This window comes from Marmota flaviventris, chromosome 18 (genome assembly GCF_047511675.1).
Source record: "Marmota flaviventris isolate mMarFla1 chromosome 18, mMarFla1.hap1, whole genome shotgun sequence".
In the NCBI taxonomy this organism is placed as follows: domain Eukaryota; kingdom Metazoa; phylum Chordata; class Mammalia; order Rodentia; family Sciuridae; genus Marmota; species Marmota flaviventris.
This window is the reverse complement of record NC_092515.1, coordinates 33,468,106-34,044,821: the sequence shown is the minus strand read 5'-3', so window position 1 is coordinate 34,044,821 and position 576,716 is coordinate 33,468,106. Positions and strand designations below refer to the sequence as shown.

General features: G+C 38.8%; 4 protein-coding genes and 1 pseudogene across 20 annotated transcripts; 2 read left to right on the top strand and 3 right to left on the bottom strand.

The window, feature by feature from the left end:
* Positions 1–40,806: 40,806 nt before the first annotated feature.
* Aktip (AKT interacting protein) lies at positions 40,807–51,003 on the top strand. 3 transcript variants are annotated; one of them, XM_027939031.2, is made up of 10 exons: positions 40,807–40,917; positions 43,386–43,496; positions 44,975–45,180; positions 47,639–47,703; positions 47,792–47,892; positions 48,362–48,450; positions 48,529–48,627; positions 48,723–48,830; positions 50,027–50,087; positions 50,259–51,003. In XM_027939031.2, exons 2-10 carry the CDS (start codon positions 43,455–43,457, stop codon positions 50,364–50,366), a joined length of 879 nt encoding a protein of 292 aa, XP_027794832.1. In that variant the 5' UTR covers positions 40,807–40,917; positions 43,386–43,454; the 3' UTR covers positions 50,367–51,003. The 3 variants fall into 3 exon arrangements, with proteins under 3 accessions (XP_027794832.1, XP_027794831.1, XP_071461049.1); XM_027939030.2 differs by having other exon boundaries at positions 50,256–51,003; XM_071604948.1 differs by lacking the exon at positions 40,807–40,917 and adding an exon at positions 41,438–41,541 and having other exon boundaries at positions 50,256–51,003.
* Rbl2 (RB transcriptional corepressor like 2) lies at positions 45,515–102,232 on the bottom strand. 3 transcript variants are annotated; one of them, XM_027939028.2, is made up of 23 exons: positions 101,879–102,232; positions 98,840–98,970; positions 96,777–96,977; positions 92,987–93,051; positions 88,538–88,666; positions 86,143–86,303; positions 85,756–85,820; positions 85,011–85,197; positions 78,525–78,691; positions 77,135–77,244; positions 75,474–75,577; positions 73,182–73,319; positions 71,666–71,830; positions 71,072–71,183; positions 66,073–66,342; positions 65,585–65,865; positions 65,319–65,495; positions 59,914–59,985; positions 59,333–59,438; positions 58,638–58,843; positions 57,949–58,113; positions 52,195–52,366; positions 45,515–45,704 (listed from the first exon to the last, which is right to left on the bottom strand). In XM_027939028.2, the coding sequence occupies exons 1-22, from the start codon at positions 102,116–102,118 to the stop codon at positions 52,196–52,198; spliced, it is 3,423 nt and encodes a 1,140-aa protein (XP_027794829.2). In that variant the 5' UTR covers positions 102,119–102,232; the 3' UTR covers positions 45,515–45,704; position 52,195. The 3 variants fall into 3 exon arrangements, with proteins under 3 accessions (XP_027794829.2, XP_027794827.2, XP_027794830.2); XM_027939026.3 differs by lacking the exon at positions 45,515–45,704 and adding an exon at positions 47,758–48,471; XM_027939029.2 differs by lacking the exons at positions 45,515–45,704; positions 71,666–71,830 and having other exon boundaries at positions 51,063–52,366.
* Positions 102,233–118,378: 16,146 nt separating this feature from the next.
* Chd9 (chromodomain helicase DNA binding protein 9) lies at positions 118,379–367,336 on the bottom strand. 13 transcript variants are annotated; one of them, XM_071604701.1, is made up of 39 exons: positions 367,269–367,336; positions 260,548–262,162; positions 220,958–221,289; positions 207,098–207,209; positions 203,393–203,539; positions 202,482–202,550; positions 202,345–202,400; positions 201,408–201,525; positions 199,389–199,475; positions 198,806–198,943; positions 193,915–194,036; positions 189,960–190,203; positions 185,731–185,907; positions 184,100–184,243; positions 183,732–183,987; positions 182,421–182,631; positions 180,511–180,706; positions 178,023–178,190; positions 176,643–176,822; positions 169,351–169,461; positions 167,463–167,659; positions 166,791–166,990; positions 162,259–162,418; positions 160,940–161,029; positions 155,839–155,942; positions 155,224–155,341; positions 154,256–154,313; positions 149,658–149,700; positions 148,403–148,622; positions 145,330–145,532; positions 140,626–141,531; positions 139,509–139,672; positions 138,381–138,653; positions 137,383–137,551; positions 132,322–132,461; positions 131,649–131,870; positions 128,198–128,326; positions 125,196–125,300; positions 118,379–121,856 (listed from the first exon to the last, which is right to left on the bottom strand). In XM_071604701.1, the coding sequence occupies exons 2-39, from the start codon at positions 262,000–262,002 to the stop codon at positions 120,981–120,983; spliced, it is 8,700 nt and encodes a 2,899-aa protein (XP_071460802.1). In that variant the 5' UTR covers positions 262,003–262,162; positions 367,269–367,336; the 3' UTR covers positions 118,379–120,980. The 13 variants fall into 13 exon arrangements, with proteins under 13 accessions (XP_071460802.1, XP_071460808.1, XP_071460800.1 ...); XM_071604707.1 differs by lacking the exon at positions 367,269–367,336 and adding an exon at positions 326,518–326,629 and having other exon boundaries at positions 137,434–137,551; XM_071604699.1 differs by lacking the exon at positions 367,269–367,336 and adding an exon at positions 326,518–326,628.
* Positions 367,337–378,652: 11,316 nt separating this feature from the next.
* On the top strand, positions 378,653–378,811 carry Chd9nb (CHD9 neighbor). The gene has a single exon (XM_071604901.1). The coding sequence runs from the start codon at positions 378,653–378,655 to the stop codon at positions 378,809–378,811; it is 159 nt and encodes a 52-aa protein (XP_071461002.1).
* A 35,334-nt stretch (positions 378,812–414,145) lies between these two features.
* On the bottom strand, positions 414,146–415,632 carry LOC114095674 (aldose reductase-related protein 2-like; annotated as a pseudogene).
* Between the last annotated feature and the right edge of the window lie 161,084 nt (positions 415,633–576,716).

Below are 576,716 nucleotides of genomic sequence, written 5' to 3'. Positions count from 1 at the left end.
CATGCTCTCTACCTTTGAATATGTTTGGAATTTTCCATGAACAAAAGGAGAAGACTTGGTCACTTTTCCAGCTCGGTCCTTTCTATCTTGGCCAATGAGAAACATGGAAGCCAAGCCAAAAGTACGAGTCCTCCCATCCCAGACAGGAAGTAGATTCCAGAGCTCTATGATTAAGGCAGGAAACCTCCTCCATTTGGGGGACTGAACAAGCTATTTATCCTCACTGCAGAGATCAAAGTGTGAATGCCTGTCCCTCCCACAACCCCCAGGACATGTGTGAACAGCTCCAGTTGGCAGCTGTAGCCACCATTAGCTTGAAATCCATTGAAACAGTAAAGTTTAGTCGAAGAGGGAAAGCAAATTCCAACCCTGGGTTCCAAGTTCCCTTTGCTGGGCGGAAGAGGAACAAAAGAGCTTAAGTAAACCTGAAGCTAAACTCCATGCCCCATCACACCGCCTGGCCTTAAAAATGAAGTGGACAGGGAACTGCTAATCATACTCACAGGATGCTGCTCATGTGCCCCAAATCAGGCCTCCTGACAGATTCCAAACTAAAAATCAAGCATCCAAGGACTCACAAGCTCTACCATGCAAAGCCATCTCAAATGTCCCCTCATCCCCAGAGCTCTAGCTTGGATCTGGAATGTTCTCCCAAAATGCCTATGTGCTAAAGGATTGGTCCCTGGCCTGTGGTACAACCTTTAAGAGGTGGTGGTACCTTTAAGAGGCGGGGCCAAGTGGGAGGAAGTTAGGTCATTGGGGGCGTATCCTTACTGGGATATTGGGACTTTGCTCCTCTCCTCCTGAGCTTGCAGCTGCTGAGTTGAGAAGTCCCACCCATGATGTGCTTCCACCAGGGACGTGCTCTCTCATCATAGGCCCAAACTGATAGAGCCAACAGTCATGGAGGGAAACTCTGAGCCAAAAGAAAGCTTTCTTCCTTATATGTTGCTTTTCTTTTCAGGTATTTTGTCTCAGTGATGGATTCTGACTGACACACCAGTTCCCCACAGTTACACCAATGGATGAGTAGCCTTCCCTCCCCACTTGCAATCCAAAGGGGCCGGCTTTCTTCATCCATTCACTATTCCTAACCAGCCATCCTATGGGACGCTACCATGGCGGACTGGCAGCCCTGGTGGAAGGACAGATGCGGGCTTTCCTACCCATCTACCTTGGCAGTACTTTAATCCAAGTGGTCACAAACAGCGGTCCTCACCAGCTCTAACCACCTGATTATTAGTTTCCTGTCCCTGCTGTAACAACATACTCCACACTGAGCGACTTAAAACAGTCCAGCTTATTATCCCTCAGTGCCAGGGTCAGAAGGCTGGGTGGGCTGTCTGGCTCCTCTGCTCAGGGCCTCCCTGTGCCCAAAGAAGGCACTGGCTGGCCTGGTGCTTATCGGGAGACTCTGGGAACAATCCACTTCTGAGATCGTTCAGGTCATTGGCAGGATTCATTTCCTTGCCATTATAGGAGGAGGGCCCGCTCCCCTGCTGGCTGTGGCTGAGGCTACCCTTGTCACCTTAAGGCCATCTGCAGTCCTTGTCACATTGCCAGGTAGACTGAATTTGGCTCAAGAAGCCCCTTTTGTAGGAGGCTGCAGACTGAGATGAGCTCATTCTGCCCTGGAGCAGCTGAGAGAGAGGAGGAGAAGGCCCCGGATGGAAAAACCTACAGTTTTCCTCTTGGGACAAATCAACCCAGCCTAAGGCGCGAGTGCCTGTTCCCTTTCTCCCTGGCTGTTTGGAAGAGGTTTGGACCTGTCTGATGAAGTCAGCGGCAGGAGTCCCACTCCTGGGTGTTGGTCCCCAGGGGGTCCTCCCCGTCATTCCTTGGGCCTTCCCAGGAGTCTCCCTTGAGCTTGTGTCAGTTGTGGGTCCCTCAGCATCAGAACACAAGGGAGTCGATTTGGAAGGTGGTGGAGGAGAGGGAAAGGAAGCTGACAGTATTTATCAGCAAGTCACCTGGTGGCCACCCAGTGCTCAGCACCTCGGAGAACTCTGGGAAACAGGCGGAACACACTTAGCCCCTGGGAGGAGCTGGGGTATTTTCGCCACCTCCCCTCAGTCTTTCTGCTTGTGCTGCTGTGGCATCCCGTCCCCAGCACTTTGGCCGGCCATGTGCATGGGCACATCCGGCTCTGGCAACCAGAGAAATCCCCCTGGCAAAGACACAGTGCTGGCCACTGAGTGTCAGGCCGGCTGACAAAGAGGAGAGGACAGCCTGAGGGCCGAAGGGCTGGGGCACCCAGGGCCTTGGCCACATCCTTGGCTCAGTGTGTCCCTGAGTCCCTTGGGTTACCGTAGAAGATGGGAAACTCAGAAGGCCAAGGGCTTCTCTACCCAGGCCCATCCTGCAGCAGGGCCTTGTCCCCCTAGCCAAGCTCTGCCTAGGCAGTGAGGCTTAGGGGCTCTCTGCTCCCAGATCTGACAAAGCTGTCTGGGGGCCAGGGGCTTCCCACCCCAGTGCTCTGAGCTTAGGTGTACAGGACAGGGACAGGATGCCTTCTCAGGGACCCACCAGTGTCTACACAGCCATCTTCTTCCACTCTCCTCCTGGGATGTGAAGACACCCTCTTCCGCCATACACAGTCGCTATATCAACTTCCTCATCCCCCGATGGGACATGGGGAGTCACTTTGGCAACTCAGATGTCAGGGAAGAGAGCCCTCTGTCCCTACGGTCTACCCTTCTCTTCCCTTGCAACCACGAGCCCAGCAATAGTTCAGTGAGTGGATGGGAAAGGCTGCAGCTGACAAGGAAATACGAGGTCCCCATCAGTTGGTCACCTTATCATACAGATAGGCACCCGGGAGTCAGACTCCAAGGCAAATAGGGACCATGTCATCATGAAGTCCTTCCATGGAAGACAGACAGAAATTCCCACTGGAGATCTGTCAAGAAGGCTGCAAGGAGGCAGGGGCCTATGACCTGGCCTCAGAGGGGGGGAAAATCTCAGGCAGTGGACACAGGGAGCACGGGTGGCCTGCGTTTCAAGCATGCGGACGGGGGGGGGGGGGGGGGTCCAGACCCTGGAAAGGTCAGCCCAGGTTTGCAGGATGAGAGCCCGGAGGAAGCCATGGGGTGTTTGGAGGTGAGAATGATGTGAGATGTCACTGGGCAGGGGGAAGACACGTAAGATGAGCGTGAAAATGGCCTCCGTGTCAGGACTCTGGCTACAAGGATCTGTGTGTGGAAAGAGAGGAGAGGAAAGGGGGCAGAGATAAGAGAGGCAGAGAGGAGAGGGAGAGAGGAGGAGCAAGAGGGAGAGAGGAGGAGAGAGAAGACAGGAGTTAGAAGAGAAAGAAAATGTAGAGTGAGCCAGGGAGGTTCTGAAGGAGACCCCCATCTGTGGGTCCCCTCATCTCCACTCTGGCCCAGGAGGTCAGGGGAGTCCCAGGGCCCTGGCCTAGCCTGGCTCTTATGAAAAGAAGGCAGGAGAATGGGAACACAAGAGGATGGAGGTCTGACTAGCTAAATGAATTCACCAGGAGGCAGGACTGACAGCCCCAGGATGCCCTCAAGCAGAGAAGTCGTCAGAGAAGACAGAGAGCAGGTGATAATTGCCAGGCGGATGAGAGTCGAAGGCACCCAGGCCAGGCTCTCCTTGGCTTCTCCAAACCCAGTCAGCTTCAGAGAAAACAGAAAGGTCTGAGTTTTCTGGTTGTTCACACTTAGAAACTAAAGCCGGAAAACTTGCAAACATCTGGCTTGAGTAGCTCAGAACCCCCAGTGCTCAGCCCTGATGAGATTTAGTAATGCTATGGCTCCATCTACAGCCCGAGAAGGAGCATGTCACTAGGATTCTCTGTGAGCAGCAGGGTCCAGGCTTGGAGCTAGCTGCACAAAGCTAACTACAATTAATGCTAATTAAGCCTTTTCCTCTATCTGCGCTGTTTATTCAATGCAGACTTGGAACTACCCTGGAAGTTATTTATTTCAGACTATGTCTAAAACAGCAGCTGTTAGGAATATTCTAGAACGCTTTTAGCCAAAATTGGTTTGGAATCTCTATTTTAAACCACTGTTTGTTATGAATTGAGTTAAGTGGGTCTTTTTTTTTTTTCACCACTTTGTTCTTCTACTGTAACAATGAAACACACAAAAGTCCTTAAAATACCAAGATTGCATTTTCTTTTATTCACTCAACAAACATTTAATTAGCACCTACTCTGTGGCTTTTACCGGGTTAAACACAATAAGTCAGGTCTGGATACATCCCATAGTTTATTCATCGGAGTGTTATTATTTTGCTACTTCTTCTTGGCTAGAATATTTCCACATGGGTCAATAAAGTATGGGGAAAGACTAAGACAACCAGTGAATTTAGAGTGTGGGACAACTTAGAAACAGAGTAGACACAGGATCCCTTGACTCATGGCACAGTAGAAGCTAGGAGTCCAGACCCATAATGACAAGTAAGACTTTTGTTCAGTTCTATTATCGTTTCCCTCAGAAGTGTCTTTAGGAGGACGTGCTGGGGAGTGAATTGGCCAGATTATATTGTCATGTTGTGTGCATTCACAATAGTAACAACAAATCTCACCATCATGCACACCTATAATGCACCAATAAAAACATGAAAAGAGAGACAAAAAAAAAAAAGAAGTGTCTTTAGGTTTATACTAAATAAAAAGGCCATGTAAAAGTACTGATGATTAGTGCAGACAACTTGGAAAATAAGTCAAAAAAGGAATAGTCTGTCAGTCAAAATCCTATCAACCAGCCAGGTATGGTGGAGTAGGGCTGTACTCCCAGCAGCCCGGGAGGCTGAGGCAGGAGGATTGCAAGTTCAAAGCCAGCCTTAGCAAAAGCAAGATGCTAAGCAACTCAGTGAGACCCTGTCTCTAAATAAAATAGGGCCAGGGATGTGGGTCAGTGGTCGAGTGCCCCTGAGTTCAATCTTCAGTACTGGGAAAAAATCCCATCAACCAAAGGTGACCATTGTTAACTGTTGTCATTCGTCTTTATAAACATAGCCCTGTATTTTCACTAACCCATCGGAGATGGACATTCTGTCATGCCACTGTATTCTCCTATGTGATTTTGAATGACTACAGAGTATTCTTTCTTATAAACACACCAGAATTTAGGCCACGAGCGGTTATTGATTTTTCACAATTAGAAGCTTTGAACAAATGATGTTCCTTCAGATAAAGAGCTAACCATGAAATTTCTGGATGAAAAGAGTCTGTGCCTTCAAGCCCTCTGAGATGCATCTCAAGTTGTCATCCAGGTTCAATCTCCAAGAATTTTATATCACATCTGAACTAAAAGATCTAACTTCAGGAGCTCTGAGGACTTACTGTCCCAGAAAGCCCTGGCCATGATGGTGAGCGGTCCTCCCGGGGCGCCAAGGGAAGCCCTGCAGAGCGTCACAGCGGAAGGAGGCCAGAGGGATTCAGAAGGGTTTCTCATAAATTCTTTACCTGGCAGGTGATTTAGACCTCAGTGCCTCTGGGAAAACAGGCAGCAAGACATGTTTTTGACCTAGTATTTAGTCAATAGAGCAGCACCAAGAGCTTGGGAGATTAAGAAAGATAGGATCATTGTCCCATCGTGGTCACCAGAACCCCACCATTTCCCATGGGTAATAGCGCCCTGCCTTGTCTTCCTCCACCTCCTATCAATGGATCTTTGTTCCCATGGATACTTTGCCCCAGAGACACCTACAGTTCTCCCTTAGCACCCTTTGGAAACCAGCAACCTCCCCCGCCCAGACACCAAAATCTGAGGATGCTCAAGTCGCTTCCATAAAATGGCATAGTGTTCGCATGAAACTTAAAGTCTGTAGGTGTTCAGTGCAGACGCAATTTCTTTTCCGAATATTTTCAACTCAACCTCGGTTGAAGTCACAGATGGGAAACCCTCAAATATGGAGAACCAGCTGTATTGTTTGTTAGGCCTTTGAAAAAAATCTGGGCTCCTTTCATTTATGAGAGGTGGTCTAAGAACTCGAGATGCTGGCTTAGAGAAGGCTCTGTGATCTTTCTCCTTTGGCATCCCAACGTTTTCCATGTTATTCCTTAGTCACTGGGTTCACAAGGCATAGTGACAAGCAGATCTTACAGCAGTGGGATTGCACAGCAGAAGTCGTTTGGGGTCAATTTTGAAAACGAAGGAGCAGAAATAATTGATGGAAAGGAAAACTGAACTTTGTTTCTTCGATTTTAGCCTGTGCCTACTGAGTATCTTCAGTCATCCAAAAACAAACAACACCACAAAACAACAACCAGGAAGAACCCAGCAGAGAGGCCCAGAAGGTCCAGGCCAACGGTAACTACCTGAGTGAGGCAGAGGAGAGGCCCACAGGTCGTGGTCATGGCTGGAGCTGGGGTGGAGACCAATTCTCACCACTGGGTCCAGTGACCATTCCAAAAAGGCTGATTTTACTGTGAGCATAAACCCTGACCGCTTTAGTTCTTGGAAAGCAAGATGAACCCCAAAAGGGTAGACTAGGGGAACCAGGAGCTGTGTCCTGGAGGCTGGAGTCTTGGGAAGAAACAATTCCAGCCATGCTTCTCCTGAACACTGCCTGCAGGTAAAGACCTCTTACGAGAAGAGAGTAGTTGACCTCGAACCCACAGCTCCTGCCCTGGTGGTAATAGAGAGCAGGCGAGAGTGGCATGACCCAAGGGTCTGCTTTTATTGAATATTTCCATGACGCGGACTCCTTGCAGTTTCCATCCATTGCACAAGTGTGCCCAGAGTACGCAGGAGAATCATGGGGGTTCAGTGATTTTCTGCATTCTCCCCATATTTGTGGGTCGGGGGAAGTGGGTGGGCAGGGGCTAAGTGGCTGCTAACCAGGAGACAGAGCTGTTAACCTGCAGTTAACTCGCAGCGCACTCTCCCCTACTCTTTGTGCCCTCGATTGATGGAACTTCTCACGGGTTCTCTCTCTCTCTCTCTCTCTCTCTCTCTCTCTCTCTCTCTCTCTCTCTCTCTCTCTCTTTCTGGTCCAGGTGGTAAAATCATAGGGAGCGCTTGAGGCAGGAAGTATCTCCTCATTGCGGAAGAACAACTTGAGCAGGGCACACGAAAGAGCAGAGCTCACGAAGACACTGGTAGAAGTAACCTCCATGGTCAGTCGTCTTCTCCCCGTCTCTAGACCGTCTGACCTTTTACTTTACACGGCAATGAAATAAAATATTCGGAGGCTGGCTGACATGTGAGCAGGTCCCAGGTTACATATAGAGCCAAGCACCTTCCCCGACTGTGATTTCTCCAGATGGAAATGAAGGTTAACAATTCTGCCTTGACTCCCACACTCCATACCCTGCTTCTCGGGATGTAGTGACAAGATATCTTGCAGTGTTTTCTAAACTTGTCCTATGCCAAGAATCCCCTGGGAGACTCGTCAAAATACCAACTCCCAGGCCAGGCCCTGGACTCACTGGATCCGCAGGTGCAGGAGGAGCCTGGGGTCTAGAGTCTAGAGAGTTCCCAGCTGGTTCTGATGATTGGGTTTTCTGGCAAGTTGGGAAAACATTGAGTTCATCACCACGAAATCCTTTAATGTTTCAGAAGACATCAGGCTCAGAACACTCAAAGGAGCATCCATTATTCAGATAGAAGCTGATTTCAGAGCACAACACATAATTAGGAGAAAAAAGAGTTGGTTCACCATAAAAATTCAGATAAACAAGAATATGTGTGTGAGAGTGTGTATGTGTGAGTGTGTGTGTGTGTGTGCGCGCATGCATGCATGCACACATACATCCTGGGCAATATCTGGGACATATATTAGAAGTTCAGTTTTGCCCGGCAGCCCTGTCAGATGCTCTTGCACCCCCATTTATTTTACAGTATGGAAAAACTAAAGCAAAGTCTTTTTAAAATTTTTTTATTTCTTGTTGCCCAGACCGGTCTTGAACTCAACTCACCCTGTCTTCCTGCCTCAGCCTCCTAAGTAGCACGTTGGTTCCAGGAGGGTCCATTCTAAACTCTTCTGTATGAGCCTCTCAGCTTGTCACTTCTTTCTTTTTTTTTTTTTTTTAGTTCTTGATATATCATATTTCACACTTTGATTCAAGTGGGTTATGAGCTCCCATTTTTACCCCATATACCGATTGCAGAATCACATCAGTTACACATCCATTGATTTACATATTGCCATACTAGTGTCTGTTGTGTTCTGCTGCCTTTCCTATCCTCTACTATCCCCCCTCCCCTCCCCTCCCCTCCCCTCTTCTCTCTCTGCCCCCTCTACTGTCATTCATTTGTCCCCCTTGTATTATTTTTCCCTTTCCCCTCACTTCCTCTTGTATGTACTTTTGTATAACCCTGAGGGTCTCCTTCCATTTCCATGCAATTTCCCTTCTCTCTCCCTTTCCCTCCCACCTCTCATCCCTGTTTAATGTTAATCTTCTTCTCATGCTCTTCGACCCTACTCTGTTCTTAGTTACTCTCCTTATATCAAAGAAGACATTTGGCATTTGATTTTTAGGGATTGGCTAGCTTCACTTAGCATAATCTGCTCTAATGCCATCCATTTCCCTGCAAATTCTATGATTTTGTCATTTTTTAATGCAGAGTAATACTCCATTGTGTATAAATGCCACATTTTTTTTAATCCATTCGTCTGTGTCACTTCTTTCTTAGTGACCACTTGCCTACCAGCCAGGAAGAAGCCCCACTCTTCATTATTCTGATTAAAAAAGAAAAAAAAACCCTACTGTAACTGCAGTAACTGAAGACAAAGAGATCATTTTTAAAGCTGAAAGAGAGGGGTTTAAAAGATAACTTAGCATCCTGCCATTCAAATCTAATGAGACAATCAAGCACTTATAAGCGTTAATGCCATTCTCTTACCAACAAGTATGTTGATATCAAAATAACTTAAGTGTTTCTAAGCTATGTGCAAACTTCTGAGTGAGGACACCTGACCCCAGGGTGAAGGGCCCTCCCAGCCACCCCAACAGAGATGGATTCAGCTCCCCGGTGGGAAGCGTTCCAACAGTGCCAGTTTCGAAACTCCATTGTCAATTATGAAGCAGACCTTCCCCAAGGTAAGAGGAGGAGGGAAAATGAAGAGAGGAATATGAAAATCCGAAGGACTGCATGGTCTAAGAATGAAATGTTTTCTAAATCAAATTAAGCGACACGGTGGAAATTGAGGAGAAAGTCCTTAAGGTGACTTTTAAGTGGAAATGAAATGTCAGTTAGTAAGTTACAGAGGTGTGGTGATACCAAGTGGCAGGCTTGTGTCTCATTAATTTCAAACATAGGTTTTTATGTGAGGCTATTTGATTATAATTTGATTATCTGACCCTGTAATTAAAGTTTATTGCCAATTTGGAAGCTTACATGTAAAATGAACTGATTTTCTTCAAAGCAATATACAATCTTTTGGACTCATTGACTTCTGGTTTTGCATTTAAATGGAAAAAGTCAGTTATAACGTGACAAACAGGTTGGGGTTTTGATCATTAATCCTGCTAAAGCAATATTCATAAATTCAATTCTGAATCAGTTGGAATACTTTTCTTTTATTAGTTTCTGTGTTATTAAATGAGATTGTTTCTGACTAATATATTTCTGGACTCAAACTGTAGCTCCGAGCTGTTATTCAAATCAAATAACATGCCCCTTACTTGTGCCTCGCACTAATAAATGCCAACTTGTGATACATTTGCAAGAGACTGTCAGCAATATTAAAGGAGGCAATAATGCCACGGAGGTCTCAAAGTGAGCTGATTTTTTAAGGGCTAATATTCACCATTTTTCTTCATACACACACACACACACACACACACAAACCCAGATATTCAAACCTTTTAAATCTTAAAGTTAAAAGCATGCTTTGATTCATAGAAACATCATTCACCAGCACCTGTCAGTGATGAAGACCTTGGAATAAGAAAACTCCTTACTTTAGGATCCTGAGTTCAGATAGAAGCTGATTTCAGAGCACAATACATAATTAGGTGGAAAAAAAGTGTTGGTTCACTTGGGAAAGAGGATGAATCTTTGTATCCCAATATTCAGGTGGCAAGGGAGGCTACATTGCTTTTGAAATTCAAAAAACTATTCAGAGTTCTCCATGGGTTCCCAGAGCAAAGAGGGATCTTGGAGATCAGAAGAGAAAAGTGAGGTCCAAAGAGAAATCAGCTGGTCAGTTATGCCCAAAGTGAGAGCAAATCCCCACGGGCAATGCTCTCAACAATCCCTGTAATTTTTTCCTGATACTTTCCCCACCATCCAGTGGACAAAAAGCTCATAAATAGTCATAGAGCTTCACAGGGGCTGGAATCAGCCGCCCAGCTCCATCCCTCTGCCTGCCGCTAGTCTCCTCAACACCAGGAGCGCCTGGCCTCTGTTAAACCTGCCTTTTCTCCCTGTTTTGAGAAGTAAACGAGACCTGATGCATAAACTACAAAGGGCAGGTGGCCCGTAATAGCTTACCTTCTAAATTTCAAGTGCTTTGAGGTATGATTGGCATATAATAAACTGAATGTTTAAAACATAACATCCTTCCTCAATAACCATAATAACATTGAAGTTTTCATTGCTTTGGGCAAGTTTTTCCCCCGAATGCCTACTATATTTGTGCCTCAGAGATTATTCTCCAGCCTGACAAGATTCTCGGTCTTTCTTCTGCCTTTCTCTTGACTGAGTCCCTGAACATTTCCATCAACTGTTCTCATGATGGAACTGGGTCAGGTGTTGCTAGATTTCCTTCTTATCTCGCAATCATTGTGGGTAAGAATGCTCCTATTTGAACTCTTTCATAAAATCCTAGAGACTAAGTTCTGAGAAACCTTAGAATCCACCCTTGCACACGGCTCCCCTCTTCCCATACCATATACCAAATATTTCCCGCTGTATCCAACCTTCTGGTGAGGGCCCACCCCGTCCTCCACTTGGGTCCCAGGCTCAAGCCCTGAGTCACCGAAAGGGGAAATACTCCCCATTCCTGTGCCCAGCAGAGGCAGGTGCTGCCCCTTGGTAACATCACGAAGCAGGTGCCCCTCCTGAGCATCTCATGCCGAGATCTCGTGGCTGATGCCTCCCAGGTGTCTTCCAAAGCCGGGTTATTATTCCCTGGTTAAAAGTGGGACAGCCCAGGCTGGGAGGGCTGCGTAGGGCCCACCCTTCCTCCGATCTTTGCTCCTCAGGTGGCTTTATCCAGACAACAGCCAGGCACAGAGGCTTCCAGACTTCCCGTGGAAGAGGCGCCAGCAAAGCTGGGGATGGTATGTGTGAAGCAGGGGGTAGCTGAGGCCTTTTTCAGGCTGAGGCCTTTTTCAGCCTGAGTCCATGCTCCCGAGGTCAAGGGGCGGGGGGTGCTGGGTTTTGCCACCACACAGGTCTAGATTCTGCCTTTTCTGCTCAGGTTGCAACTAAAGAGCTGGACCCGGGTGGTCCCAAACCTTGGTGGGACAAGCCCAGGCAGGAGATGGCTGGTCCCCTCTGTCTTGCACAGTGCCTGCTAAGAGACAGGATTCACACTTTGGTAAGTGCCAGGGCTCAGGCCTCAGTGCCGCCTAGTGTGGGAGGGACCTGAGGATTGGGGGGGCCACCTTCCAGGCCAGGTGCCACTGTGGCAGGCTTCAGCCCCACAAAGAGGTCATCCTAGGTGCTATAAGGGAAGGGGCCCGCACAGTGGCCTCTCAGTGCTCTAAGAGAACCGTGGTGGTCAGGCTCAGGGGTCTCAGCCCGGGTCTCAGCCCGGCTCCCAGCCACCACCTCTTCCACACTATCAGCGTGCAGGCTTTCTTTTGACCACGGTGAGAAACAGGCCTTGGGTATGGTGGCCATGACTTTGCTGCCTAGCAAATACGTAGGCCCCACACTCAATATGTGACCACATTAAGGAACACTTCTCACTGATTGTATCGCCCGCCTGTTGTCTAAATATATGCAACTCGTGTACCATAAAGCCCACCACTTCAAAGGGTATAATCTGGTGGTTTGCAGTATATTCAGGAAGCCCCACTAATTCCAGAACATGTCATCACCCCCAAAATACACCGTTCCTTTTGAGTGGAGATCAGAGTCGAGGTAGACAGTGCTTCGGGCGTGGGTGATAAAGAAGCGACCACCTGGGCCAAATGCACACACGTGTGCGTGGGTGCCTATTCATGAGACTGGAGGCCACACTTCAGTCTGCACCATGCCCCACATTGGTGGGCAGTACGAGTTGTTGAAGGAACCAGGGTACAGAAACACTGAGCAGCTGCCCACCATCCTCACAATCCAATCCCAAGTGGCACACACTCTCCCTCTCCAGGGGCTAGCGGGTCTGCCCCTGTGGAGTTTGGAAAGATCACTCCACACCTGCAAAGCCCATTGTAGCTGATTTTTTTTTTTTCCTCTCTTCCTGGGGTGGGTGGGTGGGTGTGTGTGTGTGTGTGTGTGTGTATAATTTTAAAATTATAGCAAAATAACTGAGTGCAGTGTAATCCCAATGGCTCCGGAAGCTGAGGCAGAAGGATGGTGAGTTCAAAGCCAGCCTCAGCAAAAGCAAGACGCTAAGCAACTTGGTGAGACCCTGTCTCTAAACAAAATACAAAATAGGGCGGGGATGTGGCTCAGTGGTGCCCCTGAGTTCAACCTAAGTGATCTACCACTTCAATCATCTTCAAGGGCATCACTCAAGGGCATTAAGTGCATTTACAGTGTGACGCAGCCATGCCCAGATCTGCTTCTGGCATGTTTTCATCCTAGATGGCAGCTCTGTACTCTGGAAGCACTAGCTCCCATTCCCACCTCCCCAGCCCTTGGTAGCTGCTGTGATTTGGATGTGCCTTGTTTCCCCAAGGGCTCCGTCCAGGGTTGGAAGCTTGTTCCCCAGGATGGTAGAGTTGGGAGGTGGTGGGGTCTAATGGGAGGTCCTTATGGTCACCGGGGGCCCTGGCCTTGGACGGGATTGGGGGACCCGCAATCTCTGGCTTCCTGTTTCAAGATGTGATCTCTCACTTCCGCCCAAGCTCCTGCCATTGCCACGCGCCATGAGGTGACGCAATCAAAAGGGGCCCTCGCCCAAGTCCCCAAGTCGGCGCCATGCTGTTTGCACTTTGCCTCCAAAACGGTGAGTTAAATATTTTTTTCTTAAGTGGCCTGCCTTTCATTATCATGCCAAAAAGTAGCCTACTTATAATTTTTTTCTTTTTAAGTCTCGGTGCTTCCTATAAATTGAATCATATAGTATTCTTCAGTTTGGCTTTTGCAGTATATATTGGAATTAAATTTCTTTTTTTTTTGGGGGGGAGGGTACCAGCAATTGAAACCCGGGGGCACTTGGCCACTGAGCCACATCCCCAGCCCTATTTTGTATTTTATTTAGAGACAGGGTCTCACCAAGTTGCTTAGCACCTCACTTTTTGCTGAGGCTGGCTTTGAACTCTTGATCCTTCTGCCTCAGCCTCTGAGCTGCTGGGATTAGAGGCGTGTGCCACCACACCTGGCTGGAATTACAGGACTTTTTATGACTAGATATTGTATTATGAATCATATTTTGTTGACCCTTTCATTTGTTGATGAAACCTTTCCATTTCTTGACTATTGCAAATGTACACACACACACTTGGGTGCTTGTTTTCAGACCTTTTGGGTATGGGTCCAGGAGTGGGCTTGGATGGTCACATGGTAATTTTCTGGTTAGCTTTTTTTGAGCAACCACCATACTTGTTCTCCATGGCAGCTGCGCCATTTGGCAACATCACCAGCAATGCACAGGGGTCTGATTTCTCCATCCTTACCAATGCTACTCCCCCCACACACATTTTACCAGGAATGAAGGTAGTATCTTTGTTATTTGCATTTCTTTTTTTTTTTAATTTTTTATTGTTGGTTGTTCAAAACATTACAAATTTCTTGACATATCATATTCCACACTTTGATTCAAGTGGGTTATGAACTCCCACCTTCCCCCCATACACAGATTGCAGAATCACATCAGTTACACATCCATTGATTTACATATTGCCATACTAGTGTCTGTTGTGCTCCGCTGCCTTTCCCATCCTCCACCCTCCCCCCTCCCCACCTCTCCCCACCTCTCCCCTCCCCTCTCTGTACCCCCTCCACTGTATAACCCTGAGGGTCTCCTTCCATTTCCATGCAATTTCCCTTCTCTCTCCCTTTCCCTCCCACCTCTCATCCCTGTTAAATGTTAATCTTCTTCTCCTGCTCTTCGTCCCTACTCTGATCTTAGTTACTCTCCTTATATCAAAGAAGACATTTGGCATTTGTTTTTTAGGGATTGGCTAGCTTCACTTAGCATAATCTGCTCTAATGCCATCCATTTCCCTGCAAATTCTATGATTTTGTCATTTTTTAATGCAGAGTAATACTCCATTGTGTATAAATGCCACATTTTTTTATCCATTCGTCTATTGAAGGGCATCTAGGTTGGTTGTTATTTGCATTTCTGTAATGACTAATGATGGTGAGTGAGAATGTAGCTTTACCTGTAGCTGACTTCCGTTTTGTATCTTTGAAACTTAAGAGATGGGGGGGGGGGGCAAGAGTATGGAAATAAGGAGTTATCCAGTACAAGGGGGTCCATCTGGTAAACAAGAAAGGACATCCATCTGTGTGTCAAAGGGGACCTTTTTATTGGCAACTTTTCTGATGCAGTGTTCTCTGCTCTAAGAATCACCTGGGGAACTTTTAAGACTATGGCAGACTGTGACAGCCCCAGGCTGCTGATGGGAGCCTTCTAGGTTGGGCCAGCTTCTGTAGGCTGAAGCCCTCCTTGATTCTCATGTGCGACCAGAGCTGGGGGCCCCTGCTCCCCACCATCATCACAATCCACCACCCATGCAGGCACAACTGGTTGACAAAACTTTGTTTGCTTTTGTAAGAGCTTTGAGATCATTCACATCCCATACAGTTCACCCATGTAAAAGCACCATTCAGTGGTTTTCAGTATATTCAGTGTTTTCCAATCGTCACAATCAATTTTGGAGCACTGTCATCTCAGAAGGAAACTCCATCACTCCTCAATCCTATCCTCCTAAACAAAAACAACTGGGACCAAAATGCCACATCCGGCTGCTGATGACAATTACCCTCTTCCATGACCTTGCTGTCCTATGTAGCCTCCCTAAGGCTTGACCTGCTTAGACTGCTAAGCTTTCTGTGAGGAGATGGGAAAGGACCTCTGATCTAAATGCTGACACAGAGAAACCAACCCACCTGGTCTCTGGGAGCTTAGTCAAGGGAAGCAGAGAAACCAACTTCTAAATAGTTATAATGCATGAAAAAAATCCATATTTTTCGAGCACTGGGAGGCACCTCCATGTACAATGGGAAATAGTATTAGGGAGAATGTAGATGTGGCATTAAAATAACACTAAATCGCCAAAGGACAGTTATTCCCTTTTCAATTATCTTTTAAGCCTTTGGATAAAGCAAGGAGAACGTCTCAGTTTGGTGCTAATAGGTCTTTAAGGCCTCTCTTCTATCATACCTCCCTCAAACGAATGCAGACATAAACGCAAATCTCGAACTGCAACAGCATTGAACCAGAAATCGCCAATCTTGTTTTGCTTTCCCTGTATTTATTTTACAGTTGTCTTCTAATTCAGCATCGCCCTGAATTTTTTCTCCATTTACCATCATGAGATAAAGTTTACTTTAAAAATATACACATTTAAATTTGATTTTTTTTTTAAAAAAAGTGAGTTTGTTTGAAAGGAAAGATTAAGTCAACAGTAGAGCAGGTGGCCAGCAGATGTGGTGAGAATCATGCAGGTGGTATCCAAATGACCCTGAGACATGCACGTGGTGGGCTTCAGGGACTGAGGGAACCCCAGCTTGTTGCATAAGCAGCAGCAGCATGTTATTAAATCGCAGAATGAAGGCTAAGAATGTATAGATGGAGAGGAGATCAGATCTGAGCCCCACATCCTGCAAGACGAGGAAATTGAGACTCCAAAATGTCAAGTGTCTGCAGGTGTCAGTAGGGGTTGGTACTGGGCTCCATGTCCGGGTACCAACTGCAGGGTTGCATATCATGTCACAGGTTGCTTCTCTTCTCTGATTGACTCGGTGAGGTAGAACATCTTGCTCCAGTAATGTGAATAATGAGTCCTTTGGATCCTGGGGCTCTGTCTCTGATTTCACCAAGTTCTCAGGGGGAGGACCATTTGTTGAAAAATCACAGAACTTTCTCTCTAGAAATAAGACAGCAACATAGTTGCAACTTCTACAAGTGGCTACCAGGCTACTCCTCAAGCTTTCTTTAAATACATGGTAGGATTTTATACCCCTGCTATGTTTGGGGACAATTTTGCTCTGTGATAATAGGTAACATTAAGCTGTGTGGGGTGGGGGGTGGTGCTGGGAATGGGAACCAAAGCCTTGTGCATGCTAGACACGTGCTCTACCCCTGAGCCATTCCCCAGCCTTAGTCTGGCTTTTGTCACTGGGTATAAAGCATCTGAAGTTCATCCATGCTGTTGCTCAATTCTGCAGTTCTTTTTTCTCCCAGAGTTGTATAACTTAAACAGATGGAGCGAGGTGTTACCTATTCACCAGGGCACGGACATTTGAATTTTTCCTTGTCTTCTGGCAATTCTGAAAAGTCATTACATATTTGACTTCAAGTAAGTAATTTTTAACTTCAAAAGTAATATTTAACTTCAAATTTCTCTTAACATGAGGGCAATATTTCTCATTGTGATTCTGAAGGCCCTGGGTGAGCTGGCTCCTGTCACTGACACACCCATCTCTCCCCTTGGTGCTCCCTGCCTCTTGTCTCTGGGCAAAGGCTAAGTGGCCTCTCCTCTGGACTTGATGTGCCATTCCCTCCAGCCTTTGCTCCGACTCCCCCAAAGCCTACCTGACATCTTGGCCCAAAGATCCCTCCCCATTAGGTACTGGCTGTCCCCTGGTCCACGTAATTCCTCCAGAGCACCCACCCCAAGGCTCAGTTTTGTTTGCTTTTTTGCTTCTTGAGGGGAAGGGCCTTGACTGTCCAGTCAAAATCTGAGCTGGGGTTCTGGTGTCTGGGAAGTATTTGAGTAAACGATATAGGGAAAGTAACTTGGACTCAGCTTGTAAGTTGTGGGTGCCAAGTTCCAAAGTCCTCAGTATACATAGGTGATGAGAAAGTTGTGTTTGAAAGGGTGCCTTGGGAAACAAGCCTGTTCATTCCAAATAACGTTTTGATTACAGCAGGCCATAAAGCAAAGATTGAAAGACACACCTCTCACAGCATGGGATAACCAACAAGTGTTGTCTCCGCTTTTCTTCACAGAAGAACACAGGGAAGTGGCAGGTTCCATTTAAAGTGCATCTGAATGATCTTTTCTCTTGAAGTGTCATAGCCTTATTTTTATGTAGTCTTATTTTTCCTTCAGATAAGCATTCAAAATAGAGAATGATGTTATCATTGGCTATCTTCTGGAATAGATAGGTGTACAAATATATTGGTGGGTGTATCTTTTACTAGCGGTGATGGAATGTGTATAAAGACCAAGAACATCCACCATATCAGACTGAGATACATTTTTAAGTGGTGGGAGTCCCAAAATACCCTTCTGAAACAACAAAAGTGATAACATGATAAAAGATCAACAGCTAGATGCATGGGCACTCACGTGTAATCCCAGCCACTAGGAGGCTGAGGCAGGTGAATCGCAAGTTTGAGGCCAGACCGGACAACTTACTGAGGCCCTTAGTAATTTGGTGAGATCCTGTTTCAAAAAGGAGTGTGGGAGAGGGATGAAGCAGGGGGCTGGCATGCTGGAGATGTTGCTCAGTGATAGAGTGCTTGCCTAGCACATGTGAGGCTCTGAGTTTAATTCCCAGTACTGCCAAAACACCAAAACAAAATACAGACAAACCACTTTGCTTTGTGTGTCAGATTTCTGCCTGAGTAAATTCATAAAAGAATAAACAAGTCCCAAACACTTTTTGTATAATGATATGACATTGTTGGGGTTCTAAATTTAACAAATATCCCTGGAACCATTATATATACTTAGAGCACCCCTGAGTTTGATCCCCAGTGCTACATCACTGAGCTACATCCCTAGCCATTTTTCTTTTTTAAGAAAGACTCAGAAATTTAGCAAGACCCTGGCCTCAAACTTGAGACACTCCTGCCTCAGCCTCCTGAGTCCCTGGGATTATAGCCGTGCACCACCATGGCTGGCTAACAGGGACAGTTTAAAGAAATAAAGCAAGTTTGGCACCTCTCTCGCCCGAGTCCATGCTCAATCATTCCATACAACTTCATCAAGTGCTTCCAAGTGCCCCGGATGCTTTGTTAGAAGTGGGATGCAGGGAGGAAATATACCACCTGCCCTCATGAAGCTCAGCGGCAGGGGAGGGGAGATGGCAAAAAGTAACCCTGGGGACAGCCCTGGCTTTTAGGGGTCATTTGACTTGGCTTTTATCCAGGGTTTCACAGATCTGCTCATTAGGCCTGAGCAACCAGAATGAAGAGTGGTGATTTCTCAGGTGAATCTGCTGGGCTCTGAGTAACACTGGAGGACGTGCCAAGCCTGTCCCCTGACAGAGCAAGGGAAGGCCCAGGAGATGGGGGAGGGCGCCACAAAACCACCTCTCAGAACATGTAGCAGGAGAAGTAGTTTGAAAAAAAAAAAAATACATCAATTACCTTTTTTCTTTGGCCTGAGTGTGAGCCTCTCTAGCTAGCTGGAGGCATTGAGCCTCCTTGGAGCAAGAGATCATAATGTTTACAGAGGAACGAAAGAGAATTATGCTCACTCAGTTCATGACATTCAAAATTGGAATTTTCATGGCCATCCAGAACTCTTAAACTTTTTTTAACGTTTAAAATTTCATTTTAGTTTTCTCCATATACCAAGAGCCAAGCTTGGAAAGCACATTGCTTAGAGATCTCCCAGGGTAGAGAAAACATTCCCATGTCCCTCAGGATAAGTGGTATGTTGCTCTGTGACAGAATATGATGCAGAAGAGTGGCTTTCAAACGTGTCTTTCCATGACCCACAGTAAGACACATCAAGTTTTAGAAAACAATTGTTACTCTTGTTATGGGTGATTACTTTCTCACTTTTATTTGGCCAGGGGACAGGTTGGCACTGCGCATTGAACTCGGGGGCACTCGGCCACTGAGCCACATCCCCAGCCCTATTTTGTATTTTACTTAGAGACAGGGTCTCACTGAGTTGCTTAGGGTTGCTGAGGCTGGCTTTCAACTCTTGATCCTCCTGCCTCAGCCTCCCGAGCCCCTGGGACTATAGGCACACGCCTTCGTGCTGGGCCTTTCTCACTTTTAAAATCCTATTATCAATGGTGGTCATGACCCATTGACTTTTTCTTCTCCCAGGAATGGGTCATGACTCAGTTTGAAAAAGGTAGAGAACAGACCTTCACAGATGTGGGAGGCAGAAGGTAGGCAGGAGAGGCAGTTGGGCATTGTCCTGACCTCCCTGATCCAGGTCTGGAGAGTGAAAGATGTGACAGAAAGGAATGGGGGGAGAGAAAGAGCATTTTCCCCAACTCCCCTCCAGACCCTGGAAAGACAGCCCCTGCCTTTGGGTTAGGCCACCAGTATTTGCAAAGAGAGTGGGAGGCCCACAGCCCTCCCCAGCTGCCTCCATTCCCTGGGGGGTGTAGGTGCAGCCCAGTGCTCCCCTGCAGGAGGGCAAGGAGACCCCACAGCAGGAGATGAGGGGGACCGACGCGGGCCAGAAGGCTGGGGCGAGGGAGCGCTGCGCGTTGCCCACCTGTCAGGGAGGCTGAGCATGTCGGTATCACGGGAGACCAGGTCATGAGTCCACAGCTTGGAGCCAGAAGAGAGGCCAGCAGCCAGGGGGCAAGGAAGGGACACTCTCAGGGAGGCCCAGGCACTGGAGGCCTACGCCGTATCCCTCCCCATCTGCTCCGTTGCCACTGCAAAGAGGAATTAGCTGGGCAAGTGGAAGACGGAGAAATCGGAGCCCAAATTGTTTTCCCAAAGGGGGTAGCAAATTACTGGGATGTTATTAGAATTATGATATCAGGTTGGACTTGATACCAGGTTGGACCGACTCCATCAGTTCTAGGTAAAACATGCTTCTAGCCCCTTAGGAGGCAATGCTGGTGAACCTGGGGACCCAGCCACGTGGTGAAAACCGTCTGGGGGTGGGGAGGTCGGTCGGCATTTGCCCATTTCTGTGGTGTAAATACTCCAGGATGGCCAACTTCAAGCCACCCCTGAAGCTAGGGACTGACTCAGAGGTATGTGGGCTCTGGCCTGAGGGAGCTGACCCTGGCCCACCAGGCTCTGTCCACCCTGACTTAACAGCCCAGACTTTCTGACCAAGGGCCAAATATTCTTTATCACTAAGAATTCCTTTCTCTAGACGCTGGTTTGATTGACTAGGGCAATGACCTTCTACCCCATACAGATGGCACCTCAGTGGGGATAGCAGGCCTCACCTGTCCCCATTTTCTTAAGCTTCTCTTCCAGGAGAATCTTCAGTCCCCAACCACCCACCCAGGCCACTTTTATTTGAAGCAGCCTCCTGACAGAATCAGAGCAAACCACCCCCTGGAGGGAACTCCAGAGGTCAACCTGGCCAGCCCCCTGCCTCCAGGCAGGTCTCCTCCTAAACCATCCTAGACACAGTCTTCCCCCTGCTGGACAGCTTGCTCCGAGCGCCCCAGCAGCCGAGTAAAGTTTTGTGCTGACGCCGCCCGCCCGTCGAGCAGGGACGATGGCAGTGCGCTCCGCCAGCTCATAGGGGAATCATTAGTGAGACGCAGCAGTGTACGAGGGCCCCAAGGCCTGTGGCAATTAATCACCTTTCCTCCCTCGGCAGCACCAGCTGTCTCAGATGCAGCCATCCTCGAGGTAGCCCTTTAATTGTCCCCAGAGAGGGCAGGTGGGTGAGGGGCCACCTGAGCTAACCTCAGCCAGCAATCCTCCCAAATGGAAAAAAAAATTTTTTTTAGAGTATTCAAATATTTCTCACTTACTTTCCAGAGTCTGTTATTGGTATAAAGGTTGAAGCTCAGGCAGCTTAACTGTTATGTGGAATGACCTTTAGTTTTAATATTAATATATTATCGTAAAGTCTGTGTGAATCATGAATGCAATTTTGGTATTCATATCAAATGCCACACGCTGAAGCCACTGCCACTTTTCCCCCCCCGCCTCTCGTCCTCCGGTAGGCTGCAAACGGGGTGAATTAATATGCGTCGTATTCCTCTCCCCTTTATTTACCTAGAGAGGGTGGCCAGGCAACTTTATCAAGAGTAACATTATCAAGAGCTTTTCTGCAAGCTTTTTTATCATATTCACATCCGCGTCTGCTCGACACTTGTCAGTGTCAATCAAATCGCAATAATACGCAGATGATTTGCTCATTTGGTTTAATAAAATCTTTCTGCTTATTTGCGCTGCCTCCATTACACCACATAATTGCTGTGCCGCGGAGGTGAAAGGCAGCCAGTTGCCCGGGGGATAAGAGGAGACGATTGCTATATGAAGGATTTGTTTCTTTGCCTCTGTCTCTCCCCAGTCACTCATATTCCTAAAATTAATATTGTATTTGAATCCAGCCCTGCTATTCTTATGCAGGCTAACATTGTTATTACTTATTATTTGGATGTGAAGTCATTTATTTTTAGTTTTATGTCCAAGCTGTCAAGCTAAATTTCATTGTGAACTGCCACATACAATTTTTAACTGCCATTTAAAACGAGATTCAAACTCTAAATTATGGAGAGAGCTCATTCAAAGGGCCGGTCTGACAGGAAGTGCAGCAAGAAGCCCCGATTTCCCTGGAAATCAAAGGGCTCCCGGTGATTATTTCTGTGGGAAGGAAAGCACACAGCCTCAGTACTTCATAATCACCTTGATGGTGGCCGGACACCCAGGTTGGCACAGCGAGGGGAGGACCGCGCAGGTGGCCGTGGGCTGCACTCGGAGACCATGTAGCACCTGCACTGGAGCTTGGGTGGCTGCTTGGAGACAGTCCCGGGTGGTGGGGTCCCGTGCTGTCACCTACAGCAGCCTTGCACAGGGATGCCAGCCTGCAGGACAGGAGGGACTGTCCGCCTCAGAGCCCTGGGATGGACTGACTTGGAGTCCAGCTCTGGTGTGGTGCTCTCAGAAGGCCACGCTCTCTGCCTGCTGGGGTGTGGCTGGGGAGAAACCACAGTTAACCATAAAGTTGTTAACAGGGATGCTTTGGTGTCACCACAAAGGGAGGGGATGCTCTTCATGGAGCATCAGACTGGCCTTTGAAGGTCGGGCACCACACCTGAGATGTCACTCTGCCAGCTTAGCCAGAGCCTGGTTGTGGGGGTGGCAGTGAACCCAGGGACCACGACTTCCCACCCACAGTTGCTCACAGAGCAACCACTTATTAAGCGCCTGTGGCAATTAACCACCTTTCCTCCTTGGAGGTGCTTCTGTGAATGAGCTCATTAAAAGTCTGTAAAGACTCCGTCTGGGATGAGCTCCTCCCGCTGATGAAAAGTGAAGGTGTGGAGACTTAAGGCGGCTAAGTGCAGGGTCCCTTTGGGGAGCTTCTAACCCAGGCCCTCCCCTGTCCTAGCGTGGATGAGCAGCGGCACCTGGGGTGCTGTGAATTGTCCCCAGGATGACACCAACTTCCAGATGTTTAACTTTATTGGTGTAAAGTATTTTAGGTGTCACCTGCCATACAACCCTCCCATGTAACGCAATTCAGTGGACTTTGTATACTCACAGAATTGTGCAGATGTCACCTACGTCAACTTGAAAGCATTTTCATTACCTCAAAAACTCCCTCATAGGCCGGGGTTGTGGCTCAGTGTAGAGCACTTGCCTAGCATGAGGGAAGCACTGGGTTCGATTCTTAGCAGTGTATATAAATAAGTCAAGGGCCATCAACAACTAAAAATATATATATCAAAAAAACCTCCCTCTTCCCTGTAGCCCTCCCGGAGTACCCTCCCAGCCACAAGCAACCACTGTTTACTATCTGATCCAGTAGATTGCCTTCCCAGGACATTTTGAAGAAACTGATCACGTAACACGTGGTCTTTGGCGACTGGCCTTTTTGACTTGGCAGGAGGTTTTCAAGGTTCTGTCAGAATCTCATTCCTTTCCACAGTCACATGATCATCCCTGTCTCATTCACTCATGGGCATCTGGTCGATTCCACCTTTGCTGTTGTGATCGCACCTCTAGGAACGTCAGCGTCCGGGTTTTTGTTGAACGCCTGTGGTCAGTGCTTTTGGAGATATATATATCCAGAGTGGAGTTGCCAGATTTTTGCTGCCAACTTTTGTTTTGTGGTCCTGGGGCTGGGATCCAGGGCCTCGCACGTGCTAGGCAGGTGCCGTATCACTGAGCTACATCTGCAGCCGCGGCCAACTTTGGATCAAGATTTAAAACTAATTTTTGCCACAATGACTCATGTCAGTTGTCACCTTCCCCTCTCCGAGCTCCGCCAGAATGAATTCCGTTGACGCACATGGTGTCAGCCGTGTATCTTTCTACTACAGATTTTGTATAAAAACCAAGGACAGGATCAACATTGAACACCCCAGATCTGGGTGAATAAGAACCTTCAGTTTCTCTCCTTGCCTGCACCCCCGACAGTCCTCCACCCACTTCTGTCTCTGGTTTGGCTCCCCTCAAATGCACCAGAGCTCACTCGGCTCCTCCTCGCCCATGAGTGCTCATTGATTACTGTCTTTTTTTTTTTTTTTTTTTAATATTTAGTTGTCGAGGGACCTGTGTTTTATTTTTATGTGGTGCTGAGCATCGAACCCAGGGCCTCACACATGCTAGTGCTCTACACTGAACCCCAGCCCTGATTACTGTCTTTTAAGCAGGGAAAAGGCCACTGAAAGCCATGTAACACAGGATGACCCTGAACCCTGTAAACAAGGTTCTTTAGAAGCCCCCCAGAAAACTATGGGAGACGAGATAACATTTTTCTTACCATATCGCAACTACCTTTAGGTTCTGTCGGGACATCTCTGTCCTCTTTAACCCGTCAGGAGGGCTCAGCTTTCTGGTCGAGGTTTATGCAGAGGCCGCAGACAGGTGACCCTGCAGATGTAGTGAATGAAACCCTCGATTTTCAGGATGTTCAGTTTTCTATAGATCTGCCATCCAAAAACAATTACAAATTCCCAGTTTTCCTTGAAAAACCAAAAGCCCCACAAAAGTACCCCACGTCCGTGTTCGGCCCCAGTTGGCTGGCGCCGGGCGGTGTCTGTACCTTGCTCAGCCCCTGTCTGGCCCTCATCCCTTTCTTCTGTGCCCTTTCTGGCCCCGGGCTCTAGAGTGACCTCTGTGCAGCACAGAAGAGGGCAGGTGTGAGGAGGGAGCCGGGTTGAATGTGGCCAGGTGGTTACTGGGGCCTCGGAGGTGTGGTGGGTGGAGCTGGAGCCTGGGAAGCAGCCATGCTGCAGTGTAACCCTGCGGCAGTGACGTGGCCACCCAGAGCGCCAACCAAGAGGATGACTTGTTCATGCCACAAGTATTCACTGAGCACCCACTGTGCAGGTTCCAGATCCAGGGCCCCTGTGAACAAAACAGATGAGCACTCCTGCTTGTCTGGGGAGGACTCTCAAATGGGAGAGACAGATAAATACAAGATAAATACGTCAACACCTGGCTTGCTCAGGAGAGGGGGGCCACGGAAAAGCAGGAGGAAGGGGGGCTGGGTAGAGGTAGACAGAGCGAGGCAGGCTGTGGGGGCAGAGAGTGGCCCGCCTTACTGGGAAGGTGATGTCTGAGTAAAGGTCTGGAGGAAGTGAGGAATGTAGTTGTCTCGAAGAAGTTTCCAGGGAGAACGGCAAGTGCAAAGGCCCTGTGTTTGGTGTGATCTGGGGAGAGCACAGAAGCTACAGTGGCCAGCACTGCACTAAGGAGGAGGGGACTGCATAAGGCCTTCGGGGACATCATAAGGATTGCAACACTGGATTTTACTCGGGACGGGAAACACTGGGAGTTTGAACAGATGGGTGACATGATCTGGGTTAGGTTTTAAACAGGATGGTGTTGGCAGTGTTTACAGAGCAAACACGGAGAGAGCAGTCAGGGGGCCATCACCAATCCAGGTGAGCCGGCAGGGCAGGCCAGGGTGAAGCAAGCTTGGTGCTGAGCAGAGACTGTATCCTGGCTACAGCTGTAGGCGGGGCTGACCCTGAACTACTGAAGGTGGTGGGTGGGGGAGGAGGATGAAGGTCGGGAGCCTGGCCATTGGAAAACGGGAGCTGGGGTTCGGAGGCCGACGGCCTGTGGGCTTTGTGATGGCCGCAACTGAGGGAAGACGCTCACGGGAACCGGGGGTGCAGAAGGGAGGTTATGGCTGGGGACCCAGGTTGGGAGCCACAGGTGCGCAGAGGTCACCAAGCACATGAACGTAGGCAGAAAAGTGGTCCCAGGCTGAGTCCTGAGGTACCCAACATGGAGGCCAGGGACACGTGGAGTGGCTGGCCATTAACCCCCTGCGTTAGAGGGTGTTCCCCAGTGAGTGGGGGAGCCCCCTCTGCAGGGAGGAAAGTTGGGTGGAAAAAGTTGCACTGACTTATTTATATGACTCAACTGTGGAATTTTCTGTGCTTTAACTGCTCTGGTACCAGATCTATAGCCTAAGTTTAAACATTGATTTTAGATAAGAGATTCACTATAAGGTCCAAACTCAAAGGTCCAGGGGTTTCCCTTACCCCTGTCCCTCAGCCACGTGGCTCCGTCCCCAGAGTCAGCCAGGCACCCAGTTGCTTGAATGTTCTAGAGCTGTTCTTGGTGTCGTCACTGGCCTGCTGCCAAGCCACGGGGACGCGTCTGAGGCATGTGCCATGAGGTGTTCCATCACTGCGCAAGACCGACGGTGCGCACCTCCCCAGACGTCGGGGGAATGGGTGAGTCGCTCACCGTGGGCCCCTGTGCAAGCCGGAGGCCTGGCCAACACGGAGCTGACTGAGTGTGTCAGGTGTTTAATAGTAAACGTCTTATACGTAAGTAAGTCGGAGTGCACCCTAACACCATGATCAAATTACAGCATAGTGACTGCATAAACCAGCGTCACCGTCATTGATTATTGCCATCAATATTTATGTTCTGGATGTAATTGTATGTGCTGTGCTTTTTTTTTTTGGTACTGAGGATGGAACTCAAGCCACATCCCCAGCTCTTTTTTATTGTGAAATGGGGACACTGAGTTGCTGAGCTGGCTTTGAAGTCACCGTCCTCCTGCCTCAGCCTCCTGAGCTGATGGGGTTTCAGGTGTGCACCACGCCCAGCATATGTGGTCCATTTTTATAGGACTGGCAGCACCGTGAGCTTGTTTGCACCAGTATCGCCATAAATGCAAGAACATGTTTGCCATAATGTGCCATCGGCTGTGGCGGCACTAGGCCGTGGGCATTCTCTGGCTCCATTATAACTGAATGGACCACCTTTTTGTCTGTGGCTCATCATTGGCTGAGGTGTTGTCTGGCACATGACTGTATATACATGGGTGTGTATGCACACTTCTCCCTTCACCCATTTTTACACAACAGTAGGATATTCCTAGTGTTCATTTCACTTATTTTGAAGATCATTCCATATTAACACTTAAGAACAAGGTTTCCCCCCCCCCCTGTATTTCATTTTCTGATTGGCTGGCTAATAAGAAAATTTCAGCACAATCAGCCCCTCCTCTCACCTGGACACTGACATTGTTTCCAGTCTTTAGCTGTAGTTATTAACCTTGCATACCTGCATGAGTATAAATCTGCTGGATAAATTCCTAGGAGTGGATTTTTAGGTCAAAACAAATGTGCAAGGGCTGGGATTGTGGCTCTGTGGTAGAGCACTCGCCTCGCATGCATGAGGCACTGGGTTCGAGCCTCAGCACCACATAAATGGAAAAGGTATTGTATCCACGTAAAACTAAAAAATGAAAATGCACATTTGGTTTTTTAAAAATATTTATTTTTATTAGGAATCAAAGATGTTCTGAATCCAGCTCCCACAAGTTAAAAGTGCCTGTTTTGACACATTTTCCAACAAATTATTCTGTCTTTTCCATCTGAGAGGTTTAAAAGAAATTTTAGCCTGCGTGTGTTTTACTGTGGGTGAGGTGACCTATCATTCTTGAGAGTTCCCAGAAATGTCACTCGGCAGAGTAGCTCTGTGAGCAGCATGTGCCCCTGGGGGCCCCATGCTCTCTCCTCCTTTGGCCAGGGAGGAAATGGAGAAACTCATTCCCTGAGGGTTTTAGTTCCTAAAAGGAATATTCCCTGAAATTATTTGCTTTAAGAAATGGAAACCAGGGGGCTGGGGATGTGGTTCAAGCGGTAGTGCGCTTGCCTGGCATGCGTGCGGCCCAGGTTCGATCCTCAGCACCACATACAAGCAAAGATGTTGTGTCCGCCGAAAACTAAAAATATATATATATTAAAATTCTCTCTTTAAAAAAAAAAAAAGAAAAGAAAAAGAAATGGAAACCAGGTGTGGTGATGCACACCTGTAATCACAGCTACTCAGGAGGCCGAGGCAGGAGGATTGCAAGTTTGAGGCTAGCCTGAGCAACTTGGTAAGACCCTGTGTCAAAATAAAAAAGGGCTGGGGATGTGGCTCCATGGTAGAGCACCCCTGGGCTCAATCCCCAGTATTGAAGAAAAATGGAGAAGCAATATTTTCTCCAAAAGCGTGACTCGTCAGTGAAAGTATGAGCCTCTGTAATGATCCACTCATTCAGCTCGGCATCTACAGGCTTGTGTTGCTTAAGAGTGGAAATGTGTTCTGATAGAGGCAGCATTAGGCAACTTCACTGTTGTGTGAACGTCATAGCACACTTGCACAGCTCAGATGGCTAGGATGCACTAGGCAGAATTATCCCAGGGGACCCCTGTCCTACATGTGGCCTATTGTGGATCAACCAGGCCCAGTGTCACCCAGGCTCTGAGAGTTACCAAACTGAGGGCTGACATCCCTGTCCTTCGTGTGGTATGTGACTACACTGAGTGGGAGTTTGGCACTGTTGGGCTTTGAGGAAATGACCGTTTAGAACCCCGTGCTTGCTGGGCGTGGTGGCACAAATCAGCAGTCCCACCTTCACAGGAGTCTGAGGTCACAGACTTGCTTGAACCCGGCCATGTGAGTCCAGCCTGAACAACAGAAAGACCCCGTCTCCAAACATCATTCTGGCTGATGGGTGGAGCCGTTTTCTCTTTGGTGCTAGGAATTGAACCCAGGACCTTGCACATGGTAAACACACGCTCTGCCTCTGAGCTAAAGTCCTTCCAGCCCCAGGGTGCCACGCCACTTTCGCTAGCAGGCTGGTCATATTTCCTTCCCCCAGCCTGCCTGTCTTTCCTGCTGGGTTCATTCCACAGCCTGAGGTCTTCACTTTGGTTCAACAATGAACTTGATCATTTTCTGGAGGCTGATTTATTCCAGTGCGGAGAGCTCCAACCCTTGAACTCCTTGTGCCGTTGCATCTGGAGGAGGTCCCAAGTAGAAGATAAATGCCTCTGCTGGTCCATGCTGTTCTGTCCCTCCAGATGCACGCATGGGTACAGGTTCCCTCCCACCACCCTGGAACCTCCCTTCCCCCTTCTTTCACTCCTGCATCCTGCTAATGATCAGCCGGTTGCCTCTGTGCTTGACTGTGGACAGAGGGGCCATCTCTTTCATTTCCATGTTTGATTTAAAGAGGGGGGTGAAGAGTGTAAATAATCTCATGATGTCTCGCCAGCCTTAAAATCCTGAAATTACTTTGGTCTTTGTTGGTCAGCAAATAAATTAATTTTCACTTGAAGAATCATCATTTTTAATGCCTTTCATTCTGGCCTGGCCTCCTGCCACGGTCCAATTACCGAGGTAACCATCACCAGTGAGGGGACGCTGGGAGCCGTAGATCAGAAATTGTTTACCAGAGTTGCAGGCATCGATTTATTCAAGCTATCTGACACAGTTGATCATATTTTATTTTCCCAGATCTTCTCTCTCGAATTGATTTCCCCCCCCCAGAAAGTTTTTAATACAGGTTTATTCACCTGGCTAATCCATTTATCTTCAGTTCCACCTGTGAAGTCAAGAAAATCTCTGGGGTGATCTGAAGGAGGAGAGGCATTCACTGCATGCCCCACCCCTGCCTCCCACCACTTTCCTTTGCACATGCACGTGCACACCCTCCCGTGGAGGGCAGCTGGTTACCTGCGAACTGTCAAAACCTCACTTCATCTTCTTGGATTTTCATTTCTTCTGCAAAATCCAAGAGCTGAGATAACTTGTCTTTAAAATCCTTTCTAACTTGATCTTAAAGCGCTAGAAAGGAGGAGGGATCCAGTCCACTCTCCACATTCCCCGTCCTAGGGGGATGAGGCTTTTCCTGTAAGAGATGGGTCCTTCCCCAGCGCACAGTAGCCCTCATGGTCGCCATCCCTGTGCTGTTTCTTGACTGTGTTTCCCCTTCTTAAAGCCTGGGGTTATCTTTTGCTTTCTCAGAAGGAAAGCCCTTCCTCTGGGGCCCTCCAGCAAGTGGGGACATTGGTAGGTTCTTCCTGTGGTTGCTGAGGCCGTGGGTCAGGTGGAGACACTGGAGAAGGTCCTGAAAAATAAGCCACCTGTGGAGGATGTGGGCAGCTGTGCATGACCTTGTGAGGGGCTTTGCCATCAGCGAACCCGGAGCAGGACTCTTGTTCTCCAAGGCTCCTCTCGGGGTGGCTCTGCGGGGAGCCAGAAGCTAGCAGGCACTGAGAGGATCAGCCCGAGGATCAGCCTGCGGAGGGGCAGCATCAGCAAGTGGCTTCAGGTGGGTCTGTCCCTACTGCCCCCCACTGTCTCTGCAGAGTTAACTCATTTCCCTGGCCCCTCCAAAGAAGTGACCAGCCTGAATTCTGCAGGAATGGCCCACGATGCCTGCTTGTGGGGCTCTGGGAGCCAAAATGAGTGATCTCATCTCCGGGGGGGGGGGGCTGCTTGCTGGATGCTTATCTCTTCCACGGCTGGGTGGGCTTCCTGAACAGGTACTTGTAGAAGGTAGGGACCAGCAGAGGGATTTGTCAGTAGAGGCTCTTCACGTGGTGCCCATGACTCTCCAACCAGGCCCAGTGTCACCCAGGCGCTGATGGTTAACAAACTATTGAGGGCCAACATCCCATGTCCTTCAAGCTCCCCTTTCAGGATGTGTGACCAGCTGTCCCACGCGTAAGCAGAGACAACAGCTGTGACCTATGCAGGCAGAGAGGCGCTCTGGCAGTCAGAAGTGTCCCCAAGGCTCCCCAGAGTTTTTACCAAGGTGCCTCTGTCCTCGTGAACTCCCTGCAACACAGGCTCTGAGAGAATCGCTGATGGAGAGTGTCCCTGGGCTCAGGCAGAGGTGGCAGAACCACAAAGACTGCGGCTCCAGGTGACCTCCTGTGCTTGAGGGGGTTGTTGAGCTCTCCTTTATATAAAGTTGTGTTTTGAACACCGACCATGCACCTCGCCCACAGGTTTGTCTGCAGAGTGCCAATAATAAAATGTCCTTCTGCTGAATAAGGCAGGGAGGTCATGGTGGGGCCACTCAGCCAAACCAAGAGGATTGTGGCGGAGGGAGCTTTTGTTAACTGAAGAGGTGAATTTCTCACCAGTGCAAGACTCACACGTGTAAATGACTAAAATGGGTGTTGTGGTCACCTACTGGTATCACCTTTTGAACCCTCAAGAGGGGCCCAGGCAGGGAAGGACTGGACTAACTGCTTTCTCTGGCATCTATCACTTCCTTTGACTTAGATTGCAAGCTCTTTGAAGTCAAATACCACAAAAAAGGACACATCTTGTAAATCTGTTTCTTTGGTGCCATTGCCCAAACGGCTTGATGGCTAATGATTACCCAGAATCCCTCAGGAATGTATGCTTCTAGCCCAGATGGACAATATTTAGCTGCGAGGTGGCTAACGGACAGTCTGGGGGCCATTTTTTGATGATTTGTTCTTTGTGTTATTTTTGAAGCAACATAACCAGACGGGCATTTGGCCTGGTCACAGCACCGGGAGTTTTAGATTAGCTGGCTCATACTTGGCTGGAATCTCAGTCACTTGACCTTCTGGTCTCCTAGAGCCAGGCACATTGTGCCTGCTGCTTAGAATTCTGTCAAATCTCCATTAGCAAAGACGGCTTGCAGAATTGGAAATGTGGGTCAGGCGTGGTGGTGCAGGCTTGTGATCCCAGCAGCTCAGACGGCTGAGCTAGGAGGATCACAAGTTCAAAGCCAGCCTCAGCAACTTGATGAGACCCTGACTCTAAATTGAATATTAAAAGGGCTAGGATGTGATTCGGTGATTAAGTGCCCCTGGGTTCACTCTCTAGTACTCTCCCCCCAAAAAAGGAATTGGAGACATAGGGGCCCATTTTCAGCCTAAGAGAGATGGTACCATCAAGAGCCTCAACCTTCATTTCATCAGCTCATGTTTTTGAGGCATCTGCGATTGTTGTGTGGCCCGATCCCACCAGAGTGGAGGCCTGGCTAGCACCATCAGATTCCCCCTACTGCGAACTGGGGCTGCCCGAAGAAGGACATGAGGAACTAAGCCTTGCCGGGAAGAGGCAGGTTTACCTGTTACAGGTCAACTGAGAGGGGAGGAGCCACAGGACTCCTGCCCACAAGCTGAGCTCCCTCTTGGGCCCCACCCCCACCACACTTCCCCTCCAGCCTCATGGACTCTGCCGTTCCTGGACCTTTGCCCACTCCTGCCCTGGGCCCTGGGCCCTGTGCCCTTGGATGTGGAGGACCAACCAACTGAGTGGGGTGAGGAGACCAGGCCTAGAGGTCCCTTTCCGTGTGATCTGGCATCGTACTGCTTGCTGGGTGATATTTCCGGTCAGGAAGCAATTATGACACACCCTATCATTAGCCCACGTTTCTGCAAGGGCTGCATGTTGCACAGGTGGCTGGGGCTGAAGGACTGTGGCCCTTCCAGAAGGGGAGAAGAGCAGAGGCTAAGTGGGGCCTCCTGCCACTCCCCTGCTGTGTGATTTGTGGTAGAAAGACCCCAGTGGGCCCCAATATGCATTGTGCAGCTGTGGCTGGGTGACAGTTGCAGGGTTAGGGTTTCCCCTTAGGCTACAGGATGGTTGGGATTTTCCCAGCTGACCCCCAGGGCCGTCACTGGGGTCATCGGCTTTCCTGCTGAAGTCTGCTGATTCCTGGAGACCTGTGAAACCAGGAAGAGGGGTACCTTTGCCCACCCTGTGACTAAAGCAAGGGTTTATCCTGAGAAGTTGAGTCATGCAACTCTTGGGTGATGGCCTAGCTCTTACTCGACTGTGCCATCAGAGGTGCTGCTCCTCCCAGAGACACCTCCACCCCACAATCCCCCTGAGCTCATCCCTGGTCAGAGGTGACGTGCCCCTGTTGGTAGGCCTGTTACTCAAGTGGGCAAATGTGGGGCTGGATCTGTCGATGTGTTTCTGGGCATGCCTAGGGTGGCACCTGGGCTGGGGTGCAGCCATCCCGTCTCCTCCCAGCCCTTCCCCACCCCCTTGGTTCTCCAGACCCAGCCTGTGGAGGACTGAATCCCTCACTCTGTTCTGGGCCGGCTGGAAACGCCCTCATCAGCACTTCATCCCTTTAATGTATGGCTTTGGGCCCTCGTGTGTGCGTAGAGGGTTAAACTCTATCGTCATTTTTAGTTTAGGGAATGAAGATTCTAAGGGGGATTAAAGCCATGGATTTTCTTAGGGGACAGCCCTGAGGAACGGTTTTTGAGATAATCATGGGCACCCTAGACGAAGGCCTGAGTAAAAATATTTCCCTTGAATCCACATCTCACCTCCGTGTACTTGAACCCACATGGGATCCTACCCTCCTTGAGACTGTTTAAGGAAAATAGAAAACCTTTTTAGGAATAACTTTTTTTTCATGAATGTAAACATATACTCAGGATTTTTTTTTTTTTTTTTTAAACAATGTTCTCTATGAGAAATATACTTGGGTAAGTGAATTTGTTGGGCTGCTTGCATTCTTACTGCTGCCCACCAGAGGGCACTCGGCCACTCACCAAGAGGAGCTACAGTCGCCTCTCCTTGGGTTAAACTCGCCAGAGCCTTTCCAGGCTCAGAGAATAGTAGAGAAGCCTTGCCTTAAAGGGGAGGGCCACATAGAGGGTGTCAGAAGAGGCTATCGCCTGTTACTGGGGAAAATGCAAGTTACATTTGTGTGAACTCTTTGGGATGTCCTCCTTCCTGTCACCTTTGAATCACATTCCCAGAGAAAGCAATGGGACACCCGGTTTAAACAATCCTTTACAGACTTTATTTTCTCTTTTGGGGCACGTTAAGAAATGATTTGGAGGAAAAAAAATGTTTTGTATCTTGTCACATCAAAAAAAAAAAAATGGGCTAGGGTTGTGGCTCAGTGGTACAGCGCTTACCTAGCATGTGTGAGGCCCTGGGTTCGATCCTCAGCACCACATAGAAATAAATGTCCATTGACAACTAAAAAAATTGAAAAAAAAAAAAAAAAAAAAAAAAGGTTCTTAAAGAGTTTACTATGTACCAGGGACCTGAGGCCTTGGCTTGACTACAGGTGGGAGCTAGATCTCTGCATTCCCCCAAATTTGCTGTCCTTGAGGTCCTGCTGCTTCTAGTCACTGACATTTACTAATATGGCAACCACAGTTTGCCACCCAGTGTCTTCTGAACCACAGTTTATTTCTTCTATTCTTTTTATTTTAAAACCAATTCAAAAATAATTAGCAGTAAGTATCCAGCAGTGGCCGTGAAAACAAGCCTAATTTGTGGACTCACTGATATTTGTGAGAACAGGTGCTGATTTACAATGTTAGCCTTAGAAAGGGGACATAGAAATGACCCAAAGGACAGCTTCAAAATCCACGAATATGTACAGGACCAGATAGCCAGATAACCTGTGCTAGCATAGTGCGTGTTAATTTTTTTTGAAATTTTTGGTTCAGGCATAGCTGTTAGGATGGAATTCTTCTAAATCAGTAGCTCAAAAGGTCATGATAGACTTTTCACCCATGAAGTATTCCCCACCCAAGGTGCCGAATCTAATCAAGCCTTCAGGCCCTTTAGTTGATGAGAAATAGAGAGATGGAGGATATATTCTATTCAACACCACCACAAGAAAACGGCCAAACCCAGAACGTAGAATATCCTGTTCTGTTCATATCCGTGTCGTGGGGTGGGAGGACAAGGGGATGTTGCAGACTGCAGAGATTAAAGAGATGTAGTAAGTGCAAATGACTGAATCTTGATTGAATCCTGGTTTAGAAAAACAGTAACCGGCTGAGTCTGGTTGGGCTGCTATAACAAAATACTGGGCAGCTTATAATAACTTATTTCTCAGTTTGGACGCTGGGAAGTCTCAGATGAAGGTGCCGGCAGATTTGGTGTCCGGTGAGGGCCCACTTCTGGTTCTGGGCACTTCCTGCTGGGTCCTTACATGGTGGAATAGGGAAGGCAGCTTTCTGGGACCTTGTGGAAGGGCGCTAATCCCATTCATGAGGACTCCTCCCTCGTGACCAGTCACCTCCCAAAGAGCCCACACCTCTGATACCATTACATTGTTTATTAGGTTCTCAACATATGGATTTGGTGGTGGGCAGGGGGGCAAACACTCAGTCTATATATCAATAGTTATAAAAGCTTTTTTTCTCTGCAGTGAATTTTCTTGGGTGAGTATGAGCCTGTAGTTTGGGGGTGGGGTAGGGGTGGGCATGTCCTTGCTCTTAGTAGATACAAACTGAAGTATCTAGAGGTGAAGGTCATGATGACTGCAGCTATTTTGAAATGATTTGGGAGGAAAAATAATGAGTATAAGGCTGTGTGTTGCATTCTTCTGTGGAACTGAAGCTTTCTGTGATGTTGGAATTGGGGATGATGGCTTTAGGTGGGAGACTCTGAAAAGCAGAGATGCTCGCCTTTACCGACGGCAAGAAAGGAAGGTCAATGCCTAGAATGGTAGACCATGGATTATTTGTCGCTGAATGAACATTGCTTTCTCTTTGGTTTTCTGTTTCTGAATCTGCCACTCCAGCTAAAACTGACCAGAGCATTTATCATCTTTCCAAAGACTTTATACCACAGAGTGAGGTGGTTTTCCAGAGATAACGTCAATCAAAGGGAAGATTGCTCTTGTGCTTGTGGTACAATCATCAGCAGGCTGAGAGGGGGTGGTTTTTGTAATGTCGTGCCATGTTCAAGATGCTGTTTGATTATAAAAGGAAATCAATTCTCTTCCCAGCCCTGTATCATAATGTTACATATTGGTTGCTTTTCCTTAAGGATAAATATTCACAGAGGTCCATCGGCTACTCCGACATCATTTTGAAAGGTCCTTGTCTAGACGATTCATCCCTTCACCTCCATCCATCCATCCATCCACCCACCCACTCATTATAAGGCAGGAAGAAAACCTTATGTGACCTAATATAAATATAATATAAAGTTCATTTGTGAGATTATAAGCAAAAATTGTAACAATCAGCAAGGATGTACAAAAGACAGAAACCGCATCTCTCTAAAGCAGTGTTTCCTGAACTTCAATGATTCTGAAAAAAAACCCCGTAATTTCTGCCATGTCTTAGAATCACCAGCTATGGGGCCATTACTTAATATCCTCCCACATTGGTCTCATCCTAATAATTATCCATAAAATTATGGTTTTAATGTGCTAATTATATTTTTTCTGCCATATTAAATGCATATCTAGGTAATTATCTCATGTATAGAATAACATGTGTGATCAGTGATATAAACCTAGGAATCCACCTTTCAGAGAAAGATTAAGGGGCAAATGGGTTGAGCTGAAAACATTGGCTCTGTATATATGTAAAAGGAACACACATTTCAAATTCCTTTGTTTTGGTGGGAGGGAAAGGGAGGGGGCAGGGGGTTAGCAAGGATGGTAGAATGTGATAGACATCATTATCCAAAGTACATGTATGAAGAAACGAGTTGGTGTCAACATACTTTATATATGAGATGTAAAAAAAAAAAAAAAAAAAAAAAAAACTGTGCTGTATATGTGTAATAAGAAATGTAATGCAAAAAAGTTTCGAACCTAAACTGAAAGGTTAAGATTATTAGTGGTAATTCAGTGATCTAAATTGCTTTATACAATTTTTCCAGAGAAGAAAATAATGGGTTCAATGAATATTTTGAGGATTATAACATGATCAGCATATGAGTACTCAGAGATCACATATCTATGAGGTCCTGGTGTACAACGAATTGTTTGACACAAGTGTCAGATAATACTCCGAAAAACTTAGAATAGCAAATGTATTGTGCAGTGATTGAAAGTGGTTTTTTATAGTAAGGTTTAGGTAAATTTTTTTCTTTTGTCTTAAGTGATACTTTTTGAGGCTGCCTCTTTCCCTTTGAATAAGTCATCCTGACTTTCATATTGAGCTGTTTTACCCTATTTTCTGTTGCTATAACACAATACCTTACACAGGGTGATTTATAAAGACTAGAGGTTGTTTTAGTCAGCTTTGCATTGCTGTGACCAAAAATACATGACAAGAACAATTTTACAGGAAGAAAAGTTTATTTGGGACTCTTTTCAGAGGTCTTGGGTTCATAGATGACCGGCTCCATTGCTCTGGGCCCCAGATGAGGCAGAATAATCATGGTGGGAGGGTATGATGAAAGAAAGCAGCTCAGGATCTGACAATCGGGAAGCTGAGAAAGCTCTTGCTCACAGGTGACAAAATACACCTCCCCCAACCATTCCTATCTGCCCACGGTCACCACCCACTCCATCCATTCAAGTGGATCAGCGCACTGATTAGGTGAAGGCTCTCATAACCCAATCATTTCACCTCTAAACTTCCTACCCTTCCAGCCCACTCCAGGGTGACTAATCCAGGCTCAGGGGAACTGCATTAATCAATAAGTCCCTTGATCTAATCCCCCTTAAAGGTCCCTTCACCTCTTAACACTGTTAGACTGGAAGGCACAAGGCACTTTCAGACCACAGCAAGCAGCTTCCCTGGTGTGTGTGTTGGGGGGGGGGGGGGGCGGCGGCTGTGCTCTGCTATCTCAAGTACATACTCGGTCCAGGCAGGGGCTAGGGGCTGGGGAGACAATGGAGGGCCAGATATGGTTCCCCCTCACAAGCTTAAAGGATGGTGTGGGAGATGGACAGCAGTCGAGTCATCCCCCAGAGCAACAGCACATTTCCCTGAAGTTGTGTGTGAGCTGAGCGGGGAGGAGAGAAGGGAACGATTCAAGCAAAGACCCCATCTTGTGGGGCAGGATGGGAAATCTTGACATCTCCAAGGACTGAAGGGATGCTGGAGTGGCTGGAGCCTGGGGCAGTGGGACAGAGTTTGAGGAGTTTGGTCTTTGCCAGTTTTAGAGAAGTTTATTTGGCTCACGGTTTCAGAGGTGGTGTTCCTTAGATGGCTGAGCCCATTGCTGTGAGGAAGGGTGTGGCAGAAGGCGGAGGGTAGGAAAGTGTCACTAGGAGAGAGGGAGGGGAGGAGGGAGGGGGAGACCTCCTCACCACAGACAAAATGTAAACCCCAAAGCCAACCCCCCATGACCCGCCTCCTCCAGCCACACCCCCACCTGCCTACAGTTACCATCCAGTTAATCCCTGTTAGTGGGTTAACTCTGATTAGGTTAAGGCTTTCATAACCTGATCATTTTACCTCTAAACCTCCTTGTATTGTCTCACACGTGAGCTTCTGGGGGATACTTAAAAGCTAATCCATAACAGGTACATAAACCTTTTTTTAAAAAGTAATTTTTTAGGTGTAGATGGACACAACACAATGCCTTCATTTATATGTGGTGCCCAGGTCCCGCCCTTGCTAGGCAAGGGCTCTACCGCTGAGCCACAATCCCAGCCCCAGGTACCTAAACTTTAGTGTCTACAGAAACTCCCCACAGTACCCACCCATACAGAACTCATTTTCTTCCCGTTTCCCACCCTCTCCAACCTGCTTATGGTTCAGCCTTTCTCATCTCACTAGATGGCTTCACTTTTCATCCAATAGCTCAATCCAAACATCCTGGCATCATCCATGATATCCCCTTCTTCATTCCGCTATCCCCACATCTAATCCATGAGCAAGGTCTGTCCTCTTTACCTCTTAAATATCTCTGGAACACGGTCAGTTCTCCATCTCTACCATCTCACTCCTGTAATCATCTCTTGCCAGAACACTCCCGCCCCTCCAATCTGTATTCCAAGAAAGTGATGTTTTCAAAATACAAATTGAATCACATCTGTCCTGTGTCTTATGTCGGGGGTTCCAGAGTAAAAAATCTCGATTAGCTCAAGTCACGACAGACTTGTTCCCTTGGCCTTTGGATGCTTCAGTGGTATGCAGAGACCCAGGGATGCATTTCTGGTCATTGACACATGTGGACATTTCTTCTGGGAGCTTCTGGGAAAGAAATTCTTGAGCTTCAAAGGGGACTCCTGGAAGAAAGGGATACTCTTTATTTTGCTAGACATAGGATGTACCTGAATGGCAGCAGCCATTGCTAACAGTCTGGAAGTGAAATTCCAGAAACACCATGGAAAGCAGCGCTTCAAGCATGGTGCCACCCCGGAGCGTGCCTTACCATGTGAGAGAAATCCCCTAGCTATGTGAGTCAGTGGGAGTTGGGTTTTCTCGTGTGTCCTGACCTTGGTATGTGTCTGAGTCATCCACTGCCAAGAGCGCAGTTGGGTACCTGCATCTGAACTCAGAGGTGAGATCTGAGCTGGAGAAATACGCGAGTTCTCAGTGAAAATGGAAGCTTGGGGAAGGGATGAGATCAGAAGAAATCTTGGGAGTTTGAGAATGGCAAATCTGCAAAGAAGATTGGTTGGAGCTAGGATAAAGAGATGTCAATGGAGGCGTCTTTCCTGTGGAAAAAAAGACTTTCCTCTTGCCTTCCTTTTAAGACCAATATTAAGGGTCTTATAACATTCCTAAGAGTATCCAAACGAGATGAAAGGAAGTGGCTCAGGACTGTTTTTAACTGTAGGAGGAAGTTGGATTTCAGAACCACCCCTTGGGATTAACATCAGGAGTTTGGCTTCCTGCCATTTAATAAGTAATTTACCAGAATCTCAGAGGCAACCAAATTGGAACAAACACGCTGGTCAGAGAATCTCCCTTCTCTTCTAAGATACCAGAGACAAAAAGTGCCACTGGTATCTTGGAAAAGGGGCAGAAAGTTGTTGGGAGTGGTCAGGGGTGTCTGGGATTGGAAGGGCATCCCACAGAGGGGAATCATTTTGAGGAAAGGTTTGAGGGGGTATTACAGAGCTTGGAGCCTTCTGAGAAACTGGGGCACCTCAAAGACCCCTTTTCAAACCCTAATTCTTGCTATCAAGTCAGAAAGATTTTAGAATGTCACTCAGTAACAGGAATGAGTTTTATTGAAGGGATAAGAAAAGGAGACACTCTCAAGGGAGGGACAATGTGCCTCTTCTGTATTCCAGTTTTGAGATACCAGAGAAGTTTCCAGAGAGCTCTGCCCATACTTACCTCTTTTTTGACTGACAACAGGGTGACATCAGACTTTTAAATCCCCACTGTGATGGCAACTCTAGGTCACCTTGGCCCATCTGACTGGTTTTAATTGGATTTTTAACCATACATTCTTATAGATCTTATGGTTAGAAGGAACTATCCTCATCTCCCAGAGTTTAGGATATGGTAACAAAAGTTCTCCTTCAGGGTACCTTGGGCTCCTCTTATCAACATTATATTGGGCTTGCAGTTTTCCTGCAGTGAACAGCTAGTTTATTGAGGAATGCGACATAGCCTGTCCACTTAGGCCAGGCAGGGCTGCAGATAAATTACTTTGTGGAAAAGAAAGCATATGGGGGTCCAGGGCAGCAGAGTGGGCCCATTTGATAGACTTATTCTCTTAACCTTGTGTTCCCACCATTCACATCTGTCTGTCCCAGACATTAAAACGGAAGCATTAAACCAAGGACAGCCTAAAGCACAGAATTGGGCTAGAGGCAGACATAGGAAAGAGGATGGGACTATGATGGGAAGGAAGCCAGACTAGGCTGGGTCTTGAAGCCAGGCGAGGCTTGGATTTTATCAGGGCGTGAAATGACTCCTATGGAAAGCTTTTAAGGTATAAAAGGTCACAAAAGGCAAAGGTGTTTCAGAACAAAGTGCGGGCTGGTGCGCGAGTGGCGGGCGGGAGGACCGGGAGCTACCTGTCCCGGTGGGAGAGGCTCTCAACTTGGGCGTGTGGCGGAATCGCCAGGGGAACTTGGGACAACTGTAGATCCCTGGGTCTCGGGCCCACCCATTCCATTTTGTGCACCAGAGCCGAGCGATGACTGGAGTTGAGCTCCGGTCCGCCCACAGCCATTATCCCCGTCTCCGGTGTAGAAAACGGCGTTTCTCAGCGCTCCTGAAAGTGTCCTTTCCCTCGGCTAACGCAGCCCCTCCCGTTCCAGCCTCTGGGACCCTGGTGGTCCCTACGTGGCAGCCGGGCCTGGCAGCGGCTGAGCACATCGGGAGCAGTGGCGCCCCCGCCTGCACTTAGGGACCAGCCGGTGCCGGGCTGAGAAAACGCCGCAGTCCCAGCCCTTGAATGGCTGCAGCTGCCGGCACAAACCCGTGGGCGGGGTCTCCATGGTGACTGGCGGACGCTGTGGCCAATTGTATCCCGGGACTTGTTTGTTTCCGCCCCCCATCCCCCCAAGGGGCAGACACTTCCTTGACTGACAGTTCGCTCTAGGCCCTGTTACGTAAGGGGAGGGTCAAGTGCTGCCCCACCCGAGCGGAGCCGATTTGATTGGCAGGACGCACTGCTGTTGTCCAGACACCCCCGGAAGAGCGCCCTTGATGGACAGGTATGGGAACCACTAGGCGCCCGGAGGCTGGGCGGAAGAGCTCTGGTCCAGGGGAGGGGGCAGGGGGCGGGGCCCGGCACCGAGGGCAGGGCGGGGCGGGGATAGGGCAGGGGCCGGGCTGGCGCTGCAGCCAGAGATGCTGTCGGGCGGCGACGGCGCTCGGCAGCTGGGGACTCTGCGTTGAAGGCTCTGGGGTAAACCAGTTGGTAGGTATGCAGCGAACGAGAAGTCCGTAAGCCGGGGCCACCAGCCTCTTTGGGCCTGGCACTCGTCTCCCTCTTGAGCATTCTTGATTCCTCAGCGACGGCGGCCGTGATGGGACACGGGGGCGGGGCTGGACTGGGCACCTGTGCGCGTTGCAGGCACCTGCTGCACTGAGGTCTTGGAACCTGCAGTCCATGTTTGGGGGCTGCTGAATGGGCTGGGCTGGGCTGGCCCAGGGAAGGAAGGCGGGCCCAGCCTCTGGACCTGTCTGGGGCCCGCCCTCCCAGGCCAAGGCCTGTGGCTCCAGGCAGCGGGGGATGGGAGGGTGGTCTCTCAGACCTGGAGAGACTCAGCCCCCACTCCAGAGTCTTGAAGACCCCTGACTGGCTTCAAGGTAGCTGCAAGGCCAGGGCACGGCCCCTGACTTGCGTCACCTCAAGACAGGTTTGTCCAGATTCTCTGTGTGCTCTGAAACGGATTTCTGCCCCAGGCAAGGGTGCCCATCCCAGCCAGATGTCGGTCTTGGCCGTGCCCGGCCAGCCTGTCCGGGGCCGGAGCTGTTTTGTCTTTTTCCTGGGCTATGCCCAGTCTCCTCTTAACCTGGAATTCCTAGAGCTCATTTCAGGGTAAGTTAGGAGCAGTGGGTCTAGTTTGGCTCTTCTGTGTAAGGGATCATTCGTATGAGCCAAAGACACTGACTTCTCAGCTGTTAAGATATAAAGGAAACTAATCATGTTTTGTTCTCAGAGCCGAACCAGGAGAAATTCCAAAATTGTTTCCTAACGCCAAGGATATAGCGTGTGCTTTCCTTCCATCTGTGTCATTCCTATTGGAATGTCATATTGTTCCTGTCGTGGATTAGACATCTAATAAATGGTGTCATTTTTGAAAAGCGTGCTGTAGTTTCTCGATTGTGTTGCTGATGGGACCATTGGGTTAAAAAAAAAAAAATCATCACAATGCTAGCCAGCAACAAATACCTTTTGCTTAAAGATGGGAACTGGGGGCAAGTTTCATAGGATTCTTAAAGGCAAAGTTGCAGAATCGTAATGTATTGTTAAGACTTGAATGGGATTTTATAGTGAATTTACCATTCTGGGAGCACTAGATCCCAAGAGATGTGGGTCCCTGTTAAATCGGGTGTATCTAAAGGACAGTGGGAGAAAAATCTGTTTTCATTTGGGCCAAGTAGGACCCCGCCTTCCAATTTTTGATGTCCCAACAATTTTCATGTGTCAGTAACCTTTAAAGGCAGATTTGTGGAGAGCTGTTGCTACTTAATTCATTTTGTCAGTATGTTAGTGGAACAACTAGTATAATTACTGGGTGGCATTAACTCTTGGAAAGCAAAGCACTGGCAGGATATGGTAGACTTGGTACCCACCCATGGATGTCATAGGCTCATCAGGGAGAAAATACATGGCTTGTTACATGATTTGCTTCTTAAGAATCTTAAGAAGAAAATTTTCTTAGGGTCAAAATTTAGCAAAATTTTCCTTTTCACCTTCAGCCTTTTGATTGGTACAAATAGGAATTTAGAGAACTGAGCTCTGTGTTCAACAGTGGAGCCTGGGGGGAATCGCCAGCCCAGAGAAGTTGCTGTCCTTACAGCTGGGTTTGGCTGGTTTTCCTTTGCTGCTGCTTATTTTTAGTAAATGACCCACTGACTCTGTGACCTTTGAGACATGCTTTCCTATCCATAACTTGAAGATTCGAGTGGAAGATTTGTTTGTGAGATATTTTTTTGTGCAGTCTTCCTTGCATTTGTGTGTATTGCCTGGTAATTCCTTAAATGCCTAATTCTGTAGACTTTCCATATTTTTACCGGTTTAAAACGTGCAGTTTCTTGAGTGTGGTCCTGCCTGGATTCAGGTATGCCCCGCCCTCTTTACTGACATAGGTATGTGTGGCCTGCCTTGTTTTTTCTTATCTTTGACTAATAGTTTTGCTGGAAGGAATCATTTTGTCCTTGAGACAGCTCTTTTAAAGACACTCTTAAATCAGCCTACCTGGATGGTCTTTTAACATTTGTTCCCATGACCCTGGGAACAGTGATATAACTTTTGTGTAGGTGGGTACAGTGCATTCTGAATCTGGCTTTCCCATTGGTTAAGCCTAGATATTATGCTAGTAGCAACTGTTGTAGTCCATATTTTCAGAATTTCTGGCACTAAAGCTGAACCATGTCACTGACTACTCTGAATCCTAGCCAGGGACCTTGTCGCAGATTTCTGTAGGCATCTAAAGGTGCAAAAGAAATTGGAACCAGAATAGGAAGGGGTATAGAAGAAAATTATTTCTGAAGCTGCCTGAAGACATTTCCTAGGCTTTCATAACTATATATTATATAACATATTGTATCTCTGGGGTATCAGATTTTGTTTCTGACCATTTCAGAATTTTGTTTCTGACCATTTCAGAATTTTAACTGTTGGCATTAGAATATTTGTGTTTTCCCATATGGTTTTAGGGTAAAGTGAATGCTGAGGACAGAAGAGTTGGATAACACGGACCACTGGACTTCTCTGGAGTACACGTTATGAACCCTTTCTGGAGCATGTCTACAAGCTCCATACGCAAAGTAGGTACAGTCAGTAAGTGCAGTGAGGAAACCCATTTGCCTCTGTCAGAAGAGAGGGCCAGGATGAAGGCTAACGTCATCTAAGCCAAAGTCTCCAGTAACCTTAACAAAATTATCCGGTTTGTCTAGTTTAGGTTTTGTTTATGAGAAGAAATGATTTTGTCCATTAAAGTCAGTTTCTGATGCTGAGATTGCTTGTCAAATAAAAATTGTGGTAATCACAATTCTAAAATTATTTTCAGTTAAGTTTCATCATGGATAAATGTAATCTATGATTGTAGTAATGTCTGTATTAAACTTCAAGAGTCAGAGGTTAAAGCAGCTTTGGAAAATGCCAGTCCAATATGGTCACATGGGACTTTATTTTTTTAAGGACCACTAATTTAATTTTTCTAAATATTTCTTTTGAAAACACATTTTCATTTTAGGAAAGCTTAAAATATGCAAGCAGCAAGAAAAAAACAACCACCCTTAATTCCACCTCTAAGAGAATATTACTTTTTATACAGCCTTTGGTTGTACCTTATGTCAAGGAAGTACCTAGTTTCTAACTCATTTTGTCCTTTTTATTGACTGAGGATGACAGTTTATGCTGATGTCTTTCCACATTTGGAATATCTTCCATTAGGGACAAAATCAAAATTGGACCCAAGCAAATGAGAAAACAGCTTTGTTTCTGCCTTTAGTGATGACATCACGCAGTGGTGGCTGCTCTGTCATCCACACTATTCTGAACTTCTTAGCACTTGCCTTTCTCCATCATTTATATGTCAGAGGGACTTTTCTAGTCGTCTTCAGTTGTGTAATGGCTTTAGTAACTCCTTGTCGTTAGGAGAAACCATTTCTTTAATTTTCCTAAATAAAATTTATTTTAAAAATACATTTTCATCTTGGGGCCACCAAGAGAAACCATTTCTTTCTGTTTCAGTTAATCTGTAAATATGACTGTTGTCCTTCTGTAGTGCAGCTGATGAAAGGGTTTCCTATTCTTTGCTGTTGCTTTAGCCTTGTTCACTCTTAATATGACCTGCTTGCTCAGAGGACTTTCAGATCTCAATCATGGCCTTAGAGTATCCATATAAGAGAGGAATTCTGGCTTTTAGGTCATGGAGCTAATAATACTGTACTTTTTTTTTTTAACGTGTTTTAGTTGTTGATGGACCTTTTCTTTAAATTTTTTTATGTGGTGCTGAGGATCGAACCCAGTGTCTCACACATGCTAGGCAAGCACTCTACTGCTGAGCCCCAGCCCCAGCCCTAATACTATACTCTTGTGATTTAAGAATCATCTTAATATGGGGCTGGGGTTGTGGCTCATCAGTAGAGCACTCACCTAGCATGTGTGAGGCCCTGGGTTCATCGTCAGCACCACATAAAAATAAATAAATAAAATAAAGCTATTGTATCCAACTACAACTAAAAAATGAGTATTTTTTAAAAAATCTTAACAAATGTTCTCCCAACTTCATTTTGAATAGCGATCTGATGGTGAAGAGAAGACATTAACAGGGGATGTGAAAACCAGTCCTCCACGAACTGCACCAAAAAAACAGCTACCTTCTATTCCCAAAAATGCTTTGCCCATCACTAAGCCTACGTCGCCTGCCCCAGCAGCACAGTCGGCAAATGGCACACACGCTTCTTACGGACCTTTCTACCTGGAATACTCTCTTCTTGCAGAATTGTGAGTTCTTAAGAGTCTATTTGGTTCAGTTATGAAAGATCCTTGCAGGTGAAAAATGAAATGTTTTTTGATGGACCGGTAGATTAATCTTATCTTAAAACTCAATCCCATCCCCCTCTTGCTCCATTCTGGAGATCAAGAAGAGGAAGAAACTTAAACTTAGGGCTATGGCTATGGCTCAACCGCAGAACACTCGCCTAGCATGTGTGAGGCGCTGGGTTCGATCCCCAGTACCACATAAAATAAATATATAAAGGTACTGTGTCCGACTACAACTTAAATTTTCCTTCTTTTTTTTTTTTTTTTTTTTAAGTAATGAAGAACCTACAGTGGATCAGGAAATTAGCAACTGAATTTTAGTCTTCCTTTAGGTGAAGTGAGGAATTATCTCTTGAAGAGGTTGGGGTGGGGCGGGGTAGTAGGATGGTGGCAGTCTCGTCCTTGGGTCAGACCCATCTAGAAGATTGTGTTCCACTTTGGTTAACACTTTGTTGGAGGCATCCTGATAGAATGAGGAGATGGTCCTGGTGGGGAAGGGTTGGGAAGACAGATTTCAGGGATCAGCAATTAAACTGGAACTGTTGGCTTTGAGACAACTTAAGTGCTTATTAAAGCTGTCTTCATATACTCAAAAGTCTGTTATTAGAAGGGATTTGACTTATTTTATATGACCCCCAAAGGCAGGGTTTGGCAATTATAGGGAGATAAAGATTTGGGCTCTACTGGGTAAGGATTGACTGGTCACAGAAGTTTGCCCTTGCATAGAGGGGCTCAAATAACCCATAGATTCAGATGGCTTGCTTGTTTATTAAAAGGACAGAAAGTCTGGAGAATTCTTAGTTTCCATCATTTAAAAATTCCTTTGTATATGAAGCTATTTTAAAAAAGCATCCTTAATCTCTCTCTCAATGTACTAATGTTGTCATGGTGAGAGGCCCCAGTGTAACTGGCTGGGTGTGATTCGGTAGCAACAATCCCTTTAGTTTTATAATGGAGGCCTTGTGTTTGAGGCTGGGCAGTGAGTTAGACAAGCTCCTATTGTGGTGATTAAATCTGCTGTGTATTAGAACACAAAATTGCCTTTTCTGGCAAACCATCCCCAGATCTCCTGAGCTGTTGCATGCTGAATTTTAGTGACTTAGAATAGATAAGAACTTAAAAAAATGAATGTGATGGCAACTAGGTAATAAAAGTAATAAGGCCCAATAAACTACTTCTTTATAGAATTCAGGCAGCAGGTAAACATTAAGCCCTAGGTGAACAGTGTTCTTTTCAAGGTCAGATCACAGCATGTAGCTGCAGTTGCAAGCAAGAGGACACAATGGCTGTTGGTGGGTTACTGGGTCCCAGAAAAACTAGCGACACCTCTGTTGATAGACTTGTCTTTCCTTGTTTTCAGCACAGTTTCCCACTCACTGGCAAGGACTGCAGAGTTCAAGTGTCTGCGTTAGGGAGTTAGCTATTTGGGAGTAGAGTACAGCTTGAGAACTCACAATGATGCCCGTCTTCACCAAGTGCCGCAGTCTGTGGCTCTCAACAACCAAGTGACACCGTGGTTCTGGTGATTCAAACTGAAAAGGACAACTAAGTGATGAGTTTGTGGAATCTTAACAATTGCCTAAAATTGAAATTAAAAGCAGTTTAAAATTTCTGGGCTGGGGTTGTGGCTCTTCGGTAGAGCGCCTGCCTAGCATGTGTGAGCCCCTGGGTTCAATTCTCAGCACCACATATAAAAAAAAAATAAAGGTCCATTGCCAACTTAAAAAAAAAATTATATTTCTATCTCGTGTTTTATTCTAATACAACTCATCTGTTAGCATTAGTGGTATAATTTGCTGGAGCCTAAAAGGAAAATATTAATCATGTCTTAATAATAAAAAACAACTTTTGAATGTGTATAAGATCTATCATCTACAATAACAAAAGCAATAATTTTATAGATACTCTCATCTACGTCAAATTTAATGTTTTGAACTTTGACCACGTTGTATTATTCAAAACTACCTATAGGCTGATTTTTTTCCAAGATGATATTTTTGGGAAGCTGATTTCTGGCAGTAAAACCTGATTATTTGTATAACCCTCCCTGGCTCTTTTTTTTTTTTTTTTTTGGCAAAGGGGGCAGTTACTAGAGATTGAACGCGGGGCCCTTGACCACTGAGCCACATCCCCAGACCTCCTGAGCTGCTGGGATTACAAGTGTGCGCCACTGTGCCCAGCTTCCCTGACTTTCTTAATATGGGGCCCTTCATTGGCTTGAGATTCTGTGAGTTGGTTATGAAGCCAGTAAGCCAGCAGTGATCAGAGTTGTCAGGTGAAAGACATGATGACTCGGCTTGTATGGTTTGGGTGTCACCTGCCCCTTAAGGGATGATTCCTAGTCTCAATTTAGGATGGTTTGATCTGTATATGCCATTGGCATCCATACAAGTTAATTGTTATACTGCTTTTGTTTTAGTACCTTGGTTGTGAAGCAGAAGTTGCCAGGCGTCTATGTGCAGCCATCTTACCGCTCTGCGTTAAGTAAGATAAGATTCACTCTTACTTTATAGCATATTTGGTTCCTCTGACACAAAGTTAGGGCTTAACCTTTTTTATTTTTTTCCTGCAGTGTGGTTTGGAGTAATATTCATACGGCATGGGCTTTATCAGGATGGTGTGTTCAAGTTCACAGTTTACATCCCTGATAACTATCCAGATGGTGACTGTCCAGTAAGTAGGAGACAGTGTGGCTTTGTTTGTGGGGCTCCATTCACCAAGGGAGAACTAAAGGGCCTAGGGATTTCTTATTTTGGTTCTCTTCCTGACCGAATGCTTTAATAATTTCAGTTTTCCTGAACATTTGTCTTCCCAGTGGGGTTTTGGTGCTTTGTTGCATCTTTGGTCATGGGGTGCTCGGCCACGAGCTTCATTCTTTCTCTGCTTGGGGTGTTCAAATGAGGCTGGATGTTGTACTGCAGCACTTACACATGGACAGCACTTGTCATGCTGCAGTTGAAGAGAGTGACCTTTTTCCCCACTGAATGGTTACAAGTAGCTCAGTATCTTTCTTGGAGCAGCTTTGTGACTTTTTAAACATGACTGCCCTGTTGCCTTGAAGCTCCTTTGGTGACTATCTTTAAGGATCTGTCTCATAAGTTCCGATGCTTCCATTAAAGGACATGTCTCTCTTTAAACACAGCGCTTGGTGTTTGATATTCCTGTCTTTCACCCGCTAGTTGATCCCACCTCGGGTGAACTGGATGTGAAGAGAGCATTTGCAAAATGGAGGTCAGTAAATCAGCGTTTCTTCTAGAGACATAAGATCATAGGAGCAAGCCTTAGTAATGATACCATGTTTCCTTTTAGGCGAAACCATAATCATATTTGGCAAGTATTAATGTATGCAAGGAGAGTTTTCTACAAGATTGATACAGCAAGCCCCCTAAACCCAGAGGCTGCAGTCTTGTACGTGACTTTTTTGTTTGGTTATTTAAGATAAATTTTAAAATCCAGCTAAGTAGATTAAGTTGATAATTTTTTGATTTAAACTTTTAACACAGGTATGAAAAGGACATTCAGCTTTTTAAAAGTAAAGTGGTTGACAGTGTTAAGGTATGCACTGCTCGTTTGTTTGACCAACCTAAAATAGAAGACCCCTATGCAATTAGGTAAGTGGTACGATATCTAGATGAATGGTTCTTTTTAGTACTGCACTTACATTTTCCAGGTGGCCTTTGAATGGAAAAAAAAAAGAATTTGTATGATCTGTTAGCCTATGGCCTTTGTATCTTGGTGTCAGAACAATTTCCAGTGCTTTGTGGCCTCTTAATGCTTCATATTGTCTGCATGTTGTGCCAATAGCAAAATATGTAGTGACTTCTTTTCCTAAGGACCCTTGTGATATGGTAATTCATTCCCATGTGAAGACTTTTTATTTGGCAGTTTGAGCTGTTCTCTTTAACTGCCATACTCCAACCACCATTCAGGTTTGGTTAAAAAGAGGGAAACTGAGTGGTATGAGCATGGTGGGTTCTTGTAACACTATGATGTTGGATCTTGGAAAAGCAGCTGAAAGAATTTGGAGAACTAAGGAATTGGTGAATTCTTTGGCAACATTTGCACTGCCAGAAAGGCACTGTGGTACAGTTGTTAAGAGCATGGGCTCAACAGATGATGGACTGGCTTTGGTAGTTTTTTCTTTGGTGACCCAGAGCAATTACTCGATTTTGTTGTACCTTGCTTTCTTCTTTTTTTTTTTTTGGACCCGGGGATTGAATTCGGAGGCACTCGACCATTGAGCCACATCCCTAGCTCTATTTTGTATTTTATTTAGAGACAGGGTCTCACTGAGTTGCTTAGCGCCTCACTGTTGCTGAGGCTGGCTTTGAACTTGAGATAATAGTATTTTAGGGATTATGTGAAGCTTAGGTAATCCTTGTGTAAGGAATGGTTAATATGAGAAGATCATTTATATGAAACATCTAAAACATTTTAACAACTGAGGAAAGATTATTCTTTAAAAATATTCCTTAAGGGCTGGAGTTGTAGCTCAGTGGTAGAACACGCTTGCCTAGCACGTGTGAGGCACTGGGTTCAATCCTCAGCGCCACATAAAAATAAATAGGGCTGGGGCTCAATGGTAGCACACTTGTCTGGCATGTGAGGCACTGGGTTTGATCTCAACACTGCATATAAATAAGTAAAATAAAAGTCCTTCAACTAAAAATAAAGTGAAGGTATCATGTCCATCTATAATAAAATATTTTTTTAATTAAGTTTTTAGAATTGGCTTCATTTTTGAAAAATGGAGATTATACACGTTTATAAAGCCACTGATTGTTTTTAATACTTTCTGCCCCTTAAGCTTTTCTCCATGGAATCCTTCTGTACATGATGAAGCCAGAGAGAAGATGCTAACGCAGAAAGTAAGTAGAAACCATCTTTGAGATGGTTAACTTGCTGTTTCTTTTCTAAAACATCTTTACTGGAGAACTTCATTACACACAAATAACTTTTGGGGAAACAAGTCTGTACCATGCTGCACTCTCCTCATCAGTCATCTTTTTTTAATATCTGTTTTTGATTGTGCCTAGAAGAAGCCTGAAGAACAGCACAATAAAAGTGTTCATGTTGCTGGCCTGTCATGGGTAAAGCCTGGCTCAGTACAACCCTTCAGTAAAGAAGAGAAAACAGTAGCAACTTAAGAGATGGTGAATCTGGTGCACTGTGCACTTTCCTGCTGGACTCTGGCCTAGTTAAAGCAGACTAATGGCAAAGGACTGCCTGAAGAGTAAACCGTGTGAACCATAACTGGGTATCAGTGTTTTCTATGTATGTGTAGGTTCTAACAGCAGGTTTGGAAACCTCTCTTTAAGTAATGCATTACTTCTGTCAGAAGTGTCTTAGGGTGGTTATCTAGTTCAGTACTCCAAATTATTGGGGACCTTGAGACTTACGTATTTTTCTGAATATAATGCTAAAGGTAAGTTGCATTCATTTAAACTGAGCAGACAGAAATCAGAACTATTTAATAGTTTTAAATCAGTGGTTTCATTTGTACATGTGTTAGCATATGGAGAGGACAGGTTAAGAGCAGATTCTAGAGCTTGGCACTTTTAAGTGGAAGATTGTTTCAGTCTTCAGCCTGCTGTCTCTGAGGAATGTTTTAGAGAGGAAACCAGAACACTTGATCTTAGTTTTTTTTTTTTTAAACAAATTACTTAACTGTATTTTTATGGCAGGAGGGAGAAAAAGTGTTAAAACGGTTTCTAATGAAGTCAGATATTTAAATGATGATTGACTAATGTGTTTAGTAGATATGAAAATAAACCAATAAATGATTGTTCTTTGTCATTTATATAGGAAACTAAACACCCTTTCTCAATATAACTAAACAAAGATGACTTTATAAATGCTTTATTGAAAAATACACTTATTTTGATATAAAATTACAGTAGCAGTATCTTGAGGTTTTTATAAATATTTTTGCAGAACACTATTCTAGTTGAACAGTGTAAGTTCCATATTTCTTTTAGAGCAATATGAAGTTACCTAGTAACTTTGTTTATACTGATTCAATTTACAATTGAATTTTTTCCCTAATAAGATTATTAATTCAACTTTAAAACTGCTGGAGCAATAGTGATTAATAAAGGTGTATATATAGATAGTTCAATAGCTGTTAAATAATATTTTCTAATTTGTATAAATGGTACTATGTACTAATAAAAACCTAAATTCTCCAACCTATTTTTTAGACTGCCAGGAACATACCCAAACATACTTTTACATGTCTCTTGGATAACTACCTCCTAAAGAGGTCATAATTTTTCATTAATTCTTTCAGTTAAACTTGATTTAAAAATGTTTCCTTAGCCAGCTGATCCCTAAATAACAACAACTGGAGAATTTAAAAAGCATGCCCAAAAGGTGGCTACTAGGGCATATAACAGTTTAAAAAAAGTACAAAAGAGTTAAAGAAAATACTGGCTATTCAGCCTAGAAGTTTTGTACTTAATAAAGTTCACATTGTAGAAAGTGCCATCAGAAATATACAGCAAAATCGGGGTTACAAAATCATGCATTTTACAGGCCTAAAGTGCCGCCACTTATACAGGTTCATTCAGACATTGCACAACTGCACCACACTACTGGGGAAGGGGAGAAGTGCACCACAGGAGACTTATGCTATAGTGACCTGGGGAATCTGAGCCATCTCCTTTGTTTCATAAATGTAGAAATTTCACACTCCTGTTTGAGAACAAAGTACTTAAGTTTTGTTTTGCTTTTCATAAGAACTAGAGCTGACCACAAACAGGTAGGAATGAATTTGAAATACAATTCCTCTGCTGGAACCTGTTAAGAGACCTCTCACATTTGAAAAGAGTAAGTCTAGTTCTCATAAAAATGCCCCTTCCTATTTCTAATAGACTCTAATTAGCTGGATTAAGGAAACGGGCTCCATAATCTAGCATGCATTAAATGATGCTGCAAAACAGTTTGTGAAAGACAGTTTCAATACCAGGGACTAACCTCAGTGGGAACCTCGGTCATTAGCTACATCTTGCAGACGGCGTAATAAGGCAGAATGATTTTCTGGGCAGATTCTTTTTGCAGGTGATTCACTTCCATCTTCCAAAAGAATCCCTCTCTTTTTAGTTGGAGTTTCTCCTGTCCGTATCATACTGTTAATTTCTCTCAGTCTCTATGGTGGGGGAGAAAACATATAAAAACTTGAAAATGCTAGTGCCACACAGCTCTATTTTGACATATTTCTACAAACATGAAGTACTTTTTTTTTTTTTAAACAGCACTTCTCAACCAGGATTTCACAAGAGAAGTAAGCCTGAATTCCCTAAGGCTATTTCATTTTAATGAATTAGTAAGCTGAGTTTGGTGCTAGGTAGGTATGTTATCCTTGGAAGAACTGAGAAGTTACTCAAATTCCTTTGTGTTCTTTTTGGCTCAGAGGAGGAAGCCCAGTGGAGCAAGGGAGTGCTAGAGAGACTCTTAAGTGCCTTTAGCATTTTCTCCAGAGTCCTACAAGCCTTTTCTCAATACTATTTTCTTGGTTTAAAAAAAAAAAATCTATTTCATGTGCTGCTTCATTATCCATGTTTCTTCACAAAAATCATACTAAGCATATTCATGTATGTTTAATTTAGGAAATTTCAAACTAAGCATATTCATGTATGTTTAATTTAGGAAATTTCAAACATAAAGTAGAGAAACCAACATGATGAATCCCCACATGCTCCTTACCCCACTTCAGAAACTCTGGCTGGTCTTATTTGATCTACATCCCATTCACTTCTCATCCTCTACACAAACTGTTATCACTTCATTCTTTACTTTGCAATTATCGACTTGAGATTTTAAATAAAATCACAAGTGTTCTTTATTAGTATATGCACTTTCACAAATCTTAACATCTGAAGAAATTTCTTTTGACCCTTTCTATTCCATCTTCTTTGGCCTCCCTAAAAGAACTCTGGTCTGCATTTGCTTTCTCTGTAGTGTCCCACTAACCTAGATATTCCTTATATTTACTGAATACATTAACCATATAATGCCAGGTTGTACAAAGGTTACTATAAAATATGTAGATATATGGAACACACTAATATAGTATATTGTGATGTTAATTGTATATAAACTAATACTCAGTATTTTGTACATAATTCATTTAAATACAAAACATTTTAAACATAAATTCTTATTCCAAAGGAAACATACACAGACTACACCTAGACTCTCTATCCTTACCCAAGCCCCATGGATGCATACTATGTTTTTTTTACAATAGTTATTGCCATGTCACAATCACTTAGATGCACATCTATTTGTGTCTAAACAAATTGGCATGCTTTATATCCTTTTGTTTTCTAAGAATGCACTCATTCCTAGAAATGTAATATTGTACTGGGGTAATGGGGTTTTAAAATAGTATACTTATATACTATTCAGAATATTTGCACATTCAACACCTTAGATTTTTTCCCATATCAGTATATATGGTCCATCACAACTAACAGCTTTATAGTATTTTGTAGTATGTCGCTATCATAGATTAATCCTCTATTGATGTATTATATACTATTTAATCATCAGAATTGCTTAATGCTGTTAAACAATTATACTACTATAATTAAATATATAATTCTGACTTATTCTTCAATTAACTGTAGTAATCCACTGAAATAGCCCTTATAATTACTAATGATAAGTCTTCATCTTAATTGACCTTGTGTGATACTTGATTCTTTTCTCCTGGAAGTATGTTAGTTTACTACAAATTGGCTGCAGACCCAAATTACTTCTTGCTTTGAAATGTTCTCAGTCATCACCTATTAAGTCATCATGATGACTGTTTCTCCACCTAACAGCTTAATAGTTGCTATCATTTATTGAAGAAACTCCCAATTCTGGGTTAGAATTTCTTTTGGTGATACTACAGATGCAGGATTGAAATAATCAATCTGGATGCTTAATTCCTTTTCACACAAAATACTGGTTCCCCACCTTGGGTTTACATACAGTACAATGCCTTTTAGTATATCTGCATATTTAAACAAATACCTAGTTGTATGAATACCATAACAGAAACCTAAAACATTTCATATCTCCCTGTGGTCCACCTACTTCTAAGCAAGCATTGATGTTTCCTGTCTATAGTTTTGTTTTCTAGAATGTCAGAAATGGAATCATGATAAGTAGCCTGGTACATATCTTGCACTTAGGCATTAATGCATTTGAGATTCATACATATTGTTGAGTGTATCACTTCTTTATTGTAAAGTAGGTCATTTTCTGCTGCACTGCAGGTCTACCCATTAACCAGCTGAAGGACATTTCCATTTTTATACTTTTTGGTTAGGAGTAAAGTCACCATAAACATTCATGTTCATGTATAAACATAAGCTTTCACTTGAGTAAGTACCTAGGAATAAGATTACTGGTTGTGTGGTAAGGGTATGTTCAACATTTAGAAGAAAACTGCTACGCTGAACTCCAGAAGACTACCATTTTGCATTTTCACCGGCAGCATAGAAAAGTTCCAGCTGCTCCACCTCATTGCCAGGACTTGTTCTTGTCATTGTATAAAGTCATTCCAGTAGGCATGTAATGGGAGGGTGTGTTCAAATGTTTGGCCAACTTGTTACCTTAGGTGGTTTATCTTTCCATTTGAGTTTGAGAATTCTTTATATATTGTAAATGTGTCCTTATCAGATTTGGGATTTGTAAATACCTTCTAATTTCCATGATTTGTTTCTTCATTCTTTTAAGTGACTTTTAAGGAGAAGTTCTTAATTTTGATAAAATACAATTATAGTTAATGGATTGTGCTTTGATGTATGTGAGAAATCATTCCACAACACATGTCAGTCAAGATTTTTTTTTCTAGATGTCCTCTTTGGTTTGAGTTTTTATGTGGTGCAGGGTACAGGATTAAGTTTACTATCATAGTATATAGATATCCAGGTTTTTATCACCTTTGTTGAAAATCAGCTGACCACATGTACCTGCTCAACTTCTGCATGTTCCAGTGATCTGTCTATACTTTGAGAAGCACTACACCGTTTCAATTAGTATAGCTTTAGTGTGAGTCTTGAAACTAGATAGTACGACTCCTCCAACTTTTTCAAAATTGTTTTTATTGTATTTCCCTTGCCCTTCCATACATACATTTTAGCATCAGTTTATACAAGTAATTGTGCTAGGATTTGGGGTGAAATGGGGTTTAATTTGTAGATCAACTGGGCGAAAACTGATATTCTGTTTTCCAGATCATGAACATTTCTCTAGTTTGTCAGGCTTTCTTTCAACAAAGGTGTGTAGTTTTATGTCTCAATTTTTAAATGTATTTTTGGCATTTAATTTTTTTTTACTTCTGATTCTTCATTAGTAGTGTATAGAAATCTTTTATTTTTCCATATGGAGTTTTATAACCTCCTAAATTTTTTAATTTCAGAAACCTTCAATTCTTGGTGTTTTTTCTGTACATAATTCAGTCTGTGTGCCTTCTTTATGTTGCCTGATTACACATGGTGTGACCCCAGTTACAATACTGAGTAGAAGTGAGAGTGGACGTCCTTGCCCGATTCCTGATCTTGGGGAAAGGTATTCAGTCTTTCACCACTAAGGATGTTGTTGTCTATAGCTATTTTGGCTTGTGTTCATTATCACCCTCTCTCAGGGTGTTCCCACAGTTTGCCCTTGAATGAATGTTGAAACATTTTGTCATTTGTTTTCCTTCATTTGTATAGAACTGGCATTATTTCTCACATGTTTGGTAGAATAGACCAGTAAAAGCTGTCTGGGCCTACAGTTTTGAGGCTGCTACTTCTTGAGTGAGTTTTATTAGTTTAGGTCCATTTCATCTGTATTGTCAAAATTTTTTTTCTTAATCCTCATTATACCTTAGTGTATACTGGTAATGTGTCATTCTTTTTCCTGATGAATCTACACAGAGATCAGTTTTTGAAATTCTTTTCTTCAAAAAACAAAACTAGCCTTTAAAAGTGCCTTGATTTCTCTGGGTGGGATCTGTTTTCTATTTCAATGATTCCTGATTTCTAGTTTAAACTCGGATCACTAATTTTAACCCCTTCTTTTCTAATAGATATTTTTAGGGCTATAAATTTCTCTTTAATTTGTGGGACACAGCTAACATGGTGCTTAGTTTGGAATCTCATTTTCAATAGTCTATTTTCTAGTTGCTTTGACCCATAGAAATCTGTGATTGAGTTTTCAAAAACTGGATTTTCCAGATATCATTTCTCTGATATCGGATTTGATGCCATCATAACCAGAAAAATTGAAAAAATACATTAAAATGTATTCAGAGCCAGGCACAGTGATGCACGTGTATAATCCCAGTGATGCAGAGGCAGAAGGATCCCATACACACAGTCGGCCTCAGGTCTCAGCAAGGCCCTATTTCAAACATAAAAGGAGCTGGAGATGTGCCCCTGGGTTCAATACTCAGTTCCAAAAGCAAGTAAAACAAATTTTGTTAGGCCTGAGGATGTAGTATGTGTGAGTCCCTAGGATCAATCCCCAGAACTACCAAAAAAAAGTTTGAGATTTGTCCAGAATGTGGTTGTTTTTAAATGTTTCACGTATAGTTGATGCTATGGGAATGTTCTGTAGATGTCAGCTCATCAGCCTTATGTTTATATCCTTATGATATAATCAATTATGTTGAATATTTGTCTTTCTCATGGTACTGGGAATTGAACACAGGTACTCTACCACTTAGCTACATCCCTGTCCTTTCATTTTATTTCAGTGTCTTGCTAAATTGTCCTCCTGCCTCAGCCACCATAGTAGCTGCAGTAACTGATGTGTGCCACCAGACTGAAATTTTTCTTTTCTATTGAGGATTGTATAATCTCACTGATACATCCTGAAATCTACTTAATGTTACCCCTAATTAAAGGAAAGGTAGAGTATCTATTAATAAGCAACATGGTATAGCTTTTTCCATTCTTAAACATCCTTATTGAGATATAGTTCATCCACATAAAGTGTAACAACTTCATGGGTTTTGGTATGTTTCCTAGATTTGTGGACTCTTTGAGGAAGTAGCTTCTATCTAGGTTGATAATTGGAAACTTTTCCCTTCTAGGCAAACACTATTTCTGCCACTATACTTGCACATAAATGGAATCATATAACATGCAAATTTTTCCAGGTCCATCCACGTTGAAGTATGTATGAGTAGTTCACTCCTTTTTATTGCCACATAATATTCTATTGTATGGATAACTTTTTTCATCAGTTACTGGACATTTGCGTTATTATCCTTTTATTTTAAAGGTTATTTGGTCTTTTGAATTATTCTAGTTCATCCCTTTTTTTCTTTTAACCAAATAAACTCCAAACAGATTAGAGTCGATTTTACCTTTTTAATACAGGAGTCTTATTCAGAAGCACTGATATATCTTCATTTATACAAAATTAATTTTCAATAAGTTATATACATTTTTTCTAAGGAATGGGATACTTTTAAGATTCCAAGCCTATAAATCTGAGTCCTTTACCTGTTTCCAACCATGGGCTGGAGTTGCAAGGCACTAGGTTCAATCTTAGCACCAAATAAAGGCACTGAGTCCATATACAACTAAAAAATTAAAAAAAAAACACTCTGCTGCATAGACTTACTGGCCACTGTTCCCTGGCAGTTCTCATCACTTTAGTGAGTGCCTAGGATAAGCCCAAACCCTACTTGGAGCATCCTAAAAGCATTTTAGGGTTTGTAAAGGACATTTATGTCAGTCTCACCTTTGACGGACTGTTGCTGAAGTAGTAAAAAATCTTTTCTCGGGGTGAAAGCATTGATTCATTTTTATGTGGGGAAATGTAGACAGGATGATTTTGAGACAACTGAATTCGGCGAGGGGAGCCTGTTCTGACAAATGGATAGGGAGAGAGTGGAGGTGCATCCATCTGTTAAAAACAAAATCAGTAATTGTAAGAAACTCATTTACTTAAAATACCTGAGTAGAAAGTTTTTAAAAGGTAATAAGCAAGTAGTTTTATAAATGGTAAACGGTGATGTATTAGCAACCATCAGACCCTAAAGAAAGTCAGATGAGCAGCAAACTTAAGTGCTTAGTTTATGCCCATCTCCACTTTAAGCATTTTTAAATCCATTATTGTCATCATCTCATCCTTGCAACAACCTTATAAGCTGAAAACTTCTTTATGCCTCATTTACTTCTATTCCCATTTTATGAGAAAATAAGTGGTAAGATCACCACCACCCTTAAATATTGGATAATTTAAATCCATGTAACTATCTCGTATTTTGCAGGGAATCCAAATACAATCTTATTATCAATGATGTTGGATAGGCAAATGTCTTCTCTTGAAGACTTCCTTAGTTGTACTTGATAGTTGCTTATAAATCTAGCTTGTACACAAACAGGTCAAATATAAATGATTATTCATTCCTCTGTTGTGAAACTTACTATGTTTGCCTGTGAGTACTTCATGGCAAATGTCTTAATTTGTTTTATGTAGATATTGTTGTAGAACTGAATGAGGTCTCCTCTCTCTTCCTCTTCCATGTCACTGTTGGCACCTGTGAGACGAGTTGGTGTAGGAGGGGCACTGCTAGGCTGTGGAACTGGCAAGGTGCTGCTTGACCTCATGACAGGACTGGAGTCTCTACTGGCTACAAAGAGTGTTAAACACAAAGGTTGCTAGTAGTGATCGTTTAAAAAAAGAAAATTCAGTAGCAAAAAGCTGAACAGCTACCTACACTACTTGGTATGAAAAACAAACTTCCCACTAAGAAGCAAATCTCAGAAAATAACTTTACTCCCATGCCATAACTGGAGCACAGGTATAGCAGTCGGTTAGTTTCCTAGGATCTGAATCCTGCACGAAGTGGTGCAAATCAATAACTAGGGATGGCATTTCCATAGCATAGCTCCAAATGAGATGCCAGCAGATTCCTGTCTGAAGCCTTTTCTAATTCCCCTGGAGAAAAATGGTATGCACTTTGTCTCAGAATAATGAAATGAAGAACTGTCACTAAATTTAGAATTTATTTTTCTAGCAGATTCTTTGTCAAAGAATTACTATAGAAAGTGCTTTCTTGTCTCCCAGGCCTAAAAAAATAAGAGCCTACTTTTGTTTGAGGTCATAGAGATCTACTTACTTCTATCTTTGTTTAGTTCTGTAGGAGAATTCTGATGGCTTCTACTTTCACTGCTGCCAGAATTTCTTCTTTTTCTTTTCCCTTTTATCAAAACACTTCTATACACCTTTAAAGAGACAGAATGTCACAGAAACTAGTATTTATTAAATGCCTCCTAAATAGTAGAACCTTGACATGTTACTTAATTCTCACAACAGTGAGTAGGAGTCATCTTTCTCAGGGGATATTAAGAAATGCAGCCATGGTCAGGCACACAGCTATTAAATAACAAATACAGGATTTACATCAGAGCCTGTCTAGCTTCAGATTCCATGTACTTCCTAACATACCACAGAGCATAATAGCACCCAACCATAAAATTCAATTCATCTATAAAGATCCAGCATTCTTGCCTTTGAGAAATGGTATTAAAAGAAAAATGGGTTTTAAATTTTAATTAACACTATCTTGGTTAAATGTACAATAGTGTTTACTCAGATAACTTAATTTCTATCTAGTGGTTCTGTGAATAAAGAAATATTCCATAATGTTGCCCTTGAAAGAAAAGAGGACTTTAAGCTTAATTTTCAGCCTACAGTTACCTGGCTTCTGGCCTGTGGCTGAGTCCTGTAACAACGCATGATATTCTGGAAGGACTTGTCTTCTTTTGTGACCTGGCAAAGAATGAGAGTACTCAGATCAACTTCCAGCATGACAGTGTGAGGAGCTCAGTGAATCTGCTTTCCATAGCAAGTAGTAAAAATTGTATTTAAAAACAGTGATTTAAAGTCTCTGGAAATGGTCCTAAGGGTATATAGCAAATGAAAAAACATCTATTCAAGAAAATCTAAAATTCAATAAGAGGATTCTAGCATGTGAACCAAGATCTGGTGTAGAAAAGTACAGTAACTAAAATTAAAAACTAACTATAGGAGAAAAATAGTAAATTTGAACCAGAAAAGAATTAGTAAAATTGAATAAAGAGATCGTGTGATCTAAAGAACAGATGGCATGGTGTGTACATTTCTGAGACTATGTGTAATGGGAGTACCAAGGAAGAGAGAAGCAGAGTGAAATTTTCCCAAGTGATTTTAAAACATTAATGTACATATCTATGAAGCTCAAGAAACTCCAAGGATCCACAGATCCATGCCTCAATATATCATAGTAAAAATGCAGAAAGCCAAATAGAGAACATTAGTGAGAAAAGCAATTTCTTTTTTTCATTTACAGGTCAAGAGATAATAACATTTAATCTTCCATAAATGAAATATTTCCTCAAAACCAGAATGTGCTTGCTAGCAGCTTAATATTACAGAAAGTTCTTGAAGCTAAAAATAAGTGTGTCTGGACAGTAATCCAAATATATGCCAGTGTTCTTGGCCTTTTTCACAAAGACATTATGTAATTATAAAGACACTAAAAAGGCATATTTTCCTCTTGATTAAAAACAATTATATAAAATATGTATATGATGTATTGTTGGAGCTGTTACAAAGAAAGGAGGTACATAGGAGCAAAGCTGTATTGGATAAAATAAATGATTTCAGAATCCATGAGAACCAATAAGAGAAAGAAATGAAAATAAGGTTAATATAGCAAACTATAAATACATTACTTTTTTTTAAAAGTCATACAAGTATATCAATGCCAAGTAGCTGTTCGATTTGTAATATGTAAACAATACAACCACTAAGGAAACAAAATATGGTGTAAAAATTCATTACTAAAATTAAAATTGAACATTAAAAAAAACTTAATGTAAAACCAGTTATATCAACATTAAAGTGAATGAATTGAATAGTCAAAAGGTGGAGATTGTCAGACTAGAAATGAGATCCAACTGTATCCTGTTTATAGGAGATGTGTTAGATTCAAAAATACAAGCTAGGCATGGTGGAATCCCAGTACTTGGGAGGCAGGAGGATCACAAGTTCAAAGCAGCTGTTGCCTTAGTGAGGCACTAAGCAACTCAGATCCTGTCTCTAAAAAAATAGGGCTGGGGATGTGAATCAGTGGTTGAGTGCCATAGTTCAATCCCCAGTACCCCCACCCCTCAAATAATACAAGCTGGGTGCAGTGACACATGCCTGAAATCCCAGCAATCTCTGGGAGGCTGAAGCAGGATCTCAAGTTCAAGCCAGCCTCAGCAACTTAGCAAGACCCTCAAAAAAAGGCTGGAGGATAGCTCAGTGCTAAAGTGATTCTCCCACAAACACATATATATTTGAAGTAAAGACAGATTTAGCAGACTACAACTACACAAGTATCACACTATAAAAACAAAAAAAAGCTGTTAAAGAGGGATATGGGATATTTCATAATAAAAAGATCAATCCATCAGGAAGTTATACTAGGAAGTAGTAAACAAGCACACACGTTATTAGTGTACTAAGTTACATGAACCAAGGTTAGGGGTGTAGTTCAGTGGTAGAGTGCTTGCCTAGCATATGAAAGGCCCTCAGTTCAATCTCTGGTATCACAAAACAACGAAAACCCAGAAATGAAGGGGAAAACAAATTTAAATCTCCAAATATTGTTGAAATTTTATTTTCAATATGGATAAAAGATGACTGAGGCAGAAGCTCAAAAAAGAAATAGGTCTAGTTGTTTCATAGTGCTAAAGTCTAACGACATTCTGCTCCAAAAGAAATTCTCCAAGAAGGACCATATACAAGGCTATAAAACCTTGATATATTTAAAAGGACTGAAATAATAAAATGTTTTCTTTTTCAGCCAAAGTGAAATGAAACTAGAAGTCAGTAAAGAAATTCAGGAAAAGTGTAGAAATTAACATATTCCTAGACAACAAATGAGTCAAAAAGAAACCAAAAGGGAAATTCAAAAATACTTAGAGATAAATATGCAGTGTATGTTATAACTGTTAATGCCTACATTATAAAAGGATGTTAAGATATTAGAAATATCTTTACAAAGTCCTTGAAAAAAGTCCATCTGAAGATACTATCCTTAGCAATAAGGACAAACTACTATTAAACTAAACCTAGCAACATAAAAATTATCAACGAGACCAAAAAGGACTTAACATTGGCATGCAAGGCTGGTCTAACATAAGAAAATCAGTGGATTAGAGTAAGTAAAACAAAATCAGAAAGAAAAAAAAAAAAAGACAACATCTAACACCTTTTTACGATAAAACAGTCAACAAACTAGGAACATAAAGGGAGCTTCCTCAATCTGATAAAAGGCATCTAAGAAAATAATGAAAGTCAGACTTCATAGTTAAGTATCTAAATTTTTTTTTAACTAAAATTAGGAAAAGACAAGATTTCTGCTTTCAACTTTTGTATTTAACATTGTAGGTTTTAGCCAAGATAGTTGGGAAGGGTAGCTGGGATAAAGGAAATAAAAAGTATCTAATTTGGACAAGAAATCATACATGAAAAAGTCTAAGGAATCAATTAAAATCTATTAGAACTAATAAGTTCAGCTACGTTCCTAGATATTAGACCAATATACAAAAATCAGTTTTTTGTACACACTTGCAGAGAACATACCAAAAATGAAAGTTACATTTACAATAGCATCAAAAAGGATATATAGGAATGAACAGAACAAAAGAGCAAAAGTCATACTTTTCAAAGTGTAATACATTGTTGAAAGACCATTTAAAAAAGATCTAAATAAATGTTAAAAGCATGCCATATTCAAGGATCAAATGACTTAAGATGGCAAAACTCCCTAAACCAAAATACAGATTTGGTGTAACCGATCAAAATCTCAGATGACTGTTAAATTGACAACTTGATTCTAAAATTCACATGGAATTTCAAGAGACTAACACAACCAAAATAATTGAAAATAAAAGTAGGAGGACTTGCATTTCCCAGTAAAACTTATAAAAAAGCAACAGTCATCAGAGTATGGTACTACATAAGGACAGATAGAGATGGATAGAATAGAACTAATTGTGCAGAAATAAGCCTAAATGTCTGTGTGTGTCTGATCAACCACAAAGGTGCCAAGATTATTCAATGGGGAAAAATAGTCATTTTAATAATGGGGTTGGAGTAGCTGGAAAGCCACAAAAGAATGAAGCTGGACTTTTATTTCATAGCATATACAAAAATTACTCAGAAGCAAAAATAAAATGACATTGGTTCTCAAGATTTGACAATGGAGTCTTAGACATGAAAACAAAAAAAATAGGTATCTGAACTTCATCAAAATTAAAAACTTTTGTAAAAGCTTCAAATGACACTATCAAGTAAGTGAAAAGATACACTGGACTGGAAGGGAAGCTTAGTAGCAGAGCCCTTGCCAAGCATGTTTGAGGCACCAGGTTCAATCACCAATCACCCAAAAGAAAAAATAACAGAGAACAGGAGAAAATAAATAATCCAATTTTTAAAATGAGCAAAGGATTTAAATAGGTACTTCTCCAAACAAGATACACAAATGGCCAATGAGCAAATTACAAGCTGTTTATCATCATCAGTCAGGAATTCAAAACCATAAAAAGTCCTTCATACCTACTGGAAAGGCTGGAATCAAAATTCATATGTAAAGGCCAACGGGGCACAATGAAAGATGGTCAACATCATTAAACAAATACAATTCAAAACCACAGTGAGATAACACTCAATACCCCAAACTAAGAATTATATCTATGTAAAATAAGGTGGCAAGGATGTAGAGAAACTAGAACTCTCTTGCATTACTAGGAGCAATGTAAAATGATGATTCCTCAAAATGTTAAACAGAATTACCATATGACCCTGAAATTCCACTTTTATGTATAAACTCTTAAAAAACTGAAAACAGCCAAGTGTGATTACACACACCTGTAATCCCAGTAACTCCAGACTGAGACACGAGGATTGCAAGTTCAAAGCCAGCCTCAGCAACTTAGACATTATCCCAAGATAAAAAAAATTTAAATAAAAATTGAAAATAGGCACTCAAACAAGTACACAAATATTCACAATAGCACTATTTATAATAGCCAAGGGTTGGAAAGAGCCCAAATGTGTATCTATGAATGAATGGATAAATTCTAATGTAACCACACAATGGACGCTATTTCAGCTATAACAAGGAATGGAGTACTGATACAAGGATATACTTTGGAAACATTATCCCAAATGAACGAAGCAATACACAAAAGGTCAACGTTTTGGGTTTTTTTTTTTTTTTAAGTTGTATATGGACTCAGTGCCTTTATTTGGTTTTATGTGGTGCTAGGATTGAAACTCACATTTACGAGGCAAGTATTCTACCACTAAGCCACAACTCCATTGTTATACCATTCCATTGATATGAAATATCAAAAAGCCACTGAATAGTAAATACTAAAAGCCACTAAACTGTTTAAGTTAAAATGGTTAAGTATATGTAATGTGAATTTCAACTCAATAAATTAAAAATATTTTTTAAAAACAAAGATAAAAGGTATTGTGGGGCTGGGCTTATAGCTCAGTGGTAGAATACTTGCCTAGTATGTGTGAGGCACTGGATTCAATCCTTGCCATCATATAAAAATAAATAAAATAAAGGTACTGTGTCCATCTACAACTAAAAACATTAATTTAAATAAAGTATTATTGGCCAGGCATGAGGTCCTAAGTAACTCAGTGAGATCCTATCTCTAAATAAAATAAAAAAAACAGTGCTGGAGATGTAGATCAGTGGTCGAGTGCCCCTGACTTCCATCCCTGGAAAGGATGGGAAAAAAAAAAAAAAAAGTATTGTTATATTATGGGGCTGGGGATATAGCTCAGTTGGTAGAGTGCTTGCCTCATATATGCACAAGGCCCTGGGTTCAATCCCAAGCGATTTAGAAATTAAGGCTCCTCAGACTGCTGGTGGAAAATGGTACAGTACATTAGAAAACAGTCTGACCGCTGAGGCTGTAGCTCAGTGGTAGTGCACTTGTCTGGAATGCGTGAGGCACTGGGTTTGATCCTCAGCACCACATATAAGTAAATGTTTGGAGAAATGACATAACATCTTTGCCCTTGCCTTTTTAGCCTTGAATGGCACTCACCTTTGCCATCACATAAATGGCACACATTAATAACTGGTCCAGATGTCTGTCCATCATAAGTTCTGTACACTGAATTATGGAGAATTCAAAGCAGGTCCAAATTTTTTTCCTCAGTTCATCTGAAATATCTAGTTTAGCACAAAGATCCCGAAGGCGGACACCTGCTAAGTGGTATACCTAATAAATAAATAAGAATATTTAAAATTTTGTTTAACACTTATATATCCCCAGCTCATGTTCTGGTTAAGGTATACATAAAAAATTACCTTTCTAAAGAAAAGCGATAATGAGCTGGTCTTCCTAGGTCTAACATTGCTGCTCGTTAAAGACTGGCCTTGTTTCTGCTGTTGTCCACCGGGGGAAATCTGTTGGATGGCCACTTGACCAGGGACTTGCAAAGTTGTTCCTGTCACCTGTTGAGAGCTCAGACTTCCAGTGAGGGCCTGAGCACTGAGGGGCTGAATGGAGCCAGTCACAGCCTGTGCCTGCCCCCCAACATTGACTTGGACTGGGAAGAATGTTATCCCTCCATTTTCATTGGCAATACCTACACCAGTTTGTTACAACATGGGAAAAAAAGACAAGAAGAAAATGTTGAAAATATGAGGTTCTCTTGGCAGAGGTTTCCTTTTTTTTCTTTCCTCCTAAAGTTCCTCTCCCCATCACTTCTCTATTCCAGACATTACTCCTCTAGCCAAACCTCAAGTAACTTTCCAATAAATGCCAGAGAACTCAATATCCAACTCTTCCTTACCTTGTACAGGAATGGTCACTGTCTGTCCATTGTTGGCCGTGACAGTGGCAGTTGCCATGGTGACTAAAGTCTGTCCAGGAACTGGTGTGACAGAAACAGCCTCCCCAGATACATTCTGTACCGGTACAGCATTGACTAGGGGCTGTGAGGGAATGCGCCCAGGTGTCCCTCCATCAGAGGGGCTGTCATTCTCAGGAAACAGCCGCCTTCTAGTAGTACTGGCTGTTGGGGAGCTGTACCTATCATATAATGAAGTTGGAGATGTCATGCCTAGGTCAAAACAAATCAAATAAACCATTTAACATGAGACAAATCAACTTCCATCGAAGCTCTTGTGTTCAAAATAACTACAGTATTTCAAATAATTAAAAACTTAAAAAGCAAATAAAACTTACAGAAGTCATAGTGTACCTACAGTCAACTAATAAAAAATTTAGGTCAACACTACTGAAAGCAAAATTTTATGAAGAAATGTTTCTGTATTTTTCTCACTGTGCTGCCTTCTCTATTCCACTTTCCACTAAAACTAGGCTTTGTCTTCTACTACAAAGACTCCATGATACAGAGGAAAGTTAAGAAATTACTATTTTTCTATACTTTTTTTTGAGAGAGAGAATTTTTTAATATTTTTTTTTTTTAGTTTTCAGTAGACACAACATCTTTATTTTATTTGTATGTGGTGCTGAGGATCGAACCCAGTGCCCACGTATGCCAGGCAAGCAAGTTACGGCTTGAGCCACATCCCCAGCCCATACTGAAATTCTAACATCCGTGCACAGTGTGCTTTCACTGCAAAGCCATTACTTGATAAGGGGAACATGATGGTAGTATCACATCTGACAGCATTTTCCAGTTGTGTATGAATTTTCACCTTAGTATTTTTCTACATAAACAGAATCACTGAATCTCAATATTATGCTCTTCAGCAAGGTGGACATTCACGGTTTAGATTCAAGTAAGCTTAGAATTGTCCCCCCTCCCCGGCATACTAGGGATTGAACTGAGGTTATGCCTAGCCCTTTTATTTTGAGACAGTCTCAGGTAAGTTGCTGAGGCTGTCTATAAACCTGTGATCCTCCTACCTCTCAACCTCCCAAGTTACTGGAATTATAGGTTATGAGCCACCAAGTCCAGCAATACTTTTCTTTTTTAAAAAAAAAACAGCTGTACTGAGATATGGGTCACATGCCATACATTTCACCCATTTAAGTTGTGTAAACCAATGGGTTATGGTATATTATTAATCTTTCTAAATTGTAGTAATATATGTAACATAAAATTAGCCACTTTAAAAAACCATTCTTAAGTGTACAACTCAGTAGCATTAAGTACATCTACAACATTGTACAATCATTAACACTATTTCCAAAACTTTTCATTACTTCAAAAACACTAATCATTACAGCTTAGTTTATTTTTAAATATTCAAACCAATGTTTATTTCTAAGAAGGAAGCAATCCTTTCCCTCTTCCATGTCCACCTGTAAAAACTGTATATCAGAAGGTTTTTAAATTTACAAATATATGTAGGAAGATCATGAGGGTTTACAGGAGTAAGTGCCGAGAGACTGTGCCTTAACTTTACCTGATGATACAAAAATAAACTTACTAGGTCTGCATTTGGTACAAAACTACAGAATCAGCAAGAATGTGTGAGATATTTTTTTTTAACACTGAGAAAAATGGACAACTGATAAGTTAAAGGAAAATGAAGTTTAATGTCAAATCCCAATCCATAGATTAGGGAAGGAAAGACTATAGAAACATGAGAAAGAATAGGTGTTAAGATTCATAGATATATTCGAGTTGATAATAAGCAGGAAAATGGTTAAGCCACTGTGAATCCTCTTCAAGTTTTCATATTGATCATACATATTTATTGACTGCACTGACTAGAGTGATTCTTGACTTTAAAACTGATCCTCCTAAAATGAGCACAGTGGCACACACCTGTAATCTCAGGAAGCTGAGGCAGGAGAACTGCAAGTTCAAGGCCAGCCTGGGAAACTTAGCAATACTCTGACTCAAAACAAAATTTAAAAAAGGGCTAGGAATGTAGCTTAGTGGGAGAGAATTTGCCTACCATGAGTGAGGCCCTGGGTTCAATCGCCAGTACTGCAAAATACAAACTGATCCTTCTACAGCCAGGACTTATCAAACTGATCTAGAACAAGAATATTTGAATGGCATTCAACCATACACAACTTGCTTAATTTACAAAACTGTTTTTTAAATAGTAGTTGTGGGATTAGGAGTGTGGCTCAGTGGTAGAGCATGTGCTTAGCATGTGCAAGGCCCTCGGTTTAATCCCCAGCACCAAAAGAAAAAGTAGTGTTATCTCCTACATGTAAATTTATTTTTGTGATAAATTTTTTATCTGCTCTTTTTAAGATACACTCGACAGTAGAATGTATTTTGACATATTATACATACACAGTGTTTAATTTATTCTAATTAGGATCCCATTCTTGTGGTTGAACATGTTGTAGAATTACACTGGTCATGTATTCCTATATGAACACAGGAAAGTTATGTCTGCTTCATTCTACTGTATTTCCTATTCCCATCTCTACTCCCTTCCCTTCATTCCCTTTTGTCTAATTCAATGAACTTATATTCTTCCTTCCTCCCCCTTTATTGTGTATTAGCATCTGCATATCAGAGAGAACCTTCAACCTTTGGTTTTTTGGGATTGGCTTATTAAACTTAGCATATGTCGGGCTCCATTTCCATCCATTTACTGGCAAATGCCATAATTTCATTCTTCTTTATGGCTGAGTAATATGCCATTGTGTATATGCCACATTTTCTTTATCTACTCTTCTGTTTAAGGGCATCTTGGTTGGTTACATAGCTTAGTTATTGTGAACTGAGCTGCTATAAACATTCACGTGGCTACATCACTGTAATATGCTGATTTTAAGTCCTTTGGATATATACTGAAGAGTGGTAATAACGAAATCAAATGGTGGTTCCATTCCAAGTTTTCTGAGGAAACTCCATACTGCTTTCCAGAGTAGTTGTACCAATATGCAGTCCCACCAACAATCTATGAGTGTACCTTTTCCCCTGCAACCTCGCCAACATTTATTTTTATTTGTATTCTTTATAATTACTATTCTGACTGGAGATGAAATCTCAGTTTATTTCTCTAATTGCTGGTGATGTTGAACATTTTTTCAGATATTTTTTAATCATTCATATTACTCTTCTGTGAAGTATCTGTTCAGTTCCTTTGCCCATTTATTGATTGGGTTATTTGAGGGTTTTGGTGTTAGGATTTTTTGAGTTCTTTGTACATCTTGGAGATTAATGCTCTGAGGTATAAGGTGCAAAGATTTTCTCCCATTCTATTGGCTCTCTGTTCATGTTCTTGATGGTTTCCTTTGCTGTGAAGAGCTTCTTAGTTTGATACCATCCCATTTATTCTTGATTTTACTTCTTGTGCTTTAGAAGTCTCCTTGAGGAAGTCAGTTCCTAAAATGACACGATGGACAGTTGGGCCTACATTTCTTCTAGTAGGCACAGGGTCTCTGGTCTAAATGCTTAGTTCCTTGAACCACTTTAAGTTGAGTTTTGTGCAGGGTGAGAGATAGGGGTTCAGTTTCATTTGGCTACATATGGATTTCCAGTTTTCCCAGTACCACTTGTTGAAGAGGCTATCTTTCCTCCAATGTATGTTTATGGCACCTTTGTCTAGTATGAGATAACTCTATGTGGGTTTGTCTCTGAGTATTCTATTCTGTTCCATTGGTCTTCATGTCTTTTTGGTGCCAATACCATGTTGTTTTTGTGACTATAACTCTGTAGTGTAATTTATGGTCTGGTATTGTGATGCCCCCTGCTTCACTCTTCTTGCTAGGGATTGCTTTGGCTATTCTGGGCCTCTTATTTTTCCAAATGAATTTCACAGCTGCTTTTTCTAAACCTATGAAGAATGTCATTGAAATTTTCACAGGAATTGCATTAAATCTGTATAGCATTTTTGGTAATATGGCCATTTTGGCAATATTAATTCTGCCTAACCAAGAACCTTGGGAGATCTTTCCATCTTCTAAGGTCTTCAATTTCTCTCTATAGTGTTCTGTAGTTCATATTGAGGATGTCTTTCACCTCTTTTGTTAGATTGGGTCCCAAGTATTTTAGTTTTTTTGAGACTATTGTGACTGGGATAGTTTTCCAAATTTCTCTTTCAGTTGATTCATCATTGGTGTACAGGAACACAATTGATTTATGGGTGTTAATTTTATATCCTCCTACTTTACTGAATTTATTTATGAGTTCTAGAAGTTTTCTGGTGGCATTTTTGGGTTTTCTAAATATAGAATCATGTTGTTGGCAAATAGGGTATATTTAAATTTTGCACCTAGTAGATCTAAGAAGCTGATTAAAATATAAACCAGATGCATAGCAAACCTGCTCTTTTCTGTACTTCTTGGACCAGCACTGCTGTCATCTTAATTCAGGTAGCACAGCTCAACTGATAAAACTGAACATGTTTAGGCCACCGAGTTCTCTTATCTCACTGGTATTTGTACTAATTGGTTCATGCAGCTCTAACCTTAAGAAGACCTCTACTTCTTCTAATCTTAAAAATAAAACCCATTTCCCTTTTTAAAAAAATTATAGACATCACTGGGAATTCTATCACCCAACAAGAATTATTCTTAAAAGTTGGTTTTTCCACTTCTGCCCATTTTTATGCTTTGAGGAAAACATTCACTTTAAAAATAAGGATCACATTAAATATATAGCATCCTATCCTTTTAAAAAGTAACTTGAGGCTTGGGGATAAAACTCGGAAGTAGAGTGCTTGCCTAGCATGTATGAGGCCATGGGTGCTATGCCCAGCACAACAAATAAGAAGATTCTTGTTCTGTCATATATTTTCCTCATTAAATATTCTTTAAAACCATTATTTTTAAGTGATTCATGTGGGACCAAATCACAGATTTTGGTGCAAGGTTCCAAAATATTCCTTCTAACATTTTGAACTTACTTCTTCCGAGCCCTCCTGTATCAGCACGAACTTCACTCACCCTTCTAGGAGTCAAAGGGGAGGCAGTAATACAAATTTCATCTGCTCTTTCCAGGTTCTGAGGTGGCATGACCTATAAATAATTGTTCACACAAAATGGTAATATTTGAAGAAGCAGTTTCATTAGAAATACAGTAGCACTCTAAGAAGTAAACTATCTTGGCTCATTAGTTCTTCCACCTTAATAAAATCAGCTTTTTCCATTTTCATACTAAAACTAAAAAGCCTCCCAAACTGAAAATTGGGTATTAAATATGAATCAACCTTTATTACTGATTTGGAGAGTTAGAATGGCAATTATGCTAATGAACAGAAACTTGATCAGGAATCAAGAAAAACCATTGAATTTTACTGTCACTGAAACCTTGGGACAATTTCAAATTATTCCTGGCTCTTGTTAATATTTACAGAGGTAGATATTAATGCCAACTATCAACTTTTCACCCCCTACATGGAAAATACTAAATTTAAATGCTGTTTGGTGAAAGGGTAATGGAATAGGATAGATATTGATGTACTTTTCTTATAAAAAGCTGTTAGGATACTTTCACAAACCTCTTCACATGTAGGAACTCTGTTTTCATTGTCTCTAATTCTATCCCAGAGTGGGGACTCTGGTTTCCATGCCAAATGATCTAAGATCTGTTCTTCAATCTGATTAAGGTGTTTTACCACCTCTCTACAAAGGCCATCTTCTGCTCTAATGAATACTTCTATTACCTGAAATAAAGAAAAAGGCCTTGGTTCATTTAATAATAATAATGATTACTATGATTTTTCACACAAAAAATTTTTACTAAGCATAAAAGTAAAATGGGCACATCTGTTTAAATATTTTTCAATATTTAGACAAATATCAAAAATTACAAATTTAACAAAAGTTTGATTTTGAAACAGTGGTTCTTCCTTTTACTATCTTGTAAATAATAATGTATATATATAAATTATATAAAATATTTTCTACAGTGATATATTTCAAAATGTGTAAATGAAAAAATATCCTTTGTATATTGAGTATGAAAACATTACTGTTAATATTTTATACTAAGAGCCTGGTATGTGCCTCAGCACAAGACCCTGGGTTCAATCCCCAGCATACACACAAAAGAAAAAAAACCAAAAAAAAAAAAAAAAAATATATCAAAGCCCTTTATACATTTGATATATGACATGATAGAAACTAATTTTGACCATATGCTAAGTTAACATCAAGGAAGACCCTGTTTCAAAATAAAAAAGGGCTGGGGATGTAGCTCAGTGGTAAAGTGTCACTGTGTTCAATCCCTAGTACCAAACAAAAGAAGTAAATAGCTAGAAGATTAATGCCTCTCTGTAATGACAGGAAATTATTTATTAATTTTTGGTACCAGGAATTGAACCCTGGGTTGCTTAACCACTGAGCCACATCGCCAGCCCTTTATATATTTTATTTTGAGACAGAGTCACACCAGTTGCTCAGGGCCTTGCTAAATTGCTGAGTCTGGCCTTGAGCTTGCAACATTCCTGCCTTAGCTTTCCAAGTCCCTGGGATTACAGGCATGTGCCACCACACCCAGCTAGAGAACTTACTTTTTCAAACTATTCTCAATGTTATTTAACTTTCATAACAACAACAAAAAAAGGGCTGCTATACAAGATTAGCTAGTGATGTGCACATTACTTTTTAAAGCCTTGTAAGACTCCTGAAATCACAGTATTCTAAAAATCCTTTATCAGTTGGGTGTGGTGGTACACACCTGTAATCCTAGCTACTCAGGAGACTGAGGTCAGCATGAACCACTTAGTGAGACCCTATCTCAAATAAAATAAAAAGGTCTGGGGAGTTGTATCAGTAATAGAGTGCTTGCCTAGTACATGCAAAGCACTGGTTCAATTGCCAATACCACAAAACAAACAAAAAGTTGTTAAGGACTAACAACAGGAAGTTCATCTCATCCATGATCATTAATATCATAGTTTAAAAAAATACCTTATAATAAATATCATGTGCATATTTGAATATATAACAGATCCCATCACTATATACAACTATAGTGCACCAATTAGAAAAAACATGAAAAGAAAAAAATACCTTATAAAAATGATAAAGTGGTACATCAAATATTTCGGTAATGAATGGAAAGTTCCCAGGAGGCTTATAAGAAAAAGTGACAACCTCAAGGCAGCAAGCTAAGAGTGATCTATGGAATGCATCTTGTTCCAGAACACCCTATAAAACAAAGTTAGAAACATTAGCCTACTCTAAAAGGACATTTCATACTTAAAATAAAAATACCAGATAAGGTCTTGTTTTCTGAGTTAGTGGAAGTATGTGCTTACTTTCTTACAGAACCTTTCTTAACTCTATAAATAAGCTTTCTTTTATCAAAAATATAAAGGAATATATAAGAACTTACAAAAATCTTATATATTATGAAATATGACATCTCTAACCAAAATGCAAATGCACCCTGATGCTTAGAATAATGTAAAAAGATATTACAAAACAGTTTTCACAGTAAGAGGGCACTGTCACAAAAAGACAGCTGGAAGGCAGGCAAGAAGGTGACTGGCTTGATGACCATGTGCCAAAAAACATGTTTATTGTAGGGTGACATAATTAGAGGTGATTTGCTTTGCTTATTAGTTTCTCAAAATGTATATGAATATTTAGTATTTTTGAATTAAAAAGTTACTCAGCCAACAAGAAAAAATACGGATAAATGAGAATTCATCAAAATTTAAAAATTAAGAATAAATGGGGCTGGGGATATAGCTCAGTTGATAGAGTGCTTGCCTCACATGCACAAAGCCCTGGGTTCAATCCCCAACACTACCTAAATAAATAAATAAATAAACAAACTGGAGAGCTAGAATTGTGACTCAGTGGTAAAGCACTTGCCTAGCATATGTGAGGCACTGGGTTCAATTCTCAGCACTGCATATAAATAAAAGGTACACTGACAACTAAAAAAATATTTAAAAAAAAAAAAAAAAAGACTAAATGGAGACTACCAACAGGGTGAAAACAAAACCCACAGAATGGGAGAAAATACTTGCAAATTGGACACCTGGTAAAGGATTAAAATGCAGAATTTAAAAAACGAATCTAGAAAGGATTAACATCTAGAATTAATATCTAGAATTTTAAAAATTGTTAGGGAAATGCAAATCAAAAGCACCATGAGATATTACTTCATATCCATCAAGATAAATATTTTTCAAAAAATGAAAAATAACAAATGTTTTGAGGATGTGAGAAAGCCAAAACCCTGATGTAGGGGTGGTGAGAATGTAAAGAAAGTGGTAGAGCTGCTATGGCAAACAGTATGGCAGTTCCTGAAAAAGTTAAATAATCACCACATGGAGTTAGGGATGTGGCTCAGTAATAGAATGCTTGCACAAAAGCCTGGGTTTGATCCCCAGAACTGTCTTCCCCCACCAACTCTGCCCCCCCACCAAAAAAAAAAAAAAAGAAGGAAAAGAAAAATTACCATGATCTAGCAATTATACTTCTAGGTCTGAAGAACTCAAAAGAACTGTTAGCAGGGACTCAAACAGATGCTTGACAAATACTTTTACACCAATATTAACAGCAGCATTATTCACAGTAGTCAAAAGGTAGAAATGATCCAAATATTCACCATAAAATGAATGGATAAACAAAATGTTTAAACAAAAGGGAAAAATTGTGATATATGCTAGAATGTGGATAAACCCTGAGAAGTGCATTAAGCCAGACTAAGAAGGACAAATATTGTACTTAATTCTATTTAAATGAGATACCTAGCATAGGTAAATAAATTCATAAAAAAAGACAGCCAGAAAACAGACTAAGTAAAGGTTACCAAGGGACAGAGAGAGGGATAAACAGGTGCGTGTGTATATGTATATGTGTGTGTGTATGTGTGTATAAATTGCTGTATGAATTTAAAGGGCTATTTTATGACTTATGACTTTATTTTTTGTAAAGCACATATTGAAGGATATATATAAAACAGCTACAATTTAGAGGCCAATAAATTTATATTCACCAAAGTAACTGATTAAAAAAAAAAATCTTTACTGTGGTAAAATATACTTAACAAAACAGCATTTAACCATCTTGAAGTTTACAATTCAGTGATATTAAGTATGGTAACAGTGTTATGTAACCATAACCACCCTCCACCTCCAGAACTCTTTTCATCTTCCTAAATTGTGTCTATTCTGAGATGCCAATCTTATTCCCTAGAGTCATACATCATTTCTTTTTAATGGCTCTTCCTCCTTCCTCCTTCCTTACCTTCCTCCCTCTTCTGTCCTTTCTTTCCCTCTTCTCTACCCCACCTTATTTTTTTTTTTTTAATTTTTGAGTAGAGAAGAAGGAAACTGTTTTACTCACAGATAAATCCATGTCTCCCAGTCTTTTTTGTTCCTGCTCAATAACAGATTCTAATACTTTATAGTAAAGCATCTCTGCAAAACGAAAATATTTGCTGGCAATTTCTGTAGAAATAATTTTAAAAACACAAAAATCAAATACCAAGAAAATAAACAACATGGAAAATGAAGGCCCATCACACTCTCTCCACCCACAAAATAAAATTTAAATACCAAACCCATACTTCAGATACATGCCTTTTCTATAATTGCTTATTCAATTATCCCTAAAATTCCTTATATTCTTCATGGTAACATTCATATTTTTCTAAAATTGCTAACTGAAATTTGCATATAAAAATTATAATATCACTGCATTAAGAGTCTCACCTTTTTGTTCTGTTTGGGAAAAAAAAAATAGTTCTATGATGCTACAGTTTGGATGTTGAATATCCTCTAAATACCCATGTAATAGACTTGGTCCTAAGAGTGGCTCTATGGGAAAGTGGTGGGACCTTTACCAGATGGGGCCTAATTGGAAGTCCTTAAGTCACTGGAGGCACTGGGATCCCCATCTCTTCTTGTCTCTTTCTTGTTGTTTTCTGGCTTATGATATGAGTTTGCCTCACCACATACTCCCTGACATTGTTATCCAGAATCCCCCCAAGAGGCCCAAAACAATGGAGCTACTTGATCATGGAATGGAACCTCCAAAACAGTGAGATGAATAAACCTTTTCTAAGTTAATACTCTCGGGTGTTTTATTTACAGTAATGAGAAGCTGACAGATGCTAAGAGATATGTAATTGGTTTACTATTCCACATACTTGGTTCCAATTTGACAACAATTCCCAGGCCAGGGTTGGGCATATGTACCAGTTACAGGTTGGTCATCCCTAACGTGGAAATCCAAAATCCAAAATGATCCAAAATCTGAAACTTTTTGAGCACCAGGATGGAGTCATTTGAAAATTCAACCCTGAACTCATGTCACAGGCAAAACACAGATACACTAAAACTACTGCATTAAAGTATTAGGCTATAAGGTATATATAAAACATGAATAAATTTTGTGTTCAGATTTGTGTCCTATTCCCCAGATATTTCAATTTGTACATCTAATACTCAAAAGTCTGAAAAAAAAATCTGAAATGTGAAACACTTCTAGTCCCAAGCATTTCAGAAAAGAGATAGTAAGAACAAGGATAGATAAATGGGTTGACTATGTTGAAGAATCACTATAGTTTGTTTAATTTCCAGTTTACAAATGAAAACTAAAGAATTTACCAATAGCCATCAGGCATGGTGATGCACACCTGTTAATCCCTGTGGCTTTGGATGCTGACACAGGAGGATGGAAAGTTCAAAGCCAGCCTCAGCAATTTAGCAAGGCCCTAAGTAACTCAGTGAGACCCTGTCTCAAAACATAAAAAGGGCTGGGAATGCAGCTCAGTGGTTAAACCACACACATGAAAAAGAATTTACCAATAAAAAAAGAACAAAAAATCTAACATAATATAGATACTAGTCTAAAATTTCTTTCAGAGAGGGACCTAGAAATCACTTGGATAAAAGAAAAAAAAGCCACACTACACCTCTCCATTTAGTCATAAGTCTTTTCATGTTTCTGACTGGATTACCAAGAAAGGACTCCATGTACTTAAATACAATAATAAACCTTACCTTTAGCACAATTACTGAAATCCTCATCTGGCTGGGAATGCTGAGAATATATTTCATACATTTCTTTTAATCTGTTAGCAATAGCCTGGGTTGGATCTCTGGAACATGTCCTAAAAAGTAATAAAAAACTGTCTAATATAAATGTCGTATCAGGTTATGAAAGGATAAAATATTATAACTCTGTAATTTCATTAACATGTAAATGTAAAATCTTTGGACACTATATACTTTCCAAGTTAATGCAGAAGATCCCATGCTTCCTTTACAAAGGTGGCTAGACTACTATTTGGAGTGAAAAAGTACATATGCTATCTTGTGAGGCACTGTACCCTTCACTTTGGTAAACTTAGCAATCTTGGCCCTGGGGCCCAACTAATGCCATGACTGGTCCAAACTCAACTTGCACATCCCCAATAACTGATGACAACCAAAAACTGCCTTCAGTTGATTCCCTAGAGAACATAGGTGCTTTTAAGAACATCTGAAAGAAAACAGGAAGAGGTATGTAACCTATACTGCAGACTCACATAAATCATTACTGACATTCTTTTTTTTTTTTTTTTTTTTTACCAAAATGAGGTTTATGTCATTGATTCTTTTTAATTAGAAAGCAATATAAATTAAATTCAGAAGGATTATACAAATACCACCATATGGGCCTTTGTAACCTCTGTGTGTTTATTTTGATCATAAATATATACATTCACTGTAAAAACATAACAAGCTTGGAAAAAAATTTTTTAAAAAAAACAGTTATAATTCTGTTAGAGATAATTACCAAGTATTGTATATAACCAGAATTTTATTTATGACACACACTTACCTTTTTACAAATGCAAAACCTTTGATTTTACCTAGTATTTACTGGTAATATTTAACCCTACTGAGGGTATTTAAGATTAGAGTTGGGAGGCAGTTAACTTTCTTTGTAGGCTGAGTGTTTTAGAGAGCTTTCAAAAGCAACAGTGGTTTTACTCTTGCTTTATGAACACAGAAAGCTTCATCTTATCTGTTCAAATCTGATCCACCTTTCAGAAATTTGTTCAGGTTCATGAAAGGGTTCATGAAGTTCTATGTCAACTCTCATTGACACTGACCACACAACCTCATTTTCTACAATTGTAAAATAGTTGATAATGAGATTTGGTACCTTATCATACAGGGTTTTGCATTGTTAGTTTACCATTTCCTATATCACATTAGAGAAATATGAGCAAAGATGACCTTCTGCTTATTCATCTTATATTGCTATGTCCTCTGCTGACCAACAAGACTGAGCATACAACTGCTATACAATTATTAAAATGAGGTATAATAGTGAAAAATTGATATAGGAATTGGAAAATGATCAACACCCAATCTTGGAAAGGTAGACAGAGCTCAAACTAACCTGAGAATCTGTTCCAATTTCTCACTCGGTGCATTCCTGAGGCCCGTCAGCATGGTGTGAAGACGACTCAAGCTATGTGTAGCTGTAGAAATGGGAGTCACACAAGGGCTGTTCTCCTTAATGTACCTCACACCAGTGAGTGGTGTGGAGATTCTAAGTGCTTTAGACTGGTGAAAAAAAATTATTAGGTAAGAAAGACTTTGTTACTTCACAAATAGGCATTTAAGTCAATCAGACCTTATCTTTACAATATCAATAAATTTTAGCAACTCATTTATCACCTTCCTAGAACTTAAATATAACACAACTAAGAGCCGCCATTATCCATATAAAGATATGTGACAAGACACCATTTATTTTAGCCAACTATATGTTTGTGTCTTAAAAGTTAAAACTTTAAGCCAGGTGAGGTAGCACATGCCTGTAATCACAGTCACTTAGGAGTCTAGGGCAGGAGATTACAAGTTTGAGGCCCACCTTAGCAACTCATGGAAGCCTTAAGCACCTTAGGAAGACCCTGTGTCAAAATAAAAAAATAAAATAAAAAGGGCTGAGGATATGGCTCAGTGTTAAAGTATCCTGAGTTCAATCCCCAAGTACCAAAGGGAAAAAAAAGTTAAAACTTTAAGGTATATCTTCCTATTATCTCTCCTTAAAAACTTGAGCTCAAAGGAAAGATAAGCATTATGTTTTTAAAAATTAAGAATATTATTCTCATGTCTGAGAAACAGAATTTGACAGCTCATATTCACCATCATGTCTGCAAATCTCAAAAGATGGACAAATGAAAGAAAGCTATGGATTAAATCTGGCCCAAGTAAAATCCATCCAAAGCATCAAATCTCCTTCAGAGAGACGATTAAACATTCTCCATAAAGGCAATCTGAGGAAAAGCAATCTTCATCAATCTTTTTGCCCCTCCACTATCTTTAGTTATTGGACTCTATCAACACTTTTTCTCTCTAGAATAGACAAGTCTTCCCAGAAATGTATTCTTGTATATAATATAAAAAAGATACAACTTAAAGACAAAGAATTTAAGCATAAATACATCTGCAAATAAAGCATCTTTTCTGATTTTTGCATAAACTCTGAAAAATTAAAGTACTTAAAATAGCTTAATACTATCTTTTTATTATTATTATTATGGAACCCAGGGCCTTGTGCATGCAAAGCAAATAGTCCATCACTGAGCTATAACCCCAGTCCTCAGCAGCATTTTTGATATTTAAAAAAGACAAGCCATATTTCCCTAAGTATTAAATGTACTTACTCTAGAGAGTTTTAAAAACACCTAGCACAATTTTCAACTGGCATCAGAACAAGCTGTTCAATTCTCACTTGATACAGAAAAGCTCAGAAATAAATCTATGTGGTTTCTAAACTACCCCATTCAAAATAGTCTCAAAAAATATAAAATACTTGGGAATCAATCTAACAAAAGTAGTAAAAGACCTCTACAGCAAAAACTACAGAACCTAAAGAAGGAAACTGAAGAAGACCTTAGAAGATGGAAATATCTCCCATGCTCTTGAATAGGCAGTGTTGATATTGTCAAAATGGCCATGAATACCAAAACTGTTATATAGAGTTAATGCAATTCCTATTAAAATCCCAATGCCAGGGGCTGGGGTCGTGGCTCAGTGGTAGTGTGCTCGCCTAGCATGCATGAGGCACTGTGTTCGATCCTCAGCACCACATAAATGTAAATTAAAGATATTGTGTCCACCTAAAACTAAAAAATAAATATAAAAAAAAATCCCAATGTCATTCTTCATAGAACTCGAAAAAGCAATCATGAAATTCATTTGTTAAAATAAGAGACCCAGAATAGTCAAAGCAATCCTTAGCAAGAAAAGTGAAGAAGGAGGTATCACAATACCAGACCTAAAACTATACTACAGAGCAGTAGTAACAAAAACAGCATGGTATAGGCACCAAAACAGACATGTAGACCAATGGTACAGAATAGAAGACACAGAGACCAACCCATATAAATACAGTTACCTTATTAGACAAAGACACCAAAAACATACATTGGAGAAAGGATAGCCTCTTCACCAAATGGTGCTGGGAAAATTGGAAATTCATCTGTAGCAAAATAAAATTAAACTTCTCTCTCTCTCTCACCATGCACAAAACTCAACTCAAAGTGGATCAAGGAACTAGAAATTAGACCAGAGACCCTGCACTGAATAGAAGAAAAAGTAGGCCCAAATTTTCAACATGTCAGATTAGGCCCCAACTTCCTTAACAAGTCCTAAAGTGCAAGAAATAAAATCAAGAATTTATTGAATGGGATAGATTCAAACTAAAAAGCTTCTTCTCAGCAAAAAGAGACAATCACTGAGGTGAAGAGACAGCCTACAGTATGGGAGCAAATTTTTACCACACATACATCAGATAGAGCACTAATCTCTAGGATATATAAATAACTCAAAAAACTTACACCGAAAAAAAAAAAAATCAACCCAATCAATAAATGGGCTAAGGGACTGAACAGACACTTCTCAGAAGAAGATATACAAGCAATCAACAAATATATGAAAAAGTGTTCAACATCTTCAGTAATTAAAGAAATGCAAATCAAAACTAAAATTTCATCTCACCCCAGTCAGAATGGCAGTTATCAAGAATACAAGCAATAATAAGTGTTGGAGAGGATGTGGGGGGAAAAGGTACACTCATACATTGCTGGTGGGACTGCAAATTGGTGCAACTACTTTGGAAAGCAGTGTGGAGGTTCCTCAGAGAACTTGGAATGGAATCACCATTTGACCCAGTTATACCACTCCTTGGTCTATATCCAAAGGACTTAATATCAGCATACTATAGTAATATAGCCACACCAATGTTTATAGCTGCTAAATTCACATTAGCTAAACTGTGGAACCAACCTAGATGTCCATCAATAGATGAACGGATAAAGAAACTATGATATATACACACAAGGTATAAAACTCGGCATTAAGAGAATAAAATTATGGCATAATTTGTAGGTAAATGGATGGAGTTGGAGAATATTAAGCTAAGAAAAGTAAGCCAATCTCAAAAAACCAAAGGCTGAATGTTTTCTCTGATTAGTGGATACTGATCTATGATGGTGGTGGGGCATGGGAAGAATGGAGGAACTTTGGATTGGGCAAAGGGGAGGGCTGGAAGGGGTTATGAGGATAGGAAAGATGGTAGAATGAGATGGACATCATTACCCTAGGTACATGTATGATTACATGAATGGTGTGTCTCTACACCATATACAACCAGAGAATTGAAATGTTGGACTCCATTTGTGGTCAATGAATTGAAATGCATTCTGCTGTCATGTACAACTAAGTAGAAGAAATTTAAAAATTTTTTAAAAAAAGAAAGAAATCTATGTGGTTTCTACATTAAATATGTATGCTTTCTATATGTCTCAGATAGCAGTAGAGCTAGCTGGACATGCCAGCACACACCAGTAATCCACCGACTGAGGAGGCTGAGGCAGGAGGATCAGGAGTTCAAAGCCAGCCTCAGCAAAAGTGAGGCCCTACGCAACTTAGCAAGACCTTGTCCCTTGTCTCATTTAAAAAAAAAAAAAAAAAAAAGACCAGTAGAGCTAAGACCCTTATTTTATTTTGTTTAGAGGAAATTCATCCTATTATTATTTTTTTTAAGTTCATAACATGATCTGGGTAGATGAACTGCATTAACTCTCTGCCTTAGCTCTCTTGAAGCCAACTTCTTTACCGTATATGAACCTGTGCCTGAATTGAGGGAGAAAAATACCCGGTGCACGTAAGAAGTCAACAGCAGCCAGCAACATTTAACCACATTACCCACAGGCAGCATTTTCATAGAGGAAATCAGAATATAACAACCAGTTTCCAGCCTATTCTCTTCAAGGTCAACATGGAGCTATTTGGTAGCACTGTTTTAAGTGTTTAACTTACTTAAAGCTCCCTGTGCATTCTAACCAAGAGGAATTTTAACTCAAGTATGATATGAAGTTGATAGTTTAAAAGTACTAGGATGTTGCTGGGCACAATGGTACTCTTCTAGTCCTAGCTACTCAGGGAGTGGAGGCAGGAAGATCTCAAGTTCAAGGCCAGCATGGGCAACTTAGCAAGACCTTGATTTAAACTATAAAATAAAAAAAATCTGGGGATATAGGTGAGTGGTACAGTACCCTGGCTTCAAATACTGTAGTACTGCAAAAAAAAAAAAAAAAACACATACACACTCACACATACACATACATATACTAGGCTGTTCCTTCTCCAAGTGAAGACTTCCAAAATTTGCAATGCAGCTGTCCTTAAAACTCACACTGCTAAGTAATCTCTCTTTATTCCATAACTTTAAAAGCCATCCACATCCTGATAACTCCAGAAAAAATATGTATATACAAATATACATATGCATGTATGTATACATAACCTTAACCTCTGCTGTGAACTCCAGTGATGAATTTCTGAGCTGCCTACTCAATGACTCTACTAGGATGCCTAAGACATAACTCAGATTTAACATGTTGAACTTTAACTCCTGTTTTTTTTTTTTTTTTTGGTAGTGCAAGGTATGGAACCCAGGGTCTTACACATGCTAGGCAAGCTTTGCCTCTGAGCTACATCCCCAGCCTCCCAGCCGTAACCCTAACTTTTGATCCACCCCCAAGATCTGTTCTTCCCTTTCAATAAATGTTAACCATAAATATATTTGGAATGCCTATTATATGTTGAACACTGCAAACAATAAGGTAACATCCCTCATGAAACTTGTGCTCTAGTACAAGGAGATAGATAACAATTCTTTCTATCAACCTACCCACCTATCTACTTATTTACTGCTAGCAATAAATACTGAAATGACATCAATAGCAGAGTACGGGAGAAAGGAAGTCCTGAGGGTTGGAGGACGCTGGTGGTTATTATTTTACATAGTAATCAAGTTATCAGAGATCAGAATGTAGTGAGGAAGTAAGCCACGTGAACATCTGAAGAAACATGTTTTAGGCAAAGGAAACAGCAAGGCCAAAGGCTTTGAGTAGACAGCATGCATGGCATATCTGAAAAATGAAAAAGGAAGTTAATGTGGCATAGTGGAATGGGTGAGGAGGAAAGAAATAGGAGATGAATTCAGAATGATAACAGGGCCAGGTCACTTAAGACCACACAGGCGTTTGTAAGGACGTTAGCTTTTATATCACTCACCCTATTGTCATTTTTCATCTGTCACATCTTAATCCAAAATGTCAATAAATCCTGTGGCATCTCCAAAATGTGACCCAAATACGGCCATCTCTCTCCATCAAAGTATCATCCATGAATTATCACTAGAATAGTGATAATCAACAGCCTCTTAACTGCCTACTTTCACCCTTGCCACTGACCCCACTTCCCCACAAGACCTTTAAAAAGGCCAATCAGATCACATAGCAGGGGTCACTCCTCAAAAACACCTCTTAAAATCTTTCATTTCCATCAGTGCAAAAGAAAAGTTCCTACAAAGGCCTCCAGAGCCTGCATGATCCCAGCTATCCCTTGCTCCTCCCTCCCTTTACTCCTTATCCCTCTTCCCCTCCCTAACTCCATTCCTTATGCACTAATATTCTCACTGTTCAGAAATGACATGGAGTTTCTACTTCAGAGCCTTGCGCCTGCTATTCTCTTAGCTTCACACTTATTTCTGCAGCTATTTCCATGACTTGCTTCCTCACTTATTTAGGTCTCTGCTAATATTACCTCCTCAAACACTTTTTCTTACCTTATCTATAGTACCTCCATCTGCACATCCATTCTCCCCTACCCCCAATACTTTGTATTACTAATCTATTTAATTTTTCTTCATATACTATAATTCAACATATATTTAACTCTTTGGTTATCTGAGGTCCATCTCCCTACTCTAGCTATAAGCTTCTTTAAAACAACATATTCATGGTTATTTTGTTCAGATATATTTTCCAATGTCCAAGATACAATATGGTATATAAAATACCTTTAGAAATAAAAAAGGCAGATAAGTCTCAAATCTGAAGCAACTCACTTAAAGGGAGGGGAAACTCAGTCTATCAGTCTAAGTAATACCACACGATGCTGAAACTCATTTTAATAGAATTTTCTTAAATAATAGAGTTTGTTTCTCCAGTTTCTTTAATGAAGACCCCAATTCAGATTAATTATTAACATTTTATAAATCCCTACTATGTTCATCACATGCATAGGCTGTATACTATTGGCCCATCTTTTCAAAACCAAAAATTATCAGCATGATACTTTTGTTTTAATTTACAATAAATTCTCTTTTGCTTAGACCTAACTAAAACCTTTCAAAGTTGATGTTAACCAAAAGTAAATTAACAAGATAACTTTTAATTGAGAGAAGTAGGATGGAACTATTTTTTTCATTCAGTAAACAAATAAAACACAGAGAACTACAAAAATAAAATAGAACCCTCAGCTTATCTGCACCCGTATTTTGTACTCTCGAGATGACTCCACTCACCTTGTCAAAATGCTGTTGCAAAATGTTTTTCATCTGTACTCTTTCAGCACTCTCTGTTCCTGAACCAGAGTTCAGGCACCTTGAGAGAGTCCCAATTTCCTCTTCAGCATCCTCTCCAAGAAATATTCTTTCATCTAAATTCCCAACAGATAAAACATACTCCTCATAGGCCTTATTGATGGCTTTACTGTATGGAAAAAGAAAAAACAACAAAATGTTCTCTCTCAAAGAACTGCCATTTCAGTTAATGTTTCAGGCCACTTAATTATTTCATTTTTTATTTACTAAAAGTTCTAATAATTTTTGAAAGTTAAATTTCATTTGAGATCATTGTTTATAAAAACTGAAGAGAATAAAACATAAGATTGCTACACTATGTGCATCCACTGCACAGGGAGTGTATCTCACTGATAGTGTTTCATAGTGTATACCCTGTACCAATCTGCCTGGTAGATGCAACTCCTGTTGAAAAGCATAGCTATCTTTCCCAGCTGTTATAGGAACCTCTGAAAACCTCAATATTTCCACATTGTCACTTTTCACCCATAAAGTTGCAAAAGCGTGATGTGACTAATCATTCAAAAAACAATTTTCACTAAATTTAAAAACAGAATTTTTATTGCTTCCTATATTCTCTCATAAAACATTTTAAATTCCCAGAGTACAAAACAATAAAAACATTAAACTTTGAGGTTTCCTAAGTACACAATTTAAAATATTAAAACATTTTAACAGATGTACTCACAAACTCTCTCCAAAGTTCCCAGGTTCCAAAAACCCTGTAAGATTTTCTTCTTTTCCCTTGAGGAGCTATGATGAAAGAAGAGATTTTAAATTATTATATGAGTCAGGCACGGTGGCACACTCCTGTAATTCCAGTGGCTCAGGAGGCTGAGACAGGAGAATCACGAATTTAAAGCCAGCCTCAGCAAAGGTGAGGTGCTGAGTAACTCAGTGAAACCCTGTCTCTAAATAAAATATAAAATAGGGCTGGGGATGTGGCTCAGTGGGTCGAGCACCCCTGAATTCAATCCCTGGTTCCAAAAATAAGTAGGTAGGTAGATAAATCATCATACGAAATCAAGTCTTTCTCTAGAAAATAATTTCTTGTTATTTCTTTTTACTTACAAACCTTTTTCTCATAAAGTTTCCTAATATAGGGCTTCCAGAAATGTTCCTTTATTCCCTTTGCTTCCAAAACAAGACCATCATGTAAGGAACAGAGTTTCTCAATGACACAAGGTGGGTCAGAGGAAGGTTTAAAATCCTTAGTGTGAAAATCTTCACATAGGCCTGTGATGAAAGAAATAATAAAATGAAGATATCAGTACTCAATAAATTAAATTTTAATAAGCCAAAATGCAGAATCTAATCAAGATCTGAATAGCATATGAATGTACAGTTAACAGTGTATATGTTCCGAATTCAACTCTAAAAAAGTATATCACAACTTAAAAGATTTTATTTGATCATCTATTCGGATATGATTAAAAATTAATTTATTGCTCTAAGACCTAAAAAAAAAAAAATACAACTTTGCAAATAAGCTTACATTCAAACAAGAAACACCACTTCAAAAAAAAATTACAGTTCAAGGATTATATACTTAGATTTAATTAGATTATTTATCATATTAATTTAGTTTATTCTTGTTGTAGGCTCAGCACAAGAGCAAAAAAAGAAGTTAAAGAAAAATAAAAGATTAAAAGAAAACAATGGGGGAAGCAACCATTAAAAAAATATAAAAATGAGCTATGGGTATAGTTCTGGGATGGAGCACAGAGGCAGGCCCTGGTTCAATGCCCAGCATGAGGGGTAGGGGGTGAAGGAAAGAAAGGAAAGGAGGGAGGAAGAGGTAAGGAGAGAAAGAAAGAAAAAAGGGAGTTAAGAAAGAATGAGACGGGCTGGGGTTATGGCTCAGTGGTAGAGCAATTGCCTAGCATGTATGAGGCCATGGGTTCAATCCTCAGCATCACATATAAATAAATAAAATAAAGGTATTCTGTCCACCTACAACTAAAAAAAAAAAAAAAACGAAGAATGAGAGAAAGGACAAAAAAGAATGTAGGTTGAGGGACTGGAGTTGTGTGGCTCAGTGGTAGAACGCTCGCCTAGCATGTGTGAAGCCCTGGGTTCTATCCTCAGCACCACATAAAAATGAAATGAAATAAAGATTGTGTCCACTTACAACTAAGTTGAAAAAAAAACAAAGAATGTAGGTTGACTATTCCTTTTCCAAAATGCTTGGAAGTGTTTTAGATTTTGAAATCTTCTGGATTTTAGAAAATCTGCATAGATGTTACCAGACAAGTATCCCTGATCCAAAAAATGTAAAATCTGAAACGCTCCAAAATCTGAATTTACTTTTTATTTTTGTTAGTGCAGGAGATCAAAATCAGGGCCTTGTACATGGTAGGGAAGTTCTGTATCTACCAGCCCTAAATCTGAAACTTTTTGATCATCATGTCTGAACTCTGAAAGTGTCAGATTTCAGATCACTTCAGATTTTGTATTTTCAGATTAGGAATGCTCAACCTATACAAGGAACATCAGGAGCAACTGAAGTAAGTAACTGTACTAATTTTAAAAATCTCTGCTCCTGATAGACAAGGTAAAACTGTATCTGTAACCACTCCAAAATTGACAATAACTCTCTAGAATCCTACTATGGTATTATTCAACTAAAAGTAGCTTATATATTAGTTACATAAATACTTTTTAATATATACTTTACAAATTACAATTTGGATTCTGAACTGCGATTTCATAGAAATTATGTAAATTAAAGCACACTAAATGCATTGTCAAAATAATTAGTGGGTTAGGTACTATGGATTGAACACAGGAGAGCTATATCTCTGAACTATACCCCCCAGCCCTTTTTAAAATTTTATTTTGAGACAGGACCTTACTGAATTACTGAGGCTGGCCTCAAACTTATAATCCTATTAAGTCACTGGAATTATAGGTATGTGCCACTGTGCCTAGCTCATTTTACTTATTTTAGAACCATAACTACTCTTATATAGCAAAAAATTGGAAAGAAGATTCTAACAGTAAATCCTTTTTCACCTCTACAGAGTGTGTGAGGTATAAACCCTTGCCAATGTTGAAAATAATACCAGCTTTAATGTCATCTTTGCTGAGTTTCTTTCTTTTTATAAAACTGTGCAATAAATATATATATTTTAATATTTTTATATGACAAATAAATATATAACATATGATATTTAACATGGGTAATCTTCTGTTACTCTGAATTTCTAAATGCCTTCTCCTTGTTGAGTACATATTTCAGAAACTTCTAAAGTTATCACTTAAAGACTTGAAACTCTGTGATATCTCCAAAATAAAAAATGTCAAGAGAGCTTTGACCCCTGGATATGTCCTGGATAACTATGATGATGGAAGTTTTTTCAAATAGGTCTCTGATGCTGGAAAATCTGTATTATGTATACAACCTCTAAGAGTAATAAACATAATGTAGAAATCTGGGTTGCCCAAGAATCTTTTAAATAAACACTTACCTTTAAAATTAGGATTCACTAGTTCTTTACGATTAGAGCACTGAAGGGCATTTCCATAAACTAAGTCCAAAGCACACAGAAGAAGGTGATAAGAATTGACCAAATCATCACTAATCATGGGGAAATTACCTACAGGATTATAGACAGTTATGGAATTAAGTTAGCATCAACTTTACAATATTTAAAAAAATAATTTATTCCTTTATTTTAATGACACTATACAACATCATACAAAGTTGACTCAAGAATTATATTAAGTGTTTTGGGAAGTTCACATTTTGAGACATTACTCATATATTTTAATAAATTTCCCAGTGTTAAATGCAAACAAAAACCTTACTAAAAATGCCATGCATTCATTCAGTATTCATTAAATAAGTACTTACTAAATACTTAGTAGCTAACTAAATCTTAGTATTATCATTAGATTTTGAAATTTCTGAAAAGAATTATAGGCTGAGCATAGTGGCACTTGGGTGAGGTGGCAAATGACCAGCTTCAGCAATTTAGCAAGGCCCTAAGTAACTTAAGGAGACCCTTTTTGAAAATAAATAATAAAAAGGGCTGGCAATATGGCTCAGTGATAAAGCACTCCTGGATTCAACTCCCAGTACCAAAAAGAAAAAGAAAAAAGGAGAATTTATAAATTACCTCAAACTGTAAGAAACAATTTGACTTGGATATTATTTAGAAATTATGACTCATAATCAATTTCTCATGTACATACTTTAAAACCATCAGAACTCCAATATAACATTTTTAATACTTTTCTACATGATAGAAACTTATAGAAATTAATGCGACAGGGACTCAAAGATATTTAAATTACAGAGTTACTATCCAAGGTAACTGTTGGTGCTTGGTAACAAACACATAAGAAACTTAAACCTAAACTACAGAAGTGTGTCCTTCCAGCAGTGCTGCTTAAGTCTAATACTAAAAGCAAATTATAGAGGCTGTTAAATTGTTTTATTATTCTCATAAATTAAGAAATATTTCTAGTAGTTTGGTTTTTTTTTTTTTAAGCAACTTAAATTCTGTTCCTTTTTTGGTCAAATACTGTCTTTATATGCTTCATATTGATTTTACCTTCTTTTAATATCAGATAAATTCAATGTAAATGCCTAATCTATCTGGAGAACTATTTCCAAACCTCAGCATTTCCATACTTAATACCTACCCAAATGCATGCATGTATACACACTGAGCTTCATTTCAGGTTTTCTCTCCTTTCTCCCAAAGAAAGTTACCACTTACCTCAGCATATCAGGATATATGGTTCTTTTTTCATACAAATGGAAACATTCAACAATTCAACTTAAATGAATTAAAAAGAAAAAAATATTCTGGTGTCATATGGCAAATGATCATTAATGAATTAAATTCTATACTGATATATCCAAATGAACTTTCTTGGCTTTACAGAGTTTTAATATTAGACTTAATTCCTCATATATAAAACAGGAAGTGGCATATACTGGTTTCAAGCTACAAAGCCCATCACACTGACAAGTCTAAACTTGCCACTCACATGTACTTGCCACAGGAAGAAAAAACACTAGTACTGTAATTTATGACAAAAAGCTGAAATGCCCCTGAAGATCGTCTTCTAATTTAAATTCTAGGTCTGTTTCAATGTGACATACTTTCTATTCCATACCCTGACCTTATAAATAAATCTCACCTTGTGAGATACTTTATATTTCAATCAAGAAAGATAACAGCTAGTTGGAAAGCTGTTTAACCCATAGACTTGGCTAATTTATCAAGAATGAGAAGATTTGAGATTTCCTAAAAAAATAGGAAGTGGTACCAATTGGTTTTCTGACCACAAAGCTCTTTGTGTGACGAGCCCAAACTGGCCACTGGTGTGTACTTAACCATTTGAAGTCAACAAAGATAGCAAGCAAAAAGTTACTTAGTTCAGGAATGAGAGAGTCTGGGATACTCATATGCTGCGGAAAAAGTCATCAGGAAAAGTGTCTATAGAGGCCATCATCCTACCAAATAAATCAAGAACCGAAGAAAACTAATTAAGCTGATTTCTGAGTAAAGATTCTCCTGCATCATAAAAGATCATAGTGCGGGTGGGGTGCACACCTGTAATCCCAGCTACTTGGGAGGCTGAGGCAGGAAAATTGTGAGTTCAAGGACAGCCTGGGTAATATAGCCAGACTTTGTCTCAAAAAACAAAAACAAACAAAACACCCTAAACAAAAACAAACAACAATAACAACAACAACAAACCCACAGTGGTGGATTATAAAAGGACAAAGCTTTGGATCAAGCTTTTTTTATGTTATAGACTGAATTAATAAGATTCAAACACTGAGTTATTTGAAGTGACAAAAAATACACCACTTCAGTTGATCAAGTGAGGGCAACAAATATTTTTTAATAGTTTTTATGGTACCAAATACATTTATTCCTAAGTACAAAACAGATAAAACTCCTGAAAATCAGACATACCTTCCCAATACAATCATCTGAAAAGATTACTATCATATATAATATCAGCCCCACAAGCTAAAACTTGTTGCAGCTATTATAAAAATGGTTTATAGACTCCTAACCCTTTATTTCACACCACAGATCATGTCACCTTTATCCTACTACAGAAAGCTGCCAGACTGATGCACAGCATATCGTTCACATTTGACAGAAGACAGACTTCTTTTGTATCAAGCACACAGCTCAAGGAAGTAAGGATATCTGTCACCTAACTAGAGAAGACCAGCTATAGCCAAACAAACCACATCTAGAGACAAATAGCATGACACATCCTTGCTAGAAGCTTTCATATTCAGCATGAAATCAAGAGCCAGGAGGTCTGGGTTCAAATTCTAGCTCTGTTCCTAATACCTAGTCTCTGGGCCTCAGTTGCCTAATTTTAAAGTGAGTAAGTTGAGATACCTGATCTAATAATGAGGATCTCTTCTACAAAATCTCCCCTTATCCATGGTTTCACTGTCTGCAATTTGAGATATTAAGTCAACAGTCTGAAAATATTAAATAGAAAAGTTCCAGAAATAAACACTTTGTAAGTTTTAAATTGTGCACTGTTCTGAATAGTAAAATGAAATCTGTTTTGCTGTTCACTGCTCCACCCAGTGTATCCATGCGGTACACACTATCCATCCACTAGTAGTCTTCTTGGTTATCAGATCCATTGTCACAGTATAGCAGTTTTTCGTTCACCCTCATTTTTCTTAATAATAACCTCAAAGAGCAAAAGTAGTAATGCCAGCAACCTAGATATGCCACAGAGAAGCCCTAAAGTGCTACCTTTAAGTAAAAAAGTGACAGTTCTTGACTTATTAAGGGAAAAAAAAATTGTATGCTGAAGTTGCTAAGATCTAAAGTACAATAGATATTTTGAGAGAGACCACATTCACATAACTCTTATATTCTATAATTGTTTTAATTTATTATGTTATTATTGTTAATCTCTTATGATACCTAATTTACAAATTAGACTTTATGTTGGTATGTATAAAAAAAGAACATGTAGGGAAGGGGCAGGGGGTTAGTAATGATAATGGAATGTGATGGACATCATTATCCAAAGTACATGTATGAAGACATGAATTGGTGTGAAAATACTTTTATATAAAATTGTTTTTCTATATGTGTACTAGGAATTGTGATGCATTCCACTCTAATGTATTTAAAAAAATAAAAGCAATTTAAAAAAAGAACATGAGATACAGAACCATGTGTGGGTTCAAGCATCCACTTAGAGGTCTTAGAATGTATTCTCCACAGATAAAGGGGAATTACCTTATCTGTGAAAATCCTTCCAGTTCTATGATACTTTGTTTTTAACTTTATATTTTATTAGGCTATCTTACAGGCAAAGATATGCCACATAATATAAAAAAAGCTATGTAACTAACCAGTTATATTTTCTTTTTTTTCCTTTAGATATCTAAGAATATTTCCTAAGTAGAAATACAGAAGACTAAACATAATTCAGTGAATGCAGATCTTGAATAAGTGAAATGGGGTGATAAGAAAGGGAGAGAAAATAAACCTAACATAACATTTGGTTAAGTATATTTAGCTGATTAAGATGCAGATAATAACTTGAACTACTCTAGGCTGGTCAGTCCCACTCAGCTGAATGACATGTCAAGAAAAATACAGTTCATAATAGAAAGTGTTTTCAGTTTTAAATTCAGAAGAACAGCTTTGGGTCCAAAAGATGTTGAGTAAGAACAAAATTAAAGGATTCTCCATTTCATAAGAGAAGATTTGGATGGTGTAAAGAATTACAAAAGACCCTTTTTTAAAAAAAAGGTGGTACAAAAAGAATCTGGGATTCAAATCCTTAAGAAAATTTTCAGTGAGGATCTGTTCTTCCTAAGAAATATTACAGGTTGATAAAATTAATACCTGAAAATTTAAATAAGCTACTTAATAGGTAAATAAATATTACTCTTTTCTTACCTTTTGCATATATAAAAAGCACCCAACAAAAATGGAAAATTTCAGACACGGTACAGGGCTGTCGCCTTTGGGGGAGGAAAAAAAGGTCATGAGACAACATAAGAATTAGAAAAAGACATCCCAAATGACTACAAATTAGGTGTGAAACAAAACCCACAGTTAGAGGAGTGATAATATCAGATTCAGCTTCACAGGGAAAATGTGTAAGAAATTCTACCCCCAACCAAACACTGTGAGGAAATAACTGGGAGCCAAGGAAAGAGCTCATCTCAGAAAGAAAAATATCTGAAAAAATGTTTAAAGTTTTGAGGTCAAGATACAGGACTAGGATTGTGGCTCAGTGGCAGAGCGCTTGCCTAGCATATACGAGGCCTTGGGTTCGATCCTCAGTACCACATAATAAAATAAAGTTATTGTGTCCAAATACAACTCAAAAATAAAATAAAATAAAATATTTTAAAAAAAGATACATAGGGTAGAAAATAAAATGAAAAACAGTAATTATCTTTATAACATTATCATAGCTAATGCTGCTTTAAGACTCCTACAGGAGGTCACCTGTCCTCTGCCCCCCCACTCTCATAGCTGAGAATACATCTCTCTAAAAATATTCCCAACTACATCAAATCATAAACAGATCTTGTTAAGGTAAATTCTGGCCTTCCTACAAGCCCTTACACTTCCATTCATTGAGAGTACCTGTTATATTTTGCCAAGTTGTCTGATCAGATCTGCTTTAAATCTGGCTTTCCTACAAAAACCTCTGCCAATGTTTAGACAAGATATCTATGATCTCTACATCCCAAAAGCCTTATTATAACAGGGTGTCAAGAAGAGCAAAATACCCTGAAGATGATCAGGAGATTGGGTTTAGTTTTAGTACCACCATTAGCTGGGTACATTTCTCTCCCTGGGCATTAGTCCTCCATCTGTCAAAAGTTTATTCTACTTGGATATAATACTGTGTACTTAATTCAGCAATTCCATGACAAGAATTAAAAGTCAGTGATCTGCTTTTAAAAGTAGCTTCCCTACCACAGCACATGATAAATTATTTCTAGCTTTGATTGCCCATCAAGATAAAATTCAAAATTTTTAGTTTAATATTCGACCCGCTCTAAATTCTGGATTTGCAACTTAAAAACCCAGAAAAAAATTTGACTAACCTACTTGCTGCCAAATTTCCTCTTGCTTTGCTGCTTCTGTCTATTGTTTTTCCTCCACATAGAAGGCTATGCATTTTCTCCAAATTTACCTGTCAAAATCCTGCCCATCCTTTAAGACCTATTTCTATTTAGTCCATTCCTTACCCGAGTCACTCATCCAGATTTATTTTTGCTTCAGGAATCCTATATTCTACTATCTATTGCATTCTGGTGACTTTTGTAATAAGATGTATCACACAAATGGGAGTCTTTTTATCTGCCTCCTCACCTTGACAAAACTGTAAATGCTCAAAAGACAGAAACTATGGGATTTTGTTTGTGAATATCTGTGTCCTACATAAAATCTAACAAAGTACTTCCTTTAGGTAAGTGTTCAATAAATACTCGATGACAAACTTTCAAATTATAATGTGTGTGAGATGTAGCATACAGTCATAGTGAAGCACAGGGATTCTGCATCAGACTACCTTAGTTTCAACAGTAACTTCACACTCATCAATTGTGTGAACTTGGCCAAATTACCTCCCAGAGGCTTATTTTCCCCATTTGTAACAATAATATCAACCTCATAAGCTTGTCATGAAGATTAACTGAATGATATCTGTTTATGTTTTAGAAGAGTCCCTGCCCCCATAATAAATGCTCAGTAAATGCTGTACATTGTTAGTATTATTGTAAGCAGAAAATGATAATAAAAAGTATAGAGTGCTATAGGACTGGGGGAGGGTAGAGTACCTTAGTAGAGCCTGGGCAAGGTCCTGGGTTCAGTACCCAGCACCAGAAAAAAAAAAAAAAAGTGATATAAAAATTTTTAATAACCAAACAAGGTGGTACAATCCTATATTCCCATTTACTCAGGAGGCTGAGGCAGGAGGATCACAGGTTCAAGGTCAGCCTGGGCAACTTGGTGAGACTCTGACTCAAACAGAAAATAAGGGCTGGGATATAGCTCAATTGGTAGAGTGCTTGTCTTGCATGCACAAAGACATGGGTTCAATCCCCAGCATCACTCTCTCACTCACTCACACACACACGCAAATAGAAAATAAAAGGGCAGGGGATGTAGCTCAGTGGTAGAATGCTCCTGGCTTCAATTGTGGTACCCCAAACACAAAATTTAAATTAATTTTATAGTTTTCTTTTCTTTCTTTTTTTTTTTCTGATACTGGGGATTGGGTCCAGGAGTACTCTACGACAGAGTACTTTTTACTTCTTTATTTTGAGACAGGGTCTCACTAAATTTCCAAGACTAGGCTTGAATGTGTAATCCTCCTGTCTCAGCCTCCAGAGTTTCTGAGATTACAGGCAGGCACCACAGTGCCAGCTATAATTTTCTTAAATAAAAATAGGTAGTATATATATCCTAATAAATATCAAAACAAGTGTAATATAAAATCAGTTTCTAGACACTCCAAAGAAAAAAGATATTCTATATCTTTCTATAAATAATCACACTTGCCTTGCTGAAACACAAAATAAAACTTGTATCCAGGGTTGTGGCACAGCAGTACAGCGCTCGCCTAGCACAGACAAGGCCCTGGGTTTGATCCTCAGCACCACATAAAAATAAAAAAATTAATTTTTAAAAAATTGTATCCAAAGTTTAAAATACTTAATTTGCAAATAGTCAAACTCCCAAACTTCAAACAAACTAGACCAGCTGCTTCCATATCTGTAGTGTCAACTATATAAAACTCTGGTTTCTGGGCTGGAGTTGTTGCTCAGCAGTAGGGTGCTTGCCTAGCATGTGACACATGGGTTCGATCCTCAGCACCACATAAAAGTAAATAAACAAAATAAAGGTGTTGTGCCCATCTACAACTAAAAAACTTTTTTAAAAATTGTGGTTTGTCATATTTTCCAAAGTTTGTACTTATTGTAAACATCCTTCATAGCTTGGGAAAACTTTTCCATAATGAGAAGCAAACATTATTCATTCCAGTCAAACATAACTCCTTTTCCTGCACTTTATCAACACTTTTCTAGTTCTATTTTAAACACAAATTTCCATTTCTATTTTATAGAAAATCTTTTGTCAAATTTGTATCCTCTAATTGCCCTTAGCTATAAGACAAAAAGACAATGAGCCAGAATAAGGTACTGACTTTGCAGAGCTGATCAGAAAGCACAAATTCATAATAGTTTCAGTTTCCTCTAGCCTTCTCAAGTCCAGTTTCTGTACTTTGATTGATAATATCAAAATACATGGAGAAGTCATTTCAGGGGGTTATTTATTACTCAATTTGGCATAAAAATCAAATTACAGAATAGTCTCTATAGTCAATAATAGAAAATATTACAGTCAATATGCAGTGTATACTAAGGACAACTGATTGCTGAATACCCCAAACGTCTGATTTGTGCAGTCTGCATTTTTGGTTGATTAAATGAAAAGGGAAAGTTTATACCAACAAAGACCCCATACATTTTGCAAAATGAAAGAAGCCAAACTCTTCATAACACACAATGAAAAATAAAAATCATTATTAAAAGAAAACTCTTGGGAAAAAAATTCTTTATGAAATCACATTTCTTTTTTAACACTAACAAAATTAACAGAGGTATCAAAACTGTAACACAGAAAGACAAACACTTATTCCCAAGAAATGGATATAAAAACCTACCTCTGTTTTCTTCCTCTCTGTTGACGAGGTTGTTCCTCTTGGGGATATTTAAAAATGTCTTGAAAAATAGGTTCATATTTCTTAAAAATTACAGCAGAAACAGTGAAGTTTCTTTCTAATCTCTCAGTACGTTCTCTGAAATGTGGGGGTAGATTTGCCATGTCTTCCCATTTCTTCATCTTGTTAAAAAATTCAATTAAGCTGATAATAAAGATATGAATGAGGTAATTTCATGACTAACATAAAAAGTGAAGTATATTTATATCAATACAAACAGTTAAAAGTAAACCAAAATTATTGTACTAAATTATATTACATTTAGCTGGGTGTCGTGGAGCATGCCTGTAATCCCAGGAAGGGGGCGGGGGGATGGCTGAAGAAAGAGGAATCTGGGCAATTTAGTGGAGTTAAGCAACTTGGTGAGTCCCTGTCTCAAACAAACAAAAAACAAAAAGAAAAACAGTGGCTGGGGATGTAGCTCAATGGTAAAGTATCCCTGGGTAAATCCCCAATAACACAAAAAAAGAAAATAAAAAATAATATTATATTGTGACAGTAATATAAAGTCACAACTCATGTCTTTGACTAGCTTAATATCATACAGATTGGTTTAGTGCTCTGATCCTTACACCTGAGATTTTTTGTTTGTTTGTTTGTTTTTTGGTACTGGGGATTGATCCCAGGGCCTCATGGATACTAGGCATACACTCTGCCACTGAGTTTTATACCTACACCTTTAAAAATTTTTTTTTCTTAGTTTGAGCCAGGTACAGTGGTGCACACCTGTAATCTCAGCAGCTCAGTAGGTTGAGGCAGGAAGACTGTGAATTCAAAGCCAGCCTCAGCAATTTATCAAGACCCTGTCTCTAAATAAAATATAAAAAAGGGCTGGGGATGTGGCTCAATGGTTAAGTGGCCCTAGGTTAAATCCCTGGTGCCAAAAAAACTCTTTCAATTTAGTTTTAAAACAAGGTCTTGCTAATTGCTTAGGCAGGTCTGAAAGTTGAGATCCTCTTGACTAACTGGGATTACAGGGTTGTGTCATTGTATCTGGCTACCTGAGGTTTGCCTTTTAAATTATGAAATATTTTAAAATATAAAAAAATGAACAAGAGTAACATAACTAGCAAATACTTACCCAACTTCCAGGATTAACAAATATTAACATATTGAATAAATTTTGCCATGCTTACTTCAGATTTCTTTAATAACTAAAAACACTACATAAACAGTCAAAATTCCCATTTGTACTCCTCATTTTAGTCCAATTCCCCTCCTTAGTCCTTCTTCCCGAAAGATAACCACACTGAAGCTAGTCTGATTCCTACCTAAATATGTAGATCCATAAACTTAAGCACTTTTGCATGTGTTTCATATTTTATATGTAAGGAATCATACATTAAGTAGCATTCTGCAACTTGATTTTCAACTCAATGCTTATGAAATTCATTAATGTTGATACAAACAGATTTAATCCATTCATTTAATTGCTAAAAACATTCCTACTCATGAACACACCAAGACTTTTTGCATTCATTCCCTAACCAAGAGAAATTTAGGTTGTTTCTAATGTTTTATAACAAAAATGCTGTAATACCCATGTTTGTTCATGTGTTTAGTAATTTATTTAGGGACCATCCCAAGAAGTAGAGTCAGAGAACATACACCTTTGATTTTACTACCTGTTCCATGTATACACATTAAGACACAAGTCCTGTACATATAGTTATAAGCAAAATACCATATGACTAATATTTTATTTGCCTTTTCAATCTGGAGTGTCTCCTAAAGTTCTTAATATCCTTATTTCGATTTCTCCACATTTTACACAATAACTTGCAAAAGTAAATTCTTCCACACAAGTGCCTAATACATACAATGCAAATATTTTCATTAAATTAATAAAATATAATGAATATTAACTTTGAAGTGGTAAAGGAAAACCATGATTTGGTGTCTAAATTCAGCAATCCACATGCTCAGAGAATAATGGACAGAGAATTCTTTTTATCACTATGAATTATAAGTTTTTTATTAATTATACTTCAAACTAATATAATTACCTCTGCTCTGAACAGCGCAGGATTCTTGTTAAAGATACATAATTTCCTTCAACAGTCCCTTTGCTTACAGTTGGAACAGATTTTCTGCAAGCCACATATAAGGCACATGCTAACCAGTGAAGATCATTTCCCTGTAAAATAAAGTAGATTTTTAGCTAATGAACTATGTATATTTCAATACAAAAATTCTTATGTTTAAATTGAAAGAGTAGTTTATATGCTTATAGGACATTTTATTCTCAAAAAATGGTACTGTCCCACATGCTCTTCATAAAATGTGACACATTCTTCCATGAGTGGTGGGAGGTCAGTGTTTCCTCACCTTGAGCCTGGGCAGAAGTCTATGTCCCCTTAAATTAACTGCCTCAACAAATAACACAGGTTGAAGTGATACCACTTAATCTTCCAGAACATGTGCTTGGGAGTCCTACACCAACATGTGAGAAGTCTGAATACCTTGAGTCACAATGCTGGGGAAAGACCATATGATGTGGTCAGTCATATATGATGCCCAAGGAGCTCTCCAGCTGTGCCAGTCCTTAGCAGCTCAATCCTTAGCTGCTCTGCCAGTGACTCATGAGGCTGAAGCAGGACAAGTTTGTGGCTGCCTAGGCAACTTAAAGAACATAAAAATAAAAAGGGCTGGGGATGTAGCTTAGTAGTAAAGCACCCTGAATTTAATCCCTAGAAACAAAGGGAAACACAGGAATAAAGCACAGAAAATATAAAATCAAAGAGCCAGGCACAGTGGCACATGCCTATAATCCCAGTGACTTTCGAGGCAGAGGCAGGAGGATTGCAAGTTTGAGACAAACTTCTGCAATTTAGTGAGGCCCTAAGGTCTTAGCAAGATCTGACTCAAATAAAACATAAAAAATGGCTGGGAATATGGCTGAGTGGTTAAGTGACCCTGGGTTCAATTTCTGGTACCAAAAAATAAAAAAAATAAATAAAAGGTAAAATTCTATAACCAGTATTCTGTATTAAATATATCACAGAACTTTATTTTTTCATTGTACATTTACCTGAGATTCCCATCCCATGTTACCTTTCAGCATATCTGACTATAAGCTCCACAAGGGCAGGGAATTTTAGTTTTGTTCACTGATTTATTCCTAGCACCTAGAATACTGTGGCAAGTAGTAATGGGTACTAAAGAAATATTTGGTACATGAACAAATATTCATGCATTTATTAGGTGCTCTGGGCCAAGAAGAGATTAAAGTCTCACTGATCAAAAAAAAAATCGAGTAATCAAACATGTTTTCAAAATTAATTTACTAAGCCTGGTGTGGTGACACAGCTGTGGGGAGGTTGAGGCAGAAGGATCTCAAGTTTGAGGCCAGACTGAGCAATTTAGCAAGACCAAGTCTCAAAACAATTTTTTTTGTTGTTTGTTTTTAAAAGGGGCTAGGGATGAAGCTCTTTAGGAGACCCCTTGCTTAGCATTTGCAAGGTCCTGGGATCAAGTCCCAGTACCAAAAATAATAACAATTCACTAACATCTGTTGCTAAGGTAACACTAGATTTAACATGACAATCTTTATGAGTTGCAATACCTAAACTGTATGGTGACAATGCTTGTTCTAAGTTATAGAAATATCTTGAGGGTAAAATTAGAGCTTGTTTGGAGGCATGTATGTCCTTCAAACAAACAAAAAGTCTTCTAGGAAAGCACCCAGAGAAGTAGCCTCTTCAGCCACATCACCTCAATATACTTCAGTAAACTCTTAAGCAGTATGCATGATGAGCCACACGTTATCTTAGTTAACCTTAAAGACAGTTCTGTGGGGTAGGTATAAATTTATCTCTAGTTTACATATAACAAAATTGAGTTTTCCGGTGGTCAAATAATTTGTTCAAAGTCACCTAGATCTGTCATGTTCTAAAGCCATCATTACTGCCTTTTTCTGTAGAAGTAGCAATGGGGCGAGGGAATTAGTGATCACATTGAAATTCTACTAATATTAGTTTTTTTTTTTTTTTAAGCAGTCAACAGAAAGACACATACGCAAAAGCAGCATGTCACAGTTAAATCATACCTTGGTAGCAGGCCTTCGTATTTGGAGCCTATCTGCCCTACTCTTTCCACGAGCTACATGTAAAACTACTCGAGAAAATCGAACGGCCTCACGTTTGAATGCCACACACACAGGCAAACAGCCGACAAACAATCCGGACTTCCGTGTCACTTCCCATTGGCCCATGAAGGGGAGGCGCCTACAGAGTTGACAGCCACTGGCTAGGAGGGCTATTTTTCTCATCTGCAAGCCTCGTCTGAAGAAAGGGACAAAACACGTCCGTATCACGGCGACAACCACCCAGATCCTCAAGGTAGTCGCCGTCCTGATTCCTAGCAACAACTGGGGGCGTCTGTCTAGGTCCGGGCAGGCAGAAAGCCCATTTCATTTGGCCGGGGGAAGAGTTGCCTTAATTGGTTTACACGTCCATAAACACAGCCCGAAACTTAACGACGCCTTGACTCAAATGTCTGCAACACCTGGGCAGAGGTAATCAGGTAGAGCCGAAATTGAAAACAAATGGAGGAGAAGCCTCGAGACCCGAGCACTCCGATCCGGCCCACCGCTGCGCTAACAAGCACGAGTCTCGCCCACTCTTCCCACGGTCTGGACAACGACACCTGTTCGTTCGACCACCTTGGTGGGTGGGGGGTTAGATGATTACACAGACCACCACCACCGCCGCCCTTTTTTTTTTTTTTTGTAATCGTGACCCTAGCGCATCTCAACCTGGTTGTGCAATTTTGGTGACAAAGGTGTACCCTGTCCTAAACACAAGAGCGGCGAGAAAGAGTTCACCTCCTGAGCAGCGAGAGCCCTTTAAACGCCGGTTTGGAGTACTACGGTGCGCAAAGAGGAACACTCGCTCTCCGGGGGCCGCAGACCCGGGCGCCCCGAGACCCGGGTCGGCCGGGGGTCCCTGCCGGGCGCCCGACACCCACTGGGAAGGCAACCCATCCCCGCGGCGGGGCGCGCCGACTAGGCCCAGGAAGCCCCTCGCCTCCTCCCCCGAGCGTACCTCCAGAGTGTAGCTCTCGCTCATGCTCCGGTAGCTGTCCCAGGCCTCGGCCCGCGCCGCCTCATCCATGTTGAGGCGGCTACACAGCTCGTCGAACCGCTGCTGGATCTGAGGGGTTGGCGACCCAGCCGGCTGCGCGGCGTCCTCTGCCTCACCGTCGTCCTCCTCCTCTTCATCAGAGCCTGCAGCAACTGGAGGAGGAGGAGGGGGCGGCGGCGACTGGTCGCCACCGGACGGCATAGCGCACCCCTGGACAGCTGGTCCTCAGGTGAGGTGAGGGCCAGGGCCCGTAGCCATTCAAACAGCAAAGCGCCCGCCCGTCAGTCGCCCGTACCGCGACTGCGTCGCCGCCACCGGCGCTTGACCTCTTGAAGGCACCCGTAGTATTGAGCATGGCCCGCTGGGAAATGTAGTCCAAACCGGAAGCTCACGGGGGCCAAAAACCATGAAGAAAAATCAGCTTGTGTTGTTTTATTGGGGATGAAATACATGCTACTTTTTCGTATATTAAGTATATTCCCATCGTGAGACCATTCAGAAGGCTGTTCTGAAGATAAAAAGTACAAGAAACATTGACAGGAGAAGATTCAGTATCCATATACTTCCTTATCATCTGGATGTCCTTGTCCAAAATGTAACAGGAAGAGCTTATCACCTAAATTCAAACCTCAGCCTTGCTTGTAATTTCTATTTCTTTCCTATGTTTTAGTGTTATGGGAGCCTTTCAAGTAATTATTTGATTTTTTAAAATGCAGTAATTCTCCATCCTCTCCCCAACATGACAAATTTACATTCACTATGACTTATGTGTACTATCCTCAACCACCCAATCGGTCTAACTTTATTTCCTTTTAATTTTTATTATTTTATTTTCTATTTTTACATTCCTAGTGGACTTAAATCACTTTATTTCCAATCTTGTTTTTTCCACTTAAGGTTTTTAAATTGCCAGTCCTCTTTATTATTAGGTATAGTATAAAGCACTTTCATGGAGAACAGCTACAAGGCATTGCTGTTTTGCTATTTTTGTTTAGTATAAACTGAGGGAAAGAAGTACTGGGACAAAAGGGTGGGGTATGGAAGCTATAAAGGCAGGAAGGAGAAGAACAGAAATCTTCAAATAGGGAGGTGGAAATATGAAACATGTTATCTTAGGAACAATTTTGACACAATGAACCTTTAGTAAAATTAGTAGCAGTTTTGGAGTTGGATTTGCACAGACATATAAAATGTATCAGGTCTTCCACCTGGCTGACACATGTTCATTTTCTTTCTTTCTCCCTCTCCCCCTCCACTAGGTTTTGAATTCATCCACCATACCACGGTATACCAGAAGCCTAGGTCACATGAGAAAACCTGTTATCAAAGATAAACCAAGCTGTACATAGTTAAAGCAGGAAAACAGATTTTACTCAGTAGCTGCTGGCAGTAAGGGGAAAGAGCCGAGTTCCACTCCAATTCGTACAAAGATGACCAAGTATTTAAAAGGGAGGAGAAAGGAGTAGAGAGGGGGAGAGAACAGAGCTCAAGTGAAAATTGACAAGGGGCTGGTGGTATTAATGCCATTAGGCCAGCTGGGTCTGCTAGCTGTTAATTATGAAAATCAGGATGCTATCCTCCCCCAGAGACTAGAAGAAGGCCTTAGCCTTCCTGATGATTACAGGGGCTTTCAGGTCCTTAAGAACTCCTGTGTTATAAAAGGTTCACATACACCCCAAAGAGACGGAGGACAAATTCAGTTTTAAGTCCTTTGTAGTAAATATATCAAGAAAGGGAAGCCAGAGACCTAAGTTTAGGTTTTGATTGGAATAAAAAGTAAATTTTCCTAGCATTGCTGAGCTTTCTGCAGCAGATATTTGATGGGGATTGAGAGGGGGCATCTTTCTAGGGATTTAGCCTTAAGATGCTAGAAGCCAGGCCAGAGTTTGGTGGTCTCTAAGTACCAAATTTTGACAGGAGTCTTTATGTGCCAAGAATTCTGCATTTCTCACCAGGTGGCAAGGACTCAAGCAAGCCCCGAGCCTTCAGGCCCAGCTATGTTGAATGGGCCAGTTTGGAAATAGATGCTCTAGGCTTCCAGTCAGGCCATCCCCCTGATACTGTATATACAGCAGAGATGAAACATCCCACTGAGGCCTGTCCAAATTTTGGCAACAAAATTTGTGGGCAAAAAAAAAAAAAACAATTATGTTACCAGAGTCTTGGGTTCCAACAAATTAGGTCCAGCCGCTCACCACAAAAAGACAAATAGAAAAGGTAATGGTAAAAGCAGGAAAGTTGCTCTAATCAATATGTCATATTGTCATCTAGCAGCTCAGCCTTGTCTTCAGGGTGCTGACAAGAGCTTTAGGTTTAAATAGAAGAACTTGGGCAGAAGCTAAGGGGTATGCCCAGTTAAGCAGTCTTGGTCAAACTGTGATCTAATTGATCATTACCTTGATTCTGGTTCTATGAGGTAGCTCCAGAAAAGTCCTTATCACTTGAGGAGGCAATTTCCATTTGATGCTCAGGATGTTTATCTATCTGAGTTGTGATCTTGAAAGGATCCCATGAGGGTTCCTGCTTAGAGAGGGACAGTCTCATCATGGGGTGATCTGCCTGCAAGGCTCTGCAGGCACTACTTTGGTGTGTGGAATAGGAGGTTGAAAAGTCTCTAAAAATATCTTGACTCAGTCTTGAAGGGGGAAAAGAGAGAAAGACAGGTAAATTGGGACTAATAAGCCTGTATTGCCAGTTTTTAGATGAATGCTCCCATTTTAGTCCGCTTTTTTTTGCGGCTGTGACTAAATGACGCGACCAGCACAATTGTAGAGGAGGGAGAGTTATTTATAGGGCTCACAGTTTCAGAGGTCTTCATCCATAGGAGACGGGCTCCATTCCTCAGGGGTCAGGTGAGGCTGAACATCATGGCGGGAGAGTGTGGCAGAAGGACGCAGCTCACATCATGGTGATCAAGAAGCAGAGAGAGAAAGACTCCACTTGCCAGATGCAAACATACCCCATAGCCACGACCCCAGTTAATGAGTTCCTTCAGCCGCACCCCACCTGTCTCCACTTACCACTCAGTCAATTCAATCAGAGATCAATCCACTGATTAGGTTAATGCTATAACCCAGTCACTTCTCCAAACCTTCTTGCATTGTCTTATGTTTGAGATTTTTGGGGATATCTCACATTCAAACCATAACATTCCATGCATAGCCCCCGAAGCTCACATTCATCTAACAATGCAAAATACATTTGGTCCCTTCCCCAGAGTCTCCATAGTCTCAACAGTTCTGAGATTGCTCAAAGTTCAAGTCTAAAGTCTTCTCTGAGGCTCAAGGTAATCTCACCTTGTGAACTCCTGTAAAATTAAAAGTAATTTACAAATATCCTATATTTCAAGGTACAGAGTAAACATTTTCATTTATAAAAATATGGACCTAGAAAGAAGGAATAGGACCAAAGTAAGACCAAAATCCAGCTGGGCAAAGAAGTCCTGTAACTCCATGTCCAGCACATGGCATTGTGATGTTCTCTCCAAAGAGCTTGTGTAGATCCACCCCTGTGGCCTTGTTGGTTGCAGCACAAGTGGCCTTTCTGTGGATTTATCTCTGCTCAACTCCTGAAGCTTTCCTAGGACAATGTTCCACAGTTCTGGCATTTCTTAACCTTGGGTGTCTCCACTGCAGTTTAGGCTTCCACCTCAAATCTCCACACCTTACCTTCTCAGGGAGTGCCCAAAGGGATTCCAACCCTGCTGCACTTTGCCTGGCCTCCCAGGCCTTCCTTTGAAATCTTGGTGGAAGTCTCCATGAAATTCTAACTCCAACATCCTACATTCCTGCAGAATCAGCACCACATGGTTGATGCCAAGGTCCGCTGCCATCTTCAGTAGTAGCCAAGCCTCCAGAGACACTGGCTGCAGCAGCCTCTGAGTGTCTGGGTGGCTGAACATGTTGAAAAAACTTCGTAGGCCCCCTTGTGCAAGAAGAGTACCCCAGGGGCTGGGGTTGTGGCTCAGTAATAGAGCACTCGCCTAGCATGTGCAATGCCCTGGGTTCGATCCTCAGCACCACATAAAATAAAAATAAATAAAATAAAGCTATTATGTCCAACTACAACTAAAAAATAAATATTAAAAAAAGAAGGGTACCCCACTGGTGTCTTCTCAAGAAAATTTCACTTTTACTCCTTTAAACCAGAGATGGGTATGGTCTTGCCAGTTCCTGAGATGCCCTCAAGCCATTATTCTTATTGTCTCTGGACAAAGTCTTTAGCATTTTTTGTGGCAGTAATGTCTTTAACAACTGCAACTTCCTTAGCCCATTTTATTCCAGCCTTTCAAGTTCAAGTTTTTCGAATATTTCTGCTCTGCTTTCTGCTCTTGATTTTCACAATAAATTTGGCTAAATGCTGTCAGCAAGCTTTGTGTAGTGGCAGCCAATGAGGTTTCTCTGAGGTGAAATTATTGCTAATTGAAAAAAAAAAAAAAGCTACCAGCAATACCCATGCCAATTCCTGAATACTATGCTGCCTAGACAGTTCTTCCTCCAGATTAAGAAGTCAATCACTTTTAAAATCAGCCTCACAGAAAGTCTCAGGACATGGGCAAAATGCAGACAACTTCTCAGCCAGAATATAACACAAACAGCCTCTACCCCAAATTCCAAGAGTCCTCCTTTTCTGAACCCTCTTGAACCCTGTCTTCACTGACCATGGTTCTATTGCCATTCAGATCTTCTGAGCTCCCACCAGAGTCAGCCATTAATCTCCACTTACAACAATCTAAAGCATTTCCAGCTTGCACTGCTACATATCTCAAAATTCCTCCCATCAATACAAAATGCTCAAAAAGCTTCTGAATCACGAGGTCAGGTTAATCACAGCAATGACCCCACTCCTGGTACCAATTTCTGTTTTAGTCAGCTTTTTTGCAGCTGTGACTGTTAGAGTCTGTAAACAAGTCAGTATGGCGCCTGGCAAATGTTAGAGTCTGTAAACAAGTCTGGATGGCGCCTGGCATTTTGCCAGAGGGAGTGGTTAATGTTAAAGTGTGTAAACAAGTCTGGATGGCGCCTGGCAAAATGCCAGAGGGAGTGGTTTGTGAAGTAACGCCAGAGAGCCATTAAGTGTGGAGATTCCTTATTGGTTGACTGATGTATCTAGTTGCTAATTAAGATAAGCTGTGCAAAATGTATAAATACCTCTGTTGTCCTACAATAAAGGGCTCCTACTCCTGCTGTATCAACGTACACAAGTTGTTCATTACACCCCCCCACCCCCCCCACCCCCGGTTATTTTGCAGCCAGCTGGCCTTCAACAGTGACTAAATGACTCAACTAGCACAACTGTAGAGGAGGAATAGTTTATTTGAGGGCTCATTGTTTCAGAGGTCTAAGTCCATGGACAGCTGACTCCATTCCTTGGGGCTCAAGGTGAGGCAGGATATCTTGGTGGAAGAGTATGGCAGACAGAAGCAGCTTACATGGTTATCAGGAAGGAAAGAGAGAAGGAGGAGGGGAAAGAGAGAGAGACTCCAAGTGCCAGATACAAATATATACCCCATAGCTATGCCCCCAACCAATGAATCACTTCCTCCAGCCATACCTCGCCTGCTTCTAGTTTCCACTCAGTCAATCCAATCAGAGATCAATCCACTGATTAAGTTAAGACTATAACCCAGTCATTTCTCCTCCAAAACTTGCATTGTCTTACACATGAGCTTTTAAGGGACACTTCACATCCAAACCATAACAGTTCCTTACACGATTAACATTCTGTACAAATACAAGAGTGGGAAGTTATATTCCATGTATATATAATATGTCAAAATACATTCTACTGTCATGTATAACTAAAAAGAACAAATAAAAATTGTTTTAAAAAATGATTAACATGCCAATGTGTAGAGCTGAGCTAGTGTCAAAGTTTAAGGTGATAAAGCAGACATGCAAAATGAAGATATGCAAAATAATGCCAAAACTTATCCTGCTTTTAGTTAGCTATTGGGCATCTGCAGGCTGAATAGTTACTACTTTTAGCAAAGACTGTAAGTCTCTGTTATAATTATTTTAATTTGAAGTCACTGAGTATTAGGGTGGCTGTTATGAAGCAATAAATAATGAGAACACTAAGTGGAGAACATGTATATATTGATTATCATAAAATAAAAATCATTTAATGACTATTTTTCTTGGTAATTTTTTTACACTTCCTCTAATCTCACTAATAGCTTCCATTGTTTTTAACCTTAAAAAGCTAAAATAATAGGGCTGGGGTTGTGGCGCAGTGGTTGAGCACTTGCCTAGCATGTGGGAGGCCCTGGGTTTGATCGTCAGCACCACATTAAAAAAAAAATGGTGATCAGATGATATTGTGTCCAACTAAAAAATAAATATTAAAAAGCTAAAATAATAAATGATATTAACATTTCTTCTAAGAAAAGAGGTAGGTACGTTTAAGTCATAGTCACTTTAATATTTATTTTTAAATTTTAGGTGGACACAATATCTTTATTTTATTTTTATGTGGTGCTGAGGATAGAACGCAGTGCCTCACACATGCCAGGCAAGCACCCTACCACATGAGCCACATCCCAGCCCCCATAGTCACTTCTGATTATGGAGGTTAATTGACCTGGACGTAATTTTTAAGCAAGTTGTTCAAAATTGACTTAGACTCCTAGAGCATATTTACCAAACACTTCTTTCCTGTATCTTATCCTCCTCCTCCTCCCAGAAACTGAAGTGGCTACCTTGTAACACAATCTTGTCTTTCCCTGCTTAACTGTTTCACTGCTGTTTGGGCCACAAAAATGCACCTTACTCTACCTGCAGGTGTCCTCCTTTCTACCTTTTCATCCTCAGTGAAAATTGTTCTTCTACACTTTCCTTTTTTTAAAAAAAAAAAATTTGTTTGTGGTTGTAGATGAACAGAACGTCTTTACCTTATTTGTTTTACTTTATTTATTTATTTTTATGTGGTGCTGAGGATTGAACCCAGTGCCTCACACATGTTAGGCAAGCGCCCTGCTGCTGAGCTACAGCCCCAGCGCACCTTTTTTGTTTTTTGGATGGTCCTGGGATTTGAACCCAGGGGTCCTGCACATGCTAAGCTAGTGCTGTACCACTGGGCTGCATCCCCCTCCCCACCTCTTTGTTCCTTCTTTCCATCAGTCACTTACCATCCTAATTGTCTCGCGGGCATCCCAGTTGAATATTTCTCATGACACTTATTAAGTCCATAATGAATAATTTACATGTTGGACCATCTGCTTCGTGTCTGTTGTCCTTTCTATGTGGTAAGTGCAACATCTGTGCTATTTAGTTCTGTGCTATAACCTCAGTGCCTAAAATGATGCCAGGCATACAGTTGACTCTTCACAAAATCTGTTGAGTGAATGATCATGATAATTGAGATAGATCTTGCTGGAGCCTTGGGTTTTATGGATATAAAGTCCTTTTTCATGTTGTGATCTGATAGCCCAACAGAATGTCAAAGAATATAAATGATAGTCATCTAAGAATGAAACTCTCCTTTACATTATCCCACCTTTAAAAATATGGCTAACCTAGAGAATGGAGATGTAGGTCAGTAGTTAAGTACTCACCCACCATTGATTCTCAGCACTGAAAAAAGAAAAAAATAAAGGGAAGGAGGAGGAGGAGGAGGAGAAGGAGGAGGACTGAGAGATTGAGAAAGGGAAAGAAAGAAGCTTAACTGTGATATTTCCATACAACAAAAGACAGTTGTCTTCAAACCTCTTGGTCACATCTCCCTAAAAGAATTACCTCCTGGCATATATTAAAGTTGACAGATAAATTTTTCATTAAAAGTTTGATTAGAGCTGGGAATGGTGGTACATGCTTGTAATCCTAGAAGCTCAGGAGGCTGAAATAGGAGGATCTCAAGTTCAAAGCCAACCTCAGCAATTTAGCAAGGCCCTAAGCAACTCTGTGAGACCCTGTCTCTAAATAAAATACAAAAAGGGCTGGTGATGTGGTTCAGTGGTTAAGTGTCCCTGAGTTCAATCCCTGGTACCAAAAAAAAAAAAAAAAGTTTGATTAGAACTGGGCACAGTGGTGCACACCTGTAATCTTAGCAACTCAGGAGACAGAGGCAGGAAGATTGCAAATTAAAGGCCATCCTCACCAACTTAGTGAGGCCCTGTTGAGAGTGGGGCTGAATATGTGGCTCAGTGGGTTCAATAAAGCAAGCAAGCAAACAAAAAAGTTTGATTAGGTAAAAAGAATATAATATCCATCCAGAATCATAACTATAAACCTTTAACAACAAAACTATTATTAAACTTTAAACATCCAATGGACTTTAAATACCATAGTAATTTGATACTATCATCCACAATAAAAATATATGAACATCCTGCCAGAACACGCATACAGTATATATTACCAGTAGTAGTCGGTCAGTAGTTGTCTTGGTTATAGCCATTGCTACAGTACTGCAGAACTATATGGGGCTCAGTATTAAGCACAGTTTCAGGCATTCACAAGAAAATCTTGGAAAAATATCCCCTACAGATCAGAGGGGACTGATATGCTATAGACTGAGTGAATTAAACAAGAACTTCCATCCCCACCCCTGCACACACACAATTCTGGAGGCTGGGAAAACCAAGATCAGGATGCTGGCTTGATTTGGTTTCTGGTGAGGTCTCTTGTCTCATCTTCTCACTCAGAATATGTGATTCACTTCATTATTTATTTAAAAAAAATTTTAAATATATTTATTTTTTAATTGTAGTTGGACACAATGCCTTTGTTTTATTTGTTTATTTTTATGTGGTGTTGAGGATCGAACCCAAGGCCTTGCAAGTGGTAGGCAAGCGCTCTACCACTGAGCCACAACCCCAGCCCCACTTCATTATTTATAAATTGAAATTTTATGTCATTCTTTTTTTTCCATTAACTCATTATCTTATTATCCCATAAAGCTTTATTCTTATATTTTGTGCTTGAAACTCCCTTATTAATTTCCCTTCAGCAAAAATGTACAGATTCATTTTTTCAAGTTCCTATTTATTTATAATGTCATGAAGTATAATTTTTTTTTAAATTTAAATATTTTACTTTTTTTTTAGTTGTACACAATACCTTTATTTTGTTTATTTGTTTTTATTTGGTGCTGAGGATTGAACCCAGGGCCTCGCATGTGCTAGGTGAGCACTCTACCACTGAGCCACAACCTCAGCCCCATGAGGTATAATTTACAGGCAAAAAAATTCATCTTTTTAGGGGTATAGTTTTATTTATTTTTACAAATACAGTCATGTAACAACCATCACAATCAAGATGTTGAACATTTTCATCATCCTGAAAGTTTCCTAGTGCTGTGTACTAAACCCCTTCTCTTCAAATATCCCTTAGCAACCACTGATCAGTTTTTCATCCAAATAGTTTTGACTCTTTTATAAAATGTAATGTAGATGTAGATGCGTAGAATAGATATGTAGCCTTTGAGTCAGTCTTCTTTTAACTTCGCATGCTGCCTTTGAGATTGATCCAAGCTGGTGCATGTATCAGTGGATCTGTTCTTTGTTACTGTAAGTAGTATTCCATTATATGACTGTGCCACTGTTTATCCACTTGCCAGTTGAAGACAGTGTGCTTGATTCCGGTTTTGGATGAATGAGTAAGGGCTGCTATAACAGTTCCATATGTTTTTGTGTGAATACAAGCTTTCATAACTCTTTGAGTAAATACCCAGGAGTATACTATGGACTGAATGTTTGTCATTCCCCCTCATCCAGCCATCATTATAATTTATGTGTTGAAGTCCTAGCCCTCAATGTGATTTGATAGTACTTTTAGGAGTACTATCAGAAAAAAAAATTCAGCAGTTTCTTACAAAATTTAGCATACTTGTACCATATAACATAGCAGTACCATTCTGTTTTAGTCTTATAGGGTTTCAAAAACAAAGACACTGTAGGGCCCCAACATGGTTTCTCCTTATACATGGTTTCAGTTACTCAAGCTCAACCACAGTCCAAAAATATTAAAGGGGAAATTCCAGAAATAAGCAAGTCATAAGTTTCATGACACTGTATGTCATCTTGAATAGAATGATGTCTCATACTGTCCTGCCTGTCAGGACATCCATACAGTATATACTACTAGTAGTAGTCGGTCAGTAGTTGTTTTGGTTACATCCATTACTACAGTACTGCAGAGCTCAATGGGGCTCAGTATTAAGCACAGTTTCAGGCATTCATGAGAGAATCTTGGGAAAATATCCCCCATGAACCAGAGGGGACTCATATGTCATAGATTGTGACTTAGTGAGATCTCGCTTTAAATAAAATATAAAAAGGGCTGGGGATGTGGCTCAGTGGTTAAGTGCCCCTGGGTTTAATCCCTGATTTTTTAAAAAAAGGAGCAATGATGAACTTAATGTTGGCAGTAAGTGCAGTGGCAAATCACTCCTCAGGGGACAGAGTTTGAACAATGAAAGAAAAACAATTTTATACCTATCAGGCCTGTAGATTTCTGTAGTTGGAGATTTCTTGAAATATTGGGTGTAAATACCAAATTGTAAACATATGTGCATTTTACTCATATTAAACCTTAAATTTTTGAGGTTAAAAAAAATAGGCCATGAGCCTTGAGTAGAGGTCTGAACATTAATAACTGAGTTTAAGAGCCTTGGTTCTTGGGGTCTGATTATCATTGATGTAGTCCATTTTCTCTTGCTATATCAAAATAGCTGAGTCCAAATAATTTATAAAGAAAGAATAGGAGTTTGTTTGGCTCACAGTGTTAGAGGGTAGGAAGTCCAGGCATGTGGCACAGGCATCTGCTCTGTCTCTGGTGAGGGACTTCTTGCTGCATCACCATGAAGGGAAATGTGGTGGCAACAGAGAAAACGTGCATTTCAGGAATCTGTTCCTCATCTTATAAATCCACTAATGCCATAATGGGGAAACCATATTCAGGACCTCACCTAATCCTACTTACTTCCTTAGGATCCCACCTCCAAATACGGTTAACATATGAATTTGGAGGTTGAGTTTCCAATACATGAACATTAGGGGACACATTCAAAATATGGCATTTGCTGGGTGCATTGGTACACACCTATCATCCAAGTTCTTGGGAGGTCGAAACAGGAAGATTGCAAGTTCAAGGTCAGCCACAGCAATTTAGCAAGACCCAGTCTCAAAATAAAAAATTCAAAGGGCTGGGGATGTGGCTCAGTGGTAAAGTGCCCATGGTTTCAATCCTCAGAAACCAAAAGTGAAAAAAGAAAAATAGCATCCATTCATTCATTTATCCAGTGAGCCTGCCAAGAAGTTCCAGGCCAGGTTGGGCAATTTAGCAAGACTGCCTCAAAATGAAATAGTTTTAAAAAGTGCTGGGGGTATAGCTCAGTGGTAGAGTGCTTGCTTAGAAGGCAAGAGGCCTTGGGTTCAATCCCCAGTAGCATAAAAAAAATTTTTTTCAATTCAATCAATGTATGTTAGTAAGTGTCTGGTGCATTTTGAGTACTTTGCCATACAATATCTTAGTAAATGAGAAAAGCACAGTTCTTGCTCCCATAGAGCTTGTTATTCAATGAGGAAACAGACCTAGAACAAGAATAGGTAAGTATGAATATATTATAAAAGAGAAATCTGGAGAGCATCACAGAAGACCTGAACTGTACATGCATGCTGACAGAGAAAGAGAGCACAGGGGTGGGCTGGAGGTGACTGGGTGTTTGGGGGTAGACTAAGGCTTCTCTTTCTTCTCCTTATTTTCCCTGAGGATAAATCTGAAAGTCTTAGGTAAAGCAAGGGGGGAAAAATTCATTTTAGGTTGAGAAAAAAGCTATGCAAGCCCCTCAATCAGAAAAAGAACAGGTGTTCCAAGGAGTTGAAGAAATGTGAATGTGATATAAGTGCAAAAAAAGAGAGGTGGGGGGAATGACACAATGTATGGATAGAGGTGAAGTCAGAGGCCTGGTGAAGATGTTGGACTTGGTTCTAAAGGTGGTCAGAAGCCACTTATGGTTTTAAGTTAAGGACGCTAGTCACATTCCTCGCTCCCCAGCACTGAGAACAGTGTGTGGCACTGTTAGGTGTTTGGCAGACCAAAACCTAGTCTCTCTTCTGGGCCATGGCTGAATGCTGTGAGACCCAGTGCTCCTGAGGCAAAATCTACCATGCCAGTACGACTGGTTTCCTCAACCTTTTTTCTGTCCAGGTTACCTCAGCCAGAATGAAGTCTCTTTTCCTCACTGTCACCCATCCTTTCACCATTCCCTTGGGGACACCCAGCTCATTTCCCCATATACAACAGGCTTCAAGTATAACTGTTATACTTTCTTGATAGATTGAAATTTTTATCATAAAACATTTATTTCTAGCAACTTTTTGGCTTAATGTATATTTATCTAATATTAGAATAGCCACTCCAGTTTTTAAACATGGTTTGTATGATATACAAAACAGAATAAAAAAAACATTCAGCACATTTTGTTGCCAAGCTCTCACCTCTACTTGTTCCTCCTTATCAGGAAATGGTGGCATTTTTCTTCCAGTTTAAGACCCAAAATTTGAGTCATCTTTGATTCCTTTCTTTTATATCCTACATTCATTCCAACTGTAATTTGTCATCTCAGTCTTCAAACTATTCAAAATATGGCCAGCTTTCACCTTCCTTTCTTATCAATTATCCAATTCCCACCTATCTGGTCTCCCTGCATCTAGTTTCTTGTCAACATACAAGTTGTGGTTAATTTTATGTGTCAACTTGGCTGAGCCATAGATCCCAGATATTTAATCAAACATTAATGTTTCTGTGAGAGTGTTTTAGATTAGGTTTACAAAACCAGAGGAATCTGAGTGAAGAAGATTGCTCTCCAAAATGTGAGTAGGCTTATCCAATCATCTTAAGGCCTGAGTAGAACAAAAGGCTGAGCTGGAGAGGATGTGACAAGATCTTGATTTTTGTTTGGTTGTTTGCACTAGCTATTGTATTAACACAGGAGGAATAACTGTTATGTTCAGTGCTGATGGAAATGTCTCAGAAAAGCCAGGTACAGTGGCACATGCCTATAATTCCAGTGACTCAGGAGGCTGAGGCAGGAGGATCTCACCTTTTGGTATGTTATGTTTTCATTCATCTCATTTTCTAATTTCTCTTGAGATTCTTCTTTGAACCATTATTTAGGAGTATGTTTTTAAATTTCCACATATTCATGAATTTCAAAGCTTAGAACAGGAAGCAGGAATACTTGGAAAACTTTTCCAAATCTGATGCTTGCTTTATAGCCTACCATAATGGCCTATCCTAGAGAATGTGCAATGTGTGCTTTATAAGAATCTTATTTCGCAGTGTTGTGTTCAATAGATAGATCATATAGGTGTAAGTGATTTATAGTGTTGTTCAAATATTGTTTTCTTTGCCTTGTTGCTCTATGCTTTGTGGAAAGTAGGATACTAAAGCCTGCAACTCTTCCTGTTTCATTGTAGATTTCTTTCAATTGAGTTGATTTTTGCCTCAGGTATTTTGCATTTCTGTTGTTAGGTGTCTACATGCTTATAGTTGTTATATGTTCCTTCATGATAGATTGACCCTTTTATTATAAAATGTTTATTTTAGTAACTTTTTTTTTGTACCAGATATTGAACCCAGTGGCACTTAACCACTGAGCAATATCCCCAGCCCTTTTTCATATTTTATTTAGAAACAAAGTCTCACTGAGTTGCTTAGTGCATCAATAAGTTGCTGTGACTGGCTTTGAACTCTCCAACTTCTTGCCTCAGTCTCCTGAACCACTGGGATTACCGTCGTGTGCCACCACCATGTGGCAACTATTTGATTTAAAGTACATTTGATATTTAGTATAGCCACTCCAGACTCCAGTATTTATTTATTTATATTTTTGGTACTGGGGACTGAACCCAGAGGTGCTCAACCAATGAGCTACATCCCCAGCCCTTTCTTTCTTTAGATTATGATAAATAGCAGCATGTAAATCAGTGGAGATATTGTATAGTAAATAATGGTAGGGCACTATTTGAAAAAATTTAAAATTATAATTTCTATTTTACAGTAGATGTTGCCAAAATAAATTTCAATCAACAAAGACATTAAATACTTTTAAAGAATAAAATATGTATATAACTTGAGGGTGAAAAGATTTTCCTATGGACAAAATATAAAGAATACAAACCAGGGCTGGGTGCTGTGGCACATGCCTGTAATCCCAGTGATTTAGCAGGCTGAGGCAGGAGGACTGAAAGTTTGAGGTCAGCCTCAGCAACTTTGTGAGATCCTGTCTCAAAATAAAAAATAGAAAGGGCTGGGGATATAGCTTAGTGGTAAAGTGCCCCTGGATTCAATCTCCAGTACCAAAAAACAATAAAACAAAACAAACCAGAAAAGATTGTAGATATATCCACATAAAAGATATCCACATAAAATTTAAAACTCACACACTAAAGCTGTGTGGTCAGGAGTACCTATTGTTTCAGCACTTAGGAGGCCAAGACAGAAAAACCAGTTGAGTCTAGGAGTTCCAGCCAGGACAACAAAGTGAGAATCTCCCTTTCTGCATCCCTGACAAAAGAAAAAACCAAACCAAACCAAAAACCTTGCACATTAAAAGACAGAGGTTGGGAGTATGTAGCTCAGTGGTATAGTGTATGCTTAGTATGTGCAAGGACCTGGGTTCAATCCCTAGCAACAAAATAACAACAAAAATAGGCAAACTGGGAAAAATATTTACCACATGTAACAATGCATGGTAGAAGAAATCCATGACAGAAGAAATGCAACTGGCTTATGGAAAGATATGAAAAGTTACTTTAAAGTTACTAATAATTAAAGAAACAAACTTAAAATTTCTTTTTACCATTGATAAAGACTTTTTTTTAAAGAGAGAGAGAGAGAGAGAGAGAGAGAGAGAGAGAGAGAGAGAGAGAGAATTTTTTAATATTTATTTTTTAGTTTTTGGCGGACACAACATCTTTGTTTGTATGTGGTGCTGAGGATCCAACCCGGGCCGCACGCATGCCAGTCGAGTGCGCTACTGCTTGAGCCACATCCCCAACCCTGATAAAGAATTTTTAAAAAATTATAATGTTTGCTGTTGGAGTAGAAAATGGTAAAATCTTACAATCTTAACTCAGTTGTACAGTCTTGAGATATGAACATATTTCATGCCTTGGTATCTAAATGAAGAGAGTAGGTTACGAAAATGGTATGCATATAGCTTCTTTTTTTTTTTCCTTTGTGGTACTGGGGATTGAACTCAGGGGTACTCAACCACTGAGCCACATCCCCAGCCCTACTGTATTTTATTTAGAGAAAGGTCTCACTGAGTTGCCTAGCACCTTGCTTTTTGCTGAGTCTGGCTTTGAATTTGCGATTTTCTTGTCTTAGCCTTCCAAGCCACTGGGATTACAGGTGTGTGCCACCGCGCCCAGCAACTTCATTCTTATTAAAATAATAGCTAATATATAAACAAAAAAAAATTATCTATTTATATCATTTTAACTAAGAAAAAGAATACTATTTTAAAAATTAAAATTATTTATGCCTATTGTTTGGCAAAGAATATTAAAAAAAATTCACAGTATTAGTAAGGGCAAAATGTATGCTGCTGATGATAGTAAAAATTACTACTAATACCTTTACCATAAACTTGGCAGCATAGCAAAATCCATGAAAATAGAGGAAGTAGTGGTGCATGCCTATAATCCCAGAGGCTCAGGAGGCTGAGGCAGGAGGATTGCAAGTTCAAAGTCAACCTTAGCAATTTAGCACGACCCTGTCTCAAAATTTAAAAAAATATAAAGGGTTGGGGTTGTGGCTCCATGGTTAATCGGCCCTAGGTTCAATCCCTGGAATTAGGAAAAAAATAAAGAGGAAGTATTTTCAGTTCAAGGAATTAACCTAATAGGGATGAATATTAAAAAAAAAAAAAAAAAAAAAAAAAAAAAAGCACATTTAAATCCAGTGTTCATTTTTGAGTACATAAATAAATGTTATCTGTAGGAACCAGTAGCATGTATTAAAACTCACATTGCAGCTGGGTGAGGTAGTGCACTAATCCTAGCTACTTGAGAGTTCTGTGCTTTTCTGAATTTTTGTGCTTTTTCTGAGGCAGGAGGATCACAAGTTCAAGGCTGGCCTCAGCAACTTAGTGAGACACTGTCTCAAAATAAAAAATAAGAAATAATAATACTAGTAAAAAAATTAAAAGTTTCTCTTGGAGTCTTTCTGGAATTTCTAAAGATCCAAGGGTAGAAAACTTAAGTTCTAAAAAAGAAGGTTTCACTTTTTCTTGCAAACATCAGTATCACTGGGCCAACAATTAAATCAAAATGAAAAACTGGAAACATTTATGATGCTGTTGGGGATATAGTTATAGCAAATTTCTGTCTCTTAAAAATTCCTCTAAAGTATAACTTCCTTTCATAATATGATTGCTTTCATAACTGGAATAAGATAAATCATATCAAACTCAGTTAAAAAAGTACTGTCATGTACAGAGACTGACATCATGGGTAGTCAAAGAATATGTTTAATAAAAAATAATTAAACTTCCATTTGCTCTATAGAACATCATAGAAAGTAATTTAATAAATTACAAATGACTTTTTAAGACGTTTGCTCAACTACAGAAAGCAAATTCAGACTACACAAAACACAACTGGTAAATATTGCAAATGTCCAAAAGAAAACTTGGACTAAGACTTGAATCATGAAACCTGAAACAAGGGCTATAAATACAAGGCAATACCAGCTATACTTCTTTAGTAACTACCAACACATACTTGGATATCCTTTCAACTGCAACTTTAGTATTATGTAATTCTACTGATTTTTTCCTTATAACCCTTAACTTAACACAATCATATTTGCATGTGTTTTTTTTCCTTAGCTGATAGCTGGACAACCCCCCCCCCCCAATCAATATTACATAGAAATGTCCTGAAACCCAAGAGAATGTTAAAGTTAACATTAGCTTTAATGCTGTGAAAACTGTAATTGCCTTATTACATACAAAGAGAATCACTAAGATGTTAATCAAATTCATTTGACCATAATTAGGAAAATACTTTATCTCATAGATTTGATATAAATTAGGTTTTAGTTGACAAGATCTAGGGATTTGTTCCTTTTTTTAATCTGGGGAAAGAAAGGAATAAAGATCATGTGGGTAGAACTAGAGGAGGGAAGGGAAATATGGATGGTGTTGAAATACTCCACTGGCAAACTAAGTTAATTGTGTTTGAAAAACTTTGGCTATCTCAAAGGTGTATTCTAGTTAAACAAAAGTGCAATACTGCAAAGGGAAGATACTAAATATGTAATATAGCATTTCCATGATGAAGAGTTACTACCCACTTCTCCTGGATGGGCATAAGAGTGACTATTGCTAAGACATTGCATAAAGGACTATCAATTCAAAGAACTATTTTGGGAAAATACAAAAATCAATATAATCCCAATGGAACTTATATAATTTTGTAAATACATATAACACTGTCTCTCTAATAAGGGGTTAGTTATTTTACATACAGAAACATAATTTACTGGTAAAGGTCTTGGAAAACCTAACACAATTGCTTACTTCATGACAAAACAACAGTTCTATCAAAATAGTAAGTTTTTTTTTTTTTTTCTGTAGGAGAGAACTGGGGTACTCCCCTTCCCTTTATTTATACCCTTACAAACTTTATTACTGACTTATTTGGGTACCAGAAAAATGCAAACATTTCTCTCTCCTTAGGATGTAAATATTTTTGTGTTCAATTCAGTTCTAATTGTTTTCAATGTATATGAAGGTGAACCTGGACCTCTACCTTGTCTGAATAATAGCAGCTTTAGTAGGAGAAATTGAATCACAAATTAAATATCAAACAAATTTTACATGGTAAAGGATTCTAAGAAATTGAACAAAAGCCTTGGGCTTCATTTTTGTGGTTCATAGGTATAACTTGTACATCTTTTTGAGATTATTCAAAGTGCGCTTGCAAAATGGGCAGCTCAGTATATTTAATATAAACTGATAACCCAACACTGATTCTGGGCAATATTTAGTCTGCTTACACCTACAAACTCAAAATGAACTTAGGCTATCTGCATTATTACTTTACCACTATTATCTGCTATTTTGGAATATTTCCATGACATAAAACACAAAAAGAAATCTACACAAATAAAGCAAACAAACATTTTCTTTTACATGAAGTATGCTGTGTTGAAAGTTCTTTTCAGTGGCATTTCATGAGTCTGCTTTTTCTGAACCCTGGAAACAGACATTACTCATCTGAGACATAATTATTTCTAATAGGAGGCCAAACTTTGAAAAGTTAAATCTATATCTATAGGGTGCCAAAATCACATGACACAGGATTATTTTATGACTTATTTTACTGATTTCCAAGTTAAGCTCAGCAAAAAGCAAGTCATATTCCTTGTCAGATTAACATGATATATAGGATGTGTTTAAAAAACCCCTGAAAACAAGTACAGAATTAGAAACGAATGTAAACTTCCTAAACTAACTCAGCTGAGGTAACAGGTAGCCAGTTAAATTGGCTGATTGGGAAACTTATTTCTTCTTTAAACATACTTGTACCTGAATTGGAAACATCAGCAGTGCATCACAACACTAGAGCATTTTCATGTAATTAAAGCAATGGATGGTGATGTAGATTCTACAGCTTTCATGACATTCATTAGCTGCCCAAATTATTGCTGAGTTTTGATCTGTAAATTATAGGTGTCAAGGAGGCTGTAAAACTATATTCAAATTAAATCAGTAATATGCATAAAGTATTCTGTGTTCACTGCAAATATATTAAATATACAACTCTTATTGAGCATAATTTTCATAAAATTAACCCCCAACAAAATTATAATGCCTTTTGTTGTAATTTTATACGTTTATGTATTTGATAGTACATACGAGTTCAGAAACTTATGAATCTTAAGAAATATTACATGCAAAACGTCTCTGAAAGCAGTTTGCACTTCTAAACAAATAACTGAAATGTTCGGTCAGTAAGTTATTGATGCACTCAACACTGGGATATTTACAATTAAAATTAAAGAAAAAACTCAAAATTAGTTCATAATTTAAGTGCAGAGTCTGGGAATCAGTCTTCATTACTAGAATCTGAATCCTCGGATGATGATGATGTACTATCAGATCCAGATGAAGCATCAGCTTTCTCTGAACCATCATCTGTGCTGTTTTCATTGAGAGGACTTGGTTCAGTTCCCCGTTTGTCTTCCTGATCTTTAACTCTGGAATCTTCTTCCTTTACTTCTACAGACTTAGATGAGCCTAAGTCACTGTTTTTGCTTTTCTGTACATCAAAAGTATTGGACTGGGACAAAGTTGGAATATGAAGATTAAGGCCTGGAGTGAGAAGCATCCCTGGATAAAGTATATTAGATAGTAATAGTGGGTTAAGAGCTAACGGGTTGGCAGCTGCAGCTGTATTTAATGCAGCAGTTGAGGAAGTTGAAGGAGAACTTGACACAGAGTTTTCTCCACCATTGTCTGAACTTTGGCTCTCTGTCCTTTCTTTTTTTCCTTCTTGCTCCTTAGAGTCATTTCCCTTTTTCTCTTCTGCCCCAGAATCTGCAGGCTTTGTAAGGAGTCCTCCCATGCCCAACAGATTTGGTAATCCCGCCATTCCTGATAGCAGCATGGGGAACATAGCAGCCATGTTTTTAGCTTCTCCTCCAGAAGAAAGGCCAGCAGGCATTCCCATTAGCCCTGCAGTTACTTGCAGTGATTGCAAGTTCTGTAGATTTTGTTGTAAGGCCTGAAGAGTTGTGAGATCCACACCTGGAAGTAATCCATTCGTTAACAAAGGATTGCCTGAAACATTGGTGGCATTTGCAGCTGTTGCTGCTGTGGCCTTTGCAATTCCACTTTTAGGGCGTCTCCCTCGCCTGCTTACTTCCTCTCTCACCACTGGACCAGTGAGAATACGTTCATACATACTTTCTGGAAGAAACCCCTGGAGGAAATATGTATTCATTAATAATTCAATAACAATTTGTTAATAATAGCTATATGAAAATCAATAGCAATTAGCCTCTATAAGTAGCCTATTAAAATAATGATTTATACTTATTCTGTATTGACATGAAAAAATCAATTATAGAAGAGATAATCTATTTTTTTTCTATTATAAATTATGGATTGAAACAGCTCTTTCACTTCTGAGTTTATCATAGAAAAAGAGAACAGAAAGATGCCTTTAGTTTCTTCCCTACTGTAAGGCATGAAGTTTGTAGAACAGAAAACAATTTGATCCAAAGAAACTTTTTCACAGATACTTTCATAACCCTTACATATTTCCCATTACCACTTGTTTTAGAAGACCAAAGGAGTGGCCCCCTTGTAATCTAAAAGAACAATAAGGATAAGGGAAGTAAGTTAAAGTGAGATGTATCATATAAATTTCATTGACAGTTACTTTATAATACGGAAGATAAGAATGAAGCTGAAAAAGGTAGTCAAGAGGAGGAAAGATCACTTGGACCAAGACAGCAGTAGAACCTGTACATTGGGAATCATCAAATGCAGAACAATGGAGAATCTATGTTGCTTTCACATAAATTCTTCCGTGATTTTCTGGGACACACAAGTCTTAGAAGTTTTAGTTTAGAACTACTGTACCAGCACTGTCTAACAGAAATATAATGCAAGCCATATATGTAATTTAAAATTTTCTAGTTGACACACTACTAATGGCAAAATTGAAATTTGTGATATTAACTTTAAGATAGTCTATTTAAAACATAACCAAAATATTATCACTTCCATATGTAATCTGTAAAACTTAAGGTATTTTACATTCTTTTTTTCTGAATGAAGTTTTCAAAACCAAAACCAGCAGGCGTGGTGGCGCCTGAGGCAGGAGGCTAGCAAGTTCAAAGCCAGCCCCAGCAACTAAGATATTTAGCAAGACCCTGTTTCATAATAAAAAATAAAAAGGGCTGGGAGTAGCTCAGAGGTTAGGTACCCTTCGGTTCAATTCCTGGTACCAAACAGAACAAAACAAAACAAAACACCAGCCAAATTTCAAGTGCTCAACAATAGCCACATAAGCATAGTGGATACCATCTGCAACAGTGTAGCTCTAAATAGTAGGGTTTAAGGAAAAACTAATGGGACTAATTTTTTTTTCCTTTTGTGATAATGGGGATTAACCTAGGGGTGGTTTACCAATGAGCCTTTTTTATTTTTATTTTTTATGTGAGACAGGGTCTCGCTAAGATTTCGAGACTAGCCTTGACCTTGCCATCCTCCATCTTATCCCAAGTAGCTGGAATCACAGGTATACACCACTGTGTAAGACAGGAATATTCATTAATTTTGTTTTGAATTGATAAACTTATTCATTCATTTGGTCCTGGGTACTGAATGCAGGACCTTGAACATACCAGGCAAACATTCTATTTCTGGAGTTATATCCATAGCTAGACCAATTTATTGTTTTCTTTTTACATTAGGATTCACTACAGAATCATGACAATAAATACAAAGAAAAAATATCATTAATAACATCACATTCAGAGATAACTACTGCTAACATTTCAGGATGCATTTCTCATTACCTTTTGCACTTAACGACACATTCTACAATTCTCCCCAGCTCCCCTTCTAAGATAAAAAATAAAAATCTAATTGTACTTAGATTTATAGGCTTCCCTTTTCAATTGGACACCTATAGACCTGTAGAAATAATAACTATTATTTCATTGCCATTTACCAAATGGTTCGGAAGCTTTACTACTCCAAGATGTTAACTATTATCACATTTAATATACTGTGAATGATTTCTCTCGTCATCAGATGTTCTTCTAAGATACAATTTTTTAAATAAGTTGCATAGTTTTCCAATATTTGGATGGACCACAAGTTTATTCCCAATTCTTTAAAAACTATTATACCATGATGAATATTTTATTTGTGTATTTGTGTGTGTGTGTATATGTGTAATGTGGATTGAACCCAAGGGCACTCTACCGCTGAGCTACATCCGCATCCCTTTTTATTTTTAGGCTTTCAATAAGTTGCCTCAAACATGCAATACTCCTGTCTCAGACTACTGAGTCCCTGGGATTATGGGTTTGTACTACTCTATCTGGCAAGTATCATTATATATATTTCTTTGCCCATGTATCCGACTATTATTTTAATAAAATTGTTCAAACAGTGCTTAAAATAAAAACAAACCATTATATATTGGTTCTGGATTCTTTTCTTTTAAAAAATAATTTTGTAATAGTGGGGACTAAACCCAGGACTTCACACCTGCTAGGTAAGCACTCTATACCACTGAGCCTTTTTATAGTTTTAAAATTTTGAGAGAGGGTCTTGTTAAGCTGCACAGGCTGGCTGCAAACTTGTGATTCTTCTGCCTCTACTTCCCCATTAGCTGGAATTAAAGATATGTATCATTGTACCCAGCTTGGTTCTGCATTCTAACAGTAAATATCTGGGAAATTTGCAACATGTTGTGAAAAATAACAAATATGAACTAATATTAGGAGGCTGAGGCAGAAAGATCACAACTTTAAGGTGACACTGGGCAACTTGGCAACACTGGCTCAAAATAAAAAATAAAAAGGGCTGGGGGGCTGGGGTTGTAGCTCAGTGGTAAGAGCGCTTGGCTAATACACGTGAGTCACTGGGTTCGATCCTCAGAACCATATAAAAATAAATAAAATAAAGGTATTGTGCTCATTTACAACTAAAATATTAAAAAGAAAAGGACTAGGGATGTAGTTCAGTGGTATGACACCCCTGCATTTAATCCCCAGTACTCAAAAAAAAAAATTATCATCACATGTTTTTTGATTTTTTAAATATATATATATATATATTTTTTTTAAGATGTTGATGGATCTTTATTTATTTATTTATATTGGTGGTGAGAATTGAACCCAGTGCCTCGCATATGCTAGGCAAGTGCTCTACCACTGAGCCATAGCCCCAACCCCTCATTACATGTTTATAGAATATTTTATTAATTCTTAATTGAAAGTCTAAGATATCATTAAATGGCTGGGTGTAGTGGTGCATGCATGTAAACCCAGCGACTTAAAAGGCCGAGACAGGAGGCTTGCAAGTTCAAGGCCAGTCTCTCAGCAACTTAGTGAGACTTGGGATGTGGCTCAGTGGCACAGAGCTCCTGGGTTCAAGCCCCATTACCTAAACAAACAAACACTGTGTGTGTACACTTTTAATTATATAATTAAATATATTATATGACTATATAATTAACATAATAACAATTAAATGGCATCTAACTCATTAGAGGAGTTAGCATTTGTGAAATACTCACAGATTGCTTAACAACATCTCCCCATTCAGGAGCTACTCCATATTCTGAATTTTCTTTCAGGAATCTACATAAGTCTTTCAAAGGGGGAGCAAATGCACCTCCAACCTGTAAATGAAAAACAGATTATTAGATACTTAGCACATTATTGAATATAAAACTATTTCTTTTATATTATTTTCATTTGGTACTGTACAGAGTTTATTTCTTTGAAATATATATATATTTTTAGCCATCTTCAACAATCTTTATATTTAAAAGGACTACAACAAACCATATGGATTATTGATATACTATATAAATGTGTGATCATGTAAATTTTAAATGTTTTAAGTGGAATAACTAGAATAGGAAAATGAAGAACTATCATTTACTGTGCTGGTTGGGTAGTACCACCTGGATAAGATTATAGCCGCTAGTCAGACTTAACAGTTATAGGAACTTGAACAAATCAGTAAATCTCTTGAGCCTCAGTTTCCTCATTTGAGAAATGAGGATAACAATAAGACTTCCCTTATGGCTCTCCTCTGACCCCAGTACTGAGGAGTTAACCAAGAGGAATTCAATCACTGAGCTACATCTCTAGCCTTTTTTATTTTCAGTTTTGAAGCAGAGTTTTGCCAAGTTGCTGAGGGCCTCACTAAGTCTATGAGGCTGGCATTGAACTTTAATCCTCCTGCCTCAGCCTCCTGAGTCACTGGGATTATAGGCATGCACCACCACACCTGGACTTCATTCAAGTGTATTAGAATACTATCCAGCATATAATAAAAATTATTATTATATGACAATATTATGCTAAGGACTTTATATATATTTTAGTTCTTACAACTTCCTTTTGGCAAAGTATTATTTATATTTTCCTAATGAAGGAAAAGTTATATAATTTGTCTAAAGCCAGGTAGTAATGTTAATGATAGAATTCAAACTGAGATCTCAAAAACCTATACTCTTATTTACTTATGATATAAATTAACACTAAGAGCATGAAATGATATATATCTTTTGTGAAAAGTCATAAGCAAATTTGAAAAGATAAAAAACAATACATATAATAATTAGCCTAACATTGAGACCAAGTATTTTTTTAAATATTTATTTTTTAGTTTTAGGTGGACACAATATCTTTATTTTATTTTTATGTGTTTTTGAGAATTGAATCCAGGTGAGTACGCTACCACTTGAGCCATATCCCCAGCCCTGAGACCAAGTATTTTGAGACTTAAATTAATATTATATTTGGGGGCTTGAGATGTGGCTCAGTGGTATAGCATTTGTCTGGCATGCATGAATCCCTAAGTTTGATCCCTAGCACTACAAAAAAAAAAAATACATAAAAATTACATTTGGATAAATGATTTGAACCTACCAATTTAATGTCCCTTTGTATTCTACAGATACTTCTTAATTCCTTTTCCATACCCTTTTCAGTTAATATATACTATATCTCTTTTTTTGTGGTTCTGGGGATGAAACTCGGGGCCTTGTGCATGATAGGCAAGTGCTTTTCCACTGAGTAACATCCCTAACACATGTGTACATACTATGCCTTGATAGGATATAGACAGGATTTAATGTAGTCAGCTATATTACCTATAAGTGTCCTTATCTAGCATCCTTATATTCTTAGTCTGTGCAATTTATTTTGCATTTTTTTTTCATTAATGTTCATTAAGCCTCAATTTAAATTGGAAGTCCTCTTGGGGATTTAGTAAAAAGATTCTTTTCCTCAGTAATTTATCAAGCAAAGCCTATACCTCACAGGCTCAAGACAATAAAGAACTTTACAAATTAAGGAAAATGAACAGGAGCCACATGAAGCTACAACAATTAAAAATAAAATTTAAATGTTTATTACTAAACCTACAAGTAACACTTGTTTCATCTTAAAATTGGCTAAGACACAAGAAGAAAAAAAAGTTAAGACAAATTCAATTATAGCAAAGATTTGTCACAAATATATGCAAGTGCACGATTAAATGCTACTAAATATTCACCTTATTCTTTCTCTAACACATCTATGTTATTACTGTAAAATACTAACAAAAGCTGAATGAACTCCAAAACTGGAGAAAAACTGGCATTAATTTTAAAGAGTTGGTGTATAGAACAATACTAGAAAGTTGGTGTTCTTACTCTTAGACCATGCTTTCTTTCTTAGTTTATCACTTACTTATCAGAATAAAAAGTATGTCAAAGCTACATTTATAAAAGGGTGTCAGAAATCTTGTATCATTTACTTTATAAAGTAAAGACACAACTGTCCATGTGTCTCTTCCTTAGATCAGATTTTTTCAACCTTTGCACTATAGACATTTTGGATTGGTATTGTGGGGTTGTCCTAAGTCCCACAGAAAGATTAGCAGCATCTGGGTTAACTGACTTCTACTCAACTAGACTCAAGTAGCACCCTCTCTCCTGCTCACCACTCTGCTCATTCATGGTTATAAAAAATGTCTGCAGCTGGATGAAGTGGTATACACCTATAATCCCAGTGGCTCAGGAGGCTGAAGCAGGAGGATTGCAAAGCCAGACTCAGCAACTTAGCGAGGCCCTATGCAACTCAGAAACACCCTGTCTGTAAATAAAATATAAAAAAGGGTTGGAGATCTGGGGATCTGGGAATGTGGCTCAGTGGTTAAGAGCCTCTGGGTTCAATCCCTAGTAAAGCCTCCAGATTCTGCCAAATGTGCCATGAAGGAGCAAAATTGCCTCGTGAGGTGAACCAATGCCTTAGGTGTAGTGTCCTTGTGTAGGGAACAGCCACATGCAACGGCACTGCTTAGATACAGATATGTTGAGCAGCTTGCTTATTTAATTTAATAGCTCAGTCATTGATATAGAACTTAAATTTAAGTTATATAAAATTATTATCCCCCACAAATCTGCTAAATTAAATCCATTTCCAGGTTTTGTTACAAAATAATGCATAATGAATTGGTGTTCTAAGAGAAGTCCTACATATTTAAATCAATGTTAAAGATTAACCACAAATACATAAATACCTTTCTGGCATTTCTTCTGTTAATCAGCTGAACGCGTTCTTCTCCAGTCAGAGTATTAACATCAAGTTTATTGGGGTTTCTGCAACGATGCCTTTTTTGTTTGGGTCTTCCCTCATGAAGCTGCACTCTCTAAAACAGATAAAGAAACATCTTTAAAATGTGTACTTCTGCAAAACTATTCAAAATATTGCAATTGAACTGATTCAGATTTAATCCTATGATGTGGAAGCATCTATCTTTTAGTTATTCACACTTTAAAGCAGGGGCCTTCTATTGGCTCTTGAAATGAGCAGGATTTTGTTAGTTTTTTCCTTACATGCCCTCAAAAACTACAGAACACCTGGACAATGATACATGAAGGGGTTACCAATGATGCTGGAGTGGTTTCCTCTAAATTGTAGTTATTTACTTTTTCATCTGTTAAATTTTCTCCTTCCTGACATGTTCTGGGAGAAATGCTCCAGACTTTCGCAGTGCTCTGACAATTTATAATCTCTGCTAGTAACTTTCATTTTTCTTCATCTCACTAATTATTTTCCTCATGTCATGTAATTCTCACAATATTAAAAGGTATTCTTATCTTACAAAAGGGATAGTAAGGCTCAGAGAGGTTGTCTTCCTCAAGGGGATACAACTAGTAAGTGGAAGAGACAGATTATGAACGCATATTCACAGGCCTGGAAGTATAGCTCAGTGGTAGAACATGCCTACCATGGGAGTTTCGATCCTTAGCACTGCAAAACAAAACAAAGCAAAAAACCATATCCAATAATATTAAATCTCTTTTCATCAAATCATGCTACTTATCTCTACAACTGTTGACAAAAGCAGGCCTTGATGTTTGTAGTTATTTCTAACCAATCATAACATTCCAAGAAACAAATGATCAAATTCTTCAGTCCCACCACAGCCTAGATACTATTCAACTCACATTTTTTATTCATTTACTATCACTGCACTCACTCTTCCACATATGCTGAAATATCAGACTAGTCACTGATTTATGAGTATGTCTTACAGTCACATCCCCTTGTAACTCTCTTTATAACTTCTAAAATGCCTACACGTTCCTCTTGTGTTAACCTGGTCAATGCCTTCTTGTTCATTTTTTTATGTATCAGATAACAGTTTGATTTCTTATCTTTTGCCAGTCAGTACTGTACTCAATTGTTCCTGTATCTGTACCCATGGACAGAACCATAATTATTTAGTTATATCTTCTATTCTATTTTTTTTTTTTTTTTTGTACTGGATGTTTAACCCAGGGGCAATTTACCTCTGAGCTACACACTCAGCCATTTTTGTTCTTTATTTTTTGACAAGGTCCCAACAATTGCTTAGGACCTTGCTAAATGGCTGAAGGTGGCCATGAATTTATGATCATCCTGTCTCAGTCTTCCAAGCTGCTGAGATTTCAGGCTTGTACTACCATGCTCGGCATATCTTCTATTCTTTAGTGGAACAAATGCTGCCTTTGTGTCTGGGGTGTATGTGTAGGGGGAGGAGTAACTGGAAATTGAATCCAGAGATGCTCTACCATGAAGCTGCATCCCTGACCTGTTTTAATTTTATTTTGAGACACGGTCATGCTAAGTTGCCAAGGCTGGGCTTGAACTTCCTGCCTCAGCCTCCTAAGCAGCTGAGATTATGGATGTATACCTCCATACCCTGATATAAATGCTACCTTTTAAAAACATGTTTTTAAATCTTAATTAAAAAGTTACATAAAACATTATGATAAAAACTTTATTTGCAATGAAAATGATAAGTGGATACAAAATTGAGAATATTAACAAAAACTCTTACAGTGATTAAGATAAAGGTATGGAAATCCTTCATAGACTAGAGTATAAGTACCACAAGAACAAGAAAAACTTCATGTTGTTCACTCTTATATTTTCAATCACTAAAATTGTAATTGGCACATAATAATCACTCAATAAAAATTTGTTGGCTGAATACATTAATTTTTTTCTTTCTCTCCCTCTCACTCCTTCATCTCTTCTCTTCCTACTTCCACCTCTCTCTCTCTTCCTCTTCCTCTGTGCCTCTCTGACTATACTGGGAATTGAACCATTGAATCCAGAGCACTTTACCAGCCCTTTTTTTTTTATTTTGAGGCAGAGTCTTGCCAAAGTTGCTGACCCTGGCCTTGAGCTTGTGGTTTTCTTGCTTTAGTCTCTGAGGTGCTGGAATTGAGGTATACTCATAGTCTTGCAATGCTTTTTTTAACATGTTATGAAATTACAGCATTAAAATGATGATTCTCATTGTTTTCTGAATTACAATATCCACTTTGAAATTGCTCAATTTGCCAGGTGTGGTGGCATACGCCTGTAATCCCAGCAGCTTGGGAGGGCCTAAGCAACTTTGGCCAACAGGGTCTCACTGAGTTGCTTAGCACCTCGATAAATTGCCGAGTCTGGCTTTGAACTCAAGATCCTCCTATCTCAGCCTCCCAAGTTGGGATAGCAAAAAGCTTCATTTCAGTTATCCATTTGATCTTCATAAGGGAGGCAAATAGAAAAGGACTGTTGAGCTCACAATATATAGGATAAAACTACATATTTTTACCTTATAAAGTACACAGAAATCTTACAAATACTGACACAAAATTTGGTATGTTACTGTCTGATAATAAAATTCCAGAAAATAAATATTTCTGAGTAAGAAAGCCCATAAGATAGATAAATAGTATTTCAGAGGTTAAGAAGAATGCAAACTAAATATAAGATTCTCATCTTTAATTAACATAAACTTGTGCATCTGCAGAGACACAGACGTCATACTCTTATGGTCTAAAGTAGAGCTTAAGAGCAGAAGTTTTGGGCTTAGGATGTAGCTCAGTGGTAGACAACTTGCCTAGCATGTGCAATTTTGGACTTTATTTGCTGTGTGGCCTTGGACTTTTTACTTAAAATTCCAGTGGTTCAATTTCTTTATAAAATTGTCACAATAATACCATTCTAATACAGTGGTGAGAAATAATAGATATTAGGAGTTAAATATAATGTCAGACAGAGTTAAATTTTTACTATGACCAATATTAGAAAATAAATTCTTTGAGAAAGTGTCAGAAGTTTTATACCTTTCAATTTCTATTGGTTCTAACATGCTACTCATATCAGAAGTGATTTTTATTATTAAATACCTGTTGAATAGAGAATGGAAAGTGGAGAATGACACTATAAATATATATTTCTTTAGTTGTTGATGGACCTTTATTTAATTTATTTTATTTTATATGCGGTGCTGAAAAATCAAAAACCCAGTGCCTCACACATACTAGGCAAGTGCTTTAGCACTGAGCTAGAACCCCAGCCCCTAGTTTTCCTAAATCTTAAGCAGAGCAAATATCTAGCACAAGTGGATGAAAAATTATGCTTCATCATTAAGGGTTTGACAAATCACAGAAATAATATATACCAAGATCTTAAAATATATCACCTACAGGAATAAAAGCTCCTAAGTCTTCCACATAACCTGGGTGCTCCTTAAGCCATTTTTCTAAATCCTTTCTCTTCGGTGCATCATCTCCTGCAAGTCTTGTCCCATCTTTAAGATTAATAACTGGAACTGGACTTTCTGTATCAGGAATTCCTTGAGGTTGAGTATATGATAGTGTTGGATTTATCCCTGTGGAAATCTGTGAGGTGGTTAAACCTAAAGTAACCTGCAGAAAAACACCAAATGTAAATTTATTTCCATGCTTCAATGAAGTAGTTCTTTCTTTTTTTGGTTCTTTTTAGTTATACATGATAGTAGAATCCAATTTGATATTATTATACAAGCACAGAATATATTTTATTCTAGTTAGGATCCCATACTTGTGAATGTATATGATAGTAGGATTCACTGTGATGTTTTCACATATGGACATGGGAGTTGTTCTTTATTGAAGGGAAAAAAGTTCTTGCATTAAATTCTGCTAAATTTTAATCTTAAGATTTTCATGAATCTTATCCAATGTCAGATTCTACTAATAATACAAAATCTGAAAATGCATAGTACACTTCTAATTTTTTATTAACATTATATTTGTAAAATCACATAAGTACAATGTGTATATTTATGGGTTAGAATTTTGAACTCAAGTATCAGTAATTTTTAGTTACTTTACTTACATGATTAGGTGGTTTATTTCTGTTAAAAAAGAGGATGTCAACACCTTCTACATTCTTCCTCCTTCCACGCCTTTTTTTGACTACAGGCTGGTTGTCTAATATCACTCCATTGGCACCAATTGTTGATTGAATGGAAGTTCCTAATTAAACACACAATTAAATCAAATTAAACACCAAAATAGAGATAAAATTTTACTTCTTAAACAAAGTAAAAGTAATCAGTTTTCTAAATTTATATGGAAGTTTAATTCTTATTTTATATATCATAAATCAAGCAATTCTTGAAATAAAACATCACTACTGCCTCTACACCCTAGGGCTGGGGATATAGCTCAGTTGGAGTGCTTGCCTCACATGACAAGGCCCTGGGTTCAATGCCCAGCACTACAAAAAAAAATCACCCCTCCAAGTTTTAAACTTGGAGGTGTCTAACAGGCTTCTTTGAATTTTTGACTTGTCTTCTCTTTTTGAGTTGGAAGCGTGCCTTTCTCCTGTTCAAGACAAACCCTCTCAAACCCATTAATTCCTACAGTTTCTAAAAGCTTATTTTTAAAATTACTCATTTCTATTTTCTTCAGATTCTCCTTCTCAACTCAAAAATATGGCCAATACAAACATAAAATTAACTTCTTCAAGTCTTTGTAACTCCAAAACTTTTTAACTGAACTATATTGTGCTGCTTCTTAATAAAGGCACTAATTTATTTCTCAATTTCCCATTGTTAATTCCTGCTCCAACCTACTTAAGACATTTTCTTTAGGATCATCAGTAAAGTTTTAGTTATCAAATTAAAGTTGACCTTCCTCATTTTAGTAAGCACTTAATAGTTATATTTGTAAGAGGTATGAAATAGTTCCATTCATTTACTTTTTAAATAAATACCTAATAAGTAGCCATGCATTAGTGAAAAATGTATTTTCAATCATTAAGGAGAATTTTTTGAGAAGTTCTATGTTTTTGTGAAAAAGTGTAGCCCTTTGTCTAGCTCTGTAACCTTATAAAAAGTTCCTTAAGGGGCAGGGGCGGTGGCTCAGCGGTAGCGCACTGGCCTGGCATGTGTGAAGCACTGGGTTCGATTCTCAGTACCACGTATAAATATATAACATAAAGGTCTATCAACAACTTAAAAAAAAAAAACTTCCTTAATTCATATGGTAAGGAATAACTAATTACAATTAAAAATAATTTATATATGTGAAAGTACTAAAATGGGACAAAACACTATGGAAAAAAGGATTTTATTATATCCGTAATAAAATTTATCAAATTATATTAACATAATATTATAAATGATTTCAAATATTTTTACTATAGTATATATTTAGCTTTAAAAACAATAATCTTCCTACTACTTTTAAAAATGCCATTATATTTCATAAGAACATCTCATGGCTTTCTATCCTAATACTTTTAAACTTTCTAAAACTTCTCATTTTAACTTCTACCAATCCCTATTAATTTTGTGACTTAGGTGTTTTGCTTTGAATTTGTGATCCCCATTCCTCAGCCTCCCACATAGCTGTGACTATAGGTAGGTTTGGTGGCTTATGTGTTTGTTTTTGAATTCACAATATAATTCAATATTGAATGAACTACTTTGCATCAATCCTATTTCTACACGAGCAACTCTGAACCACTGCCCTAGAGCTTAATCACTGATAATTTTTGAAACACAGATTCACATTTCATAAGCAGGCTGTAATCTTTTCTGTCTTTTGGCACCAAGGAATGAACCCAGGGCCACTTAACCACTGAACCATATCCCAATCCCTTTTTAAAATTTTGAGATAGAGTCCAAGTTGCTTAAGGTTTCTCTAAATTCCTGAGGCTGACTTTGAAGTTGTGATCCTCCTGCCTAAAGCTCCCTTGCCACTGGGATTACAGATGTATGCTACCATGCCCAGCATAAATGCCCTTGTTTTAAAATGTATTACCTAATATTTAATGTACAAGTGTAGTCTACCAAGCAATGAAAGGGAGTGAATTACTTTTTTCTCCTTTTCCTTTAGTGCTACCTGTGTACTACATAAAAGTACCTACTGTAATTATCAATAAAAAACATCTGTACACACCAAAGCATTCATTTATAAAAATATTCTATATGGCCAAATCTTTGTTTTAATTACATATTAACACGACTTATTTCTGATGAGGATTTTAATAAATATTTTCAATGCATTTTAAGCTAGAATTTAAAAATGAAAATTTAACTTTATAAAGTCTTTGTTGTCTTTACTTTAGATCTAACAATAACAATATTTAAAAAGCCTCTTTCTATTGAATACCTACTATGAGCCAGATATTGGAGTGCATTTTACAAATGCTATTGCTATCTTAAATCATCAAAAACAGAATGAAAACACAGAAGTATTATTAAGTCTGTTTTATAAATGAGATCAGAAGCATTACGTCATTTGCTCAATGTCACAAGAGTTAATAAAAGACAGAATTCAACCACAGGTTGCTTAGCTCTGTCATCATTTATCTGCTACTCCACATAGTTTCTGGAATGAGTACTTTAGTTTTGTCTTCTTGTTGTAACCTGTGCTATTTTACTTTCTTTCATGAATTAAGTTATATTTCACTTGGTGTGTTTATTTAGGCTTTCAAATAAAATTCAAAAGGTAATCACAAGAATAAAAAATGTACAGCCTTTTGAAAATTAAAAATTTCAATAAAAGCATTTGCTAAGCATCCAATTATAGACTCTGGGAGTACCTAATTTTAACATCTATGTAGTATCTAATTGTACGCCATGCTCTTTAGTAGCCACGTTATTAATGTAATCTACTCAACAGTGCAACCTCTTTCGTATTCCTGTTAATCATTTCACAAATAAGAACAGGCTCAAAAATGTTAAAGCTTTCCAAAAAGTCATGTCAAAAAGACAGATTCCAGATTTTCATATATACAATATATATGAATATATATATACAAATATATATATATACACAATATATATATACAAATATATATATATATACAAATATATATATATATATACAAATATATATATATATATATATATACAAATATATATATATATATATATATATACAAATATATATATACAAATATATATATACAAATATATATATACAAAGACAGATGAGGGCTGGGGCTGTAACTCAGTGGTGAAGCGCTTGCCTTTCAAGTGTGAGGCACTGGGTTTGATCCTCAGAACATAAAAATAAATAAAGAGGGGCTGGGGTTGTGGCTCATCGGTAGACCACTTGCCTAGCACATGCGAAGCACTGGATTCAATTCTCAGCACTACATAAAAATAAATAAGTAAAATAAAGGTATTATGTCCAACTACAAATAAAAAATAAATTAAAAAAGAAAATAAATAAAGAGGTTGTGTCCATTTATAGCTAAAAAAAGGATGATATAATACTTAATAATAATTCTATATAGTGTCAACCTATTGTATAGTTGCAAAAGCAATGCTCCTATTGATACTATTAAAAACTTTAAAGAATTACTTATAGGTGAAGCCTATATAATATTCAACAGTAATATCAATAAAATGTACAGATGATAGAGTCAATCTGTACATTTATAGTGGAGTCATCAAGATAAGGGTTGTGATATTATTAAAGTCCATTTAGGTTAGACAAAAGCACACTTTTATCATCCCATCCATTCCCATTTTCTAGTGAAAAAGAAACGCCTTAATAATAGAACTCTAATTGTATAAAAACGGATGCTTGACAAAGCTAAACTAATTTAAAATTAAAAAGTGATAGTATCAGCAACTGGGAATAGCAATAAATTCAACATAACATTTATAAAAAAGCCTTGTTTTCCTAAAATGTAGGAACTCCATACACCATGCAAATACTGTAGTTCTGGAATGCTTCCAAGTATTCTGTAACACTGAAATAGAGTTCTTAGCCTTATATAATGAAGGTATAAAGAAATTCAACTCATTTCTTTGCTATAACTGAAATTAGAATTTTGGGAGATTAGTATGTGAGACTCAGTTGATCTGCAATGTCATTCTCAATTCTCAAAAACTTTACAAAGGACACAGGCAAAGCACAATTAGGTCAGGATAGAAACAATGTCTTTAGTACCTATAGAGCACAGGGCACCTAGTACCACTTACATACTCAGTAAATACTTATTGTTTCTATTTACCAAAATTTTAGAAGAAATATTACAGACATAAAGACAAGGTTCACTCTATACTGCTTATAAAGGCAGTATCTTTGAAAAGAACTGACAGGAGGTAAATTTACTTTCAAATAAAAAAGAAGTTTCTGACAATTAGAGCTGCCTAACAGTCAAAACAGTTTAAAATAGTAATAATCTTAGTCCTACAAGAATTGCATGAGGATAAAACTTCTGGGGATTAGTCATAACTCATTCCTGTATACTACAGTTATCTGGATTATTACTATTTTTGAAACTTTTAAACTTTCTAAAATTTCTCATTTTAATTTCTACCAATCACTATTAACTTTGTGACTTAGATGTTTTGCTTTTAATTTATGATCCCCATGCCTCAGCCTCCCAAGTAGCTGTGACTACAGGTAGGTTTGATGGTTTAGGTGTTGGTTTTTGAATTCACAATATACTTCAATATTGAAATGCTATTTAAACTTTATGTGTATGAAGTAATTTTACAAAAATGATGTCTTCAGCTGGACATGATGTGGCACATGCCTGTAATCCCAGCAGCTCTGAAGGCTAAGGCAGGAGGAGTTCCAAACCAGTCTTTAGCAACTTACTGAAGCCTTAAGCAATGTAGTGAGACCCTGTCTCAAAAAAATAAAAAGGGCTGGGGATGTGGCTAAGTGGTTATGCATTCCTGGTACAAAAAGAGAGTCTTCACCAAAATATTCAAGCCTGCAAACTAAACTGACCTCTGTGATTTAAAATGTCATATTAAAAGCTCTATATTTATTAAAATTCAAGCTATAGTTATTACGTTATAGACTTAACACTGGTTCAGACATTAAAGGAAAAAAATGAATTTTTACTATGAGAATCATAAAAGAATTCTGAAATGGTAGGAAATATTTCATAATAAGAAAAATATTATATGCATTTCACCTGATACAGGCATAGATTTTGGAAAATTGACGAGGCTTGTCTCTGACGCACTTTGAAGTTCCCGAAGTCGAGTCAGGTACTGCTGCTGCCCCAGAGCACCATCTTCACTATCAAATGGTCTTTTTTGGGCAAGCCCTTGCTTCTGAAATGTCAACTTCAAACCACCTTCCTGTTTAAAAAGACACCATTATTAAAACAGAAAATGTTAACAAAAATCTTATTGTAGGATAGTAAAAGAAAATTTTTACTTAGAAAAAGTAAAATAGTGGGCTGGGGTTATGGCTTGGTGGTAGAACACTTGCCTAGCACGTGGGAGGCACTGGGTTCAATCCTCAGCACCACATAAAAATAAATAAAATAAAGGTATTGTGTCCAACTACAACTAGAAAATAAATATTTAAAAAAAAGTGAAGTAAAACCCTGAAACATAAGTGAAGTTCCCATCTTCTTTATAAATCAATTGAATAAAAAATATCTACAATGAATCATTTCTATCTTAAGTGAAAAAAATTCATGTACCATATACTTTTCAAAGCAAAACAGTACTAGTACATTTTCAGCTTTAATCATACATCTCTAGGTACATTATTCATAATAACACACAGATGATGTTACCTATATTTTAGATACCTAGTAATCAACCAAGATTCAAAAATTCTATTAAAATAAACAGTATAATAACAGGACATGCTAAATGTTTAAAAGAGGAAGTACAGTTATATATTAAAAAAAAAAAATCAAAACAGAAATTGTCACACTGTTTAAGAAAGCATCTTGATCAGCAGAACAATTTTCAGAAGTATAAGGAGAGAAACATATTTAATGATGATCCCTCTAGTATTCAAGTTTAATAACCTGGATATCAAAAAAGAAAATGCAAATACCAGAAGACAAGTATGTGAAGAAAGGAAGAGTTAAGAGCAGGCAGCCATTTGCAGGAAAAGCATGCTGCACACCGCAATCGCAATCAGGCCCTAGGGCAATAAAAATACACATACGTCTTTGATTTTCACTGTAAACTCCTTTTCTCGTACATGCTTCTTCACCTTTGACATCTGTGTTGACTGATCATGTTCTTCTTTGACACCAGCACCTGGGGGAGTGGGAACACTGGGCTCGCTATATTCTGCAGCTGCTCCGGGGCTGTCCAGTAGTTTTGTGGTATAGAAAGAAGCCACTGTGTTAGCATCATAACTTCTTCTAGCAGAAGGCCACTTCCCTTTCAGAACTGTTTGACAAATACTGTCCAGCCGGTTGATCATCACACGATCCTAGAAAAGTGTGCAACATCAAAGGATAGTTTTAATAATTAGGCCAAGGGCAGGGGCTGGGGCTCAGTGGTAGAGCTTGCCTAGCATGTGTGAAGCTCTAGGTTCAATCCTCAGCACCACATAAATAAACTAAATAAATGAAGGTACTGTGTCCACCTACAACTAAAAATAATAATAATAATAATTTTAAAATAATAAAGGACAAACTTTTGGAGATCCAACTCATTCCCTAAAGTTGAGGATTTCTGTACTAGTCTTGTAACATAATAGATAGAGTTCCCCCATTTTTAATCCAGTCTTAGCTGCTTTTTACCACTGATACTTCATGTACTTAAATGAACTTTCTTTTAAAGGTCAGAATTGGCTGTAATGAATTTCTTTAAAGCATCTCAGTTGAAAGCATGTATTAACTTGAATATAAGGATTCATTATCTTTTACTCTAAACATGTTTGGGGTACCAGGGATTGAAACCAGTGATGCTTAATCACTGAGCCACATCCCCAAACTTTTTTTTTTTTTAAACTTGCTAAGTTTCTTAGGGCCTCACACCAAGTTACTGAGGCTGGTTTTGAACTTGCAATCCTCCAGCCTCAGCCTCCCAAGCCACTGGGATTACAGGTGTGTGCCACCATGCCAAGCTACTCTAAACATTTTAAAGTTATGTTGAGAAGCATACACATTAAAGTAGAACTAATGTAATGGATGGATATGACATATATATTGATGCTAATGCCAAAATGTCATTCCACATTTTACAATTACTTATTTTTTCACATAATAAGAAAATACCAATATAGAAAATACTATATAGCAACATAGAAAACTGCTAAAACATCAATAAATCATTCCTTTACCTTTGGCCAATATGAAGCTGCCAGCATGTATCCACCCTGTAAGAAGTAAGCAGATTCTGGTGTCCCATTGTTTATTTGGAAACTATCCTGGGTCTCATCCTGGGTAGTGCTCAGTGATGCAACACTTTCTTCATCATAGGCTTTCATGTGAGGGGTACTTTCTGCTAAGAATAATTATAATCATTTAAAAATGACTGCACAAGACAATTTTATATGCACTTATTTTTATTTTTTTGCAATGCTGGGGATCAAACTCAGGGTTTTATGCATGCTAGCAAGTGTTCTACAACTGAGCTACATTCCCAATCTCTTCATATATGCTTTCACAAATCTAATATTCAGAGATATTTGAAAATGAAAAAGTAAAAATAAATGGTAGAAAAAAATGGTTTTTATAAAAAAGGAAAAATTCACCTAGATTACAGTAAAGTAACCATTACTTTTAGACTGACTTCTGATTGGAAGACTTTATCTGGATTGAGAGAAATACAAATACTTGATGGGTGTACCATAATTGTTATTCTTTGTGGTAACCCTGAATGTTATGCCTAAGGAGTAGTTATAAGAGATTCTGGTTCCTGTAGGGTAGGAGGCTCTTTAAGTTAGAGTGGATCTAGCACATGCTTAGTGTTGACTCATTTTCCTGAGCCTGAAAGATACTTGCAAAGATACTTGCAGAGGAGAACCACTTAACACTACCCTGAAGACAAGCTGTAGGTCTTATCTTATATCCTTCTGAGTAGACAGGTGTCAAGTATGAGCCATTATACTCTTATTTGCCTATTTAAGATTCCTGGTAATTGTTATGCAACATTAACTTTTGTTTGCTAACTGATCAACTTGTTCCAGGGGAAAACGTACTACCAAATGTAAGGCAATTTACTGTGTAAAACTTCTAATTTTTTCAGACTAATCTGTTTTGCAATGTCTTGCATACTGATTAGGGAACATATACCAGTAGTTCTAGTTTCGTTTTCAACACAATGAATTTCTAGGAAAAGCTGTATGCATAAAATTTGAGCTAAGAATTTTAAGCATGCTTAAGTTATCTAAATCAAATTTTCATTTTCCCTTGAAAAGTTCTCTTAAAAATAGTGAAATTACTTTATGCATATACCTCGCTTTTGGACTTCCTCTTCTTCACTGTCACTTTCTTCTGATGAAGATGAAGAGGATGAGGAGGAGGAAGAGGAGGAGGAAGATGAAGATGATGCTGACGAACATGATGAGGATGAAGAAGAACTAGAGCCTGATCGAGAATGGGAACAAGAAGAGGAGGAAGACGAAGAAGATGATGATCTGGAAGAACAGGATGATCTCTCAGAATCAGAATCAGAATCAGAACTAGATTCTGATCCTCTTTTGTGGACTCTCTGTTTCTTAGAAGCTGGGTTTGGAGTTAGGGGTTCTGTTCTGGCTGCAACCATGCGTCTGTCTGTTTCAACTTTTCCACCAGATTTCTGGTCTCCAGTAGCCTGTGATAAAACACCATTCTTTGGACTTACAGGCTCAGACTTTATTAGTGTCCTGGTTTCCACAGAAGACATAGATTCTTCTTCAGAAGACTGAGGCTCTTCTTTAAGGGTTTCACTTTTAACTTTCATATCCTCTAGAATAATACCTTTAGCATCTAGAAGCCTAGGTAAAGAGGTAAGAGGAGAAGTGGAAAGTGCTACTTGGTATTGCTGTAAAAGTGGGGTAGACGTCCTTGAATGAGTCATCTTACTTTGACTGTAGTTCCTTTGAGCTGCCATAAATGAGAGCTCAGGATCACGAAGAATATGATAATCTGTTCGGCTGACCCCATGTTTAGCAGCGCCAATAAGCAAATCTCTATCATGAGGGCCACATTCCCACCAGACTGGCAAGTCTGGATTTGGATGGCAAAGCTTCAAGCGTTCAAACAACTGTGGATGTCGAAGGGCCTGCTCCCGTACTTTCCTTAGAAGTTCAATGCGATACAAAGTCCTAGAAGCCCGTTCTTCTGTGATTGGTTGGATAAAAATATTTGGATCTACCAATTCTGCATTGAAACAAAGACAAAAATTTTAACTTCAAAAATACTTTATTAGAGACTTAAAAGAAATAACATAATGTCTAAAACACATCTCTACTCAGTATCATTGTACAATTTCCAAAATTTCTTTTTAATATTTTTACATAAGAAAATAAATTTTAAAAATAATTAATAAAAAATATGAAAGATTAGTCAGGTGTGATGGAACATGCCTGTAATTCCAGTGACTTGGGAGGCTGAGGCAGGAGGATCACAAGTTTGAGGACAGCCTTAAGAATTTAGTGAGGCCCTAAGCAAATTAGCAAGATCTTGTCTCAAGAAAGAAAAAAAGGAAGGAAGGAAAAGGAAAGGAGACTGGGGATGTGGCTCAGTGGTAAAGCACCCCTGGGTTCAATCCCTAGTAAAATAAATAAATAGGGCTGGGGATGTAGCTCAGTTGGTAGAGTGCTTGCCTCATATGTACAGGGACCTGGGTTCAATCACCAGTATCTAAATAAATCAATAAAAAAACACAAAGTACAGATCTTCTAAAATAACTAAAAAGTAAGACTATTTTTGAAGTATGCTAATTAACTAGAAATTTACTTTTAAGAAATTCCCTATAAACTGATCAAGAGGAAAAACATTTGTTTAAACTCACTTAAAATACAAAATAGAGGAGATGGGATTGTGGCTCAGCAATAGAGTGCTCGCCTAGCATGGGCGGGACCCGGGTTTGATTCTCAGCACCACATTAAAAAAAATAAAGGCATTGTGTCCATCTCTCTCTCTCTCCTTTAAAAAAAAAAACACAAAAATAGAGGACTGGGGTTGTGGTTCAGCGGTAGAGTGCTCACCTAGTGTGTGTGAGGCACCGTGCTCCTCAGTACCATATATAAATAAATAAAAATAAGGTATGTGTCCAACTTAAAAAAAAAAAATGGCATCTTAAACTGCACAAGTAACTTAGGGCATCACAGTGAACTCATAGGAGAACCAAGGAATTTTTCAAATTGAGAGAAACACAAGCATATCTGCCAAATACCATACAAACTACCAGCTGGAGGTAGTTCACTTTCAACATTAGATTATGATCCATTACTTTTGAAGAGGTCATATATTTGTGAATCTAGGTTACTAGTATTTAGCAAGCACTTAAAAATATTGCAGGGACCAACCTAGGGAGCTCCTAATGGCCAAATTTGGAATAATTTCAGCTAAAAAATTGGATTATAACCTATAGAATAAAATAAAATTTCATGAATTCATATTGATAGGAATGAGTAATTGATTAAATAGAGAAGGAGAAGAAACAGTTCTTCCTTGAAGCAGAATTCTATAAAAAAACTGTTACAGATAAGATTTAGTATCTGACAGATACTAAAATCAATGGGTGACAATTTGAGGAGAAATTGAATTTTTGAGACTCCTCAAGATATTTGTTAACTATAGGGGCAAAAATATAGTGGAAAAACACATCATAAACTATCTAAACAATTAAAATCAACATCATCAGTAATAAGAGACTGACATCTTGAACTACATGAAACTACATTGTGAGAAAGACAAATAATTTCTGTTACTCCAGCTTAAAATACACTATCTCAATCCAATCATGTGAAAACACAAGACAAACCCAAATCAAAGGATATATGGCAAAATAATTATTCAATGTTTTTCAAGGTACCAAGATAAAAATTACTAACAACCTGTTACAAACTATAGGAGGTTAAGGAAAAAGAACAACCAATTACAATGTGGAATCCTGAAACAAAAATGTACACTAGTGAAAAAACTGGTAAAATTCAATCAACAATAGTCAGCCTCCTACATTCATGGATTCTGCATCCATGGACTCAACTAACATTGGATGGAAAATAAAAAACTTGTGTCTGTACTAAACATGTATGGACTTTTCTGCCCTAAACAATACAACTATTTGCATAGTATTTATATTGTATTAGGTATTAAAAGGAATCTAGACATGATTCAAACTCTAGGAGAATATATATAGGTTATATGTAAATACTGCCCAATTTATTTAAGGACTTGAGCATCCTTGGGTTTTAATATTCTCTGATGTCCTAGAACCAATCCCATGTGTATAATGGAGTTACGCTAACATTAATTTCCTGGTCTGATGATTATAATTAGTTAGGTTAAGATTTTAACATTGGGAGAGGCAGGGTGAGAAATATATGCAAACTTGTTGTTTATTTATTTATTTATTTTTGCAACTTGTCTGTAAGTCTAAACGTAATTCAAAACAAAAGCAACACTGTATTAAAAAAAAATCAAGGAAATATTGGTACCGACTACAATCACAATTTGAGAATTTATATAGTACCCCAAAGGTACATAAATCCTATTAGGAGATAATTGTGGACATTTAAGAAATAAATATAAATACTTAATTTTTTTTTCAGTATTTGCTATTTGTTTTCAAATAATTACTAGATCACTAGGACATAACAGACCTGAAAGTATAATGAAACCTACTTTTAACAGACCTGAAAGTATAATGAAACCTACTTGCAGCAGCTAGTATTTGGGTAATCAAGTGATTAGCTACTGGATAGACTGACAAAAACATTTGTAAGAAAATAAATTAAGAGGCTGGAGTTGTGGCTCAATGGTACAGCACTTGCCTGGCATGTGTGAGGCCCTGGGTTCAATCCTTAGCACCACATATAAACAAACAAACAAACAAACAAACAAATAAACAAATAAAAATAAAAGATCCATTTAAATAAAAGAAAATTAAAATAAGAAACATGTGAGCCACTGGGTTAAATCCTGAGTATCACACCATAAATAAACAAACAAACAAATAAATAAATAAAATGAATATGTGTCCATCTACAACTAAAAATATTTGTGTATACCCACATGTATACACATATAGTTTGTGTGTGCACATAAACACACATACGAAAACCTACATAGAATTTATGTCTTTTATAAAAACACACATGCACACACACACACACACACACACACATGAATGATATGGCTCACACAAGGGACAAGAGAGGTCAAACTACAAAATAAATTTTGTGTGTGCATCTATACTTTTGCAATACTGGGGATCAAATCCAAGGCCTTGCCCATGTTAGTGGTCTACCACTGAGTCATACTTTCAGCCCCACCACTTAAATAATAGTCAATAAAAAAAAATGGAGACAGGGTTGGGGTTGTGGCTCAGGGATAGAGCACTTGCTAGCACATGCAAAGCCCTGGGTTCCTTCCTCAGCACTAAAAAAAAAAATCAATCAATTAAAAAAAAGGTAATGTGAAAAAAAAAAAGAGAGAAAACTGCTCATACTGAGCATTATTGACAAGAACTGCTACAGGATGAGAATGAGTTATTTCTCTGGGCTTTGAAGACGCTAAAATTCATTCCAGAATAGTTCCTTAACTAAGCTTAATTCATTATCTTTTTTTTTTTTTTAAGATAGCCCTAAGTGGAGATCATATACAAAAATTCTTTAAAATGTCTCACAAGACAGGGCTTCATTTCTTGAAAAATTATTCAGATAAATAATTCCTTTAGCAAAGTTTCTAAAATATGGACTAAAGACATAGGTTAGTTCTGTTTAGCAAAATCTATCCTTTACCTTCCACTCATTCCTAATCATAAATCTGTGGTCAAATGTGAAATATCTTAAAATTAAGTATTTTTTTATTCTCTTTAGAGACAAATTTTAATAGTATGATTAAGAAATGGAGGATCTTTAAGCATAGGTTATTTAAAATTCTGAAATATTTCTGAATTTTAGTGATTTTGCTTCTTTAACCAAAACAAGGGGGAAAATTTATACATACCTTCTTTGGAAGGAAGACGACAAACCCTCCGACACATGGACATGAATGCATACAAATATTTCTCCAAACTTTCATCAGTTTTCTTATGTAACCTAGCCATAGCTCTAAATTTTGTCCAATCAAATTGGCCTCGATCAGGGTCAAAAACAACTCCAAATGTAGATACAACTCGATAAAAGTCAGCTTCTTCTCTTCTGGTCCATCTATTTTGATTCAGATTAAAGTAAAAACCACATTGGTCAATATACATTATTACTGAAATGTAATGGCTATCACACAAACTTCAAACATTTCTAGTACTTAACACTTTATTTTTGTTACTGAGGATTGAACCCAGGGGAATTCAATCACTGAACCACATCGCTGGGCCTTTTTATATTTTATTTTGAGACAGGGTCTTGCTAAATTCCTTAGGGCCTTGCCAAGTTGCTGAGGCAGGCTTTGAACTGGTGATCCTTCTGCCTCAGCCTTCCAAACTGCTGGGATTACAGGCACTCACCACAATACCCAGCAGTACCTAACACTTTAAAACACACTTTTTATGGCAGGGAGGGGCTTACGGGGGAACGAATCCAGGATCATTCCACCTCTGAGCTACTTACACAGTCCTTTAAAAAAAAAAAAATTGAGGCAGGGTGTTGCTAAGTTGCCAAGGTTGGCCTTAAACTTATGATCCTCCTGCCTCAACTTCTTAAATTCCTGGGATTATAGGCATGTACCACCATGCCCAGCTATTTTCAACCATGTTTATAGTGTAAGGTAGTATTTATTATTGTATGAGTTAAATAAATAAGGAATTTTAGGAGGGGACAAGTAATGAAAGGATCAGTTCAGACATGAACAATTAAGAAAAACACCACTGAGTAGGTGGCATTTCACAAGGTAATATGGGACAAGAATAAGATGGGGAGCGGTGTTAGTAAGATAGTATGGAAAAAGCAAAGTATAAAGTACATTATTTTGTTGGGATGATGAGGATATGGCTCATACACGCGACAAAGCAAGAGAAAGCGGGGTCAAATAATGAAATGCTTTAAATGCCTGGCTTAATAACCTCTTTTTAGGTAACATAACCTAAAAAGGGTAATGTTATCATCATAAATCACAGATCTCCAAACTTTAGTACCTCCATTTATAAAAACTTTTCCTTGCTTAACTCACTGAGTTGTTAGTGAAAAAAAGCATATGACAAAGAACTTAGAAATATATTAATGAGCCATTTTTTATCATAGTTATACATTAATGACAATGTAAAAATAAAAACATCAAGTCTAGGAAGCCAATCAACTCATATGAACCTTAGACCTGAGTGATAAGAACAGGGATGGAATAGGAATGGAGTGGGGGCAGTGGTAAGCACCTGTAATCATAGACTCAGGAGGCTAAGGCAGGAGGAACACAAGTTCAAGGCCAGCCTTAGCAACTTAGCAAGGCTCTAAACAAGTTAGTGAGAACCTATCTCAAAATAAAAAATAAAGGGGCTGGGATTGTGGCTCAGTGGTAGAGTGCTTGCCTGGCACATGCGAGACCCTGGGTTTGATCTTCAGCACCACATAAAAATGAATAAAATAAAGGTATTGTGTCCAACTACATCTAAAAAATAAATATTTAAAAAAATGAAAAATAAAAAGGGCTGGGGATGTGGCTTAGTGACTAAGTGACTCTGAGTTCAATCATTAGTACAAATAAAAACAACAACAACAAAAAATTGGGGTACTAAGTTAAGACTAGGTAATACATTCTGGTAAAAGGAATTATATTGAGAAAAGATAGAAATGAATTGAAGCCTAACTGAAAAGAACTTTGAATTTAGGCTTAAAAATATAAGATTTCATATCTATTTTAAACAAGGAGCCACTGAACACCAAGATAAAACTATTTATTATTTTAGGTAGACTAATATGGATCCAACAAACCGAGGGAAAATGTGTACAATATATTAATGATGGCCATAAATTGTTTGTTTGCATTGAGACATGGAATCTATTTCCTTTCCCTTACATCTGGGCTGGCCCTGTGACATTTTTGACCAAGACAAAGTGGCAGAAGTGACATTATATAATTGTTGAGACTGGGTCTTAAGAAATCAGCAGCAACTGGCTTTGCTACTTTCTTGTTTGAAATGATTTGTCTTACAATTAGGGTTCCCAGCTGGCAACTAGCACCAACTGCCAGCTATGTGAGTGAGTGAGGTCAATCTTCCATCTATTTCAGAACCCCAGCCTATGCTTGCATACAAAATAGATGAAACACTTGGTTAACTCAAACAATCAAAAGAAATAAATGAATACTATTTCAACATGTTTTAGGATAGTCTGTTATACATTGGATAACTTGAATAATATATTTACAAAGGTAATATTTAAAACTTAAGCTAGGATAGCTAAAATCTTAGGTTTCATACAGTGATTTATGTTCCAGAGAATATCCTATAAACCAGGTTTAACAAGGAGGCTAGTGTACTGATTAACATTGCTATTCTTTTCCATGCACTCTTTTTCTAAATAAGTTGGAAACTTTTGGAATAAGAGAAGTTTGCCTGTCTTCTTTACAAGGTCTCTTGCATTTTCTTTTCATTAACACCAGTAGTTTCTAAGGACACATTCTTGTATGAATTAGAGGTGAACTTGCTTTCCATACATTCTTACATTCTGTAATTGTCTTAATATAAAATAAGAAAACAGAATTTTATTTCACACAATTTTAACTTCTGTTGTATTGATAGTTTTATTCTTGGGTTTGCTCTGCATCTCCTTTTAAAAAATAACTCAATGTTCCTAAAATGAAAAGAGTGATTAAATATGAAGTATGGCTAATAACTATAAGATGCAATAATCTTTATTAGTTTTATCATAATTCTTCATATATAAGTGAGTATATTGCAAAAAAACTTTACTTTGATCAGTTAGCAAGATAATCACATCCTAACAGGCTTCAGAATAAACAAATATATTTCGATACTATATTAAATACTTAGGGGCTAGGGGCATAGTTCAATGACAGAGCACTCTAATCTAGAATGTATGACTTCTTGCATATATCCCCTTAAAAAAAATTAGTGCTATTATCTTACCTCTGTTGTCTTTCTATCTTGGCTGCCATTTTAGGATTAAGAGTGGCTTCATCATAAAGAGGATGCATTACACTGGCAGGCACTGAGAAGGTTGGCTGTATCTGCTGGATTTGTCTGTTTTTATTAGTACGCTGATATGCAGTGATGAGTCGTCTCAACCGTGTGGTTAAAGCTGACTGAGTAGGCCAATAAATTTTATCACCCTCCATCAGTTGACCATCTATATTTAAATTCATATTAAATTAATCTCAATTTAATTAGAAACAAAACATTTTTAGTTATTGGGAGGAATATACACCTTAGAAATTCATTATGATAATGTTGTAGCTTTTAAGATTTTCTTTACGTAATAAATATAGGATCTAATACTTTGCTTACAGGTATAATATTACAATAATGCCATAATTAATGTTTACCTGTTCACATTAAGCAACCCCACTTTCTTAGCTGAACTATAGGAGGCAGAGGCATGGATTTCCAGGGAGGGATAAGCGTATTCCAGCAACAATTTGTTTCTTTCTTAATATTGGAAGGAAGTAGAAGCTTTGGATCATGCTCAGAAAAGCTTTGTAGAAACTTTTATACATAACTGGGAATGTGATGGTCATCATTATCCAAAGTATGTGTATAAAGACAAGAATTGGTATGAATATACTTTGTATACAATGAGAGACATGAAAAATTGTGCTCTATATGTGTAATATGAATTTAATGCATTCTGCTGTCATATAATTAAAAAATTAATTAAAAAACAATAAAAAAGGATGGTTCCTCATGTACATATGGAAAGCATAAGAAATTGAATGTATTGCTACATTAACACTTGATGATGTGTTGATAAAGTCTCCCATATAAGTTTATTAATAATCAAGCCATAGAATCACCAGTATCAATGCTACAGAAACCCAGTGACCCACTGAGTAAAGATGTGCAACAACAAAAAACATTGTTAAATTAAAAAATCAATGAATGTGGGGCTGGGGATGTGGCTCAAGTGGTAGTGCGCTCGCCTGGCATGCGGCCCGGGTTCGATCCTCAGCACCACATACAAACAAAGATGTTGTGTCCACCGAAAAATAAATAAATAAATATTAAAAAAAAAAAATCAATGAATGTATCTTATGATTACAAATATATTCAATAAAGAATTTACATACATAGCAACATTATAAAACTGGGATTGTTTATTGATCTCATAGTGTCATGAGAATGTGAAATTACAAAAATACAAAATAAAGAAGTAAATGCAACTTACCTCCATCTGCTATAACAAGATCTCCGGGTGAGGAAACATCATCCTTTAAAACAGAAAAAAATTGCCACAGGTAATTGGGTTAAGAGAATCAATCTTCTTTGTAATAGAGAATGTTTTTTGTAATAGAATAAATAATTAATTTAGCAAAAATAAAACTTGTAATACCTTATTCCCAATTCTCAGCCTGACACTCTAGACCAGTCACTGTTTGCTTAAGACTATTTACTTTTCTATTATTACTTTTAAAACAGTATTTTTCTCCTCTATTTTTCCAATTATGTCATAGGATTTATTGCTAATTTTTTTTCTCTGTGTACCAACTCTCAAAAAGTTTATTCATTTCCATATTTGACAACCTACAAATCCTTTCTTTTTTAGCCTTGAATAGTTTACTTGTACTGTAGTTCCAATTTTTGTCCATCATCAGAGCGTCTTCAATTAGGCAGCCTAACAATATATTATACTTAGTACTCTGGCAATCTATTTCAATGTCTATTAATTTCTATTATCATTTTAGAAAAGTCAGAAGTTAGAATTATCATAATTTCTGTGTAGAATGGCTCTTTGTTTCATTTCAGATTATGGCATCTCTTCTTCTTAATTAATTTGGTACCAGGGATTGAACCCAGTGGTGCTTAAGCATCAAGCCACCTCCCCAGCCATTTTTTTACATTTTATTTCAAGACAGGGCCTTGCTAAGCTTAGAGCCACATTAAGATGCTGAGGCTGGCTTTGAACTTGTGATCCTCCTGCTTCAGCCTCCAAAACTGCTAGGATTACAGGTGTGTGCCACTGCAACTGGCTGATCATGGCTTTAAAAAATTTTTTTTGAATTATTTATTATTTTTATGTGACTGGCCACATAGAGTCCTACACACCTCTCCAGTACCACTCACCTGGAGAAGTTGCCCTGGATGCCAGCTACTGTTTTCTCTCCCTTCCCAAACAGATCCAACTTGGACTGTAGCTGCACTGCCTCATAACAAGGAGATTCTGATGGTTTCTTTCTTTTTTCTTTTTGGTACTAAGGATTGAATGCAGAGGTACTTTACCACTACATGCCCAAACCTTTTTATTTTTTATTTTAAGGAAGGGTCTCACTAAGTTGGTTAGGGCCTTGCTAAATTGCTGAGGTTAGCCTTGAACTTGGGATCCTCCTGCCTCAAGCCTCCCAAGCTGCTGGGATTATAGGTATGCACCACTAAGCCCGGCTTGATGCTGGTGTTTTAAAACTTCTTTTGTTTGTCTTATTTGTAGAAACTCTAGGATGTTTTTATAGAGTGAATTTAGTTTCATTTATCTTGCAAAGACTCATTTTATTTCTTAAATCTGGGATTCATATCTTTCAAGAGCTGGAAATTTTTCAGATAATATACTTTCCATTGTGCTGGTTATTAATTAATCATCTCTCTTCTCAATATTTATTGCCTCTCTAAACTGTTTAAATATGTTTTCCTCTACTAGCCAGTATGATGTTAAGCTTTGTCAACAGAAGGAAGTAGAGAAATCACATAGGAGAAAAAGATTTTTCCTTTCTAGTTCTGGTGAGCTCAGCTCTCACCATATAAGATGCTTCCTGAGTGCCCACTTCCTGTAATTTGAGCAGTTTATTTAGCATCTACTGGCCCTAATTTTTTTCCCCCCAGCTACCTCTGACTTGGGCAGACTTACAACAAAGTATCCATACAACTTCCTTGGCAACCCTAGAGGGCAGATTTCCAGCAAGTGGGAACCAGTACAGCAGCATAACAACTTTTTTTTGCCATTCAGTGAGCCACAGTAATGTCCTCCCAACAAAGTCTAGGCCGAGGCTCTGGGTAGACGGGGCTCTACCTTGGATGCTCTACTTTAGTCCTAAGAGAGGAAGATGCTCCTTCAATTCATGATTCCTAAATTTCCTAGAATTCTCTTTTTAAAAATATTTTTTTTAGTTGTAGATGGACACAATACCTTTATTTATTTATATGTGGTGCTGAGGATTGAACCCAGTGCCTCATACGTGTGAGCAAGTGCTCTTTCACTGAGCCACAATCCTAGACCTCTTAGAGTTCTCTGTAACTTTCAGTATTATTCTTTCATTATTGCAATCACAAAATAATAAATAATTATTTACATTAAACTGTTTGAATTACTATGTGGTTTCTCTCTACTCCAGAATGAGCCATTGCACACCACTTTCAGAATTTCCTTAAATCTGTTTTACAAAGCATTTCTTCTCTCATGAGGTATATCTAATTTGTTTGTCTAACAAAATGCTTAACCTAGTCAGTGAGTTTTAAATGGAAATGACTACATTTCTCATTGTTACATGTATATACAATAATTTTTCACATATTCCTGTCTATTTCTTCACATATTCCTTGTCTATTTCTTGGGTCTGACTATGTTGCCTAGGCTGGCCTCAAACTTCCAGGGTAATCATTTCTCCTATGCAGCTGGAATTACAGGTATATGACACTGTACCTGGCTTTCCTAGTCTTTTAAAATCATCTTGTCTTTTATTTAGTTCCTGGTTCTTTCTTTATGGTGTTTAATCATTTAAAATTTTGCTTATTTTCTATTTCAATGGATGCATTATCAGAAATTCTCAAGACTCTAGAGGCTACAGTTGTGGCTCAGTGTAGTGATTTACTTAGCATGTGTGGAGCACTGGGTTTCATCCTCAGCACCACATAAAAAAATTTAAAAATTGGCTGGGGACGTGGCTCAAGCGGTAGCGCGCTCGCCTGGCATGCGTGCGGCCCGGGTTCAATCTTCAGCATCACATACAAAAAACAAAGATGTTGTATCCGCCGAAAACTGAAAAAATGAATATTAAAAATTCTCTCTCTCTAAAAAAAAAAAAAAAACCAAAACCAATAAATGATTGATATTTTAAAAAAATTAAAAATTAACAAATAAGATCAAGATTTAAAAAAAAGTTATTGCCTATAATCCCAGTGGCTCAGGTAGGAGGATTGTAAGTTCAAAGCCAGCCTCAGCAAAAGTGAGGCACTAAGCAACTCAGTGAGACCCTGTCTCTAAATAAAACAAAAAATAGGGCTGGGGATGTGGCTTAGCGGATGAGTGCCCCTGAGTTCATTACCCGGTAGACCCCCACCCCGGAAAAATTAAAAAAAAAAAAAAAAACAGTTGAAAAAATTCTCAGAACTCTAAACTTGTTCTTTGTAATATGTTAACATCTTTTATGGCAAACTTTTTTTTTTTTTTTTTTTTAGCAGGAAACAGTTTTATTTGGCTGCAGCCAGATCCAGAGGGTACAGCCTTTGCTGTAATCATCAATCCCCTGAACCCTGAGTTCAGGGAGTTTCAGAGATTTATACCCATCATGTAAGGGGAGGGGCTAAGAAGTTCTCAGTCTGCAGAAGTTCACATAAAAGCAGCTTTTTCTTTCACTGTTCTGGTCATTATGGCAAACTTTTCCTCATGTATTTTTTAAATGTTGGCTTCATCTTCAGGAATCATGTAATCTGCATTAAAGAAGTTGTTGCTTATGGAGTTGTTTTTCCTGCCCCTGCCCTGGCTCCTATATTGGGGATCAAAACTAGGGTCTGACACTTGCTAAACAAATGCTCTACTGCTGAGCAATACACCCAGCATTTTTCAAACAGGATGTTGCTAATTTATCCAGGTTGGCCTTAAATTTATGACCCTCCTGTTCCTCAACCTCCTGAGTAGCTAAGATTACAGGCATGTGTCACTGTACCTAGCTATGGACCTCCTGTTTATTTACATTCTTTTCTCGAGGGTTCCTGGATTAAGCAGATGAAGTAAAAGAACCAAACCATAAACCCATAAGAAGGTAGTCTTATGGTTATAAATTATTAATGGATATAATATTTTTTTTCCTACCCAGAACCCATGTTGAAATAAATTTCCCTGTTCTTATCTTGTGCTGTTTGTCCAAAAAATACTGGTCTTTGAGAGTCCAGACTTCATACAGTATTTTAGTTCACATTATAAATACACGCTGACATGAACCTTCTCTCTCATTCTCATATTTAATGTTCTTAGTAACCATGAGGAACATGATAAACTGAAGTAACATCTAGTCTTTTACCATACTCTCATAAATATTATAGAAATCCTCATCTTCTTCAACATCCTTTTCCCCATTCATGGATTATTTTCCTCCAATTCTTTTTCCTTTTGAAATTCTATGAATAGAACACTTATTAACTATGCTGTAGAGCTGCTTATAATTCCTCTAGGATCTATCCTCTATTTCAAATCACCTTATGTAGATATAGTTTCTCTTACTGTATGCCTTTAGCATTTAATTATTACTTTGTTTGGGAATTTTGGCCCTGGACACTGTTTATCCTAGCTCGAAGATGTGTAACATGTGGGCAAAATCCATAACAGCCACATGTCCAAATCAGCTTTTGTTTTGTCTAGGAGAGGAGATCAAACAAATTCAAAATAATTATTTGTGATGTTTGACAACTGAAGTTGATCACTTGCTTAGCTAATCTTCTGAGAAACAGAAGAATCATATATACAGAAAACATACAAAGGAAAAACTTGAAAGAAAAGCATAGAAGAGAAACCAAGGAATACCTAAAATGCAGAATTTTAAAATATGATCCAAAGCATACCTCTATATCATCTTTAAAGATGGCTGGGGCAGGCTTGTATTCTGGATCTTCCACATCCCTGTTAAAATTACAACAAATGCTATAATTATTTTAACAAATATGATTTCTATTTACAGAACAAACAAATGAAATTTCACTGGAAGAATCTGTTAGCTTAAGAATCGAAATGAAATCTGTTTTCTAGCTAAAGTAGGGCAAGCCATATCATAAATGCTACTATATGGCAAGTAAGAAAAGAGCTAGTTCCAATTTATTCTTATTCCCAATTCAATATTAAATGTATTCTGTTATTAACCTTGAAATGTCTCCTATTTTTCTCTTTTGGGGAGAATTGAAAGATGATGTAAGGCCTTATAACAGGGATAGTGAACAATTATCATCTTTCTCTGCAACTATTATATTCTTGCCATTCTTTTCCCCTCTTTTGTCCCTAGAATTTTATGGACTAGTGGCCATGATACACTACTAGAGTGAAAAACATAAAAAGACTCATCAAAGAAACAGGTATTGTAAGGAGAGATGGTGCAACCTGTCATCCCAGAGATTCAGGAGGCTGAGGCAAGAAGTTTTTGCAAGTTCAAGGCCAGCCCAAGCAACTTACCTAGACCCTCTCTTGAAATAAAACATAAAAAGAACTGGAGATATGCTTCTGTGTACAGCTCTCCTGAATTTAATCCCCAGTACCAAGTGGTTGGGGGGACAATTGTATGAGCTGGGGTACAGCTTAGTGATCAAGCATGTGTTTAGCATGCATAACATCCTGGGTTCAATCCTAGGCACCAAAACCAAAACAGGTCATGCAATCTGTTCCTTATCCTACTTTGTATGGTCAAGTACTAAAGTATTAATAGCTCTTTGAGATTTTGAACTTAAATTAATTATCTTATTTCTACATCATTTAAAGATAAACCTGACTGAGTTGAACAGAAGACATACACGGAGAATTCATGACTCTGAAATGAACATACCCATCCATAAAATCATTGGCTCTCTGTTCAGCAGCAACTGCTTTATCATCAGGTTTTCCCACTCTTTCCAAGAAGCATAATGCTGGGTCTGCTCGGATAGTGTTATATTTTTCATATCCTGAAAGTGTCACCAATTACAAAGGAAAAAAGATTAAAAGAAGGAAGACATATAAATATATGCATTCTCACATTTTTGGTGGGTGATATTCCTGAACTAAAGGGATCATATATTAAAATGAGAAAAATTGAGTCATATTTTCTAGAAATTATCACAAATATTACATGATCTGATAATAATTATCTGTAAAATTTAGATGAAATTCTGTTAAGAAAAACAGAATAAACTGATCATACACACACATATTTCATAAATTAATTTTTCTTGAGAGAGGAAATGTGAAAAATGTACATCCGAGAGAGAAAGGTCATGAATACCACCCTGTAATGAGGAAATGTAGTAACTGATGGACCTAGTTTGATAGTATTATCTTTCTAATACAGAATATATTTAAAAAGTGTTACAAGAATAAAGCTATAAGGGGAAATCAATAAACTGAGAATATTTGAATAACATTATACATAGAAAAGGTTCCCCCTACCTTAACGCTTACTTACCATGTTTAAAAACCCCTATAAGGAGAGACTTATCAGCGTCAAAGTCCCACCACTCAGCAGGAACTTCTGAATGGTCTGGTTCTGGTACCCAAACATCAATATCACTTAAAAAAAATCATGATAAAGCACAATGAATTACTTTTTATGGTATCGGGGAATGAACCCAGAGTATACTAGCACTGAACTGCATTTCCAGACCTGTTTATTTTTTATTTTGAGACAGGCTCTAAGTTTCTAAGGCTAGACTGATATAGGTGTTCCAGTGCATCTGACAGATATAATTATTACAAACAAGAAAAAAAAAAAAAAGAAGGCAAATATTTACATATTTGAAAGCAATGTGATTTTTAAGAGAGAGATTAAGTTTCAATAAGGTTTATTAAGGAATCATATTCTTTCAACTTACAACTTGCCAAAAATTATCTGGTTGAAATGTCATTTTGCATATAATAGCCCTGAAAGTGTAAATGAATTGTTTTACACTGCAAAACAAATTGTTTCTTCTAAACCACTTTTTGCTAAGAAAATAAAAAAAAATGGTTTAACTAAAATACATAAATATGCTTATACAAATAATTCTACGCTATGAGAATATAGTACCAAAAATTATAATAATAAATTCAGAATATTTTGGCAACTTGGCTGTTTTTTAGAGTAAGAAAGAAGTATAATACTGGCAAATTTTGCAAATGCAACTTTCTTCTCCTGTGCCTAACATTTGAAAATTATTATTTTCTCAGAGACCTTTCCTAAGTAACAAATATAATATCTCTAAAACAGAAGTCATACGTACAAAACAGCTGAAATGTTCAATTCTTTACCCTAGTAATTGAAATCATTGTCTCCTTTAGCCTAGCATATATTTGTGTTTGACAATTATTAGCAAATAAGTATCATCAATTCTTATCTATATTTACATTTTCTTTTATTATATTCAATATTCAAAGGGGTAAAAAATCAAATGGAATAAATTACTACATAAAATCATAATTATTGATTATAATTATCATAATTATTATATTTGATATACATGAATTATCAGTTTTAGAGAATTAGAGATACAATAAAATACAATAAAGTATACTGAGTAGAATTTCATATGTCTTGTTAGTATACTTTCATGAATTGACTAAATAAGACCTATAGATTTAAAGAAATGAAGAATTTCCTATTCAAAATAGATTCTATGACAAAAGTTCATTTTGTAGATTGGCTGTTGTTGGGAACACAAAATAAATTTTCATATAAAAATAAACTGATAAATAGTGTACATGTTCCTAGATTAAAGAATATGATATGTCACCATTAAAATACTTGAAACAAAAGACAATGACAATGAAAAAGACAAGTTTTATAAGTAATAATAATTCACTTTTTATTTTTCATAACTATTTTCCCAGAAAAGTTTTTAAACCAAAAATTTGAGAAAGGGGTAAAGACACCTTTCTCTCTATTTTTTTTTTTGTTTGTTTGTTTGTTTTAGACTGGGGACTGAACCCAGGGGTCTTACCACTGATCCATATGCACAGCCCCTTTTTAAAAAAATATTTTATTTAAAGACAGGTGTTTCTTAGGGCCTTGCTAAATTGCTAAGGCTAGCTTTAAACATGCAATCCTCCTGGCTTAGCCTCCCAAGACATTGGGATTATAGTTATGCTGAGATTATAGGCGTGTGCCACCGGCTTTCCTTTAAATTCTTAAAGGAATGTGTCAGCACTTTAAGTGATCACTTTATTGTTCCTATGTTTGCATTAAGATAAGATTGAAATTTTGTTAGCTTAGTGCAAAAAAATAAAAAGGAAGAATGACTCTCCTTTTCTTGTAATATGGTAAAAATTTTAAAAAAGGGCATGATGAGATATCTGGTTAAAGGAGATAATTAGCTCAGAATACAGTAATTCCCAGGTCAAAAGTTTTCCTAAATTGTGAAAACAAAGTCAGTCAGTGCTACCCAGTATTAGGATTTTGTAAATTGTTAGCAAAAAGGACATGAACTAGATGCACACCTCTTGTTGATTTCTGTTCTTAAGGATTCAGCTCATATATTTTAACCTGCATAAGGACTTCTTAAACTTCCCCAGGCTAAATCATTCATTTGAAATATGTTTAAACAGCACTCACTATGCCAACAATGGCAATAATGAATGACACCAGATGCCCTTTGTAGAGTAGTACCTGCAATACTATGTGATGACTTGATGACCATGACATGATAATCTGAGTACATGCCTAATTCAGATTTGAGAAATCATGAATGGCTGAGCTGATGTCAGGTGAATGAGAGGGAGAATCAAAGAATGGGAGAATGTTTCCATAAAAACAAGAGGCAAGAGGAATCAAACATGGCATATTTGAAAAATGCGGATCTGAAGTTCAAAAGAGAGATGTGGGCTGAACAAATAGAGAGTTGGAAGACATAAGCAAGGAGATCGAAAAATGAAGCCACAGACAACACCTAAGATCAGTAACAAGAATAGAGGGCCTAAGGGAAGACTCTCTGACATTTTAAAGACAATAGAATCAAGCCTGAAAATCAGCAAGCAGAAAGCTAAACAGTACAGGAGAATGGTACCACAGAAGCATTTTAAAAACCACAAAGTGTTCTACACAGGTAAAGTAAGGTAAACAATATGACGTATACATAATATTTAGCAGCAAGAATGTTGGTTAATATCTTGAAGTGTGTGGCAAAGTTAGGAGGTAGAAGTGCTGCATTGTGGAGTGCACAAAGCATGGGAGGGAAGAAAAAGGAGACACCAAATAATAAATATTCTTCCTAAAACAAGTTTAGCTTCGAAATCAACAAACGTGTGGGGCTGGGGTTGTGGCTCAGCGATAGAGTGCTCGCCTAGCACGTGCAAGGCCCTGGGTTCGATCCTTAGCACCACATAAAAGTAAATAAATAAAATAAAGGTATTGTGTTCAACTACAACTAAAAAATAAATAAATTAAAAAAAAAAAAAGAAATCAACACGCGCAATAATGGAGACACTGGGTCAAAGTGTTAAGTGTGTGTGTGTATGTACCGGGTACATTTATATATGGAATATAAGATACAATGAGAGACCAAAGAGCACTAGATTAATGAAAGAAAAGGAAAAAAAAAGAAAAAGAAAGGGATAATCCAGAGAGCAGACCCTGGGAAATCACGAAATCAGACCCATTCAGGCCAAGGGAATCAGTCAATTCATCACCACATATTTAAGTATTACTTAATACGTCCCAGATTCTAAGGCTTGAAATAAGACAGATAATGCACTTACCTTTAAAGCAGGTTAAATTGAAAAGAAGGGAGAAAAATGATATTAAAAAATAAGCACAATTTTTGAATAGCAAAGGTATTATGAATCAGATAAAACAAAGTTAACTAGTGATAACTGGTGGGCTACTGTAGCTGAGGTGGGCAAGGCAGGCTTACCAGAGAAGGAAATCCTAGAGATTTGAATAATTTGAAGGAGCAATTCTATGGAAGATCTGGGGCAAGGGTAGTAGGACCAGGAGAGAAGCATAGAATAAACTTTGATATTAGAGGAACAGAAAGACCAGCGTACCTGGACTATACTGGGTGAAGGGCAAAGTGAAGGAAAAGGTCAACGGGAATTTGGCTTTTATTCTGAGAAACAAGAAGCATCTGGAGGGTATGACTTGATTATTGCTTTGAAAAGATTTCTCTGGCTACTGTTTGAAGGATAAGGTATAGAGAGGAGAAAATAAATGCAAAGACAATCAATTGAACGTATGCCAGAATGATTCAGGAAACAGAGTTAAGGGAGGGGAGAGACAAATGTTTCAGAATAGAATGATTACCAAAGGAGTAAAATTCTTACAAGATAAAAACAGATAAGTTATAAGCCACAAGGTTTACCTAAAGAGAGGGACCATTTCTACAGTATCCTAAAGGAAGAATAAGTGGAAATATATGCAAGAAGAACTAAAGGTAGCTCTTGTCTTACTGTTTGCTACATGAAATATATACCAACCTCACTATTGGAGGTTGCTGGTGGTAGGGTGGAAGGAAGGGTTGAGAAAAGAGGTGCGAGATGATCCTCATAAGAAGTTGGAAAGCGAATTTACTAGCCACAGTGGTTAAACAGCATGTGCTTAATCTTGTTTGATGTGAGTACATCTCACATGACTTGAGGATTTTTTTCAACAATGTTTATCTGCTTAGAGAATGTGAGAAGTAAAAAAAATATTTGGGTTTCACTGGAGCTGAGGTTAGCAGAGATGTAAAACAGAGAGAAAGGCAGGCAAAGGGAATTAAGGAACTTAGTTTAGGCATAGACACCTGAACTATAAAATCTAGGTTGAATAATGAGAAAAGAGTGGGCATAAAAATACTAACACCTAATAATAATAAGAAAAGTGACATTGTGATGAGGTTAATGAATTATGAGAAGTATCCAGGTTAAGGAGTTGGAAGGACGGATTGAGGGACAGAATTCATATTTAAGAAGCAGTGCTATTAATGGTGATGACAAGATGAAGTACATGATTATGTGAATATATGCCTAAAGCAAAGAGAAAAAAGATGCTGGTTTAGAAAAAGAAACTGAGACTGCCAGGTGTAGTGCTGGAAGGCTGAGACAGAAAGATCAGAAGTTCAAGGCCAATATGAGCAAAATAAGGAAACCCTGTCTCAGAGAGCTAAGGAAATTTCTGTTTGAAAGCTTTCCTACCTTTTTTCTAAAACAAAGGAGGGATATCAGTTGCCAAGAATAAACAGTTGAGTAGGAGGTTAATGTGTGAAGGTTCAAACTCTAGCAAAACACACACACACACACACACACACACACACACAGATATTTCTGAAGAGATGAATGAATCAGTCAATATATTTCTGTCTGCCTTAATGGCATCTGGGTTACAAATCATTCTTAACATTATCACCACCACCATATTGTTATGATTACAACTTTTAGTGACAAGCCAATGATAAGAATAGCAGAAAAATGGCAATGAATTGGCAAGGGTTAATTCCCAAGGTAGGGGATTTTCCTATTTGTGAATTTCCCTGAATTAAGGAGCCACTTAACTAAGACAATATGATGTTTGCCTCATCGTGTTAGTGGAAAATGAATATACACATTATTTACTTTACCTTGCATCTACTCCATCAAATACTTTCTGACACTCATTACCAATGACTTCTTGCTTTAGATAATATAGCATTCTTACACGAAGCAAAACTCTGAAAACAAGAGAAAATAAAAAGGAACAAAGATTATTCACTTAAAAAAATTCATCTAAGGGGTTAAAGTTAGGAAGGAATTTGTACATAAATTTTCTTTTGGTGAGGTGGGATGTTCTGGGGATCAAACCTGGGAGTGCTTTAGCACTCAGATCACCAATCCTTTTTCCCTTTATTTTTAAATTTTGAGACAGAATCTCACTAAGTTGCTAAGGATGGCCTTGAACTTGAAGTTCTCCTGTTTCAGCATCACAAGCTGCTAAGATTACAAGCATATGTCACCATGCCTGGCTGAATATGTATATTTAAAAAAAATTTTTAATTTGTTTTAATTAGTTACACATGACAGTAGAAAGCATTTATGCACTTTGATTTATCATACATTGATGGGATATAATTTCTCACTTTTCTGAGTGTACATGTTGCAGAATCATATTGGTAATGTAGTCTGTCTCTCTCTCTCTCTCTCTCTCTCTCTCTCTCTCTCTCTCTCACACACACACACACACACTATATATATATATACAGTACTAATGTCTATTTCATTCTACTATCTTTCCTATCCTCACATCCCCTCCCCTACCTTCCCATCACTTCCTTCTATCTAATCTAAGGTAAGCTGTTCTTCCCTAGGGCTCCCCACCTTATTGTGAATTAGCATTTGCACATGAGGGAAAACATTTGACCTTCAGTTTTGTGGGATTGGCTTATTTCTCTTAGCGTGATATTCTCCAACTTCAACAACTTACTGGCAAATTCCATAATTTTACTCTTCTTTAAAGCTGAATAATATTCCATTGAGTATATATACCACATTTTCTTTACCCATTCATCTGTTGAAGGATACCTAGGTTTCTTCCATAGTCTAGCTACTGTGAATTGAGCTGATATAAACATGTGTCACCATGCCTGGCTAAATATATATACATTTATAACAAAATGAGTAAATGAACCTCATTACTATCAATATATGAAAGATTTCTCCAAAATCTCCACGTTATTATTATTTTCCCAGTAAAAGATAATGAGTTCATCTGAAGGCCAGTTCTATTTATCTGTTGGTGAAAACAGTGACACAAAGGTATCCTGATTGCCAAAGGATACATGATTAAATTACTAGCAGAATTAGCCTAAGACAATGCTATCTCTATATAACATGCTTTATCATTGTTGATAACTTAAGAAAAGTAAACTTTTAAGAAATGGTATTAAAATACCCTACTACCTACTTATTACAGTGGTGTTTTATATGTTTTTTGTAGCCTTCATCTTGAAGTAGCTGCTCAGGATTATATTTTCGAAGCCATTCTGCTTTTTGTATATCAAATGAACTTGTCTGAGTCTTCACTTTTTTCCCTTTTCGACCCCTGGGTACAGGAGCTGATAGGCCTGTTAAAATGAGAAGTCCATGTGAAATCAGGAGAAATTTGTATGAAGACCTATAATATGAAAGATTTTTTTCTAAGGACTGTGGTTGTGGCTCAGTAGCAGAGTGCTTGCTTAGCACGCGTGAGGCACTGGGTTCGTTAACAATATTAACCCAGTCACAAGTCAGGATGATGGTTTTAAACATATTAAAACAATTCCCACCCCCCAATTATCTAATAATTCTGTATGTCTAATTAGAATGATCATTATAATTTCCGTTTTGTTCCCAAACAGGTTGATTTTTTTTCTGCATGTGAAAAGGACAAGATCAAACTTATCCCTCTATTTTACTTTTGCTGCCTAGTTACTAAAAGATAGGATTGGCCTCTTGTCTTTCAAAAATTGATTTTACTAATAACATGGATTAGGTTGGCCATTGGGGGTTCCTGTTCAAGATAGCTAAATTCATCATTTCTTGAGATTTTGTTGTACTGTATTTTAAAAAAAGTATCCTTCCTCCTCCTCCTCCTCATCATCATCATTACATAGTTCATATTTGTTTCTGAAGTCCCAACATAGACTTTTCTTATCTAATTCACTCACTCCCTCTTCCCAGAGATCATCAGTACCTTGAATTTGTTTTCTTGTTCCATGCCTGTTTATATAATTATTATATATGGATGAAAAAATGTTTAGCATAAAAGTATTTAAGTATTTAATATTAAGGGCACTAAATTTCAGTAGTTAGTATTAAGGTTTATATTATACATGTAATCCTACAATAAATCTCTATTTTAAAAGCTTATAGAATGAGATCTTAGCAAATCTTTTTTAAATCCCTATTTTCAGCTTCTTGCTTGGTGTCTAATAACATCTCTTTGAAGCATAAAAACAGATATTTTTCCCCATCTGACAATTTTTATATTTTCACAGGGAGAGATATATATATAGTGTGATTACATATATTTATTTTTACCACTTCATTGTTTTCATTCCCTCCTTTCTGTGTTGTTGCAGAACGATAAATAACTTTATATTTCAATCCCTTATATTCTCACTGGTTTGGAAACTGAACAGTGCATAAACATATATACAAAATTTTCCTGATAAAATCTGTAGATATTCTAGATTTATAAATCTTCCCATTATTTTCTCAATTCCACCATTCAGTTCTTCAATTCCTGTAATTTACAGGAGATTTGTTTGTGCTCTCATTGTTTTTGTTAGCATTTTGTTCCTTCAAAACCACTGTATGGTATCTGAAATATCTTCACTAAAATTAATTATAGTTCAAAAATAAACTTTTCCCTTTCCTCCAAGTTCATTCTAATGGTTTAGTTTTAGCCTCTATCTTTCATGTGAGAGACTATCTCAGATGTCTGATAATCTTTCATTATGTTGGCTTTTATTTAAGAATGACAGATTAAAAAGCTAATATGTAGTTTTAAAGTACTGAGCCTGTTGAATGTGAGATCACAGAAGAGCAAATGACTGGAGTTTTGCCCTTAGATAATGGTCTAGCAAAGTTCAAATAAGGTGGTGATTTTCATACTGGAGTACTGTATTACCAGTATCCAAATATTCACTCAATGCTTATTTACTAGCACCACATATTAACTACCAGTTCAACCCAAAGATCCTTATATTTTACTCTACCTAACGAATAAACTTCAATTTTCATCCTGCTATATGGAGTTGAAGAGGTTATCTGGAGATCTGTCTCTTTTTAAACAGCTTTTAATTACAATCCCTGTCTTATCACATAACACTTCTAGAGGTGTCATATGCCCAAAATTCTTGAGACTTTTAAGAAATCTGTGAAGAAAAACAGTTTTTCCCCCCCCTTTTCCACAGCTAAGATTAAGCTCTCTTTGGTTGGTTAAGTCAGGTATCACTAATCTATTTGCTTTCAACTTCTAAAACTTTGTTGATACTTTGTCCCTCATCCTCCTCTTTTCTCAGGGTTTATGCTTATTTTAAAATAATGTGGAACATAAGCATATACAAAAGTAGATGGAATATTATGATGAATCCCCATGTGTTAACATCCAACTTTAATAATTATCAAAAATCCATGGCTATTTCATCTCTATTCTGTATACTACCCAAATTCCCATACTATTTGAAGTAAATCTAAGATATTAACCATTTCACTCATAAACATATTAATTAATGTCTCCTTAAAAAATGTCTATGGAAGGGCTGGTATTATGGCTCAGCGGCAGAACACATGCCTTGTATATATGAGGCATTGGGTTTGATCCTCAGCGCCACATAAAAATAAACAAACAAACAAACAAATAAATAAATAAAGGTACTGTGTCCATCTACAACTAAAAAAAATATTTTTAAAAAAGTCTACATAGGGGGCTGGGATTGTGGCTCAGCGGTAGAGCGCTCGCCTGGCATGGGTGGGACCGGGGTTCTATCCTCAGCACCACATAAAAAATAAAAGGCATTGTGTTGTGTCCATCTACACCAAAATAAATAAATAAATAAATAAAACTCAGTTAAAAAAAGTCTACATAATATAATAATTCCTTAATATTCAATATTTAAATGTCCAGTAATCTAATAAAGATAATACATTTTTTTTCTCTTGCTTATCTTAATCAGAATCCAAATAAAGTCTCTAAAATCCAATCTCTCTTTTAAATATTTTCTTTAGTTGTAGATGGACACAATACCTTTATTTAATTAATTTATTTTTTATGTGGTGTTGAGGTTAGAACCCAGTGCCTCACACATGTTAGGCAAGTGCTGTATCTCTGAGCTACAACCTGAGCCTGACTCCAATCTCTTTTAGGTTATAGCAGGGTTTCACTTCAGTATTATTATTCATGTTTTGGGCTAGACGGTTGTTCATTGTGAGAAACTGTTTACCTCTAACCTCTACCACACTAGATGCAAGTAACATGCTTAAGTTGAGATTAGCTGTGGTGGAAGTGGGACTAGACTGAGTCATAAGATCATCTCTGGTTGAGAAGCACTAAAGCCTTGTTAGTTTCTTCCTAATTTTATTTATTTATTTAATTTTTTTTGCTCTGGGGATTAAACTGAGGGGTATGTTACCACTGAGTTACATCTCCATTGTTTTGAGACAGGGTTTTGCTAAGTTGCCCAGTTCACAGTGGCCTTGAAATTTTGATGCACCAGCCTGGGCCTCCTGAGTAGTTGGGATAGCAGGCATGCACCACAGTGCCTAGCTTTCTTTCCTATTTTATAAATGGAGTTTCAAAGAACAGTGAAATCTGTGTGTTTCCTCCATCCTTACTCAGAAGTCAGTGCTTCATATTAACTACATGTCTCTTATTAAGATGGGCTAATATAAACCATCCCATATAAAATATGTGCTTGCTTTTGTCCTCCATCTCAAGATTTGGTATATTTACTTAACAATATTTATCACAATCTACAATTATTTAGCTAATTTATCTACATTCTAACTATTTCTGTCTCCCTGGCTATAATGTAAGGTTTATGAGCTCAGGAGTCTTGTCTAATCTTACATCTTTTTATTTTTTCCAGCACTTTGCACAAGAAACATACAATAGGTGATCAATTAATTTTTTTTTTATTAAACAGGACAAGATGGCATCACAAATTTAAGGCACAATAATTTTTTTTTTTAAATAGAAAAGAACATTCTGTTAGCAAGCCTATGGACAAAAAAGTACTTGCATATTCCTCTGATATGGGTGTAAACTGGTTTAATCACATTGGAAAGCAAACTAAAGTATTTATGAAAATTTAAAATGAATATCAATGCTTTTCAAAGTTTAATATGCATACAAATGGCTGAGGATCCCACTAAAAAGAAGATTCTGATTCAGTAAATCTAAGGCACTAAGACTTTGCAATTCTAAGATCTCAGGAGATAAGATGTTTTTGATCTAGAGACCACATTTAAAGTACTAAAGATATATGTTTGCTATACCTCAATAATTCTATTTTTTGATATCTGCTTTACTGAAAGATTTATTCATATGCATAAGAAGGACTAAACAAAGCGGTTCACTGAAACTTATTTTTTAATTTTCTAAGAGTGGAAACCTATATATCCATCATTAAAGGAAACGCAAAACAAATTAAGAAATATACATACTATGGAATACTAAACAGAAAATAAAAACTGAGATGGATCAACATGAACACAAATGGAAAGACCTCTATATAAGTCAACAACTTGTAAACTGATACATATATGACAACAATAAGTAAAATCCAAATATCTAACAAACTAATAACACTGGCATTTTCTGAAGTTGGAACTTTAAGGGTGAAGATGAAAGTTCCTTAATACTACCTGAACGATGTAACATTTTATAGTAGAATATGTTAAGCGTTAATTATTTAACAAAAAAAAAAAAAGAAAACAAAAGAATGTTTTTACCTAGATGATTTTGTAACTCTCGTGTCTGCCCATCTTCAGTTGGAGTAATAAGATCCCATATGAAACCTTTAATTTTCTCATCTCCTCGGTAGTGAACAAGGCAATATGCCAAGAGAGCTCGGCAAATTATTTCTACATCGTGCTCATTTAACTGCCTTTTAAAACGTCCATGAGACAGAATCTCTCTCCATCGGCCCCACCTAGTTATAAAAGGTATATTTACATTGATATTAAGTAAAGTTCTAGAAAGAAACAACTTACAGATGAAGAGCAAGAGAAAAAAATAACACACACACAACAAAAACCAACAACACAACAAACAAAACAACTCTCTCATTAACAGACTTTGCTAATGATGTTGTCCTCCATGTATGAACAAAGAGGAATAGTGTAGTAATTTCTATTATATTTACTCAATAATGAAATATAACATTATCTACTTTGTATTACTAAATACACAAATTGGAAAACAAGGAGTTTGATGTGATAAATTTATAATTTAAACACTTAACCTATCTCCTCATTCTCCAATTGAATATTTGTTAAATACAGAAATCCTGGATATTTAAAAAATAGATCTTATTGATTTTAAAAGATAAAAATTACTGGAAAACAGTAATTTTCTCTAACCTTATATGACTGCTTAAAAAAACATTAAAAATAATATTTTACCCATAAACTAGCAAGTTTTTCTCTACTCTGAAGCATTCAGTTCTTCCATAGCCATTGGAACGATCACAGGGTCTCCGTAGTTTGGGTTTTTCATCTCCTTCACTTTCAGCTTCAGATAATTCAGCCAATTCATCTTTTGTGGCACTAAAGGGTCTTGTTTGTTTCCTAATTCTTGGAGTGTCAATAACCAAGCTGTTCTGTAAAATTTAACAGCTATTACTTGAAGTTATTTTTAATACTTTTGCTTGTAATAATGTTTTAGATTTTCACCTTCTAAATTGTACAAACAATAATTTTAGAAAGCAAAAAAAAAAAAAAAAAATTACTAATAAGTTCTGCCACTCTACCAAATCAAATTAAAAATATTTACATTCCTCTAAAATTTTTACCACATATGTACAATTTTGTAAATTACAGTCAAAGGCTTAACATAATTTGGTATTCTGCTTTATTATTAATATAAAAATCATTGCACTTCTACAATAATCATAAAATAAATTTAGCCTAAATTTATGCCTCCTAATTTGTTTTACCTAATTAATTCACAATTTGATTTAGACTTTTGATTTTTAACATAAATAATACTAAAGTAAATATTTGTGATCTAAATTTAGCCTAGAAATAAATCTGAAAGAAGGAAAATACATAACAATTGAAACACTGGTCAAAAGTTATAAATATTTTGTAGATTTAGAAATATGTTTTAGTAATCTCTAAGAGTTATACTAATATTAAAAGGCATATATGTATCATCTTCCCTATAGTCAATTTAGTTTAATTCATTCAAAATACATCTTCTACTTTTATTAAAAAACTTCTCTAAGTTAGGGAAACCATACTCTTGAGAGTCAGATAAATGTGTTTAAAAAAAAAAATGCTGTTCAGAATGAACTGTACAAGAGCGTCTAAAGAAAGTCAGAGAAAACATCACAAAATAGTGATACCAGACTTTGCCAGGCAGGGAGGAAACAGCATTACAAGAGGAGGAAAGAACAAGGGGCCAGAAAAGGAATCACATATTTAGGCTAAGTCTGAATCATAGAGCAGAAGAGAATATAACTCATTTATGATTTTTAATAGTGATTTGCAGAGTTCACTGCTTCTTTAGCATGTGAAAATGCCTCAGACTATAATATTTTTTCAAATTTACTTGCTTCACAAAATTATATATATTTCAAAAACACATTAAGTATTAATGATTGTAAATGGCAGTGATGTTATTCATAACTGTTAAGCTTTACATGTTAAAAAACTACCTAAAAAAGATTCCATGTGGGCTGGGATTGTGGCTCAGCGGTAGAGCACTCGCTTCGCACGTGCCAGTCCCTGGGTTCGATCCTCAGCACCACATAAAAAAATAAACAAGTGAAATAAAGGTGTTGTGTCCAACTACAACTAAAAAATAATTTAAAAAAAAGATTCCATGTATCAATGCTTACTATGAAATTAATCATGAGGATGTTATTTTGAAAGTAAGTAAGGATTAGAAACATTAATTCCTATAAAATTATTGGACAGGTGTCTTAGAAGGTAGGCAGTTAATGCTATAATTATCGTTTCCATTAATTTTATTTTAGCTTTCTGGCTCTGTCTTCCTAGAGAAATCATAAAAGAAAGAGTTTATAAATGCCACTTCTTGACTGCTTTTTTTACTGGATCATTAATGGGTTGACACCAACAAAACAAAAAGGAGAAAAGTAATTTATGAATTTAAGAGATATAAAAAGGATTAAATTAAAGCAATGTCTAACTCCTTCTCCTACTTCATTTCAATTTATGTGTGCAGAGATTTTTATTAGTTACCTTTACAACTGAATACCTTTAAGATACTATTATGTTATTGCCAAAGTATCTCAAAACAAAATTACGTTTAGAGGGAAATACTTACTCTGCCACTGATGGCATCAATATCTATTTCTGCTTTTTTAGCCCATTTTTGCCAGAAATTGGGATCATCTAAGGAAATATCTGTCCGGTTTCCAGATGCCACAAAACTTGCCTGAAATATATAATGGCAATTTTTTCAAGTCATTATGAAGTTGAAAGGGAAAATCTATAAAAGTACACTTAAACTATTATCTCCTCACATTTACTGTGGATAGAATTTGAATTCAGTATACACACTCAGACTCAAAGAAATGTTTCAAATCCAGTGGTCTGAAATATAACACAGCATTTGTTTAAAGCAAAGGCTTGATGCCAACACAGGTTAGAGTTTATGAGCAGAGTTAAATAAGTTACTACTGTTGGTTAACTCTTAATCTTTGTAAGCAAGGAAACTGCATAGGACAGATATACATAAACATTAAGAAATTAAGGTACAAAAAGAGTTAGAAAAATCTACCTACACAATATAGTTCATTTTCTGGTACCATACTTTATATCCATCACGTTTTCAAATATGTATTATCTCCTGAAAAAAAATGCAACATAATATATGGAAAATAAAAATGAATTGTTGGCTATCTTTATTTTTAAAATTCTTTTCCAGTGGCTGCAGATGTAGGTTGGTGGTAGAATGCTTTCAAACCACGTTCAAGGTCCTGGGTTTTACTACTAGCACCATTAAAAAAAAAAAAAAAGAAAGAAAGAAAAGAGAAAAAAGATACTTTCCTTACTATAAATATACTGTATAAATGTTGTAAATATTTAAGAAAATACAGAACAAAAGAAAATAAATATTTTACTTGGAAGAAACGTTAGTACATTTCAACTCTATAGTTTGTGGATTAATAACCATTATTTATAATTTAAGCTATTGAAAACAAAAATGCCATGTTAAAAAAAATCATCAAACAGTTTTATAAAAAAATAAAGAAGAAATAGATACATGATGCTTTAAGCAAGAAAAGGGACGGAAAAAGTCATGCCAAATCTTATACAAATAAATAGAAGAATATTTTTAAAAAATATTTATTTTTTAGTTGTATTTGAACACAATACCTTTATTTTATTTATTTTTTTATGTGGTACCGAAGATCAAACCCAGGCCCTTGCACAGGCTAGGTGAACTTTCTACTGCTGAGACACTACCCGGGTCCCAATAGAAGAATATTTTACATTAAAAAGATTTTTAAAGGTGAACCTAAGAGGTAAATTAAAATACTGCCTAATTACTGGAATGTAATTGAGGATGTTAAATCTTCATTTTAAAAAAACATTTTGATAGAATTTTAAAATGTTGAAAAACCATGCATTAAAAGAGAATAAAACTTAAAAACAAGCCAATTACAACACTCAAGATAACTGAAGGTTGAACACAAGATAATAAACATCAAGGAATTATATCTAATTTTATTTTTAAATGTTATCATATTGTGGTTATGTTTTTAAAAAGTCTATCTTTAGTAATACTATGGAAACATGTATAAAGTGATGATATGAGAGCTGAGCTGAGATTTGCATCAAAATAATATGAAAGATGGGTGGGTAGTAATGAAACAGTTTAGTATGAGTTGATAATGTTTAAGGTGGATGATAAGTACACATCTTTCATCATGATATTCTGTCTGTATTTGTAGTTTAAAACTTTATAAAATGATTACAAAATGAATAGGAACAAAATTGAAATATTAAATGCCTCTGTTTGAAGTTTGAATCTTAAAGATTCGATTCTAGTCATTGCTTACCAAGTAATAAGTACATTCATTCATTCCACCTAGCTTTCCTCTGAAATTGGGCTTTTAAGGTGTTTGTATAAAGTGTTAAATATTATAAGTGTTTAAAAATGTCTTTTCCTGGCATATTTATGATATTTATATGAAATTGAAGTGACAGTAATAAATGCTTTAATGAAATGAATTTAAATTCCTTTTTTCTTTTTTTGCTTCCTCTAACCTACAGAGTAAATATTATAAAACTTTTCTAAAAATTATATATATATATATTTTTACTTGTTTGAAATGATGAATGTGGTAGATTGAATTATGGCTCCTGAAGATATATTGTCCTAATCCCTAGAATGTTGTATTGTCTTATATGGTAAAAGTGAGTTGGCAGTTATAATGTAGCATCTTGAAATGGGATATTAGCTTATCCATGTGGCTGCTAAATGTCATTACAAGTGCCCTTACAAGAAGGAGGCAGAGGAAGATTTGTCTATAAAAAGAGGAAAAGGATATGACACAACAGAAGCAGAGATTGGAGTACTGTGGCCACAAGCCAAGGAATGCAGACATTCTTAGGAACTGGAAGAGATAAGAGATTCTCCCCTGGAGCCTCCAGAATGAACCAGCCTTGCTGACTCTTGATTTTAACCCTGGCAGACTGATGTTGGACTTCTGACATCCAGAACTATAAGAGAATAAATGTGTATTGTTTTAAGCCACTAAATTTGCAGGAAATTTTTACAGTGGCAATAGGAGATAATACAACGAGACACCTATTAATAATAAGCCACATATTAAAAACTCATATCCAACCTGAAATAACAAAGGCTAACTAGCTTGATGAAACCAAAAGAAGAAAGCCATCATTATCTGTATAAAAGTAAGAACAGATTGAGTATCCCATAAGCAAAATGCCTGGGATTACTTCTATTCAGATTTCAGATTTTACACATTCATTTATGCAACATTTGCTTAGACTTTACTGGTTGAGTATTTCTAATCCAACAATCTCAAACTAGAAATGTTCCAAATCCAAAACTCTTTAGGTATTGTGTTGATACTCAATTTTGGAGCACTTTGGATTTTGGATATTCAGAGTACAGATGCTTAACTTATTTAAGATAACATTTCATCAAACTGGCATATGAATAAGTACAATGGACAGATATCTAATTAAGTGCTAGTAAGTCCTAAATTATACGGGACTTCACTTTGTTGTCTCAGAAACAAATTTCTTGCCAAGCTTCATGGAGCACAGCAGTACTCCCAGCTACTTGTGAGGCTGAGGCAGGAGAAGTCCAAGTTCCAGGCCATCCTGGGTAACTTTGTGAGACTTTGTCTCAAAATAATCTTTTAAAAATATATATACATATATTTTAGTTGTCAACAGATGTTATTTGTTTTATTAATTTATTTATATGCAGTGCAGAGGATCAAACCCAGGGCCTCACACATGCCTGGCAAGTGCTCTACCACTAAGCCACAATTCCAACTCCCTCAAAATAAAATTTAAGAAAAGGGTTGGGGATGTACTTCAGTGGTAGAGTGCTTGTCTAGCTTCTGCAAGGCCCTGGGTTCAATTCCCAGTACTGGGGGGGAGGGGGGGAAGACAGAAAGAAAAAAAATGAATTTCATACAACCAAGGACATATGATATTTTCAAATCTTCACTGATACAAATTTAACAATTTTTAGGAACTGTGAAAAGTTCACTGAACAGAGTTCACAGGGCTTTATTTTGAATTCTAGTTCACTGATACATGTACCTTGAGACTGACCCCAGGTCCTAGTAGTGGGGGTAAACTGACGGCAATCTACCACTGATTATCCCATCCCTTTTTAATTTTTTATTTGAGACAGGGTCTTGTTAAGTTGCCAAAGCTAGCTTCAATCTTGTGATTCTCCTGCCTCAAATTCCCCAGCAGCTGGGATTATAGGAATAAACGTTTGTACCCAGCTTGCCCCTTGAGATTGAAATCAATCTAGTAAATGCCTATGTTTTATATATATTGAGAACACTCAACATGCCATAAATACCAAAAGACATTGGATGAAAACAGATTTTTAAACACTGTAGTAGATAATCATTTTTATTCTGATACCACATAACTGTTGAAAATTAAAACAATTTGCCAAGAAGAAACTAATTTTGTAATTAAATAGCTTTGGTTACATTCATAACAAATTTTATTTTTCAAACAAAAATTTTCTAAAGTTCCTAAATAATTCAAGATGATATTATGAACTGACATATAACCTAATTTCAAGATAACTTATATGATTCTCAAGGATTATGACAATGGAATAATGGCTATGGAAATGAAAAGCCCATGTGGAAGATGTGATGCAGTACTGGTTCATGCAATTCAAACTTTTTTTCCATACCAAATTTTAAAAACTCACACTACAGCAGCCTGGGATTGCAGCTCAGTGTTAGAGTACTGGTCTAGTATGTACAAGATAACAACAACAAAAAATCAGATAACAATAAACTACTCTATTTCTAGGACAAACCTGATGTCCTTATGAAAACCTCTCAGAACAAGGTTTAGATGATAGCTACTTATACATGAAGTTACGAATAATGAGTTCTATTTGATGGTTATGTACCAAGCATAAATATTCTTATTTTTGAAATGGGGACTTCCTATGTTGCTCAGGCTGGCCTTGAACTTGGATCTTTTGCCACAGACTTATCTAGAGTAGCTGGGATTACAGGCATGCAAAACCGTATCTGGCTTGATCTAAGTATTCTTAAAAGCAGTGAGCATGGGCTGGGGATGTGGCTCAAGCGGTAGCGCGCTCGCCTGGCATGCGTGCGGCCCGGTTCGATCCTCAGCACCACATACAAACAAAGATGTTGTGTCTGCTGAAAACTTAAAAAAAAAAAAAAAAAAAGAATATTAAAAAGTTCTCTCTCTCTAAAAAAAAAAAGCAGTGTGCTCTATTTATGTAGCTCCTTTTCAAATTCTATTTGATAATGCAAATAAGTGAATACCTTATTTGTCCAAACCTTTAAAAAAAAAAAACTATATATAGCAAAAGTCTTTGAAAATTCTAGGAAAAAGTATAAAATACTACCAACAAGGAAGTACCACATTCCATTCTGCCAAATGTCCACTATTTATTACCATTCCCATATATCTAATGGCACTGGCCTAATTATTTAGGAAATAAACAAATTATAAAGCAATTCTCTGGGCTCTTGTCAGCTATTTTGTGAGCTTTTTCTCAAAATCTAACAGTTACTTACTTTCTGAGCTGAGACTTTAACACAGTTAAGTGTTTCTTATTCTCAGAGTATATCTGATTATGAGTAGTGTATATCTGAATTATCTAAGTAGTACTTTCACAGTATTTTATAGTAGAGAAGGCTAAGTATGATGATTATGATCTCTTTAAACTCCAGAAAGACTCAGAGGTTAAGTTAATTGTCCAAGGTCACTCAGTTTATAAGTCAGAATTGAAACACTGTTATTTTGACTTCCATGATTATTATCATTAACATTTTAAATGAGGAAGCCTAGACTTATATGTGGTCATTATATGCTTTTTTGTACACCTTCATTACAAAAAAAATTAAGGAAAAATCTCTCTATGCTTAGCTTAATCAATAAATATGACAATTAAAACTAATAATACCTTTGGTATTAACTGGATTTCACTGAATTTTACACATAAGAAAAAAAATCTGTATAACCAGGACCGGTGTTACATGCCTACAATCTTAGCTATTTGGGAGGCTAGGGCAGGAGGATCCAAATTCCAGGTTAGGGTGGAAAACTTGGCTGAGACCGACCCATCTTAAAATAAGAAAATAAAAATAAGGTCTGGGAATGTAGCTCAGTGGTAGAATGCCCTGCCCTGGATTCAATCCCCTGACCCATGACGCAAAGGAATAAAAGTAAACAAGATTTTCCATGAAAGATATTAAAGCTCGCCATTATGACCACTTTTATTTAAAACCTTATACTGAATCATTATTTCTTTTGGTTCTATGATACTACTATCTACTTGTACTACTATTTATTTTCTATTAATTATTAACTTCCCCAATTTTTTACCTGTATCACAACCAATTCTCCTGGATGCCCTATAAATGTTGCAAGCAAAAGCTCCAATATTTTATTTTCCCCATATGAACTTCTTTCTGCATTCTTCATGTTTTATAACAATATGACCCTACTAGCTACAAGTTAGAATTGTCAAGTCATTTTGATAACCTGTTCTACAAATTTCTAGTTGGTCATCAACTCCTACTGGATCTCTACTCTCCTAGCTCACACATCATTATTTGCCAAACACATTTCTTTAAGATCTCCCTGCCTCTAGACTTTCCCCTTTCCAACTTGTTTTCCACATTGCTGCTAGAGTTAAATTTTGAAACTTGATTGCATGTGACTATTTTCTGGTTAAGGAGCTTTTTAAAAAAAGCTGAACTGCCTTCCAAATGACACATAAATTTCTTTACAAATTGGATCCAACTTCCCGAACTTCTTCAACTCCATCTAATTCATTCCATGCCATATTCTGAAACCTTCTCTGTACATTAGCAATGTATAATTCAGTTATGAGGATTTCCCTCTCTTTTACAAACACAATGTAATTCACAATTTTGTCAAGCTTCAACTAAGGCTTTCCTTACTCTCTGCTCTCCTATTGAACACAATGAAACAATTTCTTATTTTATTTTTTCCAGCAACTATAGTCCTTTCATTTTTAGTATAGTATTTTGGAGGGCACCTGACATAAGATTTCATTGGCCTATGAATGAATGCAAGCAATTTTTATTTGAAGAATGATATCATTACTTTTAGTGAAGCACATAAAAGGCTACTATAACAAAGGGATTCCCCATAAAGACAAATATTTCTGGGTGGGAAGCAAAATGGGGATGAGAATGGGGATGGGGACGAAGGAAAACGTAGAAAAGAAGATGAAAGAAGAAAATTTGTATGAATCAGTACAGATGATAAAAAGTACTGTGATAAAAAAAAAACACTTCAGATGAATGGAAAACATAGGTTTAACATGTCTTTGTTGAAAAGAAAAGAAACAAGGAAAGAATAAAACATAAAATATGTAAAGAATATTAGTAAACTGAAATTTTTTTCCTACAAATTGAACATATAGTTATTAATTCTTCTTTTAAAGAAAGAAACTTCATTTTATTCTCCCAAAATTAGATTTTAGTATTTAAAAGGAAATAGGAATTCTTTCCTCTCCTTTAGGTTCTTTTAATTATTAAGGTTAATATAAGCTGATTTAACCTCCTACATTATTACTTATATTTTGCTATCACTGGTATATTTTTTAGTTTCTAAAGTTTTTTGATTTCAAATGTCCTATTCTGAATAATATGCAAAAGTAGTTGCAAGTATTTCAATTTGGCTCCAAAGAGTTCGTGTGAAATTTTATGTAAGATCAGAAAAACTGAAGGAAAGGAATATATTGTTTATAACTTTGAGATAACTCACTATATTTACAGATTTTGAATAAGAGACATTAAAATTTTTCAGTAAGAGACACAAACATCATTGCTTATGTTTAAAAAATATAGTACTCACTGTTACCTTGGCAAATGTTGACCCACGTCCTTCTGATTCAATTGTAATCGTTTTTGTACGACGCAGTAAAATCTGATCTATATCCTCTTCACAGAATTTAGAGCCTTCATCTTCTTCTTCCATAATGGCACCATAAGCACCTCTTCGAAGCAGGTCTTCTATTTCCTTTTTGGAAAGCTGTTGAATCTAAAAGGAAAAGAATTCTGGTAATAACTGTATTTTTAAAGTTATAGAATGCAAAAGTATCCCTAAAGAATGTCAAAATTGTGAGAAGATATATTTAACTTGCATTTGGGTTGGGATGCAAATGAGAGAGAATTCATGGAAAGAATATATGTAAGTTATTGACTCTTAAAGCTTTAACTATTTTAAAATAATAATTACCTCCGATTTCAAAAGGGTGCAATTAAATCAAAGTTTAAGGGACAAGTAAACTCTCAAGGTTCTTTTTAGTACTGATTTTTTTTATTTTCATTTTTTGGTACTGGAAATAGAACTCAGGGGCACATAACTAACTGAGACATATCCTCAGTCCTTTTTTGTATTTTATTTAGAGACAAGATCTCACTGAGTGGGGCTTAGCACATCACCTTTGCTGAGGCTGGCTTTGAACTCACAATCCCCCTGCCTCAGCCTCCCAAGCCAATGGTACTAATATTTTATATTAGACAAAATTCTTTTTAAAAGAATATTTTAGTTGAAAATAGATCTTTACTTAATTTATTTATTTATACGCAGTGCTGAGAATCGAACTGAGAGCCTCACACATGCTAGGCAAGCATTCTACCACTGAGCCACAACCCATTACTTATAGCAAGATGAAGATAAAGCTAGAAGTTTGAAATTTAAAAATTTTTGAAAAACTTCACATAAGTAACACAGAAAATTTCACAAATTCTAGTTTGCTATGCCATCATACAAACATCCTAAAAAGGGATGAGATTCTTTTTTTTTTTTTTTTTGTACCAAGATTGAACGCAGGGGTACTTAATTACTGAGTCATATCCCCAGCCTTTTTAATTTTTTATATTTTGAAACATGATCTCATTAAGTTGATGAGGGCCTCATTAAATTGCTGGAGGCTGGCTTTGAATTTGTGATCCTCCTGCCTCAGCCTCCCAAGCTGCTGAGATTATGGGCATTCACCACTGCACCCTGCAGAAATCAGAACATTTTTATCTTGAAGACAGATTCTTAGAATTCATAAGCTTTGAAGCTATATAGACAGACCAAAAAGGACTTCAAAGTATTAACTAAACATTGCTCTATTCTGGAAGCCTGTTAGTGGTCCTTGTGGACCAAAACTGATAGATACACTACTTGAGGTAAAACTAAATACAAACAAAATTAACACAAAATCTTGAAGTGAAAAATATATATACATACACCACCAACATTACTTTCTCTTCCACTCATGCTCTGTAACACAGCTTTATCTAGGCCCAATTTCAGACTGGCTCGGTCAAACATCTCTCTCTCATATGAATTACGAGTAACTAATCTGTAGACTTTAACTGCTTTGTTCTGACCAATTCTGTGGCAACGAGCTTGGGCCTATAAAAAAATGAAAAGTTACAGATTCAATTTTCTTCACAAAACACATTTAACAGCCTACCAAATATATGGAATATAAAAATAGAAGATAATTTTTAGAGACATTAGCTACTAAACTAACTTTTTTCTAGAAATAAACACAACTTTATAGAATGAAAAATAATCCCACAATCATCATTAAGTTAATATTTAAGATTATACTACAAAGAATATAAATCCATGGGGAATTACTGTGTTTTCATTGGGGTATAGTTAAGCACCCCTAATTTGGAAAAATAAAATGCTCCAAAATCTGGTACTTTTTGACAATCAATCAAATGACACAGGGGAAAATTTCACACCTGACCTAATAGACATGTCAATCAAAAATTCAGGCACACTAAATTACTCTATAAGATTATCCTCAAGGTATCTTTGGAACATTAATGAATTTTGTGTTTAGACTTAGGGACTCAAGATATCTCATTAGAAATATGCAAATATTCCAAAATCCAAAAATATCTAAAACCGAAAACACTCTGGTCTCAAGCATTTTCAATAAGAAATACTCAATCTGTAATTCTAGAAATGAACACAAAACATACAAATGGAAATTTTCATTGTTGGCAACTCAAACTTTAAGGCCTTCAAATCTAACCCTAAATATTTCTAATTTTTTTCTACTATGTAATTATCAATCTTTTCTAAATATTTATGTTTAAGCTGGATAACTCTGGAGATCTAAATTTTATTTTATGGAAGAACTGATTAATATATTCACATTAGAAAAAGTGAAGATATCAAAGGTTATATAGGAGCTTCATATTTTATCTTGAATTACTACTAAATTTAAAAGTTTTCATGATAAGTCTAGACTCCAAAAGTTCTACAGAATCTATATAGTCTCTCTTAAATATTAATCACATTCCAATTATACTCAGATTAAATGACAAACTGTGGTTTGAACATTTATAAGTATTAATATCTATGTCTTTTTTGACAACAATATTCTGTCCATATCCAGTTTGTACCATTTGGAACTCAGAATTATAAATGGGCAACTTTATTCTAGTACTATGTAAAGTATATAAAATATCAAAACTTTCTATTAGTTTACAAAGACTAGATCTATAATAGTGGAAAATGAGAAAAAACAAGTGAGAGGTAGAAATTGAGGAAGTTGGTACAGATTTTCCAGTTCCTCCTCAGGTTCGATGATATGACATTATTATTTTAACTTTACTATCACAGGAATTGAAGGCAGTTTTAACTATAAATAAATTGTAAAGGCAAATAATCATGATTTGAATTCAATTTAGGGATTGGCCAATACAGCCTGTAGAACACATCTGGCCTGGCCACTAAGAATGGCTTTTGCGTATTTTAAGGCATGTGAAAAAAACAAAGAATGTGAGACAGAGATCTTACATGGTCCATAAACCCGAAAATATTTATTAATTGGCCTTCTGCAGGAAGAATGTGCCCTAGTTTAATCTGTATTAATGTTGGATAACCACATGATATCTTGAACTGAATTATATAGTTACATAAATGAGCAATGTAAACCTTACATTCTATTGAGCCAGTTATGTCAATAACTATCATATTTGATTTTATATACAAAGTCACAACATAAATTGCAATATAATTAAGACTATCCTGAACAATAAGGAATTTCTCTTATCATTTGTTCTCATCTCATATTCCTCCTAAATGCTTGCTTACCCTCTGCAAATTTTAAGCCATTTTGACGACTCTAGATAATGTTCTTGTTACGAGTCATAACATATGTATACCTTCATTTTCTACAGTCTTTTATAAAAAGGAACATTATTCTATTTCTCAATTTTATACATACTTTATGATGAATAGATGATATAAAGACAAATACTTATTTTTATTGAACTAAAATCCTGAAATTTTAATTTTCCAAAATTTTGCAAATTTTCCAAAATTCTATGTTACTTTATTACAAGTAAGATATCTATTTAAGGTCTCTCAAATTTATATAACTTCTGTATTTTTGGCAGTACTAGGGATTGAACCCAGGGACGTGTATATGCTAGACAAGTGATCCACCACTAAAGTATATCCCTGACCCTATATTTTAGAGAATTGAAAATACTGTATTCAACTCAGCATACTTTTTTATAAGTTGGTGAGACAAAAAAATCATGAAATAAAAATTAAAATAATTTCACTTATTTTATGTGGCAGATATTTCTTAGGAAAACATACAATATTAGTCTGTTGGATAAAAACAAAAGATGTGGACTGCTAAAAATACAATTATATGAATTTTTAAATTATTATGCTTCTTGTTAGCCAAGGAATTTATTACCTGAAGGTCATTTTGAGGGTTCCAATCAGAATCAAAAATTATACATGTATCAGCTGCAGTTAAATTGATGCCCAACCCACCAGCTCGGGTACACAGAAGAAAAACAAATCGATCTGAATCAGGTTTACTAAATCGATCTATAGCAGCTTGTCGAAGATTCCCTCTGACTCTTCCATCGATTCGCTCATATAAATATCTATCAAATGAAATGGACTAAATTTAGATAGATGAATATAATGAAAAGGACGACACATTCTATTAAAGATAAAGTCAGTTTTCTTGCAAAATTATGTTTAATTATACATTAAAAAGATCATCCCAATTAGTTTCTATGGCTTTATAATTCTTGCTGAGAAGCACATGTTAAGGAGGAAACAAAAACTAATATAAAGATTCAAATGTCTGCATTCCTGAATATGCACATAAAATAGCATTACAATAAATACCATTTTGAAAAGTTATAATAACAAAAGACAGTTCATGAAAACTACATTACTGTTCACATCACCATAAATTGCTTTTTTACAGGTAATGACAGTTCACCCAACTATCCAATATACCTAGGACTTTGTATTTTTGGTCAAAATTCTATGTTTCTTTATCAACTGATATACTTACTTATACACTATATAATCTATTCAGGGTGAACTGGAATGTTGTAGGAGTTTTTACAGTCATTACTCTAAAGCAGTGATCTTTTAACTTCTTTTATCCTTCCCCATTTAACATACAAAACTCAAAAAACTGCAATACATTAATAAGAACAAAATACATAAAAATTTAAGAGCTATGAAATCAATGGGCATATGTGTGACTTTTGCCACTCTTCTCTAGTATGAGACAGTTCTTTCCCTATACAATTTCCTAGAGTTTTAGCAGCAGCTCCACTATTACCTCTAATACCTGCAAATTGGGGTGTGACTTCTAATAACGTTACTTATGATGATAATGAAACATAGGGCTGTCGATTAAATTCATCATAATGCAAATTTATATGTACAAATTTATCTCTGTACAAAGTTCACTGTGTAAGAAAATCAACAAAATATAAGAATAGTTGGTTTTAGGAATATTGTAATTTAATGTTCTTATAATTACATGGTCTAAAATTGAGAGCAATATATATTTTGGAATAAGGCTACAGAAATGAAAACTGACAAAAATAGAACTAAAAGGTGGAGATATAGCTAAGCTGTAAAGTGCAGTGCATGCTTACTATGCAAAGAGGTCCAGGGTTGGATGCCCAGCACAAGAAAAAAAAAAAAAAAAAAAAAAGAAAGGAAGGAAGGAAGGAAGGAAACTGGAAACGAAAGATAAAATTAACAATAAACTATGAACTACATGATCTCTGATAATATAAACCAGTGTTGATCTTTACTAATATATAAAGGTCAAAATTGCTTGAGAGAGATTTAAACTCTATTGCTATAATATCTGATTCCTTTTTATAATAAACGTTGTTTTCAAATTAAATCTCTAATATTCTGATAAAATATTCAATAAATATTCCATTTATCTAAACACAAAGCCATAGCTAAGACTATTTTATAGTCATAAATGCAAAAAGCAAAACAATAAACCCTACATTAAAAAAATAAGAAATTAGATTAAAGCTCCAATTTTATAGAGCATATGATAAAACTCAAAGCAATAAGCTTCTATTTACTAATAATAAAATAGATCCAAATGCCTCTTGAAATACCTTTTCCAATGAAAATGATTGTCTTAAATACATTTATAAATGGACTTAATATTATATTTTTAAATGAACTTACATATCCATTAAAAGTGTCAGCACCATAAGGTTTATAATACAATAAATATATTATTCCTAGGTCCTTTCACAAGACTTAATAACATATACTTAGCATAATACAAAGTATAATTAAATGTATTACAGTATGTCTTACCTTTTATGTATAAGATAGTCCTCCAGAATATCAAGGCAGCGTACCATCTGAGAGAATATGAGCACTTTATGACCTCCTGCTTTCATTTTGGGAAGCAATTTATCAATAAGGACCAATTTACCAGCTGACTGAATCATTGCTTGAAGATGAAAATCAGTAGCAGCTGGATTATATGTATCTCTAAATTCTCCAAGTATTTTCTCCTCAGCACCTGTCAAAGAAATATGAAAAGACAGCAACAATGCACAAATGCAGGCAATTCCCAATTGCTTTTATTTTAACTCACATTTAGTGTTCCTTCATGCTTCTGTAACAGCATTATTTTCTGATGTCAAGTACATTGCTTTTATTAGAATTATTTGTTTATGGCTAAATCCCACCAACACCAAACTGTTAATGCCATTGAGAAGACAGATAATGTCTTAATCATGTTTTCATCTCTCCAGAAACCTGGCATAATGGCTTGTATGAATTTATGTTTGCTAAATACTTTATAAATGCCATTAGGAAAAGAATGTACAAAACTATGGTCTGGATCCAGGTAAATAAATACATATATATTTTTTTAAAAAAATCTAATATTTAAACATAAATCATAACAATGGTCATCAAAGGGTGATCATAATTGCTGTAGATGTGACTATGGGAATCTTGCTGGCATGAAAACAAGAAAAAGTAAAAAGGAAGTCATGTTAATGATCCGTCATGTATACTTCCTTCAAAGAATCTAGATCAGAATTTAAAGGTCTATAAACATTTCTTTCCTCAGCCTTGCTAAGCCATAAAAGTATACTGGGATTGTGACAGAGAGAGAGAGAGAGAGATTGCCTTAAGCAAAGTAAGTAGGTGAGTAGGATATTCACAGGAACACACACATGAAAAGACTCAAACATGGTACAGAGAACATTGGTAGAGAACTTGACAAGACCTTAAAAACTATCATTATTGTACCACAAAAACTGAATTACTAACTGGAGTATGTGGATTAGAAACAGACCAAGGGAAACAAGTGTATATACAGAAGCTCAAAGATGGGTTTTACTCTTTATTCATGAGGAAGATTAAATTTTAGGAGAATTCCACACTTAAACAAATTGAACAAACTCTTGCTGCTCTTGGAACCTGGTATGCTAATGTTAGACACTATAATGTAGTAGTTCACTTTGCCCATGAATCTGAAACACTTTTGTGATTCCTCAGAATAGTAGAATGAAGAGCTCTTAATAGCCTCTATAACTGTAGTGGTGTTCTGTTAAATGGTTCATTAATATTTGACAAAAGAAAAGTAGATGTTCTAATTCATTTAGCTACCTTTGATAAGATATGGATGATTACAGCATTTTCTAAGTTCCATCATGGTGTTGACCAAGTTAGGTACATTAGTCTGTCCTGCTCCTTTAGACAAAAATGAAAAATTCTTCTCCAAAATAGCTCGGTAGTATTTTTTTTGAATGTTAGTAAGTTCTACTTCAATGATAGTTTCTTCCTTAGGTGCCAATTTCTTTTCAACATCTTCTTTTAATCGTCTCAACATCATTGGTTTCAGGATAGCTTGAAGTTTTTGCACCTAAATAAAACATAATTTTATTACATATGACACAAGAGCACATTCAATTGTATATATAAAATAATCACAATAAGAGATTTGATGTACTTATTTACAAAGAACAGTAGGATACCTGTTCCTCTGTTTTCAGATCTCCAAATTCTTGCATAAATGTTGATTCAGAAGGAAACCTTAAGGGTTCAAGAAAGTGAAGAAGACTGAAAAGTTCTTCAACTGTATTTTGGAGAGGAGTGCCAGTCAAAAGCACCTTGTGTTCCTATACAAAGCAAGAACAATTGCATTCAAATGACAAAGTAGTAAAATTAAATGAAAGCTGATTTAGGGCATTAAATGTTTGAAAGTATTCTCTGACCATAATTTTTAAGAATTAACAATAAAACATCTCTACCCACAAATCTTGAGCAATGTACTTTTCTAAACATGATAAAATCTTTGTGGAACACAGATCTTCAACCAAAAATAAATAAATAAAAATTTTAAGACCTCTTCATAAGTCTTGGAATATGTTTTGTTGTATGCTATCTTTACCAATTTCTATCTTTTAAAATTCCACATTGTTGAAGATGCATATTTCAAATCATCTCAAAGAAATAAACCATTATTTTCAAAGAACAAAAGGGGGATTTTTTTATTTTGTACTTAATCATTGCTGGTATAATAATTTACATACCAAACAGTGTTCACTCTTTGTAACTTGAATGATCATCATTTAACCTCTCACAGAACAAATTATCAAATCAGGGAAGCTACAATCCAAGAATGTAAAGGGAAATTGGAATATGCTTCAAAGCAGAAGTTCATTAAAACTTGAACACAATAGGAACAGAAAAATATACACAATATTTTAAATAATAGTATAAATTATCATTTAAATTTTGATTTGACAACTCCTCTAAATTGGCAAATTAAACATATGTGTACACATGTCTGCACATATGCATATACATATATACAATAGCAAATGGCCAGAAAGATACACATCTAACTTTAAATAATGGAGAGAGGAGTCAAATGGGTGGTGGCATAGGTGGAGAGGGAATATAAAAGGAGCATTTCAATTTTTATTGCATGTGATTATGTTTATTTATTTATTCAAGTACTGATGCAATAATTATGTGATCTTAGTTTATTTGAAAGCTTTAAATACACTACAAAGAAGGTAACTAAGAAATTCCATTTTGAGTCTGGGTTTACAGCTTAGTGGGTAGAGTGCTTGCCTCCCATGCAAGACTGGCTTTAATCCCCAGCAACAAACACACACACACACACACACACACACACACACACAAGAAATACCATTTTAAATATAACCAATGAATGCTAAGCATGTGGAATTGCATAGGAACATTATCTCTTCACCATAAATTACTGAGTAACTTTGATGAAAGGGCTTTTCAGTAAGTAATTTGCAGCTTGAAATTTATGACATTATTTTCTTTTTAACCGTACACACCTACAGAGATTTATTTCTGTTATTGAATAAATTAATTACTAAAATTTTTTGGGGAAACACTAAAAATTTTCAAGCCTAAGAAAACTGATAAGATTTCCCCCAATTTTTACCATTTGAAGCAAAAATTTTCTCAATTATAACAGATAGGATTCAGCCATCTGTATAAAATTTTTAAAAATTTCATTTTTAGCATTTACCTTTCTGACTGTCCTTGTCCATGATCTTTCGCTATATAGCTAGGAAATGAAGGTCTCCCCCCAACAAAAAGAGAAAATTTATAGGACACTTACCAGGTTCATGAGCTTCAGACCTTCTAGGAGTTTACAGTTTTTATTTTTTAACCTGTGTGCTTCATCAATAATTACACATCGCCATTCAATTGCATTAAGCTCTCCACAGCCTCCAAGAATCATTTCAAAAGTGGTGATGATAGCTTGGAATCTGTATGCTCCTCGAATAATGCGCCCCTGGAAATTATCAAATATAACATTCTAGAATGTCTAGGAACACTTTTTATTCCTGACCAATGGCATAAAAGTAAACTAGTGATATTTATTGTGAATTATTTTCCACTTAAATATAAACATTCCCTTGAAAGAAATTTAAGCACTGAAACTATATTAGATTGCTGTTTCTGATATCACTCTCAAAATGCATGCCTACATACTTATATTGTTTGAAATTATATTTGAATAAGTGCTTCCCTGTAGAATTATAATAACAGCAGGGTGCACTGGTGCACACCTGTAATCCCAGCAACTTGGGAGGCTGAGGCAGAAAGACTAAGTTCTAGGCCAGCCCCAGCAACTTAGTGAGACCCTGCCTCCAAAAAAAAAAAAAAAAAAAAAGAAAGAAAGGATTTACATCCCTGAGGCTAATTTATAATGGCAAATAAGTAATGAAAATCAAAATTAGCCATCCAAATAGCTTATTCATCAAATATTTATTTAATGTATATGTGCCAGACTTTGCTCTAGTTGTTGGAGATAAAGCAGTTAACAGAATAGACAAAATTAATTGTTAGGGTGGAACTTACAGTTATTAATGATCCTAATGCAGGACACAGTCAGTAAGAAGACAAACAATTTTTTTAAAAAAAATTTAGAACACAATAAGGGAAGAGGTATAAAATAAACCATGAATATGAAGTAAAAATGATAGGGATAGAAGTTCCCATTACAATATTACATAGGGTGGTTGGGAGACCATTATTAAGAAATGATATATGAACAAAGATCTGAAGTTTAGGAAGGAAGCCATGTTGATATCCAGAGATCTGGAGGAAAAACCATTCTTGGTAAAGCAGCAAGTGTGAAGGTCCTGTATATTTCCAAATACTCAGATCACAGCAAGAAAGTGTAGTTGAAACCCAGTGAAAGGAGAAAGGAAGAGGCAGACAGAATAGGAACTTAAAAACTGTGGCAAGATTGGCTCTTCCTTTAAGCAGAGGCTATGATGGGATTCCAGGGAAAAAAGTTTAACTGTTGTGATGACAACACACAAGTAAAGGATCATAGAGACCATAAAAGCTGTCATAGTGAAAAATCATCATTAGAGGTGGTATAAAGCACTCAAATGTAGACATCTTTGAACGCAGAATAAACTGAATCTCTTAAGAGATAGATATGGTGTGAGATTAAGAGAAGACACAAATTTGACTCTAAAAAAGTTTTAGTTTGTACAACTGGAATTTCGTGTTGCTATTTACTAACATGAGGATGTTCATGATATTGGCTGTGTACAAGACAAGTTTAAGATGTCCATTAAAGATATCCAAATGGAGTTGTTAAGCAGGCTTTTGGATATGACTGAAATTTAGGCAAGAGTTTAGAGCTGGTGATTTGGAAGTTTCTAGCAATACAGATATAGCTTACTGTCCTGCATATGTATGAAATCTCTGAAGGAATGAGTATCAATATAAAAGAGTTTGAAGGCTACATACTGGACTACCCCAAAGGTTAGATATGGGGTCAAGGAGGAATCCATAAAGGGAACATAAGAAGGAATAGGTGGAAATACAACGTGAAGTTCAGGAATCTAATTAGAGACAGTTTAATAGATTGAAAGCTTATACTTAATAAGCTTAATAGGTATTAAAACTAAGAAAAGCTTAAAAACAATTATGCATTCTGATTAAGTTTTTAAATTTTTAGGTTAGTTCACATTGATTCCATACAATGGCACTCAGTTGAATAACAGCTCCGGTACAATATTATTAAAATATGAAGTATAGACTGATGACACTTACACAAATCTGACAGCCTGGGATATATTAAATTTGGTTTCTCAGTCTGATAGACTTGGGCATATTAATCTCAGTTTTACTTTTGTTTTTTGGGGCAATCTACATAACATCCTTATAGCTTAGTATCTGCATGTATAAAATGGAGATAATATCTATTTCACAAGGTTACCATTGAAAAGATGTAGTGAATACAGGTAAACTTTCAGTATAATCTAGAACATGGTGATACTCAAAACATATTTGTAGTTATGAGTATTACTATTTCTAATCACAGGGCAAATTTAGAAAATATTAGTTTTACTCCTAATGTTTTCAAGCAATTTGATAAGTTGACAAAAAAAAAATATTCAATTGAGTTATACTAAAATGTATCTGTGAAACTTAATTGTTAAAAAAGTATTTCTATATTTGAAGAACAGATCATTACATTATATAAGACATCATCTTTTGAAATTTAAAACCTTTTCAGTTAATCCTAGAAGGTATAATGTTTACCATAGAAAATATAATATTTAATAAATATTAATTTATCATACATCAACTCTTTCAGTTCGATTCTTTAATTTTATATCAAATTCATATCATATATGTATTAAAATTGAAATGTTCTTAGAAACGTTCTCAAGTTTTCAGTTGTGCCTTATGTAAAAAAAAGTGAAACTAAATCATTTCTATGATACTACAAAACTTTAGAACAAAATCAGTTAATTCATTCATTGTAAGCCTCAAAATGGTAGAAAGTCAGTTACAATTAGGAGGCAAAAGTAGAAGGCTATGTATATTATCTTAATCCAGCTTCTACCATATATGATTTGGCCATATGTTATAATGATCTTTTTAAAATGAACAATGAATGAAAGAGAAAGAAGATATTTAGAGGCTATTGAGGTAGAATGCCAGGCAATAAACCTTTCCCAATTAAAAAAGTACAATTTGGAATAAATTATGTTTATTAAGAAATAAGACACAAAATTCTTAAAGATTTTTATCCAAAAAGATTTGTATGAACAATGAAGATTACAACTTGACACTTCATGTCTTCTTGGTAGAAAATTCTTTCTTATGTTTTAATCTTTTTTATTTTATAGTTTTGTACTTACGGAAAATAGAAAATCCTTTCTTAAAGGGCTGGGATTATGGCTCAGCGGTAGAGCACTCGCCTACCATGCGTGGGGCCCTGGGTTCGATCCTCAGCACCACATAAAAATAAATGAATGGAATAAAGGTATTGTGTCCAAGTACAACTAAAAAAATAAATATTAAAAAAAGAAAATCCCTTTTTAAAGAATAAATGGCTATAGAGGCACAAGGTGTCATTATCAAATTCTTAAGAAAACAACTAACCATTTCCTATATTGTCAAATACTTGGTTGAGAAATTTATATAAATTATGTTAAAAACAAATAAAAACTTGCTTAAATTAAAAAAGAAAAAAAAGTGGCTGAATAAAAATGGAACATGTGCCTCTAGGATATAGGAAAGGAGAAAACCATCAGCTAATCACTAAAGTTCTGATATAATGAATTCTAAGGAGAAGGTATGCTTGAATCAGTACACAAAACAAATGAAGCGATTTTTTCCCCCCAGCACTTGGGATCAAACTCAGGGCTTTGTACATTTTTTTTCTTTTTTAAAATATTTTTTAGTTGGACACAATAGTTTTATTTTGTTTATTTGTGTGGGGTGCTGAGGATCAAACCCAGGCCCTTGATCGTGTTAGGCAAGCGCTCTACCGCTGAGCCACAACCCCAGCCCGGGCTTTGTACATGTCAAGCAATATTCTAACACTGAGCTGTGCCTCCAACTCACCATTCAAAAACTTAAAAAATGTCTAAAAGCAAAATCCACTGAACATGAAAGAAAATTTATAATGTCACCTCAATAGCCATTTAAAGTCATAGTGTTCATTGAATGTTTAAATTGAAAAAAGAAAGGAAGAAAAAGAGCTACAGAATGATCAAAGAGGCAGTTATTTCTAGAAAAAATTTAACATGTATACAAACAATAATTACTTAAAAATTATTCTAGTTGAAATATTAAAGATTACAAATTTCTGCATATGTATATGTTTCATATTTCACTATAAAGGAAAACAGGATTAAATCCTTTTGTCATTGTTTTCAGTTACAATTTATTGTAAAATAAGTAAAATGAAGAAATAAGCTTAACCTAAGATTTTAAAATGCAATTAATATCTATGCTAAATTTGAAAGTATGTAATGCCTATCTTTTTCAACCCTGATGGTTTAACAAGCAAAAGCATTAATAACACACCTGTGAGTCCCTGAAGTACATCTCATATTGCTGTATCATCTGTCTGCTAATCAGGCTTCCATGATAAACCACAACATTAATATCAGTCCATGTACGAAATTCTCTCTCCCAGTTTGCAATGGTAGAAAGTGGTGCAATAATCAGGAAGGGTCCTCTTATACCAGTCAGAAGGATTTCGTAGAGGAATGTAATTGATTGAATGGTTTTGCCAAGACCCATTTCATCTGCTAAAATGCAGTTTCGTCTGAAATAAACAAATATATTATCCATGCATACATTGGGTTCTTCTGTATACTACAAAGTTTTAAAGATAAACATATGAAAATAAAAGATTAAATAAAATATTTGCACTTGTAAAAACAAAAGTTGCTGAAGTACTGAATAAGCTCAAGATTACAATTTTATTATAATCCTGCAAAGGGAAAATTAAAGATTTTTATAGCTCCAAAATAAAGATATCGCCATTAACTGTTTGATTTTTCTAAAAACTGAAAATATAAGAGCAATGCATATTATATAATTTATTCAGGAAGCATTATTAAATACCTTCTATTATCTCAGGACAGTATGAGAAGATGGAATACAAAAGAAATAGAACATGTTCTCTGCCTTCCAGGGGCTTGTATCTATTAGAGAAGCAAACATGCAAATACATAAATAAATAATCATGCAATGTGCTACTGTAGAAGCACAACTATAGTATTGATTTTCAACCATAGCTGTGCATTAGAAGAGCCTACAAAGCTTGAAAAAGAAATAAAACAGATACTTAGCCCCCCACCACGTTTACATTATGTTTTAATATGTACGGAATAGTCAGTTCTAATTTTTAAAATGAGCTCTATAGATGATTATGCTATGTGGCCAGTGAAGACTATCAGAGTAATACTTCTTATGGTAGCACAGAGGGAAAACAACCAAAATCTATCTAGAAGACATGAAAAAAGAAACTTCTTCAGCAAGGAGGTCAGTTACGATTAGGATTTTACCAGAGATCAAAGTAAAGCAGGAGAGGGCAAAAAAGACAAACCGGGGACCAAAAGTTATTTAATATGGTTAAGAGCAGAAAGTAAAGGAAGGAAAGAGAAGTGAGCTAAGTAGTGTCATAAACAGAAGAGGTTAGACATTATTTTTTTATGCAGTGGGAGGCAAAGAAATTCTTAAAGGAAACCCCTATGAGATTAAGTTTGTATTTTAAACTTTATTTGGGTGATACTGAGGATATAAAAGGGTAAGGGGATGAGATGTTGGAAATTAACTGGTTCAGAATCATAATAGAGAAGAAATTATAGAAATTATATTCTAAAGGGAGAATAAACTAAGTTACCAGAAATTATGTCAGAGTCAATTATGGGTTAGGATGAATTGGCCCTAGGAAATAACTCAATGTATAGGGTATAGGATGATAGTAACAAAATGAATTAGTAGTAATCAAGATAAAAAATATGGAGAAAAAACAAGTTTGACACAGAGGAAATAGAAATCTGCTATGTTTAAAGAATTGTTGTGTTGGACATTCAGGTACCAGAAGATGAACAGAAATGTGGGCCCAGAATTCAAGGCTTTAGAGATAGAAATATGGGACCATTAAATATTATTGGTAAATAGGGCTAGGTATATAGCTCAATTGTATAACACTTGCCTAGCATGTGCAAGGTCTTGTGTTTGATCCCAGGCACCACACACACACACACACACACACACACACACACACACTTGTGTATCTGTATGTATCCTTATTCACAGAAGATATAAGTATGTGTGTGTGTGTGTGTATGTATGAATAAAGTAGTAAATTAAATCATATGGGGAAGAGTACAGAGTATCTCTGAGGGAGTACAAACATGTAATATGTGAAGATAACTAAAGACAAAACAGCAAAAAACAACATCTAAATGACAGGGGAAGAAGAACCAGCAGACTATTGAAAGTAACAGTTAAAGAGGGTATTGGAGAGCTATAAAAGTTGCAGTGTGCAAGCTTTCAGGGTTTAGAAGGAAGGAGTAGCAATTTCTATCCAATGGATTAGAAAATAAGTTAAGGCTAAAGAATATCCTTGGGATTAGAAAATTAAGTTTTGGGAAGAGTCAGAAACAAAATCTATACTATCACAGGTTGAAAAAGAAATGGAGAAAAGAAAATGGGGGACAGAGTGTGCAGATTACTCTACTAGGAATTTGCCTGGAAAGCTACAAAGAGGGTTCAAGGCAGCTAGAAGAAGGAGCACACTCAAAAGGAGATTTACCTTTTTTTTTTTTTTTTTTTTGTCTTTTATAGATAGGCTAGCACCAAATTTGTTCATAGATTGAAGAGACAGAAATAGTCTTCAGGGATGGTTTGAACAAATAAAATAGAAGAATGATTAATGAATGAAGTGAAGCTCTGAAGAGACTGGATGAAACAGAATGTCAAGACCTGAGGTAATATGATTCATCCTTGTCCTAGGGTAAGATCTTTTACCTTCCAATACACGAGGTTAGAGGAAAAAATAGCTGTAGAGGCACTTTTGAATATGAGGGGAGGCAAGAATTTTCCTACTTTCCCTGGGTTTATCTGCAAAGCAGTCATATACAGAAAGTGAATAAAACAAAACTATGCCAAAGAACTTGAAGGAAGTGATGGAAGTTTAAAATAGGCAATGTAGGAAATAGGAGTAATAAAAAAAGGAAGACGGGTTTTAAAAAGTATTGCTACCTCATTTACATAAATGATTCTTGAGAAAAATGATTAATATTTAGTAAATAAAAGCAGGGAAAAGAAAACTGTGGAATAATAGGATCCTTCACTCCATCTGAGTCCCATAACTCACAATTACTAAGAGAAACTACCCAAAAACAATATAAGTAAAAAACACAGAAAAGTGACTTTGAATTAAAGTGTCATCAAATATTGCTAGTAATAATGCCTTCATTTGCTCTTTCATGGACACTACCATACTTCTTTCTGAAACATGATATCATGTTTTTCTTTGCATCTCAAAAAAAACCTTGAGGCTAGAGGGCTGGGAATGTAGCTCCGTGGTAGACAGCTTGCTCAGCATGCATGAGGACCTGGGTTCAATCCTCTATACCACATAGATGGATAAACACCCACACAAACAAAGATTTTGAGCTATTTTGTATAAAGAAATTGCTAAATTGTGAAGAATATTAACAAGGAGGTAGTTTGTTACTCCTTTTTATATTCTATTCTTTATTAATAGCTGACAATATACTTCATGGAAAACATTTAAAAACAGAGATCTATCTAACTGATAACAGATATAATGTGCTTACAATTCACTAATTAAAACCAACTGTAGACAGACAGTAGTATAAATGGATAAGCTGTAAAACTTCCTGTAGCATACCAGATGTTTTAGGACTCTTGGCAAAGTTATTTAAAATTTAATTATTAATTAACGTAACTCTGAGTGACACACACTTAAAGGAAGCAGTGTATGGGGCTGGGGTTGTGGCTCAGTGGTAGAGCGCTTGCCTAGCATGTGTGAGGCACTGGGTTCGATTCTCAGCACCACATAAAAATAAAATAAATATCCATCCACAACTAAAAAAAATTAAAAAAAAAAAAGGAAGCAGTGTAGCTGACATCTTAAACTGTAATTTACATATTTTTCTAAGGTAAATTCACCTTATTTATTTTTGGGGGGCACCAGGGATTAAACCCAGGGGCACTTAATCACTGACCCACATCCCCAGCCACCCGGTTTTAAACATTTTTTTAAATTTTGACACAAGGTCTTGCACAGATGCTAAGGTTGGCTATAAACTTTCGATCCTCCTGTCTTGGCTCCCAAGACACTGTGATTACAGGCATGCACCACAGCGCCCAGCAGTAACTTCACTTTAAAACAAAGACTTCATCAAAATAACAATATGGGAACATCTGAATCAACTTTAGTTAACGTACGTTAACATATATAACACACTAAAATTTTTAAAGATATATTACACACCTGTTGTACCAATTGAACAAGAGCCAGTTGAGTCCTTCCAGTTGATATTCCCTGAGTTGATTGCCATTTTTATAGTCCCTGGATTGATCTATTTTCTTCCAAATATTAGACGGCGGACGTTCCTTTGTGGAAAAACAAAGAATGCACGGTGAAAAGTGAAAATTAGCATCATTCATAAAGGAGAATGACTGAATGATTTCCCCCTAAGATCAGAAATAAGGCAAGATGTGCACTGTGACATCTATTCACCCTTGTACTGTAGGCTGTGACAAGGATAATTAAACAAGGAAACCAGACAAAAGTTACCAAGTTTGGAAATGAAAAACTAAAACTATCTTTATTCATATGATTTGTCTCTGTAGAAAATCCTGTGGGATCTATTAAAAAGCTAAACTAAGTAGTCATTTTAGCAAGGTTATATAATATAAAAATTGATATACGAAAGTCAATTGTATTCTACATTTTAGCAAAAATAATGAAAAAAATTATTTAAGAAGTAGTCATTTTATAATGGTATCTAAAATACTAATTTTTAAAAAAGTAATTCTAAAAGTTGTATAACACCAATAAATTTGAAGCCACAAAATACTGCTGAAAAAAACTAAAGAAGGGCTAAACAGAGATAAGCCCTGATTTGAAGACTTAACATTGTTAATATATTAATTCTTCTCACAGTGAACAGAATCAACACAATCCAATCAAACTGGAATCACAGTTTTTGTAGAAATTGACAAGCTAATTCTATAAGCATATGGAAATGAAAAGTACTACAAACAGCCAAAACAGCATTGGGAGGTGTAGACAGGATGTAGATAAAGTTTGGGCACATATGCTAACTGATTTCAAGACTTGTAAAAGTTGCAAAATCAAGACTATGTAGAACTGATGTAAAGATAAAGATAAAAAGTTCAGTGGAACATAATAGATGGTTCAGAAATATACTCTCAGGCATTCAGTCAACTGAGTTTTGACAAAGCTGGAAAGGCAATTCAGTGCAAAAAGAGTTTTTTCAATAAATGATGTTATAACAATCGAATACCCATGAACAAAAGGAAAGAATTTGATCCATATACTATCTACACACAAAAATCATAGCGCTGAATGTTACCTGACATATTTTCAAGGAGAAAGCAAGACAGAAATCTTCATGAACTTAGGTTATGTGAAAATTTCTCAGACACATAAAGTATGATCATAAGAAACAAACTGGAGTTCACCAAAACTAAGAACTTTTGCTCTTTGAAAGACACTGTTAAGATAATGAAAAAACGACTACAAACTGGTGGACAATATTTACAAACCAAAGGTCACAAGACCTTTGTTTTTAATAGTCAACACAAATATTCATCAATAGGCAAAAGGATAACAAATTGTGGGCTATTACATTAGAAAAAAATACTTCTCAGGAATAGAAAAGGTATCAACTATCAATGCATGCAATGATGTGAACTTGAAAATCATTATGCTATGTAAGAAACCCTAAGAAAAACAGAATACAGTGTCCATGTACATAAAAATGAAATGAGAAGAAATGAAAAAGAATTGATAGTGACATAAAAATTACTAGTTCCCTAGGATGAGAAGTAGGGTACATAAGAAAGATGAATTGGGAAGGAAGGGTTACAAAAGCACACAAGCATACTTTTGGGAGCCATAGTTCATCACTCTGATTATGGTTTTGGTTTGGTTTGTCAAAACTTATCAAATTGTACATCTTAAATATTTGCAATTTACTGGATGTCAAATTTTATGAACCTCAAATAAAGCTATTTATAAAAAAATGAATGAAGCTGGGAGTAATAGTGCAGGCAAGTAATCCCAGCTACATAAGAAGGCTAAGGTAGGACGATCTCAAGTTTGAGGCTAGCCTGGACAACTTAATGAGAACCTTTCTTAAAAAACACAAAAGGAATAGGATTGTGCTCAGTGATAAAGTTTTGACTATGGGTTCACTCTTCTGTACTGGTAACAACAACAACAACAAAAAGTGAATGACACGGGGGCTAGGCTTGTGGCTCAATGACAGAGCACTTGTCTAGCATGTGTGAGGCACTGGGTTCGATTCTCAGCACCAAATATAAATAAATAAAGCCCATCAACAACTAATAAAATATTTTTTAAAAAGGTGAATTATGTTATCAGATTTTTCTATTTTATTATCTTCAATGTTGGGGATTAAATCCAGTCATGCTCTATCACTGAGCTACATCCTCAGCTCCTTCTATTTTTATTTTGTGAAAAGTTCTTTGTTGAATTGCTGAGGTTGATTTCAAACTTGGGACCCTCCTGCCTCAGCCTCTGGAGCTGCCAGAAATCACAGGTATGCCACCCTGTCTTGCTTCACATATATTTTAAATCTGTCATACATATTACTACGTTTATATACTTTCAATATTCATGATAAAAAGCATTCAAAAAAATCATAGAAGCATAGATGTATAATGTTGTATGTTAAAACTATTCATTTACATAGTCATATTTATAAAATTTAATTTTTCTTCTTCAGAAATAAAAAACTGAATTATTCTGCATAGCTAAAACATAACCTGTCTTGAAGTTGCTGCATAGGTAAAGAAATAATATCCTAGTCCCAAATGAATAGGCTCTAAGTCTCAGATAAACATTTCTGTAAAGCAAGCAAAAGATGGATTGTCTTCTGTTTCAAAATTATATATTATTACTAATTAACAAACTTATACTATTAAAACTGTCTGCAAGATCAGGGCATCTTTATGGTGACTGTAAATGAAAAATAAAACATGCTTTCAGTATACAGATAACAATTCGTTATTGATATTATGCTATTAACCTAATACAAATAGGGCTTATAAAGAAAACAGGGCTTCATTCATGCTAGGCAAACATACTACTGAGCTACAATCCAAGAAAACATTTCTTAAATGACAGTCAATGAACTTTAAAATTATTAATACGACATTTTAGTTACTGCTTAAAATAATTTTCATATTAAATTCTATTCTGTATATGCTTCTTTTCAGTAATCCAATCACTGTTAATATTTTTTTAGCTTGGGATAGGGTAAAATTTCATTTTTGGAATCTCTAAACATACTTTACATGATTTATATGCTATTTTATTTAACAATAATAGAATAACAACAAAAATCACCTCCAACATTATTTAAGTACTATAGGCTATATTGTTGTCCTTGATTTTACATTAATTAAGGGACTAATTCTACTGGCTCAAAACCTATTAACATTTGCTCCCAAGATGTAGACTCTCTATTCACCTCACAGACTGTTTCTTTTGCTGAGAAGAAACTTTTTAGTTTGAATACATCAATTTATTGATTCATGATTTAATTCTTGTGCTATAGGAGTCTTATTAAGGAAGCTGGGGCCTAATCCCACATGATTGGGATTAGGGCCTACTTTTTCTTCTATTAGACATGGGGTCTCTAGTTTAATTCCTAGGTCCTTGATCCACTTTGAGTTGAGTTTTGTGTATGGTGAGAGATAGGGATTTAATTTCATTTTGTTGAATATGGATTTTCAGTTTTCCAAGCACCACTTGTTGAAGCGGCTTTTCTCCAATGTAGGTTTTTGGCACCCTTGTCTAATATAAGATAATTGTAATTTTGAGGGTTTGTCTCTATGTCGTCTATTCTGTATCATTGTTCTACCAGTCTGTTTTGGTGCCAATACCATGCTGTTTTTGTTACTACTCCTCTGTAGTATAGTTTAAGGTCTGGTATAGTGATGCTACCTGCTTCATTCTTCCTGCTAAGGATGGCTTTAGCTATTCTGGGTCTCTTATTTTTCAACATGAATTTAGCACTAATCTCTGGTGGATATAAAGAACTCAAGAAGCTAAACACATACACAAAAACAAAACAAAACAAAAAAAAACCCAATCAATAAATGGGCCAAGGACCTGAACAGAATCTTCTCAGAAGAGGATATAAAATCATTCAACAAATATATGAAAAAAAGTTCATCATCTCTAGCACTTAGAGAAATGCAAATCAAAACTACTCTAAGATTTCACACCTGTCAGAATGGCAGCGATTATAAAGACAAACAACAATAAGTGTTGGCGAGGATGTGGAGAAAAAGGGACACTCATACATTGCTGGTGGGACTACAAACTGGTGCACCCAATATGGAAAGCAGTATGGAGATTCCTTGGAAAAATGGGCATGGAACTACCATTTGATCCAGCTATCCCTCTCCTTGGTCTATACCCAAAGGACTTTAAAACAGTATATTACAGGGACATAGCCACATCAACGCTGATAGCTGCACAATTCAAAATAGCTAAACTGTGGAACCAACTTAGATTCCCTTCAGTAGATGAATGGATAAAAAAAGTGTGGCATATATACACAATGGAATATTTCTCAGCAATAAAAGAGAATAAAATCATGGCATTTGCAGGTAAATGGATGGAGTTAGAGAAGATAAAGCGAAGTGAAGTTAGCCAATCCCAACAAAACAAATGCTGAATGTTTTCTCTGATATAAGGAATCTGATTCATAAATGGGGTAGGGAGGGGGAGCATGGGAGGAATAGATGAATTCTAAATAGGGCAGAGGGGTGGGAGGGAAAGGAAGGGACAGGGGATTAGCAATGATGTTAGAATGTGATGACCATCATTATCCAAAGGACATGTATGAAGACATGAATTGCTGTGAATATACTTTATACACAACCAGATATGAAAAAATGTGCTCTATGTGCAATATGAATTGTAATACATTCTGTTGTCATATATATATGTATGTATGTGTTTGTGTGTATATGTATATATACCCAAAACCTATTAACTGAGAATATACTATATATCTAAGGAATCTCGAATTTCTGTAAATCTCTAAGAGATTTTGATATGCTAAGATTTTGTAAAGCTGTCTGTGATAGGTTCTTACCAAATGTCTTGTGTCAGGTCTCAAAGCTTGTAGTTGTTCAAACTCTTCTATTTTTGCCAGATCTACATCTTCCTTTAGTTCCCATGTACTATCTTCATATGGCAATGAGCACCACTTTACTAGGTAGTAAATAACAGGCTGTAAAAAAACATTTTTTTTTCAATTCACCATTTTTAAAAAGAGAATAGTGAGTAGTTTATATAGAGCATGACTACAGACAGTTTAAACATAGTAACCTATGTCGATTAAAAAAAGTTTTTCATTTGTTTTTAAGAGTTTTTAGGTTGTATTTTTTAAAAAGAGTATTAGGTTTTAATATTTGGAAAGTTTCAGGTTTTTCTTACATAAAAAAATATATATATTTTTTAATATTTATTTCTTTTTTAGTTCTCGGCAGACACAACATCTTTATTTGTATGTGGTGCTGAGATTCGAACCCGGGCCGCACGCATGCCAGGCGAGCGTGCTACCGCTTGAGCCACATCCCCAGCCCCATAAAAATATATTTTTATAAGCATGTGTGAAGCCCTGTGTTCGTTACCCAGTACCACAAAAAGGAGAAAAAAAATGATAAAGTATTTACCTCACCAGTATCCTTATCTTCACAAAAAGAGACTTCTAATACTCTGTCTACTTCAACATAGTCTGGGTTAAATGGTTCTTCTTCCATCTAAAAAAGTACAAAGATAAATTTACTAGTGTTTCACTATAGAACTAATACATCAGTTTGAGTCCAACAAACAACATTTTTCTAGTTTAATTTCCAATAGATATTTAGGATATTATTAATTGCCATGTTATAAATAATAAAACCAATCAAATAGGACTAAAAAAATTCAGGTATTAGAGACAAGTAAGTTACTCTAGGATATGTGTTGAAATTTTTACTAAACGTATCCTCTCTTCTTCTCCTTTGCTACTTGAAGTTCTAGTTGCAAAAGTTGAGGACTAATCAACCCAGCTTCAGATTCTGTTCTCAATACTATCACTCTTTATCTTTACCTGATGATAGTCCTTTACTGAACATCTACTCATCTAGATGAATGTAAGTAAACTCTCTATTTGAGCTACCTCAAACTTAGTTGCATTCATTTATTCTTCAACCTATACCTAATCTTATATTCTCTAATTGGGTTAATGAAAACACAACTTCCTCTCCAGCCCCCCCGCCCCACTCAGTCACACAAGCCAGAAAACGGGAAGTTGTCTTAGATTCCTTCACTTTCTTTACCTCCATCTAACTTGTACAAATTTTAAATTTTACTTTTTTTTTTTTTTTTTTTTTGGTACCATGGATTGGACACAGGGGTTTTTAACCATTAAGTCATATTCTCACCCTTTTTAAAAAATATTTTAAATTTTAAGACAGGGTCTCAAAGACTTCACTAAATTGCTGAAGTTGGCTTTGAACATGTAATCCTCCTTCCTCAACCTCCAGAGCCACCGGTATTACAGGCATGTGCCACTGCACCTCACCAGACTTTACTTTTAACTGAAAATCAGATTGGATACTTCCTCCTCATTCTCACTGACTTATCATTTCTTACATGGATCTTTAAAAATAACTCCCAACTTGTCCCCCAATGCTTGTCTTGCCTTTCTTTATTCTGTTTTTCACATTGTTGCCAGAGTAATCCTTCTCAAATACAAATTATGACTTACAGCTTCCTTGCTTAAAATCTTTTAGTGATTCTGCCTTGTTTGATAATCAGGTTCAAATTAATTTTTTTGTGTAATAGATAAGATCCCTCCTTTTCCTCCAGCCTTATCTCCTGTTGCTTGCTACAACTATAACTCAGATTGTAACCAACCTAAGTGTCACACCTTCATGTTTTTGTACTAATTCTGCTCTCTTCTGACTAGTTTACCATTTTTTGGCTTCTGTGCTTGGGCACTTCCTACTCATCTCTGAAAGACTTCCAACAGTCATCTGGGTTTAACTTTACTGCCCTCATATGTTCACCCTCTAAATGTTGTATACCACATAGTTCTACCTTTAGTTCTCTTCACTATCTTAAACCTCTCCTCCTCAAACCCATGCATCTATATATGACACACCTGATTACAATGATTATAGCCCAGTACCAGAATGTTAATGTGATACTTTAGAGGATTAAAAAAGTAAAGAAAAGGTTAGATATATTCATTAGTTGGAGGTAATTATTTTACAATGTATAAATGTATTAAATTATTGATGTTGTGTTCATATAAATAGAAGGCTGGCATGGAAAACATGCAATGTTTGTAATTATTTAATGTGTAAGATTTAATACACTGACAATTTTTATTTTCCATTTATTTGCTACATTATCATTTCCTTTATTTAAATAATTTGCTGATAAATTCTTTGTGATATTAACACAACCAGATTCAACTATGTGCATTGAAATAATGCTAATTTAAAAATAAAAATATTATCTACCATTCTGAATTATCAGTGTTTTTGTTTCAGCTAGTTCCCAAGTTAATTTTGGAAAGAAAAATTGTGTCAATAGCATTTTTATTTGAATATCAATGTTGGAAGCCTAAGAACTAAAATGATACCTAAATCTATATGTATTCAGAATATCACACATAATAGTTTTATTTATTTTTTTCTTACATCTGCAAAAAAATGTGCTCTTTGTGCTTGTCTCAGTTTGAATCGTTTAATTTTCTGCTGAATCCTTTTATCTTTCAAAAGCTGCTCTTCTGTGGCCCATTCACAGTGAAGATAGGAGCTAAAATTTTTATAGAAGTAGTATATTAGAACATTATAAAAAACATGCTTAAGGTGCATTTTTAATTATAACATCCAATATAAAATATTATCTTCAATTATACAAATAATTTATCACTATTTAATTTTAATAGACTTTATATAATTTCTAAAATTAAAACAACTAAGATCCCTATAGCCTTAGGAGATTGTAGTCTCATGGTGTACAATTTACTATACAGAAACAGAATAGTAAACTGACTAAAAGAATAACAGCAAGATGTACTTTATCTTTTATTTTTTTCATTATAATGGATCTGCCACAATCAGAATGCTAACTTATTTTGAAAACAATGTAATTGTATTTAAAAACATTCATGAAAGTATTTAGAAAGTAACAGAAAAATGTAGAAAAAGAATGACTTTTCACATAAGTTATCTATGACCAAGATTAAAATTTAAAATTTTAGTCAAAGCATCACACTATATACATTTAATGCAATAATCGAAATACCAGAAATTTTTTTAGAAAAAAAAAATTAAATCTGTGAAGTTTAACATACAACAAATAATGCCTATAATTTATAAATGCATATTTGTAGATTCATGTATTTTGAGATTAATAATGAATACCTTCTGGAAAAGAAATTCAAATCTTACCATGGAAGGTTTTCAAGAGTCTTCTACTTTTTAATGATTTTTAAGTTCATGTAGTTATAAATGATAAAAATTATTTTTAAATGCAAATACAATGAAAACCACAATTTTAATTCAGTGTTTTATGTTAACTATATTAAAATATCTACCAACCTCATATTAATTTTCTAACTCAAATACTTACTAATTCTTGTATTTTACAAAAAATTCTTCTGTATCAATGATCACTCCAGGTGATATCTATGAAAATAAAATTAATAATTATAAAACTTAAACAGGACATGGAATATAAAGCGTGAAATATAATATGCCATTACTTACTTCCTTCTTTACAATTCTAGAAGACAGTATTTTGTCTACAATTGCAGCATCTTCTTCACTTGGGTTCTCCTATAGGATCGAGGGAAAGAAATATGCAATGGAACGCATTCTGAAATACCTTTTAGTTGCTATTTTATATATTTATGAATACACTAAAATTCAATAAATATTTATTTAGCAGAGGTGCCCAGTACTATAAACATTAGGAATACAGTACAATGGAAAAAAAAATATATCATCGTTGTTATGGTTTTGTCATCATCATCATCATCATTCTAAACATATTGGGCTTTTTTTGTGTGCTAGGCATTATACTAAACACATTGCATGTATTAATTAATCTAATCCATTATCATATCCATTCTTATCCCTCCTATTATCTCTATTATGCAATTGAAGAAGCACAGGAATATTCAGAATTATTACTTGCCCCAAATTTTTGATCACTCAGTTAAGAGATGAGTATTTGGCTTACAATGTAGATAAATTAAAAGAATTATAGAAGAGGAAAGCATATATGGAAGAAATAAAGGTATCAAACATGGCATTTAAGAAACTTCATAAGGCAAAGTTGAGTCCTTATGAAGAAGAGCAGGACACAAAGTCAGAAAATCTAGACAAAGGGCTTTCTTTATATATTGCACTAAAAAAGGCATTATTATTTTAAAGGAGTCGATTAGGGTAAATTTTCAGCCAAAATATAATCCCTATCCAACTAGCTCATGGATTATTACTATCTACCTAACAATTAGTCTTCTACTTTAGAAACATTCTGCAAAGGAGAAACACTTTGAAAGAGTTTCAGGTATACACTTAGGAAGAAAGAAATATGAGGAGATATATGTATTTCTACTATTTGAAACAATTTATATTTATTTTGAAATGTAGTAATAATTCCAAATATGTCTTACCACAAATAATTGTAAAGGCTGTTCACCAGGTAAAGGAGCTAAATTCTTTTTTATTTTCAAAGAGCCTTTAACCTCTTCTTCAGATTGTTTCCCTTCTGCATCTTCTGCATATTTTTTTCTTTTAATTTGTCTATTTGATCTTCTTTTCTGTAATGAACCACAAGGATCAGATTTATACAATTTATTGTTTTAGACAATTAAAAATCTTTGAAACAAAGATTTTAAAAATATTACTTCTATAGTTGGCAAATTCTTTATTAATTTTCATACTGATACTCAACATTCAATTTTTTCTTACTTTTCTTTTTAAAGGAAGATTATAATTTGCCCATTATAATTTTCCCACAATTTAAAATATCAAATATTCATAATAATATCTTTATTTATCTATTTTTAGAAGTTTTAAGAAAAGTCTGTTGGTTTTTTAAAAAAAAAACTCTTTTATAGCTTAGGCAAAATGTATTTTATTAGTAATACCTTTATTGCTGGGTTACTTTTCTTTATAAACTATTGTTAAAACTATAGATGTCTTCACATTTTTGCCCCAAACCTAAAAAGTATATTAGATGAATGTTGGTTAACAAATTAGTTGGGGCATAATCCTAGAGGACATTAGAGAATATTTGCAAAAATATGAAACTGTTTAAAGTAGAATAAAATAAAATGTCTTAAATACATAAAATATTTATTAAATTTACCAAATAATTCAATTTGAATAAAAGAAGAAACAATATTTCTAACCTGACTAGCTCTTCTAAAAATAAAAGCATCATAAAATGTCTTTTAAATAAAAGAATTACATTTAGTATCACAATTTTTAAATAACCTAAGCAATTTAAAATCAGGAATCAAATATATGTGGTTTTACTTACCTCCCTAAGTGTCTAATATTTGTTTCAAAAGTTTTTGTATTTAAAGGAGAATGTTTAAAAACAAGGTTACATATCTTTTTGATGGTCCCACTAAAACCCAGAATCTTAGGTTGTTTTGAAAATCCCAAAGGACTTAATTTTTACTATTTTTCTTTACATTTCTCCAAAATCTAATAGGGTAAAGGCATCTCAACCAACGGTTCTATTGCTTGATTTACCAAAGTAAATCTATCCCTTCCTCCTTTTTATTTTATATAGTGAAACTCCCATGATACTTCCCAGAAATTGAAACAACAAAATAACACATTTGGTTTTTGCCAATGTCTTCTATTTGGCAGATCTTTTGTTAGTCCACATCCCATGCATAGCACAGGAGCAAATTGTTATCTGTGTCCAGTAAGGTGGCAGTAGCAGCCTTTCTAACATCATACTTCTGCCCCTTTCTCTTATAAGTAGTGCGATATTGAAAGAAAAGAAAGGCAATGCATGGTAGTCAAAAGTACATAGGAAAAACTTTCAAGATGGTTCATCATCTAGTTACACTCTGCTTCTTTGGATGGGTTCAGTGAATAGGAAGGATGCTGGAGATATAGAACCTAGGAGTACGTATATGCTAGGCAAGCACTCTACCTCTGAGTTACACCCTGAGCCCCAATTTTGTTTTATTTATTTTTTGGGGGGTCATCATCCATTGGCCATGAAAATGTTTACATTTTCAAATGCCAAATAAATATTTTTATTAATACAGGAGACAGGGAAGGTGGGATAAAGTTATAATAAAAGGACTTTGTTAAACTCAGTATTCCCAATTACTATTTTAAAAAAGACATGAAATATTTACTATTCCTTGGGGGGGTGTCTATGATTCTCGGCATAAAGAATGTTTAAAACAAGTATAAAAAAGCTTCTTTTCTGGTCACTGAGGCATCTGAGTGGTAGCACACACCTGTAATCCCAGTGATTTAGGAGCATGAGGAATGAGGATCACAAATTTGAGGCTGCCTTGGGTAATTTGGTGAGACACTGTCTCAAAATAAAAAGAGCTGGGGATGTAAATCAGTGATAAAGCACCGGAGTTCAATGTCCAACATCACAAAAAAAAAAAAAAGGTGGATCAGTGGTCTGAAAAAATCATTTTCACTTACAAAATAGAATGAGGACCATTCACGGTAAATTGCTTCCTCATCCTATGATATCAGACTAGCATATTAAAACTCCATGGTCTGTACTTGATTTCATTAATAAATTATACTCCATAAGAGTACAGAGAAATACCACATTACTTCATTCCAAGTAACTCTCAGCAATTATTTTTTCCTGTGTTATATAGTATCTCTACTAGTTTAAAAATATAAAAATTAACCTAAACTGCACATATTTGGCTAATGCTTTTTTCTTGTTTTCTTTCTCTGTAATGTTTTCAAAACACAATTTAAAATAGTGACAAACTGTAGTAATTTCTTATTTCTAGCTTTTTTCTTATGTCTTTGAGAATGTAACAGATCAGCACACAGCATTTTGCATATAAAGAGGTCAGAAGAATGATGTTTTTAAATAACTAATACTACATTATGATGAGATATCTGCTATAGAGGCATTAAAAAAAGATTTAGTCTTCTAAATATAGTACAACTATAAAGTACTCTTTATTTAAAGATAAAAAATTAAATACTACAACAAACACAGTTGTAGATTTCCTCCTGATAAGAAAGTTTAAGTCGTTTTCTACAGTTCAAATCCTGACAATGCATTGTAGTTAAAAGCTACACAGACCTTTATAATATAGATTTATAATTGATTATTAGAAAATACCCCCCTTTGGTGTTACAGCAACATGCTTGTCAAAGCAACTTAATACTATACTGAAGAGCATGGAAGAAATGTACGTGTTGACCTATACTATCATTTCAGTGTTTCGTAATTACATATGGGAAAATGGCCAGCATTATTATAGTAAAAATTAAGCTACATTTTCTCATATTGAAAAAGTTAAATGTAAGTTTGCCTAAGTTAAGGATAACATATGAAGAAAAAGCCAGGCCATATAATATTAGGAGCTTTGATCACTGCCCTTACCTCAACTCTTGCAGCAGCCCAGGAGCCTTGAGCCACTACTCTCCAAATGGATAAGAAGCTGCATAAGGAAGAAGAAAGGCCATTCAGGGGCTTTCTGGCCCCATAATTCAACAATTGCCACCACCCCTATGGCCTACAGTTGTTTTTAAGTATTAGAAAGCAGATGGTGGCCTGAATTATTATGACCTTCACTACATATATATTTTTGTAACTTCACAGGTTATTATTAATATCCATGTATTTAAAAAAAAAAGGTAAAAGGCACAATATTTATGTCTATATTAGGGGATTTTTAATATATTCAGTTATCTTTTCTTCAACAGAAGGAGACTAAAGGAATTGTCTCTAAGAATGACTCAATCCATTTTCTTTGTCATTTGTATATGATTTTTAAAATGAATATTCTATCATTAAGTTCACTTAAAAATCACTCAATAAGCACAGGATAATGCCACGAGGTACTTCTCCATGTAAAAGCCATCAAGGACTTTGCATTATTACTTAACCTCTGAGGGCTTCATTTCATTATCTTGAAAATGAAAGGTTTAGAGAGGATATGTAAGTTTCCTCTCAAATCTAATATTCTATGGTAATACTACTAGGAGCATATTGTAATAATGCTGTCCTATAAGTTATACCACATAATAAAATGTATTTTTAGTATTAAACTGCAGTGTAAGTAGACATAAGGCAGTATTTTGCTACCTAAATAATTCTTAACAGAGTTCATTTCTCGGAAAATAACTTTAATACTCACTTGAGAGTCTTGATCTTTGAATGTATGTGGTGGCATATGCTCTGCATCAGATATTTCATCTGAAGATTCATTTTTTCTTTTCTGTTTCTTACCCAATGTAATAATGAGTTTGCTGTGTCAAGAGGAAAAGAATAAACAATAAGAATTTTGTATTTTTCCACTTTGGGTCAAATTAAGATTGTCATTGTAAACTTTAGAAGAAAGTTTCTACCACTTGCATGTCCAAAAATAAATATTCAGAAATCCATAAAGACATTTTCAAAACTTAAACCTCTCTTCTACTGAATTGGACAAAAAAAACAATATTATAGTTAATGTACCTATAAGCATAAAAAGGTAGTCAAGAACTATAGCTGGTTTTTACGATATACTTAACTTTTTAGGATATAAATAACTATTATATAAAACCAATTCATTTATTGTAGATTTAGATTATAAGACAGTGAGGAGCTGTTTATTACTCCTACCTTTTATTAAACTAAAATTCCACTTATTGACCATAAATACTTCCATGCCCTAGGAAGCCTCTACTTCTTTCTACTCTATGGTAATCTCTTTCTTATTTAAGACAATTCTACAATTAATTTTTCTTTAATACTTTTATTTATGTTAAGAGTAAGAAATATGGTGGGCATCATGGTGGACACCTATAGTCCTAGTACTTGGGAGGTTGGAGCAGGAAGATTGTAAGTTCAAGGCCAGCCTCAGCAACTTGGCAAGACTCTATCTCAAAAAAAAAAAAAAAATGTGGGTTACGGGCCTGGGGATGTGGCTCGGTAGTTAAGTGACCTAGTCTGTGGTACCAAAGGAAAAAGAAAAGAAAACCATTTTTTATATTTCTGCAGTATGTATATGTTCTCTCTTATATGTGTTTATTAAATATTTTCAAACATATCAAGTACATATACCTAAACTAAGAATGTATTTTAAGTACATGGCTCCCATTTTTTCTTATCTGCCTTAACAGCACATTATTAAAACACTATGTTAATCATGAACCATTCTAATTACTAATAAGCAAAATTCTACTTTAGATAACCTATATTCCAAAAACTGAGAAGTCCCCCAAATATTTTTAGGAATGGTATATCAGAAAGATTGCAGAATTCTTTCCATAATTATTTACTAATGTGGGAGAGCTTGAAAGTTAACAGCTTGTACTTTGAAATCACAGGATCAAAGATATAAACCCTGAATCTACCAATCACCTATCTGTGGGACTCTAAGCAAATTACTTGCCTGTAAACATAGGGGTAGTATATTAGCTACCTCTTCTCTTGAAAAGTTAAGTAGGACAATGTATGCATCATGGTTTGGATCTTAAACGTCCCCCATAAGTTCATGTTTTGAAGGCTTGGTCCCTAGCTAATGGCACTACTAGGAGGTGGGAGAACTTTTAAGAGGTGAGGCCTAATTGGAGGAAGTTAGATCATTGGGCTCACACACTTGAGGGGGGATGGGACCCTGGCACCTTATTCTCCCTCTCTTTGCTTCCCATCTGCCACAGGGTAAGCAGCCTAGGCTCTACCACATGCTCCCAGCCGTGATGTTTTGCTTCACCACAAGCCCTCAGTGACCATGGACTGAAACCTCCGAAACCATGAGAAAAAATAAATCTTTCCTCCACATAAATCATTTATCTCACGAATTTTGTCACAGCCACGAAAAGCTTACTAATATAGTAAGTTACCTTTTAGCACAGTCCTAACTAATGGAAACTATTTTGAATTAATATATGTTCAGCCCTTTCCTAGGTTCTGAGATTGAATATGAAGTGATAGTCTTTAACCTTAAAATAGCATAACTAGACAATGATCACAGCTAAAATAGATATTAGCACAGGAAACAATGTGAACAGTGTAAATTAAAAGTGATACAGCTGGTGAACTGGCACACACCAGTAATCTCAGAGGCTAGGGAGGCTGAGGTAGGATCATGAGTTCAAAGCCAACATCAGCAACTAAGCAAGACCTAAGCGAGTAGCTTAGTGAGACCCTGTCTCTAAATACAATATATAAAAAGGGCTGGGATGTGGCTCAGTGGTTAAGGGCCCCTGGGTTCAATCCCCAGTACCAAAAAATGAACAAATAAATAAAATAGTGTTACAGAAACAGTACAATTTGAGATAGCAACTGAATTAGTAACAGGTAGTGAAAAAAAAGACAGTGTACATTCCAGGAAGGGGGATACCACAGAAGAGTGAGGTGAATATGCTGTGGTGATAGCATGACAGGGACACAGAATATTACAGAAGGAGGAAGCAGAAAACTGAAAAATTATATATGGTGAAGATTATAGAAGGCCTGGAAAAGACGTGAAAGACTTATATTTTAAGATAAGTTTTTAAGCTCCACAGAGTAAGAGTTTAAACAAAATCTACCTATCAGCACTGGCAACAAATATTTAATAAATACGCACTCAGATATTTTTGAATAAATAAAAGCAAAAAGCAATAAAATATAAGAATTTTAAACAAGGGAACAATGTGATTGAAAGGAAATAAAGTACAAAGCAGAGAAACTATTGATAAACTACATAAAAATTCAGTTGAGAGATGAAGAGTATAATCCAGGGCCATGGCACTATGATACATGCCAATAATCTCAGAGGCTAGGGAGGCTGAGGTAGGATCATGAGTTCACAATAAAATACTGAAGAAAGATCCACAATAATTGGCTAATGACTAGCTGACTAGTTGTGAGAGAAGAAAAAAAACTTTACAATGAGTTTTTCCCTACATTACTCTTATAGTGACTATGTACAACAAGATAATGGCAATTCAACTAGCTATCCTACCTGTACGTTCTGAATGTATGAAGAAAGTAAATAAGAGTATATACATGAGTATATACAGCTCATGTTGGAACCAGAAAATACAAAAAGAGGGGCTGGGGATGTGGCTCAAGCAGTAGCACACTCGCGTGGCATGCGCGGGGCGCTGGGTTCGATCCTCAGCACCACATTAAAAAAATAAAGATGTTGTGTCCACCGAAAACTAAAAAAATAAGTATTAAAAAAAAATTCTCTCTCTCTCTCTCAAAAAAAAAAAAAAAAAGAAAACGAAAAGAAAATACAAAAAGATATTCTGAAACAAAATTAAGAAACTGGTTAGTCCTCTTGCCACTTTGATATCTTATTTCTTCCCTTCTTTTTTGTTTTGTTTTGAGGTGCTAGGGATTGAACCCAGAGCATTGTGCATGCAAGGCATGTACTCTACTAACTGAGCTATATCCCAGCCCTATTTCTTTCCTTTGACACTCATTTTTCCTTACTCTGGTTTCACAACTAAAAAATCTCCCTGGAGGTCACATCTACCATTAATGATCCCACATGATCTTGACCTTCCTCCTTATCTATAGCTTTCAAAAGTCATTTCGCACCAGGTGTGGTTGCACAAGCCTGTAATCCCAATGGCTGGGGAGGCTAATGCTGGAGGACCACAAGTTCTAGGCCAGCCTCAGCAATTTAGCGAAGCACTATGCAAATGCGTGACTCTGTCTCAAAATAAAAAGGGCTGGAAATGTAGCTCAGTAGAAAATCCCCCCGGGGTTCAATTCTAAGTATAGGGAGGAGGGATTGTCATTTCACTTTTGTTTCTAAACCCACTATAATCTCAACTCTTGAAACTACTTTTCATATTCATAGCTTCCATGTATTCATTGTTCACTATGAGTCAGCAACTGCACTGACTTTACATGTTTTCCTTCAATTGATGCTTATACAAGTTGGAGAGGCAAGTATAATTTTATAGAGACAAGAAACTGAGACTTGGAGAAGTTCAATAACTTGCTTAAAGTCACACAGATAGTATGAAAAGAGACAGAAATTACATAAGCCTCACTCCAAAGTCTAAATTCCCAATGTGTATAGCTACGACCTTTTTTAAAAAAATATTTTTTGTAGTTATAGACAGACAGCGTGCCTTTATTTTATTTATTTTTGTATGTGATGTTAAGGATCAAACCCAGTGCCTCACACATACTAGGCAAGTGCTCTGCCACTGAGCCCCAGCCCCAGCCCACCACAAGCCCTCAGTGACCATGGGCTGAAACCTCTGAAACCATGGGAAAAAATAAATCTTTAAAATGCTAAATCCAAGAGAAAATTTTAAAATCCCATGTACCAACATTTAACTGATCATCATTTTCTTTTTTGTACCCTTGGCTACATGATGCAATAGTCAAACTTCCTCTCACTATATTTTGGTTCCTCTTCTTCCATCTATTCCTTGAATATTGATTTTTCAGCAGGATGATGTTCTTTTTTTTTTTGGGGGGGGGGGCGGGGTGTGTGTGTGTGTGTGCAGGGGTGGTACTGGTGATTGAACCTAGGGGCACTTTACCACTTTACCCAGCCCTTTATTCATTTCTAAATTTTGAGACAGGGTTTTGCTAACACATTTAGGGCTTTGCTAAACTGCTGAGGATGGCCTTGAACTTGTTCCTCCTGCCTCAGCCTCCTGAGTTGCTGGGATTGCAGGTATGTGCCATCATGCCCAGACAGAATTCAGTTGTCTTTTCTGCCAGCCCCTCAATCTTTGGTGTTTCTCAAAGTTCTGTCTTCAGACTTCTTACCTCTTCACATACAGTAGTAAATGGGACATGTAATTTATCCTATGATCATGCACCACACAACACTACAGACAATGATGGTACCAAGATATTGTTGTAGAGTTGAAAAATTCCTATCACCTAACTACCTCTTAGCTGGTCTTAGTGCAATGTATTGTTCAGCATGTTTTGATGATGGTGGTATAAATAAACCTACTGTGTTGCCAGTCACATATATTATAATCATAAGATTATCTATTATAAGATATATGTTATAATCATAAGATTAAAATATGTAACTGACAGCACAGTAGGTTTATTTATAATGCATGTGACTGGTAGCACATGTAATTCATAATACCTGATAGTAAATTATCATGTTACTGATTTCTGTAATTATTATACATTTTATCATTAAGTTCTTTATATTCTTATTTATAAAAAAAAAAAAACAACACATTTACTGTAAAACATTATACTGTGTTACACCACCAGCAGCCTCATTTTGAATATACAGTCTCTTAATCATGTTGAGGGACTGACTTGTATCATCTATGTTTGTTCTAAGTACACTCTATGATGTTAACACAAGGTCAAAATCACCCCCAAGGGACTGAGGGTGTAGCTCAGTGCTAAAGTGAATGCTTAGCATCCTCAAAGACCTAGGATTAATCCTCATCACCAAAGTGGGAGAGGAGGCGATCACCTAATAACACATTTCTCAGAATGTGTCCCCATCATTACTAGACACATAATATTCTTTTTTTTTTTCAGAGTAGAAATTAGAAGTTTATTAAAGGACAGCAGAAAAGACTTCTCCCGGAGGAAGAAGGGGACCCAAGAGGTGGAATCCGTGGAAGGTATGTGTCCCCATCATTACTAGACACATAATATTCTTTACTGCCACCTAGAAGTTGAAGATTTTTATATCCACTTTAGACTTTTCTCCCAAGCTTCAGACTCACATAGCCAGACTCTCATGGATACTTCACAAGTATCACAATCTCAAAATCCCCCCAAATCTAATACCTCATTTTCCATAAATTTAAGAGTACAACAATCTACTAATATTAACTATGATGTAAATTCAGAAAAGTGTATATATAAAAAAATCAATGAACTTTCTTTAAAAAAATTATATAATTAGCTTCCATTATCAAGAAACAAGAAATTGGTTTTTCATAAGCTCCCTCATGCCTCTTCTTCAACCAATAACCTCCTCCTAAGGATATCCATTATTTTCCTTGTGATTATTTGATAAAACCACAGGTATTTTTACAGATGGCAAGCTCAGTAAATAAAACTGGGCAGTAGGAATATATATTTGATGCACTTTCTCACTTGCTGTCCATTGCCACCATTAATGGATATCTTACACTAGTCAAAAGAGAGTTCCATTCTTAAGAACTTCACATGAAATGCAAATCAAAGTCTATTAATATTCTTTAATACACTGCTTTAAAAGGCATTTTCTTCATGATGGGTTAGCTAAATAAATTATGTAAAACAAATGTTCTGATATAATATCTAAGTGGCTGCTTAAAGACTTAAATCCATTAAATAAAAACCTCAAGGGCTGGGGCTGTAGCTCAGTGGTAGAGCACTTGCCTTATACATGTGAGGCACTGGGTTCGATCCTCAGCACCACATAAAAATAAATAAACAAAATAAAGATATTTAAAAAAATAAATAAATAAAAATAAAAACTTCAAGGAGCTTCAGTGGTGCATGCCCTTAATCCCAGGGTGCTTGAAGGCTGAGTAGGCGGGGCAGGAATCCACAAGTTCAAGGCCAGTCTGAGCAATTCAGCAAGACCCCATTGCAAAATAAAAAATAAAAAGGACTGGAAGTGTAGCTCAGTGATAAAGTGTCCCAGGGTTCAATTCCTAGTTGGATCAAAACAAAACAAAGCAAAACAGATTCCTCAGGAGGAAATGTCAAAAGACTTTCTACAAAACAACTGGCCAATATGCTTCATAAATGAAAACCCAGGACTGGAGATGTAGCTCAGTAGTAAAGCGCTTGCCTCACCAGTGTATAAGAACTTGGGTTCAATCCCCAGTAACATTTAAAAAAAAAAAAAAAAAAGTAAAAAAATCATAAAAGATAGAGACTGAGGAATTATTGCCAATTAAAAGGAGTTTAAGGAGACATGAAAACAAAATGAAGTGTGGGATCCTGAATTGGATTAGGGCCCAATAGTAAATCTACAACAACAACAAAGGAAAAACTAAAAACATCTGTATGAGGATTAGTTAACAGAATTAGTAAAAGGATTGTATAAATTTGGAACAGGAACTCTGACCTATTTTTGCAAGTCTAAAATTATTTTTTTAAAAAATCAACAACAACCAAAAAACAAATGTGCAAGCAGATGTGCAAGTCCCAACCCCAGGTTTCATATTTAATAAGTGGGATTACAATATGACTTTAAAAATATAACCCCAAGAGATTCTGATGCTCTACCAGGTTTGGGAACCATTGACACAAAGAACTGGGAATACAGGAAATGCTAGAAACAAATATTCAGGATAATAAAACTATTTAATATTTATATAACACTTAACACTGCAAAATATCTTTGACTCCAATATCTCAGTTGATTCTGAGAAAAATTCTAAAATTGACAAAGAAGATATTGGTCTTGAAACACAGAGAAAGAAAGCTCAGCTCCAAAAGGTGAAACAAACTGCCAAAGCCACAGTCTAATAAAACAACAAAAGGTCCCTTTATTCCTAGATTTCTATTTCCAACGTAACTTACTGATTTTAAGATAAAGTGGCACATATACTTCAACCTGTGAATAAAGACTTAATACCAATAAACATGGTTTAATGAATAAAGAGAAATCTGAAACCATATAATCTTTTAGTAAATCATTAACAATGATTTATCTGACCACCCCCCCCCACCCACAGCCCCAGTATCCAGGATTGAATTCAGGGGCCTTGAACTTGCTAGGCAAGCACTCTACCAATGACATACATCCCCAGCCCAGCTATCTGTCTCAGGAACAATCAGAAATCTCTACTGTCTGCACAATAGCCACAATAGCAAAAGACAGCCACAAATATTACCTAATGAAAATCAGGCAATTGAAAAGAATACAAATAATATAATTAAACAAAATACCTAACAGCCGCAGAGCATCCCATTCTTCTAAAGGTTAGTTTCCTATATTAATTCTAAACTAAAATTTCATTATAAATAAAAATAAAAGGTTACTATAAATCATTCTTCAAATAAAATGACAATTTATTATTTAACAAGATATATTTCCAAAGGAAAGTAATATAGAACAAATTAATAACAAAGGCTTTACACAAAGTATTGAGTTTTAAAAACATAAACAGGATCTGTTAATCAGTATTACCAAACTATAGCAACAGATATTCAGGCAAGTAAAAAAAAAAAAAAAAAAAACCTAAATATCAAAACATAGTTTGTTTCTGACAGAAAATGGCAATTGAAACTAAGGTATGAATTTGAAATCCTAATTTGTTTAATAAATATAGCCACTAGAAAACTGCAAGGTTTATACCTGACATGTCTATACTTGATTTTTAGATGCAATTTACGCACTCATCCAAATTCTGCCCACAAGTTATTAGATGCTGTGTAACAAGTTGTGTTTTCTAAATGTGTCAATCTATAATGGCCTCCTGTTGATTCTCTCATTGCAACAACTGGACAATGAATCTAAACCAATTAGTCCATTTATAATAATTAATATATCCAATTCACCATAAGTGAAAAAATAGACAATACTATTTATATTCACATTACTTTTCTTTGCAAGCCAAAAGAAAGGAATTGAGGTTATTTTAAATGTCAAAGATAAATTTTATTACTTTTCTTCAATTTAGTTTAAATTGTAATCCTTGAATATGTGAAAGCAACATTGAAAACTTTTGGTAACTTGGATTATTATTATTTCCTGATTAAAGTTAGACATCATTTTTTTCAAAAGACTGAATTAAATGATATGTCAGTATGCATTCTACTGTCATGTATAACCTTTTACAAAGAATGAAAAAAATATACGAATTGAACCAATCATGGTGACCTAGGCCTGTAATCTCAGCAACTAGGGAGATTAAGGAGATTTTTCTCTTACTGACATAAAATAATGGTCCATCTTGCTGGGTACAGTGCTGCATACTTGTAATCTCAGCAACTCTGGAGGATGAGGCAGAAGGATCACAAGTTCAAAGCTAGCCTTGCTTAGCAATTTAAACACTGTCACAAAACAATTGTTTTTAAAAAGGCCTGGGGATATGGCTCAGTGGTAAAGCACGGCCTAGTATATGCAAGGTCCTGGGTTCAATCACCAGTACCACATGGAATTAAATGAAACAAAAATAATGATGTGTCTTATAATCGATGACATCTTAGATTCAATATCCTTTATTTTATTTATCTTTTCCTATGATAACCCTTACTAGATCATGTAAAGATATAATTCATAAAATTGAAAATGTAAATTTTATTTTATTTTTTGTGGTGCTAGGTATTGAACTCAGGGCCTTGTGCATGTGAGGCAAGCACTCTACTGAGCTATATCCCCAGCTCTGAAAATGTAAATTTTGACTGAAACTCATAGCAACATATTTATCAACTCTTTTTTAAAAAAATTTTTGTTATAGATGAATGCAATGCCTTTGTTTTATTTATTTGTTTTTATGTGGTACTGAGGATTGAACCCAGTGCCTCACACATGCTAGGCAAGTACTCTACAACTGAGCTATAAACCCAGGCCCTATATCAACTCTTTCTGCAGAATAATGTTTCATTTTTTTACCAGGTATTATAATTTAGATAAAAGCAGTGAAATTAACAGTGCGTTTTATCTGCTTGGCTTTGAAAAATTATAGAACTTATATAAACACTACTAATAAAAATACATAATAAATTAATGACATGTATTTTTACAACTGGGTTTTTACTTTTAAGGCACAAAGAAACAATTAACTAAATAGTGTATTTATATTCTATTCAAGCAGACATTTCAAAATTCCTATTGTTTTGAAAAAATTATAATCATTGGCTCATGTATCATCTTATTAACATGGAGTGATAATTTGTAATGATTCCTCCTTTTTTTCCCCCTCAGGTTTTATTCGATCTTATTTTTTCCTTCCAATTTTATTATATGGATAGAAATCTCTCTCTAGCATGTTCTTTTTAACATGTATATATAATGGTATTTTTAACGTGTATATATAATGGTATATACAAACAAATGTTATTTACTTCTTTCCTCTTTTGTTTAAATTTTTTTTTTTTTTTTTTTTTTTTTTAGTTGTTGATGGACTTTATTGTCTTTATTTTTATGTGGTACAGAGGATCAAACCCAGTGCCTCATGTAAGCTAGGTGACACATTACCACTGAGCTACAACCCCAGCCCTGGGGATTGTTCTACTATAGAGATACATCTCCAGTCTGCCTTATTTTTTATTTTGAGGCTACCCTTGAACTTGCTGTCCTCCTGATTCAACCTCCGAGTCACTTAGATTAGAGGTGTATACCATAGTGCCTGGCTGAGATTTTAGGATTTTATTTTTATTTTTTCATGCTGGGAATCAAAGCCTGCACCTTGCGCATGTTTGGCAAGCACTCTACCACTGAGCTACATCCCTGACCTCTACTTTAGTCATTTGAACCTTCAAAAATAAAAAGGAGCTGGTGGCACACATCTGTAATCCCAGTAAGGAGATAGCAAATTTGAGGCCAGTCACTACAATTTAGTAAAGCACTCTTTCAAAATAAAACATAAAAAGAACCAGGCATGTGTCTCAGTGACAGAGCACACCTGGGTTTAATCCCAAGTATTTCAAAACAAACAAAAATTCAGGTATTTCCCGTTGTAACTAAAGAAAAAAGGCTACTTCTAATACTTGATAAAAAGTATTTCTGCAATAAATAAAATTATGAGTAATAAAAAGTTAATCACAAAGGACTATAACTGATTAAACTTATATAGCTATGAGAATATTTATTTATTTATTTACATTTAAAAAACCATTTTAGAATCTAACTCTTGTTAAATTTCAGGCATATTTCAAACAAAATTTCCTTACCATCCCAAATTCTACTTTAGTTAACAAGATAAGCAGTAGCACACTTATAAGAAAAATAGCCATTAATGAGTTAATCTATCATCTTCCTTAAAAAGTAGCAACCAAAGTAGGTATGGTGGCCCACTCCTGTAAGCCCAGGTACTTGGGAAACTGATGCAGGAGGATCCCAAGTTCAAGACCAGCCAGGGAAACTCTGTCTCAAAATAAAATATAAAAAGACTAGGGAAATGCACCCCAGGTCCAATTCACAGTACCTGCACTCAGAAAATAGTCACTACCATTGGTCTGGGGGTATAGCTCAGTGGTAAAGCACTTGTCTAGAATGTATGAGGCCCTGGGTTCCATCTCCAGAACCATAACCACAAAAAAACAAACAACACACACAAACAAAGTGTGATAACTGGTATGTGTCCTCCAGTATCCCACTTCTATTTGATTTAGGAATGGAGATTTAAGAGAAAGAGAACCCAGGTACCTGAGTGAGTATAAACTTACAGGAAAGTGTGTAACTCCTAGTCTTGGCTTTTTCCATTAAAAAATGCATGCTATCTATGGTCTCAGAAAATGTTAACAACAAATGCTTTATAAGCACCAAGCATGTTCTAGATATTGGTTTATAAGTCTTAAAAGTTATTAACTTATTTTGTTCTCAAAATAACACTGTAAGGCAACTACTGTTATTATTCCCATTTTACAGATTAGAGGTTAAGTGTCTTGTCTGCTCAGGTTTATACTACTTGTAATTGATGAAACTGGAAATAGAACAAATGCAACTGGTTTCAGAGCTAAAAATTTAACTACATTATCATACTGAATTGAAATGCCTACCATAAGGTACAGAATTATTATAAAAATTAAATAAGACTTTGAGAATACTCTGAAAAGGACATTCTATTCCTTTCATTGAAAAAAAATCAATGTACAATAGTGATAAAAGATTTCAAACACACTTGCAAGCAAAGGGAATAATAGCAGTATTGTTTTTCTTCAGATTAATCTTCTCAGATTAAAACATATGAGTTAAATAAATATGAACTGACTGTACATCAACCATAAATTATTGTTGACAATTTACTCCTTAAATTTTTTATTTCATACTGTTAGTGGTTAAGTTGCAACATACACTGCCTTTCAATGAACTGATATCAATAATTTTATATTAGCAGATCAATTCTTCTAAAACTAGAAAACCAAAAGTTTAAAAATGTTTCATAAATCATAAAATGCTGCTAGTTAAAATGATGCAATTGATAAAAATTAAAAACAGCAAATTCAAAATTTACAGTTGCTTGCTGGAAGAAATAGTAATGAAATATTATAATCCACACTAACAATAGAACTCTGGGTTATATATGAATTTCACTTATTCCAATTATGTTTTTTCCTCCAACATGATCATAACCTTTTGTTTTTAGCTGATAAAGACAATCAAGATTGTTTTATTCCAAAATATAGGCAAGATTCAAATTTATTTACTTATCTGCGAAATTTATTTACCTATCTCTACCAAAAAGGCCTAAAACCGGGCATATATTCAATAGTAAGTGTTTGCCAAGCATGCACAAGGCTCTAGGTCAGTATTTCACCATGTATTTAAACAAAATGGAAAAAAAAAAAGTTATTTCTATCATAATTCTTTTTTCTGTTTTCTAGAGTCTGCCACCACTAAAACCAAAGCACTACGGCTGGGGATATAGCTCAGCTGGTAGAGTGCTTACCTTGCAAGCCCATGGCCCTGGGTTCTAATTCCCAGCACCACCAAAAAAAAAAAAAAAAAAAAAAGGCACTAAATTGATAAAGGTTACATAGTATTAAAATTTACTGCGAATAAGCTACCTGCTACAGTGTTACTACTTCCAACTATATTAACTTACTTTAAAATAGTAACTATAACTTTCGAAATTTATCTACTATTTTCTTCTTGTATTGTTTTTCAGAGTGCTATCCTTCTGAACAGGACACTACTCTGCTTGTATCACTATAGAAATTAAAACTGGAAAACCTCATATTAATTTTTAATATAGCAAGAGATTAAATATGGGTTTCTTGAATTAAAACTAGACGTAAGTATGGAAAAATAAAATACTTTCATACTGAAAACTTAAGAAATAAATGGGTAGAAATCTAACTTCTGAATTCCATTTTACCTGTCTGCAAATAAAATGCAAAATCAAAAGCTACTTATTAATCTATTATAATAAGAGCCCACATTATTTAATGGTTTGGATTGAAGAATATCACAACCAAACTAAAACATTCAATTTGGTGGTTGCATTTAAAATGGTAAGAATTCAATTGGTTTACAAATTTTTTTAAAATTCTAAATATCTGCAAAATGTATTAATAATTTCTTAAGCAAATGAAGATCTTAATAACAAGGGAATTCTTTCTTCATTGTGTACATTTTTTTTTTTTTTTAAAGAAGAAACTCAGTAAAAGCACTTTAGGTAAAATTGCACATCAAGTCTTCGAGAATGACCAAATAGTCCTGCAAAAACAATCCTAAACTATGTTAGCCTTAGGTAATGCTTATCCTTGCTGGTAAAACATACATATAAAGCCATAACTCTTATTATATTTTATTTTTTCAAAATGTGTTGAACAGTCAAATAAAAATACATAGAATTAAATTACTCTCCTACAGCAATTCTTTGTCCTTTAAATTATCTTGGAGCATTAATCCTCACCTGGCCTCTTTATTACATAAGGTAAATCAGAGCTTATATGGGAGTAAGTCAGAAAGAGCCAAGAGCTAGTTGTTATTGTTGACTTACATGGTCTTAGTTCTATTGCCATTCCATTTAGCCCAAAGTTGTTGATTTTGAGAAAATATTGTACTTCATGTTTCTGAAGGGCAAGGTGCAGTGATATGGTAGAATTAAGTGGTAAAGAAATCTTTTAAAGAATTATGATGCATGTTTGCAAACAAAATAAATTTGGAAAAAATAAAAAGTAAAAAAAAGTAAAATCCACAGCCATATGGATTTTTCCCCCTTGTTTCATATTCTTTCACTAAAATTAATACACAAAAAGCTACATTCACAAAATAGTAAAATTTAGTATGTCCTAAAATATGGCCCAATTCATTCAAAAAAGAAAATAAGGTACACATGATATCCAGTAATATAAAACTCTAATGTTGTAGTAAACATGTCATTCTCAAAAGTAGAAGATAAAACACCTGCATTTTAACAAAAATTAAAATAAATTAAGTATAATAACAACTTACCCAATTTTTGTCTTCTCTTTTAACTTAGAACAAGTTTTTGTTTTTTTGTTGTCTTTGTCCTTTGGCTTGGATTTTGTCCTTCTACCTTTCTTTTCCTCTTTGCCTTCAACTGAAGCACTAGGAAAGTTTTCAGGGCTCATTACTCGTGGAATATTGCGTTCCCCACGCTCCTTTGCTTTTGCTATGGCCTCTGATATTATACGATTAGCCTTTTCTTGCTTGCTTTCTGATTCCACCTTTTTTCTCTGCTTCTTCTCAGACATGACCCTCACCTGGGTATTCTGCAACTTAGTATATGTCCCAGAACCATCATTCTTCTTGGAAGATGGAGGCTAGGGAAACCAAAATATTATTTTTATGGAATGTACCAAAGTATATTATAAAAACAACTGACATAAATATCTGAAATTTTAAAATTAAGTTTAAATAGAGAAGTAAAATTACATGAGCAAATATGCGAGAACTACAAACAAATTTAAAATTAAGATATTTTGCTTATCTGGAAATCAGTAAAAGTATAAACAGCCCAACTGCTGCTTTGAAAATGAAGGTTAAGGAAGGATGAATATAGATTCATTGATATTTTCATAGCATTATTGGTTCATTAGTTGATCCAGATTTTGTCCTGTACATGTAACTTGTTAAAATTTTGTCCTATAAATATTCTGTTCAATTGGAATTAAAGTTTTTTTCTTTCCTCTCCACTTTAAAACTCTGAAAATTATTAATACATTTAAAATAGCAATTTTAATTTAGAATCACTACTCTTTATAGTTTATTATGGCTTTTTAAAAAACAAACCCTCTATTTTAAAACTAGAATGAGAACCTGAAATCACTTAAATCATTTTAATGCAGCAACACAATAGTTAGTAAACAGACATTCTCATACTTAAAATTAGAGAAAGTTTTAGTTTTCCCATTAAAGAGTTAAGTAGATTTTTTTCCCTTTTTCTGTATCATAATTATTTTGCTCAAGCACTATGGGAAAGAACAAGTTTTATAGTTTTACATTAAGATTATTAATATTTTAGCAGTATCACAGGAAGCAGATCAAGAGCATTTAAAAAAGAATTTCCTCGTCAAACACACATTCATCCACATACTTAGATTACAGTTTTGTTATGTTCTTACCCGTAAACATGCCTCTGACTATAGCAAAGAAAAAAAACATCAGGAATTTCCAAACACATTTTCATGCTGATTCCAGTGTGTTTCACCGGTATCTTTTCTATACCTGCCTCATCAAAGGTTTCATAGCAGTGCTGCAGCACTGGGAAAAGAAGGAGGGCTTAGAATTGCTCACTAAAATGCCACCTTAAGGCCTACAGGCTATAACAAATAACCAAGACTCGAGAAAACAGCAACAAGCTCAAGATGGCGATGCAGTACGACTCCCGCAGCAGCAGCCAGTAATAAGGAAGGTTATTCAATCCCATTAGCCTTTTAGCCCAAAGAACCCCTCCTCCTCCCACTCATTCAGGCTTTCACTTACCCTTCCTCTTGGCCTCTTCACTGAAGACATTTTTGGCGTCAGACAAAGGCTTGCCCTCTGCTTTTTCACCACCCCAGGCAGTGCTCAAGAAAAAAGCATTGAAAGAAGAATCCTAAATGGCCTATTTAGCAAGCTGCAACCAAGAGATGCACAACCCTCCACAAATACACATTTTGATTTATCAACACATTTCTGCCTTGGCAAGTTTATATCTACTGTTCATCCTATTTAGGAATGATAAAGACTATAAACCCTCCTAAAAAGCTGAGTTTCCTCAATAGCTGTAAGCAGATAGCCAGATTCCAACAAAGCACAGAAAGAAATGAATGCACAAAGCATCAAAATGCATCAGCATGAATATTAGAGATGTCGTTAAAAATACTGACTCCTTCTGCGGAAGTAGGCCAGCAGATGGTGCTACCAGTTATTATTCCATTAGACTCTGCAATTTAACCCCCAATGGACTGTTCTTCCCTCCATGTAACATATTAACTCTCTCTCTGCCATTTCCTGCAATAAAGTTTTAAAAAAATATACCAAAAAAAAAAAAAAAAGATTAAAAAAATAATTTGGAAACTACAATTGTGGTGGAATGACTTTATGTGGCTATCAATTTTTAAAAATACAATACAGTTTTCACTGAGAAAAATAATTTTACATGACATCTTCATAAATCTGTGAAATATTTAAAATATTGAAAATAGCTAAAGATGTGCAAAGTATTATGAACAGGACATGCAAATAAACACTTAAGTAATTGACCTTTACTCCTGATATTCTATTTTAATTGAACTGCTGTTTTTCAGATAAAATTTTAGGTTCAATTCTTTGCTAAAAATAAATAGCAAGTCCACTTGAATTTGATCACTGGTACAACTTTTCTGTTTAGAAAAAATTGAGACTATTTTAGTAATGCCTCTAAGTAGCTAAAACAAAATTTCACTTTACCTTTTTTCATTAATGCCAATTTTTTCAGTTGGTCTTGGCTAGTCATCTGATATGGCTACCAAAGCACACTGCATTGTTTTTGTTTTTCTTTCTGGGCACCAAAGGCCACAAAACAGAGATCAGCACTATCTGAACAGTGTCCTAGAAAGATCAATCTGGACAGCATGAGAAAAGATTAAAGGCAAAAAAGGACCATTAAAAGCAACAAAAGGATCTCACTGACCTAGAGATCATCCATGAAAAAAATCATAAGACTGAACACACTTAGTACTTACTAAGTGCCAAGTTATTAAGTACTTTGCATGCATTAATTAATTTACTCCTGAATGGTAAGTGGGTAATAATAGATAATGAATAGAATGGGGGTGGGCCCAAATGAGAGAATTTTATTTTATTTATTTATTTATTTTTGTGGTACCGGGGATGAAACCCAGGACTTCCCACATGCTAGGCAAATGTTACTCCACGAAACTACTACACTCCAGCCCTTTTTATTTTATTTTGGCCAAGCAGGGCGAATTTGAGATTCTGCAGCTTCAGACTTCAGAGTAGCTGAGATGATGCGCCATGCATAATGCCCTTTGAGAAATACTCTCACTGCAGCATTACAAAATAGTAAAAGGAAATTAACAATTACAAACTTGATATCAATAATATCACTAAAAGCATGACAGGGCATGGTAGCACACACCTATAATCCCAGCAACTTGAGAAGCTAAAGTAGGAGAATCATAAGTTTGAGTCTAGCCTAGGTAACTCAGAAAGACCCAGTACCAAATATATTTTTTTTTAAAGTGGATGGGGTATAGTTCATTAGTTATCACATCCCTGGGGTCAATCCCCACTATTAAAATCAATCAATTGATCAGTCAATGTAAGAACTATAACTTCCTTTGAATGCCAAGTCCTGTTCCTAATATTTCATATATATTGCTCCAATCTTCAAGCGATTCTATAAAGCTGGCTATGGTGGCACATGTCTGTAATCACAGTAGCTCAGGAGGCTGAAGCAGACGAATTGCAGGTTCAATGTCAGCCTCAGTAACTTCGTGAGACTCTATTTTAAAACAAAAAATAGAAATGGCTGGGATGTGGCTCAGGGATTAAACCCCATTGGGATCAATCTCCAGTACCTGCCCCTCCCCCAAAAGGGAATATGTGTGTGTGTGTGTGTGAGAGAGAGAGAGAGGTGGGGGGAGAGAGAGAGAGAGAAGGGTTAGTTCTTTTCATACTGAGTATGAAATGGAGAGCTCCATCAATTGGAAATTTGGGACTTGATCCTCAGGGACTGAGTGGACAGGGCTGAAACACAAGATGTGGGTTCCAGGGCTGGGAATATGGTTCAGAAGTAGAGTATCTGCTTAGTAAATCCAAGGCCCTGAACCTAGGCCTTGATACCATGAGGGGTAGGGGGAGAAGATGTAAATTACCCTGCTCTTTCTTTACCCTTAACTCACTGATATTCTATTCACAGAACCAAGAACTCCAAAATATCTTACTTCTCCTACAAAAACTTTTCAATCAATTCTATTACCTGATTCAAAATCCCAATTGCTTAATAATAAATATTAACAGTAGATTGATATTAATTATTATTATTAAAAATATGAACAGTAATATTAGGTGAATCTGTGATCAAATATTCCTTCTGCTACTAGAATACAAAACTCTATTCTCATAGAATATTAACACCAAGGTGTTAAGTAACTAAACATCCTGAATATCAAATCATTGCCCAATTCACACACAGACAAAAATATACTATGTTAAGGTTCTTGGGTTCCTTTCCCCGATCTAAACAGTATGCAAATTCTGTCAAATCTACTTAATTGTGTTTTGTTTTGTTTTTCTCTTCTCAGTCCCCAGAGCATCTGGTTGTATTAATTACCCATGTGTGATTACCTGGAGAAATATCCTCCTGTATAAAATATACATTATAGTCTTTAAGGGTAACAAAAGGTCAGGTCTGCAACCTACTCTCAAATGGAGTAAAGGAATTTTGTGGTACTATAATTGCATTTTAAGTTTCTGATAATTTCAAAATACAAGATATTTTAAAAATTTAAAACAAATCCACAGGCCTTCTTCCCCAAATACCTGTATGTTAAATGATTTTTAAAATACAAAAAGGTAAATACATTAATCGTATCAAATATTCACAAAACAAGAAAAAGAAATCATAAGAAAACAGCTAATGAACAACCAATAATAATTAAAAAAAAAAGAAAACAGCTAATATATGCAATACTTTGACAAATAGGAGTATAAATGGAAAACCCTGGACATCATATTTTAGTATTGGGGAAACTCAAGGATTTACAGTATGAGTATTTTTCAAATCATGACCAAAAAGCAAGTAATAATGTATATTTAGTAGGTCAAAGCTAGCACTGTAAATATGAAATAAAACAAAATAGGACGGTATTTAAAACTTGTGGATGAATTTCATACTCTGAGGAATCAGAATGTTTTTATCATGTGGTAGTTCCCTTTTCCTTCATGAGGGGAAGCAGCAGAGATTTGGTCTAAAATCAGAGGTTTTGAAATTTGAATAGGGATTGTTGCCTGTTCTTGAAATTTTCCCACCTACTCACTCTCCCACACTGAGGTATTTAGCCATTTTAGTTGCATAAAAGTAAGTAAAATTATTGAATCACTAGTATGTAGACATGAGTAAAAATTTAAAATTTCCAAATTTAGGAAAAACAAACAAGTGATTTTCAACAACATACATATTAGTAGCACTGTAGCTAAAAATCTTCAAATTTTCTCATGAGAGAGGACTGTCAGTCTTCAGGCTTCGGGGTCTAGGTACAAGGAGGTCACAATGGAAGAAGATGTGAAAGAAACATTTAGCAAGACTTGAGTAAGAATGATTTTGAATGTGAAGAAAGACAATGTAGAATAACCAGGAATGAAACTCTAGCAGATAAAGAGGGGTTAATGAAAGAATAGTAAGATGAGTCAGGATAGAGTGGTGTCAGGGAAGTAAACAGAAAAATTCAAGTTAAAAACACTACAATGAAAAGAAATATATACAGAAAATCTTAATAAGAATTTGTTATAATAATAATTTTATAAGGAATTTTTTCTCTTAAATTGTTTATAGTCACTTGGTGTGCCAGTTCTTAATATCCTTGTTTAAAAAACAGAAGCCTAAACATTAAATATTCATATTAAATCAATCATCTAAAAAATAAATTCATGGTTTATTTTAGTAATATGTATCAAATATCAGGGTTTTTTGAAAGCGGCAGCGGGTGGTTCTTAATACATACAACATTTTTCTCCAAGTTACCAAAAACAAACAAACAAACTCGTTTTTAAAGAGGAGAGAAAATAGATCAAAGAACAAATTATAATGTAAAAATTGTTTTCTGAGTTATGCCCTTATATTTGATTTCAGTGTTTCTGATCAAAATGGAGTGATTATTTCACTTTACTTACTTTATTTTTTTTAATTGTTATTTTTTTAGCCCAAGAGTGCTATACTACTGAGCTACATCCCTGGGTATTTTTGCTTATTAATTTTAGACAGGGTCTTGTTAAGTTGCCCAGATACTCCTCAATCCCAGGAATACAAAATGAATAACAAATCTTTTTTTTCATATATAAACTAAAATATTTACAAATGAAGTTATATGACTGAGATATGCTCCATAAACATCCACAGAGCAGGTGAGTGTATGAGAGAGAATAATTTAAATGAAATAAATGGTGGCCATAAATTAATGGCTGTTGTACCTGGGTGATGAATATTCCATTTTTGGGTACACTTGTTATTTAACATAATACAGTTTAGAAGTAGTATTCTGTAATAACAAGTAGTTTAGTGTGAGAAAATTAGAATCATGTGGGAGAATGATAAGCAATAAGAATTTAAATGAATATGTTAGATTATCAAAGTGTTATAAATTATACTAAAATATCTAAACTTTATGTAAAGGATTAGAAAAAAGCGATTATACAGAGACAAGTAACAGAATCAGATTTTTAGATATAGGGTTGCTGAGCAATTTCAACAAAAATATCAGAATACTGACCAAAAATATGTTGATTTAGCAAAAGGTCATATATGACATAAAAATAAGTAGTATTTAACCTATCATCTTATATTATAGTAGTTTGTATCACTTTCTCAATGTTTCCAAATAAGTCAAGTATATATTTTTAAAACATTAAACTGCAAAACTTTATCAAGTTCACAACTTAGAACATTAAATCCATTAAATTTATCAGACCAAAGTTACTACTGATACTAAAAACTTCTCAGCATAATGATGTGATTAAGAGAATGAACTTGGGAGTCAGCCAGTCAGCAGTTCAAGTTCTAGTTTTATCATTTACTTGGGCCTCAGCTTCTTCAGCTATAAAATGGAGATGATAATATTATCTACCTTACAGAGCTGTTGTGAGACCTAATATATAATGCAAGGAACAGAAATACTCATAGACATAAGATATTGTTTTTGTTATGATATGATATGCTCTTCTCAATGTATCATACCAGTGAGTAAATGATGCCAGTATGTCTTATTACTGGTGATGTTAACTTTGATCATTTGATTAAAGTAGTGTCTACCATGATTCTGCACTATAAATGACTCCTTTTAGAACTAAAACACATTTTATGGGGAGATATTTGAGACTACGCAAATATGCGATTTCTCACGTACATGTGCCTGATAATTGTAGCATGCATTGATGTTATTGCCTATAAGATAATTATTGTGGAATTTACCTAATGAAAATTTTCCAATTCCACCATTCTTTCTGCATTTTCAATTGGAATTCTACCATAAGTAAGAGCTCTCATTTTGCCATTTATTTATTCATTCAATTATTTACTTATACCAGTACAAACTCATGGGAGGTTATTTTATTCTATGAGTTATAATCTGATACTATGATTATTTATTTGTTGCTTAAATTATTCCATTTTGGCCACTTAGAACTCCTTTAGGTTGCTTACTATGTTAATTGGACATAACCCTATAGATTTCAAGTATTTCCTTACTTTCTGGTACTGTAAAATATTCTAGGGTTGTGGTTAAAATAGTTGAATTGAGTGGTTAATATGGAGGCCATACTCAGTATGCTAAAAAGTAAATGAGGAAAGAAAGTTAATGAGAAAATAATTGGATATAATAAATATCATACGCTTTTCCTAAATAAGAAAATAAAAACTGGAAACTAAAGTATGATTTTTTTCCTGGCTAAAAAACAAAACAAAACCAGGCATAAAGGGCTTGGAGATATAGGGAGCAGGAATAGAAGATGAATAATTTGAGTAGAAATTGTAAAGTACTTTCCGAAAACAATTTTTAAAAAATCATGTTGATTAAAAATGTAAATATTATATATAAATATATAAATAATTCTTTGGTAAATAATATAAGCTTTCTATAATATCAATTATAAAATGCTTCTAGTGGAGATGGGGGTAGGAACCTCAAAGTATTTAAAAAGACTTCTTCAATAAGTTTATTCACAAACAATTCTTCCTGAAAGTTTCCACAATTTCTGGCATATTTTCTTATTTGATTTCATAATTACCTAGGTGGTGATCAAAACAAAAAAAAATTCCTAAATTTGCAAATGAAAGAATTCAGGCCTGGACAGAATAAGTACCTATCAAACTGAAATAACTTGTTGAGTTCAACTCTTCAAAAATCATTTTGCAGGCTGAGATTGTGGCTTAGCGGTAGAGTGCTCGCCTAGCATGGGCGGGACCCAGGTTCTATCCTCAGCACCACATAAAAATAAAGGCATTGTGTTGTGTCCATCTACACCTAAAAAATAAATATTAAAAAAAATAATTTTGCTAACTATTATCAACATCTACCATGACCACATAGTTGATTGTTAATCTCAAGCTCAAAAAGCATTAAATATAATAACCTCTTAGGAATCAGTAACCTTTCCAAAGCAGTATACCAAATTGCAATCAGCTATTCTTGAGATTGCTTTAAGAGATCACTATAGTGGCAATCTGACAAAATTTCATAAATGAAATATACTTGTATAGCCTTGATAGGTCCCAGTAAAGTAGAAAGGCAACAGGGTAAGTAAATTAGCCAACAAGTTGCTTGATAACACTGACCATCTCTGAATTCTTCTGGCAAACAGTGTTTCTAAAAGTCTTAAATTCAAAGGAGAAAAACCTCTTTCAAGTCTTTAAAAAGGGGCACTGAGAGTTAGTTCTATTAAAAAATTCATTTTATGCAATTCATTAAGAGAAATCAACATTTTAGAATTCAGAATTCTGATACAATTTTTAAAAATTATTAACACAAGTGATTATTAACATAACTATAAATGATATTAAGAAACTAGTATAAGTGTATATACAATAAGGTACATTCTAAAAATAAGGCCTTTAAATCTGCCAAGCAGTTTTAGGCAAAAGAAAATATAATTCTATTATATGCCAAAGAATAATGACACATATATACAAAAGTTAGGCTAGGCATGGTGGTACCTTTCTGTAGCCCCAGCTACTTGGTAGGTTGAGACAGAAGATCACTTGAGCCCAGGGGTTCAAGATCAGCCTGGGAAATGTACGAAGTCATTGTCTTTTAAATAACATTTGTTTTAAAACTTAGGGGCATTTTAGAAATAGAAATACCAAAATATTGTTAATCATTTCATGTTAAAATTTCATCTGTGAGAACACAAAAGAAATAATGAGAGAAACTAATCTCTGGACACAATTCATACCACAGAAAAAAAATATTTCTGGAAGCGATGAGGACCACATGAGATACATATGAGAAAGCTATAATGATAGTAGAGGATAGGAAAGGTAGTAGAATACAACAGTTACTAATATGGCATTATGTAAAAATGTGGATGGGTAACCGATGTGATTCTGCAATCTGTATTTGGGGTAAAAATGGGAGTTCATAACCCACTTGAATCTAATGTATGAAATATGATATGTCAAGAGCTTTGTAATGTTTTGAACAACCAATAAAAAAAAAAAAAAAAGCTATAATGTCTTTGTCCTTCTGGTATCCAGGACCATGTTTCCTGGTATAGTAGTAACATAGTATGGTATTGTAATCATAGTAATCTCTCTCTCTCTCTCTTTCTCTCTCTCTCATACCAGGGACTGAGCCCAGGAGCACTTAAACACTTGAACCACATCCCCAGCCCTTTTTATTTTTCACTTTGAGTCATGGTCTCACTAAGTTGCTTATGATCTTGCAAAGTTGCTGGGGCTGGCCTTGAACATGTGATCTTCCCGCCTCAGTCTCCCAAGTTGCTAGGATTATAGTCAAGGGCCACCATGCCTAGTGTATATTTCAGTCTTTATAAAGGTGGATCACCTTTGAAAGTTAAAGGAAAAACAACAACAACAACAAAACATGTTATTACCTGTTTTTGACAGATCAATACAGTCATAAAATATAGCTCATTAAGTCAAGACTCAAAAAAAATTTTTTTTTCAACACCACAGTAAAAAGTGATTTGAGGGCCTGGGGTTGTAGCTTAGTGGTAGAGCTCTTGCCTAGCACGGATGAGACACAGGGCTCGATCCTCAGCACCACATTTACATAAATAAATTAAATAAAGGTACATCTCTCTCTCTCTCTCTCTCTCTCTCTCTCTCTCTCTCTCTCTCTGTGTAAGTGATTTGAAAGAAAAAAATGTTTATCTAAAAATGATGGTTACAGCCATAAATATTTCAAAGGACAAAGAACAAAAAAGAAAAGTACAAAAAAAAAAAAATAGCAATGTGAGAAGCATTAACCTGTAAGCGTAGTATCAGGAAGGCTATAGCCCACAATAGTAAAGTTTGACAAAATGATTTGGGGTAACTGAAAATGCTCTATTAGTGGTTTTGAGCAAGAATGGCTAAGATCTTATGAGCATGGTGTATACATAGCAGTGAGGTGCCTAGGAATGGAAAAATAGATAATAGGCGGTGAGGGAGCACAGAGAACACCATTTTTTTTTTTTTAGTATTGTTAATATTTATTTCTATACTATGTTACAAAGAAAAAACATTTAGTTAGGAAAGGATATAACTCCAATGTTAAATCTCAACCAGTAGAATCATGCTGTATATTTTAAGAATAAAAAGAGATCCAAGCACAGTGGAACATGCCTGTAATCTCTAATTGAATAATTCCAGTTTAAATTGTGAACTGATGCCATCTGGTTTATCTTCTGAATTCCTACTGCCCTTTCACTTCAGTTTAATCTCTTCAGCAAACCTATCATGAGTTCTTAAATTAGCCACCCCTTAGTTGAATGATCATATTTTTTAAAATGCTGACTACAAAAAAAGAAAAAAACTTATGAGGCTGAATCTATAAATGGACATACATGGGTGTACACACAGCACTACTTAAGGATGAAATAAAGGGTGCATGCATTAACAGTAGCTCAAATAAGAAATACCAAGGATTCGGGTGCTGTGGCACACGCCCGTAATCCCTGGGGGTTTGGAGACCGAGACAGGAGGATTGCAAGTTCAAAGCCAGCCTCAGCAAAAGTGGGGCACTAAGCACCTCAGTCACTAAATGGAATACAAAATAGGGCTGGGAATATGGCTCAGTGGTCGAGTGACCCCAAGTTCAATTCCCGGTACCCAACAACAACAACAACAAAAGAAATACCAAGGAACTTAAGCTCATTGCAAACTAAATGAATGTATAGTATAATAAGCTGGCAAAAAAAGAAAAGTAAATGGAATCCTACCCTGCATAAATAGAAATATGTTCTACAGAAAAAAGGAGGTGGTAATTACACTATACTTGAGTATTACCAGGAGACATGTACTGTTTTAGTTTAGAGGAACAGGAACTAGTTCATTCACTCACAACATATCAAGTGCATATCATCTGCAAAACATTGTTGTAAGCTAAAGACAAAATTCCTTTCTAATGTAACTAACATTTTAGAGAGCGAGATAATAATCAAACAGGTAAAACTTCAGATGGGGATAAAAGCTATGCAGAGAAAGAAAATAAGATGATGTGGTGAAAAATTACAAGGTGACCATTTAGAACAAATTCAGGAAAGTTCTGAAGAGGCACTGTTAACAATGAAATCTGAATGAAAAAAAAATAGGTAAAGATTAAAGAGGAATTAGAAATTAAACAGGTTTGAGAAATCACCTACAAAGCAAATGACCAATGTACTGGTTTCATATCTTAATAGTAAGCATTAATTATATTTTCCAGTCTGTTCATTTGAAAACTGTCTCATGTTAGAACCAAGTACTCTGCCCCTCAATTTCTATGCAGATCTTATCTGTTCAAGTCCTACAGCTTAAGCTTATTCCTTTTAGTAATGAGCCATCATTATAATTCTCAATAGTTGGTTGAGAAAATACTGTTTTTGAATTGTAAATTGCAATCTCTTTACTGGCCATCAATTTAGTGGACAGCAATTAACATTCTTTATAAATGAAATAGACCCAAAGTGCTTTGTGAAACACTGGTGAAATCTTAATATTGAAGAAGTTGGCTAATACTTAACTACAGAATCAAAGGAAAAAATACAAAACTTATACAAGAAGTAAATATTCACATCCTTTATGTACCTAAAACCATACATATCATATAAAATGAAAACTACCTGGTGAAGGAAGGAATGAATGAATGAAGACTGAATAAACTTCTAACACTAAGTACGCTTGTGCAAGAAAGAATTTGGCTTCTATGAGATAACTTATACAATACTTTTTTTTAAATTTTAAATCACATACATAGCTCTCATTGGACAGTGACGCTGTGTAGATCAATGGCTTTTTTTTTTAAAGAGAGAGAGAGAGAATTTTTTTTAATATTTATTTTTAGTTTTCGGCGGACACAACATCTTTGTTTGTATGTGGTGCTGAGGATCCAACCTGGGCCGCACGCATGCCAGGCTACCGCTTGAGCCACATCCCCAGCCCACTTATACAATACTTGACAGGAGTGTCTTTGTTTAGGAAAGGGACTGCCCACATCAGAAAGATTTTGGATGGGGGCTTGGAATTACCTAGTATTATCAGTTGATCTGGAGACTGAAAATGATCACAGGGACAATTTATTAACCATGCTTGCATACCAAAGACCTAATAAAAACTCTTGACACTGAGATGCAGTGAGTTCTGTGGTTGGCAATATTCCATGTCTATTGTCACATTAATGATGGGACCTAATTCTTAGGAAAGAAGACAACAAAAACTTCATATTTGAAACCCTTTCAAACTCTGCCCTATTCATCTCTTTCTGGACTAATATTTTTTTGTTGCCGCCTTTTAAAAATAAAACTATAACTGTGAATATAAAAGATTTTAGTGGGTTCTGTGAGTCCTGCTAGAAAATTATTGAAACAGCCACCCTCAAAACCTGCAGCTAGCGTCAGAGACGAGGGCAATGTTGGGACAGTGCTAAATGTAGCCTGCCTAACTCTGAGTAATGTTCTCAATGAAAACTAATAATAAAGTAAGTCTGATGGGGAAATAGAGATCTTAATTTGCTATCTACCTTCAATTGTTAGCTCCAATTAAAAAGACTAGTGATTTTTTAAAAATTAGTTGTAGATGAATACAATATCTTTATTTTTATTTATTTATTATTTTTTATGTGGTGCTGAGGATTGCTTCATGCATGGAAGGCAAGCACTCTACCACTGAGCTACAACCCCAGCCCAAGACTGGTGAGTTTTTGTAAGACTTAAAAAACAATGAAAAATAGGATTGACAATTCCATTCTATCAAAGGATTGTCTATAGGAAATCTGGACTAAGAAAACTGCTTCCTTAACTATGCCTAGGCAAAAGTCTAAAGAAATCTGTACACAGGAACACATCCATGTGACAAGATTCAATACTCCTATGTGAATTAACAACAACAACAACAAAAATCCAACATATCTGATTTAACAGAAAAGGGACAAAAGAAGATATGATAGTTCACTTACATATAACATAAAAGGAATTATTTTGTGAGACTTGAAAGAAAGTTCAATTCTTTAAACAAATAATAAATGTTCATCATTAATAAGGCACTACATTGGTACTATAAAATGTAACATGTAGTCTCTCACTTAAAGAAACTTATTCCCTGGTAGCACAGAACTATTACTTCTGGATACTTTTCTACAGCAATCTCAATGAATAAAAGACCCGGAGATCAACTACATACCAATTATGTATATTAAGCAAAGAATGTTATTCAAATCTTACTATAATTAATAAATAGGATAGAGGATTACAGACAAAACTAATATTTATACTTTATCTGAAGATTTACAGAGGATTTAAACCTGTATTATCTCATTTATTTCTTCCATCCAATAAAATGGTTATAAGTGATATATGGTATTTCCATTATAAAATGTAGAAAATATGTACCAAGGATCAAAGATTGAGCCTCAGCACCAAGAGGAAAAAAAAAAAAAAAAAAAGACAACGTACTCTTTAGTCAAATCACATAATCTTTCCTCATCTTCCTTTTATATTAGTCAACTATCAGATCTTGGACTCTTTTCTACTTCCTTACTTTTCATGTAGGAAATATATTCACCATAATATACATCTAAAAACTTACAGAACCTCAAGTGAAGGAAATAAAATGGCACATACTAGTAAATTTTTTTCTGGTTCTGATAGCAGAGGTGCATATTAGCTGTTGGTCTACCAATGAGAATCACTGTCCTACACTTTTCTACTGAAACAAACATATGAATCATTAACATATAAACCTTATAGTAGAGAAATTTGAAGGGACAAATCTATGAGCAAAATAAAACTTATTTCATGGGAGAGATCTTATAAAACTTTAGTTTGGCTTAGGAATTTCTAAAAATGCCTCACAATTTATGAAATATTTTAATCCAAAATTGAATCTGATTGATCACTGTCTTTAAAACTTCATCATGTGAAGACTGGCCACAGATTCATTCTTTATCTAAAAAGTTTGAATTTTTTTTTGTGTGTGTGGTGCATGCAAGGCAAATGCTCTAGTAACTGAGCTATATCCCCAGTCCAGTGCTTAATATGAGTAGGGACTGTTCTCAAGCATTCTTCGTGACAAAGTTTCTACTAAGTGACTAAATTTTCTTTGTCGTTTCTACTAAGAACTCTTGCACTTATTGTCAAATCTATTGCTTTCAAAATAGGGACATATGGTACCTATCAATGTTAATCATGTATTATGGTGGGCAGAATTTGAAAATGAATTCCCAATGATGCAAGTGTTGTATAATCCCTCTGCTTGAATGTAGACTGAACCTAAGAACATGGCAGAATATTACAGAGTATGTGGCAAAACTGAAAGGATTTCATAGATATAATCAGGATCTAAATTAGTCAACTATGAGTTAATCAAATGGAAATCAACTAGGTGAGAGTGAGCCTAACCTAAGCAGATTAGTATAAAATGTATGATTTCATTTCTATAACATTCTTGAAATGGAAAAATTATAAAGAAGAGATTAATGTTGCCAAGGGTTAAAAATGGGAGAGAAAAGGTCATAGCTATAAAAGGGCATAATCAGAACTGTAGATAGTGACTTAGCTGGGCATGGTAGTGTTCACCTATAATTCCAGCAGCTCAGGAAGCTGAGGCAGAAGGATCACAAGTTCAAAGCCAGCTTTAACAACTTAGCAAGGCCCTAAGTAACTAAAACCCTGTCTCAAAACTAAAAATAAAAAGAGCCTGGGATGGGGCTTAGTAATTAAGCACCTCTGAATCTTGACTATGAAGAACTTTCAACGTGATAAAATGCTACAGAAATTTGTAAGGCCTTGGGTTTTATCCTTAGTTGGAGGGTTGGGGAATGGATCATAAAAATAAATGCAGATACATAAAAAATGAGAGCATGTGAAACTGAGAAATCTAAATAAAATTAGGATTGTATCAACTCAATTTACTGGTTGCAATAGATATTACAGCTTTAACTTTTTACTGAGGGAAACTGAGTAAAAGATACAATGGATTTCATTGTATCCTTTCTTTTTTGGGGGGGCGGGTACCAGGGATTAAACCCAGGGGTGCTAAAACACCAAGTCATAAACCCAGCCCTTTTATTATACTTTATTTAGAGACAGGGTCTCATTGAGCCTCCATAAGTTGCTGATACTGGCTTTGAACTCACTATCCTCCTGCCTCAGCCTCACAAGCTGGAGGAATTATAGGTGTGCGCCACTGTGCTTGGCCACTGTATTATTTCTTACAACTGCATGTGAATTTTCAATTACCTCAAAATAAAAAGCGTTAGAGAGAGAGAGAGAGAGAGAGGGCACGAGAGAGCGAGCAAGAGAGAGTGTTCTTTGGTTTTCTCTAAGCTCAGAGACACTCTCCTGTTGGCTTTTTAAGAAACAAACTGCTCTAAGTTCTACAGCTGCAAGGAAGTGAATTTTGTCAACAACTCAAAGAGAGTTGAAAAAAGGACCCTAGGCTTCAGATGACATACAGTGCGAGTTGATACACTGGCAAAAGTCTTGTGAGAGCCTGGGAAGAGACCTAGCTAACTTGTGCCCAGACACTTGGCCCCAAGGAAACAAGGAGATAATAAATGTGTGCTGTTTTAGCTCATTAAGTTAAACATGTGATAATCTGTTTCTATATAGCATTAGAAAATGAATATATTCATGTATGTGGTTACTGAATCACTCCATTCTTGAACAATTCTCAGTATAAATACATAAAGAATTCAATAACTATATGTATATGCAAAACTTTTCTATGATGTCAGAAGAATGATTACTCTTGAGGAGAGGGCAAATAGTGACTACAAAGAGAAAAGATTATAACTCTGGGGAGGAAAGAGGGAAGGTACTGGAGAATGAAACTGACCAAATTACATTGTTTTATTATGAGTATGTATATACAAGTAACAATAGATTCCACTATTTTATATAATTATAATGTACCAATAAATATTTTAAAAGAAAGTGGACAATTTTTTAAAAAGTAAATAAAGTCAAATAGGAAACGATTATTTGATCTTATTGCCATTAATTTGAGTAAACAATTCAAAATATCCAGGTTTAACAAAAAGAACAAATTATTTCCTATTGCAATGATGTTTTGACACAAAGCATAGATTTTTTTTATTATGATATATTATATTTCAGATAGTTTTCATTTAGAAATAAAAAGGGAAAATCAGAGCATATTTCCTCCAATTCCAGGAGAAATCTATGAAATAATTAAAAGATCTCTGAGAGTTACCTTAACCAATGTTATTAGTGATGGAGAAAAGGAGGAGCAGGAGGAAAGTTTTTTTGTTTTGTTTTGTTTTATTGTTGTTTTTGTGGTACTGGGGTTTAAACCGAGGGGTGCTCCACCACTAAGTGACACCCAAAAGGTAGCAAATGTCTATCATCTCACTCCAGTCAGAATGGCCGCTATTATGAAGGCAAACAACAATAAGTGTTGGCAAGGATGTGGGGGGGAAAGGCACACTCATACACTGCTAGTGGGACTGCAAATTGGTGCAGCCAATATGGAAAGCAATATGGAGATTCCTTGGAAATCTGGGAATGGAACCAGCATTTGACCCAGCTATCCATTAAAAACAGCATACTACAGGGACACAGCCACATCAATGCTGATAACAGCACAGCTCACAATAGCTAAACTTTGGAGCCAACCTAGATGCCCTCTAGTGGATGAATAGATTTAAAAAATGTGGCACATACACACAATGGAATTTTACTCAGTAATAAAAGAGAACAAAATCATGGCTTTTGCAGGTAAATGGATGGTGTTGGAGAAGATAATGCTAAGTGAAGTTAGCCAGTCCCAACAAAACAAATGCCAAATGTTTTCTCTGATATAAGGAGGCTGACTCATAGGGGGTTAGGGAGGGGGAGCATGGGAGGAATAGATGAATTCTAGATAGGGCAGAGGGGTGGGAAGCAAAGGGAGGGGGCAGGGAATTAGTAAGGATGGTGGAATGCGATAGACATTATTATCCAACATACTTTATATACAACCAGAGATATGAAAAATCGTGCTGTATACGTGTAGTGTAATAAAAATTGTAATTAATTCTGCTGTCATTTATTTTTAAAAAATCAATAAAAAGAAAAGAAAAAAAATCTGAGGGGGGGGGGGTGGGGGTGGGGGAATTCACTTTGGGGCTGGGAATGTAGCAGGATAGAGTACATGCTTAGCTTCTACAAAGCCCTGGATTCAACTAACAGCACTACAAAACAAAAACAAAAACACTCAAAAATATGAAAACAAATATTCCAATTTAAAAAATGGGAAATTTTGAACAGGCATTTTACCAAAGTAGACAAATGGATGGTAAGTAAACAAAGTGCTCACATTGTTAGATTAAGAAAATACAAATTTGAACAGTCAGTATACTATTTAATCTATTGGTGAAAAATTAAAAATCCACCAGGTGTCGTGGCCTGTCCCTGTAAATCCCACCTACTTCTGAGTCTGAAGCAGAAGAATTGCAAGTTGAAGCTAGTCTTGGCAACTTAGTGAGACCCTGTCTCAAAATAAAATGAAAAGGATTGGGAAAGTAGCTCAGTGGTAGAGTACCCTTGAGGGGGGTTCAATTCCCAGTACCGTGAAAAGAAACAAATGAATGAATGATTAAAGAAAAATAAGCTAGGTTAGGGGGCATTTGTCTGTAATCCCAGAAACACAGGAAACTAAGGCAGGAGGATTGCAAATTTGAGGCCAGCCTCAGCAATTTAATGAGACCCTGTCTCAAAATAAAAAATAAAAAGGGCTGGAGATGTCGCTCAGTAGTAAAGCAATCCTGGGTTCACTCACTCAGTACTAAAATAAAAAATAATAATAATAATAACAAGATTAACTGCTAGAGAGGATATAGAACAAAAAAATGAAACTCATACACTATTAGCAGGAACATACAAATGCTAACAATTTGGTGGTGTTTTATTATAGTTAAACATACACTTAAACAAATGATCCCCAGCAATCCTACCTTAAATATTTTCCCCAAATAAATGAAATATATGATTTAATTTGATTAAAAATAATTGCACACAAATGTTCATAGGGGTTTTATTCGTATTTGTCAAAATCAGGGAACAATCTAAATGTCCTTTAACTGATTAATACATAAACAGTCTGCACTATATTCATATAATGGAATACTACTACACAATAACAGAAAGGAAAATAAAAAAATACAACCCTATATGCAACAAAAAATAATACAATATACTAAGTGGAAGAAGCCAAACTCATATAAGACAACATACTTCGTGATTCCATTTATACAACATTCTCAAAACTACAAACATGCTCATTGGCTTCAGGGTCTGGGGTTAGAGGAAAACTTGACTACCAGGGGAATTAGTTAGTTTGGGGGGTGGTGGCAATAATCTATATCCTGACTGTGGTGTGGTTACAATTGTGTACATTTTTCTAAAGTCATAAAACTAAACAATAAAAAAGACAATTTTACAGATTTAAGTTATATTTCAAATACCACCCTCCACCAAATTAATGTTCTTTAGGCCTTGATTCTCATACTAAAAAGCTAAGGTCTCATCAGTTGTAGCAGTACATGCCCACAATTTCAGTGACTCTGGAGATAGAGGCAGGAGGACTGCAATTTGAGACAAGCCCCAGCAACCTATTGAGGCCCTAAGTAACTTAGTGAAACCCTGTTTCAAAATTTAAAAATAATAAAATAAAAAGGGCTGGGGATGTGGCTCAGTAGTTAACATCATCGCCCTCCACCCCACAAAAAAATTAGGCCTCTAAATTTCTGGATATTATTTTCTTACTCATCTCCTTTCTGGAGTCAATGTTATACATGATTAGACCCCCTTTATCAAACAAAATTGGTTAACTAGACTTCTTTCTATGAAAGTTATATCTGACTTTTCCTATTCCTACTCCAACTCTCCTTCCTTGTTCTTTTTAATATATTTTTAGTTCTAGATGGATGGACACACACACACACACACACACACACACACACACATATTAGTTGTAGATAGAAACAATACCTTTATTTTATTTGTCTATTTATTTATTTTACATCTTCATTTATTTTATTTATTTATAATTTTATTTGGTGCTGAGGATCGAATCCAGTGCCTCACATGTGCTAGGCAAACACTCTATCACTGAGCCAGAGCCCCAGCCCCACAGTGGCAGATTTACATGCCTGTAATCCCTATGACTTAGGAGGCTGCAACAGGAAGATTGCAAGTTTGAGGCCAGTCTTAGCATTTAGTGAGACCTTAACAAAAATAAAGAGGCTCAGTGGTAAAGAGTCCCTGGGATCAACCACCATTGCAAAACAAAAAAACAAAAACAAACAAACAACAACAACAAAAAACCCACCATCAAGAACTTACTGCATAGAGGTATAACAACATCTTTTAGGTACATGCAAGAAATATAAAATGGAACGCTGCCCACAAAAGTTGATATTCTTGTTATAAAAATAATGCATATAAGAATTGAGTATATGAGAAAAAGAAGCAAAACAATAAATGATCAACTATGGTGCGGGGGGATAAATCAACATTAACCAAAGACAAAGACTTAGAACTATGCTGTCAAGGAGTAAGTTAATGTTTATAATTAATAGATAAATGAGAAATTATTCAAGGGAGGAAGATAAGCATAAGCAAAAGCATAACAAATGAAATAAAATCTGAGAAGAGCAGAATTTTACAAGCTATATTTTAAGAAAATGTGAGATATTAAAATATTCACATTCATAAAAGATTCTGAGATGCTGCTTTGTGTTTGCCCTTCTTAGAACGTCATGATAAAATTTAATGTATTAAAGCCTTACTCTATGAATCCCAGCAGATGAGATCTAGAAAAAAAATGAATGAATGCAATTGATAGGTCAAAATTAGGAACAACATTTGATTCACAGTATAAACAAAGCAACTTTTTTGTATTATTTAAATAATTTTGTTTCTTTTAAGGTACAGCTGTTTAGAAAGTTGAGAAAAAAGTTTGGTTTTTTTTTTTGTCCCACCTCCATCTCCCAGAGGGAAAGTCATACTGTGAACTATTATAAAATTTAGAAGGAATTAAATCAATAATCTATCCTTCATTGCAGCAGAAGGCCTTAAGAATGAGTTTGGAGACCAGTGTTGACTAGAAGTTTGTTGGTTCTGTTGTAATTTGTTTTAAAACTTGGGAGGTAAGGAAAGAGAGAAACTACAGTCTAATACAGTATTTTAGAATACACAGGAGTACTCAAAGAGTTTGAAGTAATAAAAAATTAATATTAATAATAAATTTAATATTTAACACCCCCTATATTGCATATACAAAATACAAATATAAAAACACTTAATTTATAGGCTAGGAATGTGGCTCAGTAGTAGAGCAACTGCCTGGCATGAAGGAGGAACTGGATCTAATCCCCAGCACCACAATAACAAAAGACAACACAACAACAACAAAAAAACAATTAACTGAATATAGGTAATATAGATCATGATATACTTGTCAAAATTAACTTTTAATCTACTTCTTGAACTTATTTAAAGAAAAATGTATTAATGTGCTATCATCCCGTAAGGCATAGAAAAGATTAGTCTATAAACGTACAAACTTCTGACGAAAGTCTATAAAAATATTTTGCTATTTCTTGCATTGTTCCATTTAGTACAATCAACCAGGACCAAAGAACACAACAACAAAGACTGGTGCAAATAATGAGTTAAAATTATAGACTAAATAACAAATTACATATAAAAATCTTTCATTAATATAGACACATCCTTGGGCTGGGGATGTGGCTCAGGCGATAGCATGCTTTCCTGGCATGTGCGGGGCGCTGGGTTTGATCCTCAGCACCACATAAAAATAAAATAAAGATGTTGTGTCCACCGAAAACTAAAAAATAAATGTTAAAAAAATTCTCTCTCTCTCTCTCAAAAAAAAATTATATATATACACTCACATCCTTTATACAATAGCAAATTTAGTCTGGGGAGAGAGAGAAAAGACAAGGAAGGAAGGAAAGAAGGAAGGAAGTAGGGGGAGGAAGAAAGAGAGAAAGAAACGGAGAAATAGGTATAAGGCAAGATAAATGATGAGGACAAACAAGATTCTTCACAAATGTAATCGAATAATCAACTAACTAGAAAAGAATCAGACTGCAGAGATGGAAGAATTTGGGCATCAGCAGAAAGAGTTGGAAAAAGTCTGCAACCCAATCATTACCAAGCTGTACCAGAGTGCAGGAGAGAAGCCAGGAGTAACACCTGGGGGCTTCCCCAGTAGGGGAGTTCCTACTCTGGTGGTGCTTCCTCTGGGGCCCTCCATTGAAGAGGATGAACAAGCCATCCCAAGTATAAATGTAGCATTGATCCAGACAGTAAACCATAGACGGGTCCAAAATTGTAGCAAATTCTGTGACAATTTTAAAGCTGAGATGTCTTAAAATTAATGGGCATTCTCAATGAATATTTATACATGAATATAAAACATAAGCACAGGGAAAGGAAATAACATTGCATATTATAAGCACTGTATTCTGGGCCTGGAGTTGTGGCTCAGTGGTAGGGTGCTTGCCTAGCATGTGTGAGGTATTGGGTTCAAGTCTCACCATCACACATAAATAAAGGTCCATCAACAATTAATATTTTTTTTTAAAAAAAGCACTATACTCTAAGTGGAAAGGCAATGTTTTAAATAAATAAAACTGCATTTAAAATTGAAAAAAAAAGAAAGAAAGATTGGTAAAATAAGCAAGTGGGATTCTTCCTTACCCACTCCACTACTGGGGAACTCAGCGGCACTCTAGCACTGAGCTACTTCTACAGCCCTTCTTATTTTTTGAGTTACCCAGACTGGCCTCAAACTTGTAATTCTCCTGCCTTAGTCCCCACCCATACCCTACTTTCTGGGATTTAAAGACATGTACCACTATGCCTAACTAACTTGTACATATTTTAGAAATGCAAGGCTAATTTAATATCTAAAAGACAATGTAAATATAACTTATCAATAGAATAATAAAAACCTCATGTCATATGAAGTGATGAAAAAGAATTTGACAAAGTTCAATATCACTTCATCACAAAAATACTCATCAAATTAGGATAAGAAGGGAACATCCACAACCTGCTAAATAGGACATTTATGAAGATCAACAAGTAACATTATATTTAATGGTGAAAAGACTAAATGCTTTTCCTTAGATTACAAATTACACAAAGATATCTTCTCTTGTCACTTCTATCAACATTTTGCCAGAAATTCTAGCCAGGGCTATGAGAAAAATAAATTTAAAAGCATCCAGGTTACAAAGCAAGAAGTATATGCAGAAAACAATCTTTTCAATTAAAAAGAAAAAATCCTAAAGAAAATATTTGCAAAACAAATCTCTGTCAGGGAACATGTATTTAGATTATATAATCTTTTTTTAAATGTTTTTTTAGTTGTAGATGGACACAATACCTTTATTTTTACGTGGTGCTGAGGATCAAGCCCAGTGCCTCACGCGTGCCAGGCAAGTTCCACCACTAAGCCACAGCCCAGCCCCTAGATTATATAATCTTCTTAACTAAGCAATAAAAAGAACCTAATGTAAAAATTGGTAAAAGATCTGGATAGGCATTTCTCCAAAAGAAGATGTACAAATGGCCAGTGAACCCATGAAATCAGGAAAATGCAAATCAAAACACAGTGAGATATTATTTTACATCCCCTAAGATGGCTGTAATAAAAAAAATAAATAAATATGAAGAAGTACTGGCAAATGTGGAAAAACTAGAACCTTCATGCACTAGTGGAAATGTAAAATGGCCCATCTGCTCTGAAAAAACAATCTGAAAGTGGCTCAAAAGAGTTTTATATGACCCTATAATTTCATTCCTAGTTGTATACCCAAGAGAAATGAAAACTTGTACATGTATTCACAATAACTGGAAAACAGAATACATAAACATAATGAATATATGTATAAAATGGCATATGATTAGCAATAAAAACTGAAGTTCTGTTACATATTACAACATAAATTATGCTAAGTTAAAGAAGCCCATCATAAAAGACCATATATTGTTATGATTCCATTTATTTATCCAAAATAAACAAATCCCATACACAGAAAATAGACTGGTATTTACCTAGGACTTTGGGTGATAGGAGTTAATAGAGACTGTAAATGTGTTTGGGGTTTCCTTTGGAAGTGATGGGAATGTTTTACAACTTATGCTGGCGATAGCTGCACAACTCCACAAATATACTGAAAACCAGTTAAGAGTATACTTCAAGTGGGTGAGTTATACAGAATATGAATTATATCAAGATACAACTATTATCAAAAAGAATAATAAATCCAGGCACGGTAGTGCACATCTGTAATCTACTTAGGAGGCTGAGGCAGAAGGATCACAAGTTCCAGACCAGTCTGGCCAATTTAGCAAAACTCTGACTCAAAATAAAAAATAAAATCATGTGTGGGGCACACACCAATAATCCCAGTGATTCAGGATGCTGAAGCAGGAGGATTGCAAGTTTAAGACCAATATCAACAATTTCTCAAGACCCTGTCTCAAAAAATAAATAGGGCTGGGGATGCAGCTCAGTGTATACCATCCCTGGGTTTAATTCCCAGAACCACAAAAATAAATAGGTAAATAAATTTAAAAAGACTGGGAATGTGTAACTCAGCAGTAAAGCGCCCTTAGGTTCAATACCCAGTACTACAAAATAATAATAATAATAATAATGAAAGAAACAGAATAATAAGTTCAATGCAAGAAAATCGATTTTATACTAACTGTTTACATGAGGATTACAAAATTTAAATAAATTTAAACTAATACTCTTAAAAATATTTTTATGGTCATTTAAAAGCTATATATATATATATATATATATATATATATATACACACACACACACACACACACACACGTGTGTGTGTGTGTGAATGTGTGTGTGTGTGTATATATCTCTATACACTTTTTTTTTTTTTTTGCTCTAGTATGTTCTTTATTTAAATCATGTAAATACCAAGCAATTCTCCCACCAAGGAGCTACATATAGTGGCACATACTTGTAACCTCAATAACTCAAGAGGCTGAGGCAGGAGGACTCACAGCAAGTTCAAGGCCAATCTCAACAATTTAGTGAAACTCTTATCTCAAAATTTAAAAATATTAAAATTAAAAAGGCTGGGTATTAGCTCAGGGGTAGTGTCCCTGGGTCCAACCTCCAGAACTGCTAAAAACAAAAGCCAATTCACCCATAAAGACCTTTCTACATTAATCTTTAGGTCAAACTTAAAGTTATAACTTATTCTATGATAAAGTCTGCTTCAAAAAACCAAAATTAGTTTCTTTAATAAATACATCTAAGTTTGCCAAAATAGTACTCAAAAGCCTTCAACTCTAACATTATTTGTATGAATATATTTGTATATATCTCAATCCTGAATGTTTTAGAGCATTGACATGCCAGGTTTGGTGGCCACACCTGTAATCCAAAAACCCAAGCAGCTCAGGAGGCTAACACAAGAGGATTGCAAGTTCAAAGTCAGCCTCAGCAAAAGCAAGGTGCTAAGCAATTCAGTGAGACCCTGTCTCTAAATTAAAATACAAAACAGGACTGGGGGTGCTGGGGATATAGCTCAGTTGGTAGAGTGCTTGTCTCATATGCACAAGGCCATGGGTTCATCCCCAATATCACAAAAAAGGAGGGGGTGCTGGGGATGTGGCTCAGTGGGCGAGTTCCCCTGAGTTCAATCCCTGGTACTGCACCCCACCATCTCCCAAAATAAAAAGATACCGACTTACGCTTTTCTCACTTTTAGACTTTCAAGACTACTACTCTTTCTTTGTCCTTCCATAATCAGACATCTCAAAAGAGTAGATTATAGCTGATATCCTGATTCTGTTACCGCTTGTAAATTTCTTTTGATTTCATTCCTATTCCTCCATAATGTACCAAAAAGAAAAAAACAATCTTTATTTCCAGGACACCAATTACTTCTCATGGCTAGTCAATAATTTCTTATCTGTTTTAACTTTTTTTTTTAAGATGTTGGCAAACCTTTACTTTATTCATTTATATGTGGTGCTGAGAATCGAAACCAGCGCCTCATACATACTAGGCAAGCACTCTACCACTGAGCCACAACCCTAGCCGCTCTGTTTTAATTTTGACACTGTTGTTCATCACTTTTTCTGGAATCTGTTCCTACAGATTGGGTGACAATATAGTCTCAGAACTATTCTTTTTTTTTTTTAATATTTTTTTTTTTAGTTTTTGGTGGACACAACATCTTTGTTTGTATGTGGTGCTGAGGATCGAACCTGGGCCACAGGCATGCCAGGCGAGCGCGCTACCGCTTGAGCCACATCCCCAGCCCCTCAGAACTATTCTTTCTTTAATTCTGTTGTTATTCTTTCTTCCAAAGATTCTTCTCAAACTCTTGTTTTCTCACTGTATATTTTCTATTACTTTGTCCCATAGCTTCAGCCACCACTTATACTTCGCACTAGATACATCCAAAATACATATCTTCTGCATTCTTTTAAAAAAAATTTTCCAACTAACTATAGACCTACCTCTCTATATAAAGCAGTCATACTGCTTCTACTGTTAAGCTTAGGGGTAATAGAATGCTTGCCTCAGCACTTGAGAAGCCCTGGCATAAATCCCCCCCACCACCACAAAACAATGACAACAGCAAACAAACAAACAAACAAAAAAACAAATTAATCAAGTGTAGTTTTTATTGTGAGTTTTGCCTGCCCAAGTCTTCACTTGGCCTTAGCCTGGCATTCAAGGCCTTGCAAATGGTACCCATTTAACTTCCCAAATCCTTCCAAATCTCAGTATTACCCATTCATTAAATTCAAGGTATTTCCTCTTCTTTAAAAATTACAGTACAGGGCTGCATGTGTAGCCCAGAGTAGAGCACTTGCCTAGCCTAAGCTTGATCCCGGCATAGCAAATAATAAAAAGTAGAAAATAAAAGGAGCTGTCGAAGTCACAAAATATTACATACAAATGTCTACATCTTTTAGTTCCATATCTATATCCTTTGGTGATTAATGAAGAATAGAAAAATCTTTTGAAAGTTTGAAAAATAGATAATCAAAAATTATTAGTGAGGTATCACACTAAATACCACATGGATTAGCTCACTTTAAAACAGAAAACAATCTTATATGACAAATACCAATATTATCCACATTTAATGAAGGAGGCTATTAAAGTTTAGAAAATAATAACACATTTGCTCAGGGTAACATGGCCAGAAAGAAAAAAATACAAAAAAAAAAAAGTTGTTTTTTTTTTTCCCTGCTACCCAGATCTACCTAAATCCAAAGCCACCATTTTGTTTTATTGTTAAGATTAAATTATACAACATTTTTAACATAAAGAAAATAAATGAACAACCATGAAATAAGATTAAATAGATGTTAATGTTTGAGTTACTTGCTTCAAATTCTTCTTTTTAAATAAACAAACTGCAGTAATTCTCCTCTCCATTCTTTCCCTTTTCTTCCTCAGATGTTTATGGATAGGGAGAAACACACAGCTACCTCTATGGAGTTGCAAAAACATAGTGAAAAGATACATATATCAAAATAGAGGTTTGCTCTGGAAAGGGAAATAAATGGGAATAGGGGTTTCAAGGGTTATTTACAATATTTTATTTAAGAAAATCTAGTTGGAACAAAGTTACTTAAACCTAAATGGTGAGTTTATGGGCATTTCTATACTACCTTCTACACTTTTCTGCTTTTGCACTGCTACATTTAATATACAGGTTAATTTGTGCAAGATCTTGTCTAGAAATGGATACTTTTGTTTTTGGTTTTTAGAAACTGATATTTTTAAATGGCAAAATCACTTTAATTCTAATAGTGTAAAAAAGTTATATAGACGGATGGGTATTAATTGTAATTGTTAAAAAGAATTTGCATCCTGGGCTGGGATATGACTTAGTTGTACTCCTGTAGGGTACTCCTGTACAGCATGCATAGAGGACTGGTTTGATCCCAAGTACTGCAAAAACAAAACTAACAAGAAAAATCTGTGTTCCTAAACCAAACTGAAAGCTAGTTAATATCTAACTTTACAAATTAGCTAGTCTCCAGGATATACTTATGAATATACTTAAATAATCATACATGGTATTAACTTTGAAATAATTGATCTTATTGGGGATTTCCAATTCCACATAATAAATATAATGACAAAGTTTTCTAAAATGTTTAACTTATTAATAGAATTAAGGACATGTATTATGAAACCTTATTTAGTTATAAAACCTAGCCAGGTATGGATAGCGCACACCTGTAACCCAGTGACTTAGAAGATTGGGGCAGGAGATGGCAAGTTTGTGAGCTTCACCAATTTAGTGAGACCCTGTCTCAAAATAAAAAATAAAAATAGCAAGCTTGGGATGTGGCTCAGTGGTAGAGTCCTTTTCTAGCATGCATAAGGCCATGGATTTAATCCCTAGCATTGCCAAAAAAAAAAAAAAAAATTAGAAGTGCTGAATGTAGCTCAGTGCTAGAGGGCCTCTGGGTACAATTCCTAGTACTGGAAAAAAAAATTATAAAAATTAAATTTACTTTGTCACTTATTTAGGCTAGATATCTTTTTTTCTTCAGTTCAAATTCCTATGCATATTTAAATAAGTAGTGAAGTCTGATCAATGAAGAGTTTTTCTAAAAATAAAAGATGTGTTAGGTGTGGTGGCACATACCTACCATCCCTACAACTAGGTAGGATGAGGCAGGAAGATCTCACCTTTGAGGCCAAACTGAGCAATTTACCAAGAATATCTTGAAATAAAAAATAAAAAGGCTGGAGATGTAGCTTCAATAATTAAAAATGTGGGGAAAAAAACTGATTCACCTAGAATGCAAGAAACCTTTAACTCAAACATACGATCAAAATGATAACACAAATTGTAGTAAACCCACATGAAGACTCTTTATCAATACTCTTTCCAGACTCAATTTAGATGAGTGTCTTCAAAATAGAATGCTCTAGCTGGGCACAGTGGCATATGCCAATAATCCTAGAAACTTGGAAGGCTGAGGCTGTGAGGCTGCAACTTAAGACCCTGCCTCAAAATAAAAGAAAAAACAGTCTGGAAATGTAGCCCACTGGTAAAGGGCCCCTGGGTTTAAATCCCCAGTACCACAAAAAAAAGAAAGGAGAAAAAAAAAAAAAAAAAAAAAAAAAGCTTCTTCTGACATTGTAATAAATCAAACTAATCAATTAAAAATAAAATCATTAAAGCTGAGCGTGGTGGCCTTTACTGTAAACCCAAGGTCACAAGAGGCTAAGACAGGTGGACTGCAAGTTTGAGGTTTGCCTCAGCAACATAGAGTGGGCTTAAGCAACTTAGTGAAACCTGTCTCAAAATAAAAAATTTAAAAGGGCTGGGGATGTAGCTAGGTGGTAAAATGTCCCTGGGTTCAATCCCCCATACCAAATGAAATAAAATAAAATAAATGAAAAAGTCTTAAAAATCCATGAACTATCTACAGTAAAAGCAAATACTGATATGATTAAACATGAAATTATAATGCTTAATTAATCATACATGGGAAAATATGTGTTTTACTATTTTTAATCAAAGACACTCAACCTCAACAACTTTTTAAAGATTATTACTATTGAAAGAAATTAAATAGTGTTAAATGTTAACTTGTAGAATGAGGCTCAGACATTAAGTTTCTCTTAGGTACTGAAAAATGTTTTTAAAAGCATTTGACTTGCCTACATTAAACCAAATTTAATACTCAGAAGTACAGCTAAGCTATTTAAAAATAATTTAAATAGTGGCCAAGCAAAAATTCTTTTATTCTTTTCTACCATTTATGACATTGGTCTGCTCAATCCTTTTTTCTTAAATTTGTGGTGGTACCAGGAATTGAACCCAGGGATGCTTAACCACTAAATCACATCCCCCCAGCCCTTCTTATTTTTATTTCAAGTCAGGATCATGCTAAGTTGTGTAGGACCTTACAATGTTGCTGAGTCTGGCCTCAAACCTATGGTCCTTCTGCCTCAGCCTCCCAGGTAGCTGGGATTACAGGTGTGTGCCACCCTGATGCCCATCTGGTCTGCTCATTCCTATAACTAACTTTCATGTAATCATTCTAATTTTTGCTTAAATACACAAATTACTACATCATAATTATTGTTCTGAAAAACTTTAATGACAAATGTATTTTACTTATGCCCACGTTCAGCTACAAATTAAAATTTTAAAATAAGAAACTTGGGGCTGGGATTGTAGCTCAGCGGTAGAGCGCTTGTCTAGCATGGGTGGGACCCGGGTTCAATCCTCAACACCACATAAAAATAAAGGCATTGTGTTGTATCCATCTACACCTGAAAAATAAATATTTTAAAAAAGAAAGAAACTTGGGCTGGGGATGTGGCTCAAGCGGTAGCGTGCTTGCCTGGCATGCGTGCGGCCCGGGTTCGATCCTCAGCACCACATACAAACAAAGATGTTGTGTCTGCCGAAAACTAAAAAATAAACATTAAAAAATTCTCTCTCTCTCCCCCTCCCTCTCCTCTCTCTTTAAAAAAAAAAATTTAAAAAAAAAAAAAAAGAAAGAAACTTGAGAAACTTGTAACACACTCACTAGATATGCTTGTTTTGATAACCATATCATTATTGATAAATATCAGAATGGTGCTGACATGCACTTAAAAGCCTCACATAGATGAATTGAACCCAGGGGCATGCAACCACTGAGCCACATCTCCAGCCCTTTGTATATTTTATTTAGAGACAGGGTCTAGCTGAGTTGCTTAGGGCCTTACTAACTTGCTGAGGGCTGGCTCTGAACTCATGATCCTCCTGCCTCGGCCCTCAAGCTGGTAGGATTATAGGCATGAGCCACAGCGCCCAGGAGAAGTATCCTAATCTTTATTGGTTCTTTTTTTTAAATATTTTTATTTTTTAGTTGTAGTTGGACACAATACCTTTATATTATTTATTTATTTTTATGTGGTGCTGAGGATCAAACCCATGGTCTCACCAATGCTAGGCAAGTGCTCCACCGCTGAGGCACAACCTCAGCCCCTTTATTTGTAATTAGAAGATATTGGGGCTGGGGACATGGCTCAAGTGGTGTGCCCTTGCCTGGCGTGCGTGCGGCCCGGGTTCGAACTTCAGCACCACATACAAAGACATTGTGTCCACCGAAAACTAAAAAATAAATATTAAAAAAAAATTCTCTCTCTCTCTTTAAAAAAAAAAAGAAGATAATTATTTGCATAGTTGACCATAGCAAATGATTTTATTTACTGGTAATTAAAAACTATAGTCGGGGCTAGGGATGTGGTTCAAGCGGTAGCGCGCTCGCTTGGCATGCGTGCGGCCCGGGTTCGATCCTCAGCACCACATACAGACAAAGATGTTGTGTCCGCCAAATACTAAAAAATAAATATTAAAAAAATTCTCTCTCTCTCTCTCTCTCTCCCTCTCTCTTACTCTTTCTCACTCTCTCTCACTCTTTAAAAAATAAATAAATAAAAATAAAAACTATAGTCCATGTTTCTTAATTATGTGCTTACCATCGCATTTCATATTAAAACATTTCCTCAATTTAAAATAATCTCAGTCCATTTATCTAAGTAGAGAAACCTGGTCACTCATATTTTAATATTCAAAAACAGCTTTTCATTTCTGTTACAATAAGAGGAATAAAATCCAATTAATCTATAGATTGCAAAACATTGTTTTAAATTTACTTAATTATAAATAAACAAGTAGGCCTACAGTATTTGAGAGTAAGCCCCATCAATAAAATTTAGTGTCATGAAATTTTGGTAGAACTTCTTTGAAGTTTGGTTTGAATCTCAAACACTTCACATAGCATACTAATCCACAAATTCCTTACCAATTGTTAGTCCTCCAGTTGCCCCACCATTCAAATTTATTTCCTGTTCATCTCTTACCCCTAAGTATGAAAGCTCATACTTTAAAGTCAATAGCCTTACAGTTATTGTCAACAATCAAGCTTCTGTTACTCTGAATCCTGGGAGACAGTGTAGAGTTTACCTTTTCTTTAATGTAAAATCATACAAATAGTTTAATAATCAAGAAATTTCAGAACTAGCTAACATTCTCCAATTTCTCAATTAAAATAGAACACTGTATAATCTAGAAGATTTGACAGAAATGTTAAAAACAAAATCTGGTCTATTTTAACTGAAAAACCAACTGAAAAAGAAAATGTCCAACATCTCTAGCAGTTAAAGAAGTGCAAATTAAAACTACACTGAGATTTCATCTTACTCCAGTCAGGATAGGCAACTATCAAGAAGACAAGTAACAATAAATGTTGGCAAGGATGTGGGGAAAATGTACACCCCTAAATTTCTAGTGGGACTGAAAATTGGTGCAACCACTCTGGAAAGCAGTATAGAGATTCCTCAGAAAACTTAGAATTAAACCACCATTTGACCCAGTTATCCCATTCCTCAGTTTATACCTGAAGGACTTAAAATCAGCATACTACAGTTACACAGCCACATCACTGTTTACAGCAGCTCAGTTCACAATAGCTAAACTACGGAACCAGCATAGGTGCCCTTCAACAGATGAATGGGTAAAGAAAATGTGAGATTCACACACATACACACACACACACACACACACACACAGGAATACTACTCAGCCATAAAGAAGAATGAAATTATGGCAGTAAATGGATGGAACAGGGGACTATCATGCTAAATGAAAAAAGCCAACCCTCCAAAACCAAAGGCCAAAGTTTCTCTCTGATGCTAACTCACAATAAGGGGTAGGGAGTGGGGTGGGAAGCATAGAAATACTTTGGATTAGACAAAGGGGTATGAAGGGAAGGAAGGAGGAATGGGAATAGAAAAGATAGTAGAGTTAATTGGATTTTACTTTCCTATGTGCATATTTGATTACACAGTGTAATTCTACATCATGTACAATCAGGAGAATGAGAAGTTATACTCTCTATATGTACAATATGTCAAAATACATTCTACTGTAATGTATAACTAATAAGAACAAATAAATTACAAACAATAACAAAAATCCTTGATAGAATTTCTATTTTGTGTTTTGGATGAGTAAGTCAACTAAGAATTTTGAAACTTTTTATAAGCAATATCATGCCAAATATCAGGTATAGATTTAAATAAATTCTGGTAAACATTATCTTATGAACTTTTAATTTTAAACTAGGCATGGTGGTGTACACCTGTAATCTCAGAGACTCAGGAGGCTGAGGCAGGAAAAAGTAAAGTTCAAGACAAGTCTCAACAACTTAGGGAGATCCTGTCTCAAAAAATAAATAGGGTTGGGAGTATAGCTTCGTGATAGACTCCATCCCCAGTAATGGAAAAAAAAAAAATTAAGGTGGCACTTCAAGTATTACTAAAGTGTTTTTTTTCTTTTTTTGTCTAGGATACAATGGAGTGAAATTCTAAAAAATTGTGCATACATTTCCTGCTTTTCGGATTTAGGAAAATTACTACTGAAAAATAAGTGCAAATAGTTTGAGGTCCTCTTAATTTAACAGTTATAAACAAAGTAGAACAAAATCTTTCTTTAGTTTTATATGTCTTCCCCTTCTCATAATAATTTTACATTCTGCTTAAGATGGTTTAAAAATATCTACTGGGCTCCATTAGAGTCTAATTTAAGTGAAAGTAATTCCTGGAGGTTTAATATTAAGAATAAAAAAATGTGAACACATAAGACCTCCTACTAAAAAAAAAATCTAAAATCTTTCTTCATCTTTTGCTAACATGACATTCTATCACCATGATGCGGGGAGTGGTGGAGCGAGATATAATTAAAGTTTTGAATGCTTTTTTTCTTCTTTTCTTCTTTATTGGTACTGGGGATTGACCCCAGGGTTGCTTAACCTCTTAACCACATCCCCAGTCCTTTTTTGAAATTTTGAAACAGGGTTTCACTAAGTTATTTAGGGTCTCAATAAATTGCTGAGGCTGGCCTAGAACGTGTGATCCTCCTCAGCCTCCCAAGTCACTGGATTGCAGGTGTGCATCACCACAGGCACATTAGTTTTGAATGTTCAACAGAATATATTTTAACTATCTAGAAAACTATGTATAGTCAATAACTCCTTGACATTGTTGGATGTCAGTGGAACTTATCATGTTTCTTCATCATCTGTAATTGATACTCAGGAGAAAAATAGGTAATATAAATGATATATACTATAATGAAACCTAAAATTATAACCACAGAACCTTAAGAGTTGGAATAATCGACCAATTTCATCTTTTCCACCAACTATAAAAGTTCTTTCTATGACACATTTGAGCTGTTTCATCTCCCTGTGTTCAGCAAGAGATTTATTTCAAGCTTCTTCCTTAAACTAAATGATATGATTTCCACTTTCTAGGCCTGATTCAATCTCTAAACGTTCTGACCTTCCAACATTCGAAGATAATTATTGTGTTTTAATGTTAGGGCATTTGTTCTTATCATCTTATACAAAATCATATTAAAAATACCAGAGCACTTTTGGAAGCAATATAGATTTTAGTTTAGTTTTTGTTTGTTTTGTTTTAGGGTTGTTTTTCTTCTGCTGATGGATAATCGATTGTTAATACAGCCAGGAAATACTGGACTCACAGTCTTCTGGATTTAAAGATTCTAAAACAAGTCTTTGCTTTATTAGTAAAGAAGATTTTTGAATGGTGAAAGGAGGAAGAAATCAATTTGAACATCCTTTTTATATACAAAATGTAGTAAAATACATTGAAGTAAAGTGATGACAGAGAAAAACTGGGATTGGATCCACTATGGTCACTTACTGTGTGACTTTAGGTATATTACTTAATTTCTTTGTACCTCAGTTTCTTCCCAGTACTACTCAAATAAAAGGACTGTTGAGAGAGATCAATGTACTAATATATGTTAAATATTTAGGGCGGGGGGGGGGGGGGGGGGGCGGGGGGGGGGGGTGTGTGTGTGGCACGCTTGTAATCCCAGCAGCTTGGGAGGCTGAGACAGAAGGATCATGAGTTCAAAGCAACTTAGTGAGGTCCTAAAGTAACTCAGTGAGACCCTGTCTATAAAATATGAAAAAGAGCGGGGGGATGTAGCTCACTGGTTAAGCACCACTGGGTTCAATCCCTGTTATAAGACAAAAACAAACCAAATAAAAAAAAAAATCACAATAATTTAGAGCAGTGCTTGGTAGAAAGTAAATGCTGTATCTATTAGATACTGTAATTCATTATTAATACACACTTAATTTAAATTCAATTATTATGATAATATATGCAAGAAAATATGAAGATATTTTAATAACCTTAATTCAGATTTTCCAACAACTTGGTAATAACCTTACTATATACTATATACTACTATATACTATATACCTACTATATACTATAATTTAGCAACCTTAAAATGGCAAACTATTCAGAGATTCAAAATCGTTTTAAAAAAATGTTAATAGCGTAAAAAGTGTATGTAACATATTGACTAGAAGGTTAAAAAGCAATCTGCCAAAAAGAAGTACAAATTCTATGTTCCCAACTTGGTTTCTTAAAAATGCAAAACCATGGAGGTAAGGGACAAGGAAGAGAGACAAGATTTTTTAAATGTCAACAATAGATACCTTTTGATAACGATACAAGTTAAAAAAAAAAAGAGTATCTTTAAAATATGCCTTATAAAAGCTACCTAAGCCTGTCTTTAAGTTGTTTTTTAAGTTTATAAGTAATAGCCAGGTGTTGTGATACACACCTGTAATTCCAGTGATTTAGAAGGCTGAGTAAGGCAGAAGGAGCTCAAATTCAAGATCACCCTGGGCAACTTACAGATCTTGTCTTAAATTAAAAATTAAAAAGATAGCTCAGTGATAAACAGCCCTCAGATCAATCCTAGAACTGAAAAATAATAATAATAAAATTAATAGCCAGGCATGCTGGAGCATGCCTGAAATCTCAGCAGTTGGGGAGGCTGAAGCAGGAGGCTTCTAAGATCAAAGCCAGCCTTGGCAACTTAGCAAAGCTCCAATAAAACTTCACAAGACCCTGTCTCTAAATGAAATATAAAAAGACTGGGGATGGGCTGGGGTTGTGGCTCAGCGGTAGAGCGCTCACCTAGTATGTGTGAGGCCCTGGGTTCGATTCTCAGCACCACATAAATAAATAAATAAATAAATAAAATAAAGATATTTAAAAAAAAAAAAAAAGGCTGGGGATGTGACTCAGTGGTTGTGTGCCCCTGGGTTCAATCCCCAGTACCAAAACAAACAAACAAACAAACAAAAATTAATTAAAATATTAAGTAATAAGCTTCTCTACCTTCAGAGAAAAAACCTCAAAGTATTAAAGTGAGCACCTAAAATTCTATTTCCTCTTGTTAGTCATCCCATGTTTCATTGCTATAGAACTTTTATACTAAATTTAATATACAAACATTGAAAAACCACATACTGCTCAATACATTGTTTCTACTTTTAAAGAAAAGGACAAAAACTAAAGATTGTGTGTTACAAAACAGTAGAAAATGTCAGAAAACAACAATGAAAAGTTTAGTGTTATTCTCTCAAAATTCCATTGCTCCAAAAATTAGAGTTAAGATAGTATTTTCTCTATGCTACAGCTGGTTCATGCTAACATTTAGAAAAGCATTTGTGATACCTTTTTACCCACCTCATCCTCAAGCCTTTTCCCTTAAGCATCAGGGCACCTTCTCTCTTCTATTAAGTGGTAACATTCTAGAGTCTTTTTTTTTTTTTTTTTTTTTTTGAGGAGTGCTGGGGATTGAACCCAGCGCCTTGTGCATGCAAGGTAAATACTCCAGCAACTGAGCTATATCCCCAGTCCTAGAGTCAAATTTTTAAGTGGTAAAATTCTAGAGTCAAATTCTAGAGAGGTCATCTCAGTCATACTCACTGTTTTAACAATTGATACAGATGTCAGGTACTCTAAAATATTTGAAATTTTACCTACAATCCCTCTACTGCACTTGAGGAATAAGAAAAGTTAAGGCTTAAGAATTATTCACTGAACATCCAACATTCTCAACACAGTTTTCTAGAATTCTGAAGAAAGGCATCAGTGATTTTTCAATCAGAAGATTAAACAATATCTTATTTACACTATAACAAAATGACTCAATTGTTTTTGATAAACTAAAAATTGTAACTATTATTTTTAAATCTCTAAACTTCCATATGTAGTAATGCCAATTTAGCCTGACATAAAATTCTTGAAGAGAAATAGTTAAAGAAACCTGATAATAAACCTCAGAAAAAAAAAAATCTTCTTTAGAATCTGATAAGAACACCTTATTAAAATAACATGTCAGCTTTCTGAGTACTGAAGTACACATTTCCAAAGTTGTAAAAATAAAAAAATAACGTCAGTACCCATAAACATCCAGAACATGCCAAAAATTACATAAGCAAAAAGCTTATATGCTCTGCCAGAACTTGTTATAAATTCCATATATAAATAATTTAAATTATTAGACCATATGCCCATAATTCTGTAAATAAATTTGACATGCGATATATAATAATAATCATAATAGCCCTCTTTATCACTTCATTTCTACTCTTTACCTCCTACAATCAACAAAACCCATTACTTTTTCTTTGGTACCAGGAATTGAACACAGGGCACTCAAGCACTGAGCCACATCCCCAACCCTTTTTGTATTTTATTTAGAGACCAGGTTCTCACTGAGTTGCTTAGGGCTTCAATAAATTGCCGAGGCTGCTTTAAACTTGCAATCCTCCTGCCTCAGCTTCCTGAGCTGCTAGGATTACAGGCATGCACCACGGTGCCTGGCTACAAAATCCATTACTTTAACACTAATAAGAAATAGAAAACTTGAGAATAGACATTCAGTAGTCAAAAAAAAGTATTCAGTAGTCAAAAAAAAGTATTCCAAATGGACTGCACCTTACTATCCTTTCATTCCAAACCTATAACAGTTCCTACTATTTTCTAAAGCTGGGAAAACATCTTTAGAAATACATTAATGAAATGCATGAATTAAGATACATAACACACATGCACACACAAAGATAAATTAAAATCGTAACAGGCCTTAGAAAAATAAAATTAAAAAGTTAACAAATTTCATGGTCCATAACTTCAATTATTCAGTGGACAAAATGATAAATCAAACTACTCAGAAATCTACATACAAAGTAGATAGATGAACCTAAATTCAATCCAATCTGGGCTTGATCCTCCTCCAGTAGAGGGAGCAGAATCATAATATTCAACTTGTCACAAGAAGGAAGTTTGTTTTTTGTTTCTTTTAGAAATTTCAGTTCTTTTTTTTTTAATGCCTTTATTTTATTTGTTTTTTAATTTTTATGAGTTGTTGAGGCTCAAACCCAGGGCCTCACGCATGCTAGGCAAGCGCTCTACCACTGAGCCACAGCCCCAGACCCTGAAGGGAGATGTTTTTAAGCACCTTTTAAGTATCTTTACATCCATCTAGATGTTTGAAAAAATATGTGGAAAATACTCTTTGAAATATGACTAAGCTGGGTGTGGTGATGCACACCTGTAATCACAGTGATTTGGGAGGCTGAGACAGGAGGATTCAAAGTTTGAGACTAGTCTCAATCAACTCAGTGAGCCCTAAGCAACTTAGTGAGACCTCGTCTTAAAATAAAGAATAAAAAGAGCTGGGCACTCAGTCTCTTGGTTCAATCCTGAGAGGGAGGGAGGGAGGGAGGGAGGGAGGAAGGAAGGAAGGAAGGAAGGAAGGAAGGAAGGAAAAAATACAACTAAAGTAAACCTTATGGAAAACATAAGGATTTTCTTTCTTTCTAAATGCTTTAAGTCTAATGAAAAACTGATCTCAAAATTTTAATATCAAGAACAATGGTATATTTTGTTGTCCAGAGTCTCAAAGATAACCAAGGTATTAAAGCATTTTATAAATCCCTAATTTAACAAGAGTTCACAGAAATGTAAAATAGTACATGAAGTACATTTTTAATTATAAAAGTAATGTACTTAACATGACAAAAATTATATAAAACAAATGGAAGAAAAATGTAACTGTACTACCCTAAAGCAAACTATTTCTTCTGGTATTTTTTAATGTACACATTTTCAAATTGCTATAAGTGTAATTATAAAAACATTTATTAAGCACTTAAACATAAGCTAGGCACAGTCCTCAGCACTCTTACACATTGCAACTGCTAATCCTTTCAAAAGCTTTACAAGATAGATCCTACTATTATTTCTTATTGTAAAGACAAGAAAAAAGAGACACATAAAAATTATTAAACTAGCTCAAAGTCATACAACTCATAAGAAAGAGGAACTAAGATTCAAACATATGTGCTCTGGAACCAGAGCCTGTTCTCTAAACCATTTTACTGTGATCATAATTTTGAATTATGCTTCCCTCTCATCATTAACATATTTTCAGTGTTAGTTTTCAAAGACTTTTTAATACTTAAATTAGACCATCTAATATAGGTATCTAATATGGATATGCTGTTTCCAGTTGTCCCTTAGAAAAACTGTAAGGTAAATATCTGCAGGTATACTACTTTTGAAATGTTTAGGTTATTCTAATATGCCATCAAATTGCTTTCTAAAATATTTATTGACCAAGCCACATAAGTACCAATTTCATCAAAACTTTGAAGCATTAAGCATTAACATTCTAAAAATTTATTTGACTGATAAAAATGAAACCACACTCCACACTGAATTAATTATTACTAAAATTGCACATTTTCCTGGTTGTTTACTAATATAATTTCCTACTTTGTGAATTTCATTTATGAGCTTTATCCAGTTATCAGCTGCAGTTTTAAGATCTGTAATCAATTTATATGAGCTTTTTACAGGAATGTCAACAGTATGTCCATCACATCTGCAATAAAAATTTCCCAGTCTGTTGTTTCTTATTTTATTATGGTTTTAAAAGTTTTATTTTTGGTAAAATCACCTTCCAATAAAGGTATTAATAATTAAAAGTTACAAAAAAGGTTTTAAAACCTCACAAATTTCTAGACGTAAGTTAGTCTATTGCTTTGAGGACATCAATGAATCACTTTCAGTAAGACTTTTAAAGCAAGATAAACCTATGTTAAAATATGCATATTCAATAGAATTCCAAGTTTAAGAAATTTTGAATAGGCCACAAATAAAACGAACTCAATGAATAAAATCCCACTCTACTCCAAATATCAAAGGAGCTACATACCTGTCGTTGTAAACACAGGCGATTTCTGTCGTGTAAATGCTGATGATTAGAAAATGATGAATGCCAACTCCGAGCCTGACATTGCAACTGAGTTTGAGCCATATCAGAAGGCCGAGCTACAATATGTGAAGTAAAGTGTCGATCAAGGTCATGATCTAAAACATGATTGGAATTATCTTGTCCAAATGTTGACTCATCAAATTGCGGAAGCAGACCCTCCTGAAGGAGGTCCTCTGGGTCAAGTCCTGTGAATGGCTCAGGTTGAGACTCCACTTGATGAAGTAAATTGTCTTCTAAAGATGAAAAGCCATTAGTTTCTACATGATCACTGAAATGGCCCATTTGAGTTCCTGAGTCAACAGGATCTGGAAAGTTCATATGCACAGGAGATAATTTTGAATTGCTGTAATTACCCTGAGGATGTGATGAATGCAACATTTGGAAATTATTTGAATTCAATGATGCATTGGGGTTTAGGATATGCTGAGTAGATTCCTGCTTGATTCCCCTATGAGGTGAAAAGGAATTACTTCCAGTAAAATCAGATAAAGTCTGATTTGCATGATTGGGTGCAAGAACTGCAGAGGACTGAAGGAGACTGTTGGGTGAAATATGATTACTAGAAAAGGAATAATGTGAAGAAAACTGCTGAGAATTACTGACAGAACAAGAAGTCATATTTGGAGAAGGTCCATTAAAATTTCCTTCTTGATGATTGTTACACTTGAGGAAGTGTACTGAAGGATTTGATGTTTGAGAAAACTGCATCGAAAGAGACTGTTGTGAAGTAGATGCATTAGTGATTTGTGATGGGTGGTTAACATTGACTCTATGAGGACCAGGAACATTAACATCCATAAAATTTTTAGACTGGCAAAGAGAATTTTGCCCTGGGGTAAGAGTATTTCTATTTTGTTGTGAGCGTAGTGAAGTACACTGTGTTTGTTGTTCATTGGCCTGAAATAAGGCAAAGTCATGGTGTGCCACAAAGCTTTTATTCTGATGCATAGAATGCGAATGTCCTTGTTGGTGAAAAGGAGATCCATTTTGATTAGAAATGTTAGTAGCTGTCTGATGACCCCACATAGGACTGCCATCTGCCACATCTGGAAACAAACCATTGGGCTGGTTTTGGGGATGGATAGGAGAACAATTAAACTGAGAGTGTGGTGATAACACATGTTCAGCTGGGCTACCAAAAGACTGATTAACTTGGTGAAATTTCATTGTATCAAATTGATTTAACTGTTCAAAATCAGTCATCTTCTGATGTGTTGGTGTACCATGAACATGGTTCAGTGAGTCTATATGCAAAGGTTCAAACTCTGCACCCAAGTTCAATTCATCAACTAGTGAAACAGGTCCTGGTTGTACAAATGCATCATCTGATAAACCTTCTAAGGTCTCACCAAAAAGATTGGCATCATCAAAAAAGTCCATCATTGGATCTGTCATCTTTAAAAGTCAGTAACAATCTGGGTTGTTCACTATGAATTGAGTATATTTAGCTTCTCTGTGGTAGATATTATTAGATCATTACCGAAGTTCATCAACTAATCCAAAACAGGCCATTGTTCATTATTGCTCTAGATAATATGTCATCAAATGTAGAATCCTAGGGGAAAAAAAAAAGAATAAAAACAACTTAAATTTAATGATTATTCATTAAACTTACATAAACAAAGCTTATACATGACTTTAAAAGCATAAAATAAGTGTACAATATTTTTGTAGAATAATAATTGCAAAATACTCATTAACATTCCCTAAAAGGGGAGGGGGAATCTCCTAGAGTAGACATAAGAATGCATTTAAAGCAATAGGGCTGAGTTGGTTACTCTGGTGCATGCCTGTAATCTTACTGATTCAAGAGGCTGAAGGAGGCAGACCACAAATTCAAAGCTAGCCTCAGCAACTCAGCAATCTTGTCTCAAAATTAAAAATAAGTATTGGGAATGAAGCCCAATGGTAATGTGCTCCCAGGTTCAATGTTCAGGACAACCGCTACACACACACACACACACAGCAATAGGCCTGGGGATAAAGCTAAGTGGTACAGTACTTATCTAGCATGTTCAAGGCCCTGGGTTTTATCACCAGTACCAGAAAAATAATCATAACTTTTTTATACTTCATATTTATTATGATGAAAGAAAGTAAACCTAGAAATAGTTCATTGCACTTTCTCCCATACCATGAAATGGTCTTCACTCCCCAGCACTTTTCATCAATGTAAAAAATATTTATGTGGGCTGGGGAGATACTTCAGTAGGTAGAGTGATTGCCCAGCATGCACAAAGTCCTGGGTTCAATCCCCAGCTAAAGCAAAAAAAAAAAAAAAAAAGAATTATGTCTTACACCTCAAAATATGTTAACATAGCTGATATCAGACCTTCTAAGATTAGTAAGTACATTGCAATATTTTAGTTTAACCTCTTGAGCAGATAAATCCATTATTTCATAAGGTATATGTAGAATTGCATCAAGAAGAGAAACTACTTGAGATTATAAAGTAGCCCAAACTGAAATCACAATTAGTCATCTGGTTAGCTGACAGCACAGATAATATGCTGAAAGATATTCACACATATTTCTATCATGGCCTTGTTCATCTACATAGAATACCACCTTATAGCCAAATAATTTACAAATCTATGAAGCAAAAGCAAGCATCTTCCTGTAATTGGGTTAATTTTTAACTCCATCTTCAATGCCATTCTGTTGAATCATTTGGAATATACATGTTGCTTATTATTTTTAGTAAACTGTACAAATACTAAGAGTCACACTGAGAAGAAAAAATAGTAGCTAAGCATTAAATTGGTCTTATGATAGTCTCATGTGAAAAACAATTATGTATATAGAGTTGCCCTTTGGTATATGAGGGGGGGGGGCTGGGTATCATAATTCCCTATCTTTTCCTGGAGAAATACCAAAATCCATCGATGCTCAAATCCCTTATTTAAAATGCATGCTTGGTGTGGTGGTGCACACCTGTGATCCCAGCAGCTCAGGAGGCTAAAGCAGGAGTATTACAAGTTGATAGCCAGCCTTGGCAATTTAGCAAGGCCCTAAGCAACTTACTGAGACCCTGAATTAAGATAAAAAGGCTGGGGATGGCTGAGTCCTTAAGTGCTCCTGTGTTCAATCCCTGGTACCAAAAAAAAAAAAAAAAAAAAATGAAAGAAAGAAAAAGTAAATGCAGGTAAAACAGCTGAGCACTTTCATGTTAATAAACTTCACAAGTATTCATTATATACAAATCATCTCTAGGCAACATGTAATATCTAATACACTGTAAATGTTATATGATCCTCAGTCGATTGAACCTTTTGATGAAGAACCCAAAGCTACAGATGGCTAACTGTATATGTTTATATATAGGCACACATATATATTACTTATGTGTAAAAAGGATCTAATAGATTACTTGCTAATATTAAATAGCTATTATTGTTTAGGTTTGCATCATTCTAAATGTTCTTAATACAGATAATTTTTATTCTATCCCGACTGTCTTGCATGGAGAACCACAAATAAAGGTATTTACTCTTGTACATTTGAGTTTATTAAAAAAAAACACACACACATACATGAAATAGGAAATTTATATGTATATGTATATGTATATGCATATATTTGGCAGCACCAGGGATTGAACCCAGGGGCCCTCTATCACAGACGTACCATCTTTAAACCTTTTTTATTTTTTTAAATTTTGAGACAGGGTCTCGCTAACTTACCCAGACTGGGTCAAACTTTTGATCTTTCTGCCTCAGCCTCCTGAGTCACTGTGACTACAAGCATGTGCTGCCCTACCCAGCTCCTAAGCAAAATTTTTGTTCACTATTTAAATGTAGAAATGCTTTTAAAAACTGAGGAATAAAAACTACCAAACCCAGATTAATTTTACCTAGAAATTAACATATTAACAATCACAATGATACTCATGTGCTTTTATAAACATCATTTTAGAAAATGTAAAATATGGAAAAGGAGAAATTATTTTTCCAGGGCTGAGGTTATAGCTCAGTTGGTAGAATGCTTGTCTTGCATGCTCAAAGCCCTGGGTTCAATCCCCAGAATCACCAAAAAAAAAAAAAAAATTATTTTTCCAGATTTTACCATTGTGAGACCAAATAGATGGAAGACTGTGTTCCCAGAACAAAGCATTAGCCAATATGGTAGTTCAAAGCTAGGTGTGGTGGCACACACCTATAATCCCAGCAGCTCTGGAGGCTGAGGCAGGAGGATCTAGAGTTCAAAGACAGCCTCAGCAATTTATCAAGGTGCTAAGCAACTCGGTGAGACCCTGTCTGATAAAATATAAAACAGGGCTATGTATGTGGCTCAGTGGTCGAGTGCCCTTGAGCTTAATCCCTGGTACCCCCCTTTCCAAAATGGTAGTTCATGGTCCCAAAATGGTAGCTCTTCATATTCAGCTTCAGACACTTTGACTAGGGAACATCTATGTATACCTGAGCAATTAAATCAGAAAAGCAATGCCTTCTGATTTTATATAAATGGATGATTATTTATCAAATGGAACATATTTTAAAAAAGCACAATGGAAGTTATGAAATCCAATATGTCACCAGTTGATTATAAAGTACATCATTAGTTGATATAAGATGAAGAAAAATGCTGCATTTGGGCTGGGGATGTGGCTCAAGTGGTAGGGCGCTCGCCTGGCATGCGTGCGGCCCGGGTTCGATCCTCAGCACCACATACAAACAAAGATGCTGTGTCCGCCGAGAACTAAAAAATAAATATTAAAAAATTCTCTCTCTCTCTCTCTGTCTCTTAAACAAAAATAAAAAATAAAAGAGACATGTTTCTTTTTAAAAAAAAAAAAATAAGAAAAATGCTGCATTAAACTATGACACTTAAAATTTTTTTTAGTTAGTTATTTGGTGATACTGGGGATTGAACCTAGGGGCCCTCTACCATTGAACTACAACCCCATGGTTTTTTGTTTTGTTTTGTTTTGTTTTTTTGAGACAGGGTCTCACTAAGTTGCTTATGCTAGCCTTCAACTTGCAATCCTTCTACCTCAGCCTGCCAAGTAACTAAGATTACAGACATGTGTTAACACACCCAGCAAAAATAAAAGAATTTTAAAAAGACTATTCTGAAGCTGAGTATGGTGGTGTGCATCTGTAATCCTAGTGATTTAGGATTACAGGAGGATTCCAAGTTTAAGCCCAGCCTCAGCAACTTAGCAATACCCTATCTCAAAATGAAAATGAATGAATAAATAAAAAGGAATGGAAATATTAACTCACTGGTAGAGCACCCCTGAGTTCAATCTCCAATATAAATACATACATACATACATACATACTATTCTGGATATTCACGATATGACAGAGTAATATTCTATATATGAAAGAACTGGAGGCACTATGTGAATTTCTGTACATTATGGGAGATCAGCTAAAACAGAAAGTGTTTTCTACCAGAAGTTTACTACAAGTGGCAATTTTAATTAAGAAAACATTTATTTATTCATCCAATAAATATTTATTCATCAATAACTTCAGGTACTAAGATGATAAATAACTGACCTCTGAAGGGAACACAGTAAATAGATCATTGCTAATACATGTTATGTGTGCTCGGATAAAGGTAAGCACAGAGAAGGAACATCAAATGTCAGAAAATGAACACAGACACAAATACTATACTAGTAGAAGATACATATTTAATATGTGACAGATAGTAATCAAAGTGGTGGAGACAGAATACTGAACAGTGGTGATGGGGAGACAGGGGAAGGAAATGGAAAGCTGTAGTTCAAAGGATACAATAGAGCAGATAATGTAGGATGAAAAAGTCCAGAGATCTAATATACAATACAAGGACAAGTGGAGGGCTGGGGATGTGGCTCAAGCAGTAGCGCGCTCGCCTGGCATGCCTGTGGCCCAGGTTCGATCCTCAGCACCACATACAAACAAAGATGTTGTGCCCGCCGAAAACTAAAAAATAAATATTTAAAAAAAAAAAAATTCTCTCTCTCTCTGTCTCTCTCTCTCACTCTCTCTTTAAAAAAAAAAAAAAAGGACAAGTGGATAGGAAAATGGGTAATAAGTTGATAAGAAAAGTACAGTAATTATGCAAACAGTAAAATCTAGATGGTGAATACATAGGTGTCCACTATAAAATCTTTTACACTTTGTTTTATGTTTGAAAATTTTAATGATATTAGAAGGAAATTGTTTGTTGTTTTTTTTTTTTAAAGAAGACACATACTTATTTTTATTCTTTCCTGAAAAAACATGTTGGCAATGAGGTCTTCAAAATTCAATGACAAAAAAAAAAAAAATGAGAAATGAGGTAACAGAAACAGCATAATATATAAATCACAAAGACACTAGATAAAATGATCTAGAAGACATTAAAAAAATTGAGAACACTAAGAAAACAACCAAATTACCTTGCAGAACCTCTAAAATCAAAAATTGTCAGCACCAGGTGTCTTTTATTTTTGGAAGGAAATCACTGTTGAGATAATTTTACATCATTCATCAGCCAAGTGCTGTCATTTTGGAATATCCCAATTAATTTGGCTACTGAATAAAATACAAAAAAGAAAAAAAAAGTAATCAAACTTACTTTAACAACCACACACACACACAACAACACCACAAACTATAAATAAAAAATGCACAGAAAAATCCAGTGAGCCATGTTTTCTGGTTTGAACAGTTTATTCTACAACTGACAAAATTGTCATTTAAATTCCTCTTTTATGATCTATTGTCTTAATTCTAGTAAAATGACTACCAGTTTCCAACTTCATAAAAATATTATGTCAATCTAAGTTATTATTTAATTAAGCACATGTTTATGGATAGTCCAATTACATCCAAAGCATCTTTACACAAACAAAAAAATCCCTGCCCTCAGGAAATCGAGACTCTTTATGGGGGAGGGAAAAAGAAAAGGAATTAACAAAAACATATTATATACTGAATAAAATATGGTAAATATGGCCTGAGAGTCGTAAGGTCATCTGTAAAGTTATTTATGAAAGTAAGAGAACATACTTGGCTAGTTGTCAAGTATCTTTGAACACACAGTGTTTGAAGGGATCCTTATAAAGGAATAGGAAAGAAAGCCCAAAGTATTCAGGAACAAAGAAATACCAGCAATAAATACATGTTTAGAAAACAGTGTATCTGGGCTGGGATTGTGGCTCAGTGGTAGAGCGCTCGCCTAGAAAACAGTGTATCCATTGCAAAGGGCATACAAAGGGAGAAAAGTAATGTAAAATAAAGGCAGAAATATAAGTTGGAACACTGATGTAGGAAACATAATCAACCATGCACATTAAAACAGTATATCTGAGGGACAGAATTTATCAAAGGTTGAGACAAGAATTTAGTATTAAAATTATCTATCTTCATTTCTACATTTAGTCAATGCCAATTGTGATGATTATACAAGATAGATTCAAATACTAATAGGACAAAGTTTCTACCTCCTAAACAACTCATCATCTAGAAGGGAAGAAAACACAAATACTGTGATAGATGCCTTAACAGAGAAATATACAAAACACTGTATTATTGAAGCATAGATTAAATACTAATTAATCACGCTTGGGAAAAGTCAGGAAATGCATAGAGATGAGGTAATATTTGAGATGGGTCTCAGGAATAAAAAAAAAATTGAATATGTATTCTATAACAGAAATTATATATACAAACCTCATTATAAATTGACTTTCCCCAATTATAATAGTTGCTTTTGTTCTAAGACATTTCTATACTCTCCAAATATATCCCTAATGTTTTTTCTACTAAATGAATTAGTCTTCCTAATAAGTTCTAAAAATTAATAGTTTTATCTCATATAAAATAACCATTGAGGGACTCTAGCTATAGCTCAGTAGGTAGAGTACTTGCCTTGCACACATAAGGCCCTGGGTTCAATCCCCGGCACCACAAAAAAAAAAAAAAAATTATCCCTACCACATTATTTAGTCCTCTATACGTTATCTCTTTAACATTTTTAAATGATCTTAAATCTATGTCACATTAACTTTTACTTTATCAACTACTCATAACAATTTCAAGTCTTTGCCTAGGGAAAACTCAGATTTAAGATTTAACTCCCACAGAAGGTCTTTTGACTCAAGACCCAAGTCTAATACTCTATGCATACCAGAAATCACACCGCATTGTAACAATTTATCTTTTCTTTCTAATAGACTTTAGGGCCTTGGAGAAAAAAACTTCTTATCATTTTTGTATCCTCACTTTGCTGACTACCATAGTAAGCACACAAAAAATTTTTGTTAAAATGATTGATTACATAGGAATTAGACTATTAATTTAAAATACACAAAACACACACACACACACACAGAAAGTCAGGTCCTGACACCTGGCCCTATGAACTTCTAGCTGTGTGAACTTGAGAAGATCGCATAATTTTTGTTTTCATCTATTAAAAATAAACAACAATAATAAAATCTTTTAACTTTAGTGCTGTCTACCTTAAAGATGAATTATAGAGCCAAATAAAGTTAAACTACTGTCCTGCCAGTAAACTTGACACCTATTAGTGTGTGAAACAGCTTTTAAAATCCCTTCTTTCTCTTGCAGTGTACCTTAAAATGGGGCAAGAGCACAGAAGAAACTGCAGAAGTGCCCATAGTTGAGACAGGACATAGCATTTTGGGAACTATTCATGGTTTATTGTGGCCAGAACGTACTATTAGCCAAATAGAGAAACCAAGAGGTCAGCCGAGGTCACATACCCAGGACTTTTATTAGCCATGTTAAGAAATCTGAACTTTATCCTAGAGGCAATGGGGAGCCATTTCACTGATTAAAAAATTTCTCCTCTGATTTAACATCTAATATTTTTACCACAATAATTCTCACCCATAGCTATTCACATTTAACTCTTGATGACAGTGACCAAAATAATTAAAATGCACTCAGAAACATTTTGGGATGGGGGGGTACCAGGTATTGAACTCAGGGGCACTAGACCACTGAGCCACATCCCCAACCCTATTTTGTCTCATTGTGTTGCTGATTAGTGCCTCTCTTTTGCTGTGACCAGCTGGCTTTGAACTCAAGATTCTCCTGCCTCACTCAGCCTCCCAAACTTCTGGGATTATAGGAGCGTGCCATGGTGCAAGGCTCCAGAAAAAAAAAAAAATTTAAATAAAATGACAATTACAGGGGATATTTGTCCTTTGTTATTAGTGATGTTTAAGAAACAAGGGCTCAGCCAGCCACGGTAGCACATGCCTGTAATTAGAGCAACTCAGGATACTGAGGCAGGAGGATTGCAAATTTCAGGCCAGTCTCAGCAATTCAGTGAGACCCTGTCTCAATATAAAAAAGGACTGGGGATGTATCTCAGTGGTTAAGTGCCCCAGGGGTTCAATCCCTGGCAACAACAACAACAAAAAGGAATATACCTACCTGGCAAAAAGCTGGCAAACTTAAGCAAGTTTGCCACTTTTTTTTTTTTTTTAAAGTCTGTGAACTTGTAAAAATAACTCCCATAAGGCATCCAAACTGTACTTGAATACTTAGATCAAGTTCTTTAGATCAAGTCAACTCGACCCTTGCCTTCCTAGGAATTCTTACCCTTTCAGATTGTTCTTACCATGAACCTTAAAATTCTTAAAGACCTTCATCTCTAATACTTCTATTAGAAGTATTCAAAGAGAATATTCCCTGTTTATTCAGATATGAAAAATTTTTATCTAAAATGGCTAAAATAAAAGATTAAATATTAGAGATAAATCTTCAACTATTGATCCCAAATTACTCATTTCCTTAGGGTTCCTAAGTACATGACTGTACAAGGTGGTTTATTTAAGATGGGGGAATAAATATAACAGTGAACATAACTAAGATATAAAAGAATTTCAAGAGGGTGTAGCCAAAGATTAAACCTACTAATTTGTAACTATCAGGTATTACTTTCAGCATAGATAACCAACTTTACGAATACATTCAGGTTGCAAATTCTACTGAGCCAGGCAAAAAAATAAATAAATAAATAAGCAAAGCTGGACAGGAAAGAACTAGATAAAAAGTACTAATGGAAGGCCTCCAGGAAGCTTCAGTTAATTATTGCTCCTAATTTTTAAAAGAATATTTATTTTTTAGTTGGACACAATACCTTTATTTTATTTATTTATCTTTATGTGGTGCTGAGAAATAAACCCAGGGCTCTGCACATGCTAGGCAAGCGCTCTACCGCTGAGCCACAACTCCAACCCTGCACCAAATTTTTAAAGAGGAACTGTTGAGGGCAAAATGAACTATGAAATAAACTACACAATAAGAAAATCATCTAAAAATAAACAGATTCATATCTTGCTTCTCAAACCAAGATCAGCTGCAAATGTATCAAGGATATGTAAATGTCAAAAAACAAAAACTACTGGAAAATAATAAAAAGAATACCCTGATTTCTGTCCATGGCACAAAATTCAGATGTCATTAAACAGTAATGAATTACTTTACACAAATTGAATAACTATGAAAGATTCATAATATAGATTACAAAAGAAAGTTAGCAAACTGAGAAATAACACTTGCAACTCATTAATTACTTATTTTTTATTACATTAATAATTCCTCTAAATCAATATGAAAAAAATAGCTTAAGAGAAAAATGGGCAAATGATAGTTAATCTGTATACTCCTTCAAAAGAAGAGAAACACAAATTAGAATCATATTGACATACTATTTTTCACCTATCATACTGACAGAAAATCCCAAATTTGATAAAACATGTTGCTGAAGCTATGAGGGAAAAAAATGTTTGTACAGTCCTGAAAGGAGTACCAAACAGTAATAAGGAGAAAATTTTGCACTAAAATTGCATGTTGAAGTTTAACACAGGTTAAGCAAGACTAAAAGAGATACTGGGAAAAGGAGTCCAACAACATAGACTAAGTAGATAATGTTTAAAGTTTCTTCTGGTTTGGCGTGATGATGCACACTTGTAATTCTGGCTTTTGCAGATGCTGAGGTAGGAGGATCACAAATTGGAAGCCAGAATGGACAACTTTGCAAGACCCTCTCAAAATAAAGCTATGGGGATGTAGTTTGGTGGTGAAGCACCCCTGTTTCAATTACCAGTACCACCAATATTAATAAAAGTCCCTTCTGATCTTGGTATCTTATGAATCTTGTCATTTGACAATATCTAGCTTTAATGGGTACCCAAAGTTACTTATTAGTATGTTTCAACAAGGTTTATAAGGCTTTAGATCAATTTATTCTATATCTTTAATTGAGTAAGAATTCCAAAGCGTGTTCCTCAAATCTAAATTATTAAATTATATTACAAAGAACCTAAAATTTAAATATACTTCAAAATAATACTACCTGGGGATGCAGCTTAGTGCTAGAGTACTTGCCTAGCATGAGCAAGGTTCTAGGATCAATATCCAGTAGTAGTAGTAGTAGTAATAATAATAATAATAATAATAATAATATTGAAGGGAAAATCATAGTATAAAAAATTGAATGAAATGAAATCTTAAGAAGGCGAAGTTCAACGTGATAAAAAATATAGGTGCTAATGTCCCTTCATGGACAAAGTACAAATTAGGTAGAGAGAGAAAAAGACAAAAGATTTGGAAACAAACACTAAATACAATCTAAATATACATCCTTAGGAAAAGCAAATGCAACAAAAACTATTAGAAAGAACATATTATATTTCAACTATAGGATACTGTTTTTTAACTATAAAATCCTATACCCTAGTAATTATATACCACTAGTAACTATAGTTTTTACTTAAGCAAAAATGAAAGCTAGGCATGGTGGCTCATGCCTATAATCCCAGCAATTTAGGAGGCTGAAATAGGAAGATCACAAGTTCAAGGCTAGCCTCAGCAACTTAGTGAGACTCATGTCTCAAAATAAAAATAAAAGGGTTGGGGATGTAGGTCAGTTGTACAGCACCCCTGGGTTCAATCCCTAAAACCAAAAAAAAAAAGTTCTGATATATAAAGCATCTGGGCAATATCTTTCATGCTTCAAAGGACAACATTAAGGAAGTGAAAAGACAACCCATGAAAGACATGGTAAAGTGGAAAGAATAGAAGAAAAATATTCGTAAATCATATAACTCATAAGAGACTAGTATCCAGAATATGCAAAAGAATCCAATATAATAGTAAGAAAACACCGGGTGCAGTGGAGCATGCCTGTAATCCCAGCAGCTCTGGAGGATGAGATAGAAAGATGCATGTTCAAAGCTAGCCTTGGCAATTTGACTAGGCCCTAAGTAATTGAGCCAGACCCTGTCTTAAAATAAAAAATAAAATGGGCTAGGTATACAGCTCATCAATAAAGTGCCTCTGGATTCAATCTCCAGTACAAAAACAAAACAACAACAACAAAAAATAGAACAGAGCAAGGCACAATGGCACACACCTAAAATCCCATTGAGGAGGGAGGCTGAGACAGGAGGATCATAAATTCTAGGCCAGCAATGGCAACTTAGGGAGACCCTATCAAAAATAAAATAGGGGGCTGGGGTTGTAGCCCAGTGGTGGAACGCTTGCCCAGCATGTGTAAAGCACTGGGTTCGATTGTCAACATAGCTTATAAATAACTAAAATAAAGGTCCATTGACAACTAAAAACTATATATTAAAAAAATAAGATAAGGGCTGGGGATGTGGCTCAAGTGGTAGCGCGCTCGCCTGGCATGCGTGAGGCCCGGGTTCGATCCTCAGCACCACATACAAAACAAGGATGTTGTGTCTGCCGATAACTAAAAAATAAATATTAAAATCTCTCTCTCTCTCTCTCTCTCTCTCTCTCTCTCTCTCTCTCTCTCCTCTCTCACTCTCTCTTAAAAAAAAAAATAAGATAAAATAAGGGGCTGGTGTTTTAGCTCAGTGGTAGAGCACTTGCCTAGCACTTGTGAGGCACTGGGTTTGATCCTCAGCAGCACGCAAAAATAAACAAACAAAATAAAGGTATTGTGTCCATCTACAACTAAAAATATATACATTAAGAAAAGAAAAAGAAAAAGAAAAGAGGGCTTGGGTTGTCAATGGTAGAGTGCTCCTGGGTTCAATCCCCAGCACAACATTAAAAAAAAAAAAAAAAAAAAAAAAGGAAGAACAAAGTATATGGGTTTTGAAATGTCTGTTACATCTTTTAGATAAGAATGACTTATAGGGGCTGGGGTTGTGGCTCTGTGGTAGAACACTTGCCTGGCATGTGTGAGTCACTGGGTTTGATTCTCAGCACCACATAAAAATAAATAAATAAAGGTCCATTGACAACTAAAAAAATATTTAAAAAAACAAAAATGACTTATAATGACCACTTGAAAACTGATTCTCTTCAGCTAATTACTAACTAAATTTACTTAAGTATTTACAAAGTAGAATTTTTTTTTTCCTGAGAAAAAATAAAGCAGGTTTACTTTGGGAGAGTTGGTCAATTTACTGTGGAACTTAATTTTCTCAAATAAAATATTCTATTTAACACAACTTTGAAACTTATGACAATAAGTTATAAAATAAGGTAGTAATGGTAAGAAGAAATTAGATTTTCTGTGAATATTTTAAAAAGTGTGATCTCTAGAGCAAACCTGTACCTTGAAATGACTCAAGATCAAAAATTCTTCTCCAAGTAAGCTATGGATGGGGATGTAACTTGGTGGTGGAGCACTTGCCTAGCATGGAAACCCTAGCATTATATGTATGGAGGAAAAATGGGACAGAATGCTGTGATCATTTTAATCAATCAAAATGTAAAACTTCAAAAATTATCTAAAATGATCCTGACTCAGTGATAAGATAAACTCTGGTTGATGCATACTCTTATTTACAAAGTTCCTTGTTATTGGGGACCTGAAGAAAAACAGCACCCAAAGAATCAACACAAACCCTCAACCTACCCTAAATAATAGATATGATAGTGATAGGCTGCATATTAACATGTTTTCCATACAAAAGCAAGATATATCATAAACATAAATGTTAGGATGAAGAAAAGTTTTCTTCAAAACTTTGTGTGACAACCCAGGAAATATTAGTGTAATCTTAGTGAAAAATGCAATTTGAAATTTAGTATAACTTGGGGCCGGAATTGTGGCTCAGGGGTAGGTAGAGCACTCGTTTAGCACATGTGAAGCCTAGAGTTCAATCCTCAGCACCACATAAAAACAAATAAACAAACTAAAGGTATTGTGTACAACTAAAAAATAAATATTAAAAAAATGAAATTTAGTATAAAATGACAGACTCTACCATGGAGCTGTAAACCAGTCCTTTTTATTTTATTTTATTTTATTTTTTTTAGGCAGGGGGACCAGGGATTGAACCCAGGGGCACTTAACCACTGGGCCACATCCCCAGCCCTTTTTTCATATTATTAGAGACAGAGTCTCAATGAGTTTTGCTTAGTTAGGGCCTCACTAAGTTGCTGAGGCTGGCTTTGAACTTGAGATCCTCCTGCCTCAGCCTCCGGACCCACTGGGATTACAGGCATGCTCCACCATGCCTGGCCCTTTTTATTTTTTGAGGTAAGGTCTTGCTAAATTGTTCCAGCTGACCTTGAACTTCCTATCCTCCCGCCTCATTGTTCCCAGTAGCTGGGATTATAGATGTGCACCACTGCACTCAACAATTATTATTAATTGAAAAGGCATAAATATTAAATAATGAGTTCAATATGGTCCCTTAATTATTTAGAGCTGATCTTTTAAAAGGTAACAAGGACTGCTAAATTCTGTATACAATAAGGACTAAAGTAGGACAGGACTTCCCACCCAGGCTTTTCTATTTATTTCTTGATTTGAACTACTTTCCTAGAGCTCTTACTAGGATATAGATCTTCATATACAAATAAATGTCTCCTATCTGCAAATTTAAGAACTTCTGAATTAAATCTCTAAACCACATCACAAATAAACCTGAAATTATTAGAGGACATTACTTTTTAAAAACTTTCCTCCACTATTTTAAACTTGAAAAATGTCTTTTCTTCCTCCCTCACTCTCACCTATTTAAGGACATTGCCAGCATCTCTCCTGAACCATCAATTTGCCTTATTCAACTAAATCACTCCATCAGCATATAAATAAGCTGTTATTTTTCCCATCTCCAGAATTCTTCTGTCTTTAGCTTCTTTATTCCTCCAAATTTGTCCCCTTTTTTCCTTCCCTTTATAACAAAACTCAAAAACTTCTCTCTCTCTCTCTCTCAGCACTTTACCACTGATCTACATCCCCAGTTCTTTTTTATTTTTTGTTATATTTTTATTTGTCTCCTGGGCAACTGCCCAGGCTGGCCTTGAACTTGTGATCCTCCTGCCTCAGCCTCAGGAACTGCTAAATGCAGGGATTACAGGAGTGTGCCATGATGCACATTCTATCTATACTCACTTCAAAAATGATTTTATTCAGTCATATAGCTTGAAACATTATGTAATCTTATAAATATTACATGTTAATCACCAAATTTACACCTATTAGATCTCTACCTCAAATCTAGGCCCATATATCTAACAAACTACTTGACTTCTCTTGGATAATGAATAAGCCACTAATGCTAGGCTTTTCATCTTGCCCTATTTCAAAACAGCAGCAAGAATGACCTTATTAAAGGGCTGGGGTTGTGGCTCAATGGTAGAGCGTTTGCTTAGCACGTGTGAGGCACTGGGTTTGGTCTTCAGCACCACATAAAAAATAAATAAATATATTGTGTCCATCTACAACTAAAAAACAAATATTAAAAAAAAAAGAATGACCTTATTAAAATACAAAGTCATTTCAGGTCATTTTTCTACTTACTACCCTCCACTGACTCTTTATCTCACTCATAATAAAAGCAGAAATCCTTACTATGACTTGTCAATTCCTATATTATAGCATTCCTCCCCACTCCCACCTAAACAGCTCTCTACCCTCATCTTCTATCATGCTTCCCTCATACTCTCTCCCTTCCTTCAGTCACAAGTCTCTTCAGGTCACTGAAGACATTAATAATAATCTGGAGCCAGGCTCCAGATTAATGTCATAAAACAGCAAAGCAGATCACTTGGAGCCAAACTCCCTTCTCTCCCAGTGAAATTAAAAAAAAAAAAAAAAAAAAAAATCCAACAAGCAGAAATTGTCAGAATCAACTTTATCAGAGCTTTGAAAAAACACAATATTTTTAAAAATGCTCCTAGCATTCAAGGAAACCTGGGTTAAAACTCTGGTTGGACACAGGCTAACAAATAGAAACTTCAGTTAACCAAAAACACAAGAAATTGTCACTATGGAAACCTTTAACTTTTCCCTTGGCTACAGCACAGAAGAATGGCTTCAAAACTTCTCTATCTCCCTGGTCTCACATGCCCATTTCACTTTTACAGGGCTGAAAAGTAGGAATTTGCTCTAGGGGTCCTTGGACACATGCTGGGGCCAACCTTTGCTCCCCCACCCCCAGACTTATCTATCAAGGGTCTTAACCCCACTATTCCAACGTTGGCTGCAGCCTCTCTACTCATTAGCGAGTCAAACAAACTCACCTTTTGGGCCCCACCCATCATCCTGACTCCCCATCACTTAAAGGAACTCCTCACCTAAGAGGGCTTACATTGCTTACCTCCCTGTCACCTTTTAACTCAACAGGTTTCCCTGATGGAAGATCCCAGTCTTACTTTCTACACTTTTAAATCCTGCTACTCTCCTTCCCGCTCCTCAGAACTCTTCCACCTCTTCTCTAACCCACTCAACTCTGGAGAAGCTTCTTCCACATCCCTCCCACATACAGGGAAGGCCACTTGCTGCAGACAACATACATATGGTTCACAGACAGCTCCTACTTCCTTCAGGAGGGAGTTCATCGGCAGGGTTTGCTATAGTCTCTCTAACCTCAGTTGTGGAAGCGGCACCCCTCCCCAATAATACATCCAATCAGCAGACTGAACTTATTGCCCTCTTGACAGCCTTCTCTTTGGCAAAGGGAGCCTTCCTTAATGTCTACACTGACTCTAAATACTCTTTCCACATACTTCTCTCCTTCTGCTATTTGGAAAGAGCCGGATTCCTTACCATCAAAGGAACTTCAATTACTAATGCCCCCAGTTTATCTCCCATCTCCTTCAGACCTTAAAGCTTCCCACTGCCATTGGAACGTAAGGATGGCAGCTAAGTAACCCACTTCTCCAGTGGGCACTTCCTTTCCTGACCTCTCTCCTTGTCATAGGCCTTTTGCTAATGCTTGCCCCATGTGTCATTAGATTTATTCAAGACCAGTTTCAAAAGATCTCTAACAAAACTTGAACCAGCTTCTGTTACAGGGCTTCCAAACCCTCACCAAAATTGGGTCGTCCAGAGTCGGCATCGCCCAGCATTTCCTGACCATCACCATTGCCTCAATGACACCCCATGCCTCTAACAAAGGTCCAGATGCCATCCCTTCCCAGCAGAAAGAAGCTACAGTAGATTAGAACAATCTACTGCCTCTGTCCCTTTAGGGGGCCCAATAACAAAAAAGGGGGGAATGTAAGGTCCTTGCTTAGCATCTGAATGGCCATCTTAAGTGACAGCCATTTTAAGAAAACTTTGGCTTTCGGGCCCAAGGGAGTTTCTAAGAAAGGTTCACCACTCCCTAGAACCAGCCCAACCCTTCACCTCCCCAAATTCTTTCCCGCCCAAGTGCATATCACAACTCCTTCATAAGGACCCAACCTAAACTGTGTGCGTTAGGACCCACTCCACTCTAATCCCTGAGCCTGCCCCATAAAAGTCCCAAACCCCAAGACTGTTTTGCCTCTCTCTGTCATTCCATCGTTGGACCAGGCCCTCCATTCTGATGAATGCCCTCTCTGCACCCACCATAGGACATTCCAGGTAAGATCCCTGTCTCTGGTCGACCTAAACAACCTTTGGGTCCTGGGAAGTGACCACTGATTGGCACTCCCAGGGTTATCATGTGATTGGGGACACCCCCAGCCACAGCTTTCACAGCTATGGCTGATCCCTATCGTCAACCGGGTCTATAGGTGGTCTTTTATTTGGGTCCTGGGGGGACACCCAAGTGCCTCCAGAAACCCTACCCCCCTGTGCTTACCCAGCAGTGGTCACGCTTACCCAGCGGTGGTCACAACCCCCTGGGTGTAACTTGTAATCTTCCTCTCGACTGGGTGATACTAGACACTGGGCGACACCTCACCTCTAAACTCACCTCCTATGTCTCACCATGGGCAGCTTCTCATCCATTCCCTCCCATAGTCCCCTAGGCTGCCTCCTGGCTAATCTAGGGTCTTTCTCTCACCTCAGACCTAAAATTCCAAAACCTTATCCGTTTGTGCAATCAGACCCAGACTCGATATCCTTTGGACTCCAAATGGCAGCTTAATGACACTCTAGGTCCCAATATCATTAGGGGTCTTTTTACTTTCCCTTCAAAAACAGTTGGAAAAAGTCACTAAATAAATGGATAACTCTAGCCTTCAACAACAGAAACAGAAAATGCTGAGGCAGGGAGGAAAGTCTTATTTACAGATTTACAACATCATAATATCAACTATCTGTTTAAAAGGAAAAACAAAAAACCTCAAAGTATTAAAAAAAAGAGAGAGAGAAAAGGATAGCCTATTCAATAGAAATATAATTGACAAGAAAGCCCATACACTGAACTTAAGAGACAAAATTTTAAATCAACTGTCTTAAATATGCTCAAGGCTCTAATAGAAACTATGGCTCAAGAGTGAAAATAAATCAGGGGAGTGACATGAAGACAATGAAAATATCAATAAAGCCAAGTGTAGTGGTATATGCTACTTGGAGACTAAGGCAGGAGAATCATAAATTTGAGGTCAGTATAGGTGATTTAGTTAGAATCTGTGTCAAAATAAAATCTTAAAAATGGGGTCAGGGCAGGGGCTGTAGCTCAGTGGAAGAGGGCTTGAAAAACAGGTAAGGTCCTGGATGGAAGGGAGGAAAGGAGGAAAAAGAGGAAGAGAAAGGAGGAAATACAAAAGATCAATGCATAAATAGAATTTATTAAAAGCTAACAAACAAGAATTCTGGAGCTGAAAACTACAATAACTGAAATAAGAAATTCACAACAGTGGTTCAAAGGAGATTTGAGCAAACAAAGGAAAATCAGCAAACTTGAAGATAGGAAATTTGAAGTTGTCCAGTCTGAGGAACAAAAAGAAAAGAGTGAAAAGAGTCTGAAAAACCTGTGAGACAACCTCAGTCACACCAAGTTACTAGTACATCCTGGGCATCCCAGAAGGAAGAAAGTGAGGAGGAAGTATAGAGAGTAACTGAAGAAACAATGGCTGAAAATTCCCTTAGATGAAAGGCATGATTCTTACACATTCAGAAAGCTCAACAAACTCCAAGCAGGATAAACTCACTGACACACTGACACAATCTGTAGTCAAACTGCCCAAGAATAAGACAAAAAGAATCATGTAAGCAGCAAGAAAGAAAGCTCTCAGCCCCCAGGAGCCCACTTCTGTAATTCCAGAAGCTCCAGAGACAAGAAGTTCAAAATTCAAGGCCAGACTCAGAAACTTGGGGAGGCCCAAAGCAACTTTGATAAGACTTTGTCTCAAAAAAAAAAAAAAAAAAAACACAACTTTTTTTTTTTTAAGGTTAGGGAGTAGTTCTGAGGTAAGGTGCCAAGAGTCAAATTTCCATTAACCCAGACACTCACACACAGAAAAAAGATCTCAGCTAACATGGCGGGATGGAGCACACACTCTGGTAAGGTAATACCAGTGACTGAGAAGGCTATAAGACGGGAGGATCACAAGTTCAAGGATAGCCTCAGCAATTTAGCAGGACCCTATCTCAAAATAAAAAAAAATTAAAAGGACTGGGATACAGCTCAGTGGTAAAGTGTTCCTGGGATCAATCCCCAGTACAAAAAAGAAGAAAGAAAAAAGAAAGGTATGTCTAAAAAGTAAAAGACAGCATCAATAAAATAGGACTGGGGGTGTGGCTCAGTGGGATTACTTGCCTAGCATGCATAAGGCCCTGGAATCTATCGCTAGTTCCATTAACAAATAATAAATAAATAAAATAGAAATAAGATTAATCAAGGGTTCCTCATCAGAAACTATGAAAATCAGAAGGCAGTAGGATATTTCAAATGCTGAAAGAAAAAAATCATTGAGTAGCTGGGTGCGGTGGCACATGCCTGTAATCCCAGCAGCTGGGGAGGCTGAGACAGGAGGACTGCAAGTTCAAAGCCACCCTCAGCAAAAGCGAGGTACTATCCAATTCAGTGAGGACACTGTCTCTAGATAAAGTACAAAAGCTAACATGGTGGGATGGAGCACACACTCTGGTAAGGTAATACCAGTGACTGAGAAGGCTATGCAATAGGGCTGGGGACGTGGCTCAGTGGTGGAGTGCCCCTGAGTTCAATCCCCGGCACACCCCCCACAGCAAAAAAAAAAATCATCGACTAAGAAGTCTATATCCAAAAAACTACTCTTTAAGAATGAAAGAGGGTTGGGATGTAGCTCAGTGGCAAAGCATCTGCCTTACATTCGCAAAGCCCTGGGTTTACCCCCAGTTCAAAAACAAAAACTAAAAAAGAATAAAAGAGAGGGAGCTGGGGTTGTGGCTCAGTGGTAGAGCACATGCTTAGCATATGTGAGGCCCTGGGTTTGGTCCTCAGCACCACACAAAAATATAAATAAAAATAAATGTATTGTGTCCACCTACAACTAAATGTGTATGTGTGTTTTAAAGAATGAGAGAAATTAAAACATGCTAAGGTAGTTATTAGAAGAAGTGTCCTAAAAGGAATGCTTATGACAGTCCTTAGCATGAAATGATGGATACCAGAAAGTACCTTTTTTTCTTTTTTCTTTTTTTTTTTTTTGTGGTACTGGGGGTTGAACAGGGGCACGCCCTACACCCCTAACCCCCTCTCCCCTTTTTTAAAACTTTGAGACTGGGTCTTATAAGTTGCTGAGGCTGGCTAGCCTGAAACTTGTGATTCTCCTGCCACTACCAAGTATCTTGAAGAAACAAAAGCATTGGTAAAGGTTAGTACATATATAAAAAAGACAGCATTGTTGTACCTTTGCAATATGAAGTCCTACTTTTTTCTTATACCATCTTAAATGCAAAGGAATAAAACACTTACTACAAATCTATTAATGAGTTGGATAGGTAGAGTACGCCTATAATCCAAGATATACAGGAGGCTAAGGCAGGAAGATGGCAAGTTCCAGAGATGCCTGAGCAATTTAGCAGGATCCTGTCTTTTTAATTTTTTGATACTGGGCATTGAATCCAGAGGTGCTTCACCACTGAGTCACATCCCCAGTTCCTTTTTTAAACTTTGAGACAGGTCTCACTAAGTTGCTCAGGGCCTTGCAAAATTGGTAAGGCTGACCTTGAACTTGTGATTCTCCTGCCTCAGCTCCCCAAGTCTCTGGGATTACAGGTGTGTTCCACCATGCCCAACCAAAATAACAAAAATAAATATGTTAATGAGCACACAATAAAAATATAATCTTTGACAATTAGGATATAAGGCGCAAGAACAGAGAAATTTAAGAGCACAGTATGTGAACCTCTCTTTTTGTGACTGGTTACTTTATTTAACATAATGTCCTTACTGCTCTTCCATATTGTACCATGTGCCAGAATTTCTTTCCATTTTAATGCTGAATAATTGTATATGTTATGGCCCACTTCTATAGATTTTTTTTTATTTTTTTAAAGTTTTTTTTTTTCAGATTTGATGGACCTTTATTTTATTAATTTATTTATATGTGGTGCTGAGAGTCGAACCCAGTGCCTCATATATGCTAGGCAAGCACTCTATCACTGAGCCACAATTCCAGTCCTTTTTTTCAAAGGGGTTTTTAGAACATGAAGCATGATCTGCTACAGAATACAGGCTTCAGTAGCATTCTTAGCTTTTTAATACGAAGCAAAAGTTGTCTGTCTGGGTAGCAAATCCCAAGTTATAACCCAATTTTCAGCTCTAAACTGCTTAGAAAACTAACCAAGGGATTCTGAAAATCAATCTATTTATTTACTTATTTATTTATTATTTATTTATTTTAGTGATTAAATTTCCTAGGCTGGCCTCAGATTTGAGATTTCCCTGCCTCAGCCTCCTCAGCAGCTGAGATTACAGACATACTCTACCAGGCACAGTGAAATTTAATTTTTTTAAATACTTTTTATTGAGCCAGTCTGGGGATGTAGCTCAATGGTAGAGAATACCCCCAGGTTCAACCCCCAATGACAAAGGGGGAAGGGGATAAAGAAGAAAAGTTTTATTAAGAAAAAGATAGGGCTGGGGATGTGGCTCAAGGTGGGCTCGATCCTCAGCACCACATAAAAATAAAATAAAGATGTTGTGTCCACCGAAAACTAAAAAATAAATATAAAAAAAAGAAAAAGATAAAAAGATATACAGCTGGATGTAGTGGCATGTGCCTATAATACCAGCAACCTGGGAGGCTGAGGCAGAAAGATTTAAGACTGAGGCCAATCCCAGCAATTTAGCTAGACCCTATCTCAAAATAAAAAGGGGTGGGGATACAGCTCAGTGGTAAAGTGCCAGTACCAAAACAAAACAAACAAAACCCAATACTTAAAAACAAAAATATGGGGAAAATAAATAAATAAATAAAAGGAGGAAGGAAGGAAAAAAGGAAAAGATATGCCAGGCATGGCGATGCACCCCAGTAATACCAGTAGTAGGCTACTAGGGAGGCTGAGAATCGAAGTTCAAGGCCAGCATTTGGCAACTTACTGACACTGTCTCAAAATTTAAAAAGGGCTGGGCATGCACTTCTGTGGTAAAGCCCTTGCCTGGCATATGGGAGGCTCCTGGGTTCAAATGCAAAACTGTCAAAATTAAAAATTAAAAAAATAGATTTTTTCCCCCTCTTCAGGGCATTGGCCATGTTATAGACCTCAAAATCCTAAAAAAGAAAGAAAAGTTAAAAGAAATTAACTATTGGGGCTGGGGATGTGGCTCAAGCGGTAGCGCGCTCGCCTGGCATGCGTGCGGCCCGGGTTCGATCCTCAGCACCACATACAAAGAAAGATGTTGTGTCCGCCGAGAACTAAAAAATAAATATTAAAAAAATATTTCTCTCTCTCTCTCTCCCTCCCTCTCTCACTCTATCTTTAAAAAAAAAAAAAAAAGAAATTAACTATTTTAATTCTGGGAATATCTCTATTCTTATTTCTTTATTTTTCAGGCTAATATGACATTAATATATAACAGCATTAGTCCTAATGAAAATTAGAATCTAGAAGAAAAATAAAACAATTTGTAATTTTTACCCAGAAGTACATCCTTCTAAATTGTTTCCAGTAGTTAACAAATACTTAGATTATTCTATTAATGTACAACATATGAAATCATTATAGAAGACCAAACAGTAAAAGGCTTTAAATTTTATACCATTTTACAAAATCCCACCTAGCTTTATTCTATGTATTCTTGGCATATTTCTAATAATCTAATTATGTTATCTATACATTCAACCAAGTTGAAATTAGATTTGCCAATCAAATAGAAAATATCTGGCAAAAACAAATTACAGCATAGCTAAAGAAGCTCAGCTCAAATTCTAACTGCCGTCTCCATGCTGTGTTACTTTTTTTCTTTTTTCTTTTTGGGTACTGGGGGTTGAACCCAGGGTCACTTTACTGCTGAGTTATATTCCCAGTCCTTTCTAACTTTTATTTTGAGACAAAGTCTCTCTAAACTGCAGGGTCTTGCTAAGTTTTCAAAGGTGGCCTCAAACTTGTGATCCTCCTGCCTCACTCTCCCAAGTCACCGGGATCACAGGCCTTGAGCTCCACATCTGGCTATGGCTACCTTGAATAATTCTTAAAACCTTCCAGTGGTTTCTTCATCTGACTAAGTTACAGGGCTCAGAAAGATGGCAGAATTTAGAAAGAATATTTTCAAATTCCTAAAACATAGTAAGTGCTCATTAAGTACATTTTTACCTCTTACTGCCCCGTTGAATGAGGATAAATCATTCAGATTCTTCATTTACCCATGAAATAATACCAAGATTGGAGCCTACTATATCTGACTATGTGGTACCCATTTTCCAAATCATTTTATACAAAAAAATTTTTTGAAGCACTGGGGAATTAATTCACAGGGATATTTAACCACTGAGCCACATTCCCAGCCTATTTTATTTAGAGACAATTAGGGTCTCACTGAGTTGCTTAGCACCTCACTATTGCTGAGGCTAGCTTTGAACTTGAGATCCTCCTGCCTCAGCCTCCTGAGTGGAGCAGATGGGATTACAGGCATGCATCACAGCGCCCAGCATAAAAAAATTTTTTTTAAAGTGTTGGGGGTTGAGCTCAGTGTTAAAGCACCCCGCCCGCGCCCCCCTGAGTTAAATCTCCAGTACCACAAAAATAAGAAAAATGAAATAGAAAAAAGAATGTCCTGACCAGCGAGGTGGTACATGCCTGTAATCCCAGAAGCTCTGAGATAGGACAATTGGAAGTTCAAAGCCAGCCTTAGTAACTTAGTGAAGCCCAAAGCAACTCAGCTAGACCCTATCTCTAAATAAAATACAAAAAAGGGCCAAGGATGTGACTCAGTGGTTAAGCACCCCTGAGTCCAATCTTCTGTACTGCAAAAAAAAAAAAAAAAATGAAAAAGAAAGAAAAAAAAAGAATGTCCCCACTGAATGTGCACTTAAAAATGGTTAAAATCATAAAAATTGTTATAGATCCTTCATCACAATTTTAAAGAAGTTCCAATGATTCAATTTTGAAGTTTAATTTCCAGCCATTCCTCAGTGATGAATTTTACTTTCAATTAATAAATAATTATATAATGGACCTTATAAAATTGGAATTTCACAGGTTCTAAAAATAGACTATCATGGTTGGAATTCTGGCTTCATTGCTTACTATGCAAGCCATTTAATCATTTTGAAGCTCAGGTTTCTTCATCTGTAAAATGGGAATTGTTTACTAATCACATGGAACTACTGTAAAATAATACATGTAAAGCACTGTGTAAAAACACTCAAGTGTTTTCAAACTATGCTTCTTGGAATGCTGGATAATCTGTAGCCACTGAAAGGAAGAAATGGCCTATCCTTCCCCCAAGTAAGGTTTCACCTTGAATATTTCACTTTCATTTTACAAACAATACCTTCACAGAGGATTTCTAAAAAAAAAAAAAAAAAGAATTAAGAGAACTGAAAACCACAAAACTAGTACTTGTATACTGCTTATATTATTAACATCTTCCTCTACAGATTGCTAGACATTTACTAGGTGCAAATTACTTATTGGCATTCACATTTAAAATCTTTAAACATAATCTCATCTATACTCATGGTAAAAACTGAATGAGGATAGGGCTGGGGTTGTGGCTCAGTGATAGAGTGTTTGCCTAGCAAGTGGGAGGCACTGGGTTCGATTCTCAGAATTACATTTAAATAAATAAAATAAAGGTCCGTTGACAACTAAGTAATATTTTTTAAAAACTGAATGAGGATAAATCTTTTGAAACTGAAATTAGATTAGAAATTTCCTAATAGCTACTGAGATGGGTTGGAAGTACTAGTCTAGAACATCAATTACACCCATACCAAATTAAGTATAAATATACATTCTAAAGCCAAATAAATTTCAACTAGCACTAAAAATAGGAAACTTTCACATGTAGGGTTTTTCAATGTTTGAATATAAAAACTAAAAGATGACGCTGGGCGTGGTGGCGCATGCCTGTAATACCAGCAGCTTGGGAGGCTAAGACAGGAGAATCGCGAGTTCAAAGCCGAGTTCAAAGCCAGGCTCAGCAACCGCGAGGCGCTAAGTAACTCAGTGAGACCCTGTCTCTATATGAAATGCAAAACAGGGCCGGGATGTGGCTCAGTGGTACCAAACAAATAAATAAAGTATTGTGTCCATCTAAAAACTGAAGGAAAAAAAAACTAAAATATGAGACAGCCTTGATTATCACTACCTAAAATGAAATGCCATTGTAGGATTTAGAAAAAAATACATTAAAAATATGGAAGTGGGGGACTAGGGATATTACTCAGTGGTAGAGCACATGCCTAGCATGCATGGTATCAGGTTTGATCTCCAGTACTACAAAATATACATGCTTAATTAATGTAGCCTTCCCTCTCATACCTATCATTTCTATCATCTCCTTTCTGCCTTCCCAAGAGTCTATAGTCATTCAACGATTAGGCTTCTCTAGAACTTCTCAAATTCTTCTACCAGTAATCTCCAATGCTGTCTTATCAACTTCAGTACCCTGGTGACTTTTTTCATTCATCCAATCTTTAATACTTTTTTTAGTTGTAGATGTGGTGTTAAGGATCGAACCCATTTGCCATCACTAACCCCAGTGACAACTGTATTATAATCACCACTCTAATTTTATCTCCAGATCTCCACAACTATTAGGCTTCTCTAGAACTTCTCAAATTCTTCTACCAATAATGTCCAATACTGTCTTATCAACTTCAATACCTTGGTGACTTTTTTCATTCACTCAATCTATCATATTGTATTATAATCACCACTATAATTTTATCTCCAGGTATCCACCCAATTCAATTCAATTAATATTTTCTGAATATTAATCTGTTTATTACAAGCACCTTATTAATACAAGGTTAATACTGATTTATACACTTTACTTCAAGTGGCTCTTGCCTCTGCTTAAAAGTTTTTTAATTAATTTCCTTATGCTTCTAGGCTATCTCTTTATAGTTATTTTATATTATCTCTCTTCAAGCCTCATATTAAATTTCCCTTTTCAGCTAAGGACAGTGTCACCTCTTAGCCTTCTGGGGTTTTTCAGTTGAAATTCACCACAAAATCATCTTTTCAGAACCAAGTATGTCTTTGCACCTATCCTATTTTTCCTACCTATTCTCGGGAAAGGAAGCACGGTCCTTCTCCAAAGCAAATATTTCACCTCTTAACCCCATTCCATTCAGCCTTTCAAAAGGACTTGTATCCACATGTATTGCATCTCTCTTGGCATTCTTAATTATCCTGTTGCAATTGCCTGCTTCTCTTCTGAGCATCAGCACATTATCTCTACCTTAACAAAAAGGTACAAACCAAATCATTCTATTTCTCTTTCCATTAAATGCCAAATACTTAAGTGATTCACTTCCTCTGAGACTGGGGCATATAAAAAAGACAGGCGCTGGGGTTGTAGCTCAGTGCCAAGCATGTGTGAGACACTGGGTTCGATCCTTAATACCACATCTACAACTAAAAAAAAAAGTATTAAAAAGAAAGAAAGACCTCCAGTGACATTTCCATTTTTCTAAATACTTGTTAACCTTTTGTGCTTTGTAGTTTCTGCCAGTATCATATTACTGCAACTATACTATTCATGGTTATTATCTAGACAAATCCAAAGGCTCCCTTAAAACCTATCTTTGACCACTAAGAAAACATTTGCCATCACTAATCCCAGTGACAACAGAGACTAATACTGTCTTTCATATGAAAACTCCCATCATTTATCATATACCATTAGGTTTTGAGTATCTTAAGACTGTGGCTGAGCTTGGTGGCACACCCCTGTGATCCTAGTGGCTCAAGAGGCTGAGGCAGGAGAATCCAGGTTCCAAGCCAGCCTCAGTCACTTGGCGAGGCCCTAAGCAACTTTTATATAAGATTTGGGGATGTGGCTCAGTGGTTAAGTGCCCATGGCTTCAATCCCCAGTACCCCCCCCCCAAAAAAAAGGAAAGAAAAGAATATATTAAAGCAGGGAAAAAAAGTCAACTATGACATTCTTCTCAGGTACCAGCCACCACACTGCTTACGCTCTAAGAAAAGATGTTGAAATGTTTTGTAAACTCAGTTCACTGAACCCCTTCATTTCTTGGAAATTCTCTTAGTTTCTCTTACACAGCATTACCTTGGATTTTCTTTCCTGAGGCTTTTCTTGCTTTTCTGATTGATTTTAAATATTTTAATAGACACAAGTTTCTATATGCATTGACTTCATGTCTACCAAATTCATTTATCATTTCAATCAAATCTTGATACATCTTTAACATATCCTCTAAAATGTAATTTCACATTCAAATCTTTGAGAAATTCAATTTCATTTTTCTTGAAATAGTACAAATTATTGTCTTAAAACTTTTTACTACTGGCATAAAATAAAGATATATGAAACCTAACTTTGTATTACTTTAAGGAGACCGTGTAATGGACTCATTAGTCCCCTTCTTGAAGTTTCTGACCTAACGTATGCTAAGAAAGCAATACCGTAGAGGTTCCTATTTATATGATATATATATACCCTATCTGTAGTGCTGGGAACTTTGGTCATTTCTGACAAATTTCTATAAATCTCAGGAATAATACAGAGCTTTGTAATACTTTTCCCCCCTCCTTCCCCAGAAACTTATTCCAAAGTATACTGTACATTTTCTAATAGTTACAAAATTTACCTTGACAAAAACATTTTTTCCTCCTCTGTCTCCTTAGGTAACATTTATTTAAGCTATGTATTTAATTCTTCACAAATTATATCCCCTAAAGTGGTATACTGTTGGGCTGGGGATGTGGCTCAAGCGGTAGTGCACTCGCCTGGCATTCGTGCGGCCCGGGTTCGATCCTCAGCACCACATACAAACAAAGATGTTGTGTCCGCCGAAAACTAAAAAATAAATATTAAAAAAAAAAAAGTGGTATACTGTTCAATCCACCTTAAAAACTAAACTTTTTTAAGGATCAAGAAAAGACAACAGGGCTGGGGTTGTGACTCAGTGGTAGAGTGCTTGCCTGGCATGTGTGAGGCACAGGGTTCCATCCTTAGCACCACATAAAAATAAATAAATAAAATAAACATATCAATTACAACTAAAAAATAAATATTAAAGAGACAAAAGTGCTGAGCATGATGACCCATATAATCTTACGTACTATAGATGACAGAAAGTTCAAGGCCAGTCTGGGCAATTTAGGGAGACCATGACTCAAGATAGAATAAAAAGAGCTGATGCAGCTCAGTGGTAGTTTCCTAGCATCCATGAGGATCTGGGTTCAACTGTCAGTACAATAAAATAAGAAAAAAAAAAAAAAAAAAAAAAACAGTTTCTTATAATTTTATAAGAAATAATTAAATTTTATAATTTGAATATTACTTCAAAGTATAAAACTGTGCTATGTTACAATTGGCAATAAACCGATAGGCACAATGGTGTACACCTGTAATTCGAACTACTCAGGGGGCTGAGAAAGAAGGATTACGAGTTCAAAGCCAGCTTCAGCAATTTAGTAAGGCCCTAAGCAACTAACAAGACCCTGTCTCAAAACTAAAAAGAGGTATCAATGTGGTTCAGTGGTAAATTGTTCCTGGGTTCAATTCCCAGAGTCCCTCCACAAAACAGAATCTTCAGTTTTCCAACAAGTATAGCATGAGTACTCATTTTTTAACTGAAAATCCTTTCTTTTTGCTATCTCATATGCCTTTCTATTAAAGCTCCTTTAGGCAGAAATAGCTATTCATAAAATAGCTCTCTTTGGATTTTTTTTTAAAGGAACATAAGATGTAAAATTACATTAGTAATCAAACCACATAGCTAAATTTGGGGTAACTGGCCTTTTTTTCATATACTACTTAAAAATGTAAATTAGAACAAGTTTGGAAAACTACAAGGCATTACCACTAATGTTGAACATACATGTATCTATGACTAGGTTTTTCACTCCTAGAAATATAAACTCTACAAGAAATGTTTGCACATGTGTACCAAGAGACATGCATGGTAATGTTCACATCAATATTATTCACAATAGTCTAAAATTGAAAACATGTCTATCACCAGCAATGTACAAGAGTACCCTTTTCCCCACATCCTCGCCAGCACTTGTTGTTGTTTGACTTCATAATGGCTGCCAATCTTACTGGAGTGAGATGGTATCTTAGGGTGGTTTTGATCTGCATTTCTCTGACTGCTAGAGATGGTGAGCATTTTTTCACGTACTTGTTGATTGATTGTATGTCCTTCTCTGAGAAGTGTCTGTTCAGGTCCTTGGCCCATTTGTTGACTGGGTTATTTGTAATCTTATTGTTTAATTTTTTGAGTTCTTTGTATACTCTGGATATTAGGGCTCTATCTGAAGTGTGAGGAATAAAAATTTGTTCCCATGATGTAGGCTCCCTATTTACCTCTCTTATTGTTTCTCTTGCTGAGAAAAAAACTTTTTAGTTTAAGTAACTCCCATTTATTGATTCTTGTTATTAACTCTTGTGCTATGGGTGTCCTATTAAGGAATTTGGAGCCCGACCCCACAATATGTAGATCAGAGCCAACTTTTTCTTCTATCAGACGCAGAGTCTCTGATTTGATATCAAGCTCCTTGATCCATTTTGAGTTAACTTTTGTGCATGGCGAGAGAAAGGGATTCAGTTTCATTTTGTTGCATATGGATTTCCAGTTTTCCCAGCACCATTTGTTGAAGATGCTATCCTTCCTCCATTGCATGCTTTTAGCCCCTTTATCAAATATAAGATAGTTGTAACTATCTTATTGTTGCGGCCAATTTGGAAAGCAGTATGGAGATTCCTGGGAAAGCTGGGAATGGAACCACCATTTGACCCAGCTATTGCCCTTCTCAGACTATTCCCTGAAGACCTTAAAAGAGCGTACTACAGGGATACTGCCACATCGATGTTCATAGCAGCACAATTCACAATAGCTAGACTGTGGAACCAACCCAGATGCCCTTCAATAGATGAATGGATAAAAAAAAAATGTGGCATTTATACACAATGGAGTATTACTCTGCACTAAAAAATGACAAAATCATGGAATTTGCAGGGAAATGGATGGCATTAGAGCAGATTATGCTAAGTGAAGCTAGCCAATCCCTAAAAAACAAATGCCAAATGTCTTCTTTGATATAATGAGAGCAACTAAGAACAGAGCAGGGAGGAAGAGCAGAAGGAAAAGATTAACATTAAACAGAGACATGAGGTGGGAGGGAAAGGGAGAGAAAAGGGAAATTGCATGGAAATGGAAGAAGACCCTCATTGTTATACAAAATTACATATAAGAGGTTGTGAGGGGAATGGGAAAAAAAAACAAGGAGAGAAATGAATTACAGTAGATGGAGTAGAGAGAAGATGGGAGGGGAGGGGAGGGGGGATAGTAGAGGATAGGAAAGGTAGCAGAATACAACAGTTACTAATATGGCATTATATAAAAATGTGGATGTGTAACCGATGTGATTCTGCAATCTGTATTTGGGGTAAAAATGGGAGTTCATAACCCACTTGAATCTAATGTATAAAATATGATATGTCAAGAGCTTTGTAATGTTTTGAACAACCAATAAAAAAAATAATCTATAGATAAAAAAAAAATACACCAAAAAAAAAAAGAAAAAGAAAACATGTCTATCATACATTAGAATCAACAGCACTTAGAATGAAAGAAGTACTTCTGCATGGAAAAACAGAAATATCATACAGAAGAGTATACTAACCCAGACACAATGACCCACACCTATAATACCAGCAATTTGGGAAGGTAAGGCAGGAGAATCACAAATTCAAGTCCTCCTTGAGCAGTTTAGTAAGAGCCTGTCTCAAAATAAAAATAAGAACTAGATACATAGCTCAGTGATACAGCACTTGCCCAGCACATGTAAGCCTCTGGGTTTGATCCCTAGCAAAGGGGAAAAAACTTTTGCCTAGTAGTCAGGTCACCTCCGGGAAGATAGAATGGAAGTGATAATTAAGTATTTGAGGGGAGCTTTGGGGTTGCAAATGATGTTTTTTTTTTTTAATTTGGGTGGTAGTTTCAGAGATGTGTTCACTTTGTAATAAATCATAGACATATGCATATTATTTATATACTTTTCTGCATGACTTCAAAGTTTTTAAAAACCTAACTGAAATACAGAGTATTTGTCATTAAGAAAAGTAGCAAATATAGGATGATCTCTGAAAGGACCAGTAAATTCTGTTACATTATTGATTTCAAGACATTTTCATCAAAACAGAATAAGCATGTTCATATATTTTGAGATGCATCGAACCCACTCAATTATGTAATCTCTGAGTCTTCCCTAATATTAGAAACCTTGAGAATTCAGTTTCTCTGTACCTAGATTGCTTCAACTATAAAACAGACTAAATAAGTACACCAAATCTATAATCCTAAATTTCTATGTTTGTTTATTTATTTATTTACAGTACTGAGGATTGAACCCAGGGCCCTGTACATGTGAGACAAGCACTATAACTTAACTGAGCTACATTTCTCATCCCTAGATTTATTTTAGGTTAAGAGGACCTGTTTCTTCAAAGGTAGTGGGGATTGAACTGAGGGCACTTGAACACTGTTACATCTCAATACTTTTTAGTTGTGAATGGACCTTTATTTTATTTATTTATATGATATGCATGCTGAGAATCGAACCTAGTCCTTCACACTGAGCCACAACCCCAGCACACACCGCCCCCATCCCCGTCACTCTTTTCTGAGATAGAATCTTGCCAAGTTGCTGAAGAGCTTGCTAAATTGCTGAGGATGAACATATCCTCCTGCTCAGATCCCAGGTCGCTGGACTGTGTGAGTCACTTCACTCAGGTGAAAAAATCTTTTTTTTTTTTTTTTTTTTGCAGGTGTGTGTGTGCAGGGGGCGGGGGTGGGGGGGATATTGGGGATTAAACCCAGAGGTACTTCACCACTGAGCTACATCCTCAGCCCTTTTATTTATTTACTTATTTGAGACATGGTCTTACTAAGTTTAGAGATTCACTAAATTGCTGAGGCTGAACTTGCAATCATGCCTTCAGGGGCTGTGGGGCTCTAGCTCAGTGGCAGAGCACTTGCCTTGCATGTATGAGGTACTAGGTTTGATCCTCAGGATCACATAAAAATAAACAAATAAAATAAAAGCATGCAGTCTATCTACAACTGCAATCCTGCCTTCAGCCCCTCTAGTAGCTGGGATTTAGATGAGAGCCAGCATTATATTGTCTTTCACTTTTGTGGTGCTGGAAATCAAACACAGGGTTTCACCTGGCACAGTGATGCAAGTCTGTAATCCTAAAGACTCACTCTCAGCCCTAAATGCCTTTTGAAAAATAAACATTGCAAAGACAGAAATTAGCTTTTAAATTTTTTAAATTTATCTGATCTGTGATATGGACAGAATATAATTTTAAGATAAAACAAACTTTGCCAGATATAATCCCAGCAATTTGGAAGCCTGAGGCAGGACCATCTCAAGTTTAAGGCTAGCCTAAGCAAGTTAGCAAGACCCCATCAGATGGAGGGGGATTGCAAATTTAGCACTGGGCTGCTGCGAGCTAATAACTGACAAGGCTGCTATTATAATAAGAATATCAAGGCCATGAAACTTATATTCTGCACCATCACCTATTATATATTTAAATTCATCTAATATTATCTCAGTTGAGTATACCTTATCTGAAATGCTCAAGACCAGAGGTGTTCTGGGTTTTGTAATATTTCCATATGTATGTATGAGGTATTTTAGGGATGGGATCCAAGACTAAACATGAAATTAATTTGTTTCACCTTCTACAGATAATCTAAAGATAATTTTATACAGTATTTTTACTGTGCCTTCATTTTGACTGCAATCCATCACAATTAGATCAGGTATGGAATCTTCCATTTGAGGTGTCATGTCAGTACTTAAAAAGTTAGGGATTTTGATACATTTTAAATTTCAGGTTTTCAGCTTATGGATGCTCAATCTTTATTATTTCTTTCACAACTTTATATCTAATTTAATCTGAATTATGAGACTATTTACAAATAAAACTTCAAAAACTGAATTGTTAAAAAGATCAGCTCAGGTCGTGGTGCATGCATGTAATTGTCAATCTCTGGTACACCCCATAAAATCATCTCAATTATCTTTTTCAAAGTGAAGCCCAAAGTGGAGCACACTCTGTAATCCCAGCAGTGCAGGAGGCTGAGGCAGGAAGATCTCAAATTCAAAGCCATCCTTAGCAACTTAGTGAGGGCCCTGTCTCATTAAAAAGAGCTGAAGATGTGGCTCAGTAGTAAAGTGCCTCTGGGTTTAATCCCTGGCACCAAAAAAATTAAAATAAGAGCTAGGCACAGTGGCCCATACCTGTAATCATAACAGCTTGGGAGGCTGAAACAGGAGGATCCCAAGTTCAAAGCCAGCCTCAGCAACAGTGAGGCACTAAGCAATTCAGTGAGACCCTGTCTCTAAATAAAATACAAAATAAGGCTGGAGATATGGCTCAGTGGTTAAGTGCCTCTGTGTTCCATTCCTGGTACCAAAAAATAAATAAATAAAAGTTAAAAAAAAATAAAAGCTTTAAAAGATAAACATGAAGCTTGCTATGGCATCACATGTAGTTGTATCTATCCTATCCTGAAGTAACTATCATTGTCACATAAAGGCAAACTTCATTTTCTACAGTACTTGTCTGACAATGGTGTTCAAAACTTCATTTCTTGCCAAACTTTTTCTTCCCTTCATCATCTTCATCTCAATCATTGTCACCATCTCTCTAGTTCCTTAAGTCAGGAACCATTACTGAAATAATTTTTGACACCTTTCTTCTAACATCCAATCAAGCCATCATCAAGTTGTTAATGGCTCATCCTACCTCAACCTATTTCTTTTTTTTTTTTTAAGTTTGACCATTTTTTTTTAAAGAGAGAGAGCGAATTTCAATATTTATTTTTCAGTTTTTGGCGGACACAACATCTTTGTTTGTATGTGGTGCTGAGGATCGAACCCAGGCCGCACGCATGCCAGGCAAGCGTGCTACAGCTTGAGCCAAATCCCAGCCCCTCAACCTATTTCTTATATGTATGTTGTATGTATATGAAAGGAAAAAAAAATAAAGGAAATATATGAAAAGAAGATAATGCTTTCTTTCACTTCTGCAGCTGCCATCCTAATTTCAGCTACCATTATGTCAAGTCAAAACAACTATATATTAAAATATTTTTGCTTCACTCTGGCCTTATCCAATCAATTTTCACATTCGTAATTTTTTTTTTTTTTTTTTTTGGTGGGGGGAGGTTTATCAGGGATTGAACTCAGGAGCACTCAATCACTGAGGCACATCCCCAGCCCTATTCTGAATTTTATTTAGAGACAGGGTCTCACTGAGTTGCTTAGTGCCTCCCTCTTGCTGAGGCTGGCTTAGAATTTGCAATTCTCCTGCCACAGCCTCCCAAGCTACTGGGATTACTGGCATGCACCACCGTGCCTGGCTCACACTGGTATTTTTAAACTATAAGTTCTTTCTTGCCTCATAGTATTCAAACAAATTTCTCTTTTCCAATAAAACTCCTTTCCCTCTTTACTTGTCTGATTTCTTATTATGTCTCAACTTAAATGTCACTACCTGAAAGAGGACTTCACTGATCACAAAATCTAAAATCCTACCCCTTTATCTCATAGCAGTCCATTCTTTTCATTGACTTCATCATAAGTTGTCATTTCATATTTATTTACTTATTCTTTACCTATCTCTACTATTAAAGTGTGCATCCCATGAAGGCAAAGATCACTAAACTTAATATAACATGTAATAAATTAATAAATTAATACAACATTTAAATTTGTTTAATAAATAAATGGATGTGAACAACCCAGAGACTAGAGAATAAATTATAGCTGAAAAGTGGCATCCCCTTCTGTCTCCCACTGTCACTTGATTAGCTTTCCAACTGTATCTAAAAAAGAAGAACACAAATGTTCCTGAAAACTTAAAGGCAATACAAGAGAGATGTCAGGAAGTGAGACAAAAAACATTGTTTCATGGGAAGAAGAAATCCCTAAGGGCCACAACAAGAGGTGAGGGCCAGGCATGGTGATGAACTCCAATAATGCCAGTGGCTTGATAGCCCAAGGAAGGAAAATTATTTCCAAGTTCAAAACAGTCTCAGCATCAGCAACTCAGCAAGACCCTGTCTCAAAATAAAAAATGGCTGAAGATGTTGCTCGAAGGTTAAATGCCCCTGGGTTCAATCCCTGGTGCCAAAAATGACACAAAATAAGACAAAAACAAGAGATGATCTTATTCACAAGGTGGAATTCAAACTGGCAAGTTACAAGAGGTGGAAAGGGAATGAAACTTCAATAAGGAAATAAACAGAAGCATAAAGTGCTACATATGTAGATAGTACCCATAAGAACTTATCTTTACAAAGTTAAAAGTATAAAAAAGCAAAATCTTACATTTATGTAAGAAGTCTATCTCTTGTTAACACTACAAAGAATTTAAAAGGTTAAAAATAAAATCATTCTCTTTTAAGAAAGTGTCCATAAATCTCTTATAACTCCAGTTTTCAGTTTTTAAAGTTTTTCAAAAGGACTGGTGATACAGCTCAGTGGTAGAGTACTGGCCTAGCATGTTTGAGGCTATAGGTTTGATTCCCAGCACCAAAGGGCTGAATATAGCAAGTGCGTGTCTGAGCTGGATGTATATAGCTTAGTAATAAACTGCTTGCTTAGCATGTGCCCAGGTCCTAGGTTCCAAAACCCAATCAACAGGAAGAAAAGAAAGTTTTTCAAACACTTATATAACATGCTTTCAACAGTTTTCACATTGATCAACAACCTCAAGTTTTGATATTCTTCCCTATGCTCTTTATTCACTGTACTGATTGTTATTATCTGATAAAATTTCCCCAGTAGGTCTATTACCTGTCTTTTTTTTTTTACTCTGACCTCTTTAGAATGTCATTTTTCTTTTATTTCTAGTTAGCTTTTTCTTCTACTGTTTACATTAACAACACATTTAACCCTTTAGAATATCTAAACTTTTCATGTACCAAAATTAATTGCATTAGATAAGTGGTTTGAAGCTAAGAGTTTCTCATAATACATTCAAATTGAAAAAAACTTTATATACTATTATATACTCAAGAGCATTCTACAAGGCTGGGGTTGTAGCTCAGTGGCAGAGCACTTGCCTTGAATGCATGAAGCCCTGGGTTCAATCCCCAGCATCACACTAAAAAATAAATAAATAAGTAAACAAAAATAAAGATATGATGTCCATCTACAACTAAAACAATTTTTAAAATTAAAAAAAAAAAAGGCAGTCTACAACTAAGCTACATCCCTAGCCCTTTTCCCTTTTTATATTTTATTCGAGACAGGGTCTTCCTAAGTTGCCCAGGCTGTCTCAAGCTCCAAAGTAGCTGGGATTACAGGTTTGCAGCATGGTCAGTTTCATTAATCTTAATCTTGTCCTAGGCTTTTTTCATTAAGGATGCCTTTAGTTTTTTAATCTTTATTCATACCTGTCCCTCCTTGAGATTTTTCTTTAATGAATGTGCTTTGCAAAAGGCCAACTCTACCACTACTTGTTTTTAAACATTGGTCTTTACACTTGAAATCCAAATAAAATTTTTGTATTTCAGGGGACAAACCTCATAAAATACTGAGAACCTTAAAACTGTACAAATGCTGGAAATTAAATTTTACACTGAAGAAATCTAAAGGTGGCAGAGGTCAAGAAAACTGACTACAGCTACACAAGTACATCTTGATTCTCTTCAAGTCAAGAACAGGGTTTTACTGGTCATAATCACAATATTGCTAGTTTTTAAAAATTTTTATTTTAGTTATACATAGACACAATATCTTTGTTTATTTATTTTTATGTGGTGCTGAGGATTGAATCCAGTGCCTCACATGTAGGAGGCAAGAGCTCTGCCACTGAGCCACAACCCCAGCCCTACTGTTGTTATTTCTAATGGTAATTTCCTATGTCCTTAGGACAGCACCCCCCCTAGTCAATCAATCACAAGTTGTGTTTTTTGATTTGGTTTGATTTTCTTACACTATATTATCACCTCCCTGAAATTCTTCATGAGGAGAGTTACCCTTAACCAAACCTGAAAGACAACTACTTTTTTCCCCCAGTGCATTTCATGTCCATATTATATGGTCTGTAACTTATATGAAACTCCCTAAGGACTGAGACTTGCTAATATTTGTAGTACATTGTAACTATTTAATATTATCAAATTCAATGAAGAAAGTCTTCAAGATACATAAGAGGTTTAACTTGCCCTGAGAAACGATGTTCTTCACTTAAACCTGTAAGTTTCCAGGTTGCCTGCTGTAGGCAAAAAGCTGCATCTAAATTCAAATTCTGTAAATTCAAGAACAGAAAAAACACTATGCTCATCACTTTGCACTACAAAGAACTTAAAAATCTCCTCCTCCTGCATTGTTGAGTACTCTCAAGTTCACCTTCTGTATATTTAAGTGTTTGTAGACCAAGTTGTTCTTTTAAAACTTCCTGCATAGTTATGTACAGAGTTTAAGTAGAAAGTAACATCAATAAGAGGAAATCTTCTCAGTTCAAATCATGGTTAAGAACTGGAGAATGTGAAATCAAAAGAAAGAAAAAGGTGAAAAGCAGCATGCAAAACTGAGGAACTAAACTGTGACAGTGGTTTTATTAATGAACATAAACTTTATTTAATGGGGGGGAGGGTATCTGAAGATGTATTTCACATAAATAAATAAAAGTCACAATAGTGTCAAATCCCAAGCTTCATAAAGAAATTGTGTAGCACTACTAAGATCGCAACTTTAATTCTTGTCTACTTTGTTCCAAAAAGTTTTATTTTTCTTTCTTTCTTTTTTCTTTTGAGGCAAAACAAAACCAAAAAAGGAACAAACAGAAACCTCTCTCTGAGCTGGCGGCTGCAACAAGCCAGTTAGACACCCAGGCAGTCTGAGTCGTTCTTGGCTTTGGGATGGATGTCGGAGAAGAGAGTCCTGGAACCACCCATCGCGTCCCACACCCAGACATACATCGAGAAGGAGCAGCACTGGTAGAACTCAAACCGGCTCGTGGGGTCCTGGCCAAGCTTCAGAGGTGGAGAGGCCCTCGGGGTTGCCCCCCGGAGCCAAAGAACACAGGAAAAGCTGGGTGCTAGGAACCAAGAGGCGAGGCCTGGGAAAGTGCCGGGGGCGTCCCGTGCTCCGGGGCTCCCGGCACTCACGCGGGACGCCCTGTCATGAGTCACGCAGGCGAGACAGCAGGCGGGGGAGAGGTTGCAGGATGGAGGGAAGCCCGACCCTCGGAAGGGAACCCACACGGGAGGGAGGCCCCGACCTCTCGCGGGGCAGGGAAGGGGGTCCACCTCCTCCACGCCCTGCCCGCACCTCCAATCAACGCAACAGGCACGGTGGCCGGGTCCCGACCCCAGGGTCTGCGGGCTGGGGGGCGGGGGGCAGCAGCCCGCAGCCATGACAGTCGCGGGGCGGGCCGCAGGCTAGCTGGGCCGCACGTGCGGGCAGCACCCCCTCCCCGCGCGCCCGCCCCTCCCGGGGCGCTCGCCCCTCACTCACCTCAGACAGCGGCGGCGCGGCCCTGCCTGCCCCGACCCCCCCACCCCGGCCAAGCAGCGGCGGCGGAGAAAGCACGTACTCACCGCCGCTCGCTGGCTCTCGCGCTTCGCCATGACTGAGGCGCCCCCGCCGCCCCCTGCCTCGACCAAGACTGACACGCGCGGCTGGCCAGACGGGGACAGCCGCAAGCGACCACCTGGCTGACAGAACCCTCTCCCTCCTCTCCTCTCCCCACCAGTTGAGCCGCAGCCGCTGCCCCGCGGTGTCCCCGGGCTTCCTCCCCACGCCTAAGGCGGCGGGTGGCAGCGGCGGGCGGCGGCAGCACTTACCCGCGGCGCGGCCAGGCCCCCCTGTCAGCGCGGGGCCGGGAGAGGAGGGAGGAGTGCAGGGGCACCGCCTCCCCCGCGCCGCCACGCACCCGCCTGATTGGCCCAGTTCACTCCCCCAGCGCGACCCCACCAGCCCCTGCGAGCGGCACTCCAGCAGCACCGGCGCATCATTTGCATATTTGTACCCGCGCCGCTGATTGGCCAGGCGAGCGGGGGGGCGGTAATGACCGCCGCGGCTCCAGTCGCCACACCGGCAGTGTCGGGCTACCCCGGAGGGAGGATCCCCCTTGCCGTTCTCCTTCCTTCGCGGCCCGGCTTGACCTAGAGCAGAGGGCGGTGGAAGGCGGGGTTGCCCTCCTGCTCCAACATGGCCCCGCTGCGCCACCGACCCAATCGCCGGCGCGGTTACTCCTAGAGCCCCAGGCGGCCACGGGGCGGGGAAGGGTTGGGGCCGGGCGCCCTCTGGCCGGAGCACGGAGCAGTGCAGTGGCCGGGACTCCCCTCGCTACCCCGCGGCGGCCGCCACGTCAGGCCGCGCCCTCCCGGCTGCCTCTCTCCCTCTCGCCGCCCACCCGCGGCCCCACCGCCACGTCAGGCCCCAGCGGGCACGCCCCGGCCGTGAGCTGACCAGTGGCGGGGTCGACGCCGAGGTCACTCGCGCAGGGCATCTCTAGGCCAGCCGGGGTTCGCACAGGAACAGCGAGGGTTTCTAGAACCACCCTTTCAAACGACCGTGAATTCCTACCCACGTTCTCTTTTCCGCGCCGAGACCCCGGGGACACGCGCCTGTGCTGTAAAATCGGGGGTCTGGCGAGTGCCGCCGCGATGCTGCAGCGATTCCGGCCAGGTGCTAAACACCTGCAGCGGAAAGACCCAGCCGAGAGTCCTGATCCAGAGCGAGAACGCGCACCTCTAGGGGTGGAAAGCTGGGGCTGAAACCTGGTCTGCCCAAGGTTCAGGCTCCGGTTCTGAATTGCACAGTTAAGAAAGGGAAAGAAAGAAGGAGGTGGGAGATCAAAAGGGGATGGGAGGGCAACACTGGGTTAGGAGTAGGGGGCTTACTGGAAAACTCACGAAGGTGTTGGGGCACTTGGGTTCCGTCTTTGTCACTAATTAACCCGGTGACCTACATTAAATCATAACGTGTCCCAGGGCCTCGGTTTTCCCTCTGTAAAATGAAGAGGCCAGACAAGTTTTCTAAAAGCCTCCCAGCTCTAAAATTCTACTTTCAGGCCTAGAGCTGACCTTATACCTAATTAAAAATTTAAAATCCATATTAAAACCCGAGATAGACAAAATAATTAAATGTTTGAACTTCACACAGCCTACCTGTTTATTGAAAGCTTTTGGGCTGGGGTGTGGCTCAGTGGTAGAGCACTTGCCTAGCATTTCCCTGTGTTGGATCTTGAGCGTCAATAAATAAATAAAAGGAAATAAAACAGCACTTGCCAGCAGAACTGTTTACTGTTTTCACATACAATGTGAGTGATATATAACATTCACCTTCTAGTTGATAGAAATCTCTTAAATTTCAGCCTCCACAAAAGAGCGGTCAGGGTCCTTGCTTATTGCCTGACCAGACTGTCTGCTGTATACACAGTACTAGTTGCTCAGTATTTTCATTCTTTATATTTGCTCATAAAGGCTCTCCAGAGTAGATCAACACAGTTCTAGCTGAGATGCTGAAGAGGCTGGGAGGAAACCCTGCCAGGAAAAAGAATTACAATTACAGTTTAGTCCCCTCCAAGATACTTAATAACAACCTCCAGAATAAGGATGCACAGGAAGAGTTAATCAGGAGCTCCCTACACTACTTCTTATTTGAATAAAGCTTTGGTTTGCAAATTCAACTTGTTGAGTCAATTTTAAGGCCAGTAACACCTCATTTATCTGGCATCATAGAAGATTAAGATAGCCCATATAAATGAAAAACTGACTGCTTTAAAGAACTGTCCTCCCACCATCTGATGGAAAATATGTTTTCTTAAATACAGCTCTGGAAATTACCTATACTTGGTGATTAAGGTCATTAAAATTATTAACATTATTGTGTCTTATGTCCTCAAAAGTGTTTTTTTTTTTTTTTTTTTGGGGGGGGGGGGAGTTTACTGGAGATTGAATCTAGGGTGCTCTATCACTGAGCCACATCCCTAGCCCCCACTTCTTAAAATGTTTATAAGTTGCCCAGGATGGCCTTGCTGTCCTCCTGCCTCAGTCTCCTGAGTTGCTGGAATTACAGGCATGTACCACTACAACCAGGAAAAGTAGAATCTGTCCCTATAACAAATGGCTCAGAATGCTGCTTTTATTTTCAATTCCTGTCTTTTTGTGTGTGTCTTCTTCCTCACTAATGAGCTGACACTTTTCAGTGCTCCCACCAAACAGCCTGCTTCTCCTTCTCTCTCTCTCTCTCTCTCTCTCTCTCTCTCTCTCTCTCTCTCTCTCTCTCCCTCTCTCTCTGTCTCTCTTTTAAATGTTTGTATGCCATACAAATTTAGACACAGATAAACTTCTATTATTTAGACTCTGAGGTTTTGAGTAAAGATCTTTGGGTAGGGTTTTCCTGTAGATAAAGTACATGCATTCTTGTGACATGTGATATTATGTCATTTGTGATATTATGAGTATTTGAACTTTATGGATATGTAGACTCTGGAGAAGGTATACATGAGGATGAATCTCAAAGTTTAGGAATTAGATCAGTACATACTACCCTCTACAATTGAAGTTAAGAAGTATCAACAATACAATAAACAAAACAATATCAAAATCTAGCAACAGGGACTAGAGTGGTGGCTCAAGGGTAGAGCGTCTGCCTAGCACTAGGTTCAATTAAATTAAAAAAAAAAAAAAAAAAATCTACCAACCCTGGCTTACCACTCCTGTGAGGCAATAGAATGTAAAAAGCCAAATGGTAATCCCATTCTCCAAATCCCCTCTTCCACTCCAGTTAAGAATGGCTACATTTTTACCCAATGTCTTTCAAAGCAAAAAGGCCTCACACCTGTGGATAGAATAACTTGGGTCACCAGAAAGCCTGTGCTACTACAAAAGGATTCACCACGCCCTGAATAAAACATCCTATAATAGGTGTCATTTACTGAAATTTAGTCCCAAAGCCCCACAAATGACATTTGTTATTTCCTTTTACCTTCACAACCACTTAATGAGAAAAGAATTACTGTTCCCCATTTTACAGAATACAGTCCAAAATCTTGCCCTAGCTATACAGAAATAGTATTCAAACGTATAACTATCTGACCCCACTAAGTGTGCTGTCACATGCCTACAATCCTGACTACTCAGAAGGGTAAGGAAGGAGGATCAAAAGTTTGAGGCCTGCTTGAGCAACTTGGTGAAACCCTGTCTCAAAATAAAAAAGGACAGGGAATGTGGCTCAGTGGTAGAGCACCTGTGGGTTCAATCCTCAGTACCATGGAGGGGGGGCGGGGCGGAATAAACCAACCTGCCTGGCTCCAAAACCTGCAACTCTTACCATTATGCCTGAGTTTCCAACTCCATGTTTATCAAGCATGTTTGTTTCTTCTCCCTCCCTCTCTTCCTCCCTCACTTCCTTCCTTCTTTCCTCCCCACCCCCTCTCCTTTTTGCAGTAGTGGGGATAAACGCAGGATCTTGCACATGCTAGGCAAGCTCTCTACCATTAAGTTACATACATCTCCAGACCTATGCATGTTTTGTTATTGTTGTTGTTTGTTTGTTTTGGTACTGGGGATTGAACTCAGGGGTACTCAACCACTGAGCCACATCCCCAGCCCTACTTTGTATTTTATTTAGAGACAGGGTTTCACTGAGTTGCTTAGCGCCTCACCATGGCTGAGGCTGGCTTTGAACTGACAATCCTCCTGTCTCAGCCTCCCAAGCTGCTGGAATTACAAGCATGAGCCAAGGCGCCTGGCCTAGCAAGTTTTTTTTTAAGCAATTAATTTGCAAACCTAAAGGGTGGAGTTTTTTGACAAGGCATTTTGATTCAGGTCACCAAAAGAATATCCCACAATGCAAATTTGTGGAATTTTCCTGCAAGCTTGAGGAATATCAACCAATACTTCAGTATATATTCACTTTGGGGAAAAACTGACACCACCAAGGTCATGAAACTTCAAAACCAAGGATTAGACCCTACCATAGTGATACCTACAAAAGTGATACTCATGGGCTGAGATGTAGCTCAGTTGGTAAAATGCTTGCCTTGCATGCACAAAACCCTGGGTTCATTCAATCCCCAGCACCACAAAAATAATAAGTGATACTCACATGTTCCAGAATAACTCCATCCTAGCTTATAAGGACTGACTGGCCCCAAGACACTAGGAGACTGAAGAAAGAGAAGCAGACAGACAGATCTAGGATTACATAGAGTGCAATTTATTGGAGGACTTAGTAACATAAGCATGGTCCCAGGCAGCAACAAGGCCATGTGGATCCTCACAATTTGGGTCAAATAAAGGGACATACTTATAGTACAGGATAAAAGTGACTTTGGGGCTTGGGATATAGCTCAGTTGGTAGAATGTTTGCCTCATATGCACAAGGCCCTGGGTTCAATCACTGGCAACAAGAAAAAAAAAAAAAAGTGACTTTATCCTGGCTGGAATGTACCTAGTTTATCTTAAGACAATATCAAAGAGGCATATTCCTGGAGCCAGGGTCTAGTTGTAAAGTTCCGCATATGACTCTAATGATTTTATGTATCATAATTTGCTGGGAAACTATTCAGGAAGAACTGACTAGGATTACTCTGGGGCAATAATTATGATTATGACCCAAGATGGCTGCAGTCATGTTAAGCTGAATCGATACATTTAGGAGTAGTCCAAACAACCTCGAAAAAGGAAATAATAGGAGGACTCAACACATATCTCAATTTCAAAACTTAGTATAGAGCCATAATAATCAGGAAAGTATGGTACTGGCATAAGGACAGACATACAGATCAATGGAACAGATCAGAGAGCCCAGAAAGAAACCTTGACATATATGGTTGACAGAGGCATCAAGAAATTTAAACCTGCTATGACGCACACCTGTAATCCCAGCAACTCGGAAGGCTGGGACAGGAGGATCACAACTTTGAGGCCAACTTCAGCAACTTAGTGAGACCCTGTCTTAAAATTTAAAAAAATTTAAAAAGTGGACTGGAGATGGAGCTCAGTGGTTAAACTCCCTGTGGTTCAATCCCCAGTGTTAAAAGAAAAAAAAAAAAAAAGACATTTAAATTGGGAAATCGTAGTCCTTTAAACAAATGGTGTCAGAATAATTGACTATACACACCTAGAGAATAAAGTTGGATGCCCCCCCAAAACTAAACAAAACAATAAATCAAAAGGATCACACAATGCTGGGTGTGGTGGCATACATCTGTAATCCTAGTGACTTAGGAGACTGAAGCAGGAGAATTGTTAAGTTTGAGGCTAGCCTCAGCAATTTAGCAAGATCCACTCACAAAATTAAATTAGAACTGGGGGCTGGGGATATAACTCAGTTAGTAGAGTGCTTGCCTCGCATGCACAAGGCCCTGGGTTCAATCCCCAGCACCACTAAATAAATAATAAATAAATAAGAGCTGGGGATATGTCTCAGTGATGGAGCATCCCTTGGTTCAATCTCCAGTACTGCAAATAAATAAATAAACAAAAATAAAATAAAACAAAGGAAAAATAGATAATTTGAACGTAATCAAAATAGGAGAACGTATTGGAGGCTAAAGCAGGAAGATCACACATTCAAGTCCAGCTTGGAAAACTTAGCTGGACCTTGTCTCAAAATAAAAAAATAAAAGGGACTGTGGATGTAGCTCAGTAATACAGTGCCCCTGAATTCAATCCTCAGTGGTGGTGGTGGTGGTGGTGGTGGGGTCAGGGTAGGAAAACTTTGTGTCCCAAAGAATACCAGTAAGAAAGTGAAAAGATGACAAAACATAGAATGAATGGAAATATTTGCAAATCACATAACTAACAAGGGTTTAATCTTCAAAATATATAAAGAGCTCTTACAATTCATCAAAAGGACAAGTAACCGAGTTTAAAAGTAGTCAAAGTTTTCTGAATAGCCATTTCTTCAAAGAAGACATACTAATGGCCAGTATACACAGGTAAAGAAGCCCAAAACATTAATTGTTAGAAAAATGCAAATCAAAATCATACAGAAATGCACAAAAATATAAATAAATCAAAACCACTTCATATCATTAGGATGGCAATAACAAAAAAGATAAACAATAACAAGTATTGTTGAAGATTTGGATAAATTAGAACCCTCCCACAATTCTGGTGGGACAAATGTAAAATGACATAGCCATTTTGGAAAACAGCAAAGTTAAACTTAGTTATTATATGACCCAGTGACCCAAGAGAAATGAAAACATATGTCTGGCCTGGCACGGTGGCAGATGCCTGTCATCTCAACAACTTGGGATTCTGAGGTGAGAGGATCACAAGTTCGAAGTCAACTTCAGTAACTTAGTAAAACAGTGTTTTAAAATAATAAATAAAAAGGACTGGGCATGTAGCTCTGTGGTAAAATTCCCCTGGGTTCAATCCAATACCTAATACCCCGCCCCCCCCCAAAAAAAAAACACAAAAATTTGACCACAAATGCTCATAGCAGCATTATTCATAATAGCCTTAAAATGGAAACAATCTAAATGGATCAACAGTGGTGCATTCATACAATGGAAAACTATATCATTCAGCCATAAAAAGTATTAGATACCAATATAAGGTACAAAACAGATGAACTTTGAAAACATAATGCTTTGTGATAAAAGGCAGATACAAAAGGCTTAAGTGTATAATGCAATGTACTGTACACGAAATTTTCAGAATAAACAAATCTATACAGACAGAAAGTAGATTAGTGGTTGCCTGGGGCCAAATTGGAAATAATGGAATGAAGAATGAGAGTGACTGCTAATAGGCATAGGTTTCTTTGGGGTAATGAACTATTTTAAAATTAGATGGTAGGCAAGGGATACACCTCAATGGTAGAACATTTACCTAGCAAATATTCAATCCCCAGTATGTATAAATAAATAAATAAATAGATAGATAGATAGATGGGTAGATAAATTGGATGGTGATTGTACAACTCTGAATATACTAAAATCCACAGAAGTGTGAACTTTGTGGTAAGTAAGTAGTATCTACGATGAGAGCCAGAGGAGGTAGCATAAACCTAGAATCCCAGTGACTAGGAAGGCTGAGGCAGGAGAATTGCAAGTTCAAAGTCAGACTCAGCAAAAATCGAGGTGCGAAGCAACTCAGCAAAACCCTCTATCTAAATAAAACATAAAATGTGGCTCAGTGGTTAAGTGCCCCTGGGTTCAATTCCTGGTAAAAAAAAAAAAAGTGATACCCAGCCAGTAACTTCCAACTTTGTTATAGTATTATACACATTAAATCCGTATAAGTCTATATGGACACAAATTAAGACAAAAAGGTTGGGCTGGGGTTTTAGCTCAGTTGGTAGAGTGCTTGCCTTGCATGCACAAGGCCTTGGGTTCAATTCCCAGCAGCACCAAAAAAAAAAAAAAAAAAAAAAAGACCAAAAAATGTATTTTAATTATATCATAAAATCAGATAAGCAGCCAATAATTTTTAAAAAGCCGAATATTGTTATAGTGGCACTGTTATTTTTCACATTTGACTTGCTGGGTTTGTGATTTTGTTATAATTTACATATACGTGTGTGTGTTTGTGCTTGTGTACTTTACTGAGGATCAAACTCAGGGCACTCTTCCACTGAGCTATACTCCCATCTTTACATGTGTTTAAATTTCTGCCTCACATATAGGTGAGATGCTGCACTGGTTACGAAAAGAAAGGATTATTATTCTCATAGAAACACTACTAAAGAGTAATAACAAATACAGAATAAATACTGAACAAATGTGTATATAAACTACCTTCTTGCTCATCTTTGATACTCATTCTCAGGTCGAGGCATGAAAGAAAAATGTTCTTTTACTGACCAGTGATAAGTACTTATAAATGTTAAAGTATGCTTTTTAAAATATTTTACACATTTTATGTAGATCCATAATGTGAATATTTTATGCCCCATTACATTATAGAATAGGATATAATATCCATCTCTGCAGTAATGAAAGGTAGCCTGAACAGCTCAGGTACTTCTCTACTTTAGGGAAAGAATCAGAAAGTAACTCTAGTTAACATGAACTTCACATTAGCTCCCAGGACTTGGGAAATTTCTTTAACTCAGTGAAGAGTTATTAGAACAGGAGTAAAGGATACTACTAGAAAACTCTTTAGACTTCTTCTTTTTAGGTTCTTCTTCAAGCATATTCTATTTGAGAGCGACCTCAAAGATCATTTAGTGCTGGGCGTGGTGGTGCACACCTGTAATCCCAGTGGTTCCAAAGGCTGAGTCAGGAGGATCCCAAGTTTGGGGTCAGCCTTAGCAACTTAGCGAGGACTTAAGCAAGCAACTTAGGAAGACCCTGTCTCAAAATAAAAACCAAAAAAAAGGCTAGGGATGTGGTTCAGTGGTAAAGCACCTCTGGGTTCAATCCTCAATACCAAAAAAAAAAAAAAAAAATCAAATCATACCGTTTTCAAATCTAGAGGCTGCTGATAATAAGAACAACCAAACAATATGTTCAGCCAGGGAGCTATTCTTCAGATTCATACTCCTAGGCCTATTTAATCAGGGACAGATCTTAGAATCTCCAAGTTTTATCTAGTTGATCCCCTGCTTTTAGCCAGGAATATACTTCAAAGCATGATTCTATTTGACAGTTCAAATCTCACACTGTGAGCTTTTATAAACAGCTGCTTGTCCTAATCTTAAAAATCTTCAGGAAAAAGAAGTTTTGCTGTTATCCTTGATAAAACATCCCTGAGCATCTCATTCCCTCTTTCTGTGCATCTGCTTCTCTTTGGGTAATATAAACACTCCTGGAGAAGTTGCATCTAAATCAAGTTTGGAGTGACCAAGTGCATGAAATGTGGCTGATGTTTTAAAAATGAATTCATTCAGCAAGTATTTAAAGAGTATCTGTTGATGTGTCAAGCACATTGCTGGGTGGTGGGAATAGAACACTGAACAAAATAGACATGGTCCTCTGGTCTCATGGCAAATTATTCCATCGAGTAAATAAATACCAACTCACTGATTATTTTTTTATTAATTTTGGTAATATAGTACTTCAGGTACTATAATTGGCATATTTTAAAAAAAGCATGTATGGGGCCTAGGGATATAGTTTAGTTAATAGAGTGCTTGCCTCACATACACAAGGGCCTGGATTCAATCCCCAGCACCCCTCCCCCCGCCACACACACACACACACACACACACACACACACAAAAGCATGTATCTATACCACTAAGCCTAAATTCTGATGGAAACTGTAAACATGTATTTTTCTAATCAACTGGTTTGCTTTATAGGCATTATAGGCGTTTTATTTCCAGGAGAAACTCATCCCTCTTGTCTTTTTAAAGTTTCAAAATAAGAGAAAACAGCACCTGAGGTCCTAACTTAGTTTGTTTGGTTTTTTTTTTTTTTTTTCTTTCTCTTCCTTTCTTTTTTAAAATAGCCCTGATTATACTTTGGCTGTCATTTTCCCATGGTGTCATTGGCTAGGTTTGACACCACTACTTGGGTCTTAGGAAGACCTTCCGAAACTCATACATTTTTGTTAATAATAAAACAAAGCAGGGCTGGGACTGTAGCTCAGTCACAGAATACGTACCTAGAATGTGCAAGGCCCCAGGCTGGATCTCCCACACAGCAAAACAGTAAAATAAATACACAGAAAAACCCAAATTCTTGCACGCCTGTAATCCCAGCAGCTCGGGAGCCTGAGGCAGGAGGATCATGAGTTCAAAGCCAGCCTCAGCAATAATGAGGCACTAAGCAACTCAGTGAGACCCTGTCTCTAAATAAAATACAAAATAGAGCCAGGGATGTTGTTCAGTGGCCAAGTGCTCCAGAGTTCAATTCCAGTACCGCCTCCACCAAAAATAAATAAATAAATAGATAGATAGATAGATAGATAAATTTCCTTTAACAATTACTATAGTCCTGTCTTTTTTTTTTTTTTTTTTTGCATTACACAACCAATTTTTCTCTTGCCTCATGGATTTCTCTCTCTCTTTCTTTCTTTTACTATATTTGCATATTCCATTTGAAAATAATGTGATATTAATCAATTTTTAAAATTATCCTTTTCTTTCCAGCTTTATTGAAGTATAACTGATATTCGAGAAAGGAGTACATAATTAATTAAAATTAACTGGGAGATTTTAAACATGCAGATACCTGCATATTCCCATCCCCACAATGCAGGTAACAAACACATCCATAGCCTTTTTTTTTTTTAGAGAGAGAGAAAGAGAATTTTAATATTTATTTTTTTTAGTTCTTGGCGGACACAACATCTTTGTTTGTATGTGGTGCTGAGGATCGAACCTGGGCCGCACGCATGCCACGCGAGCGCGATACCGCTTGAGCCACATCCCCAGCCTCATCCATAGCCTCTTGAAATTTCCTTGTGTCCCTTTGGGATTTTCTTTGGGGTGGTGGAGGAGGTTAAGAAAAGTTACCTTTCTTATTAAGACCATGTTTTGAAGCACTCCTGTTTTATTCAGACACTATCATCTCTTATTTTAAAACATTTGAGGTTTATTGGAATTCTTGGACCTTTGGTTGAGGATGCATATCAATTATAGTTGCTTTCTTGGCACTGAATTCCAAGGTTTTATAGAAGATGAGTAACCACATGCCAACCATGAAAATTAATTCCAGGTTACATAATTGAAAACAAATTTAATTTAAGAGCAGTGGGCTCTTAGAGAGTTTTGCTGAAAATAGACCAGTACAGCCTTTTTCTCTAGTTACCATTAGTGATTAAGTAGTAGTGGCCTTGCATAATCGAAGCAGAAGTAAAGTCTTGCGTGGTAACAGGAAAGATACTTGCTTGCTTGTTTTCATTCCCCCCCCCCCCCCCCGTACTGGGGATTTAACCCAAAGCACTTTACCACTGAGTCACATCCCCTAGCCCTTTTTATTTTTACTTTGGGATGGGGGTCTCACTACGTTGCTTAGGACATCAATAAGTTGCTGAGGCTGGCTTTGCACTTGGAATCTTCCTGTCCAGCCTCCCAAGCTGCTGGGATTACAGGTGTGCACCACCACACCTAGCTGAAAGGTGCTTTTCTTAAAATATGCAATTCATAGAAATATTTAGGTCTCATGCATATGTTTCTCATGTATTATAGATATTTGAGAAACAGTCCACCTTCCAGAAAGATAGATTATGAGTAAAGATCTCAAAAATATTATGTCAGATGCTTGGGATATAGCTCAGTAATAAGGCACTTGTCTAGCATGTGTGAGGTCCTAGGTTCAATTCCCAGTACTTGGGGGGGAGGGGGGGAGTCTAACATAGCCTAGTAACTCAGGAGACCAAGGCAGAAGGATCACAAGTTCAAGGTTAACCTCAGCAACTTACTGAGACTCTAAACAACCTAGTGAGACACCCTGTCTCAAAATTTTAAAACAATAAGAAGGACTGGAGATGTAGCTTAGTGGTAGAGCAACCCCAGGTTCAATCCCCAGTACCAAAATAAACAAACAGTATGCCAGGGAAACAAACAACAAACAAACAAACAAAAACCAAAACATGTCAAGATTGGAGGTAGTTCAGTGGTAGAACACATGCTTCACATGCTCAGGACCCTGGGTTCAGTCCCCAGCACCACACACACACACACACACACACACACACACACAGAAACCCACATCATAGAACTAAATGTGTGAGGCCAGTTTGTCACACACGGATAGCCTGTATTCTATAGTCCTGCCACACCAATAGCCTACTTTCAAGTGATTATTAGCAATAGGATAAAAGAAGAATATCGAATATATAATTGAGTGTTCTTTTTTGTTCCTCCTTTTGATTGTTTATCTCATTGTCTTGTAGGATTGCTGAACTTTCTTCTCATAGTTGGCAATTTTTGGCTAGTAGAATAAAGCCTTCTCTTTGTCTGGCATACATTACCCCGGCTCCTGAAGATGGCTCTCTATGTGTTTCCTTTGCAGACTGTGTACCATTTGGCAAGAACATACTGAGTGATTTGTGTAAATGATAAGAAATGTCAGGCAGGTACCTACTATCTGTTACTCCTTATTCTAGATAACTGAAAGCAACAAGAATCTTTTTCTTCCTTTTTTTTTTTTTCCTTGGTACTGGTGACTGAACCAGGGGGCAGTTTACCACTCAGCCACATCGCCAGTCCTTTGTATTTTAGAGACAGATTTCACTGTGTTGCTTAGGGCCTTGCTAAATTGCTAAGGCTGCCGTTGAACTTGGGATCCTCCTGCCTCAGCCTCCTGAGTTGCTGGGATTACAGGCATGCGCCACTGCACCTGGCTAACAAAAGTCTTTGTGTTCCTCAAACACATGAACTTCCTTGTCTCAGACCTGTTCACCTTCTCTTCCCTTTATCTTAGGGACTCTGGAAGCTGTTTCTCCTTCTCCTTCAGGCTTTGCAAAAATGGTTCCTCAGATTAGCAGCTTCCCATGGCTCCCAACTACCTAGTTTGTTTCCTTCTTAACACTGATCATGACCCTATTTATATACTTATTATGTGTCTCTATCCACGAGAAGGAAAGCAACATGAACAGATTCAATCTTGTTCATCTAGCACAGATGGTCCATAAATGTGTACCTTACACTGATTGAACTATTCACCTGACATTTCTGACAGAAAGAACTGCTTATCCCACCTGGTTTTGAACAAGGCACTGGGACACTCTGTCAGAAGTTTTCAAACTCTACTGATTTGAATATCCCCCCCAAATTTTATGTGATAGAAACTTAATCCTCAAATTCTGATGCTGATGGTATTGAAGATGGAAACTTCAGAAGTAACTGGGCGTAGATGAGGTCATGAGAGTGGGCCCCCCATGATAGTGTTAGTGATTTTATAAGAAGAAGAAAAGAACGTAGTGACTCCAGAGGTTGAGAGGCAGGAGAATAGCAAGTTGAAGGCCAGCTTGGGTAACTTATAGAGAACTTGTCTCAAAATTAAAATTACAAATAGGGCTGGAGGTGAGGCTCAGTGGTGGAGCTTCCTGGGTTAAATCCCCAGTACCAATAAGTAAGTAAATAAATAAATAAGGAAGAGAAAGAGAGACCTGAGCTAACACGTTTGCTCTCTCTCATCTGATGATGCTATAAGTGGACCTTTACTAGATACTGAGCAGACGACAGTGCCATGCTCTGGGCTTCTAGAACCATGTGCTATATAAACCTCTATTTTTATAAATTACCCCAGTCTCAGGTATTTTGTCATAGCAACAGAAAACAGACTATGACACTGTACATTAGAAGAACTTAGAAATTTGCACAGACCCTGCCTAGGACTGATGAGTCTTAGCATCAGTATATTTTAAAATCCATTTTTGTAATAACTTGTGCAGCCCAGATAGGAAAGTACTACTCTAGAGCTGTAGATGTAGCTCACTGGCAGAGACACTCTCTTAGCATATGTGAGACCCTGGGTCCAATCCCAGCATTGCAATACAAAAAAAAAAAAAAAAAAAAAAACCAACAACAACCAAAATCTAAGTTCATGCCAGAAGTTGACTGGAACCTAATTTCCTCCTCCAATTAGAAAGGGCAAATGACTATAGTAAAATGGAGAGGACCCAGGATTAGAAGGGAAATATCCAAGTTGCAGTCCAGACTTTACCACTAGCCAGCCAAATAAATTATTAGCAATTTAGCATTTTTTTTTTTTTTGGCTTGTGAAGTGAGAATCATAGCCGGGCTGTAGTAGCACATGCCTATAATCCCGGTGATTTGGGAGACTAAAGCAGGAGGACCACAAGTTTGAAGACAGCCTCAGCTATTCAATGAGGCCCTAAGCAAGTTAGCAAGACTCCGTTTCAAAAAACAAAAAGGGAGCTGGGGATATAGCTCAGTTGATAGAGTGCTTGCCATGCATACACAAAGTCCTGGGTTCAATCCCTAGCACCACAAAAAAATAAATAAATAAATAAAAATAAAATTTTTTTTAAAAAGGGGTGGGGATGGACTCAGTGATTTTTACCTTCGGTTCAATCCCTGGTACAAAAAAGAAAGAAAGAAGAATCATAACACCTAAGCTGCCTGTCTTACCTTATTGTTGTTTCTTATCAATAATGTTCACATGTATTCTCTGAAAACACTACATATACAAATGAAAATTACTAGTCTTCTCTCTCTCTCTCGTGCATGAACTTAAAAAAAAAAAAAATCCAGTGGTTACCATGAGTAGAAATATTGACCTAGGATATACTATGTGCCTGGCAAAGTGCTAAATTAAAAAAAAAAAGGCCCACAATCAATACTTGCTTTGTGATACCCTCTCAGCATGTACCCACCAGTAGGGAAACTGAACCCGTTAGACTAGAAGAGTAGGCAAGATCAACATACAGGGAAAGCAATTTCCTTTACAGCAGGAGAAACACAGCTCAGCCAAGTGCAGGATCATTTAAAAATCCATTTATTCATTCCCGCTGGGTGCTATGTCACATGCCTACAATCCCAGCTACTCTGGAGTCTGAGGCAGGTGGACTGCAAGTTCAAGACCAGTCTGGGCAACTTAACAAGACCCTGTTTCAAAATATAAACAACAAAAAAATAGGACTGGGGGACATAGCTCAGTGGTAGAGGACCACAGGTTTTAATCCCTAGTACCAAAGAAAAAACTCCATTTAATCATTCCCCAAAGTCTATTTCTACCTCCAGATCTAAAGTTCTTTCATTTCCAAGGAAGAAATCCAAGCCACAGAAAGGACTATTTAAATTCAGACACTCTCTTATCAGTCAAGATTAGGGCAACAAACTTGAACAGATATGAGTTCCACTCAAGGCATTTCCAGTAGATAAGAGGATCTGGGAAGCAGAAATTGAAAGCAGTCTGACAGGTGATCAGGGACAGCTTAAAACAAGAGATCTCCTGCTGCCTGACTTCTCACAGCTGGAAGCAACTAGCTGGAATATGCTGGGACAGGTATGGGTTGGCATCTTGTGTGGTCAAGGTAAGTTTGCAACCTGACTTAGCCTTTGTTTCCTTATGTATTAGGAAGACAGAGACAAAAAATCCTTTTGCACGGTGAATAACCTGAATCTTGTATACATGAAGTTGACATGCATTGAGTTATCAATAAATCATAGCTAATTTTTTTGTTTTCTTTTTACAGCTAGTTAGTTGAGGGATCTCCAGATTCATTCAAGTGGCAAGATACCTAGAAGATGCAAGCTACTGTACAATGTTAATGTTTTATTACATCATGTGAACCGGGAAAATTTTTCTTGTCTTTTTTAATATATATAAGAAACAGGGTATTTAGTCTGGCCTTGAACTCCTGGATTCAAGTGTTCTTCCTGCCTCAGCCTTTAAGTTAGACAGGACTATAGACATGCACCACCACCTTGGCTAGGAAGTTTTAGTAGCGAACATGACTGCATTGTTTATAAGCAACATAATACCAGAAAGAAGAATACATCTGTTCGCCAAAACAAAGAGGAACAAAAAAATCATCCAAAATAAGGTATTGCACTAGGTAATGTATCAGAATTTCCCTGTAATTTTGTGCATGTGTGTCTGGTACCAGGAATGGAACCCAGAGCCTTGAGCCTCCAAAGCATATTCTCTACCACCAGCTGCACCCCCAGCCTTTCCTATAATATTTGTTCACTTGACTTACGTCTGGGGTTGGACTACTTGTGGCAATTGTAAGCAGACAAGCAGCATTAGGCAAATGGAGAAAAGCTAATAACACCTTACACTACAGCTGAACAACTAATCCAAAGATTTTCAAACTTTTTTGAAGGCAAGGAAATTCTTTCTTCAAAAAGAATTTATTTTTAAACTCTTGGCACAAGTCCAAGACATTAAAACCAAAAAGCAGAAGCCCCAAAGAGAAAACAGAACAAAGGCTGAGCTGTCCTTCTGTAAGCCCTAGGATCCCCCACCCTTCCCCAGCCCTGGCAGGCATCTCTGAAGACTTCCTGGGCTTACAGGGGCACATTTTGAAAACCTTTAGGTCCAGCCCCCTCTTTCTGCAGAAGAGGAAATTAATGCTCGAGGGAGGGGCCTGAGGGATTCACCGGAAGTTGCACATTCTCTTCCACTCTGACCAAATGTTGGGATGACCCAAATGGTTCTGGTTTCTTCAAAATAACCTATTGGTTTGTATTTTTTAATATGGTTCCCATCATGTTCCACGCTGAAACAAAATTATCTGTTTATGTGAGAGATGACGTATTTAATCCGCACAATGTCTTTAACTATCTTGAATTACTTGCCAACAATTAAAAGCAGAACATTTTGCCTAAAAAAATGTGGATTTCCAACCTCTTAGGACTTCTAGCAACATGAACTCTCACACTCAAGTTGATAACCAACCCAGAAGCAGAATGAAAGGATGTACTCTTCAGTTGGTCACAGTCCCCACCAGTCCCTAGTGCCTTTCACTTGCTTGTATCCATTCCTGCCTGCTCCCTGTATACATTTGAGTTTGTGACCATGGTCTGAAATGGTTATGGTTATAGAAATATTTTGAAGAACTGAACTTATTGGAACAAAGGTAAATGTAGAATACAGATAGAAAGTAAAATCTAATTTCAAAAATGAGGCAAATGCCATTGTAAGTAATGCAGCTTTCTTGCACTGAATAAGAAGGAAACTTTCAGGATTTCCCAAAGTATTTTTTTCCAAGGTCTTTTATATGAACCATAGGCTATGAGAACTCAAGTCCCAGAATTGCTTGCCTGTTTGCCCCCATTTATATCACTGTCTTCAGGGGAACTCCAAAAACTCTTAGGCCCTCAGGGGATGTATCATTCAAACCAGCCATCAGCCTGTTTCCTGCATCCCAGTACCAGCTCACTCATCACACAAGGATTAGAAAGAACCGGCTGAGAGTCCTGGAAACAACCTCAGGACTGGGCAATGTGGGCACAGCATGAGCAATAGGTGTAATCCTCTCTGCCCCCCCAGAATTAAGGGCTGAACCCATGGATGCTCTACCACTGAGCTACATCCCTGTGATCCTTCTCTGCCTCAGCATTCTGTGTAGCTGGGATTACAGGTGTGTGCCACCATGCTGGACAGTAGTAATTCCCCCACTCTGTCCCATGATATTGGGGATCCAACCCAGAACCTCCCTCATCCAAGGTAAGTACCACTAAGCCAAACCCCCAACAATATTTTAGCATTTTAACCTAAAAATGTATATTGCTAATAGAATTTTGGGGATCATGATCAGCTGATTAAAAAAAAAATTGGAGATACAAAGTACTTACTCCCAAATTATAATGCTAGGAGGCTTATTACTCTACCTGAAGGGCCATCGCTGTATCACCTCCACTCCTTCAGGACTTAGTTCAAGTGCTACTTTCTCAATGAAGCTTCCCCAATCACTATACATTAAAACTGGGGGCTGGGGATATAGCTCAGTTGGTAGAGTGCTTGCCTTGTATGCACAAGGCCCTGGGATCAATCAATCCCCAGTGCCACAAAAACAAAAAAACTGTGGCCCTCCTCTCTTCACCCCACATTCCTTATTGTATTTACTGCTTTGTTTTCCTTCTTATTACTTAGCACCAGAATATTCTATGTTTTATGTTTTATGTTGTTTAACACTTCTCTTTCTCATCTGGCAGATAAGCTCCATGGGATAAAGATTTATTTTGTTCATCACTACACCCACCCCCACCATACTAGGAACTGAATCTAGGGGTGCTACCTCCCCAGCCCTTTTTATGGTTTTTACTTTGAGACTGGGTCTCCCTAAATTACCAAGGCTGGCCTCAACCTTGCAATCCTCTTGCCTTAGCCTCCCAAGCAGCTGGGATTACAGGCGTGCACTATCACACCCAGTTCACCACAACATTCTTAGTGCTGCAACAGTATCTAGCCCACAGTCGGTACTCAATAAAGGTTTGTTAAATAAATGAACTTGTCAGGCCCCCACACAGGTAACAAGGTGGCAATTATTTCAATTGTTAACAGTCACACACAAAGCAGAACTTCTAGATGGTGACAGTGACTACTTATTTTGAAGCTGGAAGGGTGCTCAGAAGTTTTGATGCTGTCTTTACTTTGTGTACATATCTTTTGCATGAATACACACATTTAGGAATTTCCTAAATGTTTTCAAGGATGAGACCCAAGGCTACACAGTGAGTTTGTGCAACACGAGAACCCAGGCCTGTGACTTCTCAGGCATTTTTCCTACTCCTCCAAGACTATATTCAGCCATTACTAGTTTCTCCAAAACAACCTAATGGCTAAATAAATGAGGCAGAACTTTGGCAAAGGGATCAACTTCCTGAAAATTTTTACCTTCTCAAAGATACCTTTTTTTTTTTCCTTCTTTTTGTTTATTTATTGTGATACTGAGGATTGAACCCAGGTCCTCACACTTGTTAGGCAAGTGCTCTACCACCAAGCTTCATTGCCAGTGCTTCCTTATTTTTTTTTTTTTTAAATATTTTTATTAGTTGTAGATGGACACAGTATCTTTATTTTATTTATTTGATTTTATGTGGTGCTGAGGGTGGAACCCAGTGCCTCACGTGTGCTAGACTAGATGAGCGTTTTTCCATGCAGCCACAACCCCAGCCCTTCTTCTTTCTTTTTAAAACTCTAAAATAGCAGGGTGTGGTAGCACATGCCTATAACACCAGGGCTCAGGAGGCTGAGGCAGGAGAATCACAAATTGAAGGCCAGCCTCAACAACTTAGACCCTGAGCAATTTAGGGAGACCCTGTCTCAAAATAAAATACAAAAGGGCTGGGGCTATGGCTCAGTGGTTAAGCACCCTTGTGTTCAATCTCCAGTACTTAAAAAAAAAAAACCAAAAACAAACAAACAAACAAAAACAACAGATAGATGGATGGATGGATGGATAGATAGATAGATAGACAGAACTCTAGAATAGATATAGGGTAGCTTGTCTAGAAAGCAGGATGCTAAATGGGATAACCTTTTTATTTTCCCTCCAAAATGCTGCACTACATCCCCAGTACTGCCCAAAAAAGAAAAAAACCTACACTATAACAGCACCATGAATATAGTGTGGTTTGTGTGTGTTTGTGGCAGTTGCATCATTAACTAGATTATGAGGCTTTCTTCCTTTTCTCTGAGCTAACAAAGATTCCCCCCCCCCCCGCCCCCGAACTCACCCCCGCCCAAATGTGTGCTGGTAAATGCATGGAATAAGACCTAACTTGAAGAAGCAGAGGACCTTCCTGGCTACTACCTTACTCCATGGTTCTGCTTCCCAGCTGTCCTTTGGGAAATAGCTATTTATCATTATTTTTTGTTGTTGCTTATGTCTTTTTATGATGCTTGAGTTCCCCAAGCAGCACACTTGGGAAACTCTGGTTCATTTCCCAAATACAAGTATCATAAAGGCTGAACTTCTGGTTCAAATGTATTGGCTTGATGCTGTGATCAGAACACAAATAACTGAAGGATCCCAGACCTGTCTGGACTAATGGAGGTGACACATGTGCCATTCCTATTGCACTAAGTGGCTAACATGCTGAGCAGAGATGAGACGTGGGCAAACAGTAGGAAACATACCATTTCTGCACAAGAAAATAACCTACTCAGAAAAGCTTCAATCGCACTTGGAACGAGATAGAGATATCACCAGTGAAAACTTAAGACCCAGAGAACATATAAAATTAGGTTTCCAACCCCCAGATCAAAGGAGGGTAGCACCCAGACTTCAAGTAATGCCCCTTCTTTGAAGTACTTAAACTTAGGGAAGTTCAGTCATTTTCTTTCTTTTTTTTGGGGGGGGGGTGGGGGGAGGAAGTGCTGGGGCTCAAACCCAGAGTCTCATGCATGCTAAGCAGCCATTCTACCTCTGAACTACACCTCCCAGCCCTCATGGATATAGTCTTCAATCCCAGTCTCTATTAAAAATTGAAAACTTGGGCTGGGGTTGTGGCTCAGTGGTAGAGCACTTGCCTAGCACGTGTAAGGCACTGGGTTTGATCCTCAGCACCACATAAAAATAAATAAATAAATGTGTTTTTTAAAAGGTTGCAAACTATCCTATAGAATAACATTCACACAAGGTTATTCATTACAATATGGTTAGTATTAGCTAAAGCTCAGAAACAACTTAAGTGACTAGATTAAGGAACTGGTTAACCAAATGACGGAACCCTCATACAACAGAATACAATAAAATCATTAAAGTAAATAAATGAGAACACTCATGCCTGTAATCCCAGAGGCTCAGGAGGCTGAGGCAGGAGGATTGTGAATTCAAAGCCAGCCTCAGCAATTTAGCCAGGCCTAAGCAACTTAGCAAGACTCTGCCTCAAAATGAAATATGAAAAAGGGCTGGGGATGTGGCTCAGTGGTTAAGTGTCCCTGAGTTCAATCTCTGGTACCAAAACAAAACACTCTTTTGAAATGAATTAGAATGATTTTAAATGAAGAAAAAATCAGGTTGTGGGAAACCATGGAGGAAAAAGCAAGACAAGAATATATAATACAACCATTTTCTTATACACATTATGAAATATCTCTGGAAGAGTATAGGAAAACTGAAATTAGGGGCTGGGGTTGTGGCTCAGTGGTAGAGCACTTTGCCCAGCATGTGTGAGGCACTGGGTTTCATTCTCAACACCACATATAAATAAATAAAATGAAGGTTCATCATCTACTAAAAAATACATTAAAAATAAAAAACTGAAATTATTGGTTACTTCTAGAAAGGGGCACTGTGTAATGGGGGACAGACTTGAGGAGACTCGTGGTTGTATATTCCCTTTTTTTGTTTTGTTTTTGTGACATTAGAGATTGAAACACTGAGCTACAATCCCCAAATCCTTTTATTTATTTATTTTATTTTGCAACAGGGTCTCGCTAAGTTGCTTAGGACCTCACTAAGTTGCTGAGACTGGCCTTGACCTTGCAATCATCCTGCTTCAGCCTTCTGAGTAGATGGAATTACAGGTGCACGCTGTGGTGCCCTTTGAAATTTGAATCAAACAAATAGAATTTCTATTCAAATAAGCAAAAAAGAGAAAAATTATGCACGGCAGGGTGGCATATGCCTGTAATCCTAGTTACTCTGGAGGCTAAAGCAGAGAACCACAAGTTCAAGGACAGCCCAGGAAACTTAATGAGACGCTGTTGTCTCAAAAATAAAAAGGGCTCAGGATGTAGCTCAGTGGTGGAGCATCTCTGGATTCAATCCCCAGTGGTGAGGAATAAATAAACAAATCAATAAATAGGAGAAAAATTACATTGAATGAGATTTTTAAAAATCAGTGAAATCCTTCTTAATCTAGGAGGTATAAAGAAAGGAGCTCATTTTAATTTTCTTGCACCATTTCTATAGATTTGAATTTTTTTCAACACAGGATTAAAGGGGGGCCAAAAGGAAAGAAGAGAAAAAGAAAAGGAATCTCTACTCTTCCAGTGATAGGTTAGGTGTTTCCCGGTTGGGGACTATGGAGAAGGGGAAGGGCCCAAGGTAATTTATTTGCTTCAGACATATACTTATCTCATCCTGACAGCCAAGGGCAGAGAGGACATTTCTTCCTTGTTGCCATTATGAAATGGGCTTGCAGAATTGGCAACATAGTTTCTGACAAGACCTTCAGAACCAGACCCCATACTCTCTAACTGAAAAGGGTCAACTTCTTATATTAGTTAAGTATGTGGTGGGAAATGTCAAGGTTTACTCTTCTCCTTCACATATTTAGGAAAGGCATAAATGCAGTCAAAGCTTAGATTTTGCCCTGGAGTTCCATCCCCAGCACCAAGATAGGGGTGGTGGGCAAGAGGAAGGAAATTTACACTTTGTAAAAATTTGCTTGGCTGACCCTTGGGAAGAAGATGGGCCTCTTGAGGACTCACAACAAACAAGTATTTCCTCTGTTCAGGGTCAGCAAGTATAAAGTGCAAGGAGGCAGTTTTTAACTCAGGGGCAGGCTAGTGAGAAGGGAGGGATGCAGAGTATCAAGTCCACAAATGTGTGCTTCAGTCCTGACTACCTCCAAGATTGTCACAGCATGGCAATTGTTTTGAGCCCAAATTAGCGTCCTCTGTAAAGCAGGATCACACTAGCTGCCTCTCCTTTGATAACCAAAACATAATAAGGATAAAAAAGCATTGTTAAAACTATAAGACACTAGAGACCAATGGTAGGCTACTATACACAACACAAAATACCTTTTGATAATTGTGAAGTTTTCCAGCAGATGAGCAAATGTGTTCTTTAGGATCAGACAGATCAGATCACGCCCCCATCTGCTGGGTAACCAAGGCAAGTCCCCTAGCCTCTGTGAGCCTTAGTTTCCTCACTGCAAAATGAGGTTAATGCTACCTGCTTAATAAGATGGCTGTGGGAATTAGGAGTTCGGTGAAATAATCTATGTAAAGTGCTGGTTATGTAAAAAAAATCACAAGCATGAATTCCCCTTTGGTGTACCTTGAATCAAGCATGCTGTCAACCAAAGGGCACTTCATTGATTTATTCATTCATCACACACAGCAGATAAAATAAGGCCTATTCTTTAAAAATATATATTTATAAAGGGTGTAGAGTGTCAAGACAAGGGACTCTGGAGGTAGACTGGGTTTGAATCACTGTTCTGCCACTTAATAGCTGAGTGACAGGGAATGTGTGCAAACAACTCTGTGCTTCAGTTTCCACATCCACAAGCACTATGCGAAATGTTGCCTAATAATTATTAGACACTGTACTCAACAACGGGAATAAGGAGGTGAACAAGGCAGGTTTTTTTATTCTTTGTTTTGTTACCAGGGATTGAAACTAGGGATACTTAACACCACTGAGACACATCCCCAGCCCTTTTTATTTTGAGACAGGGTCTGGCTAAATTGTTTAGGGATTAGCTAAACAGGGTTTAGCTGAGGCTGGTCTTGAACTTGTGATCCTCCTACCCAGCTTTGAAATACTGAGATGACAGGCCAATGTGCCATTGTACCCGGCTGAACAAGGCAGTTTTAATCCCTGCCCTTATGAAGCTTAAGAGGCTCCAAAACCACTTATCCTGAATGCAGAGAAATTTAGGCCCAAAGGTGACTCCACCAATTTAGGCACACAACTAGTAAGCAAGAAGGCACTAGTAAAGACCAGGATTAGTGACTGTTCCAGATTATAAACCACTATTTCTCCGATACTCTGACCATTGCAAACCAGTTATCACCCAGATTCAAAACTTCTGGAAATTTAAGAGCCCTAGAAGTATCAAAGTGGATTCTGAAAGTCTGTTGGAATTGGCCCAATAATTCCACACATTCCTGACCTTCTTCTACATCCCATCCCATTGTGTGTGTGTGTGTGTGTGTGTGTGTGTGTGTGTGTTTTACTGGGGATTGCATCCAGGGGCCCAGAGGGGCTCTACCAGCTACATCCCCAGACCCCCTCCACTATATTTTGTTTTGTGTTTGGTACCAGGGATTGAAACCAGGGGCGCTTAACCATTGAGCCATATCCCCAGCTCTCTTTTTTTTTCTTTTTAATATTTTATTTAGAGACAGGATCTTGTTGAATTGCTTAGAGCCTCACTGAGTTGCTGAGGCTGGCTTTTTTTTTTTTGGGGGGGGGGGGTGAGGGGGGTGTCGGGGATTGAACTCAGTGGCACTCACCCACTGATTCATATCCCCAGCCCTATTTCATATATATATATATTTTTTTTTTTTTTTAATTTTTTTTTTTTAAATTTTTTTACTTAGAGATAGGGTTTCACTGATTTGCTAGTCTGGCTTTGAACTTTCGATCCTCCTGTCTCAGCCTCCCGTGCCACTGGGATTACAAGTGTGTGCCACAGTGCCCAGCTCTGCGCCCTCTGCCCCTGTTTTTGTTTTTGTTGATTTTTTGAAAGAGAGCTTCTAGCTAAATTGCTGAGGTTTGCCTTGAACTTGCAATCTTCCTGCCTCAGCCTCCTGAGTCCCTGGGATTACAGGTATTCGCTACCATGCTCAACATAAGGATACTTCCTTATGACATTGTGCTTGCTGGCCTACATGTGGATTTCTGTGCAAATTTCAGATTTGCAATTCATGGTAAAGACTACATGAAAATGTCACATCCCCTATGCCACCTGCATTTTCATTTGTGCTTGTGAATCTTAAATGAGAACAAAGCTGGGTGTCTTGGTGGAGCTTGAAGGATATACAACACTGGGGACTCTCTTTAGGAAAAGAATGCATAATTGATTTAAAATGAGGTACAAGACCTTGGAAGGGATGCATGCACCTGAAGGGCCCTGAAATTTAAGCATAATTAGTTTCCTCGTAAACCTCTGATTGTCTAATTTCCTTCCTTCTTCCTTTCCATCTATATAACTTCCATCTACCTTCTAGCATCCACTCTGCACTAGGCAGTGACTTCCTAAATTTATATCTTGCTTTGAAAATTGTGCTTAGGCTGAAGGGTATGACTCGGTGGTAAAGGACTTGCCTCACATGCATGAGACCCTGGAATTATCCCCCAGAACAGCAAAGAGAATGGAACGAATCTAAAAAATCACGCTTTACTCCAATCTGCAGATTTTTATCCAAACTATGACAAACACACAGCTTTTCTTGATACAAAGGACCAAAACAATGTAAGACTAACCTGTGGGTGGTATGTAAATAACTATGTGGGGCTGCTTGTTAGACAGGGTAGATCATACCATAGCCAGAGGCTACCGTTTTCTATGTACCCTGGTAAACACACCGGAGACAGGCTCTACTATGATGCCCACATTCAACAAACAAAATGATCTTCTCAAATTGGGTGTGGGGGGTAGTTTGGGGGGTTAGCCATCTAGACAAGACAATATTATATAGTTATGCATCATTATGTACAATTAAATATTTTATGCACATCATCTGGCTTAATGCAGTCTGATATAAAGGGAGGTGGGTTTTATTAAAAGCCCCATATTACAGATAGGAGACTAAAGCCTATCATGACTTTGCAGTCACAGAGCTATACTAGCTGGTAAAGGGAGGTTTCGAAGAATGACCCTTTGGAATTCAAAAGGGACTGTGATCTTCAGCTGCATTGCCTCTTACAGGCTTCATACCCAAAGATGAAGCTTTAAGTCTGACTCTGAACACTTTTAATTCCTTTTCCACAGCACCCGCATTATCCTCACATTCAGAGGACACAAAGACTGCCCAGGCAGCGGCTGCACAAAGAACCCATACACAAGATAAGTAGAGGCCATTTTGTGGGTAATTTGGGGATGGGAACTTGTTCCTTGGGGGTGGGGGGTATTGGAGCAGGGCAGTTTTCTAAGGCTGATTCTCCAGATGAGTCATCTGGGTTTATGCCATTATTTGCATAGTTTCTCACCTCTCCCCTTCCCGTGGGCAGCAATATCACCCAGCCACAGGGGCATGTGTCCTTCACCACTACGCCCCCTGTAGTCTGCGCAGTCAGGGCCTGGCCCGCAGCTGGCAGAGCCCTGCCAAGGAGGGGAGGAAGCACGCGGCTCCCAGTGGCTGTCAGCTCTCGCAGCTGACTCAACAAGCCACCCCCTCCTCCTCCGCCATCGCCCGCCCGCCCGCCCACAGCCTCATAACTTTCCATTTCCAGCCCTCTCGGGTCGCTGGTTCTTGGAGTGGGTGCCCCCCTCCCGCTGCCTGGGGCGCCTGTCTGCAGCCTGCGCTGCCAGGGCGCCCTGCTCGCTGGCCCGGCGGGCCCTGTCTCAGGACAATTAGAATCTGCTGCCAGGGAGAGTTCGGAATATAGGTCAAGGTGCTCTGGGAAGGGCTCAGGGGAGGATCACCTGACCGGGAGGTGTGTGACTCAGCGGGAAAGGAAGGGGAGGGGAGGGGTGGAGCCGGAATCTCCTGGCTGGAAGGGCCCCCGAGGAGGGTGGGGGGAGGAGGGGAAGGTCAAGTTGCCGCGGTCTGGCTGATAGGGGAGGAGGAAGAAGCTACTGGAGACAGAAGGAAGGATAAAATGACCTCTGGTGACCTATCTAAGGTGGCATCCAAGTGCGCTCCAGAGCCGGGATGTCACCCTCCGTGTAGCTGAAACCACTCCCAGCTCAAACCGTCTCTGCGGCTGTGAACACCTAATTAGCCGCCTCCCTGCCAAAGTGAGAAACCAAATGAACAGACTGCACATCCCTCCTGACTCCAGGACCCCTGCAAGAAACCAAAGCCACTGGTGGATCCTACAAAGGCAGCCATCCCTAATAGACGCACATGCCATTGTTTCCCCGAATTAATTTTGAATATGAAAATTACTAACCCATTTCATTTTACGTGGTCCACACGGCAAGGAGCCTTCTTTCAAGGGTGAGGCAGTTGCGGCTGTAGCTGGACCGGCAGCTGCTCCGTCTGAGCCTCACTTCCTCTGGCTCCAACTGCAGGTTCCTCCTGGCCAAGCAGGGAGTTTCCTCATTCTCTGGGCTCTCTCTCAGCCCAGGCCTTGCTAGCCAGCCACCCTCACCTCCCACCCCCCAGCTGCTCACCACCCTCTGTGGGTAGTGCTTCTGGGACTCCCTAGTTCCATGAGTCAGAGCCAGGCTAGAGACAGACAGCAGGCTTCCTTTATTAAATCAGCCTCCTGCCCTGTACACCACAGAGAGAAGCTATAATTACTCGTTTGGCCTGGCTCTGAGAACTGAGCCAGGGAAGCTTGACTGGGAGGGATGGTTCCTGATTTCTGCATTTATCTAGTGCACTCCAGTTTGGAAATAAGAAGAAAAGTCAGGGGTTGAGGACCTGTTACACGAATATCAGATGTTGTGCATATGTGATGGGGTGCACTGGGTCTACACACCAATGTAGATTGCTAGAAAAAAAATCACTAAATTCAAGCTGCCAGATTTTTTGTTTTGTTTTGTTCTGTTTTGATTGCCTCCTGCTTCATCGCCAGAGTCAATACTTGAGGCAGGCTGCTCATTGTTGGTTTATGAGAGATAAAGGAAAAGGCAACAAAAGCATTGTTTCGGATCTTCCCATCAGGACTGTTGTATCCTTTAGGCAATATAGACACAATCTCTGGCTTCCCTGATTTTCGACCAGCTACAGAAATGTCTAAAGCCTGAAAAAGCTGGATGTGGTGGCCTTTTTCAGCCACTCTAGAGGCTGATGAAGGAGGCTCACAAGTTCAAGGCCAACCTCCTTGGCAATTTAGCGAGGCCCAAAGCAACTTAGCAAGACCCTTTCTCAAAATAAAATATAAAAAAGGGCCAAGGATGTGGCTCAGTACTTAAGCACCCCTGGATTCAATTCTCACTACAAAAAACAAAAGTGAAAAAGTATTTGGCTCCAATTTAGGAATCACTTGTTCATTCTCTCCATTCATTAAATGAGTTACGTTTTTTTTTTTTTTTTTATAGTACTGGGGATAGAACCCAGGGTCTCCCATATGCTAGGAGCCACATCCCCGGGTCTTTTTATTTAATTTTAAAACAGGATCTTGCAAAGTTGCCCTGGCTGACCCTGAACTTGAAATCCTCTTGAGTAGTTGGTATTAAAGGCCCAGGAATGAGTTTCATTTAACTAGAACAAGATCATAAAACATCCTTTAGGTAGGCACAATGGCATATACCTGTAATCCCAGTACTTGGGAAGCTGAGACAGGAGAGTCACAAATTCAAGGTCAGCCTCAACAACTTTGCAAGACCTTGTCTCAAAATAAAGAGGACTGGGGGGAAAAATAATTAATTAATTTAAAAGAACTGTAGATACAGCTCAGTGGTAAAACTCTCTCCCAGGTTCTATCCAAAAAAAAAAAAAAAAAAAAATCCTTTAAGCTTTGTTTGTAACCAAAAGGTGAGTCTATTTTAAACATGTCTGAAAGGAGATAAAAAAATAAAAATGTCTGACTGGGGATGTAGCTCAGTAGTAGAAGAAGAGGAGGCCCTGGGTGCAATTCCCAGACCACACACAAAAAAGGAAAAGTTTCATGGCATTTGACCCTATTACAGGGCACCTATTACATGCTAGTTAAGATGCCACAGTTCAGATCCTGGCTCCATTATTTACCACTTTTGTGATTCTGGGAAATATACTTACCTTCAGTTCCCTAGCTGCAAAATGGATGTAATATGGCACCTACCTTATAGGTTTTCCAGAATGATTAAATAAGATAATAAAAGTAAAGGTGTTATTTAACATTGCACCTGGCACTTAGTAAGCCCTCAATAAATGTTATCTATAATTACTATAGAATTGTTGGTTTTGATGATGATAATGATGAGCTACCAGGCACTGTGTTAGGTACTAGGGAACCAGAGTTGAATAAGAAAGTGACATGGTTGCAGCTGGAAGAGACTTTGAAACAAATGTGCTTCCTTAAATCCTCATGGTCCCCTAACAGGGTATTCCCATTGAATCACTGACCATTGTAAACCATATCTGGACAGTCAATAAATACAGAGACACAATGAAATACCATTTAATACCCTTCCAGTTGGGAAAAATTAAGAAGTCTGATAATAGCAAGTGTTGGAGAGGATACGAATCAATAGGATCTTTATAGGTTCGTTGTTGTTGAGGTGGCAAATTGTTAAATTCACATTGTTTTCCTTCCAGGAGATGTATACAAGAATATTCAGCTCAGCATATCCAAAGAAGTGGAAAGCTGATAACAACCCAAAAATCCATTGACAGAAGAAATATATGTCAAAGACAATAGAGAGGACTATAATATTGAAGTGAAAGCAAATGGACCAAAACTATATGCTACAGTATGGATGAATTTTATTTTGGGGGGTTACCGGGGATTGAACTCAGGGGCACTTGGCCATTGAACCACATCCCCATTTTATTTAGAGACAGGGTCTCACTGAGTTGCTTAGCACCTTGCTTTTGCTGAAGCTGGCTTTGAACTCGCGATCCTCCTGCCTCAGCCTCCTGAGTTGCTGGGATTATAGGCATGCTCCACTGCGCCCGACTAGTATGGATGAATTTTAGCAACATAATATTATGAGAAAAAAGTACACTCCAGAAGGTGAAACAAAGCAAAGAAAAATAGTAAATCTAAACAACATATATTTTAGAAAAACGTAATGAAATAAAAGCAAAGGAATGGTCAACTCAAGATTCAGGATGAGATAGGGTAGGCAAAGGGATGGAAAAGGAGGAACACAGGAAAAAATCTGCAGTACATTCACCCCATATTCTAAGCACACAAATAAACCTATAGATAAATAACAAATAACCAGATGTAAGTTGTTGTAGGTCCAACTGAAGATGAAAGAATGTCATGAGTCAAAAATTACGAATGACCCTGTGCCCTTGGATTCAATTAAAAAAAAAAAAAAGACTATTCTCAGGACCAGTAGGAAATCCAGGAAGCATGTTGTGAGAGGGTGGTAGAGTGCACCTAAAAAGGGCCAGAGTGTGTTTCCATGAGGATTAGGCAAGGTTGATCCTAGAGGTGGGATCAATCTTGCATCAGTCATATGCTGCTGTGCAGGTTCAGAATTGTCACTTGATTGTCACCTAGAGAGCTGGGTGTGATAGCACATACCTGTAATCTCAACTCCTTGGGAGGCTAAGCCAGGAGGATCACTAGAGCACACAAGTTCTAGACCAGCCTGGGCAACATAGTGAGACCCCATTTCCACAACAAGAATAACAATAAAAAAAGAATTGTCACCTGAGGTCTGGGGGTAAAGACAGTTGTCATTGCCATGGGGTCAGGAAACGCTCTTTCCCTCCCCCAGCCAGTCAGGTTGTTCAGGACACTGGTATCTCTGTCTGATGCCTGGCCCTGAGTGACCTCTCCCACATGGTCTTTGCCAGGTCTTTGCCTGCCACTTCCCCAGGGACAGACTTCCAGTTCCTGTATGTTGTGTTCTCAGACAGGACCAGCCCTGCCCCACCCAGCTGCCCAGGCGTGGGTAGTGAACCTCCCTGCAGATGGAGACACCCAGGACCATGCAGTTCAGTCACTGAGCCTACGGTCCTATCTGTCTTCTCTCCCGCTGAGTTGGGGCACAAAGGGAAGTGTTCTCAGACAGCTGAGCTGCCTGCTGTCATCACACTGCCCATGAGCCACGGGCAAGAGCAAGCACTTTTTCCTAAAGATGAAGTCCCCTCCAAGCCCCCCAAATTGACACCAGGTACAGGAATATATTGTTGGACTCAGATAATTGACTGTGTGGACCCAGTGACGTGGACTCTCAGGCATACCAGAGAGTCCCTGCCTTCTCTGCTAGGTCAGGGTTCCCAAGCTCTGAGAGCTGCTTACATACTCCCACCCAGTCGCCCTCCCCAAATCATCAGTGCCTGTCACAAAAGAGAACCAGAATTAAAGTCTCAAAAACCTAGATCCCGTCATACCTGGTTCATTCTTTTCGTTTCTTTTCTTTTGGGTGGGGGGTGTTGGGCACTGGGAACTGATCCCAGGAGCATGCTACCATTGAGTTACATTCCCAGTCCTTTGTATTTTTTATTTTGAAACCGGATCTTGCTAAGTTGCTTAGGGCTTTGTTCACCTGCCATCCTCCTGTCTCAACCTCTCCAGTTGCTAGGATTACAGGTGTGTACCTCTGTGCCCAGCAAAAACTGGTCGGTTTCTAGCTGTCTCCATTAGCTTAATTACTGAAACCTCATCTTTCTTTCTATATAATGGGAACAATCATACTGCCTTTACCTGACTAAAAGGCATTAATGAGACCACGTGATACAATGAGGAACAAAAAGAATGTTGTAGGCTGAGTGTGCTCCTATAATCCCAGTGACTCTGGAGGCCGAGGCAGGAGGTTCCAGTGTTCAAATCCAGTCTCAGCAACTTAGTGAGACCCTAAGCAACTTAGTGAGACTCTGTTTCAAAATAAAAAATAAAAAGGGCTGAGGATATGGCTCAGTGGTAAAGTCCCCATGGGTTAAATCCCCAATATCTAAAATAAATAAAATAGATAGATAAATAAATAAATAAGGGATGGGGGTGTGGCTCAGTGGTAGAGTACCCCTTAGATCAATCCCCAACGCTGGAAAAGGAAAAAGAAAGGTGCACTGCATTTCTACTAGACTATAAGTCTTTTGAAGCCCTTGTCTGACTTCTTCATTGCTTTATTCCCAGGACAAAGGATAGTGCCGGGCACATAGTGGGTGCTTGATAAATAGTTCTTAAATGAGTAAACTGGATTATTACAAATTAGATTAAGTGTAATGATAATCATCATCATAATTATTTTTTTAATTTTTTTTTAGTTGTAGATGAACACAATACCTTTATTTTATTTATTTTTATGTGGTGCTGAGGATGGAATCCAGTGCCTCACACATGCTAGGCAAGCACTTTACCACTCAGCCACAACTCCAGCCCCCCATCATCATAATTATTAATATTAATTGCATTTTGATAATGTGCCAAGAATTGTGCTTTGAGGGCTTTACATCTTTAAACTTCAGAACAACCCAATGATGGAGGTACTACAGTTATTCCCATCCTGCAAATGATTTAATGTGAGTCAGAGAAATTAATGATTTTTCCCAAAGCCACACAGATAACAACATAGGTTATTACCAAGGGGAATGAATTAGTGTCTTCAGAAAGACTCAACACCTGAAAGTGAACACAAGTCGTCCTGGTGCCTAAGAGGTGACCACAAGAGTCACCAGATTTTGTTACCTTACTCACTCATCATGACCCCAATATTAAAGCAAAGATGCCTCTGGAAAAGAGTCAACCTAAATTTCTAAGCTGGGAGTAACCTAGTTTACCTGTTCGGATGTTAGAGCTCCCCCCATAACCCCTGGGACTGGGGTTTGAACCCAGAGGCACTTTACAACATCCAGCCCTTCCTTTGAGACAATGTGTCACAAAGTTTCCCAGACTGGACTTGAACTTGACATCCTGCTGAGCCACATCCCCAGTCCTTTTTAAATTTTTTTTAATTTGAAGACAGAGTCTCCCTACCTTGCTTAGGGCTTCACCAAATTGCTGAGGCTGGCCTTGAATTTGCAATCCTCCTGCCTCAGCCTCTAGAACCTCTGGGATTATATGCCTGCATCATCACACCCAGCAATGTAGGGCTCTGTTACAGGAATGGGACTCATGGGGGTGCATGAATGGGACTTTGGGGCTTACACATGCTGACATAGGGGTTGAGAGGAAGGGAGCTAAGAAGGCCTCCAAGATGAACCTTCACTGTTTTGCCAAGAACTGGCCTAGGACCTCAGGAAGACAAATGGGTGTTTAATTTCCCAAATCACCTTCTAGGGTGGTTGTCCCTGAGCAGCCCAAGGATCCTGGAAGGTAAAAGCTATATGACAAGGGGTTAGTAACATTGAGGAGTTCTCAAAGGGCGTTTTCATGTATGTGTGAATTTTCTATAACAATGCATTCCCCACAGCACCAAAACAATAGCAACAAAAAGAAGGCATCCATTTATTACTTGTGTGGTTAAAAATATATTTAAATAAATGAAAAACGAAATGAAGTGGGAGTGGAGGAAGGTTGAGAAAAGGTCATGGATCGGACTCTCTCCAAAGCAACACAGCTTCCAAGACTCCAGCCTGCGCCAGCCAGGCTGCAGCTCTCCAGGGCTTGGCTGATTTACTGGAGATGAACAGCAGCCCCCAGCCTTCCCAGGGCATGACAGCCAATGAGCCTGATCCACAGCTGGGGGGAAATATTTGCCTTTGCAGTTGGCAGCATCTCCCTGCCTCCAAGCCTTCCTCATGAGAGAATCATTATGCAGTTTGGTCACATGCCCTATGCATTTTAATGAATGAGTCAGGGGACAGACTCAATTTGAAAGAGGAATTGCAGCTCTCGGCTGGGTGAAGGGCTCTCAAGGGATGCTCTAGCAGCTAGGATATTATAAGGAAAGGAAAGAAGGAAGCTCTTTCCATTGAGGAAAAAGAAAGGAAGGCCTGAAACAGGAAGGTCAGAAGGAAGGAAGGGAAACAGGGAGGGAGGGAGGGAGGGAGACAGAGGGGGCAGAAATAACTGCCCATTGGGCTGGGGATGTGGCTCAAGCTGTAGCATGCTCACCTGGCATGCGTGCAGCCAGGGTTCGATCCTCAGCACCACATACAAACAAAGATGTTGTGCCCGCCAATAACTAAAAAATAAATATTAAAAAAATCTCTCTCAAAAAAAAAAAAAAGAAAGAAATAACTGCCCAGGGTTCAGAAACAGCCTTGGAACAGATGCTGCCTGCCAGGCACTCTCCTGCTCCTTTTCCCAAACATTTAGCACTTGGGAGGTGCCAGCACCACACTAGTATAGGCCAGGGAGGTCTTAGACAAATGAGAAAGAGTCCTTCCTGGCCCAAAAGGAGTCTGCTTCGTGGAACCAAATCAATCTGGTCCTGTCGGAACAACTATGATATAGGTCAATTTGGGAGGGGATGGGAAAAAGGAGATGGTGTCCACTCTCACTTTGTGAGCACACCCTGGGGAAGGCAGGTGATCCCCAGCTGATGGCCATGGGCTTCTATTTCCCCAGCACTTCCCACTGGCCAGATGGAGGGGTGAGAGGGCCTGTTTATTATCTCTCTGAATCCTCACCATTGTCCCAGGAGGCCGATCCTGTTACTGACACATTTTTTACAGATGAGGAAACTGAAGTGGAGGGAGCAGCTTGCCCAAGGTCACCCAGGGATTTGAACTCGGGTCTGTCTGACACCAGAGGCCTTGGCAGCCCAGTCCTCTGCTGTCAGCCAATCACTGGATGCAGAGTGCTAGGGGAAGGCCTTTCCCTTCCCAGGCTATCTTCCAAGAACACTCTGAACCCCCAGGAGGAAGAGGTTGGTGTGAATCCAGATGTAGTCAGCGCCAACCGGCCTGGGAGCGGATCTGAAACCTACAGTGAGGCCCTGAGCGAGACCCAGAGCCCCAGGGCAGCAGGGGGGGAAGGAAGGAAGCACAGCCACCCCGCGGTCAGTTGGGGCGGTCTGCCTGTTCCCAGCCTCCACACCACAAAACAGAGGGCAACAGATGCTCAGCAAATGGGTGTGTGGGAGTGAGACTTACCCTACATGGCAGGCGGGCGGGCAGTGTCACCGAATTACTCAACAAAGCCATCTAGGCTTTGAACTTTGAGCCAGGCTCTGCTGGAACAGGGCCTGGGGGTTGGGGTGGGGTGGCACCCACCATGGTGAAAAGGATGTCTGCCACCCCCCCCCCCGCACCCCCCAAGTGGGAGAACACAGCCTGGGAAGCAGCCAAGAAACTGGAAGGCCACCGCACACCCACGTTCTCATGAATTTTTACAGCTGGAGAGAAAGAGCCATACACAAGCACAGCAGGGCTCTGAGGCCCTGGGCGTCATGCAGGGGAGAAAAGCAAGGCCACCTGTCATGAACCTGGACAGTACACAAAAACAGCCAGTCCTTCCTGAGCCCGATGCCTGCCAGGGCCAGCCAGCGTGCCCATGATCCAGTCCTCCCTACCTCCTTGTGGGGAGGTACTGTTATTGTCCCCATTTTAATGAAGAAGGGACTGATGGGCAGAGAGATTAATAATTTGTTATGGTCGCTTTTTTTTTTTTTTTCTGCTTCTGGTTTCCATAAGCAGGGATTTTCCCTAAACGTGGTTTTTGGTTTTTTTTAACTCCATGGAAAGACCCGTCTGGTTAGAGAGCTGGGGAAGGCTCTCTGGAATGATCTTTTCGGCTCCATCCTTCTCCCAGGCTCAATTGGGAAACGAATTTTGTTCTCACAATATGCTACATCCTCCGTGCTGGCTTTGGTGGGAATTGAGGTGGTACTTGGGCTCTCTGCCACTGCTTTGTCTTCTTCCTCAATGTGTTCCCAACCTAGATATGGAAGAGGGCTATTGTTTTTTGGAAAAGACTCCTTAGAGATTGTGAGCTCTGGGAAAACCACCTCGACCTGACCAGGGATTCTGCGCCCCTCTACATTCCGGCGAAGGAGGTTCTTGGCTCCAGGACAGAGTGGCCTTGGGAGAAGACAGCCCTACCTCGCCCCCCCACCTTTTTTTTTTTGTTATGTTTTCATTGGCATTTTTTTCTGGGACAAGGAAAACCAAGTCTTGGACCCAGCTGCTTGGTGTAAAGGGACTCAGTCATGAGAGAGTGTTCCTGAGGTGACAGTGTCCTGCCTATGTACCAGTTCTTTCCCTTGCCACCTGCCAGGGCATCAACAATGGGTCCTTGACATGCCCAACTGTGACGAGTCCAGACTGTTTACTCAGGAACAAGCCCTGGCGGCTGAACCAAACCCCAAGACAGGCCTTGATCAACCCTTACCCTGTATATCCCTGACTCCAGTCCCAGCAGACCTGCCAGGGAATTCTGAACCAGTGAGTTAGAGCTCTGTGGGACTGTGTACAAAGTAGTCTACCCCACTTTGTGACAGCTCTGTGCTTTGATTTCCTCATCTGTAAAGTGGAAAGATAATACTTGTGTCGGGTGTCTGTAATCCCAGTGGTTTAGGAGGCTGAGACAGGAGTATGGAGAGTTCAAAGCCAGCCTCAGCAACTGCGAGGCAATAAGAAACTCACCGAGTCCCTGTCTCTAAATAAAATACAAAATAGGGCTGGGGATGTGGCTCAGTGGTTGAGTGCCCCTGAGTTCAATCCCTAGTAATAATAATAATAATAATAATAATAATAATAATAACAATAATACTTGTACTCCTGTCTGTCTCTTTGGGCTGTTATGAAACTCAGTGAGATCAAATTCATAGAATTTACCTGAAATGGAATAAAAAGTCCTCCCTGAGGGTTGGGGTGGTGGTAACTCAGTGGTACAGTGCTTGCCTAGCATGTGGGAGGCACTGGTTTCGATTCTTGATCACCACATATAACTAAGTAAAATAAAGGTCTATTGATAACTAAAAAAATATTTTTTTAAAAAAGGGGTCCTTCATGAGATAGGTGAGGAGAATTACCATTTTGCCATTTACCATTCAATAGCATGCTTGAAAGACTTACCCATCATTGATGGCAAGCCTCTTCAATTTGGCACAAGTGTGTGCCTATTTACCTTCATTCCTGTCAGTGGACTGAACTCAGGGGCGCCCTACCACTGGGCTACAACCCCAGCTCCTTGTTTATTTTTCATTTTGCAACAGGGTCTGACTAAGTTGCCCTGGGTGCCCTTGCACTTGGGATCCTCCTGCCTTAGCCTCCCACTCACCTTTAATCTGATAAAGGTCTTACTTCACTTTCTGCTGGTACAACAGAAGACCACAGGCTGGGTAATTTACAAACAAAATAGAGTTTATTTGGCTCTTGATTCTAGTGGCTGGGAAGTCCAACGTGGCACCAGCATCTGTCTCCACGCTGTGTCATAACATTGCTGAGGTCAGGTGAGCACAAGTGAGACAGGAAGGAAAAGGAACCCAACTCATCATTTTATGAGGAGCCTGGCTCCTTCAATAACTAATCCACTCCCTTGATCATGAATCACAAATCCACTCAGGAGGCAGAGCCCTCATGACCTAACCACTTCTTAAAGATCCTACCTCTCGATACTGTTAAAATGGCAATTAAATTTCTACATGTAAGAGCTAGGGATATAGTGGTAGAGAACTTGCCTAGCATGTATAAGGCCCTGGGTTTGATCCCTGGCACCATTTAAAAAAAAAAAAATTCCCCAGCATAAGTTTTGAAGTGGACATTTAAACCATAGCATTAATCATCATGCCTAACCCACCCCCTGAAATTCCCTCAAATGAACCACCCCTTGCCTTACCCTCTCAGTCCACAAATATACAGTGATACCAATCAAAGCAAATTAAGTTTATCTCATTTTCCTTGGCCTCAAGGATTATTTCAAAGAAAAGAATCTCTCCTCATCTGAACCCTGAAAAGATAAAGGATCTAGGACTAATGCTGCCATCCTGTTACCACATTAACCTAAGACTAAAAGTTAAAAGACAAAAGGTAGAGTAAGAAGTCAAGAGAATGGACAACCTGATTTTAATATAAACACTGAATCCATCCATGGAGGATTTTTATTGTTGTTTTTGTATTTTTCGGTGCTGGTGGTTGAACCCAGGACTCTGACTCTGGGCCATATTGACAGCCACATGGAATTTTCATTTTAAGGTGAGCCCCACATTCCTTTATTGTTCAAAGACAACTTGGGCTAGATTTTCTGTCACTTGCTACAAAAAGAATCCTAATGGATACTCGGGAGGAACAGCAGGAGGATCACAAGCCTGGGCAATTTATCAAGACCTGTTTCAAAATTTAAAAAATAAAGTAAAAAGGGCTGGGGATATAGCTCAGATATAAAATGCTTGCCTAGCATGCACGAGGCCCTAGGTTCAATCCCCAGTAACACACACACACACACACACACACACACACACACACATATACACACGAATCCTAATGGATACAGCATCATCTATCATCTTATATTGTCCTTCCAACAATTGGGAGGTAGGTACTGCAATCTCTACTTTACAAATCAGGAAGAGAAATTGAGGCACAGCGAAGCTATGTGGTATCGTAGTGAAGATAGGATTAGATTCTGGTCTCCTGCACTCTAAAGCCTGAATGCTGTCCACAGCACAAGGATTTGGGAACAGACCTGAGTCTTATAGCTCAGTCACATTCTTCAGCCTTCAGTAGAGCATCCATTGGGAGAGCTGGCAGCTGAGGGATGACACAATCCCCTAGTGTTTTCTGCCCCATGTGCCCTTTCCCTAGAAGAAAAGCACCAATAGGAGGACCTCAGTCAGTCCCTGTAGGGCTTACACTTGATGTCAAGGGCTTGGCAGGCTCTAAGTGGCCTAACACCTCCAGCTCCTTCCAGGGATTGAAGCTTCAGTGTTATTTCTCAGATCATCACTTGTTTCTCAGAAGATATCAGAACCTGATAAAATGCAGGTACATCTCAGGCCTCAAAGGACTTAAAACCTGTGCTATTATCAGTCATGACAATTTTCTAGGAAAAATAGGTTTATGAGGGCACCAGGTACATGTGTGGGGATAGGAGATGGGGCACCCTGGAAGGAGAAAGGTTACAGAAAGGTACATCTGAGTTTCAATTGTTTGAGGGTACAAGTCAGTCATATTTGAAAATCTCTGCAGTAATACATATATATATATTTTGGTGGTGGCACTGGGGATTAGAACCTAGGACCTTGTGCATTCGAGGCAAGCACCCTACCAACTGAGCTATATCCCCCAGCTCTCTGCAGTAATTTTTAAATTACTATGAAATTACTATGTGTGTGTGTATATGTGTGTATGGTACTGAGATTGAACCCAGGGGTACTTCATCACTGAGCTATATCCCCAGTCCTTTTATTTTTTATTTTGAGAAAGGGTCTTGCTAAATTGCTTAGGGTCTCACTTCATAGAACTCTATAGATATCTTTCTTTCTTTCTTTTTTTGGTACCAGGGATTGAGCCCAGGGACACCACTTTATCACTGAGTCACATCCCCAGCCTATATTATATATATAGTCTCCACACAAATCTTGTATGCACTGCACAAGAGATTCTTTCCCCATTTAAAGGGAACAAAACTGAGGCTTAGAGAGGCTAAGACATTTATTCAACATGGAGTTGAGGGCTGAACCTGGGGCTTCCGACTCTTGGATTCCGAGGTGAGCCTAGGGTAGGCAGCAACAGAGGCAAGATTGACAGCCTCCGTTGGGCAAGGCCTGATGAGGGCAGGGATGGTTACGCAGTGAGCCAGACCTATCCACTTCCAAGTCCGGCCCCGAGGCAGCTCAGCCTGTGTATAACTGGTGTGGCACAGACCCCAGCAGGGCCCCAGGGAGTCATTGAGCCACAGTGGAAAGCTCCCAGCCACCGATTTCACGTGCTTCTTGGTACTTAAGAAAACACTGTGTCTAGCCCTGCAGGCTCTGGATCCCTTCATGGGCATCTTGAGAACCATTCCCTGAACATCTGGGTCTGATAAAAGGAGACCCACGTGGGGTTCCCTGCCCCCTTTCCCATAACTATTTCCGCATGTACCCTTGAAGCCCTGTGCGGGTGGCTGTTCTTTTCTTTCCTCCCAAACATATGGATTCCCAGCTCCTATTTCAAACTCAAATGCTCCTCTGCTATAAACTCCCCCAAAGCTCTCAATTTCCTTTTTCCATTGCTCATTCTTTCCTAAAGTGCATGAAAAAGCCTCTCTTAGCTCTGTTCCAATTTCCTTGTTTATGAAAGAAGGGCAAAGAGAACAGCGATTTCAATTATCAAGGTGAGGTGCAGCCTGATTCCTTCTGTAAGAGAACACACCTCAATAACCTGGGAGATCAAAGCTTACTGGGTACAAGGAACAAATCACAGAGAAGCCATGACTCCTCCAAAATATTCATTCTGCAGGAGGCCTGATACAATGCCATCTGCTCCCTTTATCTGGCTGAAACTTCCTCTTTGAAAATCACTAATGGAATAGAAAAAAAAAAAGAGGAGGCATGGGCACGATTCCCAGAAGGTTACTGCTGAACTGGGAGTGTGTTGTCTGGGGAGTGAGGAACAGGTCCTCACCTGCTCCTTAGCCTCTGGCCTTGTATATCTTAATGTAATGGCAACTTATCTATCCCCTAGAAGAGGAGAGAGCCAGCCCTCTGGCAGTGTAATACTAGGTAAATCAGCAGCCAGGGGATGTGGAGAAGGAAAGGATGTTTAATGCATCACTGGCCTAGGGCACAGAAGGTCCTCCCCCAGAGAGAGATCAGGAATCCTCAGGTTCTTTTTAGGGGGGAAGCAAGCAATATAAATGTCCTAGGGGGTAAAAAATGATGAAAGCCGGCCACTGGTACAGTGGGGACTAGGGAAAGCAAAGTGTTCTCTGCAAAGGGCAGCAGCTGACTGAGGGTTGTTATGGAAGAATGTGAGCATTGTGCAGCCAGATCTTCCATTTTTCCAAAGGAAGTAGAGATCTGGATTTTACATGAAGTCCCCCAATTGGGGAACTGATTTAAATGAAAAATATTCCAAGCCTGGAGGGTGGTGCACACCTGTGATCCCAGCTAGCTTGGGCAATTTAGTAAGACCCTATCTCAAAATAAAGAATTAAAAATGGGGAGGCTGGGGATGTGCCTCAGTGGGAGAGTGCTTCTTAGCATGCACAAGGCCCTGAGTTGGATCCCTAGCTCCACCAAAAAAGGGGAAAAAAAAATTAAAACAGGCTGGAGATGAACTTCCATGGTAGATCACTTGCCTAGCACGTGGAAGCCCCTGGATTCAATCCTCAGTACCATAAAACAACAACACAAAACAGAAGTGGATATTCTGAGCCAAACCAAATCTGTGCAGCAATCTGAGTTCACCTGAGGACCCCAGCTTTGCAAGCTTGACCTAGGAAGTGGGTCCTATATGGCTGCAGGGTGGTAGAAAATACAGAAGAAGAGGCCCCAAAGAGGTCAGAAGAAGCCACACCACAAAAGGTCTTGATCAGCATGCTAAAGAGGCAGAGCTGCTTGCAGTTCCAGGACATGAGACTCTTTCAGGCTTCTGTGATTTTATCACCAGGCATCTGCTGCCATTTGGGTCTTTACCAACAATCCTCCCACCCTCTTCAGAATTCTCTTCTCTTCCAAGGCTAGTTCAGAACTTCAGAACGCATCCTTCCTTTGGTTAGAGGTGCAACTTGTCACTTTAGCTGCTGATCAGCTGACCACGTTTGAGTCAACATTAAAAACAACAACAACAAAAGACCCTTAACATTCAGGAATCAAGTGACATCTTTCTTTCTTTCACACTGAAAGTCATGGCCAGTAACACTGCATATTTAAGGAGCTATTCTTTTCTGGAAAAAAAAAAATTACTGCCTTTCAAGGGCAACTACTCTTCCTCATCTCTGTGAGAGAAAAGAGGGAAACTAAGGCACAGAGTTGGAGGCTATTTGCCAGAGACAAATTGGCAGGGCTCCAAAGGGTATGCAGAACCACACACTAAGCTGCTCACACCTCTCTCTCTCTTTTTTTTTCTTTTTTATTGTGTGGTGCTGACAACAAAGGAACTCAGGGCCTCATACATGCTCACTGAGCTACACCTCCAGCCCTCCCCAAAAAAACTACTTTTAAAACTTCAGGGGCCAGGTATCTTCCTGAATTGAACATAAAAAGATAAGTAGAATTTCCTTACAATGAAATAAAAATCTAAAACGTACAGAGAGATGAGGAAAAATCCTCATTTCTTTCCCTGACATTACCTTTTTGCTGCCAGGTAGATTCTTTTTAAACATGCAACTCCCTACATAGAAGCAATGAGAGAGATGAGTGGGAGAAGATGACAAGAGGAGATATGTGTGTTGTCTTGTCTTTTCTTTTTTGGTACTGGGGACCGAACCCAGTGCATTTTTAACACTGAGCTACATTCCCACCAGTCTTTTTTTTTTTTTGGTGCTGGGGATTGAGCCCAGGGCCTTGTGCATGCAAGGCAAGCACACTACCAACTGAGCTATAGCCCCAGCCGCCTCCCCCAGTCCTTTTTTATTTTGAAACAGGGTCTTGCTTAGTTGCTGAGGCTGCCCTTGAACTTCTGATCCTCCTGCCTCAGCCCCCTGAGTTACTGGGATTATAGGTGTGCATCACCACATCTGGCTTCCGAGTAAGAGAGAGTGGGTTGCACAAGTGAACACCCTCATCAGGGTGTGCACAGGAATGTTTGTGTGTGTGAGTGTGTGTATGTGAGTGTGCATGCATGCACATGTGTATATTTGCACACTTAATTTGTATGCAAGCCACTTTGGTGGAAGAAGTGTTGTTTCTCATATTTCAGTAAATATGATAATCCCCTAAGAGGACTTTCACGACTTCAATCTTCCCTCCCATCTCCTAAATGCAATGCTGCTATTCACTTAATCAATATATAATTATGGAGCACCTTCTCCATGGCACTGTGACATGCCCTGATGTTGCACTCAAGAACAACAGAGAGAGTGCTACTGGGGGTGTAGCTAGGTGGAAGAACACTTGTTTAGCATGTGCTAGGCCCTATGTTTGATCCCCAGCACTGGGGAAAAAAAAAAAAAAAAGAGAGAGCAAGAGAGAAAGCACAGCCCTTGTCCTCGGAGGCCAGTCTAAAAGGGAAGCAGACAAGGGGTGGGAAGCTAGTCTTCAGTGGGGTAAGCACCCTAAGAGAGGAAGTAGAGAGGGCATGGTGGAGGGGGGGTGCTTACCCTGAAAGGCAGAAGGGAGGAGCTGAGGAATGTATCCTCCAAGAAATGTCTCAGCTGACATCTGAAGGGTGAGATGGAAGTCAAGCAAAAATGAAGAACCTTGCAGGCAAAGAAAACACAGTGGGCATTTTAAATATTCCCTACGCATGTGAAGCTAAGGGAAGCTCCATCCTGGGGTTTCAGGGGAGTTCTGGAGTCAAGTGTGGGCTGTGACCATAAGCCAAGGTTGAGAACCTTAAACATCATTGTTTTCACCAGGGCAGTGGCACTCACCTATAATCCCAGTGGCTAGGGAGGCTGAGGCAGGAGGATAATGAGTTTGAGGCCAGCCTTGGCAACAGAACAAAGCTCTCAGCAACTTAGACCCTGTCTCAGAGTAAAAAATAAAAAGGGTTGGGGATGTAGTTCAGTGGTAGAGCACCCCTGGGTTTAACCTCTAGTGATGCAAAATAAATACATAAATAAAAGCATTGAAAATGTTCTCCTGTCCTTAGAGTGCCTATAGAACACAGGATAGAGAACTAAATATTTAAGGGACACTTTGGAATAGTCCCTTTTCCTGTTAAGGAATACAAAACATAAAGGGTAAAGCATAGAGTCTGAGACAAATTGATTCATAAATTTCAATTTACTCAGGACAAAGAACACTCATACGTTGTGTCTACTCTCTCTCCATTCTGTCTTCTCTCTCTCTACTCCCACCCCCTGTCACACACACAGAGCAGGAGTTAGATTTTATAGAGAAGGAAGCTGAGGCTCAAAGAGGAAAAGAACCCTTTTGAAAGAATGTTATCTGTTCATCCCTTTGTTCACTGACTCCAGAAACCACCACCAAGCCCCTGCTGTGGACAGGCTTGTGCCAGATTCTCTGGGGCAGGGTGGTATATAAGACAGACTTCCTGTAACAGCGGTCCACCTTACCTGCTTATTTTTATTTTATTTTTTATTGATTTATTTTTTGGAGCAGTTACTAGGGATTGGACTCACAGGGCACTCAACCACTGAGCCACACCCCCAGGCCTATTTTGTATTTTATTTAGAGACAGGGTCTCACTAAGTTGCTTAGCACCTCGCTAGTGCTGAGGCTGGCTTTGAACTTGGGATCCTCTTGTCTCAGCCTCCCCAGCTTCTGGGATTACAGGCATGCGCCACCGCACCCAGATCACCTGTTTATTTTTAAAGGGACCTGTTTTTCTTTCCCTCTTCTCCCTTTCGCCCTCCCTAACCTGGGAGGCGGGGGAACAAGATTACCTTGAGCACACCCCCACCACAGGAAAGAGAAGTCACCGGAAGATCTAGGAAGTGACTCTCCCCCAAAATTAACAAGTGAATTTCAACTCACCAGCAGGGCGCACCTGGGACCCCCTGTCAGGGCACACCTGGGATGCAGCCTTTGAATAGCTTCTTTAAAAGCCCTCAGTTTTCGCAGATGGGCGGGATCACAGCCTCTGGGACTTCTCCTTTGCTAGCAAAGCAATAAATCTTTTCCCTTTTCCTCAGAACTGTGTCCTTGTTATTAAATTGGCATGAATTGGCAGCGGGGGCAAGGACCGAGCTTTTGGTAACATTCCTACTCAAACCATTGAAATTCTGATTCCAACCCCAGTGCCTTTCCTCGTACACCTAAGTACAGGTTTGGTAAGCTGTCTCCAGTGGCTTGCTTGCCTGCCCCACTCTCTGTGTCAGCACTACCACCCCCAAAACGCGCCATCTACCTAGTTGTTATGCTAATGTACCTGCCAGCAGACAAGGTGCAGAACCAGCTTCTTCCTGTGAGTCCCTCCCATATAGAAATCCAGCACCCACCAAAGCTTGTCCCAACCTGGGTGCCTTTGAGAATGGCTGAGAGGTTTCCCATCGCTGCTCCTCCACGCCCTATTTTAACCTACAGCAAAATCCATTTGAAATTTCACCTCGAGCCAAGACTGCCCTCTAAATGCCATCTTTTGGAAATGGGAATAGGATAAAGGTTGCTTCAAAACCAAAGGGGGTGGGGGTGGGGGTGGGTGGTGGATGGGAAAGGAGAAGGCAGGGAGTGGGAGGGAAAAGGACGCCAGACCCACTTTGCCTGCTCCCCAACTTTGCTGTGAGCCAACTCTGGCCAAGGTCAGAGGAGACTGGCAAAACCCGAGCAGACAGACTTCCCTAGAAGATGCTTGGGAGTGCCTCGTGCATCTCCCCAGAGCCCAGGCAATGTTATTTCCTGGGGCAACTGCAAGTCACAGAGGATGAAAGCTGATGACTGAATGTCTGGGGCAGGGTGGGAGGCCTTGCCAGGAGGTGGGGGTGGAGCGGTAGAGAGGGAAGGAGGGGCGGAGACTTGGCTGGTTCAGCACAGACAAATCTCTTCATTTTTCCAGACTGGAAAAAGCTGTTTGGGCTGTGCACATTTGCAGAGAGTCACGGTATTTACTACGCTTCCTGGCTCAACAGATTTCTTTTTGTCATTCAGTCAAACGCAGCTTGTATTTTTCAGAGCAAGAGATGAACAGACTGTGGGGGACCTTCCTCCACGTTGTGTTCAAAAACACATCACGAGTGACTCAAAAAGCCCAGCCCGCTTGGGCAGCAGGGGTGGGTGGGGTGGCACGTTGCAGAGACAAAGACCTGTGTTTAGACAAATGCTGTCTTCCCCCTTGGAGGTACGCAGTGACATTCTTTTCCCAGCACACATTTTTCTGAGCAACTGTAATAACAAACGGCTAGGCTAGGAACCAGTTCCTGCAGTTGACATGCGCCTCTTGGTTATCCACGTTGATGGAGGTGTGGGTAGGGTATAGGAGAGAGATAATCAAGAAAAGTGGTTAATAATAATAGTAATATATTTTTCAAAAAAATCTCTTCTTGCCAAAAGACGCCTTCTAAGATGTTTCTACCCTTAGGACACCTTTCTTTTTTTTGGGGCGCAGGGTACCGGGGATTGTACTCAGGGGCACTGAGCCACATCCCCAGGCCTTTTTTGTGTTTTATTTTACAGACAGGGTCTCACTGAGTTGCTTAGTGCCTTGCTTTTTGCTGAAGCTAGGTTTGAACTGCTGAGCCTCCAGCCTCAGCCTCTGGAGCTGCTGGGATTACAGGCCTGTGCCACCAAGCCTGGCAGAACACTCTTCTGACAGCAATTGAACACTCCTGATACTAAATGTGTGGGGTTTCCTCCCCCCCTCCCCCGTGCATAATCCATTCTCTAATACCAGCCGGTAAACCTACAATTTAATTCAATTCTGACACTACCTGAAGTTAGCAAGAGATCCCACAGGGGTTAAGAGCTCGGCCCCACAGACTGCCCCCATTTCAGATGCCAATCATATGCCCCAGACTTGTAACCAACAAATGGGCTATACATTCAGGGGATTCCCACAACTCTTCTTTGAGTTTAATAAATAATTTGCCAAACAGGTTCTTGGAACTCAGGGAAACACTTTACTTATGTTTTGCAATTTATTATAAAGGTCACAAATCAGAACAGCCAAATGAAAGAGAGATACTGGACAAGGTATGGGGGTGGGGAGGGTGCAGGAAGCTTCCAAGTCCTCTCTACCCCAACGCTGTCCCAGAACTTTTTTGTGTTCACCACCCAGGATGCTCCCCCAGTTTAATTGTAGAAGAGTTTTTACATACTTTAATCTCTAGCCTTCCCCTTCTCTTTCCAGAGGAAGGCGGGTGTGTGGGGCTCAAAGTTCCGACCCTCTAATCACTAGAAGTTTTCGGTGACCAGCCCCAACAGGAGGCTACCTAGGGACTCCACCCTAACTGAATTAGCATAAACTGAGTGTGGTTGAAAGGGGCTCATTATGAATGACAAAAGACTCTCCTAGCACTGGGAAAGTTTGTAGGGTTTAGGAGCTCTTAAGGCAGATTCAAAAGGGGGGATGGAGACAGAGACCAAATATATTTGTGTATTATATTACCTTGCCTAAGCAGAGTTCAGTACCAGAAGTGATTCCGTCCAGAAGTCAGATCACAAAAGTCTGTGGAAACATTTTACACTAAAAAATGAATTTAATCCAATAACACCAATCGAATGTGGGCAAGGTATATAGTAATAGGGGCAAAGGTGTCTAAGCCGGACACAGATTGTCATGTACTCTGTATTTGCTTCTGTTTATTTATTTGTTTGTTTTTTATTTTATTTTTATTTTCAGTACTGGGGATTGAACTCAGGGCCTGGAGCATGCTAGGTAAGCACTCTATCATCACTGTGCTACAGTCCCTACCTTTTTTATTTTCTATTTATTTATTTTTGATACTAGGGATTGAACCTAGGGGTGTATTACCCCTGAGCTACATCCCTAGTTCTTGTTATTTTTTATTTTCAGACAGGGTCTCACTAAATTGCTTGGGGCCTGGATAAATTGCTGAGGCTGGCCTCTCCGTTTGCAATCCTCCAGCCACAGCCTTGAGTTGCTGGGATTAGAGACATGCTCCCTGGTGCCTGGGCGTGTTTTATTTTGAGAGTGTCACTGCTAAATGGCCCAGGATGGTTTCAAACCTGTAATCCTCCTGCCTTAGCCTCCCAAGTAGCTAGGATTACAGGGTTGTGCCGATGAGCTCTGCTACACTTTACACTTTTAACAGAAAATGATGTGTGAGCCCAATAGCAGTCTATGGTGGAATTTAGGCACCAAGGATGAGACAAATAGAGGAAGGAGGAGAGCTTTCCCAGGCCCCCCTCACGTCATACTCCAAGTCTCCTGTGTGGGTAATACAAGCCAAACAACCACACCAGAAGCACAGTCATCTAATCCTGCTCAAACAACCTCGGAGTCATGCTGCCCCAGAATTTTAGAGTAGAAGCCTCATTTCCAGAAATGACATAATGACATATTCAGGCAACCTCTGACCTTTCCAGACAGGAGAACGGTAAATAAACTTATACCCCCAGCAATACAGGCTAGGATCACCTAGCCCTGTAAGAAAACCTCTAATCTCTCCTCCTCTTCTCTGGGTTGGTAAAGCACAATATCATCCTGCATTAATTTAAAGAGAAAAGGGCCCACCCAGACTTCTCAAACCTGCTTCTGAGTCAGGAGCCATGGGGATTTAGGAGAGAGGAAGCAGGAGGGAAGTAGGTAAGGATCTTTAAGGGACAAGGGGATTGGGGGAGATACAAATGCTATATAGTCCAAATTGACTATGCCAGGGCTGGCTGGCTGGCTTTCTTTTTCTTTTAAAAGATTATTATGGGTATTGGCAACAAAAGAAAAAAATAATGACCAAAGAGTACAAAGTTTCAGTTGGATAGGAGGAATAAGATTTAGTGGCCTATTGCACAGAATGGTGACCACAATAATAATACATTGTACACTTTACAATTGCTTTAAAAAAAGTAGATTTTAAATGCTTTCACCACACACTCACAAGATGATAACTATCTGAGATGACCTATTTGTTAACTGGCCTGATTTAATCAATCCACATTTTAAATGTGTATCAAAACATGACTCTGGCTGGGCAAAGTGGCACCTGTCTATAATCCTGGCTAATGGAGAGGCTGAGGCGAGAGGATCAAAAATTGGAGGTCAGCCTCAGCAATTTAATGAGACTCTGTCTAGAAACAAACAAACAAACAAATGGCTGGGGATGTAGCACAGTGGTAGAGTAAATGCCCCTGTATTCCATCGTAGTAACAGCCAAAAAAAAAAAAAAAAAAAAAAAAAAGATAAATATATGTAATTATTATTTGTGAACTAAAAGTAAGCTTTAAGGGGCTGGAGATGCAGCTCAGTGGTAGAGTGCTTGTCTATCCAAGCACAGTGCTTGTCTATCCAAGCACTTGGATAGACAAGGCCTTGGGTTTGATCCCAGTTTTTAAATTAATAAATAAAATAAATTTCAGTATGGTGGTATAGCTGAGTGGTAGAGCATGTGATGGGCCCTTAGTTTGAGCCTCAGCACCCGACCACCACATGCATACTTCAGACATGTAAAAACAAATAAATGACTTAAAAAGACAAAATGTACATCATGAAAATTAAAGATCATTTATGCATCAAAAAGTAATGTCAAGTTGGGCATGGTGGCATAGGGCCGTAATGCCATTGGCTGGGAGGCTAATGCAGGAAGATCATGAGTTCAAAGCCAGCCTCAGCAACTTAGCAAGGCCCTAAGTAACTCAGAGAGAACATATCTTTAAATAAAATATCAAAAAAGGGCTGGGGATGTGGCTCCATGGTTAAGTGCCCCTGGGTTTAATCCCTGGTACCAAAAAAAAAAAAAAAAAAAAGGTAATATCATGCCAGGTGTGATGGTACATGCTTATAATCCCAGTGATTTAGGAGGCTGAGGCAGGAGGATCTTAAGTTTGAAGCCAGCCTCAGCAATAGTGGAACCCTGTCTCAAAATTAAAAAATAAACTGGGCATGGGCTTGGGTTGTGGCTCAGTGGTAGAGCACTTGCCTAGCATGTGTGAGGCACTGGGCTTAATTCTCAGCACTGCATATAAAATAAAATAATCAATCAATCAATAAGCACGCTGGGCATAGTGGCAGACACCTATAATCGCAGTGGTTTGGGAGGCTGAGGCAGGAGGATCATGAGTTCAAAGCCAAGCCTTAGCAATTTAGGGAGGCCCTAAGTTACTTAGCAAGACCTGGTTTCAAAATAAAAATTAAAAAGGTCTGGGGATGTAGTTCAGTGGTTAAGAATGCACATATCATATCATCCCACATCCATTAGAATGATATCAAAAAACAAAAATAAAAACACAAAAAATAATAATATTAACTTATTATTAGGATATAAAGAAATCTGAAACCACTACACACTGTTGGTGGAATTGTAAAAAGGTACACCTGTATTTGAGTCCTCAGAAAGTTAAAAGCAGAATTACCAGGGTTGGGGATAAAGCTCGGTAATAGTCCAGTTGTCTAGCATGCGGGAGGCCCTGGGTAAGATCCCCAGTACCAAAAAGGAAAGAAAGAAAGAACGAAAAACAGTCACTATATGACTTAACAATTTTACTACTGGGTACATTACATTATATAAATTGAAAAAAGGATAATATTTGCACACTTGTGCTCATAGAGGCATTATTTACAATAGTCAAGAAGCAGAAGCAACCCACGTGTCCATCAAGGAATGAATGGTAAGCAAAGCATAAAATATGCACACAATGGAATATTATCAGGCCTTAGAAGGAAGGAAATTCTACATGGAAGCGCCTTGAGGACACTATGTAAAGTAAAATAAACAAGTCACAAAAAGACAAACACTATGGAATTCCACTTAGATGAGATACCTGAAGTAGTCATATACAGAGACAGTGAAATGGTTGTTACCAGGAACTGGGAGGAAGGGTATGTGGAGAGTTACTGTTTAGAGGGTACAGAGTTTCAATTTAGAGAGTACAGAGTTTCAATTTTACAAGATGAAAAGAAAATGGAAATGGATGGTGGCAATGGTTGCACCACATTATGAACCCACCACCACTGAATTCTACAATTACAAATGGCATGATGGCAAATTTTAAGTTAGGTGTAGTTGGGGGGGGGGGGGGGGCAGAGTACAGGGGGGATTGAACCCAGGGGCACTCAGCCAGGAAGCCTCATCCCCAACCCTATTGTATTTAGAGTCAGAGTCTCACTGAGTAGCTTAGCGCCTTGCCATTGCTGAGGCTGGCTTTGAACAGGATCCTCCTGTCTCAGCCTCCCAAACCACTGGGATTATAGGTGTGAGCCACCACGCCCCACTTACATTAGGTGTATTTTTTTTTTTTTAAGAGAGAGAGAGAGAGAGAGAATTTTTTTTTAATATTTATTTATTTTTTTTTAGTTTTCGGTGGACACAACATCTTTCTTTGTATGCGGTGCTGAGGATCGAACCCAGGCCGCATGCATGCCAGGCGAGCATGCTACCGCTTGAGCCACACCCCCAGCCCACATTAGGTGTATTTTAACACACACACACAAAAAAAAATTGGGGGTGGGGGTGGGTAAAAAGCTGGAATCCCAAATAAAATTAACAACAAACAACTTGTTAAGGATAGAACTCAGTGCCATAGTACTTGCCTAACTTGTGGAAGGCTCTAGGTTTGATCTCCAGCACCTCAAAAGAAAAAGAAGAGAGGAAAAAGAAAAAGAGAAGAAACAACACAAAAACCTGTTACAGGTTTCTTTTCCAAAGTCAAAATACAGGGATGGGAAACGAATTTCAGTTGCTATGGAAATGGGAGTTGGCTGGGGTTTGCAGGAGCAGCAGCTGGAGTGAGACAAGTAAGTGGCCAGGAAGCTGGCCCTGTGACAGAGGGGGCTTCCTGCTGGGATAAGACAACAACAGGCAGGGAGGGGGAGGTCTCTGCTTCCCCCACTTCTCCTTTTTTTATCCCCCCATCCCCACCCCAAACTGGGGATTGAAACCCAGGGGCACTCTACCATGGAGTTATATCCCTGGACATTTTATTTTTTTAATATTTTAGTTGTAAATGGATACAATACCTTTATTTATTGGTTTATTTTTTTTAAAAAAAATGTGGTGCTGAGGATAGAACTAAGTGCCTCACACATGCTAGGCAAGAGCTCTATCACTGAGCCATGACCCCAGCCCCACCTGGACCTTTTAAATTTTAATTCTCACAAAGTTGCCCGGTCTGACCTCAAATTTCAATCCTCCTGCCTTAGCCTCCCGGGTCCCTGGGATTATAGGTGTGTACCACTATCCCACCACCACCACCCTGGTTAGGCGCTCTGAATTGTGCAGACATTTGGAGTGATAGAGAATGGGGCGTGGGGGCGTGTGTGACTATGCTGCATATGTATCATGGAGCACAGGGGAATGCCTGAGTGGGACTGGCTGTAACACTGTGTCTCCTCACCTTTTTTTCCAAACATAACTCTTCAAACTGATCTATGCCAGAAACACAAGATTGTTACAGGGTTGGCAGGACTTGGGGGTTGGTGGGGGGGGGGAGTTAAATTGCTGATTCTTTTTCCTCTGTACTCACTCCTAGGGGACTGGGTCTATTTCAGAGCCCCATGGCACTGAGGATCTGGGGTCTTCTAGCTTAAGATTTCAAAAGTGGTGATGCCTGCCTGTAACCCCAGTGACTCAGGAGGCCAAGGCAGGAGAATGGAAAGTTCGAGACCAGCCTGAGCAATTTAGCCAGGCTCTCAGCAACTTAGTGAGACTCAATCCCATAATACAAAATTAAAAGGGCTCAGTGGTAAAGCACCCTTGGTTCACTCTCCACCCTTAAAAAAAAAGTGTCTGTGTGTTCTCAGCATTCTTTCTAGAGATGTCTTGATTAGACCTAGGGTGATGAAGACCCTTTGATGGGTCTCTTAGCAGGGCCGACCTGAGGGAAAATAATGGTTTTCCTATTTGTATCCCAGTAAATGAAACTTTCCTTGGATCATATTGAGGGTGAGTTGGCAAGCGGACCTCACATTTGTAAGGGACTTGAACCTCAAACTGAGGTGTGTGTGTGTGTGTGTGTTAGGCTGGCTTCAAATGCCTAGGGTCATAGAATCCTCCTGCCTCAGCCTCCAGAGTAGCAGAGACTACAGGAATGCGCCACCTTGCCTGGCTTTTCACACTTAGGCTTTTTAATCATTCTATAGCCTGATTGCTCTCTATTATGTACTGCCCCTGGGTCACAGTGAGAGAATAAAAACAAAACAAAACAAAACAAACAAACAAACAAACAAAAAAACACTACCATTTTGCTGTCCTATTCATATTCCTTCAACTTTTCTATCAGGAGCCTCAAAAAGTGGAATTGAGCATTAAGAACAAAATACTTAGGAATAAACTTAATCAAGGAGGAGAAAGACTTGTTCATTGAACACTGTAAAACACGTTGCTGAAAGAAGTTAAAGAAGACATAAATAAACCTGGCATGATGGTGCACACCTGTAATCCCCGTGACTCAACTCAGAAGGCTGAGGTAGTGGGATCACAAAGTTCCCGGCCAGCCTTGGCAACTTAATGAAACCCTGTATCATAATTAAAGGAAAAAAAAAAAAAAAAAGGTCAAAAGGAAAGGGGCTAAGGACGTAGCTCAGTGGAAAGTGCTTTCTAGCACGTTGAGTCCCAGAGTTCCATTCTCATTAATGCAAAAAACAAATGAACAAAAGACATAAACAAGTAGAAAGATCACTGTTTTGAAGACCATTTAGAGATGTCAGTACTACTCACAGTGGTCTACAGATTCAGTGTAATCAAAAACTATCAAAATCCCAATGATAGGGGTGGGGTTGTGGTTCAGTGGTAGCGTGCTCACCTAGCATGCATGAGGCACTGGGTTCAATACTCAGCACCACATAAATATAAAATAAAGATATTGTGTCCACCTAAAACTAAAAAATAAATATTAAAAAAAAATAAAAGAAATAAAATAATCCATACTTAATTTCAAGGGATCCCCAAATAAAGCTACATAATCAGAACAACATGATATTGGCATAGAGAGAAGCCTCTAGACCAACGAAAGATGATAGAGACCCCAGAAACAAACACTTGCATATTTGGGCAAATGATTTTCATTAGGGTACCAAGACCATTCGTTGGGGAAGGGACATTTCTTTTCAACAAATGATGCTGGGAAAACTATATTCATATGCAAAAGAATGAAGCTGTACCCTTATCTTACATTATATATAAAAATTGACTCAAAATAGATAAAAAACCTAAACATAAGAGCTAAAACTATAAAGCTCTTAGAAGAAAGCATAAGAGAAACTTTATGACATTGCACATGATTTCTTTTCTTTTTTTTTTTTTTTTTTGGTACTGGAGATTGAACCCAGGGGTGCTCTACCACTGAGCCACATCCTCAGCCCTTTTATTTTTTATTTTGAGATAGGGTCTCACTAAATTGCCCACTCTGTCCATGAACTTGTGATCCTCCTACCTCAGCCTCCAGAGTCACTGGGATTACAGGTGTGTGTCACTGCGCCTGGCTGGCAATTTCTTGAGTACAACACTAAAAGCACAGACAACAAAAGAAAAAGCTAAACTGAACTTCATCAAAACTTCTGTTCAAATGGAATAATCAATAGAGTGAAAGGTCAATTCACAGATGGGAATAAGTCTTTGCAATCATATCTGATAAAGGACTGATAACTAGGCTATATAAAGAACTACAATTCGCTAGGTGAGGTGGTGTTTCAGCTACTCAGGAGGCTAGGGTAGGAGGAGCTCAAGTTTGAGGCCAGTCTCAACAACTTAGCAAGACCTTGTCTCAAAATAAAAAAAAATTAAAGGGGCTGAGTATCCCCTGGGTTCAGTGTACAGTACTGCGGGGGGCGGGGGGGGGGGGGAGAAATATAACTCAACAAACAATAAAACAAAACAAAAACCCAGCCTGATTAAAATACAAGTTAAGGACTTGAATAGACATTTCTCCAAATAAGACATTCAATTGGACAACAAGCACAGGAAAAGATTGTTCAACACTGTTAATCATTAAGAAAATGCAAATCAAAACTACAATGAGGGACTGGGGGTGTCCCTCGGAGGTAGAGTGCTTGCCTAGGATACAGAAGATTCTGGGTTGATCCCCAGGAGCAAATAGAAGATAAAATAAAGATGGCAAAATTTTTGTCATGTATATTCTACCACCATAAAATTTATAAGTACATACAGATAAAGTCGTGTAAGTGATCCAAGGGGCAGCCGCAATCTCTGAGTTCTGCCCTTCCAGGCTGCACAGTTAGGCCCAGTCAGTACCAGAGTTTTTCCTCTACTTCCTTTGTCTTGTCAAAACTTACCACAGGTGCAAAGGAGCCCATAGGCCCTTACGGGAGGTCAGCATGTGCAAGTGGGAGAGAAAGGTGAGGACTGAGCACCTAGAAAGGACGTCCGTGCACCTAGCTTTGATACAGGGCTAAGGTGATGAAAGGGTGTAAGACAAGAGTCGGGCAGTGGGTGCTCTGGCAGTTCCAGGGGGGAGAGGGGACTTGCTGCTTGGCTTTTGGGTGGTGTCACAGAGAAGGGGCAGTTAAGTGGACTGGAGGGAATGAGGATGTGCAGATGTGTGAGCTCCTGGGGGCACACTGGGCAAGGGTGTGTTTGGCTGGAGTGTGGTGTGTCTGAGAGGTAGAGATGGAGAGAGGGCTGGGTGAGGAGGTGAAACTGAATGCCAGACGACAGTAATAACCTTGTTCACAGAGGGCATTATGTGCTTCATATCCAATAACCTTAAGGTGGCAATAGGAACTCTCTTTTTCAGGTGAGAAAGCTGAGGCTCAGGATGTTGAGCAGCTTGCCCAAGGGCATACCAAGCCAGCAGGAGAAGGAGCTGGGCTATGAACCAGGCTAACAGGAGTCCAGAATTTGAACCCAAGTAAGAAATACCTTGGGGACTGGAGATGTAGCTCCAGGTTGAGCGCTTGCCTCACATGCACTAGGTCCTGGGTTCAACTCTCAGCACTGAAAGGTGGGGGGCGGAGCCAAATATACTTTTGGTTGGGGATGTAGCTCAAGAGCACAGCAATTGTTAGAGTGTGCAAGGCCCTGGGTTCCATCCCTAGCAATACAGAAACACCCAACCAGCACCAAAAATGCGAATTTCATTCCCAAGAGCAAAGCTGGAATAAGTTAAACAATAAGACAACATTAAATTGGATTTTAACCCAGATTACAAAATAAATATCCATGAATCCATACTAATATAAATAAAAAGAAAAAAAAATTTGAAATGCTGGAGATTGACTTTTTTTTTTTTAAATAGTACTAGATGTTCTCTACCACTGAGCTCTCTCTATAGCCCTTCATAGTTTACTTTAAGATAGGGTATTGCCAAGTTGCCTGGGTTGACCTCAACCTTGCCATCCTCCTACCTTAGCTTCCTGAGTAGCTGGGATTACAGGCATGCACCACCATGCCTGACTTAAAAAAAAGGGGAGTGGGGTGGGGACAGAAGAGCCAAATCTCCCACATGGCAGTATTCCAAGTAAATTATGTAGATACTCTCCCATAAAGGAAGAGCAATATAACTCCACATCCCCTTAAACCTAGGCTATCCACACTGACTTTCTTTCCAGAGCACAGAGTGGAGAAACCTGACAGACACTACCTCAGACAGCAATCCAAGTCGGTATCCATGGTGATAGCCATGTTTACAGTATATATGCTTGATATGTGATGAAAATGATATTTTACTTCTGTGGTCTTCCTTATTACAACCCATAACCCCAGAGTAATCATGAGAAACGTATGAGACCAATTCCAACACGGGGGGGACTCTATAATATTTCTGACCAGTATTACTCAAAACTGTCAAGGTCATTAGAAACAAGGATATTCTGAGAAAATGTTGCTTCTGAGGGCACAGGCCACCTTCCCTCTCAAGAGGCTCAAGGAGGCCTTCCTTACCAGCTCCACATGCCACAGATTCTCCATATGCATTTTATTTTTCTTTTAGTTAAGTCAAGGTTCTCTATATGGGTAGAAGGAGAGGTCATGTAAATATGCAACTTTTTTTTTTTCCCCAATGCTGATGATCAAATCCAGGGCCTCACGAATGCTAGGCTAGTGTTCCAAAAGTAAAAATTCTGAGACAGGATTTCACTAAGTTTTGCCCACGCTGACCTTGAACTTGTGATCCTCATGCCTCAGCCTTCCAAGTAGCTGGAATTACAGGCATGCACCCCCATGCCTGGCCCCTGTACATTTTTTAAGGCTGACAAAAGTCCTGCTTGCTCCAAAATAATAATACTAACTCTTTAGTTAAGCATAACCAGTGTACAAATACAGCAAACTTTAGCCTGCTGCCCCCCAAAGTAGCAAACTCAGTGGTTTGTTGGGCTTAATGCCTAGGCTTCCTTTCCTGCCTCCTTGCTCTCTAGCACTCCTTATCTCTCAGACCTGTCAGAGGCGAGTGATAACAGTAGCAACAGTTTAAAATTGTGATGCTGCCAGTTCTACAACGAAACAGAATCCAACATCCCAGGAAACTGCCTCTCGGTTGCAAGAATTGTTACTGCAGGATACACAGTAAGTCACCTCCAAAATGTGAGGAGAGTGTCAGATATTAGTGGAATGCACACACAACGTCTATGATTACTGATCTGCAAAAGTCCTTATGGATGGAACAGGATGTGTCTCTGGACGAAGCCGGAAGAGCAAAGCCTGGAAATCAAATCAAGACTTGACAATGAAAAAAAAAAAAAAAAGGCAGGTCGATTGTATTAACATAAACTGCAGAAATAAGACGCAGAGGAGAGAGAGAGAGAGAGAGAGAGAGAGAGAGAGAGAGAGAGAGAGAGGATGTGATAGCTCAGAAGAGCAAGTCTGAGAGTCTGTCTTATCTCCTACATTGTCCAGACTAATGGGAACTCTGAAAATCTACTTGAGTGTTACAGGCAGCTCTGAGGTCTGGCCAGAGCTTCCAGAAATACCCTCTTGATAAGGACCTTAAGGCTGGTCCAGGGAGCCAGAGGAAGTCAAAGGTTCAGTAATGGTTTAGTTGTTATCTACCACGATCAAAGGGATGGGAAGTTGCCTTTCTGGGCTCTCCTATGAGGATGCAAGGATCCGAGGCTATCTGGCTATCAAAATCATTCATCTTGCTCACCTTGCCTTGAGTCAGTGAATACCAGCCTTGGAACCAGAATTTGGCTTTCTGTATGGCCTTTCCCGCAGGGGAAAGAATGTGCTGACAGGTTGACAGAAGAGTTCCAGGCTGCTCTGCCGTTCCTTCTCCCGTTGTGATTTAATATATTTGTGGTCTGGCTTCCTCACCAGGCTCCTGTGAATTTGGTTAGTCTATCCTGATTAACTCCAAGTGCACTAAAGAATTCCCATCTCTGGCCTGCAAAGAATTTGAACCGCCAACCCCCAGCCCCTTATGATGCTGGGCCCAAGGGGGTTCTCCTTGACTGAGCAGCAGGTCTTCCCACTGCACCCCCCACTCCTTCTTTTTTTCCCCCAGGGCCAGAGCTTCCAGAAATACCCTCTTGATAAAGGACCTTCAGGCTAGTCCAGGGTTGGCATTAAACCCAGGGCTTCACACATGACAGGCGAATGCTCTACTACTGAGCTACACTCCCGTGTTTGCCTCCCCCCTTGACTTCATCACCTTGACTTCTTCTCATCAGTCACCCAACCACAGTCATCTCCCTGCACCCAGAATGAACTGTGGGACACTTGAAAGAAGAATGCGAGGGCAACAAAAACAACTTTCTAAGTTCTGCTGAAGAAAAAAAGAAAAAAAGAGGAAAGAAACCCTCTGCTTGGGAGAAGATGCCAAGGACATGCAACAGAGAATAAGTGGAAGGAACTGGCAATATTCAATCCAGAGCAGAGAAGATCAGGAAAGCTAATCAGCTCCCTGTCATCCAATATCTAAAGGACTGTCGTGAAGAAAAAGGGACATATTTATTCTGGAGCTCCAGGAGAGAATATGCCAACCAAATTGTGCAGATTCAGGGAGACAGATAAAAAGAACATTTTAGGCCACTTTCTCTCTACCTTCAGTTATTCAAATATCACCTTCACTTTTTTTTTTTTTTTTTGCACCAGGGATTGAATCCAAGGGCACTCAGGCACTGAGCCACATCCCCAGCCCTTTTTTTATTTTGTATTTTAAGACAGGGCCTCGCTAAGTTGCTGAGGGCTTCACTAAATTGCTGAGGCTGGCTTTGAACTCACAGTTCTCCTGTCTCAGCCTCCAGAGCTGTTGGGATTTCAGACATGGGCTACTGCCACAGCGCTCAGAACCTTTTTTTTTTTTGGGGGGGGGGTCATATTTGTGAGAAGCAGTATAACACTGTGATAGAGATGTGGCTCTTTGGTATAGTGCTTGCCAAGCATGCAAGAGGCCCTGGTTCAATCCCCTGCAGCCTCACCCCACCCTACCCAAACACACACAGGAATAAGACTACCTGCAACTCTGACACTTTTTTTTGGGGGGGAATGGTGGGGAGGGACACTGGGGATTGAACCCATGGGAGCTTAACCACACAAAGCCACATCCCCAGCCTATTTTTTTATTTACTTATAAAGAGAGACAAGGTCTTGAGACAGGGTCTTGCTGACTTGCTGAGGCTGGCTTTGAACTTGTGATCCTCCTGCCTCAGCCTCCTGAGTCACTGGGATTACAGGCATGTGCCACCTCGCCCAGCCTAACTATACAACTCTAGGCAAGTTCCTTAACTCCCTGTGCCTGTTTTCTCAGAAGCAAAATGGAGCTTATAATAGTACCTACCTTAAATAGTACTTAACCCATATGGTTGTGATGAGGATTAATTGAATTATACATGCAAAATGCTTAGAAGAGCAGCCAGAAGAGGATGCAAAGAAAGGAGAACTTTCATACACTGTTGGTAGGAATGTAAATTAGTACCGCCACTGTGGAGAACAGTATGGAGGTTCCTCAAAAAACCAGAAATAGAACTGCCATATGATCTAGCAATCCCACTACTGGGTATATATCCAAAAGAATGGGAATCAGTATGTCAAAGAGATAACTGAACTCTTGCATTTACTGCAGCACTATTCATGATAGCCAAGATAGGGAATCAATCTAGTTGTCCACTGATAGATGAGGGGGAATAGAAAAAAAATGGTATACATGCACAATGGAATATTACTCAGCCATACAAAAGAACCCAATCTTGTTCTTTGTGGCAATGTGGATATTATGTTCTGTGACATGAGTCAGGCACTGGAACACAAAAACCATATGTTCTCATTTATATGGAAGCTAAAAAAAAGTTGATCTCATATGAGTAGAGTCCAATAGTGGTTATAAGAAGCTAGGAAGGGATAGGGGAGGCAGAGATGGAAGGAAGATGGTGAATGGGCACAGGAGTACAGCTGCATTGGAAGAATAACTTCTAATGTTCTATAGCACAGGAGGTCAACTATGGTTGAAAATAATTGTATATTTCAAAATAGCTAATAAAGAGAATGTGTGTGTGTGTGTGTGTGTGTGTGTGTTTTATTGGGAATTGAACCCAGAGATACTTCACCACTGACCTACATCCCCAGCCTTTTTTCATATATTATTTTGAGACAGGGTCTCGCCAAGTTGTCCAGGCTGGCCTCCTACTTGCAATCCTCCTGCCTGGGCCTCCAGAGTTGGTGGTATTACAGGTGGTATCACGGTGCCTGGCTGCTAGCAGAGAGAATTTTGAATTTTCCCAACACAAAGAAATGGTAAATGCTTGAGGTGATAGACATGACATAGTGAGTTAGGATAGAGAAAGAGAAATGCTGAATCTTAAAGGAAACACCACAGGCCATTGAGATACAAAAAGCTCACAGTTGTAAATCTTGTGCAAGGTGCCCTTTGCCCGTGCCCTTGTAAAATGAGGGAAATGTGGAAGGGTAGGGAAAACTATTTGTGTGGTGCTGGGGATCTAACCTGGGGCCTCATGCATGCTGGGAAAGTACTCTACTTTCTGAGCCATATCCATAGCCCCTATTAATTTATTTTGAAGGAAACTTATTTTTATTTTTTATTTTTTGGTGGAACTAGGGATGAGACCTAGGGCTTTGTGAATGCTAGGCAAACACTATACTGATAAGCCACACCCCCAGTCCTAATTTATATTACTTCTATAATAAAAAGTCAATAACACTGGTCATACATGGGAGGAAATTACAAAGATAAACATAACGTGATTAAATTATTACTTTTATTTCGTTCTGGTGCTGGGGATTGAACCCAGAGCCTTGGGCAAAACTGTTACTGTTATAATGTTACTAAATTATTACAGTTACTCTTGCCAGTGGCACATGCTGAATGGAGGACTGCTGTCTTTTCAGTTCAAAGAGAGAAGAGCAAGTACTACCTGAGCCTTGCTGCATGCAGTTCGCTGAGACTTCTCATGGACCCGTCATAAGGAATTCAGTCTGGTAAGTTTGAGGAAGTGAAAGGCCCCTGTGGTTGGGGCACCTGCTCTGGGGAGCGAGGGCAGCCTGAGGGTGCTGGAGAGGCAGGAGGGCACCCTCAAGGAGAAGGTTCAACTGGGTACAGTGCTGCACAACTGTAATTCCAACTACTCTGGAGGCTGAGGCAGGAGGATCACACATTCGAGACCAGCCTGTGCAATTTTGTAAGACCGTGCCTCAAAATAAAATTTAAAAAGGGATGATGGGGATGTAGCTCAGTGGTAGAGTGCCTCTGGGTTCAATCCCCAGCACCATAAATAAATAATAAATATAAGAAGTTTGAAAGTAAAAGAAAAAGGGATAGGGGTGTAGCTCAGTAGTAGAGTGCTTCTGAGTTCAATTCCAATCCCCAGTTCAGGGCGGAAAAAAATGAAGAGAGACGGCTTAATAGGAAACACCTTTCCTATTGTGAGACTCCAGAGTCCTTGGTGCCTGGTCTTCTCTTTGTGCCACATCAAATCATCTCACAAGGCACCCAGTTAGTGGTATGCCAGAAAGAACTGTCAGACGCACGTCCTAGCACATGAGGTGGGTGCTCCACCCACCCCTACTCCCCAGCGCATCCCTGAAGTTAAAGCAGACGCTTTCCAGATGCACTGGATGCCTCTGGCTTCTTTGCGCCTTAGGTCATGTTCTGGCTCCAGGGTGTGTACAACAGACATCAGAGGTATAGGCCAGATGTGTCAGGCAGAGCAGGCTCAGCAGCAGGCCTAAAGAGTGAGTCTAGAATTAGAGGAAATACCCCAGCTTCTTGGCCTCTTCTGGGATACCTTTATTTATTTATTTATGTGTTTATTTTTGTCCTGGAGATGGAACCCAAGCACTGAGCCTCCCTTCCAGTCCTTTCTAGTTTATTATGTTATTTCTACTAAGTTGCTGAGGCTGCCCTCGAACTTGCAATCCTCCTGCCTCAGCCTCCCAATTCTCTGGAATCACAGACCTGTGCCACTGTGCCCAGCACTTCTGGGTCACTGCTGAGACGTGTTCCACAGCCTGTCCAACTGTCGCTGAGGGATGGAGCCCGTGGCCCAGTGGTCCCTCACTCATCAGCACATCCTTTATTGGTCTTTTCCCTGCTTTGGTTCACTGCTCCCATTGGGCTTTCTGGGATCACTTCCCAAATAAATTTCTGGCACCTGGATCCTTGTCTCATGGTTTGCTTTTGGGGAAACTCCAACCGTGGCACGGTTTTAAATTTCTGATGATAGAACAAGTCGACCAATCAGCTGGTAAGTTCCAGTTTATTGGAACACTATAGAAACGGCTGAGGAAGTTCATTGGAGATACATGGGTCAGGGGCGATTCAAGTTGATGGGGATTCAGAATCCTTCAGCACCCCAGTCCTATGATTCAGGATCAAGAGTTGGCAAACCAGAGGGCTGGGGTTTGTAGCTCAGTGGTGGAGCGCTTGCCTAGCATGTGTGAGGCACTGGGTTCGATTCTCAGCACCACATACAAATAAATAAAAATAAAGTTCTATCAACAACTAAATATGTATATTAATTAAAAAAAAAGGGGGTCGGAAAACCACAGTCCATGGTTATATCCAGCCCACTGCCTGCCCTCATAAAGCCTGTAAGCTAAGAAGAGCTTTTCAATTTTTAATGGTTGAAAAGAATTAAAAGAAGAAAAACAATCTGGTGTGGTGGTACTTGCCTGTTCATAGTAATTTGGGATACTAAGGCCATCGGGGGCAAGTTAGCCAGATCCTGTCTCAAAATAAAATTTAAAAAGGCCTAAGGGATCTAGCTAAGTGGTAGAGCATCCCTGGGCTCAATCCCCAGTGCTAATAAATAAATAAATAAATAAACACACACACACACTTTTTGACACATGAAAATTATCTGAAACAGCAGGTATGGTACCACACATGCCTATAGCCTCGGCTGGCTACCAGGGAGGCTGAGGCAGAAGAGTCACTTGAGTTCAAGAATTTGATGTTAGTTTGGGAAACACAGTGAGATCCCAACTCAAAAAAGAAAAAAGAATTCTAAATTTGGGGTTGTGGTTATAGTTCAGTGGTAGAATACTTGCCTAACATGTACAAGGCACTATGTTTAATCCCCAGCACCCCCAAAAGTAAAGCCCCCCCCATGTTATATGATACCCAAACTTTACTGTCTATAAAGTTTTATTAGCATACACCTGTTTACATACCCTCTACGGTAGCTTTTTTTTTGGTACTAGGTATTGAACCTACAGGCACCTAACCACTGAGCCACACCCCCATCCCCAGCCCTTTTTATTTTTTATTTTGAGACAGGGTCTTGCTAAATTCCTGAGGCTGGCCTTGAACTTGTGTTCCTCCTGCCTCAGCCTCCCAAGCCACTGGGATTACAGACATGCACCACCATACATGGCTTCTATGGCTGCTTTCGTACCATAAAGCAGAGTTGAGAAGTTGCAGCTGAAACTATAAAGTCCACAAGACTCTGAATATTTACCAGCCAGACCTTTACAGAAGAAGTTTGCTGATCCTTGTTCAAGATCATTTTCCTGCAGGAACAAAAGGCCTGGTTGCTCCATTGAGGGCAAGGCCCATCCCAGACCAAGTATTTAGTGAGCAGTTTGAATAAAACTTTCCATTTCCTCTCTGAACATCTCTATGACACCCTCAATGCTCCTTCCACTTTCTGCAGGTATCCAGGACTCTTTCACTGAGGCATTAATGTCTTTATACCAGGAATATTTTCATTTTGAAAAGGACAGAGCCGAGCTTAGCGAAGCATGCTTGTAATCTCAGCTACTCAGGAAGTTAAGGCAGGAGGATCACTTCAGCTCACAAGTTCAAGATCAGCTGGAGCAATATAGTGAGACACGTCTCAAAAAAAAGAAAAGAAAAGAAAAGAAAAAGAAAAAAAGACCTGAGAACTTTTCTTCTCTACACTCTGCCACTGTCTCAGGTGATTTCACCCAAGCTTGATGGCTTTTTTTTGCCACCACTTGGTTACTAATTTCTCCCCCAACCAAACCAAACCTCCAGCCCAGGACCATGATGAGAGATCTCTGATGAATAACCCAATATCCTCTCAACAGTAGATTGAGATGACGTGGGGGTGTTGCTACACATTAGCAGTAGAACTCTGCGTGAATCATTTAATAGCATGGTTCATCTATTTTGTTATATCTCAAAGGTGGAAACGATCCTGTGTGGCCTGCCAGTATTACTGTGCTAATCAGATGAGGTGAGAGCTCTCCACAAAAGTGTCACTTGCCCCCCCCCCCCGCCCCTGTCTACCACTCCAGCATATCATTGCATTATTGACTTCTGCTTCCTCTGACCCCCACAGGTCCTCCCCTCACATGCTCCTGGCCACCTCTAGCCCTTTGCACTTCGTATTCTTTCTGCCTGAAACACTTTTTTCCTCTCCCACCACCATCTGGCTGATGAATATATAACCTTTGTGTGGGGGGTGCTTTTATGTGTATTACTGTTTAAAAACATTTCCCCCCTCATTTTTGTGCTTCTGGGGATTGAACCCAGGGACTTCAGCACACAAGCCAAGCACTCCACCACTGACCTACATTCCCAGCCCCAAGACATCTTTTTTCAATATATATCGTTTCATAACATTGAACTCAGACAACAGCTACAACTCATGCCTGAGTAAAGCTTATCTGACACGTGTTTTCTCCATAAGGCACGTCAAAATCTTCTTGTGCTCAGGACACCAGACAGTAATTCTAGCACTAGGCTTGGGGACCACTTTAAACATCCAAGCCACCCACATGACACGTGCACACACATGCAAACCACCAAACAAACCACAGAAGGCTGGGTGTGGTGGTGCATACCCGTAACCCCACTAACTCGGGAGGCTGAGGCAGGAGGATCACAAATTCAAACTTAGCCTTAGCAACTTACTGAGGCCCTAAGCAAGTTAGTCTTAAAATAAAAAAATAAAATAGGGCTGGGGATGTGGCTCAATGGTCAAGTGCCCTGGGTTCAATCCCCAGTATCAAAACCAAACAAAAACAAATCACAAAAAGGACATTTGTCTATATGGACGCTCCTCAACTTGCAATAGGGTTATATCCCAATAAACCTATACTGAAAATATTAAGTCAAGCAAGAAGCCCTGGTTCAATCCCCAATACCGCCAAAATTAACTAATTAATTAATTAAAGAAAAAGAGAAGAAAATATTGTAAGTTAGAAATAAATACCCAACCTGGGCTGGGGGGTGTGGCTTTGTGGTAGAGCACTTGCCTAGTATGTGTGAGGCCCTGGGTTTGATCCTCAGCACCTCATAAAAATAAATAAATAAAATAAAGATATTGTGTCCATCTGCAACTAAAAAATTAAAAATAAAATAAAATAGAATACCCAACCTCCTGAACATTACAGCTCAGCCACACAGTACACTGTGTATACAGTACTGACCATTTCCCTGTCATGATCCCATGATTGATAGGGCTGCAACTCGTGGCTGCTGTCCAGCATCCCTCAAAAAGTATGGTACTGCATATCTACCATCAGTTCAGGACAAGATCAAAATTCAGAATTTGGAGTATGGTTTCTACTGAAGGAGCAAGCATTGCTCTGACACTATCATAACACTGGAAAATTGTCACATCGGGCTGTCATAAGCCAGAGACTTCCTGTAGAGTGAGAGCTGGAACAAGAAGGGAGGACTTCCTTTGTTTGACCTCAGCTGAGAACATGTGTGTCGGTGACAACTTTTTTGTTGCTTTGCTAAGTTCATATGTGACTGGGAAAGTGCTGGGGATTTTGATCTGAGGGTTACAAACAAATTTTAGGGAGTCATGAATTTGCAAAGAATGGATCAACTGTACTTTCTTTTTGTTTCTCCTGTTCATTAGAGTGTGAATTCACTGAGGGTCTCCAGCATTTGGAAAACATCCTGGCATATGGTGGGGTCTCAATAATAAATATATTACCAATGAGGGAGGGAGTCAATTCAATGGAAATGCTTTACTCACGTTCAAGATGGACATAGATAGCCAAGCATTATATGGAGACCCCATTCACCTGCACCTGTGCTAAGTGTTGTCTTCCTATTCTTTAAGCAAGGGACCCACCAGGATACTGTTCTTTTGCACATGAATTGTCAAGGCAGTGTGCCTGGATTCTAATACAGAAGTTTGTCTAATTACTTATGTAATCAAGCAAGTGTTTTGGCCCCCTCTAAATCCCAGCTTTCTCTCTTTGTACTGGGGATTGAACCCAGGGGCACTCCAGCACTGAACTACATCCCCAGACTGTTTTTGGGGGGAAGGGAGGCTACAGGGGATTAACCTTGGGGCAGGGATGCAACCACTGAGCCACATCCCCAGCCCTATTTTGTATTTTATTTAGAGACAGGGTCTCACCCAGTTTCTTACTGCCTGACTTTTGCTGAGGCTGGCTTTGATCCTCAGCCCCTCGGAGCCTTGAGATTACAGGCGGGTGCCACCAAGCTTGGCCTCCCCAAACCTTTCTATTTTTTATTTTAAGACAGGGCTTCCCCAAATTGCCAAGGCTGTCCTGACCTTGTGATCCTTCAGCCTCGGCCTCCCAGGTCCCTGGGATGGCAGGTATGTGCCACTTTCTTCAACTCTCAAGTGCAATACTTCTAGTCCTCATTTACTACCCTGTGGGTTATGGTGAGGGGTCAAAGTGGCAAAGCAGAGAAAGCGTTTAGAATTGTCTGGCACAGAGTGACTCCTACGTAAACTCTGGCTTTCATTCTTAGTAATTCTCACAGTCACCCTAAGAGTTTTATATTACCATACACATTTTGCAGATGAGGAAACTGAAGGTAAGGGTGGTTCAGTGAATTGTCTGGGGTCATACTTAAGGAAGAGGTGACTCTGTGGGACTCCAAGCCCTTGCTGGTAAAATTTTGCTTTTATATAAAACATAAGGCGTCGTTTTTACTAGTTTTAAGGTTCCTTACTCTGCCTGCTCAGTTACATTTTCCTGAACTTCTCTGGGATCAGGGTGGGACAGAAACCCATTCACTCCCCATCCTCCTGGAAACATTTTCCACTGTCCACATTGCTGTATTTCTGTTCCCTGTCCACTTTTTTTTTTTTTGGGGGGGGGTATTACTGGGGATTGAACCCAGGGGCACTTTACCACTGAGCTACATTCCCAGTCCTTTTGATTTTGAGTCAGGGCCTCCCTAAATTGTTATCCTCCTGCCTCAGGCTTCCAAGCCCCTGGGATTACAGGCATGCACTGGGAGCCAGCCCCTGCCCACTTCGGGGGCTTTCAGAACAAGTCCTGTTGGGAGTGGGGTTTTGACTGGTTACTTTGGGTTTGATAGCCCAAAGGCAGAGGTATATCCTTCTTCATGAAGGATAAGGAGATCATTTTAACCTGTAACTAAACATTCTCGGCCTTTCTCGAACTCTAGATCAATGATCTTCAAATCTGACTGTAAGCTGGAATCTTCTGGGAAGCTATTTTTTTTCCCTTCTTCGGAACTGGGGATTAAAACGAGGGCCTCCCATACGCACGCTAGACACTCTAACCCTGAGCCACATCACCAGCCCTTTTTTTTTTTTTAAAGGAAAAAAAAAATCGAGACAGTCTCAGCTAAGTTGCTGAGGGTCTCACTACATTGCCCAGGTGGGCCTCCAATTTGCGATCCTCCTTCCTCAGCTTCCGTAGTAGCTGGGATTACAGACAACTATGCCAAGCTCCCGGGGAAGCTTTCAATATCCAGATGTCCACGGCCCAACCCAGACCAATTACATCCGAGTCTCTGGGAGCAGGGGATGTTGAACTGGGGCGTCAGCATGTTTACTGCTCCCTGAGCCGTGCCAATATGCACCCAAGTTTGAGAAGTAGTGCTATGCACCCGACCAGCGCTCAGCTCCAGCGCTGGAGGCTTTTTGGACAGCAGTAACTCCCTTCTGCATTGGGGGCTTGTCGTGTGGGGATCTGAGCAAGCCTTCCAGAGGCCCGAGCTCAGGGAGGATGCTTGCCTGCAAACGACCTGGTGTTCTGCTCCGCTCTTAGGCCCAGCTCCGAGACTGCAGGTCTCCCGATCCCCCTAGGCAACAACACGCTCCCACGTCTCTGTTTGTCTCTGCAGATCACAAGCAGCGTTCCGCGGCCGCCACGCTGCCCACCCCACCCTCGAAGATTCTAGGGAAATGCCCGCGACTCAGGAATCCTACCTTGGCTGCCGGCGCTGCCCTCCAGTCCTAGGAATCCTAGGACTCAGGTTCCATCTGTCTCTTTCGCCTGCGCCCAGGAGGCGCCCGCTAGAGCGCAGGCGCCACCTAGTGGACACCGGGCGGCCGCGCGGAGACTGGGGCTGGGAGGTGGGAGTGCAGTGCAGGGCGGAAATGCAGGGCTTCCCACGTGGGCGGTTTTCCAATGCACTGCGAACCCAAGGGCGCAGATCCGGCCTGGGCGGGACCACCCTCGCCCGGGAGAGGGCCCTGGGACCTGAACTTGCTCTACATTTTCTTGGGAGCATGAACCAGACCCTAGCCCCTGGCGTAGTATCCATTCTGATTTTCCTGGCTGGGCTCAGGGATCTTTCGTTTCATCCAGCAGCCTTCATTGCACCGCAATTTGGCGTAACTTCTCTTAGCCATGCCAGGGGCATCAGAAAATGCAAAGGGTTTTTTGCTCAAACCCAAGGAAGTCTTTCCTTTACCAGTAACCCTTTTTTCTTGACACCTCTCACCCCTGGCCAAAGTACCTTGTTCCCTCCATTCGCATTCAACTTAGTTAAACATCCACTCTGTGTCCATCCCTGTACTGTCAGAGAGACACAATGGGGCGCCACAGGAGTTGGCAACCCCAGTAGTGTTTCTCACCCGGGTGCCATTGACACTTCTTTGAATGGGGCCCATCCTGGTACTGGAGGCCATTAAGTATCCCCGTCTTCTTACCACTGAAGGCCAGCACCCATCCTTCATCATTGTGACACGAAAAGCTCCCCATCCCATTTCCAGTTGTCTCCTTGGGTGGAGGGAGCACTATAATTTATTACCTGATAATTGGGTTCAGATGACACTTAATGAAAGGGAATGTCCCATTGCCAGATATTGAGAGTAGTGGGGACCCTCAGCCACCTCCCTTTTCTAAGGCTCCCAGTTTTTTTTTTTTTTTTTTTAATGAAGACATGGCAAAACAGTTACAAAACTGGTGGACTAGCTGGGCATGGTGAACACACCTGTAATTCCAGCTACTTGGGAAGCTTTGGCAGGAAGATTTCAAGTTGAAGGCCTGTGCAGTTTATCCAGACCCTGTCTCAAAATCAAATAAAAAGGGCCGGGGATGTAGCTCAGTGGTAGAGTACTTTTACCTAGCATGCACAAAGTCCTGGGAGCAATCCCCAGTAACACATACACACAGCAAAAAAAAGGGGGGGGGGGCAGGCAGTGGGCTGTTTAGCATGTTTACATTTCGGTTTTTTGTTTTTTTGTTTTTTTAGTTCAACAAACATTAACTGAGCACCTGCTGTATGTCAGACATTTCTACACGGGATATATGGAAGAACAAAATGCAAAAATCGCTGTCCTGGTTGAATTCACTTTTAATGTAACATTTTTCTTTATTTTATTTTTTTGTGGTGCTGAGGACTGAACTCAGTGCCTCACACATGCAAGGCAAGTGCTCAACCACTGAGCTACAACCCCAGCCCATAACACATTAACATTTTTAACACACACACACACACACACACACAGGAAAAAAAAAAACAGAACTAGATATAATTGAGTTCTCCATGGGTTAAGTACAGAATATATAAGAAATGTCTATTTAAACCATGTGCAGTGGTGCATGCATGCCTATATAATGCCAGCCTGGGCAATATAGCAAGACAACAATAACAACAACAACAAAGAAAAGAATATTTATTTACAGAGCACCGAAGGCAGAGAGGTCTGGTGGTGGAGACACAAGTGTTGCAAAGTTGCATGGGGAGTGTCTTCCTTAATCCTGACAGTTTATCTCTGTGACAACACTTAGGGATAATGTCACCAGTGGAAATTTGAGTCGATATGTGATAGTGAAGCCTGGGCCATCCATCAGCCCAGCCCACCCCCACTCTGTTAGCCTCCTGGTTTACCCGGTGTGTGTGCCTACTTAATCTTTGCACTCTGTCCTGGTGTAATCTGGTCAAAGTGAACATCAAGGGCAGAGGAGGAGGTGTCACCTGGGAGTAATGCCTACAGGGGCAAGAGGTGGGAGTAGGAGGAAGGATGGGGGGTCACAGACAGGGGCCAGTACCACCCTACTCATTAGCCTGGTGCCCTGGTGAAGGTGAACGGGTCAGAGAAGTGCTGACAGCCTCTGACATGTACCAGCTGGCAGGTAACTTCCCGTTCTTTCACTTTTAAGTGCTGGTGAGTCACTTCCACTCTACCCTTGCCCTAGTCCCTGCAAGAGCTCCCTCCCCACCTCTGTGCCCCAAAGCATGCCTGGGCAGAGTGCTGGATTACAAGGCCAGGATTCCAACGCCTGGCATCACAATGAGACTGAAGGCTTCCTAATGACTTTCTCCTAGGAGGTCTCCTGGCATTTTCCTCATTCTACCAATCATGGAATGTTCTGGAAACTGCCAAGTTAATCAACAAGCAGCTCTGTTTTCCCTGAAGGTTGTGTTTTCCCTGAAGGTTGTGGTCTCCTTGAGGGGTGGCACATTGCTTGATAGGTAGAAGGAGAGGCAATACTGATAGGAGGAGCTGGGATTGTAGTTCAGTGGTAGAGCGCTTGCTGGGCACTGGGTTCGATCCTCAGCATCACATGAATACATAAAATAAAGGTATCGTGTACAACTACTACTAAAATAAATAAATAAGTAAATAATAATAATAATAATGATAGGATCTGGGGTTATAGCTCAGTGGTAGTGAATCAAAGCCCTGGGTTCAATCCCTGGCCCTGCAAAATCAAACAACAACATCCAAAAAACAAACATACACAAAAACTTTGCCATAATATTAGACACTAAGAATTTTAGTTGGACTAGTTTAATTCTCACTCATCTTATAGAGTAGACATTGTAATTTTTTTTCCTCATTGTATCAAGGAAGAAACTGGGACTCATTGTGTTTCATTAACTTGAGATAGAATTAGTTAACTAGGTCTTGAATCTGGATTAGATGATTCCAGAGCAGATGCCCTGGAAAACTTCACTCCTGTTTACTGAACATCTGCTCTGTGCTGGACACAGTGCTCTGTGCATAAGACTGATAAGGGACTGGATGAGGTGCTCTCATTTTTATTTCATCTTTTTTGCTTTGTTGTTTTGCCTTTTGCTTTCTTCAAAGGGATAGGTTTGTTTGTTTGTCTCTGTCTCTCCATTTTTTCACTTTCAGTGTTAGAGATCCGACTCAGGATTTCTTACATGCTAAGCAAGCCCTCTACCACTGAGCCACACTCCCAGTTTTTAATTTTTTAAAAAATTTATTTATTATCTTTTATTGATTTTATTTTTTTTAAAAAAACACAACAGTAGAATGCATTACAATTCTTATTACACATATAGAGCACAATTTTTCATATCTCTGTATATAAAGTATGTTCACGCCAATTCATGACTTTATACATGTACTTTGTTTTTTTTTGCACTACAATTCTTAATACACATATATACCACGAATTTTCATATCACTGTTTGTATATAAAGTATGTTGACACCCAATTCAAGTCTTCATACATGTATTTTGTATATTTATGTCCATCACATTCCACCATCCTTGCTATTTTATATATATATATATATATATATATATATATATATATATATATATATATATATATATATAATTTATATTGTTGATGGACCTCTGTTTTATTTATTTATTTATACACGGTGCTGAGAATCGAACCCAGTGCCTCACACATGCTAGGCAAGTGCTGTACTACTGAGCCACAATCCCAGTCCTCATTGTTTTTTAAACAACAATAAAGTTATGTTCTGAGATCTGACTTTCTTTTTTTAAAATGAAGAGCAAGTCTCCATTAAAAAAAAGAAGAGGGGCCAGGTGTAGCTCAGTGGTAGAGCACTTGCCTACCATGGTCAAGGCCCCGGGTTCCAGCCCTAGCCCCAGCCCCAGAGGGGGGCGGGGGGAAGGAGAAAGCCGGTCCACTGGCACAGGCCTGTAATCCCAGTGGCTCAGGAGGCTAAGGCAGGAGGATCAAAAGTTCAAAGCCAGCCTCAAAAGTTCAAAGTCAGCCTAGGCAATTTAGGGAGGCCCTAAGCAACTTAATGAGGCTTTGCCTCAAACAAAAACAAAAACAAACAAACAAAAAACATAATACTAATTAGAATAAAACAGCAACAACAAAAAGCAAAAAAAAACCAAAAAAACAAAAAACAAAAAAAACCAAAAGCAAAACCCCAAAACCCCAAACAAAACATAAAACAAAAAAAGGGCTGGGGATGTGGCTAAGTGGTTAAGTGCCCCTGGGTTCTTTCCTTGTTACCAAAAAAAAAAAAAAAAAAAAAAAAGGTGGCCATCTACATGCCCAGAAAAGAGACCTCATCAGAAATCAACTTTGCTGGCACTTTGGTCATGAACTTCTAGCCCCAGAACTGTGAGAAAATGAACATCTGTGATTAAGCTACACACCTGTAGTATTTACTTACAGTGGTCCCAGCCCACTAATACTCACCCACTGGCGAATGTGTATTTGATTTTATAAGAAACTGCCAGGGATGAGGACATCAGTAGTAGAGTACTTGCCTAGCATGCAGGAGTCCCTAGGATAGATAAACAGCACTACAATAATGAAAAACCTGCCAGTCTCTTCCCCAAATGGCTGTACTCTCGTATTCACACCAGTGATCTGTGAAAATAAGTTCCACAACCTTACTAACATATGGCCACATGTCAGTATTTTTTCTAGGCAGTTTTTGTGATTTTTATGTTGTGTGATTTAAAAAATTGACATGTCCTTACCAAATTTAATTGCCAAAGAATTGGGTGCCGGGGAGAGTTAAAGGAAGTTAATCAGTAAACATCTGCTAAGGCCAAACCAGCAAAAAGACTGTTTACATGGAAACCTTGGTTTAAATCCCATCACACCCAACCACCAGAGCCACCGTACTCTGTTCATATATAAGATCTTTGGACTGTTAACCTCAACCAGTCCAGAGGCACCAACTGCTTTTTCTTTCTTTTTAATTTTTTTAGTTATACTTGGACACAATATCTTTATTTTGTTTATTTATTTTTATGTGGTGTTGAGGATAGAACCCAGGGCCTCACATGCATGAGGCAAGTGCTCTGCCACTGAGCCACAATCCCAGCACCTCTTTCCTTCCTTCTTTACTTTCTTTCTTTCTCTCTTGCTCTTTCTTTCTCCCCTCCCTTTCTTTTTCTTTATTTCTTTTGATTGAACTATTGTTAAGACACATCCCCAGTCCTTTTAAATCATTTTATTTATTTTTTTGGGGGGGGTACCAGGGATTTGAACTCAGGGGTACTCGACCATTGAGCCACATCCCCAGCCCTATTTTGTATTTTATTTAGAGACAGAGTCTCACCAAGTTGCTTAGCACTTCACTTTGGCTGAGGCTGGCTTTGAACTCGTGATCCTCCTGCCTCAGTCTCCAGAGCTGCTGGGATTACAGGGGTATACTACTGTGCCCAGCTACCAATTGCTTCTTATAGACCAAGCTTCTGTCTTAAAGCATTCCCTACATTGTGCAATCCCATTCCTTTTATCCGTAGCCAATAGGTTTGTTGTGAACAATTTATGCCTTCCTTTGCCAAATTTTTATTATAAACTGGGCATGGGGATGCACACTTGTAATCCTAGCCACTTGGGAGGCAGAGGCAGAAGGATCTAAAGTTTGAGGTCAGCCTCTGCAACTTAGGGAAATCCTGTCTGGAAAAAATAAGAAATAAAAATAAATAAATAAAAGGACTGGGATACAGCTCAGTGAGAAAGCATGCTTGGGTTAAAACCTCAATTCAAAAGAAAACCACACACACACACACACACACACACACACACACACACACACACATTAGGATAAGAGGAAAATCAACTATATACCTTGATTTCAGATTTACTTAATCTTGAACTTTGTTGGGGATGCTATTCCAGCTTTGTGTTCATATTCGACTGATTACAGGTAGAGGATGAATTTCTAATAATGTTGAAGTCTTAACATTATTAACACATTAGATAGAAAAAGGGCTTTAAACTTTTTTCTCCTTCTCTTGTTATTCTAAAAATGAAACTTTCCAATATTCAGTCATCCCAGTTTATTCTAAAAGTTTTCACAGGAGAATAATCACCCAAGTATGTGTGTTTGGAGGTCCTGATTTTCCTTAATATGGTTTCCTGGGCAGACAAAAGATTCCTCATAGTTTCTATATCTGTGGTTGATAGTTTTGGATCCAAATAAAACCAAAAAAATGGTGAGGCATATTCAATTTAATTCTACATTTGGAAATTCTACATTGTAATCCCAGCTGCTCAAGGAGGCTGAAGCAGGAGTTTCGCGAGTTCAAAGCCAGCCTCAGCAAAACAAGGCAATAAGCAATTCAGTGAGACCCTGTCTCTAAATAAAATACAAAATAGGACTGGGGATTTGGCTCAGAGGTTGAGTGCTCCTGAGTTCAATCCCTAGTACCCACCTTCAAAAAAGAGTTATTGGAGTTAAACATATCTTTTCACATTCTGTTTCTACTACTTTGTAAATTAAAATTGCTCAATTTAAAAAAAAACAAAAACAAATTTTTGTTATAAAAAAATGCTTAGTTCTGTTCTAGTGGATATTCTTCCAGCTGCAATCTAGCCTTGCTGCTGGTAGTTTTCAGAAGCTTGTCTCAGGGGCTGGAGATGTGGCTCAAGCGGTAATGCGCTCGCCTGGCATGCGCGGGGCGCTGGGTTTGATCCTCAGCACCACATAAAATAAAATAAAGATGTTGTGTTCACCGAAAACTGAAAAATAAATATTAAAAAATATTCTTTCTCTCTCTCTCAAAAAAAAAAAAAAGCTTGTCTCAGAACCTAGTACTTTTTCTGAGTAAACCATCTTATTTCTGAGATCCCTCAGACGCAAGAGTTTTGGTTTAAAGTTGTTTTACCTAGGGAGTCAGTGAAAGCTGGAAGCATTTTGAATGTGTCCTACTGAGGTCCTATCCATCTTGGGACTGTCCCAACTCCATGTCTTGGCCTCATTCTATTCCTAGGGCAGTGTTTCCTGAGCCAAGTCAGCTGGTGGATCTGGCAAATAATAGTCTTCATCGGTGGCAAATCCATTTCTAGAAGTGGAGGAAGATGTTAGATGTGGTCCACAAAGCTGGCCCTTTTCTTCATTCATTTAAAGTTTTGCTGTCATTGTTGAAATCCTGAAGACTTTTGAACATTCAAAGACGGGGCCCACATTTTTTGGCCCCGTAGATTATATAACCAGTCCTGCATGTGGTGAGGCCAGAAACCAGCCAAGGACTCTTACCCCGTTCACCTGGCAAAGTAGCCTTCATTGGTTCTTGTTGACTGTGCCTCAGAACAGATCCCTGCCCAATTCAAGATGTTCTTTCCCGGATCCTGGAGCTGCTGCTGCCTGCCTCTTGCTTTCACTTGGGTTCAGTAAAAATTAATTCGGAGGCTTCACCAGAGGACTGTTGGCCTTACAAGCTCAATTCCCAAATGAGGATTTGCCCTAGTGAGGGTCTCTGAATTGGAGGTAAATGGAGGTTCCTCTTGTATTTTATCACCCCCACAATGTACTTTGGCATTTATATGGCAGATTGAAACTGACAACATCATCTGACGTCTGATCTTCCTAATTGTCACACTATTAAGCCCAGTTGGCAAGAAGCTTTTAAAATTTTTTTTTAGTTTTTTTTATTTTTGGGGGGTATACCGGGGATTGAACTCAGAGGCACTGGACCACTAAGTCACATCCCTAGCCCTATTTTGAATTTTATTTAGAGGCAGAGTCTCACTGAGTTGCTTAGAGCCTTGCTTTTGCTGAGGCTGAACTTGTGATCCTCTTGCCTCAGTGTCCTGAGCTGCTGGGATTATAGGTACACTTTTTTTTTTTTTAAGTGATTTATAGCCAGGCCCTCCTATAATCTCAACTACTTGGGAGCTGAGGCAGGAGGATTGCAAGTTTGAGGTCAGCCTCCGTAACTTAAAACCTTGTCTCAAAATAAAAAGAGCTGGAGTGCAGCTCATTGGTATAATGTTTGCCTAGCATGCCAAGGACCCAATCCTTAATCCCCAGTCCTGAATTTAAAAAAAAAAAAAAAAAGGAGGAGGAGGAGGAGGAGGAGAATTATAGGTGAGTTTAGCCACATTCTTGCAGACCACTGAATGCCCAGGTCCAGGCAGGAGGAATGGTGTTAAGTGGAGGCACAGGCAGAAGGGAGCTTGAGATTGGCTTTGGAAGCCGAAGATCCTGGGTATGTATCCTGAGCTGGCTGCTTACCAGGTTCATGACCTCAAACCTGGAGCAACGAAACTGACCCCTCTGGATTCTGGATTTCAATTCTAAAGAGGGATTAGTAACACTTCCTCATAGAACTGGGTGATTGTGAGGAGTAACCAGGAGGGTTTGTGTAAGAACCCTAGGCTGGCATGCACCGGCCTCTGTAAGTGAATGGGAGTTGATGTCACCTGACTGCGGTGGGCATGCACAGGGGAGTCAGGAAACAATCATTGTAAAACTCCTGCTTCTCTGAAAAGTCACTTCACAGCCTGCTTGATCTCCTTCTAGCCTTCTAGGAGCTGGGTCAGGATTACCAGTTCCCTGTTAAGAGTGAGGAACAGGAAAACTATGTGATCAGAAAATAAAACAAGGGTAGAATAGAGATCACAGGAATTCCTAATGCCAGATCTATAGCACACTAGACTCAAAAAATGTTTGTGGGGCTGGACATAGTGGCCCATTCCTGGAATCCTAGAGACCCAGGAAACTGAGACAGGAGGATGGCAAGACCAGCCTCAGCAATTTAACAAAACCCTAAGCAACTTAGTGAGGATTGGTCTCAAAATAAAAATTGAGGGGGGAAAAAAAGGCTGGGGATGTTTCTTAGTGGTAAAGAGCCCCTGAGTTCAATTCTCAGTACGGGGCAGTGGTTTCTCAGGGCCAGAGGTGTAGCTCAGTAGTAGAGAGCCTGCCTAGCCTGCAGGAAGCCCAGCAACACACACACACACACACACACACACACACACACACAAACACACACACACGTGTTTGCATCAGAGATCGTTCAAAATCTTTACCCATGTGTCTCAAATCCAAAGCATAATTGTAAAAGGACTTAGAGATTGGTTTTGCTAAAAGCACTGACCCTTCACTTGGGCCTGCAGATGTCCACTGGGTAGCCCAAAGCAGGATAAAGCTTGCGTCTCTGCCTTCATTTTGCATCTGTTTCCTTTCCTACCTTAAGCCTTGAGTAAAGCTGGTAATCCTCTCCTTTCAAGGCTAAAGGCACCAGGATAAGAGTAAGATATTCTGAGAATCACAGGGACATCATAATCAACAGATTGTCAACTGACAGCTCTTATAACATCCTGTTCCAGATCACTGGAGCAGCACCTAAAAGTCTCCAGCCATTGCCCTAAACCTGAGGAACTAACACCAACTTGCCTTTCTAACTTGTCCTTCCTCTGAGTCATTCTCTCCTACAGTCACCTGGTGGATAAACAGCTTGTGACAAGAGTCAAAATTACCTACACCCCAACCAGGCAGAAGCAAGTTTCTTATTGTGGACAAGACCCCACCTGACCCATCCTGAGATAATGGTCCACCGACCACTGCTTGACTGTGCATACTGGGCTGCCCCCCCCCCCCCGCCCCCACAGTTTTGTTTCTTCCCCTATTTAAACCTGAAGCTCATATCGGTACCCCTGAAGACGGGGCCGATGTTACTAGTCCCCTTGTCTCTCCAGTATGGCTATGCTGAATATTATATTCCTTTCCTATTTCATCATTACTTTTGCCATTTGATTTTCTTTTGGGGTGAGGGCTGGGACTTACCTGAAGTCCGGTTCCCTAGCCTCGGACTCTGGCAACACATCGACAACTTCCTAGCGGATAATACCTGTCACTGTGTATGAAGATGGCCTGATGGGGTCTCTAAAAGAAATAAGATTAAGCCTGGCATGGTGAGTCATCCTGTAATCCTAGCTACTAGGGGGACTGAGGCAGAAGACAAGTTCAAGGCCAGCCTGAGCAATTTTGTGTTTTTTTTTTTTTTTTTTTTTTTTGGTGTGTGTGTGTGAGAGAGAGCGATCCAACTCAGGGACTAGTGCACTAGGCAACACTCTACCCTTGGGTTACAATCTCAGCACCAGCCTGAGGTAGAGCCCTTGCCTAGCATGCACTAGGCTCTGGGTTTGATCCTCAAAACACAAAAAAGAAAAAAAAAATTAGATAAGACTAAAAAAAAATTAGAAAATAAAATTAGCATAGGGATAAAGAGGATGGAAGCTTATGACTTGGGCTTGAATCTCAACTCTTCTTTTTCCTGGCTCTTGGTAACTACCTCAGATCACTTAATCTCTGTGCCTCAGTGTCTCAATCTGTAAATAAGGATTAAATAATATAAACTGTCAGGTGTGGTGGTGCACACCTATAATCCCAGTGACTCTGAAGGCTGAGTGAGGCAAGAGGATGGAAAATTCCAGGCCAGCCTGGACAATTTAGTGAGACCCTGTCTTAAAATTTAAAATGAAAAGGGATGGAGCTGGATGCTGTGGTGCAGGTGTGTGATCCCAGAGGCTTGGGAGGCTGAGTCGGGAGGATCTCCAGTTCCATGTCAGCCTCAGCAACCTAGTGAGACCTTGTCTCAAAATGAAAAAATAAAAAGAACAGGGGATATTGCTCAATTGTTAAGTGCACCTGGGTTTGATTTCTAATAAGACAAGACAAAACAAAACAAAATTGAAAACACCCCAGATTCCCCAACTTACCTGTCAGGGTTGTGAACAAGTTAATTAATGTGAACTGTACTTGGCACACAGTACCACCCATTGCCTATTCTTCTTTTAATTACCTATATGTTTGGGTCCACTGTCTTGGACTCCGAATTCTTCCACACTGGGCGGAGTTGGATTTTTGGGTAGGGGCTGGCTTGCAAGTGGGGGTCTGTGACTCGCAGACCTGGATGTGACCCTGGCTTTTTGGGTAGGGGCTGGCTTGCAAGTGGGGGTCTGTGACTCGCAGACCTGGATGTGAAGAAGGGAGGCCACGGCTTGTTGCATGGTAACAGGGCCTTGGTTGCGTGTGAAGGCAGGCTGTGTTTACAGGTAACTAGGTGGTGGTGGTGGTGGTGGTGGTGGGGGATCTACAAAGAAGCTAAACAAAAGGGAATTCCTCCGGTGGAATGAATGGGGCACACCGCCAGGAATCAGCCGGGTTCTCTGGAAAGGCCACCTTCCAAGCCCTGCCCACTCCGCAGGGGGCTCCCTGTGCACCGGGGGCGTCTCCTTGTAGCCATAGAAACCGAACCAGCTCCCTCTGCAGCAGAGGTCCGATGGTTATTTAATTCTGGCTCCTGACGCCCTGCGCACGTACCTGCCTCCTCTCCGAGGGTTCAGGGGCACTGACCCACAGCGTCCCACTGAGATGGGGTGCCACTCCAGCAAGGGCACCGAGGTGGCGCCTGAGCCCCAGAAGTCTGGAGAACAGTCCAAGGGAGAAGAACCAAGCGTGGAGCCTGGCGCCGAGGCAGCGGATGCCAAGGTCACCCCCCTGGAGGATGGACACCCCGAGCCCCAGAGCTGAGCTGCTTTACTCCAGAGTCGGACCTGGCCTCGATTCTGGAGCCGCTTTGGCCTCTGAAACAGGAGACAACCCAACATTCTGAGAAGCTGCGCGCAGAGGGAGGAGAGCGAAAAGTCCCCCTTGCTTGGGATCCAGGCTTCAGAACTGGGCTTTTCCTGCTGGGGTGGAGCGGGGTGTGGAGGGAGTGGGACGATCACAGGAACCTACTCCCCAGCCTCCCGCAGAGGACAAAAGAAGTCTTCGGCTTCTGAAAACGAACAGGCCTGGCTGTAGACTCCTGTGGTCCAGTGACACTCTGCCCTTGGGCTGTGACAGTCCAGTCCCCCCCACCCCCGTCCCCCAACCTGGTGCACTCTCCGGAACTCTGGAGACTCTGTGGTCATAACATTGATTGCGGTGTGTGGGTCTCAATTTGGGCTCTTTGTCTCCTTTTTTTCAATGGCTGGCTACACAGCCGACATCCCTGACAGGAAGGGTTTTTTCTTTCCTTTCTTTTTTGCATTTGGCTCACTGCACACTGTTTGCATGAATAATTTAATATTTAACTTGCAGTATTGTTAATGAATTGTGGGAATGATCAGGATCAGATGGGGATCCCTTAAATGGAAGGCATGAAGCTTTGGTCATTCAGTAAGTAGCCCTTTGAGTGCCGGTGGGAAGGAAGAAGGAGGAGGGATTCAGGTTCCTAGTTATTAATCCCCTGAAAAAGGTCGGTCTGCTAATATTCACATGTCTCCTACCAAATGTCTGTCAAGTTGAACCTTCTAGCATCTGAGCTATCTGCATCCAGCCTTCAAAAATATTTCACTGTTTACTAACATGTCTGTCAACCTCTCTTTTTTCTCTCCTTGCATGTGTTTTGGTTTTAATGCAAATGCTAAAGCATTTTCATTTGAAATCAAATAGACATGTTTGCAAATAAATGACGACACAACACATTTGAAGGACAGGATGGGGGGAGGTGAGATTGAAGGATTGGCAGGGAGGGTGGGTGCAGTTCTGTGGAAGTGGAGTGAGAGAAGGAGGGAGCCTTCCTCTTGCCAGGCATCACGCTGAGAACCCGCCAGGGGTAGTTTGATTCACCCAGAAACACCAACCCATTTTACAGGTGAGGAGAGTAAGTGACTTCCTTGAGTATGGCCAGTCATGATTAGCAGAGACCAGATTTGAACCCCAGAAGTATGGCTTCTGAACCCATGCAGAGTCTTGCTTAAAGAAGAGGTTTTTGCTGGGTGGGGTGGTATCTGTAACTCCAGCTACTCCAGACCCTGAAGTAGGAGGATCACAAGTTTGAGGTTTGAGGTTAGACTCAGCAATTTAGGTCTACCCCATCTCAAAATAGAAAAAAAGAACTGGGATGTAGCTTAGTGGTACTGAAGTAGAGGGGGGATCTTTCTGGTGAATAAACTGAAATTCAAGTGTTTTTTTTTTTTGCTGACAATCTGTGCTGTAAAGCAGAAACTGTTTCTCTTTATTCATTTGGGACTTATCTGTCTGAGGAGCAAGAGGCCTCTGGTTGGCTTGGAGTCACCCTACTGCAGGTTGGCTGAGGCATTCAGGGTCTTTTGTTTTTACTCTGATGAGAGGGAGGAAGAGGAAGAGGGAGGAAGACGAGAAAGAGGAAAGGAGATAGAGGAGGGAGGAAAAGGGTAGGAAGAACGGAGGGAGAGAGAGATCCGACATGGTGGAACAAGCCTGTAATCGCAGCGATTACAGGGAGGCTGAGGCAGGAGGATCACAGGTTGGAGGCCAGCCTCAGCAACTTAGTGAGATGCTGTCTCAAAATAAATAGTAAAAGGGCTGGGATGTGGGTCAGTGGTAAAGCACCCCTGGGTTCAATCCCTAGTAATCCTCCCGGACAAAAAGGAGGAGGTTGAAAGTAGGAGAGGGAAGGTGTGCAATGGAAGAGAAAGCCTATAAGATACTAGAAGGGATCCTTCTTCTCTGCCACAAGAACTTGGCAAACCAAAGAGGAATTTTTTTTGTGTGTGTATGTGGTACTGGGGACTTGAACCCAGGGCCTTATGCATGCTAGGTAAGCACTCTACCAACCGAGCTATATTCCCAGCCCTGAAGAGGACTTATTTTGAGACCACAAGGTGATGGTGGTAAAGAAGAAGGAAAAAAGAAGAAGAAGGGAAAGAAGTGAAACCATTCGGCCTAAACCTTAACTACAAAAGCTTCCTTCTGCTTCAGCAGAGCCTGAACAGGAGCAGGAGGCCTCATCCGCTGGCCCCAAGCCCTGCTCTGTCCCTGGGGGTGCTGAGCTATCTGTGGGCCAGGAAACAGGCTTGGGCTTGTGGCTGGGGATCAGGAAGTTCAAGGTCTCCTCCTACAGCCTCCTGGGCTCAGGCCAAGCTTTGGGAGCTGCTTTCACTTTTTTGGGGAACAACTTCTGTTTTCCTTCCTCCTAATGGAAATTCGCCCTGTTTAACAGGACAGTGCTGGGGAGGACAGGGCCCACACTCAGGACTGGTGGGAGAGTGAGGCTTGGAGGCCTCGCAGGACCCCCCTCAGAAGCCGAACTCGCTCAGCTTCTTACCTAATCAAAGGAAGGAGGCTCTAGGCCAAAAGTTCAGAAACCTGGGTGGTTTGTCTTGCTTCCTTTTGGGATGGAGCAAGATGATCATTCGGTTAAGTTCAAGGTCTCTGAGGGCTCTAAAGAACAAGATCCCTCACCCACCTCCAGCTGGGTGGCAGGCATGCTGTACTTTGCCAGGGAGTTAATCTCTAACAGGAAAAAGCAGTTGCTGTTTCTGTTTAAGGACATTCTCCTTGTTCCACTGGGCCCTGGTATCACTCATCTCTCTCTTTCCGAGGCTCAGGAATATCTCAAGTGCCAGGCGAAAGTGGTCAGAATTATGTCCACTTTAATATGGCTTTAAGGCCTGGGAGTCTGCCCAGATGGCTGTCGCTTGAAAGTCCTGGCTCTAGTACACTTCCAAGACTGCTGGAAGAGAAGATTTGTTGTTAGCTAACTTATCTCTCCACAAGTCTTTCTGTCTATGTCTCCACCTTTACCTGCCTCCACCCACGTATCCATTTATTTATACATTCACATTCAGTTTTTACCCTGAAGTTTTCAGTGATATGAGGCAACAAATTTTCTTTTTTATTTATTTATATATTTTTTGGAACCAGGCATTGAACCCAGGTCACTTAACCATTGAGCCACGTCCCAATCCTTTTTTTTTTTTTTTAATTTTGAGACAGGGTCTTGCTAAGTCAAAGTCATTAGGGCCTCATTAATTTGCTGAGGCTGGCCTCAAATTTGTGACCCTCCTGCCTTATCCTCCCAAATTGCTGGGATCAGAGGTGTGCACCACCACACCCAGCTTAAAATTTTCCCTTTTAAATCAGTTCAGTCATTCAATAAGTATTGAGGTCCTACTCTTCCATCACTCACTCACACTTATTCATTTCTTTATTAGTAAAGCAATTACTAGGTGATTACTTTATGCCAAACTTCTTCTTCTTCTTTTTTTTTTTTTTGCTATTAATGGATCTTTAATAAAAGATATGGGGAAAGATTTTAATAGAAAAGAAACATTATCCCAAAGTATATTGTTGAAATTTGGCCTGAATTGCCACTGAAGGACATTTGGGTGGTTCAGGCATGAGCTTCCATCTTTTTTTAAAAAATTAATTAAAAAATTATTCTTATTATTTATTTATATATGACAGCAAAATGCATTACAATTCTTATTACATATATAGAGCACAATTTTTCATATCTCTGGCTGTATACACAGTATATTCACATCAATTTGTGTCCTCCTACATGTACTTTGGATAGTAATGATCATCACATTCCACCATCATTAATAACCCCATGCCCCCTCCCTTCCCCTCCAACCCCTCTGCCCTATCTAGAGTCCGTCTATTCCTCCCATGCTCCCGCTCCCTACCCCACTATGTATCAGCCTCCTTATATCAAAGAAAACATTCAACATTTGTTTTTTTGGGATTGGCCAACTTCACTTAGCATTATCTTCTCTAACTCCATCCACTTACCTGCAAATGCCATGATTTTATTCTCTTTTATTGCTGAGTAATATTCCATTGTGTATATATGCCACCTTTTTTTTTTTATCCATTCATCTATTGAAGGGCATCTTATGCCAAACTTCTTAGTGTTAATAAAATGTGAAATTACAGAAATAGGGTGGTTCAGAGAGCTCTTAATTATCTAGGGGATATCCACATTCGGCCTTTCAGACTAAGTAGGAATTAGCCAGGAAGAGAGGATTTCATTTTTATTTTTTGTGATGCGGGGATATAACTCAGTGGTAGAATTCCTACCTAGCATGCTTGAGGCCTTGGGTTTGACCACTGAGCACCCCCTGCCCCATGGGTTTTTCAGAAGGGGAGTGTATGACCCAAGGTTGGATTCAGGAAGCTGCATGGAGGCGGAGACAGGAAGATCACCTGAACCCAGACGCCAGCCTGGGCAACATAGGAAGATCCCATCGCTAAAAAACAAAAACATGGCTGGGTGTAGTGGCACATGCCTGTCATCCCAGCGGCTCCGGAGGAGGCTGAGACAGGAAGATTACAAGTTCGAGGCCAGCCTCAGCAACTTAGACCCTGTCTCAAAATAAAAATAAAAAGGACTGGGATGTGTCTCAGTGGTAAAGCACCCCTGGATTAAATCCTCAATACCAGAAAACAAAAAAGGAAACATTAAAAAAAAAAAAAAGAAAAAGATGGGGAGTTCACTGAGGGACTTAGGCAGAGGAATGACACCTGAACATTAATTGCTTTTGACTGCTTTGTAGTCTGTCTTCTGGTCATGTTAAGTAGTAGCTAGCAATAAGCAGTGCAATGCAGGCGAGGTCACAAGTGTTCTTTAAATCCCTTTAGGGTCTTCTTTAAACTACTTCCAAAGTAGTCGAGAAAGCAAAAGGTGGTAAGTTAATTTGTAGGAAAAAAACCAGAAAAGCAAGGGAACTAGTTGGAAATCTAGTCAAGAAGAAAGGATTCATGGGACTCACTCTTGACAGCGTTCACTGAGGTCCATGTGAAGTTGGGAATTAGGGCTGTAAGCGTCTCCAGTTGTCTGGGAAGGAGGATTCCTTTAGTAGCGCAGGTACACTAAGGTCACTTCTGACCAGTTACGGACCCCAGTGCCCATATTAACATGGGATTGACTTGTAGATGCAGCCCCGCTAAATAGGATGGCCACCATGATGGTTTCAGAGAGGATCAAGGTCAACAACTCCACCACTCAATGTGAAGGAGGAGTTGAACACCTGGTTGGTGGAGAGTACAGAAGGTGGTCCCCAGTTCTCCTGGTAAACACCAAACAGTAATAAATTTGGAGACAGCGTTGTCTCCTTTGTGTTCTCTGTTCAGAGAGGGCCCACTCTCTCTCGAGAGTGTTCTCTGCTTGAACTTCACTTTGCTTTTACTTTACTGTCACTTGTACTCTTCTGTGACGTTTGGTGTCTGACTTTAAATTTTCTTTCATTGGAATGCAAGAGCTGAGGTTTGGAGTTTCAGCTCCTGCTTTCCTGTGACAGTAAAATCTCCTGTCTTTTTCCCTGGGGAAAACTTTTCTGACCCACGTGATTGGTGGGGCCCAATCCCATCCTCGGATTCCGGGTTGAGCGTTGCCTAGAACTGGTCAGAGTGATTGATTCAAAGTATGGCACATGATCTAAATGAGTCCAATAAGAGTCTTCTTTGAACATTTTATTGAACATATTAGGAAATAAGTATTCACCTTCATTTTGAGATTAATAAAATAGACCAGTTTGAACCTGGAATCTCTTGGAGGCAATTTTCCTGCCACTAGGGAGGGACTTCTTTTTTCTTTTTTCTTTATTTTTTTAGTATTAGGGATTGAACCTAGGGACGCTTAATGACTCAGCCACATCCCTAACCCTTTTTATATTTTATTTAGAGACAGGGTCTCACTAAGTCGCTTAGGGTCTTGCTAAATTGCTGAGGTTAGCTTTGAACTTGCGATCCTCCTGCTCAGCCTCCTGAGCTGCTGGGATTACAGGTGTATGCCACTGTGTCTGGCTACAATAGACTTTAAATCATGGGACTTTCTGGCCTCCATTATCAGGTAACCCAATTCCCACAATAAACCCCTTACAATATATCTCTAGATATCCTATTGGTTCTATTCTCCGGAAGGCCCTGGCAAACACAGGAGCTTACGTAACATCATGACTTTCAGCTCTTAAATCTTAGGGAATTTATTTTGGGGTTGTGGATGCCCTCTTAGACCCCTTGAGTTGGTATTAGGTTTTTGTTTGTTTGTTTTGGATTGGGGATCAAACCCAGGCCCTTGAGAATCTAAGCCCAGCTGTCTACCACTGAGTTACACTCCTATTCCCTGTGTAAAGGATTTTTTTTTTTTTTTAAATTTTAAGGTGAGAACATTTGAGGAACAGATGACGAGGAAAGAAATCCTCTCTGTTCTTCCCTTATCTGACTAAATCACAGCCTCTCAAAAAATACATGTACTGCTGGGGCGTGGTGGCACATGCCTATAATTCTAGCAGTTTGGGAGGCTGACTCGGGAGGATTGCAAGTTCAAAGCTAGCCTCTGCAATATAGGGAGTCCCTAAACAACTCAGCAAGACCCTGTCTCTCTATAAAATATAAAAGGAAGAGCTGGGGATGTGGCTCAGTGATTGAATACCTGTGGGTTCAATTCCTGGTACCAAAACCAAACCAAACCAAACCAAATAATCAACAAAACACGTACTATTAGCCCTCACCAAGTAGAGATTCCTGGGAATGCAACAGCTGAGAAGACCAATTGCCCCTTCCCATCTGCATCAGAATGCTCAATAGAAGGCTGAGAATGTGTTGCACTGATAGAATGTTTGTTGTGGGATGCTCGGGGTCCTGAGTTCAACTCACCTCCCACACTGCAAACAAAACCAAAACCAAAATTCAAACAAAACAAAACCAAATCCAAAATTCAAAATGAAACAAAAGCAAACAATAAAAATCCCTCAAAGGTAAAAGGAAAGCGAGGAACTGGGAGATGGGCAAGTGAGAAATGAAAGACGGAGACCAGGCAGAGATACACACGAGAGTTTATTTGTCAGAGCTGGCAGATAAAGGCACATCTCTCCATAGAGGAGAGAGGCAATGGGGGCTTGGGGTTTGGGAATTTAATGGGGGCAGGTTCAGGGATTAGAGCCGGGGTCCTAATGCAGGTGGGTAAGGGTGGGGTTGGTACGAGGGAGTGGTGATATGCCTTTGGGTGGGAAAGAACGCAGGTGTGAAGAGTGGGATCGGTAAGAGGGAAGTGGTGAGCCTTTCCCAGAAAGGCCCTTGGGCAGGAAAGCGAAAGTTTTTTTTTTTTTTTTAAATGGCAGCTGTCACTTAAGATGACCATCCAGTTGCTAAGCAAAGACCTTACAAAAGGAAGGTCCATATTTTCCCATTGAAGCCCTAAACCACCCCTTTTCATTGAGTTGATAATGTAAACCTTTACTTTGGGCCACTCCATGAGTTTCCCATTATTGGGGGTTCCTGGATGCAAGTGTGAAGAAAAGACTGAGCCAGGGCTGGAGTGCAGGTCAGTGGTACTGCCCTTGCCTAATGGACACAAAGGTCCCCCAGCACTGCAAAGCATCAGTTTCCGGTGCTGCAAAACAAAAACAAAATAAAAGCAAAACAACCCCCATTTTGGTCAGCTTTTTCACCACTGTGACTGTAAGACCTGACAAAAAACATATTAGAGGAGGAAAAGTTTATTTGACTCACAGTTTCAGAGGCCTCAGTCCAGTCAGCCAACTCCATTGCTTTGGCCTGAAATGAGGCAGCATATCATGTGAGGGAGGAAAGTAGCTCAGGACATGGTCACCAGGAAGCAAAGAGAGAGTGCTGCTCGTAAAGTGCAAAATGTATTCCCCAAACGCATACCCCCAGGACCCATCTCTTCTAGCCACACCCTACCTGCCTATGGTAACCTCTGGTTAATCCCTATCAGTGAATTAATGCACTGATTAGGTTAAGGCTCTCATAACCTGATCATCTCACCTGTGAACTTTCTTGCATTGTCTCACACATGAGCTTTTGGGGGACCTCATTAATTGTCTTTTTTTTTTTTTTTTTTGTGGTGCTGGGGATTGAACCCAGGGCCTGGTGCCTGAGAGGCCAGCAGTCTACAAACTGAGCTACATCCCCTGCCCTTCATTAATTGTCTTTTCTCAGATTTGCAGTCTCCAATCTCAGTACCAAAGTTTTTTTTTTTTTTTTTCTAACCAGGCCTAAATTCAGCTCCTTGTTGCTCAAAAGCCAATACTTGGGAGATGAGAGTTGGTGAAAAAGAAATGAGTTTTTTCCCAGGGCCAGCACCCTGAGAAGATGGGGGGAGACATCATCCCCATAAAAAGGCCATCTTAGGGAACTCAGGTACATGAAAGAACTTTTAGAGGAAGGAAGAAGAAGTGGGGTGACAATGGGCAGGAAGACCATATACCGAGCAGAGCATTTGTCATCCTGAGTAGGAGTCCACTTTTTTTTTCCCTTCTGGTCAGACAGTGTAATTGACCTTGACCTTGTATAGCTATTTCTTGTAATTCTTTAGATGAAACACAGTAATTTGCACACTTTGTGTTAGTTATGTTCAAGACTAAAGAATTAGGAGGGGCTTTACACATGCTGACATTATCTGAAGGTCAGCAGATGTTCTGGGTTTTGTGAATTGGAAGAGATATTATTTAACAATTAATATCTTACTCATTTAGGTGCAGTAGAATTCTTTAGAATTTAGAATGCCAGTAAAAAGGGAAAGGAAGTCAAAGGACAACTCACAAAAGGGTGACTACTGTTACAATTCCCCACTATTAATCCTTCATTCCCTCTCTCTTCCTTTTTTTCCTCTTCCCTCCCTCCCTCCCTCCCTCACTCTCTTCCTTCTTTCCTTCTGGTTCTGTGGATTGAACCCAGGGCCTTGCACATGCCAGGTAAGTACTGAGTCACATCCTTAACCCTTTTTAAATTTTATTTTGACATAGGGTCTCACTAAGTTGTCCAGGCTGGCCTTGAACTCGCTATACTCCCGCGTCAGTCTTCCAAGTAGCCAGTATTACAGGTGGGCACCATCACATCTGGCTCTCCATTCCATTTATTTATTTATTTCTCTCTCTCTTTTTTTAATCGATGAATGATAGCTGTACATAATAATGGGATTTGTTGTTACATACTCATACATGCACAAAATATAACAATAGAATTTGGCCAGTATCACTCCCCAGCATTTCATCCCTCCCTCCCGGCCTTCCACTTTTTAGTCCCTTTCCTCCACTGACCCCTCTTTGATTTTTAGGAGATCTACTCTCACCTTTGTTTTCCTTTCTAGCTTTTGCATATGAGAAAAAACATAGGACCCTTAACCCAAGTTTGATTTATTTTGCTTAAAATAATGGATTCTTGCCACAGTCTGGCTGGGCACACAATCACGAGCCACCACACAGCTTGTAGATTCAAACAGCAACTCTTTATTCCCGAACTCACACCAGCCGTCTACAGTCACGTTCTGGGGAAATCCACGTTCTCTGCCCAAATCCACGTTCTCTGCCCAAATCCACGTTCTCTGCCCAAATCCACCTCCACTGGGCATCTGTCTCCAAAATATACTGTCTGAATCCCGTGAGAACTCAAGGGGAACTCAGGCAGCAGGATACGCCCTATTCCCAGGAGGAATAATCTTAAACCTTAAACCTGGAACCTAAACTGGGAATGCCCTAAACACGATTATCTTAAACCCGGAACACCCTAATCCACCCTGGTCCTTGAGCAAGGTCACCTACATTCAATGTCACTGCAACATGGGGTACGCTGGCAAGGAAATTGTCATACCTACTTACTTGGCTAATGGCTCCCAGCATCTCCCCCCTTCTGATTAATTAAACAACAAGCAATGTGGCTTAAGGACCGTGCCTGGTAGGTTGTCCAATTCAACATATGGTTCTTACCCGTCATCGGAAAACTGACCTTTAGGCGTCAGCCTCCTGTCTTAGGTTGATACCACTGCAATTGAATCATACCCGTCATTGACTACCGGTCCAGCATACAGCCATACTTGTGGATAGGTCTATGCACCAGTGGGGGGGTGAGGTTCTTTGCCTCACCTCTGTTGGCCCCCAAATTTGGCCTTGGTGCCAGTGGGGGAGTGAGGTTAATGTGGCTTAAGGACCGTGCCTGGTAGGTTGTCCAATTCAACATATGGTTCTTACCCGTCATCGGAAAACTGACCTTTAGGCGTCAGCCTCCTGTCTTAGGTTGATACCACTGCAATTAGATCATACCCGTCACTGACTACCGGTCCAGCATAAGCCATTGGCCCCCAAATTTTAGACCATCACTAGCAGAAGGGAGGAGGATACAGAAATGCCATGACACCAAGCCAATTGACGGCTCCTTGGAAAAAATTGCATCACTGGTGACACCATCAGCAAAGATATGCCAGCACTACCACAACTAACATGGGGTGCGCTGGCAAGGAAATAAAAATTGCATCACTAGTGACACCATCAGCAAAGATATGCCAGCGTTACCACAATTCGCTGCACCAAACGATAGTTACATAGTCCAGGCAAGTTCTGCAAGCAGTTCAAAGCGGAGGAATCTATCAATATGTCCATTTCCTCCCAAAATCCGTTTCCTCCCAAAGTAAGTTAACTCCTTGATTGAGCATTACTTGTTGAGTTATATTCATTGATGCATCAGTTTATACAGTTTACTGTGATAGCTATCATAGAAGCTGTCTTCACCGGCACTGGGATGGAGATGGGAATTCTGGCAATGATGCTAAAAAGACATTATCCTGAAAAGAATTATTAAATATAATGAAAAGGAAAGGTGAAAGTAAACAAACAGATCTGTTAACCTACTTTAAAAACAATCCTTAACAGCTGTTTACCTAATTTAAATTAGTAAACAAACAGATCTGTTAACCTCCTTTAAAAACAATCTTTAACAGCTGTTTACCTAATTTAAATTAAACCATTTAAATCTCGTGAATAAAAATAATAATAATTCGGATCCATTTTTTCATGAGCGCTCCTCATATAAGAAATATGGACATATGCACATACAGACATACAACACAAAACACAAGAGTGTACACAAACGTACAACACATAAGAAAATAGTAAAGGCCTTGTAGCTTTACCTGGGTGAAATCTCCATTGCAATGTTTAAAAACTCCACAGTCAAAAAATAAAACTGATCAGAAAAACATTAACCTAGGTTTGTATGAGCTCAAAAAATAAAAATAGAACCTTATGATGTAGAAAAATGCAATAATAAAATAGCTATTGAAAAAAGCATCCTGGTTAATCACTGTCGCAGATGTAAGAATGGCCAAGCTGGAGTTCTGGATATCAGCTGTTATGGATTTGAGTCAAATCATCTTCTTTTCGATCTGTAGAAATTGTTTTAGTTAATCTCTCTGGAATCCAAATGGGCTGCTGTTCTCCCTGTGGAAAAACACAAACAGACCCCCGACTCCAGACAATCACTGGGTCAGGACCTTTCCATTGTCCTGTTAGAATATCTTTCCAAAGTACTTTAGGCTTACGTACATTTTTTGGATACATATGTCTTTCCGCAGCACTAAGTCCTGATGAATCCAAATTTAAAAAGTTTAGAGTAAAAAGCGTTATTTTAAATTTATCTTTGGGGGATATATACCCCCTTCCAATTCCCTCTTTTTGCTTTAATAAGTATGTTTTAATAGTTTGATGAGCTCTTTCAACTATGTCTTGTCCCTGTGGATTGTATGGGATTCCTGTTATATGAGTAATACCAAATGATGAGCAAAATTGTTTAAAAGAGGTAGAGGTATAGCCAGGACCATTATCGGTTTTTAACTGTTTAGGAACGCCCACAGTGGCAAAATTTTGTAAGCAATGAGCTATAACATCTTTAGTTTTTTCTCCGGCATGAAGGGAGCCCATCAAAAATCCGGAAGAAGTATCGACTGTAACGTGTAAATATTTTAATTTTCCAAATTCTGGCAAGTGTGTGACATCCATCTGCCAAATATGGTTAGGTATCAGTCCTCTAGGATTGACTCCAAGATTAACTTGTGGTAAAAATGTCACACAATTTTGACATTGTTTTATTATATGTCGGGCTTGTTCCTTAGTTATTTTAAAACGCTTTTGTAAAGTATTAGCATTAACATGAAACCTTTTATGAAAATTTGTAGCTTCTTCAAATGTAGAGAAAATATGTATGTCATGTGTAGTTTTATCTGCTAAATCATTGCCTAAACTAAGGGCTCCAGGCAATCCTGTATGTGCCCTAATATGTCCTATAAAGAATGGATCTTTTCTGTCCCAGATTAGACTTTGTATAGTGGAAAACAAAGAGAAAACAGTAGAAGAAGGGGAAATCCTACCAGCATCTTCAAGAGATACTATAGCATTAACTACATACTGACTATCAGAAAATAAATTAAATACAGAATCTTTAAACATCAAAAAAGCTTGTAAAACTGCATTAAGCTCTACCTTTTGAGCTGATTGTTTGGGTACTAAAAATGTAAAAGTTTGATCAGGGGTAACTACTGCTGCTGTACCATTATTTGACCCATCAGTGAATATATTCGGAGCATTCATGATAGGTGTTTTTCTTGTCATTTTAGGAAAAACTACAGGATGCTTAGACCAAAAAGACAACAAAGGATTAGATGGTAAATGATTATCAAATGAAATATTAGATTTACACATGATTATTGCCCAAGTATTTAACTCATTAGCTAACTCATCAATTTGATCCATAGTATATGGAGTAATAATTTTATTGGGAGAAATTCCAAACACTCCCTTTGCTGCTTTTATTCCTTTGAGTATTAATTGTCCTACAGCCTCAGGATACCTAGTAAGAATAGTGTTAGGAGAATAAGATAAATGTATCCACAATAATGGACCTTCTTGCCAAAATACTCCTGTAGGAATATTTTTTGTTGGTAGTACAATAAATAATAAAGGCAAACTTATATCAATTCTATCCAAATGTATGTTTTCCATATATGTTTCAATAATTTTTAATGCCTTTCTTGCTTTAGGAGTTAACATGCAGGGTGAATTTGGATCTGATGGACCTTTTAGAATATCAAATAAAGGTCCCAACTCTCCTGTTGGTATACCTAGATAAGGCCTTATCCAATTTATGTCTCCCAATAACTTTTGAAAGTCGTTAAGTGATTTGAGTTGATCTACTCGTATTTGAATTTTTGGTGGACGGACCATGGTTGAGGATAATAGAACTCCTAAATAATTAATTGGAAAATTTAATTGTACTTTATCTATTGCTATCTCTAGATTATAATTTTTTAATAAGTTTGTAAGTGTGGCATAACATTCCAGCAATATGTTTTTATCTTTATGTGCCAATAATACATCATCCATATAGTGAAATATTTGTAGTTCAGGATTTTGATTTCTAAGTGGCTGGATTGCTTTGTTAACATATATTTGACACATAGTTGGACTGTTAGCCATCCCTTGAGGGAGTACTTTCCATTCATATCTTTGATCAGGACCTTCATGATTTAATGCAGGGATAGTAAATGCAAAATGTGGACTATCCTCGGGATGAATTGGAATTGAAAAAAAACAATCTTTAATATCTATAGCTAAAACATGCCAGGTTTTTGGCAAAGCAGACAATTGAGGAATCCCTGATTGAGCAGGTCCCATAATAACCATCTCATTATTAATGGCTCTTAAATCTTGCAATAATCTCCATTTATCAGATTTCTTTTTGATGACAAAAATGGGAGTATTATGGGGAGATATGGAAGGTTGTATATGTCCTTCCGCTAATTGTTGTTTGACCAGATCATGGGCTACTTGTATCTTTTCTTTAGTCAGGGGCCACTGAGGAACCCACACTGGTCTTTCTGATTTCCAAGTAATTTTGATTGTCTCAGTGGCCCTTTCTGAAAATCCAACCCATGTCTGTCTGTTCCTTGATCTATTTGTACTGGTGCTGCTATACCTTGCCCTTGTTTTCCTAATCTTTTTTCTTTCCTAAAGCCTTGTCTAGCCCTAGTAGTGGGCACATTAGGATTGATGTTATTTGTTAACGTCAAACCTAATTGATCTAGGACATCTCGTCCCCATAAATTTATAGGAAGATGATCCAATGCATATGGCTGTATAGTTCCTTCACATCCTTCAGGATCCTTCCAATCTAATATCATAGAACTTCTCTGGGGATTAGTCGCCACTCCTAGGCCTCGAAGCGTTTGAGTGGCTTGTTGTAATGGCCAATGTTTTGGCCATTCATGACGAGATATGATGCTAAGGTCAGCTCCTGTGTCCAGTAGCCCATTAAACTCATGACCTTGAATATTTAGTTTTAGCATTGGGCGAGAATCTAAATTTAAAGACAACATAGCCCAATCCACACCTGTGGAGCCTAATCCCCTGGAACCTCTTTCTACACTATGACTAGGAAATTTATTATGTAGGCTGGGTATTATTAACAACTGTGCTATTCTATCTCCAGGTGAAATTACTGATATACCTCTTGGAGAACTAGCTATAATTTTTATTTCACCTACATAATCGGGATCAATTACCCCAGGACTTATCATAAGTCCTTTTAATGTAGATGAACTACGTCCCAGTAATAAGCCTACTGTTCCTTGGGGAAGAGGTCCTTTTACTCCTGTGGGAATGATTTGAACTCCCATCTCTGGAGTTAATACTGCTCTGGCAGAGGCGCAGATGTCCAACCCTGCGCTCCCTCGGGTTTGTCTGATGAGGGATTTAATGGACAATGTGTCCTGGGCACTACCCTGATGGTGTTGCTGGGTTCCTCCACTGCCCCGTATATTTGTGGTTGTGGGCCCCGGAGCATTGGGCCCCCCTGTCCGTTTTTTGGCAATGGAGCCTGATGCCTTTCTCCACGATATCTTGGATAAATACCTGGTCTTTGTCCATTTTTTGATAAGGGAGTACCTTCTATGGTGGTTTGAGAACGGCATTCATTAGCCCAATGTCTCCCTCTACGGCATCGTGGGCAAATACCCGGTATTCTATTCCTTTGATACCTACTTTTGTTAAACCCTCCTCCTATGGGGCAATTCCTTTTAAAATGTCCTGTTTGTTCACAATCATAGCATGTTTTTGGCCTGGCATCTAAAGCCTGTTGTACTGCAGCTGCCAAGACCTGCCCTTGTTCATTAATATCTCTACATAATTTAATATATGTGTTTAAATCTTCATGTCTCCATGGTCTAATAACCTCTCTGCAGCAACGATTTGCTTGGTCATAAGCCAGTTGTTTTATTAATGGCATTGCTTGTTCTGTATCCCCCAAAATTTTGGCAGCCGTTTGAATTAGCCTATCTACAAAGTCAGCGTAAGGTTCATAAGCTCTCTGTATTACCTTAGATAGCTGACCTTGTAAATCTCCATGTCCTTGTAAAGTCTTCCATGCCCTAACTGCATCTGCAGCAATTTGTGCATATATAGCAGGATCATATTCAATTTGTTGCCATTGACCCTCATAAGGTCCTTTTCCTAACAACATATCTAGATTTCTTTGAGGGTAACCGGCTGCTGCATTTAGCCTAGCTGTCTCCGCGCAAAATTCCTCATTGGCAACCTTCCATAACAAATATTGTCCTCCATTTAGTACAGATTTACACATGCTAGCCCAATCTGCTGGCGTCATGTCCAAGTTAGTAATGGACTCAACCATGCTTACCGTGAAGGGAGCTTGGGGACCATAGGTTGTTACAGCCTCCTTTAACTGCTTCACTGTTTTAAAATCTAAAGCATGGTGAATTAGCTGCCCTCCTGCCTGTTCAAGTACAGGGCATGCTAATCTTTGAGGTCCTGTCTCAGGATCCCATTTATCAACTACGGGGTTTGAGGGCCACTCAGCTGTCTCCATCGGTGGGGCTGTTGGTTGAATTACGCCCTCTTGTGATAAAACGGAGTTAGTAACAGCCTCCTGTTGTGGCCTTTTTCCTAACAACCCCTTTTCCTTTAAATTTTCTTCCTCTGTCTGACTAGCTCGAGAGACCTTCTCTTTTGTTTGATCTAAAATGTCTTTCTCCATGGTCTGAACCTCTAACAATTTACTTAACATCTTTTCGGTTTGTTTTTTACTAATTTCTAATCTACTATAAAGATAACGCAACCCAATAAGATAACACAAAACAAAGCCGAAACTGAATGAAACAAAAACGGAATAAAAAATCATTGTATCAATTTTCTCTTCCTCAGGGCCGACAAACTTCAAACCTTTAGTCAACCATTTTTTCCAGTTTGCCTGAGAAATTTCTAGGGATAGGCAGCTTGAAACAAAAACAAGATAAATCAAAACAATAACACATTGTTTTTTGAATTGGTCACCCATTCTTTCTCTCTTCCTCAAGGGTGAGAAATTTCACTTACCTCTAAGCTTTAGAAGTTCCCTGTAAGGGCCACCAAATGCCACAGTCTGGCTGGGCACAAATGCCACAGTCTGGCTGGGCACACAATCACGAGCCACCACACAGCTTGTAGATTCAAACAGCAACTCTTTATTCCCGAACTCACACCAGCCGTCTACAATCACGTTCTGGGGAAATCCACGTTCTCTGCCCAAATCCATGTTCTCTGCCCAAATCCACCTCCACTGGGCATCTGTCTCCAAAATATACTGTCTGAATCCCGTGAGAACTCAAGGGGAACTCAGGCAGCAGGATACGCCCTATTCCCAGGAGGAATAATCTTAAACCTTAAACCTGGAACCTAAACTGGGAACGCCCTAAACACGATTATCTTTTTTTTTTTTTTTAATTTTAATATTTATTTTTTAGTTATTGGCGGACACAACATCTTTGTTTTGTATGTGGTGCTGAGGATCGAACCCGGGCCGCACGCATGCCAGGCGAGCGCGCTACCGCTTGAGCCACATCCCCAGCCCCATAAACACGATTATCTTAAACCCGGAACACCCTAATCCGCCCTGGTCCTTGAGCAAGGTCACCTACATTCAATGTCACTGCAACATGGGGTACGCTGGCAAGGAAATTGTCATACCTACTTACTTGGCTAATGGCTCCCAGCAGATTCTAGTTCCAACCATTTTCCTACAAAGGCTATACTTTCATTTTTCTTTATGGCTGAATAAAACTCCATTGTGTATATATACCACAGTTTATTTATCACTCATCCATTGATGGACACCTAAGCTGGTTCAATATTTTGATTATTGTGAATTGTGCTGCTATTAACATGGGTATGCATGTATACTATAGTAAGATGAGTTTAATTCTTCAGGGTAAATACCAAGAAGTGGTATAGTTGGGTCATATGGAGTGTCCATGCCTAGTCTTTTGAGGAGCCTCCAGACTGATTTCCATAGTGGTTTTACTAATTTATATCCCACCAACAGGGTAAAGGTGTTCCTTTTTCTCCACATCCTAACATTTATTATTATTTATATCTTGATGAATGCCATTCTGACTGGTGTGAGATGAAATCTCAGTGTAGTTTTGATTATTCATTTCATTTCTATGGCAAGTGGGGCATCGACTCCATTATGGCTACTTCCTGCTGAATGGAGGCAAACAGTCAGATTTTTTAAATGAAAGACTTCACAGGGTAAAATGTGCAATTTTTTGTTTGTTTCTTTTTGTTTTTGGGGGTGGGGTAGTCAAAGGCATTCGTTTGGCTGCTATTTTTTTTTCCTGTTGTAAGGGCTTCCCATTCCTGTTTATTGTAGTTGCTACTTTTTTGGCTGCTAATTTAAAAGTAATTTAACTAGTTCTTGTACACTTAATTCAATACTTTCAAATCCTAAATAGGCTATAATGATGATGATGATGATGATGATGATTGAACCCATGGTATTATGCATGCGAGGCAAACCCTGTTCCACTGAACTATATTCCCAGTAGTTTTTATTTTATTTTGAGACATGGTCCTGCTAAATTGCCTAGGTTGTCCTTGCAATCCTCCTTCCTCAGCTTGCCAAATAGCTGGGATTCCAGGTATACACCACCACACCTGGCCCCATTATTGTTAGTAGTAGTGTTATCTCTAATTTTAAGATGCTTTTAAGGATGGATCTGATCTCAGATGGCATTCAAGAAAGTCAATTAGAAAACTAGTCTCTGAATCCTTGGAGAATGAGGGTGGAAGGGGAATTTTCTGCCCAAGAAAGTCATCGGAACCCAGGGGCAGTTCCAGCCTGCATCTTTCCCCCACCCCACATGCCTTCCTTGAGGGGAGGGCCTGCCTGCAGAGAAAGAGCATGTATCAAGTGCAAAGAAAAACTCTTATTTGAGGAGAAAGTGGAGAGAAGAATCACAAAGGAGCCAGAGAAGGACTAAGCCAGATTGATAGGAGATGGTGACCAATGGTTTCCAATAATGAATATTTGCCAAGTGCTGGTCATTGTGCTCAGGGATGCTTTGTAGATGTCATCTAACTTGCTTCTCACAAAAGCAGGTAAAATTCACAGTGTGGGTGAGAAAACACATTTCTTCATTTTTATTTTTTTGGTAGTAGGGATTGAATCCAGGACTACTTTATCACTGAGCTACACCCCAAGTCCTTTTTATTTATTATTTTGAGACAGGTTCTCACTAAGTGGCTGAGACTGGCCTCAAATTTATGATCCTCCTGCCTCAATCTCCCTAGCAGCTGCAATTACACGTGCATGTCCCTGCTCTTGGTAAAAACAACACAATTAAGAAGGTTGCATGAATTGCCCAAAGTTAGTTAATGATAGCACAATCATTTTTTTGGTACTGGGAATTGAACCTAGGGGCTCTTAACCTCTGAGCCACATCCACAGTCTCTTTTTAATTTTGAGAGAGCATCTCACTAACTTGTGATCCTCCTGCCTCAGCCTCCTGAGTTGCTGGGATTATAGGTGTGTGCCACCACACCTGGCCAGAACAAGAATTTGAATTTTAGAAGCCATGGTTTTATCTGTTTTTTTTTTTTTTGGGGGGGGGGAGGGTTGGGGTGGGGAGTACCAGGGATTGAACTCAGGGGTACTTGACCACTGAGCCACATCCCTAGCCCTATTTTGTATTTTATTTAGAGACATGATCCACTGAGTTGCTTAGCACCTGGCTTTTTGCTGAGTCTGGCTTTGAACTCATTATTCTCCTGTGTCAGCCTCCCAAACTGCTGGGATTACAGGCATGCACCACTGCGCTCAGCTGAGGCGATGGTTTTATTCACAGTAGTGGGTTGAAGAGTGTTTTCCCCAAATTCATGGGAACCTCAGAATGTGACTCTATTAGAATATGGAATTTGAAGATATTATAAGTTAAGATGAAGGCATACTGAGCTTGGGTTAGCCCTTAACCCAATGATAGTGTCTTCAGAAAAGAATGGAGAGAGTAGTTTGGACTGGAGACACAGAGGAAGAAGATCATGTGAAAATGGAGGTAGAGGCTGGATTTAGGCTGCCATAAATCTCAGAACAACCATGACAAAAACTCCTTTGACATAGTTTGGCTCAGGCTGGTCTCAGCCTTCAGTTCCTGACCTTGGTCTGTTTAGTCTAGTTTACCTGGGTCAGGTTAGTAAGAATCCCCCATTCTCAATTTCTGATCAAATTCCTCTATTCTATTCTTGATATCTAATTCCCCTGCCTGCCTGCAGCAAGAATCCTGTTGAATTGATATAGCAAGAATTTCTCTCACCTTTGATGTTTCCTCTTTGTGACTTTATATATACTGATTCCCAGTGAATTCACTGATTCCCACATTACTCCTTGGCTATAAATTCCCACTTTTTTTTTTGTACTGGGGATTGAACCTGGAGACACTTAACCATTGAGCCACATCCCCAGCCCTTTTTATTTTTTTTATTTTGAGACAGGGTCTCATTAAGTTGCTGAGGTTGTCCTTGAACTTGTGATCCTCTTGTCTCAGCCTTCTGAGTCATTGGGATCACAGGTTGCGCCACCACTCCTGGCCCCACTTTTTATTGTATTTTGAGTTTGCCCAATCACTCGCCCTTATTACAAAATCTATTTGTAATTGTTCCCCTGAATAAAATCTGTCTTGCTGTCATCTCTGTGTGTATAAGTATTTTGTTGTGCTGGGGATCAAACCCAGGGCTTCCTGCATGTTAGGCAAGCACTCGTCACTGAGCTATATACTCCAAGTCCCCTGCCTCACAATCTTAAAAAAAAGTGTTTTTTTTTTTTTTTTTTGACATCTGGGGTCACCAGCAGCTGGAAGTAGCAAAGAAATAGTCTTCTTTACAGTCTCCAAAGACAGCATGAGTTTAGGGTGTGTAGCTCAGTGGTAAAGCACCTGCCTAGCAGGTATAAGGCAGTGGGTTTGATCTTCACACACACACACACACACACACACACACACACACACACAGCCTTAAATGCATTTGTACATGATTTTCCCAAAGTGCATCAGAACAAATACATAACATGCACATTCTATCAAGATTACTCTCACTCCTTCTTTCTGTGATGAAAAAATATCTCTTTGTGCCACTGTGGAAATTAAGGAAACATGTAAGACAATGTGATCAGACAAAATACTTAGAAGACATAGTTCGGGTCTAACCCTAACCCGTTTTTTTTAGAGACAGGGTCTTGTTGACTATAGCCCATTTCTAAAAATACAGTTACAATTTGGTTATTTTTTTGAAGGTAGACAATATAGTTGTCTTCAAATATTTGAATTATGCTCCAATGGAAATGTTAGGCTTAGTATATATCATCTCTGAGGAGAGACCCAGAAATAATGAGTGGAAAGTACATGGAGGAAGATTTCAACTGATTATCAAGAACTTTCTAAATATTTAAAGATACTTAATCATGAGGGCTGGAGATGTAGCTCAGTTGGTAGAGAGCCTGCCTCGCATGTACAAGGCTCTGGGTTCAATCCCCAGCACCATAAAAAAATAAATCCCCAGCACCATAAAAAAAAAAAAAAAATCATGAACTGTGTACTGTGTTATTTTGAGAAATAATGAGTTTCCTGTTTGAGGATGTTTCAATTTCCAGAGATTGGACAATTCTTTCCTGTGGTATTGAGGGCTCATTCAAGCATGGGAGAGGATTTGGACAGGATTGGAAGCAGTGTGGGATCTTGGTTAAGAGCCTGCCTTCAAAATGTGGCTTGATCTCTGAAGGGGAGAAAAAATGACTTTCTGTCTACACTCCATAGTTCTTAGTGGGGATTCCCTGTAACAAAGGGCAGATTAATGAGACAAAGTTGTACAAAGTTAATATAACACGTGTACCTCCTGTATGCCCAGGAAATTCTCAGGGAGATGCCTAGGAGTGAAAATCCAAGAGTTAATCTCAAAGGAGTGGTTTAAACTTGAAGCTTAGATGCCACTGTTTGCTGAGCCAGAAGGACCTGGGAGAGGCAGGTTATGGAGAGACAGTTAGGAAAAGAAGGGTAAACCCGAGCAAGGTTGTAATGCAGATGTAGACCAGAGCCTTCTGCCCCCCTCTGCTGTGGGGAGGGGGGTCTAGTGATTTACTCACCTTTCTCCTCCTGATGCAGAGGGGAGCCACCATTATGTAGGGAGATTTCCTCTACAGATACAAGGGGTTTCTCTCTTAGGAAAATGTTAATTGCCACTTTTGTTTTTAGAGCTTTTTCTATGTCTGCTCTTTCTCAAAATAGTTAAAAAAAATTCTTAGGCCAGACAGGCATATTGGGGTAGCATATTTCCACCCCCTATAGTCATATTTTGGAGTGATGTGTCCTGAACCCTATCACTGCTTACCAGCTACATGGCCTTGGAGAAATTATTCTGAGTCTTAGTTTTCTCATTTGTTAAATGTTACATGATCTAATGTATATGATATATAAACACATATATAACATATATTTTATAGCAATAATATGGGATTGTTTTAAGGATTAAATGAAATAATGAAAAGTATATAGCATAGAGTAGATAATAAATAATAACAACAATTATTATTACCATTACACTGGCTGTATATTTACCTGAATACATTCCCAGGCATGTCCGTAGCTATTATGAGAAAAAGGGCTGGGTAGTGAAGTAAGTTTGGGAACACATGTTCCGTTCTTTATTTATTTTTTGCAGTACTGGGGATTGAACCCAGGGATGCTATACCACTGAGCCACATCCTCAGCTCTCCCCGCCCCCCCCCCCCTTTTTTTTTGTATTTTTTTTTTTTTTCAGAGACAGGGTCTTACTGTGTTGCTTAGGGCCTTGCTAAGTTTCTGAGGCTGGCTTTGAACTAGTGATCCTCCTGCCTCAGCCTCCCAAGCTGCTGGGATTATAGGCGTTCGCTACTACCCCTGGCCTGGCATGTGCTCTTTTTACTTAGAGTTGCTCAGGCTGTCCTCAAATAGGATCTTGCCAGGTTGATAGGAGATAGGATCTTGCCAAGTTGCCCAGGCTTACCTGAGCATAAAGGTATGCTGTCCATCATGAAGTCTAAGAGGGAAGTTTCATTTTTTTCCTCCCAAATGTTTGAATCATGGTATTGAGTAGAACAGAAGAAATAAAAGAAAGGTAGGAAGCTGTCAAAAGGAGGGAAAAGGAGACCATAACTTTAATCTGAAAGCCTTGTGCTATTTCCGTGTACGGTTTCTCCTCAAGTCAGTATTCCCCAGCCCCGGAGATCCCAAATTTCTGGGAAATCTATGCATCTTCACTCACAGTCTTAAAGTTACTGGAAATTCACTTACTTATGAAAATTGTCCTGTGCGATGTACTAACACATGTATTTTTAGAGTAGATTAAGCAAGGGTAATATGATATTAAAAAAATAAAACTATAACGTGGGTACATTCCAGATATCATCTATTGATCAGATAATGGAGAAAACATCAACCTAAGGATTCTGAGAACAGCTATAACGCCTTAAGCTCTTTTGCAACCATCAGACTGATGTCATCTCTACATACATTTCCGTGCCCACTCCTCACAAGGTTTCCTTTCAAAGAAGATCCCAAGACCCCAAAAGTACATCTCACTCTCAAGATAGCCCATGCTTTCCTTAGCTTTCCTGAATAAATCTTTCACTTGTGTCTCTATTTGACATGGCTTGAAATTATTTTTTATGATGTATGTCAAAAATGCTGTTGTTCTGCACTGAGGTCCCCCTCTCTAGGACCTCCTTGGATCCCTTCTGGTGACAGCTTACTTTGGCATCTAACATGGGGATTCTGAGGTGCCAACTCTGGTAAGCTAACTTTATGGCTTTTCTTTTTGCTTTGTGCTTTGACTATGACTTATGATATGGAAGCTCTTGTCCCTCTCTCCTTAGTCCTCCTTAGTCCCCTCCAATGACAGTATCATTTTACTTCTGGGCATGTTTTAAAAAATATTTTTGAGTTTTAGGTGGACATAATATCTTTATTTTATTTTATGTAGTGCTGAGGATTGAACCCAGTGCCTCATGCATGCTAGGTGAGCGCTTTACCACTGAGCCACAACCCCAGCCCCTCTGGGCATTATTAAGGGGCACAGAATTCACTTTGGGAAGGACTGGTTAGGTAAATTATAGACTTCTTTCTTCTTTAAGATTCTGTGTGTCAGGCTGGGGTTGTGGCTCAGTGGTAGAATGCATGTGTGAGGCACTGGGTTTGATCCTTAGCACCACAAATAAGTAAGTAAAATAAAGGTATTGTATCCTTTATGTATGTATTCCATCTACAACCAAAATTATTTTTAAAAAATTCTGTTTCTTTTGTTCCTGTGATTAAGGACCCTCAGGGTTTCCTTTATTAGCTACTCAAAGTCCTTGATTTTAAGGTCTGGGGATTTTTAGGGAGAAATGCTTCCCAGATTTTTTTTTTTTTTTTGGTTCTGGGGATTGAACTCAGGGGCACTCAACCACTGAGCCACATCCCCAGCCCTATTTTATATTTTATGTAGAGACAGGGTTTCACTGAGTTGCTTAGCACCTCACCATTGCTGAGGCTGGCTTTGAACTCGAGATCCTCCTGTCTCAGCTTCCCGATCCACTGGGATTAAAGGCATGCATCATCACGTGTGGCCCAAAGTTTAACCATCAGTTGAGTGGATGAGAAAATAAGAGAACATATTTCCCCCTTATTTATTTATTTATTTATTTATATTTTTGTACTAGGGATTTAACCCAGGAGCAATTTACCATTGAACTTTTATAAAAATTTTAAAAAAAATTTTTTTGAGATAGGTCCTCTCTAAATTGCTCAGGCCCTTGCTAAGTTGCTGAGGCTGTCCTCAATTTTTTTTCAATCCTCCTCCCTCAGCCTCCCAAGACACTGGGATTATAGGCATGTACCACCATACCTGGCTCCCCTTTTCTGAAGTGAACAGTTTTATTGGAATGTCCAGGTAAATGTCTCTACTAGGTCCCATTTCATAACAAAAGTCTGGCTTGCACCTGGCATGCTCCAGTTGGTTTTTGTGTAATGTCAGGGGGAACCAGGAGAGGGTTACTTTGGAAGGGCAGTAAGTGAATGTAAGAAATAGAATCTCCCAATTGAGGAGAGTGCTGAGCTCAATGTCATATATATAGGCAGCTCCCAGAATAATCTTATTGAATACTAAATGGATTTTCATCTGACTAGGACATGTGGGCAGGGATCTTCACAGAGGCAAAGGGATGAGCTACAATCTAAACTCTATAAGGGAAAAAGCCTAGAATTGTGTCTGACACCATTAAGGGCTTAGTAAGTATTTGTTGAGTAAATTACTGCCTGTACTCAAATATCCATTTAAATATCCCAAAGGTACATTAAACGTAATTTGTCCAAAACCAAACTCATCCTGTAATAGGGGCTTAAAGGCTGCTTTTGCTAAAAGCACGGACTCTTCACTTGGGCCTGCAGGTGCCTGATGGGTAACTAAAAGCAGGATAAAGCCTGACATCTCTGCCTTCATTTTGTATCTGGCTCCTATACCACCTTAAACTTTGGGTCAGATTCCTGCTCAGCTCTGTGCTGAGACTTGTTAATCATTTAAGGAGTGTTCATCAAAGCTGCTAATCCTCCCCCTTCAAGGCTGAAAAACACCAAGATCAGAGTAACTAAGATATTTTCTAGATTCCAGGAGCAGCAAGCCTTGCAGGCAGATCACATCACAATGGGAACCGAGCCTGCCCAGCTAAGCAGCATCATCCCATAACGGGAACCAGATTGCCCCCCAGCAACTTCCTCAGAGCCAGCAGAATCTCTCAAAACCAGAATGGAAATAACTGTTTGATATAGACCACAGTTTGATGAAGATGGCTACTTCTTGTCCCCTGCTCTAGTTCCTTCCCCTGTTTAAACCCAAAGCTCTTGTTTGTACCCTTGAAGCACAGATCTTAGGTCTCAGGCCTCTCCGTTCTCGGTGTGGCCACGCTGAATAAAGGTCTCTCCCTGTTTTTACCACTGCTTGTCTCTTTGTCTGTCTTTTGGGGATGGGCGGTTGAATCTGGGCCCCTGGGACCTCTGAAGCCAGAGCTTTTGCCCTAACACTAGTAACAATTCATTTCTTTGCTCTCACCCTCTGAAATCTGTCTGTCAGTGTTCTCTACCACAGGAAAGGACACTGTCATCCATCTTGGTACTCAAACCAGAATCCCAAGTCATCCTTGGCATATCCCTCTTGTTTTAGTTAGCATTTCATCACCATGACCAACAGGACCTGACAAGGGCACAGTAGAGCAGGAAAAGTTCATTTAGTGCCCACAGTTTCTGAGGTCTCAGTCCGTAGATGGCTGACTCCATTGCCCTGGCCTGAGATGAGGCAAAGCATCATGGGAGAAGGGCAGAGCAGAGGAAGGCAGCTCAGGACAGGGCAACCAGGAAGCAGAGAGAGCTCTGCTCACCAGGGATGCCCCCTGTGACCTACGTCTTCCATCCACAACTCACCTGCCTGTAGTTACTGCCCAGTTAATCCATATCAGTGGATTGATTGACGACTAATGTACTGATTAGATTAAGGGTCTCACAATTCAATCATGCTACCTCTGAAAATTCTTTTTTTTTTTTTTGTAGGGGGTGGCTGGGTATTGGGGATTGAACCCAAGTGTACTTAACTACCGAGCCACATCCCCAGCCCTGTCTATATTTTATTTTGAGACAGGGTCTTGCTGATTTGCTCAGGGCCTTGCTAGTTTGCTGAGGCTGGCTTTGTTGTTGTTTTAAAATTCTTTATTGGTCCATTTTAGTTCTACATGACAGTAGAATGTATTTTGACATCTCATACATACATGGAGTATAACTCCCCATTTTTGTGGTTGTACATGATGTGGAGTTATACTGGCTGTCTATTCCTATATGAACATAACAAAGTTATGTCTGATTCATTCGACTGTCTTTCCCATTCCCATTCCCCTCCCTTCCCTCCACACCCAGCTCTACTGTGAGTCAAAATGAGGCTGGCTTTGAACTTGCCATCCCCCTGCCTCAGACTCCTGAGCAAATCAATTGCTTTGGGGGAGGGGGTGGTAGTGACTGAACCCAGGACCTCGCACATGCCAGGCATGTACTTTACCATTGAGCCGTATCCCTAGGCCCTGACAATTCTTGCATTGTCTTGCACGTGAACTTTTGGGGGACACCTTCTGTCCATTCTCCGGTGTCCACTCCACCACCAAGCTCAGTTATCCTGTACACATCCCTTGACTCCAGCTCCTTTATCTCTCTTGTGCCACCACCACAGAGACCATTATCTCTCAACAGAACTGCTTTACTAACAGCCTTTGATCTAATCTCCTAGGAAGCTGTGATCCAGTTTCAATTCATCTTGCACCTGCAACTAGCAGGATATTTTCAAAATGCAACTCTGACCATCTAACAGAATAGGACACAAGTGCTTATTATCCCTCTCTCCCCTGGGATGGAGCGGAATACAGGCAGGTGGGGAGGGGAGAATGGTGGTGGAGCTGGGTAGGAACTGGAGCAGGTGCAGGGGAGGAAATTTAGGAGGTTGTGAGGGGATCTTTGGTTTCCTCTGGGCTGGAGATTCAGCTGTGTGCCTCCCTGTTTTCCAAGCAGAATTTTGATGGATGAATGATGAAGCTGGGGTCTGTGATTTGCCCTGACTTGTTCCAGATCTGCTGCTGCCTGGTGGAGAGGTGAGGTGGGAGAATACTCCAATGCCCTCTGGGTCTGGTACAGACAGATTTGGATTTAAGAACGCAAAGTGGTGGCCCACACCTGAAATCCCCAATCTAGGCTGAGACAAGAGGATCACAAATTTGAGGCTGGCCTGGGTAAGGGAGTGAAACCCTGTCTCAAAATAAAATAAAAAGGTCTGGGGGCTGGGGTTGTGGCTCTTCGGTAGAGTGTTCTCCTAGCATGTGCGAGGCGCTGGGTTCAATCCTCAGTACCACATAAAAATAAATAAATAAAATAAAGGCATTGTGTCCAACTACAACTTAAAAACAAACAAACAAATAAATAAAAGGTTTGGGGATGTAGCTCAGGGGTGCAGCACTTACTAGAATGTGGGAGGACCTGGGTTCAATCTCTAGAACTTGGGGGAAAAAAAGGAGTGATTACAGGAAGCAAAAGAAGAATCAAGCTTTCCAACATCTTCAGAGACTTCCGGGGGGTAGGGGTGAGGGTGGGGGGCTCTCCTCACTGGCCACACAGTGGAATCACCTGGGGGACTTCAAAAGCACTGATGCTGGGTCCCACCCCCAGAGATCCTTGTTTAAGTGGTCCGAGGTATGACTTGATGGCTGGAATCCTAAACCAGGGGATTGCAATGTGCAGCCAGGATTGAGAACCAGAAGAAAGGGAGGAAGGAGGGCAACAAGTGGAGGAGGGATGGAGGAGGCAAAGAAAAGAGGGAGGAAGGAACACAGGGAAGAAGGCTGCCTCTTCATTTGAATAAAGACTGGAATTCTTGCGTGGCCAACCCGGCCACAGGAAGATCATCCCTCAATCATTCCTCCTGCCTGTTCTCCCACTACCCCCAGGCACCTGCTGTTCCAGCAACACAGGTCTGCTCTCGCTTCTTCAAGCCAAGCCCAGCTCACTCCCTCTGGATACCGAGGTCTGGCATTTGCTGCTGCCCTTGACCTTTTTGTCATTGTAACTCTGGTCCTTCCCTCATGCCACTGCATTCTCTATTTCAGAGGGAAGGCCCTCACTGACTTCCCTACCAAGCAGATTTTCTGCTTTTTCTTGCAGCACTGTCAAAACTGTCACTGCACCTTCGTATAAGGCATCTATTGCCACTTTCCTCGGGTAGGTCTCTGTGAAGTCAAGAACTGTATTTCGACTACCTGAAAAATGCCCTATCTTGTGGCAGGCACTCAATGCATGGATATACCTTTAAAATTAGTATATTATATATAAATTTTTAAAATATATCAGCAATACTGAGGATGGAATCCAGGAGTGATTTACCACTGAGCGTAACCCACCCCACCATCCTTTCTTGGTACCAGGGATTGAACCCAGGGGCGCTTAACCACTGAGCCACATCCCCAGCCCATTTTACAATTATTTTAAATTGCTTAGGGCCTTGCTAATTGCTGCAGCTGGCTTTAAACTTGTGATCCTCCTAGTTTTTAAACTCAGCAGCAAAAAAAAAAAAAGAAAAAAAAGAAAAAAAAAAAGTGTCTAAAGATCTAAAGACCTAGTACAGGAAGTGAACACTAGAGGGCAATAGAAGCAAAGAAATGAAGAGCAGCTCCGCCTTTCAGTGGTCCAGAACAGAAAATGCCCTGCGGTTTCTCAAGAGACGCAAAGGATTCTGGGAAGCTCCAAGTCATCCGGATATCTTTCTGGAGGCCAGAGTCCAAAGAAGTCTCCTTTGAGGTGCTTGGTGAGCAGGAAAATGTCTTGTTATTGCTATTCCTTAACTGCTTTATAGCACACAGAGATAATCTTAGGAATATTCAGGAATGTGAAGGAAACAGAAAACTATCTAAGAAGTTGCACAAACCGGGTCTCAGAGAACTGGAAAAAGTTGAGGATACAGAACAGCAGTAATAGTAATCGTGAGATGGGCCTCTTGTCAATACTTAAAGTGGGCACATGCTACCTCTAACCTTGTGATGCTATTTTACTTATGACCTTTGCCCTCTATTTCTTTTTCAAAGGCTCTCCCTCTATTTTTAACTAACCCTAACCCTAACCCTAACCCTAACGGTGGCCTCTTGGTTCATTCTGCTCTTTCCAGCTCTTGACCCCTGATGCTTCACTTAAGGTTTGTTTTGAGCTGCTGATTGGTGGTGATCAGGTAGTCATCAAGTGGTCATCCACCATCCCCCTGGTTATAAGTGGCCTCCTGAGAGGCTATTGGTTTGCCTTCTGTCCTGCCTGATGCCATCAGCAGTGTGGACAGGGTAGCAAGGCCACACAACACTGACCGCAACAATTTTATGGAAGGAACTACTTCAAAAGGATGACAAGCACTGGTTTAGTCTCTAAAATACTCAAAAATAAGTCAAAAGGACTGTCAACCCCTTACCAACCCAGCTTATTGTTTTCAGGCCACATTCTTTCATAATGACTCTTATTGGCTCCTGAGTATCCAGCACCCTTCATTCACCCTTCATTCATTCTGGGCTTTGAGGATGACACCTTTGTCTGCATGCAGATTGGTTCCTTTGCAAATTTTATGTCTTGGGTGAATCACCATCAACCTCTCTGGCCCTCAGTTTCCTTGCCTAACCCTCCAGGATGAGAGCTGCTGCATTGATGGGTCTCAACCTCACTTGTGCATCAGAGCTACCGTGGTCCTTAGAAACATGGCTGCCTAGTGCCTATCTCTGGGAATGCTGACTCACTAGGTCTGGTTTGGGACTTGGTGGCATATTTAAAATGCTCCACAAAGGATTCCATTGCTCATGCTGAGTGAAGAAACTCCACACTTCACCAAAATGAGAATTTTTTTTTTTTTGTGTGTATGTGTGTGTGTGTGTGTGTGTGTGTGTGTGTGTGTTTTGCTGGAAATAGGACCCAAGTCCTTGTGCATGGTAAGTATGTACTCTACCACTGAGCTATACCCCCAGCTCCTAAGATGGTAAGTTTATTATCTAGAATGACAAAAGACAGACTGTTTGCAGAGCTGACACCATGTCTTCTACCCACTCAGCTGTCTCCTGATCATCACTCTGTATTAAAGGTCTCAATGGTGTCAGCGCCTGTGCAATGAAACCTACAGGCAAAAATACATGTTTTTGTTTTTTGGTACTGGGAATTGAACACAGGGATGCTTACCCAGCCCTTTTAAATATTTTATTTAGAGACAGGGATTTGCTAAGTTGCTTAGGGCCTCATTAAGTTGCTGAGGCTGGCTTTGAACTTGAGATTCCCCTGCCTCAGCCTCTCAAGTTGCTGGGATTACAGGTGTGCACCACCGTGCCCAGCAAAAATACACTTCTCGAGGTCAGTGACAGCTGGGCAGGGCATCAGTCACAGGCAGAACATATAAATGACTGCGTGTACATACCTGAGACCAGGTGTGTATACCTGAGGTGTGTTGAGGTCCAAGTTCAGGGCGTACCTGTGGAGGAGAGAGTAATTCTAGGCAAAGTGAAACCAGGAAGAAGGTGAGAACTGGCCCTTCTTATATTGGAAAAATAAGGCCCTCAAAGGTCCACCAACCTGTCCTTTTTAATGCGCTGGGTCAGAAAAAGCTGACTTCCGCCCATGACAACACAGATTAAACAAAAATCAATTCCATTAAATGCATTCCGCCCCTTTTATATTATACTTGTTGAGCTAATTGCTCCTTATTGTCATATGCTGTAGGTCAAGAGAGGCATCATTAAAGTACTAAAAATTATTTCCATGAAATGGATTTGTGCCAGAGAGAGAGGCCACTGATGAGTTCTTCTGTAGTGGGTTCTTCTAGAGGTGTGTTTTTGGTAAGGTATCTTTTGTCATTGTCATTATTTTTCTTTCTTTCTTTCTTTTTGTGGTACTGGGGATGGAACCCAGGCTAGGCCATTGCTCTATCACTGAGCTACATCTCCCAACCACCTTATTAAGGTATTATAAAAAAAACTCTTAAATTTGCTAGAGAAGATACTTCTGTGGAGTCTTTTAAGTTCTTTTTAAAAAATATTTATTTTTTTTAGGTGTAGATGGACACAACACAATGCCTTTATTTATTTTTTTTTTTATGTGGTGCTGAGGTCCCGCCCGTGCTAGGCGAGCGCTCTACTGCTGAGCCACAATCTCAGTCCCTCTTTTTTTTTTTTCTGTACTGGAGATTGGACCCAGAGGGTCTTAACCACTGAGCCACATCCCCAACCTCTTTTATATTTTATTTAGAGACAGGATCTCGCTAAGTTGCTTAGGGCATTGCTAAGTTGCTGAGACTGACTTTGAACTCGCAATCCTCCTGCCTCAGCTTCCTGAGCTGCTGGGATTACAGGTGTGCGCCATTGCACCTTGCTTTTATGTTCTTAACAAATAATAATTGCATGAGTCAGTGGCCTTGGCAATTTTATTGATCCATCTCTTCATTCTTCTTTCATCAGTTTCTTTTTATTTTTATCTTGACAAAATGACAAATGTGTGCCTACTATATACCAGGCTTTGTAGGGGTCCTGGGGAATCCAGTGGCCAGCAAAGAGAGACATAGTCTATTGTTCATGGAGCTTGTAGCCTAGTCAGGACACTGATGCAAAAATTAAATTAGTAAATGTGGAATTCCCACTGTGACAATAGTGGGAATTTGAAACCAATAATAGGGAGTTTTTCTCCGGGACTTCAGCAAAGCTTGTTCTGAGAGAGTCTTTGCATGAGCTGAGATCTCAAGGTTGGGGATTTGGGGTATTGCACATTGCACAGTGGTAGAGCACATGCCTAGCATGCATGTGGCCCGGGGTTCAACCTCCAGCAGGCCTCCCCCACCCCCCCAAAAAAAAAGAAAGAAAGAAAAGAAAAAACATCTCAAGGATGAATAAATAAGTCAGGTTGAGGAGTTAGCATGCACAAAGGCCTTGTCATAGAAGGACATCTAACTAGTAGGAGAAGAAAGTCAGTGTTCTGAAGGGGAGAGAGAGAGAGAGAGAGAGCGAGCAGCATAGGTGTGAGATTAAGCTGGAGAGGTAGTCAGAGGTAACGTCATGTTTGGCTTTTTAAAAAATTTTTCTTCTCAGTAGTGGGAATCAATGACCTTGTACAACTAGGCAAGCTCTGTACCACTGAGCTATAATCCCAACCCTTTCTATTTCATTTTGAGACAGGGTCTTGCTGAACTGCTGTGATGGTTTAGATGTGAGGTGTCCCCCAAAAGCTCATGTGTGAGACAGTACAAGATGACTTAGAGGTGAAATGATTGGGTTATGAGGTCCTTAACCCAATCAGTGCATTAGTCCCCTGATGGGGATTAACTGAATGGTACTGGTAGGGTGTGGATGGAGGAGGTGTGTCATTGGGGCATGCGTTTGGGGTATATATTTTGTCCTTGGTGAGAGGACAAGTCTCTCTCTATTTCCTGGAGGCCAGGTCCTGAACCACTCTCCTCCACCACACTTTTCTGCCATGATGTTCTGCTTCACCTCGAGCCTAAGGAAGGAAGCTGGTCGTCTATGGACTGAGACCTCTCAAACTGTGAGCTTTTTTTCCCCCTTTTTCTATACATTTATTAATTTATTTATTTTATAGTGGAATGAATTTTGACATATTGCACACAAATGGAGCACAACTTCTCCTTCCTCTGGCTGTGCAGGGTGCAGAGTCACTCTTGTTCTGTAATCATCCATGTGCATAGGGTAATAATGTCTGTCTCATTCTATCATCCTTCCCATCCCCACAGCCCCACCCTCCCCTCACTCCCCTCTATACAAACCAAAGTTCCTTCATTCTTCCCTATCCCCCCATGGATCAGTATCTGCTTATCATAGAAAACATTTGGCTTTTGTTTTTTTGGGGATTGGTTTATTTCACTTAGCATGATATTCTCTAGTTCCATCCATTTACCTGCAAATGCCATAATTTCATTCTTCTTTAAGGCTGAGTAATATTTCATCGTGTATATGAACCACATTTTCTTTATGCATTCATCTGTTGAAGGGCATCTAGTTTGGTTTCATGGTTTAGCTATTGTGAATTGAGCTGCTATAAACATTGATGTGGCTGTATCACTGTAGTATGCTATTTTAATTTTTTTTTTTTGTATAGATGGAGGAGTGGGATAGCTGGTTCAAATGGTGGATCCATTCCAAGTTCTCTGAGGTATCTTCATAAGCTTTCCATAGTGTTTGCACCAATTTGCAGTCTCACCAGCAATGTGTGAGTGTACCTTTCCCCCCCATCCTTGCTTACTATTTCTTGTATTGAATGAAGGGTCTTTGGTTTGTGTAGAGGGGAGTGAGGAGGAGGGGTGGGGTTGTGGGGATGGGAAGGACGGTAGAATGAGACAGATATTATTATCCTATATACATGGATAATTACAGTACAGGAGTGACTCTGCACCATGTACAGCCAGAGGAAGGAGAAATTGTGCTCCATTTGTGCACAATATGTCAAAATGCATTCCACTCTAAAATAAATAAATAAACAGAAAAAGAAAACACTTATTATTGCTTGTATTCCTTTTATATATATTTTAATTTGTTATACATGACACTAGAATGCATTTGTGTGCTTTTATATATCATACATAGATGGGATATAATTTCTCATTTTTCTGAGTGTACATGTTGTAGAATCATATTGGTCATGCAGTGACAAATGTACATAAAGTAATAATGTCTGTTTTGTTTTACTATCTTTCCTATCCCCACATTCCCTCCCCTCTCTACCCCTCCTCTCCCTTCACTTCCCTCTAGTCTTATCTAGTGCCCCCTGCCTTACTGTGAATTAGCATCTGCATATTAGAGAAAACATTCGGCCTTTGGTTTTGGGGGATTATAAGCTTATTTTGCTTAGTATGATAGTCTCTGATTCCATTGATTTATTGGCAAGTGCCATAATTTCATTCTTTTTTAAAGCTGAGTAATATTCCACTGACAATATACACCACATTTTCTTTTGCTTGTGTTTTTGATAATTGCCATTCTGCCAGGAGTGAGATGAAATCTTAGAGTAGTTTTGATTTGCATTCTCTAATTGCTAGAAGTGATGAACACTTTTTCATGTTTGTTGATGGATTGTATTTCTTCTTCTGTAAGTGTCTGTTAAGGTAATCCTTCTATAAAGAGAAAAGGTTTATTTTGGCTCATGGTTTCAAAGTCTTCACTCCATGATTGGGCAGACGCATACTGCTTTAGGGCTCTCATGGGGTGCCAGATGGCAATGACAGGAGTGTGTGTTTGAGTAAACTGATCACCTTATGGCCATGAAGCAAAAAGAGAGAGTAGGAGCCGGTCCCACAATCCTCAGGTACACACCCCAACGACCTTAGGGCCTCCTACAGGCTCCTTCTTCTTAAGGTCCTCTTCATCTCTTAATAGCTCCACCCTGGGGATTAAGCCTTTAACACAGGACCCTTGGGGGACATTAAGGATAGCAGCAGGGTCTAGGAGGCTAAACCAGAGGCCAGTTCCGTCTTTAGAGCAGCTGGCTTCTCTCACTGGGCCTGGGTAAGGCTCTTTTAGAGGCTGAGGCCACATACACAGGACATTTCTCCTCCTGGCCTCACTTTACTTCACACAATCACAAGGACTGCACGGTGAGCACCTCCAGCTCCTCCCACACAGGGAAGAGGACAATGTTCTTTTTACAATTTCATTTGCTTTTGTCATTTAATTTTTTTTTTTGGGTGTGTGTGTGTGCACGCGCATGTGCTGGGGATAGAACCAAGGGCTTCACCATACACATTACAGATGTTCACCACTGTGCCAGGTTGTTTTTTTTAAAAAAATTATGTTTTAGGGCTGGGATGTAGCTCAGTGGCAAGGCATCTGCCTTGCATTCACAAAGCCCTGGGTTCGACCCCCCAGTTTCAAGGAAAAAAAATATTTTTTAGTTATAGGTGGATACAATATCTTTATTTTATTTTTATGTGGTGCTGAGGATTGAACCCAGTGCCTCATGCACGCTAGGCGAGCGCTCTACCTCTGAGCCACAACCCCAGCCCTTAAAAATTTTTTTAAAAAATTTTATTATTTTTGATTCTTTGCATCCTCAGTGTTAGCAGAGTTCCTACTGTTTAACTCAAGTAAGTGGAAGAAACTGTCATTTGCTCAACTGAGTCATACTTTCCTGTGATAGTCTCATCCTGTTTCAACATATGGATCCGAATAAAACCTTGCCTAGTGGGAGGGAGGAGGGTAAGGAACGGGAAGGAGATGAAGTTATATTACATGCCATGCAAGATTAGGGCATAGTGAATCTCACTATGTATAATTATAATGCACCAATTTAAAAAAAAATCCAAAACTTGCTTAGATTCTGATTTACAAGGTCAGACACAGTACAATTTCATACAAGCTTGGTTAAAACAGGACTTGGGGGAGAGTTCCACTTCAGTGAAGAGGAAGAGTTCCCCAGGTAATATCAGGAGATTCAACTTCAGTATTTGGTCTTGGAGGATATTCTATCAAAGAGACATCAGCCAGGACACAGGCCCGTAAGTTTCTGTTGAAGATGAGGCTGGCTCACCCTCTCCCCATCATTCAATCAGAAGTTAAAGACCTGCAAGTTCTTGACCATGCATAGATGTTGGGGATCACCACCACGTTCCTCTGGATCTGAAACTGGATCAGAACCTGGACTGAGGATTTAAAAAAATTATTATTTTTTTTGTAGTTTTAGATGACAGAAAACCTGTATTTTATTTGTTTATTTTTATGTGGTGCTGAGGATCAAACCCAGTGCCTCACACATGCTAGGCAGGAGCTCTGCCACTGAGCTACAGCCCCAGCCCTGGGCTGGGGATTTTTTTTTGTGTGTGCTTTACAGCACTCTCCTTAATCTTGGGGTCCTCCTGTAGTGAAGGGTCTTCTGGCTTGGCCTAAGGTCTATCTGGAGATCCCAGGGGGCTGTAGGCTGTGACAGTGATGCCCTTGAAGAGGTACTGGATCATTTTCTTCTGGGGGAGGTACGGGTGACATTTGACTTGATTAGTCCCTGGTTTATATTTGAGTTCAAGATCCTTTCAATATGGAAGTGGTTGAAATTGGAGATGTCAAGGGCTTTCATCAACCCCTTGCCCACCAGCTCCTCCATGACCTCCCAGGCATCCAAGAATGTTAATTTACTGGTGAGGCTATTGCCTTTATCGTCTTTGGGGAATGACTCCTTCCCAGACTGAGGTCCCTGTGGCCAGTGAATAAAAATAAGTGTCCAGATAGTCTAGTTTCAGTTCCTGGAAGGTCTTCTTTCTTTGAGGGTCTTCTGATAGGCTTCCTTCCAAAGGCTTCTTTCAAAGAAGGTGCACCACAGGTGGGCACAGTGGCTCACTCCTGTAATCCCAGTGGCTTGGGAGGCTGAGGCAGGAGGATAGAAAGTTCAAAGCAGCCTCAGCAACTCACTGAGACCCTGTCTCAAAATAAAAAACAAAAAGGTTGGAGATGTAACTCAGTGATTAAGAGCCTTTGGGTTGGGGCTGGGGATGTGGCTCAAGCGGTAGCGCGCTCGCCTGGCATGCGTGCGGCCCGGGTTCGATCCTCAGCACCACATACAAACAAAGATGTTGTGCCTGCCGAAAACTAAAATAAATTAAAAAAAAAAAAAAAAAAAAGAGCCTTTGGGTTCAATCATCCCTGTACCAAAAAAAAAAAAAAAAAAAAAAAAAAAAGAAAAAGTGCAACTTGCTAACAGTAAAGAGGTCCTTCTGCATTGCCACCTTCTCTTGAATCTTCTCTTCTTACCTCATTCTTGTTCTAATAGTCATCAATGGCATCAATGGCTACCTTCATAGCTTCTTTGACTTCTCCTTGGGAGATTTCCAGGTGCTCAGACCCAAAATGGATATCTGGGCTATGGTGCTGGGCTCCACATGGATGGCCATGGTTGGTGTAGAAATGGTACTGAGAAAACATCCTAGAAGATTGTTTGAAAGCATTTGGTTACCCAAATTTAGTTTAAAACTCATGAGATAGGCTAGAAAAGGACAGATGACAGTTGGTTGGTTTCATTTTCTTTTTTCCCCAAGTGTGTGTATGCCCACTTATTAAAAAGAATCTACTAAGAGCTCTGTAATCCCAGTGGCTCGGGAGGCTGAGGCAGGAGGATCATGAGTTCAAAGCCAGCCTCAACAAAAGTGGAGTGCTAAGCAACTTAGTGAGATCCTGTCTCTAAATAAAATACAAAATAGGGCTGGGGATGTGGCTCAGTGGTTGAGTCCTCCTGAGTTCAACCCCTGGTATTCCCCCCACACCAAAAAAAAAAAAAAAAAAAAAATTTACTAAGAAGTGTTATATAAACAACATGCCTGTTGTCCCAGGTACTTGGGAGTCTGAGGCAGGAGGATCACAAGTTCAAGGCCAGCCTAAGAAATTTAGTGAGACCCTGTCTCAAAATAAAATTTTAGAAAGGTCTGGGGATGCAGCTCAGGGCAGGGTAGGGTTCTTGCCTTGTATGTGTAAGATCTGGAGTTCAATCCCCAGTACTTCAAGGAAAAAGAAGAAAAGAAGCATTAGACAACAAATTAGGAAAAAAAAAAAAGTAATATGCTGCAATTTAATCTATTTTAGCATCTTTTTTAATATCACTAAAAAAATTCACAGATACAATTTGTACACTGTAAAGTTTGGTCTTTTGAAGTCAATGTTTTTTAGTATATGCACAAAGTTTTACATCCATCCATTGTTTTTATTTTGCATTTTTATTTTATGGTGGTAGGGTTTGAACCCAGGGCCTTTCCCCTGGTCCATGCTAAGCATACACTCTACTATTGAGCTATACCACCAGCCTCATTTTGAAAATTAGTTCTGTTTTTCTTTTTATTTATTTAGACAAATTTCTTATTGTAAATTTTTTTTTTTCAGATTTGTACAAAAGTTGAGAGACTTTCGGCATTTCACATCAGCCTTAGGAATCATGAACACAGGCCAGTCATGGATCTCCACTTTCCCTCCACATTGAGTTCTTGCAAAGCCAAGTTCAGTTCTCATGTAATTTTAACTACAAATTCTTTTTTTTTAATTATTTTTCAGTTGTAGGTGGACACAATACCTTTATTTTATTTTTATGTGGTGCTAAGGATCAAACACAGTGTCTCATGCATGCTAGGCAAGTGCTTTTCCTCTGAGCCACAACCCCAAATTCATCAGTGTGGCTCTTGTGTTTAAGGAAAAATGCCATGGTAGAGTATGGCCTTATCATACTGAGGCCCTAGGTGTGATCCCTGGATCTGTGGGGAAAAATGCATATTATTAGCTTCAACCAAGAGATACTCATTATTCTTTCTTCTTCTTCTTCTCCTCCTCCTCTTCCTCCTCCTTTTTCTTCTTCTTCTTCTTTTTTTTTTTCCTCAGAGATGCAGACAAAGGTTTATTTAGGAAATCAGAGACATTATTTAGGAAAGGGAGAATGTGAGCTACCTTGAGAGTGAGAAGATTTTGGGATAACATAAATAATACACATTCAAGGGAGAATGTGGGCCATCTCTAGAGGGAGAGACAGCCTAATAATCATTTCTTAACATCATGAAATATCCAGTGAAGTTTCCTTAATTAACTTTTCTTCTCTCTCTTTTCTTTTCTTTTGTCTTTTTTTCCTTGTTGTTTTTTAATTTAATTTAATTTTTTTATGGTGCTGGGGATCTAACCCAGGACCTTGAGCATGCTAGGCAAGTGCTCTACCATTGACCTACATCCCTAGCTCCAAGTGTTCATTTATTTAGTGGTACTGGGGATTGAACCAGGGGCATTAGGCCATTGAGTTACATCTCCAGGTTTTTTCTAAATTGCTGAGGCTGGCCTTGAATTTGTGATGTTCTTACCTTAGCCTGCTGAGCTGCTGCGATTATAGGTGTGGACCACATGCCCAGCTCCAAGTATGTATGTGTGTACATAAATTTGTATTTATTTACTTGTCCTGGGGGTTGAAGCCAGGGGTGCTTAACCACTGAACTACTTCCATAGTCCTTTTTATTTTTTGAGACAGTGTCTCACTAAGTTGATTAGGGCCTTGCTAAGTTGCTGAGGCAGCTTTGAACTTGGGATCCTCCTGCCTCAACCTCCTGAGTTGCTGGAATCATCAAGTATTTATTTATTTATTTTTGTGGTGCTGGGGATTGAACCCAGAGCCTTCCAACTGAGCTATAGCCCCAGCCCGAAGTATTTATTTTTAATAGTAGCTCAAAGAAAGAGGCAGATTAGAATTTGGAGTGTGGACTTTGGAGAGTCACATATATTTGGGTTGAAATATTGGTTCTGTCCTTTAAGTTGGTGTGGCCTTGGAAGAACAAGTCATCTTCCTCAAACTTTGGTGTCCTCCACTACAAAATAAGCACAGAAGTGAAATTATGTTGGCTGAATATGGTGGCCCATGCCTGTAATCCCAGCAATTTGGGAAGTTGAGGCAGGAAAATTGCAAGTTCAAGGCCAGCCTGGGCAATTTAGCCAGACTACCTCAAAATAAAAATAAATAGGACTGAGGATGTAGCTTAGTGGTAGAGGGCTTGCCTAGTATGTGTGAAGTCCTGAATTCCCAGGACTGTGAAAAATGTAAAAATAAAAAGGAGAGTTCATTGAGCATCTTCTCTATGCCACAGATTTTCCATGTACTATCTAACTTAGTCTTCAACATAATCCCATCCCTCCCCAATACTGGTGATTGAACCTAAAGCCTCACACGTGCTAGGCAAGTGGGCTAGCACCAAGTTACACCCTCAGCTCCTTCTTGCAAAAGCGGAAAGAGAAGTCATCAGTCCTCTGCCCTGGTTGGTTGACAATTATCCTTTGAAAGTTAAAAGGAGGGGTTTGAGGATTTAGCTCAGTGGCATAGCACTTGCCCAGCACGTGCAAAGCCTTGAGTTCAATTCTCGGCTTGGGGTGAGAGGAGTTCAAAGGAGGAAAAGAGGCTGGGCCATAGCCTTGGGAAGTATTGTACTTGGGTGTGGGACTAGAAACAGGCTCCCCTGCGGAGTAGAGAGGTGCTTTTTTATCATGACCTGCCCACTCCACCACTTTCCTCAACCCATTACCATGTTCCCAGGTCTGCTGCCAAGCCCACTGTCATTATGTGGTCCACATTTTCCAAATATATGGGAAGGCAGGTGATGAGCTGTGGTATTAGCTATCCTGGTCTTGTTCCTTCAAAGACCATTAAAAAAATAATTTAGAGGGCGGCATTACTTAATCCCGACAAAACACCTGGGACTAGTAGGGACTATTCAGGCTCTATGAGCCAAGGAGGGAAAGGAATACCTTTTTGAAGAAGGCACTTAAGACACATCTCAAATGTAATCTTTGCATAAGAGCTGCAAATGGTCTTTCTATAAATTCATGCACTCATTCATCATCCATCCGTCCATCCATCCCTTCATCTATCCATCCGCGTCCATCGATTCCTTCCTCGGCTCACATTTATCTCCTGTATAGTTAGGCAGACAAAGTCTGTGGTACCTGTTTTCAATGAGGTCTGATGCCCACAGGCTCTTGATGCCACTCAACACCTGTTTGCAGCCTGGGTGTGAAAGCAGGTGCCTCTGGGTAACAGAGAAGTGAGATGGCTGTGATCCCTCAACACCATCCCTGGACTCTGTGATTTTCCATCCCATGTTAGAAATATAGTTTCCTTTCATGGCTGCTTAATCATCATGGCTCAGAAGACCATAATACTAAATTAAAGTGAAATGCAATTGCTCTGCCAAGTTCTACATTGCCAGAATTCAGTGGATAACAACAGGATTCTGTAAGCATCTCCAAGTAAGAATTTGCTGTGGGAGTAGGGGGAGGGAGGAAAAACAAAGTCTCCTTTCCACATATGCCCTATAGCCAGGCTGACACAACAGAAATGGAAAACAATTGGCACAGGCATAAAATTCTATGACAAAAGGAAACTTGTGAAATAGAAAAATGGATTTCTTGGGGGAAAACATAACTTCCTTTGACAATATTGTGTTTAGGAAAAGAACTTTGTAGTCTGAGGATATTCTGGTCATTAAAAGTAGAAGTTTTTTTTTTTTTCTTTTTGAGAGGGGATGGAGGCTCTTAATACCCCCAAACATACCCTTTCAAATCCATATTAAAGTTAATCATCAATTGGAAGCCAGAAATGATATTGGAAAATCATTCTTTTACAAACGGAAACTATTATAATTTAAAAGAGTGCAAATGAAACCATACATTTTCAGAAGGAGATCAATGAAAACCACTTTATTAGAAAATATAAATCACTTTTTAATTTCAGATGCAACAAGAAAAGAACTCATTTTTTCTGTTTCATTGAAATTGATTGGTACACCTGCAGAGAAAAGCAGCTTTATCATCTCGTTATCAGCCAATTAATATGCAGGTCTAAATGTGAATACTATTCCAGTTAACTAGAAATGGATGATTTTATTGAAGTCTTAATAGACTAGGAAAAACTGCCTTCCACCCTGCTAAATGAGGTCAGTTGAGAAAAAAAAAATCAGAAGTGCATAACTTGGGATGGGTACAATCTAAAACAATTTCTCTAACTCTTTGGACCACAAGAGAAATGGGAGCAAATTGGCATGTCTGAAAGCAGAGGTTCCTGTTACATGGAAGAGAAATCAGAATATTGAGTTTTCTCTTAACTGAAAAAGAGAACTATTTGGGTTTGATTCTGAAGTCTGACACTCTTGCTATTCAAAGCTTGACTCTCTTTAGTCATTGGCCTTAACTTCGTTTTGATCAGAAGTCATTGAGAACTGCAAAATAAATAATGCCTATTTACCATTCTTCCAGTTTTTTTTCCCCCAGTTTTCTGCTCATTTTCCACTCTGAGATGTTCTTCCTGACATACAAACATCTTCAAGTTCTCTGTAGAATTTTAACTTGTAATACAGGTAAGTGCCCCTGGGGATAATCTAATTCACACTGAGGTATAACTAGTATCATCCATTTCCAAGGACACTTTAAAAGAGCACAACTTAATGCAGAGGTGATAGCTGGGCACAGTGGCTCATGCTTGTATTCCCAGCTACTTGGGAGGCCGAGGCAGGAGAATCTCTTGATCCTAGGAGTTTGAGGCTGTAGTGCACTAGGTCAGTTTTGTGTCTACACCAAGTATGAGTAGTGGGATTTTTCCTATGTTGGCTACTGCATTCCAGTCTTGGAAGCATAGTGAGACTCAGTCTCTTGGGGAAAAAAACAAGAAAGCAGAGATGATGGAGCAATACAGTGGAGGAATTGATACCAATCTCCATGTTCCTCTCCCCAACAGCATTTAGACAGCTATAGCCCTTGAAGGGTCTGAGGGTCCTATTATGAGTTAAAAACAACACAATGGAGAAAAAAAGGGAGAATAATTGCACAGAAAGGATTGTTGAGGATATTGGCTGAGGTGTCTAGTGTGGGATGAGGGGGCAACAAAGAAGAAGGGCAGGAGCCATAGTGTTAGTCACTTAGCAGGTGCCACTGTGGGTCCCAGTGGTCTGCTCTGCAGAGGACCCTGGCAGCCTTGTCACTGAGGACCTCAGCAGTCCCCACAGCAGTCATAGGCTCTCTACAGCTTTCATGGCAGAGGCCTCCTTAGTGTTCTTCAGCAGGAACTCCAGCAGCCTGCTCCTCCAGGGACTCCAGCAGCTTGTGCCATGAGCTAACGAGTAGCCACTACTGCCACAAACCTCCTGCAGAGGAAGATGCTGCTGTACTTCCTATCCCCAAAGGAGGTGGTGTTGTGCAAACCTGGGGCTAGGGCCACCAACTTCCCCCAAACCTGTGCAAACTCTAGACTCTGGAGATGTGACTTCTACTCCATGTGTGCCCACCCCTCAACACCAGAACCACTGCTGCTGTGGCTAACTGTGCCCTACCTGAACTCTGTGGCTACTCCACAGACACTGGTGCAGCTGCCACTAGGAGTGTATTCATGAGCTAGACCTTGAGCCGGGAGAGATCCCCTTGGCCATGACATCCCTCAAAGATCAGAAGGATCCCATAGTTCTTTGCCACTCCAAGCTCCAACAACCCTTGCTGCCACTGGGGATACTCACAGCCTTTGCTACTGAGGACTCCTGCAATATTCACTTATACTGTCCTTAGCACTTGGAACTGCACAGAGGTCATGAAGCTGTGCCCTCACCAGAGCTTGAGCTTCTGCCACACGCCACCCAGCAAAAGTCCTTGAATTTCCTCATGGGTAAAGGGGAAGCCTGGAAGAGGAGATGTTCCATCAAATGCAGTAGTTTTCAGCTTCAAATAGAATAAATGTTTATTTATTTATTTAAGTGCTGAGGATTTCACCCAGGACCTCATACATGAGCAGGCACTCTACCTTGAGCTGCATCCCTACTCTAAAAGTTGTTATATGGAAACTTTGTAGTAATCATGAAATAAATACCTGTAAACACCTATAACAGATACACAAAAGATAAAGTGAGAGAATCAAAGTCTGTCACTATAGAAAATCATCAAATTCCAAAGGAAGACTGTAACAAAGGGAAAAGGAACCAAGGATCAACAAAACAGCCAGAGAACAATGAACAAAATGTCAGTAGTATTTACTATGAACATAAATGGATTAAATTCTCCAGTCAAAGACATAGTGTGGCTGATGGATTTATTAAAAAAAATACCCTTCTGTAGAATACCTGCAAGAGACTCACTTAAGCTTTAGGGACACAGGTAAACTGAAAATGAAGGGATGGAAAATATACACAAATGGAAACCAGAAGAGAGGAGGGATAGCCATATTTGTATCAGATAAGTAGACTCTAAGTTAACAACAATAAAAAAAAGAGACCAAGAAAATCATTATATAATAGTAAGGGGTCAATTTATGAAGGAGATATAACACTAGTAAATACATATGCACCTAACATTGGAGCACCTAAAAAATCTAAAGTAAATATTAACAGATCTGAAGAGAGACAGACATTAATATGATAATAGTGGAGGACTTCAATACCCCAGTTTCAACAACAGATAAGTCATCAAGATCAAAAATCATTAAGGAAACTTTAGACTTGGTTTATACTGTAGATCAAATGGATCTAATAGACATATATAGAATATTCTGTCAGCAGAAGTCATTCTTCTCAAGTGCGCATAGAACATTCTTTAGGATGTTAGGTCACAAAACCAGTTTTAACAAATGTAATAGGATGGAAATCACAGTAAATATCTTTTAGAAATCAATAACAAAATTTAAAAATTGTGCAAGTTAAACAACATATTCCTGAACAACTAACAAATCATCAAAAAAATTAAAAGAGAAATTAAAAAATATTTTGCAATATATTTAAATGAAAACAACATAGCAGACCTATGGGATATAGCAAAAGCAGTTCTAAGAGGGGTATTTAACACCTGAAAACATCTACATGAAGAAAAGAGAAAAATGTGGGCGTATCTGTATTTCCATGAAGAGATATCTGTATTTCCATGTTCATTTTCATGTTCCATGTATTTTTATGTTTCCATGTATTTTCTTGTTCATTGAAACATTATTCAAAATAGCTGAGATTTTCAGCTTTGCAAGCCACAGGGTTTCTATTGTAAGTATAGTTGGTTTTCTATATCTGTAGTTTGTGCATCTATAGACTCAACCAATCATGGATTGAGAACATTTGGAAAAAAATTACATCTGTATTGAATATTACAGACTTTTTTCTTGTCTACTATGACACAACAGAACAATACAACTATTCACATAGCTTTTACCTTGTATTAGATATTATAAGTAATCTAGAAATGACTTAAAATATATGAGAGAACCAGGAATATCAAGGTTTGCCTGTAGTCCTAGCTACTCAGCAGGTTGAGGTGAGATTGCTTGAATCCAGAATTTTGAGATTGACCCCAGCTATATAATGAGACTCAATCCTTCATCTCCCCCAAAAGTATATGGGGGAATGTGTATAGGTTATATGCAAATATACATCATTTTATGTGAGGGACCTGAACATCTGCATATTTTGTTAATTGCTAGGGTTTCTGGAATCAATCCCCCATGAACTCTGAGGGATGACTATACTCAAACCTGCTGTTATAATATGAAAGCAACCATAGACAGTAAACAAACAAGTGGTGTGTATGTGTTTCAATAAAACTTTATTTACAAGCAGGAAGTGGGCTGAGTTTGGCTTCTGGGCAGTAGTTTGCCAATTCTGATGGTGGAATGTCAGGTGTTAAGGAAGAGATGTGGGGACAGGTTACCTTTTAAGTTAGTAGGGGGCTCAGTTGGTCAGAAGATATCTCTGGTATCCTTTAACTTTTAATTTTCTCAAAATTCACTTGTGTGTTCATTCATTCGTTCCTTCCTCAAGTCATTGCTTAAAAAAATATTTCTATTCCCTCTACTAGAAAATCTGTGAACAAGAATGACTCTGCCCATAGTTTTGGGGTCAGTGGCAACAGTTGGTGTTTCTGGTGATGTTCACTCATAAGTCTTGCCAAGACTTCATTTTTTGGCTTTCAGAAAGTACCTTCTAGTAGAGGCACTTTTTAAATGAAATTAAAAAGGACTTCTTAAGTGCAAAAAATAGATCTTGCAGCTGTAATATACTCAGAATATTACATGTGTCTAAAATGATGAGACCCATTTTCTACATTCAAAGCAGTACTTACAGATCAGTAGGAATTTTGTCTTTCAAGATAGTTATTTAGAAATATCAACACTCTCAAGTTATAGCTATTATTCTGAAAAAAACATTTTTTTTGAGATACAGTTTTGCTAGTTGTCCTGGCTTGTCTCAAACTTGTGGGCTCAAGTTATCTTTCTGTCTCAGCCTCCTGAGTAGCTGAGACTATATTTACGTGTTACCATGGCTGGCTTACTCTGAAAATTCTTAAAATATCAGGGTATGGGCTTGGGGTTGTGGCTCAGTGGTGGAGCGCTCGTCTAGCATGAGCGAGGCCCTGGGTTCTATCCTTAAAACCACATAAAAATAAAGAAACAAAATAAAAGTATTGTGTCCAACTACAACTAAAAAATAAATATTAAAAAAAATCAGGGCATATAGAATATTCTTTAGAAGATTTTTTTATTTATAAATATGTATAATGTTAATGAATATCTAGAAAACCAAGAAATGAAAATAATATTATATATATTCCTAACACTTCAATAAAATATTGCAGGTGCCTAACATAGAACCTGGCACAGAGTAGGTGCTCTGAAAATATTCGTTCAATGAATGAATAATGTATATTTCTTTTGAAAATACAATAAATAGCACATGTTTAACCATTAATGGTAGAATACATTTTTGGAAATAACCAATAGTCCTTTTTAAGTCAATTTGTTGACATTTTGAGTTATCAGTATGTACTGGAATTGGACTATAAAATGCTGGTAGCAGCTGGGATAGTGATTGGAGGGTTTGGATTCTAGTCTCAGTTTTAATGTTAATATGCTCTGTAATTTTAGGAAAATCCACTCAACCATATATCCTTCCTTCCTTTCTTCCACCCATCTATCCATCCATCCATCCATCCATCCATCCATCATTGCAAGCAAGAGAGAGATGGTCCTTTTATTCCAGAGTTTATAGTCTAGGAGAGAACAGACTGATCCTTCTATATGGGCAGGGCAGGACAGGGTCAGGGACATTTACTCTCAAAACCAAAGGACCTCAATTTCCTCATCTATAAACCAAGATAATTGGGCTAGGTGGTCTTCAAAATCCTGTCCAGTTCTGTCATAGTATAACTGGTTTTATTGTTGTTCTTGATCAGAAAGAAAAATTTAAAACATCAGTCTCACCTTGCCTATAGAACTGTTGTAGATTTGGCTCACAATTTTAGGAGCCCCTATCTTTGAATGTCTCTCCTTTAGTTCCCAGGGGTGTGTGTAGGGCAACTTCAGAATGGTTTCAGAAGGGCTGAGATTATATTGATATAGTCTTTTTTTTCTGTGTTAGGGATTGAACCCAGTGCCTTGTGCATGCTAGGCAGGTGCTCTACCATTGAGTTACATCTTCAGCCCTTGCTTCCTATAAAAATTCTTTACTTCACTAAGGAGCTGCTAAGCAGTTTAATAGCTTGGGTATCATGAGTGATCCACAGTCAGATGACCTCTCTTCATAAGGTCAGGGCTGAATCCCACAATTCTGAGCACTGGACTGAGTTTAGAGACAGTCACTATAGCTTTAATCACACATATAGAATTGTAGGTTTTAGTCTTCATCTCTTCTTAGGAACATCAGCCATTCCTGTCCCTTCTCCATGCCTAATGAATCTAATTTTTGAAATACTGCTTTGATGAGAGGATTCTTTTGGCCATACAAGGCTTTAGCTTTGGTTTCACCAGAGACTCACCTGTCACTGTGGCTGTGTGAGTTTGGCAAGTCCCTTATCTTTTGGGGACTCAATTTTCCAGTATTTCTTTATTTTTTTTTGGACCAGGGATTGAATACAGGGGCGCTTGACCACTGAGCCACATCTCCATCCCTATTTTGTATTTTATTTAGAGACAGCGTCTCACTGAGTTGCTTGGTGCCTCACTTTTGCTGAGACTGGCTTTGAACTCTGATCCTCCTGCCTCAGCCTCCAGAATAGCTGGGATTACAGGTGTGCACCACGCCTGGCTCCAGTATTTCTAATGAATGAATTCATTAGATCTTATCATGGAGTCTTCTTACATCACTAAAATTTTTCAGTTCTAGAAATGACCTCAAGCAGTCATAACCCAATTTCCCATTTCAAAAGAATTTATAGTCCCATAAATCCAGAATTTCTTGGTCTCAGGACTGAATAGGTGTTAATTTTAATTTTTAAATTAGTTTTTAAAAAGTTATTTATAAAAGTAATACTAATCAATGTAGGGAATTTGGAAAACAAAGAATAGCAGTACTACACACACACTTACACACACACAAACACTCAGACAATTATGTCATTACCCACCCAGAGGTAGCCACTCTACACACAGATGAATATCTACTTATAGGTAAATATCTATTTTGTCTATAGACAGGAATAAATAACAAAAATGAAATCATGTCCCACATGTCCATAACCTCCTTTGACTTGACAATGAATAGTGAGTATTTTTAGTACTTCTTCTTCTACATTATGATTTTTGTAAGAGGCAAAATGTCTGTGGACCATGGCAGCACTTTCACATCTAATCTTCCCCTTCTATAGGGCAAAGCAGCTAGTGCTCACATAGTCCCAGGGAATTGCATCATTCTCTGTTTCAGAAAATTCTAGTTCCGGTGTCTTGAGAATTGACTGCCAAAGACGGAAGGTGCTAGGGGCTGGGGTTGTGGCTCAGGGGTAAAGCAATCACTTAGCATGTACAAGGCCCTGGGTTCGATCCTCAGCACCATATAAAAATAAATAAAGTAAATTATTGTGTCCAACTACAAAGATAGAAGGTGCTATGAAACTGAGACAAGAGGTAGACAGATCAGGGTTGCAAAAAGTGCAGTTTATCAAGGATTTTCAGATGGAAGCATGCCTGGAGTAGCAGGAAGACAACCAGATCCCTGCACACCAAGGAGGATAAGCTAAGCTGGATAAAGGTGTGCCACAGCCAACCATTAATATTGGCTAAAAAAACCCCCAGAATTTTAGTTGGCCTTTCTTGAAAACTATTAACATATCCAATATCAGTTAAGAAACAGACCAAACATTAGTGGCCACCCTTGGGGCTGAGTATCTTTTTTTTTTTTTTAATGATTGTGAGGATCAACCTACCATCTCAATATGCTAGGAAGAATAGACAGAAGAGAAAGGAGAAGAAAAAGGGGTGGGGGGACTATCTCAGTGACTTTGTTTGTTCTATAGGGTTTAGGATGCTTTCCAAAGCTACCTGGTGGGCAAAATGGCACTGATGACCCGGATGGCTATAAGTCATGTCAAACCAGATCCCTATACCATCTCATTTTTTCCCCTTCTCTTCCTTCTCTTACTCTTTGCTCTTCTTCCCCCTACCCCTTTTTCTTCTCCTTTATCTTCCATCTATTCTTCCTTTTTACTGATTTTCTTTCTCTTCCTTTGATGTTATAATTGGGCTGGTCATTTGCAGAGATGTCCGACTAGTAAATGATCATGCATGTTCATGTGTGTCTATGTGTATGCGTATTTGGATGGTTGCACTTCTGGACTTCATTCTGCTGAGGTATTAAAGGCACATCTTAGGGGCAACCTCTGAAGGCCAGTCAGATACTTCATTGGAAATATTCAAGGGATCGATTGGCTTGAGTCATCTTGAGTAGTAAGTTCCCTGCTCCTGGTTGTATCCAAGCAGAGACCGGCTGACTACTTCTAGGTATTACCATGTCCTCTGACAAAAAAACCTTATCTGAACCCAAAATTTTGGTCCCTGTACTAGATTGGCTCTGAAGTTTCTCCCAAACATTTTAGACTAGGGTATGCCTCCAGGTTAGAGTCAACAATCTTTAAATTCCTTCTCTGTATTAGGTTCTCTGATTCCATGACTCTTGTGATATATACTTTCCCCTAAAGTGATAGCATTTAACTTTCGGAAATTAATACCGGTTAAAGAAAAACTTAAAAGAGCAGGGAGGTTTAACTAATGGCAAGTAACAAGATTTCAGTTTATTTAAACATTTCAATAATTTAGGCTTTCTCTGTCATACATTTCTATGGTTACATGATGGGATGTCTTAAATGATCAAAGTATTAAATACATGTGGACGAGTATTGTATTAAATACATGCTTGATGGAAAGATGTTAGTTTTTACCTGCATGTTTGAACAAGCTCCTAGGTCCTGCATGGAACGTCACACTAAAGACCCTTCAAATGCCTTGACTGAGCAATTTGGCGGTACCCCATTTTCCCATTTTAAAACGTTTCAGATTCCCTTTGCTCCGTGAAATGCATGGAAGCTGCTTCTGACCACAGAGACCAATGTGCTGTTCCTTTTATCTCCAAAACGGGGTCCCAATTGGTTCCAGGGAAAGCGATTTCCCCAAACTTGCTGCCAGCTGTAATTGGCTTATATGTGACCCATCCATTTCTACACGCCTGTTAGGGCTGGGTGCTGGGGTCTCTACAGTTCCTGGCAGGCAGCTGGATGGACACAGCAAATACCAGGTGGAGTGGCAGAACCTCTTGGGTTGAGTCACCTACCTTGTTTATTCTGTGCCCTGCTGGATGGGGAGGTCTCCTATGGAGGCTGCCCTTGAAATCAAGCAGACATTTGAAATCAGTGGAGGGAAAAAAAAAAAAAAAAAAAAAAAAAACCACTCCATCTTTCCTCTTCCTTTCCCCTTATTTCCTTCCTTTATCCTTAATTCACAGGTAGGAATAAATCATAAAAATGTCTTGGGTTAAACCTGGATTTGCCTCCTAATGGCTTACTGACCTTGGGAAACTTTTTCAGACTCTTACTGCCTCGGTATCCTCATCTGCAAAATGGGAATAATGATAACACAAGCCATTGTAGTGTTGTGAGGAGAATATTGGTTGATGTAAGGGAAGCACCGAGGACAGTGCCCGTCTGTGTTTGTGGCACCTAAGGCCTATCTTGAACTGAGCATGGGCTCTTTGATGGGTGCTGGGTGCTGGGTATGTGACCATGACCCTTGAGAGACTCAGAGCCTGCAGAACCCCAGGGAGATGTGATTGTATTCTTCTCTTCCTGTATTTCCTCCCCTCCCCCTTTCTTCCTTTTGGTTTAGTTTCCTACTGCTGCTGTAACAAATGTCCACAAACTTTCTGGCTTAAAAAAATACAAATATTTATTGCTTCTAGTACCACAGGTCAGAAGTCTCAGTGGACTCAATATCCAGGTTTAGTGTGTACGCTCGTTTCTGGAGGCTCCAGGGCAGAATTTAGTTCCTTGCCTTTTCCGGCCTCCAGAGGCTGCTCCCACTTCCCGGCACGTGACCCTTTCCTGTCACTGATTTCTGCTTCCCTGGTCACATCCTCTCTGACTCTCTTGCTTTCCTCTCTCTCATGGAAGGACCCTTGTGATGACATCAAACCTACTTGGATAATCCAGGATAACTTCTCCATTGCAAAATCCTTGATTGAATCACATCTGCATCGTCCCCTTTACCAGATGGATGCTCCTCGGTTTAGGGTGATGTCCTTATAAATCCACCGCAAGTTCAAGGCGCCTTAAGTCAAGAACATCATAGGTCACCAATACATTGCACTTGGACCATCAGCAGTTTTTGCTTCTGATTGTGTGGCAGGCGGGGAGCTGTGGCTTGCTGCAGTCCAGCCTTGTGAGAGAATATCCCTTTGCATATTAATAGTGCAGGAAATTACCAAAATCCAAGATTCAAAATACAGTGTCTGCTATAATGCTTACTGCTTTCACACAATGAGAGGGAAACCACTGTAAATCAAACCATCTTAATTGGGGACTGTCTGTATACAAAAGGGTCTTAATAATTTCCATGATTAGGACATAGTCACTGGGGGCTATTATTCTGATTGTCACACTTTTCCCCCTTCCTTTCTTTTATTTTAATTTATTTTTCTATGTTTTTTGAATTTTTCTATTTTTTTTTAGGTGGGAGTCTCACTATGTGGCACAAGCTGGCTTCCTGGGTTGGAGAGATCCTCCTGCCTCAGCCCCCCAAGTAGCTGAATCTATAGGTGTGTGCCACCATACCTAGCCTAGTACTTTTTTTTTTTTTCTCTATTGTGGTGCAGGAGATGGAACCCAGGACCTTGTGCATGCAAGGCAAGCACTCTGCCACAGTGAGCTATATCTCCAGCCCCTTCCTTTACAAAGGCTTATCCTGTTCATGAACTTCCTTATGCCAGTGGGGGTGTTAGGCTTGACAGGCCCCTTGACTTGCCCACATGTGAACTTGGTTAAGAACGAGTCCAAGCCTGTAACACTTATACCATATGGACTTATGATGTGGCATTCAACTTCAGGTGTATACAAATACCATTCCTTGGTTTTCTTTAATTGATCCAGTGAAATTGATTTGATTCTGATGCTGCCGAGCCCTCACCCTGCTGCTTGGTAGGAAATTCACTCTGCTTATTCCTGGTTGTCCAAAGCTTGGTGTCCCAGAATACATACATATTGGGTAAGATTCTCCAGTTTTCACTCTGTTGGTCTCCAGAGCCTCTTCTGAGATCCTTATTGTCCCAACCTATGTGGTCCCTTTAGGTGCCATGCATGTAGCAGAAAGCTGGTGGCCTTGAAGGCTCTCAAGCCTGGTGCTCAGTCTCCCTGGGTGTCCCTTAAAGGCTCTTCCTCCTTGAGGCTTCACTACCTCAAGAAACAGGGTAGAGGGCTTGGTCCCAATAACCTCCGTCCCATCCCCAGTCTTGGGGGGAAGGTCCCCAAGACCTTCTCCTTGGTGTTTCCCTTCTGGTAAAATCTTGTAAAGTGCTTTCTTCAAAATCCAGGAAAAGAAGTATCTTTTGGGAAACTGTAGCTTTGAGTTTTCTGTTATGTACCCATCCTGAAGGGTCTGTCTATCTGCTTGAAAAGGTTAAACAGAAAAAAATCATTAAACATATACAAGCTAATGGATCAATAATCATTCTGTCCTGAATGATTTTCAAACAGCATTCTGCAGAAGCCCTTGGTTTCTCCAGGCAGAGATCAACTTGGTGGAGTTTTAGATCTGCCTTCTTTATGTCAGCCAAAGCAGCTGCTCTGTTGTGAGTTTTCTGCATTAAAGATTCTCCTATGATTTTACTTGAAGAAAGGATTCTATGGTTAAAATGCTTGCAACCACAGGAGCAGATGATCTCCAGGGTGTCAGCCAGTTCCAAGGTGTATAATTTTTGTGTTTCAGTGACTTCAGCAGCCTTAGGACAAAGTCACTTATTCTCTGTTTTCTGGATTTATATGTAGCCAGAATTTCCTGTTAATAAAAATGTCTGCACAGTATATCCACAGCACAATAACCATTGCTCATAGCAATGATCTCAACCATGAAGTTTTGTCTATTAATTTTTTTAGGAGGTTTCCTAGACCTAGAATTATTTCATCACAGGGTCAAGCGTTTAAACATGATACTGAATACACATGCACACCTGCACACATGTATGTAATGTACAGTCAGCGCTTTACCTGCAAGTTCCACATCTGTGATTCAAATAACCATGGATCAGAAATAGCCAGAAAAAAGAAAACTGCATCACTGAACATGTACCAAATTTTTTTCTCATCATTTGTTCCCTAAACAATACGGTGTAATGACTATTTGCATAGCACTTACATTGTATTAGGTATTACAAGTAATCTAGAGATGATTTAAAATATACAGGAAGATGTGCATAGGTCCTATGCAAACATGAGCCCATTTTACTTGAGCATCCTTGGATTTGGTATCCTTAGAGGGTTCTGAATTCAATCCCCTATAATATTAAGGAATGATTGTATTAAAATGATAATGGTTATGGGGAAATCTTGGAAAGTACAGAGTAATATATGAAAAAATAAAGATCACCAATATTTCATGATTGATCACTGTTAATTTTTGGGATATTTTCTTCCAATATTCAAAAAATTATATTCACAATTGCATTTGCAAATTATTAGTACAAAATATAGAATGTAATATGTTTTTAGTTTTATGTGTTTAATTTTTTCATATATTATTCCATGAGCATTTTCATCATGTCTGTGACATTTTAAAAAATATAATTTTTTTTTGTACTAGGTGAATCCAAGGGTGCTTTACCACTGAGTCATATCTCCTGTCCTTTTCATTTTTTGTTTTGAGGTGGGTCTTGCTAAGTTACTTAGGGCCTTGCTAAGTTGCTGAGACTGACCTTGAATTTGGGATATTCCTGCCTCAGCCTCCCAACTTGCTGGTACCACAGGTGTGTGCTACTATGCTCAGCTGTATCACTAAAATTTTGATAATTATTAGGTGAAATGTTAAATTTTGGTGCCATCCGCTGGGCACAGTGATGCAAGCCCATAATCCCTGCAGCTCAGGATGCTGAGACAGGAGGATGGCGAGCTCAAAGCCAGCTTCAGCAAAAACAAGGCACTGAGCAACTCAGTGAGACCCTGTCTCTAAATAAAAAACAAAATAGGGCTGGGGATGTGGCTCAGTGGTTTGAATTCCCCTGAGTTCAATCCCTGGCAACCTCCTACCAAAAAAAAAATTTTTTTTTTAGTGCCATCTGTAGATGATCAAACTCTTTACTTTAAGAAGTGATACTCTATGAGGCTTTCAAATTAATGAGATATCCTAGCATCTCAAATAGAGAATTTTATTTCCTGAAGAATAAAGAATGCTGAAATAAGAACAGGTCTAAAAGAAAACAGAGGAATTACATGTAAAAACGGAAAAAGGGAAAAAAGAAGTCAGCTAGTTCTGATGTGATTCACTGCTATGATTTGAATGGTGCCCCCCAATTTATGTGTTTAAACTTAATCATTAATGTGAGAGTGTTTAGAGTTGGGGTCTTTGGGAGGTGATTAAGTCACAGAGGCAGAATTCTCATGGATGAGGTTAGGCCTCTTATAAAAGGGCTTGAGGAAAGGAGTTTTTTCTCCTCTGCCACATGACAATGCAGTTTTCCTCCACTCCAGAGGATGCAGCGGGAAGGCGCCATCTTAGAAGTAGAGACCAGGTGATTCCAGATACCACTACCCAATCTGCTGGTGCCTTTGTCTTAGACTGCCAGCCTCCAGAATTGTAAGGAAAAGGAAATTCATTTCTGTTTTTTATAAATTGCACAGTCTGGAGTATTTTATTACAGCAGCATGAGTGGACTGAGACATTCACCTTCCAGTTGCCTCTGTTCCCTAACTTAATATGCAACATGGGGTAGTGTTGATGGACTTTGACCAGGCCAGTAAAAAAACCAGAGGACTGATGGTTCTCAACTGTCCTGAAGTCACTTATATTTAGAATATGGTCCAGTGATTTTTAACTCAAGGATTTAGGTTATAAGTCCAATGAGAAAGGGCCAAGGAAGCTGACTGATCCATGAACCAAGTGCTGTTCCCCAAATCCCATGGCAAGATAGTTATTGGTGTCATGTTTGTAAACAGAAGGTCCCTAACTCCTTTTCCAAACTAACATTAGTTCCTGGACACTCAAAAGGCTGCAGGGACATTTTTTTCCCCGTATACTATTATAACTTGGTGACCTCAGATTTCAGGGATGGAGTTGATCCCAGGGTTTCTGGTCTCCACCTGGTTTGCTCTGTACCAATATCAAAAGATATCCTCCCTCCAAAGCATGTTATGATGTCTATAACTTCTAAAATACTTTAGCATGATTGGCGGAAGAGATGGTATGTGCCAGTTAATTTACCTGGTGAAGGTAGCACACTAGCAGCATACAGAGTCTGGGTTATACAGGTATTATATGGAGACCAAAATCCAGAGAGAGGTGGCTACTGCAAATCTTTCGTCCATCCATTCTAGATTAGCCAGCAAAGGACATGCTAATTAGTGCACTATTATAAAAAATGGATTTTTATTGGCAAATCTAGAGACGATTAATTAGTTTGGTGAATGCTCAAAATGAATTTCAGATATGCATATTGGGTTGAAATATATAGCTCAGAGACATTCCCAACTTGCATGAACATAGACAAAAGCTTGTAGCCTATACCTTTAGTAATGATACCTGAACTGGCACTAGATCCCTAATTAGTCCTATCCAGCCATTGGTTTGAGAGGATTTCTGATCACATGAGCCTAATCAGCAATGGTAGACTCCTGCTCTAATCTGCTTTGAATAAACTTTCATACAAGGGAGAGGTCTGAAAGCTGGGGCTTCGTCAAGCCCCAGAACTGGTTGGATCAACTTCTTGGTCCCATCTTTGCTAATGGATATTTATTTAACTAGTGTTGGTAGGTGCGTCTGTTGGCAATTCTGGTCAACAGAACAGAGCTCCAGACTTCTGCTAAATCAGAGGACTCAGAGGAGTCAGTTGGGGATTAGCTTGGGTAGGAAATGGCTGGCTGTTCTTTTCCTAAGCATAAGGATGAGTCAGTTTGTCCAAGATCTGTACCTGATTTGCTTTGGGAAAATTGATTTGAGCTCTAAGAGCAGCTCTGACTCTTAAACCTCCCCCCCACCCCATGTAAGAAAGCAGAGATTGACTACTGCTTTTTAGGCATTTGTATGCATTTTAATTTTGAGGGATTCCTTCAATGTCAGACATCCATAATGGATGTAATATTGCAAGACACACAAAAAGAGCCTGTTCTGGAACACAGAGGCACTTGGTCCCTGGTGTGGCTTTGTCACATTACTGAAAGGCCACGCTGACTGTGACATTGAGCTCCTCATTTGCATTTCCAACAGTGACCTGAGGGCTGGTTTGATGTATGAACAGGAAAGGTAGCTTCCCAATTGGTGTACTTATGACATTTTTCTGTGGCCTCCTCCTGAGAAGATGTTAGGACAAATTTTCTAAATTGGTTGGTATGAAACGCCACATTAATGTAATAAACTTGAAAAAGTCCACACAGTATTTTTCCTGTTACCACGTAGGTTCAGTGTCCCACTTATGATAGGCACCAGTAACGTTAAACAAATGAATAAAATTTGCTTTGGGGTTTAAGTTAATGAATCAAATCTATCCTTTTGTCTGAATTTAAAAATCTGTTTTCTTCAAGTCTAGAGAACACATCTGACAATGTCCTGCATTTCTACTGCTAATTACTAGATAAATAGACATGAGTATTTCCAATGTGTTAGCCCTCAGCTTTATCTATATTATATAATTTAATCATCACGACAACTCAATTGTATTATTACCTTCAATTTTAGATGCAGTGGGAGGGGAAATCATGTTTCTTATGTCATATGGCTAAGAAATGGTGGTTTTACTTGAATCCAAGTGGTTTGCCTACAGACCCCAAGTTCTTAAACTTCAAGTTATAGTGCTTCTGTTTGGTTTTATAAACACCTTCATTTTGTACTGTCTTCTTAAAAAAATTTTTTTGGGGGGAGTATTTATTATTTTGGAGCACTACCATTCAGAATCCCTTGCTACTTATGGGATTTATCAATATATTTATATTGAAAAAATTAGTCTGTGTCTTAAATTCAGCATCCCTGAAGATTAAATCTGAACATTTGATTTTGATGACAAGAATAATGACTATACATACTGAGTGAACAGTCTCTGCTACAGCCTTTGTATACCTTATTGCTAATTCTCACAAAATACTCCGAGTTACTTCATTATCCTGATTTACAAATGGAGCAACCGAGGCTCAGAGGAGTTACATAAATTGCTTTGGCTCACATGGTCTAGCACTAGCAAAGCTGGAGTTTGAATACAGTCCTTTGAGATGCCTAGATGCTCTAAATGGTGCCTAGTCCCATTCTTGGTGATAATGTGTCATTGACACAGTTTCTATATAGGTTTCCTCTGGGAGCTGCTGCTATTTTGTAAGGCTTTCTTGGGAATATCCAGTTGAATTTGACAAAGTTGTGCTGTCTGGCTAGAAGCAGTAAAGACCTTTGCCATAGAATGGCCTGGGCTATTTCTTTGAAACTTGATTGGATGACCTAGCAAACCCCATTGTGAGGGAGAGGGAGGTCCATTTCAGTCTCTAGGTAGGGCTAGCTATGTTCATCCTGACTTGGAATAGTCCTCTTACCAGTAATAAAAAATTAATTTTAGCACTTGAGCTAATTGGGATAAAAAATGTGACACCCAAGCCAGAAATAAGCTTAATGAAGCCCATTAAATAATTTAATGATTACTTAATTATGTTCATTTAAAATGCAGGAATTGATTACTCTCAAATTAATTTTACCATCTCTGTACCTTTTTGAGCACATTTATTTTGAACAAAATGAAGGATTAGTTTCATTTCTGATGGGCACTCTGCCATTAATAATCATGTCTCATTATAATGAGAAAATGTTGTGTTTTGAATAAGTTCATGTGACTATATATTTTCAGATAACAGACAAGCTTGTTCAGTGGAGAGATTTAAGCTATTGAAAGGGTCTTACTCATTTGAATCATAAAATGAATAAGTGGAGGATTGATGTGCTCAGAGAACAGAAATCTAGATGGTAAAACCCAGTGCAATTCCAGCTAATTAGGGGCTGGATCAGGGTGTTCTAAACCAGTTGCCAAATTGGGAGCATGAGACTACGAGGGGCTAAAAGTTCAAGGCTTCATGGACTGTACATATCGAATGCTTCTCTAGCATTTTTCTCTTCTTTTCTAACATCTCCTAATTTCTGTTTCACAATCCCCCTCATTTTGAGGTCAAAGACCCCTTCCAGAGTCCCACAGATACAGCATATGACCCAGTAAGACAACTGCATTTCATCCTAGTGACCTTAGTGATTAGTAAGGAGGTGAGCATGTGACCTGGGACCATCCCGTCAAAATGGATGGCAAGACCCTTTCAGGGGATTCTGGGACAAGACTCTCTCTCTCAGAGATTGGCAGATATTTGGGGCCTAAGGAAAGCTTGTCTTTGGATGAAATTGAACTGAAGAAAGCAGATCCAAGAGACAGAAGAAAACCAGAACTTGGTGACTTTGTGGAGCCCCAGGGTACAGTCTCTCCTGATCTTACATCTAGGTCTTTTCATTTCAGGAACCAATCACTCCTTTCTATTTGCTTACAATTGAATACACTCTGGGAGAGTCAGGGCTCTTTAAAAAAAAGAAAAAGTTTACAGAAGTTTTCTTTATATACTTTATATCCTTAGAATCATAGATTTTCAGGCCTATGAGAGACTTAGGATCATCAGTTCCAACAGGATCTGAGAAGCTGATCTGTGCTCTACTATGGGTGTCTTACATTTATAAAGCATTTTATATTTCCCAGGGTGTTTTCAGAATACTTGGCATAGTTTGGACAAAGGCTCTCTTTAAGGGGCAGGTCGAGGACCACCATGCTGTGAGATACTGAGGTGAGATGCTCTTTTATAGTCAGGAAAATCTGATAATATTAAAAATTTGCTCATGTACTATGGAATCTAATCTTTTCCTATACCCATAAGATGCTGTCAGTCCACAGCGCAGTCAGGCCAGGGCAGTGGGATAGGTTGCTAAGAGACCCAAGAAAATACCCGGAAGTGGCATGCAAGAATAGGGCGTTATTGAGAATGCTTATAGGAAGAGTCCTGCGGGGATGGGCTGAACAGATCCCTCAGGGTGCTTTGCCAAGCTGAACCTCTCCTGCCTCATGGCATTTTGTCCAGTGGTGGCTGGCTGGATGAGTGACATGTATCTGGTCCACCATCCCCGGTTTTTCATCAGCCACCACTGGGAGAAGGGTTTGCTATGTTAGGCTGCAGAAACATTAGCTTGCTTAGTTTGCTTGTGTGACCAGCATCCCAAAGAGCAACTGTCTTGACATACTTGCAAAAAAGTAGTTTTCTATAGACAACTCTAACTTTACCCTAATTCCCAGCGTACAGGAGAGAAAGCCATTGTCCTTCAAGATAATGTGTACTTGGACATTCTGGCTCAGTTCTGCTTCAATGTTCCTTACTGTAGCTGGTATTTTGGAAATAGAAAGGAGCATTCAGAGACATGGTGTTTTATTATCTTCCTGTTCTTTAAAGGAGACCATTTGTAATTTTTTTTTAAATTTTAAATGTGTGTGTAAAAGTTGAAACAGAGAATGTTTATGAAAGGGTCTGGCACAAATTGTATGTAATTTTGCTTATCTTTTTTTTTTGAAACCAGATCTTGATGTGCTAACATTTTCCCTATGTCTTTGTCTTCAGTGCCATCATTAGAGACTCAAGAATTTGATTTATTAAAAATACACAAGTTCTCCAGGTACATATTATTATTTTCAGTCTATGGATAAAGAAATTAAGATTTAGAGACATTTAGAGAAGGCTGCATAGCGTTTAAGGACAGAACCCATTATCAATTGAATTGTGCGTCCCTTGAATTCCCAACTTGAAGTCCTGGCCCCGGTGCCTCGGTTGTGACCTTATTTGAAGATAGAGTCTTGATACGGGTAACCAAGTTGGAATGAAGTCATTAAATTAGGCCCTAATAAAATATGACTGGTGCCTTTATAAAAAGGAGAAATCTGGAAACAGACATGGAGAGAGATGTGGAAACATGTAGGAAAAGATGGTTATCTCTGAGTGGAGGAGAAAGGTCTTTAGAACAGAGTCTTCCTTCCTGATCCTCAGAGGGAACCACTGTTACCAACACTTTGCTTTTGTACTCCTAAGCTCCAGATCTTTGAGACAACACATTTCTGTTGTGACAGTCCCACTTTTTGGTTCTCCATGACAGCGGTCCTAGTGAACCTGCACAGAGCCCATATTTGGATGGAGATCTGTCTGATGTCAAAGCCAGTGGTCCTTCTACAGCCTCATTCTGCTCTACAACATGGCCATGTGTGAATTTTGTAAGATGGGTTTCTTTCTTTCTTTCTTTTCTTTTTTTTTAAAATGGAAATGAGGGCCTCACTTATGCTAGAAAAGTACTCCACCACTGAGCTACACCTTCAGCCCTGGATTCATTTTTAGAAGTGAAAAATAAAATATTTCTCTGGATGGGATTCTGCAAGTACTTTCTGATTTCACAGACCTCTAGAGGAAGACCAGCAGTTCCACAGGCAGCTGTGCTTGAACCGCTCCAAACAATCCAGTATGAAAGAAGCAAACACATAATCTTCCTACTGGGTAATTGCTGATTATAATTGAGAGAACATTTTAATTTGTTAAATTAAAGTTCCACGTGTATACTCATGGTGACAGCACTTGATCGCCCTGACAAGGAGGAGATTCTGCTTTTGCTTTCACGGGGCACATAAAGAACTTAACAAGCTCCTCCAATTTTTCTGCTCTATGTTCTTGTCACATATTATAGATTGCTACAGCTTATTTACTCACTCAGACCCCGTACACAAACTATCTCTTGTGAACAAGTCCCAGTACTTGATGTCAAACAACAACACTACCTGCTAGAAATATGGTGTGAATCACAAATGTGAGTCACATAGGCCATTTAAAATATTCTAGTAGACATAAAAGAAGGAAAGTGGTGAAATTAATTTGTAATAACGTATCTCATTTAACATTATGTTTCCAGTTCAACATGCAATTCATATAAAAGTTGTTTACAGAATATTGTACATTCTTTGCTCCTTTTTAAAAAAAATTTTTTTTTAGTTGTCAATGTATCTTTATTTTAATTATATGTGGTGCTGAGAATCGAACCCAGTGCCTCACACATGCTAGGCAAGTGCTGTACCACTAAGCTACAACCCCAGCCCATTCTGTGCTTCTTTTTTTTTTTTTAAATTCATTTTTTAGTTGTAGTTGGACACAATACCTTTATTTTATTTATTTTTCTGTGGTGCTGAGGATCGAACCCAGAGCTTTCACGTGCTAGGCAAGTGCTCTACCATTGAGTCACAACCCCAGCCCCATTCTGTGCTTCTTATTAGGTCTTCAATTACCTGGTAAGTATTTTACCCTGAGAGCACATTTCTATGTGGGCCACCATGTCTCAGATGCTGCCCTCCCACCCACGTGATGAGTGGCTCCTGAACCACACAGTGTGGTCTTGAGGATGATGTTGTCATGATGGTGGTGTCATAATAAGAGTCACCAGGGCTTCTCCTTAGTTTTGTACCATATATCATGGATGCCCTTTTTAATACACATTGTTTTTTTTTAAAGCTTGAGTTTAAATCTACTTGTGATTTGAAATAAAAACATAAAACCCTACATAGCTGCTATAGTTTGGACCTGGATTATCTCCCCAAAGCCTGTGTGTTAAAGGCTTAGTCTCTAGCGTGATGCTATTGGAGGTGAGAGAAACTTTAAGGGGTGGGGCCTCCCAGGAGGTCCTTTAGTCACTGGGAGCATGTTCTTGAAGGGGCATGGAACCCCAGGCCCTCTCCTTCCTTTCTTTCTCTCATGTCCTGGCCATGAGGTGAATTTTGTTCCTTCATCACATATTCCTACCATTATGTACCGCCTTCCCACAGACCCAAAGCAACCAAGCCCTTAATCCATCACAGACTGAAAACTTTAAAATGAGCCAAAATGGACCTTCTCTCTCTCTCTCTCTCTCTCTCTCTCTCTCTGAAGCTTCTATCTTTATAAGCTGATTATCTCAAGTATTTTGTTATACTAACAACTAACAGCATGCTAGACTGATGCACATATACCCACGTTCATAATGACACAATTCACAACAGCCAAGTTCTGGAACCAACCTAGGTGTCCATCAACAGATGAATAAATTAAGAAAATGTGATACACACACACACACACAATGGAATTCTACTTAGTCATAAAGAAGAATGTCATGTGGAACTGGAGAACATCATGTTAAGTGCAATATGCCAGGCTCAGAAAGTCAAGGGTCATATACTTTCTCTTATATGTGGAAGCTAGAGAGAAAAAGGGAAATCTTATGCCGGACGTGGTGGCTCACATCTGTTATCCCAGTGGCTCTGGAGACTGAGACAGGCTGGGGATGTGGCTCAGTGGTCGCATACCCCTGAGTTCAATCCCTGGTACCAAACAAACAAACAAAAAAACCAAAACCAAAAAAGGTGTTGGGGGAGTGAATCTTTGAAAATAGAAGGTGGGAACTGGGAATTAAGGGGAGGAAGGAAGAGAGGTAAAGAAGGGTTCTGGGCAGGGGGATGATTTAGACCAAATTACTCCATGTGCAGTGCCAATAGATCACAATGAAGTCTTCTATTATGTATAGTTTAATTCACCAATAAAATATCTAAGCAAAGAAAGCTAACACAATAGCAAAATGTCTCGATCTCAGTCACTATATCCCCAGTTTACTGTTTCTTTCTCTTTTTTGGAGGGGAGGGATGCTGAGGATTGAACTATTGGGCACTCAACCATGGAGCTCCATCCTCAGCCCTATTTTGTATTTTGTTTAGAGACAGGGTCTGACTGAGTTGCTTAGCACCTCACTTTTGCTGAGACTGGCTTTGAACTCACATCTTTTTGCCTCAGCCTCCCAAGCAGCTGGGATTACAGGCGTGCTCCACTGCACCCAGACCAGTTCCTGTTTCTTAAAAACAACAACAACAAAAAGCAGAAACACAAAAACAAGAACCCACTTTTATTAGTCTATCGCATGACCTTACATTTTTCTTTAAGCAAGTAAAATTTTTATGTATTCCTATGTTCCCTTCTTTCTTTTAAACCACAGATAGCAAACTGTGTTCTGCATTCTATGTTTTTCACTGAACAATTTACTTTGGTGATCTTTTCATTTCAGTGTATAACTTCCTGGTTCTTTTCCACAGCTGCATTGTATAGAGGTAGCATGATGTACTCAGTTGCCTATAGATGAACATTGGGGATATTTCCAGGGTTTGTAATTAAAAGCAATATATTGTAATGAATATCTTATATTTGTCATTCCACATGCATGCAAGTATTGTTGTAGATAATTTCCTGGAACTGGGATTACTGGGCCATAGGTAAAGGCATGTAAAATTTAAAAAGATATTGCCAAATTATCCTATGTAGAGGGTGTAGCAATTCATGCTTATAGTATAAATGTGTAGAATGTACATATTGCCCTATTTAATACTTAAACTGTGAGATACATTTTATAATGCCTATTTTTCATGTTAACCTGAGGACAGGTTTATACACACCCACACCCACATACACACCCCCACAAACTTATAAAAAAATTGGAAAGTACTATTCACAGAACTTTTTAATTTGAATCATTTGAGATAGAGCTGCTGACGTGGGCCTGTCCCCCACATGAGTTGTCCCTGAACAGCTTCAGATGAATTTTTCACTGACTATGAAATGGCAATAACAAAATAAAGACCAAGCACAGTATAATGAGTTTTGCATCAGGTTAAATTTATTCAACATAACACATGATATTTTGTAGGGTCCCAAATTCTGGAGTGCTCATATGTCCTTTCTTTTATGAAATTATAGATGCATTAGATATGATTTTTAGACCTTTTACTATAAAAATGGCCAACATTGCAAAAGAAGAATAATGTAATAAATCCCTATGTATCTAACATCCAACTTCAACAAATAATAAATGACCAATCCTGTTTCATCTAACCCTCTCTTTTCCACGCCCTGTTGGATTAGTTTATTTATTTATATTATTTATTTATTTTTTGAGGCAGGGTCTTGCTATGTTTCCTAGGCTGGTCTTGTTCTCCTGGGCTCAGACGATCTTCCTGCCTCAGCCTCCTGAGTAACTGGGACTACAGGTGTGAACATCATGCTCAGTTTTTGGATTAGTTTAAAACAAAATGTAAGCTGGGTGTGGTGGTGCACACCTGAAATCCAGTGGCTTGGGAGGCTGAGGCAGGAAGATCTCAAGATCAAGGCCAGCCTCAGCAACTTAGTGAGGCCCTGTCTCTAAATAAAATAAGAACTGGAGGGGCTGGGGTTGTAACTCAGTGGCAGAGCACTTGCCTTGCACGTGTGAGGCGTTGGGTTTGATCCTCAGCATCACATGAAAATAAATAAAGATATTGTGTCCATATCAAAAAAGATCTTAAAAAAAAAAGAACTGGGGATGTGACTCAGTGGTTAAGTGCCCTTGGGTTCATTCCCTGGTACTAGAAAAAAAATATATGTATGTACACACACACACACAAGTGTATGTGTGTGTATATATATATATATATATATATATATATATATATATATATTTAAATTCTTCAGTATGTTTTTATATAAGAACTCTGTTTTGAAAAATCATAACCATATAGATGTGGTTGGTTCAAATGTTCATTTATATGCCTTTTTATTTTTTAAGTTGACAATGAAATATTGGTCCCCTCAAATTTTTCTTTTGGAAATGTTACTGGTCTGTGAAATCCTCAAATCTGAGAATCACTGCTGAACTGGAGATAGAATTCTGTCTCACTGTGTTTCCTCAGCCTTCAAAATGTATCTGACCTGGGGCAGACCCATGCTTTCTAAGACCTGAAGCTGGCATGATTTTGGGATCTTTAGATGATGAATTACAAAATTAGGAATATGAACTAATGTTTGTAAGTGAATAGATTTTTAGTATGAAAAAATAACTCATCACAAATTGAAGAAGTTGAAATGCTGACAACTATCAGAAACATCTTAAAGTTCAGAAAGATATAATGTTTTTATTAACGAGCTGTCTGAACCATCTTGGTCACATTTTTCCCTAAATTCTTTGTCTGCATACTCTTTGATTGCCTCTCTGTATGACACAGACATTATAATATCATGTTCGATAGAGAGAATAGAAAGATAATTCAGTTTTTCCTCTAGGATGATTGTTTGAAATTTGTTTTTGATTATTGATGGCGGGTGACTTTACGCACAGATAGACTTGCTGTTTGTGGGGCTGCTTCAGGTTTGCGCCCTTGTCTGATAAACTCTATTTCTTGAGATTCCATCAATAGAGAAGTACATTTATCACTGTAGTCTCTGCAGTCTTGGGTATATTCCCGACGGGAAAGAACTTCCATTTTGATTAGATGTCAATGAGAAGTGGAACTTCTGCTTATGACTTTACATATTAGATATTGGGGGAATTTTTTTAAAAGATGACTTCAGGTTGTGTATTTAATACCTTGTTGAGTCCCAGACATGGGCTCTGTAGGACAAGTTCCTATTCCTGTTGGACCTCTGACCCTGTATCTTTGGGGCACAATGCTGGATGGTGAGTGATAGAAAGAATCCTGGAAGCCTCTCACCTAGGGACAGATAGTCATAGAAACTGTGACTACAATCCACATAAATACATATCACTATGAGAAATACGAAGTCCTGGGGTCCATTTTCAGAATACAGTATTTAGCTTTAAATGTAAAATGACTTGGGAGGTAAGACAGGCCCCTGGAGGGGAGAGCAGAGTGAAAAGTTATGAGCCGTTAACACTGAGTGTCAAAATTCACAGCCCCTTGATAGACAGGAGGCGAGAAGGAAGGGCCTGAACAACAGAGATGAACTGTGTAAGTGTCAAGGCATTCAGTCCAAGGGGACTGTCCCTCCACAAGGGAACAAAGGAGGTGGGTACAACTAAAGGTGTTTTTTTTTTGGTACTGGGAATTGAACCCAGGGGTGTTTAACCACTGAGCAACACCCCCAGTCTTTTTTTTGTTTTTTTTTTTTTTAATTTTGGGACAGGGTCTCACTGAGTTGCCTCGATTTTGCTGAGGATGGCTTTGAACTTGAGATCCTCCTGACTCAGCCTCCCAAGCTGCTGGGACTACAGGCATGTGCCACTGAACCTGGCTAAAGTTTTATTTTATTTATTTTTTGACCCAATAGGAGACAATGAAACCTGGGTGATGTTTGGGAAGATTGTGCACCCTATATTACTCAGCCAGTGGGGAACGAAGGGAGAGATCTTGTGCTCCAAGGGACAAAAGGCTGGTTGTACCCAATGGTGTCCCTGACCACCAGGCTCCCCATCTTGCAAGACCATCATTAAAGTAAAGGCTTGCTTTTTGCTGTTCCCTTGTGTCTCTTGGTCCATTCTTTGGGCTTGAACAGTAAGCATGTTTCTTGCATCACTAATATTAGCTCGCTCTTCCAGATACCTGCAGGCTTTCTAAAGATACAGAATGGAGGGAGATGTGATGGAGAATCTAGAGTGGTAAGAGACAGTACTTTCAACTAATTGTGGCTAAAATATTTTACTTTTTTCAGATCATAGTAAAAAATCCATTGTTAGGGCTTCATTAACTTTATGGTAAACTGGGCTCTACCCTTGACTTCCTTTCCATTCATGTAGTTCCAGGTGCATTGATCTGCTCCTGAACTTGGAGTATGCTGGCATTCTCTGCCTCAGGATCTTGGCACTTGCTGTTTCTTCTGATATCCACACATGGCTTCTTCTCTGTTTCCTTTAGCTTTCTGCTCAAAGGCCAGTTTCTTACTGTTCTATAAATAAAATAGCTTCTCTCAAATCCACTACCCAGCTCTCTGTCCTTCCCTTTACTTTTCTCAGTAACACCACCTCTGACATAATAGACATTCCTCATTTGCTTAGTGTATATCTTCCTGTGTTACCTTTTTGTTGCTGTGTCCAAAATGTCTGACACAAACAACTTAAAAAGAGGAAAGGTTTATTTTGGTTTGTGGTTTCTGAGATTTCAGCCCATGGTCGGTCTGCTCCACTCAGGGCCCGAGGTGAGGTAGAACATCATGGCAGACAGGCTGAGACAGAGGAAGGCCACTCAGTGCAGGGCAGCTGGAAAGGAAGAGGGGGTGAGCAGTGAAAAGATACAGTTCCCAAGGGCAGGCCCCCCAAGCTGTACTTCTTCCAACTGTACCCTCCCTGCCTACAGGTTCCATTTCCTCTTAGTAGTGTAGTCAAATTATGAACCCATCAAATGGATTAATCCACTGATGAGGTTAAAGCCTCATGCTCCAATCATTTCTCAAGTCCCACCTCTGGACTGCTGCCTTGGGGACCAAGCCTTCAGCACACGAGTTTTGGGGAACATTCCAGATCCCAACCATAAAACTCCTTTTTATTAAAATTGAAGATGACAATAGAGGGACTTTGTTTTGTGCATTACTGTGTCCCCAGCACCTAGAATGGTGCTGCCCAGAGAAATACCTCAATGAATATTTGTTGAATAAATGAAGTCCAGTTGCAAACTACTGAAGAATTTTAATCAGGAGAGACATGAGGCTTTTCTGGGTCTGCCAAAAGAAACTAATCTCTCATTTATCTTTCTCTTATAATATCTTTCTATAATTTTCCCTGAATTATAATTACCTGTCAGTCTAGTTTTCTCCAATAGATTATAGAGGATAGAGAATATACCTAATCCATCAACCTACTCCCTACCGCATGCATTGAGTGAATTAATGCCTTTGGAATGGAATACACTATTTCTTTGTGGATAAATTATTGAAATGGCTGCTTGGTCTTTTGGTGAACTTGATTATAAGCCATTTCTGAGTAGGGGAAATTTCCCTAGTCATTTATGTTCTCTTAGCTCCTGTTAGTGATTAATGCATTGCCCTTCCCGCATAAGGTTCTAACTCTATACAGTTTTGTCTATACAATTTCTGTGACTTTGTATTACCCAATTCTACATTATAATGGGTTCCCAAGTAATAGTTATGTGCCCATTAGGATATTTTCAAATTCTGCCAATCAAAAACCAAATACAAGGCATCTTAAACAAGTAGGGGTTTATTATATCAGATGGCCAAAGAGCTGGAGGCAGGGTGCCTTCCAGATTATTTTATTCTTATTGTGGATTATCTATGTCTTCCTTGACATGTCTTACAGCTCTGCCATTCCAGTTTGTCTCCTCGTGGCTGCAGGAAGCTGCAGTGGTTCTCAGTATCATATTCTCATACCATATCACAGTGGTATCCAGAGGCGGGAAGAAACTGTTTCTTCTTACACATTCTCCATTACAAGTTGGGAACACCATTCTCTGGAGCCTTCTAATATATTTCCCTTTGTTTCTCATTGGCTGGAATTGCAACACAAGAATCAACAATCTGTATTATGTAAAGTGTCTTCAAACTGAAACACACATAAAATTCTGTACTGCTCAACTCACACGGACTTTGTGACTAGAGGGCGGTAGGAATGTGACCTGGCCTTTCCTTTTGTGAGTGTTATGGTTTGGATGTGAGGTGTCCCCCAAAAGTTCACCTGTGAGATAATGCAAGACAGTTTGGAGGAGAAATGATCAGGTTATAGCATTAACCTAAGCAGTGAATTAAGCCCTGATGCATTAACTGAGTGGTAACTGGAGGCAGGTGGGGTGTGGCTGGAGGAAGTGGGAATTGGGGGTGTGGCTATGGGGTATATATTTTGTATCTGGAGAGCAGAGTCTCTCTCTCTCTCTTTGCTTTCTGATCATCAAAAAGATGCCTCTGCCACACTCTTCCGCCATGATGTTCTGCCTCACCTCCGGCCCCGAGGAATGGAGCCAGCTGTCTATGGACTGAGATCTCTGAAACTGTGAGCCCCCAATAAATTTTTCCTCCTCTGCAGTTGGGCTGGTGGGGTCCTTTAGTCACAGCAGCAAAAAAGCTGACTAAAACAGTAAGCAATCTTTCAGTATTTATTAATTCAGTGTTCATAGTGACTCTGTTTAAAGAGTTTAGGATAGCTTCTGTAGGATAATAAGAAGTGACTGTTGATTATTATATTGACCAATATAACAATAATATTCTCTACACTAGAAGAATATTAGAACCTTAGAATATATGTGCGCGCGCGCACACACATACACACACACACACACACTAATGGAGTCTATGTTTCACTTGATTTCATTTAAGTCCTCATCAAAAACAAATGTAAACATAACCTTCCACACGACTGGTTTCCAACTGGTTTCACAACCAGGGAGTCTCAAGCCAAATGATTTGACCTTGCATTTCCAAGGGCAGAGGTACAAGAGGTTCTTCAGAAGCTCAGGATTCTGATTCCAGGCCCAACACTTGTGAAGGAGCAGGAGTGCTCTGTCCACTAACAGGACCCCAGGCTCAGGTCTAGTTCTGTCCCTCAGGTTGGCCTGAGCAGGAGCACGTTCAGCATCTGCTGTGGAGGCTGAGCTGGGATGTCGGTCTCCAGCCCCTGCTGTGAGCAGCATTTCTAGTCTCTCATTAGCATCCTCTCCAGCTCCTTCCTTTCCCCTGCTCTGCTGGGGTGGGGGGAATTAGAGCGGAAGCTCTGTTTGAGCTTCACCTTTCTGGGAGATGAAAAGGGTAGAAAAAAATTCCAGAATGGGCTTTGGGGAAAAGGAGTGGATGATTCCATTACTTGTTCTCTTAGCTTTTAATATCACTGTGACACAACAGTTTCAAATCTATGTATAGACCAGCCTATTCAGAGCCATTTAGAATGTAGGATAACAATGCCAAAATAATTTCAATGTAAGTCTTTGATCTCCTCATTATAATGCCATTACCATACCATTATTAGCTAAGATTACAATGACAAATCAATTTTAATTGAAGTCTTTGGAGATGCCATTTATAATGCTATTATCATGTGAATTTGCAATGGGGAAGTTACTTGAGCAAGCTTGTTGAAACAGAGCTGTAATGCCACTCTAATGGAAAATTTTGATGGTAAAATTATTCCGAGTCCTTAGGGATGGGTGATTATCATATAAAACCACCAATCCTGAAAATGATGCCCCCCCATCATAAATCATGTGATAGTATCTACAGATCAAAGCATATCTTTCTCATAGGATGAGTTCACAAAAATCCAAGTATCCTAGAGCAGATAAATGGTCCTCATTTTTCAAACAAGGCACTGAGTGAGCAGGCATGACTTCCAGAGGCCACACAATGAGTGGCCGACCCTGGACTCAACCCCAGGTCTCTGACTCTTTCTGTTCTGGTCTTTGACTCCTACACCAGACTTCAACAGCTCTATCTCCTTTAATGGTTTTAAAGAACAGGATTCTGGGAAAACAGATGGCCAGGTTAACATTAGGCTAGAACCATGGGGAGATTTCCAGATCATGAGGATATTGTCAGATATTCATTTTGGACGAGAATATTCCAGAAGAGTTTTCCAATATCTGGTGATTCCATGACTTCCCGTTCCATGGTTTCCTATGAGAGAATGTTTCTTTCCTGGAAGAGAAATCGAGCCTCTTCTGGCTTTGAGTATATAAAGACCGAGGGGGGTTGCAGGAGGATCACATTGCACCAAGGAATTTCTTAATTTAGGCAACTAAGGACTTGGTAAAATTAAAAATCAGATAGACTTGCTGTTTAGCTGAAGAGAGCGTTTAATTCAATCATCCTGGGAAGCCACTGCCTCAAAGTAGCTCATTAGACTGTCTTTCAGCCCCAGAGCCAGTCTTGTATCTGCTCACCTGCTTTATCTTAATTTGTCCAAAACAGAGTCAGCCTCCTCTTGCTTGAAAAAGCTTGCTCTATCCCCCCGTCACACCATCCTTCTTTTCTTGTTTCCCCACTTCTTCTCTGGGCCACCCTTTAGTGGAAGGAGAGGGACTGTGTATCAAATGTTCTTTGTCCCCATGTCTCATTCTTCAGATGTCCAAATCATTTGCTCTGAACTTGTCCATGCCTTAAGAGTGAGCAGCTAGCATTTTGGGAAGATGTGTGTTGTGTCAGGCACAGTGTTAGTTAATGCCTTCGTTTAGTAAGTTCTGCTGTAATTATGACAACATGTGAACCTAGAGTTTAGTGTAGGGATTTATCCAAGGCTGTGTGTGCAGCTGGGACATGGGCCTTGGTTTAACCACCTTATGTCACAGAGACAGCTTTGTTGAGCACACAGATTGGAGCTGATAAGCAAATGTGTTCACACCTTAGCTCTGCCGCTTGGCAGCTGTGTTATGTTGGGCAAGCCACTGAGCCTCCATGAGCCTCAGTCTCCTCATCTGTAGACTGGAGGCTAGCAGTCATAATGAGTCAGTGTGTTTGAGTGGCTTTTATGTGTGAAACACTTAGAATAAGGCCCAGTGCACAGATGCAGTCTCTGTAAGTGACACCGTTTTATCTGCTTCCTTTTTCGACTACATGATCGGGTTCACCAGGTCGTGTGAATTTGGGGTAAGGATGAAAGGGGGAGAGATGCCCTCCCACACTAAGGGTGGATAGATACATTTGACTCGAATGCAAAACTTCAGAGGGAAAACCGGAATTGAGGGGAGTCATCGGCAGCTGCTAGCAAGCAAATGCCAATTTTGAAGGAACAAGATTTGAGAGGATGACATCGGTGACCCCCCTGAAGTGGAATGAAAATCAGTTCTCGTAAAGTCAAGGCCAAAATGTTAGTGTGCATTACACAGCTATGGGAAAAGTAGTGGAACTAATTATCCTTGGAGGGGCTGCAGTCAGTTAAGCTTTAGAAAATCTCAATCAAATGTCTTAGACCCATGTCCGGCAGGCCCCGGGGCTAAACAATGGCTCAGGAATGTCAGAATTCTAAGTTCTCACCCTAGCTCTGCTACTGATCTGTTCTGTGACCACAGTCCCTTAATCCCCCCATGCCTCTGTTTCCCCTGCCTGCCAAATGCCAGCCGTCTCCCTGGGTGATTTTGAGGGATAACCAATAAAAAGGATTAGGGGTGAAAACCACCATCCAAATTGTTAATAAAAGTGGTATTTTTGTATTCAATTATTTGCATCTAAACCCTTTTTATTCTTTCAGTGGCATTCCCCACCCTCTATCTTTCTTATTCTTGGTTGACTCCCTCCACCCTGCCACTGGAGGAGTGAAACCATGATATACATGGTATAGTGTCTTGCAGTGAAATTATGATCTGGGTGAAGGAGAACTGGGTGTGCTGTGACATTTTAAGCAGTTGCTGTCCAGGAGAGAAATTCATCTAAGGGATGCCCCCGGCCTAGCAAACAAAGAAGGGCTGGAGAGACATGTAGCAGCACTGGGTCTCACAATGTGACTCGGGTGTTACTGGCTGTGTTAGGGTAGCCAGTGCCTGGGCAAAGGTAATAGGAAAATTTTGAATGCTGAGAAAAATAATAAAATTGCCAGTGTGTTGGAAATTAAAGTGAACTCCATGGGCATAAATAATGAACACAACACTGATTGAAATAAATGATGTACTTTGCTTTAGCAGTGCTATTTAAATAACTGATATTGTACTTTGTTGGGCTACGGTTTCAAATGCATTCGATTATACGTTGTAGTGTTTCCCCCCAAACAGTCTTTCAAATCAGTATAAATTGCTGAACGTAGCAGGCATGTCTTGATCTTTGGCTGTCATGACAACAGGATACAGAGAAATGCATTTTCATAACAATTGCTAGCAATGTTTAGTATCACTGTTACTTTGTGTCAGGGAACATCTGGCTTTGGGAAGAAAACAGTATTGTTTTCCTTAACTTGAAAGCTTTTGTTTTAATAATTGAAAAAATAGGTAGAGAAATAGCTGTTTAGGGGAAAAGTAAGTAGTAGGAGGTACAGCCCAGATCTGGGGAGGGGGGTGGGAAAGAGCAGAGAGAGAAGGAGAACCTTATGATTTGGATAAGTGTTTCTCAAATGTTCACGTGTAAAAGGATGGGTCCCAGGCTGGGGGTACAGGTCAGAGGTAGAGTGCTTGCTTAGCAGGAGTGAGCCCCTGGGTTCAATCCCCAGCACCACACACACACACACACAAAAGGCTTGGTCCACAGACCAGGCAGGCTATCAGGAGATGCTAGAACTCTAAGAGATGGGGCCCACTGAGTGCGAGATCTTTTTTTTTTTTTTTTTTTCGTACTAGGATTGAACCCAGGGGCCGCCTAACCACTGAGCCACATCCCCAGCCCTTTTATTTTTTTTATTTGGAGACAGGGTCTTGCTAAGTTGATTAGGGCTAAATTTCTGAGGCTAGCCTTGAACTTGTGATCTTTTTGCCTCAGCCTCAGGAGCTGCTGGGATAACAGTTGTGCGCCACTGCATCTGAGCAATTCGAGGTCTTTAAATCACTGGGAATGTGCCCTTGTGGGTATTGTGGGACCCTGGTATCTTCTTCTTCTTTCTTTGCTCTCTGGCTTGTGATGTCAGCAGTTTTTCTCTGCCATGTTCTCTCCGTGACATGCTGCTTTGTCTCACATATGAAAGGCAAGGGGGCCAACTGATCATGTGAGCCAAAACAAAAATTTTCTCTTTATAAGTTGATTATCTCAGGTACTTTGTTATGGTGACAGAAAGCTGATTAACACAGATGGGAAGATTATTATCCCTAATTGCAAGTCCAAGTGTCCTCAGAAAAAGGGGCAGAGGGAGATTTGATACACACAGTGTAAAAGATAACGTGAAAATGGAGCGAAGAGAGATTTGAAGATGCTGGAAATTAGAGTGATGTGGCTATGAGCCAAGAAAATGTGGGCAGTCATCAGAAGATGGACGACACAAAGAACAGATTCTCCCCTAGGACTTCTGGAGGGAACACAGTTCTGCTGATACCTTGCTTTCAGCCAATTAATACTGATCTCAAACTGCTGTCCTCCAAACTGTGTTACAGTAAATTTCTATTGTTTTAAACTACCAAGTTTGTGATTCTCTTCACCATTGAAACTAATCTTATTGCCTTAGGAAATGAATACAAAGACGAGCTTACTAAGGCCAGAGGAATCTCTAAATAAAATACAAAATAGGGCTGGGGATGTGGCTCAGTGTTCGGGTACCCCTGAGTTCAATCCCTGGTACCAAAAAAAAGAAAAAAAAGACCAGAGGTACGGTGGCACATACCTGTAGTCCCAGTAGTCCCAGTGACTCAGGAGGCTGAGATGGGAGGATCTCAAGTTCAAAGCCAGCCTCAGCAAAGGTACTTAGCAACTCAGTAAGACCCTGTCTCTAAATAAAATACAAAATAGGGCTGGGGATGTGGCTCAGTGGTCGAGTGCCCCTGAGTTCAATCCCTGGTACCAAAAAAAAAAAAATCCATTGTATGTATATGCCACATTTTATTTATTCATTCACCTATCAGTAGTCACTGGTGTTGATTCCATCTTTTCACTATTATGAAGAAGGCTGCTCTGAGCATGAATGCACGATATGTCTGAGTCTTCTTGTTTTCACTTCTTTCTGAGAGCACACCCAGAAGTAGAATTGCTGGATATTAGGGTAAATCCATATTTAATTTTTTGAGATACTGCCATGCTGTTTTTCATAGCAGCTGCACATCATTTTTATTACCACCAACAGCAAAGAAGAGTTCCAATTTTTCCATATCTTCACCGACAGTTGTTATTTCTGTTTTTTGATAGTGTCCATCCTAATGGCTGATACCAACCATTAGAATCAGAGATTAATTCATGAGCCTCCCTTTTTCTAAGCAGCCCCTTCCAGTATATGGCAAGTCTCGTCCATTTTCCCAGTGTGTTTATCTCCTAAGTATCTTTTCTCTTCCGCAAGTCATCACTGCCACTTGTTGACCTTGGTCCTTACCACTGTGAAGCAACACATAAGGTACCAAGTGGTACCCTTACCCCTGGTTCTAAACTCATTCAGTTTATCCTCCACAGCATAATCAGAATGAACTTTAGAAAACTCTAAGTAATTTGCTTAAAACCTTTCAATGGCTCTCTTGCTTTTAATATAAAATGCCTTAGCATGATCTGCAAGCTCATTCAGGATTTAATCTCTGCCTTCTTCCTTCATTTTTTGCTACTCTCTCATTTATTTTATGTTCCAGAACATTGGATGACTTGCAACCATTCTCTCTTTTACTTCCCTGCTTTTCTTTGTACATGTGGGATTCTCTATTGTATGAGAGGTTGTGAAGAATACATCTCATGGGGGCCTGGGGTTGTGGCTCAGTGGTAGAGCACTTGCCTAGCATGCGTGAGGCACTGGGTTCGATTCTCAGCACTGCATGTAAATAAATTAAATAAAAATCCACCAAAAACTAAATATATATTTTTATTGACCTTATTATTATTTTTAAATACACGACAACAGTGGAATGCATTACTATCCTTATTATACATATAGAGCACAATTTTTCATATCTCTGTCAATTTAAGCCATTATACATGTACTTTTTTTTGCATTACAATTCTTAATACACATATATACCACAATTTTTCAAATCTCTGTTTGTATATAAAGTATGTTGACACCCAATTCAAGTCTTCATACATGTACTTTGTATAATGTTGACTATCACATTCCATCATCCTTGCTAATCCCCTTCCCCCTCCCTTTCCCTCCCACCCCTCTTCCCTATCTAGAATTAATCTAATCCTCCCATGCTCTCCCTCCTTACCCCACTATGAGTCACCCTCCTTATATCAGAGAAAACATTGGCATTTGCTTTTTTCGGATTGGCTAACTTCACTTAGCATTATCTTCTCCAACGCCATCCATTTACCTGCAAATGCCATGGTTTTGTTCTTTCTTAAATGCTGAGTAATACTCCATTGTGTATAAATGCCACTTTTTTTTTTATCCATTCATCCACTGAAGGACATCTAGGTTGGCTCCACAGTTTAGCTATTGTGAATTGTGCTGCTATAAACATTGATGTGGCTGTATCCCTGTAGTAAGCTGTTTTTAAGTCCTTTGGGTATAGTACAAGAAGAGGAATAGCTGGGTCAAATGGTAGTTCTGGGAATGGAACCACCATTTGACCCAGATATTTTAAAATATATATTTAAAAAAATACATCTCATGGGCTGGGGTTGTAGCTCAGTGGTAGAACACTTGCCTAGCACGTGTGAGACACTGGTTTTGATCCTCAGCATCACATAAAAATAAATAAATAAAACAAAGGTATTGTGTCCAACTACAGCTAAAACATTAAAAAAAAAAGAATAGAGCTCATGAGGTCAGGGACTATGTTTATTATAACTACTCAGCATCATACCTCTGGTCTCTCAGAATTGCCTGGTACACGGTGGCGTGCTCAGAAGAACTTACAGCATGCCATTGTACGACAGGTGCCACGCTAAACCTTTTACTTGCACTAAGTTAAATTTCAAAACAACTCTTTGAGGTATGTGCTATTATTATCCCAATTTTATAGGTGAGGAAACTGAGGTTTAGAGTGTTCGAACATCTTGCTGAAGTTCATGCGTCTTGAACCAGATCTAGACTGGCTACAGCCCCACTCTTTCTTTCTTTCTTTCTTTAAAATTTTTTTAGTTGTCAATGGACCTTTATTTATTCATTTTTTAAAATTTATTGATATGTGGTGCTGAGAACCAATCAGTGGCAGAGCTCTTGCCTAGCATGTGTGAGGCACTGGGTTCGATTCTCAGCCCCACTCTTTCAACAGTTGTGCTGGTGTTTCAGTCAGCCCTGCTGGTGGAGCAAAGAACCACAGTCCACGCAGCACAGGAATTTATTGCTCATGGTTCTGGAGGCCGGAAGTCTGGGATCAGTGTGCTGGCATGGTCAGGTTCTGTTGAGGGCCCTTTTCTGGATTGCCAGTGGCTGACTTCTTGTTTCCTCATGAGTGGAAAGAGAGCTAGCTAGCTCTCTGGGGCTTCATTGAGGGCTCCAATTTTATGATCTCATCACCTTCCAAAGGCTCCACCTTTGGATTTTAGCATGTGAAATGTTTTTTTGGGGGGACACCAACATGCCATCCACTGTAGTTACCCATATCAGACAACTAGTGTATATTAGTGACAGTTCTTACTTTGGTGTTATGTGGCTTATTCTTGTGCTACCCAGGAGAAGGTGAATTTATAAGGGTGAGAACCACGTCTCATCCTTCCACAAAGGTGGTCCAGAAAACCAGCTCAGGAAAGCACTGGAACAAAGGCAGTCCGAGGATGCTGGGCATGTTTTGTAGCAGGAACAGAAGAAACAAACACACTGTTCTGAGTTCTCTTATGCTGATTACTTTTGCCTGTGTTCTGAACATTATGGAATCCTAAAGTATGTGATTGCTATATAATGCTTCTAAACTCAGGATGGGGTTATGCACTGGTGAACCTGTTGTAAGTTAAAAATATCATAAGTTGGACATATGCATCTAATATACGAAACTTAATGAATATCGTAGCTTGATCTCACTTATTTTATTTATTTATTTTTTTTGAGAGAGAGAATTTTTTGGTATTTATTTATTTATTATTTTTGGCAGACACAACATCTTTGTTTGTATGTGGTGCTGAGGATCGAACCCAGGCCGCACTCATGCCAGGCGAGCGCGCTACCGCTTGAGCCACATCCCCAGCCTGATCTTGCTTATTTTAAACTGCTCAGAATAGTTGTGCATCTTGTAGAGTATGGCACTGTGGTGCTGCATATTGATAGCCTAGGAAAAGAACAAATTAAAAAAAAAATTTTTTTTCAGTGCTGGGGATTGAATCCAGGGTTTAGTGCATGCTCAGCTCTCAAAATTCAAAATTCAAGTACAGTTTATAATGAATGCATATTGCTTTTGCATCATCATCATGTTAAAAATTCTTAAGAGGAACCATCATAACTTGGGAACCACCTGTACTTATTTAGGTCTGCCTTCTTTCATTTAGTTTTATACTAAACCATGTCATTACATGTAGTAGCTGTCCTTTTCTTGGTATAATGCTTGCATTGGATATGCAGATACACCAGTCAGATTGTTTTTGAATGAACAAATTTTTTTTGCTGGAGCTGCTAGAAATGCTGTTCATAGACAGCCTTCTGTTTTCAGGGTTTGCCTCGGCTGCAGAAAGCCTCCCTGTCCAATGGTGCACCCTTCTTTAGGTGGCCAACATCCGATGAGTGATCATGGGGTAGTTCTGACAGGGGTCATATGTGCCTTATATCAGCTGGGCTTTAACGAGCCTGCACTGTGGTTCAACCTCTCTCTGTGCCCCACTCTACTCCCTTCTCTTCCCTTCCACATAGATTCATCCCTAGTAAATACCTTACATCAAGGTATTCACTCTTTCAGTGTCTGCTTCCAGAGAACCCAACCTGCCACAGCTTGTACTGGGAGTGGTCCTGTTCAGCAGGTGATTAGATAGGGCCCGGGAGTTAGATCGCTTGCCATCTGGCTGGCAATGAGGACTTTATCACTGGTGATTGGTGGAGCACAGTCAATCCATGACACACAGGTGGTAGGACCAGTTATTAAATTTTATTTTATACTGGGGATTGAGCCCAGGGATACTTTACCACTGAGCCTCATCCCAGCCCTTTTTATTTTTTATTTTCAGATAGGGTCTTGCTAAGTTGCTTAGGTTTTCACTAAGTTGCTGAGGTTGGCCTTGAACTTGTGATCCTCTTGCCTCAGCCTCCCAAGTTGCTGGGATTATAGGCATGCACCACCACGCCTGGTGAGACTAGTTATTAAAACTCTTACTCTGATGAATTAGGATGCTGTTTGAGAGAGATGAGAGAAATTAAAAGTCTGAAAACAATGAGGCTAGATGATTACTGCTAAGTGCTTGGTGGATGCAATTATCTTTGTGAGTGGCAGGTTTGGAGTGATGGAAAGGAGTGGAGTATGAGGAGTAACCTTGGGGAACTGTGGAGGTGGTTAATAAAACAGCACCCCCAGAGACAAAATAGATATGCAGCCAACATGAGTATGCCCCAGCTTGCATTGCCAGAAGAAATCATGGAGGGGTGACCAGAGGAGGCTGAGGGCAGTGACCTCAGGAGAAATAATGACCTCTTGCATCTTTTACATAGCTGAGTCAGTTTTTAGACAAAGAACTCATTGAGTAAACAACAGGTAGGGTCTCCAAGAAGGACTCAGCCACAATATGGCAAATATACATGGTCATGATTCTCCCAGCCCTTCTCCAACTGGGCTATACCAGTAATTAGGGGTCCTGTACACTGGGGGGAGAGGAACACTCAAACATTTTGAGGAATATTGATTTAGGGCCCAAGGGGACATTGTTACCCAAAGAGATGTAGTATCATCTTGGCCCCCCTTTATTGTGTGGACCTCTGGGGACCATGTAATGAATGAAGTCCATTGCATCCAAAGACCCACCCAGTGGTTACTTCCCTCGTCCCCCAATGTATATTTGGGACTGATATACTTTCTAATTGGGTTCTTTTTTTTGGTGGGGGCTACCAGGGATTGAACCCAGTGGCACTCGGTCACTGAGCCACACCCCCAGCCCTATTTTGTATTTTATTTAGAGAGAGGTCTCACTGAGTTGCTTAGCGCCTCACTTTTGCTGAGACTGGTTTTGAACTTTGAACTTGCGATCCTCCTGCCTCAGCCTCCTGAGCCACTGGGATAACAGGCTCCTGGCTCTAGTTGGGTTCTTAATCTGTGGGGCTATCATAATGCAGCAGGCCAAGTGGAGAATGTTCCCTTTGTCCACCTTACCAGCCAAGATAATAAATAAAAAATATGAAACTACATGTTGCGGGGATGGTGGAATTTGTGTCATCCTTAAGGATTTAAAGGATACAGAACATCTTTCATATTTCCCTTCACCAGTTTGGTCCCTGCAAAAATGAGATTGATCCTGAAGGATGACAGTAGACCATGGCAAATATACCGAGCACTAGTCCCTATTGCAGCCACTGTGCCAGCCACATATATACTTTGCTAGAATAAAATATTATGGCCTCTGACACATAGTATGCAGCTATTGATTGAATGAATGTATTCTTTTCTATTGTAATCAGAAAGTAGGATCAGAAATAGTTTGCATACATTAGCAATGGGCAACTAGCTACATTTACAGCTTTTGCCCAGGGTTAAACTCTCCTGCCCTTTGTCAAAATTTAGTCCAAAGAGATCTTGAGCATTTGGGCATCTTACAGATTATTATATTGAGCCACCACATTGATGAGATTATGCTACTCAGGCTGAGTGAGCAAGAAATGGTCAGAATATAGAGGATATGTTCTAGGACACGAGATAACACCTCTGAATTTCAGGGGCCTGCAACATCAGCAAAGTTTTTAGGAGTCAGAGGTCAAGGGAGTGTCAGGGTAATCCATCTAAAACAAAAGAACTCATAGTGCATCTTTCAAATTATTGCATTTTACCATGCAGAGGGAGATCCAATGCCTGGTAGACCCTTTTGGATTCTGGAAAAAGCTTCTTCCACTCCTGGAAATACTGCTATAACGGGTGTCCATGTAACAGGTGCCACACAAGGTTGTCAGCTCTGAGTGGAGCGCAGAAGAGGAAAGGGCTCTGCAGCCAGGTCAGACTGTGATGCCAGCAGTCCTGTGACCCTACAGTCCCCATCAGTGGTGGGAAAAGATGACCCAGGTCCCACTGAACTATGAGCTACTTCTGCTGCCTGAACGCTTCATACTCCTGTGTTCTAGAGAATGTGAGGTGATGGGAGGAGTCACCGACTCAGGTATCAGGAGGAGGTAGGGATGCTTTTACATGCCAGGGCTTGGAGAACTAAGTGTGGTTCCCAGGTGATCCATGTGGCTGCCTCTTGGTACCCCCTTGGTCAACTATGATGCTAAGTGCACAAGTACAGCAATCCTGGTCTGAGAAGGACACAGTGACTAGGAACTCAGACCCCTCAGTGGATGAGGATCTGTGTCCTGTCACCTATTTGGCTACTGAGAACAGTACAGGTGGAAACTAAGGTTGAGGGTAATCTAGAACAGAGAGTGGAGGAGGGGGAGATGAATATTTGTGGTTCCAACACCATTGGAGGTGGGGCCTGTATTCATCCCACTAACCTCCATCTTCTAAGTCTCCCTGGGGAGGCCCCTGGCATCTTGGAGGAGGACTTTCCTGAATAAAATAAAAGAAATGGATCTGAGTGGTTGCAGAGTGTGGACTCTGGTTAATAGGAGATTTGCCACCCGGATCCTCCTTCAATGAGGACTTATTTCCCGGGTCCCTGGGAATGCTGTTAGTAGACAGCTTGTAAGAATCAGCTCCATCAGGATTTTCTTCAGCTACAGAGAGTCACCTTGTCCTTCCTCGGGCAGCAAATATCAAATGACAGATCATGATGGGACTGTACAGCATTTCAGGGTTCCCTAGGTCTTGGCTGAGCTTGGATGGGCCTGAGTTACACTCTAACTTTTTACTGCCCAGTCCTGCTTCTGTCCTCTTCCTTCCAAACTTGTTCATCTAATGGGTTCTTTGAAAGATGTGGAAAACTGGAAATGTCACAATCCCTACTTTTCTTTTTTTCTTTGTGGGGAAATGTTGATGCCTAACGTGGAAAGACTGAACTTTCCATTAATCAGTGTTCAGAGATTTTAGAAGACCAATGTTGAGAGATTTCTACTCAGTGGTTGATCCCCATTTCAGACATAATTTTTAGGATGAGGTCAGCTGATCATTACTGGCATCCCAACTGGGATTCGTTCTCAGCAAAACCAGGGTATAAAAGGACGTTATCTTCTGTGTTCCATAGCCAACCGGACTATTTGTCGGGGAGAGAATGTGAGCTTTGGAACATATGTGGGTTCAAATCTTGGCTCCTCTCTTAGTGGTTGGGCAAGATGTTTTAATTCTCTTCTTCAGGTTCCTCATTTGTAAAATGAACAAATCAAACCTTTCTTGAAGAATTGTAGGAATTAGCCACGGTACATAAAGCCCTTACAGTATCTGGTAAGAAATTAACTCTCAACAAATGCTTTCTTTAAAAGTTTGTATTTATTTTTAGCTCCTTCTTTCCACTTTTTTTTTTTTTTTTAAATTTTTTATAAATCTAGCCTCTCCTTTCAGGGAAGAAAGCAATTTAATCAATACTTTTCTATTAAGATTTTAGGGACAATGTATCGGCTCTTCCAGGGAAATTGCATTTTTATAAAGGAGGAGCTGTGAAGTCTGAATAAAGAAATAGCATGTGGACAGGAGGAATTTGGAGGGAACAGGGACCCTTAGATTAAATCCTGTAAAGGAAAGTATTCTTCACGTCTGGGTAAGGTTAGCTCTCTCTGCTTTCAATGAAGTGGAAAAATAAAACTTTCCACTTAAGGAGAATTCCCCCCTCCTCCTTCCCCACCACCATGGTGAGAAGAGTTTGCCTACATCTTGCTTTTTCAAGTGGGACAACTGAAATATCTTCTAGCTATTTGTTCCAGTAGTTCAATATATATTCTTGGTTATATCAAATATTTGATATTTTAGGAAATCAGCCTTGTTAAATTAAAGTGGGTAAGATGGCATTTTAAGGTCACCTTGGTATGATCAAACATGATGCTGACATTTACAATCCATTTCCATTGCTTCTCACATGTTTCCTTGTCAGTTAAATCCAGACTCTTCAAATTTAAGGGCGTTTCAAATCTAATAATGCAATTATAAATATTGTACCTGAATCGCTAACTGCCCACTGATTTCCATGCTAGTTACAAAATCTTCATATGGTCCTTTTCCCATTATTTAAAAACAGTTTTGAAATGGTTTTATTGTAATTTTACCTGCATAAATATAAATAAGTATAAAATATTAAATGTTTTATATATTCCTTAATGTTTTATATATCCCTTATGGCTTTTGTTCCTATCAAAACCAAAAATAAATCTGCATATCATAAGAAGAAAACTGCAAGTTAAGACATATTATTAGAGGTCCCCAGAGACATGGTTGTGCTCCAGAGTAGGGTGCATGCACCTCAGATTCCACACCCTCGCACTACCCCTATATTGGACACCCCCCCAAGGTTCAATCTCATCTAGTCCAGCAACACCTCTTCCACCCTCATCCAGTTCTGTCTTGGCCACAATCTGTGATTCCATGAGTGGAGGGAAAAGTGATCTATGTCTCTTACCCAAATTGCTCGGACCAGACCCAGCTCCCAATGTTATAGGAGAGGCAGGGGAATTCCTGCCAAGCACCTTGAGTGAGAGGGGCCCTAACGTGGGCAGGGCCAAGGTCCAGCAGGGATAGAAGGCTTCTGCTCTACCCCTGCAGTCCACCCCCCAATTTTGTCCTCTTATCCTCTCATCTATTTCCATACTGGAAAATAGTTATTCTTAACTTCACATGTAGGCACCCTGTTCTTTCTTCCCTATTAACTTGAATGACCTGCATGAGAGACAGACAGACAGATGGTCCACAAGGATGGTTGGACAAGGACTTTTACTACTTCTTTTTTTTTCTTTCTTTCTGAGTACTGGGGATTGAGCTCAGGGGCACTCAACCACTGAGCCACTTCCCTAACTCTATTTTGTACTTTATTTAGAGACAGGGTCTCACTGAGTTGCTTAGCACCTCGCTGTTGCTGAGGCTGAGCCCCTGGGATTACATGTGTATGTAGGACTTTTGTTTTTTATTTCATAAAAATACTTTTAAAATAAGTAAAAAACAATTAAACTAACTTTCAAAAAAAAAAAAAAGATATGTTACTAACAATGGTAATTTAAGGTGATAGAAAACAGAGTTTCATGGAGAGCATGTTGTCAAATACAGGATGAATTTAGGCACAAGTGCAATGGCCCCGTTTGGTTTGGTGGGCTGAGTCATGACTCAGATGGAGGCATCGCTATTCCAACTGCTGTGGAACTTTCACCCCACAGTCTGCCATGTCACTGTCTGCCTTCCTGTTGAAAACATCTTGGAAGGATGAAGTCTGCCTCTAGTCGTGACAAATGTCAGTGTAGGCAAAAGAAATTGCATGGGGAGATCAGGTCAAATGCAGAAGTCCAGAGGATGCTTAATCTTTACAAATACTTACAAAATACAACTTGGAAGGGCTGAGTCTATATCCAGTCCTCTTTGGGAATCCATAGATCTCTATTTAAGAAATTTTCATCTATAGAATGTAAATCAAAATATAGTTCTTTTGGGGTACTGGGGATTGAAATCAGGGGCACTCGACCACTGAGCCACATCCCCAGCCCTATTTTGTATTTTATTTAGAGACAGGGTCTCACTGAGTTGCTTAGTTTCTCCCTGAGGCCGAGGCTGGCTTTGAACTCACGATCTTCCTCAGTCTCCCAGGGTGCTGGGATTATAGGTGTGCACCACCTCACATGGCAAAAATAATTATTGATAGGATATGCAGTGAGAAAAATGTGAGGACAGTCACTGTGATTAGGAAAGTAAGTTTCTTTTGGATAAACTGTTGGAAATGCTTGAAAAATAATTTAATCACTACTTTTCTTACTATGGCAATATATATAACAAAAATTACTATTTTCTTTTTTTTCATATATTTTATTTTGTTTTTGTTTTTGAACTGATGGTTTAACCAGGGGTGCTTATACCACTGAGCCACATCCCCAGCCCTTTAAAATTTTGATTTTGAGACAGGGTCTTGCTAAGTTACTGACATTGGCCTCCAACTTGGCAATCCTCCTGCCTCAGCATCCTGAGTAGCTAGGATTACAGATATGCACTAACATGTCTGGCTCACAATTTGTTCTTTGGACTATTTTGTGAGTTAGTTTTGTGGCACTTTCATGTGATGTGCAACCATCAACATGATTCTCTTCCAGAATCTTTTCATCTTCCCCAACTGAAATGATTCCCTTTTGATCAGTCCCTCCCCATCCTACTTTCTGTCTCTATGAATTTGACTAGTTAAGGAATTCGTGTAAATGGAATTGTACGATATTTGTCCTTTTGTGACTGGTTTATTTCATTTAGCATAATGTCTTCAAGATTCAGGTTGCTGAATGGGTCAGAATTTCTTTCTTTTTCAAGGCTGCATAGTCCCATAGACATATATACCACATTTTGTTTATTGGTTCATCTGTCCATGGATGGTTGGGTTGCTTTCACCTTTTGGCTATATTAAATCATGCTACTATGACTATGGGTATTCCAGTATCTATTCATATATCTGCTGCTATGGTTTGGACATGATTTGAGTATTTCTCCCAAGGGCTCATTTACTGGAAGCTGGGTTCCGTTTGGCAGAGTTGTAGTGGTGGAGCTTCTAAGAGATGGGGCTCTCCTAGAGGCATCCCTCTGGGAAGGGATGAATGCTGATCTCTGGAGTGTTTGTTCTTGAGACAGTGAGTTGTTTTGAAAAGAGCAAGCCTGGCCTCTGCTTCCTGTCTCTTCCATGTGACTCTTTTCTCTTTCTCTGACAGATTCCCACCATAATGGCATTTGCTGAGTTATGATGTAGCCAGAAGGCCCTTAGCAGAGGCCAAACCAATGGAACTACCTAGTCTTGGAGTTTCAGCCTCCAAAACTGTGAGCTAAATAAATCTCTTTTCTTTATACATGACCCCGTGTTAGGTATTTGGTTACAGCAACAGAAAACAGACTAAGACACTGTTTCACCTTTTTGAGTATATATATCCAGAAGTAGGATTACTGGATCATATGGCAATTCCATGTTTACTTTTTTGTGTGTGTGTAAATAAACACAGTTTTCCATAGAGTCTGCACGGCAATGTAAAAGTTTCCTTTCATCTACACCCTTGGTAACACATTATTTTCTACCAGATTTTTCCTTTTGATAATAGCTACCCTAATCAGTGTGAAATGGTATTTTATTGTGGTTTTGATTTGTATTGCTTTAAAGGCTAGTGATTTTGAACATCTTGTCATGTGCCTGTCAGCCATTTGTAGAAATGTCCATTCAAGTTCTTTGCTCATTTTTTCTCTTTTCTTTTCTTTATTGGTGCATTATAATTATAAATAACAGTGGGATTTGTTACAATATATTCATATATGAACATTATGAAACAGTATAATTTGATCAATTTCATTTCCCAGTACCTCCCCTTTCCTGTACTTTGCCATTTTAACACTGAGTTGCTTTCATTATTGAATTGTAGGAGTCTTTATGCATTCTAGTTATAAATTCCTTATCAGGTATATGATTTGCAAATATTTTCTCCATTCTGTAGGTTGCCTATGTACTTTGTTGATAGCTCACTGTGTTGATAATGCCCTTCGATAGCCAAAGTTTTTAATTTCAACAAAGTCCAATTTATTTATTTTTCTTATAGTTTTGGTATCATATCTAAAAATCCCTTTGCTAGAATACACCCAAGGTCATGAGGCTTTTTCTACGTTTTCTTTTAAGAGTTTTATAGTTTAGTTCTTATGGTTAATATTTGATTCATTTTGAGTTAATTTTTGTATATAAGATATACAAATAATATAAGATTTATTTATTTGAGTCTTTTTTTTTTTCATATGTGGATATCTGGTTTTCCTAAGTAAAAAGTCATTTGGCCACATAGGTGAGAGCTTATTCTTGGGTTTTCTGTCCTCTTCCATTGGTGACTATATCTGCTTTGGGGCTAAGTGCAGTGTTTTCTTGATTACTGTAACTTTATAGTAAGTTTTGAATTCAAGAACGATGAGACCTTCAACATTGTTCTTTTTTTCCTCAAGATTGTTTTGTCTACTTGGGGTCTCTCATGTGTGTTTTTTATTCCTCCATTCTGTTAATGTGGCGTATAATATTGATTGATTTTTGGATGTTGAAATGTTCTTGTATTCCAGAAATAAACCTTAGTTGGTCATGTTGTTAAATCCTTTAAATAGGTTGTTGAATTTGGCTTTCTAGTATTTCATTGAGAATTTTTATATCAATATTCATTGGGGATGAATATTGTAATGTTCTTATGGAATCTGGTTTCAGTATCAACATCATGCTGACCTCATAGAATGAGTTAGGAAGGGCTCCTCCCTCTAGATTTGATTTTGGAAGACCTTGAGCAGGATTAGTATTTCTTTAAATGTTTGATAGAATTCACTAGTAAAGTCATCTGGTCCTGGGCATTCTTTTTGGGAAGTTTTTTTTTTTTTTTTGACACAATTCACTCTCCTTACTAGTTATAGATTTGTTAGGATTTTCTATTATCCATGATTCATTTTCAGTAGGTATTGTATTTCTAGGAAATTGACCATTCATCTAGGTTACCCCCTTCTTTTTAAGTGTACAGTTGCACATTATACTCTTAAAATTCTTTATATTTCTGTAAAATAGGGAGTAAATTTTGGATTTTATTTCTCATTTTATTTATTTGAGTCTTTTTTTTTTTTTAATTTAAGTGTTTATAGCTCTAACGTCCCCTATTACAACTTGGCTTTTGCAATATCTCATAAGTTTTGCTATGATATGCTTTCATTTTTATTCATCTGAAGGTACTTTATAATATTTATTTTTATTTCTTCTTTGAATCATGGACTGTTGAAGATTATATTATTTAATTCCCACACATTTATCACATTTTTAGTTTTTCTTCTGCTAATGTTTTAGGACCAGAAAAGTTACTTTGTATGATTTTGATCTTATAAAATTTATTAAGACTTTTGGTGGTTTAATATACGATATAGTCTGGAGAATTATCCATGTATACTTGAGAAAATGTGCATTCTGCTAATGTTGACTGAAGTGATCTGTCTATATGTATTAGGTCCATTTGCTTGAAAGTGTTATAGTTTTTTTTATTTCCTTATTGATCTTCTGTTTAGTGGTTTTATTCATTATTGAAAATGGTGTATTGGAATCTCTATTAATGGAGACCTGTTTATTTCTCTCTTCAATTCTGTCAATATTCCCTTCATTTATTTTGGAGTCCTAATGTTTGATGCACTTGTGTTTATAATTATATATTCTAATGCATATATCTGTATATATGCACTGATTAGATGCAATAATATATATGCAGTGATATATGCAATGATACATGTAATTATAATATTAAAATATAGAATTAGTATATGTTTATTGTGCAGTGGAAGGGGTAAATAAAAGTGCCACAAAATTTCCTATCATTTGAATGCTGCTTTTTCTTTATTGAGCATTTGCTTAGTAGCTTTAGATCTTAAGTTTCCAGAGTTTCTAGAATGTTCTTTTAGTCATTCTGTAGTTTATTTAGTGTTTCTACAGGGAAACCAGGGTCTGGAACTTCCCAGTCTGCTGTCTTGAGGATGTTCCTATTCCCTTTATTTTTAGCAAGTGTTTGATTTTTGGCTTTGTACAGAGTTTTAGCCATTCTATCCGAATAGTATCTTTTCTGGGAAGAAATCCAAGGAAGATTAGGTGATGTATACATCTACCTTCAAAAGGCATCTTCCCGTGTTTACCCTTTCAGATCAATCGGTTTGATGAAGACGGCCTAGTTTCATCTGAGAAGGATTTGGGATGTGATGCAGACTTTGGTTTTTCTAGGAGCAGAGGTGAAGAATGATCTTCATGAGGTTTATGATTCCCCACAATAATCATAAGGAATTTACCCCCATAAAGGACATGAATCTTCTAAGTAAAATGCTTCCATGTACAATAGGTAGGTAAAACAGGGAGCAGCTACGGGTCCCGAGATTCTGTCCTCACCTGCCTGCTTTTTGCCAGAAACAAATCTCATTATTGAAATCCACATTTTCATTTGTTTTCTTTTGAGAGAGTCATAGGAATTGTTATTGTCCAAACGAAAGATCATAACAAGACATGAAAAAGGAATTGTTTTGGTAATTTTAGACTTCAGGGTCTCTCTGAAAAGGGCAGCTTCTTATGTAGACAAGATAAAATCCACAACAAAAAAATAGCATTTATTTGAGAAAATGTGCAAGATAATGAATGAACATGTATGCCTGAGGAGAAACAGAAAAGCAGTTTTTCTCCTTTCTTTCCCTCAATAAGCTGTGTGTTCAGTGTATGAGTCTTTGTCTTGGTGAAAAATGCTTTCAAATGGAAAAAATTCGAACACTTTGATGCCTTCCTACCCCTGCCTCCGCCGAAATATTTCAGACCTTGACCTGAATAAGGAAATCAAAATTGATTACCATTAGTTTCACATGAAAAGTAAGACTACCATTTAATTGTAAGAACTATTTTCTTTACTTAAAATGATTTAGCATTGATTTACTCACACTAAAGAAGTAGACGAAATTTTTTCCCTTAGGAAGTTTCAACAAAATTGGAGTTAAACAAATCTTAATGTGAAAGAAGGATATGCAGACCAGTGTTCACTGTGGGACTCATGTAAGAGAAGCATCCCTCCAACAGCAGTGGCCTAAGTTACCGTGTTAAGAACTAGCTGCAGAGCTGAGAGGGAGGATTGTAAGTTTAAAGCCAGCCTCAGCAATTTAGCGAGGCCCTAAGTAACTTAGTGAGACCCTATCTCTAAATAAAATATAAAAAAGGTCTGGGAATGTGGCTTGGTGGTTAAGTCCCTGTTAAGAGTCTGTAAACAAGTCAGGATGGTGCCTGGCATTTTGCAGAGGGAGTGGTTTGTGAAGTAACGCCAGTGAGCCATTAAGTGTGGAGATTCCTTATTGGTTGACTGCTGTATCTAGTTTATGTTAATTAAGATAAGTTGTGTGGAATGTATATATACCCCTCCTATCCTACAATAAATGGCTCCCACTCCTGCTGTATCAATCTACACAAGTTGCTCGTCACTGTCAACCCCCCCCCGTTATTTTGCTGCAGCTGGACTGCGGCAAGTCCCTCTGGGTTCAATTCCCTGAACCAAACAACAACAACAACAACAACAACAACAACAAACCCCAAACAGAACTAGTTTCAGAACAAAATGATCCATCACATCCACCAAAAGTTCAGTTCAGCATAGGAAGAGGAGTTCTTGCTAAGCATATACCAGCATATTCCAGCATAGTCAGGGGGCCAAGGTTGTCTAAGCCAGTCTGGGAACACCTGCCCTCCAGATTTGTCAATGTGCATTTTGATAGTGGTAAAAGAATCAAGAAGCCTGGGTTTTGGAACAGCACAAATAATATCTAGGAAGAAACAATCAAATTTTTGTCTAGGGTAAAGTATACAAAAATAGACAATGAGGTTCCTTTTGTGTAACTGAGAGATGCTGGGATTTTAGTCTAATATTCAATTAAGGCAGTAGAAAGTGGGTTCTTCCACACAAGAAGGACAAGATGTGTACCAGTGTTTTTCAAAGACTAATTATGTCTCCAGCTCTAACTTTAGTTTAAGAGGCTTTGAAAATGTTAAATCCATGGTGAAAAAGGAGTAAAATATAAGACATCTTCTATCCAGACTCCCTGGAATAGAAAGCGCTCTAGAAACCAGTGGATATGGGCACATTCAAGTCATGAGATCTGAGATTATGGGTCCTTGGTGATTGTTTCTTTTTTTTCCCCTATCACTGGAATGTCCATCTTGGGTGGCTTGAATGTTCCTTGGTCTTTGGCCATTTGGGTAACCTGGGTGTGGACAGTTCCATTGGAGAGGGTTTCTGGGCCCCCTGGTAACCCAGGGTGGTGAAGCCTTTCAAATCATACTTCTGGAGAGATTTTTGTCCAATGAGGCTCCATTTATCTGATGAGTTGGTCCTCATCCTCACTTCCAGAATCCATGGTGCTACGATTTGCACCACATATGGCTGTGAAAGAATCAGAAGCCATCAGCCTCTGGACTTCATGGGGAAGAGTCAGGGCTACTACTCAGAGTGGACTGGGCTGATGGGGGTCTTCTTTTCCTTTTCTTTCTCTTATAGTGTTAGTAGGTAAAGTGCTCTGACCACTCAAATGTACTTGGTCTCTTTTAATGATAAGGTCCTTGTTGGGTGTGTATCCAGCATCTCTCAGCCTTACCTGTGGCTCAAAACCTAAAATGCTGTTCTGGGTCTCTTCTGTGATGAGAGAGAATATGTAGTTTGAGCCATTACCACTGGCACCTTGTCTATACTCTCAATGGTCAATGATAGGGTCATGGCAGAGAAGGAGATACCAACTTTTCCTTCTTACATCTTGGTGAGGTGCTAATATTTATTCTCTGGAATCACTGGTTTCTAAGGGATACTGCCCATGCTGGATGGAGGAAGAGTAATGGGCATAGTTTTCTCTATGACACCATCATAGCTGAATGCCCAACAGTATGGCCCCATGGGCAGGGACATATTGCTTAGAGGCCTACTAGTCTTGAAAGCAGGTACTCAAAGCTAGTGAAAGACTGGGGTCCAGGTGTTTTTTTTTTTTTTTAAATATTTTTAGCTACCGATAGACATAATGCCTTTATTTATTTTTAGGTGGTGATGAGGATCTAACCCAGTGCCTCAGATGTGCTAGGGAAGCACTCAACCACTGAGCCACAACCTGAGCCCAGCTGTTGTTTCTGTATAGAATTCAGAGCTGAGTCTCTACCACCACAATGAAATGATGTGAGAAATGTGGTGATACACAAATGTTAATGAGAAAACTTGTCCAGTTGCTGCAAAATAGCAAGGGAAGAGTCTATGGAGGGGGAGCCACCTTCAGCCTGAGCTCTGTCTGGCCCTAAAGGGACACCAAGGACCCACATCTCCTGAGAAGTATGGCAGAATCTGGGACCCAAGTCCTGGGGAGAGGACTGAAAGCCTCCAGGGAGCACTGGCTGAAATCCATATTTCTATTGGTTGATTCAGTTTTGCTGGAGCACTCATTATGTGTTGGCATTACACTTTACTAATTGTACCATCGGTGTACTGAGGCTCGGGTGGGCCAGAACCGTAAGGTGTTTACATTGAAGCTCTGTGGTAGTAATTATTATCCTACTTTACAGATCAGGAAATGAAAGCAATAGCAGAGAGAAAATGGTAGTAACTTGTCCACTAGAAGTGGCAAAATTGAAATGTGGATCCCAGGCTGTTGAGTGGCCCTTTTTTGGTGAATATTTCCTTAACAACAACTTATCACACATATAAAAGTTCTAAGTTGGGGCTGGTCTCAATTTCTTGGCTCAAGTGATCCTTCTGCCTCACCTCCTGAGTAGCTGGGTCTGTAGGCACATGTTACTGTATCCAGCTTGATTTTAGCTTCCATGTAAGAGGACATTCGGTATTTTTCGTTCTGTGTCTGGCTTATTTCATTTAACATAATGTCCTCCAGCCCCAACCATGTGGCTGCAAATAAAAATTTGTGTGTATTTTTAACTTTTTCTTTGGTTATAACATCTGTTTCCTTCATAATGAGTAAATAAACTCTTTCACACATGTTCCTTTTTATATCCGTAAGAGAGTTATGAGTTACTTGATTTTGAAAAGTATCTTTTAAGTGGTACATAGTTGTTCTTTGTAGGGGAAAAAAATAAAACAAAATAAGATTCTTCAGTATCCACCACACAGAGATAACTATTGTTAAATTTTTGATGACTATATAAAACATTTACCAATAAAAATGTCTTAAAAATTAGGTCATGGTGTATATGCAGTTGTGATGGCCTTTTTTTTTTTCTACTTAAGATATCATTAAGGACTCTCTGTTCCAATATCTGTATCTGTACCAAACATCTGTACCATCACTCTAATGTAAGCACCTTGAGATTCTGTAGCAGGACAGAAGGATGGCCTTTTCCCAAGTAGGCACAGCTTCCTAGAAGTACAACTGTATTTTTCCTAAGTAAGAATTCAGTTTTTTATTTGTTTGTTTGTTCCAGGGACTGAACCTAGGGGTGTTTAATCACGGAGCCACATCTCCAGCCCTATTTTGTATTTTATTTAGAGGCAGGGTCTCACTGAGTTGCTTAGGGCCTCCCTAAATTGCTGAGGCTGGCTTTGAACTCTGATCCTCTTGCTTCCGCCTCCAGAGATGCTGGGATTACAGGCGTGCACCACCATGCCTGGCAAGAATTCAGTTCTTTATGAACCAAATTTGTCAGGGGCTAATCATCCCCAGGGTTCTAGATTCCTCAAGTCCAGTAGAATCAAAAGCACCCAAACTGAGCTTTTGGATTAATGACTGCTCATTGTTTTCATATCCCAAACGTGGTGATTTGTGAATTCCTATAAGGGGATTTTTATTTTTTTAAATTCATTTTTATTGGTGCATTGTAATTATACAGAAGACCAGGATTCATTGTGACCTATTCGTACATAATTAGGTCAATCCCATTCCCCAGTATCTCTCTTTTCCTCCTGCCCCTGGACCCCTTCCTCTACTGGTCTCCACAAGGGAATTTTTAGATACAAGGTTAATATTGTTTACTAATATTTTCCTGTCAATACATGCCAGTTTTTGAAGAGTGTTAAATTCATGTTTGGCAAATGTGGCTCTGTGGACTCTAAGCCAGATGACCATGACTGCCTACTTGCTTAGAAAAAGGCATAGTATTTCACAAGCCCTTGAATCTGCCCAGCTCCTCCTGTAACTGAAAGCTCAGACCTTGTCCCTGATGCCTAGGACATAGTTTTGAGAAAAAGGAAAAAGAAGTTTTATTGTTTTGCTAGCAAAGGAAAAACACAGGGGACTCCTGTCCCAGAGGCTGTGATTCAGGCCATTGGGAGGAACAGAGGGATTTTTAAAGGGCTATTCAAAGACAACATTCCAGGTGTGCCCTGACAGGGGGTTCCAGGGCACCCTGATAGTAGGTTAGGATTCACTTGTTAATTTGGGAGATATGTAGTTCCTAGGTCCTCTGGCAGGCCTCTCCTTCCTGTGGAGCCCAGATAACTCAAGGTAATCTTGTTCCCCACCCCCAGGTTAAGGAGGGAGAGAGGGAGAAGAGGAAAAGAAAAAGGAAAACATGTTCCTTTTAAAAAAGACCTTACTCAGAGCTATATTCAAAAGGTCAAGTGGACCACTGTTACACTCCCAGGCTCTGTTCCTAATGTTGTGTCTACTTCTAAGTTTCTGCAGTGATGGAAGGGGTGCTTCACCCTGCCAGACATTGAAAGCACTTGGATTGCTATTTTTTTAAAACACATGTTTAATTGTATTTATTTCTTTATCTATTCCTTCTTTTTACTGGTGCATGATAATTATATTAAAGGTGGGATTCATTGTGACGTATTCATCCATGCACACAACATAAGTCAGTTTCATTCCCCTTCTTTTTTTTTTTAATTTTTTATTTATATATGACAGCAGAATGCATTACAATTCTTATTACACAAATAGAGCACAATTTTCCTATCTCTGGTTGTATACAAAGTATATTCACACCAATATGTGTCTTCATACATGTACTTTGGATAATGATGTCCCTCACATTCCACCATCATTTCTGACCCCATTCCCCCTCCTTTTCCTTCTGACCCCTCTTCCCTATCTAGAGTTCCTTTATTCCTCCCATGCTCCTGCTACCTCTCCCACTATGAATCAGCCTCCTTATATAAAAGAAAATATTCAGCATTTGGTTTTATGGGATTGGCTAACTTCACTAAGCATTGTCTTCTCTAACTTCATCCATTTACCTGCGAATGCCATAATTTTATTCTCATTTATTGCTGAGTAATATTTCAATGTGTGTACATGCCACATTTTTTTTTATCCATTCATCTATTGAACAGTATCTAGGTTGGTTCCACAGTTTAGCTATTGTGAATTGTGCTGCTATAAATATAGATGTGGCTGTGTCCCTGTAGTATGCTGTTTTTAAGTCCTTTGGGTATAGAATGAGGAGAGGGATAGCTGGGTCAAATGGTGGTTCCATTTTCAATTTTCCAAGAAATATCCATACTGCTTTCCATATTGCAGGCCCAGCAGCAGTGTATGAGTGTACCTTTTTCCCCATATCCTCACCAACACTTATTGTTTGTCTTCATAATAGCTGTTGTTCTGATAGAGTGAGATGAAATCTTAGAGTAGTTTTTATTTGCATTTCTCTAATTGCTAGTGATGATGAACATTTTTTCATATATTTGTTGACTAATTATATATCATCTTCTGAGAAATGTCTGTTCAAGTCCTTGACTCATTTTTTGATTGGGTTGCTTTTTTTTTTTTTTTTGGTGTTCAGATTTTTGAGTTCTTTATATACCCTAGAGATTATTGTTCTATTTGGAGTGTGATGGGTAAATAAAGATTTGTTCCCAAGATGTAGGCTCTCTAGTCACCTCACAGATTGCTTCTTTTGCTGAGAAGAAACTTTTTAGTTTGAGTCCATCCCATTTATTGATTCTTGATTTTAATTCTTGTGCCAAAGGAGTCTTACTAAGGAAGTTGGGGCCTAATCCCACATGATGGAGATTAGAGCCTACTTTTTCTTCTATTTGATGCAGGGTCTCTGGTTTTATTCCTAGGTCCTTGATCCATTTTGAGTTGAATTTTGTGCATGGTGAGAGATAGGGGTTTAATTTCATTTTGTTGCAAATGGATTAACAGTTTTCCCAGCATCATTTGTTGAAGAGGCTATCTTTTCTCCAATGCATGTTTTTGGCACCTTTGTCTAATATAACTGTAATTATGTTGGTTATTTTCTGTGTCCTCTATTCTATACCATTGGTCTACCATTCTATTTTAGTGTGAGTACCATGCTGTTTTTGTTACTATTGCCCTGTAGAATGTAGAATAGTTTAAGTTCTGGTATAGTGATGCCACTTGTTTCACTCTTCCTGCTAAAGATTGCTTTAGCTATTCCGGGTCTCTTATTTTTCCAGATGAAATTTATGACTGCATTTTCTTTCTTTTTTTTTTGTTTATTTTTATTTATTTATTTATTTATTGGTTGTTCAAAACATTACAAAGCTCTTGACATATCATATTTCATACATTAGATTCAAGTTGGTTATGAACTCCCAATTTTACCCCAAATACAGATTGCTGAATCACATCGGTTACACATCCACATTTTTACATAATGCCCTATTAGTAACTGTTGTATTCTGCTACCTTTCCTATCCTCTACTATCCCCGCTCCCCTCCCCTCCCATCTTCTCTCTCTACCCCATCTACTGTAATTCATTTCTCTCCTTGATTATTTTCCCATTCCCCTCACAACCTCTTGTATGTAATTTTGTATAACAATGAGGGTCATTCCCCTTCTGTCTCCCTTCCCCGCTTCCCTCCTTTACCATATTGAATAGCTTTTAAAAATATAAACATTAGCAGGGAGATGGTGGTGCATGCCTGTAATCCCAGCGGCTGGGGAGGCTAAGGCAGGAGGATCCTGAGTACGAAGCCAGCCTTAATAAAGGAGAGGCACTAAGCAACTCAGGGAGACCCTGCCTCTAAATAAAATACAAAATAGGGCTGGGGATATGGCTCAGTGGTTGTGTGCCCCTGAGTTCAATCCTTGGCACCAAAAATAAATAAATAACAAAACAAAACAAAACAAAACAAAAACATTACAGTTCTTGGGTATCCCAAATGGATCAACTGGATCAAAAATTTTTGTAGTGGGGCCTGAGCATCAGTGTTACTTAAAACAACAACAACAACAAACAAAATACAAACAAACCCAAACTCTCAGTCACATTCTAACAGTGCTTTCTGGGTCCAGGCCCATTGACAATGAAAGCAGCTATTAATATGCAAATGAACACCAGTACCCAATTATCACCTATTAGGATTACAACATTGTTTGTTTCTTATTTTGAGATGGGGGGGGGGGTCTCATCAAGTTGCTCTGGCTGGCCTCAAAATTTTCCATCTTTCTGCTTTAGCCTCCTCAATAGCTGGGATTACAGTGTGCCCCACCACACCTTGGCACCTTGGTCGTTTATATTGGTTAGTCCTGCAGAAAGGGAGAAGCTCTTAAGGAGAAGGCAGAAAGAACCTAAATATTATTTATAGGCAGATTTAACTCTACTTTAAGGACACTTTTAATAACCAAAGTAATGAAAACACAGGACATTCTTTTTTAGAAGGCAAGGTGAACCCAGGTGACCATTTCACATCACTGATGTAGAGAGGACTCGTGTATCAGGAAACAATTACAATCAATCTTGTGTAGAATATCCTTGTGCAGAACTTGAATCTGCAGAAGTTTGTCTAACATAAGCACCAAGATGTGGAAGTTTTGGTCTTTACCAGTTATTACTGTGACCGTGGTCCCCTCTACCTTTGGAATAGCCCTCACTGCCTATTTTAAAAGGGCCATGTTTTTTCTTTCCCTGTTCCTAATCTTTTCCCATCCTAGGCTAAGTTATCTGTCCTTGAGCACACCTGCACCACAGGAAGGAGATGTCACAGGAAGATCTAGGAAGTGACTATCTCCCAATTAACAGGTGAATCTCAACACACCATCAGGGAACACCTGGCTTGCAGCCTTTGAAGAGCTTCTTGAAAGTCTGTTTTCCCTGATGGGCAGAACCACAGCCTCTGGGAATGGAGCTCTGGTGTCCCCCTCCTCCCCTTCTTCTTTGCTAACAAAGCAATAAACCTTCTTTTTTTTCCCCTTTATTTTAAAATTGTGTCCTCATTCTTAAATTGGCATGAATTGGTATCAGGGACAAGGACTGAGCTTTTGGAAACATTTCTTTCCACAATCCATCAGTTTGCCTGTTATATCTCTACCTCCAAGAGTTTTCCTATTTCTCTGTGTCCTTGTTGACATTAGCTATTAGACTTTTTTTTTCATTCCAATTCCTGTGAAAACACTTCATTTTAGCCTTCATTTTCCTTTTCCTGTTTATTATTGAGACCTGATCGTTTGATTTTCTTTCTGGATTCCCTATTCATATACTTTGACCATTGTTCCATTGGGTTGTGTTCTTATTTATTTATAAGCATCTATATGTGTTCTTGATGTTAATCACTCATTGGGTTATATGGATTTTTTTGTGTCTTATAATAGAAGTGTTTTTTTTTATATTGATCTTGCATTAGGTATCTTTATTAAACTTTCTTAAAAGTTTTAATAATTTGTATATTCTTTTGAGTTTTCTCCTTTTATAATCCCATTATCTTCCTCCCTTGCTCTCCCTCCCAACCCCATTTTGAGTCACCCCCTTATATCAGTGAGGACATCGAGCATTTGTTTTTTTGGGATTGGCTAACTTCACTTAGCATAATCTTCTCTAATGCCATCCATTTCCCTGCAAATGCCTTAATCTTATTCTTTTTTATTGCAACACATGTATGAAATGTGAATTTGATGTCAACATACCTTATATACAATCAGAGATATGATAAATTGTGGTATAAAGGTGTATTAAGAATTGAAATGCAAAAAAAAAAATAAGAGAGTTCATGTATAATGGCATAATTTTGCATGAACATACTTTATATACAGAGTTACCAAAAATGGTGTTGTGAATGGATAATTATGATTGTAAAGCATTCCACTATTGTCATGTATGTAAGAAATAAAAAAAAGTTAAAAAAAATCCCATTATCTATGAAAATGGTTTAATCATATTAGATGTTAGTCTTCTATATGTGTTTATACACAAACACACACACAGTTTTAATCAGACTTTCTTTTTTTAGGGAAGTTTTAGGCTCACAGCAAAGCTAGGGGAAATTATAGCGCCCATATGTTTCTTGCTTCTATATGCATAGCCTCCCTCATGAAAAACATCACTCAGCAGAGTGGTACATTGTTATAATCAGTGAACTTACTTTGACACACATGGTCACCTAAAGCCTCTTGGTGGTTTACGTTCTGTTGGTTTGGACAACTGTGTAATGACAGCTGTCTACCAGTTTAGTATCAGGCAGAGTAGTGTTGCTGTCTTAAAAATCCTCTGTGCTCTGCCTATTCATCCCTTTCTCCTCCATAATCCCTGGCAACCATAGATCTCATTACTACTGTCTTCATAGTTTTATTTGTTGCAGAATGTTATATGGTTGGAATCATACAGTGTGTGGTCTCTTCATATGGGCTTTTTTTTTTTCACTTAGTGATATATATTTAAGGTTCCTCCATGTCTCTTTATGGCTTGTTAGTCCATTTCTTTTTAGCACCAAACAATGGTATTTTGCCTAGATATATGATATTTTATCTATTCATCTCCTGAAAGACATGTTGGTAGCTTCTAAGTTTTGGCAATTATGAATATAGGTGCTATAAACATTCGTATGTATGTTTTTCCTGTGGATATAAATTTTCAATTCATTTGGGTAAATACTAAGGAGAGTGGCTGCTGAATTGATGGTAAGAGTACATGCAGCTGGAAGAAACTGCCAAACTCTCTTCCATGTGGCTGTAGCATTTTGCATTCCCACCAGCAGTGGCTGAGTGTTCCTGTTGCTGTGCATCCTCCCCGGCATTTGATGTGGTCAGTGTTTTGGATTTAGACCATTCTAGTAGGTGCATAATGGAATCTCATCATTTTAATTTGCTATGTCCTAATAACAAGTGATGTTGAGCATCTTTTCATGTGCTTACTTGCCATCCCTATGTCTTCTTTTTTTACCTGGGATTGAGCTCGGGACCCTCGACCACTGAGCCACATACCCAGCCCTATTTTGTATTTTATTTAGAGATAGGGGCTCACTGAGTTACTTAGTGCCTGACTTTTGCTGAGGCTGGCTTTGAACTGGCAATCCTCCTGCCTCAGCCTCCCAAGACCCTGGGATTACAGGTGTGCACCACCACGCCCAGATCATATGTCTTCTTTTGTGAGATATTTGTTCATATCTTTTTTCCATTTTTTAAATTGGTTGTTCGTTTTCCTGATGTTGAATTTTAAGAAACATTTATATTTTGGATAACAATCCTTTATCAGATATGTATTTTGCAAAAATTTTCTCCAGCATGTGGCTTGTTTTTTCATTCTTTTGTTCCTTATATTAATTTTTTCCCCATATTGTACTGACTAGGATCCTCTGTGTTAGAATCTGTAAACAAGTCAGGATGGCTCCTGGCATTTTGCCAGAAAAATGTTAGAGTCTGTAAACAAGTCTGCATGGTGCCTGGCAAAATGCCAGAGGGAGTGGTTTGTAAAGTAACACCAACGAGCCATTAAGTGTGGAGATTCCTTATTGGTTGACTGCTGTATCTAGTTTATGTTAATTAGATAAGCTGTGTGGAATATATATACACCTCAGGTCCTACAATAAACGGCTTCCACTCCTGCTGTATCAATGTACACAAGTTATTCGTCACCCCCCGGTTATTTTGCTGCAGCGGACTGCGGCACCTCTGTACAATGTTGAGGGTAAGAGAATAACACACATCTTTGTTTCTACCTTTAAAGTGATCATATATGCTTAGCCTTAGATATAATGTTCACCATAGGTTTTTGACAGATGCCTTTTATAATTTATGACAGTTTTTGAATTTCAAATTTGCTGAAAGTTCTTTCCCTCTGCATTTATTGAGATCATCATATATTTTGATCTGTTAATATGATGGATTATGCTAATAGATTTTCTTTTTGATACTAAGGATTGAACCCAGGGGCTCTTTACCACTGAGCCACATCCTCAGCCTTTTTTTATTTTTTATTTTTAGACAGGGTCTTACTAAGTTGCTTAGGTATTCTCTAATAAGTTGCTGAGATTGGCTTTGAACTTGTGGTCCTTCTGCCTCAGCTTCCTAGCTGCTGGGGTTACAAGCATGTGCTACTGCATCCTGCTGACTAGTAGATTTTCTAATGTTAAACCAACCTTGAATTCCTGGGATAAGTCCTATTTAGTTATAATATTGAATATCTTATTTATTGTTGGACTGGGTTAGTTAATATTTAGGATTTTTGCATTTTTATAAGTGAGTTTGACATGATTTTCTTTTATTGTACTACCTTGTGTGGTTTTCATATAAAAGCTATACTGTACATTAAATAAATTGGAATGTGTTTGTCTTTTCTCTCTCTCTCTCTTTTTTAAAACATTTTACTTATAGCAATTAAACCTAATCCCTTTTTACCTTGTCTTTTTAATTTTTTTTTTTTTAGTTTAGATGGACACAATACCTCTATGTATGTATGTACTGATTTATTTTTATGTGGTGCTGAGGATGGAACCCAGTGTCTCACACATGCTAGGCAAGTGCTCTACCACTGAGCTATAGCCCAGCCCCTACCTAAGTTTCTTAATTTGGAAAATGGAAATATCAATCTCATGGGAATGTTTTGAGAATTAAAACAGTTAAAATAAGCAAAGGAATGAAAACAGTGTCCACAACATACCAAGCTACCTTTTCGTTTTAATTATTATTTCTATTATCCACTCACTAAAAAAGTTTGTGTTCCTGAAGGTTGGTCAATATTCATCTGGTATTTTTTTTCCTTTTCTACTAATTCAATTTCTATAATGTTTATAGCTGTACTCAGTTTTATTTTTTTTTCTTCTTGAGTTACTCAAGGTTGTATTTTTCTTTCCATTTCATCCAAAATGTCAAACTTATTGGTCTACTCTTGTTTTTAGTACTGGGGATTGAATCACGGTTGAACCACTGAGCTATATCCCCAGCCCTTTTTATTTTTATTTTGGGACAGAATCTCACTAAGTTGCCAGACTCCCAAGTCATTGGAATTACAGACGTGTGCTACTGCATCTGGCTATAGTATACTCTTATTAATGTTTAATTGCTACCATATCTGGAATTATGGCTTCCTTTTCATAGCCAGTTAAATTATATATATGCTTTAATCACATTCTGAAGTTGCTAGCTGGTAGTGTTTAATGTTTTCTAATTTTCACTGTACTTTCTTTGTTTTCTTTTGCAGTTCTGGGGATCAAACCAGGGCCTATACATGCTAGGCAAGCATGCTGTTTTTTATTTACCTAACTGCAAACTCATTATATGTATAAATTAAAAATTTTCTAACATATTAGGTTTTTGTCATTTTCTTTTTTGTTACTGAATTTTATGTTGTTTATTTTATAGACCATAGTTTATACAATGTCACTGTTTCAAATCTTTAATATGTTTATTTATGTGTTTCCCATACTCCTTCCCTGGAATGCAATCCAATGAAGAGAGAAATTTGCTTTGTTTAATTCTGAGTGTGCAGAATGGTGATTGGCACACTGTCCTACCTCAACATTTGTGGAGGTGAAACAATGATTGATACTGATGGCAGTCCTTGGTGATCAGAATCTCATTCTTCTGGGTAGTCTTCCTGGCTCCCAGTTCATACCAGTAGAGTTGGCTTCGTATCCACCTAGGAAGTCATATTCACACGTGTCTGATAAACATCAAAATTTCCTGAGCATCAAAGCAGAACTTGGAAGAATCTGTCTTCTCCCAAATCAATTTAATTCGAATCTGCCCACACTCAGCACCTCTGTGTTCCTGTGAACTCTGCTTCCCACATGTAGAAGAGGTGTTAGTCCACTGGGGATGTTTTAACAAATTATTATAGGCTGTGTGACTTATAGACAATAGAAATTTATTTCTCATGGTTGTGGAGGCTGGAAGTCTGAGATCAGGGTGTCAGCATAATTTGCTTCTGGGGAGGTCCGTCTTTTGGGTTGCAGATGGCTAACTCTGTGTCATCACAAGGCAAATGGATATGGTGGGGGGAGGAATGAGCTTTCTTGAATCTCTTTATATTACAAGGGCACTGATTTTATTCACGCAGCCTCTGCCTTCAGCATCTATTCATCTCCCAAAAGATTCACTCATCTCCTAATGCCATCACACTGGGATTTAATATATAAATATTTTGTTTATTTAGCTTTTTTTTTTTAATTAAAGTGGTGTTGAGGATTGAACCCAGTGCCTCATGCATGCTAGGCAAGCGCTCTACCACTGAGCCACAACCCCAGCCAACATCTGGATTTTTTGGAGATCCACAATCACTCAGATCCCAGTACTGACCATAGCAGAACGGACAATCTTTGTCAAAAATTTTTGTTTCCCATATTGAATGTCCTCCACAGAACAATATTCATGCATTCTGTGAAGCAGGACAGCTGGCCATTACTCAGCGTGGTGTATCAAATAGATATTTTTGAAAATACACAATCTTTGAAGATTTTTATTCTTCAGACAACTTTGGCTTTGAAAACTCTGTATATCTTGAAAGCAGTTTCACAATGTCAGTCGTTTCCTATGATTGATGGCCTCAGCACACTGAGCTCATGGAAACATTAAAAATGTGGCATAGGAAAAGAAAAAAATAAGGACTTTACAATATTGGATTCTGTAGCAGTAAGTAATCTGCTCCTGGCTTTTCCTTTCCTTTACTGAAGATTTTTTTTTCTTCTCTTCTGAAAGGTCTATGTTTTATTGCATTCTAGATTTGGACATACTAATAAAAATATATTTTTTCCCTATGCTTGGCAGAATTGTATTTCTCAACCTAGAGAGAATTATTGGATAAGTGCTATTATTCTGTTTCTCTTTAGAATTTTGAAATTTCAAATCACACACACACACACACACACACGCACACACACAAACACAAAATTGTCAGTAAGTAAGGATACCAGGTAGAACATTGATGTTGGCAGATCTCTCTTGGGGGCAATGGGGACCATTGTGTGTTCCATTCTCAGAAGAAGGGGAAGTAGCTTCCTTACAGAGTATGGTGGCTCAATGTAAAGGCCAAGTGACATGGAAAAGCAATGAGGTGGTATGGAATTATTTTGGGATACAAAAGAGGCTATTCTTACTGAATGTGGAAGAAGGTTATTTTTTCCTCCCTAAATAGAATGTCCTGTGAATAAGTTGTGGTTGGATATCTGCTCAAGAAGGAGACCCAGGAATGTAATGGCTTGGCACAGAAATTTTTTTTCTTGTTTAATTACTGTCAAGGCTGGGCATTCACATTGGCAGAGTGGCTTTGAAGTTTATTTAGGAACACAGGCTCCTTCCATGCTGTGACTGCCAATCCCTAGAACAGAAGTTACAATCTTTTTTGGGGAAAAGTATTAGTATACATCTTAATCTTTGTAGGCTATCTTTTCTCGGTTATCTATACCCAGTGCTGCTACTGTACCATGAAAACAGCTTAGCCAATACATAAATTAATGGTGTGGCTGTGCTCAAATGAGACATTATTTATTAAAAGAGGTTGCAGGCTGGGTTTAGGTCTTGGTGTGTAATTTGCAGATTCCTGTACACAAAACTGGTCATATTCTTCCCATACAGCTGAGAGAGGGAAGGAACATGGAGAAAGTGTGGGGGGCATCCAGAACCTAGGCTTGGAAGTAAAATGCCTCATTTCCTTCACACTTCATTGTCTAGAAACCAATCACATGGTGATACTCACCTGCTGGGGAGGCTGGAAAGTGTAGTCTTAACTGGGTGACTAGGAAAAAGAGGAAGCATACTTACTGTTGGAAAAGTGGCAATCTTTGTCCCAATCCAGCACAATAGAAAATCTGAAAGTAGAATTCAAAATCTGACTTCAGCTGGGTGCAGGGGTACACATCTCTGATCTCAGCTACTCAGGAGATGGAGGCAGGAGAATCGCAAGTTCAAGGCCAGTCTGGGCAATTTAGGAGACCCTATACCAAAATAAAAAATCAAAAAGGGCTGGGGATGTAGCTCAGTGGCAGAGCACCCCTATGTTCAATCATCACTACCAAGAAAAAGATAAAATCTACCCTCAAGCCATCTTACTATGTTCTAAAACATAAGGCTCAAAAACCATGGCTTTGTAATCAGACCTGAGTTTGAACCCTAGCTGGGCCTCTTTGTAATTACATACTCTCAGATAATTTGTTTAACCAATTCATGCTTCATTTTCCTTCTTGGACAATGTGGGTAATCATGGTGAACTCCTGGGTCACTGTGAATGGATAAAAGAAAAACTCTTGAGACGACTATCATTTCCTAAGTGTTCAAGAAATAGTAGTGCTATATCAGTACTACTTGAACCCTAACTTACTTGACTTCCTGGCAACTTTGCTGCTGAATTTAAATTCTTGCTCCACTGTCTACTAACTGTGCCCTCTTGGACTATTTATTTATCCTCTCTGTGCCTCAGTTTCTTCATTTATAAAATTATGTCAAAAATACTACCTACCCCAGGGTGGTTGGGATAAGTAAATGATTCAACATATATGAAATCCCAGATGCCTCCTCTTGATTATATTTGATAAATGGCATCTATAATTGTTATTTTGATACATTGATTTCCAGTATTTAAGGCAGATACTAGTAATAATCAAAATCATCATAATTTTTATCTCTACATCAATTACTCATCAGCAAACATTGAGCATCTATCTTTGAGGCAAATTCTGTGCTAGGCTTTGAAGATAGAAATGACATTGTCCCTGTCTTCATGGAGCTTATAATGTATTTGCTAATAAGTACATTTTCTTTTTTGAGCCATCTCTGCAGTGATCATTTTTAACATGTCACCTAATTTTATTGTCTGCAACATCTGCAAATTAGATTCTATCGTCTCTCTTTTACAGACAAGGCAACGAATTTAGAGAACTTAAGACATCTGAGCAAGGTCACAGAGCTGGTAAATGGTAGAGATGATATTTGAAGCTATGTCCCTCCAACTCAGATGCCGGTGTTCTTAACAGTCACGCTGGGCTGTCAGATCTTGGCGACATACGAAGAGTTGCTTAGCAAAATGTACACTGTTTAATGGGAATGTAGGTGGGAGGCGAGGGGAGGGAGGCTGTGATGGTGAGGGTGGCCTCTTGGCCTCCCTGGGAATTCAGTTTCATCTCTGGACCATTTATGACAGCGAAATGCCCTCTCTACTTGGATGACTTCAAACGTCCCCCAGGATTAGAAACATGTAATCTTATCAACCAGGTTTGGTTTCCGTCTGCAGGAGAGCTGGGCTTTTCAATTTAACCACTGGCTTAAAAAAAAATGGGGAAAAAATAACAAAGAAATCTACTGTCTCTACCCTTCTTTAAAATGATGAATGCTTTTTAAAGGCAAATCCATCATTGGTCACTTGAGGGAGGAAATGTCAAGAAAAGTTATGGTTTGTTAGCTTTTACTTCTTGACATTATACAAGAAAGTAATTGAAGTACAACAAATGCCATGTTGTTTTACCTCATCTATTTATACAGCAATCTGACAAGATGAATATATATGTTACTGAGGACTTGGAAAAAAAGTGACACGGGCGCTATGATTCGTTCTATTGTCTTATCAGTGCTGATCAAATGTGCCTTCCCTCAACAGAACACATGGCAAAGGAACTGGTACTCTTTCATGTAGATTCTGGCATATTAAACAATGGAGCTCATTTTACTTCCTCAGCCCTATTAGCCTCTTATCTCCAGTTCTTAGAGCTTTAACATGGGGTATAATAAAACCTGCACACATTCAATTCAATACAACAAATATTTATTTAGTACTTACAGTGCATAAGATACTATGCCAAACAGAGATGCCATTAATTCACAATTCGTGATCATGCAAATGCAGCTTGGACTAAATGTTACCATTATGCCACTTATGAAAAAAAAAAAAAGAGTCTGCTAAGGGAATCAGCAAGGTGTATCTTCCTATGTATTATGTTATGCTCCTGAAAACTCAAATGTAAATCAGATTTTAAATTCACAAAGAGGGCTTACTGTTCAAGGAGTTTTATAATAATGTGTCCAGAGAATATGTAATCACTTACAAATAAGGATTTTTAAGTTGGCTGTTTAAAAAGCGAATGACCACTTTATTGAGGGGTATTCTGTGACTAGTAGTAGGAAAAATCCCAAGGCTTGTTTCTATGACACCCATGATCTCATTGTGGTTGGGTAGTCTGGTAGTCAAGCAACTTAAATAGAAAAGGCATGTGAAATTATTATTTTTTTCTTCTTCTGAAAGGTGTCAGCTATATAAAAAAAAAGGTATAGAGCTGTTTATTGTGCAGTAAAGATCTCTCTAGTTCTCAACATGGATTTAATAGGAAGCGGCAAGGTGAGCTCTCTGTGTGCTGTAACCTTTGTATTTTGCTGAAATTATCTTCGAGGATCAGTTGGTATCTTGAGCAAGTTTATCTGGGGGTATAACATTAAGAATCAAGAGAAGGGTGGAAAAGAATAAGTCGGTGTTATTTTGCAATTTGGTTACTTTATTTTTTATAGCCCCTTTGTTGAAATTGGTCTTTTTAGTACATACTCCTATCTACATAAAAATGGGTTGATAGATCTGACTCTTAAGAATTATATGACCATCATTTTATATGTCAGTACTGTGTGGTAAAGAATTTGGTCTTGACTCAAGAGAGGTCTGGCTTTGCCTTCAGCCTCTGGGAGGTAATAATCTATGGAAGTGTCTTTGTTTTGAGTGGGTATTGGCCACACTGGATTTCAGGGTGGGGCCAGACATATCCAATGACTTCGGGTGGGGGCTGATCACACCAGAAAGGTCAACCATGAGATTTTATGGTGGGAGTTTAGGTTACATGGTATCAGTTGAAACCGGGACTGAGTGTAACAACTTGGGCAGTCAATCATTCAAATACACCTTATTACATAGGTGAAAAACTCTGAATCCTGAGGCTTGGGTGAGGTTCCCTGATTGGCAATGCTTTTTGTACTTTGACACATATTAGTACCAGGAGGGTAATATATCCGACTCCACTGGAGAGGACAATGGAAGATTGGTGCTTGTAATCCTGTCAGACTCTGCACTATTTATCTCTTCCTTTGGCTGATTTTAGTCTGTATCTTTTCCCTGTAATAGACCATAACCATAGTGATAGTCGCTCTCAGTGAGTTCTATATGTTCTTCTAATGAATTATGGAAACTGAGGATGGTTTTGGATAATCTCACCAAATTTGTAGTTAGTTCAGTAATGAAGCAACGACTGTTGCCTCTAATCATTGTAGTTTGGTGACCTGTGGCTAAGTACCATAGCTGAAAGAGGCCTATTGTCACACAAATGTGTCCAGTTATACATAGCAATGATTTCATACCTTGAAACTCCAAAACAAGAAGATTCCTTTGGAGGTACTCATAAAATAGCCTAACTTGTTTAGAAAAACAGCATTAAATAAAATCTCTTTTTATGAAACATTTGAAATGAGAATACTCTTAATGACTTTGAATTTATTCAGGGGTTGTGAACTTAAATGCCTTAAGGGTCTAGAAAGATAATTTAACTGAAGGAAACACTTGGCAAGATGTATGGGGTCTATGGAACAATAATATGCCAGGTGGAAAGGCATGCAGAATAATAATAAAATTAGGAACATCAAAAATGTCTGTAACAGGAATTGACCCAGAGGGTACTAGTTTGCTTTTTCTCAATCATTTGAACTAAAGGCTCCATTTGAAAAGGACCATTTTCTGTAAATGAAATAGGAATATTCAGACTTTAATTTCCATCTGTGCTTATGTCAATTTTTTTTTGTAGGAATTTGCCTATTTTAACTAAAGTGCTTTCAAAATTATTGGCATAACATAGTTTATAATGCCTTCTTATGATCTTTCTCAGTGCTTATATGATCTGTAATAATGCTTCACTTTAAATTTCTGACTTTGATGATTTGTATCTTCTATGTTCTTTTCATGGAAATCTCATCATGGGTTTATTGTTTTTTTAGTTTTGCCAAGAATCAACTTTTGCCTTTCTTTGCTCACTTTATTTTTGTTGACTTCTTTTTCTGGGTGCACATATTTTGAGCCTATGTTATTAGGTACTCACAAATTTCAAGTTGTTATGTCTTTGAGATGAAATGAAAATTTTATTGTTAAAAAAGGTTTAAAACCTTAAAATTCAGTATGAATATAGTTATATCAGCTTCAAAAACTTTTGTGTTTATATAGTATAATTTTGCCCTTTTATTTTAACTTCCTGCAGCCTTGTGTTTTAGGTATTGTTTTGGTAAACTACTTATAATTTTAAAATATCCAGTTTACAATAAAGAAAACACTATGGAGCTTTCTTCAAAAAATTAAAAAAAAGCATTGCCATATGATCTAGTAATCTCGCTACTGGGTCTATATCCAAAGGAAATTAAATCAGTATGTTAAGGAGATATCTGCACTCTCATGTTCTTTGTAGCATTTTTCGTATTATCCAAGATATGGCATTAACCTGCACGTTCATTGGTACATGAATGGATAAAGCAAGCATAGTATATATGCACAATGGAACACTACTCACCCATAAAAAGGAGGAAATTCTCTCACTTGCAATAACCTGGATGAACCTGGAGGATATTGTAAGTGAAATAAGAGAGACACAGAAAGAAATTACCACACGTTTGCACTTATATGTGGGATCTGCTAAAGTCACTCAGAAGCAGAGAGTAGAATGGTGGTTACATCTACTAGTACAAACCAGTCATCTTTAGTAAAATTAAGCATTATCTAAGTTAGCAATCCTATCTTGGGCAAGAACTTCAGAGATACTGGTGTATACCATACAAAGGAACATTCATGAGGGTGCTCATCACAACATTGCTCAGGGGCAGAAAAGACTTAGAAGCAGCCTTGATGTTCATCAATAGGGGACTAAATTGCTAAAAAAAAAAAAAAAAGATAGATCCACACTGTAGAATATTGTGCTGTAGTTAGAAACAATAAAAATAGAAAAATCATAAGAATAGCATCGAATGAAAAAAGTAAGCAGAATTGGATCTACAGCTAATTCCATGTATATAAATTAAAAATGATTAGAAAACAATGTTATTTATTTGTCAAAGCCACATACAAATTTTAGGTTTCTTTTTTTTTTTTTGGTAATGGGGATTGAACTCAGAGGTGCTTTACTACTGAGCCAAATTCCCAGCTCTTTTTTTTTTTTTTTTTTTTTTGAGGAAGGTTCTCACTAAGTTATATAGAGCCTTGCTAAATTGCTGAGGCTAGCTTTGAACTTTTGATCTTCCTGCCTCAGCCTCCTGAGCTGTTGGGATTATAGGCATGTATCACCATGCTGGGCATTAAATCTTGTTTTTTTTTTTTTTTCCCCACAGTGCTGGGGATTAGAACCCAGGGTCTCCTGCATGCTAGGCAAATGCTCTACCACTAAGCTACATCCCCAGCTCCCAAATCTGAGCATATTTAGCAAATGCATTGGAGTGGGTGTCTTCATGGGGTGGATGGAATAGCAAAGGAAATCATGATAAAAGATATCGAACTAAGATAAAAATGAGACAAGGGTTTGCATGGCTCTTTAGGGACAAGGAACGTGACTAATTTAACCCAAGGGGGAGTTGTAGTAAATCAATAATTCTAAAACCAAAATTATACATGCTAAAATTTTTTGCTGTATTTATAAAGTACATAGGCAGTATACTTAACATACACTTAAGTCATCTCACTTAAAACATATTTTATTTAAAAAGGAAGTTTTATATCATGATCGTAAATGAACAACCAGTATATTTTCTTGTAAATAGAAGGTAGATATAAAAGTAATTACATGGAAACAAGATAACACTATAGAATTGCACCAAGTCTGAGATCAGATCTCTTATTTGGGAAAAAGAGAAATTAGCAAGTCTAGAGAGTCACTAAAGATATAATAGTAGCTTAAGATGTTTCTTTTCTTTATAATCAGAAGAGGGAAAGAAAATTGAAATGGGAATATAACTTTAATACCCTGTACTTTGGAAGTATTTAAGGCTTGTCTCTGTGTAGGACCTGAAATTATCTTGGTGGGGTTCATTTTTTTTTTGGAACTGGGGGTCAAACCCAGGGCTTTGTGAATGCAAGGCAGACACTTTTCCAGTGAGCTACATCCCAGCCCAGGACCCAAAATTATCTTGAGACCTATCAACGTTCTATGTCTTACTCACACTTTGGAAAACACAGGAGTTGATGATTGCTAAGATCTTTTCCAGCTCTCACTTTCTGCAGTTGTGTGAAATTAAGAAAGCAACATCTTGTTGCAAATGAGAAAAAAATTCTGTGAGTAAAAATATTAGATAAAACCATGGATTTCCAGAAGGGAAAAAAGGGCTCAATTGCTAAAATGCTACAATCTTGCTACTGCTGCTCCTACAAGAGATAAACCTTGGAGAATTGAGTCAGTGCTTCAGAAGTGTTCCCATTTCACAGAACTTTGCAGATGTTACCCACTAGGGGAGATCCAGGGGAATCTCAGTGGAGCCAGGGGTTTGTTTGATGAATGTTTTGAATGATGTGGCTTCTGAGATATCAGCAGGCCACATCCCCAGCTATGCCAGGGATGAGGTACAAAGGTACCATGAAGGAAAGAAATCTTGGAGCTTGTAGTTCTAATGGTCTGTGACTGATGAAGCAGTTTCCAGAAAAACACATGATTTAAGAAGACACCCTCTTGATTAGTGTTCCCTCTTGATTAGTGGAGTAAATATCTGAGCTTTTGAAGACTCTTTGAGTTGCAAGAGACAGGAACCTACAAACAACAACAACAACAACAACAACAAAAAAAAACCAAAAGAGCAAAACAATGTTAGCAGGACTGGTCTGCTTTCCTCTTTAAGACCTGTTGTATCCATGTCATGGACCCTATTGGCTTCAGACTTGTATCCTTGCCTTCCAACTCCAAAGAGAGAGCTCCTCTCTTCCTGTAGATTCCAAAGTACATTGGCCGGAATGGAGTCAAGAACCTATTCCTGAACCATTGCTGCAGGTGAGGAGTATTTGTTTAAGTATAATTCATGCTCCACCCTGGAGGTGGAAGCCAATCTGATCTGAAAGGTATGTCTGAGAGTAGGAGAGAGAAATGCAAGGCAGGAAATCAAGTCCAAAATGACTCCCTGCTTCTTGGAAGTTAGACTATGAGTTAGCGTGCTTTTTCTATAAAGGGCAAGAGAGGAAGTATTTTTAGACTTTCTAGGCCATATAGGGTCTGTGTTGTTTTTCCCCCTTTCCTTCTCTGTTTTGCAGCCCTTTAAAAATGTGTCTTTGAAGGCTGTATTAAAACTGGCTGCAAGTAGGAATTGGTCCATGGGTCACAGACTGCTTAGCCCTCAATTAGATTGACTTCTCTTTTCTGGTCTTCGTATGAGTTTTTATAAGTCTTACCTTCTGAATGCTTCTGTAAACATAAGCTCTAAGCTAGAGGCTCCAGGAGAGCACTAGTCATGTATTTTCTTTATTTTTTCCTCTTCCTCCTTTCTCCTCCTCCTCTTTGCTATGACTGATTTTTTTTTTAACCTTGTCTCCTATTCACCACTCTATATGTATGGACTAGCACAAGTTTTGGCAACGAAAACACTCAAGACATATATATTTAATAGACAGAGGTTATTTCTCCAAGCATGGCTGGTCAAGTTTCCTTGAGAGATGTGGAAGAAATGGGAAAGATTGTCCTCTTTGATGTGTCCCTAAGTTCAATATTCTGGCTCATCCTGGTGATTCCAGGGTGGTGGGGCTCATAGTAACAAAAGCAGTCAAGAAGTCAGGAATCTTGACTTTGTCCTGGCTTTTCCATAATTTTGTGACTTTGGGGGGAAATCATTCATCTTTTTTGTTTATAAAATAAAGAGGTTGAATTAGGAAATGGCTAAGGTTTTCTATCATTCAAGATTTAATGGTGGAAAGGAAAAGATTATGAACTAGGAGTAGACCAGCAGAGGAAATTATGCCTATATCGTGGGGTGACTTTGGAAATTGATTTTGAGGCATTTTGGCAAGAAGCTTTCTGAAGAAATGCTAATGATTAAAACAGACATATAAACACAACCAGAATGAAAGGAGGTCTTGCCAGTTTACTATTTTTAAGTGCAATTTAAAATGTTCTTTTCGACTGAAGTCATGACTATTTCTAATTCCTTTTTGAAAGGTTGGTGTTTCCCATCTTTACGTTAAGAAACTTACGTTCACTAAACACATGGCAGACGTTTGTAACTGGAGAAATTATCCTCTATGTAAATATTGTCCAGTAAATTAATCAAACTTCTACTGAGCATTTGCTAAATGTCAGGTGCTTAGTTATATGCCTCAAAGACAGAGAACAGATGGTTCCTTCCCTCAGGGAGTTTTAATCTGGAGATGTTGAATGGAGAATCATTTAGATCTGACCAGCAAAACAGAAACACCTCTAAGTATTTAAAGTGAGGGAATTTTAATGCAAAAAAAATGGTTATCCAGATGATGGAATTCTTGAGAAGGCAGTGGCGGAAGATGAGGTAATCCAGGAGATGGTGTGGGCCTCTTACTAGGATGATTTTTTTTTTTTAAGAGGTAAAGTTTTATTAACTTGTCAGAATTATGTTTATGTCATTTTTTTTGATCATATGTGCATGTTTGTGTTAACATACAAATAAATTTCTTATTTTAATTCTGAACAGTGAATAAAACCATTTTGTTTTGTTAAAATTTTAGATTACTATGCAGTTGGCAGTTGAAAGCTATACTTAATGGATACCATCAAATAGTCCAACAGGTAAGTCTTTTAAAGGTTTATGCTTTAAATGAGGATAAGAAAGTATTAAATTTACTTTTTAAAGCCCTGCTTTGTACTACACTGAGATTTTAGCTCACTCAATTCAGAATGGCAGTCATCAAGAATGCAAACAATAATAAATGCTAGAGACGATGTGGAGAAAAATGGAATAATTTTACACTGTTGGTGGGATTTTAAGTTAGTATATCACTATAGAAATCAGTATGGAGATTCCTCAAAGACTAGGAATGGAACCACCATATGACTCAGCTATACCACTCCTTCGTATTTATCCTAAAGAGTTAAAGTCAGTGTACTAAAGCAATACATGCATACCCATATTCATAAGCAGCACAATTCACAATGGCCAAACTATGCAACAAGCCTAGGTGACCCATCAGTGGATGAAAGGATAAAGAAAATGTGGTATATATTATAAACAGTGCAGTTTTATTTAGCCATAAAGAAGAAGGAAATCATGTCATTCGTAGGAACATGAATAGTACTTAAGAGTGTGATGTTAAGCAAAATAAGCCGAATTCAGAAGGTCAAGGGTTATATATTTTCTTTCTTATGTGGAAGCTAGAGAGGAAAAAGGAAAATAAAAGTGGGTGGGTGGAGAGATCTCATGAAATTACTAGGATGATTTTGAGAGACATGGAAAGAGTGAAAACCCATGGCAAGTAAGGGAGAAATGCTGGGATCATATGGAAAATAGTGGAAACAGGACTGAAAGGCCCAGAGTAAGGCCAGACTATCTCCCCGGTGATTATGTGCCATGGAAGGGTTGGAAGATACGGCATTTAGTAAGGAAATAAGAAACGTGTTGGTGAGAGGGGCATAGCGTCACTGAGAGTGTGGTCCACAGGGACTTCTTGGATGACCAAGATAAACTGTAGGAGATACCATAACAGAATGGGGGCTTATGGGTAGCAATGGCAATGATAATATTCTGGGATCATAAAGGCCAAGTAATGACATTTAACCATCAGGTAGACATTTATTACAATGAGTGGAACCTTTGGAAGAGCAACTAGGATGCTCTTGACTTTGTCCTGGCTTTTCCATAATTTTGTGACTTTAGGGGCTCTTCTTGCAGAGAGTTATGAAGGTGGTTGTGGAAAATGGCATTTCCAGGGGTGACATAGATGAGCAACCAACAAGAGTAGTATTCACTCTGCAAGAAAAAGAAATTAAAGATGGGCAGTCTGGAGGCCGAAAGCAATCATTCTCAATATAAAGGAACAATCCCTGCCCATTTTTTTTGCAGATCTGAGTTTGCAAACATGGTACCCATGAGTGGCTGGTTCTGCTGGAGGAATGACCCTGCAATATCATAGCAGGTACAAAAAAATGTTTCTTTGGGCTTTCTCAAAGACTTATGGCTATCTACTTCAGTTCACTGGGTAAAGAGGAACACCCAAATATTTCAAGGACTGTTGGACACAGGATCCTAGCTGACATTGACACCCAGAGGCTGAAAGTATCAGCAAGACCCCACCCCCCATTAGTGTTGGGGGGAACCAGGCAATCACATCCTGGTCACAGTCCAGCTCACAATGGTTCCATTATATGTATGGATCCATCCAGCCACCATGTGTCAGATCTCAACTGTGTAATAGGGGTAGACATTCTTCCTGTTCAGTTTAACCCATTCATTTGGTTCTTGGCCTATGAAGTAGGAGTTAGAGTGGGGAAAGGCAAGTGAAAGACTCTGAAACTGCTTTCCCCTTCCTAACCCTAGCCAAGACAGTTAAAGATAAAATCTTCTTCAAAGGTGAACTGAAATTAATGCCACCCTAAAAACCCAAAGGATGCAGAGGTGGTGGTCCCTGTCAGGTCTTCATTCAATTTGGGTCAATGTAGAAGCCTGGCCCTTGCAGAATCTGGCACCTGCAGAAATCAGATGGATTCTGGAAAATGACAACAGACTATTGCAACACAACCATGAAGCTGTCCCCATTGCAGGTACCACACACCAGAAGTAATATCTTTGCTAGAGCACATTAATTATTAAGGTGGTTAATCAGCTTCCTGGGAAACCCAACCTGTAACAAAAGACTTCCTTCATTACTAGTTGTGCATCAAAATTCATAGAAGAAGAAGTCTATAAGGACAGATAAGAAAAAAAAAAATCTCTCAGAACAAATGCTGTTCTAGAAATGCCATTGTGTTTTCTGCCCAGATCTTCACCCTAGCCCCTGCTGAATGCTGGCAGTGACATGCTGTGTATGTTGTGACCCAACTCCTCTTGTCAAGTGAGGTGCACCTGAGGCGAGTGCCCGATCCCAGGACAATCCATCCATTGATTGGCCAGTTGGGAGTGATTTGTGTAGGCTGGTGTGATTTGTGTAGCCGGGTCAATCATACTGTCCACTCAGGAATTTGGAATGGGGAGAATGAAACTGAGCTGGTTAGCTACTGTTCACAGGGGAGAACAGGGGTATTAGGGACAGTTGGGAGCGGCTATTATAAGATTCTTGCAAGAGGACACAGCTTCCTAAGTGAGTAGGATGCAGCAGATTCACTGAGAGAACATGAGAGGAGGGGAGGAAACTTGGTTCTTCCTGACTTCCCAGTTCTGGTTCCTGTGGGTCTGACTGTGATTTATTTCTTATGTCTGGGTTCCATGATATATCTCTGAGGACATTCTTCCATTGAGTTAAATTGAGTGGGTCTCGGGGCTGGGGATGTGGCTCAAGTGGTAGCGCGCTCGCCTGGCATGCGTGCGGCCTGGGTTCGATCCTCAGCACCACATACAAACAAAGATGTTGTGTCCACCGAAAACTGAAAAATAAATATTAAAATTCTCTCTCTCTCTCTCTTAAAAAAAAAAAGAGGGTCTCTCGCTCTCTCTTTTTTTTTTCCACATCAAAAGAGCCTTTGTACAGGGCTGGGGTTGTGACTCAGAGGTAGAGCACTCCACTAGCATATGTGAGGCGGTGGGTTCAATCCTCAGCACCACATAAAATAAAGGTATATTAAAAAAAGAACCTTTGTAGGATTGAGGTTTGAGGGGCATTACTTCCTATTTGACTGATCATGTCATTTTCTATCTTATATAATATTGCTGTTTTCCTCCTTTCTTTTTTTCTTGAGACAGGGTCTCACTATGTTCCCCAGGTTGACCTTGAACTCCTGTGCTCCAGAGGTCCTCCTGCCCTAGGCTTCCTAATAGCTGAGACTTCAGGTGCACCCTTCACTCAACTTCTACCTAGAACTTACATCTTTCTGCTTAAACTTTGAGGTCAGTGCTCTGTATATTTTGGAGAAGCCATGCTAATAGTAATCATAATATTAATCATAGTAGCTCACATTAACTCAGCTTTACAAGGTGCTTCACGGGCACTACATTTACTAGTGAATGCTCCATTGTGAGTTTTTTTTTTTTTTTTTTTTGCACTGCTGGAAATTGAATATGGGGCCTTGCCCATTCTAGGCAGGTGCTCTCCCACAACCCCCACCTGTGCGTTATTAATATTATTTTTATTGTTAATAATTACCTTCCCCTATTACTCTGACGATACAATCAAAGGAAATGAGCTTGCAGTGCAGCTGGGGGGTTGGAAAGGGAGCATTTATTCTTGAAATAGTATTTTTTTCTTTTAAAATTTCTGCTCAGCAAAAGCGATACATGCTCATTAGAGAAAATTTGGAAAATACAAAAGAGCACAAAAAAATAAGAAAAATGTTTTTTCTGTTGCCGATAACTGTTAATATTTTGGTGCATATCTTTCTAGTGACAATCAAATTCATGTGTGCACGTACGCACATACACACACACATTGTTTTGTAATTTTTCCCACTTTAAATCTGAACCCTTCCTGTGCCATTAAATATATTTCTAACATAATTGTTTTTTTTTGAAAGGGAGTCTTGTTATGTTGCATGGGCTGGCCTTGAACTTGTGATGCTTCTGTCTCAGCCTCCTATATAGCTGAGATTATAGGTGTGTATGAATACACCCTGTATGATGAATTTTAAACCAGCTAGGGATATCTATATGATATCCCTCTATTCGCTGTGTCAGGGTAGAGTTGTAAATAATGGAACAAAGGACCCTGAAAAATTGTATCCAGGGGATTGTGAGTTCTCACTTTTCTTGAGGGTTCTAGGTATATTCTGCTTAGAGCAAGGGGAGGACTGTTTGACCTCTGGAGGGCACTATGTTTCCAAACTTATTATGAGATTCAAGCAATTCCTGCATCTCCCTTATATCCTCCTTCCTTCATCTTGTGTTGTTTTTGAGAATTTTTGTTGTTAGACACATTGAGGCTCCTGATCACTGGCGTCTTGGAGTTGATCTGCACAGGTCTGGATTCTCTGGCCAGTTATGAACTGTGCTTCCTGGGCCTCCAGTCCTGTTTAGTCCTTGATTCACATTAATTTCCTTGCACAACACCAGTATCTACCAGCAGATGGCGCTGTGAGCAAGTGCGTCTGTCTAGGTGTGATTTACACAAGCCCTCCAAGGCTTTAAATATTTATCCACAAAATTCAATAAAGCTGTTCATCAAATCTAATGCTTGGAATTTGGGCAGCCCATGAAAATATTATAATATTTTGCCTGAGGTTCCAGAATCCTCTTCTGTATGGTGTGTTTATGGATTCAGACTCCTGATATTTGTTTCTCATCAGCCGCAAAGAATTTATGTGACATATTGGAGGTTTTGCAAGAGACCAGACCTGGGAAATCTTCCTAAAAAAATTCACTAGATATTGTAGGGCTTTCAAGCTCCTTACCTGATTGAGAGGTCCTTGAGGTTAGGCAATAGGTTTGATCCCTCTCTGTGTCAGCTGCATCCATCAAGTTCTTGGAAGAGAGGAAGCACTCCATGCACAGATGGATATGGTTATTTTTTATTTTGAAGGTATATGTGTATTTGTGTGTGTGTGTGTGTGTGTGTGTGTGTGCATGTGAATGACACGTGTGGTTTGTTCCCATGAGGATGCTATGGTTTGGAAAAGTGTTCCCCAAAGGTCCATGTGTTAAAGATTTGATCCCCAAAGTGGTGCTATTGGGGGTGGTGGAATCTTTAGGATGTGGGGTCTAGTGGGGATTCATTAGGTCATTGTATGTGTGTGTGTGTGTGTGTGGGGGGGCGGTAATCTCAGGAGAGATTGTGGGACCCCAGCCTCTTCCTCTTTCCCTTTTACTTCCTGGCTGATGAGTTAAGCAGTTTTGCTCTACCACATATTCCTGCCATGATGATGCCTCACTGCAAGTTCAAAGCAATTAGACCGATTGATCACAGACTGGAACCCCCAAAATTGTGTACTGAGATGAACCTTTTATCTCTGTAAGTTAATTATCTCAGATAGTTCATTATAGTGACAGAAGGCTAACACAGACGAGTTTGGAAATGTATCTGGTTGTCACAATGATTGAGTAGGTGGATGGTCAAGGGGAGTCTCTACCTTCTAGGATAGAAGGATGCCAAACATGCAGGAGGCAAATAACTGTCCTGTCCAAAATGCCTTTTGCTATCCCTTTAGGAAGTGGTAACTTCTTTCCATCTGGTGATACACGAGTCATAAAATTTTTAAAAATCTTCCTTTTCCTTATCTGTTAAATGGCGATATAAACATTCACCCGATGAACTCACAGAAATGTGGGTTTCAAATAAGTGATCTATGTTAAAACAGTTTTTGCCAATTATGAATTTACTCCATGACATAGCCACCTTCTTTGGTCGATGGGAACCCATTAGCCTGGCCTCATTGATCTGCTCCTGTAATCAGCTGAGGCCTGACTCACCCAGATAGGACTCACACCTGTTCCCACCCGAAGCCTCAACATCTTGGTCGCTAGCTCCACACTCTCTTCCTAGGTGCTCAAGCCCCACGTCAAAGTCCACTTTGATTCTTTTCTTCATTTCATCTCCAAAGTCCAGGCCTTCAGCAGTCATATCCATTCTCCATTCCAAACCTGGCTCAGATCTCATTCTCCCATGTTTCCTACTTCCACCTTCAGCCAGCTGGGCCAACGGCCTCGGGAGTAAACCACGGGGCCAACAGATCTCAGGGATCCTGCTCTTCCTCTCTCAGGCATTCTTTGATGCAGCAGCCAGAGTGACCTTTTAGGGATGTACATTGATTTGCCACTTTCCTGCTTAAAATAAACCCCACTGACTTCCTTCTTCCCCTGGAATCAGATCCCTTGGCTGTGAGGCCTTGCCTGCTCTGTCCCTTCTAACACCTTCGTGGGCCTTGTCACATAGCTCAGTATAGGGAGGCTACCAAGTTCCTTCCTGCCTCCGGGATTTTGCACTTGCTGTTCCCTCAGTGCTCGATTCCAGGTCTCCTATGTCTTCAAACCTCAGTTCAGAAGTCACATTTCATGGAGTCTTCGGCTGCCCTCTGGGTAGACCAGTTCTTCCGGTCATTTTCTACCCTGTTGTCTTATTTCTCTACAGGGCTGGCCCTCTCTGGAACGATCCCATTGGTTTTGATGTGTTTCTTAGTTTCCTCTATTGGAATGTCACCGCCATGTCCTAACTGCTGCCTTCCCAGAATCCAGAACGTTTCCTAACGTGGGGCTGGAACGTCGTAACTGTTTGCTGAAGAACAGAAGGGTGGTTCTCGCTCAGGGTTTCTCTTGGGGCTGCAGTCAGGTTGTTGGCTGGGCTCATCTGAAGGCTCGACTGGGCTGGAGGGCTCCCTCCGTGGCTCTGGCAGGAGGAGGTCTCAATTCCTTGCCCCCTGGACCCCTCCACAGAGGCTCACGACACTGAAGCCAACTTCACCTAGAATCTAAGCCGAGACTGCTCAGGAGAAGCTGTGACCCCTTTTATGACCTCATCACCCACTGTCACATTGGCCATAGTCTGTGTGTTGGAAGAGTCATCAGATGCAGCTTACGCTCTAGGGAGGGCAGTTAGATGCTACCTTTTGGAGGTGAAGAATGGATGGACAGATTTTGAAACCACCCAGCTCATCAGGTGCTAAGCCCAGGGCTCTTTTGCTGAGATCCTTTCTTCTCCACCTGGCTTTGCCTTGCTTTTTAAATACACATCACAAGGAGGCAAGCGGTGCAAATAGGGATGTGAACTACAACTTTTGAACTCAAAGAGATGAGCCTCGTAAGGTGGGATCAGTAGCCTCTTCCACACACTAGAATTTTTCTCTTTCATTCTGAGTTCACTTCTTCCAGCACTGATATTTGGTGGTAAGTGGCACAGATACAGCTTGGCCCTCGAGCTACAATCAATGAGGCCCCAGTGATAACAACACAGAAGATCCAAAGCCAAGGGAAACTTGTCTCACAGAATCCTTGCTAATTGAAGTAATTAAATCAGCAGGAAGCCATCTGAACAATTATCACACTACAAGGGAAAAGCTCATTTTAAGGCCTTCGTATAAACATTCTAATAAATAGCTATTAGTTTATATTTGCAAATACCATCGGCCTATCAGGAAATTTGCTAATAGATTTTTAATTAAGGGGAACCACACGTTGTTATTGTAGGCTGTGTTGCCTTCGTTCAATATTCTCCCCTTGGGTTCAACGTGGACTCAGTTTGAGAAATTGGCTTGATCTCTCTCTGCCTATGTGGATGATAGATTTTTGTTTTTGTAAATTATAGACTAAGGTTACTCTATGAGGAGTTGGTACACTGAAGTCACTAGGGTCCACTAGGACCCACTGCCTTGCTACCATGAGAAAAACAGGAAAGTCTTTATAAAAATCTATTTGATTCTGTTGTTGGAAGACCAAAGAACAGAACACAGGAGTCCTAAATCAGGGTATTGTGTACGGTATACATGCAAACTTCTCCCCCTTGAAAGCTGATGGGAATTAAAATAAATTTTTTTTTTGTACTAGAGATTGAACCCAGGTGAAATTTATTACTGAGTGACATTCCTCAGTCCTTTTTATTTTTAATTTTGAGACAGGGTCTTGCTAAGTTGCTGAGACTGGCTTTGAACTTCAGATTCTCCTGTCTTGGCTTCCCATGTCACTAGAATTACAGGTGTGTACCACCATGCCCTGCTGATGGTCAATGTTCAAGGAAGTATTAAGAGTTTACTTTATTTTTCTTTTTATAAAAGCAATATATCCTTTTTGAAGTTCGTTTCAACATATCATCTCATTAATTGTCCCTAAAATCTGGTGAGGTACATGGCATAGTCTTGGCTATTCCCACATCTTGGGGCAGATATGATTTAAATCACAGGTCAATGACAGAGTTTGATGTTTCCTATCCAGGTTTAATAGACGTTTCCTATCTACCTCTGATATACAGGTACCTAACAGCGTGACCTCACTTGTAAGAATCTAAAGACCATTTCAGAGAAACAAGCTATTTGCATCTGTACAGTTTTGTGCACAAATTCAGGGGATTTCATCACTACTTATAGACAACGGTGGATCCCCTAAGATTCGTTTGTCTCAGGTTAAGAACCCTGATGGTTTACCCAGCCAGAAGGTGTAATCCACCTACCAGAGGTTTAGACTTCACCTGAGAACCCAAGAGCAAACTTTCTTAAAGTAGGGATTCCCTTGTCCATTGATTCCCTTCAACTCTGCTGTCAATGATTTTGGGAAAACGGTACCAGCACATAAAATATCGATTAATAAGGGATCCCATCCCCTTTGTTACTTTATCAGACACCTATGTTAGCATTCCCCTTAGTATATATTTGATTGAATATCTTGAAATCAGATATCGTCATACATTCTTTCACTGTTTTTCTCCATTCAAGTTCCAGATTGGGGGTTTTGCTTGGATGGATGTTAACCGACTCTATTTTATGGGCACAACCCATGTTTCCCCCCTTCTTTGAAAAGTCAGTGGCAGAGTAATATGATAAAGTTCTTACTTGACACACTGAGTAGTCTGTAATATGCTAACATTTCTGTATCATGTTAGTATTGCATTAAGCTAATATGACACTAATTCAAGACGACAGGAAAAATGACTAATACAATAAGACCTTCATCTAGTTCCCTGGGGCTGCCACATGTGTCTGATCTAATTCACCTGAAACCTCTCATGGATGGGCAGGGTGAAAGTGCAGTTGGACTGTTGACAGTGGAAGCCCCCGGAAAAACAAAAGCAACTGGTTTCTTCCTGCCTGTCTTTTCCTGCTCCTCTCCACACCCCCACATCCCAATTCCTGGCAGGCAGAAGGAGGAGGAGTGGTGGGATAGGCGGATGCGTAGTTGAATGAAGTTTTAGAACGAGAGACCCGGGTCCAGGTCTAAGTTCCACCAATTACTGATGTTGAGCAAGTTACTTTACTTTTCTGAACTTCAGTTTCCTGTAAAATATACTACATAATCTCACAGGGCGGCTGTGAGGCCTAAAGAAGGTAGTAAATGCATCTATGATTAAGTATTCAAAGGAACGACGGTAATTTGATGATAACAAGGTTATTTTGCTGGACCTAAAGATAGAAGTTTTTGGAAAATGCTTAGATCTGTAGACAAGAAAAAAAATTTTTTTGTGGTTAAAAAAATTTTGTAGCCTAAAATTTATCAACTTAATCATTTTCAAGTGTAGATTTTGATAGTGTTAACTATGTTTGTGTTGTCATACATCAGACTTCCAGAACTTTCTCGTAAGCCTGATACTCTCTACCTATTAGCACAACTTCCCATTTCTCCCCATTACCATCCCTGGCATCCACAATTAAAAAAATTTTTAATTTGTTCTAATTAGTTATACATAACAGTAGAATGCATTCTGACACATCATACATAAATGGAGTATAATTTCTCATTCTTCTGGTTGTACATGATGTAGAGTTACACAGGTCGTGTAATCATATATGCACATAAGGTAATAATTGATTCATTCTACTATTATTCCTCCCCGATACTCCCTCCCCTCCCTTCAGGTCCCTCTCTTTAATCCAAAGTACCTCTATTTTTCTCCCCACCTTATTGTAAATTAGCATCCTCATGTCAGAGAAAACATTTGGCCTTTGGTTCTTTGGGATTGGCTTATTTCACTTAGCATAATATTCTCCAGTTCTATCCATTTACTGGCAAATGCCATCATTTCATTCTTCTTTAAGGCCAAGTAATATTCCATTATATATATATACCACAATTTCTTTATCCATTCATCTGTTGAAGGGCACCTAAGTTGGTTCCATAGTTTATCTATTGTGAATTGAGCTGCTGTAAACATTGATGTGGCTGTTTCACTGTAGCATGCTGATTTTTGTTTTTTAATCCTTTGGGTGTAAACCGAGGAGGGGGGATAGCTGAATCAAATGGTGGTTCCAATCCAAGTTTTCTGAGGAATCTCCATACTGCTTTCTAGAGTGGTTGCACCAGCACCCTCCATTTTGATTTTTATTTCCAAGAATTTGACTACTCCAGAGAGCTCAAATATATGAAATTATACAAGAATTATTGTTTTTGCTATTGGTTTATTCCACTTTAGCATAATGTCTTTAAGTCTCACTCATGTTATAACATATTTCAGAATTTCTTTCCTTTTTAAGGCCGATTAATATTCTATTGCATGTATATACTGCACTTCGTTTTTTCACTCCTTCTGTTGATTATGCATACATAATACCATTATGTATGCATACATCTTATTGAGACTTTGCTTTCTATTCTTTTGGAGTTATACCCAGCAATGGAATGACTGGGTCCTATAATAATTCGATTTAAAAATTTTTGAGGAACTGCTATGCTGTTTTCCAAAGCAGTTAAACCCTTTTATATTTCCACCAATAGTACAAAAGGGTTCCAATTTTCCTATATTCTTGCCAATGTATGTTATTTTCTGTTGAATGAAGCCACATTGGTGAGTATAATGTGATATTTCATGGTAGTTATTGATTTCCCTAATGATGAGTGATTCGTATTATCTTGACACATGCTTATTGGACATTAGTATTCTATCTTTAGAGAAATGTCTGTTAAGTCTTTGTTCATCTTTTAATTGATTCACACACATGCCTGTGTTTTTGGGGATCAAATTGAGGGCTCTGTGCACGTTAAGCAAACTATTGCTGAGCCCGGCCTAGCTTGTTTTCATGTTGTTGAGGTGTAGGAACCCTTTGCATATGCTGGAAATTAGTCCCTTATCAGATATATGATTTGAAATATTTTCCTCATTTTGTAAGTTATTTTTTTCATTGTTGATTAAATTACGTGGTGATCTAAAGTCTTGAATTTTGTTGTAATACAGTTTCTTTTTACTTTTTTTTTTTTTTGCCTGTGTCCTGTGTTTTTGGTGTTATAGCCAAGAAATTCTTGCCAAATCCAATACCAAAAAACTTTTCTACTATGTTTTCTTGTGAGAATTTTATATTTTGGCTCTGAATTTAGACCTTCAAATCCATTTTGAGTTCATTTTGGGATGTGGTATAAGGTAAGGATCTAAATTCCTTTCTCTTATGTAGACACCCAGTGTTCTAACACTATTTGTTAAAAAGACTGTCCTTTTCCCATCAGATGATCTTGGCACCCTGTTGAAAAATATTTGACCATATGTGTGAGGGTTTATTTCTGGGTGCTGTGTTTTACTCCAATTGTCTAATTAAAAAAAATCCTTACACTAATACCATGATCTTCTGATTACTGTGTTTTGAAACCAGGATGCATGAGACCTCCAACTTTGCTCTCTTTTTTCAAGATTGATTGACTATTTGGGATTCTTTGAGATTTATATAAATTTTAGGATGGATTTTTGGATTTTTGTCTTCTTCAATATGTCCTCAAGATTTTGATAAGGATTTCATTAAATCTATATATTATTTTGGGTGGTACTGACACCTTGCTTATGAAGACTTCCAATTCATCAGTGTGAATGGGAATTTATCTGTGTCCTTAAGTTTTTCATCAATGTTTTGGAATATTCAGAGTGCAAATCTTTTGTCCCTGTGGTTTAGCTTATCTGTAGGTGTTTTGTTCCTTCGGTGATATTGTAAATGAGATTGTTTTCTTAATTTCCTTTCTAATTGTTCACTTACTTTTTGAGACTTACTTTTTGTTATTTATTTTCTTGAACATTATTTAGTTTTTCAAAATCAACTGGGCAAGCAATAAAAAAATTCACATAGTGTAATAGCAGGTATGCTGAAAACTAAGTCCCTTTATACCTATCCAGCAGCCTAAATTATCTTCCCAGTATCCATTGTCCTTGCTAGTTTTTGGGGATGCCTTTCTGAGTTATATGAACAGGCAGCTGTGTACAATACACATTGTTTTATACCTTTTCTTTTTCTATTAAACAGTATATCTTGGAGAGAGTTCTATATTAGCACATCAGGAGACAACTTTCTTTGTAAAGACAACCTACACTGTGGTTGTGTACTTTTTTTAGTCTGTTTCCATAGTGAGAGACATTGAGGTGGTCTGCAAGCTTTTTCTAGAAATAATTCTCCAGTGGACATATTTGAATGTGTATCTTTGAACCTGTGTGGATGTATCTGTAGGAAAAATTCTTGGCTATGCTTCTAGAATGGCAATTGCTGGGTCACAGTTATGTACATGCAGATTTTCTGAAAATTGTATGAAGTTTATACTAATTTACATAGTTACTGATAGTATATGGGGTGGAGGCCCCCCATATGCCTGTAGCACCCCTCACCCCACCATATACATATATCATTTTGGGTTTTTGGCTGATAGGTTAAAGTAATGGTGTATTTTAATGTTTTAATTAATATTTTAATAATTATGAGCCATGTCCAGTATACTCTGAGCACATACACACATATCCTTGTGAACTACTTTCTATATTTCATGTCTAGTTTTTATCGGGTTGTTGAACTTTCTCATTAACTTATAAAAACATGTTCCATTAGACATAATTAGCCCATTGGCATTTATGTCACAAATACCTTTTTCCGGCATTTGTGTTTCTTAGTTTTGTTTATGGTAATCATGTGTAGACATTTTACGGTTTTACAGCATCAAATTTTAAAATATTTTTCTCTGTGGTTTCTTGGGTTTCATATCATGCTTGGATGGGTCTTTTCTACTCCAAAATTAAAGAAAATAAATTGTGCAGTGTTTTCACTTTATATTTTAATATTTGAAAGCCTGATCTACTTAAATATTTCAACTATTTATTTTGAGGTAAGAAGTGAATTAGGGATCTGGCTTTTCTTCCACCTCTCCCAGATGACTAGCTAGTTGTCATAAAACCTTTTATTGAAAAGAATCTATCTTTTCTCCACTGATTGAACTGCTACTTTAGTCACATAATACATTTTCATAGGTATTTAGATTCACTTCTAGTCTCCCTATTCTGTTCTGTCTGTTTTATGCACCTGGACCAAATTATTTTAATTACCTTAGCTTTATAGTTCCCTAGAATGAGCTTTACTCTTTCAAGGAATATTCCATTGATATATTATTGAGTTTATACAAAATTTATAGGTTGATTGAGAGTAAAGTGACATCTTTATAATACTCAATCCTCCTTCCAAGAATGGAGTTGTCTTTTCACTTGAGTTTTCCTATGTGTTTCTCTGTAGTGCCTTTTAAGTTTTTCTTTTTCTCCTTTCTGTAGATTCTGCACCATTTAAAGTTTATTCCTAGATATTTTATCTTTTTTTAAATTTTTTGGTGCTGGGGATTAAACCCAGGGTCTCATGGAGGCTAGACAAGTGCTCTATCACTGAGTGTTATTTTATCTTTTTAAACTTTTATTTATATATGAGCTTTTTCTACCATCATGTATTCTAATTGGAATATTTACATGTAGGAAGATATTGTTATATGAAATCCAAATACTGCACTACATTCCCTCTTTTTTCCTAATAGCTTTTTAGTTGGCTTTCTTGGGTTTCACACGTACACAATCACATCCTGTATAAATAATCATTATTTTCCCTTCCTCTTTCCAATTCTAACTATGGCATTTCTCGGGCATCTAGAACAATGTTTAATAGTGTAGTGGTGCTGAATATCTTATTTTTATTCCAGACTTTAATGGGAGTTTTTGGTAACTTGCTATCATACATGATGATGATTTTTTATTTACATGTTTTTAAATCACATTAAAGTTGTGACTATTTCCTTATATTTTAATAGTTTATTTTTTTCAACCAAGATGGAATGCTGTATTTTATACAATACCTTTACCAGCATATTTGAAGATGATTCTATTGTTTTTCTAAGTTGACATGTAACTCCAGTGAGTCCCTAATGTTGATCTATCTTTGCATTTAAATCTTGGATTATTATTCTTTTATTGTACTGTCAGATCCTAAGTGCTGATATTTTGTTCAGGATTTTTGCATTACTATTCATAAATGAAATTTACTCTATTTTTAAAAGTATGCTATCTTTGTCAGGTTTTGGTGTAAAAGTTTGCTGGTTTTGTAAACAGAAGCTTAAAATATTCTTTTCAGACTGTGAGCCGTTTGTGTAGTGGTAAGAGTTTTCTGTTCTTTAAAGGTTCTGTCATTTTACTTTGTGAAACCATCTGGGCCTCCTATGTTTTGGGTGGCCAGCTTTTTGAATACTTTCTAAATTACTTTTAAATTAAGTGTATTTAGACTCTTATCTTTTCCTGGGTCAGCTGTGATTATACTTTTCTAGGAAATACAATTATCTATTTTATCCCAGTTTTCAACTATTACATGGGATTAAAGTGCTTTCTTTTCTTTTCTTTCTTTTTTTTTTTTTTTGGACCAGGGATTGAACCCAGGGTGCTCTACCACTGAGCTACATCCCCAGCCCTTTTTATTTTTGTATTTTGAGACAGGGTCTCACTAAGCTGCTGAGGCTGGCCTTGAACTTGTGATCCTCATGCCTCAGCCTACTGAGTTGCTGAGATTATAGGCATGTGCCACTGCAGCTGGCTAAAGTGCTTTCATATGATCCTTTGAATTGTCTTTTTTATTATTACTTCATCACTTGATATGTAGTGAATGTTTTTAATATATCCTGTTTCCTTCTTTTATTAATTAGATTAACTAATGTTAGATCCACTTATTATTTTTTTTCCCTAAAGAATCAACTCTTGGATTCATTTGCTGTTCATAACTTTTTGTTTAAAGGCCATGATTTTTTTGCTTTTATATTTACTTCTTATCTTTGATTTCCTGAGATTTTATTTATTTATTTATTATTATTTTTGATAATTTGAAACTCGCTTTCATTCTTTCTGGTTTAATAACACACCAATTTCAGGCTTTGCTTCTTCCTCTGAATGTAGTTGTTGTTTTGTTCTCCTGCATTGTCTGTCATTGTAAATAATCCCACGTTTTGATGTGGGTTTCTTTTTTGATCTCAAAGCTATGCAAGATGGGGTTTAATGCTTTTTCGGGTTCATTGTATTTCTTGTCTTATTAATCTCTGCCCCTATGGCTTTGCAATTAGAGAATGCTGTGTGAAGTGTTTCTAATGTGGACAATCTGTTGAGGATTTATTTGTGGCCTCACTCACATATGGTCATGCTTTACTTTCATCCCAAAGGTCTCCTCCATCCTTTGGCTTCTAATCTTCTGAGGAGTTTTCTTTAGCCACATACCTTATGTGTAATATATAGCATTGTGATCCAGTTGAAAAGTCTTTCTTTCTTTCCATAAGTGTCTTAGGGCGGGGATCCCCCACCTCCTGACACACAGATTCTATCTAGAGTTGACAGTTTCTTTGGGAGTTGACCTAGGAGGTACCAGAAGGGAAGAGGGAAATAAAACAGTGAAGGGAAGATCACCAAACAAGGGGGCAGGGATGGTCAACACAGAGGCAATGCTTGATCCTACTGTGGATCTCTTTGTAAGGTTGCTCCAGACCCGCCTCTGATTTATCTACACAGGGGTAGGATCGGGGGTATTTGCCCATCCACTTATATTCCTTGTTGACTGAGAGCTAGTCCCTGAGACAGTAACTACATGGCAGTTCTGTCCTTCATATAAAGATGGCAAGTGCAGAGGGGTTTTGGATAGGACACAGACAACTTCTGCTGTAAAAGGGAGACCTACCTTTGCAAGCAATGAAGTTTGAAGATTTAGGGGAGCTAGGTGAGAAATAAGATTTAGAGACACCAGGGCACTGACTTGCTTTTTTTTTTTTTTTTTTAAATAGAGTTAGAATGTAGCCTTGTTGACCTTGAATGTGGCTCAAGAGCTGGAGAGCTGGGCTGGGGTTGTGGCTCAGTGGTAGAGAACTTGCCTAGCACATGTGAAGCACTGCGTTTGATCCTCAGCACCACATAAAAATAAATAAAATAAAGCTATTGAGTCCATCTACAACTGAAAAAAAAAAAAAAAAAGAGTTGGAGAGCCTGAGATGTCTAAATGTTTTCTACTAAGAGCACAGATTGTTCATGCACGTTCTTCCTATAAGTCCCATGTGAACTGGCAAAAAAAAAAAGATCAATCTCAGTTCCAGCAGAGACTTAGCCTTATGGGCAGCACCACTAATAAGTGTGTGGCCTCTGAGGGTCTCTGAGGGTCAAGGGACACCTGCCATAGTCTATGGTCATTCCACATCTGTTAATTTAAAACTAAATATTTTGACTAAAAAAAAAAAGTCTAGAATGAGTTAATTTTATACTGGATTAATTTTATATCTTCTAAGTTAAAGCTTACTTGAAGCATTGCCATCCTGTTTCTATGGCTGGGAAGAGAGCTGAGCCTTAGGTTGGTTTGACTCTGCAGGTATCTCTCCTCCCCCCTTCTCTGGCCACGCCCCCACCTCTTGTTTCCTTGGTGACAATTTCTTCTTTTTAATGATTGTGTCTTTATGGGTGGTATTGTAGTTCTTCTATGAAGTTGGATCACTTATACTCTTTTATTTTGTTCTGAAAAAAAAAACAAACAACTTTTTTTTGTGAAAAAATCTTTTAGAATAATAATTTACCTATCATGAGATGCACACATTTTAAGTATCCAGTTGGACGAGTTTTGACAAATGTGTACATTTATGGAACCCGTACCCCAACAGGAAGAGAGGAGGAGACTGGGTCCTACTCTTGCCTTCAAGGGCATTAACCTCAATGGTCCAAGACCTCCCATTAGGCCTCATTTTTTAAACGTTCGGTCACCTTCCAGTAGTACCCTGGGCTGGGGAACATGGGCTTCAACACCTGGGCCTTTGGAGGACATTAGCGCTCCAACTGAGCGACTCCATGTCCTCATTAGCACGTGTTATCCTCAGTCTTTTTAACTTTAGCCATTTTAATGGGTGTGCAGCGGTATCTTGCTGTGGTTTACGTTTCACCATATCCTGATGATTAATGAAGATGAACATATTTTCATGGGCTGTAGGCCATTAGTGTGGCTCTTTCAGATCTTTTGCTTGAATTTTTAATGTTTCTAGCAGATCGTTTTAACCTGATAAAATACATTTATCCCTTCTTAAAATGCCATCCCCCAAGAATTTGGTATATATACATATTCCATATATATTATTCATAATTTCTTAATGGGGCTATTTAAAAAATTCATAGACTATTATTTTCTTTGAGCAGTTTTAGGTTTATAGAAAAAATTTCTCCATTTTAATATCTTGCATTAGTGTGGTGTATTTGTTATAGTTCATAAGCCAATATTGATACATTATTATTAACTAAAACCCATAGTTTACAATTGGGCTTCATTCCCGGTGTTGTCTGTGCCATGGGTTTTGACAAAGGTATCCACCATTGGAATATCAAACAGAATAAATGTTTCACTCTTTTCAAAATCTGCTGGACTCTACCTGCTCTACCTTGTCGTCTCTTCCTCACTCTCCTGGCATCCCTGGAAACCACTTATTTATTTATTTTTTTGGGGTACCAGGGATTGAACTCAGGGGCACTCAACCACTGAGCCACATCCCCAGCCCTTTTTTGTATTTTATTTAGAGACAGGGTCTCACTGAGTTGCTTAGAACCTCACTTTTGCTGAGGCTGGCTTTGAACTCATGATCCTCCTACCTCAGCCTCCCGAGTTGCTAGGATTACAGGCATGAGCCACCGCACCCAGCTTTTTTTTTTTTTCTTTTTTTTTTTCCAGTAGTTTTGCCTTTTCATAATGTTATTTGTCGCAGGCCGTCCATGGGCTGTGTGTGTGAGCTATGCACATTTGAGCGTATGGGAGGACTGGCCTGGTGTTGCGTACTCTTTGGGCCGGGCAACACATGTGGGCACTTTCCTCTTGCTTTGCCTGTGTTCCCACAGCACCTGAGATGGGTGTGACTTGCCAGATATCAATCAATCTACTGACCACAAGATATCAGGGAGCTAGACTCAACCCCCTGAAACCTGACCCCTTGCCTTATTTGGAAAAAACATTCCATCAAACTTCCCTTTGTGAGCCCCCTTATAAAAAAAAAAAGAATCCAGGTGCAAGTTCTATCTTTCCAATGGACCCCTAAAGTTGAGAGCTGTCCCAGATTTTGAAAAGGTATTTCCTGTGTGCTTGTGTGCTTTCTTTGCCGTTTTCTCAGTTATTGATGTAGTCAGATTTTGTGAACCCAGCATAGGTCCTCAGCCCAGCTAGCTGGTGATAGTTATTTATCTCAATTTATATTATTGGAATCATACAGTATATAACCTTTTCTGATTGGCTTCTCTCACTTAATATGAATTTGAGGTTCCTCATCAATACATTAAAAGTTACCTCAATGGAATTATCTGTACCCTTTATGTCTACATTGATCTTATACTTTCTGTCTGCTATACTCACTTTTATTTTATTGTGACTTCCATATTATGATTTATAACATCTACATGCCACTCTACAACAATGATTCTCACAATTGTTTAATTATATTTGTTGTTTACTCCCAGTACTTCTACTATACTTTGACAATTGTTATCTTGGTTGGTTAGAAAAAAGTATTAATGGGAATAACATTCCTGAGTATGTATATGTTTGAAATGGCTATTGCTATTATGCTACCTGAAAAAAATTATAGATCTCATGTCACTGTTTAGCAATAAATGCTGCTGTGGAGCAGTCTAAGATCAGAGTGATACTTCCTTCTGTAATTGTGATTTGATTATTTTTCTAACTCTTTGTCCATAGGATTTTCCCTCGTTGTTGAAGCTCAGCAATTTTTACTAGAATATGTATTATTTTGCTCAACTACACAAAAACACTAGATGGTTTGACAATTTGTAGATTTCTTTGACATGGAAAAGTTTTCTTCAACTTCATATTTTATTAGAACTACGTTTTCTTGTTCTTTGTCTCTTCAGAGACAGCACGGTTAGCTCTCTTTGGGTTCCTCATCTACTATTTTATCTGTAATACTTTATATATATATATATATATATATATATATATATATATATATATATATATACATATTTTTTTTTCCATTTTGTTTTGCTCAATTTTCTTTTTTAAAATTAAGTAATTTTTATTTGACATGTAAGAATTGTACACATATTTTGGGAACAGTGTGGTATTTCAATACATGTATACAATGTGTAATGATCATATCAGAGTATCCTCTTGTACTTGCTCAATTTTCTTAAGCCAGTTTTATTGATCAAATACCAATCTTTATTATTACCGATTTTCCTGTTTTGGTGTTTCTAATGTGACTTTTACTTTTGTGAAGGTCTTACTTTTCTCAAACTGTTATTCTGAACTCTGCCAAATAATTTTTTAAGAACTTTATTTTATTACCTTAATTTTTCTTTAAAACTCTTTTATCTTTTCTTTGGCATCTTGTTTCATAGAGATTTTATTTTCTTTATATTTTTTGTCTCATGGAGAAATGCTGATCATCGTTTTTGGATTTTTCAAAAGGTATAACTCATGCTCGAATTGGGCCTTGAGGCTTCTTAGACAGTGCCTGCTGAAGATAGTGTATGGAGAGGACTGAAAGGTTTGAGTTGGGAAGAAGGGGGTCTGAGTAGTTGGTAAAATGAGTTTCATCCTGAGTATCCAGAAATATAAGAATTTGGTCCTGTGGCCATGATTCTTTTTCAAGTTAGCAGGAAGACCTCTAGACTCTCAATGTATGATACACATCTTTTGGGGAAAAAAAAAAAAAACTATGTGAGCTTTTATTTCTCCTCAGTTGACAATAATTAGAGGGTGTATTTTTCCCTCCTTTTCTGCCTGACAAATGAATTTTTGCTGTCCTTTATTTGAGCATTCTTTTATTCTCATTCTCCTTCTCGCCCTCCCTCTTTCCTCTTACACACATGCCTAAGTGTTATCATATTATTCATATTGCTCTGTACTTAGATTTTCTCAATATACATACTAGACATCATCTCATGCCAGCCTCTATACATTTACCTTGTTTTTCAAAACAAAAACAGTAATTTGCAAATAATTTGTTTTGTATTTTGTTCCAAAATTACATTTGTATATGTCAAAGGGTCAGTCTTACATAAGCTACTCCAATTTTACTAGAACTGGAAATTCAATTAAATGTGATCTCGATGTGGGGTTTTATATTTCAAAAATTAGTTGTTATATGACAGATATTCAGTTTATAGTAAACATGTATTTTATCTTTTTGCTTCTACTATATAGATATTTCTTGTATTTGTCTCTTTCTTTTTGTCATCCACTACTCTCTCATCCTCATTTAAGGTAACATCAGTGCATAGACTTTCGTTGTATCCTCCTGACAGGTTGTCTTATATTCACTCTTGCTCTCTGGGGTGGGCGCTCATTATTATTTGCCCGGCATGATAGCATAATTTTTCTAGAGGAACCATCTGGTTCCATTAGATATAACCTTATAACCTTAGGGGGAGTATCAAGCCACATTCATCTGGTCTAGGAATGGGCATGGGACCTATGCTAAGCATTCATGTTCTCTGTCCTAGGATTTTGATTTTGAGCAGAATGCAACAAAGGCTGAAAATGACCAGAGGTATTTTTCCCATTGGCCATACCAGAAGAGACTCTCCATTAATATATGCCTCCAAGCCAGGTTCTTTAAGTTTCCCTTTGATTCTGTGTCTTAAACCAGAACCTTCCAGTGTGTTTTTATTATTTTTATTCTATTTTGTTTAGTTAACCTGAGTGTGTGTGTGTGTTGCTTACAGCCTAAGAATTTTACCTATTATTCCTGTTTTGGTTAGAATAACTACTAAGCCACTATAACAGAGATCCCAAAACACAATGGCTCAAACAAGATCTAGGTTTAATTTTCTCTTGAGTGACAGTCCAGGGTGAGTAAGTGTATGTCATAACATATCTTGAGACCAGGTGGCTCCAGGCTTTTTGCTCCTCAATTCTTAGGATGTTGTTTGTATGTTCTTGGTTGATACTGAGTCACCGCCATATCCACATTCCAGCATACAGAAGAGTCCCAAGGAAGTCTAGGGCAAACATTTACCCTACAGTGGAGGTCGGACATGCTGCCTAGACTCACATGCTGTGACCAGACTTCGTTTCATGCCATACCCAGCTCTCAGAGAGGATGAAAAAAATGGAGGCTTCAGTTTGTTGAATGTGTGACCCAGAAGAGAAGGATTTGAGGCTTATTGCCAGATCCCTTCCTTACATGAAGACCGGAGAGATGATACATACACACTCTCTCTCATACACACACACACACACACACACACACACACACACACTGTCTCTCTCTCTCACTCCCCCCCCCCCCATCATCTTCCTGCAGAAGATGGCCTCTCACTGTGGTTGGATTAAGAGCAAGGCTCTCATGTGGCTTTTAAGGATGGTGTGCTTTGGCTCTGCCCACCTCTCCAGCCTTCTGGCCCTTTCACCTCCATATTTTCATTCATGGCATAAGTTGCATTTTTACAGTGTATTTTTGCCCCCTGTACTGGGGATTGAACCTAGGGCCTCATGCACGCTAGGCAAGTGTTCTACCATTGAGCTCCATCCCCAGCCCTTTAGAAGTTGTATTTTATTTTATCACATGTTTTTAAATTGGTGCATTATAGTTGTACATAATGGTGGGATTCATTGTTACCCGTACACACATGCACACAGTATATATAACAATACAATTCGGCCAATATCACTCCCCAGCAACAAGCACTAGTTGTAAAATGGGTTATTTGGGATGAAATATGCTATTTCTTCATTTTAAGAATCTGGGGCATATTCTAGGTGTATTCATGATGCTGCGTTCTCAGAGATGGGGGGTTGTAGACAGCAGCCAGTGTGGAGATTTTATCTGAGAGTCCTCTCTTCCTGGAAGCTCTTCAGTCCTGAATCCCAGCAGAGTTGAGCAAGACTTGGGAAGAAAACTCATTGTCTTGGCCCACAGAAAGGAAGGAAAGATTGGGAGGAAGAAGGGAAAAGGAGAAGAAGGAGAGATGGGAAGAGAGAACAGCGTGTGTGATGAAGTTCTGTGCAGAGCATAGGGGTTCTTCCTGATTAGCAAGGACAAGGATAATTCTTCACATTTGTCTGGACCTCGCTGTTTGTGAAGTGTGCTCACAGAAGCTTTTTGTTTTCTTAGTATAGCTCTTGATGTACTCCAAGAGTGTCTATCAGGGAATTCTGATGTAACCTGGGGATCTGCAAAGGATGCCTTGAAACAAGGGACCTTTGAGTGGAGGTAGGCCAGGCACGCATTATCTTCACTTAAAGATTGCTTTTATGGCTTCATTTCCTATTGTATAATGACACGCGTTTCCTGTAGAAACATTATCAAACACAGATCAACAAAAAGGAGGAAAAAAAGAATCTTACCAGTCAGAAACGGAAGCTGTTTATACCTTGCTCTGCATCTTTCCTGATCTTCCCCCCCCTTTGTGTTGAATATTCTCATTTTACAGGTGAGGTAGAGGCTTAGTGTGTCCATCTCTTTCTTCATTCATGCAATGATTTCTTTCTAACGACCGCTGTACAAAAAGGGTTTGCGGTGTGGGTGGACACCTATCTCTTTAGGCCTTTAATTTTGAAGTCAGGCGGCTGTTTGCTCTTCTCCAGCCCAAGAAACCTCACCAGGAAGAACTGTCTTCCCCTTCCAGGAGGCACTAGGCTGGCTCTGAGGGGGAAGTGGCAAGGAGGCAGGTTGTGGATGGGAAGCATAAGGAAGCCTGACAGAGCCCAGGACAGATGGACAGACTCTCCGATGCCGCATTCTGATGCCCAACCTAACAGATGACAATTAACACCCACCAGCTGTAAAGTGACTGAATAAAATGAGTCCTTTTTTTTTTTTTTTAGATGCATTTAGCAAAACATTTAAAAATCCAACAATGAATGTTTGTTGGCAGCCCAGAGGCGATGTGGCCCCAGGAGGGGCTGGTTATTTGCCACGGATGAGGGCTCCTGTTGGTATCCTCCTTCCCGTTACAGTGAGAAGCTTCTCTGAAAGGAGAAAAGAGGGCTCATTCAGTCTTGCCAGCTTCCCCAGTGTCTGACCTCAAACTAGACCCCTTCCTAACATTGGTCTTCAGGGTCCCCATCTGTCCTCTTGGCCCCCTCCAGGTCCTACCCCATGCCTATCCTCTACATAGTGTCTAGGAATGGACTTTTAAAAACGTCAATTGGTTTGAATCAACTCCTTGCTTAAAAATCCTCCTATGCCAGCCCATAGCACAGCCAGCAGAGGTAAAACCCTGACTTCTTAGGACAGGTGGAACCACGGGGTAAGGCACTGCTCTGCCTGGCAGTGGCTCACGTTTCCCCAGCCGGGTCTTTGACTGCTCACCCTTTATCCTTAACATGGGGCCAAGCGAAGCTGGTTTCCTGTTTGGGGTCCTTGGTGTGTATTCTTCCCTCTGCTGGGAACTCTCCCTGGAGAACATGGCAGACTCTCCATCATCCAGGGTACCATGCCTGCTTTCCTGACCTTCCCCACTGAAGGTGCCTCCTTAGCCCCTGACTGCCCTATGCTGCCTAACTGATTTTATTTTGCTTATTGCTATTGAATGGATGGCCTCTCCCCTTCCACCCTCTTGACTCGTGTGCACACCTTCACACCTAGAGCGTAAGCCCACAGGGCCCAGCAGTGGGGCCCATGCCTACTCCTACTACGGCCAGCTCCTCCCTCAGCTCTGGTGGATCAGGTTCTTGGGTGGCCCGTGGTGAAGGGCACCAGCTCCCCTGCAGGTCACTTGTATCAGTTGATGCTGGAGGTTTGGAGGTGGTGAGAGACCAGCATGGGGTCCAGACATCAGCGGCAGCTCCTCCTTATGGCTCCAGAATGTTCTTCTGGTTCCATTTTGTCTGTCTCCACCCTTACTTTATACCTACCTTCCTTCCTCACTGGTGAGGCCTCCTGACTTCAGGACCAGACACAAGGGCAAAGGATCTACACAGACCACTAAATGGCTCCCGTGATCGCTGAAGACTAAACCCTGTGACAGGCCTCTCCTGCTGCTCATGGTGGTTCTGCTGCTCTGAGGATAGGCCACTGGAGAAGCCCAACTAGGTGTCAAGAACTGAGAGATACCCATCCCCTTGGGTATTCTGGTACCTTCTAACTGAGGAGTTACGCATGCAATTATTGATCAAAGGGGCTCAGATGTAACAGTTTTGATACAGCTTTTTGTGTTTTGAGGTTTGTTGCCTGGGACCACAAGAGGGAGGAGCAACTCTTCTCTCCATCTTTCTCTCCCCCTTTCTCTGTCTTTCTCAACCTACTGTAGCCATTGTCCCAAGGCATCAGAAGCTCTTAATGTGGACTCAACCGAATTGTATGGTACGAGAGTCAAAGGAAGATTCATCACCTGGCAGAATTTTTCTACACAAACAGGCTAAGTCTCTAGAAACTCACTATTTGAAAGTGACCATCTCATTTGAGGGCGTGTGCTCTGATCTCTTTCCCCAGATCTTCTGGCTACCCTATTTTCCATTCATAGGCAGGTGTCCTGTCACCTGGTACACAAGGGGTTAATTTAGCCAATGGTCTGCGGACTCTATGGGTTATTTCATATTTATTTCAATTATATAAGTATCCTGGGCCAGTGTATTTATTTTAAATCACATTATCTACAGCTTCCCGAGCATGTGTCAACAAAAAGAACGGTTTCAATTTAGTAGACTTTGAAATGGTGTGCAGTTTATCCTCACTTCAATTATACTCTCTACAGTAAGTCATGGGCAGCTTCAGGATTACTCAGGGCAAGGTAGTGCTATCTGAAAGCATTGATTTTTTTCCCCTTCTCTTCAAGAACCGTTCACTGAGGGATGTACTGGAGTCTCCTTTAAGGAAACACAAAAATACATTTCTCAGTTGCAACTTGTGAGACATCTCCATCTTAGTGGCTCCGGATGAAACTGCCAAGGAAGCTTCTGACCTTTAAAGAGATATGCAAAGCTGGAGTGACCATAGCAGAAACAGGGGAGATGGGCAGAACAGAGAACATCAGAGAATCTCTATACTATGGCTACTTATGAATAAATACTCATTTGGCACCTCCTGTGTGTCAAGCCCTGGACTACAGGTACAGTAGGGAACAGTAACGACTAGAACTCCCTTTATGGGCATAGGACCTGTGCAATTGCCTGAGGCCACACATGGGGGAGGGACCTAGTCTTGCTTTAATGTCCTATTGTCACTATCTGGAAATTCTTAATACTTTCTAAATAAAAGGATTCACAATTTCATTTTTCACATTTTCATTTTGGGCCCTGCAAAATACGTAGCATTTTTGTTCTCATGGAATTTAGAGTTCAGTGGGAGAGACAGCTATGAACTAATTACTTAAGCTACTACTTTCTTTCTTTTTTTAAAATTTATATATGACAGTGGAATGCATTATGATTCTTATTATACATATAGAGCAAAATTTTTTATATCTCTGATTGTATAAAAAGTATATTCACACCAATTCATGTCTTCGTACATGTACTTTGGATAATAAATGTCCATTACATTCCACCATCATTTCTAACCCCCTGCCCCCTCCCTTCCTCTCCCTTCCCCTCCCACCCCTCTGCCCTATCTAGAGTTTGTCTACTCCTCCCATGCTCCCCCTCCCTACCCCACTATGAATCAGCCTCCTTATATCAGAGAAAACATTAGGCATTTTGCGGGGGATTGGCTAACTTCACTTAGCATTATCTTCTCAAACTCCATCCAATCAATAAATGGGCCAAGGACCTAAAAAGACACTTCTCTGGAGATGATTTACAATCAGTCAACACGTATATGAAAAAATGTTCATCATGGCTAGCAATTAGAAAAATGCAAATTAAACTAAGATTTCATCTCACTCCAGTCAGAATGGCAGCTATTATGAATACAAACAACAATAAGTGTTGGTGAGGATGTGGGGAAAAAGGCACACTCATACATTGCTGGTGGGACTGCAAATTGGTGCAGCCAGTATGGAAAGCGGTGTGGAGAGTTCTTGGAAAATTGAGAATGGAACCACCATTTGACCCCAAATACCTGAGGCTGGGTACTTTATTAAAAAAGAGATTTATCTAGCTCACAGTTCTCCTTGGTCTGTACCCAAAGGACTTAAAAACAGCATACCTCAGGGACACAAGCACATCAATGTTTATAGCAGCCCAATTCATAATAGCTAAACTGTGGAACCAACCTAGATGCCCTCAGTTAGATGAATGGGTTAAAAAAGTGGCATATATACAATGGAATATTACTCAGCAACAAAAGAGAATAAAATCATGGCATTTGCAGGTAAATGGATGGAGTAAGCTACCTTCAACTGTGATGAGAGCAATTAATGGACAGCTAAAGTGTCTTATAGGGTATGTGGCTTAGTCTGTTTTGTGCTGGTATAACAAAATACCCGAGGCTGGGTACTTTATTTAAAAAAAGGTTTATCTAGCTCACAGTTCTAGAGGTTCAAGGGTATGGTAGTGGCTCTGGCTTCTGGTAAACAGCATCACGTGCAAAAAAGAAAAAAGGAGAGACAAGTAGATGGAGAGAGAAGAAGGAGAAGGAGAAGAAGAAGAAGCAAGAGAGCAGTGAAGGCCAGGCTCAATCTTTATAACAACTTGCTCTCATGGGAACCAATCTGCCCAAGAGATCAGCATTAATTATTTCATGACCCAATCATTGCCCACTAGGCCCCACCTCTTCAAGTCCCACCACCTTTAAATATCATTACTATGGGGAATTAAGCCTCAACATGAGTTTTGAAGGGGACAAACCTCATTCAGACCACAGCAATATGTGACAGAGGAACTTGGACTGTTTGGAGTCATTGAGGGCACCCAGAAGAAGAGTCATTTAAGCAGATTTCTGAAGATGGGTTAGCAAACATTTAGAGTTTACTAGAGAGATCATTCCAGGCAGAGGGTATAGCATGTGCAAAGGCCCCCAGGCAAGAAGGAACTGGCCTGATAGAATCAGAGAGGAGGCCAGTGTGAACAGAGCCTATTGAGCAAGGAGCAGGGCAGGATTCTATCTTTGGCAAGAACACCAAGGACTGGGTGTACTGTGATCAGATTTTTATAGACTTTCCGAGTTGGTAACCTAAAGTGATCCATAGACTCCTTTATCGTGGGTATCTCATTATTGCTGTCTGATCTAAGGATTCACCTAACCCCCTTCCGGTGTGCAGTTTCCCAGGAGGGGGAGGGGCATCTCACAAATTCCTCCGCCTCAAATCTATTACCCATTCTAAATTACTTAAATTTGGATGACATATAAATAATCATTACTGAGCATTTATCTAGGGCTCCAGAATGAAGATACCATTCACAAACTGACCCAAAGCCCTTGGCAGTATTCACGTATGTGTTCCAGAATGTCAGAAAATTCACGATGTGACTGCAAGCTCAGTTTGCCATTGTGTCTTTGCCTGTTCTTTATCTGTGTCTTTAACATTTAAAAGCAGAAGCTTCTAGACCTGGACCTTCTAGAATTTGGTGATTGTCCTTCTGCTGACTCGTACTGGTTGAGATTTTATAGTTTGTTGCTCTATCCTTCTTCCTTCAAAGCTGTAGAGAACTGCTCCATGGAGTCTCTTTACAAGTGTGTGGGGGATGCCACACTGTTGGTAATGGAAAATAAAACGAGATCCGTGGTACCTAGGAAGTTTGCCTGGCTGAAGCATTTGTGGTTTGAAGTCTTGGGGAAGAGTGACACTGGAAGTGCTGGGGGCGGAGGAGAAGTCCCACAGACCATTATTTAAATGCCTTCATAAATCACATTTTAAAAGACAGTCCATATGTTTACTGAATTATTTTTCTGGACAAATAGAGGAAAAATGTAAAATAAAAGAATAGAAAATTCTCCAAATTACTTTGATCTGCTACCATTTTTTTTGCAATGGGATCTGTTGACCCCCTCACTTGAAGGCCTGTTTAAAAATTTAAGCGATGCTGACTGGCAATTGTTAGTATGGGAAAAAAACTGATTCGATGAGTTACATTTATAGATTTTAAAATATCTCTCTGAATGGATAAAAAAAATGTGGCATTTATACACAGTGGAATTTTACTCAGCACTAAAAAAGAACAAGATCATGGCATTTGCAGGTAAACGGATGGCATTAGAGAAGATTATGCTAAGTGAAGTAAGCCAATCCCCCAAAAAACAAATGCGGAATGTTTTCTCTGATATAAGGGGAGTGACTCAAAGTGGGGTAGGGAGGGAGAGCATGGGAGAACGATTACCTCTAGATAGGGAAGAGGGGTGGGAGGGAAAGGGACGGGGAGGGGGAATAGCGAGGATGGTGGAAGGTGATGGCCATCATTATACAAAATACATGTATGAAGATGTGAATTTGGTGTCAACATACCTTATATGTAAACAGATATGATAAATTGTGGTATAAATGTGTATTAAGAATTGTAATGCAAAAAAAAGAGTACATGTATAATGGCATAATTTGGCACGAACATACTTTATATACAGAGTTACGAAAAATTGTGCTGTAAATGGATAATAATGAATGTAATGCATTCCACTATTGTCATGTATGTAAAAAATAAATAAAAAATAAAAGTAATATGTAATAATAAAAAAAATAAAATATCACTCCATTCTTGTACATCTAGAATTAATCCAGTTTGGTTTTAGTTGTTGTATATCTTTCTTTTCTTTTTTTTTTTTTTTTAAACCAACTTAACCATGCTGAAGTGAGAAATTCAATGGCATTCAGTACATTTACAATGTTATGCAATCTTTTCCAGAACTTTTTTTTTTAATCACTCCAAACAGAAATACTGCACTCATTAAACATCAACTCTCATTTCCCTTTCTGAACCCTGGAGTGGAAAGTTATTGTTATTCTCTATTCTATTTTTGTCTCTACGAATTTGCCTAGTCTAGATAACTTATAAGTGTCTAGGTGAACTTTTACAATATTTGCCCTTTTGTGTCTGGCTTATTTCATTTAGCACCAGGTTTTCAATTTTCATTCATATCATAGCACATATGTAGAGGAATTTCATTCATTTTAAAGGCTGATTCATATATTCTATGTCTATATCACCTTTTGTTTATCCATTCATCTACTGATGGCTTGTTTCCACCTTTGTCCTATTGTGAATAAGAATAGCAATAGGATTTATCCTGGAAAAGAAATGGTGGTGTTTGTCTTTCTGTGAACCTTTGCTTACTTTGTGGTAGCTTTCTTTTTTTCTTTTAATGAAAATTTTATTAAGTTATTATTATTATTATTTTGGTTCTGGGGATTGAACTCAGGGGCACTCAACCACTGAGCCACATCCCCAGCCCAATTTTGTATTTTATTAGAGACAGGGTCTCACTAAGTTGCTTAGCACCTCACCATTGCTGAGGCTGGCTTTAAACTGGCAATCCTCCTGTCTCAGCCTCCAGAGCCACTGGGATGACAGGTGTGCGCCATCACGCCTGGTGACTTTGTGGTAGCTTTCTTGTTGGAAGGATTGGTTGAAATTTGAATCTCACCTCCGGTCTCTAGTGCCTCTGCATAAATGAGAATCCCATGCCCTTTGTTATAGCAGATGGGCTAGCATGGCCTTTAAACCTGTGGCTTTGGAATCGGTTGCAATTTCAAGACATGCTTATGCCACTCATAATATAGGGAATTTTGGGGTGAGCTTTGCAACGTTTCTAAGGCTGCAGGGACATGTACTTCCTGCTTAGGAAAAGACTGGATTCTAGGAAGGGAGCTGGAAGGGAGCTAAATGGGACCCTAGTGTATGTTCACTGGGGAGTTTATGAGGCCTTCATTGCCCTACCTGGCCTACTCCATCAGGATATCTGGAAGAGCCTTGGAAGTAAGGCTTCTGAGATGCTTCTGGGGGCCTCCATTGCTTGAAAGTCTCTTCTTGGGCTTCTTGTCTTTTCCTCACATTTTAATACTTTAGGGGATTTGTAAACACCCACACACCCGTTCATTGATTTAAAACTTCTGTACAAACAGAACTTCTGCTTTATCTTACTTTAAGAACTGTGGAACCCAATCAGGAATCACTGATATCTTAGACTTTGGAAAAGAAGATTTTCCTTTCAAAAAGTAATTATGGAAATTTCATTAAAAAAAGATGAAAGACTTTTGAGAAGAGTCACATAAAAATTACACTTTGCCAACTGTACTTGGAAAGAATGATTTTAATTGAAGCAGTTATTCCCAAGCTTGAATCCCACAGCTCTGATAGCCTCGGAACGCTGATTTCAACCTTGTCAACTACTTTCCTTCCTGATGTGGCCTCAATATGCCACTTCAGTAAGAACCTCTGCTTCACAGGCACTACTTGATGACTATGTACATGAACTCTAAGGGGGTGGGGGAATCTGTGCAAAGAATTTGGTAGCCGTGGCAGGATAGCAGGTAGATAATATTGGCGACTGTGAATCTTTGGTGATTCCTTTCTTGTCGATGTGAAAGGCCATCTTCCCAAGGAGGAAAATGTCTTTCCAGCATGTTCAAAGGTCTTCCCGTAAGTTCTCTGCTTGTTCATTCATTCACTCATCCATCTGTTCATTGTACAAATATGATCTGCCTGCTCTGTGCCGGGCACTGCTGAGCTAGGGATATATTGATGAATCACACGACAGTCCCTACAACAGTAGAGCTTAATAGTTCAGGGAAATACAGACTTTGCAAGGGTAATTACAAATGTGAATCACGTTACCAAGAGGGAAGTGGTGGGCACCATAGAAGCATGTCCCAGTACCATGAGTAAGAAACGAAGGTGGGTTGGGACTTCTGCCTGGCTCTTTTTGAGGAATGAGTCATGGGAATTTGTTTCTTGGTGCTATCAAATTGGAACATATGAAGAACTAATACGGGCTATGTGTGCTGCTTAATATTGCTAGTTGAAGAGTGTTTCATCTGTTGGATGAGAAAGAACTGATTTGTCTGCTTGACATTTATTAAATATAACCATGGTGTGGGTAAAGTTGGTGTGACATTTTGTTTTTTCCACATGTAAATAGTGGATTTTAAAACAGGGAAGCAGTGAGGGGAAGCTCATTTAGGAGGTTATTAAAACAGGCCATGGAGGGCTGGGGTTGTGGCTCCGTGGTGGAGCGCTTGCCTAGCATGTGTGAGGCACTAGGTTTGATTCTCAGCATCACATATAAACAAATAAATAAACACATAAACAAACAAATAAAGGTCCATCAACACCTAAAAATATATGTTAAAAAAAACAGGCAATGCACAAGCATGCAATATTATAATGTTTTGAAAATATTAACTACGTGGCTCAGCTTCTTGTCTTTCTCTCTGGCTCTTGGTTCTCCGTTCTGTCAGCCTGACACTCCATCTTCATCTCCAAGCAGGAATTTGGAGACCAGAGCGTCTTCTTGGTTTTGAGTTTCAGAAGCTCAGACTTGAGGAACGGGAAGGACTTGAGTTGCCTACTTGTAGATCTTCATGCTGAGGATTTCCAGGTGTGTGTGTCGTTGCCTGTTTGCATGGAGATCCGTGTGTCACCATCCACTGCTCTGGGTTGACTTTCAGGTTGACTGCTGCAGACTCTGCTCCCCAGACTCTCTCCTGCAGTGGGCCTCTGGGTAGGTCTGTCTAAGGTGAGATGCAGACGCTACATCTGAAGGTGAGAGGAGGAAGTATCAGTGTCTTTCTCCTTCATGTCTCTCTGCTTCTGGTGGCATCTCCGGCAGCAGCTGCATCACCTCCCAGGTTTCAGTTGTCAGCAGGCCGCATCCCCTTCTGGTCCTGGCTTGGAAGGAGCATCTGGGCTCTGGGATCCCTTTCTCTCCAGCTCTAGGGTGGTAGTTTCTTCCCACAGCTCTCCGGGTTGTTTTACAGTCCTCTGATGGTGCTTTCAGCTTTTCTCACACCTCTGTAAACTTTCTCCATCTTAAATGCCCTCAATTTGGCCCAAGTTCTGTTTTCCCTACTGGATGGTGAGTGATATTCTAGAATTGTCCGGAGGGCTCATGAGGACAGAGGAAGATGGAGGGGGCCTGAGCTAAAGGAAGCACCTGGAGGGTGCAGAGGGACCAGGCAGACAGGAGTTTCTCCAAGACTCTACCTGGCCACCATTTGAGCCCCTGATCCCATGGCTGCCATAGGTTGCAGCACCCGGAAGCTGGGGAATTAGCATCCTTAGACCATTACCTGTCCTAAGCTTTGGTAACTGGCAAAGACTTCTCTTGGCCAGCAAATACAGTGACCTTGCCCGAGTCCCTAAACCCTCCTCTATGTAGAACTCCCCCTCCCATCAAGTTCCTAGGACATTCCCAAGCCCCCAGACAGAGGATGGGGTCCTAGCCTCCATTCACCTCATAGCTCAGGCTCCATCCATTATTAAGTAAGAACATTTGCTTTTCACTTCACTGCCTAATCAAGAACTGAAGAGGTTAAATCTGGACATTGTTTTAGAGATCACCTAGCCCAAACTTTTCATTTAGCAGACAAGCATACTGAGGCTCAGGGAGGGGATTTTGGCTGCCAGAGAACTACTCACTCACCTTGCATCTACTACTTACTTGGTGAATGTTAACATCTTTTGTAGAGAGTCCCTCACTCCTACCTGCATAATCACATATATTCTAAATTTTAAATTATTTTCTGTCTGAGAGTAGAAAGCAGTCGCTGAACAGAAGTCTGCATGTGCCGATATCTTTATCTATCCATGCATATTCGGTTTGCATAAAAATGTCAAAAATCTATTTTGGGGTTCTGCAGAAGAGAACTCTTTCTGGAATGACACTTGAACTGTTAAATATCATCTCAAATCTCATTTTGGGGGCTCTAACCTTCTAAAAGCCTGGCACAAGAGTAAAGTGGATTAAGGTTGAAATTTTCCAGAGGCTTTGTCTCAGATCAGTGAAGGACTCCTAATCACTTTCTATCATCATCAAAACCAGAACGGCTTGAGTCTCATGGTCCACTGTTGTTATTTAGAAGAATTGTGTACTGTGGTTTAGAGAATAATTGTTGACCAGAATTCTTGTTATCAAAACAAATCTAGAAGGGGGAAAAATCTGCATCCTTGACTTTATTAGATTTCTGATTTGTTTGTTTGTTTGTTTTTGGGTGCTGGGGATCAAAACCAGGTCCTTGTGCTGGGCAAGTGCTTCTACCCCTGAGTCACGTCCCCAGCTTCATGGTCCATCTTTTTTTTAAAAAAGACATTTCCCTCTACTTATTTTTTCCCCCTCTGGATTTCTAAAAGACAGAACAAATCCCCTAGAATGCAGCATTAAAGGTCTCAACTGTTCTGTGTTTGGGATCCTAAGCAGTGTGTCTGATTCATTGGAAGACACACATAGTTTGCAACGTCTCCCCCTCCCCCAGGAATGAATTCTTTATCTTTAATAAGATGATCTGTCCCTGTTTAGGTAGATTATCTGTGAGACTATTCGGCAGGTAAATGTGAAGCCAAGATCATCTCTGTTCCATTCCTTGTGAAATTCCAAGAGGCATTACTGAGGACTCAGGCATAAAAAGTTGAGAATCTGTGTCTTTGCATGAATTTAATCATCTCCATCAGAATCCTTAAGGAATTACAATAACAGTGATTCATTCATAATTCACAATTTCCATTATCTTCTTTCTACATCTAGTGTGGGGGGTAAAATTTATGGCTTCATTTACATTGTGTTCTATGAATAATAGAAGAAATACAGTAAAAGACCCATGGAAATGTTCTTGCTGCAGATGTACTTTGAGCCCATCTGCATCACAATAGCCTCCTCTTCTTCGTACGGTGCAGGATCTGCCCGGCTTGCAGCTGCAAAGGGAGCATTTCAAAGGGGCCATTCTCATTATACAGTCTTCTCTTTCTTTGAACTTCAAAGCAGAATGAGGAGACCTTAAATGATATGGGGTAGGTAAGTGAGGAAATTGTAACTTCAGGTATAAAAATATCTGTCAATTATGTGTATGGGGAAACACAGGCATTCAGTGGAGCAAATATGTTTGCTCAGAATGCTATCTGGCTGGCAGGCAGGAACAAATTTAATCTTAAGATTTCTTTGAGCTCTTGAGGCCTTAAAGATAATCTACCTCAAAGCCCTCCTTTTGCAAGAGGGGGAAACTAAGGCACAAAGAAACAAAATGACTCATTCAAGGTTATATAGTAGAGAGAGGGCCAGCAACACAATCACACCCGTTGCTCCTGAGCCACATTACCTTTGTTTTAAACACAAAGTACCTGGCTTTTGCGACATAGCAATAAAGCTAGCAGTAATCCTCTTGGCGAGGGATTTTCAAACATGGAGCAAAAGACGTTTTTCAAGGATTCCCCCCCTCCCCCGCAAATAATAATCTCTCTCAATTGAAAATCTTCACTGAAAAACATTTTGAGATTTGAAGAAAGAAATTTGTCATACTCTTGCGATTAAGTAAATCTCATTTTTCTTCTCCCAAGGAATGATAACAAAGCTGATGGAAACCTTTCCACGTTCAGATCCCTCCCCCTGGTGTCTAGTAGTAGCCCGGTGCAATACTTTATTACTACACCATCCACAAAAGAATAAAAAACAACCCATATCTTTAAAGAATGGTCTGTCCTTTGAATCGGTAGCTTTCCAGCGATTGCAGAGAGCATGACCAAGCCAAGCCAAACCCCATATGCATAGCAGAGGCTCAGGGTATTTTTATGAAAAAGAATAAATTAAAAATGTGCTTTTACTTTTAATTTGTTGTGGATGGTAAAGAGTAGTTTCTAAAATCCATTATGTTCTCTTCTTTTCCTGCATCTTGCTTCTTACTCTCTGTGATTCTTTCCTGATTTTGTTTTTGAAGGGAAAAAAAAATCATGATATAGAAAGGTTTTGGGAAAGATCTCTTGTTTCTTACAGAAAGCTGCTGTAGCATGGCCTGTCTGTAATTTTATTAAAATGACTCAGATGTCATGTTAGTAAGGAGGCCTTTTGTAGCGGGAAAGGGCAGCTAATATTAGTAGGCAAAGTGCATACAAATTCAACAGCCCTGTGGTTCACGGATGCAGCTTCTGTGTGATCCAACATGTCTAATACATTTAGTCATGCACAATAAAAACCAAACAAAAGAATCAACCATTGGCCTCTCACCGCCTGCTTCCCACCCCTCGAGCTTTAAGGAATTCTAGTTGTGCACCCCCGAGCCAAAATACTGTGAAGTGAATGGGAAAACTCAAAGAGCATTTACGCTGCACAGGCGGAGGGGGACAGCAGATCACTTGGCTTACCTCTCTGGGCTCAGTGCTTGCCCTGCGCCATTTGGGAAGTGTCATTTGATGACAAGCTGAGCTCACTTCCTAGGGAATTCTAGCACTGGATGTACCAGCAGATAAGTGTTAGGCTAACAACAACTTTGAATTTCTATAGTTTACAAAGTTACCAAGGTCCAATCTACTGCCCATTTCAAAAGTCCATCTGCTAAAGTAGAATCAGCCCGCTTAAGACTCTCCTTGGGTTCCACAGTAAAACCACACCATCTGCCTGATTGGTCAATGTCGGCTTTCCACACACCAGACTGTTGGTCATTCAGATCACAAGATCTGCTTATTAAGCATAGGATGAAGTCCAGGTTTTTGATTCTAACTTGTTAGACTCCTGAGGATTTTAAGAACCTGATTCTTAATGGAGCTCTCTCCTTTTCATAACCTATATTTTGTTTCCCTGCCATAATGAGATGGGAGATGGGGTTGGTATGGAATTAAACTTACACGTATTTTGTTTTTGACTTTGGTTCTCTTTTATCTGGTTATAGACACTGTTAAGGGTTAGATCTGAAATGTCTCCCAATAGCTCATCATGTGTTGAAGGCTTGGTCTCCAAGGGAGCAGTATTCAGAGGTGGGGCTTTAGAAGGTGACCATATCATGAGGGCTCCTGGCTCATCAGTGGATTAATCCATTGATGGCTTCATAACTTAAAAGGCTATTGGGGAGGTGATAAAAATTTAGGAGTAGAATCTGACAGTTCTCTTCTGAAAAAGATGTGGATGCAAAATAAAGCTGTCAACTTTATTTTATGGAAAGTTAAGAGAGTTTCTACTCTGTGGTGGCCCAATGCAAACTTTGTTTTTCTCTGGGTGATTACCTTTTATTCTACTTCATTTTATTCATGTATATATTTATTTTGGGTGATACACCTGCAAGCAACAACAACTTAGTAGTTACTACCCAAGAAGCCATGTACATTGGGTGACTTTGTGGTTCAAGGGTAGGCATAGAACATCTAGACTAAAAGCCTCACATTCATGTTCTTCAGTTTCGTGTTTCTCAACTAGGGTGATTTGTCCCCAGAGGGACATCTGGTGATGTCTGGAGATATTTTTGATGGTCACACTTTGCTGCTTGCATCCAGTGGGTAGAACCCAGGGATGTGGCTATATATCTTGTGATGCACAGGACAGTCACATAATGAGAATTAAAGTGTCCTTGGTGTCCATAGTTGATAAATCCTTACCTGGAATATTGTTTCTGGTTTTGAATCTAATCATTTATTAGAGTCTTGCCAATCTGGAGCTTATCCTAAGAGGGCAGCCAGAAAAGTGTGTGTGTGTGTGGGCGGGGGGGGGGGTGTTGAAATAGTATCAAACAAAATATCATGAAAGGAACCCAGGCTGTTGAATTGAGAGCAAAGGAGGCTCAGGAAACATGGACGTTTCTTATTTTAAGAGACCAAACTAGAAGCCACATGGAAAAGTTTTGCTTTAATACAGTAAGCTATTTCTAGCAATCAAAATTTAGTAGGAGTAAATTAGGCTCCCTTATGAAAGTGTGAGCTAGTTCCTTCTCCCTGGATAAGTTGAAGTAGATCTCCCCAGAATATATATTCCCCAAGAGAAACCCATCGTCCTTACCACTGTGTCCCTCAGGGACTGGCAGAGAACCCAAGACACCCTTCCATGGACTGAACAGCACTTTGATTATTTATCAGAGATGTACAGGGCACTCAAGGGTAGAGAGACTCCAATTTCCAGTTCTGTTCTGACCTCCTATTTCTAGCTAACTGCTAGGAAACATATTATCTACGTTTTAAGGCAACTGTAACTAGACCTCAGAGCTAACAGAACTCAATGAAATAATTTTAAGGTACCTTTGGGGAATTCATTTTCAGAGAATCTGAATCCATGTGTAATTGCTCGTTGACATGAAAGGCATGTCCTACTTTCAACAACCCCAATACAGTAGGTCATTTATAGGATGTGTATTTTAAAATTTTTATTGAAGTATTATATGCAAATAGAGAAGCACATGAGATAAGTCTACAGTTTGCTGAACTCTTACAAATTGAACATACTCATGCCTCTACCACCTAGATTGAAGAACTAAACACTTCTAATACCACCCCCCACCCCAATCATGTGTGCTCCCTTCTAGTGACTATCTCTATAGGGGAAACCACTATTCTGACTTCTAACAGTATTGGATAGTTTCACCTATTATTTTCACTTCTGTGTCCTTTTTCTCTCCTATGTTCTTTCATTCGGTTCCATTTTAGAGATTTGTTCAAGTTCTTAGCTGCTGTTGTATGTTGTGTGTTCTCACTGCTGAATGGTATTCGATCATGTGACTATACCATAGTTTATCTGTTCATGGATGGACATTTTTGAGAAGTTTCCAGTTTGGGACTATTAGGTTGCTGTAAACATTCTAGAATATGTTTATATCCAGTGTGTACTGCTGTGAATAAAACCACAATGGAGAGGCAACAGTGATGTACTCTTTCTCATGATTCAGTGAGTGGGCTCTGTGTGGACTCTCCATGTGACTGCAGTTGACAGGAACGGAAGGTTCAAGATGGCCTCCCTCAGGTCTGGCAGTTGGTGTTGGTGGGCTTTCCTCCATCGCAGGCTCAGAGGGGTGTGTTCCCAGAGGGTGCAAGTAAAAATCTTAAGATGTCTTGAGTACAAGGCTCTGGAACTTGCACACTTTCATTAACACACGACTAACCCGAATTGAAAAGGTTGGGGAATAGACTCCATCTTTGGATGGCGGGGAACTGATAAATATCATGACCATGTTTTAAAATCAATAACAATGTCTTTTGGTGACTATTTTATACATTTCTGTTGGGGTTATATCTAGGGGGACGTTGCTGGATCATAGTTTAGAAGATATTATGAAATAATTTCCAAAGTAGTTATCTAATTTCTATTCCCACAAGTATGTGTGAGAGTTGGGTTCCCCCACATCTTTGCCAATAGTTAGCATTTTAGAGGGCCTTTTATTTTATAAGGAATCAATGCAAGGGCATATCCAGGAGTCAGCTCTCTTAATATACAAATTTAAATTTCATTTTCAAAATGTATTTTGTATGCAACTAGAAAAAACAAAACAAAACAAATAAACAAAATCTCTCTCCAAACCTTCCATTTTCTTCTAGCTGAGACAAAGGAATTATGTGTTTCTTTCCTGGGCTAACGTTTATAATTTTTTCCCCTGCTCTAATAACATGCACAATTATCTCTTCAGTCATCAGGAAGATGGAGCTTAGATAATGTAGGCCCCTCTTTTAGTCTTGGTCTAATCTGTGAAAATTTTCCCCTAATTTTATAGTTAGTTAACGACTCTCAGGCTAATGTATTTGTAGTCTATACCACTGGTCTACGTGTGTAGCTGGGTATGAATATTGGCCCACAAACTCTGATTGTGTGGGAAATATAGTTTTTTTCTATAACCAAACTTAATTTGCTTGTTGAACTTCTACTCTGAGAGATGGTGGGGAGTGAGACAACATCCCAGTCTTCTCAGGATCTTTCAGCTCAGCCCTACACCCTTCTCTTAGTAGGTCTAATCTCTATAGAGGAGGGAGCGTGAGTTCTGGACCCTCGAATCTCAGGGCTGGTGTCTGCTGAGAACATTCTGTCTGTCTAGAGTTTGTTGGTCACATCTGGAAGCCCAGCCTTTCCAGTTGATCTCTCTCAGCCATTTCTGACCCTCATTCAGGGCCACGAAACACATTTGCTTGCTCTTCTCTTCCACTCTGAGTGGGGCCAGCTTGCCCTTCATCAGGCAGAGGGTTCTTTGGTCCCCATATGGCTTTGGGCTTTAGACAGTCCCACTTGGTAGGATTCTCTTGTAGTTGTGGACCTGCCTCTTGGTATCTGTTGGTCCTTGAACCTACTGGGGGGAGTCATGGCTGCAATAAGCTCTATCCCTTCATGCACCCTGAATTCCAAACAGAGAGGAGTAAGCAGATGAACATCATTCGTGCATTTATACAGGTGTGAGTCAATAAGGACAGTTTTAGGCATAATGGTCAGTTTTATGCATCAACTTGATTAGACGATGGTACCCTGTTATTCAATGGAATGCTAATCAAGGTGTTGCTGGGGAGGTCTTTTGTGGATCCACAAAAGACCTCCCAATAATATAGTTTATCCTCCCAATAATATAGTGGGTCCCATGCAATCAGCTGAAAGGCCTTAAGTGCCCAAACGGAGGTTTCCGGAGGAGAGAGGTTTCTGTGGACAGCCAAAGAGAAGAGTGAAAACCCAGCACCTCCAGTTTCTTCCAACGGTCGCTCCTCCTGGGCGGAGAGCGCTGCGCTGAAGTCGATCCTTCCTCACAGAAGGGACCCTTCTGAGTCTTCTCCCACTCCCTCAGACTCTGGATGAAAAACAAAGCGGATCAAAGAGAAAGTTTCATTTTACAGACTCGAGTTATACAGTGTGAATGCTAGACCTGCCCCGATTTACCAGCTCATGTTCTGCGGTTTATATGATCGCATATGACCTCACTGAATGAGCTCCAACCTCAGAGTTTTCTTCCTTCACTCACTTGTGTTTTTATTTAGAACCTCACCCATCACGTTTCAATCCAACAAAATGACCATGGTCATCCATATGTTCAGGCAATTGTTTAGCTAAGACAGAGACATCATACTACAGACACTTGTGCAATACTTTGTTTTAACTATTCTTTTTAGTTGTAGTTGGACACAATACCTTTATTTTACTTATTTAATTTTTTTTAATGTGATGCTAAGGATTGAACCCAGGGCCTCGCACATGCTGGGCGAGCACTCTGCCGCTGAGCCTCAGCCCCAGCCCTGTGCAATGCTTTTTAATTCAAACCCAGCCCGGTTTTCACCTAATGTCTGCTGCTTTAGGAAGCTGTAGATTGTAGAGTTGAGAGACACATCTATTTTTTCCCTTCGTTCTACATTCTTTCCCTCCCGTCTATTTTATTTTATTTTAGTGGTAGTGGAGACTGAAACGGGGGGGGGGGGGGTGCTCTACCACATCCCCACCCCTTTTTGTTTTTATTTTGAGACAGGGTCTTACTAAGTTGCCTATGGTCTTGCTAAGTTGCTGAGGCTGGCCTTGAACTTGTGATCCTCCTGCCTCAGCCTCCCAAGTGGCTGGGATTACAGGCATGTATCACTGTACCTGGCTTTAGTTCTATATTATTTCTGAAGAAGGCTCTGGAGTCAGACCTGCTTTTAAATCCAAGGTGTGCCTTCTATTCACTGCATAGTGCTTGGGTAAATTACTCTCTGAGCTTTGGTTTCCACATCTGTGAAAGTGGATAATGTTTTACCTTGTCTGGAGGAAGACTGTGAGGAGTAAATGAAACAATAATGTATGAAGTGTTTAGGGGACATCTGAAAAAAGGGGATGTTTGGAACCCATGAGGTTTGCTGATTTACTTTCCTTCTTTCCTGAAACACCACTAAAATGGAACTTTAAAAATGGTAGGTGAATAGGAAAGACAGTAGAATGAACTGGACAGAACTTTGCTGTGTTCGCATATGAATACACAACCAGTGAAACTCCACATCATGTACAACCCCAAGAATGGGAAGTTGCACGCCATGTATGTATATTTATGTCAAAATACATTCTACTGTCATATATAACTATAAAGAACAAATAATAAAAAAGAAAAAAATGTTAAAAGAAAAGGTAGATGGCAGCTATTTTGAATGAATGAACTGGAAAAAAGACAATAGTAAGAAATTTTTGGAAGGTCTTAACAGATCAATAGAAGGGCAATGACTCAGCGCATCTGAAAAAGCAGAATACTCAGGCTGCAGTGTGTAGAGTAAAAAATCAACCTGATTTAAACTGCAGAAGCAGAGGATGACATTGGTAATACCAAGTGAGGTAAATAGGGGCTCAAAGCCCAGGAGGACTGGTGGCCTGTTTCAGAAGAGTTTGAGGCTCTTATAGTCCACAGCTGGACAACTGCCCTACTTCATCCCAACAAAAGACCAGGAGTTTATTGTCTGGTTAAAACAGAGGGTATCACAAGGGAATACTACTCAGCCATAAAGAAGAATGAAATTATGACATTTGCCAGTAAATGGATGGAACTGAAGACTAGATGCTAAGTGAAATAAGACAATTCCAATAAACCAAAGGCCAAATTTTCTCTGATATGTGGATGCTAACAAAAAAAATAATGAAGGAGGTAAAAATAGAAGTTTATTGGATTAGACAAAAGGGGGGTGGGTGGGAATAAGATAGTAGAACGAACTGGACATCACTTTCCTATGTTCATACATGAATACATGACCAGGGTAACTCCACATCATGTGCAACCACAGAATAGGAAGTTATACTCCACGGATGTATAATATGTCAAAACACACTCTATTGTCATGTATATCTAAAAAGAAGAACAACAACAAAAATAAACAAAACCAGAGGGTATCTGGATTGGGGGACCCCAGTTGTTCTTTAAGGTGGCCTTACCTCACTGAAAACATGGGGTTTGAAGAATGAATGCATCTTCCTTCTCCAGCCTCTGCAGTGACATTCAGGCCTTTTTCTTTCCTGGGAGACCTAGGAGCAGAGCCTTCTCTGGGAAATCTGCTCTGGTTGGTGGACATCTTGGAAGATAGTAGCCCAGCCAGGTCACCTAATGAACTTCTCGGTCAGCGTGTGGCATTTGAAGCTCCTCGTCTGCTCTGTCTCCTCATGCTCCTCACACAGCGGACAACTGAATTACAAAACTAAACAGAAAGCTTAACCATGGGCAGACAGAAATAAAAACCACCATCAAAACAACAACGGCAACAACCAAAGCGCTAAAAGATGGAACATTGCATCCATAAATCAAGAACAAGATGCTTTAAAAAAAGAAACATGTAGGCCCTAATCTCCATCACGTGGGGCTAGGCTCCAACTTCCTTAATAAGACACCTATAGCACAAGAGTAAAACCAAGAATCAACAAATGCGATGGATTCAAACTAAAAAGTTTTTTTTTCTCAGCAAAAGAAATAATAGGTGAGATGAACAGGGAGCCTACATCCTGGGAACAAATCTTTACCCCTCACACATCAGATAGAGCTCTAATCTCTAGGCTACATAAAGAGCTCGACAAGACAAGCACCAAACAAACAAATAATCCAATCAATAAATGGGCCAAGGACCTGAACAGACACTTCTCAGAAGAGGATATACAATCAATCAACAAACATATGAAAAAATGATCAACATCTCTAGCAATTAGTGAATGCAAATCAAAACTACTTTAAGATAGCATCTCACTCCAGTAAGAGTGGCATCTATTATGAAGACAAACAACAACAAGTGCTGGTGAGGATGTGGGGAAAAAGGCACACTCATACATTGCTGGTGGGACTGCAAATTGGTGCGGCCAATTTGGAAAGCAGTATGGAGAGTTCTTGGAAAACTGGGAATGGAACCACCATTTGACCCAGCTATTCCACTTCTCGGATTATACTCAAAGGACCAAAATAGCATATTAGAGGGACACAGCCACATCAATGTTGATAGCAGCACAATTCACAATAGCTAAACTGTGGGGCCAACCTAGATGTCCTTCAGTGGATGAATGGATTAAAAAAATGTGGCATTTATACACAATAGAATATTACTCAGCATTAAAAAAGAATAAGATCATGGCATTTGCAGGGAAATGGATGGCATTAGAGAAGATTATACTAAGTGAAGTTAGCCAATCCCCAAAAAAACAAATGCTGAATGTCTTCTCTAATATAAAGGGGGTGACTCAAAATGGGGTTGGGAAGAGAGCAAAGGAGGAAGATTACCTCTAGATAGGGAATAGGGGTGGGAGGGCAAGGGAGGGAGAAGGAGAAGAGCATGGATGGTGGAAGGAGACGGTCATCATTATACAAAATACATGTATGAAGATGTGGATTTGGTGTCAACATACCTTATATACAAACAGAAATATGATAAATTATGGTGTAAAGATGTATTAAGAATTGTAATGCAAAAATTAGAAGAAAGTGATGTAACTGAAAAAAAAAATAAAAAAGAAACACGGAGAAAACTAAATAGAATTCTCAAGAATTAAAAATGGAACAGAGATGAAAAAACTCAAGAGTTTGAGGAGTAAGCTGAGCAAAAAAATAAAACCAGGAAAATCTCCTAAAAAAGTAGAATAAAAAGACAATGATAGAAAGTAAGAAAATTTAAAGGACCAGTCCGTGAAGTCCAGTATCTGAACAGTGGAAGTTTCAGAAAGAAATAATTTCTTAGAGCTGAAAAAAAAAAAAAAAAGCCCACATAAGGAGTTATCAGCACAGTGGTTGGAAATACACAAGATTTACATATTTTAGAATCTTGGGGGTAGGAAGGAGAGAGGGGGGGTGCTAGGAGGAAGGAAGGAAGGAAGGAAACTGGCCACAAAGATCTGGGAGCCCAGTGTTTTCAAAGTTTCCAACTGCTCTACTGGATGCTGGAAGACAATGGGACAAGGCCTTGAAAATGCGAAGAAAAATGATTACCATTTGGAATTCTGCACATGGCCAAGGCTTCAATCCTGTAGGAGGATGGACAATCTTTATGTGAAAGAATTTTCTAATAAGAAGAGATGCTAAAAAATGGTCATCAGAGCTGTTTTAGGTTTATGCCCCAGACAGGGGAGGCTCCTTTCTTTGGGCTGTCTCCAGTTTTGGTTCTTTTACTATAAGGAGATCTCTACTTGTTTGTATAATAAGAGTTGTCAAAAGGTTTTTTTTTTTTTTTTGGTTATTGTTGTTGTTTTACTTTAAGTTCTTTATTCAAAACAATATTGAAAAAAAAATTCCCTCCCCATACTTAAGAAAAGGAAAGAAAAAACCCTTAAGGTTGAATAGAGGTGTTTTAGGTAAGCAGTGTTTCAGTAAGTCATGTCCTCCATCTCCATTCTCAAGGAGCTAAGGAAGGATGTGCTCCACCCAAAACAGGGAAGAAACCAATAAAGAGGAAGATGTGGGATTCAGGAAAGAGGAGATCCAACAGGAGGGAGAGGCAAGGGGAATCCACAGGAAGCTCTTGAAAAGAGACCCTAGGATGGTAGTTGTGCACGTAGTTCAGTTTGGTGCATGTTAGACTTCCAGGGGAGATTTCTCCAAGAAAAGGGAATTGATTGAATATCCGTCATCTGAATAACTTAAAAAAATTTTTAAAAATTTATTCTTTTTGGTTATACACGACAATAGAATGTATTTTGACATATCATACATATACGGAATAAAACTTCCCATTCTTGTGGTTGTACATGATGTGAGTCACACTGGTCATGTATTCATATATGAACAGGAAAGTTATGTCTGATTCATTCTACTGTCTTTCCCATTCCCATCCCCACTCTACTCCCAAATCCAGTGAACCCCCTCCCCATTGTGAATCATCTGAATATTTCTAGAAGAGGTTTAGACATAAGGACAGAGAGTTTGTAATTTCATTAGTGGTAAGTTCATAGAAAAACAAAACAAATGAGAAAATAAGACATTTTCTCTAAGGAAACTAACATTTTTTATGAGAAAGAAAATGATCATTATTAGTTTACTTATGAGTCAGCTGTGGACAGCATTTATGTAGCTATGTCAACACTGAATATCGATCTGACAAAGTTACAGGTAGTTTTATTGAGAAGTTGGGTGGGGGGACTGGAAAAGGTGTATGGCGAAGGCAGACGATGAACAGAAGTTCAGTTTCCACTGGTTTACATTGACTTCCTCCTATGGAAGGTCAATAAGGAATGTCTACAAGTAAAAATTAAACAAATGACACTGTAAGTATGCTGTTGAGAGGAAAATACCAGTGTGTGAAGGAAAATACCAGTGGGTTCTTATCAGAGATGGGAAAGCAGTGGCTTCTGGGAAGACAGAGGTGGGGGTGAAGGGTGGGAGGGAGGTGCTGAGTTTCGTACAAACTTGTGTGACTCTTGGACTCTTTAAATATGTACCTTCATATCTTTGATAAACACGAAATTAAAAATAGTCTTAGAAGACAGCCTGTCGTGTAGAGATCTCAATAATGAGCTCTTATCATTAATTTTATGATCCCTCATGTGTTTGATCTGGGGCAGATGTGAAAGGAAGTACGAAGGACCTTTCTTGATACAGAAGAGTTCAATGATGCTCTGACTGGTGAATTTCAGTGAAGGTATGGAAACTTACAATACCTCAGGGAGTAAAAGGGAAGAAGCGAAATCGTGTACATTGAGTGTCAACGCTGTGCCCCAGAGGGTCATATGCAGGACTGAACTTACCCTTAAAGCCGGGCTATGCTTATGCTTATGAGGTCGGTCAGCCTCAGAGGGTTAGAACTGTTCCCCATCACACAGCAAGAGAGAAATGGATCTGGGAGCAGAGCCCAGGGTTGAGGCCCAAGTCCATGTTCCTCCCTCATCGTCTCCATTCACAGCATCAAAAAAGTACATAGGTACAATCTTGAATGACAGTCTCATAACAGATTAAAGAAGGAAGTCCGGATGTTTGGAGGGCAGGTGTGATTGGCATGGCCCAACTAACTACATCTGTGTTCTCCTATCAACAAACAGACTCTTGGGCTGGGTATCCTGGTGACTGACGCAGCGGGCTGCCCTTTTGTTCTTGGGGTTTGCAGCGTACCCCATCTTGCCATCTCTAGACCTACAGAACCAGTCTTCTGTTTGTTTTGTCTTTTTTCGATTCCGGCTGAAAGGAAAACTTTTTCTCTTCCCCTCCTGGTAAGAGGTCAAGGCTGAATGGAAACAGAATCTTCATGCTGTTCCATGTGCAGCTTGATTTCAAGGGTCACTTGGGAGAAGTGAAGTGAGACCCTCAAAACCGTAGCCCCACGTTATGATTTCTCTTGGCTTAACTCCAGTCCAAGTGGGCAGAGCTGGTGGGACTGGAATTTGGGACTCGCAGAAACCTCAGGTTTCCCTGGAGTTGCTAAGGGTTGGATGCATATTGTAGAAATATAGGAATAGACAGAAAAGTTCTTTATCAGTGAGCGTACAGTAGGAAAGAGGTGGCACCCTCACTAAGTCGAAGAGGGTGCGTTGGCTCCATGAGCTTTTTACAAAGGTGCAGGTGGGATTAAGGGAACCCAATGAGAAGGGTGAAGCACTTCAGGCTCAGCAATGCTGGGGAGCTGCTATCACCCCACACCCAAAAGAACTTGGGAGGGAGTGTTCTCCAGATCCTAGAGAGAGCCTGATAATACAGGGGGCTGTCCAGTGGAGCTGAGACCACAGGTGGAGGAATCTTCTGACCTGTACCAGTTCTCCCTCCAGTCTCTGATCACCTGCTGGTCCTCCCCTTGGGTGAACCCAACTAGAAACCAGAGGGCAAAAGGATGTGTGTTAATATATCCCTAAAGGCCAACCTCCCAGGACACAGAGCAGAGTGGAGATGGGTAGAGACGGGGTCTGCAGGGGGCAGAAAGATGATCCAAGGAAGGTATATTAACAACAACAACAACAACGACCCACAAACCACACCCATGGTGATTGCTTTGGCATCCCTCTCAGCTTTGTGCCTCTCTGCCACGCTGTGGATCCAATGCTCCAACTGGTGCCAGCTCTTCTCAAGGAGATGAGGACTCTGAGCAAGGATATTTTTATTGTGAAGACATCTGCACCTTCTTGCCAGCCAAAAATAACATATGGAAACGTTTCCCACATTTTCACCAGGGGGCACTCACTCCTTTCCCATGGATGGCTAGACAGGCTTTTTTAGAAGTATTTGCTGGCCAAAATAGAATAGGCACAGTGAATGCTGGAATCAGCTCTGTCCTGAAGTGATTTCTGGCCAAACAGTGTTTCTGTTTGGAAGAAGATGAGTGGACCCTGAGTATTGCCTTCTTGGTAAATGTTTAGGACCCAACTTGCATGTTCTATTTGGAAAAATGCTTTGGGTCCAAACACTGCCTGACTCTTCCCCCCCCCCCCCCCCCCCCCCCCCCCCCCCGTCTAGATGAACAAAACCATCAAGACTCTGAAAAGTCTACACGCTTAATTTGTAGGTATACTTTTCAGGGATGAAAGCCCAAGAAATCAAAATAGGTAGCAAATCCTCTCTTTAGGGACTGTCTTGTACCCATCCCTATGATTCAGCCTGATGGATAGATGGAGGCTGCTGGAGGAAAAGTGTTTGCTCAAGTATAAATTCTCCCAAATGGAAAGACATTTGTCTGGTATCATATCAATCCTATGCAGCTATTAGGTATGAAAGTGACACACTCTGTCAAAGGAACTGTGCAGACAGTCTTGTAATAGAGCAAGATAAGGGGAGTGGGTGGGAGGCCCTCACACACACACGTATAAGAATTCCCCTTAAGAGTGTGAATTGTGTTTGAAATTTGATAAAAACAATTATAATTCTGATTCCTTTTAAGTAAGCATCATATTATAACTATAGGGAAATATAAAAATGTACAGAATGGATATTGATGGGAAAGATTGGCTCTTATTATTCTTTTGGAGTCTGCTTATAGAGGTTATTTGATCACTAAGTCAATCAATCAATCAAAGGGGGGGTAGATTAAATTGGCTTGTGCTAATAGAAAAAGCTTGTCTTTAAGTCTGCAGACTGTATGGTATAATGGATAAGAGCAAAAGTTTTGGCATAAAATCAATCTGGATTTGAATCTTGACTCCACTGCTTCTTATCTCTTTAACCTTGGGAAATTTACTTAACCTCTTGAGCCTTAGTTTCCTGATATATAAAATGGGGGAAATTATGTTATCTACTTAATGGAGTTGATGCAAAGATTAAGAAAACAACACAAGAAAAGTCTCTGGCATAATAAAAGTCTCAATGCATAATAGATATTATTTTTAATAATAAAATAATTCCATCAAAATATTTAGAGGTATTACATAATGAGGAAATAATCACATGGGTTGAAAATAATTTATTGCTGTTTTTTTTTCTCCCTCTCAATTAACTTTAGTAGCCAACTATGGTAGTGCTAATTAGTTATTTAAAAAACAACAGCTGTTTGAGTGAATTTACTGTCACAAAAACAGGATCTTAGAGCTGGGAGGACTAACAGATTCATCTCATCCAAACTTAACATGAAGAAAATTCTTTAAAAAAATCTTTAAAACTGATTTCTTTATGGAGTCACAGATAGAAGTATGGTTAAGTAACGATAGCTCCACACTGATTCAGAAACTGTAATTTATTAGTCCTTTCTTTCCAAATCAGTGATTCAATGTACGTGAGAAGAACCGAGATTTTCTGTAGGTTTTTGAAGCATTTAAGAGAATTTCTTACTTCAGAATTTAATGAAAAATTTTAAAACTGAACATCCACACTACCCAAAGCACAATATAGTTTTAGTGCAACCTCTATCAAAATTCCAATTGCATTCTTGCCAGAAATAGGAAAAAAAAAGAATATGAAATTTGCATGAACTACAAAAAAATTCAAATAGTCAAAGCAATACTGAGAAAGAAAACAAAATTGGATGCATCAAACTCCCTGATTTAAAATCATATTATCAAGTTATAGTAATAAAAACAGTATGGTACTGGCTTAAAAACAGAAACTTAGACCAGTGTAACAGAATAGAGAGCCCAGAAAGACATCCAAACATATACGGTCAGACAACTTTTAACAAGGGCATTAAAAAGACGCAATAAGGAAATGATAATCTCTTAAATAATTAGTGCTGGGAGACTGCTTTTCACATAAAAAAAAGAATGAAATTGGGCCCTTTCCTTATACTATATACAAAAGTCAACTAAAGGGATAAAAGACCTAAATCTAAGACCTGAAACCATAGATGGGGATACAGGGAGAGTCTCCCTGACACTGGCCTTGGCAATGATTTTTTTTTTGGACATCACACCAAAAGCTTAGGCTATGGAAACAAAATTAAAGAAATGAGATTATACAAAACTAAAAGATTCTACACAACAGATCAATAAAATAAAAAATCTAACCTGTGTCTGGGAAAATATTTGCAAACCACTCATCTAATAAGTTAGTATCCAAAATTTATAGGAACTCTTACAATTCAATAGCAAAAAAACAAAACAAAACAAAACATAAAACCCAGTCAAAAACTGAGAAAAGGACCTAAATGCACATTTCTCCAAAGAAGATATAAGAAGGGTCAATAGATGTATTAAAGCGTATTCAACATCACTAATAGGAAAATGCAAATCCAAATCACTGGGACATCAAATCAGCCTTTAGGGTAGGTATTATAAAGAAGACATGAGATAGCAAATGTTGGCAAGGGTGTGGAGGAAAGGGAAGCCCAGTACACTGTTGGTAAGAATGTAGATTGGTACAGCCTTTATTGTTGTATGGTTGTATGGGGTTTCCTAAAGAAATTAAAAATAGAGCTACCACAAGAAATAAAATCAAGAATCAATAAGTGGGATGGCATCAAATTACAAAGCATTGCACAGTAAAAGAATCAGTTAAGAGCCTACAGAGTGGGAGAAAAAGCTTTGGCTACTCTTCTTACAGGGGATTAGTACCCAGAATATATAAAGAACTCAAAAAACTTAACACCATGTGTGTATATATGTATATATACACACACCTTAACACTATACATATAAAGCTTAACACAATATATATGTCTCTCTCCATATAGATCCCAAATATATAATATATATATATATATGTATGTGTGTATATATGTTTGTATATCCCAATCAATAAATGGGCAAAAGAATTAAATAGACATTTCACGAAAGAATGAATACAAATGGTCAACAGATACATGAAAAAAAAAAAAGTTCAACTTCCATAACAAACAGGGAAGTGCCAATCAAAACTACACTGAGATTTCATCTCACTCTAGTTCAAAGTGGCAATTTTTAACAATACAAATAATAATCAATGCTGGTGAGGATGTGGGAAAAAGGTACATTCATACAGTGTTGATGGAACTACAAATTAATGCAACTACTGTGGAAAGCAGTATGGAGATTCCTCAAAAAACTAGAAATGGAACCATCATACCACCCAGCTATTTGACAAAAGGTCTGAAATCAGCATCCTGTAGGAATACAGACACATCAGTATTTATTGCAGGGCAATTCACAATAGCCAAGTATGGAACAGGCCCAGATACCTGTCAACAGATGAATGGGTAAAGAAAATGTGGTATATATAGACAATGCAGTTGTACTCAGCCATAAAGAAGAATGAAGTCATGGCATTTACTGGTATATGGGTGGAACTGAAGAATATTATGCTAAATGAAATAAGCCAGATCCAGAAACTCAAGTCAAGGGTTGAATGTTTTTTCTCACATGTGAAAGCTAGAACAAAGCAAGAGGGAAAAGAAAGTGGGGGTTGTGGGGAGGGGCAGAATATCATAAGGATAGAGGGAAGATCAGTGGAGCAGAAGAAGGAGATTTATGGGGGGAGAGGAGGGGTGGGAAGGGGAGGAAATGTGGGATGAATTTGACAATATTACGCTGTGTGCATTTATAAGTATACCAGAGTGAATGTCACCTTTATGTATATCTATAAATCACCAATTAAAAATAAACAGATAAATAAATAGAAGGAGGAACAGTAGAGGAAGCGGTAGGGGAAGGAGGTGAAAAGGGAAAGAGGAGGCAAGGGATTAAAATGGAACAAATAAATACTATGAATATATGATGATGTCAACATGAACCCAACTATTATGTAAAACTATAATGCACTAATAAAAGCATTTGAAAAATAGAGCCACCACAAGATCCAGCAATCCTTCTTGTGGGTATATACCCAATGGAGATGATGAAATCATCACCTCATGGAGATGCCTGAATTCCTAGGTTTACTGCAGCAGTATTCACAATAGCTGAGATATGGAAACAGTTCAAGTGTCCATCATTGACACTTAAAATGAATCCTTAAGATACAGAAAAATGTGGTATATGTAGACAATGAAACATTCTTCAGCTTTAAAAAAGGGGATCTTGCCGTTTCTCACTATATGGCTTTAGATGGCACTGTTAGGTGAAATAAGGCAGCTACACAAAGAAAAATATTGCATGATCTCACTTACATGTGGAATCTAAAGGGAGAAAACAAAAAAGCTCAACTATAGATAGAGAGACTAAAACAGTGGTTACCCTGGAGTGGGGAGGAAATGGGAGACGTAGGTCAAAGGGTACCCAGTAGCAGATGTGTAGCATAAACAATTCTAGAGATCTATTGTACAGCATAAGATCCATAATGAATAAAATTGTATTATATTAGGGATTTTTATTAAATAAGTAGATTTTAGCTGCTTTGGTCATAAAAAAGAACTTTGTGGGATGATAGATCTGATATACTATGCTATACCAAAGCATTTGACTATCTATATGTGCCCCATTATATCAGGTTGTAAATCTCAGATATATACAATAAGAAGTATTTTAGGAAATAAATTTTATTGAAAAAAATTTTTTTGTTTGTTTTAGGCTACCAGGGATTGGACCCAGGAGCACTTAAGCACTGAGCAACATCTCCAACCCTTTTTTTATGTTTTATTTTTAGACAGGATCTTGCTATGTTGTGAGGCTAGCTTTGAACTTGCGATCCTCCTGCCTCAGCCTCTCCCATCCACTGAGATTACCAGCATGTGCCACTGTGCCCTGCTGATGAGAGAATTTTTCATGATGCATGGGGAAAAAAGCTATTTTACAGTGAATAATAAGCTCAGAAGACCAAAGTTTGTGGGGCCATAGGTTTTGTCAACTCAATTTACTTACATAGTGGTTACTCATTTGCATACATCCTTGACCTAGAGCACAGGTTGACACGCCTTATCTGGCATTAGCCCAACTGGGGGATCATGCTTTTACATCTGCTCTGCATGGAATGGGAAAGAACACACCCAGCCCAGATGGTTTCATCTTAAATAGACAAGAATCTAGCTTATTTTTTTTTTTATATGAACGAAAGCAAAAAGAAAACAATAGACAGGTTTAAGGCTGATTTTTTTTCCCTTCAATATGGTCTACCATTTCTAAGGTTCCACATACACTGGTCTTGCTTGACCATCCAATTTGGCTATACTGACATTATATCTATCTAGGGAATCCACTTTCAGAAAATATGTTGACTATTGCCATGTAGCATCTGTTATGCTAAATTCCAAATAAAGTATCGAGCTGAGATTCTGGCATAACCTCATATGATGTCCAGGATAATTTTCTCAGTGGAAGATAATCTCTGTGAATCCATCGTACTCCAGTTCTTCTGCTATTATTACAGGATTTCTGGTTTTCTACATAAATGATTGTACTTTATTTATGAAAATCGTCTTGAGGTTATTGTAACAAAACATGAATAAATTCTTGTCCTAAAACCTTCAACAGTACGGACATGCGTGGAAGCACAGTGGATGCCTTTCAATCCCATGGTCCTTCTCAAAGGTAACCACTCTTTAAGATATAGGGCTTGTCCAAACTCTTGTTTTCTATGCATTTATGTTAAAGGTTGCTAACCTCCTCTCTGGGGGGCCTGGCAGACAACACTGATGAATGAGGGAGACTGTAGAACAGTAGGGCAGGGGGAGATTTTGGCTAACTGGAGATGCATGAGAATGGCTACCAAGCTGCTCCAGCCAGGTACTGAAAGGTGGGAGGACAGGTCCAGGGTGGCAGAAACTTCCTATTTTGCAAGAGAAGCCTAAGATGTAGATTTTTGAAATAAAAGTTCCTAATTTTCAAATGCAACTCAAATATTTTATAATGTTTGTATTCAGTCACATACATCTGCGGGCTTGATGGGTCTAGATGACAGCTGATTTGTGCCCTTTGATTCATTACTTCCCCTTTACAAATTGCACATATAATGGCATTATTTACACTCGCACATATTCTATTTGCATTATCATTCTAAGCTTATTTTTTTTGAAGGTAAGTTTCTTTCCTTACTCATTTTTATATCCATTCTCTGGATCCCCAGTAGACGAACAATACAGATAACTCCAAATCCCCATTTCCATCTACACAATGTAAATAATCCCCCAATGGAAACTAATAAAAAAACTGCAAGAACAAAACCAAAGCCCAAACAATAGAAATAAGAAACAAAACACTAAGAACAATACACAACAGCAACTAAGTCAACCTAGAAAAAAAGTTGGGATTGAGGGCTTATTGGTTAAAATCACTCCCCAAAAATGTTACGAGCAGATGGGCACAGTGGCACATGCCTGTAATCCCAGCTACTGTAATTCCAGCTACTCGGGAGGCTGAGGCCGGAGGATTGCAAGTTTGAGGCCAGCCTCAGCAACTTAGTGAGACCCTGTCTCAAAATAAAAAGAAACAAAGCCACTGGAGCTGTAGGTCAGTGGCAGAACACCCCTGGGTTCAATCCCCAGTACCACATTCATAAACATACTCAGAAGGATAAAAAATAAAGAAAGAAAAGATGCCACTAACAATGGTCAGTGTCGGCATGTTGACGGGTGGTATTGCCTTGATTCTGTTCCACCTGCAGACAGCAGGATTCCTCACTTGTCACTTGGCTGGCCGGTGGCTGGAAGTGATTCCAGGGTTGGGAAGACCCATTTGCTCAATCCTTACACACAGCTCTGAGTTAAGTCCCCTAGGAGGAGAATTGAGATGCCCGATAAAAACTGAAAAGTTGGAATGCATAGGAAGATGATTTAATGGTTGTTTTGAGATTGCTTTACTTTGATGGACATGAGGCAAGAGAAGCCAGAACTTGGAGAGGGATCCGCAATTAACTCCATGTTTCATCCAGAGCTTCTACTTCCACGGGATCGGCCTTGTGTCTTACTACTTCAGTTTGGAAAGTGAGCCACCCAGAGGAGACTTTCTTGTGTGGTTTCCAAGTATGCTCTGACCTCACCTTGAGGCCCCTGGCTGGCCGTGTGGTTGGACAGCATTTGCATCAGGGTGGAGATGGGGAATTGAGAGACAGGACAGGCAGGAGGGTATTCAACCCTAGAATACATCAACAATGCTGAATATCTCTTCCCCACACCACTCTTCCTATTGATTGGACTGCTCCTTGAACCTAAAAATCTATCCTGTTTCTCCCCTGGGGAAAATTCTTCAATGGTTCCATTGCCCTTAGATTAAAGTTTACGTTCTCAATTTAACCTAAAAGACACTGCATTTTTGAGCTCTTGTTCACCTCTCTAGTCTCCATTCTAGGTCTTCCTAGATGCTATTCCTTCCCTTTGTATATTGGCTAACTTCTCTTTCTATAGATCCCCATATTTTTTTCCTAGGAAGCCATGCCTGATCTTCTAGATCTTCACTGTCCAATAGAAAAATGATGGCAGTGAGCCATGTGCATGCCTGTAATTCCCGCAACTTGAGAGGCTGAGGCAAGAGGATTTCTTTCAGGTTTAAGGCCAGTCTCAGCAACTTCATAAGGCCCTAAGCAATGTAGCGAGACCCTGTTTCAAAATGAAAAATAAAAGGGTTGGGTGCTGGGTTCAATACTCTATATGAAAAAAAAAATGATGCGAGCTACAGATGTCATCCTAAATTTTCTAGAATCCACATGAAAACAGTGAAAAGAAATGGGGGAAATCAATTTTAATGTTATATTTAATTAAAAGGACCATGTCCTTTCTCACCTCTGGGTTTTAGCACGTTTATTTCTTCTGCCCGGGATTCTCTTCCCTCCTATATTTGATAAGCCATTATGTAATTATTATGTAATGTAATGAGTTACATAATGAACTTAAGATGTAATTTCTGAAGTTCTCAGCTTTTTCCAGAAATCCTCCTGGACTTCCCCAAACCGTGCTAGCTGTCTTTCTCATGCATTAACACGTCTCTCAAGAAACTTACCAACACGGTTTGTAGTTCCCTCTGAACTGTGGGCTGTATGTAGGAGCTGTTGGTATATCTGGCTCATTAGTCCAATGCCCAAATACATGTAAAGTAAAACATCGCTTTCTGATTTTCAGATATCATAAACAACCATTTTCTATTCACTTTTGCTGACTGAGTTAATACATGAAGTTAAATGTGTCAAATTCTTCAAAGTTAAAAGCTCAAAGGCTAGTTGGTGTATTTCATAAAACATATTGACTTATATTTCATAGAATGCCTGTGTCTGTGGAGAACACTAAAAATAAATAGTACAGCCAGTATCAATGGTACTGGACTAATGCAAATTTTCTGGGTTTGAAAATGTGCTATGCAATGTAGAGTCCTTTGTACTATATAGATATAGTACATATGAAATATTATCCTATAATGTATTATCACTGGGGGAAGCTGAGTAAAGGGTACTTGGAAACAACCTACTGTTTTGCAATTTCTTGGGAGTTTTAAACTATTTCAGAATAAAAAGTTATTTTAAAAGATGTATCTTAGCTGGGTGTGGTGGTATGCACCTGTAATGCCAGCTACTCAGGAAGCTGAGGCAGGAGGATCACTTGAGCCCAGGAGTTTGAGACTAGCTTAGACAATGAGGTGAGATCCTGTCTTAAATAAAAAGAAAAGGGGGAAAAAAAGTTCTTCTCAACTTAAGCAATTCTAGGTAATCACTAAATTCCATAGCCCATAAACATGTTTGCATTTTATTATTATAATGCTGTTTCCTGAGGGCAAAATTATAATATAAAATGAAGCATGGGGTGGGAAAGGACTTAAATCAGTGGCTCCCAGACTTTGTGGATTCATGCCACACTTCCAAATATTAGAATTTTGGCAGCCCTCTTGGAGTGATTAGGAGACTAAAAACAACATTTAAACAAATTAGGAATAATTACAATGCAATTATTACCAAGTGTAACAATGTCTCCCCCTGTTTAGCAAGCAGCTAGTGGCCACCCTCTCACAGTGTCCTGTTGTTTGCGAGGAATGGTTCACTGTCTTGACTGTACTTTCTCACAAGCCAGCGCTCTGGTCGGCTTGACCGCACGCTTCACTCTTGTTCATGGCACATTGGACCATCCTTTGTGTTTTTCTGCCTGCTCAACTAGAATGTCCATCAGACAGATGATACTGTAACTATGTGTATTTTCAATTTTGTCCCTGTTCCAAAAAAATGTCACATTGGGCAAAGTTCAGTTGTATCATTGTTCTAGGCTCATGGTTCATTAGTCTCCATAGTCCAATATCTAGCCATTATATTAGAGAATCTATTTTTACTTTTGGCCAATGCAAACTGTTTTTACAGAGTCCAATTAGAGCCCCATGCCTTTTTTTTTTTTTTGACATGTATTTTAACATATGATTTGTAAACTCTTGTGTCATTTCACAATCCCCCCTTTTCTCATTCTAGTAACTGGCAAATTCCTTGAAGATAGGAGAATCACCTGTGGCTTCTTTGCTATCACCCTCTCTTGGCTTCTGAATCCATTTGATTCAATTCTACCTATAGATTCTAAAAATAACCACTAAGTTGATTTATCTAGGTTAGATGATTTGAACAAAGGCAAGAAAAATTTAAAATTTCAATTATGCCTACGTTGAATTTATGATTAGAAATTCTTCCCAATACATAAACCTTCCCCCCACCCACAGTGGTGCTGGGGATTGAACCCAAGGCCTTGTGCATGTGAGGCAAGCACTCTATCAGCTGAGCTAGCTCCCCAGCCCCTGCAGACACATAACCTTCAAGGAAGACATTCTACAGCTATAATAGTCACGTATTCATTCAACAGCTATTTAGGGATCACATACATGTGCTGCCATTAAGCAGTCTTGAGGACACAGGAGAAGCATGGAGCTTATACAGGACTTTCTTCCTCAATGGCACTCTAGCACATCTTTCTCAGTCTTGGTGATATACACTGGTCATATACAAGTGGCTCTGGCCCATCTGCCCCAACAGAGCATCCACACACATAGAACTGAAGAAGGGGCATGGGGGTGCCTTTGACAGTAGGGCATGCTACTTCAGAATCTTGAGAATGCAATTTTCCAGCTTATCACGACTTTTATTTATTTTGGTACCAGGGATTGAATTCAGGGGCATTTGGCTAATGAGCCACATCCCCAGTCCTATTTTGTATTTTATTTAGAGACAGGGTCTCACTGAATTGCTTAGTGCCTCACTGTTGCTGAGGCTGGCTTTGAACTCCTGATCTTCCTGTGTCAGCCTCCAGATCCGCTGGGGTTATAGGAATGCACCACTGTGCCTGGCCTCTCCTGGCTTTTTTGATATAGCTTCATTTTGGGGAGGAGGGGCATGTACCAGGGATTGAACTCAGGGGCACTTGGCCACTGAGCCACATCCCCAGCTCTATTTTTTAATTTTATGTAGGGACAGGGTCTCACTGAGTTGCTTAGTGCCTCACTATTGCTGAGGCTGGCTTCGAACTCTCAATCCTCCTGCCTCAGCCTCCCCGGCATGAGCCACTGTGCCCAGCTGGTATAGCTTCATTTTATTCTTGTTCATGGAACTAATACATCTACCTCTTCCCATGAATAGATAATAAAATGCTATCCAGTTTCACATGCTATTTATTAATCTGCTTTTAAAAATCCAGTATATTGTGGACTTGTGTCCAAGTCAATAAATACGTGAGTTTACATACAGGAGTCAGAAAGCAGAGAAATCACACTGGCTGTGTCGATCTTCTGAGACTGACTTATTTTATGTCTTAACTTATTTAACCACCAGATGAGGAATAATGATTTGACTTATTTCGTTGCGTTGTTGCAAGGATTAAATAAGAACGACGGTAAGGCACAATCTAAGAGTTAGATGTTAGTCATCTGTCTACATCAATCATTTTCAAACTAGTTTAAAGCACCTCAACCTTGTAAAAAATAGTTTTGTAGGGATATAAGTAGAGAAATACACACATACACACATGCATGCACACACACAACAAAGCTGCTCTGGATGATGTTAAAGTGAAGACCTAGGGTCTCTAAAAAAGTGGCTCTCAAATTTTAGTTTATCTGATAACCACTTAAGGAACGTGAAAATACAGGGGGCCCACGCTGACTACTTCAATAAACCCTGGCTTCTGTATTCTTTATCAGCTTCTCTAGTGATACGGGTACACCCAGAAATTTGACAATCACCTCTCTACGATTCTCTGCAACACAGTCGATCAAAAAGCAGTCGATCCACATAGTAATTTTTAATGGCCACGTAAACTTCATAGAATGAATTCACATGGATATATTTAAGCACTGCACTGCTGATGGATATTTAGGCTGTTTCCATTTTTTTTTCCCAATTGCAACTATTGCAGCAGAAAATGTTCTCACACATTTATATCCTTCTGTAAGTGTGTGAATATGTCTGCCAGATAGATTTTTTTAGAAACGAAATTGCTAGGCCCCGAGTATACGTGCTTTAAATTTTGATAAATATTGCCAAATTGCCCTCTGAAAGGTTATATCAATTTACTCTCCTGCCAACAGTCCTGAAGAGGGTACCTTTCTCCCAATTCTGTCATTTTTTTTCTCTTGACTCAGGTTTTAACACTGTTTATTTTAAAGCATTGATGAAATCCATATCAGTGATAAACGGATCTGTAAGTACCCAGCTGATTACCTTTCAGAACCAGATTCAGCAGCCCTATAGATACTTCAGAAATCATTTCCTTATCAGTGACCTCCTCTACCACGTGGCCACGGCTTCTACTCATATACATGCCTATCTTTGTATCTCTGGCATATTCTGAAATATAAGAAATTTTGCTGCTTCTCTTGATTTCAGGCCGAGTTTTCTATTATCTCTGAAAGAGGTTATTATTTATAGTCAAGAAATTCTGAAGTCAAAAAATATAATTCTCCCATTGCCGAGTTCCTGGATGCCTTCCTCCGATCAGAGCCGTATCTCTGAGTAACACATCACGGGAGTGACAGCTCTCTGGTGATTTAGGAGCCTGCCAGATCATTAGAGTATTACCAATGTAAGGATGTATTAGTGTAGCACATCGTCAGCGTGTTATCGCCCTGTGATGAATTGCTCCAAATCAGAACAATGGCCCCAAGAAACTATGAATTCTTTTAGAGTTGGAAATGAAATCTTGCTTTTTGAATAAGGAATAAATAAATATGAATGTTTTTCTTTCACTGGTGAGAGAGAATTCAATAATATATTTTTGATCTTTATATCATCCCTTGGTCTAGTTTGGAGCTAGAGATGAGATCTTCAGTTTGGGTGGGTCAGAGGCTTTTTTTTGATGTAAAATTAATAACTTGTGCCAGAGGAAGATTGGCATTTAAAGAAAAAAAGGTCTTCTTTATTTTGATTCTTGTTTCCCTCTAAGTTAGGGAATATTTGTAAATGGGGGACTTTTTAAAAAATTTGTGTTTAATTTATTACTCTTTCTTTCTTTTCTTTTGGATGCTGGGGATCAAACCCAGAGCCTTGCACATTCTGGGCAAGTACTTTATCATTGACTTTATGTTCCCAGCCTTGTACATTTGCTTTTAAAGGGGGACTCCTTGAGTGAAGACAGCACCATTTTTTTAAAAAAAATTATTTTTATTTGTTTTAATTAGTTACATATGACAGTACAATGATCTTGACATATCATACATTTGAATCATATGGGATATAATTTCTCATTTTTCTGAGTGTACAGGTTGCAGAATTACATAGGTCCTGCAGACAGCACCATTTTTTAAAATATATTTTTAGTTGTCGATGGCCTTTATTTTATTTATTTATATGCAGTGCTGAGAATCGAACCCAGTGCCTCACACATGCTAGGCAAGTGCTCTGCCACTGAGCCACAACCCCAGCACCCAGACACCATCATTTTAATAATTTGGTGCATCACCACCCGGCCTGAAGAGTATGTGTTGAATTATTTCTGATGGAGAATCTGCTTCTCCAAAGCCAGGAGTTGTCCCCCCACCCCTGTGGGAGTCCTTCCTTTGCACAGTGACAGTGCCTTTAGAACAGGCTTCTGAAAATGGAACTACGCCAAGGTGAGAAGCAAGAGGTGCCATATGAACTCCCCACCTAGGAGCAAGGAGGACCGAAGGGGAAGGACCAGAATGTGACATCCACCCTCTCAGACCTCTCAGATCCTCACTCAGGGGCGGCTCAAAGTCTAGGCTATGGAGCCTTGGGTTTGAATTTTCACTCAGTCACTTCTTCATTTTTTTTAAATTTTTTTTTTCAGTTGTAGTTGGACACAATACCTTTATTTTATTTATTTATTTTTATGTGGTGCTGAGGATCGAACCCAGGGCTTCTCGCATGCCAGGTGAGCACTCTACCGCTGAGCCACAACCCCAGCCCAAGTCACTTCTTCATTTGGGCAACTTTCTTGACTTCTTTGAGCCAGGTCCTTCGTCTGTATACAGAGATACATCTAGCAACTGCCTTGTAAAGTTGTTAGGATTCAATGAGTTGGTTGCATGGAAAGTTTAGTGCCTGATAGGTAGGAAATGCCCTGTTAGCAATCATGGGTGTTTTGCTTGTACATTTTGCCATACATAAAGAAAAACACCTGGATGTTTGACAGCTCGTGGGGGTGGACGCTGTCCCGCACGCTAATATTTTTAGGCCCTACAGCATTTAGAGTCCATGTTTCCTAGCCTAGTGTTTTATTTTCCCTGGATTAAGATCCTGCAGCACTTACCTCAAAAGACAGAGACTTTCCCATGGAATCAAGCCCCAGACCTGATGGGTGAATTTGGAACTGGCCTGAAACTGGCACGTGTGATTTGAAAATGATTGAGTTCATAGGAAATAGCAAACAGGGACTGCTGCTGTTGTCACTGTGAGCCAGGCACTGTGCTAAGTGTATTGCATTGGATCTTCTTAACAATAATTCATACTATAGGCTTCCTGTCTCCACTTAGCAGACAAGAAAAGTCAGCTCAGAGAGGTCAGGGAACTTACCCAAGGACACTCTGTAAGAAATGTGTGGAATCAGATTTCATTCAGATTGTTTTGTTCGAGAATCCAAGGTCTTAATGGTGACACATTTCTTGAAAACACAAATCTTACTGTAACAGGGAATTTCTGCATCTTTTGAGGTGTGTGGCCCATCTAGAGGCATGACTTAAAATTGAGACAAATAGAAACAGACCAGAAAATCAACACCAGCATCTCAGTGGATAACAGAGTGCCAAGAAGCCCGGTTCCCCTGAGGCTGGGCAATCAGCACAAGCTGACGTCACCTACTCTAATGAGAGCCTTCCAGGGGAGACATCCGGGGCTCTCACCCACCCTCTGTTGTCCACTTTTTATTGTGATCGGTCTACACAGGGCTGGTATGCATGCTAAACACAGACAGAGACGGGATGGGATGCAAAATTGTACCCTGTTTCCGCGCCCTCCTTCCTTATTCCTTCTTTAAAACAAATTGCAAAGAACAGTTCTGTTCTGATCAGGCATTAAAATGCCATAATAGCCACATTTTTAAAAAATCCATTCATCTATTGAAGGGCATCTAGGTTGGTTTTACAGTTTAGCTATTGTGAATTGTGCTGCTATAAACATTGATGTGGCTGTGTCCCTGTAGTATGCTGTTTTTAAGTTCTTTGGGTATAGACTGAGGAGAGGGATAGCTGGGTCAAATGGTGGTTCCATTCCCAGTTTTCCAAGGCATCTCCATACTGCTTTCCGTATTGGCTGCACCATTTGTAGTCCCACCAGCAATGTATGAGTGTGCCTTTTCCTCCACATCCTCACCAACACTTATTGTTGTTTGTATTCATAATAGCTGCCATTCTGCCTGGAGTGAGATGATATCTTAGAGTGGTTTTGATTTGCTTTTCTCTAATTGCTAGCGATGATGAACATTTTTTCATGTGTTGATTGACTGTACATCATTTTCTAAGAAGTGTCTGTTCATGTCCTTGGCCCATTTATTGATTGGGTTATTTGTTTTTTTGGTGTTTAGGTTTTTGAATTCTTTATATACCCTAGTGATTAGTGCTCTATCTGATGTGTGAGGGGTAAAGATTTGCTCCCAAGATGTAGGTACTCTAATCACCTCACAGATTTGGCATGTATACAAAATGGAATATTACTCAGCAATGAAAGAGAATAAAATCATGACATTTGCAGGTAAATGGATGGAATTAGAGAAGATAATGCTAAGTGAAATTAACCAATCCCACAAAACCAAATGCTGAATGTTTTCTTTGATATAAGGAAGCTGATTCATAGTGGGATAGGGAGCGGGAGCATGGGAGGAGTAGAGGAAGTCTAGATAGGGCAGAGGGGAAGGGAGGGGGGCATGGGGTTATTAATGAAGGTGGAATGTGATGATCATTACTATCCAAAGTACATGTATGAAGACACAAATTGGTGTGAATATACTATGTATACAACCAGAGATATTAAAAATTGGGCTCTCTGTATGTTTTATATATGTTTTAATAAGAATTGTAATGCATTCTGCTGTCATATATAAATAAAAAAATTTACATAAAAAAAAGAATTGCCAGGAAATGTCTATGTCAAGTTTTGTTTTATTTCTTAAAGTAACTTATTCGCCTGGCATGCAGCAATTTCTTTCAATTATTATAAACATTTTAAAAACCTCAAAAAAAATGCCATCATAGCATCTAGATCTGGTCAACTTAATCGTGCAGCTTGCTGCTGAAGGTCACATTATCATGTCAAACTTTGGGTTTTTGAGAGAACAATGATCTTCTGTGGCTACAAATTTTTTTTTTTGTTAAAGTGTATTCAAATGGAATAAACACATCAATGCCAGAGACAATATTATAAATTATTTCAGTGAACTTTTAATTTCAATGGGTAGATGGAAAGTAAGTTTGTTGAAATGAGTTTTTCCTGGTCTGCGGGAGTCCTGTTTTCTTTGGAATGGCTTTAGGAGGCTAAGGAGGCCCACTATTTCCCTTGATTTTTTTTTTTTTGCAGTTGTTTTGGAGAACAATTTTCTCTGACATGTAGCTGGTTGTTTTATGGCTCTAAGAAATATATTGGTTTATTCATCTGTTGCAACTATAATAATATTGCCATTGGAGTCCAACTCGGTAATAAATCAGCCCATTCCTTTCTACTCTATACAAATAATTAAAATAAAAATCGACTGTACCAGTGAATTTGTTCTACAAGCTGAGCAGAATTGTGTGCTATAAGTCTAGATATTTTGGTTGACATAGGACTGTATATCTTAAAAATAAGAAACCAAAAGGTGGGAAAATAAGACCTTATTTCATTATGTGCAATTTATAACATTTATCTTGAAGATGAAGCTGCCTTCCAAGGCTGCTTATTAACTAGAAGCCAGAATTCGAATACTGTGGGTGTTCATGGCCTCTCGGCCTCCCTCACCCCTCCCTACTTTCTTTCTTCTCTCTTTTCTTCCTTTCTTTCTTGCATCATTACAAAAGCAAGTTCAGGTTCATTATTGTAGCTCTGGAAATAAGGGCCTGTTATTTATGTATGCATGCTTGGTCTATATATTTTCATTCATGTCCTACCTTTTTTTTTCTGCAAAAGAATTAAGGCAGCTTGCAGAAATTCATGATTCAAAATAAAATAAAAATGAGTGAACCAGAAAAATTGGTGGAAAGGATGCAGGGAGCAGGTTCAGAAGAAGAAAATGAAAGCATGAGATTGACCCACAAAATGAAGGCTATGAAGTCTGGCACGTTGCTGGACGAGGGCCATGCATTTGGCCCGGAGCTCCTCCTAGAATTAATGCCACAATTCCCAGGAACTGTTAGATCAGAAACACATTAATGACTCAGGAGAAGCCAGACTTGGTATTGACAGCTGAGAGAGTTTTTCCCTCTAGGCCTTCACTAAGAGGACACTGTAGCCCACGGATGTCTTCAATGAGATCCTTAAGAAATGCAATACATTAATTGGGCTTTTCCATTTACTTGTTCTTCCCTGAAAGGCCAATGACATAGCACCAGGTAGTAGAAGCATGGCCACAGGACCAACTGTGCAGGCTTACAGCTGTTCTCTCTTGACCTTGTTAAGCCAAGAAAAGATCTAAGCACACCAGAGTCGTAGTTCTTAAGCTTCACTATGTATAAGATTCACCCAAGAAATAAAAGTTGTCATGTCTCCCTCCTCGCTCCACATGAAAAGATAAGACAGGTTATGCTATAGGAACAAGAAGCTCTTAAATCTCAGGGGCTTAAGGCAGCAAAGCTTTATTTTTTGCTCATGTTATAAAACTATTGCTGGTCATCCAGGTAAGTGGGGTGGGGATGAGGGACTGTGGTGTCCCTGCTCTGTGGCTTCTGCATTCGGGATCTAGTTAACAGATGCTCTGTCTCCACACTCCCATGGTAGCCAACACAGGAAAAATGTGGGGGAACATTATATACTGTCCCCTAAAGCTCCCACCTGGGAGATGGGTGTTGACTTCCCAAGTCTAATTCATTGGTCAAAGCAAGCCACGAGGTCATGCCTAACTGTAAAGGGGACAGAAAGTGCAACTCAACCTTGGAAGAAGGAAATCTGTATTTTATTATGGGAAGTCCAGGGGCTTCCAATGATAGTCTTTGGTCTATAGTTTGAGAAGCCCTGGTCTAGAGATATGGCTAGATCGAATACCCTTCAGGAAATATTACATAAATTTTTCCCTGAACTGGGTTTTTTCCTTGAGTGCCGAGTGGTGACACATTTGTGATGATACTTTGACATACTACCTGCTTGGTAGCTACCCTTTGGAAGCAGCAAGTACAAAGCCATAGTGGTAAATAGTCATGTATTCTTGAAGGTCAAGCTGAGGGGTCAAGCTGATTGTGTTAGTCAGCTTTTTGTTGTTGTGACCAAAATACCTGATAAGGACGACTTAGAGGAGGATTTATATTGGGGTCATGGTCTCAGAGGTTCAGTTCATGCTCAGCTAACTCCATTGTTCTGGGACAGAAGAATGTCATGAACATCATGGTGGAAGAATATCAGAACATCATGGTGGAAGAATGTCATGAACATCATGGTGGAAGAACATCATGAACTCCATGGTGGAAGAATATAAGGATATCATGGTGGAAGAATGTCATGAACATCATGGCGGAAGAACATCATGAACTCCATGGTGGAAGAATGTCAGAATGTAATGGGAGAAGAACATCAGAACATCATGGTGGAAGGGTGTGGTGGAGGAAAACTGCTCAGCTCATGGCAGCCAGGAAGAATGAGAGAGAGAGAGAGAGAGAGAGAGAGAGAGAGAGAGAGAGAGAGAGATATGCCAGAGACAAAATATAAACCTCAAAGTCACATCCCTAGTGACCTACTTCTTCCAGCCATGCCCCATGTGCCCACAGTTACTGCCCAGTAATCGATTTAAATGATTAGTCCAGCAAGTGGATTAATCCACTGATGAGGTTACAGCTCTCTTTATCTAATCATCTCACCTCTGAACGTTCCTGCATTGTCTCACACACGAGTTTTCAGGAGACACCTTGAATGCAAACCAGAACACTGATTCTAAGATGATCCACCCTCCAAAGAAAGGTGGACCTATCTCCTGTGGAATACTTAAAGGCTGGGCCAAGATTTTCTTCAATTTACAGTTTAAGCTCTATTGTGACACTGACCAGCAGCTCCTTGAGTTCTATGTTATAGATTAGAGGGTCTTAACTAGGTGTGAGTGACAGAATCACCTGGAATCTTTGGGACAAAATAGCATGCTTGGAAAATTAAGGCTGATTCTCAGGCTTGTGTATTTTTTTACTAAAACTCTGCAGGTGATTTTGAGACATCCTCTTGGCTAAGAAACATAGGCATTGAACTCCGAAAAACACTGAAGCAGACTGGGTGTGGTTGCACAAGCCTGTAATCCCAGAGGCTTGGGAGGCTAAAGCGGTAGGATCACAAGTTCAAAACCAGCCTCAGCAAAAGTGAGGCACTAAGCAACCCAGTGAGAACCTGTCTCTAAATAAAATACAAAATAGGGCTGGGATGTGGCTCCTGTGGCTCAGTGGTTGAATGTCCCGGGTGGGTGTATCGGCCCCCTAAAAAAAAAAAAAAAAAAAAAAACCCACAAAATAGTGAAGCAGTTATAAATAAGTGTCAACCTTCACTATAAAATGCCTCTATGAAGTCCCTCTAAAATGCTTCAGTGTTGTTTTTTTTTGTTGCCTAAATTTTAAAAACTAATATGATGAATGAACATGTTAAAGAGCCTTTAGGTTGTACTGACTTGGTTTAACATGAAAATTGTCAGCCATTTCCTAGAGGCGATCATGTTTAACTCTTGTATTCATTTCTTCTGGTATTTACTGCTGTATCTGTAAAGTGTTCATAAAGATGTTTTCTTCTTTGCCACTCTCAGACATTACCTAGAGCAGGCCCTCCCCAATAGAAATATAATAAAATGCTGGGCACAGTGGCACACGCCCATAATCCTAGTGGCTTGGGAGGATGAGGCAGGAGAATTGCAAGTTCAAGCCCAGCCTCAGCAACTTAGCAAGGCTCTAAGTAACTGAGCAAGACCTTGTCTCAAAATAAACAATGAAAAGGGCTGGGGATGTGGCTTAGTGGTTAAGTGCCCCTGGATTCATTCAATTCTTGGTAACCACCCCCCCCAAAAAAAATACCCAACAACAACAAAAAGAAATATAATGAAAATTACCTAGTGATTTTAACTACATTTTAATAAGAAGTTGGTAGGGGTTGTCGTTACATGGTAGAGCAGGTACTTTACACTGGGTTCAATCTTCAGTGTGTGAACACATGTAAAAAGAAATAGGCAATATTAATTTTAGTAATATATTTTGTTTAGTTCAGAGTATTTCAAAAAGTAATCAATATAAAAATGACTAATGAGATATTTTATGTTCTTTATATTCTCTGAAATTCATTGTTTATTTTTATACTTAGAGAACATCGTGGTCCTAATGAGCCACATTTTTGCAGTACTTCTTACCTATTTATGGCTCGTGTTCACTACCTGGTCACCACAGGGGTTGCCTATTATGGCAGGTGAAGGTTTAGCTATTTTGCAAGTTAAGAACAGGATAACCTGTTGTTTCAACAGTGATAAAATGTACACTAGTTAACAATACAGATACAACTGCAGTGAAATCAGATTGCTCCTTATGTAAATTGTAAGACTGAGAGACTTAGACTTCAGGGTTGCCAAGAAGAAAATGAGCCTGTGCCATGGTTTGAATATAGTTTGTCATCCTAAACTCATGCAGGAGTTTGATCCCCAAAGTCTATGATAACAGTACAGAGAGGGTAGGAACTTAATTTGACTGTGGTGTTTAGAGGTGGGGCCTTGGGAAGTGATTTGATTAGATTGGGTCATTAGGGTTATGATTGAATCCTGGTGGCTTTACTAGGAGAAATATAACGTAGACATAGCTAGGTACATGTTTGCACTCGGTTGTGATGCCTCCAAGGGGATACTTTCAAAAGCCTGTGATATGCTGTTTGTACTTTCAGTCTCCAAAACTGTGAGCCAAATAAACCTCTTTTCCGTAAAAGTAGTCTGCCTTAGGTAGTTCATAATAGTAATGAAAAGCTGACCAATATATAGCATATATTTGGCTCTTTCTTAGATTAAATATTCTTTAGTTTGGGGGAATAGAGATCAGAATTTAAAAGAAAACCATCAGATAGATGGCACTCTGCCATACAATTTGGTAAGACTATAATCACAGAAATGACAAAGGAAGAAATAGCGAGGAACAAAGTTTATTAGTTGGGCCAGGTCTTCAATAGTTCTGGGATCTGATATCCTTCTCAGGAGCTATTTTGGGTTACGATTTTTTGATCAACTATTATTATAAAGGGTATTTACTCAAGCCACACAGAAAATGACTTGCAATTTTAGAATCCAGGTTAATCAGGGATTTGTCAGTTCAGTCTCCCAAAATATCCATCTAGTAAGAGCATCCATTTTCCCTTCTAGTAAGAGTCCCCTGCAGACCCACCCAATCTTCTATTCTCAGCACTGAGATTTGGAAATTATTAGTTCTATGCTGAATCATATGGTAGAATGCCTGACTCAGTCTGGCCATTCAGAGAATTTTGGTTTTCTGACCACAGTGATTGGAACAGGGGTGGCGCAATTAGGCCAAGCCAATTAGGCTCAGTTGAGAAATACTACAGTGTTTGCTTGAACAACTGAGAAGAGGCACTCATTTCCCTGGCTTGAACCTTGAAGGATGTAATCCTGGACATCCAGGGCTATCTTACCAAGCTCAAGAACAAAGTCCACACAATAAATGGAAATGCTAAGACAGGAAGAGAAACCAAATCCCAGACACAACGTGAGCTGCAGAATTTAGCTATGCCTGAAACCAGAGATACCCCTCTTGCCAGAGATACCCCTCTGGTGAGAGGGGTATCTCTGGTATCTATTATTTCTTGGATAATAGTCCTATAAGATGCTTCCAGAAAAAGTGTTTCCATGACACAACAAATTGGGTAAATTCTGTAGACTAGATACCCCCACTGGATTCCCAATGCATTTTTGAATATTAAGAACTCAGAATTCTGGAATTTCAGGAATGGGATTATCTCTGTTTTTCCAAGGCTTACTTGGCTGTCATACTGTTTTTTTTTTTTTTTTTTCTCTTCTTCTCACATTTCATATGGAACCCCTTTGCCAGTCTCCTCTCTAGGAAGGAAGGGATTCTCTCATGTTTTAAGTGATCTGGCTGGGGCTGCCTCAGTTTCGGTCCCCTGAAGACATTGCACACCACCATGTTGCAGTTAAACTACCATCTACAAGAAACCGTATGTCTAAACAGACATTATATACTGGACATGAAAAATGTATTTTAGACACACATTTAGATTTCTAGGTAACCAAAGGAGAATAGGCCAGATATTTAAATCAGGAAGATTGACTTAGATATTTATTTATTCATTGGATAAACAGATCTTCATTTATCTCTCTTGCTTTATCTATTTAGTTGTTTATTTATCATCCCTGAGCTCAACAAATCCTTATTGAGTTACCACTTTGTTATAGCCTCTCACTTTAAGGAGGTAATAAATTAGAGATCTTCAAATGTGAGTCCAACTTGAAAGACTCCAATTATTGCTCATCTAGTCCTTCCTGAGATGAGCATTTATGAGCATTCATGTTGATCTGGTGTGTCTGAAGCTAACGTGTAACCCAGACGATTTTAGTTACTCATCATGAAAAAGGGATTGGCTACTGTAGGATCTCAATACTGATAGAACATTTAAAATTTTGACTTCTGTCAAAAATATTTTACATTACTCTAGTGTTAACTTTAGGAGACAAATAGAGCAGCTATTCTTACCCTTGTTTTGCATAGGGGATACGAAATGTCCAGAGAAATTAAATTACCTGCCTATGGTCTTATAATCTGAAATCTGAAAATCAGGGGGACATGATCCCTAGATTCTCAATTTGTCCCCGCTCCTTTTTTAAACTTCTTAATTTTCTCTTTTCCATCTCATTTTCCTGTTATGATGTAAGTCAACAACTCTAGTTGTGCTTTGGGGTTTGGGACTAATTGTGTGCTCAATTTCTTGAAGGCATTGAAACTGTCCTGAATGATAATGGTGTTTTATTTCAATTCATTTTTAAAACCTTTTTAAAACTCATCACTCTCTCATTTTACTCCAATACCCAGAATGTGAACAGTAAGACAGAGACTTACTACCAATATATAAAAGCCATTAGCTATATGTGACTATTGAGCATTTGAAATGTTGGCTACTACAGCTAAGAAGCTGAATATTGAATCTGAATCTTAACTAATTAAACACATTTAAAAGATACACTCAATTCAAGTAATGGAAAACCTTTACGCATGTTTGAAATCATATATAATATCAATCTACTTTTTTCAATGGTAAATTTTATGACATCAAAATATAGATCATGTATTTTTAAAATAAAATCTTACTACCCAAACGGAGATGTACTGTAAGTGTGAAATAGTCAGAAGGATTTAGAGGATGTGGCAGGAAAAAAAAAATCATGTCAAGTGTCAACATATATTTGAATTATATGTTGACATGATAACACTGGATATATTGCATTAAACAGAAATATTGAAATTAATATTATCCATGTTTTCCCTTTTGTGATGTGGCTACTTAAAAACACAAATACGGTGTATGTGTATAGTATGCATTTATTATATTTCTACTAAACAGAACTGATACTGTATTGGAGTGTAACAAATTCCTAGCTGCCCAATTCTAAACTCAAGTAAAAAGGGCAGTGGGTTAGCATAGGGCTAGAATTCAGATCATAACCCTGGGAGTCAGGCAGGCTTGGTTGTGAATTCCAGCTCTAATCCCCACTAACAGGATAAGTTCCTTGACCCCTTGAAGCTTGTTTCCTTACCTGTCAATTAGGGATAATGTCAACAAATACTTCATTGAATTTTTTGAGGCTTCAATGAGTTAATGCGCATTAGACACGTAGACTAGTATTAAACATTAGGCAATGTTTAGAAGCTCATTATTTTGCCAGTAATAATAATTATTATAATAATACTATAGGTATAAAATACAAATAGGCTCCTGAGCCTTCGTAAATGATGGTATTTTATGCTGAACTTCATTTCTTAAGGCGTCATCCCTTGTCGCAATTCATTGCACCGGACTGCATTAATCATACCCTATTTTGTTCTTACTGACAGTAATGAATAGTAACTGATACAAACCAGTCTGCTAGGTCACTGACGAGGTGGCTACAAATGCTCTTTTCCAAGGCGGTTCTTAATTACCTTTTGTGTGTGAAATACCATATGCTGTAATCCCTCTAGCTGGGAATCTGCTCTGTGTTACAATGCCATGTTCATTTTTAAACAATGTCTTTGGTTGATTTATGCTCTGCAGATCTCAAGGAGAGATTTGATTCAGTGGTTGGTCCTTATAGTTTTATTTTTTAAATCTAGTGACTTCTTAATTTTCTCTTTTCCATCTCATTTTCCTCTTATGATATAAGTCAGCAACTCTAGTTGTGCTTTGGGGTTTGGGACTAGTTGTGTGCTCAATTTCTTGAAGGCATTTGAAGCTGTCCTGAATGATAATGGTGTGTGTGCACCTGGCTTAAAGTTACAGAGATAGTTGTATTCTGTACAAGGGTCTTTTTTTAAAGGATACTGGAAATTAGTGTCAAACATAAAATAATTTTAATAACTTTAGAAAGTTTGGGAAATTCTTCCTTATTTGAAAATTGGGGTTTTAGCTTCTTCATCCACCCAGGACACATTTGGAAACATGTGGAATTGAAAAAAGACCTCCAGTTGTCGAAAATATAGTTGTTGCCAAGGGCAGCCTTTTACCCAGAAGGGGAGGGCAAGATTTTCCCCCAAAGACCTTAACTTATCCACGAATTCATAAAGTAGGGGCTGGCCACCATTTTCTGGAAAGAGCAGATGGTACATGTTTTAAGCTTTGTGGGGCAATGTGATCTTAGTTACTACTACTCAACTTGGGCTGTTGTAGGGTGGAGGCAGCCATAGAAAATATGGAAGGGAGTGAAGATGGCTGTGTTTCAATAAAACTTTATTGACAAAATAAGCATCAGGGGGCTGAGGTTCAGTTGGTAGAGTGCTGGCCTCACATGCACAAGGCCCTGTTTAATCCTTAGCACCCACCCCCAAACAAACAAAAAAACCCTAAACAACAAAAACCCAAAAACATACAAACAAAAAACCCCAGCAGTCTGGGTTTGGTCCACAGGTTGTAGCCTGCTCACCTCTGATCAAAATAAGGTGGCAGATTAATGATTGTAGGGCACAGGGAAGGCAGTGAGAAGAGATAGCAGTCAGACAGAAAGAAGGGTGAAAAGACATCTTCATGGTAGACAGAACCAATGAAAGTGGACCCATAGAGGTCCATTGATTTCCCCAGGGGCACATGGTCCTGAGAGTTGTGTGATGTGATTGATGATATGATCTGATAACTGAGATCCATGATAATGAGCCCACGTCCTCCCAGAACTATCAATGTAGATTCTATATATTCTGATTACTAAGACAGGAAACGAAGAGAATGTATTTGGAAGAATTGAACCCAAAAGATGAAAATATAAAGGAATTTTTGGCACTTAAGGTGGTAAACATCAGTTATTTGAAAAACTCAGGGAATTCTCCATTTTCTGAAATCTGTGGATCTTGAAGGGCCACTGTGTTGTTCTTTTTTCTTAAAGGTAAGCAAAACAGATTTTCTACATGGATCTTTGCACAGATTCTCTGTGGGGCTTAGGAGAGCATTCGAAATCTACTTCCCCTCTTTCCCCTTTACAGAAATATACACAGAATGATAAAATGTACTTTATGTACTCATAATTCATGCCAACTGCTGAAAAACATTGTTTTAGGGAAAAGATTAACTTGGGTCACTTGCACTAAAGTTGGGGGGAAATTGGTTGTTTCCAGCTTGGGACCCTGGGAGTACACCACTCCTAGTAGTTGGGTAGCTGCTGAGTCGATGCCTTTGAGGATTTTCCCAATACTTTCTCCAGGACTCTTCTCAAAAAAAGGAGATTCTGTATCTCCCCATTAAACAGATTCTAGCTGTCTTTCCCCTTTGCTCTGAATCATTCTATATTTATCATTATCGATAAGAAACATCAATAATGGTTGGAATTTATTCTATTTCTCCCTTAGACATAGTTTATGTTCAGGTTATAAAATATGAATTTGTAAAAACAGCTTAGAAACTTTCTCAGGTTATTTATAAAACCTCTCAGGTTTTGACCATCAGGGATTGGCCATCCAGGAAAAATAATGATAAAAAATAATTTAAAAATACCTCCCAACTTGGCCTTTGCAAAAGTGTTTCTTATCCAGAAGTTTATTACAACTTTGCAACACCACTGTGAAGTGTTTTATGAGTTAAGGCTGGGGACCTCACAGCTAGACTCCTCAGGTGCGAATCCTGATTTTGTAGCCTATGACTATGAGATGGATAAATTACATCTCTAGAACCATTTCCTTATTTGTAATATGGACCCTGCAATTCTATATTTTTCAAATTTGCTGGGGTGAAGGATTAAACAAGATACTATATGTGGGGCACTTAGCACTCAATAGGGTAGCCAAGTACAGCCATGTATACTGTGAACTGCACAATTTTAAGAGGGTACCAATCACAAAGAATGCAATTTAGCAGCTCTGGCACAAAGCCAGTGCTTAATTTATGAAGCTCTCCTTATTATTAATGAGAAACCCAAGCGACTCAGAAAGATAAAACTTGCCCAGGATTGGACATTCTTTCTCTGAAAAAAAAAGTTGTCTCAGTGGAGACAACTACTAGGCATACGTTGTTCATCAACATTCCCCTAGATTCAATATTTGATTTTCACTTTTAGATTAAGAAACTAATAATTACTTCGTCAAAGTTTGGACCAGAATTTTTTTTTCTCTCTCTGTGGATCTAATTCTTCTTTGACCCGATTCCAAAGTTTTCTTCAAGACGATTCTAGACAGTTCTTCCTATGGCTAGTGTCCTATAATTCCTAGGAAAGTAAAGTTCTGCTCATCCCTTTGTTCATTCATGGGTCCATCCAGGAAGTGAGACTAAGTGCCAGTACTTGACTTGTGCAGGACACTGTTTTGACACAGAGAAGATGAGGTTGACTAACATGATTTAAGGGGCTCTCAGACTTAAGAGGAGCCAGCAGGCTAGCAGGGCATCAGAGCAGCACGAGGAGTGCTTGGCAGAGTAAGTCATGGACTCACTGATGCATTTAAGGAGCAGACGCATAACACTGATTATAAAATCGGTTCCATCATGGTGGCAATGGGATAGGAGATGGTTAATTCCATGTGTCAACTTGATGCCCAGATATTTGGTCAAACATGATCGTGGGTATGTCTGTAGGGGATATTGGGATGAGATTAACGTTTCAATCAGCAAATGAATCAAGCAGATTGCCCTCCACAATGTGGGTGGGCCTCGTTCAATCTGTTGAAGGCTTACCTAGAACAGAAAGGCTGGGTAAGAGGGAGATCCCCCTGTTCTGACTCCTTGAGCTGAAACATCAGTTTTTTTTTTTACCCCTGTGTTTAGGCTTGAATGAAAATGATGGGTCTTCTTGGTTTTGTGCCTGCTGGTTTGGGGACTGAGACATATTTGCTTTATATCTTTTGACTTGGGCTGATCTAGGAAGACCTTGGAACTTCTCAGCCTCCATAATTGTGTGAACCAATTCCTTGAAATTTATCTCATTGTCTGTCTGTCTGTCTGTCTATCTATCTACCTATCCATCCATCCATCCATGAAGAGTCCATGCTTCCTGGACTCAAGGACACTGGGACCAACTTTTGTAGGGCAAGTAGGAAGTGGGTGCCAGGAAGACAAGGATGTGGGTGGATGAGAAAAATCAAAATGCATTGGATGGAGCTGAGGCTGTGGTGTTAGTCTTGGGTGGGTGATAAGCCACAGTCCCCATAATCTTGGCTAAGCCATTTTCCATTTCTATCTCAAAATCCTCAACTTCCCAAATGAGCTTTCTCTCCATTAATAACCCTGAAGGTTTTTGAAAGGTCCCAATGAAATAAGTATATGAAATTTCTTTGGAAATTGGGAGGAATAAGGTACTATATAAAACAGAAGACATGATCATTTTGTTTTATTTTATTGGGGTACCAGAGATTGAATTCAGAGGCACTTGTCCACCAAGCCACATCCCCAGTCTTATTGTATTTTATTTTGAGATGAGGTCTCATTGAATTGCGTAGCACCTCACTTTTTGCTGAAGCTGGCTTTGAACTCACGATCCTCCTGCCTCAGCCTCCTGAGCTGCTGGGATTACAGGTGTGTGTCACCGTGCCCAGTGACATGATTATTTTACATCATGTATTAAAACTTCAATGAATGGTGTCTTCATTAGGTTTCCCCAAAAATTTAAAATAAAAGACTTTGGGCAGGTGCTCCTAGAAAGCTAGAGTGAGGGAATAGGGGTTGAGGGAATAGGGACTCAACGGGGAGGCTGGCAAAGCCCATATAGGGGCATGAAATTGAGGTTGCTGCCTGAGCAGTGGAAGTCCCATCCCACCCCACCCTGAAAAGCAAACAGAATGCCTTCCAGGACTGTCCACCCAGAGAGTGGGAGGCAGAGCCGCTTATCTGCTGATTTCTGTCCCTCTATTTAAGATTCAGTGTCTGGATTGCAATGGGCACATGATTATCTTAGGAATGCACATAGTGTGCAGATGTCTGATTTGGTTTCTAGCTTTCAACTCTCATGCACCTCATAGGCATAGGAACATATTCTCCTTTTCTCACTTTTTCTCCTCTAACTCTTATTAATAGAATGCCTACTGCGTAAGAGCAATACAAATTAGTGCTATGAATCTGTTAAAAGCAAAAGGCCTTTTTTTTTCTCCGGCCTCAGTTTTGATGTCGCTTCTTTTGAGATAATCTTTCTCATTCCAAAACATTCTCATTGGGCTGGCCAAGAGGTTCATTTGTAATTAGAATGGAATTTTCTATAACCAAACTGTGATTAGATAGCCAAACAATTTTTGAGTTCAAGTAATTCCATTAGTAAGTACGAAATAATACAATGGCTTTATATGCACTGTGCCTGGAATTCTAAATTCTGAAAGTTCTTTGAGGGTTTGATAAATGTGCACTTTATTAGAGTAAAACATGCTAAAGTTTATATATATATATATTTCCTACTGGGCCTTGATCATTCAGCAAGCCCAATCTATCAAAAGGATGCTAAAAATAGTCTCACCCACAAAGAGGTTCTGAAGTGTAACTTCTGATAAAAACACTGTCATAAGACCCCCACTGTCATTTTGTAACTTCTATGTCAACGAAATCTGATCTTCAAGCTCTGATTAAGTTCGTCCCTTCAGCAGACGGAAAATATATTTGCATTTTTAGGAACTATATTAGAACTTTCCCATTCACAGTTCTGTTCCAGGTGCCTTTTTATAAATGAAGGTACGGCTGTCCTCAAGTTTAGTATCTTTGAAAACGAATACAGGAAGGTAGGAAATTTAGGCCAAATGTGTGACCTAATTGAGCTTTCTGGATGTGGCAGCTGTTCGTGACTTGAGCTGTTTCAACTGGAACAATTAGCCGTAAGCCCTCATGCATCACTCCTCTGTGTCCCTGGGTAGGCAGCCATCTCTAGTAATGAGCTGAGTGATCTTCAGTGAGCCACTTTGTAGATGGAAAAATTGAAGGTCCGGGTGGAGAACGTGGGTAGGTAGTGATGTTTTCCTCCTAGTTGCAAAGGACTGGCTACTCCACCAACATGCGCTCCCTCCAGGAGAGTTTCTGAGCACCTGTTGTATACCTGGCACTGTCCCAGAGGTTGAGGGTACAGTGGTGTCCACTGCAGACAAGAGCTGAGTTCCTGACACAGGAAGGTGGACAAGAACAGGTAAAGGAGTAGGGACGTCAGGTGGAGTGGGGTGAGGAGAAGCTGAGGGATGTATACAGAGGGACCGGGTATGACGCCTGAGAAAGAATACCAGGGACATCTCTCCGAAGAGGAGACACTGGAGCAGAGACCTGAATGGCCAAGGATCTGCCTTGGAAATACTGGTTGGTAGAGCATCTTGGGCAGAGGAAAGAACAGCTCAAGATCCTCGGTTAGGCGCCTAACCTAGGTGCCAAGTGAGCAGGCCGATGGTTGCATTATGGATTGTATATTGTATTGTGTGGTATAAAGCAAGCTGCTGTGGAGGGGGCTGGATGGTGAAGGTTCTGGAAGAAGTTGCTTTAGATTTTGCTCAAGGTGTGATGGGAAACCCCTATAATACTTCAAGTAAGGGAGCGACTTTATCTGAGTTAGATTTTTATAAGATCACTCTGGATTCTTTATGTAGAATAGAATTTGGGTGTGAAAGCAAGAGTGGAGGCACAGAAACCAGATGGGAGACTGTTGCACTAGTTCAGACAAAAGCCAATGCACAATAGGACTAGAGGAAAAAAGTATTTTAGAGTTAGATCAAGGGAAGGCCTTGGATGTGGAAATGGGTGGAAAGGGGAAAATCAAATGTTATGGATTGTATGGTTGTGCCCTCTGAATATGTTGAAACCCTACCAAGGTGGCGTCTTTGAGAGATAATTAGGTTTAAATGAAGTCATGAGGGTACAGCCCCAGGGGGATGGGATTAGTGTCCTCAAAAGAAGAGTCAGATCCTAGAGTCACTCTTTACACCATGTGAGGATACGATGAGAAGACAGCCATCTGCAAACCAAGACATAGGCTGTATGAGGCACTTTTGCATTACTATAATGAAATACCTGAGACAGGTCATTTATGAAGCAAAGAGAGGTTTATTTATTGCACAATTCTATAGGTTCAAAGTGCAAGTTCAGGTGCGCCCTGTTGGTTGGCCTCTGGTGAGGGCAATGGATGGTAATGGGAGGAACATTTTTCAGAGCAAGTGGTCAGATCTCCAAGAGTGACTGTGTGTGTGTGTGTAGAGGATTTGGCATCCCCCAGTCCCAGTCCCACTAAGCCCCACCTCTTAAAGGTCCATAACTCTTGCAAATACCACCACCCCGGGGAACAAGCCTTTATGTATAGACTTACACCCAAACCATAGCAAGAGCCCTCACCAGGAACCAAATTGGGAAGCATTCTGATCTTGAAGTTCATTTCCCAGAGTCCAGAACCATGAGCAATACATTTCTGTTGTTTGAGCCACCTCTATGGTATTTTTGTTACAATAGCCAGAACTCAGACATCAAGGATAGCTCCCCGTTTTTGTTTGGGAATCTGGGTGCATAGTGGTGCTACTTTTTGAGACACATGGAGACAGAAGGAAGTGAGGAGTGGTTTTAATATACGTGTGTGTGTGTGTGTGTGTGTGTGTGTGTGTGTAGATTCTTAGTTTTGCGTTTCTCTGGGTGATCTTGAGATGAGGATTTGAGTTCATGATTAGATTATTTAGATTATTCAGTACATGATCAAGCAAATCACCGTGCGAAAACTGGACCCTAACACCCCCCACCCCCACCCGGGGGTGGGAAACTCTGGGAGACAGAATAGCGCATGCGCCTCAGGCCTACTTCTGGTGGTGGGAAAGACGGGTTTCTTTCTAATCCTTCAGTTGCCTGCAGTCATTGATTGAGGGCTGGTCCTCGGGTGCAAAGAGTTTCCTGATGGCTCCTGCCCACCGTGTGTACACGTGGAGCAGACTCTCACAGAACGGTGCGAGAGACACAGGTGTTGGCAGTTGGCGGTGTGGCAAGATAGGGGCGTGGGTAGCACCTGCTGCAATGCCCAGCTTTGGGAGCTCAGGTGAGAGGCCAGGATTCCCCTGAATACAGAGAAAAAATGAGACTAGGGAGAAAAAACAAAAAAAACAACTTCATCTCTGCAGAGTTTGTGGATGGAGAAGAGGAAAGTCCTTGAACTTAACATCTCTGTGTTACACCAACACTTAGAGGAGAATATTGAGAATCAGGGACCTCTGAGGTTGGAGGAAAGGAAGCAGGATGTGAAGAGAGACCGAGAGAGGGCTTTTATTTAGCACGATGCGGGGTGGTCTCCCATGTCCAGTGCGTGGAAAGGCTCTGGAGAAGGAAGGACGTTGGATGTCCTGGCTCCCTGGTGCTCCTTATAGGAGGGACTTGATAAGTAAGTACTGTTATGATTATTAACTAGATCCTCAGAGATATCATTTTGTTTTTTCTTTTGAAAGACCTTTTGGCGTTGTATGAAACAGTATCTCCAAATTGTATCCCTGAGAACTATACAATTCCTTCTCTTGAATTCCCAGTAGGGACTCTATTAAGTCTTGGTGGACTTTTCTTGAAGTAGCCAGAGATTTCTGGAAATGGGAAGAGCTGATATCTCAGTAAATACCAATTCTGTGCTTCAGAGTCCTAGCAGCAGTTTAGATCTGGAAAATGTTTATCTTTTTTTTTTTTTTTTTTTTTTTTTTTGGTGGTGGTGGGGCACCAGGGATTGAACTCAGTGGTACTTGACTGCTGAGCCACATCCCTAGCCCTATTTTGTTTTTTATTAGAGACAGGGTCTCACTGAGTTGCTTAGCCTCTCGCTAAATTGCTGAGGCTGGTTTTGAACTCGCCATCTTTCTGCCTCCACCTCCCAAGCCGCTGGGATTACAGGCATGCACCACCACACCTGGCCTGGAAAATGTCTACCATTCTTAACAATGGCTATTCTAGTCCTTGTGTCACCAACATAATTCTCATATAAAAGTCTCCTGAAGAATCGAGTGACTTGGGTTTCTTAAATAGTATTCGTCTGTTGAGACAATGGTACTCCTAAGGAATATGAGACTTTTGCCTTTTAAAAACAAAGTTAAAAATCTTGGCCTTCGAGACTCTACAATATCACACTAGCTTAGCTTTTTCTCATCTAGCTATAGTGAAATTTGAGGAAGAACTTTCTCCAAGCCTGGGAGCTTGTTTAGGTCAAGGAGAGAAATGTTCATGTTGTACAAGTGAAGTGGTTCATTTCATAGGGTTCTTCTTAGTCCTTCTCAAATTTACCACTCTAGGCATGTAATAAACACATGTACCTTCATCTTAGCTTTCGAGAATGTTCCAGATTGACCATCTGAACTATTTGAATGTATTTTCTTTTTTTAAAATATTTTTTTTAAGTTGTGTTTTATTTTTATGTGGTGCTGGGGAACGAACCCAGTGCCTCACACATGCTAGGCAAGCGCTCTACCACTGAGCCACAGCCCTGGCCCTTTAATGTATTTTCTTTATTGTAATCTTTCAAGAAGTGTCATTATCACAGTCCTGTCTTCCGATGAGGAAGTGAAGCCAAGTGATGATAATTAAGCTTAATTTGTCACTTTTGGGAAACTCATCGAGGTAGCCAGAGTTAATAAACAATTACTTAAGGGCAGTTACTGAAATCCTTTGGCACTATGCGGGACTTAATTTTTGTAAGTTCAGGTTAGAGAAACATTTCAGACCATTTCTAAGCACTACAGTTCTGACCGAGGCTTTTGATGTTTCTCTGGGCTTCTGTATTTGCTAAGAATCCAACATCATTCTCAGCCTCCCATACTTGGCCCTTACCGTCATTTGTGATAAAAAGTGGTTGGGACAGAGGTGTGTGTTTGCCTACATATATATGTGTGCTGTTCTGTGACTTACATGAATATTTTAGCCAAACTGGTTGTATACCGGCCACTGGGATATAAATGATATTTGTCTGTTTTATGAATTGTGTTGCAACCTGATTTAAAATTTTTAGGAGTCAGAGGTCATTGTTAATATTTGGAGTAGACTATGTAGTGAAAACTGCCATCTCTCCTGTGCCCTCCATGGCTCCCAGTACATCTTGGTCTCCATCCTTGTTTCTTAAGCTATTTATGACAAGTGTACAAACTTCCTAAACACATTTTCTTGATGTCTTCTGCTTTCTGCCGTGCCATGTTGTATGTTAGTTAGACTTTGATATTCTGAATGAATGGAGGCCAAAGCTGATGGATCAAGCTGAGGAATGACTGTTTTTTTTGTATCATTTCAAACCTGGGGTCATATTGTTGGGCCATAGATAGTGAAGGGGAGTTAAACTGTTTGCATCTTCTTTGGAGCTGTCTTCTTTTGGTCTGGAGAGAACGTGTGTCTCTAAATCAGTCTCACTTCATGATACAGCAAGGATAAGTTCTCGTACTGTTGGGTCTTTTGTTTTCCCCAGTTTTAGGTTTTACAGTGTGGCTGACACTCTGAGACATTTGTGAGCATTTTAATGGGAGGTTTGGAGTTTGAGTGTTGGTCAGCCCCCATGCAACCTGTAAGTCCACAGAAAGAAATGAGGACCTTCCAAAACATCCATGATGCTAAAATTGAATATCCACATGTAGAAGAATGAAACTAGATTCACCTATTACTCAACCTGCACAAAAGCCAACTCAAAATGGATTAAACATCTAGGAATCAGACTAGAAATTTTGCAACTACTAAATGTAAATAGGGGAAACATTTCAACATGTAGGCCAGAGAAGGACTTCCTAAGTAAGATGCCTAGAGCTCAGGAAATAAAACCAAGAATCAATAAGTGGGATGACATCAAGGTATTTGCTCTGCACAGCAAAGGAAACAATTAAGAGCATGAGGAGAGCCTACAGAATTGGAGAAAATCTTTGCCAGCTATTCCTCTGACAGAGGACGAATATCCAGAAAATATAAAGAACTCAAAAAACTTAACACCCCAAACTACTCAATTAAATGGACCAATAAACTAAACAGACATTTCTCAAAAGAAGAAGTGTAAATGGCCAACAGTTATATGAAAAAATGTTCAACGTTTCTAGCAGACAGGGACATGCAAGTTAAAACTACACTGAGATTTTAGCTCACAGCATTTGGAATAATAGTCATCAAGAATACAAATAACAAATTGAAATGCATCCTACTGTCATGTATAACAAATTAGAATAAATGAATAAATTTAAATAAAAGACTACAAATAATAATTAATGTTGGTGAAAAGGCAGGAAAAAAGGAACTCTTGTAAACTGTTGGTGAAATTGTAAATTAGTACAACCACTATGGAAATCAGTATGGAAGTTCCTCAAAAGACAAGAAATGGAATCACCATATGACCCAGCTATATATTTTTTGGCATTCATTCAAAAGACTTAACATCAGCATATTATACTGATACATGCATACTCTTGTTTATAGCAGCACAATTTATAATAGCCAAACTATGGAACCAGCCTAAGTGTTCATTAATAGAAGAAGGGGCAAAGAAAATGTGGTATGCACTTAAAGCAGAATGAAATTAAGTCATTTGCAGAATAATGGATACAACTGGAGTACATCATTTTAAGTGAAATAAACTGGACTCAGAAAGTCAAGGGTCATGTTTTTTTCTCATAATGTGGAATTGAGAGAGGAAAAACAAAAACAAAAACAAAAACCTCATAAACACTGAAACCCTAGTAGGGTAGAGCAAAGGAATCTGGGAGGGAGGAGATTGGGCAAGGGGAAGTCCTGGGGATGAAACTGACCAAATGATGTTAAGTGCATGTGTGACCATGTCACAATGACTCTCACTGTTCTGTAGAAGTATTCTCTCTATCAGTAAAAAGACAAGTACATGATGGTCCTATCTACCTCAGCCTGTGCTGCAGAGAAGACTGTTGGGAAACCTGATCTGAAATGATTTAAATAACTGCATTAAGTATCACTTAGAAGCTTTGCACGTTGAAGCAAAGAACAATTTTCTTCTTATAATTCAACAATGTGTTAACTCAACGGTTGATTTATAGGTATATGTCGCTTCTTTCAAATGTCCCTGATTTTTAAGGACTCTCCTGATTGTTCATTTAGATTTTTTTTTTTTTTTTTGGTATCTATCTGCAGTGTTCCTCATTAAAAATCAGAATTTGAGAAATGATGGGAGAGTTTAAAAGTTGAAAGTACATTCAAAAGTGCTCAAATATTTCACATTATGAGTCTTTCTTTATTTCTCCTGGTCTCTATAATAGTACCTCTAATTGTGGTCCTTTGTTCCTGTGTGTGTGTGTTTTTTGTTGTTGTTCAAAGCCTCCCCCCATTCACAAAGCCCTTGAGAGCTGCCCCCGGCCTGTGCTGAGAGAGGGGCTCCCAGGCTGGCGATTTGTAAGTGCTCTGGGTGGAAGGCATGATATGAAATGATCAATCATGAGACCATTTTTGCTGTCATTAAAACCTTTTTGTGAGTGATCACTGTTCTTTCTTCACATGAGATAAAAATTAAAGACAGGTTGAATAAAAAATAATTGCTCTCCATTTTCAAAGAGGGGAAATATCTCTGAGGAAAGGAGGGAAGAAAACTTTCTCTTAACAATGTCAATCTTTCACTGAAAAGCACTTGAATTTTCTTCAGATATTCCAACGGGTTATTATCCCCCTCATCCAGGTTGGAACTACTTGAAGCAAGCTAGTGTTTTAGAGGTTCCATTCAAGATCCTGTTTTCTAGATAAGGCAGGCTGCTCTGTGTGTCTCCATATGGATGGGACATTTGTACTGTGTGTCATGTCATGGTAGAGTATGACAAAGGTAGATTCCAGAATTTTCTTAGTTAGCAACACAAGAGCTCATAACTGTGGTCACTTGTTGACACCATCACAGAGCACCCACCCTATAGCCAACCAGGCATGGGGTCAAAATAAAGGGCCTTTGAAGGCCATGTTGGATCTCCTCTATAGAAGAATTAAGAATTAAATTTAGAATTAAATTAAATTAAGAATTATGAGGCATTATCCCCTTGAAGCTAATAAAATAGCTGAATTGGAGACTATTTGGAACCTAATAGCAAAATAGAATGAAATGATTTGATCATTTTACTTTTTTCTTTTGCGTCTTAGAGATTTCTGCCATCAGCAAGGGTTTGCCTTATGAAGAATAATCTGGTTGATAGGCGACGAAGTTAAAGGAAGGGGGCTGCTTTCTAGATCTCAGGTGAGGAATTTCCGAACCTCAGTTTTTCCATCTGTAAAGTGGAAGGGTTGATTATGTAAATTTTGCTCCGACCACTGTTGATGCTAAATGTGACTTCTCACTGTAGTGTCTGTGACAGTTCAAAAGCCACATCTTAGGGGGAATTCAAACAGAATTTAAAGCCCTAAAGAGTTTTCCTACCACAGACATCTATATGTGAATGATCACCATCTTTTCTTCCATAGGAGATAAAATGTTAATTTCTTGGTTATGAATTTAAATAAACACATGTAAATAAGATGGGAAAATAAACAGAAATGCAGGCACACAAGTTTAAATTCTCACCACCTTGGAATAACTATTGATGGCATTTTAACATATTTCCACTGGTATTCTTCGTATATGTCGGGTGTCTTATGTATTATTTTGTTCTTACATATATTGTTTCTTCAGTTTTCTCTTAACATTGTAAAGGTTTTCCATTTGTGTGCATATCTTTTTATAATCTTTTTTTCTGAGCAGATTGTTCTGTTGTTAGGAAATGCATTCTAATTTTTATTCTTGTGAGTGATATTATAATATATGTCTTCATTCCTATGAAATATGATCTCTCTCCAATTCAATTTCACTTCAAAAAAATCAAATTGGTTGACTCCTAATACAGAACTCTGGCTTATCCCATATTATGCAAATTCTGTTTTATATTAGTGTTTACAGTCACTCAAATGATGTTTGTAAAATGCTTATGGAATTGTTTGTGCAATTAATTAGGTTTGCTGGTCACTTGAAAGGCTAACTGGACACACTTGGGTAGGGGAGGCTTGTAGTAGAATCACATTTGAAAAGAGTGATATGAAATGTACCATGTACCCACAACTCTGATGTTGTAGGGAGGAAAATTTTCTCTGGGGAGGGATGATACCAGCTTTCTCTCATTACCTGTATATTTTCAATGGTGATCTGATTGTCACCTCCTGGGATCCGGGCCCCTAACTTGGGTAGAGGAGGTAACAAATGACCAGTCCAATAGCAATGTCTTTCATGCCTCTCTTCAGCCTGCAACAGTCTTTGCCATTAATATAACCACTGAAGAGTGTTAAATTTCTTAGTGCTGTGAAAATTGGTATTAAAAGAAGTACTTTAAAAAAGAAATGGGAGCTTAAGAGCTATAATAAAAGAATAACCCTTAAAGCAAGTCAATTGGAAAGCATAATGAAGTTGATAGTGGTCTTTTTAGTTTAGTCATGAATTTGTTAGAGAAAAAATGACTTTTCTGAAAACCACCATCTGTGCCATAAGTAGATCCATTAACACTGCTAAAGACACCAAGAAGGTTACGCTTGCTGCTGCTGCAGTTCACCACCATTGCATTTTAATTTTATCGAGTTCCCTGTTCAGGTTTTCCCAAGTCCCGTCCACTTGGACATGCCAGAAGGTTCTCGTTACTCCCTAATGGATGGTGATCTTCGGGGTGAACTTTGCCTCCTGAAACAAGAGTCCCCTGTGTCACTCAGACCTCTTATGTGTTGACAGTCCTGGTGAGTGGCCGGTGGCTTTAACAACTCCATTTGCTTAACACTGCTGCA

Bases quoted from the DNA above. Each gene is read 5' to 3' on its own strand.
- Aktip (XM_027939030.2), top strand. From the start codon at position 43,455: ATGAACCCTTTCTGGAGCATGTCTACAAGCTCCATACGCAAA. The intron at 47,704-47,791 runs GTAAGATAAGAT...TTTTTCCTGCAG, and splicing joins ATCTTACCGCTCTGCGTTAA to TGTGGTTTGGAGTAATATTC. The intron at 50,088-50,255 runs GTAAGTAGAAAC...GATTGTGCCTAG, and splicing joins AGAAGATGCTAACGCAGAAA to AAGAAGCCTGAAGAACAGCA.
- Rbl2 (XM_027939028.2), bottom strand. From the start codon at position 102,118: ATGCCGTCCGGTGGCGACCAGTCGCCGCCGCCCCCTCCTCCTCCTCCA. The intron at 86,304-88,537 runs GTAAGTGTTTAT...CTTTCATCACAG, and splicing joins AGTGAATCCTAATTTTAAAG to GCCTATGTGAAGATTTTCAC. The intron at 85,821-86,142 runs GTTTGTAAGTAA...CTTTCATCATAG, and splicing joins GGAAACTTTATGAGAAAAAG to CTCCTCAAGGGAAAAGAAGA.
- Chd9 (XM_071604701.1), bottom strand. From the start codon at position 262,002: ATGACAGATCCAATGATGGACTTTTTTGATGATGCCAATCTTTTTGGT. The intron at 207,210-220,957 runs GTAAGTTGTTAT...CTCTTGACACAG, and splicing joins AAAGAGAAGACAAAAATTGG to CAAACTCATTATTACATTGG. The intron at 178,191-180,510 runs GTAATAAATTCC...ATTTTTTTATAG, and splicing joins ACCCTCAAAATGACCTTCAG to GCCCAAGCTCGTTGCCACAG.
- Chd9nb (XM_071604901.1), top strand. From the start codon at position 378,653: ATGGGGTGCCACTCCAGCAAGGGCACCGAGGTGGCGCCTGAGCCCCAG.